The sequence below is a fragment of the Diceros bicornis genome, chromosome 22 (genome assembly GCF_020826845.1).
Source record: "Diceros bicornis minor isolate mBicDic1 chromosome 22, mDicBic1.mat.cur, whole genome shotgun sequence".
Taxonomy (NCBI): Eukaryota; Metazoa; Chordata; class Mammalia; order Perissodactyla; family Rhinocerotidae; genus Diceros; species Diceros bicornis.
The window spans coordinates 17,654,547-18,231,262 of NC_080761.1; the positions used below are offsets into that span (position 1 = coordinate 17,654,547).

A 576,716-nucleotide genomic window follows, 5' to 3' on the forward strand; every position below is an offset into this window, starting at 1 on the left:
TATTTTCCCCCAAAGCCCCAGTAGATAGTTGTATGTCATAGCTGCACATCCTTCTAGTTGCTGTATGTGGGACGCGGCCTCAGCATGGCCAGAGAAGTGGTGTGTCAGTGCGCGCCCGGGATCTGAACCCAGGCCGCCAGCAGCGGAGCATGTGCACTTAACCACTAAGCCACGGGGCTGGCCCCAGAGAGACTATTAATGAGCTTTCACTGCTACTAAAATGATATGGGAGCAAGTGGGGGGAAGTTAGCACTTATAGAACCCCTTCTGTATACCAGGCCCATTGCACATGTATAATCCCACTCATTCCTCACAGCAACCTTGGCAGGTCTGGAGTTCAAGTTTCCCATACATAGCAGGGAACAAGAGAAGCTCGGTAACTTGCCCAAGATTCCACACAAGAAAGAGTCAGAACTGGAATTCCATCCCACAAATCTTTAACCCCCAAACTCATGACATTTCTGTTATGCCAAACCATCTTTATAAAAATGGACACAGGAATGGTGCATTTAACCAAGGTATCCCCCACCAAGATATATATACCAAAAAAAAAAGAGCTTCATACTTAGGGATAGTCTGTGAATGCACAGAATGAGATGTAATTATTGAAACTGAAGTGAGGGCACAGTTCACCAAGCTGGCACTGAGCCAGTGTTTTTTGACATTTGTGGAACTTCCCCATTTCGTAGGCTCATTGGTGCCTTGAGAGACAAGAGCACAAGAAGGGGAAGTGATGTAGGCAGAGAAGGTAGGCCCACCAAAGACACATCCACTTGCTACACTTGTCTTGCTTCTATGAAGTTCAAGGGACCCAGGTTGTCCTGAGGACTAATGTCTTTTATCACATTTAGTGGAAATTGACCTGTGATTTCAAGTTCATGTGAAAAGTGCTTGTCATTTTACAGACCATAGGGAAGTTAAGATAGAGACTTGCTGTCCACTCATTGAGCTCTGCAGATTCTTTTTTTTGGTGAGGAAGATTGGCCTTGAGCTAAGATCTGTTGCCAATCTTCCTCTTTTTGCTTGAGGAAGATTGTTGCTGAGCTAACTTTGATTCTGAGCAATGGGTTCGCTCCGCTTGCCGCATCTGAGCCAATTATTGTAATGAGTTAGAGATTGAGAAATGAAGTTCAATTAGATTGGCCGGCAAATTGGAAGACAGGTGACTAATGTCTCAAAGACCCATCTTCAAAGATTACAGAATCTTGAGGCAGTTATATAGGGAAAATTGGCAGTAAGGAGGGGATCCAGGGATGTTGGTCTCCAGGCACGATGGGCTCCAGGTGTCACATTGTTCCATTCTTCTGTCAGCTGTGTTGGATACCTTGAAGGTGTGTTTCCTGCCTGTGATCAGTCTTTTCCTGGAAAGAAATTCATATAACAAAGTTTTAATTTATCAAGCTATTGGAGAATACATACATAAGTGGAGGCCGTAAATCAGGAGAGCATGTGAGTTTTTTGGAGTATGTGGAGAGCAGCGAGTAGTAACACAGAGGAAGGGCTGGGGCCATTTAGTGTAACAAGATGGCCTCACTTATGCTCATTTACAATGTTCCCCTGTATCAGTAGAAACCCATAATCTTAAGGTCAAGGAGGAGACAGAGTGTTGTAATTTCTCTAGCTACTTCCTTCTGAATCAGGACATCATAGGGGGACCATAGCAAGGAACTGTAAGAAGAAAGATTAGATAGAGCTCTCTAAGGGGTTCCACCAGCCATTTTCCCCTTAGTATAGGTGGGATGCTTTCCTGTGATTTTGCGGCTGTCTTGATCCGGGGGTAATGTATCCAGGAGTGGTGAGAAGAATCTTAAAGGGGCCCATCTATTTGAGTGACAACTGGTTTTTGGGTCCCTGGTCTTTCCAAGTTTTCAGCAAAACATGATCACCAGGTCATAAGGCGGGTGGAAGGATGTCAGACGGTTATGTAGACCTACAAGAAGCAAACTCATGGACAGAAGTTAATATAGAGTTTAATGGTTTAACATAATTAGTAATCATAACATTCCTTAAAATGTGCAGAGATTTAGTCCCAGGAGAAGATGCCTGAAAGAGTCTCCCATATAGAATTTCAAAAGGACTCAATTTAAGTCCACTTTGGGGAGCTGCTCTAACCCGTAGCTGGGCAATGGGCAGTGTCTTATCCCAAGTTAGTTGTGTTTCCTGACAGATTTTGGCAATGGTTTTCTTTAAGGTGTGATTCATTTTTTTCCCCCATCTTTCCAGTTGATTGAGGTTTCCAAGCTAAATGTGGTATTCATCAGATGTGTAAGCTGCTGGACAGTTTTTGGGTTATTTAGAAGGGAAAAGCTCATCCATTATCTATCTGTAAGGTATTAGGCAGACCAAACCTAGGGATGATTTTTTTAGCAATATGCGAGTGACTTTTGATGCTTTCCCAGTCCTAGTGGGAAAGGCTTTTACCCACCTGGTGAGAGTGTCCACAAACACTAACAAAAACCTGAAATTCCCAGTTGCCCAGGGCATCTGGATAAAGTCTATTTGCCAGTCTTCAGTAGGCCAATTTCCTTTATGTTGGGTGCTCAGATGTGGGGGACCGGAAGCAGTCTTGGGGTTGTTCTTTGCACAGATTATGCAATTTTTGATCGCCTGTTATATAGTCTTTTGTAGGTGAGGCCCTATGATGTATTTCTGAACCCATTGGAGGGTGGCATCTCTTTCGTAATGAGTATTCTCATGTACTTGTCTCAGATAGCATATAAGAGGGCCTCAGGCATTAGAATCATTCTGTGGGCACCCCCTTTCCAGCCTCATGGGTGTTCAATGTCATATCCATATTCTTTAGTTCATTCTTTATCCTTCTTAGAATATATCAGCTTGTAGGCAGTAAGGTCTATCTGTGGCAGTGGGGATCCCATCACAACAGGGGTGTCTGTCTTAGCAGCCCACTTGGTCAGCCAGTCTGTTTCCTTGGGCAATAGGGGTACTGTCCCCCTGGTGGCCAGGGCAATGCATAATAGCGATCCGAGCAGGCTCACTAACAGCATCAAGCAGTTCTAAAATTTCAGGGCCATGTTTGATTTCCTTTTTCCCTGCTGTTAAGAGTCCCCATTCTTTCCAGATTGTCCCATGAGCATGAACTACAGCAAAGGCATAATGGGAATCTGTGTATATATTTACTCTTTTCCCTCGCGTTAGATGTAGACCCCAAGTGAGGGTGATGATTTCTGCCTTTGAGTCAATGTCCCTGGGGGTAGGGCTTTAGCCTCTGAAGTCTCTTGTGAAGTTATGACCATGTACCCCATGCATTTCTTGCCTTGATCCATGAAGTTGTTGCCATCTGTGAAGAGTTCCAAGTCTGGTTCTTCCAGCAGACAGTCCAACAAATCAGGTCGGCTAGAATACACTGTCTCAATAACTTGTAAGCAATCATGTTCTAAAGCTTCTGATGTCTCATTAGGGGGCAAGGTGGCTGGGTTTAGGGAGGAAGATACTTGCACCTGTACATTTGGATTATCCGAAAAGATGGTCTGGTATTTGCCTATCCCTCCTGTAGTGAGCCAGTATCCCCACTTTTGTTCTAATAATATGAGTCCTTGATGTGGCAGATATACGGTGGTGAGTTGGCCCAGGATGAATTTTTCAGCCTCCTGCAGGATGTTGCAGGTAGCAGTTATTGCCCTGAGGTGGGGGGGCCAGTCCTTGACAGTCTGATCCAATTGCTTGGAAAAATAAGCCATTGGCCCAGGGGTTATGCCCAGTTTTTGAATTAAAACCCCCATGTTTATTCCTTGCCTTTCATGTACATATATGCTGAAGGGCTTGTCCAAGTTAGGAAGCCCCAAGGCTGGGGCTGAAGGTATCTTTGTCTTAATGGTGTTAAACGCCATCTGGCATTCCTTTGTCCATTCTAGTGGCTCCCACTCTAGGCCTTTTTAGAGCCTCATAGAGAGGTTTTTTTTTTTAATTTTATTTATTTATTTTTTTCCCCCAAAGCCCCAGTAGATAGTTGTATGTCATAGATGCACAGCCTTCTGGTTGCTGTATGTGGGACACGGCCTCAGCATGGCCGGAGAAGCTGTGCGTCGGTGCATGCCCGGGATCCGAACCCGGGCCGCCAGCAGCAGAGTGCACGCACTTAACCGCTAAGCCATGGGGCCGGACCTCATAGAGGGGTTTTACATGAGCCCATAGTTAGGAATCCAGATGCGACAGAAACCAGCCGTGTCCAAGAGTCCTCGTAGCTGTTGCAGGGTGGTGGCAGGGCTCAGGCACGCTATAGCCCTTTTTTTGGTCTGGCAGCAGTTCCCTCTGGCCTTTTGATACTGTAAACCCTAAGTATGTAACTTTTTGTTCACAGATCTGTGCTTTCTTTTGTGAGACCTTGTACCCACATTCAGCCAAATGATTTAAGGTGTTTATTGTGTTGGCCAAACACTGTTCATAAGTGGGGCTCACTATCAGCAAGTCATCCATGTCCTGTAACAGCAATCCTTTTTGTGATTGTAAGTGGCTCAAGTTTTCAGCTAGGGCTTCCCCAAATAGCACAGGTGAGCTTTTGAAGCCCTGGGGGAGCACTGCCCAACAATATTGTTGAGTGGTCTGAGTGTCTGCATCACACCATTCAAAGGCAAAGAGTTGTTGTGATTCTTCTGTGAGCAGTATGCAGAAGAATGTATCTTTTAAGTCCAAAACTGAAAACCAGCCGTATTCACCTGGAATGTTGGTTAGCAAGGTGCAAGGGCTGGGCACCACAGGGTGTCGGTCTTGAACCACCTCATTTATGGCACAAAGGTCCCAAACAAACTGATATTCCTCTGAATTGGGTTTTTTTGTGTTTTTTGGTTTTTTTGACTGGGAGAATAGGAGTATTATATGGCAACTGGCCAGGTCTGATTAATTCTGCCGCCAGGAATTTCTGCAGCACTGGCTGAATGCCCTTCTGAGCCTCCTGTTTTAGCAGATATTGTTTCAGGCTAGGCTTTATCTTTTGGGTTTTTAAGGGTATATGTATTGGCTGGACAGTCTTTGCTTTCCCAGGCTTCCCATCTGCCCACACGTCCAGTTTTACCTCCTTGAAGATCTCCAGCGGCAGAGGGTCTGGCGGTGGTGTTTAAACATCTAGCAGGACCATCTGGAACCGTAAAGATTGTTCCAGTGGCATTTGTACCTCTAGCTGGCCTGGAGCAAAAGTCACTTGAGCACTCAGTTTACATAGAAGGTTTCATCCCAGGAGGAGAACAGGACATTCAGGCACATAAAATTTTTTCTTTTCTTTTTTTTTTTTTTTTTGTGAGGAAGACTAGCCCTGAGCTAACATCTGATGCCAATCCTCCTCTTTTTTTAGCTGGGGAAGATTGGCCCTGGGTTAACATCCATGCCCATCTTCCTTTACTTTATATGGGATGCTGCCACAGCATGGCTTGACAAGTGGTGTGTCGGTGCACACCCAGGATCCGAACCTGTGAACCCCGGGCCACCAAAGCGGAGCATGTACACTTAACCGCTGCGCCACCAGGCCGGCCCCTAAAATTTTTTCAATTAAAAAGATCCAAGGTAGAGAAAGGAGAGTGCATCCAAATGGAGCCAGCCAGTTGCCCTTGTCCATTTATGCCTATGGGATATTGTCGCAGTGGAAATTGCCCCACTCTGGTAAGGGTCCCCTGACCGAATTGTGTCCCTTGCCGAGTTCAAGAAGGACAGAGTCCCTCTCTTATGCCTGGCAATCCTTCAGGCATTTCCCCTGGACAAACAGCAGGCCTGGGAAAAGGAGGAGCCGGGGACTCCTTGGCCCACCGTCCCCCCTTCCCTGATCTAAATACAGCAGCATAAAGGCTTAAACTTAGGGATTTTTATTTTCTTTTCTTTCCTTCTTGTAGAACAATTCTAGCTGCAAGATCATATCACAATTGAATGACCTGTTTGGGGGCCACTTTTCTTCTGAGCCCAGTGTATACTGAGGCCAGGCTACATTACAGTAAAAGACCATCCTTTTCTTTGTCATGGGCTCATAATTGAAATCAGCCCAAGTGGCCAGCATGCACCCTAGCGGGCCCTTTTTTTGGAATGGATGGAGTGGTGCCCACGGCAATAAACTTTATGTCTGACAATTAATGGACGGGAAAAGGGTGCAGGGTTTGACTCTGGGCATCCAGAAAACTATGAGACTTATCCAAATCCCACTCTGCCCAAGCATACAGTTCTCACACCAGTGCTAAATGAGCCAAAGAGGCAGGAGGTAAGATCTAATTTCCCAACACCTGTGTAGGAGGTCAGGTGCCTGGCAGAAAGTTTCTATTTTGCAGGAAGTCTAAATCCAGCTTACTTTAAGCCCAAATCTAACTTCCACATAATGACAGCAAAGAAGGTGCCGGACAAGACAAAGAGAGGGAAAAGAGGGTCGGGTCGTGCTCTTGATACCGAACCTCTTAATATCAAGTTCGTGTGCCCGATGCCCAGCAAGCCAAATACTGAGACATCGGTGCTTGGAGATGAGAAACTTTTATTCCAATTGGCCAAAACGAATCGGTGGGAGCCTGGGTTGGTTCAAATCCACCTCCTCTAGAACAGAAAGCAGGGGGTGCTTTATAAGCTAAGGGACTTGGCAGGAGGGGCTTCAGGGAAACAAAGGGGTCACTCCTGATAAGCCCCTGGGCAATCTGACTTCTGGGCTTCCACAGCTGCTGAGGGCGGCCATCTGGTGATCGGCCCTCAGGTGATCGCAATCTCCCCGAAGGCATCCTCTTTCTCCTGCAAAACAGGCTCACAAATCCTTGAGACACCTGAGTCACCCCTCAAGTTAAACAAGAAAAACAGCAAGTTGGTTTAATATCTACAGTACCCCTCAGACACCCGGCTTCGCTCTCACGGCTTCCGCCCAAGGGTTAACACACCAACAGCAGTGCCCGCTTTGAGACGTACAATTCCAGCTTAACACATGACAGAAAAGGTCGCAAACTTCATGTCCCCACAGATGATGTAACAAGCACTGGAAGTATGCTGTGGGGTTCTGACACAGAGAAAAGTGGCACACAGACTAGTGGAACAACACACACCCTCAACAGAAGAACAGACCATAGAGGCGTGTGCACCACAGAGAAACCAGAGACTAGTCTTCCAGATAATATACTGTATTTTCCTTTATCCCTAAACAACAGCCCCTAAACCAGATGGACTTTGGTCTGCCCAAGGCCCCAGACAAGGAAAAAGGAGTATAGCACCCGGGAGGTGCACTCCGGATGACTCATCTAGCTGCAGACGCAAGCTCGTCGTCTTATGGTCCAGTCCTTCGTTTCCCAATCACTGAAGCGTTAGAGGCAGTTGGCAAGTGAGGAAGCCACAAAGGGAATTCCCCAGGCAGAAAAAAAAAAAAGAAAAGGAAAAAGCCGCCAGGCAGCTATGGTGAAAAATTCCAGAAGAGCTTCCTCCAAGTCGACTAGCCACGGGCAGAGGCTAAGGTCCCTTCGTGGTGGCCAGAATTTGATACCAAGCAAGGGGCTTGCTCTGCTTGCCACGATCTGAGCCAATTATCATAACAAATTAGAGATCGATAAACGAAGTTTAATTAGATTGGCCAGCAAATCGGAAGACAGGTGACTAATGGCTCAAAGACCCATCTTCAAAGATTACAGAATCTTGAGGCAGTTGTATAGGGAGAATGGGGAGTAAGGAGGTGGTCCAGGGATGTTGTCTCCAGGCACAACGGGCTCTAGGCATCACATTGTTCCATTCTTCTGTCAGCTATGATGGATACCTTGTAGGTGTGTTTCCCGCCTATGGTCAGCCTTTTCCTGGAAAGAAATTCATAGAACAAAATTTTAATTTATCAAGCTAATGGGGAGTACATACGTAAGCAGAGGCCCAGTGCCCAGGATCTGAACCTGCAAACCCCAGGCCACCGAAGTAGAGCGTGTGAACTTACCCACCATGCCACTGGGCCAGCCCCTCTGTAGATTCTTTTGTTCTCCTAAACTGTGCCTTCAACTTTTCTCCCAAAAAAAATGCATAGATGCATCGATCTGCTTTTTCTAACAGTCTCTGTGTTCCAACGGTTTTATTGGCTTTTTCCTCTGAATTATTGCACTGTTTGCATTCTTCCTCATTTTGTGGTTATTTGTGTACATATCTGGTTTTCCACCTCAATATTAAGCTCTTTGAGGCAGATGATGTTGTTTACCTTGCTTTCTACAGTTTAGCTTGCGTAATCCACATAGGTTTTTAATTTCAGAAACACACTTGAAATGGTAATGTACATAAACTTTTCTACCTTGGTTGTTACTATAGGTAACTATTATAGCATATTTTGTATAGTCTTTATAAACTTAATTTTAAAATGTTGTAAAGTAGCTTTAAACTATAGACAAAAATGAACTTTTTTGTGGACACTTTGATTCTGTTTATATTTCCCAGCAAGGAATTGGTGAATTCAAATAGGACAAACATTGAAAAGACTGGACACATTTTGCTAAATTGATTTCCAAAAGAGTTTTACTGGCTGTAGTAGGCAGAATGCTAAAATAGCCCCTCAAGATTTCCCACTCTAATCCCCAGGACTGTGGATATGATGAGATACCACGCCTATGATTATGTCACATTATAGCCAAAGGGAGATTCTCCATGTGGGCCTAATCTAATCACAGGAGCCTTTTAAAAGTAGAGTTTTCTCCAGCTGGTAGCAAGAGGTAAAGTCAGAAAGAGTCAGAGCATGAGAAGCATTCAAGGCATGGATGTTGGCTTTGAGGGAAAGGGGCAACCACAAGACCAGAGCGGCCTCTAGGAGCTGAGAGTGACCCCTGGCCGACAGCCAGAAAAGAAAGCAGGGACCTCAATCCTAGAGTCACAAGAAATTGAATTCTGCCAGCAACCTGAACACCTTGGAAAACAATTCTTCTCCAGAGCCTGCAGGTAAGAGCCAGCCTGGCTGACACCTTGATTTTGGCCTTGTGAGACCCTAAGCAGAGAACACAGTCAAGCCCACCTGGACTTCTGACCTATGAAACTGTGAGATCATAAATGGATGTTATATTAAGCTGCTAAACGTGTGGTTCTTTGTTATGCCATAATAGAAAATGAATATAATGGCTTACTCTATGCCAAGTAATAAATGAAATTCTCCATGACACTACACGTAGCGGTGGACAGAAGTCCAGAATTGTGTGCTATAACTAAAAGTCTTTGCTAAGACATTATTATTGATTAAATTTGTTTTTCTTTGATTGCTGGTGGAAATGAGAAAAAAAAATCGGTTGCCTTCTGATAGTACTGGAGTGGGGGAACTAATAAAAAAAAAAAAACTGAGAGAAAGAAAACAATCACAGAGGAAAAGATTCTACCTAAAAAAGAGTGGTGTGTTGGAGCTGGCTTGTCCCACCTTATGAAAGCCAAATGTAAATTTTTCAGGAATCTTGTGAGTCTGTTGTTAGACATGGCTATTATTAAAAATTAAGTTAGGGGCCGGCCCTGTGGCTTAGGGGTTAAGTGTGTGCGCTCCGCTACTGGCCGCCCGGGTTCAGATCCCGGGCACGCACCAATGCACCGCTTCTCCGGCCATGATGAGGCCACGTCCCACATACAGCAACTAGAAGGTTGTGCAACTATGACATACAACTATCTACTGGGGCTTTGGGGTAAAAAATAGTAGGAGGATTGGCAATAGATGTTAGCTCAGAGCTGGTCTTCCTCCGCAAAAAGAGGAGGATTAGCATGGATGTTAGCTCAGGGCTGATCTTCCTCACACACACACGCAAAAAATTAAGTTATAACACTTACAATAAAGAAGTTATACTAAAAACATAGGTAACGAATACCCAAAACTCATCACTTGCTAATTATTTTACATTTTACTATTAGCGACACTCTTGAGGTTACTTATGTCTAATGCATCCGTATGGTAGAAATACTATAAAATGGTTTGCTTTTTTACATTTCTCTCCAATTCCACTTTAAGTGACATCAGTTTTGAAGCTTGAAATTGGCCACGATGGGAGTATTTATACCATGGAAATTGACAGATGTCTTTTCTGAGCCAATGAGATATCATGAAAGCTTTTCTGATATTTGGATCAGAGGTAGGGCCTTTTTCCTGTTGGACATGGACCCAAGAGAAGGCAAAGTCTGGCACCACCGGCTGCCATCTTCCCAGGGTGAGGGGAGACAGATGAGGATGGAGCCAACATAGCAAAAGACAGAGGTGAGAGATAGAGAGAAACCAGTACCTGGTGCTGTGGTGTGAGCCCCATTTCCAGTAGTACAGATCCCACCCCTAGCCCTAGACTTTTTGATTAAGTAAGCCAATAAATTCCTTTTGTATTGCTGATGCAAAATAACCAATAACCATTCTATAGATAAGGGAGTTAAGGTGAGTTTTACCTGAGCCAGGGTGAGGATTATAATGCGGGATGGCAGTTTCCACAAAGGAAGAAAGCCTTCCGGGGAAGCATGGTTTTCAGTACAGTCTTATACCTATTTAGAACAAAGAACATACATTAAACAAGCCCAGGATACGTATTCATCAAAGTTTCAACGAGGTATTCAGTTGCAAATTAGCAGGTCAACATGACCCTGATGTCAGGAAAGGGACTAATATGGGGCATTACCAATAGGGCGCAGGAGGGGAAGTGTGCCTTCTTATTTTAAAAGTGCATTCTTTACTTTAATGGCTAAAGCAGATGTACAATGTGTCTGATAGTCCATAACTCAGGCTTCTTTAGTTCAAGCCGAATCAGTTTTGAATCCGAATAAGTACCCCATATACCTCAATATGTGAAAATCGTCAGTATTTAAGCTACTTTGGGTTGACTTTTCTATCATTTATAACTGAAAGCAGCCTAAAGGATACAGCAGAATTTGTATCAGGTCCAGAATCACACTCCTAGCCACCAGAGGCTTCACTGATAACAATCACTTAGTCAGAGAGATGGTAATCCTCCTGACCTCAATCATGTTCTGCTCTTGTATTAGTTATAATTCTGTTTTATAAACACATATTTGTTTCATTTAGCAGTTTAATAAGACTTATATCATTTCCCTTGCAGGCTGGGACCAGTTCTTATCAATGAACACTTTCGTTAGAGTGAGAGGCATTCTTATCAGGCTATCTAACAGCTATCCTGCCCTAACCTGCCTCTTCCTTGATAATGGAAAATTTTTATTCTGGGTGGCAAAGCCCCAGAAGATGAGTCATGGTTGTTCCAAACCAGTCACAGTAATCTCATTACCCTTTACCAGGTATTTGCTTTCAAGCCTTCCTTACAGCTAGGTGTGACCATGAGACCTTGTTCTGGCTTCTACTCATAGCTCAGAAGGCACACATATGCAATGATTTTCATTCCTGTAATCACCCAACAGATATTTGCCTTTGCACCATGTAGCGTGTTGGTCACTAGGGCCACAGAAGTGAACAAAACAAACTTCATCCCTCTTATCTTTCTTCATCAATGAGAAATTAATAAGGGAAACCTCAAAAAAATTGGAGCCGGGAGGGCCTGTAGGGGGAGCTCTCATGCCCTATCATACATGTCAATTACGCCAAACAGGAAGAAACTTAGGCTTCCATCTCCAACAGGGAGATATTTTCTACTTTACTACCCAGCAAGAGGAAGGATGATTTCTCTCCCCTCGGGGCAACAGATCAGCCAATGAGAGACTATAGCAACCCAACCAATGGGAAGCCTCAACACTTTGGAGTCCCAGTTTCCTCCAATGGATTTTTAAATTTATTACAGACCCTCCAAACTCCCCCTTTTCCTCTATAAAAGCAAGCACCTTTTTTTGTTTCTCTGGATTTGCCTATGGTCTACCATGGCCTGCATATCCTGAATTGAAATTCTTTTGGTTGTTCCCAAATAAACTCGTTTTGAGGGTAAAAGACCTGGCCAATTATTTTTTAAGTTGACACCTTCAGGACTTTTTTTTTTGGCCTATATTTGAGAACAATGCAAAGTAGACATAGGTGGCTTTATTCATTATGAGATGTTGTTGATCAGGTAGATCCAAAGTCTGTGCCAAGCACACATTGATAGAACTCATATATTTCTCTTTGAAGCACAATCTACTTACACTTCTTACATTTCCGTGTGAAATGTGGACTACTATTTATTTCAGTTGATGGCATCTAAACTTGGTTCTTCAGCTGGGTAGTACACTGAGAGTTCCTTTTTTCATGAACTCTAAAATAAACCTCCTTAACTCTGAACAGATCTTGAAAGATCTATTCCAATAGCAAATGTATGTATCAAGCACCTAATGTCTTTATCTTCAGTTTTTCTGAATATCAATCTTTTATCCTCATTTGAAGCCATTTCTGAATCCAAATTTGGAAATTCTTAATTCTTGAGATTTTTTTCTGCTATACCTTAGAATCTCTTGTGAATACTTTTTAATAGGATGGCTTTATAGTTATATATAGTCAGTGTTCACAATTACCTGAAATTATTTCATCCTTGACCCTCAGCACTCTGGGTCCTGGTGAGATTACGCACCTGAACTGCAGGAGCCGTAGGGCTTCGTTGGTGTCACCTGGTGCTCCATGATTACGGCAAATTCCATACAGCTAATACTAACCCCAATAGAAATTCTGGGGATTTCTGATAGAGACTAGGCTCCTTCTTTGGTTAGAAGCAGGGTGGTTGGGCAGAAAGACTATGGATTAAAGAGTCCTAGATTCAAATCTCAGTTGGACCACTCACAGACACTCTCACTGACAGCACTTTGAGCATCCTCACTGAGCCTCTGATTCCTCATTTGTAAAGAGGGATCATGTTACCCACTCCATAGCATTTGCGTTGTACAGATTAAATGAGATCATATGAAAAGTGCCTCAGACTGTGCCTGGCACACAGAAAGCATCAAATATGGTAGTTGTGTTGTTATTATTTCTTTTTTTTCTCCCCAACTAGATTGCAAGTTCCTTAAGGCCCAAGATCTGGTTGATTCCACTGACTGTTGTGTCCCCAGTACCTAGAACAGTGCCTGGCACATGGTAAATTCTTCATACATACTTGGTGAATTAATATTACTACTATTATTATCATTTTTCTTTTTCAAATCAAGTTAAAGCACAAATCCTTTCCCCATGAAACCACCCCCAACCTGCTCTAATTTGCAGTTATCTCATACTTCTCATACTTAACTGACACCACCTCTCCTCCCCCTTCCCACTTACCATTTACACTCGGGACCAAACAGGAATGGGCTGCATAATACAACATATGGTCTCTACAGTTGTCTAATTGTCTCGTATATGTGAATCCTGTCTTCTTAAAATTCAATTCCGCCACTATTTCTTGACTGTGCTGGGCACTGTGGTAGGTTCTGGAAAGCAAATAGTAGCTGCCTCAAGGAGTACCCAGTCTTTCAGTGGCTATAGATATATAACCAATCAATTTCATCACGGTCATGTGAAAAACTATGTGCATGGAGTATCTAGGTAGCAGAGAGGTGAGAAAGTGTTTAACCTTTTCTAAGAAGATCAGAAAAGACCTCCCAGGAGGGAGGAACATGTTATAAGAGAACATGATTTTAAAGGATGGTCAGAAATGTTCCAATTGGTCAATGTAGGGGAAGACTATTCCAAGGAGAGTGAACAATGTGTGCCCAAGGACATGAGATAAGAAGATGCTATCCTGGAGAACCTAGAAGCAATTCAGTCCTATTGGAGAATAAATGGGAAGCTGGGAAAAGAGGAGGGGCCGGGAACTCATGGTGATGAGATTGGAGACAGATGCAGTGGCCATATCCTGCCAAGTTTTGAATGTCATAATCAATGTAGGTGATGGAGAGCCTGGAATGTGATGATCTGACAGACCTTAGACATGACCTTTGCTAGCAAGGTAGAGGATAAATCAGGAGAAAAAGAGACTGAAGTTCAGCAATAATTCAGGAGGAAGTAGGAAAGGTGCAGATGAGAGAGACTGAGAGCTTAGCTGAGTCAGTGATGATGGGGCTGAAAGAAAATTGGATTGATTTTTAGGGGGGAAAAGTCAAAATTGATATGACTAGCTTAATCAGTGGAGGTAGAAAGCTAAAAAGGAGAAAAAACAGCACTCTTTTTGTGTTTTGTGTGTCTTACTTGGTAAAGTCTTTTGTTGTTTTTAGTGCCATGGAGTCCATTCTGACTTCTAGCAGCCCTGTGTATAGCAGAGTAGAAGCCTGGCCAATCTTTTTGCACCATCCTCTCACCTTCTCGCATTGTTTCAGACAATGGTCTGCTGCTGTTCATAGGGTTTACATGGGCAGTTTTTTTGGAAGTAGGTGGCCAGGTCCTTCTTCCTAGTCTGGACACTCCAGTGAAACCTGCCCACCATGGGGGACCTGCTAGTATTTGAAATACCGGTGGCATAGCTTTCAGCATCACTGCAACACACAGCTGTCACACACAGTATGACAACTGGCGGATGGGTGGTGTGGTTCCCTGACTGGAAAATGAACCCATGGTGAGAGCCCCGAATCTTAACCACTAGACCACCAGGGCCGGCTTTTCCCTGGTTTACAGGTGGGGAAACAGAGGCACAGGAAGGTTATGTAAATTACTCAGGGATGCAGAGCTGAGAAACTGAAGAACAAGGATTCCAAGCCAGGTGGTCTGTCTCCAGAACCAGTGCTTTAGCCACTGTGCTGCCACTTCCCTCATCACTAAAGGGAGTGAATTTACATGACGTTACAAGAGACAAGCTGCAAATTAATGAAATGAACATGACGTATTGGGAAGGAAGAGGGAGGAGAAGTAGTGGGAGTGGGAGTTTATCCTCCCCCGCATGTTAGGTGGTAAAGATGTTGTCTGAATGGACCTGTCGTGATGCAACACGATCAGCATCATGTTTAGGATTATGGGAGTGTCATCAAAGCAGCGAAAACTGTCTCTGGAGAGGGAAATTGGGGTGAGAAGTGTTGAATTTCAGTATTACTCGAGTTGCTATCAGGTTGATGTATTATTTTCATAAAAAATAAAAGAATATTTCTATTTATTTAGAAATAGCTTCAACTGTGTAAGTGCATCAAAACATGAAATTCAAAATCATCTTTACATCTCTCACACATTTGTTAAACATTTGCCTTATCAGGATCATTATTTTTAGCTTGAAGGCCTTCTTTTTTTTTTTTTTAAGTCAAGAAGTATGAGTTTTTAAAATTTGTCCCTGGTAATATTGCAGGCATGGCAGAGAGAGGGTGTGGGACTATTAGAGGCAAACTGAATTCCAGCCCTGCTTCTGAGAGGCAGTTCTGACTGCAGAGGGCAGGCGATTCTCTGAGCCAGGTAGCAGGGGCTTTGATCTCTGGACTGTGATACACAACTTAGAGGAAGTGCTCAGGTGACAGGTGCCTGGAGGAGTCCGGCAGCCTCTCTGGGATGGCGATCTGTGTTCATACAGGGCTCATCTCATCAGTGGTGTACTAGGCTCAGTTCTGTGCGTCGTTAGGCGCAGTTATCATATTTCTCCATGTGTTTACTTCATAAAAGTAAGCACTTACATGCTCCCTTTAAAATGAGGATCTTCTTCTGCGGCCGGCCAGGTGGCGCAAGCGGTTAAGTGTGCACGCTCTGCTGCGGCAGCTGGGGATCGGCGGTTCAGATCCCGGGCGCACACTGACGCACTGCCTGGCAAGCCATGCTGTGGCAGAGTCCCATATAAAGTGGAGGAAGATGGGCACGGATGTTAGCCCAGGGTTAGTCTTCCTCAGCAAAAAAAAGAAGAGGTTTGGCAGATGTTAGCACAGGGCTGATCTTCCTCACAAAAAAATAAAAATAAAAAAAATAAATAAAATGAGGATCTTCTATTTGGATTGCCTCATGAAGATAATCAAAGCACTATTGCTCAAGGAACTCATTAAGCATTTACATATATATGTACATGCTCTATCTCCATCCATCATCTATGTATCTATGTATCTGTCATCTATCTATCTATCTCCCTCCCTCCCTCCCTACCTACCTACCAGTCTGTACTAGTCTGCTCAGGCTGCTATAACAAAATATCATAGACCGGGGGGCTTAAACAACAGACATTTATGTCTCACAGTTCTGGAGGCTGGAAGTCTAAGATCAAGGCAGATTCAGTTCCTGCTGAGAGTCCTTTCTCTAGCTTGTAGATCGCTGCCTTCTTGCTGTGTGCTCACAGGGTGGAGAGAGAAAGCTCTAGTGTCTCTTTCTCTTCTTATAACAGCACTAACGCCATCATGGCAGCTCTGCCTCATGACCTTTTCTAAACTTGATGACCTCCCAAAGGCCCCACCTCCAAATACCATCGTACATTTTGGGGGGAGAATAGAGCTTCAACATATTATTTTGGGGGGAAAATAAAAATTCAGTCCATGACTCACTCACTCTGTCTATCATCTCTCTCTCTCTCTCTCCCCCTCTCTCTCTATCTATCTATCTAATCTACCATCTATGTGTCTGTCTGTCTATCCTTATGTATAAACCAATGAGAACATGGCTTATAAGTCACCTCTCTACATTATTTTATTTTCTCCTTCCAAAACTCTTGCAAAGTAAACAGACCATAGATAAAGCACTGAGTTCACTCAGACACTTGAAGGTTGAGTCAACTGTTTGTGATCACACAACCAATAAGTGGTGTTGCAGGGAATTGAACCCACATCTTCTCTGTCCTCTCCTCCCGCCCTCCCACTTGCTGACTCTATTCCAGCCACATGAGTTTACTGACTGCTCCCTGAGGCACCAGGCATCCTTCCTCTGGGCCTTTGCAGGGATTATTCCCATGATCTGGAATGCTTTTCCCTCAGACATCTGACTCAGTCGCCTCCCCTAGACTGTTCAAATCCCACTTTCCAGGGGAAGCTTGTCCTGTCCACTGCTTAACTCGAAAGCCCTGCCTCTCTCTGCCCACAATCTCCATCCTCCATCTGCTGCATTATTCTCCATAGCATTGCTTACTGGCTGACCTACCGGATCATGTACGTGTGCTTGTTGTTTCTTTTCTCCCCTCCAACTGGGATGTAGGCTCCACAGAGTCAGGAATGTTGCCTTTATGAAGTCTAGTGGAGACCCAGCAAAACTCGAGCATCAGCCAGGACTGGGCATCACGGTGACTCGTGTGACTTGATATTTTAGCAGTTTAGATCAGAGCCAGGCTGGTTACTAAAGAGGATCTTTTCTGATATTTTTAAACAGCACCATAAATTCTAAGTGAACTTAAATTTTCAATAATTACAGAGCAGGCGTGAGCTCTTTCTTCCTTTGTTCCTCCAGATGCAAGAACCTGGATGCCAAATCCGTCCTCTCTGGGTGGAGTGGGAATGCGTGAGGACGACCAATCTAAGTCTAAATTAAATAAAAAGATGCACAAAAAAGACATTTAAACATTTTAAAAACTGAAATCATAAAGTGTGGTGTTCTGTCCCACATCAGGGATTCTCTAGCCTCCAGTGAGGTCAGGGTGGTGGGAGAGGAGAGAGCAGCATGGAGGGAAGAGGTAGGGTGAGCCACCCCGTCTCTGCCTCCTCTGGACCTTCTTCCTCCTGGAGTGTCGCCCCTCACACTCAACATGCAGATGTCAGGGGTCAGCACGTGCCGTCATCGAGTGTGGCTGCTTCCACGTCCCAGTCACCAGGCACAGGAAATTTGCATAGTTAAGTCTGGCTCAACATGTCACCACTCGTATATGTCAATTCTTCCTCCACAGCTGAGCCCAAGAGCAAAGACACACGAGCAGAGGCAGATTAACAAGGACAAGGTTTATATATAAATATAAATATACACATGATCTGGGAAAGATAAGGGCCCATTGAGGCAAATGGATGGGGGGAGCCCCTATAAACAGCAGTGGACATTGTGCCAGTTCCCAGAGTAGAGAAAACTGGTCCAGAGCTTGGGTTGGCCATGTTAACAGTCACCCAGGGATGGCGTGGTTGATGCTACATACGGCTCTCTGCTGTTCTCCACACTGGAACTTCTCAAGTCTGGCGTAGTTCTGAAATGCGCTTGTGTGCCTCTCACCCTCCAACACACACTCCACACACACACATACACACTCCACACTACACATACATACACACACACACACATCCTACACGTACCCATACAACACACACATACCCCATACATACACATGCATACACCCCCACACACACATACACACCCCACACCCCACATATATACACACACAACACACACACACACACTCGTGAGGTGTGGTCCTCTGGCTGCTGTCGGAAGAGAGCAGGCTCAGTTTCATTTGAAGGAACTGAGCCCCTTTCCAGTGGAGCAAAGTCCATTCCTGGTTACACAGGAATTTGCAGAGGAAGATCTGCTCCTTATTTGTTGAAATTCGTGATAGAAGAAAGGAATTGGCTGATGGCTCCTACAAAGCCCTGGCAGGTGATGATGGTGCCCCAGAGGCAAGGCTACTGCTTGCTGTGCCCTAAGTTGCTCTGACCAGGAGCCTCCAAACACAGTGCTGCTCCTCCAAAGGCAGAGGGGGACCCTGACTCAGAGGGACCCAGGTGTTTTGACTGAGGGTAGAGGTTTCTTTCTAAAAATGTTTGGTGCGGGCCGACCCCGTGGCTTAGTGGTTAAGTGCGCGCGCTCTGCTGCTGGCGGCCCGGGTTTGGATCCCGGGTGTGCACCAACGCACCGCTTGTCCAGCCATGCTGAGGCCACGTCCCACATACAGCAACTAGAAGGAGGTGCACCTATGACATACAACTATCTACTGGGGCTTTGGGGGGAAAAAATAAAATAAATAAAAATAAAAATGTTTGGTGCTGTCCCCCATGGCACCACCTGTGCTTTGCCCGGGGGGGCTGTGCTGTTCTGTAGGAACGGGGACCATAGTGTATCCAGTCACAGCAAGAACAGTGGTGCCTCCATCACCCCACCTGCACTCTGGGGAGATGGGCTCCAAGTGCTCTGATGGCAGGTGGTGACACAGGGGCCTCCCATCACAGGTAAGATGTTGTTCCCTCTGACTGCACCACCTGTGGTTTGGCCGGGTGGGCCCCAGCTGTCCCGATGGAAAGCGGGAATACGGGGTCCTCTGATCGTGGGAATGGTGTTGTCGCCTCCTGTGTTCTGGACAGGTGGCCCCATGTTCTTGGATTTAAGGTGTTGACAGTGGTGTCAAATGCAGAACCTGGCAATGTCAAACCTGTAAAACCTGATGGCCTTATGTGGCCTCTGGGTGGCTGGGCTGCAGGAGAAGTTAGACCCACAGCTTGTACTGGGGCTACCAGTTTTCCCACCAGGAAAGAGTTGTTAGGCTGCTGCCCATCACGGGCACCAAATGTGGGCTGAGAAGTGACCCCTGGGTCAGAGAGAAGGTTGAAAGTTGCCATCTGTTTGCTGACTGACTGTGCAGGTAGATGGCTGGAGACATGGGCTGAGGCAGTGCTGCCACTGGATGGTAGAACCACTGGGTGGTTCCTTAGAACCAGGAAGTGCCATGTAAAATGGGAAATGGTTTTCCCTGGAGACTGGAGACTGGAAGATGACAGTCTGGGAAGGAGGCGTGGGATCCATGGCTTCAGTGTCAAATGCAACCTTGAAGTCTGCAGAGGTGCTGCCTGTTGGAGTGTAGGTGCCTGCAGAAGTCATGTGGGGTAGGCTGGTGAGAACAGGAGCACTCGGGAGAGGGGATCTCTGCTGCTGCCCATCACGGGTCGCACATGTGGGCTGAGGGGTGGTTTGGGGGCCAAAGGGATAGTTAAAAATTGGGGTGGGGAAGGGGACCATCAATGAAGGTGGGCTGGTGGAGACTGGTACATTTGCAGGGCGCCTCTGCTCCACACTGCAGTGAACTTGGGAAAATGGGAGAGATCTCACACTGGAGCCTGGGGGAGATCTGAAAATGCCAGCCTGGGAAGGGGGAATTGTGTCCATGTCAATGACACCAGGCTCTAAAGTAGGCTGGGAGGTCAGACCTGCAGATGCCCTGGCTGTGATGGTGGAGGGGACTGCCACAGGAGGGGTGGGCTGGCTGGTGAAAACAGGGGTCCTGGTGGAAGGGTCGGAAGAGGTGGGTATGAAAAAAGGAAGGGAAGCTACACACATAGGTAATGGGAATTCTTTTTGCAGGAGGGTGGCCGGAAGGAGGAGGTTGAGGTGCTGGGAGGTGTGGGGAGGCCAGAAATAGGAGCTGCTGTAGCTCTGACTGAGTGAAAAGGGCCTCCATTCTCATTCAGTGGAATTCCCAAAATAAGACTGGAACTAAAAGGAGGAAGAGAATCAGCAGGGACAGCAGGAGAAAGAGAGTTTGGGACTGTGCATCTTGTTTTCTGATTAGTAGTTGTGGTCCGCGAGGGTGGGGGGACAGATAGGATCAGGGTTCTGGCAGATAGTAGCCCAGTTGGTGAGAGGAACAGAAACCTGCACAGTGTGAGTGCCCAGGGGCAGGGAGTCTGCAGTCTCCGAGGCAGGTGGGGAGAGGGAAGGGGCAGGCTGAGTGGCACTGCAGTCTGCCATGACCCGCATTTGATCCTCCAAGATCTTGTTCTGCTGACACTCACTGTTCTTCTCCAAGGTGCCCGGGTTTTTGGCAACTGCTACGCAAGGAAGCTTAGGAGGTGGGAGCAGCTCCCTTTGGCCCCACAGCAGTGGCAGTGGCAGTGGTAGTGTCAGGGACAGCACAAGTGGCATGGTGATTCTCCATTTGCGGGGCCTGCTGCTGGGAGAGACCATGGAGAAGAGCTCCTTGACGGTCTGTCTGAAGGTTTTTCATCCTACATCTCCTTCCCAGACATCACTGAGCTGGAGAGCTGGGCCGATGGTCCTCACCCAGCACCTCCTTTGTTGACCTCTCTGGCAGCAGGAGCAGCACGGGGTTGGGTCAGAGAGCACTGCTGCATCTGGATCAGGCTTCCCAGGAGGCAAGCCATCTCTAGCAGGGCTGTGTGAGGTGGTAACAACGTGGCTTTCCCAGGAGGACCTCATCAGAGACATCTGGGCCTTCTCACTCAAGCTGTCTTCTGGGTGCTTGGGATAGAGGTCCGGAGGCCCAGGACTGCACTCGAGGGAAGTGAGGACTCTGCTGGTCTATAGAGGACTAGATGTCAATGGTGTATCCCCACTGCTGTGGGGCCCCTGTTACCATCGTCCTGTCCTGTGGTCTCTACATGATCCTCCTCCTTTGGCATCCCTTTTCTGGGTTCTTCTTGGACCTTCACCTCAATCTCCTTTGGGAAAGGAAGTGAGAGGTGGCTGGATGGTACTGAGTTCATAGCCTTGACTGCTCAGGTGGTGAATGCAAGAGAGTAACTTTGCGCCCTGGAGGAGAGATCTTTGTGGTTCCTGAGTATCCAAACATCATGGAATTTCAGCAGACAACATGGGCTTTTTGGAGAGTCCCTCCAGCTCACCAAGGGAGGATCCCCAGAGGGGAGCACGTGGCCTGCTGGATTGGAGGCTGCCTCTCCAGAGCGATGTAAAAGCCAGCTGGTAAAGGCACAGGATCCCAGTGGAACAGCCTGTGACCAGAGCTGAGGGCAGGAGCAGGAGCAGTGGGCTGGGCTCGGCCAGGCAGGGCAGCATCACAGGCAGGGGAAACCAGCAGGTGACAGCCAGGTGGAGGACAGTGGCAGGGAAGGAGATGAAACTTACAAAGGAAATTGCCCATATAGAGCTGATTGTGCACCAAATGATCCCCAGAATAGAGTCTGAAACTGGAGAGCTTCTCCTTAGCTTCCGACTCCCCTGGAGGCCAAGTAGCACTGCACTGTTCAGCCTGCCACTTGAGACATCTTCTTGGAATATATCACAGAGAAGGGGCTGCCAGGGGTACGTGCCAGCCCAGTGCATGTAGAAATGGCGCCAAAGGGCAAAGGGAGAGGCCCCAACGGCCACCCCATGGGACTTTCTAGCACCTGGGTCTTCCTGCTGCAGGTTGCAGGTGTTGGCACCAGATGGGTCACCAACTGCGGTGACAGTTCAGGACTGGGAGGCCCCATCCTCAGAGCTCACTTGCCTGGGCACCGGCTCTGCAGGTCCCTCAGCATCTGGGTGTGTCTCGCCAGTCCTTCTCCCAGGGTCCCCGAGGTCAGAGCCTGCTCAAAGCTGAGGGTTGGAGCCACCCACAACCTGCCAGGGTATGATCTGCTTCCCCAGTGGACCACCCACCCCCTCTGCCCAGCTTCTCTGCGAGGCCTGGAGCCAGGCAGACCTTCTCCATGGCCACCCAGGCCACCAGCGTCACCAGCCAGGTGGGAAGTTTTCTGAGGAGGGAACCGGAGCCTGACCTCACTGGATGCTGCACCCACGACTTCCTTTCCTGGCAGGCAGGTTCTTTCTTCACTTCTGTTTAGAAACTTGGTAAAACATTTAAACTTTAGACCAGCCCAGACTTTCTCTTTGGTCTAGTTTGAAGTCTCCAAATATGTAACAATTCATTAGGAAGCTATAAATATTCAGATCCTCTAAGGACCTAACCCTGGTGGAGCCAGGGTTTGATTCCCGGTCAGGGAAGCTTACTACCCGTCTGTCCTTTATCATACTGTGGCTGTAGACTGAGCGCATAAGAAGTGCTCAGGAATAGTCTGTTAATAAACAAGCCCCCATAAAATTATCTGATTTTCATTTGATCCTATTTCCAATTTTAAAATTACTTTCTATGAACTAGAACCTTCCAACCTCTTGCCCAGCCTCTTGGTGTATTTCCAATCTACAAGGATTCTCTTAATATTTGCAAGTTATTTACACACAGAAAACCAAAAAATGACTTTGTTTTCCAACCACATATTTATCTATTTAGACAGTTGTTAGCATAGTATTCAAAAGAAGTCTGAGAATAACGTGTCTATGAACAAAGAAGGAAAGATGTCAAACTACCCATACACAGCAGGAGCCTTCCTTCAGGCCCACATAGAGTAACAGCAACACAATTTTTCTTAGTATTCAAGGTCATCGCAGCCTCATTTAATCTTTGTGTATCATAAACACAGATTTTTCTTGAAAAGTGATTTCCAGGCTACACAAAGAAATGTCAAATTCAGTCTATCAGAGCTTTAGAATTATCAAGGAAGATGAACACAGTATAAACAAAATTACTTCTTTCCATAGACTACATTCTGTAATTACAAAGCAAGAGATGAGAAATTCTTCAATTGATCCAATATATCAATTGATATAACGTCTATCTTACACGTATTTTTGTTTATGTCTAAGAATTGAAAGGGAAATATCAGGGCTTCAAATAGATTTTGATGAGATGATTTTATTTATTTTTTTATTTTTTTTTGAGGAAGATCAGCCCTGAGCTAACATCCATGCCAATCCTCCTCTTTTTGCTGAGGAAGACTGGCCCTGTGCTAACATCCATGCACACCTTCCTCCACTTTATGTGGGACGCCGCCACAGCATGGCCTGACAAGTGGTGCGTCAGTGCACGCCCGGGATCCGAACTGGGCTGCCAGCAGCGGAGCGCGTGCACTTAACCGCTACGCCACAGGGCAGCCCCTGAAGAGATGATTTTAAATGATTAAAAATTTGGGGAGCATATCATATGCATGTGTGATACACGTTGTCTCTTAGGAATTTTTTTTTTAAGATGAGGTCGGCAAGTTACAGTCTGTTGGCCAGATCTGGCCCATTACTGTTTTTGTACTGCCCTGAGCTCAGAATGGTTTTTACATTTTTAAGTGATTGAAAAAAAATCAAAAGAAGAATAATATTTTATAATACATGAAAGTGATCTTAAATCCAAATTTCAGTGTCCATAAATAAAATTTTATTGGAGCACAGCCCACCCATTCGTTACGGATTGGCTGCATTCACGCCACAATGGCAGGATTGAGTAGTTGTGCAAAGCCTAAGGTATTTACTATCTGGCCTTTTCCAGAGAAAGTTTGCCAATCTTTGTTTTAAGAGCTTTCCCCTAAAGAAACACTGAGGCCTTCTGTAAACTGAAGACTTCTTTACAGAGATTTCCTGTGTTAGTGATACATTATTCTTTTTAAAAAAAGAAAATGCACAAATTTAGTAAAGATAATACAGTTGCCATGTCATAAAATAAAATAAGAGACATAATTTTATTAGATTTAGGATGCTTCTTTTTCGACTTTATGTCAGGGTAGCATAGTTATTAAGAACATGCTCTTCAGGGTCATTCTTTTTCCTTGAATCTTGACTAGCTTTCTGTGACCTTGAGCTAGTTAACCTCTCACAAGCCTCGGGTTTCCTATGAAAATAGGGTAATGATTGTGCCAACCTCATGAAGATATAGTGGTATTAAGAGTAGTGATTTTTTTTAAACGAATTATTTAGCTCAGTACCTGGTCCCTAGCAGGTGTGCAGTAAACTTTTTTATTATCATCATCATCATCTGAAAATGTCACTTTCCAGTGGTCCACGCCTAGTACTGCCTAGCACTTCTGCTTTGACAAGGAAATCGGCAAAACCCTGCTTAGGTGATTTTGCACAGCAAGAGCCCCTCTCTCTCTATTATCTGCAGAAAAACTGTCCCAGGTGCACAAATCCAAGAGTGTACTTGACAGAGGGTGGAAAAAGGGAAGCCTTGGATGTCTAGAAACAAAGATCACAGAGACAGAGTGTTGGAAAGCTGGTTGGCGCTGGAGCAAGCCTGTGAGCAGGACGTTGGGATTTTCCATGTTAAACCCCATTCCAACTTTTTCTATGGAGAGTCCACAGTTCTGTGATGGGCGGTTGAGGAAAGCTCTTTGATTTAGTAGCTAAAGTCTTTTTTTAGAATAGATGAGATTTTTGTCATTTTATCCTGTTTTATGTTAGGTTAACACTGCCGTTTTTCTTTTATTACTTGATGTGTTTGATGACGTTTCCATCCAGAAACGCTCTTAGAACATCATGAGGGTGTAATGTTGCAATTCTTGGAAACTTAGTGGTTTCTTTCCTACTGGGCTTGCTGCTGCCTACCTCCTGCCTGAACTTGCTCTATCTCTTGGATCGTGATGACTCTGGATTACTGCAGAGGAACTAGAGCCTAGCGAACACATGGGCTCATCTCTAAACGGGTTGTGACCAGCCTCAGCAGAGGTGGTCTCTTCTGCTCAACAGGGGTGGTCTGGAATCAACTGATAAATAGCGTGAGGAACCTTCTTTAGTTGCTCCTAAAGAGAGCTAAAAGGGGAGAAAAATCCCCTAAGACAAACAACTCTTTCATCTCCCCAACACTCCAAAATCATTTACAGAAATATCAGAATTCCAGAAGGCAGCAAATATCTCCACAATGAAGCTGAGAAACAATTTCTCTAGGTCCATTTCCTTTTTTTTTAATCACATAAAAGTCTGTACAAATCTCACTTTTTTCACTTCCTGTGTTTTGTGTTTTGACATATTGTTTTGAGGAAAATCCGTCTGAATTTTATCCTTGTTCCTTAATTATAGTTGAACAATTATGGTTAATTGAGTTTAGCCACCCAAAAGAACAAAAAATTTTTTTCATTTTGAACATTTTTACATACTCTAGTTGGATTCATGGTTAAGAAGACAAACTCAAACACCCATACATCAGCCTGGTGTGTGGGGATAAAACCCCAAACTGTAATGTTCACACGCACGCCTGTGAGTGGAATGGGGTGAGGAGTGGCCTCTGTTTACTGGTAGGAGTAGCTCTCATCATCATATTCCAGTTCATCTTCATCATCATCATTCAGCAGCCCATACTTAAACTTCCGGTAGACAGTGCCATCTTGGCCCATGTAAACAATGTCATCATCGTCATCCTCATCATAGTCCCGGTCCCTGTACTCAATCACCTGATCCTCTTCAAAGCTAGTGCTCTCGCGAGGGCTGCTCTTATAGGAGTAAGACTTGCTAGGGTCAGCCAGTTTTTCATAGCGGACCTTTTCTACTGGCTGGACTCGGCCCCGTGATTTCCTCCACACCATCACAGCTGCCCCGAGCAGAAGCACCAGCATAATGGAGGAGATGATGAGAAGGGCTGTCTTGGAACGCGCAGCTGCAGGCTTGATCTCACTTGCTCGAAGGATACACTCATCTGTTAGAAGACGACCCCAAAGGAAGGGCAGAGGAGAAGGATGGGAGAGAAGAAATGGAATGGAGACAATTAATGTCTGAGTTAGAGAACTTTGCCTTTATCTTTTAAATCTAAAATGGTGGAATCATTGTCTCTGATTTTCTTAGAGAGCACACCACTCTACAGAATTGCGGTGTGCACCCCACGTCTGTGTCAGATGATATCAACCAATCATTCTAGGAGGAAGGTCAGTTTGAGATCCAAAGGGAGCCCCCTTATCCCCATACCTCATGGGTCAGTAGCCAAGTGTCCAACCTTACCAATAGATTCTTCTATTTCCTTCCTGAGAAAGATATTCCATCTTGGGCCATGCTTCAGTTATTACTAGATGCTCTATTTTCTATATCAACTCTGATTTTTTTAAGACTGAGTCCTCTCCCCAGCTACCTTTAAACCTGGTCCAACATGATTATCCCACTCTTCATGGCCAGGAGCAAATTATTTATAAAACCATTGACTCTAATTGCTGTATGGAGCCATAGAAATCACTTAGGTCCATCTGTTGCTTGACAGTTGAGGAAACTGAGGCCCACAGAGAGGAAGTGAATTGTCACATCGTCAGAGGTAAGAGCTTGTTTCTGGAGCAATCAGAATTTGAACCCAGGAATCCTTACTCCATGCTGCAGTCTGGAGACATTAAGGGAAAACACTCTGACAACTATTTTTTGACTTCTTGGCATTCTGATAGGAGGAAAAGTACCACCTTTAAATTCTGACTACCAAGTTGAGTGATAAGATATTTCTTCTACTTAAGATTTCTGAACTTGAGAGCTCTGCCCCCTGTCATTCATCAACTTCTGTTTTGAGGCCTTAATTGAGAACATGGAGTAACCAAAACAGTGTCACAGAAGAAAGGATTAAACTATAACTTCAGTGATGAGCTCATTTTTCTTACTTTTCACTCACTTATTCAGGTAGTAGATTTGGGTAAGTTACTTAATTTTTTTTTTTCTATTCTTCAACCTACCAAATGGGAATGTGAAAGAGAGTATGAAAAAACTAGAGAAAAAAAACTAGCAGGCCATACTGGATGTACAAGTTGAAATACACAGTAAGTTTTTCATAAATATTTTTTGAACCACCTGGGTCTGGTCTCAGGATTCTTTTATGAGAGATTCTAGGTACATTATACACCCTAGCTTAATGGATATAATACTGCTGCCAACTATTTTAGGTGCAATTATTTACGCTTATTAGATATTGGCCAATTACATCTCATTCATCACCAATATGTCTCTCTCTTTTTCCTGTAATAAACAAGTTTTCTATTTTATTGTAACTCATTCTCATGGGATTTTACCCGTCAAGCAGAATTTCCTCTCCTAAAATAACAGCACTATCATTATTGCTTTTATCATTAATAATATCAGCACAGAATTTTTCCCTGGAGGAAATATTAAAACCCCATAGGGATGGATAAGCGATCTGTATGTGGTACTTGGAGATAAATACTGTCTGAGGCAGGAGAGTCAAGAAAAGACCTTTCGAGGTTGTTTCAATTACTAAGGTGCCATATGCAATCATGTCTTACTATTCTCCAGTCTTAGGTCTGCAGAATCAGGGTCAGCCTCTGCGATCTGGCTTCTTTGAAGGGGCAATTATCTCAGTAGAAAATGAGGAGGTAATCAAGAATATTTGGACTTTGGCAGTGTTGTCCCAGGTGGATCTTGAAGAGTCACAGAAAGCCCAGGAAAGCTGACTAAATAGTTCCTAGCTGGAAGATGCTTGTGAAACTCTGCACCCAACATGCACACACTTGTGGTTTCATTTAAAGCCATCGATGTAATGAGGGTTATTATTCTTAGCTGACACAGCATAGATACTAGGCAATCAGACTCTGAAGGTGGATGTGTATGAGGAGCTGGAAAAATCAGCTGCTTGTGGGGGTGGGAAAGCTGAAAGAAGGAAATAATTAGTTTCTGGGAAGATGTTATTTATAATTTAGTTGAAAAGGCTGATAAAAAAAATAAAACAGTTGGGGCCGGCCCTGTGGCGTAGTGGCAAAGTGCGCGCGCTCTGCTGCTGGCGGCCTGGGTTCGGACCCCGGGCACGCACCAATGCACCGCTTGTCAGGCCATGCTGCGGTGGCGTCCCATATGAAGTGGAGGAAGATGGGCACGGATGTTAGCCCAGGGCCAGTCTTCCTCAGCAGAAAAAGAGGTGGAATGGCATGGATGTTAGCTCAGGGCTAATCTTCCTCACAAAAATAAAAAAAAATAACAGAAATGGCTAGTAGTAGTTATGGCTCTAGGATTTACTTCACTTACAAATGCACAGGCTCCCACAAATACAATGTCTCTTTTTGTCAGGCCACAATATGTCTCAACCCCAAGGAAATGATCTGCTTCAGGACTAGAGACTATTTTAAGAATTTATTTTTTCTTTTCAGAAGGACTCACTCCATTTGGGATATTTTTAAGTTTGTGGCCAATGAAGACCAAGTACCCATATGGATGGGGTTAGAGGAGGAAGACAGTCGGGGGACTGGGAATTGGTAAAAGGGGTTTTGTTTCTTCTTAGCCTTCAATGAAAGTTTATTTCTAAAATGCCTTAAGTCTCTAATGGGAAGCCTAGATTCAGCTGACTTCAACAGAATCAAGACAATATTGGCATCAGCTTCCTTGATAGTTGATTTTTTCCTTTTTTCCCAGGAAGGAAGAATAAAAAAGAGAATAAAGTAAATTTATAAAGATGAAATTCTAGATGTACTTGAGCTCTAATCTTGGAGGCAGCATGGCAGTGGCAAGAATGTGGGCTTTGCAGTCCAAAGGACCCCTATTCTAATTCCAGATGAACCTCTTCACATCGGTATGGACTTGAGCATGCTTATCAAACCCTTTGAGCCTCAGTCTCCTCATCTGTAAAATGGGATTAATAATATCTACTTAGATGATGGCTAGAAAGTTACAAGTACAGTAGGCACACAGCAGGCACTCAAAAAAGGGTTTTCCGGAACTTTCCATCCTCCTCCCCCCATGATCCCATCAGCTTCCTGAGGACACGCCCTTCCTCTGCAGGCTGCTCTTCCTCCCCCCTCACCCATGGTGTCGTGGCAGTCACAGCACTCCTGGGTATCGGTGGGATCGGAGGTGTTGCAGCAGCGCAGGCAGCGGCTGTCATCCATGTGCAGGACCAGGTTGGCGGGGCACACGGTGCAGTTCTTGGTGCCAGGTCCCTTGCATTCTATGCAGGTCTCATGGCATTTTTTGCAGTTAAATTTCTCCCCCTGTTAAAAACAATCAGGAGATTCCTTTTGAGTGTGGAGGAATTAACAAGGCACTGGAGTTCTCAGATGGGAGTTCCATCTTGTCTCCATAAGGGAAGGAGGCTTGTCAGGGATGGCAGCAAGGTGGTTTGTTCTGGGTCCATTTGAACTGCACAGGGTGAGAAACAGAACAGACTGCCCTTGGACGGAACCATTGCTGGGCTTTCCCTCTGAGGGATCTTTTTCCCTCTGAGATCTACTGGTAAAAATAATCAGAGAACAGGCTTCTAGAACAGCTCAGGTTACAAACTGATGGCTCATGTGCTGTTCCTGGTCAAGCACAAGTTTTGTCTGGCCCATACTAAATCGGCCTTCACAGTTTAAAAAATTTTCAATTCATTGCCGACATTTCAAAATTGGGATATTTCACATGTAAATCAGTTCCTAGTTTCTCTCTAAAAACTAGAAGACTTGTCAACACTGGATCCATCACTCCCACATGGCAAGGTCACAGACAGCACTGAGTGCAGTGGTCCCCTTTCTGTGCTCTCCTATTTGATACCATCCCCAGCACTAGCTCTGATGACACCAACACACAGGTGAAACGTCAGATTCCACTTTTCATCAAGCTTGCACTGGGGTTTTCTTTGACTGAGCAGCCTTCACTTATTGACATTACCTGCTTGGCTTCTGTGGTTATCAGGTTCTTGTGGCCCTGCCCCAAAATAATATAAGTTGTGACTGTTTAGCTAAAGCAGTTAAATCTCAATGAGAAGAGAGTCGAGAGAGAGGAGAAAGTGGCTTCCCTGCTGACAAATTGCTCCTTCACTGGTGCTGGAAACGTAGATGAGGGAAGATACCTTCCTATTTTACTTCTGTACTTTGGAAGGATGGTATAACAGGAAAAGAAGGAATGGAAATTGCCTTTGTTGAGTATCTTGGCATGTTTCAGGTGCTGAAAAGGTGCTTTCTCAGCTGTTATTATCTCATCAGATTCTGGATTAGGAGTCAGAAGCCCTGGGTTCAAGCCCAGCATTGTCACTTACTACCCATGTGATCTTTAGCAAATTATTTAATCTGTCTGAACCTCAGTTTCACCAAAGTGTAATGAGGGCTCTTGTCAGAATTTAAAGAGAACTCACACGTGAATACGCTCGGTCGTGTTAATTTCACCATGGAGAGATGTACTTAATTTCTAAAATTTGGAAACACAATCAAGAAGCTAGTGGACTCAGAAAATCCATTCTTTCATGGCAAGCAAATGAAAATCTCTCTCTCTTAATTCACTGAAGAGGTAGAAGAAATGAAAGAGCAACATCAGCTCTGTAGTTCTGACATTATTCAGATATTTCAGGTTAGACAGTAGAAAGGTAAGAGAGAAGACATTTCCTATTTCTGACATAATATTCCTTTGTAGACCTGAATCTTCTAAGGTCATGAGCAATGAATGTAGAGTTATTACTGAGGCCCTCATGACTTCATTTCCCCATTATTTCTCTCAGATCTTCTCAGTTCGTTTGATTGAAATTAAGGCTACAGTTGGGTAGCACCATTATTCTACAATGCAATAGTAGAAGATTTTAAGATATTAAGCCTGAACTGTAGTGAGTGTAGGAATTTTAGGACTTTTTGATTTTGCCCAGAATGATATGCAGAAACTAGCTCATGTCCCTCTGTAGAAATGGCGGAAGGTGCACCATGCCCAGCTCTCAGTACCTCTCCCACTCTGTATTCCCCCACGAGACAGTCCGAGGCGCAGATTCCTCCCACTAGGTGGTAACTCCACACACAGGATAAGCAATTCAACGCTCCTTTTCCTGAAAGGAAAAAATGATTCTAAGTCATGAGATTGACCTTGGATTTCAACCTCTGTCTTGGTTCCAGAACTCTTAGGAACAAGGTATATGTCAAGTAAATTGAAGGAGAAGGGTGAATTGATGGAGGATATGAATAAAAAAAGGTCTACAAGACACTAAGTGAAGACCTAGAAATTATCTAATTAGTCCAATCAATGTAAACTCAGTTTGGAAACTGAGGATTTAGAGATGACAAATCTTTTATTATCATAAGAAGAAAGATTTTCAGAGAATGAGAAATCATGTAGAAAGTTTATAAAACCTTTATTTGTCATTCTGCTTATTGTTTAACTAGTTTAGAAGACAAGGATGATACCAGCTGATTTGGAGGGTCCCAGAACTTGGTGATTAAATCACGAGTAGGCAGTTCCTAATTGAGAAACATCACCAGGCTTGGAACTTAAAATACAAAGGCTAAAAGGATTTAGCAGATCATTTTGTCCAGTGGCTCTTAATTTTGGGGGTGGTGGTGATAGATTCCTTTGAAATTCTCTTGAAAACTATAAACTCTCTTCTTAGAAACTTGACTTCCTATTTATTTATTATTTTTTAAATAAATGAAAACTAAGGCCCAGACATGTGAAGTCACTCATTCAAGCTTACACAGGTAATGGTCAAGTCAAGATTCCTATTCAGGTTTGTTGACTTACCACCCAGCACTCTTTCTATCATTCTCTGCCTTAATACATGAGCAACCAAGTAGGGGAGGTCTGAAGCTACAGACTCTGTTTCCTGTGGAGGTAATACCCCTCTCTCCTAATTCAGAGGCCTCAAGAATGGCTGACCCAAGCATTTCCTTCTATGCAGCTATCAAGGGATAACTTCTGGAAAGAGTTTAGGGACAGGAAACCTGAGCTCTAGTTTATTCCATTAGGGAGGCTTTGATGTTTTTCCTGAGAATTTCAAAACAGAAGCAGGGAGATAGACGGGGCCTGGAATGTGCCTGGTACTGTGAGTTGGAACTTGATATGGGTCTTCCCATCAGAAGAATATTGTAAAGGGTAGTTAGTTAAGCTTGAACTAGAACTGTGAGTCTCGTCCTTCACAATCACTATGGAGTTAAACTGACTTTTCATGTCTGAGCTGTGAGCTCAATCATTTATAATGTTTTTATGGAAAAATGAATTCTGAGCTCTGAACAACAGGTTAGAAAATAAACCTTTATTGCCCAACTGCTGCTTAGATTGGGGGCTGCCGGTAGTGATACAAATTCAAAGCCATTTTATTTTTATTTTATCTGTAGCTTCATACAGAATTTCCTATATGTTCTGGAACATAATTGTGGTCTCTGATGAAAGAATCAGTTTTCCTCTACTTCCTTCCTTCCCACCCTACATTTTTCTAAAATATAGCTTAGATGTCTTACTCCAATTTTAAAATATAAAAGCGTGGGGGGTTTTTGTTTTTGTTTTTCTCTATGCAGAGAAATTACGGGCAGGAAAAATTAAAAGAGGGAACAAGGTGGTAAAAAGGTTAGGTCACAAAATTTGTGCCTCAAGGTTGGTTACATTTTCCAGAAGACCAGCAGCAATTTGGCTGAGGCCTAGATCCCAGGCAATCCCCAAAGGCACTACTTGTCACCTCTGGGTGACAAATCAGGACCCCATTTACATCTCCTACATTGATTCATTGCAAAATCTGCATACTTAGGGTTCCCAGAGTCTTTTGCAAAAGGCAGTTAGTTCCCAGAATGTTTTCTAGTGTTTTCAAGTTGAACGGCCTACATTTATTATTGCTTCTGAGGATCTGCAGGAGCCTTGGGACCTATAAAGACAGCTTTGGCATTTCCTTAAAATTCAGAACAGCTCACCATCTGCTGTCCCTTGGACTGACCCCACGGGGTGAATTCAACCATGCAGAGCAACTCCTGGGATCTGTCCATGGTGTTGTTCCACACAGAGAGAGGGAGGTTGCTCGGGAGAGTTAGAAGGTTTTGGTTTCCAGGCCTGGATTTTTATTTAAAACAACATTGTGAGGAGGATAAACAAAAAGTTAAATGTGCGAAGGCATGGAATGAGCTAATCCTGGAGGAACCCATTGCATACAAAGATGCATATTAGGCCTTAATATGCTATCCTTCCCATCAACCCCCTCAGTGCTTTTAAGTATGTTTTCAACGCCCTGATAATACTGGGCAGTCAAATGTGAATGAAATACAATCTGGTTGGTAAATTACTTATTTAGGTTGCTGCATTTTCCCTGTTATCTTTCACACATGTTCATTTCTTAGTATGACAGCTAATGTTTTAAGAAGGAAGGAATTCATCCTTTTTTCCACCCAGTTTATAACCCAAAAGAAAACCTGTCCCCAAATTTTGTAATCTATCTGTTGCAAAACCAGAGGACAGCACAAAGATTCACTAACCAGCACAGGACGGGTGTGGTAGGTGAAGAAAGGACAGCAGAAGAAATGAGTGTCAGGGTTAGAAAGCTTCAACCAGGCATGTCCGTCCAGGGTTCAAGTCAAATACAGGAAGGGGAGGCACACACACTCACGATGGCCTCAAGACCCCTCCAAATATGCCCAATCATCCCTGGAATACAATCTCAGCAAGACTGTGCTGATCAGTTTTTTTTTAAGACTTTGTTTTTTTAGAGCAGTTTTAGGTTTACAACAAAACTGAGAGGAAGATACAGAGATTTCCCATATACCCCCTACCCCAACACATGCATAGCCTCCCTCATTATCAACATCACTCACCAGAACGGTACATTTTTTACCAGCGATGAACCTACATTGACACATCACAATCACCCAAAGTCCACAATTTGGGGGATTACCTCAGGGTTCACTCTTGGTGTTGTATACTCCATGGGCTGGGACAAATGTATAATGATATATATCCATCCTTATAGTATCATACAGAATATTTTCACTGCCCTAAAAATCCTCTGTGCTCTGCCTGTTCATCTCTCCCCACCCCCACCCCTGGCAGCCACTGATCTTTTTACTGTCTCCATAGTTTTGCCTTTTCCAGAATGTCATGTAGTTGGAATCATACAATATGTAGCCTTTTCAGATTGGCTTCTTGCACTTAGTAATATGCATTTAAGTTTCCTCCATGTCTTTTTATGGCTTGATAGCTCAGATCTCTTTAGCACTGAATAGTATTCCATTGTTTGGATGTATTGATGAACTTCTAAGACTGGAAATGCTCAAAACCATCATCCCTAATCCAGCTGGGAAATCTCAAACCCAATTAAAGGAATTTAGAGTTTTTTGAAATGTGCTTACAGTATCACTAATAATTTCTCCAATCTCCACAAAAATCTTAAAAAGCTGGTGTTGTCCTGTATTCATTGACTGATGTTAAGAGACAGTAACTTACCTAATAATGGCTACCTGATCTTGACTAGAAATCAAGGGTCCCTCTTCCCCAATAGCCCACTGCACTGCAGTAGGATGTTGGGACTAAGGTTTTCATATTTAGCAAATTAAAATACAGTATTTTATCTGGCAATCCTAGTTGGAATAAAGGCCCCACACATCTAATAATGGTGGCATCAGAGATACCTTCAATTTTCTAAAAACCTAATAGAAAGTTAACATTTACTATGATATGGCCAATGACAATGCAAACTTTCCACCACTCTCGCACCCCATCCCCAATTCAATGTATTCTCTCATTTATCTTATTCTGTTTAGAAGTTTTGAGTTTCAACTATATGTGCCTCTGGAATGAAAAAAAGAACACATATTAATGATGACTTAAATGCAGTTTGTTTGGAAGGCTAATACTTTCAAAGATGAGAGTCAATAGCGGATGGGCGAAGAGTGGGAACCGCTGTGTGCTGGAGTTTGCAAAGGACTGCCTGGAAGTGCGGGGGAGGGGCAAAGAGGTAGGCGTTAGATGGGGCTCTAAGATCCCTCCTCTGCTCCCATCTGAGCAGCTCTGCCCTGATCAATTTACATAATAGGATTCAGCCTAAGATTGCATCTGAAGAAAATAGCCAACTGCTAAAATACTCTCTGATACCACTGTCCTAAATTAGAAATGTGCTGTCCAAGACAGTAACCACTAGCCACGTGTGGCTATTGAGCACTTGAAACATGGCTGGTTCGACTTGAGTTGTGCTGTAAATGTAAAATAAACATCGGATTTCAAAGACTTAGTATAAAAAAAAGAATATATAATATCTCAATAATTTTTATATTGATTACATGTTCAATATAAATGTTCAAATGATAATATTTTGGATATATTAGTTAAATAAATATATTACTTATATATTTTAAAATTAATTTAACCTGTATTTTTATTTTTTTAAAGCGACTACCAAAAAATTTAAAATTATATGTATGGCTTGCATTATATTTCTACTGGATAGTGCTGAGGCACCATGCTGTGAGATACATAAAAGAAATTCTAGGACTGGTATGCATAGCACTCACAGGTTAGGTTAGAGTGTCCACTAGTCTGAGCATTTTCTAACTAATTTCATATTTATTTCACAGAGAGTCACGCTAAAACAATAAAAAATTGTTATTGTGCACTCTCCAAGTTTTTTTTTTTTAGTATATATTTTTTTGTTGGTATTAAGACTTATTTCTTTCAGTTATGGTTGCAACCAGCCGAGGAAAGGGGGGGGCGTGACACTGGCCCCAATTTTCAGAGAAAGGCACAGATCGCAGCCCAGAGCAGGAAGAGGCGGCTCCGTGCTGAGTATCAAGACCAGCCCCACCTGGTGGTACCATGGCCCTGCCCAGCAGCTCCCCAATTAGCCTGATGGACTGCAGGTTCCTCTGAGCCAGCAACAGCTTCCGCTCTTCCGTTTTGTTTTTGTTTGTCTGTTTGTTTTTTCTTGTAGCTTTTTCTGCTCCTCTGCTTATAGCTTCTCGAGCTTTTTCTGATTCCGACGGAATTCACAATCTCTGTGTTTTTTTTCTTCTTGCAAAGCTTCTCCTCTCTTTTCCTTTCTCTCTCCAATTCTAGCTCTTTCTGTTTCCTTTCCTCTGCTCTCTGCCTCTCCTCTGCCTCTTAATTGTACATGAGCTTCATCCTACGCAAGACGTTGATGGCTTTGATGAAGCTCACGTTCCTGTGGTACTGGATGTATGCCCTCAAGTTCAAATGTCCCCCAAAACTGAAGGGGTGGAAGTTATGGCCCATCATCTCCTCTTGTTACCAGTCCAGCATGGGGATGTCCATGTTCCATATCTCCCTAAACTTCTCAAACACTTTGACAGGAACCTCCTTGATGAGCTTCTCCAAGCCCGACTCCTCCAGGAGCAGCACCTCCAGGTGAATGGTCTCTGGCCTCTCTCCTGGCAGCATTTGCTTCATATTCTTTGCCCGTGGAAGAAAGAGTCCCCGTGGTGGTGGGTGGGGAAATCGATTTTGAACTTGGCGGAGTGCATCTTGAGGATATTGGAGAAGCCATTGAGTTGGCTGGTATTGCCGTGGAGGCAGGCCAGGAAAGACTTGACCCAACTGTTGTTCTCTACCTTGCCCTCCAAGGGGATGAAGTCCATGGCACTCTTGGAAATGCGGAAGGTGGAGAACTGGTGATTGTGCACCATGCCCTTCAGCCTTTCCAGCGCCTCCCAGTTGGAGAGGGACTTCCCGGCTGCTTCAGCTGCAGAAGAGCCGGCTGTTGGTCACCTTTGTGATGGGCTTGAGGTAGAGGCCTACAGAAGGCAGAGCTCCACCGCCTCAGACGTCGTGAACTATGGTAGGTGCTGCCATAGCTGGGGCATTGGGCCGGCATGGGACTCTGCTTTTGTCCCAGGCCACCGCTGCTCTGGCCAAGCTCACTGCCCACCCCCTGCCCAACGCTTCATGACCCCAGCAGGCACAGCCTCCCCACCAGGCATTGCCACTGTCAGCCCGAGCCTCCCCTGAAGCAACTGTTGCCTGTGCTGCTGGCCCTGTGATGGCACTAAGTGCTGGAGATACAAAGGTGAGTAAGACACATTAATTTGTGCCTTTGAGGACCTCAGTCTAGAGAGAGAGACAAAGAATAAGCAAATGGTTACAAATACGCCCTCTGGGCTGCAGGGACCTTGACTGTCTTGTTCACAGTTGTATCGACATTGTCTGGCCATACTGCTGGATAAATATTGTTGAACATTAAATGAATGAATGCAGAGTACTAAGGGAACACAGAATGGAGGGGTGAGGGAAGGCTTTCCAGAGGAAATGCTGACTAATGGATCAGAAAGAGGTAGCCAGGCAAAGCAGGCTGGAGACAGTATTCCAGAAGGAGAAAGGGCAAGGTTGGCTCAGGTTTACAGTAACTAATTATGCCTGGATTAGAGGCTGGTGCAGGAAGTGATGAGAGATGAGGCTGAATATGAAGAGAGTCCTACGATGGAGAGCCTCATATGCAAAGCTACTAAGTTAAGATTCTGTCCTAAGATCAATGGAGAGTCTTTTTTTTTTTATTTTTCTTTTCTTTCTTTCTTTTTTTTTTTTTTTGTGAGGAAGATCAGCCCTGATCTAACATCTGCCAATCTTCCTCTTTTTTTGCTGAGGAAGACTGGCCCTATGCTAACATCCATGTCCATCTTCCTCTACTTTATATGGGACGCCGCCACAGTATGACTTGACAAGTGGTGCGTTGGTGCGCGCCCGGGATCCAAACCGGCAAACCCTGGGCCACCGCAGCAGAGTGCATGCAGTTAACCACTTGCGCCACTGGGCCGGCCCCTGGAGAGTCATTTTTAAGCAGAGAAGCATGATTATGATATTTGTGATGTAGAAAGATCAATCTGAGGGCATATGGAGGACTGGTCATTTATAGAGTGGCTAATACTGGAGGCAAGAAGACCAGTTAGAGAATTGGTGAATAATTCAGGCAAGAGAAGATAACAGTCTGAACTAAGGCAGTGATACTAGAAACCCAAGAGAGGGGAGATGGAATTAGGAGATATCTGTGGTAGATTTGACAAGACTTGAGGACAAATTGAACGTGTGGGTTGAGAGAGGAGCAGAGGGTAATGGCCACATTACTGTCTCTGGGTAGGTGGTGGAGCCATTCATCAAGTTAGGGAGCATAGGAAAAAGTGGTCCAGGGATGGGGTGAGGTGAACTAGAGAATAATGCATTTATCAAGTCTGAGGTGTCTGTTGGGCAACCAGAGATATTAACAGGCAACGGGATGTTTGGAACTGTAGCTCAGGAAAACCATTTGGGAAAGAGAAGTAGATTTGAGGGCATCAAGACAGAGGTGATAATGGAAGCCACCTTCAATCTGGAGATGGCTATATTCATGTGTACTTGGGAAGCACTGGGAAGAAGTTATTTTAAAATATCATCAAGATAGTTCTCAGGAAGGTCAGTTTAGTGGCTAGACAGCAAGGGTGGTTGATGGTCTTCTCCCAGGGTGGGGAAGGAGCTGATTTCTCGTCTTGTCATCCCCACTCCCTGACATTTTTATGTAGTCAACCTACTACTCCAATATGAACCCTTTTGTACGGGAAAGGAAGCAAGATTAGAAGCAGGCTCTAAGAGGTTGCCCTTTGCTTGTTTCATCCAAAAGTCTTAAGTACCAAAAAACAAACCAAAACAAAAACCTACTCTAAAATACACCCACCCCCAGGTGTTTGGATTAGGAGAATGAGGCTGGGCAATAATTTAGGGCATGATGCTCTTCTAAGAATCTGATCATCCATTAGTAACACATATACCTCAAAAACTCACATGTAGAGCCAGCCCTGATGGCCTAGCAGTTAAAGTTTGGCACGTTCCGCTTTGGCAGCCCAGGTTCGGTTCCTGGGCATGGAACCATACCTCTCGTTTGTCAGTAGCCATACTGTGGCAGTGGCTCATATAGAAGAACTAGAATTTACAACTATACACAACTATGTACTGGGGCTTTGGGGGGCAAAAAGGAAGAAAATGGAGGAAGATTGGCAACAGATGTTAGCTTAGGGCAGATATTCCCCTTCAAAAAAAAATATCACATGTAAGTTCAGGTTATGACATGAACTTACCCCTTCACTCCCCCTTCACTCCAAACATACTGAAATGGTAGAATAAATATCAACAGAACCCCCAAAAAGAGATAGGTGGGCTCAAAAATAAGATGAAATCTCTTTGGACCAGAAAGGGAATATAAATGCAAAACAGTAGTCAGATTCAAGCCATCCGCCTGCTTTGCTCTGGGCCTAGATGTAGGCAGTGGTAGCTGTAGTTCAGCTTTTCTACCATAATAGGAACTAAAAGGGTTTCATATGAGACCTGGACCAAGATCCAGGCTTTGAGTTTAAAACAGGAGTCAGTGTAGACTCTCTGCTCTCATTGACGTCGCCTCTGACCCGGAACTCCCTGAGTTGTGGACTGGATCACTGACGGGATCTGCACTGTCATCAATATCACCTTTAGGATCACTGGAATATCCTGTTGCTGGACTGAGTTTCAGAGTGGGAGGCAGGTGTAGAGCTAACCGAGAAACTACTAGACTGTAAGGAGCAAGGATAAAGGGAGAGACAGAGGGAGTGAAGAACCAAAAACAAGTTCTCCCATTCAAAATTAGGGCTGGCCCGGTGGCTCAAGCAGTTAAGTACACGTGCTCCGCTGCGGCCGACCAGGGTTCGCAGGTTCAGATCCCAGGCACGCACCGACGCACCACTTGGTAAGCCATGCTGTGGCGGCGTCCCATATAAAGTGGAGGAAGATGGGTACGGATGTTAGCCCAGGGCCTGTCTTCCTCACACACACAAAAAAAAAACAGAAAGAAACTAAATGAGCTTAAGACCAAAATTCCAAAGTATATGGATAAAACAAATGTTAAGAAAGATGACAAACACAATCAAGAATTAGAACATGAATTTAATTCAGGTAATATTTTATAGAAAATTTGATAAAGTTTTTAAAATCAGTATGTTTAAGATGCTCAAAAATTGTGAAGACAATATCCATAAAAATAACAAATTATGAAACACAAACGGAGATATGAAAGAAAAATTGGTGGATATGGAAAAGAAACAATTAGAAATCTTAAAAATAAGCCATTTAAATGAAAAAAACAAATAATAGACGGGCTGCACATTAGACAAAACACAGTCAGAGAACAAATTAGGGAAATGGAAGAGAGCACTGAAAAATTAACCTAGTATAAACCATTAGAGAGTCAAAGAGATAAAAATATAAAAGAGCAGATAAGAGACATAGAGATCAAGATCAAGATCATAGACCAAGAAACTCTGAATTACATTTAATAAGGAATTCCACAAAAGGAGAATGGAGGGAAGGAACACTTGAAGATCTAATAGCTGAAAATTTTCCAATTTGCAAAAAGACATTATGATTTCTGTTTTCTATTCATTCATTCATTCAGCAAACATTTAATTAATGACTACTTACTGTGTGTTACACTCTAGACTAGGAACAAGGGATACAATGTGGATGTGGTACAATCCTTGCCCTGAGGGTCTCACAATTAGTAGAAGAGATGGACATGTTTAATTAAAATGTAATGTAAAAAGAGCTATGATAAAATAGTGTATTACAGAATCAAGAAGAAGGAAGAACATTTCTGAGAGGACTAAGAAAAGCTTCACAGTGGAGATGATGTTCAAGCTTGATCTTTAAATTGAGAGCTCCCTAGAACATTGTTCTCCAGAAAGAGGAAAGGCATGGGCAAAATTCATGGAGGCATGAAAGAACATGACATATTTGTGGCTGCCAAGTGATACTAGGTGGTTCTGGGTTCTAGAGTTCATGAAGGAGAGTTGAGACATGAGTTAAAAGGATTGACTGGGGAAAGAATTTGATCATCTTTGAAAAATGGAAAACTTTTATTGAAAGCTTGTTGAAGGACAACAAGTAAATATATACCATGGAGAGATATACCATGTTCATCTCTATGATAACTCAGGATCATAAAGATGGATTTTCTCCCTCAAATAAATTCAATGCAATGCTAATCAATAGCCAAAGGATTTTTTTAATTGAGGTCATAATAATTCACAACACTGTGAAATTTCAGTTGTACATTATTATTTGTCAGTCACCAGATATATGTGCCCCTTTGCCCTTTATGCTCAACCCCCAATTCCCTTCCCCTCTGACAACCACTAATCCATTCTCTTTGTCTGTTTATCTTCCACATATGAGTGAAATCGTATGGTGTTTGTTTATCTTCCACATATGAGTGAAATCACATGGTGTTTGTCTTTCTCTGTCTGGCTTATTTTGCTTAACATAATACCCTCAAGGTCCATCCATGTTATTGCAAATGGAATGATTTTGTCTTTTTTTATGGCTGAGTAGTATTCCATTGTATATATATATACCACATCTTTTTTATCCATTCATCAGTCGATGGGCAGTTGGGTTGGTTCCATGTCTTGGCTATTGTGAATAATGCTGCAATGAACATTGGGGTGCATAAGTCTCTTTAAATTGTTGATTTCAAGTTCTTTGGACACACACCCAGTAGCGGCATAGCTGGGTCATATGGTATTTCTATTTTTAATTTTTTGAGACATCTCCATACTGTTTTCCATAATAGCTGCACCAGTTTGCATTCCCAGCAGCAGTGTACAAGGGTTCCCTTTTCTCCACATCCTCTCCAACATTTGTTGTTTTTTTGTCTTGGTGATTATAGCCATTCTAACAGGTGTAAGGTGATATCTTAATGTAGTTTTGATTTGCATGTCCCTGATGATTAGTGATGAACATCGTTTCATGTGCCTGTTGGCCATCTGTATGTCTTCTTTGAAAAAATGTCTGTTCATATCATACGCCTACTTTTGGGTTGTTTGTTTTTTTGTTGTTGAGTTGTGTGAGTTCTTTATATATTTTGGAGATTAACCGCTGTTGGATATATGATTTGCAAATAATTTCTCCCAGTGTGTGTGTTGTCTTTTTGTTTTGCTCCTGGTTTCCTTTGCCTTGCAGAAGCTCTTTAGTCTGATAAAGTCCCATTTGTTTATTTTTTCTTTGGTTTCCCTTGCCCGAGTAGACAAGGTATTTGAAAAGATCCTTCTAAGACCAATGTCAAAAGGTGTACTGCCTATATTTTCTTCTAGGGATTTTATGGTTTCATGTTTACCTTTAAGTCTTTGATTCATTTTGAGTTAATTTTTGTGTATGGCGAAAGATAATGGTCTACTTTCATTCTTCTGCATGTGGCTGTCCAGTTTTCCCAGCACCATTTATTAAAGAGACTTTCCTTTCTCCATGGTATGTTCTTAGCTACTTTGTCAAAGATTAGCTGTCCACAGATTTGTGGTTTTATTTCCGTTCTTTCAATTCTGTTCCATTGATCTGTGTGTCTGTTTTTGTGGCAGTACCATGCTGTTTTTATTACTATAGCTTTGTAGTATGTTTTGAAATCAGGGATTGTGATGCCTCCAGCTTTGTTCTTTTTTCTCAGCATTGTTTTAGTGATTCGGGGTCTTTTGTTGCCCCATATGAATTTTAGGATTCTTTGTTCTATTTCTGTGAAGAATATCATGGGGATTCTGACACAGATTGCACTGAATCTGTAGATTGCTTTTGGTAGTATGGATATTTTAACTATATTTATTCTCAATCCATGTGCGTGGAATATCTTTACATCTCTTTATGTCATCATGGACTTCTTTCAATAATGTCTTATAGTTTTCGTTGTATAGGTCTTTCACATCCTTGGTTCAATTTATTCCTAGGTATTTTATTCTCTTTGTTGCAACTATAAATTGGGATTGTATTCTTGAGTTCTCCTTCTGTGAGTTCATTATTAGAGTGTAGAAATGCAACTGATTTTTGTAAGTTCATTTTGTACCCTGCAACTTTGCTGTAGCTGATTATTTCTAATAGTTTTCCAATGGATTATTTAGGGTTTTCTATACATAAAATCATGTCTTCTGCAAACAGGGAGCGTTTCACTTCTTCATTGCCAATTTGGATATCTTTTATTTCTTTTTCTTGCCTCACTGCTCTCGCCAAAACCTCCAGTACTATGTTGAATAAGAGTGGCAAGAGTGGGCACCCTGGTCTTGTTCCTGTTCTCAGCGGGATGGCTTTCAGTTTTTCCCCACTGAGTATGTTGTTGGCTGTGGGTTTGTCATATATAGCCTTTATTATGTTGAAGTACTTTCCTTCTATACCCATTTTATTGAGATTTTTATCATAAATGGATGTTGGATCTTGTCAAATGCTTTCTCTGTGTCTACTGAGATGATCATGTGGTTTTTATTCCTCATCTTGTTAATGTTGTGTATCACACTGATTGATTTGCCAATGTTGAACCATCCCTGCGTCCCTGGTATAAATCCCACTTGATCATGGTGTATGATCCTTTTAATGTATTGCTGTATTTGATTTGCCAATATTTTGTTGAGGATTTTTGTATCTATGTTCATCAGTGTTAATGGGCTGTTGTTTTTCTTCTTGTCCTTGTCTGGCTTTGGGATCAGGGTGATGTTGGCCTCATTAAATGTTTTAGGAAGTATTCCATATTCTTTAATTTTTTGGAGTAGTTTGAGTAGGATATGTATTAAATCTTCTTTGAATCTTTGGTAGAATTCTCCAGAGAAGCCATCTGGTCCTAGACTTTTGTTTTTTGGGAGTTTTTTGATTACTGTTTCAATCTCTTTGCTTGTAATTGGTCTATTCATATGCTCTATTTCTTCTTGATTCAGTTTTGGGAGGTTGTATGAGTCCAAGAATTTATCCATTTCTTCTAAATTGTCCAATTCATTGGCATATAATTTTTCATGGTACTGTCTTACAATCCTTTGTATTTCTGTGGTATCCATTGTAATTTCTCCTCTTTTACTTCTAATTTTATTTATTTGAGGCTTCTCTCTTTTTTTCTTAGTGAGTCTGGCTAAGAGGTTGTCAATTTTGTTTATCTTCTCAAAGAACCAACTCTTGGTTTCATTGATCCTTTCCACTGTTTTTGTTTGTTTGTTTCAATTTCATTTATTTCTGCTCTAATTTTTATTATTTCTCTCCTCCTGCTGACTTTGGGCTTTGTTCTTCTTTTTCTAGTTCTGTTAGGTGTAGTTTAAGATTGCTTATTTGGGATTTTTCTTGTTTGTTAAGGCAGGCCTGTATTGCTAAGAATTTTCCTCTGAGGATCGCTTTTGCTGCATCCCATATGAGTTGGTATGGTGTATTTTCAATTTCATTTGTCTCCAGATGTTTTATGATTTCTTCTTTAATTTCTTCAATGATCCATTGGTTGTTCAGTAGCATGTTGTTTAGTCTCCACATATTTGTCACTTTCCCAGCTTTTTTCTTGTAGTTGATTTCTAGTTTCATAGCATTATGGTCAGAAAAGATGCTTGATATGATTTCAACCTTCTTAAATTTATAGAGGTTTGCCTTGTTTCCCAACATATGGTCTATCTTTGAGAATGTTCCATGTGCACTTGAGAAGAATGTGTATTCTGCTGTTTTTGGATGGAGTTTTATATATATATCTATTAAGTTCATCTGGTCTAGTTTTTCATTTAATCCCACTATTTCCTTGTTGACTTTCAGTCTGGATGATCTATCCATTGATGTAAGTGGAGTATTAAGGTCCCCTACTATTATTGTGTTGCTGTTAATATCTTCTTTTAGGTCTGCTAATAGTTGCTTTATGTGCATTTGTGTGCCTGTGTTAGGTGCATATATATTTATAAGTGTTATGTCCTCATGGTGGAGTGTCCCTTTTATCATTATACACTGCCCCTCTTTGTCTCTCATTACCTTTTTTATCTTGAAGTCTTCTTTGTCTGATATAAGTATGGCAACACCTGCTTTCTTCATCCCATGTATTTAAGACTGCCAGTTCAGTTTGGTGGCTCTCTATGATGGTTTTCTCAACTTTCTCTTTTTTTACCATTTGTGTCTCTGTTCTGATTTTTTGTTTAGTGGTTACCATGTGGTTTGTATAAAAGATCTCATAGATGAGATAGTCCGTTTTCTGATAACCTCTTATTTCCTTAGTCTAAGTAGGTTCCATCCCTCTCCTCTTCCCCATCCAAGTTATTGTTGTCACAACTTATTCCATTTTGTTTTGTGAGTATGTGGTTAAAATGCAGTGATTATAGTTATTTTTTGATGTTTTCGTTCCCTTTATCTTTAATGTTAAGTGTTTAACATTAAAGTGTTAAATAATTAAGTGTTTGCTAACCTGTTCTGATAGAGAGCTGCAATTTTCTGATTTTGTCTGCCTATTTGTCTCCTTGCTCAAGGCTTTGTAAACCTTTTCTTTTCTTTTTTTCAGGTATGAGGGCCTTCTTGATCATTTCTTGTAGGGAGGAGGGTCTTGTGGCAATGAACTCCCTCAGCTTTTGTTTATCTGGGAAAGTTTTTATTTCTCCCTCATAGCTGAAGGATATTTTCGCTGGATAGAGTATTCTTGGCTGAAAGTTTTTGTCTTTCAGAATTTTTAATATATCATCCCACTCTCTCCTATCCTGTAAGGTTTCTGCTGAGAAATCTGCTGAAAGCCTGATAAGGGGTTCTTTGTAGGTTATTTTCTTCTGCCTAGCTGCCCTTAATATTATTTCGTTGTCATTGACTTTTGCCATTTTTACTAATATATGCCTTGGAGAAGGTCTTTTTACATTTATGTAATTAAGAGTTCTATTAGCTTCTTTTACTTTTAATTCCAGCTCCTTCCCCAGGTTTGGGAAGTTCTCAGCTGTTATTTCTTTGAACAAGCTATCCGCTCCTTTCTCCTTCTCTTCTCCCTTTGGAATACCTGTAATCCTTATGTTGCATTTCCTAATTGAGTTAGATATTTCTCAGAGAATTTCTTCATTTCTTTTTACTCTTAGTTCTCTCTCTTCCTCCAGCTGAAGCATTTCTATATTTCTGTCCTCTAAATTGCTAATTCTGTCCTCCATAATATCAGCTCTATTATTTAAGGAATCCAGGTTTTTCTTTATCTCATTCATTGTGTTTTTCATCTCCAACATTTCTGATTGGTTTTTCTTTATAGTTTCAATCTCTTTTGTGAAGAATTCCCTCTGTTCGTTAATTTTATTCCTGATTTCATTAAACCATCTTTCTGAGTTTTCTTATAACTCGTTGAGTTTTTTTATGATAGCTATTTTGAATTCTCTGTAATATAGATTGTAAATTTCTGTACCTTCAGGATTGATTTCTGGGTGCTTGTCATTTCCCTTCTGGTCTGGAGTATTAACATACTTCTTCATACTATTTGATGGGGTGGATTTGTACCTTTGCATAGTGGTAGTATCTGGTCACAGATTCCACCTGCCACCACTGGGGGGCGGGTAGGAATTGCGTATTCTGAGCCTGCCATGATCCGTGGCAGCTGTGCCTGTCCTTTGGAATCTATGCTGACAGAGCCCATCTGTGTTTGCCTGCTAGCTGCCTCTGCTTTACACATGTATGCACCGGCACTCTGGCAGGGGTCCCTTGCTCTGGCTGACTGGCTGAGCTGGTGCGCCAGGTGGGGGGAGGGGCGCTTTCTTTCATGTTCATGATCCTAGGGGCACTCCCACTTTCCCCTTGCTGTCTGCCCTCCTGAGCTGCTCAGCTTGGTGAATACCCCCCCATGATTGCTTAGCCTCCTCAGTGTGGAGCTTTCCCATGGGCTGGGAGGCAACTCTGAGAGGCAAGGTGTTCCCCTGGAGGGCTGCCCCCTTCTCCCTCTCCTCTCAGTGACTCTCCTACACCCTAGATTGCTGCCATTCAGGGAGGGAGAGGAGATCCCCTTACCTCCTTCCACTGCCTCCAGGGGGGTCTAGCACCTCCACCTTCAGATTTATGACTGTGTGGGTCTCTCAGACATCTGTTGTGTTGTGTGAATGTCCTCTGTTGGTTTATGAGTGTCCTTTTCATTGTATCTTAGGGGGGACAGTCTAAGGGAAGAGCTCACTCTGCCATAATGCTGACGTCACTCAATCCCAAAGGATTTTTTTAATGAAATGTGACTGATTATAAAATTTACATAGAAGAAGGGCTAGGAACAGCCAAGATTATTTTGAAAAGGATAATGGGAATTTACCCTACCAGCTATTAATATTAATCTAATAATTTTTTAATAATTAAAACACTGTAGGAGGTCTTTCTTTATTAAATGTTGAGAAGGAGTCACCATGACCACCTTTCTATGGAAAGCTATGGAGGAAAATGAGCAGGTTTGAATTTTAGAAAGATCACTCTGGCATTATTGGACAAGATGACCTGGGTTGGTGGAGGGTGGCAAGACCAGAGTTGGGGTGATGTGCTGGCTACTTCAGAAAGTCTGCTAAGAGATGCTGAGAATGGAAAATGAGGGCAGTGAGGTTGGAGGAAGAGATCTGAGTGGAGAAATGTTTAAGAGAGAGAATCAACAGACCTTGAGTTCTCTTTTGTTGGAGCTACATGGGTGGAGCAGGAGGCAAGGGAAAGAGAAGAGTTAAGGATAACGTCAAGGTATCAAACCTGGGCAATTGATTGGATGATGAACAGAAAGAGTGACTATCAGAGGAAACCCAGATTGTGTTGACTCTGGGGTATGTTGATTTTAGGGATCTCTGACAAACAAGTAGATATCTGGAAAATAAGAAAGGGGCTTGGGAGAGTTTGAGGCAGACATCTGAAGTAGTTGTTGAAGTAACGAGAATAAATTTTACTAGGCAGATTCCAAGTTCAAGAGGTAGAGAAGAAACACAGAGTAGGTGGAAAACACTTCCTGGAGGATGATGCCTGTCTCTGGGCCTTGAAGGGTAGGAGGATCTGAAGAGGCAGCCGTGTGTGCAGGAGCAGCCAGGTTAGACGGCAGATGCAGAAGCTGAGGGAGAACAGAGGGTGCTGGAGAGGACTGGCTGTGAGGTTGGCAAGTGAGAGAAACCTCCATAGGTGGTGAAGAGGACCAAGGGGCTCGGCAGGAAGGAAACTTTTCATGTTTCCATTCACACATGCAAAATGATAGACACGCCCTCACCTTTGCATTTATTGCAAGTCGGATGGCATCTCTCACAGGTCTGTGTGCTTTGCTCTGCAAAGTAATGCTCTGGGCAGGTGCGATGACACTCTCCCTCGGAGTGGAGCAGAAAGAAAAATGGATCACAAGACAGGCAGTCTGCAGGCCGTGGGCCCCGGCAGGTCTTGCAGCTTTTGTTGCACCTCTCACACCGTCCAGTGGCATTTTCTGCATAGTATCTGAAACCAAGGGAGGAAATTAAGACTGAATACTAAGCTTTGCTCCTAAGTTGAGTGTGGTGGAAATAACATAGTCAGACAGGGTTCATTTACAGGATAGGTGACTTTAGACTTTTTGCTCATTAGATTTATTACTAACTACATAATATTGATATTATGATTTACAAATAAATTCTGATTTGTAAATTGGGCATGACAATCTCTCCCCTGTTATTTGTGAGGATCAAGTCAGATAACACATGTGAGAGGATCTAGTACTCACCTCACGTAGCAGCATCACGACAATTGTTCACTACCTCTGTCTTCTGTACACCCATGTGCTTCCCCCCTTTCACACGAGCTTTAAGTTGTGTGGAGTGGGATCAGGGGATAGAAGACATTTTAAATGTACCTCTGAGCAGTTCTTCTAATTTCTCAACTTAAAAAACATCTTCAAATAGGAGATGACATGAGTGATGTTGACATTTACATAATAATAGATGTAACTTCTTTTGAAAATATTTTTGGAGGCTAAATATAACAATAATCACTGTTCATTAAGTTTCTACTAAATACCTGATAGTCCACTAGGGAGTTCATAAACATTATTTCATCTTATTGAACCTAAGAATGAGACACTAGAGCATGGTGGTTGGAAGCTTGCCCTCTGGAACAAGTCTGCATGGGTCAAAGCCCAGCCATACCACTGATGAGCTGTGTGACGTTGGGCAAGTCACACAACATCTCTGTGTCTCAGGTCTCTAATATGGGGCTAATGTTAGTAGCTAGAATTAAACAAGTTATTACTGAGAAAGTTGTTAGAACAGTGCCTGGTACATTATAAATAATTAATGTATATTAGTGATAATTACGAATTGTATGATTAATCCTCATAGGAAACCTTATGATTTAGATATTATTATCACTATTTTACATATGTAAAACTGAGGCTTAGAGAATTTAGACAACTTGCTTAAGGTCAAACAGCTAGTGAAGTGGGGCGATGTGATTTGAACTTCTCTGCTAAATACCACTATAATAAAACAGTGTATTATTTGTAGGTGAACAAAAAATTTTCAAGCAAGATAGAAAAGAGAAAAAGAATCATCAGACCCATCTCAGCATCTCTGGACATCAGCACACAAGCTGTACTAGAAACCCAAAGGCTCACCCTTGGTTTCTCTGGTGCAAAACTATTGGTCTCATTAGGTTTTTTAAAGTTTATTTCAATTCCACTAACTTGTTGAAAACTAAAACCAGGGCTGGTTAATGCTGAGCCTTCCTCCACCTAGCCACCTGTCAGTGATCTAAGTGAGGACACTCATCCCTCAGTGGCCCAGCTCGCGGCAAGTCAAGCCTTGTCTCACCTCCCGCAGTCAGATGAGGAACAATGATGGCTCCATGTCAATTGAGAAGACTCTGAGGTATTTGAGAGACAGGATGATGAAAGAACAAAGAAAGCATCAACATGAACTAAATGGTTGACAAAGATCACAAAAGACTCAAAAGGGAAAGCAACAGGGAAAAGTGAAAATCACAATTTTCCACAGAGGGAATACACAGGATTGAAGTTAGAAGATCTAATTTGTAGTCTTGGCTCCACCATGTATTAGTAGCTACACACGGTAGCTTTAGGCAAGTCACTTGACCTCTCTGATCCTCAGTTTCCTCATCTGTAAAATGGAGAGAATAATGTCAATCTTATAGGATTGTTGTAGAATCAAATCATAATGTAAGCAGACACTGTGAGTGGAAATACTTTGTAAACTCTAAAGCAGCATAAACATTCTTTACCAATGTTGTTATTATAGATTGTTATTAAGATGAAAGGCATCAATAGGAACCGTGGGGAAGAAAGCGTATCAATACCAAACAGGTTTTAAAAATTATCCAAGAGTAATGCTAAAAGAAAGACAATGAAGAGTTTAGGGGATCAGATTAAAAGAAGAGGAAAGTACAACGCTGCTGCTTCCTTTGATGACTCTTGTGCATGAGGTGACTATGGAGAATAGTTTTTGTTTTTGTTTTTTGTTGTTGTTGTTGAGGAAGATTCGCCCTGAGCTAACATCCGAGGAGGTGACTATGAAATCTCTTGAGCCTCAAAGGCTTGAAGGGGATCTCGTGCATAAGGACAAACAATAACTGGAGCCTTAAAGAACCTGCTCTGAGGTTAAACACCAAAATAGTTACGTGCACTGGGACAGGGTGCAGAGGGTCATATACCTGCCTTTCCAAGGCAGAGAGATTAACATACGAAGTTTATGCAACGCGTGTGGAACATCAATTCTACAAAGGAACCATTTTAGTTAAATATCTCCACTTATACCTCATTAATACCCCATTTATTCTCCATTAGAGATTTATGGTAACTCTGCCTCTTCTCCCAGTGGGTAACTCCACACACCATGGAAAAATTGTCTTCTTAATTCCATGGTCTGCAATCTGTTTAGATCACAGGATTATGTCCTTTTTGTTTGTATAAGATTATTTAACGACTTGATTTGGGGAAGATGGAGATTCTTTATATGGGATCCAGGTCTTTTCAGGCACTCATTGGGATGAAGATGAAGGGCTGAGCCAGGTAGCCCACCCATCTCTTGTCTGGCAGGACCCTTTCTTCATTGACCTGTATGGCTGGTGTTTTCTGAGGGCTGCTAATGTGTGTGGCTCTGTGCTGAGTATTGTGGTAACATGTGTGAAAAATAAGAGGTGTTTTCCTTCTAGGAGCTTATAATTTTCTTGGGAAGAGATATATAAAAAGAATAAGCTCTTGAAGCTCAAGGTGTTTGTTTTACTCATGTTATACATACGAGGTGCTCTTCATTAAACATGTGTTGAATGAATGAATGACTGAGTGAATGAATGAGGTAAATCAAAACACAAGACAGTGTGTAGCACTACAATGAGTGCTAGAAGCAGTAATTGCTGTAGAACTGAAGAGATGAGAAGAGATGTGCTGACCCAGGCAAAAACATTGGGGGAAAGTCCAAGGTTACAGCCCTTCAATCCGGATTGGGAAACTCTCAGTGCCTGAGGTTACTGACTGGGAAGGAGGAGTTGGCGACAGGTCTGTAGTCAGTCTTTCTCTTTACTAGGGATGCCTCAGGGAAGAAAGGGATGACCCAGTCAAATCCTCTTCCAGATATGCTGGTAACCAGACCTTCTGATAAACACACTAACTAACAGTTTTTCCTAGCAGAAAAATAACAGCGAGTTTTTATCAGTGAAATGCTTTTAGAGGGATACATCTGTGTGTCTAGGTTACTTATGGTAACAAAACCCGTAATTTGTGGATTTATGGGGGCATGGCAGGTTGGAGAACTAGTGGGGCATAAATGGAGATATTTAACTGAAATTGTTCCCTTTGTAAAATCAAAGTTCCACATACAGGGCTTAGACCTCACATATTAAATCTGATCAGAACAAATCCTAATGAAGAAGAGAAAGAACCTACATTCATGGTCTTAGACTTCTCTAGGGGAAGGATGCTTCACCTCTGCTTTGTGATTTCTTGTGTCCTTCGAATTGTTAGTGAAGTTTGGCATGTGAGTCTGACTTGACAATCTGCCCTTTGTGTTATCTCACTGGGTCACTCTGCCTCTCCTGTTTCCTCTTCCATTACTGTGAACTGGCTGAAATCCTTTAGAGATCATTAGACCTGGGTTGGACTCGCATCTTTGTTCCTTACTAGCAGGAGACTTCGATCTGGTCATGTAAGTGTTTTGAGACTTAGCTTCCTCATCTGTAAAATGGGTTTGCTAATAGTGATATCTGGAGTGGTTATGGGATTAAATGAGGGAAAAGTGTGTTGAGCACCTTACCCATCCCTGCACTGGGGCAGGCACTCCTTTCCCAGCTGGAACCAGCCTGGTTGGCAGGAAAGGCACTGCATGCTGTATCTCCCTTCACATGTCCTACAAGAGCTGTGGCAGGGGGCACACCGGTGGTTGTCCTCATCGGCGTAGTAGCCCTCGGGGCAGTCCTGCACGCAGGTTGTGTCTGCCAAGGGAGGAAAAGAGTCCACCTTGGTATCAAGTATGACACACGTCTCCCAAACCTCCTCTACATGCTCCCTACTGTGTACCATGGACAGTGAGTTTCTGTTTTGCCTAGGTATTTAAAAACTAGATTAAAACCTTAAATTCTCTGCTCTACACAGTAAGATGAGTTGGAGTTCAGTTGTTCACCCACACACCACCCCAGTCCTTCCTCCACCAACCCCAGTGGAGCCACTGATTCTTGCCTTCTTCCTTAAGAACATTTAGGGGTGGGAGGTGAGAGTGGGTTAAATAGAAAGTAACAAACTGAGATTTGCTAGCTTTGCAGGTTAGCACACAGTCCTTAGAGGCAACTTTCTCCCCAGCTTCTGCTCAACCTCGTAGAATGGAAGCCAGGCTCACCTGCATTTCTAGTGTGAGCCACTGGTCAGCTCTAGACCAGAAGCCATAACTCTAGTCAGCATTAAGCACAGGCACTGGTGGAAAAGCTAAATAATATTAGAGTTGCCGTAAAAAGTGCTGTGGACTCAAACTCTGTGCTGGGAGACTCTCTGAGCTCCTTGAGGGCAGGGGCCATGTCATTCACTCTGAGTTTCCAGCACCTGGCACAGTACCAGGTCTCCAGTAACTGCTTGACCTGTGGCTCTTGTGTTAAAGGTGGACGTTGACAATGGTTCATTGTCCCATTGATGTATCTGGTTAACTAGAGGGAAACCCTAATCCCCTAAAGATGAAACACCTCTGTACTAGTTTCCTAGTGCTGTTGTAACAAATTACCACAAATTTAGTGGCTTTAAACAATACAAATTTCTTATCTTACAGTTCTGGAGGTCAGAAGTCTAAACTGGGTCTGTAAGACTATGTTCCATTTGGAGGATCTGGGGGAGAATCTGTTTCTTTGCCTTTTCCAGCTTCTGGAGATCACCTACATTCCTTCATTTGTGGCCTCCTCCATCTTCAAAGCCAGAGCACAGCATCTTCTTTCTCTGTGTTCCTCTGCTCTGTCGTCACATAGCCTTCAACTACTAACTCGGATCATCCTGCCGCCCTCTTGTAAGGACCCATCTGATAATCCAGGATAATCCTCCCAAATCAAGACCATTAATTTAATCACATCTGCAAAATCCTTTTTGCCATGCAAGATAACATTCACAGGGACTGGAGATTAGGATGTGAATATTTTTAGGGGCAGCATTATTCAGTCTACCACAACCTCCAGAGGAATTACCTAGTTTATAACTAGCTGACCCTGGTGGTAGTGGTAAGGTGCAGGGTGGGAGAATGTGAGAAGATCAGGCCTGAGTACATCCTGTGCCCAGCCCTTGGGGGCCTATGGCTCTGTGTTACACATAAGCACTAAAGTCTCAGTTCTAGTCTAATTCATATCCCTAGTTTAAGGGAAGACCACCTGGTAGTGGTAAGATGTCCTCCTGTCTGTGTGAAGGCACCTGAGGTGATCACTGGTAGCACTGTAGATTGGGGTAATTATAAAAGGAGGTCCTGGGGATTGGGATGAAGCGGGAGATCTGGAATGTTCTCATGAAGCAGGAACTGGGAAGGAAGGTCACTGAGATGTGTGTGAGAGGAGCTAAGATGGACAGATAGAGGAGACTGGTATCTTCAAGTGTTTTCTATTGGGAGGTGATCAGGAATGGTATGAGGATAGCTCTCCCTGTGTTGTAGCAGGGAAATGGTGCCCTAGCTGACGACACCTCAAGAAGAAGAGGAAAAATTGCCACACGTTTCTACTTCGAGGGTCTTGCTTCTCAGGTCTACTCTACTGGGTTGGGGAGAGGAACACTAACAGTTTCCAGGTCCTCAGCATGTTCCTCCTTCCTTCTCTCTCTCCTATACCCTCCACTGCTCCTTCTCTCAGCTGAGTTGAGTTTTGTTTCATTTTCTTTCTCCCGTACCTGTGCTAAGGCTAATGTTGGTATCCCTGGAAACCTGAGGGCACTGCTTCACATTAGCTGTAATCTTCACATGGATCTGCTGGAAGCGGCCAACCTCAGACAGCGCCACACTTTGTTCAGGAAGATTTATTAATCAACGGATGCTAAATCAAGGGGAAATTTTGATGAGGAACTGAATTCCTGCATGTCCATAAAGTGTCTCTCCACAGACTGCTTATTAATCACAAGGGAAAATATAACTATGCAGTGGAGAAATTGCACAGCATCCTGAACAGGTGACCAAAATTAACATCACTGACGAGAGGCAGGTAAACATCATGTGTGTCTCCAGAAAGACACAACATCACCTGTGAAGCATTCTGGCTGAGAATGCATAATCTCCATCTAATCATGGGTAAACTTCACACAAACCCCAGTGGAGGGATAGGGACTGTGATCTAAAATGTCAATACTATAAAAGACAAAGAGAGTCCGTGGAAATGTTTCAGATTAGAGGATGCTAAAGAGACAACTTAATGCAATACCTGACTCTAGACTGGACCCTGTCCTAAAGGGGAATTGACAAAATTATAATACAGATGGGATACTAAAGTATTGTAGCAATGTTAAATTTATGAGAGTTGACAACTGTGCTGTGGTTATGTAAGAAAGCATCCCCATTCTTAGGAAATACATAAAGTATTTGTGGGAAAGGGGTCATGATGTATGTAACATATCTGCAAATGGTTCAGAAACAAATATATCGTGGATTATGTCTGCATATACGTTGAGAGCGGAAGACCGAGAGCAAGCACGTGATAAAGCAGAGGGGGTCAGAGATGAACGGTGGGGTAGGGGGTAAAGGGCACATGTGACCATTCTTTGTACTGTTCTCACTCTTGTGTCTTTTCTGTAGGTTTGAAAGTTTCCCAAACACAAAGTAAACAATTAAAAAGAAAGACACCAAATCTACTGGGCACCAGGCGTCGTGCAAAGTAGTTTCTCAGCTGGAGGGAAAGACAAAGTCCTCCTCAGAGGAAAAGCAACTCACTGAGAAGAAGGCTGTCCCTCAGGCAGGTGTGACACTGGTCCTCTGAGGGGCCCGTGCAGCGGAAGCACTTAGCGTGACAGGGCTTGCATCCCACAGCCCCCTCATCCCAGTACTCAGAGGGGGCGCATTCCTGGTGAGGCACACAGTCCCCGTGGTGGTTCATCCTCAAGCCTTCCTGACAGGTCGTGCAGGTCCCAGATGACGAGCAGGTCTGACAGGACTTGTGGCAATCTGTGGGTGGGAGGGGGCAGCAGACAGAGAGTGAGAGAGGCCAGGGCGCCCTTCTAGGGAAGCAGTTTCCCTGGAAAGTGTGTTCACATTCCTTCCTCGTTTGTTTCAGAGATTTCCAAGGCTCTGTGCCAACGGTGTGGGACCATGAATTGAGTACAGCCCTTGGGCTCTAGGTGGAGCATTCTTCTTACAAAATGAGAAAAAAATGGCTGTTTCACATTCTCTGTAATATCTAGAGGACCCTTCCTGCAACAGCCACCTCAGAAATATTAGTAAGAGTCACTATAATTACCCAAACTGCAACAAAATCGTAATAAGCAATTCTGCAGCAGCATGGTCACACACAGCTTGTGGCCTTTTCACCATCATAACTCCTGCGGTCCTCCACTAACCTCCCAGAACACCTTGAGCTTATCACTAATGTAATAATTGTCGAGATATGTTATAATTACCTGTTGACAAAGAAGGCCTTTTTTGTATTCATTTATGGACTCACAGTACCTATGGGAGGGCCTGGCACATGACAGGCACTCAGTGAATACTTGTTAGACAGACGAATAAGAACAACTCACTTCCCTTCGGGGTGTTAGCAGTTGCCATTCCCTCTGCCTAGAATTTTCTTCTCCCAGGTATAGCATAGTTTGTTCCCTCCCTTTCTCAACAACATCTTCCAGGCCGCCTTCTCTCTAATTTCAACTCCATCCTGCCCAACTTCCTGTCCCTCTTCCCTGCCTTATTTTTCCTTCCACAAGAAGACTTGTCTTCTTTAGGCTCTGTCTTCCCAAGTAGAATGCAAGCTCCATGAGGGCAGGATTTTGTCTGTATTATCCCCTGCTGTTCCCCAGGCCTGGAGGAGCATGTGGCACACAGCAGGCCCCCAGTAAGCACTCACTGGATGAATAGATGCCTGGTATTATCATTGTGATTATCATCATCTCATTTTATCTAGATCAGGAAGTTGAGGCTGGAGGAGCTCAGTCACTTGGTTGAAAGGGGCAGGGTCAGGAGTTGAACACAAGACCTGAACAAGGGCTCTTGCTCTTTCTGCCCCAGTGCCTCGGGAAAGGTGTGGGGTCCTTAGAGGTGTCTATGTTGTCTCGTAGGGGATAATTTGGGGTGATCAGAATGGATTCCAAGTCCTCGTGTTTCTTAGAGGAGATCTGCTTGGAGATTGCTTGGTTCCAGATGCTTCTCTTTTTTTTTTTTTTTTCTTTTTTTAATTTTTTTTTAACTTATTTATTTTTTTCCCCCGAAGCCCCAGTAGATAGTTGTATGTCATAGCTGCACATCCTTCTAGTTGCTGTATGTGGGACACGGCCTCAGCATGGCCGGAGAAGTGGTGAGTCGGTGTGCGACCGGGATCCGAACCCGGGCCGCCAGCAGTGGAGCACGGCACGCGCACTTAACTGCTAAGCCACGGAGCCGGCCCTCCAGATGCTTCTCTATAGCCACTCAAATCTTAATTTTCACGTCAGGTCCTTTGCTGCTTCTCTCTGGTGGTCACCCTGTTTCTTACCTCAGCCTCCCTTTGCACCAGTGGGAGGTGCAATAGCATCGCAGGGACAGACCTCAAGCGACTTTCTAACAGTTGAGTTGGTCTGAGGTGAGCCCAGGCATCTGTAGTTTTTAAAGCTCCCCAGGTGATTCTAATGGGCAACCAGCCTTTCTCAATGAGAAAATTAAATCAAGTAAATTAAGTAAACATACTCTGAGACCTGTAAAGTTCTCTCTGTGGCAAATTACTTCTATTACTGAACACCAGAGAAAGGCCAGAAGTTGATCCTCAGTTCCTGCCCTAGTACAGGCAAGATGGCCCTGCAGGCCTTTGGCTGAGTGTCTGAACTTCTCGTGGAAACTGACCCCCAGCTCACAGCCTGCCTCCCAGGCTCACTCCTGCCCCTTCTGCTGCACAAGCAGAGCCATCCGTCTTCAAGCCCATGTTCTTACACAACTAGTCAGGTGGGACATTGATACTAAAGAGCGCTTTACATAAACACACAAAAAGGAATATCCGGACCATAAGGCTAGAGCAGAAAGCTTTCAGGGGAAACTACATCTTCGTGTCCTACCAAAACATTTCCCTGAGTACCTTCTAGGATGTGGGTGGCCCAAAGCTTCTCCTGCCACGGGAGTTCACCCTCAAGCTCTTGCTGTGGTTAGGGGGCCTGCCTCTGGATATCTATCTCATGTTTGCTTGGAGGCCACATAGGGGTTAAATTACCACGGGCTGCCTAGCTGGAGTGAATCCTGTGACTATAGTCAACAATACAGTATTGTACACATGAAAGTTGCTAAGAGAGTAGATCTTAAACGGTCTTACCAAAAAAAAAAGGTAACTGTGAAGTGATGGATGTGATCACTGATCTTTCTGTAGTCATCATTTCACAATGTATATGTATATCAAATCATCATGATGTACACTTTAAACGTACACAATGTTATATATTATCAATTTATCACAATAAAACTGGGGGAAAAAAGAAAAGTCCATTCCCCCTGGATGCTTCTCTCACTTGCTTGAGAATTCCTCTAGTAGTGGGCAATTTATTTAATTTTTCTGATCCCTGATAGCTAATAAGAGGCAAAGAACTCATGCCCAGTTAGAACGTAAGGAGGCATAAAGCAGAGCAGATCCTTCTGAATGTGTAGGGATTGAAGTGCCAAGTGGGATGGAATAGGGACCCAGAGCAGGAGGAGCTGAAGGTGATGAGGGGATGGAGGGGAGATTCAGGGAGGTAAACGGTGAAGGGAGACATGAGGCACCGAGAAAATCCTCTGTGGCACAGCTTTCCTTAGGCTGCTGTAAACCTGTAATGGCTTAAAATTTTAAGAAAAATCTTCCATTTTTGGTAACTTCAGAAGGCTCTTCATTTCTGTTGTAAATCATCACATGGGAATCCTTTTTGATCAGCCACTTTTGTGAGGAGGGTCAGCACTATTCATTACTAACAAAAGTTACATGATCAAAGCTGACAAATGGTTCATTCTAAAAATAAATAATAAATTAGAGCAGAGTCAAAACATACTTCCTTGAGCAGGAGGGAAAGGGGTGGGACAACAGCCCTGGGATGGAACCATGCAAACCCCAGAACCTACTTTGTCCTGGCATAAACACATAATCCTGTTAGGCTCCTTGGGATGCAGTGCTTAGCCATGCACCTGCAAGTCTTTACCTTTGCAATCCTTAGTCTTTCTTTCATAGTAAGTTCCTGCTGGACACTCATCCAAACATCGCCCATCGTAGAGAACCAAGGATGCCTCAGCACAGAGGTCGCAGTCGTCTGCTGAGGGGCCACTGCACTCCAGACAGTCTTCATGGCAGGGGACACACTGGTGTGCATCTTCATAGAAATGGTGGGGACAGGATTGATGGCATGTATCATTGTACAGGAAGGACCCAGGCATGCACTCTGGAGAAGGGGGAAGCAGCAAATTACCCCCAGGAGCACAGGAGAAAGGAATTCATTCCTTCTGCAGTGGGCTAGCCTGTCCACCACTTTGGCTCACTTGACCTGAGTGCACATGCATTTGCCCCATCCCCACCCTGCCAGAGAACATCCTCCATGTCTCACAAGCCCTGCCTTGGAAGAGGAGACCACATATGGTGGACCGATTGGATGGAGCTGGGTTTACATCCTGAAATGACCTGCCCCTTGGAGGTGCAAAAAATCATAATGCTGTGGCAGATGAGTGATGGCTGAGATGCTGGAGGTATTTTTTGAAAAACCTGGAAGGCATTAACTGATTTTTAAAGTTGTAGTGAGCACCCCACGCTCTATTCAATACAGAAAGCAGTTTAGGAATTCTCGCATTAGTTAATTCTTCATTCACTGGTAGGGTTGACCAATGAAATATACATGGTTAATCAGTATGAAGAATGCATTGTGGGTTTATTTTATTTGTGTTCATTCTCTTATTTGGGGGGAATTCTGGAAAACACTTTAGGTTACACAAAGAGACTCCTTTAAATAGGACAGCACCAGTTAAATGAGTCTGTCTTATTCTGGAGAGGAAATTAGACAGTCTTTCTTGGGAGATAATTCCAGAGAAAAAATTCCTAGCCAGAGTGCTATTCTAGAGTCTAATAGTTGCCTGAACTTTTCTTTCGTATCTTTAATAACAGTTGCAATTCTCTAGCTACCTTTGTGTTCCATTACTATCGGTCTCTCCTATAAGATTTTGTGCTCAAAGAGGCAGGAACTTTGGGTTCTTATTTGCATCTTTAGAACCTGGGATAATGCTTAGCACCCCCTAAGTGCTCAGTACATGTGTGTGGAAGAAATTGTGCAAAAACAGGCTCTTGTCTTAACTTGCAGAATCCATAATGGAAAGGCTTTCTCTCACCCTCAATTTCCTCAATGATGTGCACAGAGTTCGATACGTTTCAGTAAAGGTAGGGAGACTGGTTCCCCTAGTTCTGCTTGGACCCCACCCTCAGAGAGTTGGCCCTCAGCTGGGGTGGCTCAGTAGAGCCACGCTTTCTCCTGGGATGCTCCCAGGTACCTTTGCATGTTTTCTCATGGATGCAGTCCTGACACATCTCTGGGCAATGCTTGCACACTCCCTCCACAGCCACGTGCCTCTCGGAGCAGGTCTCCCGGCACTCTCCGTGGAGCAGGACAAGGTCTCCTTCACAAGAGTGGCAGTTGGTGGCATTTCCTTCACATGTCCTACAAGGAGGGCTACAGCGTTCACATGTGCCATCTCCTGCATAGAAGCCCCTGTGGGGAGAAGAGAGAGCAACTGAAGGAGCTTTCCAACCAGGGAAATGACTCACACCTGGTGGCAAAGGAGTCAGGTCTGAAAACAGAAAGCCTGCTGTTGTTGTCGACCAAAATGAATCCATCAGATTCCTGAGGAAGAGTGGTAAAAAATCAAGTCTGGAAAAATAAAATGAAAGGGATAGGTATTATCCTCGTGAATTTGGTTTGTTTGAAAACAACTTTTGTTCATTGGTATATAGTTCAGTCATCTTCTGATTTCCCTATTTTATCTCTAATTTTCATGCTTTTGTCTTTCACTTTGTTAGAGCCTTAATTAGAGTATAAAATGCTTTTTATTCAATTTAATACATTTTTAAAAAATTCAGTAAGTAAAACTATTATTTTCAAAAAGCTCAAAAGGTTTAATGCTCTTTAAAATTAGAATCACTTTATATGCACCTAACACAGGAGCACTAAAGTATATAAAGCAACTATTAACAGACATAAAGGGGAAAATTGACAGCAACACAATAATACTAGGGAACTTTAACACCCCACTTATGTCAATGGATAGATCATCCAGATAGAAAGTCAACAAGGAAACAGTGGCCTTAAATGAAACACTAGACCAGATGGGGGATTTAATAGATATATACAGAGAGAGAGAACATTCCATCCAAAAACAGCAGAATACACAGTCTTCTCAAGTGCACGCAGAACATTCTCAAAGATAGACCCTATGTTGGGAAAAAAAGCCAGCCTCAATAAACTTAAGAAGATTGGAGTCATATCAAGCATCTTTTCCAACTACAATGATATGAAACTAGAAATCAACTACAAGAAAAAAGCTGGAAAAGTCACAGATATGTGGAGACTAAACAATATGCTACGGGACAACTATTGGACCAATGAAGAAATCAAAGGAGAAATTTAAAAATATCTGGAGACAAATGAAAACAAAAGCACAACATACAAAACTTACAGGATGCAGCAAAAGCGGTACTAAGAAGAAAGTTTATAGCAATACAGGCCTACCTCAAGAAACAAGAAAAATCTCAAATAATCTTTTTCTCAAGGAATCTTGAGAAAAAAGAACAAAGTTGGAGGTATCACAGTCTTTGACTTCAAAATATACTACAAAGCTATAGTAATCAAAACAGCATGGTACTGGCAGAAAAACAGACACACACACACAGATCAATGGAACAGAATTGAGAGCCCAGAAATAAAGCCACACATCTATGGACAGCTAATCTTTAACAAAGGAGCCAAGAACATACAATGGAGAAAGGAAAGTCTCTTCAACAAACGGTGTTGGGAAAACTGGACAGCCACATGCAAAAGAATGAAAGTAGACCATTATCTTACACCATACACAAAAATTAATACAAAATAGATTAAAGACTTGAATGTAAGACCTGAAACCATAAAACTCCTAGAAGAAAACATAAGCACTATGCTCTTTGACATGGGTCTTGGCAGCATCTTTTTGAATACCATATCTCACCAGGTGAGGGAAACAAAAGAAAAAAAATAAACAAATAGGACTACATCAGACTAAAAAGCTTCTGCATGGAAAAGGAAACCATCAAAAAAATACAACCCACCAACTGGGAGAAAATATTTGCAAATCATATATCCAACAAGGGATTAATTTCCAAATATATAAAGAACTCATACAATGTCAACAATAAAAAAAAAGAATAACTGGATCAAAAAATGGGCAGAGGGTATGAACAGACATTTTTTCCAAAGAAGATGTACAGGTGGCCAACAGGCACATGAAAAGGTGTTCAACATCACTAATTATTAGGGAAATGCAAATCAAAACTACAATGAGATATCACCTCCCACCTGTCAGGATGGCTATGATTAACAAGACAAGAAATAACAAGTGTCGGAGAGGATGTGGAGAAAAGGGAACCCTCATACACTGCTGGTGGGAATGCAAACTGGTGCAGCCACTATGGAAAATAGTATGGAGATTTATCAAAAAATTAAGAATAAAAATACCGTATGATCCAGCTTTTCCACTTCTGGGTATTTATCCAATGAACATGAAATCACTAATTCAAAAAGATTTATACACCACTATGTTAAATGTAGCATTATTCACAATAGCCAAAACCTGGAAGCAGCCCATGTGCCCATCAACAGATGAACAGGCAAAGAAGATGTGGTGTATATATATACAATGGAATACTACTCAGCCATAAAAAAGACAAAATTGTGCCATTTGCAACAACATGGATGGAACTTAAGGGTATTATGCTAGGCGAAATAAGCCAGACAGAGAAAGACAAATATCATATGATTTCACTCATATGTGGAAGATAAATAAACAAACAAACACATAGATAAGGAGAACAGATTGGTGGTTACCAGAAGGGAAGGGAGTGGGGGGAGGGCAGAAGGGGTAAAAGGGCACATATGTATGGTGACAGATAAAAAGTAGACTATTGGTGGTGAACACAATGCAATCTATACAGAATCTGAAATATAATAATGTACACCTGAAATTTACATAATGTCATAAGCCAATATGACCTTAATAAAATAATTAATAAAAAATTAGAAACATTTTTGCCTTTGGATGCTCTCAGCCAACCTCTGATGGTTTCTTTCCAACACACACATGTAAACATTTGCACAGAGCATCAAACATATCTGGAGCACCTGTTATTGGAGTACGTGTTTGTGTGGTTGACCTTCTGGGTGGAATCTGATGACTGTATGTATATTGTAACTGAAGGATTAAACTATCACACCATAGAAATCATTCACTGGTATGTGAACACAGTAAATATGAAAAGCCCCAACCCTCTCAAATATAACTGGGAAATAAGGGAAGTATAGATGATGTTTCTTTGAAGGGAAAAGCTGAAGGGAAGAGCTGGAACTTGCAGAAGCAGGAAAATCCTAAACCAGTTTAGAGAAAATGGACTTCCAATGTCATAGGTACCTGTTCCAATTGTTTTCAATAATTATTCTGCTATTAGTCAGCTATTGCCGTAATAGCGCTCTGTCATGAAACACCCCCAAACTCGTCATTCATATATCTGTGTGTAGGCAGATCTCTGCTGAGCCTGCACTCAAAGAGGCACATGTTATTATAGAGGAAGAACTCAGGCATGCACTCTGGGGGGAGGAGGCCTGACTCCAAGCTGCATACTGGGTCCTAGTCTTCTTCACATCCCTATATCCTCCCTGGCACAGGGGACTACTAGGGCATGTTCTTCTCTTAGCCATGACAGAAGCACAAGAGGGCAAGTTCAACCAGGCAAACACATTTTAAGCCTCTGCTTCTTTCCTGCTAACATCCCATTGGCTAATTCAAATCAAATAACCCAGCCCAAAGTCAAGGGTCAGGGAAGTCCATTCTGCCTCTCATGGGAGTTGCTACAAAGTTACAGGAAGAAGAATTGCAGCAAATTACTCAATCTACTACAGTCCTCTTTGGATCCTAAAGCCAATAAGGGACTCCTCCTATACAGCATCTTTACCTGATGTTTTAAATAATTAACTCATTCACATCCATTTTATCATTCTTTCAGCTATTAATTTCTTGTATTTATTTTGTAAACAAAAATGTATTGACTGTGTCAGGAAGAAATAGGACAGGGTGAATAAAAGTCACATTTCTAATATCGTTTTAAGAAAGAAAAATTGGAGAAGTAGTAGTTTAGGTAGAAGAGGTAAGAGTATACTATATACTATACTATATAGTATCCAGATGAAAGGTAAGACCAGGCTTCCTCACACATTAGCATCCTTAGCTTTTTGGACCACAATGGAGAACACTCAAACACATCGCTACTTTGTCCAACCAAGTCAATCTCCTAAAAATGAATTTGACAAGACAATGGATAGAAATGTATCATATACTCACCAAGAGTTTGACTGAATTTGAGCAATTTGAAATTAAGGAAATTTAGTGCATTCTCAAACATATCACATCTTCCACCTGAATGAGAATTTGGTGGACTCACTGTTTTTATGTGTGTACTGAGGAATTTGGCCTCACCCAAAGAGAGGTCTGGTTTTCTCCCTAAATAACTCCTAAACTCTTGGAATTTTCCAAATGGTAGGAAGGTCTTTGTTATTCATCATGGGCCCCTCCGATAGTTTATGCTCATGAAATGACTCAGGGTGGGGCCAGCCACACTCTGTAGTTTCAGGGTGGGGACTGGGATATCAGAAGGACTAACCCTGTGGTTAGAGGTTAGGGGTTTTGGGCTACACGATATCAGCCCACCACTGGGGAATTTTCTGTGCTAGCCCTGGCCAAGGTCTTTACAGAATAGCTTCTGGACACTGAAGATGAGCAATTCTAGTACAGAATTTTAAAAGATGCAGCACAAAGAAAGCTTTTTCAGATTCTTGTCATAGCAAGTCAGTGGATGTCGGATGAGAGGCTGAAATGAAAGGAGGGGATTCAAGAAAAAAAAAAAACTATTGAAGACTACTGCTAACTTAAAATTATGTGAATCTCAGACACTTGTCAGGAGGCAGCCAGAAGACAACATGAGAAGGTGTTTTTCAGAGAGCCACTTTGCTCAAAGCAGCCTTTTCCACACAGACCTGCCCAGTAATTTCTCCTCCTGTTTTCTCCCTGCATTTATGAAACTCTTTTGTTAATGCTTTACATCATTATTATTTTATTTAAGAAGATAGATATTTCTTTTGAGAAGAAAAGGCCACCTTCATTAAATTGTTAAATTTAAAGAACTTTATGTTGAAGTCTTTCTGCTCAGACAATTATATGTAATGCAGAAGCTGTGTGGTTCTGGAGCTTCGCCTATATCTTACACCCGAGACAGTGACAGCCAGTGCCTGAAGGAAGACGGTTTTTCTTCTACCAGAGCTTCAAATCTGTTCATATTTGGTGAATTCGAGCACACTTTAAGTTTTGCATTGCTTTTTAAACAATCACTATAATGACATATGTTACTACTCAAGCTTTTCTCTTTCATGAACATATACCGTGTTTGAAAAAACAGTGGCTACTAACGCTGGCTTATAAATAATTCTGAATACCTGGATGCTGTTTCATTGCAGGTTGTGTTCCGGCTATAAATCTTATTGCTGTTTTCGGATGGACCACACCCAAAAGGGCAATTTCTCAGAAATAGCAACAAAGCTGCCAAGCCAAGCTGAATATAATATGTTCCTCAGACTTTATCTCCCCTGTTTTTTTGTAAACACAAAGACGAGGGACCCCACAGTGATCAGACCACCCTACTCAAACACGAGGGCTCGTGTTGGAGTCGAATCACATGCTCGTGATTCCATAGTCCACAGGATTTTGAGATCATGTTAGTAGCTTCCCTACTGCTCAAAAAATACAAAATATCGTGGCTGCTGATGAAAATATTAAGAATAAGAAGAAGTTTCCACATATTGAGGTATATGGGGAAGCCATTCTGGTTTAACCCTGATTTGGCCTAAAACTTGTTTTTCCCAGAACAGCCTGACTTATGGCCCACCAAAGGTGCATTATACATGTGCTTCAAACATCTTCCCAAAGCAAAGGATGCACTCTTTAAAGACAATGTCTCCCTTTCCCTGACGCCAATACCAATACTTCTTTGAAGATAACCTTTCTTTCTGATAACCAAGGTCAGGTTGACCTGCTGTGTGTGCTAAACTGCAGCAAAATATATCTTTGTGACTTTGGGGGCAAAAAATTGTATTCCTGTTATGCTTGATGTATGTTCTTTGTTCTGAAATGGTATATAACCGTGCTAAACTACCCTTCTCCAGAGTGCTTTCTTCCCCGGTATATAACTTCCAAGCTAGTCCTCAGCATAGGCTCAATAAATATTACTGTCTTTCTTATCTATAGATTGGTTAGCAATTACTTGTGTCAACACCGCCATGTATCTGCATGGCGTCCCATGGCTGCATAAGAATGGCTCAACCCAGATTTAGAGGAAAGAAGTGTTGAGTGGTTTACTAATTGGAGGAAGGCAAAATGCATCTCTCTTTTCCTCACTTTAATGCATTGTCAACTCCTGGAACATTCAAAGAATCCAAGAGACAGTTGAGAAGGGGTGGTAATTACTAAATAAGTAAGGTGATAATAATGACAACCACTTCACTTCTGCTATGGCAAAGGTCAATGAGGAAGCAATGATTGACTTTGGTAAGGAGATTTCTGACCTTCGCCTTTGTTGTATAATAACATTTTTGCTAACTTTGCTGAGGCTGGAGCACGGTTGTTGGGGGAGGATGGCTGGGACTGTCCTGACTCAGTCTTGCCTCACACTCCCTTTTCCCCCTGGGTTCTCTGACCCTGACCCTTTCACCAGTAAGCCTCTTGTCAAATACCCACCTGGGCAGGAACTTTGAAAATATTATGCTGGATATAAGAAACCAGTCATAAAATATCATATTTTGTATCATTCTATTTAAACGAAATGTTTAAGAATAGGCAAATCTATAGACACAGAAAGTAAATTAGTGGTTGCTTAGGCTGGGGGAATTGGAGTAACTACTAGAAGGGTATAGAGTTTTCTTTTTGGGGTGATGGAAATATTTTAAAATCTATTGTGGTGATGATTGCACAACTCTGTGAATATACTAAAAACCATTGAATTGTATACTTTATATAGGTGAATTGTGCAGTATGCGAATTGTATCTCAATAAAACTGTTATAAAAAAAACCCAGTTGGATGAGAAGGTGGCCTTGTGCAGTGCTTAAGCACATGGACTTCAGTGCTAGAGAGATTTAGGTTGAAATCCCGACCATACCATGGATTAGCTGTGCGATATTGAGCATGCCACCCCTTTCCTCATCCTTAATATGAGCGAAATAGTAGTATCTGGATAAGAGGATCCTTGTGAGGATTAAGGGGATCGTACATTTGAAGCCCTTAGCGCAGTGCCCAGATATCGCAAGCACTCAAGTAGCTGTTTTTAAATGGTTTCTTTTCCCTTGGAGTCTCTTGGCTCTCTGTTTATTAAGGCTCTGACACACATGATATTGATTGATGTAAACCTTCCTACTGGATTGTAAGCCTTTTGCAAGCACAGACTTTCTTCAGTTGGTCTTAACTTAGCTCCTACCATCAATTCTTGTACTGAGTAGGTGCCAAATATGTATCTGTAGAATTGAATTGAATACACTTGGCTTTTACACTAGATTGGAAGCTTCTTGAGGGTAAGTACCACAACTTATATTTGTACCCTACAGGATCTATCTCAGTAACGGACACAAATAGGTCATAGGAAATAGGCATTGTTTTTATCATCAAGTTTTTTTTTTTTTTTTAATTTTATTTATTTTTTTTCCCCCAAAGCCCCAGTAGATAGTTGTATGTCATAGCTGCACATCCTTCTAGTTGCTGTATGTGGGATGCTGCCTCAGTACGGCTGGAGAAGCGGTGCGTCGGTGCGCACCCAGGATCCGAACCCAGGCCGCCAGCAGCGGAGCGCACTCACTTAACCGCTAAGTCACAGGGCTGGCCCAGTCATCAAGTTCTTTTAATCATTGGGCAAATGAAATTTCAAATTCCTTAAAATGGATGTCACTGGTTGCTTCCCCAAACTCATTTTTTGCCTCCCTATCTTCATTCTTCCTGGCCATCAGTGTTCTGATTTTGTTTGGTGTTCAGGGGTGAATCTTGGTCAGCCTATACCAGTCCTTATATTTGCATTCTCCTTGCCAGAGATAAGTTTAGGAAGGTGTTAAGTGATGCATTCTGGCTAATGAGATGTGAAGGGAAGTCTTAGAAAGTTTCCTTTCCTCTTAAAAAGAGATAAACAACAGGAGACAGGCCCTTTTCTGTCTCTGTTGCAGCTTGGGGTGGTAATGTTCAGAGATAGAGCAGACAATGTGGCTCAGGGGAGGACAAGCTAAGAAAGACACAAGAGAAAAATGGAAAGGTTGTGGGTTTTTATGAAGTGTTGGCCACTGAAGTAGCCAAATGGATTTCCAAACTTCTTGTTATGTGAGATAACAAAACCCATCTTTTCTCAGTCATTCTGCTTGGCATTTCTGTTGCTTGTGGCTAGAAGTTTCCCGATGTACTTTTCCATTTGCTCCTCCCACTTCCCTTTTAGGTAAATCCTGGAGGTGAGGCCATTGATAGGAAAAGTAAAGGAATTATAAACCACAGGGCTGAGGAAGCCATAAATAATTAATGAGGTGTTACTCTCTACTTATTGTCTATGATTCATACCTCACCTACTTTCAACATGTAGAAGAAGTTCATGTGTTCCCCAGCCTATCACAGCCTAACTTTTGTGATGGGGAAAAAAAAAGAAAAGCTGACAACTACTCCATCAAGGTGGAAAAAGAATATATTTCACAAAAGTAAAAATAGATGCATATAATAGTCAAAAGGGAGAAGTGTGCATCTGGCCTTAGGTAAGCTTTGGCTGCTGTGGCCAACAGCGACGTCAGACAGTGAAGAAGGGACACTTATGTAGGCGCTCTAACCAGGGAGGAGAAGGGTTCTTGGGTGAATAGAAGGAATTGCCCCAGAGTACTGCAGAAGAATGGCCATGAGCAGAAGCAAAAGGAAGAGGGAAACTTACTTAGGGCACTTGGTGTAGCATCTGCCTTCGTGGAGGAAGAGAGGCTGGTCTGACTGAGTCCGGCACTCTTTGCAAAGCTTGGCTCCAGAGCAGGAGGCACAGTCCTCTGTGCAGTTCTCACAGCTGCCACTCCTCACTGAGGGCCACATGCCTCGGGGGCAGGAGGAGACGCAGGCCTGAGCCAGCAGATATGCACCTAGAAACCCAGGGAAGAAGGCAGATCAGAGGGTCATCATGTGTTTGATCTAACAGCACACACATCCACGCAGAGAACTGATGCTCGCAAGAGATTCTTTAACTCCTCCAAAGACCTGAGTATCTGGAAGCTTACCAAATATGTATTAGTGATGCTGTCTTCCAAGATGAGTTACATGTCTAGAAAGGAAATTGACAACAGGAGGCTTTTGCCCTATTTCTTTTACTTTCCTGCTGATATTGGTGCAGATCACTTTGGGGCGTCCCTTTGCCCAGTTGTTCAGTCTAGTAACACCTTTGTCTGTCTTCCTGGTGTATACACACACAGCTCGATGGAGTCTATTCTTCTGCTTCCCGAAGACTGTTTTGTTAGGACACTAACATAGTAGCAACTTTTCCACCCAACTCCACCTTTAATGGACAGTCCATCTATTTATTTTTCATTGAAAAGTCAGATAATATCCTTATTAAAGAACGCAATTTTAAAAATCACCCTGAACTCCAAAACTCCAAGAAAATTCCCTCAATTTTTGTATGTAAACTTTTATACTTTGCAGGAGTAGAATGAAGGTGCACCTATCATTTTAAATTCTGTTTTTACATTCCATCTCACTACATATTAACATTGCACATTTCAACGTAATTATCACTTTAATAGGAATATAACATTCTTTTTTTTTACTGAGTATAGTTGACATACAATATTGTATTAGTTTCAGATGTACAATATAGTGATTCAACACTCATATACATTACAAAATGATCACCCTGATGAGACTAGTAACCATCTGTCATCTACAAAGTTATTACAATATTGTTGACTATATTCCCTATGCTGTATGTTACATCTCCATGACCTATTTATTTTATGACTGGAAGTCTGTACTGCTTAATCCCCTTCAGCTATTTCACCATTCCCTCTAGCCCCCCCCCCCCCCCCGGCAGTTGCCAATTTGTCTCTGTATCTATGAGTCTGTTTGTGCCTTGTTTGTTCATTTGTTGTGTTTTTTACATTCCGTATAAATGAAATCATATGGTATTTGTCTTTCTCTGTCTGACTTACTTCACGTAGCATAATACCCTCTAGATCCATCCATGTTGTTGCAAATGGTAGGATTTCATTCTTTTTTTATGGCTGAGTAAACTTCCATTGTGTATATATACCACATCTTCTTTATCCATTCATCTACCGATGGGCACCTAGGTTGCTTCCATATCTTGGCTATTGTAAATAATGCTGCAATGAACATAGGGGTGCATATATCCTTTTGAATTAGTGTTTTCATTTTCTACAGACAAATACCCAGAAGTGGAACTGCTGGATCCTATGCTGGTTCTATTTTTAATTTTTTGAGGAACCTCTGTACTATTTTCCATAGTGTCTGTACCAATTTACATTCCCATTGACAGTGTACAAGGAGTCCCTTTTCTCCACGTCCTCACCAGCACTTGTTATTTCTTGTCTTTTTGATGATAGTCATTCTGAGACGTGTGAGGTGATATGTCATTGTGGTTTTGATTTGCATTTCCCTGATGATTAGTGAGATGTTGAGCATCTTTTCATGTGTCTGTTGGCCATCTGTATGTCTTCTTTGGAAAAATGTCTATTCAGGTCCTTTGCCCCCCCCCTTTTTTTTTTTTGAGGAAGATTGGCCCTGAGCGAACATCTGTTGCCAATCTTCCTCTTTTTCTTTTTTCTCCCCAAAGCCCCAGTACACAGTTGTATATCCTAGTTGTAGGTCCTTCTAGTTCTTCTATGTGGGGTGCCACTTCAGCACGGCTTGATGAGTGGTGAGTAGGTCCGCGCTCAGGATCCGAACCAGCAAACCCTGGGCCGCCGAACCAGAATGTGAGAACCCAACTGCTAGGCCACAGGGCCAGTCCCTCCTCTGCCCATTTTTCAATCATTTTTTTTGATACTGAATTGTATGAATTCTTCATATATTTTGGATATTAACTCCTTATCAGATATATCATTTGCAAATATATTCTCCCATTCAGTAGGTTGTCTTTTCATTTTGTTGATGGTTTCTCTCACTGTGCAAAAGCTTTTTAGTTTGATATAATCCCATTTGTTTATTTTCACTTTTGTTGCCCTTGCCTGAGGAGACATATCCAAAAAAATATTGCTAAGACTGATGTCAAAGAGTTTACTGCCTATGTTTTCTTCTAGGAGTTTTATGATTTCAGGTCTTCCATTCAAATATTTAATCCATTTTGAGTTTATTTTTGTATATGGTGTAAGAAAGTGGTCCAGTTTCATTCTTTTTCATGTATCTGTCCAGTTTTTCTAACACCGTTTATTGAAGATACTGTCTTTTCCCCATTGTATATTCTTGTCTACTTTGTTGTAGATTAATTGACCATAAAGGTGTGGATTTATTTCTGGGCTCTCTACGCTGTTCCATTGATTTATGTATCTGCTTTTGTGCCAGTACCGTATTATTTTGATTACTATAGTTCTGTAATGTAGTTTGAAATCAGGGAGCATGATACCTCCAGCTTTCTTCTTTCTCAAGATTGCTTTGGCTATTCAAAGTCTTTTGTAGTTCCATGCAAATTTTAAGATTATTTACTCTAGTTCTGTGAAAAATGCCATTGGTATTTTAATAGAGATTGCATTGAACCTGTAGATTTCTTTGGACAGTATGGACATTTTAACAATATTAATGCTTCCAATCCATGAGCACAGTATATCTTTCCATTTATTTGTGTCGTCTTCAATTTCTTTCATTAATGTCTTAAAGTTTTCAGTGTACAGGTCTTTCACCTCCTTGGTTAAATTTATTCCTAAGTATTTTATTCTTTTCTATGTAATTGTAGAGAGGATTGTATTCTTAATTTCTCTTTCTGATAGTTTGTTGTTAGTGTATAGAAACACAACCGATTTCTGTATATTTATTTTGTATCCTGCTATTTACTGAATTCATTTATTAGTTCTAATAGTTTTTTGGTGGAGTCTTTAGGGTTTTCTATACAGTATCATGTCATCTACAAATAGTGACAGTTTTACTTCTTCCTTTCCAATTTGGATGCCTTTTATTTCTTTTTTCTTGGCTAATCTCTGGCCAAAACCTCCAGTACGATGCTGAATAGGAGTGGCAAGAGTGGGCACCCTTGTCTTGTTCCCGTTCTCAGAGGGGTGGCTTTCAGCTTTTCCTTATTGAGGATGATGTTAGCTGTGGGTTTGTTATATATGGCCTTTATTATGTTGAGAGATGTTCCATCTATACCCACTTTGTTGAGGATCTTTATCATAAATCGATGTTGAATTTTGTCAAATGCTTTTTCTGCATCTATTGAGATGACCAAGTGATTTTTATCCTTTATTTTGTTGATGTGGTGTGTCACATTGATTGATATTGAACCATCCTTGTGTCCCTGGAATAAATCCCACCTGATCATGGTGTATAATCCTTTTAATGTGTTGTTAAATTTGGTTTGCTAATATTTTGTTGAGGATTTTTGTATCTATTTTCATCATGGATATTGACCTGTAATTTTCCTTTTTTGTACTGTCTTTGTCTAGTTTTGATATCAGGGTAATGCTGGCCTTGTAGAGTGAGTTTGGGAGGAATCCTTCCTCTTCCATTTTTTAGAATAGTTTGAGAAGCAGAGGTATTAACTCTTCTTTAAATGTTTGGTAGAATTCACCTGTGAAGCTGTCCGGTCCTGGACTTTTGTTCATTGGGAGTTTTTTTGATTACTGATACAATTTCATTACCAGTAGTCGGTCTGTTCAGATTTTCTATTTCTTTGTGATTAGTTTTGGAAGATTGTAAGTTCCTAGGAATTTATCCATTTCTTCTAGGTTATCCAATTTGTTAGCGTATAATTATTCATAGTAATCTCTTACGGTCCTTTGTATTTCTGTGGTGTCAGTTGTAACTTCTCTTTCATTTCTGAAATTATTAATTTGAGCTGTCTTTCTTTTTTTCTTGATGAGTCTGGCTAATTGTTTATCAATTTTGTTTATCTTTTCAAAGAACTAACTCTTAAGTTTTTTTTGTTTTTTTTTTTTATCTTTTCTATTGTCTTTTTTTAAGTCTCTATTTCATTTATTTCCACTCTGGTCTTTATTATTTCCTTCCTTCTACTAACTTTGGGCTTTGTTTGTTCCTCTTTTTCTAGTTCCTTTAGATGTAAAGTTAGATTGTTTATTTGAAATTATTCTTGTTTCTTAAAATAGGCCTGTATCGCTATAAACTGCCTTCTTAGAACTGCTTTTGCTGTGTCCCATAGAATTTGGACCATTGTGTTTCCATTTTCATTTGTCTCAAGGTATTCTTTTATTTCCTCTTTGATCCCTTCATTGACCCACTGATTGTTTAGTAGCATGTTGTTTAGCCTCCATGTGTTTTGTGTTATTTCCAGTTTTCTTCTTGTAATTGATTTCTAGTTTCATACCATTGTGGTCAGAACATATGCTTGATATGATTTCAGTCTTAAATTTATTGAGGCTTGTTTTGGAGCCTAACGTGATCTATCCTGAAGAATGTTCTATGTGCATTCAAAAAGAAGGTGTATTCTGCTGTTTTCGGATGGAATATTCTATATATTTCTATTAAGTCTGTCTTATCTAATGTGTTGTTTAAGGCCAAGGTTTCCTTATCGATTTTCTGTAAGAATTGATGTAAGTGGGGTGTTAATGTCCCCTACTATTATTGTGTTACTGTCAATTTCTTCCTTGTGTCTGTTAATATTTGCTTTATGTATTTAGGTGCTCCTGTGTTGGGCACATAGATATTTACAAGTTATATCCTCTTGTTGGATTGTTTTCTTTATCATTATTTAGTGCCCTTCTTTGTCTCTTCTTAGGACTTTTGTTTTAAAGTCTATTTTGTCTGATATAAGTGTTGCTATCCCAGCTTTCTTTTGGTTTCCTTTTGCATGGAGTATCTTTTTCCATCCCTTCACTTTCAGTCTGTGAGTGTCTTTAGATCTGAAGTGTGTCTCTTATAGGCAGCATATATTCGGATCTTATTTTTTCATCCATTCAGTCACCCTGTGTCTTTTTTGTGTGTGTGTGTGAGGGAGATCAGCCCTGTGCTAACATCTGCCAATCCTCCTCTTTTTTTGCTGAGGAAGACCGGCCCTGGGCTAACATCTGTGCACATCTTCCTCCAATCTATATGGGACGCCGCCACAGCATGGCTTGCCAAGCAGTGCATCGGTTCACACTCGGGATCCAAACCAGCGAACCCCAGGCCGCCGCAGCGGAGCACGTGCACTCAACTGCTTGCGCCACTGGGCTGGCCCCAATCACCCTGTGTCTTTTGATTGGAGCATTTAGTCCATTTACATTTAAAATAATATTGATAGGTATATACTTATTGCCATTTTGTTAATTGTTCTTTGGAAGTTTTTGTAGTTCTTCTCTATTCCTTTCTTCTTCTCTTACTCTCTTCCCTGTGGTTTGATGACTTTCTTTAGTGTTATGTTTGGATTCCTTTTTCTTTCTTTTTTGTGTATCTATTACAGGTTTTTGGTTTGTGGTTACCATGAGGTTCATATATAATAACCTATGGATATAGCAGTCTATTTTAAGTTGATAGTCTCTTAAGTTCAAATGCATTCTAAAAACTCTACATTTTTACTGCTCCCTCCCACATTTTATGCTTTTGATGATAAATTTTACCTCTTTTAATTTTACATATGCTTTAACTTCTGATTGTAGAAGGAATATAACTCTTAATTCGTAATGTTAATAAAATATCTTCCTAATTCAGGGAACTTGTTATTTCTAATATTTTGTTTTTATACACAATAAAGCAATTAATTTGTTGAGCTATTAAGTTGTTTCACTTGTTTTTTTTTTCTTTCCTAAATTCAGTACCAGAAATGAAGACAGAAATAACAGGTTGACTATTTATCCCTACCTAGATTCTCTACCTTAAGTTCTCTTGTTTTGGCTAGTGCACTTTAAAAAAGCAATGAAACCTCTACAAATGTAAGGTACCCAGAGACCCTAGCAAGTTGTACGGCCAAGTCAATTGCTAACTTCATCATGCTTTTAGATAAGAAACATTTCTTTTCTTTTTTGTTTTGGTGCCTTGAAAGCCAGTTTTTATTGCAAGTCAATGTTTGGGTCCCTGTGTTTCTCAGAGTAGCCACTGTGATAGAAACACGTGATGGGACTAATCAGTCCTGCAAACCCCGTACATAAAGATGCTCATATACATGAGTAACAATGAACTGGCTGGGTCACTGTCACCTCCTGTCACACTCCCCACTAACCTTTTGGACATGAAGTACACAGGGTTGCAGATCCACTGCAGGTTTTACAAGAAGAATCACAAGGCTGGTGTTTTCTCAAAATGTCTGCATAGGGAAAGAAAAAAGATGTCAGTCTCCTTTGAACAGGCTCCTAGTATTACAGTGTTGGAAAAGATCTCATGGGTAATCTTATCTCCCTTCCCGCCCAAAATAGAATCCCTTCACTTTTACATTAGCTAAATGCTGGCACCTGCCCATTGCCTACCATGTGGACTTCATTCTTTTATTTTTTTGTCTTACTCCTTCATTGACAATTGATCATCAAGACTTTCTTTGCGAACCTCCAGTGACAGACAACCTTAAATACTAAGGGGATATTTGAACTAACAAATGTTACTTCTTTCATATTTTAAAAATGTGTGGGAGTGGGTGTTTGTGTGCTTGTGTGTATGTGTGCATGAAAGAGTTTTCTCAAAGGTAATCACTTATTTCTCCAAGATTCTTAGATGACCACTTCTCTTCACTCCAAGATGATAATTGAGAATTCATTGTGCCTTTTGTGGAGAAATATATATATATATTTATATATATTTATATATATATATATTTGTTCTTTGGAACTAGATTTCATAATTGATCAATCTCTGTGTTCTTCAGAGTAGCCAATGTGGCATGCAACCTAAATTTATCTCATCTTAAATTTGTCCCAAATCATTGTTAAACATCAACATAATGGAGCCACCCTCAAACTTTCTGGTTGGTAAGGTAATAAGCAGGCCATCCCAGGTTAATAGACCAGTAACCTGGGAAACATTAGAGCTGTTTCCCCTCTCTCTTTCCCTCCAAGAGCATTCAACGGGCAGACTTTTCCAGGAAGTCAGCAACTCTACAGGAAGTTTTCAAAGACATACATAACAGCCTCAATGATGTCACTTAATCAATATGCATTGAAATTTTGACTAAATTTTAGTAATTTCTTGGGAATCAGCATGACTCAGGCGGGGAAGATTAAAAAAGAAGTTCTAGCTCAGAACCTGTGATATGAATGACCCTGACACTCATGGTCAGTTGTTATCATTGGCATCTTACCCCATTCCCTTCTATTCCTTCCTTCCTTCCTTCCTCCCTCCATCTCTCTCTTGCCTTTCATTTCCTTCCTTCTCTCCCTGAGAGTCAGTCTGGCAGAGTTGGCTCTCTAGTTACACCTGCCTTCAGATCCCAGCTGTGCCGCTTACGGGTAGGGTAACCATGGATACAGTAATTAAACTCTCAGAGTCCTACTTTCCATGTCTCTAAAATGAGAGAAAATGATTCATCCCTTATAGGACTGTTGTGTAGACTGAATGAGATAATGTGTGTAAAGTGTGCACAGAGCGGCTCAGTAAATGGTAGTTCTTTCTGATTCCTTTCTCCTCTCTCCTGAATTCCTCATTTGTTACCATTCCACCCCATTTTTGAGGCTTTTGTTTTACTTTTTTTGTGTGAGGAAGATCAGCCCTGAGCTAACATCTATGCCAATCCTCCTCTTTTTTTTTTGCTGAGGAAGACTGGCCCTGGGCTAACATCTGTGCCTATCTTCCTCCACTTTATATGGGACAATGCCACAGCATGGCCTGACAAGCGGTGCCTCGGTGCGCACCTGGGATCTGAACCGGCCTGCCAGCAGTGGAGCGCGCGCACTTAACCGCTACACCACGAGGCCGGCCCTGAGGCTTTTGTTTTATTTCCCTCTCTTTCCTCTGTTCCATACCTGGAGTGGCACCAGGAAGCATTGCTTGGTTTCCATGATGGTTAATAAGCTGCTGAGCCTTGCTGCAGAGACAACGGGATTCAAAGGCGGGTAGGTAGATAGATAGATTGCTGGGCAGGTAGGTAGATATAGATATAGATACAAATATAGATATATGGTTATAGATATGGATGTATAGAGATAAATGACTGTCCGTTCTGCCATGCTGAGTGGCAGTTTTTTTCCTAGTTCAGAGAGAAAAATCTGCCCTGGTTGTCCAGTAGACTGACTGACTGATGTGCGCTCCCTGGGGGGATCTGTGAAGAGCACAGTCAGCCCTGTGCAGAGCAATGTGAGTCAGGGGGTTTTCACAAAAGTGGTCTGCATGCCTCTTTCTCTGAAGGACTTTTTAACCTGACAATCCCACTTCACCCAAGAGAGAAGGCAGCAGACAGATTAGCAGCAATTCTGTTGTTAACATCGGTCCTCACTAATCATCAGGGAAACGCAAGTCAAAACCACAATGAGTTATCACCTCACACCTGTTAGAATGGCTAGTATCAAAAAGACAAGAGATAACAAGTGTGGGGGAGGACATGGAGAAAAGGGAACCCTTGTGCACTGTTGGTGGGAATGTAAATTGATACAACCACTGTGGAAAACAGTATGGAGGTTTCTCAAAAACTAAAAATGGAACTACCATATGATCTAGCCATCCCACTTGTGGGTATATAACTGAGAGAAATGAAATCACTATGGACATCTGAGCCCCCATGTTCATTGCAGCATTTACAATAGCCAAGACATGGAACAACCTAAGTGTTCATCAATGGGTGAATGGATAAAGAAAATGTGGTATAGATATGCTATGGAATATTATTCACCCACAAAAAGGAAATTCTGCCTTCTTGCGACAAGACGGATGAAACTTGAGGGCATTGTGCTAAGTGAAATAAGTGAGGCAGAGAAAGACAAATACTGTATGATCTGACTTATATGTGGAAACTGAAAAAAAAAAAAATCATAGAAACAGAGTAGATTGGTGGTTGCCAGGATTGGGGTGGGGGGTTGGGTGGGGAATGGGTGAAGGTGGTTAAAGGGTACAAACTTCCAGTTGTAAGATGAATAAATTCTGGGGATGTGATGTATAGCATGGTGACTATGGTTAATAATACTGTATTGTATACTTGATAGTTGCTGAGAGAGTAGATCTTAAAAGTTCTCACCCACATACAAAAAAGATAACTATGGAGGTGACGGATGTGTTAACTAACCTTATCGTGGTAATCATTTTGCAGAATATAAAATTTATCAAATCATGTTATACACGTTAAACCTACACAACGTTATATGTCAATTATATCTCAATGAAGCTGGAAAAAAGATGCTTATTTAATGGTTGGGAGAAATTATTCAAAGAATAATAAAAAGATAATATTCATCAGACATTGAGCACCTTGACAATCTTTAATATTATATGTCCAGGCCATGGGTTGATTTTCTTTTGATTTTATCATTTTTATACTAAAATGTTGTATTTACAAAGATAAGAGTTTTCATAGTTTTCTCATATTTGTGTAAAATGTGTATCTCTAAACATATACACGTATGTATAATTACATACATCTCACATTCTGGCAATTTGATATTTTACTGCGATATACTGTAATGTGTATCGATACACTGAAAAATCTGTAATGTCCTCATGTCTCCACTAGAGGGTGCTCTGTACACGTAATTAACAGCAATTATACCTGGGCAATGGATAAGGTCGTCCCCAGCCAGAGTTCTTTCTCATAAAAGATTGGTGGCTTAATCTCAACAAGTAAAGTCTGACCTTGATCACAGTTTCTCTTTTTTTCTACTCCAGAAATTCTAGACTGGACAGGACCTCAAAAAAAATCACCTTGACCAAGAAATGTAGTGTCCTGTCCTTCAAAAATAACTATGGCTCAATCACATAAAACAATTCTTTTCTTACTAAATAAGCAATACTCACATGGTTCAAAATGTAGAAAAGGCCTATACCGTGAAGTCTCTTTCCCAATCCCTTCTCCACCATTTTCATACAAACTGTGTCTAGTCACACTGCTTATTACATCGCTTTTTTTTTTTTTTTTGCAACAATATATTTTGGAGAACACTCTTCATCAGTACATAAAGAACCTCCTGATTCTTTCAGATGGCTCCACAGTATCCCACTGTATGGATGTATCATGCTTCATTTTTCTACTCTCCTATTGGTAACCATTTAGTTTTTTCCAATCTTTGTTATTTCAAATAACGCTGCCGTGACTGGGAAGATAAAAGGTGCTTTTTCAGCCTGTTCTTAAAGATCGGAAGGACACAGGCTTTCCTTAATAGCCGCTGCCGGGCATAACCACTTAGCACCTCAGGAACGTCCTAACATGTCCTAGAAGCCTCCACGGCTGAATTTCCTGCCCGTCTTTCCCCTTTGAGCGCTCACTGATCTTTTGTGCTGGGGTCTCCTCCGCTCTCCATTTCTCTCTCACGACCTCTGCTTCCCCACTTACTCCTCGCCGCCCAGCTTCTCGGGTTGGTTTCTAATCACAGAGACTCCTGATTGGCTGTGGTGCCTTTTCCTCCCTATCGCCCTGTTACCTCTTTTGATTTGAAACTTCCGCCTTCGTCGCTTCTGCAGCGGGCTCTTCACCAAAGATGGGCTTGCAGTGGGCACAGGTTCTTTTTTATTAAGAAAAATAAAGTGTTTTATTTTTTTAATGTGAAAAGGATAAAGAAGAAGATAAATTTTCGATAGATAATCTTACCACCCAGAAATGTCTGCGGTGTGTGCTTTGGCACATAGATCTCCCATCTTTACGTTGAGTATATGAGTATGATTACATATGTCTATGTATGTGTAACCATTTACATCTTCCACATATATAATACCAACCCTACATTTTGCATTTAATATTATAAACCTTATAGGCATTTTCTCTTGCTATTCAAATTCTTGTAAACATTGTTTTTAATGTTTTGTGTATTTATTTGCATGAACTACAATTCACTTAATTTTTCTGCTACATTTTCAGATTGCTCACCTCCCTTTTGTTGTTGCCGTTATTATAAATAAAGCTGCTGTCAGCATCTTTGCGAGTACACATTCTTGGTTGAGTCAGGACTCGCCTGGCTATTGGGCATCCCAACTGGCCATTATTTGCTGCCTTCTCTCTGGGACTTTTTTCCAGACCAGTATTACTCTCTAGGCCCCCAAGATTGCTTTCTTTCATGAGCTAGGGAAGGCTGTTTTGAAAGTGAACTAGTGTTTCATGTGTTAAAACTGGATCAGGTTAAAGGGTTAGGGAATGGATGGACTTTTATTGTGTCGTGTTATGTGCTGGGAGCTTTACATGTGTTCTCTCATTTAATTCTCAAAATGACCTTGTGTGAGGTAGTTTCATGTTCTCATTTTATAGATGAGGATGAGGCTTGGAGAGGATGAGTAACTTGTTCGGGGTCACACAGCTAGTAAAGAACAGAGCCAGGATTTGAATTCAGATTTGCCTAACTCTGAAGCCTACATCCATAGAGAGATGTTTTAGTAATTAATCTGGATTTTAAAATAGTTTAGTAGAAGCCAAAGCAGTGGTGTACTGGTAAAATGGCTCTTTGGAAGACAAAACAAAACAAAACAACTTGATTTGTAGTGTTTGCCAATTTCCATGGTATAAATACTCCCACCATAGCTGATTTCAAACTGCCCGTGGTTTGACGATCCACTGATAAAATTCCTGGATATTTAACAATCAATGCAAGTGGATATATGTAGCTCCTTCACACCACTGGGCAAAGGTTTACGTACTTACGGAGAGACTTGTTTTCTGCACTCTGAGTTCTGATTGGTTAATTAAGTAAAAATGATGCCCTCATGTCTAAGTTGGGCAACTGTATACATCTACAAAATCCTTCTAAAAATCAGATTTTCGTGGCATCTTCAAAGTTCTCTAGAGTTCAGTTACTATTAGGCAACATACCTCCTCACTACTGAGAATTTTTTTTCCACACATGAGTGGTTTTCAGTGTTTCTGACTGACTCTGGGATTCCAGTCTTTCTCAGAGCATAGGAATTAAGATCAAAAGTCAGGCTAGTGATAAATTGTTAGGATGTGGTCAAAGATAAAAAGTTAATTCACTGTGTCTGCACTTCGTAGATTAGACTATCATCAGAATAGGTAATTAGAGCCTGCCACAAGCAGGGTTTTAATCAGTGATGGAAATAGGTGGGCAGGGGAAATGTGCAGGAATTATTCCTAGGACTCTCCAGCACTGCCAGGGGGAAAACCACTTGAGAAAATCCAAATGATTTAACAGTAATCGAGTAAACAGTTTCCATTCCCAGCAATGGTTTCAGGAAATCAGCTGAAGTCATTACCTTCTTTCAAGGCCCCGGGGCCTGCCACACCTGAACATTTCCACCCATGGTGGCTCTGTGTGATACCTGAGTCCCTGCTGAAGCCATCAGCAGCCTGTTTCGTATTGTTCTGTTACTGCCATGTAGGGACACTGGATTAAGTAATTGTCACAATATATTAGTGACTGGGGCAGGGGATCTGGGGATGATCTGTACTATTGTGCACTGACTTTTTGGTGGTGGGAAGAGCAGAGAGTTGAACAGCCGTCTTTGGTGATTACTTCGTCTTGGCTGGAGGATTCTCAGGCATGGTCTGAGGTGTAGGGAAATCTCTGGACAGGGTAGGAGGAATTCCCACTCCACTGGTAGCTGACAGAATGATGGCCCTCTCATCATTGCCACTCTCACCGTGATTAGCCACCTTATTGAAAGAGGAGTTCAGTGAACTCTAGTTGGATTTTATTTCAAGAGTGATTCCCCAACACTTGCTGACTAGACTCATGGGGCGGGTCGTGGTCTTCGGATGCAAGCATGATCTTTTTGTACTGTCCTTCACTGGGTGAAGGAATGGACTTCCCGTCTTACCTTTCCTACCTGGATCTGAATCTGTGTCTAGACAATGACAACAACACCTTGCTGGTAGCACCTAGACAGCTGCATTCTCTCATACACACTCTGTGATTTGTCTGGGCTCCCTCTAAGTTGACCCAGGATGACTGCAATCTGCTTTCCATCATCTTCAAGGTGTAGCTACTTAATGCTTGTTTTCTGGAATGCTCCACTCTCCCACTACACTCTCAACCTTGTTTTTTAAGGAAAAGAAGTCAGGAGAAAGATGTAGGGATGGGCTCAAATCCTCCCAGGGCCTGGTGGAATGCATGTCCCGTTCACTGTCCATTTCAGTGATGCCTAAACTATGCTGGGGGAGCTGAGCTATGGCCTTACCTTGCTCAGTGATGAGACAGATTTTTCTCTTTGTTAATAGCCTGTGTGTCTTATTTCCCAGATCATAGAAGTGGAAAAGTGCACCCACGTCATTGACTTGATTGCTTTTGTCCAGCCGTGAGAAACATTGTCATCTGCTTCCCGAATCCCTTATTAGTGCTAAATCCCCAAATGGACTAATTCCTTCCTCTCTTCAAAAACATTACGTTTTGATAGTAGAAAATGTAGAGGGATGGGTGTGGTGCTTCGACAAAAGGGAACAATCAAAGCCTGATTTCTGCTTGCGAAGTGCGTAGTCCAGTTGAAAGGGACATGTAATCATTTGGGGAATCAAGTCTGCTTGACTCTTGGCTCCCTGGACCTTTTCATCATCTGGACGCCAGATAAAATACAGATGTTCTGAGCTAGAAACACAGCATCAGACTATTTTCCTCTTGGCTTGCACTGCCTCTCAAATGCCTGAATGCCAGACAAACTCATTTTCAGCATTTTGGTTCAGCTATAATTCACGGAAGATATCCCAATCTGGATTGAATGATTTTCTTCCCAGCTATGTCTCAGAAATCTGCACCGTGTTCTCCATTGCTTTTGGCTGCTGCATTTGTGGCAGTCTCTGAGCTGTTGTTCCTTTAGGTTGCAAGTGTGACACTATCATAATAGACAGCAGCCGTGGCCATCCTTCCTCTGAGACCCAGCAAGAGCCTTTTCTCCTGCCCCGGATCTATCACTCTCTCCAGCCCTTAGAAGACTCATCCTGAGCAGACCTTTCAGCTGCACTGAAATGACCTTTTTACCAAATCCTTGCCTCAAAATCAAACGGAGAGCATCTCTTGTTTTCATGAGCATCTCTGCATAGAATGTGAGTCAGATTTTTCCAGCAGGAAAGGGATTTTGTTTTTAACCACTTCAGATATGGAGAGGTCACCGAAAGTTTGTGATTACCTTGCAAGGAAGCCTGTAACGGAGGCTCCATGTAAGGAGGCCAATTATGCAGACTCAGGTAGGAATGAATACGTGCAGGCCTTTACCGCTAGATTCCAGGCTCCCACACTTTTCCTCCCTCCTGCCTCTTCTCAAGCCCTCCCCTTTCCCCATCTGCAACTAGAGAGGGTAACGTTTAAAAGGCAAGCTTGCATGATGGCAAGTTCTAATAATCAAGCCAGAAAGAGCAGCTGTTTTAGCTTAAGTTCCAATACTTTAGAGTAGTTCTTCCTTGTCTAACTGGAAAAGCCTATTGTACTAGTAACATTTTCCTTTACCATAGCAAAGGTAAAGGAATAATGTTCCTTTATGTTCCTAATGTTCATGTTCCTCATAATAAAGAGAAACATGAATGTGATAGAAGCTATTCTGAAATCTCTGAGAAAATAATAGTCGGGCCATTTCCCTATTTGACTCTCTTTAAGTGCTCCAAGGTCTCCACCCAGGCAGAAACTCAAGTGGCCAGACCAATGGTAAGTTTCCCTTTGGATTTTCCCTCCTGGCCAAATACCAGCCAACCACAGCCTCCTACCCTCTCCCACTGTGAGCATCAAAGAGGCCCCAGGAGTGACCCAAACTAGATTCTCACTCCAAACTTTTGTTTCTCTGCCCAGGCTTCATCTCTTGGAGATCCCAAAAGCAAGACTTAAAGAGGGAGGAAGAGAGGGAGGCAGAGAAGGCAGCTAGACACCTGCCATCTCTCTCATGGGAGGCACATACCATTCCAGAATTTTCCTTCCACCTGGATCTGGGTGGGACCCACACATGTCCCATGCCGCAGCTGCAGTCCTTCTCGGCAGCTGCTGCACTCGTCGTAGCCAAGGCCCGTGCAGGTTTTGCAGGCTCGGTGGCAGGGTTCACATTCTCCCATCTCTGGGTCACCGTGGAAGCCAGGGCCACACTTCCTCACACAACTGCCGCCTACACAAGAACACAGAGAGGACCCGTGAAGGCGGAACTCTGGCTGGCTTAGCTCAGTGTTCTATGCAAGGCCAAGTTCTATATAGGCCAAAGAGAATCGCAGGAACATTTTTGTTTGAGTTTATTTTTAAAGAAACCTAGATGGCAGTAGCTTATTTCATCCAACAACTGTGTCTTAATAAATCCAACACTTTTAGTCCTCTTGTAACCGAAAATTTAAATTGGCTATCAGCTCAAAGGGTTAACAGCATAGAATAAAGAACTTTACGTTCTCGAGGGCTTGAAAAACTACAAACAAAATGAATCTCTATATAGAGAGCCACTGGAGATCGTTATGAGCTGTCGGCCCCACTCTTTCTCCCACAAGCATTCAAGAGCACTGGGCTATTATTCTTCAATTGGACGACTTGCAGTATATTTCTTTCCTAACCATCTATTTCCATCAAAGTCAATGAATTGACCAAAACCTAAGACAAAAGATCTTGTTTAACTTTTACAGTGCTCAGGAATATGTAACATGGATTAAGTCTCAAGAAAAGAGTCATGGGTCTGAATATTCCAGGTGACTTCAATTCCAAAGCATTTATCTTCAGCATCACCCCCCCATCCCCACCCTGCATTCAGTCTTGTTTCTAGTAGCTGGGAGATATTTGAAATTAATTAGTGAAATAGGAACTATGCTTCAGTAATAAAAGCAGAAGGAAGTAGTCCTGGCTAATGTTTATTTTCAAACCAAATTAAAATTCCTCCTTGGACAGGAGGCCCATGAAGACTCTGAAACCAATCAAACAAGTGCTCCCATTTCTGGGTAGAGCCATGGAGCCTTGTTCTCACTTTGTACGATCCTAGTCTCTTGCTTTTTTTTTTTTTTTTAATTTTTATTTATTTTTTTCCCCCAAAGCCCCAGTAGATAGCTGTATGTCATAGCTGCACATCCTTCTAGTTGCTGCATGTGGGACGCGGCCTCAGCATGGCTGGAGAAGCAGTGCGTTGGCCCACGCCTGGGATCCGAACCCGGGCCGCCAGCAGCGGAGCACACGCACTTAACCGCTAAGCAGCGGGGCCGGCCCTATTCTCTTGCTTACCCAAGAGAAAGAAGCCCTCTTCACACCAATAGCACTCATTCTGGTCACAGCTGCCACAGTTGGTATCGCATGCTTTGCATTCAGATTCTTCACTGTAGGTCTTCTCGGGACAGGCTTTATAACAGTGGTGTTCAAACCTGGGGGAGAAGGTAGAGTTTCTCTCATAAGCTATGTTGACGTATTTCTCTTAACCACCATCATTTAATCTCCTTATATATGTCCACACATTGTTTTTAACAGGGGTTGATATTTGGGTTTCAGGGCAGAAAACCTCCTCTTGGTCTGTTGGTCTGTCTTGGCCTCTGGTCTTGTTGGCCCTCCAAACAAGTCATCAATCACCTGCCTCTGGACTCTGAGGACCCATTATCAGGACAGCTGTGAGGAGGTTGGAGAGGAGGACAGGAGTCCTGATATTTATTTATGGAGTACTGATCATGCGTCAAGTATTAACTCATTTAAACCTCTACACAATCCCACACGGTAGCTCTTATCTTTAATTTCTAAATAAAGGAACTGAGTCTGGAGATTAAGTGCTGAAAGTCTAATAGGTACTTAAAGTTGGGACTGAGATTTTAACGAAGATCTGTTAGAACAGACAGACAGAGCTCGTGTGTTTTTGCCAAATGACACCTGCAAGGTCTGAAACAGCTCAGTGTTGAGTTCAAGTAGCTTACCAAAATGTCTGTCACCCAATTATTAATATTAACAGCAAAGTGCCTTAGCTTTTATGTATATGTATTTTTATGCATATTGTCCGTTATTCTCATTCTAACAGTAAAATGATGTAATTCAGACTTCACTGAATTACAGGCTCATGTGAAGGTGGAGTGGAATGGAGTTGACCTTTGCCCTTTGATGAATTTCGTAGCATCAACAAGATATCAGAGGAAAGCTTTGCATTTCTGCACTAACAACTTCTATTGTCCAGTGTTTTATTAGCTGAATTCAAACTTACTAAATATTCTAAAGGGTTATAAATGTGTGTTTCTTGAAACGAATATCTCATGTTTTACCCTTAGTAAAATATTGGGCATCAGTGTATTTGTTTCTCATGGTTATCAGTGGGCGGTGGTAAGCTGGAGAAGCTGACAAGAATGGCTCCAAAATTTAACAGAGGACGCTCTCAGGTGGCAGAGGAAGTAGGTGCAGGTCAAGGGGTGTGTTCTGGTGTCAAAATGAAGAAGGGTAGAGTTAGGCTGGGGGGACACAGAGTCGTAAGAGGGACAAAGAGGAGAATTCTTCACCCACCCCCTTCTGCATGGTCACTTTCTTTCCTTGAGTCTAAGTTCTCCTTCCTCGGTTCTTTGAGGAACATTTTGTGCCCTGTGCCCTCACCAAGGAACACTTGCATTTCTGCTGTTCATCTCCTCTTTGGGTGTCTGTGGCAGGCCATATGCTGGGTAAATGCCCACTATGAACATGCTGACAAATTACTTTCTGCTTATTTACTGTCATCCGGTCTACCTTACAATAATCCAGCCTGGGGGCTTCTTCTCACCCCTCCTCCCCTGTGTAAATGGAACAGTAATTTACATCAGTAGGTCAGGAGCGCTGTGACGTAGAGACACAGTCCATGTAGAGAATAATAGGCTACTCTAGAAAAGTTTAATTAAAACCATCAGGTTAAGTAATGATGAGGTTAACTGATAGTTTTTAGTATGTTCTAGCTTTATGGGTTTTCCTTTCCCTCCCATCCTTCTCACCCCTTTGAACATCTTCCCAACCATTACCACATTTTGATCCCCTGGAATCTGATGGAGGTAAAAGGCAGTGTGATGACAGGAGGAGTTGGCCCACCAAAGTTGAAGTGACCCAAATCTAGACCCCTCACTAGCTTGTGTTACAACACGACAGAACCCATAGCTTCTATGAGCTTCAGTTTTCTCTTTTGGAGAGTGACATTGATCTCGTGTCCCTGGAAATCTTCATGGAAAGGTGAAGAGAGGAAATGGACATGAGAATCTGTCATCACAAAACGCCTCAGTTTTTAGGATGACAGGGAAGACTGTGCAGTCTATGTGTTAACTGGGCCTCCCTTTTCTCTTCATCTCCCTCTCTTAGTTTTTCTTCCAAGATCAGCACCAATGTACCCTGGAATGGAGACTAGAATAGGAAAGGGAGGTGATGTTGAGACACCATCTTTGATTTGTAGATTTGTCTTAGAGAACTTTGGGGGTGATCGTTATCTGATGATCTGTGTCTCTCATTACCCAGGGGATGTTTAGGAGCTAATGTAGCACCTGGCTTCATCCTGGATGGTCTGACTCCCATTAAGGACAAGGTCTCCACTCAGACATTTGGAAACAGCTTGCGTGGGGTCGGGTATATTATTAAGGTCTGTCCATAAACAGCAAGGTCTGAATCTCGGTAACCCATGGCAAGATTCCTAGACACCAGTGTCAGGTTGGGTGACTTCCAGGACCAAGAAAGAGAAGGCCTCCTTTCGAGGCAAGAAAACAGCTGGGCTCTTAATGCTAAATCCAAGAATTGTTCCTTAATAGCCTGACAGGGCAGAGTTGCTTCAGGCTGCAGGGCCTCTGTGCTTTAATCACTGGACTTTAGGATTAAATCAGTAATGCTTAAACTGCAGAAAAGTTAGTGCCATGAGAAAGAAGGCCAGACTTACATGTAATACCCCATAGCGCATGACGTGCAGGTTCCCGGGTCATCTGGAAAAAAAATTACAATAATGAAAAATAACAATCATCAAGAGTTCATCATTTGGAAAAGGCGTGGCTTGAGACAAATAATCTTCTGGGATAGTTTCATGAAATGTGCTCTCCAGAAATGATATTTGAACAGATTGCACCATTTTTAATTAGTAACAAGATATGTGCTATGATTTATCTTTATCAAAGCTAGTAAAATAAGAGTTCTCATAAATATTTGGCCCTGACTTTCAAGGAGGAATAGGTCCAAGCTACTGGGTCTTCAAATTGCAGATCGACTCTCCACATTAAGAAACTCCTGGCACCAAGCATGTCCACACACACACATTGGAAGAGGCTGCAGGCTTCCGGCCCTGAATGGTGGGTTTTCTGTGAGTTACCCCATTGCCTGCCAATGTGATGGAGTGTCATCTGGGAGGCTCCTTAGAAATCTGGACAATTACTTTTTTCCAGTAGAGTATCTACTTGGTGTTCTACACTTCACAACCCTCTTAAAGAAACTGTCCTGTTCTCATTAAGTATAATGATTCAATGAGTCCCTATTGGCTCAGAGAAGGACTCTTTACTACAGCTTTCAGGGGACTTAATGAGAAAGAAAGGACTCTAAGAATCACTAACTCAGTTATTTCCCTCTCTCCTAACCCTCCCTGAAAGATGCCAACTCCCAGATCCAATCATTAAGGGAATTCTGTGACTTCCTCTGGCCCACAGTTCTTGGGAATAACAGATTCACCTCCAGCAAGTTCTTTCTGTCATCTGACTTATACTCCAATCCTGCTCTTTTCGTTCTAATAGGAGATGGGAAACAATTGCTCCTCTTTAAAACATTCCTCTTGGTACATGAAGATTTTATGTCACCTTTAACTTTATTTTAGCTGAATAAAACTATGTCCTTTGATCTTTGTGCCTAGCTTTCCTTTCTAATCTATTCCACGCTCTATTCTGGTTTTCACAAAGTCTGCTCCTTGTGGTAGCATCAGCCTCACCTGAATCTTTAGTCAAACATGCATCTTGGGTCCTGCTAGGGATGTTGCAAGATGACACTACTGTGTATTACACATAATACAACTCATGCATTGTTATAGTGGAAAAATTTCTAGAGGAGGCTCTGCTATTCAAGCAGGGATCCCCAGAACCTTCTGGAAATCATCTAGTGATGATGCAGTGGAGAGGGCACTGGCCTAGGAACTGGTCTACCTGTTTGTAGTTTGAAGTTTTAACCCTGGCTTAACTGTCTCATGAATTCGCATAAACGTCACTGTACTTTTAAAATCCTGGTTTCTACAGGTGTAAAATGAAATCGTTGAAGAAGATGGTTGTTAAGTCTCCCAAAAGCCAAAGATTCTGAAGCTCAGTCTAGCAGGAGCTGGCAAACTATGGCCTATCCTGGGGCCAAATCCAGCCATGCCCTTTCATTAACATATTGTGTATGAATGCTTTCATGCTACAGCATCAGAGTTGGGCAGTTGCAATAGAGATAGTAAATATTTACCATCTGCCATTTTACAGAAAAAGTTTGCTGGCCCCTGGCTATAGTCCTATTGGCTCCTGGCTTTGTGATGCTCACCTTTGTTAGGTAACACAGGTGTAAATGTTATCAGCTGGCCCCAGAGTTCCTCTTAGGGAGAAAACTGTGTATATTTAGAAAAATACCCTGTTAAACTACTTGGGGTAGAAGTTTAATCAGAAGGGTTGAACAAGAGCCAAGACAACCAAGGAGATAGCCAGGCCCTTCTGCAGAGGCCATGATTTGCTGATGAGAGGGAAATGGTTTTTATGTCTGGCTCAACATGGTTTGTTATAGGATGACTAGAGCAGGACAGTGAAATGAACAAAAAACTAGGCTAATTAAGTGGAATCAGGAATCTGAAGCTAGAAGCGCCACGGAAAAGAAAAGCTCACTGGAATTCTTAGAATTCTTGGAGGGTCAAGGGGTGGCTTTATGCTTCCACAGTCCATGGATTGGGGATCTGAATCCATTTTACAGGAGTGCAAAGGCCCCATTGAACACTAGTGGTTCCACTGGGTAAGTTTATTTCTTGCTACAAGTCTGTTGGCATCCATATTGTTTACAATTCTGCACCTAAATAAGTTGATACTACTCAGCTCACATTTGAGCAAATTGCTTTTCCCTGCCTGTCCGCAGTGAACATATTTGACTCTGACAGTTTTGCTAATTTGGCAAGGGCTGGGGAAATTCTAATCCTGTTCTCCAATGTTCTGGCTATCCCTTCCATCCAGGAACTTAATGAGTTTGCTCTCTGCTCCTTTAAGCAGGTCACTGATGAAAATGTTAAACAGAACCAAGCCTTAGAAATGTGCATACCAGTGTAATCTTGAGTCCAGGGACTTTTCCAACCCAGTTGAACAGTGAATTTGGTACCTTTACAACAGTTTGCATAAATGAATAATGCATAGAACAGGAATTGTGTCTTATAACAGCTTATGAATACCCCTTAGTCTTTCTCATTATTACCAGTTGTTCTAAAGAATAAGAATTATTTTTAAAAAATTTTCCACTCCAGAAAATCCACAAGTCAGACATAAGCTAAATGGATTTAGCTTGACCACTGAGAGGCAGCTGTTATGGGATTAAGGAAAGGTAACAATCCCAAACCTAGAAGTTGACTCTAAGTCATCTTGGCATTTGGATGGCTTAAGGAGAAAGATGAATTTTCCTGGCTTCTAATGTGTGTGTGTGTGTGTGTGTGTGTGTGTGTGTGTGTGTGTGTGTGTGGCAGGTGAGAGTCTAAACAAGCTAGAATTGTTAACTGTCTTAAAAGGTGTTATCCAAAGTAGGATGTTTAAATAGCTCTGGTTGTTTGATCTTGTCAAACTTCTGAGCTGAGAGACCACATTTTGAGGAGGGATGGGGCAAATTCAGTCAGAATTCAGAGACAGAGCCTCAGACGTTTGGAAAAATGCCTTCAGAAACAGTCACTGGCTTCCAGCTGCTCACATCCTGCTAAGGAGAATGTGTGAGCAGATGCCTTGTCAAGGTGGGGATAGACCTTCCTTTCTTGAAAAAACTCATTTTTATTTGTCTTATTTTTATGGGGTGGGGTGGGCAAGACTACAATGTCCACTCTGTCTGGAGAGGTCTTCATGATCCTCTGTGTCACCTTTCCACTGTCTCCTCAGCAGTCATCAGTGCTAGAACTCATCACAAACTCCCTGTCCTCAGGGAGACATTGACTCTTCTGTGAACGTCACCTTCAGTGGTCAACTTACATTCTCAGCCATTTTATTTTGTTCTCAGTAATACCTATGGCCTTCACCATTGAATACGGATGGATCATGGCCACATTAGGAGTTGTGTACAGTCATGCTTTGGTTAACGATAGGGTACCTTCTGAGAAATGTGTCGTTGTGCGAACATCTTGGAATATACTGAAGGGGAACAAAATTTGCCACCTGAAAATGTGTCTCTTTAACATGAGGATTATTTTAGTCTGCTCTCTTTTTTGTGTATGTGAGGAAGATTGGCCGTGAGCTAACATTTGTTGCCAATCTTCCTCTTTTTGCTTGAGGAAGATGGTTGCTGGGCCAACATCTGTGGCCATCTTCCTCTATTTTATATGTGGGACACTGCCACAGCATGGCTTGATGAGTGGTGTGTAGGTCCGCACCTGGGATCTGAACCCACGAACCCTGGGCCGCCTAAGCGGAGCACACGAACTTAACCACTATGCCACTGGGCCAGCCCCTAGGCTGCTTATTTTTAAGAAATAAAAGACTCAGAAAGTTTTTGTTGTTACCTCTCCCCTAACTGCCTAAAAGAATTCAAATAAAAAAACCTGTCTCAGGAAGCGAGCTATCACCTTAGCATAACATGAATTAGGTGGTAGACAGGGAGGAACCTAGAAAAGCCTGTTTACTGGGCTCCCCTCTGTGTTCTTCTGTTTCTGTGTGGCCAGAAACTTGTTTTCCAAACATTTGCTCCTTTTCATCTACCTGTGAATTGCCTTCCTTCCCTTTGAAGTCCCTGACTTCCCCTACCTCCAACATCTTGTTTTGTCTTTAGCTGAGGATGGTATTTAAGGTGAGGGCTTCATCCATTTTGGTGAGTTACTCAGTTTTTCTGGGTTTCTCCCATGTATAACATGTTATTATACCTTTGTTTGTTTTTCTCCTGTTAATCTCTCTCATGTCAATTTAATTTTTAGATCAGCCAGAAGAACCTAGAAGGATAGAGGAAAATTCCTTCCTCTCCTATAGTACTTTCACAAACCTAGATGGTATAGCCTACTACACACCTAAGCTATATGGTACTAATCTTATGGGACCAATGTCATATATGTGGTCTGTCGTTGACCGAAATGTCATTATGTGGCACATGGCTGTACATCTTATCTACAAAATGTATTGGAAAGGGGATATTTTAAACTTAAGATGGAACTGAACATTTAAAAATGTCCGTAGAAAAATAATTTATATTTATGGTTTATATAAACTTTGAGTCACATAATTAAAGATATATACAAGCTAAAATGACTCTAATTTGCTTTTTCTAATTTTATTGTTCTTATCATATGTTTATTTTTCATTTGGGGGACACAGAAGAAACTTGGTATCTTAAGACTAGCCCTTTATCTTATAATATCTATAATGTTAGGCAGAATTGACTCTCTGCAAAAATGTGGGGAAAAGTTAATTTCAAGGTGCTCCTAACTTAGCTTTGGCTAGTTCTTTCAAGATTTATTTTTGGGCTTCTAGGACTTTCATCCACACCCATGCTAGCCAAATCTCCCTCTACCACTGCTTATTGAAACCCATCTGTCCTGTGTCTCATTACAGCAAAGACCTACTAGGTTACTGCTTAGGATGGTAGATTAATGGGCATGTTAGACCTAGACTCTTGAGAGGCTCCTAGGCTCTCACCTACTTCAGTCTCTTCTCAGGTGTCCTAAATTCATTAGGCTCCTTTGATCTTGGCCTCTTTGGCCACATCTATAAATGTTCCATAAAATGGCACCCACCTTATTATAACTCAACATACCTTGGATGCTTGCTTTTCCCGGATGATCTCAAACTTTTAGCTCACTCACCTTCCCAGGTCCAATTACCTATATCCTAGGCTCTACCAAACCTTGGGTTCTATTTGCCATCCCAGTGCCTCCTACACTTAGGCAAAGTATTAGACCAAACTGATGCTCCATCCATAGGTTTCTAGCTTGAAAAACTCTCCAAGCTCCATCAATCTAAGATCTAAGATAATCTAAGATCTAAAGAAATCTAAGATAATAATCTCCATACATTTTTGATTGATCATCCCATTGGTTTAAAAAAAATTAGCACGTGCCTGTAATGAATATATGTGTGTGTATAAATTATTTATATGTACTGCTGCATGGATATTTTACATATATTAAAAAGGTATGCTAAAATAGAAAATTTAAGAGGATAACATAAAAATAATTGTGAATACAAGATCTATTTTTTTCTGCAGCCCAATGGATTGTCTTCTATACCTCTCTTTGGAAACCAGTGACTCAGGCCACACCTAACGAAATGCCACATCTGAGCTAATGAATTCGTATATTAAACTTCCAAAAATATGTTTAACATTTGATTCCTTAAAGTTATAACTGGAAGGAATGGCTCTTTGACGGGTTCACTCATCTACATGTGCATAAGGACTCCCTGCATTTGGCTTCCAGCCCTTCCTTATTTATAGACAGAGTATATGAGTCTAATTAACTTGTTCACCTAGCATTTTTGGGTTGGGAGATAAGTTGAAAGTATAGATATGAATGAACACGTTTGAATAATATGACTAGATTCTACTTTTCCCACATCCCCACTATCCTCTATGGCTTTAGTACATAAATTTGTTCCCCAGAACAAACTTTCTAGATGAAAATAACCAATGATCATGTCCCTGTGAAAGACAACCTAAAAGTTCATCTGTTGGAAAAAAAAATATGGTACATTTATACAAAGTGGGCTAGTAGATAGCCATCAAAATTCTGTTTCTCAAGAGTATTTAATGACATAGAAACATTTTCATGATAGATTATGTGAAAGGATGATAATCCATATCTAGATATGTATGTAATATGTATGTCTATCTATCTACATGTATAGATATGGCTTTATCCACAATCAGAAGGAAAAAAGCTAAAGTGTTAACAGTAGTTTTCTCTGTCTGATTTTATTTATGTATTTTTTAATAAAATTTATTTACATATTTAATGTTATGTTGCTATATTTTCTTAATAAATGTGTGTTACAGAATTAACTAGAACAAAAAATGCTATTAAGGAAAGAAAGAAAGTGCTAAAGTTATGAGTCCTAGGATCATTTGGGCCACATATTTGGAAATAGTCTCCTCCCATGGATCTCCCCAAGGGAGCTGGCCTTTTGGTTACGTTCCTCATTTTCTATCCCTTTCCTGACCACTTCTATTTTCTCAACTTTCCGTTTTGTCTCTCAGCACTTCCTAATTCTACATCACCAGGACAAGACTGATGTTCTTCCATGGGGTGTGGTTAAAATGGTGACAGATGTTTATACAAACTCCTTTTAAAACATTCACTTTTAATATGAATTGTTTTTCTGATAGGATTCTGTAAAGAAGGCAGATGACTAGGAAGTGGGGTTATTCTTGGCTCTGCCACAGACTCACTAACCAGGCTAAGGTCTATCACTTGGGTCAAGCATTCTTAGACAATTTCCTTTTTGAGCACCTGCAGCCTTGTTGGAGCATCAGCAGAATGTCCACTCCCTACTGAGATGTACTGCTGCTCCTTTTGAGGAGAGAGAGAGCATTACAAGCAGCCAATACGTAAACTATTTTGGGAGATAATTAACCACATTGTCAATAATGCATATTCTCCCAGAGTAAATATGTACTTAGTCACTGGACGATGCTGTACAAATTTGCAGGAGAGTCACTGACGTTCTTCAATCCACCGGAGGATAATGAACTGGCTAAGAGATTTATATATGCCCAAAGAGTGCAACTAATTATAATCCCCAAATTGCACTAGAAAGTACACAATTTAAATAGGCCTTGCACTTACAATTGTTTCGAATAATTAACACTCAAATACAAGATGGACCCTATGACAGCTTTGCCAAAGCAGAAGATTTTTCTGGAAGGTTCAATGGTGCTAGGATACAAAGTATTTGGTTAGGGAGACTGTTGATGATTTTCAATCATTTTGTCCTCATTGGTGTCCAAGGACAATGAATAAATATTTGAATTGGCAGTAATGCAAATGGTGCAGCTGACAGTGGGGCACAACCCCCTGGAGGGACACAGTAGTAGAAGAGACCTGAATAAATAATCTAAATCATTGTCTACAAATGTTGGCTAAAAGAGAGCTCAGTTCTCTATTGGACTCTAGTCTTTACCAAATCCTCTGATTCCAACAATGGAATGTCGAAATTGGCAGGCTGTTTCTGGATTTCCATCCTTCTCTAGGCCCACTAGCAGGTGGAAGTGATGGATAAATATACACAGCTGAGTTCCTATAAGGATCGCTCACTACAGCTGTACGTTCATTCACGTTATTCATTCTGGAGCTTACATTTTAGGGGGAAGACAGACAATAAAAGGAAAATTAGGTAATTATTAGAATGTAAATAAAACGTAAATCTTCAATAAATGCATGAGACAGCCACTAAAATGCAAGCTCCATGAGGACAGCTTGTTTTGTTTTGTTTTCTTGTACCTTAGCACTAAGAGTATTGCCTGGCACATAGTAGATGCTCCAGTAATATGCATTGAATGAAGAAGAAAAACACAAAAATAAGTACATAAATTCAGATAAATAGGATTGGTGGAAGATGGCGGCGTAGGAGGACTCAACTCACCTCATCCCATGGACACAACAAATTTACAACTATCCTTGGAACGATTACCCCTGAAAGAGAACTGAAAACTGGATAAAAAGAACCCCCACAACAAGAGACAGTGCTAACTGAGGCGGAAGAGGCAAAGATTCCTTTCTGGAGAGGAAAAACCACAATCTAGCCTTGGTGCTTCATGACCAGCCAGGAGCTATCTTAAGGTACGAAGCATTCCCTGGAGAAGTGGGGGATCTGAGTGAGAGAGCTTTGCTGCAATAAGCAGCTTTTGGACTCAGCACAACCAAGATGAGTGTCATAATATCTGGCTTTGCTGTTTGTTCACAACAATGGGGAATACCCCCAGAAAAGCTATCAGATATAAGGGAAAGAAAAAAAGCCTGCTCTTAAAAGGCCCATACACAAATTCACTCATTTTGGAAAGCAACCTAAAATCACCAGAAAGAAAAGTACACAGTCCTTTGGTGAAAGGAGACTCACTTGACAGGCTCTGGGCGTATCTTGGTGAGAAGTGAGACCTCTCCAGGGACTGAGACATTGGCGGCAGCCATTGTTGTGACCTAGTACAGGCACGCTGACGCAGACTCTGGCAGATGCCATTGGAGATCTTCCCCTGGCCTCTTAGCGCAGGGGTCTGCTCCACCCACTAGAGCACTGATTTAATCCAGCTCAGCCAGGGCAGGCAGCCCACCCCAGGGACTGGCCCCACCCAACAGCAAGCCCTCGGGCAACTTGTGGACCCGCATAGGCGTGGTGTGTGGGACGTCTGCAGCAGGGCCAATGGGTCCGCCTCTGCGGAGCAGGGCATGTCAGAAGAGCAAGCCAACACTGGCCGAGTGTGTGGGGCCTCTGCAGTGGGGTGAGTGGGTCTGCTTCAGTGGATGGGGTGTGCACACGGGGCAGGACTGCATTGAAGGGGTGTGTGGCCCTGTGGGTGGTGGGGCTTGTCAGCTGCAGCAGACTTGTGCTTCTCAAACAGCTACATAGGGGATGGGTCCCACCTTCCAAAGCCTGAAACAATTGTGTGTTAACACACCTGGGGCTGACCCCACCCAGCTGCAGTCCTGAAAGAGCTGACAAAAGCCTTGCAGGCTGGAGGCCTACAGCAATTGTAAGCCCCTGACCCTAGCTACCAGCCACACTGGGGGCCTACTCAGTTAACAGAAAAACTGCAGCAGGAATGTGCTATTAGACCTTGCAGCCAACTGTGCTGGGGCTTCCCATGCCCGATAAAGTGACTGAAGGGTCTACAGCAGCCACATGCAGCTAAGCATTACAACCAGCTGGCTAAGGGACAGCCTAGCCTCCCTGTGCACCTACAGTAAGAGCAGCCCTGCCACAAGAGAAGGACAGATGTAGCCCACACAGGGGACACTCCTGGAACATTGGGAACTGGTGATGAGAGGGAAGCACACTGCTGGGCTTCAGAAGGCATTTCTTAATAAGGCTACCTCTCCAAGATCGGGAGACATAGCTGACCTACCTAATACATAGATATAAGCACAGAGAAAGAGCCAAAATGAGGAGACGAAGGAATATGTTTCAAATAACGGAATAGGACAAAACCCCAGAAAAAGAACTAACCAAAACAGAGATAAACAATCTACCTGATAAAGAGTACAAACTAATAGTCATAAGGATGCTCACTGATGTTGGGAGAAGAATGGAAGAACTCAGTGAGAACTTCAACAAAGAATTGGAAAATATAAAAAAGAACCAATCTGAAATGAAGACTACAACAATGGAAATGAAAAATCTGCTGGAGGGAATCAATAGAAGAGTAGATGGTACCGAAGAGCGGATCAGATAAAGAGTTAGAGTGATGAGACCGGAGTGGAGAAGAGAGGTCTTAATGTAGATAGGCTAGTTAGGGAGAGAGCCTTTCAAGAATAGACATTTGAGTAGAGATCTGAATGATAACAAGGAGCCTGCCATGTGAAGTTCTGAGGGCAGAGTGTTCCAGACAGAGGCCAAGAAAAGCTTGATCTGTTCAAGGAACATCAAGAAGGCCAGTGGGGCTGGAGGGGATGAAGAGAAAGGGAGAGAGTCAGGAGATGAGGCCAAGGTCATGGGCAGGATCAGATCAAATATGGTCTTACAGGTCAGGGTAAGAGGTTTGCATTCTAATCTAAGAGTAGTGGAGAGACAGGAGAAGCTTTATAAAAAAGATCTGATGTGATCAGATTTACTTAAAAAGATCACCGTGGGTGCTGTGTAGAAAATGACTTATTTAACTGTAGAAATGGTTACATCAATTGCATCTTGCAAAACTAGGATCGGGGCCGGCCTGGTGGCGCAAGCGGTTAAGTGCGCGCGCTCCGCTGCGGCGGCCCGGGGTTCGCTGGTTCGGATCCCGGGCGCGCACCGAAGTACTGCTTGGTAAGCCATGCTGTGGCGGCGTCCCATATAAAGTGGAGGAAGATGGGCACCGATGTTAGCCCAGGGCCGTCTTCCTCAGCAAAAAAAAGAGGAGGATTGGCGGATGTTAGCTCAGGGCTGATCTCCTCACAAAAAAAAAAAAAAACAAAAAAAAAAAACTAGGATCACATGTAACACATTTGAGAAACACTCTTTTAAGGAATATACCAGAGGAGACATGATTAGGGATAAACTAAGACCGTGGCTACAGTAATGAAGAAAAATCAGATTTGAGAGAAACTAGAAAGGTAAAATCAAGAAGATTAGATGATAAGATGTGGGAGTGAGGAAGTAGGATGACTCCCCGACTCTTTCTTGAGCAACTGGATGGATGGAAAATGAGGAACACTTAGCAGTGAAGTGGACTTAGGACCAATAATAACTTAACTGATCATGTACTATAGTCCATACACTGCTTTGGATGTTATAATGAGTATATGCAGATAAGAAAGGCAATCCCTACCCCCAAGGAGTTTGCAATCTGATGAGGGGACAGTAATTAACAAAGCTAATTAGAAAAGAAACCACAATGTGGTAAAATGTAGGGTAGATAAACCTCTAATCTAGTACACCACAGAAATATTTGTTTAGGGCCTGAAAGAAACCAAACTACAATTTTCCTTTTTCTCTCTTCCCACTTAATTAGGTTTTTATCTCTCTTTTTGGATGGAAAAATTCAAAGCATTCTTATTATAGTTAGAGTTGCCAGATAAAATACAAAACTGAAATGGGAACACAAGGACTACAGTTTCATTCTTAAGGATGAGTGAAAAATAAACTTGCCAGGAGAAGGGGACAGCAAAATAATCACCTTGGTCTTAGTCTTGGCATTGGGTAGATTACAAAACACCTCAACAACCAAAAACCTCCTCTGAGAGTTTCTAACCATAAACTGGATCACCATTATGTTTATAATCAGAATTCATGTTATCTGTGTGTTCTGGAACATCTCAAAAGGAAAATTCAACTTAAAGTAGTGCCAGGTAGGTATCCAAGGCAATTGGTAGAAGCAAATGCAAATCCTCTCTAGAGAAATGTAATCTTAACCCAGATCTCAAAATATTCTCATAGGTAAATTTTCAAGGAAAATGGTCACAGTTTAAAAACATAAACCACACAAGGAAATCAGGCATTATGAAAGTCAGCAGAAATAATGGATAGCAGAATCAGACACACAGAGACTATAGATCTTTTTTTTTTTTTCATTTTTTGCTTATTGCAGTAACATTGGTTTATGACATTGTAAAAATTTCAGGTGTACATCATTGTACTTCTATTTCTGCATAGATTACATCATGTTCACCACCAAAATACTAATTACAACCCATCACCACACACATGTACCGAATTAGCCCTTTCACCCTCCTCCCTCCCCCCTTCCCCTCTGGTAACCACCAATCCAATCTCTGTCTCTATGTGTTTGTTTATTGTTGTTGTTATCTACTACTTAATGAAGGAAATCATACGGTATTTGACCTTCTCCCTCTGACTTATTTCACTTTGCATTATACCCTCAATGTCCATCCATGTTGTCACAAATGGCTGGATTTCATCGTTTCTTATGGCTGAGTAGTATTCCATTGTGTATATATACCACAGCTTCCTTATCCATTCGTCCCTTGATGGGCACTTAGGTTGCTTCCAAGTCTTGGCTATTGTGAATAACGCTGCAATGAACAGAGGGGTGCATGTACCTTTACAAATTAGTGTTTTCAAGTTCTTTGGATAAATACCCAACAGTGGAATAGCTGGATCATATGGGAGTTCTATCCTTGATTTTTTGAGGAATCTCCATACCATTTTCCATAGTGGCTGCACCAGTTTGCACTCCCACCAGCAGTGTATGAGAGTTCCCTTCTCTCCACATCCTCTCCAACACATGTTGTTTCCTGTCTTGTTAATTATAGCCATTCTGACGGGCGTGAGGTGATAGCTCATTGTAGTTTTGATTTGCATTTCCCTGATAGTTAGTGATTTTGAACATCTTTTCATGTGTCTGTTGGCCATCTGTATATCTTCTTTGGAGAAATGTCTGTTCAGGTCTTTTGCCCATTTTTTAATTGGGTTGGTAGTTTTTTTGTTGTTGAGATGCATGAGTTCTTTATATATTTTGGAGATTAAGCCCTTATCAGAAGTATGGTTTGCAAATATCTTCTCCCAATTGTTAGGTTGTCTTTTCGTTTTGTTGATGGTTTCCTTTGCTGTGCAGAAGCTTTTTAGTTTGATGTAGTCCCATTTGTTTATTTTTTCTATTGTTTCTCTTGCCCGGTCAGACGTGGTGTTTGAAAAGATGTTGCTAAGACCGATGTCGAAGAGCGTACTGCCTATGTTTTCTTCTAGAAGTTTCATAGTTTCAGGTCTTACATTCAAGTCTTTAATCCATTTGGAGTTAATTTTTGTGCATGGTGTAAGGCAAGGGTCTACTTTCATTTTTTTGAATATGGCTATCCAGTTTTCCCAACACCATTTGTTGAAGAGACTTTCTTTTCCCCATTGTATGTTCTTGGCTCCTTTGTCAAAGATTAGCTGTCCATAGATGTGTGGGTTTATTTCTGGGCTTTCGATTCTATTCCATTGATCTGTGTGTCTGTTTTTGTGCCAGTACCATGCTGTTTTGGTTACTATAGCTTTGTAGTATATTTTGAAATCAAGGAGTGTGATACCTCCAGCTTTGTTCTTTTTTCTCAGGATTCCTTTAGCTATTGGGGGTCTTTTGTTGTTCCATATAAATGTTATGATTCTTTGTTCTATTTCTGTGAAAAATGTTGTTGGAACTTTGATAGGGATTGCATTGAATCTATAGATGGCTTTAGGAAGTATGGACATCTTAACTATGTTAATTCTTCCAATCCAAGAGCACGGAATATCTTTCCATTTCTTTGTGTCTTCTTCAATTTCTTTCAGAAATGTTTTATAGTTTTTGGTGTACAGATCTTTCACCTCTTTGGTTAAGTTTATTCCTAGGTATTTTATTCTTTTTGTTGCAATTGTAAATGGGATGGTATTCTTAATTTCTCTTTCTGCTACTTCGTTGTTAGTGTACAGAAATGCAACTGATTTTTGTATGTTGATTTTGTATCCTGCAACTTTACCATATTTGTTTATTACTTCTAAAAGTTTTCTGGTGGATTCTTTAGGGTTTTCTGTATATAAAATCATGTCATCTGCAAATAGTGACAGTTTCACTTTTTCCTTTCCAATTTGGATCCCTTTTATTTCTTTCTCTTGCCTGATTGCTCTGGCTAGGACTTCCAGTACTATGTTAAATAGGAGTGGTGACAGTGGGCATCCTTGTTTGGTTCCTGTTCTTAGAGGGATGGCTTTCAGTTTTTCACCATTGAGGATGATATTAGCTGTGGGTTTCTCATATATGGTCTTTATTATGTTGAGATACTTTCCTTCTATACCCATTTTATTCAGAGTTTTTATCATAAATGGATGCTGTATCTTGTCAAATGCTTTCTCTGCATCTATTGAGATGATCATGTGATTTTTATTCTTCATTTTATTAATGTGGTGTATTATGTTGATTGATTTGCGAATGTTAAACCATCCCTGCACACCTGGAATAAATCCCACTTGATCATGGTGTATAATCTTTTTAACATATTGTTGTATGTGATTTGCTAGTATTTTGTTGAGGATTTTTGCGTCGATGTTCATCAGTGATATTGGCCTGTAGTTTTCTTTTTTTTTGTGTGTTGTCTTTGTCTGGTTTTGGTATCAGGGTAATGTCAGCTTTGTAGAATGAGTTAGGGAGCTTCCCACCCTCCTCAATTTTTTGGAAGAGTTTGAGAAGGATAGGTATTAAATCTTCTTTGAATGTTTGGTAAAATTCCCCAGGGAAGCCGTCTGGCCCTGGACTTTTATTTTTGGGGAGGTTTGTGATTACTGTTTCGATCTCCTTACTGGTGATTGGTCTATTCAAATTCTCTACTTCTTCTTGATCCAGTTTTGGAAGGTTGTATGAGTCTAAGAATTTATCCATTTCTTCCAGATTGTCGAATTGGTTGGCATATAGCTTTTCATAGTATTCTCTTATAATCTTTTGTATTTCCGAGGTGTCTGTTGTAACCTCTCCTCTTTCATTTCTGATTTTACTTATTTGTGCCTTCTCTCTTTTTTTCTTGGTGAGTCTAGCTAAAGATTTGTCAATTTTGTTGATCTTTTCAAAGAACCAGCTCTTGGTTTTATTAATTTTTTCTATTGTTTTTTTGGTCTCTATTTCATTTATTTCTGCTCAGATTTTTATTATTTCCCTTCTTCTACTGATTTTGGGCTTGGTTTGTTCTTCTTTTTCCAATTCCTTTAGGTACATTGTTAGATTGTTTATTTGAGATTTTTCTTGTTTGTTGAGATAGGCCTGTATCGCTATAAACTTCCCTCTTAGAACCTCTTTTGCTGTTTCCCATAAATTCTGGCATGTCATATTTTCATTTTCATTCGTCTCCAGGTATTTTTTGATTTCTTCTTTGATTTCTTCGTTAACCCAGTCGTTGTTCAGTAGCATTTTGTTTAATCTCTACGTATTTGTGGCTTTTCTGATTTTCTTCCTATAGTTGATTTCTAGTTTCATACCATTGTGGTCAGAAAAGATGCTTGGTATTATTTCAATCTTCTTAAATTTATGGAGACTTGTTTTGTGGCCTAATATGTGATCAATCCTGGAGAATGTTCCATGTGCATTTGAAAAGAATATGTATTCTTCTGTTTTTGGATGGAATGCTCTGTATATATCTACTAGGTCCATCTGTTCTAGTGTGTCGTTTAAGGCCAATGTTTCCTTATTGATCTTCTGTTTGGATGATCTATCCGTTGGTGTAAGTGGAGTGTTAAAGTCCCCTACTATTATTGTGTTACTGTCTATTTCTCTTTTTATGTCTGTTAATAATTGCTTTATATATTTAGGTGCACCTACATTGGGTGCATAGATATTTACAAGTGTTATATCCTCTTGTTGGATTGTTCCCTTGATCATTATGTAATGCCCTTCTTTGTCTCTTTTTACAGTTTTTGTTTTAAAGTCTATTTTGTCTGATATGAGTACTGCTACCCCAGCTTTCTTTTCATTGCCATTTGCGTGGAGTATCTTTTTCCATCCCTTCACTTTCAGTTTGCGAGTGTCTTTAGGTCTGAAGTGTGTCTCTTGTATGCAGCATATATGTGGGTCTTGTTTTTTTATCCAGTCAGCCACCCTATGCCTTTTAATTGGAGCATTTAGTCCATTGACGTTTAAAGTAGCTATTGATAAGTATGTACTTACTGTCATTTTTTAACTTTTTTTTTTTTCTCAGTGTTTTAGTAGTCCTTCTCTGTTCCTTTCTTCTTCTATACAGAATTGATGGTCACTTTAGTTTGACCTCTGTCTGAAAGCTGTACTCTTAACTCCCCTCCTCCCTCCTTTTATGTTTTTGATATCATATCTAACCCCTTTTTTGTATTTGTATCCATTACGTTCTAATCATGGAAATAGATAATTTTTCCTATTTGTGGTCTTCTCTTTTCCCCTTAAATCAGTCCCTTTAACATTTCTTGTAGCACTGGTTTCTTGGTGACAAACTCCTTTAATTTTTGCTTGTCTGGGAAAATTTTGCTCTCTCCTTCCATTTTGAATGATAACCTTGCTGGGTAGAGTATTCTTGGCTGTAAGTTTTTTCCTTTTAGCACTTTAAATATATCTTGCCATTCTCTTCTAGCCTGTAAGGTTTCTGCTGAGAAATCAGCTGATAGCCTTATGGGGTTTCCTTTGTGTGTAACTTGCCTTTCTCTTGCGGCTTTTAGGATTCTCTCTTTATCTTTAATTCTGGACATTTTGATTATGATGTGTCTTGGTGTGGGCCTCTTTGGGTTTATCTTGTCTGGGGCTCTCTGTGTTTCCTATACCTGGATGTCTGTTTCCTTCCTTAGGTTAGGGAAGTTTTCATCTATTATTTCTTGAAATAGATTCTCTGCCCCTTTGTCTCGCTCTTCTCCTTCCGGGACACCGATAACACGGATGTTAGTGCGCTTGATGTTGTCCCAGAGGTCCCTTAGACTGTCCTCACTCTTTTTAATTCTTTTCTCTTTTACCTGTTCACCTTGGGTAATTTCTTCTAGTCTTTCGTCCAGCTCACAGATCAGTTCTTCTGTATCCTCTACTCTGCTTTTGAGTCCCTCTAGTGAATTTTTCATTTCCAATATTGTATTCTTCATTTCTGATTGGTTCTTTTTTATATCTTCCATTTCTTTGTTGACATTCTCACTGAGTTCATCTATTCTTCTCCCCAGATCAGTGAGCATCCTTAACACTCTTAGTTTGAACTCTCTGTCAGGTAGGTTGCTCATTTCTGTTTCACTTAGTTCCTTTTCTGAGGTTTTGTCCTGTTCCCTTACTTGGAATGTATTCCTTTGCCTCCTCATTTTGCCTCTTTCCCTGTGCTTGTGTCTACGTATTAGGTAGGTCAGCTACGTCTCTTGCTCTTGGATAGGTGACCTTATGTATGTGATGCCTTAGGAGGCTTCCAGTGTGCTTCCCTCAGTTCTCAATGTTCCAGGGGTGACCTCTATGTGGGCTACGTGTGTCCTTCTGTTGTGGCCTGTTTGCTCTCCCTGTAGGCGCCCAGGGAGGCCGAGTTATACTCCTGGCCATCTGTTGTAATGCTCAGCTGCTTGTAGTTGTTGTGGGCCCTTCAGTCTCTTTATCAGGTGTGGGGAGCCCCAGCACAGTTGGCTGCAAGTTCTAATACCACATTTGTGTTGCAGTATTTCTTTTGAGTAGGTCCCCAGCATGGCAGGTTGTTAGGCTCAGGGCCTTACAATTGCTGTAAGCCTCTAGCCTATTAGGTCTCTTGTCAGCTCTCTGAGGATTGCAGCTGGGTGGGGCTGGCCTCAGGCACTGGAGCACCCAATCGTTTCAGGCTTTGGAAGGTGGGGCAATCCTCCTATGTGGGTCTTTGAGAAGCACAAGTCTTCTGCAGCTGACAAACCCTGCCGCCCACAGGTCCACACACACAGTCAACACAGTTCTGCCCCGTGTGCGCGCCCCGACCTCCCCAAGCGGACCCAGTCTCACCACGGCGGGAGCCCCACGCACTCCGCCACCGCCCCACACTCTCCACCCGCTCCTTGTGCACACCCTGCCCGGCTCAAGTCAGCTCAGTTGCCAGGCTGCAGAGAATCCAGTCACCAATCTATGCAGGCCCACAAGTTGCCTGAGGGCTTGTTGTTGGGTGGGGCCAGTCTCTAGGGTGGGCTGCCTGCCCTGGCTGAGCTGGATTAAATTGGTGCTCTAGCGGGTGGGGCAGACCCTGGGCTAGCAGGCCTCAGGGAGAACTCCAATGGTGTCTGTGTCAGCACGCCCACACCAGGCCACAACAATGGCCGCCGCCAATGTCCCAGTCCCTGGAGAGGTCTCACCCCTCACCGAGATGCACTCAGGGCCTATTAGGTGAGTCTCTTTTCACCACAGCACTGTGCACCTTTCTTTCTGGTGATTTTTGGATGCTTTCTGGAACGGGTGAGTTTGTGCGCGGGCCCTTTAAGAGCCGGTTTTAGTTTCTTTGTGAACCGGGTTTTCTGGGGGTGCTCCCCAGTGTTTTAGTAGCAGGCAAAGTCAGATATTATGCCGCTGGTCTCGATTGTGCTGGGTCCACAATATGCCCACAGTGGGGGCGCTCCCCCCGCTCAGGGCCCCGCGCCTCCCTGGAGGCTGTGTACCTGTGTGCTGCTCCCGGCAGCTGTGACGCTGGCGGCTTGTGAAGGCGGCGTTTTCCTCTCCAGAAGGGAGTTTCTGCCTCTTCTACCTCAGTTAGGATTGTCCGTTGTTGCAGGAGTTCCTCTTATCCAGTTTTCAATTCTGTCTCGGGGTAGTTTTTCCACGAGTAGTTGTAAATTGGCTGTGTCCACGGGAGGAGGCGAGTTCTGAGTCTGATTACGCCGCCATCTTGACTCCTCTTTTTTTTAATTTTATTTATTTATTTATTTTTTCCCCCAAAGCCCCAGTAGATAGCTGTATGTCATAGTTGCACATCCTTCTAGTTGCTGTATGTGGGACGCGGCCTCAGCATGGCTGGAGAAGCGGTGCGTCGGTGCGCGCCCGGGATCCGAACCCGGGCCGCCAGCAGCGGAGCGCGCGCACTCAACCACTAAGCCACCGGGCCAGCCCCTATAGATCTTGAAATTGTCTGACATAGTATATAAAAATAACAAATATTTAATGTTTTTCAAAAAATAAAAGAGCATCTTGAAAACAGAAAAGTAATCAGTTTTGAAAAGAATCAAATATAACCTCTATAAGTGAAAAACATAAAAATTCAAATTTAAAACTCAATGGATAGATTAAACAGTAGATTAGGGATAGCAGAAAGAGAGTTAGTAAACTCAAAGATAGATACAAAGAAAAGATTGAAAATTTAGTCCAGAGAGACAAAAAGATAGAAAACAAGCAAGAGCAGTAAGACATATGGAGGTTAGAATAGGAAGGTCTAATATGGGTTAAAGTTTCAAAAAGAGATACTAGAGAGAACAGGAAAGAGGCAGTATTCAGAGAATAGAATACCTGGAATTTTCCAGAATTGTTAAAAGATACCAAACCAAGAAACAGCATAAGCATATATATTATTATTATTTTTTAATGTACAAGAGGACCCATCATAGTAAAATTGCAGAATAACCAAGAAAACAAACAGCTCTTAATCTGTGGAGAATGATAAAGAGACAGTGTGTGAGAAGAAAGAAAATATCTTGAGAAGAGGACTTGAAAATTTGATGGATGAAAGAACATCAGTCATTTCAGAAAGACAGTGGCAGAAAGTTCTTTGAAATTTCGATGAAAGACTTGGAATCATAAAATATAAGAGCCAGAAGGAACTTAGCCTCAAGGCCCAGCTCAAATGTCATAAGAGTATGAAGGATTTTTGTTTGTTTCTTTTGAGTCCTCTAGTTTTCTGACAGAATGAGTCTTTTTTCTGAGCTTCCAATAAACTTTGTATTGAGGCTGCGGCTATCATCCACTCGGGATGCAGTGAATTGTTAATGATCTGCCATAGTCAGGGAGTAGATCTTACTCATCCCTGCAACCCTAGTGCCTAGTGTTAGGCCCAGCATTAATTCATTTCTTCCACAAGTATATTTTGGGGTTTTTTTTGTGTGTTTTTTTGTGAGGACTAGCCCTGAGCTAACATCCGTTGCCAATCCTCCTCTTTTTGCTGAGGAAGATTGGCCCTGGGCTAACGTCTGTGCCCATCTTCCTCTACTTTATATGGGGCATGGCCACAGCATGGCTTGACAAGTGGTGCATCGGTCCTCGCCCGGGATCCAAACTTGTGAACCCCAGGCTGCCGAGGCAGAGTGCGCAAACTTAACTGCTACGCCACCGGACCAGCCCCTCCACAAGTATATTTTGAATCCTACTATATGCTAGGGCTACCATGATGACTAATTCCTAGTACAATATGGAGCTCAGGGGAGAATGCAGCAAGTAAAAAGATATTGCATTAAATGCTGATCACTGTTACCAACAGGATTATGAACAATTTACTAAGAAGAAAATAGGGTGATACCTAAACCAGGGAAAAGGGGTATGGCAGGGGTGGGGGAGTGCAGTAATAGAAGCGTTTCTTGAAGAAATGAAGGCTTAGATAAGAACTGAAAAATGAGTTTGAAGAAGAAGGAGGGAGAGAGGGTGGAATCCTATCCATATGGAAAGGTGTAAAGGCAGAGATAGTTAAATCTTTGGAGATAATTCCTTTAGTAAAAGGGCTCATGTGGTTCCTGTTGAAGAAACTGTAGAGGGATTGACAAGATCTCGTCAGAATACAACATAGTTACCCTCACCTTAAAAACATACAGATTTTTTAATAAAAGAATGGGAAAAGTGCAAAAGTGGATTGCAAAGAATTTGGGGTAGCTAGTGTAAAGAGTAGATATTGGACCTCTAGGAAGCAAGAAGATACAGGAGAGAGAAGACTGAAGAGACCAGTGGCTGGATCAGGAAGAAGCTTTATGCCATGCTTGGGAGTACAGACTTTATCTAGAGCTGCAGGAAACCATTTTAGATTTGTAGGAAGTTGTCACGATCAGGTTTAAATTTTGGAAAGAACACCATTATTGCAATACAGAGAATGGATATCGAACGTGAAAGAGTAGAAAAAGACTAGAATTAGGGAGACCAGTCAAAAGACTATTGCAATAGCCAGGTGAACCATGATGGTGGCCTGAGCTATAGTGTTGTAGAGGGATGGGCTGAAGTGGACAGAGTGAAAAATATTTAGGAAGTAGAAATGACTGTTGTGGGTTGAATTATGTCCCCCAAACAATACGTTCAAGTCCTAACTGCTGGTATCTGTGAAGGTGACCTTACTGGGACATAGGGTCTTTGCAGATATAATCAAGTTAGGATGAGGTCATACTGGATTAGGATGGGCCCTCAATCCAATGACTGATGTCCGTATAAGAAGGCCACATGAAGACAGACACACAGACATCAGAAGGAAGATGGTCATGAGACCATGGAGGCAGAGATTAGGGTGATGTTGCTGTAAGCCAAGGAATGCCAAGGATTGCTGGCAACTACCAGAAGGCAGGAAGAGGCGAGGAGCAGTCCTCCCTCAGAGCCTCTAGGAGGAATCAATCCTGCTGACTCCTTGATTTCAGATATCCTGGCTCTAGGACTGTGAGAAAACACATTTCCCTTGTTTTAAGTCACTCAGTTTGTGCTTGTTACAGCAGCCCTAGGAAACTAATACAGTGTTATAGTGAGTGTGTAGGGGACACCATTTACCCCTGTGTTTCTGCCTTGATCTTTACAATATTGGAAAGACAGCTACTAGTCCTTCTTTCTAATTCACCAATTTCTTCTTTTTTTTTTTTTGTGAGGAAGATTAGCCCTGAGCTAACATCCATTGCCAATCCTCCTTTTTTTGCTGAGGAAGATTGGCCCTGGGTTAACATCTGTGCCCACCTTCCTCTACATTATATAGGATGCCACCACAGCATGGCTTGATGAGCAGTGCATATGTCCGCGCCCGGGATCCAAACCCGCGAAACTTGGGCTACTGGAGTGGAGCAAGGGAACTTAACCACTCCGCCACCGGGCCAGCCCCCACCTACTTCTTTTTAATAAAAAGAGAATGCCTTATTGTATATGAGTGGTGAGTCTGAGAGAAGGAACTCCGCGTGCCTGAGGGAGGTGGGATTTTAATCAGGGTAGGGGAGTGTTAGGAAGCTCACTTTTCATAGCTCTAATTCACACTCACCATTTTAGCCTCATAAGGAATCAAGTTGATGCTTTGATCTTTTTCTGTATGACCCCCCTCACCTTCTCCAATCTTAATGCTCACTTGGTTCTGAATTGTGGAGAGAGGTATTTCTAATAAAGTCCAGAGAGAGAAGGAGAAATAAGTGTTTCCTAGTATTTTGGCTTGAGCAGCTGAGTGATGCTGTACTTGGAGCCATATTTCTCAGGAGTAGGGATTGTTGGGAACACAGGTGGGAGATGACAGCACTTAGGAGGTGCTCGAGATGTTTGCTGAATTCCAAATCGTCCAAACTCCTCATTTTAAGGATGAGTAAACCGATCCCCAAGGAACCTCAGTCACTTGTCCAAGGTCATACAGAACAAATGCAGACTTAGAAACTTTTGTTCCTATGAGTTCCAAGTCATTTTCTATCTCTTTCTCCACACAGCCTCTATTTAAGATTACACACCCTTGAGTAAAAATATTCACACACCCATTCTGAAAGACCATATTATGTAGCCTTGCTATGCTATTCAAGACCACTGACCCCTCTACTGGTTAGCAAAAGCCCACATCACGTTGTCAGCTACAGAAAGTCTGTCCAGGCCACAGGCCTGGGGACACTTCAAGTGGGCCTTGTACCAACAGTTTACCCAAATAATTCAATTAAGAGCCATCCACCCCCTACATAAGGGGTCTCCAGGATATTTCATCATTGCACTTTTCATTTCAAGACCTGCTTGGAATCTCCAGTCTATTCAGGATACTCTGCCAAAGCTGAACTGCCTGGAGCAAAACAGAACAATCCTTTGGATCCTGAAATAAGTGTCCGGCACTGCAGGAGCCAAGCTGGAGAAGGCGAAGGAACTGGGTGTGTATTCCCACCGAAATCATATTTTTTATTACCTCTTCATTCAGACAACAAGAGAAGGTTACAGAACACATAACCTTTCATTTCCTGACTCTGCTAGGTGCATTTCACATTCTCAGCATCCAAGGAAACTCTCCAACTAAATATATTGTTAGAAAAAAGGAAAGCCAAGACAACATACATTTATCTCCTTTGCTGCCTAAAGAGAAACAAAACTGCTGAAAAACAAAATGTATTCTCCAACAGACATATTTTCTGGCCATTACTTTTTGCCCGAATTGCTGGTTTGTGTAAACAAACTAAGGCTTGTGTATACAAGTCCTGTTATCTGGGGGAAAAAAAATCTAAGAGAGTCATCCTGTGTGATATGCTTTAAAAAAAAGGAGCCTCTTACATTTTTAAAAAGATATTTTGAAAGACTCTGCCTATTCATCATCAGGAATATTTTAAAGAAGTGATGTTTTCTTTTGTGTATCTTCAAGTTGCTATAGCAACTGGATCACTTTCTACTCATTAATCAGGAGGCACCAGCCAGAGAATCCATCCTTCCCCCTAGGTTTGGAGTCTTTGCCTATTACTCTACCTTTTTAAAGCTTCACAGATTTTGGAAATAGTTTTCTTCAAAAATGTCTCCCTTGATCTGAGAGTTTCGCTGTGTTTAGTGTCTTATTCGTTGCTACACATTTTCTCTTCTGTGTGATTTGATGGCTTCTATAGACTACTAGGTACGTTTTGATTGCTCCTTTCTCTGGACTTCTGTGCTTTTATTTCTTACAGCTATGGGAGGTTTTGCTGAGTCTCCAGGGTTGTGTGGTAGATTATACAGAAATCCTTCTACTTCCTCTTCCTTATCTATACTGTCAGCTGGAAGTGCCATGTACAGCTAAAAATGGAGTTTTGTTTCCTTTAATGTTCTAATTTCCTCCTCCTTCTCAAAAGTCAGCAATCCCATCTTGATTTTCGTTAGTAACACTTGGACCTGCTGAAGCAGTGATGAACGATGAGCACAATTCATAATCATTTGATGGCCTAAGGGATGCAGTGACCATCTTTCTTGGAGTCCATACACTCTTCTGCATACTTGCCAATTGCTGGATGGTCATACAAACTAGGGAAGGAGGACCTTGGAGTGCCGGTAGTCCAGAAGCTGCTAACTGGAATATAGTTTGCAGAAATGTTTTATTGGCCAGCACAGTGTTGACCCATGCTATGTTCAAAAAAATCAGAGGATTTCTCATGAAAGACTGGATTACCTCAAGTTCTGCCTGCAACAATTGACAGGGGCTGAGCAGTGAATGACTCCTGTAAGTGGGTACACCCCTGTGGGTCTGAGTCCCCAGCTGGCCCACCTGACTGTGGTACCTGCCTGGCACCTGTAGGTATTTGAATTTAGAACCCTTGATCTTGTTCAATTTCCATCCCTCTCCCCAATTTTTACAGATAAGTAAACTGAGGCCTAGACTTTTCAGGACTTGACCAAAGCCAAAAGCTAATTAGTGGTCGCTTGAGAACTAAATCCAGATTTGCTGACCCCTAATCCAGTGCTTCAAGTTCTTTGAAGATCAAAACTACCTCTTATAGTGTTTCTCCTCAGAGTGGAGGACACACTAAGCCCTCAGGAAATACATTTTAAACCAACTATGACTAAGAACTATACAAATCCACACAGGTGATCACCGGGAAATGTTGCAACAACTCCTGTCACTGTTTTGAAAAATACTCTTTATGCTATTTAGAATAAGAAGGGAATTATTTTTCAGGTATAGAGAAATACGTTGCCAGGTACCAAGCATGTGTATGTGTATATGAATGGGATGGGATGGGCAAGAAGAAGGGAGAGACCCTCTGAGTATATTGTCCAAAAGTGGCAGCTTTTCAAGATTTTTCAAATGTAATGTAATAGATTCATCTGAGGGCTAGGAAGTATGAACAAGATGAAAGAATGTTAGAAGCAGCACTGTGAGAACAACACTGATTTATCTAGAGAAGGTAGTAGAAGCCTGGAAATCTTTTATGTTATTTGCTCATCCACCGATCAATGAATGGCACGTGTCCTGGTCTCCAGCACACAGTGAGTCTATCCACCCTTCCAATCCATATTTAGAATATTGCTATGTCTATGGTGTAAGGTGGCCCCCCAACACGTGTATGTGTGTATGTGTGTATGTGTGCATCCACAAGCATGTATGTAGGTTTTGTGAGGGTGGGCAATGAATTACTGAGCAAAAAATAATTCTCTTCAATTTTTGAGAGTCCTTTCTCCTTGTATCCATTCCCAAAGAGAACAAAAATTAATAAACAAATACTGGTTGTTTTGATCCTGCAGTAAATACAGGGAAAAGTTGGCCATAAAAGAGAACTCAGGCTGTGCTAATACTTAATTCATGGGGAAATGAACCCATTATCATAATAAAAATAAAAGCTTAGCACCTGCCAATGAGGCAGGCCTCCAGCGAGACATTGTGCCTTGCCGGGCTTTGCAGGGCTGGAGATGATCTGCGGTAGTGCCTACAATGGCCTTAACACAGGAGCTTTGTGATGATAGAGAAAAGATTCCATGGAACAGCCAAACACCCAGTCTGTGCAAAGGCAAGCTCTTCTTCCTAATGAACCTCCTGTGAGCACTCTAACAGCATTCCAGTGGCTCTTAGGTCTAAAACAAGAGGGATTTCACAGTATGATTAAGTGGACACAATAACACATAAAGCGGGCTGACAATTATCTGCCGAATTTGGGGAGAGTTCTGTCCCACCATGGAATACCTTCGACTGGCTGTCTATCTAGTATGATTCTTTCAGATAATTGCTGGCTGTGTCTTCCCTTCTTTTCACGTTTTATGGGGCTGATTATTCTGTGAAAACTCTTCTATTTTCCTTCTCCATGGCATGGGAACACCCCAGGACTCATTTGCAGGGTTCACTTAGAAAAGAGCTCTGTTTTATAAGGCTGGCCGTTTGGCAGTCAGCTGATTCCTCTCTCAGACACTGCAAAGATTGTCTCTCCGGGGCCATTGTTCCTTCTGCCATTTCACAGCCCTCCAGGGGCCTTCATTCATATTGGCAGGTGATGAGCTATTTTCAAGTCATGGGTAATCATAGTAATTCAGCATTTTTCCTTATTAGCACCTCTCAATGGAGAAAGCGCACGGACTCTGCTCATCTATGCTGTCTCTTTTCTCTAGGTTTAAAGCTTTTATGTGCCAGATGGGCTATGTTGTTAGTCTAAAGGGATAAAATGAAAGAGCGTCGACCAATCTTTTTAATGGTCACAAATTACACGGATGAGAATGGTCAGCAATTCTTTCTTCGCTTTGAGAGAAGCCACCAACCTTGTAGGAAAGCCATTGTTATTTTCATTCTTGGTTCTTGAGACACTATTGAATGAGACATTATCAAATAATAGATGCACACGTGGGTGCCTAAATGTGTGAGTTTTCCTTCTTGGCGATGAGGCAATTTTCCAGAGCATTGGTATATTTTAGGAATCTCCAATATTTTCTAAAAATTTTGGTGCTGATGGAAGGGCGGGTGAGCTTGACCATAGAAGGCTAAAGACTCATATATTTTGGTATGTCAATAGAAGGGAACAGGATTCAGTTTCCATAAAAACACCTCCACAAACACCAATGTTCTTTACCAGTGCTATAAAAGATGAAGGGGCTTATTCTGCAATGTGTATTAAACAGGCACACATTTAGAAATGTTTGGAGACACCTGTGATTTACCCAAGCCACCAGGATTCCTCCTTTAGGCCCATTATTATCAATTATGTCTACGTGTAGTAAGTATATGCAATTACTTTTATGATGGACTATTTACTTCATTCATCTAACAGTTTTTCTGAGAGCTTGGCCACTTTTTTGAGAAAATATATTTATTTAGCCTACTATATTGATATTTCTAAGCACTCCGCTAGCATTTCAGTGTCTAAGGATTATCACATCTAAAAGTAGTGGATTATTTGAAAATTGTACTTTCTTTGACCAGAGTTTACATTTAATGCACCTAAAGGGAAGTTTGAGGAAATTTTCTGTCTTTATGCTAATTTTAGAAGCTATCCATTCTAAAAGTCTAAAAAATGGGCAGTCATAAGATAGGTATCAGGCATAAGAAAATTACAAATCAGAAGAAAACATGAGGCTTGAAAGGGCACCAAGTGCTAGCAATTCCTTCTCTTTTACAGGATTGCAAACTTGAGTGGTTTTTCTTTTAACACTTTATGTGACAATAACTTCAAACTTACAGAAAAGTTAAAAGAATAAAACCATTTACCCTTTACTCAGATTCACCTATTGTTAACATTCCACTCTATTTGCTGTATAATTTGCTCACTTTTTTTCTGTGTGTGTGTGTATATATATACATATATATATTTTTTCCTGAACCATTGAAAGTAAGATGCATACATTGTGGTCCTTTATCTCTAAATATTTCAGTGTGCATCTCCTAAGAATAAGTACATTCTCTTATATAAACAACAGTACAGTCATCAACTTTAGGAAATTTAATGTTAATAAATACATTTATCTAATCTCCCAACTATATTCCAATTGCTTTCAATTGACCCAGCCTTGTCCCATAGAGATCCATTCTAGGATCTCGTATTGCATTTAGTTGTCTTGTCTCTTTAGTCTCCTCTAACCTGGAACAACCCCTTGGCTCTTCTTTGTCTTTTGTGACACTGACATTTTTTAAAGGTAACAGTTCCTTTTTTAATAAGATGATTCTCATTTGGCGTTTGCCTGATATTTCCTCTTGTTTAGATTCAGGTTAAGCATTTCCAGCCAAACTACTGCATAGGTCATGTGGTGACCTTCTCGAGATATCCAGTCTGGAAGAACCCAATATCCATCTGTCCCTCTTTAGTGATGTTAATTTGCGCTCTTGGTTTTGCATCTCAAGAAATTTCCTCTCAATTCAATCCAGCACAACACCCAGCCCCTGAAGCTGTTGAACAATTCTTTTAAGACAACTGAAAGAAAGTTATTCCAGGAAAGGTGGGAAGAGGAGTTTCAGAATTCAGAGCTCAGCATCAAGGCAGGAGGAGATTTCTGAGATAATAAAGCAATATTAATAATTATGCCCTTAATAATATTTTTAAGAAATGCTAACATTTCTTGAGCCCTCATCATGTGCCAAGCGCTTCATTAACATACTTTAAATGGTGTATTAGTTTTCTATGGCTGTTGTAACAAATTACTACAAATTTAGCAGCTTAAAACATTTAGATTTGTTATTTTACAGTTCTGTGGGTCAGAAGTCCAGTATGGGTCTTACCAGGCTAAAATCAGAGTGGTCGCAAGGCTGGGTTCCTTTTTGGCGGCTCTAGGAGAGGATCTGTTTCCTTGCTCATTGAGTTATTGGCAGAATTCAGTTCCTTGCAGTTGTGGGACTGAGATCCATTTCCTCGCTGGCTATCAGGTGAGGATTGTATCTAGCTTTTAGAGGCCACCTGCCTTCCTTGGCTTGGGGGGTCCCTAAAACTAGTAATGATGGGTCTCTCCTCTCTCTTATCTCTCTCCCATGGCAGATGGAAAAGTTCTTCACTTTTTAAAGACTCCTGTGCTTAGATTTGGCCCACCTGGATAACCTAGGATAATATCCTCATCTTAAAATCTTGAACCTTCATCATATCTTCAAAGTTCCTTTTGCTGTGTAGGGCAACATAGTCATAGGTTCCAGGGATTAGGGCCTGGACACCTTTGGGGGAGTCATTATTCTGTCTCCCACAGATGGATATCTCATTTAATACAATGATGCTGTGAGGTAGGTACTGAAATTATCCCCAGTATCCATGATGATACTGAAGTTTACAAAAGTCAAATGAATTTCCCAGAATAACATAATGGGTAAGAGGCTGGGCCAAGATTAACTTCAGGCAGAAGGGTTTATCTAATCTGGAGGATTTAAAATTTTCTTTTAGCAGCAGAATTCTTTATCAAATGGAAACTTATAAAAAATCAAATGCATAAAAAAGATGAAAACAAAGCTGCCCGAGCTAAATTAGGAGTAGTGAGGGGTGGGGGAAGGGAAGGGCTAGAGGTACCAGACCACTGATCCTGCCCAGCCCTTCTGCTTCCAGATGAGGATGTGAGGTCCAGAGACAAGTGTGAAATGCCTTGCTGAAGTGAGCTCTGGGACTGGAGTCTCACTCTTCCACTCTCCATAAGGGCTCTTTCAAAGGGTGAACCACAGATTTACCTGTTAGGAGTCTGCTCATTTATTTGGTCAAAAACTGTGTATGGAGCATGGATGGGATTCAAGGCAGGCCGCGCCAAGATGTGCTACTCTGGTATGTGGATTATTTCAAGCTGAAGACAATAAAGTCTCAGAAGAATCATGAAGGACATTTGACCTTCCCCCAGGCTACCTAAAAGAATTTAAGATAGAAGGCCTGTCCCTAGGATAGGCCATCACCTTAGATAACTCTGGGTATCCATAGACTGGGAGGGTCCTTGCTAAGGCCATTCTTATCAAGGTTTGGTTTACCAAACATTTACATTTGTAAGGGAAATTTCCATTTGTAAAGATATCACCCTCGCTGTACCAGGAAGAAGGGAGAATGACCTCATCTCTAGAAACTTATCAATGTGGAAGGTGAGGCCTTAAATCTGCATAATAACCTTACCCTTGTTTACTGTGCTTTTCTGGTAATCTCCCATAACTGACTCCCCCCACCCCCAACATCTTCCTTTGTCTTTAGCTAAAGATAGTATTTAAAATGAGAGACTCCACCATTTTGTCGAGTTACCCAGTTTTTCTGGGTCTCTCCCATGTATACATCTTATAAACGTTTGTTTGATTTTCTCCTGTTATTCTCATGTCAATTTAATTCATATCCCAGCCAGAAAGGACCCAGACTGGGTAGAGGATAGTCTTTCTCCCTTTCAGCATCTACATGTGGTAGGCAGGATTCTAGATGCTGATGATTCAAGAGTAAATATAAAAGTCCCTGCCTGCCTGCAAGTTACATTTTAGTGAAGGAAGACATACAGCAAACAAATTTTAAAAATAAATAAAAAATAAAAATATCAGATAATTGCATGTGATTTGGCAGAATTAAAATAAGGAGATTGATGTGTGTATGTGTGTAGGGAGTAGGAGGAGGAAAAAGAGTGAGAAAGAGAGAGAGAGAGAGAGAGAGAGGCTGGCTTCTTTAGATTAGGTGCTGAGCGGAAGCCTCTTAGAGGTGATAGTTAAACTGAGATGTGATGATGGGAAGGAGCCAGCCACATTAATATCTCAGGAAAAGCATTCCAGGTAGAGGAAACAACAGCTAATGCAGGGCTTGGGAGGAAGAATGGGCCAGAAGCAATTAAGACCAGGACCCTCCAGTGTAGCTGGAGAGTGAGGAGAGGGGAGAGAGGTAGGTGATGAGGTCAGAGATGTGGAGGAGACTAAATTTAGTAAGCCTTTTTTGATTAAAATACACATCTGTCTGTTATCAAGCGTTATCTACTAGTTCTAGCTTGAGCCAAGCATAGAATTCCCAAGTAAAGGATCATTTGCTTCTTGGCAGAGCAAAAGCATCATGCCCCATCACTTGAGTTATTTGTTCATTGCACAAGGTTCCAATGCTTTTCTGCAGTTACTTGCTAAGTTCCCAAGTGGCCCATCATGTTAATGCACATTTGAGCACATGATGTGACAGTTGGACAATGGCTTTGGGTAACTGTCTTTAGCCGTGCATACCATGGTAAAGTTAAGCTATTACTGACTTCATGGTTCTGATTTGCATTTTAACATTCAAGGGGGTAATTACTCTCCCCAGTCCCAAGGAATAATTGACAGATTTTATGTCTGAAATCTCAGTAGGTCAAACTTCCCATTTGTAAAACTTTTCAGTTGCTCCTTTGCCGAGCACATAAAACGAATTTACTTCTGAACTGAGACCTTGTATGCCAAATTTTTATAGCCTTAAATATAGTATTTTATCACTACTCTAAATGGTTCTTGACTCACCTCCCACAGACCCTTCAGTGTTAAAGGCAAGAGGCCTCCCTAATTCACTTGTTTCAATTTATAGAAGACTTTTAAGTTGAAGCCAGGTCATTTGGATAATATTTCAGATGTACAGGCTGCATTTCTGCTAAACACAATAAATCTTCAATTTTACAATTGGCTTGGGCAGCTAGCATGATTGTACTAGACTTTCTAATAAGCACCCCTTCAAAACAACCTCCTTTGGGGCCAGCCCGGTGGTGCAAGCGGTTAAGTGTGTGCGCTCCGCTGCGGCGGCCCGGGGTTCGCCAGTTCGTATCCCGGGCGCACACCGACGCACCACTTGTCAAGCCATGCTGTGGCGGCGTCCCATATAACATGGAGGGAGATGGGCATGGATGTTAGCCCAGGGCCGTTCTTCCTCAGCAAAAAGAGGAGGATTGGCAGATGTTAGCTCAGGGCTGATCTTCCTCACACACACACACAAAAAAAACACATAAAAACCTCCTTTGTCTTCAAGACTCACCTCCAAACTTCACCCAAAGGCTTGATGTCGCCACTGAAATGTTGGGGATGTGGTAATATGCAGACTGCATTATCAGGTTGATTTATTTTTCTAGTGGAACATGCAGGTTTCTAGCAATTATTTTAGGGCATAAAGTTCCACTATGACAAAAAATCAAGCTGTCGGCTCTTTCTGATCCTAATCAGAGGTTGAAGAGATTGAGAAACTTTTCTACTCTAATATTTTACCCTTTGCACCTCCAGATTATATGTGTTACCCCTCTGGACATAATGCCATGTTTGTCCTAGGATTTGCTCTTGTCCTGGTGATCTGATTGGATGAGGACTACTCAGGCAGAAACGCTCCTCTCCCAGCGCTCTCATGGGCCTCCCAGTCCCTGGTGGCCATGGTAAAAGGGGCTGAGAGGTAGACATCCCTAGGTTGCCTGCCTGGTTCATACAAAACATTATTCGCTTGTCTCACCTAGTGGTGGATAGTTTATAGATAGTCAGAACACATTGTTTTTATGGAAAAGATTAAAAAAAAAAAAAAGTTGACTGCTACAGATAGCTATAGGCACAGCTGGGAGGGAAAACGGTTCGATTGACCTGGTAACATCACCATGGAGAACATGACTGATGTTTGGAGATGTCAGCATGGATACCCCCTGCCTTCCAGTACTTCAACTTTAGGTACTTGGCCAAGGGGTGGTAATTGAGGCATGGCCCTGCCCGGGCCCTGTCACTCAGCCCACTGCCTTCTCCAGCTTGCTGTGCTGTTCCGTCCCCACTCTGTTTCTTCTGCCCTGGGCTGGCCCACTCTGCTGGAAGCTGAGCTGAAGGCTATTGGTAGGGCTGCAGCCAAGGCTTCTCTGGTGGGAGTTGCAGGGAGACTTTATGGAAAGGATGAGTCTGGACTCCTACCAAATTGCCCTCTTGTTGACTTTTGGAAGGTTGGAATTTCAGACTCTAGAGGTGCAGAGGAAATTTACTGACTCTTATTATTGGCCCAACTCTTACTTGGAGACCTGCCTTTTGAGCAGCTGGGTATCAACATGCAGATGCTCCCAGCCCACCCACACTCAGCTTCTCTCTATTCTGATGTCTGCTCCGTGACTTAAATCAATTTTTTTTCTCCTCAACCAGTGGATCTTGAAGCTCTTCCTACCATCTGGTAAAGGACTGTGAAATGGCTATGTGGCAGTGGCATAGGGAGATGGAGTGTTGGAGGTGAGATAAGGACAGCTAACAATAGGCACAGATATTTACTGAGTGCCTACCTGGTGACAGGCACTATGCTAAGTGCTTATGACACAATGGCATACAAGTTAGACGTGGCCTCAGATATACCAACAGGCCTCTTGATGATGGCAGATATGATAGGAAAGAAACAAGGCAGAAATGGAGAGAAAGCAAATTACATTTTACTTTGATGTTAATAATAGAACCTCTTGGTTTTTCTCTCTTAGAGATCCCAAGATATGTTCGTCTTTCTAGTTTTCATTATAATCTCTAGGGCAATATTAGGAGGTAAAAGGAAGGCAACTTATGGATGTTTTTCTTTATAAAACAGGATGGAATTAAGGAATGAAAATGTATGGGACTTGCCCAAAGATTTTCATTGTGGTAGGGGAAGGATGGAGATAGTAAGATTTTGGACTCCATCTTCTGCAATCCCACAAAATCAAATAAGACCTAACCATCCAAAGATCTAGTCACTACTGCTGGTGTCACTTTTATTTTTGTTTTAAACCTGATGGGCAGACAGATCTGAGGTCTTGGTTGCTGAGGGATCTCAGAAAAATCAAAGATATTTCACTAAAGCAAAGTAATTTGGTAAGAATTTTCCAGCTTGTTATTCATATGCATGAAAAAGAGACATTCTCATTGGTTTCTAGACAGTTCTGTCAAGGTGAGATCCAGCCCACCAGCCCAACTGCCCCTCACCCCCAGTCACTGGATGTTTAATGCTGCAGACCCCACGTTGCTTTCAGGAATGGCAGCCGGTCTTTTGATCCCCTCCACCCTGTATGTTGTGCTCGAGCACACGCGGCGCTTTTGTTTAACTAGGTTTGTTTTAGACGTAATTGGCTCAGTTCTCTTTCTGCAAGCATACGTGATCCAGACAGCCTTGGCTTGCAGCTCGACTTCCCAGGTCAGTTACACAACAAGAAGGAGGAACTCTGATTATACCCAGCTCCGGGGGAAAATAGCGTAATAACATAAAGAGCCAAGATGATGAGATAATTGCTCTAGAATTGAACTTAGGCTGCATCACCACTATTTTCTTCTCCCCCATAACCATAAGAATGTGAACTTGAATGTAGGAGGAGCAAAGAGAAACTTCAGGGGACAGAGCTAAGGAGCATAAGAGTATAACCAAGAATGAAACAAATATGGCAGGCTGACCTCTCCATGTCTTACATTTACATTGTCTAGGAAAATGGTGTGTGAGTACAATCTGCTCTGGAAAAAGAGCAAATATCTGGATGTTCTGTGGGTTTGGAGCCAGACAGTCCTCAGTTTGAATTTGTCTCTAAAACTCGCTGCTCTGTGACATGGGGCAAATTACATAAGCTCTCTGGGCCTTAGTTTTCTCATCTATAAAATGAGGATAAGGATTTTGAACAGAAAGGGTTGGATTGAGGATTAGAGATCATGTTTTTAAAGTGCCCACCTGGCTGAGCACCGAGCATGGAATGGACACTAAGTTGTAACTATTATAATATCATGTATCTGCCTCTGCTTCAGCTTCCATCCTCAACAAAGTATTTTTAATATGATATTGAAATTATCTGTTCATCTTAATCATCTTAATCATCACCATCTTAATCAGTGGTTTATACACCCATCTTATTCAACTCTGATTGCACATTAGAATCAGTTGAGGAGTTTTTAAAAAACACTGATGCCTGAGCCTCACCCCAGACCAATTAAATCAGGAACACTGGGAATGAGTCTCAGGGCTGCACTTTACATCTCCCCAGGTGTTTCTGATGCGCACCTGGGCTGAGACTCACTGGTCTGTCCCATTTACATGTGAGCCCTTTGAGAGCAGAGGACATGTTTGATTCATCTTCATATCCCCATGCTTAGCCTGATGTAGATGCTCAGTAAATATTTCTTGAACCAAATCCAAAAAAAGAGAGAAAGTTGTCCAAATTCCCAAGACTGCTTTCCTACAGGCACATTTCTTGGGTAGCAGATAAAGGCAAGAAACACCAGCATATTGTGATTCTCGTAAAAGGGATTTGAAAGAGTAGGGTAAAGAAAAGTCAAAGTCTATTCAGCTGACAGTTCACCCATTGACCATATGTCGTTTATCACTGGTTCTCTTTTTGACTCTTCAGTTGCCCAGGGATCAGAGAAGTGAGATAGCAGAATACATTGGGAGACTCTATCAGTTAAAAAAATATCAGCTTCTTCAGAAGAGCTCCTTTGAAAGAAGGAGAAAGTCAGACACTGCCAAGGGAAGATAATGGGCAAGGTCAGAGGGGCAGAAGAAACAATTCAGTGAAGCAGAGGGGACACATGTACAAACATATTCGATGTGAGACCTCGGAATATACCAGTAACAGTCCCAGTCATTACCATGGTGAGAATGTCATTAGGGTTCACAATATTAGTTTCTCTATTGCAGGCACATGGGAAGATTGCACCTACCCACTTTGTCATCTTAGGCATGACCGTATGACTTGATTTGGCCAAAAATATGTGAGCAGGAGTTACAGGTGTCATATCCTGGAGAAAACTTTAAGAGCCACTGTACTTTCTTCTGCCACGACAAGGTAATGGCTGCTCCATCAACCTTGGTCCTGGATGGAGGACTGTGCAGAGCAGAGTTCTCAGCTGACTCATGATGGAGATGTAGCATGAATGAGAAATAAACCTTTGTTGTGTTAAGTTCTTGAGATTTGCAGTAGTCTGTTATCACAGCACAACTCTGCCTATCAGAGTGCACACATGACAAAGAGCTTCTGAGCCAACTCCTTCCTCTGTGAAAAGAGTAAACTAAGTTATGCACAAGGATGCTGGAAACTGTTTAACTACTCTATCACTTCCAAAATGCATAAAATTGATCAGGTTTCAACACTTCTCTAATCCTCAGTTTCTCCATCTGTAAAAATCATTGGGTTGTAGATGTGAACACACATCATCTACACTGTTTAGAATACTGCCTGCTTGATGAATAAAGATGATGATGATTATGCTTGATAAATATTGGTTGTAAAGTCCTATTATTTGTGGAATAAATTGAACAAATGACGGGAAATCAGAAAGCACAAAAATGTGCAATAAGTATTTGCTAGATGAATTAATAAAGAAAGCCAGGATGAATCGGGACTATGAAACTGCAAAACTTCCACAAAATTGTCCAACATTGGGTTCTCTTCTCTCTACAGTTTCATTTCTTCTAAACCTCCGTCTTTGAAATGAGGTGTCATTTAGAAAATAGGGGAGAGGGAGGCTCTAATGAATGAAAAATAAAAACCATCAGTTTATGTTTTTTTAAGACAGCACTGTTGAATGGAGCTTGCTTGTTTCTCTTTTCTTCTGCAAACATGACAGTGCATTTAGATTCTGATTGTTCCTCTGAAGCTGGCTTGTGTTTGGCCTTTTAAAGAAAAGCAGCATCCTGAGCTGCCCTTCCCCATCTGTCGGTGGAGATGAGGGTAGCTAACCACCTGGGTCATGCACTAAGGTCGGCTGGACAGTGAGCGATTCACAGGTTACTGGAAAGAAGGTCCTTTATGAATGCTGAGTTTCACTTTTCAATCAGCAACTTCTTTCCAATTTAAAGGAGAGACCAGGCTTGTATAAATTTTATTCTGCAATGCCTTTGGTTTGGAAGGTACCAAAACTGTTTGATGTTGTTCTTATTCGCCTGAAAGTTTGTGGAAAAGGTCCAATGGGAGATCTGGATAAATAGTGATCTGTGACTACAATATTTGATTTGAAAAACCCTGTATGTCTGCCCCATTGGAAGACTAAAATGTGAACTTCATGTCTCAGATGTCTGAATATTTTTTTTCTTCTATGAACAAGGTCTCACTCCTTAATAGAAAGATAGAGTAACAAGAGTAAATGAGGTTGGTTCTCTAATTCCTGGAGCTGAAGCTTGAATTTAACATGGGTCAGGGTGGAGAGAGCTCACCTCATCTTCGCGTGGAGGAGAGAGCAGTGTCTCCTGCCAATCATACCTTTATAATGGGACCCACTTTCCCAGAGAGCAAAAGAGTTCCTTGTGGAAGTGAATGAAATTGAAGGGAGGTGAAATGGTAGGGGGGATTCCAGAACTACTTGAAAACGTGCCTGTCTACTCTCTCAGTCTTGCTGTTAGGAGGATTCCCCTATTTGCTCCGTCTATGTCAGAACATTCCGGATGTAGGTCCTGAAGGTTGACAACTTCAGGTGAAGAGTCATGCAAATTGATTTGGCTGATTCAGTCATCCAAATCAATTTGCATGCCTATTACGAACAGTTTCACTGTTCGACTGGTAAATTCAGTTATGTCATCAGGCATAAAGTTGTAGCCAAATGAAGTATAGCGGTTATTGTGTGTAGGACTGAGGAAAGGAGCAGAAAATAAACTTTTATTTTATCATTTTTTTTCTTTTTTTATTATTTTTGTGTGTGTGTGAGGAAGATTAGCCGTGAGCTAACATCTGTTGCCAATCCTCTTCTTTTTTTGCTGAGGAAGATTGGCCCTGGGCTAACATCTGTGCCCATCTTCCTTTGCTTTATATGTGGGATGCTTGCCACAGCATGGCTTGACAAGCGGTGGGTCAGTCCACACCCGGGATCCAAACCTGAGAACCCCAAGCCACCAAAGTGGAGCATGCGAACTTAACCACTACGCCACCAGGCCTGCCCCTATTTTATCTTTTTATTATTGCATAAAGCATAATACTGTTTGCTCTAGAATTAGAAAAGAAGAACTTTGGGTGGTATAGATAGAATAGCCACAAAGCACATGGGTTTTGGTCTTGGGCTATCCAGAATCAAGTCCTGGTTCTAACAGTTATCAGCTCTGTGACCTTATGCAAGTTGCTTAACTGTTCTGAGTTTAATTTCTGTGTCTGCAAAATGAGAACAATAATTACATCTACTCCTTAGAGTTAAATGAAGTAATACACTTAAAGAACTTAGCACAACACCTGGAACATTAGTAAGTGTTCAATAAATGCTAGGATTAGGTTACTGTTATAGCTGTACTATGTAGAGATGGGAAAGGGGCATTAATAGGTCCATTCTAATGTTGTATTTTTCTAAGTCAAATTTATTAAAATATAATTTTCATAGTGTAATATTTTTCCTTTTTAGGTGTACAATTCTATGAATTTTGACAAATGCATACAGTCACATAATCACCCCCAACAATCAACATATAGGACATTTCTGATAAATAAATGAAAAGCAATAGGATATATTGGAGTATAGGAGGAAGCCATTTGGTGTAAAGCTAATTTGACCTGACCTTGTTTTTCCAAAAGGGCCTGACATGGCCTGTTGAGCATGCATTGCACATCTGCTCTATACATTTACTATGCCCCAAAGACGAGAATCATGCCCTTAAAGATAGTGATGTAGTTTCCTCCCATATTGGCATTTCTTTAAGGATAAGCATCTCTTCCTGGAAACTAAGGATTAATTACTGACCTGCTGCACTCACCTTGTGACCACTGACCTGCTGTGCTAGCTGAGCATCTAGTGACAGCAGTAAAAGAGATATTCCTGTCATATCTGTATGTGCTCTTTGTTCTAAGACGATATATAATCACTCTGTACACCCCACTTCTTTGGTGCCCTTCTTTCCTTGGGGAAGGAAAGCCCCCAGCTATACTCCTCAGACCTGGTTCATAATAAACTCACCCCAATTTTGATTTATAGATTGATTGTGGATTATTTGCATTGACATCTTCAACACCCCAAAGAGTTCCTTCATGCTCTTTATTATTGTAATAACATGATTATTATTATCTGAAGTCCGTAATGTATCAGATTTCCTGAGTTTTTACCTAGGGTCTTTTTTCTGTCCCAGGATCCCATCCAGGATACCACATTACATTTAGCTGTCAAGACTCCTTAGCCTCCTCTTGGCTGTGACAGTTTCTCATACTTCACTTGTTTGACAGCCTTGACAGTTTTGAGGAGTCTAATCAGGTATTTTATAAAATATCCCTCTATTGGGATTTGTCTGATGTTTTTCTGATGATTAGACTGGGGTTATGGGTTTTGGGGTGGAAGACCACAGAGGTAAAGTGCCTTTATCGTCAGATCACATGAAAGGTACAGGCTATTAATATGATTTATAACTGCTAATATTGACCTTGATCCCCTGGAGGAGGTAGTGCTTGTCAGGTTTCTCCACTGTGAAGTTTTTCTCTGCTCCTCCCTTTCACACTGTGCTCTTGGAAGGAAGTCACTGTGTGCAACCTACACTTAAGGAGTAGGGAGTTATGCTCCACTCCCTGGAGGGAGGAGTGCTGAATAAGTGATTTGGAATTCTTTTGCACTGAAGATTTGTCTCTTCTCCCCAATTTACTTACTTATTCAACCATTTGTTTATTTATATCTGTATGAACTCATGGATTTTTATTTTAAACTTTGGGTTATAAGCTAATACTGTTTTATTTACATTATTGCCCAAATTGTTCCATCTTTGGCTATTGGGACCTCTTTCAGTTGTCCCCTATGTCCCTTTAACCAGATTATTGTGGGGTTTTTTCCTTTGAGCACTTCCTTACTTTCTGTTACTATAAGATGCTACAGGCTTATCTTGTATATTTCCCACCCCAAGGATCCCTGGTATTGGAGAATCAGCCCATTCTCCAGGGAGCCCTGGTATTAGAGAATGGTAATAGAAACTAAGATCTGGGCACTAGGTGTGCTTATTGCTACTGGGGTATTGTTGCTTCTAGGCCCTCTCAGCTGGCAGAGCATGAAGTATTTTTTTTCCTCCAACTTTAAAAAAATTTTCAAACCTCCAGAAGGGTTGAAATAGTACTGCAATGAACAACTTTGTGTGCTTCACCTAGATCCTTTGTGTTCTGAATCATTTGAAAGTAAGTTGTAGACATCGCAACATTTCATCCCTAAATACTTTTTCATGCATCTTCTAAGCAAAGGACCTGCTCCTACTCAATACAACACAGTTACCACATCTGAGGGAACGTTAATTCAGCAATATTATCCAATTTTATTCAAATATTTCTAATTGTCCCAAAATATCTTTTAAAGCTTTTATAATCCAGGGTCTAGTAAATATTTACGCATTTTCCTGGTTGTTTTTGCTCTTTATTCTCTTTTACTTCTCCCCCTTACTTTTTTTTTTCATTATATCAATTTTTTTTTAAGCGTACAGGTCAGTTGTCTTATAGATATCTTGCATTCTGGATTTATCTTATAATTGCCTTCAGACTAAATAAGAGTTTGTCAACCTCAGCATTGACATTTGGGACCAGGTAATTCTTTGTTGAGAGGGGCTGTCCTGTGCATTATAGGATGTAACAACCCCCAGTCATGACGATCAAAAATGTCTAAAACATTGACAAATGTCCCCTACTGTTATAATCACCTCCAGTTGAGAGTCATTGGTCTAGACACTTTTGTCAAGGATACTAGGTGAGGTTGTGTACTTGTTAATGTATCACATCAGGAAACACATGATATCACATTGTGTGGAATGAGTGATTGTAATGCTGATTGTATTAACTTGGTTAAATTGGTAACCAGAAAATCTCTCCATTGTAATTAACTATTAGTTATGGAAGTACTTTGAGTCTGTGTGATTATCCTGTTCCTGAACAATTTTCCACCTCATTATTTTAGCATCCACTGATAATTCTCCCTGAGTCAATACACTAGAGGATGTAAAATGATGATTTTCTAATTCTTTCCTTGCATATACACCAGCTGAAAATTTTCTGTAAAGAACTTTTCTATTTATTCTATTTTCCCTCCCTCTTCTTTTCTCTCTTCTTTAAATATCACTATTGATACATGGATTATTTTTATTAATTAAATTGTAATTCTTCATCATCAATAATTTTTGATGTTCGCATTATCCCAAATTGGTCAGTTCCCACTGGAATTGGCCCATTCACACTAATTACTGTGTCATTTGTTATGAAAATGTAATCTTTTATGTGGTTCAAGTCAAAACTATGTAAAAAGATACACCTGGAGAGGTCTCACACCTATCCCCTTTACCCCTTTCATTATAGGAAACCATTTTCATTAGTTTCTGGTTTATCCTTTCTATATTAAAAAATAAGTAAAAAATGTATACACACACGTATACTTTATTTCACCATTTTTCCTACCCAAAATGTAGCATACTATGCACATTTTTGAGCACCTCGCCTTCTACTTAACAGTATATCATGAAATCACTATCAGTTCACATAGACCTTCTTTGCTTTTTTTTTGCTTTTTTATGACTGCATAGTACTCCGTTGTGTATGTGTACTTACTTTATTCAACCAGTCTTCCATAAGTAAGCATTTAGGATGTTTTAAATAGTTTACTACCACAGATAATGCCACAATGAATAACACTGTGAATATGCTGTTTTGAATTTGTGTATGTGTATCCTCAGGATAAATTTCTAGAAGAGTTGTTGTGGGGTCAAAGGGTAAATACATATGTAATTGTGTTATATACCACCAAATTTCCTTCAACAGTGGTTGTACCATTTTGTCTTTCCACCAGAAATAAATAAGAGTGTTTGTTTTCCTACAGCCTTGACTGTAGAGTGTGCTATAAGCTTTTGAATTTTTGCCAGTCTGATAGGTGAGAAATGGTATGCCACTGTAGTTTTAACTTGCATTTCTCATATAATGAACAAGGTTAAACATCTTTTCTTATGCTTAAGGGCATTTTTTCCACTTGATTTTTAAAACCTAGCTCTTTCTTCATAATTTCCTGCCTGTTACCTTCGATCAGGCTCCTGTTACTTCACACTCAGATTTCTGAAATAGTCTTCTAGCTGGTTCCTTTGCCTACCCCCTCTCTTCCTTTCAATTACCCTGAACACAGTTAACACAGTAACCAAATTAGTCTTCTTAAAACACTTTCTCAAAACATTCTCTCTTTTTTTTTTAAAAGAACCATCAATTATTCCCTCTTAGCCACAGAATATTTTTAAACTCATGAGTCTAGAATTCAAGATAAGGTTTTCAACCACTTCTCTAAACTTCCCTCTGCCCATTCCCTTAGATTTACTTCTTCCTTCTGCAATATTGGTACATTTAGTGTTCTGAAATCCAGGGCAGAAAGTGTCCCCTCCAGCCCTGTCTTCCTGCCACTGTCCAGGTCAAAAGTCCCTCTGTGCTGCAGCCCTGCCCTCTCATCTGACTACATTCCATTCAAACTCCAAGGCTCGTCTCAAGTCCCGTCTCTTGGAAGCCTCCCTTGACCACTTCGGTGCCCAAGGGTTCCTTCCTTTTCTAAATTCTGTTGGTATAAATGTTTGTCCCCTTATTTAACACAATTTTTATGGCATTTTTCTTTTATTGCAAGTACTTAGAAATTTTAAATCTGTGTATATTTTTCCTCAAGAGTAGGGATGATAGCCATTTTAATGAGCGAATATTAATGGATTTTTATCATCCACTTCTGAGCCAAGATAAAGGCACATTAACCTCTATTTTATTGACAAGGTGAGGAAGAGATCTTATGCAATTTGATTAAAATCAATTATTAAGTCAATGGCGATGTAAGTAAGGGCCCCAAATCTTAAGTTATAGTCAAATGTCATACCTGTTACTACATTCCCCAAACTAAAAACAAAAGTGCCTCAAAACATTAGATAAAAATGACTCCATTTATTTATCCTCTCAATTAATGAAGAAATATAATTTAGAACACTTAGATTTATCTCAGTTAAAATTTCCATTCAAGATATTGGTTAGAAGGACAAAGAATTTGGCATCAAATCCTCTTGGAACAAAACAGTATTATATAAAATGCTATCTGTTTGTTTTCAGCTTGATAAAGAAGAGAAATCTAACAGAGAATATGTTGGTGGCTGCCAGAGGCAGGGGATGCAGGAGTGGGCAAAATGGGTGGAGGTGGTCAAAAAGCACAAACTTCTAGTTATAAAATAAATCCTGAGGATGTAAAATACAGTGTGATGATTATAGTTAATAACACCGTATTGCATATTTGAAAATTGCTGAGACGATCTTAAAAGTTCTCATCACAAGAAAATTTGATAACTATGTGAGGTGATAGATATTAACTAGACTTATTGTGGTGATCATTTTGCAATATATACAAATATCAAATCATTATGTTGTACACTTGAAACTAATATAATGTTATATGTCAATTATACCCCAATAAAAAAAAGAAGAGGAGAAATCTAACCCCCTATTAATAAAAACATCCCTGTTTCATCCTAGAATATAAAATTCAATATTTTCCTCATGATACAACAGTCACTTTTCAGTCATGTGTTTCCTTTTCTGTCCCCTTTCTGGTCATCTTTCCTTGGAATAACAAATAGCTCCCTCCAGGAACTAGACAAGATCAGAGTCAGTCTTGAGTTTGAGTTCTTCCTTATTGGGGGTAAAAGATCTTAATCTATAGTTACACTAAATATCTGGAAAGGAATAAGAAACAGAAAAAAATCTCACTATTTCCAACAACTAATTATTACATGGTGTAGAGAAAATGTCTCAAAGTGACTGATATCACTTTTCTCTAACTCCTCGAGAAATCATCTATCTCTGGTTCAAAGATGAATCTATGTCATTAAAATTGGATGAAGCTGAGTTCTCTCCAAAGGGTGATGTCCCTTCTCACAAAAATAACCTCAGGAAAATCTATGACATATTATTCGTATTTTTTAAAATTTGTATTCATATCTTATTAAAATTATGAAATTTAATAAACTGTGTCCTCTTCAAATCTCCCTTATAGTTCTAATATTCCGCAAAAAATCATTTATCTCTGTATCATATGATTTCTTTTTCCTTCTTCTTCTCCCATAAACAACATTTCTACATTTATTGTGTGTTTATTATATCCTAGGCGTGCTGCTAGTTCTTGTGGGAGCAGCACATACGAGTCATAGAACTTTTCTCAAGTAGTTTAGTTTCTAGGCAGAAAGATGTGTACGCACCAGATATTACACAAATCAGCTGTAAAAAGTATTATCATTGGCCTACAAACAAGGGGAAACAAGAAAAGAGAGAATTAACTCTCCTGGAGAGATCAAAAAAGGCTTCAGAAATAAGATGATAATTGAGTTCAGCCAAGGCAATCCAAAAATACACAAGTCCAACATACAGAGATTTTATAAACCAAGAGAAATTTTAGAATTTAAAATTAGAATTAGCAGCATTTAGAATGTTCTAGTCACCCTCTCCTGTGATCCCACAGAACTTTGTACCTCTCTCTACTCTGGCAGGTTGCCTTGTAAAAGATTTGATTCCAGGCTGTTACTTGTGACAGCCAGAGAGAGCCTTGCAGTGGGACCCACAGCCATGTCAACTTTGAATTCCCAGTGCCACAGTGAACACTCAACACATTGTAGACAAAGTTTCTTAAAGGAGCGAATGAACTAAATATTTCAATAGCCCTTTGTAAAGTGAATCAAACTTTCTAATTTATCTCTTTTTGCAAGTTGACTCCTTTGGATTTTGAGTCCCCAGATGGCCAAGGTCTGCTATGGAATTCATTTTCCAGTGGCTATACCTCAGTCTTATCTTTAGCTGGGTCAGCTAAGGGAAGGGTGGGCACAATGTAGATCCCTAGTGATCATGGTTGTCACTGTCCCCACCTCCAAGCCAAGAACCTCACTGATCCTGAATGAGTCCACACACATTCCTACACCCCTTTAAACCTGAGAGCCAAAATCTCAGGTTTGAGATTTTATAGACAGACACACACACACACACATCTCCATGATGCACAAAGTTGCTAGTGTGGACACACAACCCACAATAGCAAAGGTGCAAATGGAGACCACAAAAATTAGCTGAGGTGTTAAACCTAATGGGCAAATATGGTCTGAAATGAGCAAAAATGGAAATCAAGATTGTCAAAACATTTATCCTTGCTCCCTGCAAGAAAGACCACCCCCTATCACTTCACAAGAGATACTGGAATTTGCTTATCTTTTAAATTTTAGTGATTTTATTACTTATGTTTAGGTCTATTTTTGCTTTCCAGAAAATTAGCATTTTATCCTTAATTCTCTGACTCTAAATGTTACCCCTTTCTTAAGTCCAATTTCATTATTATATTTTATTTTCCGGTAATATATGCCTCAATTCATAGTAGAAGCCAATGGGGGAATAGTAGTCAAGTTCCTAAAAGCTCTATTTTGTAGTTACAGATATTGTAGAAAATGTATCTTTTCCATATAGAGAGATAGAAAATATATCTATCTTTTGAGACAAAGAGAGATGGTGACAATCCTCAGATAAGTTATAATTCATGTGTAATATTTAAGAATTAAGAAAATCCATTAGGTAAGGCCAATAAAAAGTCTAATCAACCCTGGCACAATCTAACCACTTGCAACTTCATGAGTGCTTCACGAAGCATTGGCTTCACTGCCAGCTTGTTAGAAATGCAAATTCTCTGTCCCCACCCTAGACCAGTGAACTAGAATCTGCCTTTTAACAAATCCCACACATGATTTCTGTGCACATTAAAGTTTTAGAAGCATGAGTTAACCAATCACAGGGCTTCAAGAATACTCCATGAAGAGAAATTATTCCATCCATCTTTAATTAGGTTGAATTTCCTTTCAAAGATCCATAGACCCAAGTGCTAATCATTTTCAATATCTTGCCTAAATTTACATTAACATACCTCCTTGGAACTTGGTAGCCTCCCTGTTTTTCATTTTACATCCAATCCAATGGTGCTGTATGGTACAGACTGCCCCTCTCACCCCCTCCACAGGAGAACCACAAGTGTGTGAGGGGAAGAAAGGAAGAGCCAATGATTTGAATTAGAGAATTAGGTGGAAGACTGACAAGTGCTTCTCATTGTATGATAGAGATTTCAAACTCTACTGTCACCACGTTGCTTTCTTCTGAAAGGATTGTCTTAGGTTCCAAGCAATAGAGTCATTTTTGCAAAGGAAGGTCTCTAAACTCCTGACAAGCTTTTGTGTTTCACATACTGAGTTAGAGTAACTAGACATTTCTTTGCTTGAGTTTATTTCTCTCCCATCATTGTTCATCTTCAAATTTGTCACCTTGAGAAGCTAAGGAGAGGCTGAGTCCCAGGCACCCTGAAACATGGTTGCTGTAGGTATCCCCTGCCAATTAGCTAACAACCAGAGGAAAAGATGCCACTGTGTTTTCCTAAATTTGAGTTTCACAAAGACACGTGACCTATCCATTGCCTCAAAAGGGAGCATCTCTCACTGTGACCCTGTTTGCATGGGAGTGAGCCTACTTAATGGATGTTGATGGTGACACTGATGGTGACACAATGATGAGTCCCTGCTGAAGCAATGACAGCATGAGGATGTGTGGAAAAGGACACAGCTATCTCAACTCTTTAAGTAATAAAGGAAGATGACATACCGAAGCTGCATCCCAGACATCCTTCTTCACAAGGCACGCATTTTTCATAGTCTGGGTCTTGGACTTCACCTACGCAGTGAGAGGAGTGAAAAACACAATCCATTTTAACTGAGTGGAGACACATGAATTGCTATGAAAATATGTGGGTGCATAGCTTATTTTCAAGGAAATCATAGAGCAATTATGAAACCCAAAACCATCCTTGAGCATATATGTATGTGTCACACTCATTTTTATCTCCTTCTGTTAATTGAATAGTTTGGATCAGCTTGATTGGGTACAAATAGAACAAAGTTGTACTACACACCAAGCAACTAGTTTTGAAGTCAAGCTGGTAGGTTTTATTTATTAAATGAATAAGTTCTGCTTCTGGGGATATGGGCTTGGGTATATAAATGATGAACCTCTGTCTCTTTTTATCAGTGCTCCTAAACACTTTTTTTTTTAAGTTTTAGATCCTATAATACACTAGTAAACATTAAGGAGAAAAAGGAGTGACTGTCTTAATTACTTTAGAAACATCTTGGAGCTCTCTTCAGCACCAGACCAGGCATAGTTCTTTTTGGTTTTTTTTGTGTGTGTGTGTGAGCAAGATCAGCCCTGAGCTAACATCCATGCTAATCCTCCTCTTTTTGCTGAGGAAGACCGGCTCTGAGCTAACATCTATTGCCAATCCTCCTCCTTTTTTTTTTTCCCCCAAAGCCCCAGTAGGTAGTTGTATGTCATAGTTGCACATCCTTCTAGTTGTTGTATGTGGGACGCGGCCTCAGCATGGCCGGAGAAGCGGTGCGTTTGTGCGCACCCGGGATCCAAACCCAGGCCGCCAGCAGCGGAGCGTGCACTTAACTGCTAACAGGCATAATTCTTATACAGAGTAGAAAAAGTCAGCAAGATTCTCATATGGAAGAGAACAAAAGCTATAAGTGCTGCTTTTTAATCTCCCTCTTCCCATATAAGACAAGGAATTTGGCAATAACAATAACACATATGATTCACAGAGTATTTTATTATTTCCAAGAAGTTTTATTTAGGAGGGCTGATTTTAATTGGCTTCTCACAGCAACCGTCTTGGTGCTATGCTCCCCTTTTCACAAATGAAGAAACCAAGGCATGGAGAAATTAGATGAATTTTGCCCTGGTCTCATAGCTAGTAATTGGGAAAGAGAAAATAGTTGGCCAGGACTTTTGGATTGTAACTAATTTTCTCTCCACCATACCCTGCCCACAAACCCTGCACTCAAGATCACTTTCTGTGTGATTAGCTGCATTCCTGTGTCCTTGGATTGTGCCTTGGGAAACCCAGAGAAAAGTTGTGTGGGGCAAGAAAGAGGGGCAGCTATTACTGTCCCCACTTGACATATAGAGTCATGTAGAGTCATCTCCAGATGATGACATTAAAGCCAGGAAGACAATTCCAGTCTCCAGGACATCCAGGAGTACAGCTCCTCATGCTGCCTCCTGGTACAGGGCAGTGACCCCAGAGCAGCCTTACCTTGTCCACACTGTAACTTCTGGCAGCTGTGGTTGGTGGGCACCATGATGTAGCCACTCATGCATCGTGTGCAGACGTGTGCACTGTGGCAAAGCTCACAGTTGTCTGGGCAGGGCAGGCAGGCATGCCCCTCAGTAGGGTGGTGGCCCTCTGGGCAGCTCTCCCAACACTCCCCCTGGTACAGGTAGCGCTCTCGGCTGTGCTTATCTGAACAAAAAGAGGGAAAATGTACCAAATTAACCATGAAGCTAATATAATGCAAGATATTTTATTAAAAAATGATATAACCTAGTGCTTTGGCTCCTAGGGGACAAGGAGTATAAGAATGGAGTTAATGAAAAGTACGATATCTGTATACTTCCAGTTGAAAAGTTTTCCTTGTAGGAAATCATTTTCCAATATTTTATATATTTAAGTGAACAGCGATTACTATCCGGGATGTCACTGCAAAAGCACAATCCACACCCTGGGGATAACTCAAGTGAAAATGTGGTTAAGTTTCCCAAGGGCTCCTTTCGGTATGTGTGGAAGCTCATAGATTCGGGGGCTACAGAGATCCCATGAGACTAAACAAATGCCCACTGATAGACACATCTTTGTGACAGTGCAATCTTTTAGAATGATTTTGAATTCTGTTATCAAAATCACAAGCTTGTGTTAACTGTCTAATTGGCACAGCTGCCAGTTCCTATAATGACAGCCTATTGAAGCGTGAGACCCAGCACACCTCTCTGACTCCTTTACAAAAATTCTAATCAATTACGAACTATCACAATTAATGAAAAAGGATTATAACAAGTTACAAAATATATATATATATATATATATATACATGTATATATTTATTTGTATATATAGAATTAAAATAGATGCACCTAGAGGTCTCACACCCCCACACTCCCGGAGCTTTTGTTTGTGCCAAGTGTGTTTAGGGTATACATCTTCTCTGAATCAGGTCTCTCATATGCCCCTGCCTATGAAGAGCAGCCGATCTGTGTCACCCAAAATAACTGGGGTCTAGTGGTCACTCATCATGTGATCCACCACATGAAGATCCAGAACCACTGACCTTCAAGATGCAAGGCTGCTGAATTTACGGATAAAGATAGCACTAACCCCACGCGCAAGTGTAGAAACTGAAAGTCAGTATAATATTAGATTGAACCACATGAAATTGCCAACATTCGACTATTTTTTACCCTTAAAGTCGGCACTCTCAAATGGTCTAACTTAACGTTTCTTATTTAACTAAAGCCCTAGTTCAAATACAATTTAAAGATCACACCCTTGGATTATAGTCTCTGAAGCTACCTCTTTTCTGTTTGTGATTTCATGCCCGAAGTCTGATGGTTCCCGTGGAACAGAGAAAATAAAGAGGGCTTCCATAGAGGTGGTGGAAAAAAGTGTATGCTGTCTCCAAGTTTGAGTTAGAAGGACCTTATCCTCTAAGGGAAGAGTGTTTGGGAGGATGTAATGTGTATTTGGTGATTCTACAGCTGTAGGTCAATGCTGTGGAGCACAAAACCCTGATCTGGTGGAACCTGGAATCTCAGGAGACCACAGTGGCTGAACCTTCCAAGCTATGTTCTTACAAGTGTTCTCAGGCACTTTGTGAAACCCTAGCAAATCCCATTTCCACCAAGACTCATTTAGAAAAGTCCTGTTTTTCAGAGAGCCAAACTTTTCGGATATAAGTAGGAAGACTTGAGGGAGAGCAATTGGAAGCCTCGCCTCTCCTCCATCCAGCAGTGGTGTACATCACCTACACCTTCACATGACATCAACTCAGGATCCAGAGGATGGGGGCAGCCTGGCATACAGTGAGTTCTAAATACATATTTAATGAATGATTGAATGAATGAGTGAGTGAGTGAATTAATATTTGGCAATATTCCTATTTTTCCAACATATCAAACTGGACCAACAATCTTAAAATAAAAATTAACAATGATGGGTTCAGATATCAGAGGAAATGTTCTCCCATCCCATTTTTATTCTTCAGATATGGTTTTATTATTTGGATCCCTTTGGGTATTACAATTTGGATTTGAAGAACAAAGATTTGAAGGGTCTTGGCATTTATTTTATTTTATTATTTTTTGTGTCTGTGTGAGGAGGACTAGCCCTGAGCTAACATCCAATGCCAATCCTCCCTTTTTTTTCTTGAGGAAGGCTGGCCCTGGGCTAACATCCATGCCCATCCTCCTCTACTTTATATGGGACTCCACCACAGCATGGCTTAGCAAGCGGTGCATCGTGTGCGCCCGGGATCTGAACCTGCGAACCCCTGCCACCGCAGCGGAGCGCTCGCACTTAACTGCTGCACCACCGGGCCGGCCCTGGGTCTTGGCATTTAAAATACACGGGCTCTTCAAAAGGAGGTCACTTAGATGCCTTGACCATGGCCAGCTTTTCCCACAGGTTTGGTCTAGGATTATACCAAGATTTGGTCATATTTCTAATAGCCTGAGTAGTATGGCAGCTCACTTAGTTTTGGCTGATAATTTGGATACCCCATTGGTTTAAATAACATGCATAAATTTTTGGCTACTTTCCCAGATCTCAGAATTTAAGTTGTTATAATAAGCTGCAAGAGAAGCTGGTTCTAGTAGTAGACAAGCTGATATTTTTATTAGGTGCCAACCCTTCCATGTGATAATATGAGACAAGAGTTAAAATGCAAGGAACTCCCTAAAGAGGTTCAGATTGGCTTTCATGTATTCTAAAGAGTAATTAACTATTTCCAGAGCATTTCTTGGCAGCTGATTATGTTAGAAGAGAAGGGGGACTGATGTGAAGACAGTGGATGTCTGCAAGAGGAAAGGAAAGTTGAGGGTTGAAGACATGAGGGGAAAAGGATTGCTGGAAAGGATGAGAGAAAGAAAGTCTGAGGGACTCTGAAAATAAACTTGAAGTTTACTTCAACATTTTGCTTACTGTAGCTGTTGTGTGATGGGTAGAATTTAGATTTGTGTCCAGTTTGGTAGAGGATAAATCTGGAAGAGAATTTAAAGTGAATCTTCACAAACACAGCTGGAGATCTGCATTTCTTTGAGGAGTCAGACCTAAATCTTAACATAATGACAATTAAGCAGGAGGGGAAATTTCTACAAACTGATCAGAGAGGCTTATGTGTGTAGATGGGACTCCTTAGCCAGAGGATTTCCAGCCTTTTATTAAAGCCTGTTGATATGGAACTGCATTAATTCAATCATCCATCTTCTTTAGCACTGTCTCATGTATTATAGCTGTGCTAATACATGACCTAGGGACATCGTGCTCTTAGGAGGAGAGAACCCTGCTAATCAGAGCTTCTCAACAATACTCTCTCCAGGAAACCTCCTCTGCTCAGCACAGCTGAAAGTGGTATTTCTTCTCTGACCTGCAGTGGGATCCCTACCATTCATTTGGTTTTTAATATTTTCTTGTTTTATAACACCTGAGGACACACCCCTTTGTCAGACTGTAAACTCCTCGAAGTTCAAGAATCATGCTATCCATGGCAACTATGTATGTATAGTAACTTGTACATGGAAGGGACACAATAAATTTTTGTGAGGATAATGGATTAAACGCATACTTTCCAACAGAAAATACAGTAGAAATGTCAAAGCATTTATGTGTGGATTGGTCCAAGGAGCTGTAGGATGCCTGGAACATTTTAGACATTTGTTTAGCATTCAAGCTACCCCTTATTTTGTACTGTGTATGAAGATTGAGTGTGTTTTAAATGTGAAAGGGATTTTAGATGACATCTTGTCTATGCTCCCCTGTTTTGCAAACAAGGGGAGACTTACAGAGGTGAAGTGACAGGTTTAGTGTCTTCTGGTGCATTAGCAACAAAGTGGGAACTAGAACCCAGGCTTTCTGACTGCGGTCCTGATGTTCTTTCTACGGAACCATTCATACCTTCAGTTATAGTATGGACCTTCCATGTACCAGACGCTGTTCATGTGCTCACAACACAGCAGGAAACAGGTAGAAATCATTCGCTGCTCTTACGGGGCATGGAGTCTTAAGGACAAGACAGATAGCAAGTGGAGGAACCCTGTAAAGGCGGAAGTGCAGGGCTCCAAGTATGTCCATATGAAGGGAGCCTAACTTAGACAAGGAGGCTAGGGCAGCTCTCACTGAGAGAATGACATTGAAACTGAGACCTAAAGGATGACTAGAAAGAGGTCAGGCAGACAAGAGTGGGGGGAACATCTCAAGTGAAGTCTTTGAGGCTAGAGAAACTCAAATGCCCACAGGAGTAAGCAGGTACAAACAATAACAGCAGCAGTAGTAAGAAGAAGAAAAAGAAGAGTTAATATTTATTGAGTGCTTCCTGCATGCCCAGCCCTGTTCTAAGTGCTTTATTATTTTATCTCATTTAATCTCATTTTATTTTCATAATAATCCAAAAAGGAGGCAACCATTAGCACCATTTTATAGATGAGGAAGAAAACAGAATGAACAGGCTAGAGTTAACATTTGATATAGATATACTTTCCTTACATAAGAAACACAAAGAAATAATTTTAATTTATACAAAGAAGGTGTTATCTCCCATTTTTCTGGAAATGCATGATACTCTCAATTTGTTCTTTCTTTTTCTCTGTTTTATTTCAAGCAAGAATTAAGATAAATAATTCTCTTCCACCAGAAAAACCGTGTAAGTATGACGGCAGTGGTAACTAACAGCCTCAGGATCAGTGAGACAACTGGGAGTGGTGGGGACTGCAGAGAAAAGGAAAGCAGCCCCCTCTGGTCTCCAGTTAACCATTTAGAGAATGTAGGCCCAGTGTTGCCAGATCTTCCAAATTTTCAAGAAAAACAAAACACCCAGGTTTTTATTTGAAATTTCCCAATTTGTAAATTTGGTTTAAATTTTAAAAGTATTGTGTAGTTCAAATAAATATGAATCTGTCTCACATGAAGTCAAAGTAGGTAACAGGCACAAGAAGGGATGCTGGAGAGGAATCAAGGGTCAAACTGCAGAGCACCTTTGAGATCATGGAATATAATCCAATGACAGCAGAAACTTTTAGAGTTGTTAAAACTGGGACAGAAAATGTCATATTTGTGTTTTGACATGAGGGCTCTGACAACTTCTAATTAGCAAAGATCAGGGCTGAGGAGACCCTGACACAGCCTCTATCAAGACATTTCTCTTAAAGACTGAATGTGTCTGCCTTAATTTCCTAGTTTTTCACGTTTACCTCAACCAATCTTAGCTTTACTGTCTACCTCATGTCTGCATCATGTTTGCATGCCCTTTCTTTCTCCTTCTCTGGAAAGACATCTCTTAGCTTCTCTCTCACCTCCTCAGGGGCAGCAAGTCTGTGTCCACAACAATGTGAACTTGTGTCCTGACAACAGGCAGAAACTTCAAGGTTGTACATATTCTCTAACAAACAGCTGTCTAATCCCAACCCCTCATCCCCAGAGATAAAGCTTCTGAGTCAAACCAAGTAATGTCCAGCAGGAGAACAGGTTTGAAGCAAGGAAGAACAAGCGAGAAACCAGACTCCCTCACCTACTCCACAGGAGGTGCAGTTGGAAGGCTCATTTCCTTGGCATTCTCGACAGGTGTAGTGGCATGGATGGCATTGGTTCTCAAATTCAAATTTGCCTGAGGAACAGTTCAAAACACAGCGGCCATCATCAAAAATCCTAGAGGAAAAGCAAAAAGTTTGTGAAGGTGACTTTCTGGAATGGCCTTAAGTATCAGAACGTGTGGTGTTCGTGTTTCACTGCATAGACTTGGTTTCGTTTTTCCAGAGACAAGGGGGATGCCTGGGACTGATCATCTTAGAACATGTGGAATATTAGTCACGTACCCATCCTTGGCCAAGGTTTGGACCCAAGAGTAGGCATGCCAGTAACTGACTGGGGATGCAATCCTGATTCTGGTTCCAAACAAGCTAACTGGTGCCTGTAGGGATTAAACCCATTTTCTATGCCCCAGCCACACCCAGCCAACAGTCAGATGGAGGTCTTTGACCTTTCAAGACACTAAATGGGCTTTTGAATCCTGGGGCCTTGGAGAAAATACTCTTCCTTTAGTTATCAGCATGCCTGCACTTTGCAAGAGAAATGTCAACTCCAAGGGCTCTCAAAGGGTAGAACAAAGCACTACCCTGTAGCTCAGGTGCTACTTATAAATCTGGCCTGCGCATATGGCAAGTAATTAACAAACTCTGATTTTGAGTGTCATTTTTGCAAGTGTTTCCTGATGTATAGGATACCATGGTCTCTATTTTCTGACCACATTTGCAATCACCTACAAGGGCACTGCAGATAAGTCAGCACGTGGGCTTCTAAACCCTTGGTTTTATACACATACAATATATATCATAATGTCATAGTTAATATTTTCATAGTTTTGCTTTTTTTCCCTTGCAAAGTAATTCCAAGAATAAATGTGATTAAGTAAATTGTATCCAAGAATTTTTCTCAGAAAAATACAAACTGTTTGCTAAGTGCAAGAGTCAGATAGGTAATGTGAGTTGATGAAGTGAACTGAGAGGCTGCACCCCAGAGTTTCTAATTCAGTTGGTCTTGAGGGGAGAGAGCTGAGAATTTGTATTTTGGCAAGTTCCTGGGTGATGCTCATGCTGCTGTCTAGAGAACACACTTTGAGCACTGCTCCACCTCCTGCACACTGACAGTCTGGATTACTACGGCATTTGCTAAATGATTCCTAAGTAATACAGGTGGTCCAGATTGGTGTCTTGTAGAGCTTCCTTAGAGTAGCAGTTGTGTATCAGTTGTGAGGTTAATTGAGCACGTAGCACACACTGCCCTGAGGGCATAATGCTGGCATCCGGGCCTGGGAGAGCTGAGGGCCTGCAGACAAAGGCTGCCTTCTCTCTCTCCTGCCTCTCTTGCTCACGCTGAACATCGCACAGAAGACCAGGTGTAGGCTTTGAGCAGTTTGTTTCTGGGGTGGCACTGGCTTATCTAAATCCCACTGTTTCCATAGCTAGAGCCAGCCCTACTGGGGAGAGGCATTTCAATCCCAGGTTTGGAGGGAAATGGGGTGGTGACAAGGCATCCTGAGTAGTGTGTTGCTTATAGTCTTCCATCTCCTTCCCACTCTGAAAGTCTGTGTCATTTGCATCTGCTTGGAAACAGAATGGGATTAAAGCCAACAACATAAGACTGACGGCCACCTCGTTCTTGGATTCTCAGCCCCTCAGGTTCTGGTCACCACACCCAGCACCCCTGGAGCTAACAATCCTTTTGGCCCACTGCAGAGTGTGGAGTCCCAGCCCTAAACAGACTCACGCCCATCTGGTTGTCCATGTCCAAACAGATCCCTGCACCATGATGTATAATGAGAAGACTGTGCTCCCAGCCCAGACTTTTAGCTGATGGCACTAATGCCAACCAGGAATATCCCGGCCCCACCCTGGCTCTGGTTTCTGAGCTAGAAGACTTTTCAAGGAATAATTGGGATGTGGCTAGTTAAAAAAACAAAAACAAAACAAAAACCTTTCTTTAAGAAAAACTGCGTAAGAGCTATCTGAGGTTTTTAAACAAGGAAGCTACTCTATGCTCTGCTGAAAAGGAGAATGGGGCATGTTTATTTGTGAGAGTTCGTTTTCTTCCTAAATTCAGTTGGAAAAGGATGGAAAGTACACCATCATTTTGTTCTTTATAGAAATAGATGACAGATTGGTTTAGAGGGAAATTATTTCTCTTGAGAAAAGCAATCTAATACCCTCAATGATAGGAACCATTTAAAACCATCCAGAAACTGGGGGTGTATAGGGTTGAGGCAGATGGTGTAATACTGCCATGTTTATATAGCGAAGGGGCTGCCTTTCTTACTCAAGTGCTTGATTTTAGGAAAGTACAAGCAAATAATTGTGCTTTGTTTAAACCACCTCCCTCCACCTCTACCCTAAGGAAAGCACGGGTGACGTACCCAGTTTTCGTATGAACATGATTCTTTCTAAGGATTGAAAGACAGGGAAACAGTCATGCTTAAGTGAAGGCACTGAATTACATCATCCGCTCCACCACTACCACCCCCCCCCAAGAAAAATTGCTAAGGAACTTGAAGAAAAGTACCATTTCAAGTGGCACAGATTTCCACCCATACCAACAAATCTTCCCTACTGGAGGAGAATACAACTCTGGGCTTCATAGGGCTGATGAAAATTTTCTTTAAAGCGGACTCAAGCCATCTCTGGAACCACCAGTCATCCAATATGTGGATTTCTTTTTTTGTGTGTGTGTGAGGAAGATTAGCCCTGGGCTAACATCCGTGCCCATCTTCCGCTACTTTTTATGTGGGATGCCGCCACAGCATGGCTTGACAAGCAGTGCGTTGGTGCGTGCCCAGGATCTGAACCTGCGAACCCCGGGCCACTGGAGTGGAACACGTGCACTTAACTGCTGTGCCACCAGGACGGCCCCCAATATGTGGATTTCTGAGGCACTCAGGCAAGCTAATCTCTATAGGGGAAGCACTTCTCTCCCTGAGTCACCCATGCTCTTGACTTTTTCATAAACAGTGAACCATTCCTGGTCCAATGGGGCTCATGCAAAGGAAGAAGGTGGCAGAACCAAGTGCTAAAGAGCTGGGCAGAGGTGATGTTCTCAACATTGGCACTGAATATTCCAGAAGCCCCAGTGTGTGTGTGTGTGTGTGTGTGTGTGTGTGTGATGTCATGTGAACTGGAACAGAAGAGATGGCAAATCAGGGTAAGCTGGTCCTCTGTGCTGATGTTTGGTTTGGCCTACCTAAAGCCATCACAAGGGCACTTAATGTAATTTCTTGGTACTTGAATGTTGTAACAGAATGAAATCTGGCAAAAAGTCTTTTTTCCTGAATTCATTGAAACAGATAAAATAAAACATTTGAGGGTGGGTCAGAATGGAGATATGTTTTAAATGTTTTTAATTAGTTCATTGAGTCTGTAGCTCCTTCAGGATGAATTGGGAAATTATGAGGACCACAGCATTGCAGAGCTACACAAGTTAGCCATGCAAACTTGCTTCCTCCAAGTTTTCAATTGTCTTTAAGGAGCTAAACCCAAGGGTTTATGGAAATGTAAAAGGAAAACTAGAAATGAAGAGAGGGCTTTTTAATTTTTTATTTTATTTTATTTTTTTATTTTTTTCCCCCAAAGCCTCAGTAGATAGTTGTAGGTCATAGCTGCACATCCTTCTAGCTGCTGTATGTGGGACACGGCCTCAGCATGGCCAGAGAAGCGGTATGTCGGTGGGCGCCCAGGATCCGAACCCAGGCCACCAGCAGCGGAGCGCACGCACCCAACCACCAAGCCACAGGGCCGGCCCAAGAAAGGGCTTTTTAAATTTTAATTTCTTATATAAAACAATTTCAGGGTTAATTTTTTTTTTATTTTATGATAGAAAAATTTAAACATAGATAAAATAAACATATATACAAGACATAGCAGTACCCACACCCCCCACCCCCCATATTCATCACTCAGCTTCAACAATTATCAACACATGGCCAATCTCATTTCAGCTGTATCCCCACTGATTCGCTTCACTGCCATATTGTTTTTTGGTTTTTGTGAAGAAGACCAGCCCTGAGCTAACATCCATGCCAATCCTCCTCTTTTTGCTGAGGAAGACTGGCCCTGGGCTAACATCCGTGCCCATCTTCCTCCACTTTATGTGGGATACCGCCACAGCATGGCCTGACAAGCAGTGTGTCGGTGTGCTCCCGGGATCGAACCCCGGCCACCAGCAGCGGAGCACGCACACCTAACCACTACACAATGGGGCCAGCGCTCCTGCCATATTGTTTTGAGGCAAACATGTAAGTTAAATGTTGACATTCCTCTCCCAGTAAAAACTTCTTTTATTTTTTTTTATTATTATTTTAAGATTTTATTTATTTATTTTTATTTCCCCTCAAAGCCCCAGTAGATAGTTGTATGTCATAGCTGCACATCTTTCTAGTTGCTGTATGTGGGACGGGGGCGGCCTCCGCATGGCGGGAGAAGCGGTGCGTCAGTGCACGCCCAGGATCCCAACCCGGGCCGCCAGCAGAGGAGCGTGGGCACTTAACCGCTAAGCCACGGGCCAGCCCCTAAAAACTTCTTTTAGGGATGATCTTTATTCTACCAGGACTAGAAATATCCAAAAGTTTAAGAACAGGAAGAAACTCGGAGAGACCAACTGTCCTAGTTATTCTGTCTCTCCTTACCCCTTACCCCACCCCAGATCCATTTCTGCCATTCTCTGTCCTGCTGGGTCCTGGAAGTGTGCCCAATGGGGACTGCATCCCCGAGCTCACATCCCTCCCTTGTCAGTGGTGCTTCCCATTGGCCAGTAGTTAGTTTCAGACAAGGGGAAACACAGCAGGAGATCTGAGGTTGGGAGGAGAGAGACTGGAGTATTTACTCCTCCGGAGCCACAGCTCTGCTTCCTCCCTCCATGGTTCTAGAGGGCTGTGTCCCCTATGGCTCCAGTTTCTGTCAGGCATCCAGTCTTCCACAGTTGGGGCTCTTGCTTCAGGCCTAGAGTGCTACAGCTGCCCCACTATTGCTTGTCCCTGAGGGCTTCACCATCCCTTGACTTTGACCTCCTGAGTCACCTATAAGAATTCACATACCTTGCACGTAACTCAGACCTGACATAAAGCAGGCGCTTAAGACCGTCTTGATGGACCCGATTCCACTCAAGAAAATACTTTGGAAAATATTTAAGGAAAACTCTTTCCTGCCGTTTCAAGAACAAATAAGTCAACATCACCATCTTTCAAAATAGTTTCTTTTTCCTCATCTCCTCAACCCCCTTCCAGGAAAATGAGGATAAGAAAAGAAGTCAGGTAATTCATTGCCATTACATAATGCCCTTTCTTGGACATATTTGCAAGTAATGGACATCAGGGAAGAGAGATGAGGAAAGAAATGGAGGGCTCAGGGACATGAGAAGAAAATTATTCTTGGGGAACAAGATTTCCTTAGGAGGACACTCTAGTTCAAGATCCATACACATGCTTTTCTTCCTTTAAAAGCTAAAGCATGGGCTACTTAAATAAGTTAAACTACCCAAATGGCCCAGGAACACCAAGGGGCTTAGATTTTTTTAAATGGCCATTTATGGTAGTAAATTTTTTTTCTCACTGCTGGTGAGCCTGGGACAATCATGACTTCTGCAATGTACACTGAATGATGGAAGCTGCCTTATTAAGCAAATGCTAAAATATTTCCCTAGTTCAAAGATGTGCAAACATGCAGTGGGATTTGATTGTTGACATGGTGAGAAGTTAGAGGAGAAAGGGAACCCATTTTTGGAATCCTGCCTGTATCTAACGGTGTGTCCTGAAGCTGCTTTAAAGAAAATACCATGTTTATTTATTTATTTTAATAATTTTATTTATTTATTTTTCCCCCCAAAGCCCCAGTAGATAGTTGTATGTCATAGCTGCACATCCTTCTAGTTGCTGTATGTGGGACGCGGCCTCAGCATGGCTGGAGAAGCGGTGCATCGGTGCGCGCCGGGGATCTGAACCCGGGCCGCCAGCAGCGGAGCGCGCGCACTTAACCGCTAAGCCACGGGGCCGGCCCAGAAAATTCCATATTTAGAGGTATAGATAACTTTAAAAAACTCTTGGAAAATGTTATCACTTTTGCCATTAAGAATTCTTAAGACTTCCTTCCTTCCTTCGTTCCTTCCTTCGTTTCTTCGTTCCTTCCTTCCTTCCTTCCTTCTTTCTTTCTCTTTTTGAGGGAGCCATTTGGAAAGCCAAGCCCGTGATATTGATAACATACCTTATCGAGTTCAATAAACACAAATTTATTGAATTATTACTATGTGTTGATCACTATGGGGGAATAAAGAAACAAATACACCACAGTTCCTTCTCAGGATATTACAGTCGTGAGAAAGATTTAGATGAAATGACTGTTGTGCAAGTCAGAGGGAATGTCCATCCTAGAGACTGACCTGCCACTGGAGCAGGCTTGTCACACTGGTCTGGGGAGAGACCCTGCTTCCTACACATTTAGCAGAGTGGTGTTGAAGGCATTCATTCAAACACTGTCAGCCAACAAACGTTAAGTGCTAGAATCAGAGGAGTGTTAACTAAAAAATACAACAGGCTCCCAACTCTCTTCATTAGAAATTCCCTGTATATTGGCAGAGATGCTCATCCCATTCAGATACTTGCTATTTCCTCATTCATTCAGCTATCAAACATTTACTGAGTGCCCACTATTTTCCTAGCGCTGTGATAGGAATGGAGATACAAAGATGAGTACTTCAAGGGGCTTACAGCCTAACAAAGAGAGAGATTTGTAAATGAATATCTTAAAATATCACAGGTGCTCCTCTGGAATTTTTTACAGAGCACAGGGGAACATAAAAAGGGGAGGTTAATTCCACTGGAAGAGATCAAAAATGCCTTCATAGAACAGTTCACCCTTGAACTAACTCTAGAAATATGAGTAAATATTTTGTCAGCAGATGGAGATGAGGATTGAGAGATGGGTGTGCAGAAAGTGCTGAGATTCCAGGCATCAAAGTCACTACCATCTTCACAGATGAGAAAGCCCCTCCAGTCTACAGGGAACTGACTCTTGCAGTGGGTACTGGGCATCGTGGGGAGAAAATGCTAGAGTGGTGGGCTATGGCCACACCATGGAGGGTTTCTGTGTCATGGGAAGAAGTTTGATTCTTTTTCCTGCAGGCCCAGGGGGTGCCTCTAAGGTAGTAAACACCTTCTCTCTCCATCTTGCAACCCATGAGTTCCCAACCCCAGGAGATACTGAGAGGCCACTCACCTTGTGGCGGGGCAGCCAGTGCAGTCTTCCAGGGTTGGCCCCCAGCACTTGGCACACGAGTCTTCACAGATCTGGCAGTGGCCATGCTCATCGATGTATTCTCCTGGGGAACAAAATATAGCTGTTTATCTCATTTCTACATGGCAGTGCTGCCAGGGCTGTCAGTCTGAGAGCAGCCAGATCTCTCTGTGACTGCTTAAAAGGAATGGAGGCAACAGAGAGAAGAGACCTTGAATGGCTTCAGTTGCCAGTCCTAAATCCTGACCTTATAATAACAACTACTCCTCCCCCAGGGGCCCTAGAAGTTGGAACCTCAAAAAGTTATGAGGTAATGACATAATTATGGATCTAGTCAACATGTGTTACAGATTTTATAAGGAGAGAGAGGCCAAGAGGGGCTTCCCACAGTACCCCTTTACTAAGCCCCTACTGACTTTCCTGTTAAAGGCTGAGGGCTCCTGGCCCTCAGACACCCCAGGTATAGACTTAGTTCAAGTCAAGCAACAAGCAGGACCCCCCCATATCTCGTCCCCCCACTCCGCGGGATGGTGATTACTAGTCAGGAATGGGAGTTGAAGCTTGGCTGACATTTGACAGATGTGAGCTGCATCTCACCCTGAAAGAGTAACCATGAAGAGATGGCCAGAGAATTCTTCATTTAATTGGAAGGTTTATCTTTCCCAAGGACAAAACATATGAGGCTTTCCACAGAAGTAAGTCCAGCTTCACAAACTTTTTGTGAACATTTAAGAAATTACTCTGACGGCAAAGGTGATGGAGAGAGGCCAACCTCATTGAAGGTGATAATCCAACGATAGGTCTCTACTCCTTGAATTCAACCCTCTACTCACACTACACTCATCCTCTCCTTCCATTGTCTTAGAGGAAATCAACATGTTTCTTCAGTCCGATCCAAAGAGCCCCTTTGTATTGTTTGGAAACTGCTCAGAAAATATAGCTTCAGATTTCAGCAGAGTCACAACCTTCACTTGCCCCCCACCTCACCCAGCTTTCACAGCTCTGGAAGCATGTCTGAACATTGTCAATCTGAGATCCAGCCAGAGTGGTGAGGTAGCAGTTACTCGCCCATGGTTTAATCAAATGGTCTTACTGAGCCTCCAAGATTCACTGCCTGATTTATTGCAGTTGCATTGAAAAAAGCCCTGGAAGCATAGACTTTGACTGGTGAGAAATGGAGGAAGTCCACCCCTCTGGCTTTTCCCATAGCTTGACTGAACTAGCACAGTTGAGTAAGGTAAACCTTATTTACATAAATCTTCCACTTGCTAGCAGTAAACCACAAAAATGAAAATTAAGAGGCAGCTAGAGTTTGTCCTTACATAGCATAAAAAGCCTTTCATGTAGAGTTATTCTATTAGTTTTGTTAACTAAAGGGGAAAGTACATATTAGAGCAATGCACATATCTAACAGTGGCACACCCTGCACATCCTGGACTCTGTTCTTTTGTGTCTTCCAATTATTGCCAAGGTACAGTGTGGACCAGGAATCTGATCTGTAACTTTTAGAATGAGACTGTGGCTCTTAGCTCAGCAGTGACTCGCAGGAGCCCTAGGCTCAAAAGAGTGAGTAATTAGCAGGGGCAAAGAACACAAATGTGCAAGTTGTTCACTGCACAAGGCGCTGCCCAGACGGTCAAGTGGAAATCCAGCCCATGTTCATCTCACCAAGCCGTGCACTCTAGTGATAGCTGCCTCTGCGTCTGTAGGGGGCGCCCTTTACTAATTCACACAAAATTGTTAGAAATTAGTTGCATTCATGGCAAACAGCAGTCCTGAGGCAGAAAAAAGCTGGGACTTCTGTCTAGTAGGAGAGATGATTTCAGGTTGGGACTGTCTCATTCAGTATAAGCATCATATTTATGCAGCCTTCTTTTTATTTATTCAGGCTCCCCCATTCCACCTCTTAATTATTGCCCTTGCTGTAATCTCTTCCACTCTTGCCACAAGAGGCACAACCAGTTGAGCAGTGTGATTATCAGTCCAGGCACCAGCAAGATAAAGAGCAGAGGATCCAGTGCAGACCTCATAGAAGACGATAGCTATGTATCTTTCAAAAGATATGTACTGAGTGGAACAGGAACGGGGGAGGGTTACAGAGACTTCTAAACCCAAAGAAAGGGTGTTCTAGAGAAATGTAAGGTCATAGAGACCACAGGTTACACATTCATTCATTCCATGGATATTTTTTTTAACATCTACATGGTGATACAAGGTGAGATTTAGAGACACACAAATTTAAAAAGCCCTGCTCTTGAGTTCTCAAAGATTTTTGAGAAGATGATTTGTAAAGAGAAGGTTATAATCCAAATGCTGCCAGGGGCCTTTGACTTCCTCAGACAGTCTAGATTAAAGTCTAAAACAGAAGATCAAGGGTGTACACTGGACTCTGCTAGACCTAGAGGCCAAGACGGTTACTCTGCCTTGGCATCAGTGCCTATAGGAACTGACACAGTTGTTTGGTTCTCCCAACTCCTGATATCCAACCACCTTAATCTCCATGATGAATTAGAGTCAATGCTAGAGTAGGATTTTAAACTAAAGACACCTTGCTCAGCTAAATTGAATGCTACTGAGATGATTCTGAGAGTTATACCATATCCACACCCAGAGTCTCCTTTGTAAGTACAGATGGTGCTTGGCTTGGTCAAGTAAGGGTTATTCAGATATTACCACAAAAATTTTAAATTCTCCTCTGTATCTCTTGTTTCTATAAGCCAATAGCTGGCACTGATACCTTGGCCTCATACTTTCTTGATCTGCTCAACTATAATCGCCTCTATTGGCACTCACAAAGTGCCATCTTAGATATAATCATCACTAGGAATTGCCCCATCTCCAAGATTTCAAATACCCACTCCAAACACAACCTTCCTCTGTCCCACTCTGAGTCTGGCTCACCCCAGGTGGTGCCATAGGCTGCTTGGTCATCCTTTCATACATCTTTTTAGTTCCCTCTTGCGTTCCTCACTTGAGCTAGTCCAAACCCTCCCAAGACCCAAGTTCCACTCATTCTTTCTCAGAAGGTGAACGCACTACCTAATTTGCTGATAAGATGCTGAGTTTCCCCAGCATCCTTCTTCTCAATGTCAAAATTCCTCTCTGTCTTCTTGACTATTCATTTGTCTTTTGTCTCTGAGGAAGGTAGTCTCTCCTGCTGGCCGTTGTCAACTCTCCATCTAATGCTCGTTTTTGTTTTTGTTTTTTTAATGTTTAAAGCTTGCTGTTTGTCTTCTCTTTTATTTTATTTTATTTTTTCATTGCATTAACATTGCTTTATAACATTGTATAAATTTCAGGTGTGCATCATTATACTTCTATTTCTGCATAGATTACATCGTGTTCACCACCAAAATACTAACTACAACCCATCACCACACAGATGTCCCTAATCATCCATTTTGCCATCCTCCCTCCCCCCTTCCCCTCTGGTAACCACCAATCCAATCTCTGTCTTTATGTGTTTGTTGTTGTTTTTATCTTCTACTTACGAGTGAGATCATACGGTATTTGACTTTCTCCCTCTGACTTATTTCACTTAGCATAATACCCTCAATGACCATCCATGTTGTCACAAATGGCTGGATTTCATCCTTTCTTATGGCTGAGTAGTATTTCATCGTGCATATATACCACATCTTCTTCATCCATTCATCCCTTGATGGGCACTTAGGTTGCTTGCAAGTCATGGCCATTGTGAATAATGCTGCAATGTACACAGGGACGCATATATCTTTACATATGCTTGTTTTCATGTTCTTTGGATAAACACCCAGCAGTGGAATAGCTGGATCGTATGGCAGTCCTATCCTTAATTTTTTGAGGAATCTCCATACTGTTTTCCATTGTGGCTCCACCAGTTTGCACTCCCACCAGCAATGTATGAGAGTTCCCTTCTCTCCGCATCCTCTCCTACATTTGTTGTTTCCTATGTTGTTAATTGTAGCCATTCTGACAGGCATGAAGTGATATCTCATTGTAGTTTTGATTTACGTATCCCTGATAGTTAATGATGTTGAACATCTTTTCATGTGCCTGTTGGCCATCTGTATATCTTCTTTGGAGAAGTGTCTGTTCAGGTCTTTTGCCCATTTTTTAATTGGGTTGTTAGTTTTTTTGTTGTTGAAATGTATGAGTTCTTTATATATTTTGGAGATTAACCCCTTATCAGATATATGGTTTGCAAACATCTTCTCCCAATTGTTAGGTTGTCTTTTCGTTTTGTTGATGGTTTCCTTTGCTGTGCAGAAGCTTTTTAGTTTGATGTAGTCCCATTTGTTTATTTTTTCTATTGTTTCTCTTGTCTGGTCTTAGCAACATCTAATGCTCTTAATCTTTCCTCAGGATATTTCTCCCCCCATCTCTCTGTCCTCAATCTTTTGTTCACATCTCCTGTCGTCCTCTGATCTACAAAATTTCTCCCCAACCTAAAATCTTCCCAAGCACTTTTCTTCCCTGATAAGTGACTCTTAAAATATGTTTTTTCCTTCTAATATTTGGAAACAAAATGGAGAAAACTTCATAACCTTGAAGCTTATGTAAGAAAGTCAGCGTAGGACAGCTAAACTCTGCATCTCTCTCAAGTCTGCATGCCTCTCGACTGTAGAGCAAGCTCTGGCTTTAGAACAGATGAGAATAGAGGGACCTGCGCCGATGTTTGTATTTATGAAGATGTCCAATTAGTTACATAAACAACTGCCCCCAGCCCTTGCAGGCACAAGTTTTCCACTGCACATCTGAAACCAAAGAAACCAGATTCCAAAGACATAGTGAAGTTGCTTTTTTTTTGGTTGTCGGAGCAGCAAATTCTTGTCATCTGTCTTCATTGCACAATGAAGCTAAATGTTTATGACAGGCGTGATATACAAAATTCTTAGAAAAAAATCACTTTTAGCACAGACTTCAGGGGTCGATATTTTGTTCTCCACCTCATCCTACAAGCTCTTCTTTCTGTGTCTTCAGCCATTATTATCACGTTCAAATTATCTTTCTCCTGTGATCAAAAATGTTTCATTCCCCTTTTAGTTTCTTTCTTATCTATCTCATCCTATAATAGTTCAGAGGACACTGAGGAAGTACGGTCTCATGGGGAGGAATTATGTCTCAGCAGTTGAAGACATAGCTTAAAAATTAACACTTGTAAATTTAAAAATTTACAAGTAAGTTGTTTTCTCTGCTTGTTCCACCTCTAGATAACATTGCAGATTGTGTTTGTGTCAACGTCTGTTATAAATAAACTTTATGAAATCGTCCAGAACAGGTAGACATTTATTACACCATCCACAGCTACTAAACATGGTTGAGACTCACATAATATTTTTCAGGCTTACATGGCCAGAAGAGCTTCCTTTCTTCTGTAGAAATGCTATGCTTTCTTTGGTACTTCATAATATTTCTTTGCTGATTAGAGCCAAACTTGTTGTAATATTTAAACAAACAAATAAATAAACAAATAAACTAGGTGAATTAATAAACATGTAAGTAGATAGATTATGATGTGGGTTCCAAATGACTTTTTAGCAAGGGTGATTAGTAAGAGAAGAGGAGAGGAACATTTGATGAGAAGTCAGCCATTTGGCTTTTGATCTGGTTATTTCTGTGAGCACCCTTGGGGTATTAAACTATCTGTAGAACTCTGTTTACGAGCGGTATCACTTAGATGCCAGGAATCATAGAGCGTGACTTTCTTGAATGTCTCTACAGTTATAGGTACTAATCAAACAATACTATCTCTTTACAAGGATGCCAATACCTAGTTTCCAACTTAAGATACCACTGTGTGAAGACAATTTTCAGGAAAAGAAATCCATATATTTATTACTTTCTACCAGTACAATAAATGCTCAGTAACACTTTCAACTAGTTATATACTAATGAAATAATTCTGTTCTTTGTGTGTGTGTGTGTGAGGAAGATCAACCCTGAGCTAACATCCATGCTAATCCTCTTCTTTTTTTTTTTGCTGAGGAAGACCGGCTCTGAGCTAATATCTATTGCCAATCCTCCTCCTTTTTTTTTCCCCAAAGCCCCAGTAGATAGTTGTATGTCATAGTTGCACATCCTTCTAGTTGCTGTATGTGGGACGCAGCCTCAGCATGGCCAGAGAAGCGGTGAGTCGGTGTGCGCCCAGGATCCGAACCTGGGCCGCCAGTAGCGGAGTGCGTGCACTTAACCGCCAAGCTACGGGGCCGGCCCGAAATAATTCTGTTTTTTAAGGCCTCATTAAGTGGGAAGTGTTAAAGCGAGGCTCAAAATATAAGACCATCAACTGAGACCTCAATATCTTCACTTAAAAGTCTACACAATTATTCATCCTTAAAAAGGAAGGAAATTCTGACACATACTACAACATGGATGAACCTTGAAGATATTATGCTAATAGAAGTAAACCAGTCACAAAAGAACAAATATTGTATGATTCTGTTTATATGAGGTACCTAGAATAGTCAAATTCAGCAGGACAGAAAGTAAAATGAAGGTTGTCAGGGGGTGGGGGAAGGGGGAAATGGGGAGTCATTGCTTAAGGGGTATAGAGTTTCAGTTGGGGAAGATGAAGAAGTTCTGGAGATGGATGGTGGTGATGATTGCACTACAATGTGAATGTAATTAATGCCATAGAACTTTATGCTAATAATAATTAAAATGGTAAATTCTATGTTATGTATATTTTGCCACACACACACAAAAACTATACACGATGAGTTTGTTCCTTAGCAGGCCAATACATAATTTTAACCAAAAACTCAGGATTGTCTGCCTTTGGAGTTGGGTCCAAAGAGCACCAACCATCTTGGGGAGGCAGTTTGTTGAACTGAGGGTTGGGACACCTCCTGTGATAATGGAGATAAATGGATAAATGGATAAAGCTTGTGATAATGGAGACAGCTGGAAGATGGAACACTGTGTTTTTTCTTTTCATCAGGATCTACAAAGGCAGAATGAACATCAAGCACCTAGCAGGACAGTTCTGCTTCTTCAGCCTGGAGGTTTCTGGGGGCCACCTTCTCTATCTGGTCCTCTCAATGACTTTTCCTCTTCCTCCCCAACAGGCTTTTCTGGTTGACAAGACTTATCCTTCCTGGTCCCATTGCTTTTTCATTCTCAGGCTCTGGCATTCATCTGTGTGGTTTGTACAGATGCTCTGAAATGCACTTTGGCTCCCCTATGGGTTGGCACTCCCGCAAAAAGGGTGGATCATAAATTGTGGATCCAACACACTTGCAAATGTTTAGCTTTCTTCAGCCTGCACGTTGTCCAAAGAGCAAGGAAATAAGAGGTGATCCTTTTAGTTTCCACTGTTGTTTGGGCCCCTCCACAGTCAGACTGCTAAAAAAATGTATCCCAAGTGAAGTCTTGGCCAACACACCTGAGTGTAGTGATGATGTAGCAACCACACAAGCTCCCATTCGTTGACACCTACCATATTACAAGTGCTGTTCTATGTAATGTTTAATTCAGACAACAGCCCCTTTTATAAATGAGAAACTGAGGCTCAGAGAGATCAAAAATCTTGCATAACTTCATTCAAATAGGTAAGTGACAGAGTTGGGCTCTGACCCAGGTGTGTCTGAGCCTGCACCCATGCTCTTTCTGCAATGTTCCCCTGGTATGGATTCATTTCCCCTTTTGGTGTTCCAAGTAGCTTTGCTATTTATAAAAAGAAAGAACTGAGCACATGCCTCGTCTAAACCACGTGGTGAGGTAAGGATATCAAAAAGGAATTCACTGTGAAAACAAACGAACTTCGAGCAGGCGTATTGCACGAAGCAGATTTACTCAGCGATTGAATACACCTTCCAAATTTACTTTCGCTGATAAAATGGCCACCATTTATTAAAAGGCAATTCTATTTATCAAATTGAGATTTTAAAAGCAGTTTGTTCTGTCCACTAGGTTAAAATCTCCTAAGAGGAACTCAAAAATGTTTTTTTGAATGAATAAAATAATCGGTTTGAGCTCTAGGTAGGGATTCTCTATAATGCTTAACTGCTGTCTGAAAACAAAATACACTGGCTCCTCAGAAATAGCTTATAACCAAAATGATAGTAACTTCTCTCTGGTCCCCCAATTTATATGAAAATCTAATATAGATGGATTGATTTATATGTATCTTTTCCTCAACTGAGAGAATCTTGCATTGCCTCTACGTCAGTGAAAAGTCACTCTAAGTCTTAACTTAAGGATGCTAAAAATAAGAAGACACTGAACACTTGGTTGCAAGACCAGACACAAGGGAAGACAAAAGGCATGAGTGTTATTCTTATCTGCAATTAAACAAAATAAATTCACAAAGTCTATTGTTGAATCTGTGGATGAGGAAAATCATGAACACTTTCCAGTAAGCAGAGTAGGGTAGATGGAAATCCATTTATTGCCCATCTGAAGTGTGTAAAATTTCTTGACAGTCTCTTTATTTGGTGCACTGTCTTTGCTATTCTTGTAAGTGAGCCTAGAATTTCTGCAGGTTCTCTCTCTAGTGCACTCAATCCCCCTACTCCTCAGAGGTAAGATTTTATCCCTCAAAGTCCCCACCATTTGTGGCTGCAAAGGGATCGCTTTCATGGGGGAAATTGTACAGTACCTGATGCATTCACAGTGAGGGAATATGTGGGGCTCAATATATGGTGACAGAAGTAAGTGACCATAATTTGAGAGTATAACTCATTTACCTTTTGGAAAACATCGCTGATTACCTGAGGCAGGTCACACTTGGGAGACACTTACTGAGAAAGTGAACAACTTGACAGAGCTTGCATGTGAAAAAAAATTTTCACATGATGAGGTACATGGGGTAACTATTTGGGTTCAAAACTGATTTGGCATGAACTAAGAAGCCTGACTTATGGCCCATCAAACATACATTGTATATCTGCTTAACCATTAAAGAACGCACTCTTAAGATAAGAATGCACATTTCCCCTCCTATCTCCTATTGGTAATGTCTGTCTGGATTAGTCCCTTTCCCGACATAGGGGTCAGGTTGACCTGCTAATTTACAACTAAATACCTCTTATGAAACTTTGATGAAAACGTATCCTGGGTGTGTTTAATGTATGTTCTGTGTTCTAAAAAGATATAAGACTGTACTGAAAACTGAGTCTCTGGAGTGCTTTCTTTTTTTTTTGGGAGAGAGATCAGCCCTGAGCTAACAACTGTGCTAATCCTCCTCTTTTTGCTGAGGAAGACCGGCTCTGAGCTAACATCTATTGCCAATCCTCGTCCTTTTTTCCTTCCCCAAAGCCCCAGTAGATAGTTGTATGTCATAGTTGCACATCCTTCTAGTTGCTGTATGTGGGATGTGGCCTCAGCATGGCCCGAGAAATGGTGCGACGGTGCACGCCCGGGATCCGAACCCAGGCTGCCAGCAGCAGAGCGCGCGCACTTAACCACTAAGCCACCGGGCTGGCCCCTGCAATGCTTTCTAAGGACTTATAATCTTCACTCTGGCTCAATTAAACTCACCTTATTTCTCTTATCTGTAGAATGGTTATTGGTTATTTTGCATTAACACATAAACCCATGGGCGAGTGTGGCGCTGTCAGGCCCTAGAGGCTGTATCATTTCCTTTCACTTTGGAGGTGATGAAGATGGCAGGTGGAACTATCAGGAGTGTGGCCCACTGAGCCTTCCTGACACTTTTGAACTAAACAAGGGTCCTTGTACACGGATGGGTTAAAGCCCAAAGTTCTTCCCAAGGAGCTTAAAATGATCAGAATGTTCCCTGTGATGGCATAAGACCTGAAACACAAGCACAAGGATGAGGCTTGCTATTACCCTCTTTCATTTCTCTGGTGAGCAAAAGAGCCTCCCTAATTGCTTTTTATAACTTGCTCCTAAACCCTTCCAAGTACCCCTGCTGTCACTTCCCCCACTCCAGTGCCCCATGGGAGGGAACATCCTCAAATGACCCTCCCTCTCTTCCTCGGTATCAACACGCCAAAACTGCTGACCTCATCTTTCCTCTCCCACACTCCCTTTCCTCAAGCTCTGCCTGCCGGCGCTAAAACACTACAGCCTAATCGCCAATTAAGTGAAAAGAGAAGCTCCTGGAAAAAGAAGGAAGTTGCATTCCAAGGCCTAGGGCTCCATCTGCACTGTAGCTGGTAATTGACAACTTAGTCTCTCATGGGGTCATCATTAACACTGCTCACCACAGGCAGTAAACGCTGTCTTCTAAGAGATCCGCTGGCTTCTCCAGTGACAGGTCTGAATGGAGCATGGCACCCAGAATACCTCCGCCCCTTAGTGACCGGAGAAGCATCTGATTAGTCAGGTTGCCATACATTTTATTGGTAGTGACTAAATTGTGCTTCTTAAAGAGCCTAAGTGTAGAAATAAAGAAGGGAATCAAAGTTTGCTGTGTGCCTACTGTGCGCCAACGTAGTAGGAAACACTGTGCTGGGTAAATGCACCAATTTTGGAGTCTTCTCCACCTGGGTTTGATTTGTGCTTCCTTGTCCAGCTGTCCCACATTAATCAAATCACGTATTTCCCTGACATTCCTCGCCTGTGTATTATGCATAATATTCTCTTTCTCATAGAATGTGGTGCAGATCAAGCAAGAAAACAGACGTAAAGCACCTAGCATAGTGGATGACAATGTTAGTTATCATTATCAGGTACTTTGAATATGTTATCTCATTAAACCTCCAATTAATAATGTAGGGTAGGGGCTGTCAGCTTCATTTGACCAAATAAGGAACTTAAGCATCAAAATGTTAACTCGCTGAACATCATTCAAACCCTGGTCTGATTGGATACCAAACTGTGCTTTTTCTACCACCTCGAGGGGACTTGAAGAATGTATTGGCTGCATATGTTGATGGCAATGAGCAACTGAAATTAATAACCCCATGGACAGAGAACAATGACCTCTCAAAGCAATTCAGCTGCAAGATGCAACCTACCAAGGTCATCTTTATAATTAGCAGCCCTTTGTAGCCAGCCTCCCTGTACCAGAGTGAAGGAGCTTTTCCTGCACTTCGCTGTGGAAAATTCCAGAGCCATGGCTATTCCCTTCTCAGGCTTCTGAAGTCAAAGTTTGTGAGAAATAGGTGAATGTGAGACAGCGCACACAAAACTCTTCTTTTCAGCAGAGTTTCACGGAGTCAGGTTCAGAATGCAAGATTCTTGTGGAGTGGGCGCTACGCATGGACCACCTACTTCTCCTATAGGTGAGTGGCCCTGGCCAGACTTTGCTTCCTTACGTGGCAGGTATCAGGACAAATTGCATTTTCCTCTCTATCTCAGTGAGGGTGGAACACATAAACAGATGAAAATGAAAGTGGGAGCAGTATTGTATGTTGTGAGTGTGTGTGTGTTTTGTGCGTGGGAGGGAACTGGGTGGGGGAGTTAGTGTTGTGAGGCAAGAGGCCTCAGGATCTCTGGGTGTCAGAGAGTGAAAGAGACTCAGGTGTCTTCCTGCCCACCAGGCTCCTTCTGCACAATTCGCATCCTATCAGGGCTTGAGACTCTGTCCAGAGCATGGAATCCGGGACTAGAACCTCATCTGGCTCCACCATAGAGAGAAGGCCACACCCCGCCTTTAAGATTCCTCTCATTCCCCTGAGTGCTTAGAAGACCATGAGCAGTCCTCTCCCCACTCAGAGGGGAGAGGCAGGTACAGGTGAAGTGCATGTACCCAGAACCAGATGTCCTAGATGTGAATCCCAGGGCTACCTTGTGGAGCTGTGTAAACTTGCACAAGTTATGTAACCTCTCTATGGCTCAGGCAACTCATCTCAAAATGGAAATAATCACAGCTGTGTCATAAAAGGGTCAGAAGGATTAAATTAGTTAACACATAAAATATATTTTAAAAGATACTAGCACACAATAAATGCTTAATAAATGTTAGCTGTTGCTACTCCAGTGAGCAAAAGCAGGTCCCTTGTATAAGCAGCATGAGAGAGGGAGAAAACGTTTAGAGACACTCAAGTTAGAGACACTCACTTCTCGGTGTTTGGGTGGCTTTGAAAAATTTATTTCTCCTTTCGTTAGCTTTATAAGTTAAGTTCAATTGCCCTAAACTTTGTAGTTCCCTGTTCTTTTCCTGTCTATTATCAGGTAATATCTTTTCTTATGCTGAGGTTGATTTAGAAATGTGTGGTTAATAGAAACAAAATATCTAGAAAAGATTTTCCTTCTCCACAACTGTTCAGAGACTGCTTAGAAGAATGGACTCCAACTTTATTAACCATTTTATTAACTTTTAACAACTCAACAGGCATGGTCCTGTTCGATTGGCACCAAAGTGTAGTCAGTTGTATTCAGGAAAATGGCATCCCTCTGCCCTTTCACTGTCCACCCTAAATCCACAATTCTAGAACTATTAACTTGCTAAAAAATTGTGGGCACCCCAAATCAATGTGTGACAGAAAGGCAGGTCAGCTATTCTCCTATTGACCAATATTATCCCTCTTGCTGCCTTGTGAGGGATAACAAAATTATTTGTGACTTTAACTGGTCTTTACTCAGCTCTTAACACAGGAATAGTCATGAGTTAATTTGTTCAACCTCAATATAAACTCTAGGAATGTCTCTTAGACACTAATAGTATGAGAGGATTCTGGCCCCATCACAACTTTCCAGAATGGTGTGACTCAATGTGCTCTTGTCTTACCTTGTACCTTAACATCTCAAAATCTTGTTTAGATGGCCTACATGCATCCCTCCACTCTGACTATGCCAGAGAGAGCCTGGTTCTGCAGTAAAATTGCAGCCTCTGCGTCCCTCTGCCATATAGACCTGAGAACTTGCTTCCCAACCTAGTCACAGAGAAGTCACGTAAAGAACAGAGGAAGACTTGGCAAAAATCTCTGCATTCACCGGAGACAAACATTATAGCTCTAGAAATCTACAGAGGCCTCAAGAACAATTCAGTTTCTCTGGGAGAAGAGCCAACTTGGCTGGAAGATAGGCAAGTCAGTATTCAAGATGAGTTCAAAATCTCCCTTGGGCCTGACCTACACTTTGCATTGCCAGGCCCACCCCAAGAAGGTCCTCGGCATCTCCACGGGGGGTGGGGGGGTGGGGTCACTGCACCTTCCTGCAATAGTTACATCATTGTCCCGGGGGGTGAGGGCTCTTCAGCATCATTTCTAGGGAATAGGCAACGAAGCAACAGTCTGGGCCCCAGTTTAGGGGGTCCTGGGCCTTCAGAGCACAGCCCATGGATTAGGTCTACAACCACCAGGCAGTGAGGCGGGGCTCAGTGTCCAGGACTTGGGAAGCCTGACACTCTGGAAACTTGGTTCTGTGATCCCCACAGGCAGAGCTGTGAGTCAGGCTCTCCTCCCCTTCCCAAACTCCCTCAGGCGGCTGTCTGACCTGCTTTGACTCCTTTTTGCTTTCAAGGCTGCTCTTGATAGTCATCTTAACCAGATTTTACATGGTGTGATGTGCCTGGGGCCCCAAACCCTCCCAGAGAGGGCTGATTCCTCTCTCTGCTGTTCACAGTTTGCCAAAATGGGCAGGGATGGGCTGTGGAAAAGCCGCCTGTGGGCTTGGGAACTTCAATGGTCTTTTACTTATGCAATCATCTAGTGTAATTTAGGTTGTATTTTCTAAAGATGAATTTGTAAGAGGCCAACATTTTTCTATGGGATAAAAACAAGTGCTTACTATGGTAGCATGAATGATGGGCGTGCAAAACTGTTACAAGGAGCAGAGACAGGAGAAAGATGTCCTTGTGGTGTTTGGGGATTAGAAGTCCAGGCCTTGGGTCAAAGATAAGGGAAACTTTTCTGGGAAAGCTGGGCACTTTCTCAATGCTTTCACACTTAATTCTCAGAGCCAGCTTATGGTGATGCACACCGCTCTCATTTTAAAGATGAGGAAACTGAGGCTCAGCAAATTTAATCTGTCCGAGGTCACTGAATTAGTGATAATTAGAATAGCTAGCACTTACTGAGTGGTGACCACGCATGCTAGGAATTGTCCTGAGAGCTTTACCTGTATTAACTCATTTAATCCTTACAATAATTATCCCATGGGAGGAAGGAGGGCACTGTGTACTGCTGTTTTTTATCATCCTCATTTTTCTGTTGAGAAAGTCGAGGCAATGAGATATTAAGTGATCTATTCAAGTTACCCAACTGGTGACAGAGCTGGGACTTAAACTCAGGAGGTCAGACTCCAAACTCGACTCCTTTAACCCAGATTTTGCTGCACTCCTTTTCCCAGAAAGTAATGGAAATTGGATTTTTATCCCAGGCCTGGCTGACTTCAAACGCCATGTGCCCCTTCCACTACACTTAAATAATTGGTTGACTGCATGTGTGTGTGCACATGCCTGTGCGTGTACGAGTGAATAAGGGGATAAGTTCAAAATACGCAATTCTAGACACCTCTGTTAGTCCACCTGTAACTATTGCTTGCCTACCATTTTCTGGTGGCTGTGTTGGAAGAAGGCTCAGTATCTACTGTTCATGAGACAGAGAATCAGCTCACATAAAATACCAAGAACATCAGCCAATGTAGAAACAAGTACTCAAGATCTCATGGTTGCACAGGGCAGCTGGTTCTGATTATACCCCTTCCTGAGGACAGGGCCATTTCCTGTTCATTTTGGAGTCTCCATGGCCTCGCTGTATGAGTGAAAGATTGTTCCTAGACTTGTTTTGTGTTTTTTGGTAGAAATTCATTGAAGTTTATTTGTTGTAGTGAAATAAGATTGACTTGTGCCTGAAAAAAATGGAAAAATGGATATGGCTAGGAGGACAGAGGGGGAAGTGGAGACTATTTCAGGAGAAGGGAACAAAGAAAGCAAAGGCTTGGGGGCTGGAATAAGCATGATGTCTCTGATGCAGGCCAATGATTGGATTGACTGGAGCAGAAGCTGAGTTTGGGTAAATGAAAAACGAGTTTGGATGGAAGATGTAGACAGATCATGCAACATCACACAGAGGTGTATCAAATGGGTGTGGTTGGCCAAAGGGAGCCATTGAAGATTTAGGGAGAAAGTCAATGATGGGAACAACTTTGGCAGAAGATCACCCTGGTCAAATGAGGAGTTGGAAGGGACAGTCCAAGAAGTCAGCTAGGAGATGGCTTCAGTAATCCAGGAGTGAGAGAATGGAGCTACTGCAACCAAAGTGGTGACAACCTGGTGGTTCCCAGAAAACTGTCCCAGGATCTCAGGGATGGATGGATCTTAGAGCTCATCTACTCTAGCTGCCTCCTCCCCCCCACCCCACCCCACCTCCGCCCCCAGGGATCAGGGTTAATTATCTCAATGATTTTCTAGTCCAGTGACTGCCCAGTGTTTGAATGAAAACTGAAAGGGATGGAAAACTCTTTACCTCCTTTTCTCTTTTTAGAAAACTCTATCAAAAATGCCTTTGTAGTTGGTAGGTCAAAATTGCCCTCCTTGTAGATTTCATACATTGGTCATTCAAAAGAAGAAACAGCTGCTCTGAGGAAAGAGCATGATATTTATGGGAATAATGAAAAAAGTTAGAAGCTCTGAGTCCGAGGTTCAGGGGTGGCTTGGAGCAAGTCAGGTAAACTCTGTCTTAGTCACTTCTGAGAAAGCGGGGATAAGACATGTCCTGCCTAGTTCTCTGGTCTATTTGGAGGACCAAATGATAGGCCTTGTGACAATGTTCCAGAAGCTTCAAAATGCCTCATAAAGGAGGGGAAGATATGATTGTTAATGCTCCAGTGCTCCACAGGAGGGAATATTGTTCCATTTTGTGACAGAGAAAGCTGGATCCAAATTCCAGCTCTGCCCCTTGCTTAGCTGTGTGATTTGGGCTACTTCTGTAACCTTCATTTCCATAGCTGCAAAATGGAATAAAAATAGGCCTATCTCAGAAAGTTGTTGTAACAACTAAATTTGATAAAGAACTTACAAGCGCTTAGCACAGGGTCTGCCTAACATATAATAAATAATGAATAAATACTCTTACTATTATTGATAAATCATGTCTGCCTGCATACAAGAGGTGAGTGGAGAAAGAGGAATCAAATCCATGGACTTGAATGTGAGCGAGTAAAGAAATGATGGTCGTCTTGACAGGGCCTGAGAATGTGAGGCAAGCTGCTTGGGATGATCTGGCAGACGTTTTGAAACTGTGCAACCCCTGGCATGGCTCTGTATGTTTATACACGTGCCACAGGCAGTATTTTGACAGTGGCTGTTTTGGGGGCCTGCTCAACATCACGCCGCTGTGTTCTCTCTCTGACACACGTATAACAAGAGTTGATGGAGTAAAATATAGTGCAGGCGTTCACAGCCCATTCCGCTTAGAGCCATGCCATAAACAATCAGGAGCTCAATGCATTGTTACCAGATAGAATGTCATGTTTAGATGCCAAGATGGTGAAAGAAATGTCATCACCTACACATTCCTGTGGAGGGGCCATCTTGTTCTTGGCCAGGATGACTGTTTGGCAGAAAAGTCATACATCTGTAGACACTCAGATGTAAAAGCCACGCAGAAGGAAGGTACATTGTTAAAAAAGCTCTTATCACAGTGGTTTCAGCTGCTTACTTGAATTTTGCGATCATTCTAAAAGATGCTTTTCAGTGAGTAACTAAGTCTTAGGTGAAGGATGAACTAGCATTAGCCGGTTAAAGGGATGTGCTGGTGGAGGTAACGCTTGTGGGAGCTGCAGAGAGGAGTGTCCTTATACCAACCGGACTAAGTTCAGAGCATGAGTCGGAGATCTTTTGTGTTCAGGAGAGAGAGAGCTTTGGAAAGTCTGTATCTCTTAAGAAAGTTTCTTCAATTGACTATTAGACAAGCTGATCTCCACCTAGGAGGTCCCCTTTTTACAGATGAAGAAGCTAACAGTGAGGGTTTACTCAGCTTTCTCCCAGTCACGCAATTTGTCTTGTTTCCTCTCCATATCCAGATATTCCGGGGTGGTGGGGTGAGGAGAGATAATAATGTTGGGAAGATGTAGCAGAAATAAAGGCAAAACAATACTCAGAGATGATAGAAACCATGTCATCTCTAGGTTGGCAAAGAACTTGATTCTAGAAGGATGTTGACAGTAATATTCAACTAACTCATGCCACGTTATAAACTTACAGTTATTTATCCTGGAATTTCTTCTGCTTCCCTACCTTTAAATACCTTCTATAAAGTGGTGATTCCTAAATAGCTCTTCCCAGTTCAGATCTGTCTCCTGAGTTCACTAATCCTATATCCATTGCCCACCAGACTCGACACCTGGACAATTTATAGGTATCTCCAAATCAACATCTTCAACAAGACTTACCATCTTACCCAGTACCTGTATCCCTCCTATACGCCCTATCTAGGTGAGTGCCACCACCTTCCAATCAGGAAGGCCAGCACAGGGAAGTCATCCTCAACCCCATCTCATCCCTCACAATTTCTGTCAACTCTATCTCCCAAACGTCTCTCAGTTCCGTCTCCTCATCCTCATCTCCAGCACCACCACATGACTTCTCGCCCAATCTTTCCTGTCCCATGTGGTAGATTTATCTTCCTAATTGGTCTCCTGGACTTATTATTTGCTCTGCCCACCCTACCCCCATCCTGTCCACTCTGTAACCAGAATGGTCTTTCTCAAATTCAAATTTTATACACTCTTTTACTTAAAATCTTTTAATGCTGCTCCCTCAATAGAGAATGAAGTCCCAAGAAATGACATGGAAGAGCCTTCAGAATGTAGCCCTTGCCTCAATTTCTAGCCTCATCCCCTGCTGCTCTCCTCACGAACTGTAGCAGACTCTTTCTGGTGCTTCATGCGCATCCCTTGGCCTTATCACATCAATGTGCTGAAACCAACTTCCAGGGGCGAGTATCTGCTTGTATTAGCATAGGCTTTCTCTAGTACCTCAGAGGACTTCTCTGTCAGGCACACATGGCAGGCCAGAAGAACCAGGGAACTGATCCCCAGGAGTTGTCCCCAATCAATGATGGGGATTTGGTGTATGAAGACCACAGCTCCATTGCCCCTCCAATGAGACGACTCCGAGGCCTGTGTTCTGTAACATTTTCCACAGTTTCACCACAAGACTGAGCTCCAGTCACCCTGCATGGTAGCTGGCTTGATAACATGACCTTTATTGGCTGCCTTCTCTTCCCTCTCTTGCTTTCTCACTCCACTACTGGCATTTCCTTTCATCTCCCAAATAAATCTCTTGCACTTGAATCTTTGTCTCAAGGTTGCCTTCTGGGGGGACCAACTAAGACACATCCCTATGCTCTGGCATTCCTAAGAGACTTCCAGTTCCCCAAGCCCATCATGTACTCTCCCACTTGAAATATCCATTTGGTCTGTGCCTATTCCCTTCTCTCTTCCCCCAGAAAACTTCTACTCATTCTTTACAACTCAAAGTTGCCTCCTCTATGAAACTTTCTCTGAATCTTTCCTACCACCATTATGCAGTTGAACTGACTTTCTTCTCTGCTCTGCAGTGTTTTGGACATATTTTTAATTTATCCTACATATCAACTGGTATGTCCCATGATCTGGACCACTACTTGCCATGTGATAAAGTGGTCAAAACATTTTGAAAAATAAATAGATTGACATGTTTGGAGGATACAAAAAAAGAGTCTCCTGATAGCTGAAAGCTCCATGGAAATGTATGGAGGGCAAGCAAATCAGGGAGTGCTGGTGAGGGGCAAGGATGGGAATGCAGGTGTGAGTAGAATATAATGGTATCCAGACACCATAGCAACAGAATCTAAGAAGAGGGTGTGTGCATTAGGCTGGAGTTGTTCCAAAAGTTAGTTGACAAGGTTAATTACCAACTTGCAGTACAGTAATTTTGCTTCCAGTAGACTAGACATTTGTGGTTCAGAGTACACAGCCCTATTCTATCTAGGCTTGTAATACCCTTAGTTAAAAATGACTGCTTTCCTAGACATGTGGTCCCCAGGCAGAGTGTCTGCTGTGAATCCAATTTTTAATGCAAAATGTCTTTCCAGCACAGAAGTTCACTGCCAATTTATTGAAGTTCATGGAGAGAAGGATATCGGCTGACAAAAGCGTAATAGAGAGGGGTGCTAAGTTGCAGGAGGCAAAGTGGAGGGATGAAACAGACCAGGGCCTATGCATCCAGGAAAGCAGAAATTCTCAACTAAATTCATATCACAGTTACCATCAACCCACTTTTCAAAAAATCCAGCCAGAGTGAAATAAAATACTGCATGAGCAATCAGAATTATTGTGCACTACCTAATTCACTAATAGTTAATAGAGCAAGTTTACCTTTTGAACATGCTCATTAAAAGAACTGCAAAGAGTAGGGGATTAAATGGGATCCAGGGGGTATAAGAATATTTTTAGGAGTAAATGATTTAAAAAGGAGATTGACAGAGATTCTAAGGGAGATGATGGCTCACTGTAACGGGAGGCTCTAAAAATAAAATTCTGAAAATATAAATCACAAAAGGTCTTGATGAGAAAGAAAAGGCAAGAGGCACTTAGAGAAACCAATACCACTTCACAGAGAACTCTCAGCTGAGTTTGATATTTAAATATCTGTAAGGCTGCCAGAGCTTTCAGGACTTCCTGCTAGGGGCCCCCCCTCACTGCAGGGGATGGGATATTGAGGAGGGCTGCTGAAACGTTTCAGTGGCTTCTTGGAGCACAAGATACAATCCAGATCCTTTGTGTGGCTCACAGGGCAATTCACAATTGGACCTGGTCAGCATTGTTAGTTCATCTCTCTCACACTGCCCTCCCAGCTCCTTACACCCAAGGCTGCAAAAGGGAGAAACTCCTGGTACTTTCCAGATGCTCCAGACTGTTTCACACCTTCCTGTCCCTTTCTAGCCCCTTTCTCCAGCTCTGTCTTTCCACTTCCACCTCCTGCCCAGAGGGCTGACAACCCACACCGTGATACCCCTGTAGAGGGTTTGTAAAGCATTTCCTCTCCAATTTATTTCTCTCCTGCTGGTGGCATATTGGTTAAGTTCACGCACTCTGCTTCAGAGGCCCAGGTTCACGAGTTCGGATCCTGGGCATGGACCTACACACCACTCATCAAACCATGCTGCAGTGTCGTCCCACATACAAAATAGAGGGACATTGGCACAGATGTTAGCTGAGGGACAATCTTTCTCAAGCAAAAAGAGGAAGGTTAGCAACAGACGTTAGCTCAGGGCAAATCTTCTTCACGAAAAAAAAACCAATTTCTTTTCATAGCGCATGTTGACACATCAGGGCATTGTCTCTCTAGCATTCATCTGTCTCTATTACAGTATAAAACCCATCCAGGCAGGATTCCTCATTATATTATATCCTGTGTGCCTAGCACAATACTTGGCACATAGTAAGTGTTTAATAAAAGGTGGGTAAATGAATAGAGTTAGTGAATTAATGTCAAATAAACACAAAAGAGAAGCAGGAAGCATTTAACAATCCAGTGAACATTCCTTTAGCGATTTAAAGTGTACCGCACTATTCCACTGCTGGGTATTTATCCAAAGAACTTGAAAACACCAATGCATAAAGATACATGCACCCCTGTGTTCACTGCAGCGTTATTCACAATAGCCAAAACTTGGAAGCAACCTAAGTGCCCGTCAAGGGACGAACGGATAAAGAAGCTGTGGTATATATACACAATGGAATACTACTCAGCCATAAGAAATGATGAAATCCAGCCATTTGTGACAACATGGATGGACATTGAGGGTATTATGCAAAGTGAAATAAGTCAGAGGGAGAAGGTCAAATACCGTATGATTTCCTTCATTAAGTAGTAGATAATAACAACAATAAACAAACACATAGGGACAGAGATTGGATTGGTGGTTACCAGACGGGAAGGGGGGAGGGAGGAGGACGAAAGGGATAATTCGGCACAGGTGTGTGGTGATGAGTTGTAATTAGTATTTGGGTGGTGAACATGATGTAATCTATGCAGAAATAGAAGTATAATGATGTACACCTGAAATTTATACAATGTTATAAACCAATGTTACTGCAATAAACAAAAAATTAAAAAAAAAAAGTGTACCGCACAGCAACACCCTCATGAGGGTATATTATTATTTCTATTTTACTGATGAAAAAATGGTGGCTAAGAGGGTTAGAGGACCTCTCCAAGTGTGGTAGGCTGAATAATGGCTCCCAGGAGACACCCCTGGAACCTGTGAATGTTACCTTATATGACAAAAGAGATTTTGCAGGTGTGGTTAAATTAAAGATCTTGAGATGGGGAGATTATCCTGGATTATCAGGGTGGGCCCAAACATCTTTGTAAGAGAGAAATAGAGGGAGATTTTACTACAGAAGAAGGTAATACAATGAACTCAGCAGAGAGAGAGATTTAAAGATTCTACTGCTGGCCTTGAAGATGGAGGAAGGCACCATAAACCAAGGAATGCAAGAAATACAGCTCTAGACACCAGAAGAAAAGGAGACAGTTTCTCCCCCAGACTCTCTGGGAGGCTGACCCTAATGACACCTTGGTTTCTACCTAGTGAGACCCATTGCCAACTTCTGACCTCCAGAACTGTAAGAGAGTAAATATATAATGTTTTAAGCCACCAAGTTGTGGTCATTTGTTGCAGCAGCCATAGGAAACTAATACACCAAGATTCCAAATGCAAGTTAGAAATAGAAGAGTTAGCTGATGTGTTTGTCCTGACTCCAGAGTTCTACCGTTAAGAGCTGTGTGGTTTAGGATGAGTCATTTAACATCTTAGTCTCAGGGCAGAAAGCCAAATGGGATGTCATTCTTGTGGGAGAAGTGTCAAGCAATAGCCTTGTTCGTCCTCTGGGAGGTGGGCCGAGGAGCATTCTGACGCTCACCTTAGCACTGCCCTTGTAGGCAGGACATTTCTGAAAAAAGGCAGCTTGAGGCCTGTGCCCTGCCCAACCCAACACCCAAATGTCCGACAGCAGCCCTGCCAGGAGAGTCACAGGGAACATCCTGTAGTTGTGGAAGAGTGGGGGAGGGGTGTGGGGCGGGGGAAGGGAGGGAGGAGGGGTGCTTTGTATGCACCCACATGTATCACTGTGTATCGTCATATTTAATCCTCCATATTTAATCCATGTTTAGCCATGGTGCTATTACTTCTTGTTTATAGATGAGGAAAGTGAGGGTTAGAGAGATAAAGTTGTTTATCCAAGGTTACATGGTGAATGGAAGAGCTGGGACTTGAACCCGGGTCTCTCTGGTCTAATTACTAGGTCTGTGCTACCATCAGTGCCAGTGGTTCTCGTGGTGGAGACGGCAGCATCAGTGTCGCCTGGGGATTTGTTAGACATGCAAATGCTCAGCTTCCACCTGGAACCTGCTGAATCAGAGACTCTGGAGTCGGGGTGGGGGGAGGGTGGGGGTGTTTGGAACAAGCTCTCCAGGTGATTGTGAGGCCTGATCAAGGTTGAGAACCACTGCACTATACTGTTCTTCTTATAGTGCTTTGGAAGGACAATCGCCATCTTGGACCAGGCTCAGGATGTGTGTTACTCTGAGTTACCGCTCAGCACAACTGTTAGAAAGTGGCCAATGTGCACGGTGCAAGAACATTCCAGATTGCCATCCTGGACATCTTGGTGGCTACGGCATAAAGCCTTTCAATGGAGGGTATAGGAGAGAGGAGGAGGGGGCTCCAGCAGCATGAGAAATTCTGCTGACTGCCTGGAGAGTGAGTTTGAGATGAAACACTTAGTAAGATACGGATAAACATCATCTCTCTTCTGTTTTAGACTTGTCTGATAATTAGCCTGAAACAACAAAAGGAGACTGATGTTGTTTCTGTTGACATCATTAGCTGCATTTTTAGTGCATCTGTCTGTATCTGGAATTCTTGGTGCTATATTGTCCCTCTGTTCTCGGAGCTTACAAGACAGACAGAATGGTCAGAAGCCCAGGGAACACACACCACAGAATGGGGCAGGGCCTGAGCTAGGTTCTGGAGGAGGGTTTCAGGCCTCCATGTTCTCCTGGCCTCGTGAGGATTTAGTGAGCTTGGACGTTCCTGGATGATATATCTATTAGTCAGCTTCCTTTCTGGCACAGATATCAGAGGTCAAGGTGCCCCAGTCCACCTCAAGAAGCCCTCCATGGTTTGTGAATGTCTCGCCACCTCCTCGTACTGTGTTCTGTGGGAACAGCATAGGTGGGTCTTCATTCTCCAATTCTGGATCATCATGTTTTACTCCCACAGAGCTGGAGTGGAGAAGTGAAGGTTGATTAAGGGCAAAGGACAGTAAGGTCTAACCTACTACTGGGATAGTAGCAAACTAAGGTGTGTATATTTTGGTGGGGAAAAAAACATCAAGAGAAAATCTTTCTAGACAGTAGCCCTGAAGAAATAATAGATACTGAGTAGTGAAAATGAGGAAAGACCATTTTTCAGCTTCCAGTTTTTATATAACCCTTTAGACTTGTATATTTCAAGATGACACTGTTGCTGAACGAACTTCCGGTTGCTCCTCTTTTGCTCATTCAGCTGCTTCCAACATAGATTGCAACGTGCGGGCAAGGGCTGCATCAACTCAACAGTTATCCAGTCAGTGACTTGAAGTTTTTGATCTTACATAATTTAATTCTCAAAACCAACAGAAGCAACAACACCTTACTTGTCCTGCCTTTACAATTGCGCCACAGTATTTTCGTTCATTCATTCTTTCATTCATTTAAAAACTATTTACTGAGCAAATATTATGTGCCAGTAACTGTGCTAAGCATGGAGGATAGAATGCTGAGAAAAAGCAAATGCGGTTCCTGCCCTCATGGAACATACGGTCTGGAGTGGGAGACAGACATCAAGCAAATAATCACAAAAGCCAATGTGAACTTGTGACTCCTGCAGGGCTGTGGGAGGAGTTAACTGGGCCTAGGGGGTGGGAGCAGGGGACACCATGTCTGCAAAGGTTCCACATGACAGGAGGCTCAGTCAATGTGAGGGGCTGAAAGAAGGTCAGAGTGGACGGAAGGGAGACAGGGAGATGGGGAGAAAGAAAAGAACTGGAGGTGTTGGGGGAGAACTTGCAGAGTCTTGCAGACCTTAAAGCATCCTGTATTTATCTCCAAAATGACAGATTTCAGCAGGACAGTGTTGTGATCAGGTTTGCATTTTGAAAACATCACTTTGGCTTCTTTGTAAAGCAGGGACTGGAGAGGGTTCAGGAGAGTGGTTTGCAGATTGCTTTTGGCAAGTGATGATGATGATGGCAAGTAGCTAACCTAGTGTGTAATGGTGGGGATGGAGGGAACAGGACAGACTCAAGAGATATTCAAGAGGTAAATTAACTAGATTTGGGGATAGATCAGATATAGTGCAAGAAGGAAGGGTCAAAGATGGATCCAAAATTTCTGGCTCAGGTAAGAATAATAACCACCACAAAGTGTATCTAATGCGTACAGGCACTGTTCTAAGTGCTTTAATCATTTTAAGTCATTTAATCCTTACAAATCTCTAGAAGAGAGATACAATTATCATCATCCTTATTTTACAAATGGGGAAGCAGAGGCACAGACAGGTTAAGCATATTTCCTAAGATCACATAGCTAGTAAGTGACAGGGCTAAGATTTGAATCCAGGAAGCCTCCTTCCAGATTCTGTGATTTTAACTATGACATTGAGCTATCTCTTGGAAAGGATGGATAGAGACTCATTTAAGTTGAGATGGATAGAGACTTCTTTAGTAAAATATCATAGATTCAACTCAGTCTCCACTTGTAACTACATAAATGGGTGGGGGCGGGAGGGGATGCACTGCCTGGCTAGAAGGACTTAGAGGGCTGGGATGTGGAAAGAAGAGGAACAGTCAGGGGCAGCTCTGCTGTCAAAGGAAGAGTGCTGGACTTGGAGGGACAAAACTTGGCTGATTATATGACCTTGAGAGAGCAATTGACCACTCTAATCTTCTGATTCCTTGGAATGGGGACAACCCCATTGCGGAGTAATGAACACAGAAGCCATTAGCGCAGTGCCTGACCTAAAGCTGGGGATCAGTAAGCCAATGATGAAGTTAAATCTGCAGTAAGGGAAGCAGAGAAGGATAAGCCTCACCTTTGTCCATCTGCCAAAAATAAGGCCAATCATGCAGCCCATTTAGGAGAACAGGCATGGAAAGTGGTCACAAGGACGGAAGTGAGTCCTCCATCTCAGCACAAATGGTACCCAGGCAGAGCGTACCGGTGAGCTGGCTGGGTTGTTCAAGCAGCTACAGACAGACTTTGTTGCCTGATAACTGCTGAGAGCCAGTGTTGGGGAGCCTGTACAAATCCCTAATTCACGTCTTCAGCCAAATAGCCTGGATCTATCAGGCTTGGGCTGGGGATCAGAACATTCAACTGCTCGTTAGTTATCTCTTTGATCTAAAGTGCTAACTTGCCTCAGCTCTGCTGGTTAATGGCCAGCCAAGAACTGGTATTCAGCTGGGTAATTTCTCAGTGAATATCCTTTAAGAACATGAACTTTGCAGTAGTGGCTCTCAAGAAATCAAGGGTAGGCTTCTCAAACTCAGGAAAGAAGTGTCCATCCACAGCAGTGCTTCCTAAACTTTAATGTGCTCATAGTTCATCTTGGAATCGTGCAAAAGGGCATATTCTGATTGAGTAGGTCTGGTCTAATTGTATTGGTTTTCCTTTTTTTTTTTTAATTTTTAGAAATTTTCTATTTTATTTTCTTGAGGTATAATTGACATACCACATTAGTTTCAGGCATATAACATAATGATTTGATATTTGTGTATATTGCAAAATGATCACCACAATAAGTCTAGTTAATGTTTGTTAGCATATTTTTTTCTTGTGATGAGAACTTGTAAGATCTACTCTCTTAGGAACTTTCAAATGTGCAATTCAGTGTTCTTAACTATAGTCACCATGCTGTCCATTACTTTCCCATGACTTATTTATTTTATAATTGGAAATTGTTACCCCTTGACCCCCTTCATCCAATTTCACCCACCCTTTGCCGCTGGCAACCACCAATCTATGAGTTGGGTTTTTTTTTTTTTTTTTTTTTGGTTTTCCACATATAAGTGAGAGTATACTTTATTTTTCTTTCTCTGTCTGACTTATTTCACTTAGCAAATGCCCTCAAGGTCCCAACATCTTGTTGCAGATGGCAATATTTACTTTTTTATGGCTGAATAATATTCCAGTGTGTTATATACCACATTTCTTTTATCATTCATCCATCAATGGATGCTTAGGTTGTTTCCATATCTTGGCTATAGAAAATAATGCTGCAATGAACATGGGGGTGCATAAGTCTCTTTGAGATAGTGATTTCATTTCCTTCAGTTATATACCCAGAAGTGGAATTGCTGGATCATATGGTAGTTCTGTTTATAATTTTTTGAGGAACCTACATACTGTTTTCCATAGTGGCTGCACCAATTTACATTCCCACCAACAGTGCATAATGGTTCCCTTTTCTTCACATCCTCGCCAACACTTGTTATTTCTTGTCTTTTTGATAACAACCATTCTAACAGGCATGAGGTTATATCTCATTACGGTTTTGATTTGCATATCTCTGATGATTAGTGATGTTGAGCACCTCTTCATATACCTGTTGGCCATCTGTATGTCTTCTTTGGAAAAATGTCTATTCAGATCTTCTCTCATTTTTTAATTGGATTTTTGTTTTTGTTTTTTTGCCATTGAATTGTATGAGGTCTTTATATTTTTTTGGATATTAATCCTTTATCAGATATATGATTTGCAAATATTTTCTCCCATTTGGTAGGTTACCTTTTCATTCTGTTGATGGTTTCCTTTACTGTGCAGAAGCTTTTTAGTTTGATATAGTCCCACTTATTTATTTTCACTTTTGTTACCTTTGCTTTTGGTGTCAGATTTAAAAAATCACCACCAAGACCTGTGTCAAAGAGCTTACTACCTATGTTTTCTCCTAGGAATTTTATGGCTCCAGGTCTTCATTCAACTCTTTAATCCTTTTTCACTTAGTTTTTGTGTAGGGTGTAAGATAGTGGTCCAGTTTCATTCTTTTGTTTGTGGCTGTCCAGTTTTCCCAACACCATTTATTGAAGAGTTTTTCCTTTCTGCATTGTATATTCTTGGCTCCTTTGTCATAAATTAATTGACCACACATCTGTTGGTTTATTTTGGGGCTCTCTATTCTGTTCCATTGATCTAGGTCTCTGTTTTTATGTGAATATCATACTGTATAGATTACTATAGCTTTGTAATACAGTTTGGAAATGGGGAGCATGATGCTTCCAGATTTGCTTGTTTTTCTGAAGATTGCTTTGGCCATTTGGGGGTTTTTGTGGTTCCATACAAATTTTAGGATTTTTTTGTTCTATTTCTGTGGCAAATGCAATTGGAATTTTGCTAGGGATTGCACTGAACCTGTAGGCTGCTTTGGGTAGTATGGATATTTGAACAATATTCTTCTAATCCATGAGCATGGAATATCTTTCCATTTATTTGTTTCTTCTTCAATTTCTTTCATCAATGTCTTATAGTTTTCAGTGTACATGTTTTTCACCTCCTTGGTTAAATTTATTCCTAGGTATTTTATTCTTTTTGATACATTTTTAAATTGAATTATTTTCTTAATTTCTTTTTCTGATAGTTAATTATTAGTGTATAGAAATGCAACAGATTTTTGTATATTGATTTTGTATCATGCAACTTTACTGAATTAATTTATTCTAACACCTTTTTGGTGGAGTCTTTGGGGTTTTCTATATATATAAAATCATGTCATCTGCAAATGTGACAGTTTTACTTCTTCCTTTCCAATTTGGATGCCTTTTATTTATTTTTCTTGCCTAATTGCTCTGGTTAGGACTTCCAATACTATGTTGACTAAAACTGGCAACAGTGGGAATTCTTGTTTTGTTCCCAATCTTAGAGGAAAAGCTTTCAGCTTTTCACCATTGTGTATGATGTTAGCTGTGGGCTTGTCATATACGGACTTTATCATGTTGAGGTACATTCCCTCTATACCCATTTTGTTGAGACTTTTTAGCATAAATGGATGTTGAATTTTGTCAAATGTTTTTTTCTGTATCTATTGAGATGATCATATGATTTTGATCATTTTGTTAATGTAGTGTATCACATTGATTGATTTGTGGATGTTGAACCATCCTTGTATCCCTGGTATAAATCCCACTTTACCATGATGTATCATCCTTTTAATGTATTGTTGAATTTGGTTTGCTAATATTGCATTAATATTCATCAGGGATATTGGTGTGTAATTTTATATTCTTAAGGTGTCCTTGTCTGGTTTTGGTATCAGGGTAATGCTAGCCTCATAAAATGAGTTTGGAAGTACTCCCTCCTCTTCTGTTTTTTGGAAGAGTTTGAGAAGGATTAGTATTAATTCTTCTTTAAATGTTTGGAAGAATTCACCAGTGAAGCCATCTGATCCTGGAGTTTTCTTTGTGGGGAGGTTTTGATTACCGATTCAATCTCTTTACTAGTAATCAATCTGTTCAGATTTTCTATTTCTTCATAATTCAGTCATGGTAGGTTGTATATTCCTAGGAATTTATCCATTTCTTCTAGATTATTCAATCTGTTGGCATATAATTGTTCATAGTAGTCTCTCATGATCCTTGTTTTTCTGTGGTATTGGTTGTAATGTTTCCTCTCTCATTTCTGATTTTATGTATTTGAGTCCTCTTTGTTTCTTGATAAGTCTAGCTAAAGGTTTGTCAATTTTGTTTATCTTTTTAAAGAACCAGCTGTCAGTTTTATTGATCTTTTCTATCGTATTTTTAGTCTCTAGTTCATTTATTTGTGCTCTGATTTTTGTTATTTTCTTCCTTCTGCTAACTTTGGGCTACATTTTTTCTTTTTCTGGTTCCTTTAGATGTAAAGTTAGGTTGTTTATTTGAGATTTTTCTTCTTTCTTGGTGTAGGTATTTGTTGCTGTGAACTTCCCTCTTGGAACTTCTTTTGCTGCATCCCATAAGTTTTGGTATGTTGTGTTTCCATTTTCATTTCTCTCAAGGTATTTTTGATTTCTCCTATGATTTCTTCTTTGATCCATTGGTTGTTCAGTAGAATGTTGTTTAATCTCCACATATTTGTGAATTTTCCACTTTTCTTCTTGTAAATGATTTCTAATTTTACACCATTGTGTTTGGAAAAGATGGTTGATATGATTTCAATCTTCTTAACTTTATTAAGACTTGTTTTGTGGCATAACATATGATCCGTCCTAGACTATGCACCATGTGCACTTGAGAAAAATGTGTATTCTGTTGTTTTTAGATGGAATGCTCTGTATGTCTGTGAAGTCCATCTGGTCTAACACGTCATGTAAGGTCGTTTCCTTATTGATTTTCTGTCTAGATGATCTATCCATTGATGTAAGTGGAGTATTAAAGTCCCCTACTATTATTGTATTGCTGTCTGTTTCTTTCTTTAGGTCTGTTAATATTTGCTTTGTTGGGTGCATAAATATTTGCAAATATTACATCCTCTTGTTAGATTGACCCATTTATCATTATGTAATGGCCTTCTTTGTCTCTTATTACTGTTTTCGTTTTAAAGTCTATTTTGTCTGATATAAGTAAAGCTATCACAGCTTTCTCTCGGTTTCCATTTACGTGCCTTCACTTTCAGTTCATGTGTGTCCTTAAATCTGAAGTGAGTTTCATGTAGGCAGCAGATAGATGGGTCTTTTTTATTTATCCATTCAGTCACTCTATGTCTTTTGATTGAAGAATTTAGTCCACATACATTTAAAGTGATTTTTGATAGGTATGTACTTATTGCCATTTTGTTAATTATTTTCTGGATCTTTTGTAGTTCCTCCATTTCTTTCTTTATTTTTTAATTTTTGTGTGTGTGTGTGTGTGTGAGGAAGATCAGCCCTGAGCTAACATCCGTGCTAATCCTCCTCTCTTTTTGCTGAGAAAGACCAGCTCTGAGCTAACATCTATTGCCAATCCTCCTCCTTTTTTTTCCCCAAAGCCCCAGTAGATAGCTATATGTCATAATTGCACATCCTTCTAGTTGCTGTATGTGGGACGTAGCCTCAGCATGGCTGGACAAGCGGTGCGTTGGTGCACACCTGGGATCTGAACCCAGACTGCCAGTAGCAGAGCACGTGCACCTAACCACCAACCCACGGGGCTGGCCCTAAATTTTTTTTTAATTCTTTTTTTTTTTGAGGAAGATTAGCCCTGAGCTAACATCTGTTGCCAATCCTCCTCTTTTTGCTGAGGAAGATTGGCCCTGGGCTAACATCTGTGCCCATCTTCCTCTACTTTATATGTGGGACGCCTGCCACAGCATGGCTTGATGAGTGATGAGTAGGTCCGCACCCGGGATCTGAACCTGCGAACCCTGGGCCACTGATGTGGAGCACATGAACTTAACTGCCACACCACTGGACGGGCCCCTGAAGTTCCTCCATTTCTTTCTTTTTCCCTTGGTCTCTTCCTTTGTGATTTTATGATTTTCTGTAGTGGTATTCTTAGATTCCTTTCTTTTTATCTTTTCTGTATCTACTATAGGTTTTTGCTTTGTGGTTATCATGAGGCTTACATTATAACAACTTATATTTATAGTAGCCTATTTTAAGTTGATAACAACTTACGTTTGAATACATTCTAAACCTCTATATTTTTTACTCCCCCTTACAATTTTACATTTTTGATGTCACAATTTATGTCTTTTATCTTGTGTATCCCTTAACAAGTTATTTAGTTATACCTATTTTTACTTCTTTTGTCTTTTAACCTTCATACTAGCTTTATAAGTGATTAATTCACTGTCTTTACAACATTAGATTATTCTAAATTTTACTATATTTTTCTCTTTACCAGTGAGATTTATACTTTCATAGGTTTTCCTGTTACTAATTAGCACCATTTCTTTTCAGCTTAAAGAAGTCCTTTTAACAGTTCTTATAAGGCTGGTCTAGTGGTGATGAACATCTTTAGCTTTTGTTTGTCTGGAAAACTCTTTCTCTCTCCTTCAATTCTGAATGACAACTTTGCCAGGTAGGGTATTCTTGGTTGACAATTTTTTCTTTCAGCATTTTAAATATTTCATTTCACTCCCTTCTGGCGGGAAAGTTTATGCTAAAAGATCTGCTGATAGTCTTATGGGGGTTCTATTGTACATAACAAGTTATTTTTCTCTTGCTGCTTTTAAGATTCTCTCCTTGTCTTTAACTTTTGACATGTTAATTGTAATGTGTCTTGGTATGGGTCTCTTTGGGTTCATGTTGTTTGGAATTCTGTGGGCTTCCTGGATCTGGATGTCTGTTTCCTTCCCCAAGTTAGGGAATTTTTCAATCATTATTCTTCAGGTAAGTTCTCTGCCCCTTTCTCCCTCTCTTCTTATTTTGGGACCTCTATAATGTGAATTTTGTTCTGCTTGATGCTGTCTCATAAGGTCCTTAAGCTATCTTCACTTTTTGCATTCTTTCTTCTTTTTGCTTCTCTAATTGGGTGAGTTCCCCTGCTTTGTCTTTGAGTTCACTGACCCTTTCTTCTGCTTCACCTAGTCTGCTGTTGAACCCTTTTGGTGTATTTTTTAGTTTAGCTATAGTATTCTTCACTCTGTGACTTCTATTTGGTACTCTCTTATATTTTCTGTCTCTTTGTTGAAGTTCTCGTTGTGTTCATCCATTCTCTTCCCAAGTTTGGTGAACATATTTATGACCATTATGTTAACTCTTTATCAGGTAAACTTATCTCCATTTCATTAAGGACTTTTTCTGAGGTTTGATCTTGTTCTTTCATTTGGAACATATTTCCTCCATTTTTTCATTTTGCTTGACTCCCTGTGTTGGTTTCTATGCATAAGATAATACAGCCACCTCTCCTAGTTTCGAAGGAGTGACTTTGTGTAGGAGATGAAACTTATCGTTCAACCCTGCCCTCACTCTTGGTTGTCTCTCAAACCTCTGTGATTGTCCAAGCAGCCTATTTTATTTTTAAGTGGATCCCAGCAGTTGAGGGCACACCAAGACATGTCAGTGTCCCAAAGGGGAGGATCTCAGACAGCAGCTAGATTCAGGCTGATTGGAAGCTAGACCCTTAGGCAGCAGCTTTTGAAGTATGCAAATATATACAGTCCTGTGGGACTATAGGCATAAGTCCCACTGGCTACCAGAGCCAGGCAATCTAGACGTGTCCCCTGGGTGGTAGTCACAAAAAATCAGGATGCCAGATAGTATATAAGTTCCTTTCTGGGAAATACGGGCCACTTGGAGTGAGGCAGCCGGAGAGCAAGAAGATGACATCCACCAGCCTCTGTCCCAGGAGTGCATCTAGGTAGGTCCCTAGGTGTGTGCCATACCAGAAGCCTGCTCCTCAGGTCGAAGCTCCAAGCAAATGTATAGCCTTCTTTCACAGAAAGACTGGGGATGTGTTTCAGTCTGCTCTCTGCACAGGTGCCCTGGGGGTGGTAGCCTGCTAAGAAATGTCTCGCTATTTGTTATAGTCCCATGTGACCCAAGAATGCAAGCCCTGCTAGCCACCAGAGCTAGCCGATCAAGGGGCGTCCCTTGGGCTGCAGTTACAAAAATCAGGGCACCAGACACATGTAAAAGCTCCTCTCTGGGAGATACTGGTGCTCCAGAGTCCCGTAGAGTGAGAGCACAAAGATAGTGCCCACCTTCTGAGGTATTTGGAGACGATTATGTGGGCCCAGATATGTGTTTAATTAGAAGCCTGCCCCTCAGGCCTTAGTTGTCCCAGAGTCTGGGCCAGGGTTATTTCCTCCTTGTCATTTACTCAATTATTCACTTAATTATTCATTCTTTGACTTATTCATCTATTGATCCAAGAGTTATCGAGTACCTACTCTATGAGAGACATTTTGCTAGATTCATGAGATATAAGGCATTTAGCTGTCCCCCATGGAACAAACTTTGTGGTGAGAATTACATCAAACAAATACTCCTACAATTAACTAAATATTTATAATATAATTGGTATGAAGGAAAAATCGAGGCTTCCATGAGAGCTCATAATAAAAAGATCTAACCTTGGGGCCAGCCCTGTGGCGTAGTGGTTAAGTGCGCGCACTCCGCTTTGGTGGCCCAGGGTTTGCAGGTTCAGATCTCAGGCGCAGACCTACCCACTGCTTATCAAGCTGTGGCAGGCATCCCACATACAAAGTAGAGGAAGATGGGCACGAGTGTTAGCCCAGGGCCAATCTTCCTCAGCAAAGAGAGGAGGATTGGCAACGGATGTTGGCTCAGGGCTAATCTTCCTCACCAAAAGAAAAAGATCTAACCTTGTCTAGAAGGATCAGGAAATGAAGAAGTGCCATTTAAACTGAGGCCCAGATAACAAGTAAGTGTTAGCCAGGTGTAGAGGATTAGAGATGGGCTAGCATTGAAGTTGAGGGATGGCATGTGGGAAAGTTCCAAGGCACAAAGCAGAATAGAGGAATCAGGGAAAGTCAGTGTGGCTGGAAAATATGAAGAGAGGGAGAGAATGGCCTGAGATGAATTTAGAGAGATTGGGGTGGGTCAGATTGACTATGGCTGTGATGGCCATTGAAAGGAATTTTGACTTTATCCTAGGATAAATGGGAAGCCACAGGAGGGCTTTAAACGGTAGAGTCTCATATTAGCTTTGAATTTTTAAAAAGAGCCTTCTGACCGCTGTGTAGACTGGATTTGAGGAAGAAGGTGAGGACATGTGGAGTGTGGACACAAGTGTGTTCAGTGAGGCTAGTTAGGAGGTGTTGCAACAGCTAATGTGGGAAGTAGCCTCACCCAGGGTGGTGTGGACTAGGACAGGGGCAGTAGAGGTGAAGAACAGAAATTGGATCTTAGATATATTTTGGAGGTAGAATTGTCTTGACTTGCTGACGGATCAGATGTGGGAGTGGGAGACAATATGGCCAAGATGACTCCTGGTTTCTCTCAGATTTGTGGCTCTTCTCATGACACAATTAAAAGTCACATTCCTATACATAGTAAAAAGCACTGTATTTTCTCGATAGTTTAGCTTTTATTATATTGTAACAGCTATGATTCAGGTGGCAAGAAAATCCTGTTTAATACCACCTGGAAAGAATTTATGTCTTACCAGATTTGTCAAAGGAGCTCACAGAATTTATATTATATGATGATGTCAGCATCGTAATGTTTCTCCGTGTTGCCTGTATCTCCATTCTATTTCTTCCTCATTTCACCGGGGGCTAGAGAATGCAAATGGCTTCCCAGACAAAGAAAAATTAGCATGAAAGGAGGCATCACCTTCTCATTTCTTAACAGATACTGCCTCATTTCCCTTGGGTCCATTCTGATTTCTTTTGCCCACATGGCCCATTGGTCACTACTAATTCTCGTGATTATATTGATATCTACTCCTGGCTGGTCACACAAAGCGCTGGGTGGCCATAGTGTGTAGTCCTGGGTGGGGGGTTGCTCTATTCACAAGAGACAACATGGATCCTGGGCCAGACACCGCCAGCTAAAATATATAATCTTGATGCAAGCTCGGTGGTCATGGCCTGAAGGTTGTTTTGACAGACATCTTCCTTATCTCTTGTATTTCTCCTTCTGGAGACTCTGATATCAGATTGTCTGGGTTTAAATTAATCCCAGGTCTTTCATTTACCACTGGGGTACCTTAGGTATTTACCTTATCTGCTTCCTTTAAAAAGAGGATAAAATCAGGCTATTGAGACTATTGAATGAAATAACCCATATAAAGTATTTAGCACAATGCTTAGCACACAGGAAGTACTCTGTATATGGGAGTTATTATTATTATCATTGTTCTCACTGTTAGGGAAGGGAAGTACTAGCACATACTTGCTTTCCATTTGCTCCTCTCTGGTAATGACAGTTTAGAGGGCAAAGGGTTTTCTCTTAGAAGGAAAAGAAGATTCTCAGCAGGCTCTTGTCCCCAAGTCTAGTCTTGCCAATAGTTCTTGCCTGTTTGTTGCTCTGGCCATGGACGTCACAGTGAAGAGGGGCTCTGGGCTGCCTCCTCTCATGTGAGCTCACCTGACAGCTCAGCTCTGCTTAGTACCCTGTCCTTTCATTTAGCTGGCTCAACGTGGCCATCAATCCCCTGAGGACTGAAGCAAATACAGCCTCCTCAGCGTCCTGTCTGAATGAATGCTTCCTGAATATGTTGGCAGGAAGCCACGAGTTGACTTGGTGGGGTCCTTGAGCAAGCCAATTAGCCTCTCTGAAAAGAGGGTTGATGACTCTGGTGACAAGGAGGTGGAGGAAGGGCAACAGCCCATCCAAGGCCCTTTGCAAGTTGGCCTCAGTGGTCTTTTCATCCCCTCCCTCCAGCTGCCGATGCTGCCCACTTGCTGCCATCACAGTCCACAAGCCCTTTGAGGGTGTTGTGTCTTTGTACCTGTTCTGTCTCACATATTCTTCTTAAACATCCTCGCCATCTTTGATTTACAAATTCCTGCTCATCCTTCAAGACTCAGGTCAAATTCCATTTCTCTCTGAAGTCTTTTTTTTCGTTCATCCCACAAATATTTATTAAGCAAGGCACTGTGTTAGACATATAAGACAGAGCTGTGAACAGGATGGACAAAACACCAGCTCTCATGGTGCTGACGTTCCAGTGGGAGAGACTGACGATAAACAAGTAAATGAACCATAGAATGTCATGTTGTGATAAGTGCTACGAAGGACCAAAATAGGTGGTCAGGTGTGGGGTGAAGGGTGGAGTGAGCTGCTTTCTGAGGAAGCTATTTTTGAACTAAGACCTGTAGGATGAGCAGAAACTAGCTATGTGTGAAGAGCAGCGGTCTTGATGCACAAATAAGCTAGTTTTGTTTGAAGAACAAAGAGAAATTTGGTGTAACTAGAACATGATGAGCAATGAGGAAGGAGGCATGAGAAGAGATGAGAAAGATCTCAGGTAAGGAGTTCAGCTTTTATTCTGAGTGAGTAGGGATTAGGGGACGAGATCTGATTTTGTATTTGTAATAGCACTCTGCTATCTGTGGAGAATGGATGGGGGACAAGAGAAAAAAGAGAAAAGAGAAAGGAGGGGAAACAAGTAGGGAGCCTAGTTAGGAGGTTCCTGCAGTCCAGGATGGAGATGATGGTGCTTTGACCCAGGATTACAGCCATGGGCTGGGTAGCAGACCATTGAGAGATGTACTGTGGAGGTGTGGTTAATGGGACCTTGTTGATGGATTGGATTTAGGGGCAAAAAAAGAGGAATCCTAGGTTTTGGGTTTGAGCAGCTGGGTGGATGGATGGTACTGTAATGCCGTTTATTGAGAAGGGAGAGATTTGGTGGTAATAATGTTTAGGGGACTGGGGAGACTGAAGTCTATTTTGGACCTGTTAATTTTGAGATGACAGACTTCTGAAGGGAAATGTCAGTAGCTATTTGGATCTACAGGTGTGATTCTTGAGGGAAGAGATCAGGAATATACATATAAATATAGTGCCCCCAGCCCCCAGCATGAATAGTGAATTTCTCCCTCCTTTGCAGGGTTATATTAAGATCCCAAGAGATCCTAGGTTCTCCTACCTTTGTACATCCCACATCATATCAAACATATTAAAATTCATGTTTATCCTACATTAAATTTAACTATATGCGATTCCTTAAGAGTTGAGTTGCAATTGACTAGTTTGACATATTGCATTTTGTATTTAATTAAAATAACATGTTATTTCGCACATTTTAGAAGTAACTATTTTTAATGTTTCACACTACGTATTTATGGATACGTAGTGTCCTACGTTTCCAGTGTCCCTTGTAAAGCTTGTAGTGTAAGGGCATAGGACCTTAATTGGTAAAATGAGCTTGCTCCTCTGGATTCCCAACCATATTTTTAATGCCTTTTTTAAGGCACTTAAATAGCTTCATATTATAACCATGTGTTTTTGTGTCTGTTTCCCTCCTTAGACTATAAGCTTGAAGAGTGCAAGAAGGACCTCAGAGCTTGGTATATGACAAGAACTCAAAGCAATTAATTTGAGCTCATAAGGAGAAAAAGCCAAGTCCAGGGATACAGTGCACTTTCTATCTGCACTTGGGAAAAGGCTCTTACCCTTGCCTTGCAACAAATGTAATATGGACTTGTTTCTTCTCCGGCACTCTTAAAAAGGAGGCAGTGTTATGCAGAAGGTTGATGCTGTGGGCTTGAATCCCAGCCACACCCCTTACTAGCTGTGAATCTTGCATCAGAAAGTTAATCGCTATAGGCCTCTGATTTTTGTGTAGGCCAAATTAAATAAAGCCGTTTTAGTAAAACTCTGTCAGCCTTAAAACATTGTGTTCTTAAAATAATGTATTCTTTTCTAAAATGAAAAAAGATCTTACAATTCAGGCCTCAGGGAATGTTTCTGAAAATTTCTAGAAGTGGGGATGCAAAATATCTTTTGTTGCCTGACAGCTGGCCCTGAAAAAGCAAAAAGTGCCCCCAAACAATTGCCCTTTAGAGAGTAGACCTTGTAAGAAAATCCTTCAGTAATAAGACAGTCAAACATCCTTCTAAGTCCCTTGCAGGGACTGAGTAGCTGCTGGCACTCCCAGGTCCCAGACTGGCCCTCTGATACTTAGTGATGCTGCTTAACTGCATCCTTCTTGCCCAAGAATTGACTCTGGGCCCGATCTTCTCCTCTCATGATGGAGAGAAGACATGATTATATGGATTACAGCCCCATTTCTAGGTGCCAAGTAGCTCCAAGGAGCCACAGTGAAATTAAGTCCATCTTGGCTATGCCCTGCTAAATTTGTCAATGGCTCCAAAGTATTCTGCTGAGAACTTCAGATTTTATGAGTTTGCAACAAAAATAACATTTGGAAATGGACGTCGACCAGGGAAGAGAAGCAGGTTTATATTTTGTGTCATAGACAGACACATATTGACTTGGGGCCCAGGGCCCAGCTTGGGCAGGTGAGGTCAAACTGCAGCTGGCCTCTGTGCTCCCTCTGCCATGTTGCATTAGAGGATGGAAGGAGGGGGTGTTGAACTGGCCAGGCCAGAGTTTAAAATTGCCTCCAATTTTCTCCAGACTCCCCATGCTGCTGTCATTGTCCCGTGTGTGAAGCTGAACGACAATATGAAAGCAAGTAAGAATGCATGCCTACTAATATTTTAGTTGCATGATATTCTTTCTACATGAGAGGAATAAGGTGTTAAGTATTTCCAGGCTCAGATGTGCCTAAAGTTTTGATCACTTGACTGAGAAATTTTAACTTAGTAGTTACTACAACAGTCACCTCCCCTTCTCTACCAAGTACTCAGTTTGCAAGTTTCTTAAAACGAAGGGCAGATTGTTGAGTGGCATACGATGAAACTGATAGAAGAGATCAGCAGTGTGATGATAAGCCCCTGATACTGGAAAGTGAGAAAATTTTGATCAATCCACAGATGGATACTGATGATTAGCAAGGTCTTCCATGGGTGTGGGAGTTGAAGAGGATGGGCACAGTATTTGTCTTCTGGAGAATGTAAAAATGTAGATTCTTTCTGACTCATCCCTCAAATAAATGTTGACCCATTGTCCTTTGTAGCAATGGACTAATTAGATTAAATCCATTAAAACGATTCACTGCTCCCCTGAACATCCCTTATGCAGCAAGTTCTCTGGTAATGTTCTTCCCGTTCTTGTCCCATCTGCTTTAGTAAAGCCTTAGCCATCCTCCAGAACCCAATTCTGGTTCCACCCACTCTAGGAAATTCGCCCTGACCAGTCCAATTCAAAGGAATTTCTGCCTGTCTGAATGTAACAACTTAGTGTCCCATTCATTTGAGATTTAGAATTCACTACTTGGTATTAATTAATTTTCTTACTGTTAAATTTTGTTTTTATTATTCTGAGTTGGATTATGTAATCCCAATCAATTGATTTCAAGTCTATATGCCTCCGCTTTCTCATTTGTAAACAGAGGATGATACGTGTACCTCTGCTCCAGAGTTCTTGTGAGAATTGAGAGGCTATCTTTACATCAGTAGTATATATTCTATATTCTCATATTGTGCAGGACATAGTAAGTAGTCAAAATTAGTTTCTCCCCATCCCCGTAACAGGACTTCATGATAGCAGATGCTCTCTTGCACTCTTTTATATCCCCAGATCTTTAAACCTAATTCTAACTCTATTTGTTGCTTTTGCTGAATTCCCATTTCTTTTCCTAGAAGGCAGGGCATTGAGCCTTCAAGGCTAGAGAGTGCAACTCAAGCAGCGTTCAAAAACATCTATAATCCATTGTTCTCTTTTTTTGCTAACTATTCAGTCCTACTTGGTGGCATGGACTAGAGAGAGATTTATTTTAGACAAAGTCATCTTCTCGGCATCCAGGGATACAGCCGCTGTCAATATTACACAGGATATCAGCAAAGCCAGCAAGGCCTCTTCTCTTTACACAGCCTTTCACACTCACCACCAAACAGTGCCCAGTCCCTTGGTCTCCACTCCTCCACACACCCACTGGTGAAAGTGCAGGAGTCCATGCCTTGGGGGAAAAGAGAAAGAGCCCAGATGGCCCTCACACTGGAGATTGCATCTGCATAATTTGATGGAAACTACACCAAACTTTCATAGATTTTTTTCACAACCTGCTTTCTAAAAACGAGATTTGACATACATCCATGACCAAATCTAACCTGTTCCTTTCTCATATTGTTCTGATACTTTCTCCCTCCTTTTCAATTCCCATCTCTGCTCATCCTTTTTTTTCCATCTTTCTTTAGATGCTTCATTCATCTCCACCCTTTCCTTCATATTCAGCTGCTATGTGGAAACAGAGAAGTTTCTCATCACCTCACCCATTCAGAGATGTTTACCCATGGGTATGAACAGATCAAATAAACAGGAACTTAGGTTAATTTAATAGAAAAAATAAAATATGGAATAACATTGATTTTGGCCAGTATCAATTACAACCATTCTACTATATTTTACAAAAAAACAACTGAACATTTTACACATGTACAGTATTTTTCAGTAAAAGTGGATTTGGATTTAACAATGGATCACTAATCAAAAATAAAAGACAAAACAAAACAGAAGATAGGACTTTTGTCTCTAGAAGGTTAGAGCATTTGTTAAGTCTCCAAACTTTGTACTATCCATTACATATATCTCATTATGAATATATATATTTATACATAATATATAACATTAACTTAAACTTTGAAAGCATTATGTTCTAGTTAATAATATTCTGTAGATAAACGAGGCAGTAACACACTAGTAGTTAAACCAGTATTTCCACGATGTGCACCTGCATGGTCAGTGGGAAACGGAACACACATTGGTGGACCCCAATGAATCTGGCTGTCATACTGATTATTGGTTGTCTAAGAACACAGACATCATTTTTATGTTTCCTAGCATAGTAACTTTGTGTCTCAAATATTATGGGCCGGTTCAGTTAAATGGATTTCTTTGCAGGCAAATCTGGTTTCGCCATCTGCTTGACCTTGCTTTACGCTCGTGCTTACATGTGTCCATTTAGAGACTGTGCCCTTCAATTTAAGACTCCACATGCTGTACCCAGGATTAACCTGCTTTCTTTGGGTCAGAAGGGCCTGCAGTGTTATGAAGAGGAAAATTACTCAGCAAAATCAGTTGATTCCCCAGTTACTTATGAATCATTATGTGACTCAGCATCACTACAGTGCTATTAAGAGGGTCATTAGACTATTGACTTATTATTCACCTTGAGTTGGGTGTTAACTTTGATGTCTAGGAATGAATATTTTCAAGGTAGGCTTTTAGCTAGCTTGTTACTTGGATGGGGACCTTAGCATCCACTTCCCAGCTCCTTCCCAGGATAATCTATATTAATGTCATTCCTCTTCTCAGTTGTGAGGACAGTGACCTCTTGGCAGTGAGGCTCTCAGAAGCATAAAGCTTGCAAGATGGCTGGGCACTCCCAAAGCAAATGAGGTCACCAATGGAGCTTTGATATGAAAAATGAAGAAACTTGATATCAGTCTATTCTCCTCTAAACAGAGAAATTCAGAATTGCTAAAAAGATCTATCAGGCTTCCTTATTTCTGACCACCGATCCAAAAGAGTTTTCAAATAATTCAGTTTGCTAGATTCCAAGATGTGTTTAGGGAGTCATAGAAAACCAGTGAAGATACTTCCAAGAAAACAGATCATCTCAATGACATTCAGTGGACAGGTATAACATAGCACAGTTACAGAGGGACAGAGGAGTGGGGAAATAACAGAACCAGGAGGGTACGATCATGCCGCTCATATTCAATTTCCAGTTTTATTTTCTTAAAATGACAAGATGAAAAAATTTCTAATAAGCACCATTGAAAAACGTTGCCTGGGCAACTTGGGCACGAGCTTAAATAGTACTTAAATAAATTCCATTTTTTAAAAACTACAGGACCTTTTAGAAACTTTTGACTCCAGGAAGAAATTTCCTGCATTATATCTAAAATGCTTCCCATCACAAATGGAATTTCTGATGGCCTTTAAAAAAATGCTATGGGGATAATGGCTAGATAGCACCAAGAGATTGTGCAGGGTCTAAAGAGTGAACACTCTGGATTTTGGGGGAGCTGGATCAGTCTCAGCTATTTTATGTAACTTTGCACTCTGTCCATCACCAATTTGACTATGCAGAGCAATCCCATTTGACTACCTGTGTGTAAAAAAAAAAAAACAATAAAAACAACCCAATCTACAATGGAAAAGCCACTAGCAGCAAGTCTATCTGATGAAACCAGTGGAGCAGACTTATCAAGTGGGTATAATGCCAAAACCAGCGCATAATGCATGAAGAAAATTGTGTGTGGAAAGTATCAACGTTCAACTGTGAGAAACTAAGACAAACAACACTGAACACAACTCTGTGGGATGATCTTAATGCCCAATGGTCCAGTTTTCTGCCATTTCCCCCAACGGTGGACTTACTTAAGCATGAAAAATGACTGATGCAAGAGCTTTCTGTTTCACTTTGATCTATGTCTGCTCTTGTGATATTTTTGAAAGGTATTTTTAGGCGTCTCAAAGGGGAAACAAGCAAGTAAATGCAAAAGGAAAAAAATGGACCTTCAAAAACCAGGGCAGGAAATCAAATCTTTACTTTAACGTCAAATTTTGGCATCAAATGCTTTGGTCATACAATACTGTCTCTGTGGTTCTGGCTGTTTAGCACTAAACACCCAGTTATAAAAGGTAGGCTTGTTGTAGGTTTATTTTTTTTTTTTCCATTTAAGTTCTGACAAAACAGTTCACCATCTCCCTGCACAAATTTGAGAGAGAGAGAAAAAAAGAGCAAGAAAGAGAGAGGTGGCTTGCTTTTTTTTTTTGCTTGTTTTTTTTTTTTTTTCTTTTTAATAATAATATGGAGTAATCTATAAGTCTACAGGAACAAAGACATCTAGGATGGCAGCTCAGCCTTGGAATGTACATGTTTTGCAGCAAAGTTGTTGAAGAACCTTCCGTTGGCACAGATTGTTCTTTTTCACTAGCGTACAGAAGCCTCCTTCGGCCCAGGACTCTTCGGTTGCTTTTCCAGGAAGTCAGCAAGAGAGAGGGGGAGTTGAGGACGTGAGCAGCATGATGGACACACACGGGAGAAGGTTTTGATTGGCCAGAGAGGCAGATTGAGGGATTGGAAGAGATCATTCAGGAGCAGTCAACAAGGAGGAAATTGGGTCCACCCAAAGCGATTTCAGTCAACAGCATTGTTTTTCAAGGAGAGACATTGTAGTCCAATGGTAAATGTTATTGGTATCCATTTATGGAAGGAAAAAAAGATTAGAAAAAGAATAAATTAGCAATCAATAATATAAGCAAGGAAGTTTTATTTTTAGAATTATCTAGAGCAGAGAGTATAGTCATTTATACTATATTTCATTGACTCCAAGACACTGGATTACGATGCACGACTCTTTTACGTGCTATCAAGGAAAAAATGCTTCTTATTAAACGGTGACACAATATTCACTTATCAATTAGAATTTTAATTTAATGCTTAGTGAAAGGATTTGTTAAACTTATAAAACATACTGTTTTCTTTCTCCGTATATGCAATAACTCTTCCTTTGAACATTGAACAATAGGTTAAATTTTTGAAGCTATGCTGAACTGCAATTAAATTCAATACAAGAAGTGGTAACCATGTGCCTAACTCAGTTGACTACACGGCTCTGTGACGAAGTCACAGGCAATGACAACTATGTCACATCAACTTGCTGGTCAAAAGCAGCTCTAAGCTGCCATGAACTATAAGATGCATCTGATTTCAGAGATGTTAAAATGTAAAGAAAGTATGTCTTAGAATCACTGAAATACGACAGCTGAAAGAATAAATAGCACATCTCTAAACGCAATTGTCATGTGATTTGAAAAGCCTGGTGAGCCATCAATGATCTTTTTCTTTAACTCATCTGAAAATGGACTCATCTCACAAATTATGGCTCCTTTTCCACTTTTGCCCACCATCCTGACACTCCACCTTTACCAAAGTGCCATTTGGCATAATTTATCCCATGCTTACCATGGTGTAGGGAAAGCAGTTAAAGCATCACAAACCTTGAAAAGCCCGGTACCAAGTACTATGGGCGAAAATTTCAAGCCACAGTGGATTTCCTGGGTCAGTCACTTACAAATCTTCCTCCGTTTTCAGGTTACGAACTTAGGAAAATTCTGGTCATATTCAGATACAGAGGAACCCTGTTTTTAAGTAAGGGTAAAGAGCACTTGCTGATAACTAAAAAGTGATACTTCCATGGTCCTGGGGGTGCCATCACCCAGTCCTCTCACCCCAGTGTTGTGTGGTGAGAATCAGCCCTGGCCCAGAAAACCTTGAACATAGAGCCTGAGTGGGTCTGCCCATCCCTGCCAGACCCATCATACATCAGAAAAGCTATGAAGACGCAAAGTCACCTATGACGCTCCGTGGAAATGAGACCACAAATGATGTTCTGTCAGTGCCATCGCGTGCTCACTTCTTTTTGAGATTCCTAATAGTGAGTTGTAGATAACCATGTGAGGTCAGTAGTAATATCCGCCTCATTTTTTAAAGAGGAGGGAAGTGAGACCCAGAGAAATTCATAACCTGCACAAGGTCTGGAGACGAGGTATGAATGACAGCATTCTAACTCCTGAATCCGCATTCTCCCAACCACAGCACTATTCTGCCTCTTGTGAAATTTCTAGAAGAGGAGCCATTCAAAAGAAGACAAAGAATAAACCCAGGGGAATGATCTTGTCTGGGAAGACTGTTCCAAATGCTCACTTTCTTTTTTATTTCTCTATTTTTATAACAATCCAAAGATGTTTAGAACAACAACGGTTCAAAACAATTTCTTTCTACATCTTTGAGATGTATTGTTTACAGAAAACGTAGGCACAAATTTTAGGACGAATTATAATACAAGTCAAAGTTCACAAAATGTTGCAGTTGGAATAATTCATTTGTTTTACAGATGGGGGAACTGAGGTTTAGAGAAGTAAGGGAACTTGGCATTTGCCAAATTATCAGGGGGAATGGAGTAGTAGAGGGTCCCAAACCTGGCTGCAGATTAGGAGCACTTAGGAAGCTTCTAAAACCACCCAAGCCCAGGCTGCTTTCCCCAAGACCAATTCAATCTTTGGGAAGGTGTGGGGTCCTGGCATTTTGGTTAAGAATCTCTGGTGCAAAGAAAAGAAAAATGGACCAACATTTAGGAGTCTTAAATTCTATACCTGGTTCTATCATTACTTCCTAGCCTCACAGGCTTAATTCAGATACCACTTAATTGTTATTTACATATCAAAATTATAAACAATCTACATAATAGAGTGGCAATAAACTGTGGCATCTCCACATGAATTTTATACTGTTATTAAAAGTGAAGTTTCTGAAGACTTTGTAAAAACATAGGATTATGTTTATATCTAGTGCTTAGTGCAAAAAGCAGGATACAGAATTCCATGTACATGGTATTTAAAAAATTTGGTAAAAAGTACATATCGCAAAAGACTGGAAAAGAAATACATCAAAAACTAACTGGAAAAGGCTACATATTGTATGATTCCAATACAGTCATGCACCGCATAACAATGTTTTGGTCAACAACGGACCGCACAGACAACCATGGTCCCATAAAATTAGTACCATGTAGCCTAGGTGTGAAGTAGGATGTACTATCTAGGTTTGTGTAAGTATACTCGATGATGTTTACACAACGATGAAATCGCCTAATGACGCATTTCTCAGAATGTATCCCCATTGTTAAGCGACACATGACTGTATATGACATTCTGGAAAAGGTAAATCTACGGAAAAGAAAAAATTATTGTTTTCCAGGGGATGGGGAGGAAGGATGGACAGGCGAAGCACAGAGAATTTTTAGGGCAGTGAAACTGTTCTGTATGACACTATAATGGTCGATACGTGTCATTGTACATTCTATGGGTTTGGACAAACATATAACACCAAGAGGGAACACTAATGTACACTATGGACTGTAGGTGATAATGATGTGCCACTGTGGGTTCATCGATTGTAACAAATGTACCATTCTGGTGCTAGATGCTGACAGTGGAGGAGGCTGTGCCAGTGTGTGGGGTCAGGGGATTATATAGGAACTTGCTGTACTTTCTGCTCAATTTTGCTGTTAATCTAAAACTCTAACGTTTTAAAAAACAAAGTTTATTAATTAAGAAAAGTTAACTGGCGCTGTCTTGGCCAATAGGACTATACGTGATTTATTTCTTCTTGCAATTAAAAATACCCCAAAAAACAAAAACTAAAACCCATTGAGGGCATACATTCAAGATAAATGAATGCCAACAAGATATCGGGCATGTCCTATCTGACGCACGCTCGACAGTTCCTTTTTTAAGTGGAAATATGTTAGACCTGAAGGTAGAAAGAGCACACTTAGCTCAGAAGATCAAAATGAGCAGCTGTACTCACCGTCCTTGCAGATGGCTCCCATCTGACACGTTCCTAAGTCTAAGAGATACCCACTGGGGCAGCTCGTACAGTTCCTGAACCCTGGACCACTGCACGTCAAACAGCTGGCGTCACATCTAGGGGGAAATGTACAATTTATCCTCCTTTCACACATCAGGCACAGGAAAAGATGTGTTCACCATCAACCTCTTAATGTCTTAAACTTAACTCTCCCTTTGAAGATAACACAAAAATCTTTTCTTACAATAATTGCTAAGTTTGACAACATTAAAGAAAACCTAGCAGGTAGACAGTGTGATTTTAAAGGGGGGATAGCATGTTCTTGAAAGAGAAATATTACTTTCAAGGTTTTAAAGTGCTCCTGAAGCAAAAAAACAAAAATACCAAAGACAAGCTGGGTTAAGGCTGCAGGGCAGTGTCCTAGGTAAGTGTTTGAACCTTACTTTATCACTAATAATTCTAAGCTTCGTATTATTTATGAAGGCAGTCAAATAAGGAACCCAGTAACCAAATGCTAGGGCTTAAGGGGCAGCTCCACCTACCTCTTGCAGGATTTGTATCCATTCTCTGACGAGTGGTCAAAGTAATAGCTGATACTACAGCTCTGCACGCATCGCCCATCCTCCATGAAGTAGCCCTCCGTGCAGTTAATACACCCATCAGCGCCTGCCCCTGAAAAGCAAGACGAACGCAGAAAGCAGAAACAAAACCTCAGAAGAGGCTGCACGATGAGCTGCTCCTTGCGTAGTTTGTGAAAATGGCCTTAATATGTCGTAATTTTAAGAGTTATAATTTATCATCTGTGCTTTTTCTTACATTCTTTGGAAAAAACATTTCCATTTTAAATTGAACCCATTTGCCCAAAACATCAAATCTCTTTGGAAAGAGGAGATGTCACCGGGATATTTAAGTTTCTCCATGAGAACAGGATGCTGATGACTGACTTTTGACGTGAATACATGCATGATTATAGGAAGAGAAGTATTTTTAAAGTCAATGCTGGAGAAACATATCAAGTGAGTTTGCAGGAGAGATGGCTAAAAACACATAAAAGCCAAACCAGAGCCAGAGGGATAAACGAAAGGACGGGAGGGAGACGGTACCAGCACAAGTGGCGCAGAAGCGGTGGCAGGGCAGACAGTCCTGGCCATTGAAGTATCGTCCGTCCTCACAGGCGACGGAACACCGGGACCCCTGTAGGCTGAAGACACAGACACAGAATGCCGTGATCAAGGGCAAGAGGTAATGACTCCTCAGGTCCATAGGTGACAGATATAGTCCCCCAGAGACCAGCAAATGTGGCAAAGCTTCAAAGCAGGGGAAATAGCCCTTGTACTCTTTTTTTTTAATCCCGATGTCTATAATGCTTCTCTGTGCCTACGATGATGTCCGTAGCCTATACACGTGCTGCAAGCTTGGGGGACGTTCCTCTTAATTGTTAGACTGGCTGACACATTCCTTCTTTGTTCAACATCTTATAACTTAGAGGTTTTTACAAGTATTTCATTGAAAAAAAAAATCACATTACCTAACAATATGCCTAACAATTCCCTGATATCCAGTATTTATAAAGAAGTGTGCCCACATAATAAATTTAAAAGCTGTGTCATAATAAGAAATGCAGTAGGAATATATGGTAAAATGAACTACAATGAATAAATGGGCAGAACCAACCCTGCCCACTCCCAGCCCAAACTCCCAGGAGCAGCCTTTTTTGTTTTTAAGTGTTTCTGATTTTAGTTCTTCTATTGGTCCCCATCAAAACAACAGAATTTGAATATATTTGTCTCTATTTCTTGATTTGTTCATTTTAAACTCTAATGAAGAATTTAACAAAATCAACTACCTAGACTACTGCTTCTCCGAGCATCTCAACTTTTCTTAGTTGTCTTATTATTTAGTGTTTCTAGGCATTATCTGTACCATATTTTCTCTATCTAACACTCTTAGACGTTATCTCATGAGTTGCTAGAATGTCAAATGAGGAATGTATATTTTTTTCTCTCTCCTAATTTCCACCAGCTATGATATTTTTCATGGTCTACAGATTGATTCTTAAAATTAAAAACAAATACATAGAATTTACAACATTTAATATACAAATATTACTCACTGAATAACTAAATAGAGCGACTGGAACCACAGAGAAGAACATGTAATCCTGTGTCACCAAATAGATGATACTAGAAGACGGGTATCTAAGCAACAGAGTCCAGTGGTTTCTATTTACCTTCACTCTTTATATTGCACTAATGCACATCTTACATGACTGTGCTTTGTATATGAATCACACTAACTTTAAAAAGTTAAAGTTGTTTTTCTCAATGCTCATTAAAGAAATTTGGAAAGAACAAAAGCAAAGTAGATAAAAAAGAATCCCAAACAGTCCTGTTAACATTTTAATCCATTTTCTTCCAGTATTTTATGAGTATTTGTCTGTGTTTATTCTTAGCCACTACTGAAAAATTTACAGGCCTCTTGGGGCAAAATGGTCAACCACAGAAGCCCCTGAGGAAAGTGCAGGGAGCCTCAAGGAGACGGAGGGCAGCATAACAGCAAGTGTTCTCCATTCACACATCTCACTGGCCAAAGACAGCTGTCATTTAAAAAGCCAATAAAAGAAAATCCCTTCCCTTTCTGTAGAGCTGGAAAAAAGGAACTTTCATCAAATGGATGCTTTTGTGGGAGGAAATAGGACCATCAAAAACTTATCAAAGTTTTTAAAAAGCTGCCTAGTTTTTCTAATAAAGAACATTACTTCTGAGTCTGGCATTTATTCAGCAGGAGACAGAGGCTGCACTGTGAGCAATGAATGAACTGAGTGGGACGTGCATCAGAGAGCTGTGACCAGGAGCCCTGATGCTTTCTGCTGCTTCCAGAACACAGGCATGGCAGGGCTAATGAAGCTGGTCCTCTCAACACCTGGGTTCTCTCTGTGATAAAGCGGAGAGGGGAGACCTGTGCTGTCCCACATGTTCTAGCGCCCCGGGCTCTTGAGCACTTGAAATGTAGTTAGTGTGGCCAAGTGAGAGAATTTTAAATTTTATTTAATTTTAATTAATTTCAGTCTTGATTTTACAAATTGTCTCTTGATTCAGTTGTTGGCAAGATTTTGAGTAAGTTTGGAACAACTTGGCTATCTAAAATCTACTGCAACTAAATTTTATAAAATCTAAATACAGATCAAGTATTTCTCATAAAAAATTGTCCGAACTGAGATGTGCTTTGGGGTAAAACACACACCAGATTTCGAAGACTTGGTATAAAACCAAACAAGAATGTAAAATATCTAAGAGTCTTTTACAATGATTACGTGTTGAAATGATAATATTTCAGATATATTCGGTTAAATAAAAAATATTTTATTAAAATAAAGTTCACCTGTATCTTTTTACTTCTTTTAGTGGCTACTGGCATATTTAAAACTAATATATATGGCTCTCATATTTCTACTGGAGAGTGCTAGTTAACTTACTCTAAAAATGTTTCCTAAGAACTATAGAAAATAATCTTTTATTTCTCATGGACCAATTATGTGTCAGATATTGGAATAAGCACCTTGTAAATGTTATCACAGTTAATCCTTATCATAATCCAGCAACATAGGAGTTATTATCACCATTTTATAGATGAGAAAACTGAAGCTCAGAGTGGCTAAGTGACTTGGCCAAAATCACTCAGCTGATAAACAGCAAAGGAAGTTTGAGCCCACGGCTATCTTCCTTTTTTTAATGATACCAAGCTGCTCCTTCTCCAACAAGAATTAGGAGGCTGACTAGACTGATATTTATCAAGACTGAAGTCTTGAGATGAAGGGGGCTAAGCAAACACTAAATGCATTTATGTAAAACAAAAAGAAAGCCACAGATAATCAATAAATCTAAATAAAAATGATGTTCCAGTATTAATCAATGTGAAGAATTACTTGGTTGGAAATTGCCTGGACCCTGCCCTATTTCATTTCTGATGAAAGGTGGAAATAAAGGTATAATCAATACTTAAAAGGGATCGAGTGCAGCAGAATTCTAGCTCCACGTAAACCCAGAGTCCAACTCCTCAATCAGTGCAGGATGTGTGACCTTCTCTATGGATAGCAAGAGGCTACTTAGTTTATTTGAGCTGCATGTTGTTCTCTCCGTCTATCAACTATCTGGCTTTAGCAATGAGCAAGTCATCCTTTCAAGGAAAACATCTCCAGGTGTTAAATCTATGTGCATACCATAGTATAATGGAACCAAGCCTGAGGCACTTCAGATAAGAGAATGACCGGCTATATGGAGAGAAATAATAAAGATAAGAGAATAGTTTTCAACCATCAAAGGAATGAGTCAAGGGGATTAACTATAATTCACTGGTATTACCTACATAGTAATCCTTGACTGGCACACTGCCGGTCAAAAAGCTTGAAGAAAGCCTCTCAAATGGCCATTTTCATTTACTTGTATCTGAGCCATCTTTTCTAAGGAGAATTATATTTGGTTTATAAACCTTCCTTAGCCAAGATGGCATCCAATTTTTCATATATAATGGGAGAGATAATGCAAATAGCAATCAAGTGTTTAAATGGGAGTCAAACCAAGGGTAGATGGTAAGAGAGTTATTTATTTACACGTGTTTTTTTTCCCTTCATTTTATCTATACAGTCATGCATCGCTTAAGGATGTGGATATGTTCTGAGAAATGTGTCATGAGACCATTTTGTCAATGTGTGAACATCATAGACTGTACTGACACCAACCTAAATGGCATAGCCTACTACACACCTAGGCTATATGGTAACTAATCTTATGGGACTGCTCTCATATATGCGGTCCATGGTCGACCGAAACATCGTTATGTGGTACATGACTGTATTGAGAAGCTCCTTGGGCTATGTCACTTGATGAAATCCTTCACTCTCTTACCTTAACCCGTCCCTACATTCTGTACAGTTGTAGGATTCAGTACACGTCTTGCAATTTTCACTGCATTTCCGGCAAAGATTTTTCTCTGTTTAAAAAAAAACTTAAAGTTATAAATCAACTGAATTGGTCTACTAGATTCCATAAAAGAATATGGAAATTTCTAATGTTTGCTAACGTATGCTATAGAACACATGGCCTTGAGTAGAAAACTGCAGGAAAAGCCCCAGATTCAACATTTGTTATCACTTCATAGCAAACCAAAATATCTTAGAGATAATGACCATTTTGCAGACAAGAAAACTACAGCCACCTAATTCCTAGTTGAATGATTTATTGGCTTTTTCGCTCTTCTTCCCATTCTCTCTCCCAAACAGGCTTTCCCAACTTCCCACAATGAAAATCTCACTAATGAAGCTAGGCAGCGCCCTACATCAGGGTTGGGAAGCAATGCTTGAGGCCATGGAATGAATGGTAGACCTGCATGCTCACAGCTTTTAGAACTACTCTGATGAACTGCACTAGAAAAGGGAAACTACATTTAAGATTGCAAGGTAAGGGTTGCTTATTTATTTCTTGCATTGTCTAGAATAGTGTTTTGTACTTTACAGCTGCTGTGGAATTGATATAAATGTTATATTTCAGACAATATCTGTATTCTGGAGAATAGAAGTGTGTTTGATTAAACAAATATACTGCGAATACTGGCTTTCCTGTTTAATACCAAACACAGGTCCCCATTGGCAAAAAACGGCAAATGCATGACTGTTCTATAGTGAAAAATGGTGATTTGTTACATTAAGTAAGGCATTTTACCTTAGGTAAAATTTTTCTGGAGACTTGATACATTCTGAGATGCAAGTGGATTATAACCACATATCTGTGTAGAATTGTATGAAGCTTTGTTCACAGGTTTCTCTTCCTCTATCGACTCTCTAAATGTTGGTGTTCTTCAGGGTTCCACAGAGAAACACTGCTTTAATGGATCCCTAAAAGGACTCCTGGAGGTCCATCTCCTTTCTCAAGTCTGAGCCCCTCGGCATGAAAATGAAGTTCTTTACAATCTTCTGGTAGTTATCTCATGGTCTCCCCCTCCCTGTGTCATTGAGACTACTGGACATGGCGTAGGATCTGAGGTTAGAGAACGTAGATTTGTGTTCTGCTTTTAGCTTTTAGCTCTGTTCTCTCACTTGTTAAATAGAGATTACGATGGTGCCTACTTCTCAGCTTGTCTTCAGGAGTTAATGAAATTATTCAAGGAAATTGTGTGAACTACAAAGCACTGTAAATGTGTTGGCCGTAATTATTAATACTCATGATCACGCATGGTCACTATGTTTTATGTAAATCCACTTACTGAAGGGGAAAACTAACAAAAGGCAACGATATAGAAGGGGAGAGAGGCAAAGACCACTCGTATTAGCAAAGTAATTGTTTGAACAGCCTTCCTTAATTATCCACCTCTCAGGTTCTGGAAGAACAACTGACTCCCTCAATTATCTTGGTCCTATCATACACCATCTAGAACCAAATTTCTTTTCCAAGGCTTAGCCTTCTTGATAGAACTTTGAATATTTTTTTTTCAAGGAATACTGCGTATTTCTGTGGATCCTGTATGGCCCCTCCCAACTCCCATTTTCTCCTTTCCCCATCAAGTTTTAGCTCACGTTCCAAATTTTGGGGAAAATAAAGAACTACAGAGAAATCCCTACCCATTGCTCTAAAGGTAAAAGACTCCACCTGACTCATAGAAAAATGCCTGCCTTTGAGTCAAGAGAGAATTTGACTTCTTCAGGAACAAGAGTTTCCACTTCAAAATTCTTACCTGATTTTTTAAAACAACTCTTGTTTCTTTAAACTTGGGTTTTTTTCTTTTTTAGGTTGTGCAGAAACATGAAATCTCAGTGTCATCATACACCATGGTGTGACACCCTTGTTAAGAAAAATTATGGAGAACTCAGAAATAAAGCAAAAGCTACCTTTGGCCCTTATCAGGGCCATACCAGAGCACTGTCTAACAGGGAGGTGTACCCAAGGATGATTTAATTTTCTAGGGAATGTACCTTTGTCTGTTTAATGATGGTTGATTAGGGCCTAAACTGTGAAGTTACATGCTAATTTACATATTTTAATTTGGTAAAGTTACAAATGATTTCTGTCCATTTGAAAAAATAACCCCCCAAATTCCAATTGCACTGCCATGTAAGAAATTATTCCATTTTGTCTCTAACTTGGCAAATGGATTTCATTTTGTCTTTCCTGGTGCACTATAATACCTGATAGTCTCTGAACTTATTTATCACCTTGTAGATTCCCTCATTAACAGGTTAAATAAGTCTTTGACACAAGTTCACTCTACATTTACATGCCAGTTTTCTTTTTAAAAATTCTTGAAAAGTACACTTTGATATCGTACAGGCCTGGTTCCTTTGATGAGCGTGCAGAAAAGAGCAGGCCTGGCTGCTATTCTCTGAAGGCCTGCTTGTCAGGTTGGCCTGTGGCTAGTATCTGGGCACTAGGATTTTGGGAGGGTTCCCACCACTCTAACTGATAAGAGTGGCTCATGATGCCTAAACTGTCTGTACAAACAATACAGCTGACGCTGCGCAGCTGCTTCCCTCCTAGGAGTCTGGAATGGTGGTTTGTGCCAGGCAGAGGCTGCCTTCATGACCGGACCCCAACAACAACCCTGGGCGCTGAGACTTTCTGGAGGTTCCCTGTAGACTACCTTTCATACATATTGTCACAAATTGTTGCTGGGGGAATTAATGCATCCCGGGAGAAAACTCTTGGAATCTCACGCCTGCTTTCCTTCTGACTTCGTCCCGTGCGCCTTCTCCCTTTGCTGATTTGACTTTGTATCCCTTTGTTGGAACAAGTCATAACTGTGAGCACGTGAGTACTACATACTGAGCCTTGTGGGCCCTCCTAGCAAATCACTGAATTTGGGGATGACCTTGAGGGCCCGCTGACACGATTAGTTACTAATTCTTTTTTACAAAACAATTATAAATTGTTCTCTTAAAAAAGCTGGCTAGATCTTGTTTGATATTAAGCAAGGCCTAGACTTCATGGAGAAGGAATATCCTTCCCGAGGTCACTCAAATGAAAACCTTACATTTCCTCCCTAAAACCCAAATATTTGAAATCCACTCACTGGTGTCCTGATATGACCCGTCAGGGCAGTGAGTAACACAGCTGCTGGTTTCTTCATTCAGGAAGTATCCATATTTACAGGACAGGCACTGGTCGCCATGGCTCCCAAAGCAGGACTCACAGTTGGGGGCACACTTTCTGCATCGCTTCTTGTCGGCATGGTAGTGGCCAGGGGGGCAGCTGGACACACAGATCCTGTGTTGTGGAATGATAAGAAAGAAGGGCAGTGTCACCAGAGACTCAGTCCTCAGCATTCTCTTGGAGGTGCTGAGCAAATAGCTGTTCTCAGTCTCAAAATCCTTTTTAAACTGTGATGGTTAACACCACATCCAAAGGGCCAAACGGTGTCGGTTAAAGCTTTTTCTTGTGTAGGGTGCTGGAGCAGCAATGCAGTTACATAATACCGAGTCCACCAAGGAGAGCACATCTTGGTCCAAACCAGCTTCCCGTTCAAGTCTAGCTCCTTAAAGGAGATGATGGTTAGAAACTGAGTCTCAGGGGGAAAACTGTGGTGCTGGGTTAAAGGGAAAACGTGTGGGAACCCTGATTTTATGCAAAAAGATCACTCATAAGGGGTTACTTCTATATCTGTGTCTTTGTCATATTGATCCTGTGTGTGGTTGTGGTGCTGGTTGCATGCTATTGTCTAAATTAATATAAATATATTTAAATTTATGTTGCTTATGATTAACTTAAGAAAATAACTTCTGTTTGCCCATAATTGAAGGACAGGGCTTTATTTATTCATTCAACAAATATTTACTGAATACCAATTAAGTGTTAGTCATTTTGCTAGACTAGGAGATAATGAGAGGTGCTGAGGTAGCCAAGGGCCTTTCCTTCAAGGAATTTAAATTCCAGCATGGACATAAACAGGAACTGAACATGTCTGGGTCTGTCTGGGTGACTGGAGTGTGGCTTCACCACAAGTCCGCTCCCCATAGTGAGGTTTTGCCTGAAGGAGGAGGGAGAAGGTGGCAGAGCCATGAGAGACATGCCTGGAGGCATGGCCTCTGCTGGGGCAGTCACTGTTCCACAGCCTTCCCTGTGGACACATATCCGCACAGCCTGAGGCAGAAGCCAGGGCCTCAGAGGCACAGAGTCCAAGCAGGTCCGCCTTGGGGCCCAGAGCGGCAGAGTGAGGACGAGCAGGAAGCAGCACCTTTGCTACATCAAGGGCTTGCACGCTGGGGAATCCGGGAAAGCATCTGTTTGGCTGGTGCACAGGCATTTTCATGAAGGGCAAAGGCAGCTATGGCAACAAATATCAATGGGAGGGAAACGTCTGGAGGGAAGACCGGGTATGTGCGTAGCTTGTCCCTTCCCATCACCCTTCGAAATGTGGGAAAAGACACTTGCGGTTTTACAGCGTACAGGTACATTTTGTCTTTTGTAATTCAGTATTGGTTTCACCATTTTGAGTTACATGAGGAGGCAGCGGGCTTGCGCAGCAGCGTCTTCTGTGCTTACGTCCTGGTGGGAGGATATCGGAAGACGCTGCCCAAGTGCACCCCGTGGTGACCCCGTGGGAACCCCCAGGGGGATCTGACTTGGCCTCTCTCTTACCTGGTGTTGTTTTTCAGCTTGTAGTAGTAGTGCAAACAGTCATTGCAGTGGTCTGGTCCCGGCCCATCACAGCCAACCTCGCTGCACTCAGGGTCACAGGGCCCTTCCCAAAAGAAATCAGAACAACACTTGGAAAAGATGATTTTAAAGCAGGTCGGTTTTACCTTGAATTTAGCATAAAATAAGACTTTTTTTCCCTAATGCAGTGAGAGCTTCTTTAAGATGAAGAAATAATGTTCAATGTGGCTGTAAGCCCAGAGATGAACTCTTGACTTTTTTGGGGAAAACCTCAATTACCTAAGTATCAAGAATGTAAATCCTAGTCATGGTCTGGTCTTCAAAGCACATATGGCTGCCTTGTAGGAGATAACAAATATTTCAGAATTCAAATGAACTATGGCACTGTAGCAGCTCAGAAAAAACCAACTGCAATTAAATATGCATAATGATAAAAATGTCGGATTTACGGAAAAATGAGACGTTAAGCTGTTGACAGAAAAGAAGAAAAGGGTATTATTCAATGCCTGGACCAGATTGCCTGTTTCATCCAAGGTCATTAAAGCCACTGAATACCTCTGAGATACTGTAGCCAGCAAGAAACATCATTATGGCATCTGGCACGAGCTTATCAGCATCTAGTCTTGGATTACAAAGCAGGTACTTCAGGCACAGATAATAGATTTAAAATTGCATCCTACCGATAGGCCAATGGGCAACTCAACAAAAGAAAACTACACATAAATTTTAAAAATGTGAGCAAGCTTAAAGAACTCCAGACCTGGGATGAAGGTTCCTAATCTCTCTTGGTACGTATTCTTTGCTATAGAGGTAGAGAGAATGCACAGTCAGAAAAAAAAAATGCCAGAAAGCTGGAGCTATTTTGTGATTGATGAAATTCTTTCTAATGACATGGGCTAGTTATAGAAGTTTTGCTTGCTTGAACTAACGCCCTTTTTCCTTTTTCTTCATATTTGGGGACATTTGGTCTCATAATCTTCAAGCTCTTTCCCACTGAAAAATTCATATGATTTTAACTAGCAATAAACACACTGCACAAAATGTACAAACAGTAAGTCAAAGGTGCCAGAAATGGTTTGAACCATAGTTATTTTAATCAAAAGGATTTACTGTTGAACCTTGGTCTCCTTTAGTCATTAAGGACTATGTTGTACAATTACTGAATCACATAAAATGGTAGAACTGGTGGAAGGACTCAGAGAAAAATCTAGTAGTCAAACACTCTCATTTTACCGAAGAGAAAACAGATGTTCCAAGAGTTACAATGGTTTGCCCAGCATCATACAGCTAGGAGAGTTGGGATCAATATATGTCCTGATTCTTAGTCTAGGTCTCCTACTTAAAGCTAGTAAATCACATACTAGAGATGACCTTTCAATCTGAATGGAAATGAGTCATTTCAAAATGCTGCAGACTTGAAATATATTTCTGATTAATTGCAGGAATCATTTGACAGAACTGTTTATCTCTATTTTCCCCAAAGCCTTAAAATTGATCTCTAAATTAAATTCCAGTTAGTACAACTTGGGACATTTTAGCTGTCTACTATGGTACACGAGGAGGTGGGGGTCTCTGCTGTGTTGAAGTTCAGCCTGCTATGGGTCCCACCGTCCCTGGAATATGATGAAACAGGACAGGGATCTGGTTATGATAACGCCATCTGTGCTTCTAGACAGGCTGACTTCTTAATGAAGGTGAAAAATCACAGCTCCAAAGAAAAAGAGTCATGGGTGGCCCTAAATTTTCACCAGACGATTTCTACAATTAAAAAAAGCCAAAAAACATTTATTTTCGATATGTGCCAAAGGGCTCTATATGGCAAATTCACATACTGTGCTGTTTCTTTTATAATCTTAAACTGTCCCAGATGCAGTTTAGCATTTTAGGTTGCAGGGTGATGATAATAATAATTGTCTTTCTTCTCTCCCAAGTACCAATGTGGACATTTTGGAGATGTAATGCGAAAAACCATGAGGATATACAACTGTTTGCTGAGAATTTTAACATTACCAAAATTTGAATTGGAAACATACCATAAGGCACATAATAATAGGTTACTATTATGGTCCATTTATGGTTTTGGATATACTTTCTCCTATCAGAGAAGGCAAATGATTTGCTAGTTATAACACAAATAGTAACGTTACAAGCTCAAAGCAAAATAAGACAAAATCTGACACAATCTAGCTCTGGTTAGTTCAACTGGTCTGAATTATCCAAGCTTTTTATTGACTCTGAGATACTACCTGTTTAGAATAAAAGGAACCATATGCATATTTAAGATATTCTCTGACGATGATTAATGAAGTAGTTTTATCTTCAGTATCTAGAAAAAGAATCTCAGAGAGCTGCAGGAAAAAAAATTTTCATCTAAAGATACATTAAACTGCTATTTACAAACAGTTCTCCATTATGAGAAGCTTTATTCATGAGTGTTATACATTATACCCCAGAAGGATTGAATGCTCCTGGAAGTAGTAGCCAATGCAACAAGACAGGACTAAGAAATACACTGGGAAGGGGAAAAAAAATTTCCAGATGATATGGTTACAGTACCTAAACTGCCCCCTCAAATCAACTCTAAAACATACAAATTAATAAGATAGTTAAGCAAAATGGCCAGATATAAGATAAACATGCAACAGCCAATAACTTTCCTAGATACCAGCATATACTGATTAGGAAATATGGACTATTTTCCACTACAGTAGCAATAAGACCCAAAATACTTAGGAATAATACTACACAAAATTAAAAGATTTCAGTAAAATAGGACATGGTCTATGTTTTGGATGGAAAGATTGTATATTGTAAAAACAATTCTTCCCATGAGATTGCATGTAAATTCAAATTAAATTCTAATAGGATTTTTAAACGGGGACTTAAGAATTGCTATGAAAACAAGAAGCAGATGTTCAACAGATATTAACATACATCATGAAATGAAAATAAATAAAACAGTGGGTGCTACTGGTTTAAGAATTATTAGACTGATAAACCAGAAAAAGTGGTACTAGAAGAGACCCTGGCATAAGAACTTACTACACTGTTATAAAGGAATTTCCTAAACTAATAAAAGAAGGATGGTAACTCAGCTAATGATGTTTGTCTATTTGGAAAATAATTAAAAACAGAACTTCATTTTACACTATATATCATAAAACAAAATAAGCTCCAGATGAATTAATGGCCAAATGTAAAATCAAGATTACAAAAAAAATGCATGTGAATATTGGGGTCGGCCCGGTGGCTTTGTGGTTAAGTTTGCACGCTCCCCTCTGGCGGCCCAGGGTTCGCAGGCCCAGATCCTGGGTACGGACCTATGCACCGCTTACCAAGCTGTGCGTGGCAGGCATCCCACATAAAATAGAGGAAGATGGGCACAGATGTTAGCTCAGGGCCAATCTTCCTCAGCGAAAAGAAGAGGATTGGCAATGGATGTTAGCTCCAGGCTAGTCTTCCTCACCAAAAAAAAAAAAAAAAATGCATGTGAGTATTTAGCTGATTTTAAAGGATAAAACTTTTGTAAAACAAAAAAAAAATCACAAATGTTATTATCTGAAACTACAAATCCTACCCTCTAACTTTCTTTTCTGTCAAAATAACACACACAAAGCAAAAACTACATTCCAGAAACAAGTGATAACTGAGAAAATGTTTTCAACAAATATGAGACAATGTGAGAGACAATAACATACAAGGAGTTCTTATAAACAGATAAGAAAATTGCTGTCACTTTGAATATCAAATGGGTCAAAGACAGATTTAATTCAGAGAAGAACTACAGAGAAAGAATGTTTAGATTTACTAGCAATCAAAGCTATAAAAATTTCAAAGTATTCTTTTATTTCTTTTTTTACTTTTCTTTTTTCTTTTCATTCAATGCTGGCAGGAGTGAGTGCAGTAAACACACAGCTGGTCACAGTGTAGACTGGTACATCTTGTCTGGAAACAATGTGACAAAATGTATCCAGGCCCTAAAACTGATTATTCCCATTGATGCAGTAATTCTCAGAGCAGAACTCTATCCTAAAGAAATAATTAAAGACCTAGACAAAGACTGAAATATAATAATGTTCATCCAAACTTTGTTTAAAATAGTGTAAAACTCTAAGCAAACCACACACCCCAGCTTACGGATTAAATATATTACAGTCCAGTCATAGGATGGACTATTATGTTGCCTTTTAAATATGTGTTCTAAGGATATTTGACAAGAGGTAAATATGCTTATAATATCTTTAATGGAAATAAAAAGGATATGAAAACCATAGTATGGTTTTAGCTTTCTAGAAAAGACATGGGTATTTGATTATACGAATAGATGAATACCACACACAAATATTTGGGGGGGATAGAAAAGAAGATGGAAGAAAATAGATCAAAATGTAAGTAGAAGTTTATCTCTGCATGGTGGGATGACACATGAGCTTTGTTGCCTTAGCCTGTGTCCCTGTTGGAAGCCAGCTCACCTGCATAATCCTCTGTACCATAGTCATCAGTGGGGTCTTCGACTCGGCTATAGCGGACACGTTCCACTTTAGGAAACTCGTTGGTTGGCGAGTATGGCTGCACAGAGGTGCCATAGAGGACCAAAGACCATTCTTTCAATTTACCTTAGGAAACAATAATAAAACCACAGCATGACCAAACCATTCACTCTTCAGCTACGTAATTTCTTTAATTCCTTCTCACCTAAGAAAAAACAACAGTAAAAGAAGTGTGGGAATCAGATTGATATGAATCACTGTATCAGATACAGGGCTAGAAATGCACATTTTCCACTGTCTGCAGAATTAACCATTTAATAATTCACACACCAGGTATTTACTGAGCACCAACTACAGCACAGTCCTTGTTTTATTAATACTATTATTAGCATTTATAGGATGACTGAGAAACAAACGCATGTCCAATTGCTGGATCAAGGGTTGAATTTCAAATTACGGATATTTAAGAGAATCCCAGAATTTTACAGAGGATTTTGTTTTTCTAGGTATCAAAGTCTTATTTGAGGTTTTTTTTTTTTTTTTTTTTGGTAATTTTTGGAATTATCTGACATGTTTATCAATAAATAGACCAAAACAACTACTTTGTTCCACCTGATTCCTGAATCAGTCATTCAATCTTAAGAATACATCACTATGTATATTACCCAAAAGACCTGTGCAGTCCAATGGTAGCCATTAGACACATCTGGCTATGTAAATTTAAATTAACTAAAATTTAAAAATTCAGTTCCTCAGACACACTAATCACATTTTAAGTGCTCAATAGCCATGTGTGGCTAGTGGCCACTACAATGTTGTAAAGGTGGTAGGTTAATCACTTATAAAGCTAGAATGAAGTTTAAAAGAAAAAAGTAGTAAAAATAGGTATAACTACAATAATTTGTAAAGGGATATATAAGATAAAAAGATGTAAATTGTGGGGGCTGGCCCCGTGGTGTAGCACTTAAGTGCGTGTGCTCTGCTGCTGGCGGCCCAGGTCCGGATCCCAGGCACGCACCAATGCACTGCTTGTCAGGCCATGCTGTCGCGGCATGCCATATAAAGTAGAGGAAGATGGGCACAGATGTTAGCCCAGGTCCAGTCTTCCTCAGCAAAAAGAGGAGGATTGGCATGGATGTTAGCTCAGGGCTGATCTTCCTCACAAAAAAAAAAAAAAAGAAAAAGATGTAAATTGTGCATTCAAAAACATAAATGGGGGGGGAGAGTAAAAATGTGGAACTTTAGAATGCATTCAAACCTAAGTTATTTTCAACTTAAAATAGGCCGTTATAAATACAAGCTGTTGTATGTAAGCCTCATGGTAAACATGAAGCAAAAACCTATACTGGATACACAAAAGAGAAAGAGAAAGAAATCTCAGCATACCACTGCAGAAAATCATCAAATCACAAAGGAAGAGACCAAGAAAAGAAGGAAGGAAGAGAGGAACTAAAAAACAGCCAGAAAATAATTAACAAAATGGCAATAAGTACCTAACAATAATTACTTTAAGTGTATATGGACTAAATTCTCCAATCAAAAGACAGAGAGTGGCTGAATGGATAAAAAAACAAGACCCATCTACCCATCTATATTCTGCATACAAGAGACTCACTTTGGATGTAAGGGCACACACAGACTGAAAGTGAAGGGATGGCAAAAAATATTCCATGCAAATGGGAACCAAAAGAAAGGTGGAGTAGCTATACTTGTATCAAACAAAATAGACTTTAAGACAAAGACTGTAATCAAAGACAAAGAAGACCACTACATAACAATAAAGGGGTCAATTCAACAAGAGGATATAACATTTGTAAATACTGATGCACCCAACAAAGGCGCACCTGAACACATAAAGAAAATATTAACAGACCTAAAGGGAGAAATAGACAGCAATACAACAATAGTAGGAGATTTTATTACCCCACTTACATCAATGGATAGATCATCCATACATAAAAAAAAAAAATCAATAAGGAAACATTGGTCCTAAATGACACATTAGACCAAATGGACTTAACAGACATATACAGAACATTCCATCCGAAAGCAACAGAACACATTCTTCTCAAGCACACATGGTGCATTCTCTAGGATAGATCATATGTCAGGCCACAAAACAAGTATTAATAAATTTAAGAAGATTGAAATCATGCCAAACATCTTATCTGACTGTAATGATATGACTAGAAATCAATTATAAAAAGAAAACTGGAAAATTCACAAATATGTGCAGATTAAACAATATGCTATTGAACAACCAATGGATCCAAGAAGAAATCAAAAGAGAAATCAAAAAATACCTTGAGATAAACAAAAATGAAAACAGAACAAACTGAAACTTATGAGAAGCAGCAAAAGCAGTTCTAAGAGGGAAGTTCATAATGATAAATGTTTACATCAAGAAATGAGAAAAGTCTCAAATAACCTAACTTTGCACCTCAAGGAACTAGAAAAAGAAGGACAAATGAAGCCCAAAGTTAGTAGAAGGAAGGAAATAACAAAGATCAGAGAGGAAATAAATGAAATGGAGACTAAAAAGATAATAGAAAAGATCAATGAAAATAAGAGCTGGTTTTTTTAAAAAGATAAATAAAATTGACAAACCTTTAGTTAGACTCATCAACAAGAAAAGAGAGAAAATTCAAATATATAAAATCAGAAATGAAAGAGGAGACGTTATAACTGATACCACAGAAAAACACAAAGGATCATAAGAGACTAAAATAAATAATTATATATCAAGAAATCAGACCACCTATAAGAAATGGATAAATTCCTAGAAACATACAATCTACCAAGACTGAATTATAAAAAAATAGAAAATATGAACAGACCAATTACTAGTAAAAAGATTGAATCAATAATCAAAAACCCCTAAACAAACAAAAGAGCAGGACCAGATGGCTTTGCTGGTGAATTCTACCAAACATTTAAAGAAGAATTAATACTATCCTTCTCAAATGCTTCCAAAAAACAGAAGAGGAGGGAACACTTCCAAACTCATTTTATGAGGCCAGCAGCACGCTGATACTAAAACCAGACAAGGATGCCACAAGGAAAGAAAATTAGAGGCCAACATCCCTGAAGAACATTAATGCAATATAAGCAAACCAAATTCAACAATATATTAAAAGGATCATACACCATGATCAAGTGGGATTTGTTCCAGGGACACAAGGATGGGTCAACACGCACAAATCAATCAATGTGATACATCACATTAACAAAATGAAGGATAAAAATCATATGATCATCTCAATAGTTGCAGAAAAAACATTTGATGAAATTTAACATCCATTTATGTTAAAAACTGTCAACAAAGTCAGCATAGAGGGAATGTACCTCAACATAGTAAAGACCATACATGACAAGGCTGCAGCTAACAAGATGCTAAATGGTGAAAAGCTGAAAGCATTTCCTCTAAGTTCAGGAAGAAGACAAAGATGCCCACTCTTGCCACGTTTATTCAACAAAGTATTGGAAGTCATAGCCAGAGCAATTAGGCAAGAAAAAGAAATAGAAGCCATCTAAATTGCAAAGGAAGAAGTAAAACTCTATTTGCAGATGACATGGTATTATATATAGAAAACTCTAAAGACTCCACCAAAAAACTGTTAGAACTGATACACAAACGGAAAGATACTCCCTGCTCATGGATTGGGAGAATTAATACCGTTCAAATGTCCATACTATCAAAAGCAACCTAGAGGGGCCAGCCCCGTGGCGTAGCAGTTAAGTGGGCGCGCTGTGCTGCTGGTGGCCCGGGTTTGGATCCCGGGCGTGCACCAATGCACCACTTGTTAGGACATGCTGTGGTGGCGTCCCATATAAAGTAGAGGAAGATGGGCATGGATATTAGCCCAGAGCCAGTCTTCCTCAGCAGAAAAGAGGAAGATAGGCATGGATGTTAGCTCAGAGCTGATCTTCCTCACACACACCAAAAAAAAAAGCAACCTACAGATTCAATGCAATCCCTAGCAAAATTCCAATGGCGTTTTTCACAGAAATAGAACAAACAATCCTAAAATTTGTATGGAAACATAAAAGACCTCAAATAGCCAAAGCAATCTTGAGAATGAAAAACAAAGCTGGAGGCACCATGCTCCCTGATTTCAAACTATATTTCAAAGCTATAGTAATCAGAACAGTATGGAATTCACATAAAAACAGACACATAGATCAATGGAACAGAATAGAGAGCCCCCAAATAAACCAATGCATGTATGGTCAATTAATTTATGACAAAGGAGCCAAGAATATATAATGGGGAAAGGACAAACTCTTCAATAAAAATTGTTGGGAAAACTGGGCAGCTACATGCAAAAGAATGAAACTGGACCACTATCTAAAACCATACACAAAAACTAACTCAAAATAGGTTAAAGACCCAAAACCATAAAACTCCTAGAAAACATAGGTGGTAAGCTCCTTGACATTGGTCTTGGCCATAATTTTTTGGATTTGACACCAACAGCAAATGCAACAAAAGGAAAACAAACAAGTGAGAATACAACAAACTAAAAAGCTTCTGTACAGCAAAGGAAACCATCAACAAAATGAAAAGGCAACCTACCAAATGGGAGACAATATTTGCAAATCATATATCTGATTGATAAGGGGTTAATATCCAAAATACATAAAGAACTCATACAACTCTAGGGCAAAAAAAACAATCCAATTAGAAAATGGGCAGAGGATCTGAATAGACATTTTTCCAAAAAAGACATGCAGATGGCCAAAAGGAACATGAAGTTGTGCTCAACATCACCAATCATCAGGGAAATGCCAACCAAAACCACAACAATGTATCATCTCACACCAGTTTGAATGGCTATTATGAAAAAGACAAGAAATAAGTGTTGGTGAGGATGTGGAGAAAAGGGAACGCTTGTGCACTGTTGCTGGGAATGTAAGTTGGTGCAGTCATGATGGAAAACATATGGAGTTTCCTCAAAAATTAAAAATAGAACCACCATATGATGCAGTAATTCCACTTGTAGGTATTTATCTGAAGAAAACGAAAATACTACCTTGAAAAGACATGCTCTCCCATGTTCATTGCAGCATTATTTACAATAGCCAAGATATGGAAGCAACCTTAGTGTCCATCAATGGATGAATGGATAAAGAAATGTGGTATATATACACAATGGAATATTATTCACCCATAAAAAAGAATGAAATCTTGCCATTTGCAAGAACATGGATGGACCCTGATGGCATCACGTTAAGTGAAATAAGTCAGACAGAGAAAGACAAATATTGTATGATTCCACTTACATGTGAAATCTAACAACAGAAAAACAAAAAACAAGGGCTGGCCCAGTGGCGTAGTGGTTAAGTTTGCGCGCTCCGCTTCAGCGGCCCGGGGTTTGCGGGTTCGGATCCTGGCGCGGACCGATGCACCGCTTGTCAAGCCATGCTGTGGTGGCATTCCATATAAAGTAGAGGAAGATGGGCACAGATGTCAGCTCAGGGCTAATCTTCCTCACAAAAAAAATAAAAACAACAAAAAAAAAACCAAAAACTGAGCTCATAGATACAGAGAACAGACTGGAGATTGTCAGAGGTAGGGGCTGGGGAGTGGGTGAAATGGGTGAAGGGAATCAAAAGGTACAAACTTCTAGTCATAAAATAAATAAGACATGGGGATGTAATGTACAGCCTGGTGGCTATAGTTAATAATATTGTATTGCATATTTGAAAGTTGCTAAAAGAGTAGGTCTTGAAAGTACTCATCACAAGAAAAAAAATTTTATAACTGTGTGAGGTGATGGATGTTAACTAGACTTATTATGGTGATCACTTTGCAATATATACAAATATTGAATCATTATGTTGTACACCTGAAACTAATATAATGTTATATGTCAATTATATTCAATTAAAAAAAAACCCATTCTGAATCCAAATCTGTGTTCTTAACCCATTGTATAATACTGCCTTCCTGTTCATTTCCAGGAGTTTAGGAACCCGATGTTTAAAAATGAACGTATTCTGTGCAGCATTCATTGTTTGCTGCCATTTGCTCTGGGCCAGCACATTGGTTTTATGTGGTCTGCCTTGTGCCAGCTTTTCTTTGGACACACCTGTTAATGACTATGCTTTTCATAATTAGGGTGCTGTTCAGTCTCAGAATTCCAAGCGGTATACATTAAGTGGTAGCAAGAGATGAATGACCACTGGAAATTGATGACCTCTCTGATTGCCTTTAGGTAGTAATACAATAGAGAACCTCTTTTCCTTACAGCATCTCTCAAGTATACAAATGGGGCATATAATACAGGGCCACTCTAGGAAATCCAATCCATCACTTGCCCTAAAACCTGGTTCATTTACCTTAAGATCATTTTGGATCTAAAAGTTTACTCTTGTAAAGTGCTTTGAAGAGTGTTGACTCATAATTGATTATTTTTCCCTTCATGCCATTCCTGACGTACATCATAAGCCCACTAGGGATATCCTGGCTGGGCAATTAATCTCTTTATATTTCACTTATTATGTAATATTATTTCCTTAGAATCACTGCCACAATTCATGTCAAATACTGCCATATTGGGGCCATCATTCTTTTTTCTCTCCTACCACTTTTTCCATTTGCTAAATTCTATAGGAGATTTTACAGTTGATACTGCAAAATTCTATTACAAAATAGCTGTGTAAACACAGAATGAGAAAAGTCCATTCTACTTGCTAACACATAAATGCAATCTGCCCAAGATAGAAAACTGGAGATAGGTTTAATGTGCAAAAATACAAAACAAAAACCCCTCCAAAAATCCTTAATATGCATTTTAATAATCAAGGGAGAAGAAAACAATAAACAAATATAAACTCAGTTTGGAGGAAGGAACCTCTAAACATATTTGGGAATGATTCTATCATTTTATTGGGCTAGAAAATTCCACATCTCCAAATGAATTTCTAATAGCTTACTAAAGAAATCCTTCATTAATTAGTGAGAAACCTTTTATAGGACTGTACACCACAGAAACAATGATAGAGACACGCACACACACAGAAAAGTGAATGTCCATTTCCAAAGTTGTAACTAATCCTGAAACAAAAGGTTGGCTGCAGGAAGGAAACCCAAAGACCATGTGTTTCTATTAAAGCCTCCTGACTCCAGGGCAGTAATAGCATTAGGGTCTCTCTCTTCTGGCATAAAAGAACATCTCTAAAATGATTGGAGGTGACTGCAGTTAAATGTGAACATTTAAATAGTACAAGGAGAAGCCAATGCTGTGAAATAGACAACTCTAGATTATCTCAGCTACTCCGAGAGCTTTTAATACAGATAATCACAGTAAACTCTGGATAGATGAACTCCTTAGGGCAGAGAGATTTATATTCATAGTCCTGACCCTTGCACATAAACGCCAGGCAAACTAGTATGTGCCCCCTGAGGGGCAGTCTGCTCCTGTGGGGAGGAGCATTTTACCACTGATATTCTTTAGAATTGCTGGTGCATGGTGATAATAAAGATCAGAGTCACTTTTAGTCAGTTTTATAACTGTCTTAAATTCTCAACAGATAATACACCCCTTACGTCTGCACCCCTTTTGGTACACAAATACCAGATTTAACAGTGTTTATTTCTCTGGGATCTCTTGACACATAAGAGCCAGGTAGTGACACCTGCTGATGGATCAACTCTGGTCAGGGCAGCACAGCCCAGTCCCCATTTTTCCATTGCCCCTGAGTCCACGATCCTGTGTGTCTCCATGGCAAGGGCAATGAGCAGGGCCTGAAGAGAAGAGGGAAGGAGAGAGGAAGGTCCTGGGAACTCAGTAGATTATGAACAAGTGAAAGTATCTAGAAACCAGGGTCTACTTTATCTGAATGTTTTCTATCAACTCTACCTTGTTGACCAACATTTGATTTCTGGATAAAACCCTGGCAACCATTATATTCATGGTGCATGCTGGACCGGGATGCTCTTTAACAAAACTGTTATCCTGATTCATTGTGACCTTGCCACCATGCTGGATATACCTCCCTGATTACCGGACCACTGTGGCAACATAGATGAATGACACCACAGAATTAGGGAAAAGAGACCAAACTGTGTGGTCAAAAATGGATCTCCAGAATGTGTAACTTTCCCTGACTGGTGGGCAAATTCTGGCAAATGTACACTTTATCCCTGCCTTCTGCAGTGCGCCTCCTTTGCCCTAGGCTGCCCTCAGTACTTAAATGGTACATACCCTTACAATTAATTACAGAATGTCTGGGTTAATTTATTCAACCATCAGGAGATGGTTAGAAATGGACGTTAGTCCTAGACTTTCCCTCAGGCCTGGTTCTTCTGCAGATGGATAGGGCATTGAGAAAGATGACTTTATCAGAAGATCGGAGATGTATCCATGGCTGGGCAGGAAGCTGGGGTGGTTATCAAACAGATCTTTCGTTACTGAGTCAAGTACTCTGTAGGGCTCCGTCATGGCTACACAGGCTACTGCAAAGCTGTTCAGTGTCCCAGTCCATGCTGCATTTGTACTCTCCCTTATTTTATGTTACAAACAAGCTTCCTATGTTAGCATGAAGAGGGAAACAGGCCATGTTGGCAAGAGAAGCTGAGACCACCTGAAAAGACCTTTGTTAACATCGTAATTGCTATGTTTTACACATCAAGAAAGTTTTCTTTTTCCTTAGCTCTTGGCCTCACCCGGGGCCGAATATCATCATTCATTTTCTTTAGTGGTAACCAGTTTAGCTGGCACAGGCCAAGCTCAATGTCTTGCCTGCACTGAAAATTAAATTTAGGGTAAACTCAGAAAAAAGATAACTAAGGAAACCTGTCTCCTCTTATGACTATGCAATTTAACCCACTGCACGTGGACAAGGCTGGCTTATTTATGGCCAAAGGAAGTAAGGGAAGCTGGTTAGAGATGTGGATCCTATATTTTGAAACATCAATCAATAGGTGTCATGTTTTACTTTGTATTTATATCTAAATATTTATTCTTTATTTTTTATCCTTGAATTATTACCTCTCAAATGGCAATCTTGAGAACTGGAATACACGTAGACAACTTGAAGCATAGAATGACAAGAAAAAGAATGATGTGGATATATGAGTGTGAAATACTCTTTGGCCAAAATATACCCCATCATATTGTTTACACAGCAACTCAAATTACAGAAAGAAAGTTCTCACCTGGAGTCTTGAAGTTCCTCAGTTGAGAGGGAGTGTCATAAACTTCAAGGATCCAGTCACCGGCAGCTCGTTCTCCCCAGCAATGAATGGTCATGAACTCCCAGTTCTTAAATCCTTCCATGGAATGATCAAAAAGCCTGAGAGAGAACCATAAACCATTGTTTGGTATGGTATTTAAAATCCAGTGAAGGTCAAGTCAAAGACCATGATCAAAGATCTTTTTGTATCCATCATCATGTTCAGCTCATGTTCATGTTCACTGGAGGCTGTATTCATTCTGGACATCACGAATTGGTAGATCCAAACATGTATCATTGTTCTACCATTGGGAATCAGGCATGGGGCTGGCCATGCAGTAGCAAATCTAGAAGGGATAACCATTTGGGTATCAGGGAAACTAGGTTAAGACTCTACCCACAAGACTGATAGTACCAAGTGTTGAAGATGTGGTGCAACTACAACTAACCACACTGCTGATGGGAATGCAAGATGGTACAGCTGCTCTGGAAAACAGTCTGACAGATCTTACCACACAACTCAACAATCCCTTCCTAGATACTTACCCAAAAGAAGTGAAGACATATGTCCACACAATGAACTCCACATGATTGTTCACAGCAGCCTTATTTATAATTGTCAAAAACTGTTAACAACTCAAATGTCTTTCAATAGGTGAATGGGTAAACAAATTATGGTATATTCATACAATGAAATACTACCCAGTAATAAAAACCAATGAACTACTAATAAACACAACATGAATGAATTTCAAAAGCATTAAGCTGAGTGAAAGAAGTCAGACACAAGAGACTATGTGCTATATGATTCAATTTATATGACATTCTAGAAAAGACACAGAAACAGACCAGTGGTCATCAGGGACTATGAGGGAAGGGCACAATGGAAATTTTAGGGTGATGGAACTGTTTCATATATTGAAAGTAATGGTGTATGGTTATACAACTACATGGAGTTGTCAAAACTCATTAAATTATTCACAATAGAAAGTGAATTGTATTGTATGTAAATTATACCTTAGTAAAAAGTCTCTGCCCACTAATCTTATCCAGTTCAGGGAGTTATGCCTAGAACTCCAGCCTAGATTCTTCTCTTCCAGCCCTTCCAGTGATTTTCTAAGTTCCTAATTCTCTATATGAAATTTCTTTCTGCTGAAAATAGCTAGAAGTATTTGTTCCCTGTGATGTAATCCTGAGGGCTACAAAATACGAAGGAAAAAAAAATAAGGAAACAGAATCCTCATCAAGAATAAAGAGATATCAACAGATAATGTATAAAACCAGCCCATAAACATATAAGCATATCATCTATATAGGCATATAATGTAGATTTGACTACCTGAAGAAATATCCAAAAAATCTCTGTAGAGATGGGACCTAGAGAGTGGAAAGCGAAAGATGGGGCAAGAGACAGATATTTTTTTAGTACTTTTCTTTTTTAAATTACATGCATCTATTATTTTTATTGAAAAAAATAATAAAATAAGAAAAAGAATTTGAGAGCCCAAGAGGCAAACAGAAGGAAAAAATATCTCTAGCATTGTCTTAGGAGCAACCATGTCCAGTTACTGGGACATATCTGTCCTTCAGTGGAGAAAAATGCAAAGGTGGTGGCAAATGGGTGTTGATGGCTAGTCAGAACATGCAATCAACTCTCCTATCTTTAATTTCATGTTCACTAAGCAAATTGGTGGTTATTATTTGACCTTCTATGCAGATCTTCCCATTGCAAGAAAACGTGCCCTTCTAAAAAAAAAACAACCAGTTTAATCTCCTTGTAACTTAATATATACAAATTCTGATTTTTTAAAAAAATGTTCTATCAGTGTGTTTGAGGCTCTGTCTGAAATGCCAGCTGGGTCCTAACGCTGGAGGGTTGGGTGGCACAATTGTGGATGCATTAGGTAAATGACTGACACTCAGCAGTATTCCCGAGAGAAAAATGTTAAACAGGAAAATCACCTGCTACATGTTCCTGAGCCCTGGAAAGAAGAAAAATGAAAATTATTTATCAACATTCTCAAAGTGTCCCAAGATCAGAAAATATGGGAAATGCTGAGTTAAAGTTGAGCAGATTCCTTCACTGGAGAACATTTCAGATCTTTGGAATATTCAAATATGTTTTCGTAATCTCCATAATGGGGTTAATGGTAGGCAATGATTTTCAAACCTTATATGGACAGGAAGCTCTTTTCCTTTTTTGAGAATATCTGTATACTATCTGTAAAGGTTACCTCTGAACAGAGGGGTGTGACATTTCGATGAGGACCGTACTGGATCTGGTGGCCTTTCCCCATGATAACAGGGATGGAAATAGTGGTTCCTTATATGAATGTTTCCCCACCACAACTGATCTTCAATAGAGTAAGGATGGTACATTTTTTGGAGATCCTACAATCCACTACCACAATACGGCTCATTTCACGTTTATGGCTTAAACTGGACTTGGCCAGGAAGAAATTGCCGGGTCATTATATAGTTGACTTACATACACAGTCCTTCACGTAAAACCCAGAAAGTACATATGCTGGGTAAAAAGGAGACACAGAGGTGCAAGAAAAAGAGCTTTTTCAAATTGCCCTTCCTGCCAGAGACATGTTACTGAAGACAGTATGTTGACATAGAAATGGATGGAGGTGGGAAACCAGTCTAGAACCACTTCTTAGCCCACACTTCTAATTTAGGCTCTAATTCATTGAGGCCATTGTGCCATCTGAGGGCACTGAAGCAGTAACTTGTCACTTAATACCTTTCCAAGAGTGCCGAACTTAAAAGCAATTCCCAAACAGTTTAGACAGAACATTTGGCTCATTGCCTCATGTCCAAAAACTACAAAGGAGACTTGAGGCTGCCATCACATGAGGGGCAGTCCTGTTTCCACAACCTCAGCCAACTTTTAATTACTCATGGGTCAATTATTTGACTGCTGGATTAGCAGACCCTATGTTTCTTCCCTTCCACCCTTTCCTGTCCACCTTTGAAAATCATTCCATTGCTATCAATCACTTTTAAATCACATTTGGAGCAAAACTTAAACATAAACTGGGTGCCAAGAAGAAATATTCATAAAGCAGCATTTATGATTTCAAAGCCCAAATATAAATGGGCTTTGTCTATCTGGCTAACCAGTTTCCCACCCTGGCCTCTTCACTTGATGTAGTGCTGGAATGATCATTAATTTCATGTGGACATAAAAGTTGAAGAGAGGAATTAAAATGCAGCCAAACACAATCATTACATTTTGCTAAAAGAGTTGATGGGGAAAGAAATAGACACTGCGTGGTAGTGTTGTTTCAACTAGCTACACGTTCACTTTTCTAATCTCACCCTGCCCTTTATTTTAATTCTGATTCAATACTTAAACTATTCCCTATTTTTAGCACTGTAATATTTAAAAATACTGCATCATCCGCATATAACAAGGTTACGTTGCTAGTAGACTAGATTTGTGTTGCAAAGAACATATTTAGTAAAGACAATCAAGTATCAAACCACTGGACACCCGCGAAGGAGATTCTAATTGTGTGGTCTCTATTTATCGACTAAAAAGTCCAAGGCCCGGTTTGAACGTCTGTGCTGTGCCAACAGTGAAGAAACCAGACACATGCCAACATTATTAGTGCGGATAAAATGTCAATAAAGCAGGGCAGTGTGCTGAAAGCTGGAGTAGATTAACTCCATGCCCGTATCCACATCTCCTGTTGCAGTGAAACCCTGTTCTGTCAAAGTCAACTTCATAATCATGTGCTCGATGAAATGATATACACATGCGGTGGCACAAATTATGCATCCAGTTATTAAAATGGTGCCCCACTGCCCTATCCCCGTGAGTGGTTTTCAAATAAATTACTTTGGATGAAGCCTGGTAGAAAAGACTGCCATTGAGTAGTACATCCTTTTGAGGAATTAACTCAGGAAATAATTCACATAATTACTGTAAGCGTTTTTTCCCCCCTTTCACTTAAAGAGTCTAGCCAATGTGTCAAGGCTACAACATTCTTCTGTGATATTACAGCAACTAAATAACAAGACATTTTATAAATACTGACAGCTCTGTGTTATCATATAATTCTGTCTAAAATTGTAAATGGATCTTAATTTCAGAATCATCCACTACTACCCAAACAGTATTTATGTTCGCCACAGATTTAGACATTAGGCCAATATTTTTGGAAGTTTTCTCTCTCTCTTTTTTAATTTTAATTTTTTTATTTATTTTTTAGTGCTTCACCACAGTTTAAGGTAGAGCTTATAGAATGCTTGAAGCACTCATTTGGCTCAATTGTAATAAGTTTTTGATTTTCTTTAGATATTTGGCTTTTGTAAGTTTTAAATAATTTGCTTCTGAAATAGGGTATATAAAACCCACTATTTGGTTTTCCTATATCCCCTAATTTAAATCACTTATTTAAGAAAGGTTGAGAGAAAGGTACTGGGGTTCTAGATGTTTGGAATACCTAAAAAGATGAGGGTTTTTTTCAAACTTGCAATATGCATACTATTACTAACTTACTCACCAACCCCAAAATGCATTCCGTCTGGTGGGTATATGATGTTAAGTACTTAATCTTGAAGATTTACTCCATTTCATAGTAGATAGCTTTAATCTAAGTATCTGTTTTATATTATAAACTCCTTCGTAAATTACTTGCATAGTATCCAGCAGCATACCACTCACAACTCTTTTTTTTTTTTTTTTTTTTTTTTTTTTTTTTTTTGTGAGGAGATCAGCCCTGAGCTAACATCCGCCAATTCTCCTCTTTTTTTGCTGAGGAAGACGGCCCTGGGCTAACATCTGTGCCTATCTTCCTCCACTTTATATGGGACGCCGCCACAGCATGGCTTACCAAGCAGTGCGTCGGTGCGCGCCCGGGATCCGAACCAGCGAACCCCGGGCCGCCGCAGCGGAGCGCGCGCACTTAACCGCTTGCGCCACCGGGCCAGCCCCACTCACAACTCTTTTGATGACATGAAAATAACAACAATGTGTATGAAAAAGCTGCATGAGCTCTTAAATCGGTGCTATTTAACGTGTGGTCTGTGGACAGGCAGCTTCCACATCACCTAGGAGCTTACTAGAAATGCAGATTCATGGACCTCACCCAGACCAACAGAATCAGACTCTCTAATAGAGGGCCCAAACACCTATGTCTGATAGAATCATTCACCAGGTGCTTTGAAAAGCACTGTGTCAATAAAGGTTAGCACTTACTAAGTGCTTACTACGTTAGGAGCTGTGCTAAGGACTTGCTGTATATCTTACTTAATACTTGTAACAATCCTGTGTGGCAAATACTATTATGTCTATTTTCTAGATGAAAGAATCACTTTTCCAAAGTCAAACATAAAAACTGGTAAAATCAAGACAAACCCAGCTCTGTCTAACTCCAAAGGCGGTCCCTTCTTTTGAATGGAAGAAGAGGGTTCTTATGGTGAGGCCTTACTGGCATGTACAACTTTCACTGCAAAAGTGTAATTTTTACTGCAAGCCACAAATACATTTATATAGCATGACACTTTACAAATGTCAGTAGTCTGTCGTTGGGCACTTGGGTAGGGCAGCGACAAAAATGATTCAAATAGAAACACTACATTTTAAGCATAGTTAATTATAGAACCCTATAGGTTTTGCAGACTAGAAAGTGTACCTTCTCTCTACTTACGACCATAATTAGAAGCAGAGATATTCATCTGTAATCAAATTTAGAAAGGGAGGCAAAGTTTCAGCTTTCAGTCAGAGGCCAAAATTTGGAACAGAGAGCCACTACAGCTAAACTAAATCTAAACCTCAATGAGTTGGGGGAGGGAGAGAGTTAGGGGAAAAAAAAAAGGAAGACAGCTTTTCATAATTCTAACAAACACAGCTGAAGGAAGAATCTGATGGGACAAGCTTTTGTTTGAAAATTTTTACATCGACAGAATTTGAATATGTCATAGAATAAAGGCTTACATCTAAAGTTGTTTTCGTCTAAAAACATTTTAAAGGGATGCAAGCCCACCTAGCTTTCCCCGACATGCCACACCACCATGTTCTCCCCAGACGTAAACCATTTGGGCTGATTATTCAGTTTAGCATTTTGTTAGGCAGAGTGTTCAGGCCAAGAGGAAGCCAGAAAGGGTGGGAGGGCAGGTGAAAACAAAGGGAAGAGAAGGAACTGACCATTTGTCCATTCCCAGGACTGCTCTGTTTACTCAGGGCTCCCACCCACTACATTATCAACCTGGCTGGCCAGGGGTGCTTGCATGCTGGGCGAATGGCGCACGAAGCTCAAGCTGGACTAGTTCTGAATGCGGCTGCGTGCCTTCCAGGTCTCAGCACCTGCAGATGCTTGGGTAAACTGCTCTTCCTCCAACAGCTGTTCTCCACAGGAGTTCCAGCAAGTGCCCATCAACCGGAACAGGGAGGCACTGAGGGGCTCCAGACGGCCCACAAAGACAGAGTGTTCAGCGACTTGGTGGAAAATCGATTCTTAAGGAACTGCTGTGGTGAGGGGATCAACAATACTGAAGAAATTCCTTACTGACATGTCTAGGAAAATAAAGACTTCTGGGAAGCTGACCATGGCCCCTTTATTTCCTTTGGGAATTTACTCTTATGGAGAGTATTTTCAAGTGCAAGACTAGGACACATATTTTGTCAATACTGAAAAGGAGAACAGTCACAGATGATAAGGGAGGGGCACGTGCTGTCATCTCAGGTCTCCTTCCTGGTTTATCCTCATGTCTGTGTGTCTAGTTTTTGCATCATAAAGAGGAGATGACACTGGGTGAGGCTTGGATCCTGAGTCTGAGGTGGATCTCAGCATCCTTCCTTCTCACAGCAGCCAAAGCACAGACCACAGTGAAGAGAGTCACGCTTCATGGAGGAATAAGAGAGATCGAATGGGGACGACTCTTTGTCACCACAGCTCTACCACCTCATCTCAAATGACCCCCACTAGGGAAACTTTATGTTTTAAACATTTCAGAATTCCTATTTTTTAACTGCACAGTGTTCTTTGCTTTACATGGTCCTCCTTAGAAATCTTGACTTCTCTGAAAGAAAGATAAGTGTCCAACAGGGGAACTATTTATTGCTCTCAATAATCTCTGACACACAAATTCCCTCTAAAACCTGACCTAGTCGTCTTTTCCTTGAGGAAAAGTATCATTGCCTGGCAGGCCACATGGACACCAGGGGCAAAGCAGGCCTTCCTGTCACCCCTCCCACCTCTTCTCTAAGCTTCTTGCCCTCGGCTCCCGATCCTGGGAATATGCTTTGAAACAGAGCTGAGGTGAGAGGACACAAGGATTCCTTGCCACTAGGTCAAAGACTGAGAGATTTCGAGTAGAGATTTCCTCTCATAAAACTAAAGCATCAGAATATGCCAGAAGGAAAAAATGCCAAAAGAAACCATCTTTCCTCAGCTGCCTCCGTAGGAGGGATGCTACTAGTACCACAAGGACAGGGGCGCCAGGCCCTGGAAGGTGGCCAGAAGTGGTTTTGGGACCCGGTGCAGCTGTTTCACATTTAAAGGATCAGCCACTCAGAGCAATGTTTGGGGGGAGCTGATGAATTCCTAACAACCTCTACATCTCTCAGTGCCTCCACCCCCTTCCTCCACTTCAATCTGTCTACCTCTTCTTGGTGGCTTCTTATTATCAGCCCTGAGATGGCAAATATACAAAAGAGCAGTATTTAAGAAGATGCTCCAGACTGAGAAGATGTACTTGAGTGCAAATCTTTTTCCCAGGGGGTCTTGGTGGGGAGATGGAGATAAACCTCGTGACCACCGAGCGTCTGGAATGCCTGTTTCTTTTCTCTGACACAAGTCATGCAGTGCTCTTGGGTTCAGCACTTTGCAAAGAGTAAAGCAGATGTCCACTGTTGAAGAATGCATGCAAGACTGAAGCCAGTGACACTGTAATCCACCAAATGCCTGTGATGGAATCCATAGCTCCTCTGCTCACAAGTTTCCTCACTGAAGTCATTTCGGGGGAAGCCAACAAGAAATACCGAAATATGCAGGAAGAGCCCAGTAAGGATGAAGAGACTGAGTTTTCCAAGCAAACAGCAACTGCAGAGGGACTGTTTTTCTACAACAGAGGGGCTCGAGGGATAAGAGCTGCACATGTGTGAAGCAAACTTTAGTACTTCATGGTGTATCACCAGGTTATTCTTTCAAGTTCCATGCAGATGAATGACAGTTACAGGTTCTGGTCACCAATTCTGACATGTAGGTGTTGTGTGTGTAGGGGGGTGGTTCCCCACACTGACAAGCAACTCTCCAACACAAGTGTGTCCTACGATTTCACTCAATTCTGACACTATCTACTTTGAGATAGCATCAGATCCCAGATGTTAAGGGTTCAGCCCTACAAGACCGCCACCTCCCCTTTTCTTAAGACCCCAGTCGCAAGTCCCGTGCTTCCAATCAACCAGCTGTAGATTGGAGGTTCCAACAACCCCCTCCTTGGGTTCACTTAATTTGCTAGAGGGACTCACAGAACTCAGAGAAACATTTTACTTACTAAATTACCCATTTATTATAACAAGACGTAACTCAGGAACAGCCAGATGGAAGAGATGCATAGGGCAAGGTACAGGGAAAGAATGCAGAGCTTCCATGCCCTCTCCAGGGCACCATTCTCCCCGAATCTCCACGTGTTCATCAACTCAGAACCTCTCCAAACCATGTCCTTTTGGGTTTTTATGGAGGCTTTATTACATAGGCATGATTGATTATATCATCGGCCACTGGTGACTGAACTCAATCTCCAGCCCCTCTCCCCTCCCCTGAGGTCAGGGTTGGGGATGCGAGGATGGGGGCGTGGAACTGAAAGTTCCAACCCTCTAATCACACAGTTGGCTTCACTGGCAACCAGCCCATCTTTAGGTGCTTTCCAAAAGTCACCTCTTTAACATAACAAAAGACACCTTTGTTGCTCTCATCACTTAGGAAATTCCAAGGGTTTTAGGAGCTCTGTGCTGCAAACAGGGACTCAGACCAAATATATATTTCTTATTATAAATCACAATATCACATGGTAAAGAAAAGGAAAAAAAAACAGCAGAAAAAAGGCTTTCCCTGGCTTCAGTAACAACAGCAGGTGTGACCTCCATTAATCTTGTAATTGCGCATCTGAAGGCCTTGTTTGCTGGAAAGAAGCAACAGGCAGGCAGTGGCAATTACCTGGCAGGTGGCAGCTGAGACCTCTGTCTGTGGAGGGAGGAGGGCCTGCCCAGCCATCTGATGCCAAAGCAGCCTTCCGTTCTTTGCACCTGCATATACTTATTCTGGCAAAGCTGTGTTTCATAAAGCACTAAGCCCAGGTTTCCCCATGCCCTAATGCAAAACATTAGGTTTTAAAGAAGAACACAGGTTTACAAGGCACAGAAGTAAAAGGCACTTGAAGATTTCGGATTCTGTACTCGTAGTCACGGTCACCTGGAAATGCTACTGCTCTCTCTTTTTTCACTGTCCTACAGCAGATGAAGTTTGGGGATTTTAAAAGCAAATGGCAATGGACCCAATGGAGCAAAAGAAAACTAGTGCTAGAACATTCTGGCCTTTGAGCAGGATCTCGGCAATACAGTTACCTGCTGGAGAAATGTTTGGAGAGAGTGAGGAGAAGGGAAGAGGCTAAGAAGAGAAACTGAGTGCCCTCTTGGGCAATAAAGACTAAAGGGCCAACCTTTGAAACAGGAGTCAGCAAACTACAGTCCTCAAGCCAAATCCGGCCCGCTGCCTGTTTCTGTAAATAAAGTTTTATTGAAACACAGCCATGCCCATTCATTTATGCTGTCTGCCGTGGCTCTTGCACTCTAACGGCAGAGTTGAATAGCTGCGACAGAGACATGGCCTGCAAAGCTCAAAACGTTTACTAACTGGCTCTTTGCAGAAAAAAAATTGCCAACACCTATTTTAAAACAAAGAGAACTTCCTTTAACTTTGGAAAAGGCTTGGGCAAGAGAATTCAGCTAATCTGTAACAAATGCCAGCAGACACTTAAGGGGAGCAGAGAGAATCTCAGAGGCCTAAGGAGTTAGTGTTCTGCATTTCCTTTTTAGGATAAATAACAACAGGTGGCCTTCAATTTTTCTGCAGCATCCTTTCAATATAACCCAACTATTAAATGTTATACTGTTCCATGCCTACAGATTCCAGGCAGCTTCATACTCTCTACTTATGTATGAACAGCAAGAGCTATGACTGTCCCATCATGACATCTAAGTGTCCCCTCAGTTCTGAGGGTGGTAAGTAGGAGCAGCTGACCCTTTCTTCCCCAAAGAATAGCCGAGTGTGGGTTGCCCCTGCACTCTGCTGGCCAGAGGCCATCACTGTACCTGTTGGCCAAAAGCTGGGACCTGGTTCCTGAGGGTGAAGTCAGGTAGATGGCCAGGTCTCCCCTCCTCGGGTGGGTGATGGTTATGCGCACGACTACATGTTCTAGGTAGTTGACATGGTGGTTCGGGTTATCGGAGCAGCCCGAAGCTTTGTAGATGGAGCGCACTGCACTGTTGGGGCGAATTGTCCTGCAAAAGACAGAGAAGGAGCTTGAGCAAAGTACATGGCAGAGCTCGGCTGAGTGACCCTGCAGGCCTGGAATGATTATACGATGTAATGCAAGGAGCTGGTCGCTGGATACTCAACAACACAGTGCTGCCACCCAAATGACTGGGTCACTTAAAGGATTAACACTGGTTACGCAGTGGGAAAGAGGCAAGTGACAGGAAAGGGGGAATTAAGGTTCTTGTATCTTCATGCAGGTAGGGATATCAAACTTGAGAGTATCACTTTGTTAAAATGCAGATTGCTGGGCCCTGGCCAGGCCCAGAGTGTCTGACTCAGTAAGGCTGGGGTGGATCCCAGGAATGTGCATTGCTAACAAGTTCCCAGGTGACAGGTTGCTGATCTATGGAATGCACTTTGGGAACCACTGATACAGGGTACTGTGGTCCCTTGGAGGCCCAGGGATTAGCACGACCTTGGTTCAAATCCCTGGTCTACCATTTCCTTGCTCTATAACCCATGGGCATACTCTTCCCTCTTGCCTACAGGTTTCTGTCTTCTTTGCTAGCTTCCTCCTGTGCCACTGTCCCCCTTGAACACCAGGCTCCAGCTACACTGGCATCCGTTCACGTTCTGGGATAAGTCAAGTTTTCCACCTCAGAGACTCTGCGTACACTACTCTGCCTGAAGGACTTTTTTGCTGCTGTTCATATGGCTGACTCTCCCTCTTCCTTCGTGATCAAAGCTTAAATTTCGCTATCTGAGACCATCACTGAACAACAGGAAAAAGATGCCCCCCACTTCTTATTTTCCACCTTTTTTATTTCCAACATTCACTTATTATAATTTGTAATTATTATTATTTTTTGGCTTAACTCCCACTAGACTGTAAGTTCTACATGGGCAGGAAGCATTTCTCATGCCCCTTTGTATCCTTCATATCTAGCTCAGTGCTGAATAGTGAGTAAGTGCAAGAAAAACAGTTACTGAATTGGTAAACAAATCTGTGAATGAGTAAACAAATATTCCCTCTGATCCCATTTCCTTATTTGTCAAACGGGAATAACACCCAAATTGTTATAAAGTTTTAATAAGAAAGCACACATGGAGTTTCTAGCACTTAGGTTGGCCCATAGTAAGTGCTCAATAAATACTAGTTAACTCTTCACTCCTTTATTTTTTTTTTTCTCATTCTTTGCCACAAAAAAGTAGAATGGAAAAAACTCCCAAAACTTTAGTCCACTTATTTCTGCTTCCTAACAAATGTCCTCAAGAATTATAATGGCTCTAGTTTCATCACAAACCAAAGTTGCTAAGTATTTTTCTGAGAGCTAACTCTCTAAAAAGAAAGCCAAAAGCAAAATACTGATAAAATCACTAAGATGAATCCTATTCTTTGGATTCAGCACCTAGGAGAGACTTCACACTATTGCTTGGTAAACGCTGTCAGCACAGCCTCTGAGTTTGTGCAGCTGAAACAGGGGAATGGGCCCTGAAATCGCTGAGCAAACTGCAATCTCATTTACTGTGCATTGCACTCTTTGAAGAACTACATGGTATGTAGTTAAGTTTCCAGAATATAAGGTTTGGTTTTTTGGAGTACACTGCCTTATGGAGAATACTCATACCATCAAAAAGAAATACTGACAGAGTAGAAACCTTAAGAATGCCCATCTGTAAGGGTTTCCTCAAATCTCCTTTTAAGAGATGTCTTCTTTTAAGGATCCTTGGGTTACACTAGTGTAGATTTAATAGCTTAGAATCCTAGACATTCTATTAGAATTTTATAATTACAGTAGGAAAAAACTACACAAGTTTTTAGCTTCCATGTGCAACAAAGGGCTGTCTCGAGCACTCGTGCTGGCCTGCTCTCTTCCAGGGCATTGTCATGCTGTCTGCTTGGAGAAAACATTACTTGATTTGTCGGTCTGTGCTCTCCACACACACGTGCTGCTGGGGAACAGTGGTCCACTTCTCCGCCTCCATCACCATGGCTTCTGCATCCATCAGTCCAAATCCATAGAGATGGCTCACTACGGAAGGCAAGAGGCGGTCAGCTTCACCGTGGTGAGCAGCAACTTATGCTATATATGTTTAGTTATAATTTTACTCAGCAGAGAACCCACACACATCCCTATGGGATCCTAGCTTTCTTTTTACCCATGATTTAAAAAACAAATAAAACAAAGTAAGTATACAATCATAGCAAGAAAATAAGATGGATATATATTATTCATTGATTACGTATTATTACTAGTAACACAACTACCAGTTATGAATTACTACTACATGACAGGCACTAGTCCGTATTTTAACATTTAATCTTCCCAATAATCTTAAGATGTTAGTGCTTTTATCATCATCATTCATGGAGGAGAAAACTGAGGAACAGAGAGAAACTTGGCTAAGATTGACTAGCAATTCAGTGGTTGAGCTGGATTGTAACCCATGCAGTTTTGCTCCAAGGCCTTACTATTAACCCTTGTATTCAGGTGATGACATCATGGATTTTGTAAGATAAAATAATTAACAGTTTTAAAGAGAAGTGACGATATATACAACTTCTCCTAGTGCAACAAGAACTTACATGCAAGAATTACCAATTTTCTGACATATCTAGTACTTAGATTAAATATCCCAGAAGACATACATTATTACCTTTCGTCTAGCTTATGAAAAATTTATTAAACCTTATGCATGAAATATTTGGAGGCCTCTAGACTTTTATGCCAGCTTCTTATCCTCAAATGTTGTAATCTTTTAGTTCTCAATGAGCATACCTATTGATCTAAAGCTGAATTTGACATAACTGTCTCAGAAACTTCAATTACATATGAGACTATTTTAATGATGATACAGCAAGATCTACATGTGCAGTTCTTTCTAAGAATACTTTAAAATCCCAGCTGAATACTTAAAATCTCCACTTTTTACTAAACTGTCTCATATCTTTATAAACACAAAGTCATACTTGTACCAGATTTGTTGCTTAAAACATTTTTCCTTGTAACGTTAATTACTTTATGCAAAAATGTCTATAGCTGCTCATGCTTATGGATTATTTAAATACTTCAGCTTGAAATACAAGATTTTCTATGATAAAGTCCCATTCCACTTTCAAAACAACCTCCTCACCAAACCTTTTGCTTTAGCAAGGTCACTCCTTTACAGTTCCCAGTCATATCTTGCTTTCTGCCTCACTACCTTTGCTCATGCTGAGCCCTGGCCTGGAATTCCCTCTCTTCCACTCTGCAGAATTAAACTCTACTCTTACAAGTTCCTGAAGGCCTAGTTAGTCTATCTTCTCCTTCTTGAAATATTCTGTGACCAATAAAAGTCAACAGACATCTATCTACTGAAATTCAACCATCTGGGACCAGTGAACTTTTCTCCTTTCTAGTCCTGTAACTCTAATTAATTTGTCAGTATATCTGTCCTTCTGCTCATCCCTTCATCCATCCACCCATCTATCCATCCATTCAACCATCTATCCATCCACCCACCTATCTATCCCATCCAACCAGCCAGCCAGCCAGCCAGCCAGCATTTCTTGAGTGCCTTCCATGTGACAAGCACTGTATTACTCACTGCACTTGCTATCTGTGCCATCAATTGAATTGCTAATAATTAACTTTCTGTCAGCATATGTCTTTTTACCCTAACTGTATTATGAACTGCTTGATGGTAGGAACTAGGACTTATATTTCTTTATGTGTTCCACAGGACTTAGGAGAACTTTATACATATGGGAGGAAAAAGAAATTATAGCATATAAAAAAGGAAAATTGTGCTAGGATTCAGAAATACTGCTCTATTTCTGCTATTTACTAATCACACAATTCTTGGCAAACAGGATAAAATATTTAACCCACAATTTCCTTGATTTGGGATACTGTCTATCCCATCACCATTACTAAGTATTATTATATGTCCCATGTGAGAAAATCTGTGTAAAAAACGATACAAATGCAAGGGATCATTATTATAACATCAGGTACTCAGCCAGACAGGACATGCTGAATAAAAGTGAATAAATCTACTTAGGTATGGTGAGGATATACGTAGGATTTTTATATGTGTACATTTGTAATTTTTATTATAAATGATTTTTTCTTTTTATTCAAAAAGTAATGCACGTTCATTGTAAAAACTTGTAAATACATCCAGAAAAGAATAAAGAAAATAAAACTCATCAATAACCTCATCACAAATTGGTAAATGCTATTAACAATTCTGTATATTTGGTTTTAGTTACATAATAAGATGTGATGCAATTTTGCCTCTTTTATTAAAAGACACAGAGTGATCTACATGATACAGGAGAAATATCAAGTTTGGGCTTAAGGAAACCAAATTGTGGAGATCTTTTATTAAAGTTCTTGTAAATTCTATGTTCTCACTTACCACTTAACCATAGGCTATATCATTTCATCATGAACACTCTAACGTATTTTCTTTCCCTGGAGAAATTGAAATTATTGCCAAAGATGCTATGCCAGGCTCTCTAACTCTGCACAGTACCCAAAAATCTCCATGCAAGTATCAAGTGGTTTTAAACCAGCACAACTTATCATTTTGTCTCAGTTTAGGGAAATAAGATGAAAGATTTGATTGGTATGTGCGGGTGGGGAAGAGAGTGGGTAAGGGCCTGGGGAGGGCAAGGGCTTTCAATAGTCTGCAAAACTGGGGCTGCCCAGCCTCCAGCTCAGCTGCACTGGCTGCTGCTCTCCCCACCCCATCCCCAATAACTGTCAACCCAATAGCCATTAGGACATAAATTAACACATAGAGTCATCAAATACAACAAACACTTCATGCCTGTTAAACAACCACTTGAGTTAAGTAGAAAAGCACCTTTGAGTCTTTATGAAGGCCATAAATTTGTTTCCTTTTCCGATTCAATTCCTATCCTCCAGAGACAATGTCTATTCATGCAACATTCAAAGTAGATGTTCAGAAAAGAGGCTGACCAGCTCCAGTTAAACTACAGACTGGCAGGTCAACAAAAACACATTTATATTAATGGCATATTAATAAATGAAGGAATTAGATTACATCAGTGAAGGGCATTGAGTCAGTAATGGAAATTTTTAGTATTTTAAAATACTGGAGGGCCGGCCCGTGGCTTAGCAGTTAAGTGCGCGTGCTCCGCTACTGGCAGCCCGGGTTCGGGATCCCGGGCGCGCACCGAGGTACCGCTTCTCCAGCCATGCTGAGGCCGCGTCCCACGTACAGCAACTAGAAGGATGTGCAACTATAACATACAACTATCTCCTGGGGCTTTGGGGAAAAAAAAGGAGGAGGATTGGCAATAGATGTTAGCTCAGAGCTGGTCTTCCTCAGCAAAAAGAGGAGGATTAGCATGGATATTAGCTCAGGGCTGATCTTCCTCACAAAAAATAAATAAATAAAAGTTAAAATACTGGAAATTGTGTATTTGTCCTCAATCATGATACACAGCCTAAGAAAATAATGAAACAGATTTCTTTCTTTTTTGGGGTGGAGGGTGCTGGCAACATATCAACTCCACGTATTCTGATTGGAAGTTATTTATTTGGTTTTTGGTAAATACTAATGAGAAAATAATTACACAATGAGTAATTACACAATGAATGTGTTGGGCAGATAAACTCCTTCAAAACATGGTGTCAATAGGGGAAATAGCCATTAAATAGTTTGGAAGCATTAATATTTTTTTTTACATATAATTATAATTGACCTATAATAATTTTTTATACAGTTTTCATACTCTAAAATGACCTATAAATTCAGAAACACTGATCTTTCTTTTGGTGACCATTTGAGTCAAGTCTGTCTTGCCTCTCACACTGTTACCATGATGGGCCACAGGCAGTATTTCTCTCCTGTGGCTGCAGAGCACCTGGCTTAGAGGAGAGCTTCCAGAAATATTTGTGAAGTGAATGAATGCAACGGGTAGAAAAAATTTTATTTAATTCACCAAGTAACATAAAGTGTTCCCAAGAGAATTGTAAGGGGAATTAGGAGGTCTGTTCTTTTTATTACTGACTCCTATAAAGTCATCATTAACACTCAAAATTTATTCAAGTATAGAGCCAATATTCACATTCTAAAAATTTACGATTAGAACAAATATGCCATGCAAACAACTGGTTGTGACATGGCCATTCCAAAACTAAAGTAGTTTTATTTGTGCACATTGCTCATGCCAAGCTCAGGGCAAAACTTGAGCCTGAAAATAACTTTATGACGATCAAGTGGAACACTTTCTGTGCAAGCACTGTGTAAAATGTAAAATGCTATGAAGTTAGAGTACTATGATGTTGGTGTCAACAGAAATCTAACCAGTTCAAACAGAATTTTTCGTTCCTATAAATGGGGGCAGCAGATATTCAATTCATAGTTTGATTAGTTAAGATTCAAAAATCAACATTTAGAAAGACATTGAGGAATACGGCATGTATACAGAGTAATTAAAGTTCTTGAAGCAAAGTTATGAGGTATATTTCAGAAAGTAAATCTATTTCTTGGTAGAATGGTGTTGGATAAGCTTAATAAAGGGAATCTGAAAAACCTGCATAACTTGTTTCATTAGGCTGCATGACTGTTTATGCAGATAAGCTCAGAAAAATGGAATTGTCTTGCGTCAGAAGTATAGCTAGTTTTTATTCCAAGTTATCCAAAGGCTTCCCTGCTTGGACCAGTCAGATAGACACGAGACGGCAGGAAAATAGATAATGTTCTCCAATAGGTATATTTTCATTTTCTGATGAGACCAGAGTATTAAAAGGAGCTAATTGTTAAGCGCACAAGTAAATGATTGCATAGTTTGAAAGCAGACACAGCTAATGTAAACAACCGTTCCAGCTAGTAGGCCTAAAAAGTTCAATTCTAAAGGAAAGCTAGAAAGCTCAGCAGAAAGAAAAAATGCAGAAGTTTCTGAGCATAGGAAGCTATACTCAGGGACACTTGGTCTACTTTCATCTCTTTTAGTGGACTATCCTCACTGGAGCCAGCTATTTTAAATCTTTTTTTTAATATTACACTGAATGGATATTTTATGATGACTCTAAAATGACTATCAGGAAAGCACTGTATATATAATAAAGGACTTGGTAGTTAAAAAAAGGGTTTTTTTTTTTAAGGTTTTGAGCTTCCTGAAGGAAGGCTACTCTGCTACCAGCTGTCAGATGTACAGACACTATTATGCAGCACCAGCGTAAAACAGGACAAACAACAAAAACTCTCTACAAGTAGCCTATGAGAAATTAAAAATTTTTTTTTTCTCTGAGGAAGATTCACCCTGAACTAACATCCATGCCAATCTGTCTCTATTTTGTATGTGGATCACCACCACAGCACGGCTGCCAATGAGTGGTGTAGGTCTGCGCCCAGGATCCACACGGGGGCCGCCAAAGCGGAGCGAGCCAAACTTAACCACTAGGCCATGGGGCCGGCCCCCGAGAAATTTAAAATTTCGCCTATAACCGAAAAATAATGAAACTGACAGCTAGCCGTTACTGAGTATTTAATATAAAAGTACAGCCAATTTCTTGCATTAAGGAAATCATTTCTTATGACTAGCATGACTGAATGTCTGCCTTTCTCCAGAATTGTCCCGGTTTTAGCACTAACAGTCCTCTGTCCCAAGAAACTCCTGGTTCATGGGGGAACCAGGAGAGTGGCCACCCTATGTGGAACTGAGATGGTAATGTGATACTATTGCAGAGTGGCACAGAGCTCTCACATCTTTTAATATCAATGATCTAGTAACTGGAGGGTATATAGGCATCTGAACTTATATTTATATTTGTTAACATGCCTATCATCACCAAAATGTGAAATATAATCGATAAATTAGCTTCAATTATTTGATTATTAGAAAGTGTCAATTTGAATACACTTCAGAAATATGAGCTAATAATTTATCCCCCTAATTATTATATCACTCGTGGGTCATGGAGCACCTACTATGTATTCAACACAGTGAGGGTCCAAAAGAAACAGAAAGTGATCTGTGTTCTCAGTCAGGCAGGGGGTGAGTCAAGAATAACTGTACGATTTCACTAAAAAACAATTAAAAGCACTAACAGTGTCATCACTGTAAGTGTAAAAAGACTCCAAAAGAGTAAGAAATCATTAAAAAAGACAATGGATATGAAGGAAGCTAATAGAGCAGGGTGTATAGAAAGTACTCCATAAATGTTCACTGAAATTTAGAGTCAGGTAAGATGACCCAAGAGGGAAAGTCAGATTTGAATCGTGCTTTGGTGCCCACGTAGGGTTCCGTGAGGTGGAGATGCAGGGAGGACATTCCAGGGGCCAGGACGGAGCCTCTCGGTTAACTAATCATCAGGTCTGCATGTGGTTCATTGAGGCAGTGAGGAAACCAGCAGCTCTGGAGTGGGCGGCATGTGGGGTGAGTGGTCAGCAGGGCATGGGCATTAGTGGTAAACGTGGCAGGAAATAAGGGGGTGAGAGGAGACAGTGGGAGAACTGAAAGTCAACCGCGATTGTTGGGTGTCCTCTGCCATCAGCCGGGCTGTTGTTATTCTCATCTACCTACGAGTAAACCACCAGGATAAAAGGCAGTTACGCAAATTCCTGTTTTGAGGGGGGTTGCTTGCTCTGGGGAGTGGGTAGAAACTCCGACCCTGAGATCAAAGAGCTCCTGCAGCTGTTGGAGTCCTCACACCTTTGGGTTCTTTGATCCTCAATGTGCTGAACCACCTGCTCTGAAATAACTGCTCCCACCAGGGACCCTGCACCTCCTGCACCTATTAATCAAACCAGGCCAAATGTGCGGAATAGGAGGAGAGGGCGAAACCTGAGAGGTCCTGTGACACTTTCCTGAGGTCACCTCATGCCACGTGCGTAATATAAATGCTTAAGTACTGCCATTTTAAAGTAAGAATAAACAGCTAAATATGAAAACATGAAATGCAAGATTCATAAGGATGAAAAAGTGGAAGGTAATGCTCTTCAGTCTCCTATGTCAGAAGTTCTACATCTAAACATCTCGACAGATGAAAGCCAGGATGCTTCCAGAATTACCCATTTCTTTCCTTTCCTTATTCTCTTTCTCCGACACCTCTCTCTCCATTATGTACCATTTTAGATCTCAGTGTGAAAGGCACATAAGCTTCTTAGAGAGAATCAGAACTATAGTTGCAGTGCTTTCTTCTGCCTCACAATGCAAAAGGCAGACTCCCTTGGGGCAGGAAAACATAGCAGCCAGCACCTGCCTTCTTTAGCATGGTTTGTTTTTATTTTTCCCTTGCTCTTCCTAAAATCTCAGGCTCCAGTAACAGCTCCAGCCAGATCCAAACATGCCAGCCGTCACCAGAGCTACTGAGGACTTGCATGTGGAAAGTTTCCAGACACTGATACTTGGCTGTCTGCAGAGTCTGCACTTCAAAGCCCCCATCGGGATGGGTTTGGTCAGCAGCTGTAGGTTGTCAGATAGACTTGTTAATACAGAGAACAGGTAAGAAGAGTTTAGGAAAACACTGCTGAGTTCTTCTTCTCCATGTACAATGTATTTCATTAGCCATGGATGTGTAGATAACACAATTTATTATATTATATATACGTATGTATAAATACATATTTGTTATACTTTTTAAAAATTTACAGAATTAAGACAAGGAAATATGTTGGCCTTCTCTCAAGAGTCTCCTTCAATTTTAGGGAAGGAAAAAATGTCAAATTATTTTCTTCTTTTCTCTGGCCATTCCTCTTTTATTTTCTTCTAACATGGTTATAATAAGCATGAAATTTACTTAAGGTAATGGACTAGTATTTCTTGAATGGAAGTAGGAAATCTATTTTACCAGCTTGCAGAGACGCAGCCAGGTAGTCCAGGGCATATGCAGATCACAACTGCGCTTGTTTTTAGGAAACGAACATTGTCTGGACAGAGATGAGAACGAGATTTTAAAAATGTACTATGAGGCCCTTTGGGTAAAAGCTAATTGAAGATTAGATTGGCCATATGTCCACTCCCCAGCCTAGACCTTCTTGGTGTATAACTTGAGCAAACAATTACCAGACTGGGATCTTGATGAGCCAGCAGACAAAATTCTTATTAGTGAATTATTCACATATTATTTTTAGATAACTCATTTAATTTTCCTTTACTTTTGTTTTTTCCTTAAATTCTCATAAGAGAAAAGAATAGAAAATCTAGTTGATATTCATTTCAAGTGAGTGCATTTTCACACTCAATGGTTAACAGTGGCTGCAAAGATATGGTTATTTCATCCATCCACACATCCATGGCTCACCTGATATGGAGCCAACACCCACTGTGAGATGAGAATTGCGAAGCACAAAGAAGAGTGACAACATAGAAAGAATTATTCCTTGCAACTGGGAATGCCATCATCTCATTGGGAAGAAAGCTAACACTTATCCTTCCAAGTTTCAAGTACTATGTAAAGCTTCTCATGAACATTCCTTTTCATTTACATAAAACTTAAATAATCTTTACCCTTAAGGGACAGTAATAAATTTTTGTAAAATCTCATAAAATAGACCACTCATGAGGATTGTATATTCTCTTAGAAGAAATAAGACTTGAGATGGATCTTAAATCCTTGAGTAAGATTTGGATTCACGGAGGTATAACTGGGGAAAAGTAATGAGACCAGGATATTTGGAATGGTGGCTTCCTCAAGAAAGCTGTGTGAGCCTAGAATCACACAGACGGATTTAATCCAGAGCAATGAGTAGCCAATGATCAAGGAAATGACATAATTTAATTGATATTCCAGAAAGATTGACCCAGCATTGGTAAATGGGATACAAAAGGGTGGAAGGACTGAAGCAGGGAACTAGTCACTTCAATGGTGCAGGCATGGGAGATCATAAACCAGGTTATGGAAATGGTGAATGAACTAAGAGATTAGATACGAAAGGAGCCATGAAGTTTCACAACTCACACAGTGTAGGAGACTAAGGCGAGGGAGGGGTCAAAGTGAACAGCGTGATCTAGAGAAGGGTATCCCCGACGACAGAGGTACGTTTTAGGGAGAAGTTGTTTCGTAAAAGATGATGGATAGATTCTGTTTTGGAAGTTTTGAGTTTTAAACGACATAGGGAAAGCCTTGTGCAGAGATTCTGGATTCATAGTGGATGAAGTCAATGTTGAAGATGTAGAAATGAAAATGACTAATAAGGAGGTGAAACTTGTAATTGAAAGGCAGACAGGGATGTGAAAGAAAAGCAGTGCAATAAAGAGGATGTGAGAGGGAGCGAGGGAGGAAGAGAGAGGCAGAGGAAGAGAAAGAGAGAGAGCGAAAGACAAAGAGAGAGCGCCCTCCCTCCAGAGCTGTCTAAGCAACAGACCTTGGGGAATGGCCAAGGTGAAAGGAAAGGAGGGAAAGGAATCAGTCAAGTGACAAAGAAGAAGAAGGGCTGTATCTTTGCATCGCAAAAGACAATGAAGGATCTGGACTGGGCAGATGGAAAGAATGAAATCCTACAGAAAAACGAGAGGCCTCTGATTTGGCAAGCAGGAGATGGCTGAAAGTTTCCAAGAGTAATTTCATACTTCGAAGGTGGAAGTAGAAACAAGATTGCAGGGAATTACAGAGGGGCCAACAGTAAGGAAATGGCAACAGCTAATTCAGACTACTTGTTGGGAATTTTTGGTTGTGTAAGGAAGGACAGAACTAAGGCAGTAGGATAATGGAAATGTTCTCCCTGCAAGATGTGGGATACAAAGTTTGAAAACAGAGGGTTATGGTCCAATTGACAAAAAGGAGAATGAATGCAGCTGGGAGCAAATGGCTAAGGGACTGACAAGGGGTGAGATTTTTTAAGAGCACCTCTCACAAATGGGATTCCTTATCCAAACTACAGGAAAAAAAAAACTGATCTGAGAGACTATTTTTCCATTTCTTCTAAGGATGGTACTTCACTAGCACCATTCAAACACACAGGAGAGAAGTTAACTCATTACATAGAGTGGATGACTTGGGTCAGTGGTTCCCAAACTGCATGCACATCAGAATCACACAGAGGACTTGTTAAAGCACAGACTGATTGATTTCTCGGTCCCACTGATGAGTAATTTTGAGGTAAGGCCCAGAATTTGCATTTCTAACAAGTAGTCAGTTGATGATGTTGATATTGTTGGTCCAAGGACCCCACTTTGAGGACCACTGCCTGAGGGAATTAGGGCTAGCATCTCCCTTGGAACCCCAGTTGATAAAGCCTGGTTAATTAGGCTGACGTCTCCAACATGGGGCCTGAGCCTCTGTCGGCATGATTCACAAATATCCTTCCCTTATGTCAGTAGCATAAGAACTGAAAGTTGGCTATACAGTACATCATGCCAATTATCTTTTCATATGAGTTACCACACACATTTTTGCTTTTCCTATGAAAATATTTTAAGATTAATCTATGGATGAATCTAATTCATCTATGGATGCATATCCCTCCCTCTTCAAGCACAGATTGGTCAAGATATTTCCTTTTTTGGATACACATCACTCAAGGAGTTAAGTTTCATGAATTGTTAGGATAGAATCAGAGTTTGAGTTGAGATACAAAATCATGCTCAATTACAATGCAGAAAATAGTAAATGCACTGAAGTATCTATTTGTTAATCTTACTGCCTCTACAATTGAAGTGCATTTAATACATCAAGCATGCTTCCCAAAATAACATACCTAGAAGAAATTTTATATGGGAGGTAAAAATAATATCTTATGTATGCATTTTTTAACATATTAGCTAATGAAATCTTTACAACAATTCTATTAGTAAGATAGTATTATTCACATTTTACAGCTGAAAATACTAAGACTCATGAACATTAAAAGAACTCGCCCAAAGTCAGAGGGACTCGATCCCAAGTGTTCAAAATCTCTATGGATTATATATGCACCCATCGATTAGTGTTGTCCATAAGACACACAGCAGGGGCTGGCCTGGTGGTGTAGTGGTTAAGTTTGTGCACTCTGCTTCGGTGGCCCAGGGTTCGTTGGTCAGATCCTGGGCGCGGACCTACTCATTGCTCATCAACCCATGCTAAAGCAGCGTCCCACATAGAAGAGCTAGAGGGACCTACAACTAGGATGTACAACTATGTACTGGGGCTTTGGGGAGAAAAAAGAAAAAGAGGAAGATTGGCAACAGATGTTAGCTCAGGGCCAATCTTCCTCAAAAAAAAAAGAGGCTCTCCTTTAACAAAAAAAGACACATAGCCTTTCTTTCAACTAAGGTACTCAAATCAATCATAATCCTCAGAATAACAAGGTAGCAAAGCGGGGGAAGTATTTTGGGAATTTATCTATATATCACAAATGAACACTGGAACATTTTTATCCTCTTTGCCTTTTGCAAATCAGCTGCATAAAACCTACTCTCTTCTTCAAAAGTCATTAAAATATCATGTGCAGAAAAAGAAATACGTGGGGCTTGGAAGGAAAGTTAACATCTGGTCCATAACCCTTTCCCCTATTGTTGCTGAGAAGTGACCTTCTTCAGTCATTTCTATCAGGAATTTTCCCTGAGTGTGAAGACATTATTAATATGGAAAAGATACTTTATTTTACATGCATGCTTAGGCCATTTTTTTTTTATTAGCACTAACCAGGCATGGAAAGATGGAAGAACGGCATTGAATGGCAAAGAGCAACTTCTCATTTGCTAACATCCAGCAGAGATCACAATACTCTTCTTTTTGGCTCTTTCAAAGATGACTCTGGAAACTTCAGGGCATGCCGTGTCTTCTGGTATAACACCATAAAATGAAGCCTGTTGAAACCATTATTGGGATGTGTGATAGACGTTTAATTGCTTTGAAATGCCTAAGGCCAGCAAGATGTGAACATGTGTAAAGAGTTTGAATTGAGATTCTAAGAAAAAAAAATGTCTGGATCTATTTATTTCACAGAAGATGAAGCCAGATGGATTCTGCAAAGTGATCGCCTGGCGTGTAACTGTACCTTGCTGGATGTAGTGGCCTTACGAAGAAATGCATAGAACTAGGGCAGGATTAATTTTCAGGGTTTCTTTTTGAATCTTTAGGTCTAGTTTATAATGCAGACCCTGGCACCAATATAAAGATCTCTTTGGATAGTAAAAAAGGGTGGGTTAAGCCCTCTTTACTAAAATTGTACTTTAAAAGATGTAATCATAAGGCCCCTTTGCCTCTTGTTCATTTGGGCAATCTTACTGATCCTGAATCAGTCTTCACAGCTGGAGCAGTGCCCGTTTACCATGGTCTCAGCATGGCCATGGCAAGTTAGAGCCCTCTGTCCCTGATGGGGGACAGAGAACTGGTGCTGTAGTCTGTGCTAGGAATACTGACGTCAGCGTCCAAACTGATATGCATATACTAACTTCAGTGACAGAGTTTCTCCTGTGCACCTCAATCACATTTTTCCCTTTCACATTTAAAGCTCTATTCCTCAGTGGAAAAGATGGCCTGTTGGGTATACCTTCATAGGACAGCTTGAGGATAATCACGGAAGCTTCAAATAAAGCCTTTTCACCACTGTCTTATGTCTGTGGTCCTGGATCCTGCATATGTCAATATTTATAAGGACTTTTCACCCCAAATATGAATCTTCTCCTATTGGCTCCAAATGAAATAATTATACATTTGAATTTGAGAAGCTTGAATCATTTTTGGACACAAAAAAATGGAGAACGTAAAAAGAATATGAAAAGAAAAATAGATTTGTGGTTAGCACTCACACTCCAATTTTATTTCAAAATTTATCTAGAGAGCTGGCAATAAAGATAGTGATGAAATAGTCACAGATATTGAAAAACTCTATTTGACTCCAGTAATGCTGAGCTACTTTGCTAATGAAGGTTCTGTGAATGTCAAGGTTGAAGCAATAGGTGAAGGTGAAAATGAATAAAACCATCTCTGGATAGACATCTTTTAAAAGATACCCATGCCTTTGATAACTGTGGGGGAAATTACAACAGAAGTGCATGCAGCAGGGCTGCCTATGTGGGACCTACATGGATTAGAGAAAGGTGACTCTTTCTTTAAGGTGGACATCATCCCACTCTGGGGCACATGGCTTGGTGAGTGGATCACAGGCCGGATTTCAATCTCCACTCAACCCTTCTGTTTGGCTCTCTTGTGCAGTTAATAACTTTTGCAACCAACTATGGTAGCTGTATCATACAATCAGAGACATTTCTTGCTTTTTGAGCTATCTCCTCTGATTCTTTAGTCATATGTGGCTAGAATTCAGTGGGAGTCTTAGGCTTCTAAGATACACAATATTGAACTCGGGAACAAAGCTGGACACATATCTTCTGCCTTGGCTCTGAAGATACTTCTGAGGGTAAAACATGAAAAGAAGCAAACGATTTACAGACAAAACTATCCCACACGGTATATTAAGAAAGCAAATATACTGTAGTCTCTGGCACGTTCAAAAAAAGCATCTAGGACTATAGATGATCCTAAGTTTGCTTCGTGGCCAAAAAAAGAATATTAATATAAAACCTAAGAAAAAGTCATTTATACACTATAAATGCTTCTGTCCGTCTACCTGCAGTGGTGTTAACAGCAATTCAAGAGGCACATGGGAATTAAGTGACTTGCTTTCTGTAAATCTCTGCAGTCACATGGCAAATAAAAAGATTACAACTGTATATGAAAAAAATTCAAATGTTTGAAGTTAAGTGGCTTTTTGAAGGTCATGGTGAATAATAATAAGCAGCGAAAAGACTTTGGTCAAAGGAAATTAGTGAAGGCTTCTCCAAATACAATTTCTGCCTGACATGTCTCAAGAAGCAATCTTGTCACCACACCCTTTGCCCTGGGTTTATTAAAGAGCCACTTCAAAAAGCATTTCTTTCTCTTCTTTTTTTAAAAAAGGAATTTAGCAAAGATGATTCTATATCCCAACTCTATCACTCTCTTCATTTAGAAGGAGGCCAGGAGATGATAAAAGTTTTTGCTGAATGTCACAGTCCTTAAGATCAGGAATATACAATTGCATACTAAGATAAAATAAAATGATCACTGCAGGAGAACTTTCATCCATTTTAGCAAGTCAATTTCTTATATCCATGTCATTTTGTATGACATATCATAGGACCAATGGATTTATACCATCAGTTTAAGAAATAAAACTCTTTCTGACATCAGACCAGCAACTAGAATCAACTTGCTTGAAAGTCATTACTATTATCCAACTCACTTTCTCAAATCACTGCGGTGGCTCCAAAATGTTTTTCAAATCAAATGAGAACTCCTAACTCTAGGATTCAAGCAGCTTTGCTGTCAGTTTCCTTTAAATTACTTTCCTCATCACACCACAGTTGCCCTTTTCGCACACTGGGCCCAATCTCTTCTCCCTTAGCCTGACCGTGTCATCATAGCTGTCTCATCCAGTTTTAATCCTCAATCCTCCAGGAAATGCAAACAAACAAAATAATGCATCTGCTTAAACTGACTAACCAGTCTAGAAACTATTTCTATTTCAGACAAGCTTCAGTTCCCAACAGTTAACTCTAAAGTTCTCAAACATCTTCCACCCTCTTATTATATTTATTTATGCTTCTGATCTAAGTAATTTATGTGATATTAATATAATTCATTACTATCAGCAGATTAAGCTCTTTTCAATACTTTCAAGCCCATTTATTGTTTATTGAAATCCAAGTAATCTTATAGAAAAACACAAATAAGGAAGTTAACTATTTATCCAGAATCATCAACTAAAATCATTGACAAATGAAAACAATAACCCAAATTAGACAAAACAGACTAAAAAGATGAGAATAGAAGTGTTAAAAGAAATATGTGAATATCAAGTAGCGAGTCTAAGATTTGAAAGTGATAATGAAACTAGTTTCATTTCTAAGCTACACACAGCATTTTTTTTTTATAATTTTTTTTTTTTTTTAACTTTTCCCCCAAAGCCCCAGTAGACAGGTGTAAGTCATAGTTGCACATCTTTCTAGTTGCTGTACGTGGGACTCGGCCTCAGGATGGCGGGAGAAGCGATGCGTCGGTGCGCGCCTGGGATCTGAACCTGGGCCGCCAGCAGCGGAGGGCGCGCACCTAACCGCTAAGCCACGGGGCCGGCCCTACACACAGCATTTTAATGGCCACGGCTCTATGCACCTCTATACATATATATGCTTAATTTTCATCATACAAAAATCTTAACAGATTATTAACTGTTTATTCATTTGATATTAACTGTTGTATGAGGGTGATACAAGAGATACAGATGATAATTTTACCTGAGTGCATACTATGAATGAAGAACTATGCTAAATTCCATATATGATACTGTTTTCCTCATTCTTCCCTTTGCCACACACTCCAGCTATGATGGCCTCCTAGCTTGTCCCTGACCCAGTCTTTGTATATGCTGTATGCCTTGCCTGAAATGCTCTACATCTGGTTACCCATTTAGATTGCTCCTTCACTCCTCAGGGTCTCTGTTTAAATTAGAGAGGCCTTTTCTGACTGTCTAATGTTTAAAACGTTATAATTTGTCCACACACAGACTTGTACATGAATATTCATACCAGCTTTACTCACAACTGGAAACAATAAAATCATCCATGAAAAAATGAATGAGTATACCAATCACAGTATATTCCTACAGTGGAATACTACTTAGCAAGAAAAAGGAATGAACTCCTCATAAACTAATGACATGGATGAACCTCAAAAATATTATATGCATGGACAAAAAGAAGCCAGTTTCAAATAATTCTATTTACACAAAAGTCTACAGAAGACAGTCAAATCTACAGTGACAGAAAGCACATCTGGTTGCATAGGGTCAGGGGGCGGGTAAGGGATGAGAAAGGAGCACAAAAGAACTTTTTGGGGTCATGGAAACATTCTATAACTTGATTGTGGTGATGGTTATGTGGATGTAGACATCTATACACTTAAAATGGTGCTTTTTATTATATGTAAACTTACTCCAATAAAGTTGCTTAAGAATGTATGCAGATTACCAGTATACCATTTATTTGTTTATAAAGCTGGGATTCAATCCCAGGTTGTTTGACTTGGAGCCCATGCTCTGAACCACTATGTTGAGTGAGTTTTTTGTTTTAAATAAACACAAAACCTCAAATAAGAAAATGATTGCTGAATTTTAAAAGCCTCTCTAAGAGAATGTGTCTGTATATATCCTGATAAAATTGTCTGGGCTTAAATTCTTTGGGGTTTCTTATTTTGGAACTGTATTCAGAATTCAATTATTAGTGATTCAAAGAAATCCATGTCATTACTTTATTACACACTTTTGGCCTCAAAACAGTATTGGCCCTGCTTGATCACCATTTGTAATCACCAGGTTTAGTTAGGGCTTGATGATTTTTGTCTTTGCCTAACATATCAGCTGTAAGCACAAAACATCAAGATTTGCTACTATTAAGGATAGCCAAACTCATGTGCTAAAAGAAGAGTTTTAAAAATACCTGGGGAAGTCCAGCCTCATGAGAATTAGTGAAATTGAGTTTCATCAGTTGATTACACCAAAGAGATATCAACTTTCTCTTAAGTGTACAAGATTTTGCATATTGTTAAAAAATCATATTTTGGGGCCAGCCCGGTGGCGTTTGCGGGTTCAGATCCTGGGTGCAAACATACACACCGCTCATCAAACTATGCTGTGGCGGCGTCCCATATACAAAATAGAGGAAGACTGGCATAAATGTTAGCTCAGGGACCATCTTCCTAACAACAACAACAAAAAGTCATATTTTGTGCTCACAGCTTATATACCGTAAATTAATGACTAAAGAGTTAATAGGACATTGATACCTACAATTAGCTCAGACTTCTATCATTAATTCCTATGTTGAAGCAATTAATTACAACTTTTAAGATTTAGTATGTTGAAGTTAAGTTGGTACTTAAATATTAAAATTAATTTGCAAAACAGAATTTCAATATAGTTGCATTTCACATACGATTATAGTATAGCAATTGATGTGCAATTATGGGATAAAAAGTATGAAGACGTATTAGTGATACTTTTATTACAAAGTCTTTAATACATTTTCTCTCACCCACTCAAGGTAATTTTATTAATTTCAACACCAAAACAGCATCCTAATTAACAACATAGTTCCATATCCTTATTCTCATTACAGGGAGTAGGAAGCTGTGATGTATGAAAATATACTTTTATGACTTTTTTTTTAAGACTCTTTTTATGTTTGTTATTTTTCATTTTCAAAGCACTTTTCATTCAACTCAGCCTTCTCATTATGTTTGGTATTTACCCACATTATAGAAAACCAAGATACAAAAACTTTAATTGGCTTCCTCAAAGGCCAAAGAAAATATCAATAACAGACTCTCTACTAGAATTTAAAGGTTCTTAAGGTTGTGGCAAAACCACAAAACTACGCAAAACATAATTCCCTTCATTAACTATTATATCTGGTATAGAGATAATAGTCATATAGTGCAACCACCGTTTTAATTCTGTTTTGAAGATTAATTTTAAGTGTGAAACCACAGGCATTTAAAACTTATGTACTTATGGATGAAAAAACAAAACAAAACACCCTCAAAGTCTAACAAACTTAACGCTACCATTCAGTCAAACACCAGCATGAAGAACACAACATTTTTCATTTGTAGAAAATATTTTTAAATCTCACATATTTAGTAGACATGAGTGGAACATTCTGATGGGACAAGTGGACATTTTGGAGACAAGATTTGAGATTAAGCAATGATCAAGCAGTTCGCTGTCAAGGCTTCTATATTACTGTTTCCATGTAGATATTTAGGTAAATCATCCACCAGACAAAAGAATAAAGGTAAAAATCCCTAAATTATGTATGATTCACATCTTTTTTTGTAAATGAGCAAGAAGATAAGCTCATATATTCAATGGTCAATAAATACAAAAATGAAAGGTTTGAATACATACTAAATGAATATGGGTTCATAGAGTACAATGGTATAAAACATAGAATCTTGAAAGAAAATCAAGTGGCATTTCCAGTGAGCAAATTTTATTAGGTAGAATCAAATGTATTTAGCAACACCCCCCAAGCCCCCCAACCTTTCTTTGCATTTTAAGGGAAGAGAAGAACTAAAGGTTTTATTTCTGCAAAGAAGATTGGCACTGGAGTCAAGCATCTGATTCTAATACCATCTCTGACACTGGCCAATGAATAACATTTCACTTTGACCTCTCTTCAAACACACGATGCGCAGATTACCAATTAAGGTGCACTATGTAGCTTTAATCATAGCTACCAACACATCACATCAGCACGCTAGGTGGCAAAGATGAAATACTATTTGTACAGTGAAATAATAAAATATAGCTTTACCTTTTCAAATGGTAACGTCAGCTATCACTTTATACACTCAAAAAAACCCACATTTCAAAACCTTTAGTTTCAATTTAACACATGGCATGCTTAACGGTTTCAGCACTTCTAATTCTTTTAAGTAAGTGTTACAAACTGAAAGCAAGGCAGGTAGGTATTAAAAATATATTGGAACATCTTAAAATTACCAGCCTTACCAGTGGAAATAAAATGATGGCAATTAAAAGTAATAAAGGTTATTAAAAGTTAAGGCCTCAGAGGCTAAGAAGTCATGTTAGACTGTCAATTGTTTTCCCCACGGTGGGAAATCAGTTAGAAATTAAAAAAAAAAAATCTAGTAGTTTAGTTGTGGTCAAAGAAAGAGTCAGTGGGGATGGGGAGGTTTCAGCAACATGCTGGTAGAAAAAAAGAGACTTACATAGTCTGGGAGGGCAGTGAAATGGAAGGCGTGGTAACCTCGCTCACTTAGTTGTCATTTTTGATTTTCAATGACATTTTTTTCATTCTTTCGCCTAGTAAAGATGACAGAAGGTCCTAATTTATTATCTGATGTCTATTTCTCTTCCTAGATTTAAGAGTTTAACTGTATACAGTCATATAATCCAAATACAGACACTTTGAAAAAAACTAAAGCACCGATGTTGCATGCATTCAATTATACTTATAGCTGCATCCACAAACCAGAGATAAGGGCTGGGGGGAAAGAATCAGCCGACACAGCCCAGGTGACCGGGGAGAGAGGGGTGGTGGATTTGCAGGTTCCTCAGATTAAAGCAGTAGAAGGGAGGGGATGATAAAGAGCTAAGCTCTTCTTGAAATGATCTGAGCCACAGAGTCTAGAAGAATGCAGAATTACAGTGCTGAGCACGCCTCTGTGGTCCACATATTCTATATGCACACACAGAGCTGGTCAAAATACACGTGACACACCACAATAGACATTCTCTCCATTAGACGCCATCTGCTGCCAAGCTTAGGCTGTATTTTAGATGATGAGAGAAGTATCACTGACACTTTTATAAACATGCCCTAGCAGATGGTTTGGGCTTGACTGAAGGGAAAAAAAAGGTGCAGGGTAAATTTCTGTTTTGTATGTAAATCATACCGTGGCCAGATCAACCTAGGCAATGCCATGGGGCCCCTGACATTTCCTTCCACTTCCACTTTTTGGGTGCACTTCAATATCTACTGGGCTGGCATGCCGAAGGTGCTCAGGAAATATTTGTGAATAAACAAATGAAGAGACTGCATAAATTAAATTCCGCGAAGAAAACCACCCAGAGGGCAAAAGCCCTCACTTCCACAGCTGATTTGTACATTTTAAGGAGCATGAGGGGATAGTAAAAAGACTAGAAAAGGAAAAAATTGAAAAGACTTTTCATAAGAAGTAAGGGAAGGGATCAAAGGAGAAAGAAATAATACTGAAAAAACCCCAAATAATTTAATGCCAAAGTTGTCTCCTGGCATTGCAAATGCTGGCCAGCAGCAAAATATTGGAATTTGGATTTTACTTCTCTAAAGGCAAATACCTCATCTGTTCATCTGGTCTCATATGAATACTTTCCTATTCTCATGTATAATCTTAAGTAGATGGTTTGATAGGTGCATGATATTTATTCTCCTTATTTTTAAAGAAACTATCTATGGAGGAAGTTTAAAGTTAAAAGGTGTTGTCTGAAATTTAGCCAGGATTATTCACACAAAGAACAATCAAAATAATGTTTAGTCGGTTTCCATAGGTATGTATTCATTGGACTATGTTTATTTTGAAAAATGAATCTTCTGCAAAAGACATTTTAACTATACTATAAGAGATTACTATTATTATTATTTAAGAAGCAGCAGGATAGAATAATCTTAGTTCAATTAATATTGTTAAAAATTAAGGAACTATTAGCATAAAAATGTTGAGGAAAGCTTCCAGCTTTGGGGCTCCCTTCAGTGTGAGCTGATCTCACTATATGATCGTTTATAAAGTTCTACTATAATGAGAGCAGAGAAAGAAGAAAGTTCTCTGCACCCAGCTCATTAGTATGCAACTCCAGGGTAATCCTACTCTCAGAGAAACACAGAGATGAGTCAGTAGAGAGCCACATTCTTTAGTTTTTCCAGGCCAACCTCCTAGCCTGAATGAAAGCCGGTCCATGCCAGTCAACAGGAAGCCAGCAACTGCTTCTGGAGGGAATCTCTTCCATTTTTCAGTCCGTAACACATGTGGGTAAGAGTGGTCAAGTCTGCCTTGAAGAGAGGCCCATCCCAGTCTAGTTTATACATCATCTGGCTCTGTTCTCTGCCTAGGATGTACTATATATGGGTATGTCTGAAGAAACGTAAGGACGTTGTGTGAAATGGAGTTTGCAGGGTTTGGTGAGAGACTGTTCTTTAGGGTGTTGGCTTCTCTGAAGTTATCAGTGATAACTAAGACTATCGAGTCTGTTGATGCTGAGACCCCTAAACTGAATGGGTTGCTACTCTGAGCTGCTTCTGCTTTACCTGATGAGAAAGAAATTATCCCCACTGCAGAAAAGTACGTACTAAGCAATTCGTGAAATCATTCTCTCTTTTTTTAAAAATAATCTTCAAACAAGTTACGTTGCTCAACATTAGGGCACAAAAGCAAGCCCAGGGAAGTACAGGTGTTTTCGGATTCCTTTCACGCGTCCATCTCACTCAGCATTAAGACCGAGGCGCCTGGGAAGAGAGCACCCAGAGCTACATGCTTCTGTTTGCAGGCAACTTCCGTTTTCTCCCGTCTAAGGAGAAACGTTTGGCCGTGTGTTCCTGCTAAGCAAGGCCTGCAAAAGCTGGCTGACCTAATTTAAAATACGAGCTCTCGCTGAGCTCTCATTGCATGAACCTCTTCCAAACATTAGCTATTTTTTGTTCGTTCAGTTCTTATTTCATAAAAAGTCAGCCCATCCTTCTCACAGTCCCAGTGACCTGCTTTCTCTCCTTCCCCAAAGCACATCGCTTCTCCTGCTAGCCTCTGCCTTAATCACTTTTATTTGTGGGACACTAGGGAGGGGATGGTAATGCTTAGAGTAGGGAAGAAAACTCTTTTTTAAAAAATTCTTCTTATTATGATCATGTTTAGATGAAATATGGGGCTTGCCATCGACAAAATTACAAAACAATTCCACTGGGAGTCCAGACGGTTCAGTGTAATTCATCTATGAAAAAGCGAACTTTAATTGTTACTCTTGGCAGCAATCTAAGAGAAGAGTGAAATATTATACTAAATATTGCCACGTGCAATAGTAAAATGCTCTTTCCCCCTTGCCAGAAGCAGTGTACAGCCCCCTTCGGACTCAGGTTTGGATCTGGCGATTTAGTCTAAATCCTCTGTTCCCCCCTCTCCAAAACCAACAGAGGTTTTCAAAAGAGTTGCGTTTTTTTATTAGAACCATTTGCTCTTTTTAAGTTGCCAAAAAGGAATAAGTAAAACTAAGACTTTTATTTGGGTTAAAGTTGATTCCTCAACTTCATGGAGGTCAATGTACTTAGTCTGTGAACATTCTACTAAGAAGTTCATTGCAGTGTTGAACCGGCCAAGGTTATGTTTTGTTCCCTTCCTCCCCTCCCCCCAAACCCCAAAGCCTCATGGGAGGAGGTGGGGAGCATATGCAAACTAATCAAAATGAAACATACATATGGCAAATTACATCCTAGATTTTCTAGAACTGAAATTTCAAGTATTTTTGATGCCACACATAACAATTGCTATTTTGGGATCAAGTGTCTTGATTTGGGCTTCAGAAAATGTGATCCCAACAGGTATTTACAACTGTTTCGATTAAAAGTTCATTGAACACTGCTGCATTATATAGTTCATGAGCATGGAAAGGTGTTGATAATACCCAAAAGCAGAGGGATATTTGCATGAAATGAAGTCTTTAGTGAAGATGTTAATCAAAGAACTATTTTATATGGTGCTGGTTACCTGGTATATTTATAGCTTTTGGCTAAGCATGAGACTATAATAAGCTATTTGCAAATAATTTTTTATATTACATTTTACATTTCCCATATGAATATTTACATACATTGGATATAATTCACTAAGGATATATTAAAATCATATGTAAGATATCATATGTAGATAATATTATTCAGCTTCTAAAATGTTTAAGTTGGGGAACTTAAGGCCCATAAAAAATGTACGACTTGCCCAGGATCATTCAGCATGTTACCAATGATCTGAGAGCCAGAACCTCAATTTTTAAGTAGATATTCCCTATGCTCTGGGATACTGGTTTTCATCCATGGGGATATATGATGATACTAAGATTATTTGAGAGTAAATTTAACTCCGCAGATATGACAAAAAAGAAATCTTAGTTGTAACTTAAATTAATAGACATATGAAACCTGAGTAAATATACTACCTTTAGGACATCTGCTTTATATATTTATTTTCTTTTTATTATCACATATGTTATGGATGGCAACAAACAAAATGGCTACTGTTAGTAAGACATTCTGAGGGAACTATAATCTCTCTCAGCCATGGGAAACATAGTTGGCACTTACTATATACTGTGCACAATGGCATAAAGACTGCGCATTACAAAGGTTCATAAGAACTTAGTTTATATCAAGTAATGTCTGAGAATTATGCCTGTTTTTCTGTTTGTGGAAGTTTAAAAAAAAAAACAAAAACCAAAATGTATAGAAAGCATGGCCTAGCAACTGACAGCGCTATACTCAAGTGAAAAAAATATATACCGATTATTTAAGTGGAAGGAATCGCTATAGAAGGTGAGGAATTTTTAAATGCATTGTTACAAGTACCACTCAGATAATCAATGACAGCACATAGTAAACTAATTAGGACGCCCATAGGTCGGCTACACTTGGAGGTTGGTTACCTTTTAAGAAATTGACCTATGATACGGGAAGCCAAGGAAATCTGCCTTATATGTGTTGTTTTAATTTAAAAAAAAAGAATCTGCCTTTTATTTACTAAAAGATCAAGCTCTTCGTGTGTGAGCACAAAATCTAAAGTTTCTTTTGAGGGCTTCTATTTCCTGCTCTCCATTTAAAATGGGGGAAAAATAAAAATATTTTGCCTGTGACAGAATATGAAAGAAGTTCTCACCCTTAAAACCAGCAGCATTGGTTTTCCAGTCATTAGCGTTCAAATGTCCTGCACGGGAAGTCCTGACAATAACATGCTGCACGTCTCTCCAGGTCAGAAACGGACTGGGGAAAGACAAGGTAAGAATCATTGTACCAAAAAAAAAAAGATGGGGGAAGCAGAGAGTCACAAGCAAATTAAAAAAGCGAAAGCAAAATGGCAAAGTACTAAAAACATAGGGTCAGCGATTTGGGTTTGGGATAAACAAATGCCAAATGCCGCTCTTGTTCTCAACGTGGAGAAGTGACATTAGTCTGAGGGAGGCAGAAAATGTGACCTTAAATTTAAGAAATCATGTGATATTAGTCAGTGTAACTTAGTTTTTAAAAGGGTGAGGATTTCCAGTTTCCTCAACAAGATGGCTCCCAATTCTGGCTCTGTCGACCTTTGCGTAAAAGCTCACGTCACTGTTGGAAAATTACAATAAGCTAAAGTCAACGCCGAAGGCCTCTGGAATATTCCCTGTTCAGTTGTATAGCCAGGCAACTGATTTGTAATTTAACAAAGAACTTAGCAATGTTTATTCTGCATGTATGTGTAGGATATGGAAAAAGTCTCAACTGAAACCGAGGCCCTATCTTCCCCATTTTAGGAAAAGAATATGGCAGAGAGCCCAAAGCTGGGCTCCAAGGTACAGACAGCTATGGGAGTTTTCTTAACTTGCAGTAAGTAGCTTTTATATTAAATTATTAGATACCTATTTCTTGTGGCTATTAGCACTGAAGAGCACAAAGAAACTACTGAACACGAGATATTTTCATTGAACAACTGCAATACTAATCATAAGCATACAGAAAACAAATTCAAATACATACACAGACTTTTGTTCTCTTTCAAAGAATATGTATATACCGGAAGGCATTTGACTCAGGGCGTGCAGGAAATTCTAATCAGGATACTTATTCAATTCAGTCTTGAATGTATGGTGTGAGTCTGACTTAACTAGGAAATATGGCAGTTACCATGCAGCTTGTGTAGTTATTTTCTTTGTTTCTCTGCTGCCATGTTTATTTTAGAAAGACAATTGCAAAGGAGGGGTCAGAACACTTGGAGGGGGGGAGACAATGACTTGCTACCTTCCAAGGCGCGACAGGGGCATGTGGTAGTTCCTGTGTCCCCTCATATGCGCACATATGGACACTTGCATCTCCCAGGCAGAGTGAGAGCCTGGTACCTTAATTGTAGCTAATTTTCAATGATGGAGCTGCACATTGCTTCACTTTATACTACATCTTCCCATCACACTCGCCACATATGTGTTTTTGAGGGTGGTCTCCTAACGAGAGGGGGCCCAGTGATCAGAATCTGGCTCCTTCATTTTCTACCTATGTGAAATTGACTTCTCAAAGTCACAGTTTCCCCACTTAGAATGTGGATGCTAATATCTACTTTACTTCCTTGTACCGCATGAATCAAAGTAATGCCAAGTACTTAACCTAGTTCCTCGTACAAAATAAACCATTAAGAAGTGGTAGGCAGTACAACATTTTGCTAAATTACGAGCCGCAGCTCCTATTTGGTGGCTTGGAAACGAAGAAGATGGGGCGAGAAAAGTGCTATAGAGTTCTGATACTTTTTTGTTATGCCTGCAGATTAAAAATAAAAGGAGAGACATTACTACCATTTTCAAAGTTTTCAGAGGGAGCAAGATTGGATTTAGACTATTTCGTACAATTGCATTAACTAAAGAACTTATACTAAGGAAATTAAAACCCAACCACATGAATTTTAAAAATATGAAAACAGAATTATTTTTGTTTTGATATAACACGCGTTAGGAACCAATTTCTGAGAAGGCATGAAACCCTGAAGAAAGGGAGGGAGGTTGTGTGATGGATCCCAGGAGGCAGGGAAGTTTTGCTTCTAAGACAAATAGCATGATTTAGCCCTTTGCTGACTAATACTGAATCCACATAATAATTCAGTAAACTCAATGCACTATGGTCAGGAAAATTAGGAAACAAGTCAAGCGACAATTCTGAATGTTTATTTCAATACAAGATGTTCTAGCTCTGCCTGAGCTGTGAATCTAATCTCTTTTCTCTTTCCCACTGTAGTTTTTTGGGTGAAAGGCAAAAGCAACCACAAAAATCTTAGTCTGGAAAGACATTCCAGCCACTTTTTTAGGGTAAAGCAGAATCCTCTCAAATGAACATACATGTTTTTGTTTTTTCATGAACAAACAGCAAGATACCTAAAAGTACACTTAGATTTGATAAATATGTCTACATCAACCTAGTGATTTTTAAAATAACATTTAACACAGTTAAAACTTCCACGTTTTAAATATTACCCTTTAGGGGAAAAAAAGACAAGAAATGAAACAAGTTTCTCATGTTATCTATCACCAAGGCAAAATTCCTTCAGAAATATCCAGCACAAGGTTCTGACCACCGGGAGACCATTTCTCTAGTGAACCTTAGCACTATAAATATAATAATAATAACAGAATAGAGGACATTTATCTTGTACCTTAAGCTGTTGTATTCAGGCAGATTCAGGATGCGTCCTGCATTCAACCCAGCCTGAAGAAATAAGAGTTACTTGCTCTCATGCTGAGTTAGTTGCAAAAACTAGTTCTTTGAGTGTTTAGGAGCAATTAGGAGGAAGAAATTAACTTCAGGAAATTGGAACTACACATGGAAGGAGGGAGGCATTCAGATAATTTTACTCTGACGTTTGATAATGCACAACTTTAGAAATGATTTAATTTCAAAATTTCCTGAATTTCACCAAAATAAAGTGAGGTAGATTTTGAATCAGTGATGTTTCTACCTGTGGGAAGGTAACTCAGGAAACAGCCATAGGTTAATTTGTTAATGTCCTGAAGGACTTTTGCTTATGGGGAAGTCTGATTCACATTTTACAACCTATTTTTATTTATGCTCACAGAGATGACATACAAGAAGTCAAACGATCAAACATCTGGTAAACCATACACAGCGTGTAAGTAGAGAAGGGAAGACTGAGTGTCCTGTGTTGGAACTCCACAGTCCACAGCGGTAATGTAGGACCCCCTAAAACTTACCCTCTTCTGCCAAATACCCTGGACCCACACTTCACTAGCCTCTGAAAACCAGGACCCATCTCACCTCCAAGCACAGGAAGACTGAGCACCAGGAGCTTTGGGGCAAATGATAAACAAAAGGCCAAAAGTCTAACCGACCTGGAGAAGAATATAGTTTCTCTCAACTCTGAGCCTGGTGACCACTGATCTCATAATAAGCCACAGAGACGTATGCCACACATCCCTCAGGTTTCTTCCCGAACTACTGACCATTACACCCTTAAACAACAATATACATTAACAGGGTAACATTTATAAATGCCTGCAAGATGATGGCTAGCTATCTATGACCTTTCAAGGCAACAAAATACACATGCTTTTCTGGAGAGTTCTGTATATGTCATCTTTTCTTGTTAGGAAGTTTTGCATTCTTTAATGACCTTGTAGTAACAACCAATGTTCAGTGAGCACTTGGCCAGAACCAGGCACTGCATGTTGTACATGCGTTATGACTGTGTAATCTTAAAATTCGTAACATATGAGTAATATCTTTATTCCCATTTCATAGATGACAAAACTGAGGCTTTGAGTTACACACAAGAACTCAAGTACGTACAGGTGGTTAGTGGTAGAGCTACAATTCAAACCGGTTGCACTTGGCTGCAGAACATATGCTATCACTATTTACACCATCTCCTGATGGACCCACAAAGGTGAGATGGACATACACACAGCGGTTTGTCAGGGGGTTCTTTGACAACTGGATCAGGAAGCCAAGTGTGGCATGTCATGTCCTCATGGTCACACAATTTGTGTACACACACTGTCTCTCAACTCAGGTGGCTGATTTTTGTTTACCACAGAATGCAGGAGTTTCTTGAGTCTTAATTTGGTTCCAAAGGCCTAACTTCAGCATACTCTATCAAAGGTAAGCAGAAAGATATCAAACTAGGAAAATCATATTATTTTTAATAATATTTTATACTTATACTATTAATTATTATATTATTTCATAACTTTATTGTTATGAGTTTGTCACCTGCCTGACATGCTCACATTTTGATGTGGTTTACACCCTGGTTAGGTAACTGCTCCAGTCAGGAAACCTCAGCTGGACCTCATCCTAAAAGGTCTAGTTTCCAGCTGCAAAAACAGGATAATTAATGACACTACCACTACCTGGTGTTCGTATTACATTTTTCTTCTGAACAGTTCAAAGTATTTCATGGGCCCAACAGTAGGTTTAGAAGAAGTAGGATCTATCCCGAGAGAGACATTTCGTCTAGTGCTTCTTATTGGGATTCTAAGTGCAAATGCTAGCACTTAAAATTAAAAGAAAAAAATTTCTCCCCAAGAGTTCTCCCAGATAATTCTGTACACATGTGAATGTCTGAAATATATCTGTACTTGGTGGTCCTTAAAAACAAGGACCAATGTTGAATCTTCAGTGACTGACTCACCTGCATTTATTAAAAAGAAAAAAGAGAGCCGCCACCCCTGATGGCCTAGTGGTTAAAGCTTGGCACTCTCACTGCTTCGGCGGCCTGGGTTCGTTTCCTGGTCATGGAACCACACCACCCGTCTGTCAGTTGCCATGCTGTGGTGGCAGCTCACACAGAAGAACTAGAAGGACTTACAACTAGGATATACAATCATTCACTGGGGCTCTAACCCTCCAGATGGACCAATCATCACAGGCAGTTTAGTGGCAACTAATAAAAGGGACAACAGATACACATCTTATTACAGAAACAGAATTTATCAAGAAGAGCAACAGCAAAGCCAGATAATGAAAACTGTTCCCTAAACAGGGCAATCTTCCTTAAATACAAGAGTGACCCCATCTAATACAATGATGAGCGATTACATGGACCAGACCTATGGGGAAATTACGTGACCAATCAGCAATCATCCAAACATCCAACTTACTAAAGAGTCAACAAAAAATCCAAGACAAAACCAGGGTCCTTGCGTAAAATAGAAATGATAATAAGTAGCCACAAAATTAATGTCATTGTACAGATATTAAATAAGTCAGCAATTATGGGAAAGGATTCACTGTGAGCTGGAACACCAAAGATGAGGCAGAAAGTTGAATGGTAAAAACATTCCTCTAATTGTAGCCAGTGCATGCCAATGATGATTCAGGAATAAAATACCAACCATCCACCAAAGGAAACCAATTTTCTTTGTCAGGTAATAACACTCTGAAAAGATCATCAGATTGTCAGTCCCACTGCGAGCAGTACAGTCGGTCCTCTGGATCCACGGATGCAGAACCCATGGATATGAAGGGCCGACTAAGGGATTTGAGCACCTGTGGATTTTGGTATCCGCGGTGGGTCCTGGAACCAACCCCCTCAGTGGATACTGAGGGAGACTGTATATCGATAATGGGAGTGCATTTGTTTTGTTTTGTGTTCTACATTAATTCAAAAGTTCCAGGCCTAAATTGGGTTGTAATAATAGAAAACACAGTTAATAATACCTCCAGATTTAGAAATGTGACTTGTATTGGTATCACCTCAACAACTACTTATGATCCATTACACCTGAACCAAAGCAGCAAAGAAAAAAGAAAAGAGAAAATTGGTTCGGGACCACCCAAGTCAAATTTTTATTACACTCTCTTGTGAAACCACTCACAGATTCCCTGACTTTAGTATAAACCAAAGGCACAGAAATTAGTCTCTAAACACACTTAAGAAGATAGCCCCTACTTGACAAAGAAAAATCCTGGCTTATTTGCAGGATTTGTCATTACACCTAAAAGACATCAACCAACTTTTCCGCAGCCTTACAAACAAATGATATTTTGTTTGCAAGCTCAACAACCATTTCCTTGAGATACTTTGCTACATAAACTCTTTTTTGTTGTCCATTCCGACCCTGTGTATAACAGAGCAGAACCCTGCCTGGTCTTTTTTCCCAGCAGAAATCAGAAAGACCACCCTCTGAATTTATACTAGCATATATAATTCTGCTTAGTGAAATAATAATGCTCTAAGATCTGTCGAAAAGATCTGGTTTCAACAAGCTGATGGTGTAATCAGCAAGCTGACTGGCTGAGGAAGGAACTGTTTGTACCTCTGTGATTGTAACAAATCCTCTCTCTCCATTTGTGGAAGATCCTCCCTCTCGATGGGTGGTCATTGATGGGATGTTGCAGAGGATGGTGAAATGTTCTTTGGTTTGCTATCGGAGTGATTTATAGTATCAAATGTTAGAACGGAGGCTGCGAGCACACTTATTCACTTAACCAAACCACCAGACTGAAGTGTTTTTGAAACTTGTCTACACTGTTCAGGGATTTGCAGAGTTCTCACCTCAAAAGCCAGCAGTTGAACCTTGGACAGGTAACAAAAACGGTTGTGTCTCTATTATTACTATTATTCTAAATTATACATTTTTCTCTGATTATTCTTTTCCTGTTAAATACAAAGAATTAAAATGATGCTTTTCTACATGCTTATCAAAGAAGTATATTTTAAACAAGGATTTTCAATGTTCAGCCTTAATTTTAAAATTTATTGAAAATCATTAAGCATTTTGGATTCTAGAATGTTAAATGTTATTCCATTTTAGAAACTCCTGGTTTATTATGCCAACTCCTAGCAGTCTAATTATTACACATAAGTAGTAACAAAAAATATTTTTCAAAAACCTTACACCCTGCACACAGACACAAGAAAGATCAACTAAGACTAACAGAAATCTATTAGAAAAATTTTGGAGGTATTTCAAATAACTCTATAGTCGGTGTGACTGGAATGAGAAAAATAATTTTTAACTTTCCCATACTTCATATTAAGAAAGCAAAGCTGGCTTGTCACCTAAAGGAACGTAGGGAGGAAAAAGTAACAAAAAAACCCCCAAACCTAAGCCTTATTTCCCCATATATCTCCTGAATTAAAGACCCAAGATATTCATGGGCTAAAGAAGTAGGCACATAATTCTCTACTAGGCAAATTCTCCTTTTTATTTTCCAGGTAGCCCAAGTATTAACTTTGATATCTCTCCTGTCCCTATTTTCAGTCTCAACTTCCAGAAACTATGGCAGGAAATAGGGGGTAAATTCCAACTTTCTTTTCATTGCCTCCCCTACTCTATATGTCGGGATGTCAAAATTGTGTCTCCCAGACTCCCTAATAGTGAAAGGTGCACATGAGATAGAGTTCTGACTAATGAGGAGAGAATCTACTGGGCATTTCTGAGAAAGCCTTCGCTTTCCTGCTACAGGCATTCCCTAATCCTCTTTCATTCCATCCTTCCTACTTTTATTTCATTGTGGATGTGATGGCTGGAGCTGCAGCAGCCATTAAGAAAAGACCAAGAGAACAACATCTTTGGCCTTGGTAGCCTTGAGCTTCTGAACCAACATCTTGACTTGTGGATTTCCTGTTGTACCAGCCATACTTTCTTGCTACTGAATATAATTCCTGAAAGATGTATCTCCAAAAGTACAGAGTGTTAGCCAACATTTATTGAGTGCTCACTGTGTGCCAGGGACACTGTGAAAAGTGCTCCATATTCATTATTTTCATTGATATCTCATGAAAATCCTGGGAGACAGGTACTATTATTACTTTCATTACCAAAATAAGGACATCAAAGCACAGAAAGGTGAATGATGCTGCTCGGGGTCACATGATTAGCAAGAACTAAAACAGGCCGCAGGGAGTCTGACCCCAAAGCCCTGGCTCTGACCCACTCCAGCACCACATCTTGGACTGGAGGAAGGGCCACGAGGGGAAGTCAGGTCAGCAGTGCTCATAGAGACTGGCTGGCAGCGCCCAGTTGCTACAGAAGGATTAGAAAGATCCTGTCCTCACCCAGCATACTCACTTTGGAAGGATATCTGCCCAGATCTCAGAGTTGATGGGGGGTTTGCCCATCACTCCACCCTTCAATGGCAGATTGGAGCAGGTCTGTGCTAGGATGTGAGCAGGAACAGCATCACCCCCTTTCTGAAGCCAGAGTTTATCATTGAGGATGAATAATTTAAAAAAAAAAAGCCAAGAATGGAAAACAAAGGAAGAAAAAGAGGAAGGAAAAAGAAAAAACAGTAAAAGAAACATAAGAGGAAAGTACAAGAGAAAAAAAGGGATGAGAAAGGAAAAGAGAAGAGAGCAGAGAAGAAAAACAACAATAATACGGAATCACGGGAAAGACAGTGCAGAAAAAAGGAACATACAGTGGAATCAGCCAAAGGAAGTCTGCATTGGAGGGAGTCAATCAAAAAGGATATTGTGGAATTAATCTTGTGGAAAACTGAGCTAATGATGCTGAATACAAATGTGAGAACTTCCTGTATATTTTTTAGCAAAATAATGAAGAGATGATGAGGAAAGACAAGATGCTCAATTTGGAGGATAGAAAACAGAAACCCACTTGAGGATACCAGCTTTGTCTTCCTCTGAGGACTAACGTTTACTGGGTCTTCTCCATCTACTCACCAGGTGCTCTACTGTGCTTCACGCACATTACTGCACTCAATGCACATGACCCAACCCCACGAGGGAGACCACATTATTACCCCCTTTACAGACGCGGACACTGAAGCTGAGAAAGGTTAAATATCTTTCCCAAAGTCACGTAACAGTGAGAACTAGAAGGGGGTTTGAAGCTACATCTCTCAGACTCCAGGGCCCAAGCTTAGAAGTCTCACGGTAGATTTTGCCAGGAATCAAAATCACATTTGGTTAAAAATGTCCAAGGTAGGCTGGAAGGACTCAATGTGTTTCAGGAAATATTAAGAGTTGCACCTCCTAAACTCATCCTTAAATATATATATTTTCATTACAAATACAAAGAAAAAATATTCTAAAAGCCGGTATTCAGGATTTAAAAAAACAAAACATGATTTCTGTCTAAAGACCTCCTCTGCAAAGCTAATTTCAGCAGACAATGAGAGAACAGTTAAAGCTGTTGAAAAACGAACTCAAGAATTTTATACTAAGCTCCTGTCCTCCATGAGTAAATGCAGAAGACAAACACACAAAACTAAAAACCTTAGAATGTGTAGTTGTTAACAAAAGACCTATTGATGGCTCTAAAATAAACATAGATTTAAGACTTAATAATTGTTTTAACACAATTCTTCTGAAAAGAAAAGAAAGAAAAATAATGCTAAGAAACAAGTTAACTAAAATAGTCAGTTGCACAAATCTTGATTCTGGTGTTAAAGATGGAGACATGAGTATAGATTAAAGCAGTAAAATAAATGTAAGGCAAGTTTCTACAGCAAGGAGTCAAAGGGGATAACTCCCTTATTATAAGATATATTTATTTTTAAATCTCGGCTTTGTTTACTTAAAAAAATGAACATTTGAAAATTATTAAAATTATTTAAAAATGAACTTTTTACCTAAAAACATGACATACAAAAACTAAAAATTAAAGAATGTGCAGAGATTTTTCTCTGGCAAAATTACTTGCAAACAATGTAACATCTTAGACATTTTAAACAAAAAATACTGAAGAGGACAAAGAAGTACTATTTCACTGAAAGATAAGATGCTGTCTATAATAAATATCTCACAGCATGAAACTTGTGCATCAAAATGTATGGACCAAGGACTTTAAGAAAAAGAAGTAACTGATGAAACCACACTAGTGTCCAGATAATTTAATCCATTTATTTTAGGAGAAAGAAGATTTGTTTATATAACGTATATAATTTAATAATATCAAAATATATGCCCTACAAAGAGTAATTTTTTTCTTAAGAATTCATGGATCAAGAGTTTTGAAAGAAAAGGCGAAGATACATGGGTCCAAAAAGAAATCTCAACAATTGCCCTAGGGAAAAACAATACCTCACAAACCACTAGTGTGGGTGATTATCTGACCTTATTATCTCACCAAAATGCAGTGAAAAAAAAAGTTAATAATATATCTCATTAGAGACAAAGTTTGTTAAACACTTAAAAGTATGATTCTCAATCATCATTCTATCCAAGAAGCCAGACATCATTAGAAAATCATGACAGGGGCCGGCCCCGTGGCTTAGCAGTTAAGTGCGCGTGCTCCCCTACTGGCGGCCAGGGTTCGGATCCCAGGCATGCACTGACGCACTGCTTGTCCGGCCATGCTGAGGCAGCGTCCCACATACAGCAACTAGAAGGATGTGCAACTACGACATACAACTATCTACTGGTGCTTTGGGGAGAAAAAGGGAGAAAAAAGCAGGAGGATTGGCAATAGATGTTAGCTTAGGGCTGGTCTTCCTCACAAAAAAAAAAAAAAAAAAAATCATGACAGTCAGCCAAAAGTGTGTTCAGAGGTAAATGTGCACCTTTAAAAAACTGTATTAACATAAAAGGAAAAATAAATGAACCATGACTCAACCAATAAGATTTAAAAAAAAACAGAGTGAGCCTCAGGAAAGCAGGAAGGATATTAATGAAATAAAAAAAGGACAAAGGAAAAACAGCAATACTGAGCAACAAATCCAAGAACTGGCCTTTTGGGAAAAAAAAACCCAACAAAATCTAATAAAGAAAATAAAAAGAAAACACTAGTAAAATAAATGCTAAATAATAAGGCAATACAAGGGATTTTTATAGTATTAGGAAACCTATATCTAATCTATATCTATATAACTACATAATAATTGTATTATATACAATTATATTACAGTTATATATATAACTACATTACAGTTATATATATAACTATATATAATAACTGGCCAATAAATTTGAAAATCTTATGAACTGGACATGGTTCTGGAGAATATAAATGAAAAAAATTAAAAATTTATCAAAGAATTACCCCCAGACGGTTTCCTTCAAACTTACAAGGACAGTGATTCCAAGTGTCTCCAGAGAAAAGAAAAGCTGCAAATTTTCACAATTTATTTTGTGAATTTAACCGTCACTTGATACCAAAACTGGCAGCGACAGAGGCCAATTTCAAGGTGAAACCAATCTGAGTTAGAAAGTCTGACTCTTCATTTATTACCTGTGCTACCTTATATCTGAGGAATAAATGAAATAAATCATAAAGAAGAATTTAAAAGATTCTGTTTATCTGCCGTAAGTACACACTTAATGTTAGCTAGCTGCTGTAACAATAATATAGAACAAACACACACATGTTCACATTCAGTGAAAGAAACTATAAATCGCACTCAAGAAAAATAAACACAAAGGCATAAATAAAATATTCTAAAACTAAACCAATAGCATATTAAAGAAATAAATTTAATTCATGACTATAAGCAGAGAATATTAAGAGATCTATTATTCTAATAAATTATATCAACGATTCTAGTATGAGAAACTATATATTAATCTCAACAGATACTGACAAACACCCAAATCCCGTTCTCAACAAAACCTTTATAAAACCAAAAATGCTGCATAGCCTCAATGAAGAAAAGCAAACATTAACAAAGAGTGAAACAAAAGATTAAAAAAAAAAAAGAATCCAGAGAAAATCAGGACCTAGACGTGAAACCTCACTGTCATTTTTGATATTTAATAGTTTAGAATGGTTAGCTAATATCATAGAAATAATATTAATTGTGATGATATCAGCTTCCATATTTTTAATACATTCCATATGTCCAAATTTATTTAATCCCAGCAACAATCGTTGATTCTAGGTTATTACCTCAAATTTCAGATGAAGAAACTGAAACTCAACAAGATTAAGAAACATAATTTCACTTGTTCAAGGCCACCCACGTAGGAATGGTGTAGAGACAGGATGGAAACTGAAGTCAGCCTGACTCCAAAACCTGAACTTATAATGACCAATTTGTACCACCCTCCAATAAGAACAAACAAGAAAAATACTCAGATAAACAGAGACAAGTGTTACTATTGTCAGGTGCCATGTATAGATTCCAAAAAACAAACAAGGTAATGAGTTATAACACAACATGAGTTAAAGAGGCTAGAGATAAGAAAAACATACAAAAACCACAGCTCTGTTATAAATGCGCAATAACCAGTTAAAGGTACAATGGTAACCGCAAAATAAACAGATATTTACTATTCCAAAAAATAAATTGAAACCAAAAAGTTTTGAACTAAAGACACACCTAAAGCTTTATTTTGACAATAAAAGGAAGATCTGAATAATTCAGAGACAGATTTTCTTGAATGGAAAAACCAACTGTTATATAAAGAAGCCAAGATTCATACAAGTGTCATAAATTATCAATGGGATTGGTTTTGGAACACGGCAAAATGGTTCTAAATTTTATCTGGAAAAACTAACAGGTAAGAATGTTTAAGAAAATGTTTGAAAAATGGAGTGATACCGTAATGTTAAAACAATGGACAGAATAATAGTACAGAAAACTCTAAAGAGACCTTCATAAATGCAACAACTTAAAGAATGCAAAACAAATTATTTTGGGAGGAGATGGATCACTTAAATGACATTGGGCAAATGGGACCCCCATAAAAATTCGATTTAGACCCTCACACTGAACCAAAATAAATTCTAGTTGGTTAGACATTAACAATAAAATATGAAACAAGAAAACGCTAGATGAAAATATAAACTGGTAATTAATAGATTTTGAGATAGGAAAGGACTTTCTAATCTGGGGTCCATGGATTACTCTATGGTACAGCAAATCCCTGCCATATGTGTATTCGGGCTCATTTTAGGGGGAAGCACACAGAGCTTTCATCAGCATTCATAAAATTCTCCAGGAGGTCCCAGAAGATGAGGTATGACTAAATGAAGAACTTAAAAAGGACATGTATATTTGACTAAATAACTTAAAAATAAAGAAAAATCTCTCTGTCAAAACAGTATGAAGAAAACTTGAAAGCAAATGACAAATTGATAAAAGATTTTAATAACCATGGTCAAGAAGTAATATATTGAGCATTTAATATCCCAATAAGGAAAATATTAACAACATACAAGATTCACAGGCGCTTTGCAGAGCAGTCACAGCAGCACTACCCTTTTGAGTGACTTGGCAACACGTTTCTGAAACTCAATTTGAATAATACTTCTTACAATTCAGGAATTTCAACACACAATTTCCACCAAGTGAACAGAGATGGCAGCCACAAAGACCTGAAACCTCCCTTAATCTAAGTTCTCTTGGTTGCAGATCAGATAAAGCATTATTTGGTTAAAAAGTATGATAAAGCAATCTACAGATTCAATGCAATCCCAATCAGAATCCCAATGACATTCTTCACAGAAATAGAAAAAAGAATACTAAAATTTATATGGGGCAACAAAAGACCCCGAATAGCTAAAGAAATCCTAAAGAAAAAGAACAAAGCAGGAGGCATCACAATTCCTGACTTCAAAACATACTACAAAGCAATAGTAATCAAAACAGCATGGTACTGGTACAAAAACAGACACACAGATCAATGGAACAGAATTGAAAGCCCAGGAATAAAACCACACATATACGGACAGCTAATTTTCGACAAAGGTGCTAAGGACATACAATGGAGAAAGGAAAGTCTCTTCAATAAATGGTGTTGGGAAAACTGGACATCCACATGCAAAAGAATGAAAGTGGACCATGTGCTATCGCCATACACAAAAATTAACTCAAAATGGATCAAAGACCTGAAGGTGAGACCTGAAACTATAAAACTCATAGAAGAAAATATAGGCAACACACTATTTGACATTGGGTTTAAAGGAATCTTTTCGGATGACATGCCTACCCAGACTAGGGAAACTAAAGAAAAAATAAACAAGTGGGACTTTATCAGACTAAAGAGCTTTTATAAGACAAATGAAATCAGAATCAAGATGAACAAACAACCAACCAGCTGGGAGAGAATATTTGCAAAACATACATCTGACAAGGGGTTGATCTCCATAATATATAAAGAACTCACACAATTGAACAACAAAAAAACAAACAACCCGATCAAAAAATGGGCAGAGGAAATGAACAGACACTTCTCCAAGGAAGATATACAGATGGCCAATAGGCACATGAAAAGATGCTCAACATCACTAATCATCAGGGAAATGCAAATCAAAACAACACTAAGATACCACCTCACGCCCGTTAGAATGGCTATAATCACCAAGACAAAAAACAACAAATGTTGGAGAGGATGTGGAGAAACAGGAACCCTCATACACAGCTGGTGGGAATGCAAATTGGTGCAGCCTCTATGGAAAACGGTATGGAGATTCCTCAAAGAATTAAAAATAGAGATGCCCTATGATCCAGCCATCCCACTACTGGGAATCTATCCAACGCACCTGAAATCAACAATCCAAAGAGGCTTATGCACCCCTATGTTCATTGCAGCATTATTCACCATAGCCAAGAAGTGGAAGCAACCTAAGTGTCCCTCGACTGACGATTGGATTAAGAAAATGTGGTATATATATACAATGGAATACTACTCAGCCATAAAAAAAGACAAAATCGTCCCATTTGCAACAACATGGATGGGCCTGGAGCGTATTATGTTAAGTGAAATAAGCCAGAAAGAGAAAGACAAACACTGTATGATCTCACTCATATGTGGAATATAAACCAACACATGGACAGAGAAAACTGGACTGTGGTTACCCGGGAAGTGGGGGTGGGGGGTGGGGGGTGGGCACAAGGGGTGAAGGGAGTCATATATAGGGTGAAGGACAAACAAAAATGTACAACCCAAAATCTCACAATGTTAGAAACCATTAAAATATCAATAAAAATGTAAAAAAAAAAAAAAAAAAGTATGATAAAAAATTAATGGGAGAGGGATGATAAAACAAATGACAGGATCTGAAGGGAAAGCAACATGCAGACTAAAGACAATAAAGTAGGAAATATTTTCACGATAAATACATCGTATATGTTAAGAATACTTGGAACCGCCATCACAGCATCAGGAGTTATTGCACAGAATGTTCAAGCATAAAACAGTCGCTGAAAGTTGGTTGTGTAGGGAGACTTTCAATTTTTGTTTATATATTTCTGCATGATTTATATATATAGTTTTTACAAAGTCTATGTATTATTCTAGTGATAATCTAATTTTAAAAATGGTTCTAGGGCAGACCCTGTGGTGTAGTGGTTAAAAGTTCAGCATGCCCGCTTCAGCAGCCTGGGTTCACAGGTTTGGATCCCAGGCACAGACCTACACCACTCGTTGGCCATGCTGTGGTGGCAACCCACATATAAAGTAGAGGAAGATTGGCACAGATGTTAGCTCAGGGCTAATCTCCCTCAGCCAAAAAAAAAAAAAAAAATCTTCTATTGCTAACAATATTGGTGGCAATGGGATTGCTCTTCCTAGGATCTTTCAGTGTTAAAATGCATTCACTTCCAAAAAGTTAGTGACAAACGGAATCAGTGGGTTGTTTGCAAGCACCACTAGGATAAAAAAGGCTCTTAAACTTCTGGTTTTCAAAGACTAGCACATTGCTTTTTAATTCAGAAATCAGTAGATGATCGGTAGCTTTTAACTTATCCAAAAAAGGACAGCATAATTTCATACAATGAAGAAAATTTTATACCAAAATAATATATAATTTCCAAATAAGTCACTTAAAAAATTTTTTTTAAACTACAAAATATCCTTTAGTTTTAAAATAACCTACATCACATTACCATTATTATTTTCCTTTGCCTGGTGATCCTTGAACACTCTCACTAAACAGCATCTCTACAGACCAGATGGTCTCTGGGCAACCTTCCAACGTTATGGTTTCTCAGACAAACTGATAACAATTATTTCATATTCCAGGTAAGGTATCACATGTAATTCAGAGTTTTAGCACAATGAAAATTATAAAATTGAATACATCTGCTACATAAAATGAGGCTATTCGATGTCAACTCCAATGGCACCTAAATTCAAAGCAACGAATCAGAATTCAGCCTAATACAATCACTCCCATATCATGCTCTCTCCAGGAAGCTCTCCACAACATTCTTTCAAGTCAGCTGTAAAGGTTTCCAAAAGTAAATAACCAGCAGGCTCCTCTGAGAGCCTATCTTAAATTTCACTCTAATTCTCTTTCCTCCTCTCCTGGCTGTTTACCGAGTTTTTCAGATAAACTAGATTGCCCACTAAAGATAGAAAAATAAGGTTTCTATTGTATCCTGTCTGAGTGGATGAACAATTTTCATCTTTGAAGTGATGCCCAACCAGATTTCAATCATATATGCGCACATTTCTAAATCTGTCATAGGAATAAAAAAACAAACTATGGATCATTCAGGCTTTCCTCCTTCTCATTTGGCCTTCTATTACCTAAGGCTTGGTCATAATTGCAAGCACTATTGGATGAAAAAAGTGAAACTTGGTTAATGTAGTGATCAAACAATAACTCAGTAAAAACTTAAGAACCAAGTATAAGTTGGACTACTTCTATGACTCCAGTCTCAGCAAAAAAGCTATCCTCTCACTGATGGGCTGGCCTCATCCTTTCCTTATTTGCTATTATTCACCTTTTTCTACCTTTCCCTACCATTCCTTTCTATCACAATATCATCCTTTGTTTTCTCTTTTCTTTCATAGCACGTGACACCAGGTGTAATTATCTTCAGTCTACGCCTCCCTTAACTGGCATGTGTGCTCTACCAGAGCCAGATTCAAGCATCATACACATTTGTGCTTAACCTGGTCTACCACTCCTGGCAGCTCTGGCATGGAACATGCATGTTTTGCTCATAGATGTATTCTAGATCTTAATGCCAGGCACATACTGAATTACATCAAAACTATGACGCTAAAGATGGCAACTATGACTGTCAGATGTATTACAATTTCAGAGATGTGAAAAAAAATGTCTATTTCAAAATAAAGAAATGATGGTAACAAGCAAGACAATAATTATTTCTTGAATAAATCAATCAACACTTAGAGTTAAGACTAAAGTTGTTGGCACTATAGCTTACTCACCACAGACACCTGAATAGATAACTCTCCATTCTTTCCAATAACCAAAGGGAGAGTTCTTTCTCTCCATTCATTCATTACACAAATATCTGATTGCCTGCTATATGCCAAACATTGCTCTTGGGGCTGGGGCTACTGAAGCATAGTCACTTTCAAGACAGTTTACAGTCTAGTGTTTGTTTTTTTAAAAATTGTGATCTATGGGCCATTTGCAATTGAATCACCCAAATTCTTTTGAGGGCTTCGAAATCTGCATTTTTAATCAGGATTTTGTATGACTCCTATGCACATTAAAGCTGAAAAAATAATCTTGAAAGTATAGCTCAAATCCCTCTTCTCTGTAAAATCTTCCTAAATCATCCTGTTCAAAGTCTTGTCACCCTTCTCCATACTCAAAGCCCTTATACTTATACTTCATAGCATTTGTAGTTAACCACATCTGGTTAAAGCTCTTAAAACAGAAAGACAGGGGGCTGCCCCATGGCCTAGTGGTTAAGTTTGGCATGCTCTGCTTTAGCGGCTGGGGTTTGCAGGTTCAGATCCCAGCCATGGACCTACACCACTTGTCAGCCACGCTGTGGTGGCGGCCCACATACAAAATAGAGGAAGACTGGCACAGATGTTAGCCCAGGGCTAATCTTCCTCACACACACACACACACACACACACACACAAACCCAAAAAATACCAGAAAGATGATGCAGAGTGATGGTTGGCTCTGGCATTACACTGCCTTGAGTTCAGCTTCAGATCTATCACTTACAACCTGTGCAAATTTCTCAGCCTCACTTTCCACACCCGAAATACGGCCATAATGCCCACCTTATAGTGCTGCTTTGAGGATAAAATGAGATAACCAAGGAAAGCACTCAGCTCGGTTCTGGCATAGAGTAAGCATTCAATGAACACTGAGACTGCTGTTTTTATCTTTCATCATTTTATTCTTTATTTTACCTTTTTGCACTCTTATGCGCTATTTCCACACTCAACTGGGGCCAACGACAAGAAGATTCTTTTGTCTCATACTCAGTATGTCGCAGTCAGATGCGCTATGATCTTGACTGGTGAGAATGACACTACCAGGCTCTGCAGACTCATTGTTTTTCTGGATATGCAAAGAACATAAAACTTTACTTCACCTTAGTTACACATATGGTTGCTCAATAAGATTCAGGATCATCACGAATAGAGAAAAGATGGTGAGAAACAAGCCCATCTTCTAAACACAAAATGTCTTTCTTTTTGGGTTGTATGTTCTATTCCAGGTATCACAGTTTATCTCACTATGAATATGTTGCTTTGAGCTTTTGACACATCAACTGACTTGTTGACGTCAGGATGAATAAATCTTATCTGCTAACGAAATGACATGCTTTTCAATCTGTCATTCATATTTCTCTTATTTACTTTTCTTGCCTACTGATGGAAAAAGGTATTACAATTAAAATTATTTAAAAAGAGAGAGGGAAAAGAATGCTGGAATCAGTACAAATACTAGGTACTAGTGTTAACAGGAACAATTATGCTCTTCTAAACAATTGACAGAAAAATGTCCTAGAAGTAAAAAATTATAGGTCAAGACAATGTGGGCATAGGCAAGATTGATTCAAAACTCAGCCCAAGAACATCTGGCATAAAAATAAGCTTGAATTTTAACTGGGTTTCAATATACAGCTTAGGAATATATCTGAGAATCTTCCCATACAAAAATAGTGATATTTGATGAAGCCATATAAGAAGTCATTTTGCAGAATGTACTGAAATATTTTTTGATTAAAGTGACTAAGTAGCAGACCATGGTATGAAACTATAATGGACCATGAAAAAAAAGTCAGCTTCTCTTATTCCTAGCAAGGAAAATTATATTTGATAGTATTTGGGGTGTTACCATAGACACTATCAAGAACAAAAATTTCCTGGCAATGAATAAAATCCACAAACCCTCAAGAGACTAAATTTAAATACTAAATTTTACATACTTCTTGTAAACCCACTAATATATTAGTACATTTTCTAAGCAATCTTATGGGGTAACTGTATAAAAGTTAATTTGCTATGAACACCCTATTTAAATTAAAGGACATGGCAATAGATGAGCAATTTGTAATGTAAATAAATCCATATTCTTTATTCTCTCTTTTTAAAAATGTAAATTGTCTCAGTCATTTATAGCAATCATGATCTCAGTGAAAAGCATTTTCTAAGGATCAATTAATAAACCGCTAGGAGAGCTCATGCACCAAAGCACAGACAGTAATTGCGGGAGAAAATTGCTACAGGTCTTGTTGCAAGACCTGTAGGCCCAGGGATCTTATTCCACTGGGTATTTGTGCTTCTTCTAATTCTCTGGATCCCATGGGAAAAATAAAGGGTATTTATTTCAATAAATGGTACACAATCCACTCAAGAGCTCAGCTAAGAAACTAGAACTCAGCCTTGAGGTTTTCCTTTCCCCCAGAACACATCATCTAATTCATTCCCTGTTTGCTCTACCTACAAAATGCACATCAGATATAACCCCTTCTCTCTATTCCCATTACCATCACCTTGACCAGGCTGCCCTAATCTCTCCTGAACTACGGTAACAGCTGCCAAATGGTTTACCCGCCTTGCTCCCACACCAGCACTTCTCCAAGGAGAAGCTGAAATGCTCTTTAAAAAAATTAATCAAATCATGTCTCTCTCCTTAAAAGACTCCCTAGTTCTCAATCATGCTTACTTACCATGATGCCCTCTGTGACCTGGACTTTTCCAACCCCTCAACTCACACCAGCCACACATATCTTCCTATTTCTCAAACCCAGTAACCTTGTTCCAACTACATGGTCTCCCCAACCTGCTCCTCCCTCTCCCTGGGAGGCTCAGTCCAGTTCTCTACAAGGCAGGCTCCTTCTCATAGGTCAGGTCTCAGCAAAAATGTCATCTCCTCCAAGAGGTCCTTCCTTTACTTCTCTATATAAAACAGTTCCTACATCAAATTTCTTTCCATTACTCTACTCTGTTTATGTTGTTCTTAGTACTTATCATTTGTTTTTTTATAGATTGCCTTGCCAAATAGGATGAAAGTTCCATGTCTGTCAATCCACCCTTCAATTCACAATGCCTAGCAGAGGAACTGACAATTAGTAGACCATTAATACAAGTCTGTTGGATGAAAAAATGATTCCATCTAAGGTCTATGTTAGCAACACCCATATTCTCTTTATACACCTTTCAGAGATGAGAAAAATGAGATGAGATTCGAAGTTTCCTTGCAAAATGCCTTCAGAAGAACACTTATTTATTTTATTTATTTTTTCTGGGCTTACACTGGGAGAAGCTTCCTACCTTGTATTATCTGAGTGGTATCATTGTTTATCGAATTCTCAGGCAGAGTGTCCTCTGAGACGAGATTCTTGTCAATGTGGTGGAGAGGATGGCATATCACAGATAATGATATAATTGCTCTGAAATTAGTCAAATCCCAGAAGATACTGTAAAGGCCTTCCCTACTCTCAAGCTTTAAGTGTTACTGCTTAGGTCAAATCACAAATTGGATATACATAACATGAGACATTTCTAACATATGACACTTGAAAATGATACTTGATCTCTTCTTGAGAAACAATCTTTATTATTACAGTAATAAGAGTAAAATACGTTCAGTGAATAATCCATCTTTAAAAATACAGCTAAGCAAAAGAGGCAGGTTAACAATCACCTAATAACTTCTCTCTCCTCAGTTCACTCTCTGGGCAACTCAACTATCCATCAAGCTTCTTAGTTTCCTCATCTCAGGAAGGGGATGGAAAATCTCAAGATAATATAAGGTGAATGATGCTGTTGACCAGGGCTTTTCCAGGAATAAAGGACACCTTTGGAAGCTGCATGGTTTTAAACAATTAACCACTAGTTAAGGCACAAAACTGAGTCCAGTGAAAGTTGGCTTCTACATAATTTGAACTTGAAAAGTGCTAGAGGACACAGTGTATTGTCTGTGTGTATGCAGACATAACAAAGCTATTTTCATGCACAGTCCTGGCAGAAGGCCCGTGGTAACTGCTCTGTGGGTCTGGTTACAATTATTTCACTATAGGGAATAATGCAGGACAGTACATCCCTTCCCTGTCCGCTCGGCCTCCAGTGGAAATGTGTGCTGTTTTTACCTCACAAACCTTCTTTTCAGCTCTCCTCCCTGATTACATTTTAATTCTTCTCACCCTCCTCGTGCTGTACATCCCAACCATTCATGCCAGGAATCTCAGCAAAATTCTAAGCCCAAACTACACCATTACAAGACACAAGAAACTTGACAAGTGTGTGAACGGAAGGGTCTGTGAGATAGCTCCTTCTTTACCCTTGTAATTATACAGAATCTGGGCACATATGCCTGTATTCTCACTATTTGTGCATGTGCTTTCTAAGCTCTAATTGAAATAAACAAAACTCTCCTAAAAGGAAAGAGTTGCTATGACCTCTGCTATTTTACCTCCATAACCAAATGCACTTGTGCCCCCGCCCACCGCAACATTTCATACAGCTGAATGTAGCCCTTGGTAGATGTTATAATGGAACATTTTATACTGAAATGTGTTCTTAATTAAAACAAAACAAAGAAGATAAGAATAGTTTACAAAATATCAAGACTAAGATGCTGACCCCAATATTTAGAATTCTTTATGTCTATCAAATCCTTCTTATGTGGCCCTTCCTTCAAGATGGTCAGTTCTAGAACTTTAAAGCCTCTCAATTAAGTTACTTTAACTCAGCTTGCAAAAAACTCAAGACTGTCCTGTCCTAGGTATTCACTTCTCACAATAACTGTATCCCAAATATTTTGGATATTTCCCCTGCATTGGGAATATACATAGGTAAAACAGAGATTATAATAAAAGGTGAAGTAAGACATAAAGTGGTTGATCAATGAGAAATGTATAAAATTTACATACATGGACTTTTTAGATTTATAAGAAATGCAGATGGTAAGTTTAATTTCCTGAAGGAAGAATTTTCAGGATGGTTTTTTGAAATCAACAGCATATGGTGTGAATCATCCTGTGGCTCAACATGTCTTTAATTCTTCACACGCTGACCTTTCCATGTCCCACAGTATCCCTTCCACGAAAGATCAAAGGTAGGGGGACTTCTCTCAGAAGCTAAGGGAGGGAATAACACCACGTCCTTATTTCACCCAGGTTAAGCCCAGTCCTGAGGAATGAGAAGTAAACTGGGTAAGAGATGAGTTGAGACAGCAGGGGAGAAGCCACTAATCAATATCAACTGGAGGAACTGAAAGATAAAAATAATTAATATATAAAATCGAGCAATTCTGTTAACCTCATTTCCCTTGTACAAAAAATAAGAAGTTTGGACTAGATGGATCAATTTAATGTTTGTTTAGAATTGACCTTGTTCAAAACATTGTGTTTAGGTGTCATGGAAGATATAAAAGTGCCATTGCACACATGTTCCAATTTGGATTATCAAGGCTGACCATTTCTATTTTCATCCAAGTCCTGCACCCGCCACAACCTTTCTCCCAAAACTATTTCTTTGAGTTTTTAAAAATAATTTGTGTATACATGTTAGTGTACATTTGCCTCCTTAAGGAGAATATAAAATCCTTTGAAGGCAAGTGACATCATCTACAAATATTTGAATTATGCCCTGCCTAATCACTTAGCTCCTAGCATGATGTTTTAAAAAATTTTTTTTAGTGTGCAACAGATATTTGTTATATACACAAATAAAGACTGTAAGGGACAATACCTAGTCTCAAGAAGTTTAAGCCTTATTTGGAAGATAATACACACAAAAATATCCATAGTATGATAATAAATTGTCTAACTTCCCTAGAACTATACTGTCTCTCTATATATTCTATAATCTATGTTCTACACAAGCCTATATGGTATATTCTAGAAACCAGTGGTAATAGGACAATTGAAATAGGAGAGAAGAGATAGGTTATAGGAAGAAAGCAGAGGAGCCTACCTAGAAATGTGTACACGTCTGCAATATATATAGCACACCAGAGGCAGCTAATGTTTACTACATACCAGGTGTATTTCTAGTACAGAAAAACAGCTGCCACCCCAATTTGTTTATTTCTAAATTTAGATCTAGATGTATTAGGTGATCTCCAAGGAAGGCATCCCTGTGTCTCCTGAGATATGATATTTGAGGAAAAGCTTTCTGGGTCACTTAAAACAAGGATTTGTGGAAGCTTCTTTATGTCAATACCCTCCTTCTAACTCCTAAATAATTTCAGAGTTTCGACCCAACTCAGTCCCTTTTATTTACCATTCACCATGCAACATCTCTTGATTGCTGAACATAGACTGTTCAATTTTCCAATGAGAGACCATTTGCAATTCACGGCAAAAAGGTTTCTTTGGTGAACTTAAATTTTGAATTTCCTGAGCTAACACTGATAATTTAACATACAAAATAATGCACTAAAACAGCTTCTCTTTGCTAATATTTCAGACTCAGGTCAGGAAAACTTTCAGTAAAACACAGTTTATGATTCTGAACATATATTTTTATGAATGTCAGTTATTTCAACTTTATCTTATAAACCATTTTATATGAAACATCATTTTTTTCTTTCCACGGGTCCGGTAATACACACTAGCATGAGATGCAAAGCGCCTTACAAACATGACTTGGTGTTCTCCTCGGCTGCTCACCTAAGACTATTAGTCATGTTTCACTACTTTCTTCATTTAAGAAACTCACTCCCGGGGCACTCATTTTATTTGAACTTTTTGAGTTATGCTACATAAAAAGACATCATTTTACCTAGCCGTGGCCCAAATGGTAATTAGCCCACTTGTAATCACTGATTACCTATTCCCTATTCACTCAGCTGGAAAACCAGAAAATTATCCCCAAATCCACAAAACCCAAATAATTGAAACATTATAAACCTCTGAACCAATACATACATGATGAGGGTACCCCAACACAAAAAGAGTTTTCTCCCTTCTCTTTGAAGATGATAGCATTTTCTTTTATTCTGAACTTGCTCATGATTCTTAGAAGAATAAAGGATTGAGAGCTTTCTGCACCCAGGAAACATCTTTGGGAGCAGGGGGAAGTCGCCTACTTGACTAGAGAGGCAAAGTTCACGACTAGACTGTCAGGGGCGGCGGTAGGGCTTAAAGAGGCTCAAACCCAGGAAAAAAAGGAGAGGAGACAGGTTTTTAGCAGAACTGAGAATCCTTCCAGTCTTGGGCGTGTACACTTTCACCCGAGGATCTGGGGGTGTGTTATAGTGGAATCTGTCGCAACACATGTTGTTCCACACCCACCCACAGGAAGAGGACGGCCTGGGAGTCCTGTGAGCTGTCACAGCAGCGCTAACTCATGACCAGGCTTGTTGAGCTCGGATAAGAGATCTGGACACTTGCAGCTTATCTGTTTCTATGTTTTGTGTTTGTTTTCTTTTCTCTTAGTTTCCCAAGAAGGTTTTTTTGGGAAAGCTCTTGCTCCCTTTTGGGAAGCAAAAAGAATCAGAATGGCAGAGGCCAAGGGCTGAAGCAGCTCCAGAGTAGCACCCACAGTCCTATTGATCCAGCAAATCGGCTGATGCAGGCAAGGAGCTGGGGACGCAGAGAAAGCAGGCTGCAGGGAGCCTAGGATGGGGAGTTTCCCCAAGTAAACACTGTAATCCAGCGACATTAAGAGAAATGATGCATTTCTCTCTGTAGGACAGGGATAGCTGGGACATGCAGGTAAACAGGGACAGGCAGCCCCAGCTCGCAGCCTCAACCAGTTACTCGTCTGACCGAGCAGGGGGTACACACCTGAAGCGCTGGCAGTGTCCTGGGCCATCATTCTGCCGAGCTGTGGCTTCCTCTCCTCTCCTTACAAGGGAGTACCTTGTAGATCAGGCTCTTCACCTTGTGAGAGTAAAGGCTGAACCTTGCAGGACCAAGGTTCAAGTGTTGTTGAGAAGTTCTGTGTAAGAGACGGCCAGGGCTGGGGGCAGGGGGCACGGAGGAGGAACGTGTGCAAGGGTCAGGCTTAGCTGTTGAACAACTGCATCCTCGGTGCACTAATATCTGAGCACCTCGCTACAGTTTCTTAGTTCTAGATACTTTTTACTCATGTAGGAGGCCCACTGCTTATGGCTCCTAGTTTAACATCTGTGTCTGACCCACTCTTTTAATACTCAGACCTCTTTCTCCTAACTTCCAGCTTCACTTACAGGCAAAGATTGGCCTGTAGGACAAACTCATGGAGTTACAAGGAAAGGCTTCTTCTTTCTCATTTTATCATATTGTTTACCATCTACTTTGGCCCCATGATGAAACTCTACTACTTAAAATCTTAAAATATAGTGGATTTTCCAAGTAAGGTGTATCTTGTGACCTTCCTTTCAACCATCACAGTTTCGGCAAAAATCAATCATAAAAAATGCTCACAACGCAAAGGAAAAGAAAACAGAAGCAGCCTTTCAGTGTTCTCCTCTGCCCCAAAGCAACCCTATCCAACAGAGTGGGCTGTTTGAGGCATAAAAGTAAGGATTTTTCATTTGAGCTTAAATAGTGGTTAAAAGAATTGTTGAAAATATCAGTGTTCTAGTAATATCTCAAGGAACCGAGCATCACGTGGGCCTACAGCCTCAGTCATGGCACTTGCTTGCCAAGTGTGAGATTCTATTCTTTTTAGGCAGAATGGGAGGTACAGGAAGAATTCCTGTTTTTTTTTTCCTTTCAGTATTTTGTGGACAAGAAAATATTTCAGAGAAACAATCTAGAGTTTCAGAATGAAGACAATATATTTTTCAAAAATGCAATTTACAGTCACCAAATTAAAAACACAGATACTTAATCAAGATTTCTGCTGTCATAACTGTCCAATGAGAAGTTGTAAAGTGAGAATTTAATAGGATAAGTGCCAGTTCCTTGCTAAATCCAATTTTTAACACCTTAAAAGATACAATCTGTTGAAATGATTTAATATTTAACCTTGTTAAAACGAAAGAAATACAAACATTTATGGGAACTTGGATATCTTTCAACGTCAATGCTTAGGCAGGAGGCTACCAAAAGATATGGCACCTGCTGTGGTCTGATTGTTTCTGTCCCAACAAAATTCATATGTTGAAACCTAATGCCCAGTGTGATGGTATCAGGAGGTAGGGCCTGTGGGAGGTGATTAGGTCATGAGGGTGGAGCCCCATAAATGGGATTAGTGCCCCTATAAGAGACCCCAGAGAGCTCCCTTGCCCCTTCCTTCTGCCATGTGAGCTGTCTAGGAAGTGGGCCTCGGCCAGACACTGAATCTACCAGCACCTTGATCTTGGACTTCCCAGCCCCCAGAACCGTGAGAAATAGGTGTTTGTTGTTTATAAGCTACTCAGTTTAAGGTATTTTGTTATAGCAGCCCAAACGCACTGAGACAGCCCATATCCAGAGCCTTGTTCTTCTGCTTGTCTCAGTCCGAGGCTTTACATGGCTCAGTAGTTTGCTGTATCCACACTACATTAAGGCCCAACAACCTTAACGCAAGCTCTGCCTGAAAGAGGGGTAGCTGCAAATGGTGGGAAGCACCTGTGCACTGAGAGTGAGGTGCCACCGTTCTTACGGAAATACCTGAGTCTCGGCACGATTCTTGCATTCTTTTCCTGTCACTTGCTATTGCTCTGCATGAGGGCACAACTAGATGAAAGAATCCTTCCATTGCTCCCCAGGGCAGGGGTACAAGGCTATTTTTGGAAAGACACTTACATCATCACTTCAGTTCCTTTTTGTCACGATCCTCTTGTAGGATGGCCTCAGAGTGCCGAATCACAAGCCCTTTTCTAGAACCTTAGACCACACGTGTTTGGAATTCAAAATTGTTTCAGATATGGTGTCCCGAGCATATATTACACAAACCTCCAGTGGGGTTTGAGCCAGCACCTCATAATCAGATACATTAATATTTCTGCAGTGAAATGTATGAATTTTCACAATAAATATAGACTGTAAGTAGCCTCAAATCTGTTCAGGGCAAGCTTTGCCATCAAATGAGTTTGTGTGTCAAATTTGCAAAAGAACTTGCAGTTCTCTGGGCATTTGGGATTTTGAAACTGAGGGTAAGAGAGTATAGACCTGTATTAGGTTTTCAAAGAGTTAAGACAAATTATTTCAAAGAGTTAAGACAAATTTATGTTTGTTAAGACAACAAAATCTATTGGTGCTTAGAGGAAGAAGACATGGGATCTATTGCAAATAACCTAAGGGGGACTTTCAAAGGGATCTTTTAGACATAGAATTGGACTATGCTAAACAGGATTTAAGGTAAGTGAGTTGTTCTTGTTCCTGGGCTTCTGTCATATGACCTTGACATATTCTGTCCCACAGGGTGAGTCTGTGACAGTGCTGTTGTCATGGAATCTGAGTTGCCTCACTGTTCTTCAGGGAAAGGGCCCAAAAGTGGGCAGGCCTAATTGCTCTGAGACTCACAGGAACATTCCTAGACTAGAATAAAAACCTCAACAAGGCAAGAGTGTGGGAGCCAATTGGCATGCTTGCACTATGACTCCATAATAAAGTAATTACACAGTTTGATTTTTTAAGGATATAAAAACCCCAAAAAAAAAAAATGCCTTTTTATTTAATATAAGGAAAATTTCTTTTTAAAGCCCTAATCTTTGAGGTTTTAAAGGTGGGATTGGGAAGCTTATAATCTGGGTTGTTGTGTTAGGGATTATATACTAGGGAAAGGCTAAACCGTCCTTCAGATGAGGGGTGGTCACCAATGGAGAGACATATGGAGATAAAGGCTTACTTGGCTTCCAGGGCCAGTGCGATGATGCCTGCAGCCATGGGTGCTGAGGCCGATGTCCCAGTGTGGTTGTCCGTGCAACGCTGCCTCAGATCTGTAGTGATCTAGAAGACACAAGCGAAAATTTAGGGCTCTGGGGCCAATGTGGGTCACATGCAAAGAGAAAGAAATTTACTCATATAAGTGGAATGGAGGGGTGTCGAAACAGTTGTTTTAAATTCCTTGTTCCTACGCTCCTGTGACCATATCGCTTCCAGAAAATTGGCTGTGTAAATCAACTTTGAAAAGGGAAGGGTTTGGAAACTGGACTTCACTTCTGTTACAACCAGGGTCAGGACTAGGCTGAGTCTTTGGCTTGAAACATAAGGGTTGTGGAAGGGTCTCCTTAAATTTTACACCCTAGACACCTCCCTTGCCTCACCTAGCTCCAGCTCTAGTGAAAACTAATGCTCTTTCACCAGCCCGCCATTGTTAATAACCAGACACAGCGAACCAACAACCAGACACTCAGCCGGGCATTGAAGCATAAGGAATAAAAGCACACGGTCTGGTCTCTGCCCTCCCACAACTGTTACCTTGGGAGAGCTGCAGGTTTTAAGCAAAAGGCATGCTCTACCATACAAGGAACATTTGCTTACAGACTTGTTTTTAGAATTCACAGGAAAGCTGCCTGAATGAACAAGACTTCCTGAAAGATTTAACATGATACTAAAAACAAAGTTGAACCCAGTGCGCTTGATATGAAATTTCAGCACTAAGTGCATGCTTTTATATTATAGAAGGAGATTAGCCATGTGTTCATCTATTTCTTTTTTTTTAATCAAAAGGTGAGAACTAGATCATTTTTCCTCTTGATTGAATCCAGTTCACTTCAGCTGTGGCTGAATAACATTCCCATCAGCAAGGGCAGTATTTCTCAACCCGTTTCATGATGACGATCATTTCACTAACGGAAAAAAAAAACTAAATTCAGATTCTCCTTAACAAGAGAAATCAAACACTATGGGGTGATATTTTGCAAATCACTGTAACATCTAAGATTTTTAAAATCCTCCCTCCCTGACAAGCATCCATCTTTGCCCCCTTGGGGCTGATTGCACTCCCGTTGGGAATGCACAGGGCTTGTGAGATGAGCTGCTGCTCTCAATGCAGTTACCGGAAGACACTGGAAAGCTGTCTTTGGCATCAAGACAAGTGTATTACCCACATTTTACAGGTAAGAAAACAGAAGTGAAAGGTCATTAGAAAGGTATGGAAGGATAGAGGCAGCTGAAAACAAAGGCCTGTGGTTCTAAGATGCATCCTTCAACAGGAGTGTGAATATTAGTGGATTTGGAAAGAAATGTGCTCTTCACAGGAAGAAAGTGCTGCATAACTCCTTAGAAATGCGTGCTCCCTGAAGTCTCCTCAGTGTCACAGGAGAATGTCTGAGTGGGCTCTTATTCTGTTAGGGATCTAGATTAACATCCCGGCTGGCTTAGTTTCACACAAGGCCAACAGTTCTCACTGTCTTTTCTTTGTTCCTTTTGACACCTCTAATGCTACCAGATTATCCGTATCAGATAGGTACTGACACACAGTGGGAGAATGAACAAAAATATACAGAACCACACAGATATGGTGGTGGGAGAGAGAAGACAAGCCTTACACTCTGTTCCTCAATAACTGAATGGTGTGCAGCCCTGACAGCATGTTTGGCAAGCAGGGAAGGTGGTTTCTTGATTAACAGACTGGATTAACTAGCCATCTTCCAAACCTCCACACTAGATGCAAGATGTCTGGGTAAATACAGCCCAAACCACTTCTACGTTAAGAAACTTTCTGGATTTTCTTTTTTTTTTTTTTTGTGAGGAAGCTCGGCCCTGAACTAACATCTGCCAATGCTCCTCTTTTTGCTGAGGAAGATTGGCCCTGGGCTAACATCCATCTTCCTCTACTTTATATGGGCCGCTGCCACAGCATGGCTTGACAAGTCGTGAGTTGGTGCCTGCCCAGGATCCAAACCAGCCGCAGCGGAGTGCACGCACTTAACCACTTGCGCCACTGGGTGGCCCCATGGATTTTCAACTGTTGACTTTAAAAAGGTATTTCTTTTTTTTGTTGTTGTTGTGGTAAAAAACACATAACACAAATTTACCCTTTTAACAACTTTTTATTGTTAACTATATGCACTCTGGTGTACAATAAATCTTTAGAACATTTTTATCTTGCATGACTGAAACTCTACCCATCAAACAACTCCCCATCCCCCCCCCCCCCCCCCCCCCCCCCCGCTCCAGCCCCTAGTAACCACGATTGTTACTTCCTGCTTCTGTGAGTCTGATTACCCTAGGTACCTCATGTAAATGGAAATACACAGTATCTCTCTTTTTTTGTGACTGGCTTATTTCACTTAGAATAACATCCTCAAGGCTCATTTATGTTGTAGCATATGGTAAGATTGCCTTCATTTTAGGCTGCATAATATTCCACTGGATGTATATACCCCATTTTCTTTCTTCATTCATCCATCAATGGACATCTGGGTTGCTTTCACCTCTTGGTGATTGTGAATAATGCTGCAATGAACATGGATGTGCAAATATCTCTTCAAAATCCTGTTTTCAATTCTTTTGGATATATACCCAGAAGTGGGACTGCTGGATCGTTAAAAAGGTATTTCTACCTCATTTGAAATTATGAGTGAATCTGCAGCCTTATTTTCCAAAGGCCAGGTCTCTAAGTCAATGCATAAACACCCCAGAAGCAGCCTGTTTCTGGGTCTCCAGATGCGCAGTTGTTGAAGATGGTCTTGCCTGCATTCTTCTCATTTTACCTCACCCTCATGCTTACGTGCCTTTGCCAAGTTTTATTTTTTTTCAATGACTTGTGCCTGGATTCAAGATTTTTCATGATGTTTTCCCACTTGGCTCACTTTGCTTATTCTTCAGCTGCACCAGACACTTTCAGTGCACAGAAACAAATCCAGAAAAAACACTCCAAGTGTGTGCAGCATTTTTGAGTCTAATAAATAACCACCTCCAGCCAACCTCAAACATGAACAATAAAAATTTTATGATGCCAGGTTTGTAACAGGAATATGCCCCACCCATACACAGTCACCAGGTATATACATATATACTGTATGCTTAAATAAAAAGCTACTCAGGACTTCTATATACAAACACCAGTGGAGTGTTAAATGCTATTAATATAGGTAAGCTTGTGGAATTCCAAATCAGCATTGTGCTTTTATTGTTTTTTTCAATCCCTTTAACTAAATGAATCTTGAGTACTAGTGAGTAGGGGTGCAAAGGAAGCAGAGCAGGAAGGTGATGGAGAGAAAAGAAACAAAAACATCCTCACTCCTTCTCATGCTGCTTTAAGTGGAAATTCCAGCTGGGTCATTTCAAGGGGAAGTTACTGTCAGTGGTGGAGATATTTAGGTGTAAATTACCAGAAAGATCTAAGGTAGGGTTTTCATCATTAAGAGAAGCCACAGAGAATTTTTACCTCTATCTTTAGAAAGCAAAGGCAAAGACCAACAAGGAGCATGCAATCTTGAAAAAAAATGATGTTCCAAAAACTGGAACCACATGGGGTAACCCTATTAATCACAACACATGCATATGAGATCTTACAGTGCAACTTAAAGGAGAAGTTGCATTCAATAGTCAGCCCACATCATGGGGCAGGGTGTCCAGAGATTCTACATGTGAAAACAGAACAATAAAGCACTTTAAGTTTAGAATGTATTCTAAGGAATGTCTCAGAATTTGGTTTCAATCCCGACGGCACATCTTTCATGCTCCAAATTCCTTCAATTCACTACCCAAATCAGAAACAGAGTTTTTCTTCACGGAACTTCTCAGATTGCTCAAGAAAATACCATATCTGTCCATCAGAGTGAAGGAAAGAGGAGATGACACCAGGCCCTGAGCCAGATCAAAGCTGTCCTGATCAGCAAATTAGATTTTTGCCCTGCCTCAGGAGGAACAGCGGATGGATCTCTGGACTCCACAAAGTCCGGGACGCCATCCTTATTTGGTGAGAAGGGCTGGGTACTGTTCATGTCCAGTCAGGCTTCCTTTGAGAAGAAGCATCATTTTTCTCCTCCTAAGCTCTTATTTCCTAATATTTCACATTTCATTACTTGAACTGATTGGATCCTTTATTCCAGCCTGTTGATGGAATTCTCCAGGGACTCTCAGCTCAGACTGAATTTGGCCATAAGGAACAAGCCTTTATAGCAACCCCACAGTTAAAAGTTTCTGTCTCTCTGGTATCTTGTGATCTGTTTTATTTTGAAGGTGCCATATTGTCTCATATCTGTTAAAAGAGCAACTGAAGAGATATTTTTAAAACATAAAATGATTTCACTGTTCGTTAGGTTGAATTTGTTTCTGGTGTTGGTTTTGATTTGAATTAGAAATGTGCCCAAAAACCTGTTTCAGACACAGCTATGGGGGATAAGGGCAGAAACTAAATCTTAAATGTGTCAATGAATAAAAAAGGAGGAGCTGATTTATTAAGCACAGCAAAATAAAAAGAAACTGAGGGCCAATTAATGCTTTCTGTGTTTATGGAAGTCACAGTGACTGGTGTAAAATTCAATCACAACTGACAAGTCCACACAAATTCCACTCCCATGCTGCTACGAGAATCTGTACATGTGAAGCGCAAACGTGAGGTTTAAGAAGGACCCCATCTTATATCATTTTTGCATCTCCAGAATGTTTGGCTCAGTGTGCTGGGTACGGAGCAGAGGCACAGTGTTTATTTGCTAAGTTCAATTGCTAACATCAGGTTCCTTCACACTCACTTTGTTCTATTTTTTAAACTCTCCCACTTATTAGGAAAGACTTCAAGGTCACTTCTTGATCTACTCGTCACACAAAACTCATGTAAACTTATAAGCAACCTGTAAAAATTATGTGTGTATGTGTAGATCTACACTCCTGGGGCTAAAGTACAGCTGTTCCTCTCACAGCTCCTGTTGCTACCACAAGCCGACTGCTTCCAAAACTACCACCATGAGCAACTTGCGGCGAGTGAGCAATGTGCAATAGGTGTGTATGTGTGCGTGCTCATGTGTGTGTATAAATTACATTTAAACCTGCAGTGCAAGGAAGATACACTATTTATTAACTAAGGAAATGGAGGCTCAGAGAGTCTAACTTGCCCAAGGACAGGCAGCTACTAAGAGCTGGTAAGTGGTGAAGTACTGAATCGTGAAATGGCAGCAAAAGAAAAAGCTGTTACGGAGTGTAGTCATCCATGAGGACAAAGACCCCCACCAGCACAGAGGGCAGAATTGCCTGGAGAGCCAGCCCAAGTCAGCAAGCGGGTAACGCGATGCTCCTTCAGGCCACATCAAAATCAGAACTTTTCAGGAACAACCTTTCCTTTCCTCTTGTTAACATTCTCAAGAGAATATGTATAAACTTCCAAACACACTAAACATCTGGATTTGCTAGTCTTTCACTCACGAAAAATTATGACCTTTCCCAAATCAAAAGGAGAAACAGAGCAATGATAAGAGAGTCATCCCAGTGCGACTAGTGACTGTATGTGAATAATGAATTGGGTAGTGGGGGAGGGCATGGGGAGGGAGCAGGACGTTTTTGCAAAAAAGGAAATGTGTAGCTGCTCAGGAACAGTAAAAGCACTAAGAGAATTCCCCACATGGGACTGGTGGTTCAGGCAAACCCTGAGATACCCCAGGCAGCAAGTTTGTTTTGAACACAAATAAATAAAATGATATCAGGAGAGGGCTGAACGGAGCATATACTCTCTAAACCTTCGCTCACAAAACCCTTCCCAGGAGGAATACGTGTCCTCCATATTCCAATCACTAAGACAAATTACTAGAGGAAAAAAGGGCAAAGGCCGAACTAGTCACAACAGGAAGAGATAACTTAATGATGGGAGTGGTTGGGGAGAGAGAGGAGCTTTATCTCCAAAACACAACATGAGAGAAATTTCAGAAGGGAGTGAAGGGTTACAGATGGGATTTTTAAGGCTCTTTGACACCAGGAAAGGTTCTACTTACAGCTTTATCAGGCAGCAGGATTCCTGCTGGCAATTTTCGATGCACATATTGTCAAATACTCTTTGTCTTTCACCAACCTACCAGTAGAAGGAGTTTTTCAAGAAACAGAGCACCTTCCTGTCTTCCTTGGCTACATAAACAACTCGAGAAACTTCCATCCTTCCCAATGTCTGATAGTCATTTATGCCCAAATAGCTATTAAGCTCAGGCTCTGGGAAGGAACAAAACAAAGCCTTCAACCTCAAGTAGGTTCCAATCTAGAGTGAAAAACGGGGAGTTGATAAGAAAATGTATAACATCATGGTAAGTAGCTCTAAGGACACTAGAAAAATTGATTTTCATTTCCCTAATAATTAGTGGTGTTGAACATCTTTTCATGTGCCTGTTGGCCATATGTATATCTTCTTTGGAAAAACATCTATTTGGATCCTCTGCCCATTTTTTAATCAGATTGTTTTGTTGTTGTTGTTGAGTTGTATGAGTTCTTTATATATTTTGTATATTAACCCCTTATCACATATATGATTTAAAATATCTTCTCCCAGTTGGTAGGTTGTCTTTTCATTTTATTGATGGTTTCTTTTGCCATGTAGAAGCTTTTTTTTACGTGCCTATTGATGAATGAATGCATAAAGAAGATGTGGTATATATATATAATGGAATACTAAGCCATAAAAAAGACAAAATCTTGCCATTTGCAACAACGTGGATGGACCTTGAGAGTATTATGCTAAGGGAAACAATCAGATGGAGAAAGCCAAATATCATATGATTTCACTCATATGTGGAAGGTAAAACAACAACAACAAAACAAACACATGGATACAGAGAAGTGACTGGTGTTTACCAGAGGGGAAGGAGGTGGGGGGAAGGGCAAAACGAGTAAAGGGGCACATTTCCGTGGTGACGGAGGGCAACTAGACTTTTGATGAACACAATGTAGTCTATATAGATGTCAAAAGATAATGAAGTACACCTGAAATTTATATAATGTTATAAACCAATGTTATCTCAACAAAAAAAAAAAAAAAGAGAAAAAAAAGAAAATTGAAGAGGACAAAGAACAGAGCACAGCGGACGCAGTGTGGCTATTTTAGGGGAAGCAAGGAAGAACATCCTCTCCGAGGTGAAATTTGAGAACAGACGTAAATGAAGTGGTGTCTGGGGAAGAGTGTCCCTGACAGACGTCATGTCTCACAGGAGGGAGCCCTGGTTTAAGGTCACACAAAGGCATGACCCCGGGATCCCCGTGCTAACGCTGTGCCACAGGAACTAGCAGCTCAGACTGGCAAAGAGCTTTAGTTTTTTGCAAGAGGACTGATTGTCTGAGGGGGTCATGAGAAGGTCCTATGGCATGAAATTCAAAATAAGTGGGTCAAGTAGTGAAAACCAATGGACACCTATATATTCTATCGCTTTTTTTAATCACTGTGAAAAGAGCCCACGATAGGCAGGAAAAGTACCATTCTTTCCTACAGCCCCATACCGCACGTCCCTGGCTACCCTGAAGAGTAGTCAGGGCACGACAGCACACTCATCACAAGATGGCTCAGGGACTATCCTGACTTGGGCTGGAATCCAGGCTCTATCACTCACTGGCTGTGTTTCTCCTAACCTTTCAAGCTTTTGGTTTCTCATCTGTAAAGTGGGAACAACACCTGATCCTCCTGCACAGGGTTCTGAGGATACTGTGAGATATTGCATTCGATGTGCTTAGCCGAGTGCTGGGCAGATATCAGAAGGGCAAAAAACTTCATATTTATGACATGTTAATGTAACTATAAACGTATTACATGTCTGACACGGAATAAGATGTATACCATGGCTTTATTATAACGAGGCATTTCAACTGATTTCTACTTAGCTTACAGAGGAGCTTCTTACCATAGTGATCTCAATATTCTGGATGCTTCATTTGCTGTAAGAAGAGAAAAGGCTATCCCTGATCTGAACCTATTAAAGCATGAACGGAATACGAGGGTCCACAACTGTACTCATCGTAGTGGCAGGAAACCAAGAGATGGAGACCTGGCTATGTTTTGAAACCCAGGGCAAGGTTTCCTGCTTGCATACCAGGAAAAGGCATTCTGTTGAGGACAAGTAAAGTTTATTTAACAAAAATGCATTGCCAGAAGCAAAAAGGAGATCTTTCCTGTCTCCTGGATCCTCAGCATCTGCCCCAATTCAAATCACAAAGGTGCTCTATAATTGAGGAATGACAACTGTGTGCTTCTGGAAAAGCTGCCAGTGACAAAAGGAAATGAATGGCCGTGGGAAGGGGGGCCCCAGTACAAAGGGAGACACTGCCATTCCTGTAACACTCAATCACGGACGCCACTCACAGGATGCAGGCATCTCTGAAGGACCACAGGTGTCTCGTTCAAAGCCTGGTGAAGAAAAGGTCCCAGGAGCAATGTAGGATTATCTGTCATTCTGACATCTAGAAGGAAAAGGGGTCAGCTGGACCACAAAAGGCTGATGTTCCAGCTCCACTCATGTTTCAACTGTTAACATGTTCACCATCAAAGTGCCTTTCTTTATAGGGTGGGTGAACAGATCGCAGTATTCTATAGACTGGAAGAAATGAAGGTACAAGAAGAACCTCTGTTAACAACAGCTGGAAATACGACCAGCTTAACCTCCCAGGACGCAGAAGCTGCACTGACTTAGGGAACAGTGGTACTGGCCACTAACTGAACGGCTCCGTTGGGCCAGGCGCCATGTAAGGACCTTACACCCGGTATCTTATTATCTTCAAGAAAATCCATGAGGTTGGTGCGGTTTTACCTCCATTTTACAGATGAGGAAACCAAGACCCCGTGAGCGTGGCTTACCCACTGGGTGTCTGCCTGAAGCTACAGACTGTAACTTGAAACAGCTACCAAATTGCCTCTCCACTTGATGGTAATCTGGAGATTCAGGGAAAATAAGAGAATCTAAGAACTGGATAGAGAAAAATTACTAATAAATTTCTGCTATGAAAATAGGAGAAAGAGACTAAACAAAAGGTGGAAACAAGTAAAAGTTAAATATAATGTGAGTCAGTAGAAGTTTTGATACCAGAAGCAGCAACTGGGGCAAAGTAAAATATACAACCTGAATAAAGGGTATTAACATTAAGTCATGGGGTCTACTTTCCCTCTCAAGCCCTATCCCTGACCCCCGGATGGATCAGTCTGTCTGTCCTGGGAGACTCCTCAATGCCCACCCTGTCACGGGGGTCAAAGCAGCAACTAAACAATTACAGCAAATGGTCACCAAGGGTCCAGGACATCATGTCTAGGGAGTCAATCTCACTGTGGTGACTGTGAGGTCCCTCTGTCCACTTTGTGCTCTCCCATCTGGGATCCAGGCAACCCTTCCTTCTTCTCTGATATTTTGCCCACTGGATTAGAAGCTTCTCTTAGGGAAGGCATTTATGGAACTTAACAATACCCTTCCCCCAGCAAAAACCCGCACCCCACAGGAAACAAGACGACTAGATGGACATATTTACTTGGAAGCAATGGCAGGTTTGCCTTAAGATGACCTTCAGACTTGAGAGGCACAAGAAGAGAACTCTTACTCCACAGAGTTTTCATCAGGACTTGCATGATGCAGAACTGACCGATGCCACTCACTCCTGGTGGACATTGACTATGAGTTCTGAGAGACAAGGTCTTCATATTTGACAGCAAAAAGAACATTCCTAGATTATAACATTTCCACAATGAAGGTAAAATATAAGGCGCACCACTTTCCCATTAAGAAAGCCAAGAAACTTCAAAACTTGTCATCTCTGCATTTTCTCCTTTTCGATTTCACTTTGTACTGTGGAGTTATGTTCATTGATGGATGATGAAGGTAACTAAAGACAGAACCACGTACATATTTTTTACCCCAGTTGTTGTGGAGGAATTAGGGAAAGATCGGGGTAGATGGGATACGTATAGGGGAGGCAGTTTTTATTTAAATCAGTCTGCAAAATGTAACTAAAGAAGCTAATAAAAATAGCTGAGAAATCAAACATAAAAATCACGCAATAACCAGGAATCAAGAGGAATCACACGGATGTGGATAAAGAATTACACGAAGGAGGTGGTGTCCTGTTACCTGTGCTTCCAGCACCGTGAAAAGTCACGTGAGCATCAGCAGCAACACAAACTGCATGAATCTACACGATCTGAAAGCAGGGTCTGGGCTAAATGCTCAAGTGTCAGATATAGCAGCTTGGCTCCACTTTAGGAAGACAACTCCCGAGACAGTTTACAAAATCACGATCAGGAAAAGAGAAAGGTGCAAAGGTAAGTGAAATATAGGATCAGCAGCCCACGGCTAGGCACCCCAAAGTCAGACCTTTCTTGAGCACCAGTGGGTGAGGTAGTGTACAAAGCACTTTTTGTTTACTTCCTTGTAATCTTTGTAATAGCCCCATGAGCTATGTAACATTAAATGTCCCCATTTTATAGGTAAGGATGTTAATTTAATTTTTAAAAAATTCCTCCCCCCTCAAAGCCCCAGTAGATAGTTGCATGTCATAGTTGCACATCCTTCTAGTTGCTGTATGTGGGACATGGCCTCAGCATGGCCGGAGAAGCGGTGCGTCGGTGCGTGCCCAGGATCTGAACCCGGGCCGCCAGCAGCGGAGCGCGCGCACTTAACCTCTAAGCCATGGGGCCGGCCCCCTATAGGTAAGGATGTTGAAACAGAAAAATTAAGTAATGTGTCCAAAGTTACCCAGTCTGTAAACAGTTCAGCAGCAAACAAAACCCACACAGGCTGGTCCTGCAACCTGAACTCTTAACCATTGTGCTGCCGGCATGGACAGCAGGGCATGGTGGTAAGCAGATCACGGAGAACTCTGTGCTCCTCGTTCAGGCAAACTTTGTACTGCAGGATTAGAAAAGCACCTTTTGTATGGGGTTAGTTCACACTGCATTAGTTGAACCAACTTTGAAACCAAAGCATTGAAGCTAAGGTTCAAAGGCAGATGGAGACAGAGTGATAAGAGATCTGGCTGAGAGTCAGACCCAGATTTTTGTCTCTTCTCTGCCACTAACTCACCAGGTGAACGTGGACCATTCATTTGTCCTCAATAAAAATGAAGTTTAATCTTATCTAAGGCCACATTAAATGCTGGAACGTAAACATCCAGACAGGCTTTTTCAATGAATTGGTAAAAGAATTTGTAACATTTACAACTACTTGTGTTCAGAGTCAGCTAATCCATCTTTCTATTGCCATATATTACTTGTGCATATACATTTATGCTTCTTCCTTTGTATTTCAAAGTGAAAGATAAATAAATCATGACAGACATGAAATTTCACGTACTATTTTCTTATCGTAGGACTCTCCACTGCTGTAGGTTGTGGCCAGCGTGGACGAACACTCTTCCAGGTACCAAGGCTTCTTTCCACTTTCTGCTGTGCTGCTGATGGAGATGGTATAGATGCTGTTGGTGTAGCCATCACAGGAGCAGTGGTCTTTGCTCCTTCCACCATTTCCCGATGCCCAGACAAAAACAGAGCCAAGGCCTCTCCGCCCCTATTCACAAAGAGAAGAAGTGAAATGATGGAAGACGAGGATCACAGACTAAATGAAGAGACGATCAAAATCAACAGAGTAGAATCAAATATTTGCAGGAGGGGGGGATGCTATTTTACTAAGATGCTGGATTTAAGCTGTTTTTTCAGGTAATAGGAGTTGCTTTTAGAAACTAAAATAATCCAGTGTAATGTACAGCACGGTGACTATAGTTAATAATACTGTATTGTACATTTGAGAGTTGCTAAGAGAGTAGATCTTAAAAGTTCTCATCACAAGAAAAAAAAATTTGTAATTATGTGCAGTGATGGAAGTTAACTAGACTCACTGTGGTGATCATTTCACAACATACACAAATATTGAATCTTAATGTTGTACACTTGAAACTAATATAATGTTATATGTCAATTATATTCTAGTAAAAAAAAGAAACTAAAATAACTCCTTTCACATGATACAGTCATAGAAGTAACAAGAACACCAATGTGATGATGATAATAGCGGCTAGCATTTATCAGGTACTTACTATACCCCGAACCAAGCACAATTCTAAATGTTTTACAAGAATTGGACTGAATACTTCCAAAAACCCTTTGAGAATGGTACAATTTTGTCCCCATCATACAGATGAAGAACTGAGGGACAGAAGTTAAGTAACATTCCTAAGGTCATATGGGTAGTAAGAAGATGGACAAAATTTAAACCCAGACAGCCAGACCCCAGAGTTGTAACATTATTAGTTGAAATCACAGAGTCATATAATATTGCTTTAAATCTTTACATCCCCCACGAAGTGGGTGCTCTTATGTACCCTCATCTGACATGAAGACCACGAGGTGTAGAGAGGTTAGTATGCATCCTGAGATCACATCGTCAGTGGTGGGCAGAATCAGGTAGTATAACCTTCCTCCTAGAGGTGAGCCTCTCCTGTGCATGGTGGGGACACTAATCATTGAGCGATGTTAATGGATACTACCAGAAATAAAAGGCTTTCAAGATCAAATATGTTTGAGAAACTCCAAGTTAGGCAAAATTAAACAGATTCCTTTATTGCAGAATTTTTCAGAGTCTTTAATGAGCAATTGTTCATTACAAAACTCAGGGACAAAATCCTAAGTAATTTTCAAACATACTTGACCACAGATACCTTCTTCAGGCACGTCCATGAAGTTGTTTTTACATGGCTAGGAGATGGAGTCACATTCTCTGTGCCAAAACTTGGCATAAACTAAAAGATCGTCTTGAGGTCATAAAAAAATCAAGAAGAAGCAAAGTAGAACACAGATACATTGCAACATAGTAACTATTTGGTTCTATAAGAGGAGGTCTTTGGGAGAAAAGAGAGAAATAAGCCAAAGTGAAGAATACCTTCTGGGATGTTATAGCTGAATCTCTGAGAAATTTTACCATTTTAAAACTAGAAAGTACACTGGAGGACACCTAGGCCAAATCTATCATTTTGTTGTCAGGAAATGAGAACCAAAGTCACATAGCTAGTGGTAGCTGAACCTCCTTCTTCCTTCCAGGTCCTAACTTTCTGGTCTCAGGTGGAGGGAAACGTATTTGAGATGTTATCTTGGAATTTCTGGAAAAAGAGCCAAGAAAAGAGAGACGACAAAGAATCTGGACTATCCGTGATAAACTCTCTCTGACCTTGAATCCTCAAGGAACAGAATATTTATGACATGATTTGACTGACCTGAGCATAGATTTCCTTTTGTCCTTCAACATGGAAAAATGCAATATAATGTCACAGGAATGGGAAAAATTCATGAAGAGAGAGGGAGAGAAATTTCTGGAAGCTACTGCCACTAGAGAGCTGGACCTGGATCATCCCTCAGTTTCCGATCAAAATATTCACGAAACATAGAGAAAGATACAAAACTCACCAAGCCATCATAAACTAAAGATTTTGTTCAATACTTTGTCAACTGTAATTACTCTTCACTATGGTGTGGGTGACCACTTGAAGAACTCTAGTGACTAACTCATATCTAGACCTCAGAAACAGTACATCATAGCCAGAGAAGAAGGAAGAAGGTTCTAATTCATCACCAATGTGTGCCCTCTCTATCACATACTAAGGAGCTGTATTATGGGCAAAAAGCCTGGTCACATCAGAGCCTTACCTAACAGGTCAACAGAACAAATGAGATGATGCAAAAACCCACCTGGTTTAAACAGCACCGTAACAGATAATAGATTAAGAACCACAAAACAATGAAAAAGCACACATGGCACAATTACATTTACATACTTATGTAAAATTATGACTCTGTGCCTACGTATAAAATTCAATGAAAAGATCTTTAAAAACTAATTCAGTTTTTAAAGAATATTCAGTAAGAAAATATTCAGAAGGCACTTTTATGTTCATGATGTAGTTATAAATATAGGATACAAAGTGACATAGCAGGGCCGGCCAGGTGGCGTAGCGGTTAAGTTCACACGCTTCGCTTTGGCAGCCCGGGGTTCCCAAGTTCAGATCCCAGGCACGGACCTATGCACCACTCATCAAGCCATGCTGTGGTGGCGTTCCATATACAAAATAGAGGAAGATGGGCACAGATGTTAGCTCAGGGCTAATTTTTCTCAGCAAAAAGAGGAGGATTGGCAATAGATGTTAGCTCAGAGCCAGTCTTCCTCACACACACACACACACACACACACACACACACACACAAAATGACACATAGCATGGCCTCAGTTTAGAAAAAAATGTGTTTGTGTGTGTATAAAGAAGTTAATGTGCGTAAAGTTACATACGTAAAGCTACCATCAAGTGACAATGTAACAGAACTTATCTTGTTTGGTAAGATTAGGAAAGATTTTTATTTTCTTTTTCATACCATCCTTCCATGACCATGTATGATTTTTATAAACAAAAACAAACACATTTATTCCTCTATTAAGAAGGAAAACAAGAGCCAATTTTTAAGAAATAATGTTTACTTTATGATCAAGAGGAGTTTTACACATAGAAGGTCCATTGTGCACTAAAAACAACAGAAGCTAACATTTATAGAAACCTGCTATGTACTATTCAAACATTACTCTGCACAATTCGAGTCTAGATCATCATCATTTTACAGAACAGCAAACTGGGGCTCAGAAATGCTCACTAATGCCCGAGCTTGAAATCCAGCTGGAGCTAAAGCCTGCACCCTTAACCCTCACAATAGTCTTCTTTTGGGCAAAAAGAGGGTTCATGATTGCTCTACTGTTTTAGCCAAATCTCCGGTGTCTTCACTGAAGCTTGGCATTAGGATCTAAGAGCAGAACAGCCTGCAAGTTCTCTCTAGACTTGGTGGCAGAATTAGAATGGTAAAGAAAGGATGCATGCATGTTCCTGAGCGTCCTCATGGGGAAGGACATAGGTTGTGAGGCAAAATTCCCCCTTGAAATCCCAACCTGACCAAGTCTCCTTCAGAAGCAAGACCACAAATCATTCTATTCTGGCAGCATCCACAGATGACACGACTGCAGAGGAATAATGACATTGCCTTGAGGTTCTTTGGAGATCCACTGGGTTGAAAGAATGTTTGGTTGACAGGACAGTAGGTTGCCGCTGCCCTGGAAATGTCCCTTCCAGACAGAGGTGACATCCTTCTATCAAATAGATAATCTGAGGGAATTATTTTACAACTGGGCATGGTGAAGGAAACTCCAAAGGGCAGTAAGGGCTCGATAACCACTCCCACCCCCCAAGCCTGATGTGAGACAAAGAGCGGGGAGTCACTGGAACTGGAGACAGAGGGGCTAACAAGAGTTGAGAACTGGTCAGGGGACACATCAACCCACGTTAGTCCTGCAGGGAGGGGGCCAGGGAAATATGTACTGAGTGAGACCCCAGTTTCCTCTTCCCTCTCTCCCATTTCTTGCCAGTGTATCCCACTGGCTGAACTCTGCCAGAAGCCAGAGGACCTGGGAGCCCAGAGATCAGTATCTGAGCACCGAGCTTGTGGAGAGAACGGGAGAGGGGATCTGGAGGGTTGAATGGGAGACATTGGCATCATCCTTAAGGTGTGTTATGGACTGAATTGTGTCCCCTGCCAATCTCATATGTTGATGCCCTAACCTCCAATGTGACTGTGTTTGAAGATAGGGCCTTTAAGGGGTAATTAAGGTCAAATGAGGTCATAAGAGTGAGGCCCTAAACTGATAGGACTGTGTCTATAAGAAGAGGAAGAGACACTGGGAGTGTGTGCACAGAGGAAAGGCCATGTGAAGACACAGCAAGAAGGCGGCTGTTTGCAAGCTGAGGAGAGAGGCCTCACCAGAACCCAACTCTGCTGGCACCTTGATCGTGGACTTCCAGACTTCTAGCCTCCATACTGGGAGAAAATACGTTTGTGTTGTTTAAGCCACCCAGTCTGCAGTATTCTGTTACGGCAGCCCAAGCTGACTAATACAAGGTGAGAGGAGGAGATAAAGGATGACCTGCCCCTCATGGAGGCTACAGAATATACAGACGCTGCCACCACTCTGCCCACGAGGCAATCTTACCTTTATGTATATGTGTATGGTTTATGATTCAAGTCCCAGAAATAAACAGACTGAATTTTTGGGCTGAAAATGTTATAAAGATAGCTGCTAAAGATCTATGGGGGTAATCTGAAACAATGAACAATTCAAAGATTTATTTATTTATTACAGATGCACAGAGGATTTTCATTAGTGTGCAATATTTGGATGAGAAAAAAAAAATCCTTCAATTTAACTGAGTGCTAAGTTAAAAGTCAGTAAACTTAAGGCAAAGTATACTGTGAAATCCACACAGGACTCATTCTACCAAACTCTCAAAATACTCTTTCGTTGTGTATCTAATTGTGTACGTGTTTCTTCTCACGTATGCCCTACAAAAATCAATTTATAATACCCCATAAGCATTATTATTAAAGGCTAGAAAGGAAGTGGATTTTCTTGTGGTTCAGAAGGTCAGAAAAAGCTACTTTATGCTGGATTACCAATTAAATCGTACACTCCAAGCCAGGTTTTGAGAGCCATAGAGTTTGATGGAACTTTTTCTTTAAAATAGTATCTTTCTTTAAAATAGTGTGATACTTTTTCAGCCAATGCAGTTAGATTTTATTTGGTATTTTAATATTACTTTCTTCTCCCATATTGCTTAGAAAGTATTCATAAGGGGGCATGAATAAGTGACCAGAGACTTCTTACAACACAAAACAATGTGGCTGGACACTGTGCTATGTGCTTTCACATATATTAGTTAATGTAGAGCAATACCAGCAAGTTAGATATGCATTTTTACAGATTAGAAAACTGAGTAACATTAAGCAACATGCACGCTATCATATAACGAGAATGTGGTGGAGACAGGAGGTGGAGACCCCAACAAGTCTCATCAGAACTTACCTATCTGTATGTGTCGACATGAAGAGACACAATAAAACAACTTTAGGATGAGGAGCTTTCATCTATCTGTGATGTCTTCTAAGCACAGCTTAAATACCCAATTTATCAAAGCCCCTCACCGTGGCACCTCTCCCCACCTTTTTTTTTAATATTCCTCCTCTCAGTGAGAAGAGAGCACAGCCTTCTATGGAAGCTCTTCCATACACGGTTCACAAAGAGGCTTCAGGCTGAAGAGGTTGGAGAAAGACCAGGACACCTATAACTGGTAGCCAAGATGTAAAGAGAGAACTGTTCATCTTTTTAAAGCTCAAGGATATTCTGACTGGCATTTCCAAAATAAATCTTGTTCTTTTACAGAGCAAGGGTCATTGAAAGAAATAGTTCTGGTTTAGAAACGTAATATAAAGGCAAAACAACAACAAACTTTGGAAAGGTATGTGTAGTGCTCACACAAAATGTTTGTTCCAGAATTCTAAAATACATATTGCTTTTTAAAGCAAGACTTAATAAATCTTTGAAGCATTATCATCAATAGGACAGATGATATTCACATGAAAATGAAGGCTTCTTAAAGGTAACCTGAGAAGTAATCTGAAAAGAAATATAATCCACAACAGAAAAAAAAATCAGGAGCAGATGGTCACACTGCTCCCAATGCCTTGGAGATGACACTGGTGTAACTTGGTGGGAGAAAGTCTTCTTTGGGAATGCACCAAGAGAATGTAGTCATGGTACAGACGTCATAAGCCGTCTTTGGGAAAGACTAAAGCCTAGACTTATTTCTTCAACCAGTTCATTTGGGCAAGATGGGGATAGGGGTGGGGAAATTCATTATATGAGACAGAATCGGACCCAGGGAATAAAGGGGGCAACGCCTCACCAAAACCCAAGGGAATCGAATGGCACAGATATGAGACGTTTTTAAAGGAGTAAAAGAAGGAGGTGGGGCCTCTGAGGGTTAAGAATCTGGAGCTTAAGTGTTGTTTTTTCAGGAAAAATCTTATGGCAAAATGCTAACTTTGTTGGGCCACAGTACCCTCATCTGGCAAGTAAGCATGCACAACTATTATTTTTATAATCTACTCTAAAAGTTATAAAGTCTAAAGTAAAGAGTACAGTCGGCCTTCCATATCTGCGGTCGCGGAACCCCCAGATACCAAGGACTGACTGCATTCAGTGTACTATGCCATTTTATACGTAGGGGACTTGAGCATCCGAGGATTTTGGTATCCGCGGGGGTTCCTGGAACCAATACCCTATGGATACTTAGGGATGATTGTGTATAGGTTTCACTTGATTCCACTTCTACTCTCAGAATATTTAATTTTGTGCTCTCAGAATTACTAAGGTAAACAGAGGAACTACTTTAAGTATTGTAAAATCAAACTGTCATTAATTATGGTTTATTTGGTGATTTGAGTGCAGCTGACAGCTCGGTAATTCCACTTCTTTCCAAGCAAAAATTCTAGGATTGAAAATGCTTAACAATAGAAAGCCACAGCTTCCCAAACACAATTTCAAAAGGTAGCTGACAAACACAAGAGTGTCTCCACCAACACCTGCTGATGTTCCCCCTTCCCGAGGCCCCAGCACCTACCCCTCCTGCTCTTCTCGATCTTTCTGTAGCACCTGCCCCTCCTGCTGTTCTCGATCTTTCCGTACCTGTATTTGGGTGTCTGCCCCCAGAACTGCCCATGTAGCATGAAATCAGATTTAAAGAAAAGATTGTCTAAACATTCAAATACTGACTTACAAAAAATACTTTATGGGAATGTCTTGACCATGCTACTTAGCCTGTCAAAGGATGGTTGATGAGAGAAAAAGACTGAAAATACAAGTGCAGTTGTTTTTTTAAGTACTAAAAAAGAAGAGACAAAGAAGGCTTTTGTGAATGGTAACCTATTTCTCCACATTTTTGTCTTCCTGTCTTTTTTCATGTGATATGACTTCACTTCCTCCTCTTCTTCCCCATCTCAACCTCACCCATCTTTTCCAGCCCACATCAGGTTTTCTATATTCTGATTTGCTGTGTACACAATAGGTCGCTAAGCCATGATATTAAGCAATTTTTTATATTCTGTGGACTTTTTAATAATACAGTGAAAATATTAGATGCGGTTATTAGCGATCATATTAATTTTACCACAAACAAATGAAATTCCATTCTACATGCTTCCCAAGCATACCAAATGCAGCTGACTTCACTTTTAAAGGAACAGAGAGCCCAATACTGATTTAGTATTGGGGCTCCCATAATCCCATTGGGTTATGGGATCAGCTGCTGGTGATGACAGTTGCAAGCATTTCTGGTAACACGATAAATTTTTAAATGCCACTAATAACCTACATTAGGGTCTTTTCATGAAATTGTTCATGTTCTAGCATGTGAATAGGCAGCATGATACACTGAATTCAGGCAAACTAAATCAGTGTCCTAAAAGGACATTTGGAGTAATGTGGCCAAAGACTAGTAAATCCTAGTAATGAATCTATGTAGTAAATCAATGCTGCAAACACAGAACTCCCCCAGACTTGGGTTCCTGATAAAAAGCTACTTTTATGTTTATTGTGTGAATAGGAAGAAAAAAAATCCAAATGGAGTTGCTTATTCACCATATCTGCCAGAACATCAATTCAGCAGATCAACTCAGCAAAGGCTTGGGAGAATCAATCCTGTCAGAAGAACTGCCTTTTCTTTGGAAGGGTTGACATGAGGCTTGCACATATAATACACCTTCTTACACTTTATCACCAAAGTGCTCAGTGGTGTGACCCTTTGCTCCTGACAGCAGTATTACAAGAGCAGAGATTTCTTCCACTTGTTTATTTTTAAAGTATCACTAGAAGAAGAAAATCAGTCTTTTATGGAGAAAGGGTAGTAGAATATCTAGGGGGAAATAAAAACCAGGTGTGTTTACTAACGGAAATAAATACACTTTCAAGCAAAGAATTTTATTCCTATTAACCTTTAGATGTTCTGTACATTTAGAAACTTCACATAATAAAAACTTAAAGCCAAATAACATGCTATGGATATTATTTAAAGCTGGACACATAAGAGGTTCATACAGTGAAATTTTAAATTTCTACAAGAGGAAACTAAGGAAATGAAGTTAGTAGAGCCAGTTAGTGGAGGGCAAGGACTAGATGGATCCAATCTCACCTCAACCAAGGCTGATCTCCACTAACTAGTACTGACACTGGGTGTTCCTAAAAATGCTTAACAACATGGTGTAGGGAAACACTGCTTAACCATAGTGGATTAGAGAAAACAAAACACCCCAAACTCCCCCACCCCCGCCTTATCTCATTTACCAAATCAACAATTCCAAAATAACTGTCCACTTTTAAAGTTCTACCTATGATCAATTCATATCCCCCATTTTTTCTCAGACCTAGTCTTCCTCATCTGACTCACTGAAGCCTCAGCAAGACTCAGGTTTTTATTTACTTCTGGGCCCTCCCACAGTCCTCCAAGCTTTAAGCCCTGTCCAAGGTGTTTTCCCATGGCCTGGGGACTGCTAACACTGGTTTGGAGGAGGCGCATGTAGATTAGGTTTCTCAATTCCTCATTCCAAGCAGCTAAAAAGGTACATGTGGATCTCATATGCTCTCTGCAGTAATCACAATCAATAATTAACAGCACCAACACAACATTAATTACCTATTTTGAAACTGCCCAGAAAGACGCTATCACATCTTTAAATTTATATTGAGGGAGTGGAATTTGGAAAATTCCTTTCATAGAGAATAAAAACATTTATTATTAACAGGAGTATGAAAAGAATTTATTGTAAATGTTTGGGAAGGCATTTGGAAAGGTGGATAGAGGGATACTCCGGCAAGAATGAAGAGTTTACACTCTTTAAGTTAGCTCTGGGTTATAGAATGTCTCACTCTGGACTGGTTCCAACTGCCAGCTCAACTCTGAAAGGGGAAGCCAGCCACCCCTCTCTGAAGCCCACCATGGGGCTTGAATGTCACAGGCCTCCACTCCATGAAGCAATAACCTTGACCTTTTGTGGAGAAGCTCATAACATTTCTGAAATAGAATAAATAAACCCTCTACATTTTCTTCCCATAAACACAGTCCTGACTTAAATTAAAGCAAATCATACTTTTGAAAAAATTACAGTGCTATTAGGCTTATATTATTTACAATACTCTGTGGTGGATACTGAGGCGTCCTTAAAGATGCATTGCATGTGGCCCTTCCTCAGAGGAGGAGATCAGCAGTTGGGCTGAGCACTTTCTGTGTAAGATCTCAGTCAGTCTTCATGATGGCTCCATAAAGTAAGTATTACCATAGGCTTTTCTCAGGGAAATCGAAGTTCTAATAACTTAGCAACTTGTCCCAGGTCAAAAAGCTAGAGAGAAATCAAACTGAGATTTCAACCCAGGTCTCTGTGACTCTAAGTCCAGCTCTCTCTATATCATCACAGGCTGCATCCAGGGATGAAGAGAAAAAGAAAATGTAAAGTTCAGAATATGCCTAATCAGGTGCCTAGATGATAAATTCTCCAGGAGTTCAGAGAAAAGAGAGGTCCCTGTTGCAGTGGTCACTTTCATGACCATCATTACTGGTTGACTGAGAGCTAAGTGTGCACAGACAGGCCCATATTATGCATTTAACAGAAGCTAATACCACAGAGCCTGGTGGCAAACAGCACAGGCTTTGCAAGAAGACAAACCAGAGTCTGAACTACAGTCACGCTTCTTAATGGCCGGGTTACCTACTTTGCCAAGATTTAGTTTCCAAATCTACAGACTGAGTGAGGTCCTATGGGGATCATCCCTATGCGTAACTCAAGTGGCTATCAGAATTAATAATCACAATCATGTTTATAATCCTGAATATTAAGTTTGATTGTTTTCATCTTAAACAGGAGGACTGTAGGCTCAGGTTAAATGAAAAAAATCTGCTATGAAAGCCACACAGACTTTTAAATCATTTGATATTATCAACTCAGTTCAATTTACCCTTGTTTATTACACAGAGGGCTTTCTTTTCCGGTGACTGCCATATTTTGTTGAAGGAAATTGATATGTCTATCCCCCTCGTCGGCTTTCTCAAATCTATGCTTAGACTCACAGAAACTCAGGATTGGTATGGACCTCAACCTGACCTAATCCAATCTCTGTATGCTTTTGTATCTTCCCTATAACAGGGAATCCAGACTATGCTAGAATGACTCCTGTGATAAGGACTTTATTTACCCCCTGGTGGCCCAGCAGTCACTATAAATAGAACAAAATAAACTAAAAGAAAAGAGGACTGTTATTGATATCCGGTTAATTCATAAGTAGAATAAAGGGAAGTAGAATGGAATTTGCGTAAGTTAATATAAACTACTCATAGGGTTAACAATGAATCTCTAAACCAAAACTGAAAACAAAGTGACAATAAATATTTGACATTTGCACCTGTACAAGGCTAGAACAGATTTGTGCTCCTCCCCATAAAAGTGCATCATAATTCACAATAACACAGTAATCTAAATCTGACACTTGGATATCAGATAACTCTGTGACGATTAAAGAATGTGAGACTGCATATGTATTTGTTAAAGGCATATATTTCTTTGTTTCCAAAATGGATAATGTTATATTGGGTCCACTCGGCAAGTCACTTCTCAGCTTTGTTAAAACTCTAAAGACACAGAGTTCTACCAGGATATAGTTAGATCCTAAGGGAGGATTTTTAAAACAAACCTCAGTTAAAGTCAATTTTCATTAAGTGGAACCAATATTAAATAAGCTCCCTTGTCTATCTTTGCCTACCCATATATCGTTCCAAAGTTTTACAACATTTGCCAACTAATTTAACAGCAATCTGTCATTTATTAAAATGCAAACTGCTACCAATCCTGCTACAGCTGGGTAATATATCAGATAAAAACATATCCCTTCCGAGTGGAATCGGTTAATTTTATTATGATTATTACTACTGCTTTTATTATATAAGCTCATTATCCCTCTTCTCTCCCCTCCTAGTGAACATATGCCTCTAATGTAAGGGTAGAGAAATGTGTGTGTGTGTGCACATGTTTGTACATAAGAGACAATGTGTGGTTGTAAAGCAACCTTGTGCTTTCAGCAAATATTCCAAATATCCCATCAGTTGTAAAATCTGGCACATTGAAAAGGAAACTGATGATGAGAAGGGATATACTAATCAGAGACTTCATAAGAGATTCAACAGCCAGGCCTGTGCCAATAGATGTTCATGAAATGTTCTGGTTTCCATCTGGACCCCTGAACAGAAGAGCAGAGGAGGCTGGGATGAAGGCCACGGTTCCAATAGGCAGATTGAGGCCCAATGATTCTGATTTCACCAACTTCTTGTTTCCCATCCTTGACATTGGTTCTGTCATAAACTCATTGAAATGCCTTAATCGATGGTCCCAAAACCTAAAAAGCTCAAAGAAAAACAGTCTGGAATTCAAAGTTTACTTGTAGATAAAAAGGCAAAGCAAACTATAAGCTCTGCTCCTACAGTAACTACAATGAGCTACACGATTTCTTCAGGTAAAGATGAAGATAAATGCCAAACCAGTGCTTGGTATGTAGTGGGGACTTAAGAATTATTTCTTGAGTAAGATAATAAAGGAAGTATTGGTAACCCTAATATAGGGTTTTCTGATTATGGAAAAAGGAAAAGATTTGATTCCAAGTTTTTTGCTCATTTTCTAAAAGATATTTTTAAACACACTTGTCAGGGAAATTGTGAAATGTATTAGATGCCTGCTGATGAATATCAAATGCACCAAGTATATAAAAGTTTAATAATCCAAATGGAGCAAAAAAGATGATTCCAAGGCAACCAGACTGAACACAGTGAGTCTGTTATTGTGTGCTGTTTAGTCTGTCCTTCTTATCGCCTACCAGATTCTGTTCACTGAAGGGACTTGGGGAGTTTGCTGGCACTTTATTTAGAAAGTTTATTCATCATTATGTGGTGACTTCCTTAAAGACAAGTACTGAGTATTATTCATCTTTCACTACCACCTAGCAAAGTGCCTAGAATATAACCATCCAGCAAATGTCTCCTGAATGCAATCAAGAATAAATGAATGAATAAAGAGTCTATCAAAGAAAACTTTGTCAGTCTATCAAAACTGACACCAAACCTCGGGTCACCTATATCTGAAAAACTATCAACTGACTCAGTTTACAAAATCATTTTCCTGTTTAGAGCTGCCTGGGTAGATGAAGCCAAGAGCTTCCCCAGAGGGAAGTTTTTGCCAGTCATACCAAGGAGCCAGGTCAAAGGATCATCATGGAAAGTGGAGTCATGTCAGTTTGAATGACAGCAACTTTTAAACTGTCCTTCCCTAAGATGACATGTAAGATTTCGATTCTGAGACCCCTGGCAAAATTGTGAGAGATCCTATGTGTTCTCCTAAGAAGCTTAGAATGTTCCCCGTTGGTTATAGGGAGCAGTGATGAGCTTTAAAGAGAAGACAAATGACAAGATTTACATATAAAAAATACTTCTTTGGCTGCAGTGTTCATGCTGAATTGAAAGTTGAAGCTCGAGCTGGAAGTCTTGGAAGTATGCTATTGCTGAAGTCTGGATGAGAGATGTTAGTTCTAGTTGAGAGGACAGGAGGGCAGATTCCATAGACTTTTAGGAAGCAGTACAGGAAAGAAAGACTTACTGGATGACTAGGGTGAGGAAAAGAAGAAATCATAGGTTAGAGGAAGGGAGACTGGGTGAATGGTAGTGACATCATCAAGTGAATATATACATAAACATTGGCAAAAAGTACTCAACCACTAAAATTATTTCCACTTCTAACATTCTGATTTTAAAGGTTGAAGGAGTTTAGCTGAATTTTCATGAAGTATTTCCAAAGAATTTAAAATGAAATGAAATTGAACAGTAATTCAAAAAAGGGAAAATAAAAGCTTCTGTGTGAGTAAAAGTTTAAAACATTAAAGTTAAATACATCTCTTTACTGCAGGACTTCTCAGAGCCTTTACCATGCTTTTAAATTTCCAAAGGGAATATATAATAAATGATGTTTCTCAAGCGTATTTGACAGCAAAATCCCTCTACCCCTCTCCTTTTTAAAGCACTTTATTAATTATTGTTTTATGAAATAAACTTTAGAAAATACTCTCTTGGATATTTTGTCCCATTTATTTTGGCAATTCCTTAACAATAATCTTAAGATTATATATTTAGCTTCCTTAGGGATCATTTAGCAATATAAAATTGATTAAACCCAGAGATTTTGAACAATCAGACTTTCTACAGTATTTTGCATGATTAATCAGTATTTCACTTTTATTACTCATGCTTTTTCAGTGGTGATAATGATTAAGATTCATAACATAATTAGAGACTTTACTATGTTCCAGGAATTCTGTTGAGTATTTTATAGGCATTAATCACATAATCCTCACAATAGTCCTATAAAGTAATTACTAGCATTTAGCTCCATTTTATAGAGGAACAGACTGATCCTCAGAGAGGCTAATTAACTTGAACAAGGAAAGAAAGTATTGGATCCCACTGGAGAGTCTGAATCCAGAGTCTGGGTACATTAGTCACCAGACTATACCATGTATGTTATTAATTCATTTCCAAACTATTAAGCAAAGACAATGTAAGTGTGATCCTTCAGTAAATTCACTCAGTATGTGCAGCAAATTGGCATGGATGTCATTCACACATTCATTCATACATTTGTTCACTCATTCACTAAACAGACACTGTTTGGGGTACTTGGGATACAGTAGAGAACAAAACTGTGAAACTCTGGGCCTTTATGGAGGATACAATTAATCAACAAGATAAGTACAGTCATGTGTTGCTAATCAACAGGGATACCTTCTGAGAAATGCGTTGTTAGGTGATTTCATCATTGTGCAAAGATCATAGAGTGTACTTACAAACCTAGACGGTATAGCCTAATACACACCTAGGCTACATGGTACTAATCTTACGGGACAACCATCGTATATGCAGTTCATCGTCGACTGAAATGTCATTATGCAGCGCATGACTGTAAATATAATAAATAGAAGGAAGGATAATAATTGCCAAGTAGGGGTTCTGAAGGTTTGGAGTGCATGTGTGTTATACTGTCTATGGGAAGAACCAAGCAGGCTTCCTTGTTAGGACAAGTTAGATGAGAGCTCAGAGAAAAGCACTGGGTTTCACATAGGGAAGTCACCGTGACACTGACAAGAACAACTTCAGTGGAGTGATGGGGCAGAGTCCTGATGTGATGGCTTCAAGAGACAACGGGAAAAATGAGCTTGCAGAGGGCAAGTATGGACAACGGTTTCAAGGAATTTTGTTCTAAAGGGAAAATGAGAAATGAGGCAGTAATTGGAAGGAGATAAGGAGACAAGACAGGGATTCTTCTCTCTAATTTTTGAGATAGGAGAATTAACAGCACGAACATATGTGGATGACAGTACCACAGTTGAGAGGGAAATTCTGATGATGAAAGAAAAGAGAATTGATTGAGCCATGTCTTTGATGAGGTGAGAAGGGATGGAGTCCAGCGAAGAAACGGAGGAGGGGAGAAGGTGGACTTAGGTAGATGAGCAATAAACTCACCATAGTAACAGGAGAAAAGCTAGAGTACGTGGTCACAGACGAAGGTAGGAGGTCAGATGTGCCAAATAAAACAGAAATGACCACATGTAAAAGAATTAATTAGTTCTTTGAGGTTCACATTCTAACTTCTTTAGCTATGCTGAATATCTATTTTCTGTAAAATCGGGGAGAACAGTATCAGTCTTATGAGATTATTGTGAAGATTAAAAGTTATCTATTTTAGGGCTTAGAAGAGTGACTATAGTAGAATAGACTGGCAAATGTTAAATGTTGTATCATCATCATCACCATTATCACTATTACTTGTATGCAGCCCAAATTCTACCCCTAATTCTTGCATTTAATTTTATAGCTCCTTAGCATCAAATAAAATGCAATCTTTGATAGAAAGAGCAAGTTGTCAATTGTGACATGGTTTGTACAACATAGTTCCTCTAATGCAATTTTTGCACATTAATTCTTAAGAGGCCATAAATTGAATTAATTCTGACTTTGTTAAAACAGTGTTACAGTCTACTGAGCCAAATCCTTATCTTACAGTAAACAAATAGGGAGCATTTTGAAAGCCAATATTTGCTACGTTTTTTGATTAGTAACCAGAAGGAATGGATGCAATCAATACTTAGACTCCCTGAGCAAAATTTCTTTCTTTCCTTTGTGAAAATCTTTCTTGATACTTAGGCTTTCTCTCTCTTGCCACCAATCTCTCTAGCTGTCGTGACATTGCTGCCCTCCTAGTCCAACTCATTACCCACTCTTTCCTGGACCATTTCAATCTTCCACTCTTGCCTCCTCATTACTCACCCCACATACAGTCCATTCTCCACACAGCAGTGACCTTTTAAAATTGTGTATCCCATCAGGCCACTACTCTGCTGAAAACCTCCAATGGCTTTCTGTAACAGATCAAAATGCAAACAACCCCCATGGTTGAGAAAGTCCTGCTGAGCTGGCCCCACCTCCCTCTCCAGCCCATCTCCTATTGCCCGCCTTCTGTTCACACTGCTCCCGCCCAAATCAGCATTCTGTTCTGGGAACACACCCAGATCATTTCCTCTCAGGATGCTTTCCTCTTGCTGCTCCTTTTGCACAGAACACTCCTTCCACATTTCTTCACCTAACTGGCTTCTTATCATTTATGTCTCCATTCACGTATCGCCTCCTCAAAGAAGATTCCCTGTCCTCCCTAAGGCAATTCTGTCCTCCCCCAGTCATTAGTTCTATTTCATTCATAACACTTATCCTTAGCTCAAACAGTCTTGTTCCTATGCTTATTTGTTTTCTCTCTTGTTGCCAGAAAGTAGAGACTTTTATGTATTGCATATAAAACTTAGAGGTCGTCTTCACGCCTTTATCTACAGTATGTAGAAAGTGGGAGTTCACTAAATTTAATAGAAAGAATAAATTCCAATTCCTGTATTTTTGCAGATGATGTAAGTAGAAACCCAATGAGCCAAAGAGACTTTAGGCTGCCACATAGATTTTCACCCAGCTACCTGAAGGAACTATTTTATTAGTCATTTATTCCTTCATTCTTTAAATCACTCGGCCAATAAATCATAAATCAGTTATTTATTTCTTTATTGCACTTTATAATCTAACTTATATTCTATATATTTGACAATATATATTATATAAAGAAGACAAATCAGAATAACCTCAAAGAATACAAAATTTACTGTCTCATTTGATGCCTGAAAACAGAGGAGTGAAAGGTTTCCTTTTCCTGAAAAAGACTATTGAATATATTGCTTTAAAAATATTAAATTATATATTCATAGATATTTAGAGAAACATCCCTTGGGAAAATATAAATTAAATTCAAGACTACAAACATGGATAACAGAAATGAATTTGTATATTGAGAGGTTATCTTGATGAAACTGAAGATGTGCTTTAAGGGCAAGTGAAATTGAAGGTGAGTAGAGACAAAGGAAGAACAAAGTAAATGACATCACAGAACCGTATTTTACCATATTATTTTTAATCTACTGCTACAGGTAACCCAGTGGAATTCTCTAGAACTCCACAGTGTGCAAATGGTATAGTAGAGTAGGATGGGGGACTGAGGAAAAATTTAAAGTTTTTAGGAGGGACACAATCTCTTAGAAAAAAAATACATATATGTACATATATAAAACTTATTTATGGGGCACCCATTATGTTCTAGATATTGTGTCAACTGCTCTATACACATTATCATCTCATTTAACACACATAACATCTCTGTAAGTAAGTACTATTATCACCCTACTTTAGATGAGGAAATGGAAGTAGAGAGGTAATTTGATCAATATCAGTTCAGAAAGCAGTAAATGACAGATCCTGGACTCAACCCTACCCTAAGTCTGAAGCCTATGTGTATTAAACACATAAAAACCCTATCCTGTTGATCTTACTACATTTAAATGGGTCAGACTGTGTTTCCATAATTGGGTGTGCCACACTAGGAGCCAGAGAATAATTTGTTCTTCTTAAGAGTTATTTCTTTTGTTACTACCTTACCCGTAAAGTAAATGGTTTGTAAACTAAAGTCCCTTTTTTCCCAGATTAAAACCTTGATAGATCCTCAATGGAATGCTGACTAAATTATGGTATCTCCATACCCCCAAATTTTGAAACATTAAAATAAATGAGTTCTATCCTTACGGACTGTCCTGGAAGGATGCCCTTGATATACTGTTAGGTAAAAACAGCAACGTGCAGAGGGATGTGACGACCATTTGGTATATGCATGTGCACAGGAGTATGGAAAGATGTAGTCCATACTCTTAACTGTGGTTATCTAGTTGGTGGGAAATCTATTTTTAATTTCATCTTTATAGTACGATTCGTTATACTAAGTATAGGATACCTTTGTTGTTAATAATGAGTTTAGAGTAAATTTCTTCAAAATTATTTATTTCTAAGTATAATCTTCTTATAAGTTTGAACAGCTTTCTCAGATTATGTTTCTAATCTTAACCATTTTTTCCTTCAAAGTACATTTTTGTTTTACATATTGAGTTTCCATTTAAGATTTCCACTGAATGAAAGATTCTCTAGCAAAAATAAATTTGAAAACCACTGGTTTATATCTGATTCAATGACAGCTACTGAATATGGGCATTCTCTCTATATATGTACACCCATGAGGCTATGTGCATTACTAATATATATATATTCATATTAATGGGAAATTCCAGATTGCTCTTTATTATATTAAGAGTCATAGATATACAATTCAAAAATTAAATATGAACTAAGCTTGATTTATTTAACTTGAATGACCATTCTACTGATGGCATAGAGAGAGAATAGTAATCCGTAGTCCAGGGCTTTAGTAATGAAATCACCAGATTACTTGGAGTACATTCATTTGGTGTTCAGGTACCCTGAAAGGAAAATTCTAGGCAATGATTTAAAACATTATCCTATCATTTAAAAGGGCTCTAATGTAGCTGAAAATTGACAGAGATAGAAAGTATGTCTTAACCAAATCTGAACTATCGTTTACTCAGGAAGTACATACAGAACAGGTGCATAAGTGGTCCCCTCCAGTCTATTTCAGAATAACCAGGAGGCAGCTTAGCTCGGTCTTCTGATTCAAACTCCACACCAATCCCACAAAAGCAGAAGAATCATTATTATTTGTACTCCAGCTGCAATGTTACATTAATCAACTGCATGCATGCCACTGCTCCAAATCTGGGCTGAATATATAAGCACCCTATGGTTAGCGTAATTCATAGTAAATTAAATTAAGTTCAACAAACATTTATTGAGTGCTCACTAGAGTTCAACATACTCTTTGCAAAGCCCATAAAGATGGGGAGAGCACAGGCTCTGCTCTCTAGGAACTTACAATTTAGTGAGGAAGATACATGCAAAGCTAACACTGATATAAAGCACAATATGACGAAGACTCTACGGAACACCAGTAAGAATATAAAGTAGAGGAGGGACAGGGTAGGGACTGCATATTCTTAATTCTAGTTTGGGCAGTGAGAAGCATTCTGGGAAAAGGTAACATTTTAGCTGAGGCTTGATGGTCAAATAGGATTTTGCTGTACAGTAGGGCATGGGAATGGGACAGGGACTTGCAGGGAAAGCAGTATGTGCTGATGGATAGTTAGAGTGGAGTATGCTCACATTACAAACAAATAAAAAGAGATGAGGAAGAAAGGGAGGTTTGGCCCAGATCGTAATTAAGATGTATGCTTTAAATCACGCAAAGTTTCATTCACAAGTAAGAAAGAGAAAGGAGTTGCTTCTGGTGGAGCTCTCCTCCTTTCCACGATTACAAGCATATAGCATCCTTATTTTTTATTTAATTAAAATAAGACAGAATTTTTTAAGATCTGTAATTTGAAACAGACATTTCATTACACTAGATTATGTGGTTAGTATTTTGGGGAAGAATGATCAGTGAATTTTTTAGTGAAATCAAGGAAAATGACGATGTGTGAAGCTGCCTGGTTAGGGAACTTGGGAGCCAGCATAAAAATAATATTGTCCTGGGATAGAAGGGGAACTAGGGAAGGAACTACAAAAAGGAGATGCCCAGAAGGGCATTGTGGGATGATGTATCCACAGCAAGTGGAGAGTTTCAATATCTCCACTTCTCCTCAATCTCACACTCCCAAGAATTTACTTCTCCAAATGCAAGATTAACACATTAACGAATATACTTCCTTTGAACAAATCGAAGCATCCAAATATCTCTGTTCTCATCAGGGGAAACTCTCGAGCTCTTAGCTCATTTGCAGAACACATAAAACACCCAATCCCAAAGGTTCCACACCTCTTTTCATTAACCTGTCTCCTGGCTCAGCCTATGAGCTCCATCCATTCCTCCAGACTGGAGGACTGGAACCCACAGTTTCAGACAGCTTCATATGAGAATCAGCACCAATGGGCATAGTATGAGCTCAGATGCTTTTCAAACCTACCATTCTAACGCCGTTTTCAAAGGCTTGCCGCGTGAGTGGAGCTGGTCCGTCTACGGTCTTGCCATCATCATCTGGGCCCCAGCTCGCACTGTAGATGTGCACGTGCTGGGGATTGAAGCTAACGGATTTCGCTTCAACCATGTCCGTCACATCTCCATCCAGCATTCGAACTCCTTCAAGACAGAAGGGAAGTAGCTCGATTAGAGGCTTTGCTATAATATAACTCCTAAAAAGCCCAAGACATATTCCAGCTATAGCATTTTGGGGGGAAAGAATAAACTTTTACTCAACACTTAAGTGAGTATACTTTCCCCAGAAAAAGATAATGCAGACTTTTCTGAAGTTTTCCTGGGGAGAAAGGAAGTTACATTGCATGTAAAAGAGCACAACTTTAAAATCTTTTTTCTCTATTGTTCCCTTTTCCAAGTTTCCACAATCTCTCCTCCCTTCTCTTTAATCCTGTCTTAAAGTGACTTGAAAAAGATAGCCTTGAGCAATCTATCTTCCCTAAATTTCTCTTCATTAGATAACTTGTGTTCATAATTGGTATGAAACATTCTGACCTTTGCAGTCTTACAAAATTTGGAAAGCTGCCAAGTTCAGTTGGTCTAATTTCCCCCATATTTAATATTATCTCCTAATCTGTAAGACTGATGTGAACTTATTATATTACTTTTTTGCCAAGTTATTTATAAGTCAAATAATAAATGAGAACACTCTCTGCGCATATAACACATCAAATAATTCTCAAAAGGTTTTAGCAATGTTTAGTCATTATTCTTCATTTAAGTATATTTCCGCTAGACAGATAGGAATTTATTATTAACCTTAATTTGCAAAAATAGACAGTAAGATACTCAAAAATAAATTATATGTCAAATGCTAGGCTTTGCTTTTTTCCTTTTATTTTGGAGACTCACAATAACAACAAAACATCTAATTGTTAAGTAAACATCTCTCTCCCTCAGCTTAAGCTAAATACTGTCACTGAGACATTGTATTATTGTAAAATTATATCTTTATAGACCAAACTTACTCCTTAGGAAAACTCTGTTATCTAGTAGGATTTCAAGTTTTTACTGGTCACCAATAAATGGGGTTAAATAATAAAATCCCAAATCAGGCAACTTTAGATACTATGTGGTTTGAGGTAGGAATTCTAGTAGAAAATAAAAATATTCTTGAAGGAACTATATCTTCTTTTTGCTTTTAAAAAAATATTTAACTTTTAATTATAAAACTTATAAACACAGAAAAATAGAAAGAATGACAATGAACTAATATAGCCAGTACTCAACAACTGTTAACATTGTGCCAAATTTTCTCCATTCGAAAATATAAATATTAGGCTAAACCATTTTAAATTCCATGACAGTTATGACACTCTATCCTTTAATATTTTTTCCAAAAAAAATAACGGAAATAAACACTCAGTCAACACTAAGTTTCCCCAAAGCATCCCTGAAGACATTGTATTTGGTTGTCATAGCTCTTGACCGTCTTTTCCTCTAGACTTCTGGATTTTTAAAGGATGTATATAAACAGCTGAGGTGGAGAACAAAGGTTGTGAACAAGTCCCTTTAAAAATCATGGAATGAAACTATACTTAGAAACTTGTCAACAGTTTGTTTGATGGGAGTAGAATACCCAGCATGACACTCTGCATGTCCTGGATCCCGAGCAGCCATTGGTTTGTTTTCCTTTCACATGAATATTCAAAATTCATTTGCAAGATTTTTACCAAAGAAAGATAACTACTTCATATTCTCACTTTCTACTTAAAAGCATAAAATGGAACTATTTTACTGGTACAGGGAGGTCTGAAATAAACATTGGACTATACAATCACCCAAAATAATCTAACCAGTAATCTCTAACACCAACACACAGGAGTATCTACATAATACCTGAATTCAGTTTCTGCATCATGCGATTTATGTGAAGTCCATGAAAAAAATGCTTGATAAAACCATACCTAGAGGGTAATATTAATTTTAATAAGAATTTCCTTTTCTCAAGTTTAAACTGAAAGGCTGCTTTTTCTTCATTTAACTACAAGCCTCCATTCCTTGGGTCTGAGGGTTAAATTTATAATTCAGAATGTTCTCATTTTTAAGATGACAGAACATTTGTGAGTCATTGCCATACATTCATGTTTTTACTGAGGTCCTGTTCAGTCAGCTAGGTCAGCAGTTTATCTATGAGGTTCACAAGTTCATCCCTTCTTTCCCTCAAGGTCACTGAGTGCTGGGTTAGCACTGGAGAGTAATGATGGGGACATGATGTGTGTGTGGGTATGTGAGAGACTGTGTGTGCCAGACAGCAAGAAGGTTGATCAGACGGCCACCAGTCACCGGATTCTCTTGAGAAGAGCAGGGGCCTCCAGCACCTTCATCATTCTTCAGGGTGAAGTCTTTGTCTGCTTTCCTTAGCTCCTCCATAAATATTCCCCTTGACACAAGTAGATGCTCTCAGAGTGCAGCTAATTACTGGTTAACAAGTTGCCATCCTCTAAGAATTCAGGGTAAAATAAAGGAAAGAGGCCACCTTCACTGAGGACTGACATTCAAGGTAGTCTCAGAAAATCTTTTCTTAGCACCATTATTATATACCCCAAATATTTCATGTTACAAGATCTCTACATTTACCCTAGAAAAGACAGTCATTTTCATTTTTTAGATCCAACTCTATTTACCATTTGGAAACAAACAATGCTTTGGAAACAAGGATGTCAGCCTGGTTCCAGGAACTTCATTTATCTTATGACACCCTTTAGGAAACCTCCAGGGGACACCTTCAAAGCCACTGAGATCTATACCATCTCTTCTAATGTTTTCTTCTTTTGTGTGTGGCTGTGGCACCAGGCTATACTAACAAAGCTGATTACAAATGGGAAAGTAAGAGTTTGCTTCTATTAATATCTGGATTTATACTGCTTTGGTGGGGCCTTGTAGTAGGATATGTATATTTGAGTTTGTGCGCATGTATGTGTGTATAATCTGGAATTTTTAATGGTAACAGTCTCACTACATTATGGGACTACAAAAATAGATTTTACCATTTACCATTTTAACTGCAGTTAAAAGGAACGTTTTGTAACGCCTGAGAAAAGAAAAAAAAAAGATTTTCTGCTTTAATGGAATTTCAAAATGCTTCTTTCCATAGAGATAGTATGGCCTAGTGTTTACATTATTAGTTCTTTCTGACCCAAGCACCAATTGTATAGTTCGGTACAGATGTCAGCGACCCCATTTTCACTACTGGACAATCTTTTTGCATGCCTGTTTAAAGAAAGAAATGTCTGTGTGTGCAATACCTTAGGGGTACTGCTTCAGAAATTGTTAACTGTATTTAATAATACAAGTTAACACGGCCATTGTGCTGTCAGCAATAGTTGAATACTATTATGCAAACACATGCCTGTCTTTAGTTCGAAAGGGTTCTGAAAACCAGTTAGCACAAGAGCTCTTGGCTCATTTCTTCATATCCACCTAAGTTTGTTTCCCATACCTCCGATCTTGGCATTGAAAGCAATTCCGACTGTGCAGTGAGAGTTGTTTGCTGCGGCTGCCACTTCGCCAGCACAGCGGGTCCCATGCCTGCAGGGAGAACACATACACTTTCTAAAGTAAGACACTCCATTCTCACAAACTCAACACATCATTGCCACTACTCAGACTTCAAAGTAGTGAAGAATGTATCAAGCTGTGGGTGTTTCTGGAACTTCCTACCCAAGTAGCACTTAGTCTGTCCACGGTAAACTTTTAGCACTTCATTATATTCTGTTTTGGCTAATATTCTTGGTACATTTATTTTTGATATCTTGCTTCCCCAACTAGAAAATCTCCTTGAAGGCTAAAACTGAATTGTATGTTTCTTTGTATTCTCTAAGCTTTTGCTGTCCAGTATGGTAACCATTAGCCATAGGTGGCTACTGGGTACTTGAAATGTGGCTAGTGTGACTTTATCTCAATTTTAATTTTATTTAATTTTAATTAAATTTAAAAACTAGTACTCAATTCAATTATTAAAAAATTTAAGTTAATTTTTATGATGTGGAGAAAGGGAACACTCACACTGCTGGTGGGAATGCAAACTGGTGCAGCCACTATGGAAAACAGTGTGAAGATTCATCAAAAGATTAAAAATAGAAATACCATATGAACCAGCTATTTCACTTTTCAGTATTTATCCAAAGAACATGAAAACGCTAAGTCAAAAAGATATATGCACCCCTATGGTCACTGCAGCATTATTCACAATAGCCAAGACTCGGAAGCAACCCAAGTGCCCATCAATGGATGAATGGATAAAAAAGATGTGGTATATACACACAATGGACTACGACTCAGCCATAAAGAAGACAAAATCATGCCATTTGTGACAACATGGATGGACCTTGAGGGTATTATGCTAAGCGAAGTAAGTCAGACAGAGAAAGACAAATACTGTATGATTTCACTCATATGTGGAAGATAAACAAACACATAGATAAGGAGAACAGATTGGTGGTTACCAGAGGGGAGGGGGGTGGGCAGAGGGTGAAAGTGGTAAAGCGGCACATATGTATGGTGACAGATAAAAACTAGACTACTGGTGGTGAACATGATGCAGTCTATACAGAAGCTGAAATATAATAACGTAAACCTGATATTTCCACAATGTTATAAACCAATGTGACTTCAATAAAATAATTTTAAAAAGATTTAAGAATGTAGGTCTATGACAATCTACTTCTTAAACTGTAAATTTGATCTGTAAATACAGATCAAGTATCTCCAATGAAAATCTACCACCTAAAATGGGATGTGCTGTAAATACAAACTGTATTTCAAAGATTTTATATGAAAAAACCAGAATGTGAAATATCCCATAAATAATTGTTTTATATCAATTACATGTTGAAATATTTTATTAAAATATCAAAATTTATTTCACCTGTTTCTTTTTACTGATTTTTTTAAATGTGGCTACTACAAAAGTAAAAAATTTTTCTGAAAGCTATTCCCTGTTATTCCTTGATCAGAAAAGTCTTTTAGCTGAAAGGACTTCTAAGATCATCTTATATAAGGATGGCAAAGTTGTTTCAAGAGCAAAGGACAATCTGTTTAGAAATGGTGGCCCAAGAGAGTGTGTTGAGAAGGCTAAGCTCAGAGAAAGATGACTAGGACTAATGACTAATGTCTGCCCGGATGCAGAAGAGGGATGTGACAGCCATCACGGTGTATTTGTCATTGCTACTGAAGTGCAATGCTCACCCCCCTTCCCTCATTTTTAGAGATGAGGGAGCTTAAGGAGGCCCTGAGACGTAACGAGATCTATCAAAAGCAGCCAAAGAGTAACTAAAACTCAGGCTCCCAAAGTCCCATTTTTTTTAGTGCTTTTTATTTTACAGCACAGGTGCCTCAGACCACACTTGTCATGGGATATGATTATGGTCTGTGCAACTATAAACAAGTTACTGCTTCTAACTGATAGGTACAGACACAAGTTTACACAAAAGAGATATATCCTGCTTTTTCCACTTAGTAATGTCATGCATAACTTTCTACGTTAATGTTAATCTATATATCATTTAAATGGTTACTATTATTCTACATAATCTTTGAAATGGCATATAAATATATATTCTGCAAGTATACACACACACACCATATTATCTTTAAAAAGTCCTCTACTCCTATAAATTTACCCATTTTTTCACTAATGTTAACAAGGCTACAACGAACAATTTTGAGTATATAATTTTATACTTTGGGGCAAATTCCTAGAAGTGGAATTACTGGATCAAAGAATACAGAATATATCGTCAAATTGTTCACAGCAGATGAAAGTAATACAACTAAACCTAAAAATTGCAAGATTAATAAATATTACTATAAACATCAAATTTTTGTGCATGACAAAAAAAAGAAAGACCATAAGCTTGAATGACAATATGAAGTTGAATGACAATATGAAGAACAGAGAAAATATTTGGATAAACCCCTGTGTACATAAATCCCTATGTATGAGTTTTTCAATCTTTTTCATCCTCACCAATCTGGCATGAAAGATGTTATCTCATTGTTGCTTCCCTTTTTATCCCCTTTGATTACATTTGATGTTATACATCTTTTCACATATTTATTAGCTATTTCTATTTCTTGCTTTGTGAATAACCTTTTCATGCTTTTTGCCCCAACTTCTTATTGCCTTTCCATCATATCTGTGGCATATACATTTCCAAATTTGTTATCTAGAACATAATGATCTTATTTATGGCAATTTTAGGTTGTTATACACAGTATTTAATTTTGATATACTCATAATTATCTTACCTTCCTGATATTTGGTTGTGCCACTTTAATCACCAAAAAATGATCAATTTTTAAGATAAAAAATATTTCTTTTGCAAGCCCCAAGCTAAACTACTAATTTTCCCATGAATCTAGCAATTATTTATGATTCTTCATTAGGTTCCTATTGCATGTTACTTCATGGTGTAAGTTATTTTTACTTAAACGTCAAATTCCCTTTATGAGTCTGTTGTTCTTATATTTCATTGTATCTATTATTAATTAATGCAAGTGTTACTGTATCATAAGATCTGTTTTTAATGATGCTCTGGTTTATTTTTTGGCTCATGGGTTATTTAGAAGTACGATTTACAATTTTCAAATGCATGTAGGTGTTTAGTTACATTTTTGATATCAATCAATAACTTGATTAATTTGTGATAAAAGAATATAATTTTTATGAACCAATTGTTTGAATTTTGTGAGACTCACGCAATGGCCAAGTATGTGATCAATTTTCAAAAATGTTCTATGTGCTCGAAAGGATGTATATTTTCCAATTGTTCTTTATAAGTCCATTATGTCATGCTTGTTCATTGTATTGTGGACTTGTTAATGTTCTTTGCCATTCTATCTATTTTTATTTTATTTAGAATGGAATTATTAAATCTTTCTAGTGAAACAAACCATTTATGAATATGTGGTAACATTCTGGTTCTTGCAGTAAAAAAAAAAAAAAAAATTAAAGGGGCCAGCCCAGTGGCATAGCAGTTAAGTGCACGCACTCCACTTCGGTGGCCCAGGGTTCACAGGTTGGGATTCTGGGCGTGCACCGACGCACTGCTTGTCAAGCCATGCTGTGGCGGCGTCCCATATAAAGTGGAGGAAGATGGGCACAGATGTTAGCCCAGGGCCAGTCTTCTTCAGCAAAAAGAGGAGGATTGGCAACAGATGCTAGCTCGGGGCTGGTATTCCTCACACACACACACACACACACAAAAAAATTTAAAGATATCTGGTTAATATTTAGATTATATACCTTTTTGTTCCTTTTACTTTCAAACATTGTATTCATATTACTTATGTCTCATAAATAGAATATAACATTGTTTTGAAGCTAGGCTAACTATCATTGTCTTTAATTCAACAGTCCATTTACAGTGACTGTATCTATTGATATATTCATGTTCATTTCCATATTTTTTCCCCTGTGCTAGTTTGGATGTTATACATAGTATTATTCAGTGGTTATCCTAGGTATTTAATCATGGATATATAACATCACAAAGTCTAAAGTTATTAATACTTTTTTCAGTTTTTCTTAAACAATACAGACTTTAGAATGTTTTAACTCCAGTTACTCAATTCTTGACACACATGAGCTCCCCATGATTACAGCTACAGATTGGATTTTTTTTTTTTTTTAAAGATTTTATTTATTTTATTTTTTCCCCCCAAAGCCCCAGTAGATAGTTGTATGTCATAGCTGCACATCCTTCCAGTCGCCGCACGTGGGACTCAGCCTCAGGATGGACGGAGAAGTGGTGCCTCGAAGCGCACCCGGGATCCGAACCCGGGCAACCAGCATCGCAGCGCGCGCACTTAACCACCAAGCCACGGGGCCGGCCCACAGATTGGATTTTTTAACTCTAGAAATTACTCGTTACAATTACTACTCAACAATCAATGTTTGTTTAGATTTACTAATACGTTCTTTGCTCTATTTCTTTTTGTAGTTCATACTTCCTTCTGGGATCACTGATTTCTTTCTGAAGAACATTCTATAAAAGTACCCTTCAGAGAGTCTTTTGGTAGCCTCAGAAAATGACTTTATTTTACTGCAGTTCTTGAAAAACAATCATTGGATATAGAATTCTAGAGTCACAGCACTTCCAAGACGCCATTCCACTGTCTTCTAGCTTCCATTGTTTCTGGTGAGAAATAGCCATCTGGTAATCTAGTTTTCTCTGGATGCTTTTCAGATCTTCTCTTTGTCTTCTCTATTCTGCAGGTTCATTAAAATGTTATATGTATGAATTTTTAAAAATTCTTTCTTGGAATTCCTAAACCTATAGTTAACTGTCTAAATCTTCAGAAGTCTCAGCTAGTACCTTTGAAAACTGCCTTTACATCATTCTCTAGTTCATCCTATTAGAATCCCAATTAAGAATACACGAGACCTTTTCATACTATCTTAATCTTTAATCTCACCTTTAGGCTTCTGATATCCTTCTCTCAGGGCTGCATTCTGTATAACTTGCTCAGTTCTGTATTTCAGTTATCTTCAGCCATGACTAATCTGCTGTTTAATCCATTCACTGCATTACTCTTTTCAACTATTATATGTTCTATTTCTTGAAGTTCTTTTTCAAATCCAGCTGGTTAATTTGGATAGTCTTTTTTCCTTCAAAATACTTTTCAATATTCATTTCTTGATACATATAAATAATATATAATAAATCTAAAATATGTGAATTGAATTCTGCTATTTGTTTTTGCTGCTGGCTTATTTTCATGGTGATGTTTTCCTCATATCGTAGGTGAACTGTCCATTTAGGAAGTCATGTTGTTTCGGCTTCTATCCTTGTGAATTCTTTGAGGCTGGTATGGAAAGCCCATTGTTCTAAAGAAGATTTAAATTTGCTTCTACCACATATCTGGGGCTACACCAACCAGGATCTGTTCAACTAAATTTAAAATTTGAGCCATACAAGTAATATGAATTACAGGTGCAAATCCCATGAGTGCAGTCAGTAATTCTTAAAGGTAGTTTTTTTTTTATCCTCTTATCCCATCTATTACCTAGGTTGAGAAAGTCAAATATGTCCTCTGTCTCTCTTTGCAGGTTTTCTTTTTCTATAGTTAATATAGTCAAGATGGTGTCTCAGGGGTTCTGTTTTATGCAGAAGTCTCTTCTTACTCCACTGGACCAAGACTTTGTTTCCTGCCATCCCTGGGCTTTTTAAAATCAGGCTTCAGGCTCACTGGGATTGGTTGTTCACCCTGGAAAATACCTCGTGTTCACCTATTGCCCATCTAGTTTGCAGATTTGAGCTTTTTCAGAGAAATACTTTTGGTGTCCCATTAGCTCAAACATACACTAAAAGTTCTTTAATATTTTCCCAGGAGTTTTAGACATACTGTGGTAGGAGAGATTAAATTGAATATCTATTATACCATATTATTAAAAAATAGAAGAACTAACTTGGTTCTGTATTCCTAAATTGCAATAAATCCCTGCACATATTACATGCATCATTAATGTACAGCGAATACTCCTAAGTGAAGAACAGAGTGACTATTTCCTTATAAAAACATTTCTTGTAAAGATTTCTGTACATTGCTCCACATCATGATGTATGAACCATTTTTGGGAGACAGGGAAGTTATACTCTACTGCTGACTCATATATTTTAAATATCAGTTAAATAATATATTGCAGTGTACTGTAATTGAGGGTCCAAATTGCTAGCTCAACTACATTTAAACAGCCCACTCTCTTCAGATGACAATGATCATTATTCCAAGTAAAGTACCAGTCATCTTTTTTATTTTTATATCTTAGCTGGACTCAGTGTTTTGACATGGATTTAAAATAGATCATTGAACAATGGATATCATCATGACCTGTTAAGGTATGTGAACAAGATTCAATTTCTTCTTTCTCTCAAAGAACATGGGTGGTCAGCAGTAAGTACATTCATGATGTCAGTTAACTATAAAAGTCACAAAACAGACAAAAGTCTGTGTTTCAGTGTATTTTTCTCCAGAGACAACAGAGTATTTCCAGCATAAGGAGGAAATTGTAGTAGATTTCAGTCCAGAAAACAATATACTCATTATGTTATGCTCTGACACACATGCACCTAAATATGAACTTTACTAGCCAGTTCCCACATAATGCCCCTTGGAAAATTAGTCACCTGTTTAGCTTTCTTGCATATGTTCACAATATTACTAAGACATATATTTTCTAAGACTTCCAGAAGATAACCCAATTTTGTAAATTATGAGGATATATAGGCCAATGATTTTAAAATAAAGTGGATATAGACAAACTGGGAATTAAAAAAGCATTACTTGGGGCCAACCACAGTGGGCTAGTGGTTAAGCTTGTGTGCGCCGCTTTGGCGGCCCAGGGTTTGCGGGTTCGGATCCCAGGCAAGGACCTATACATTGCTCATCAAGCCATGCTGTGGGGGGGGTCCCACATACAAAATAGAAGAAGATTGGCACAGATATCAGCTCAGTGACAATCTTCCTCAAGCCAAAAGAGGAAGATTGGCAACAGATGTTAGCTCAGGGCCAATCTTCCTCACCAAAAAAAAAAAAAAAAAAAGAAGAAGAAGAAGAAGAAAAAAGTATCACTTCTCTGATTCTCTTAAGGATATTGTCATTGCTGCCAGGGCCCTAGTAAGTATAAAATGTTTTATTACATAATTTGTACTTGAATAAACTATTTTGGCTCTTAAAGAGCATCTTTTTTTTTTTTTTTTTTTGATTTTTATTGATATTTTAATGGTTTCTAACATTGTGAAATTTTGGGTTGTACATTTTTGTTTGTCCATCACCCCATATATGACTCCCTTCACCCCTTGTGCCCACCCCCCACCCCCACTTCCCGGGTAACCACAGTCCAGTTTTCTCTGTCCATGTGTTGGTTTATATTCCACATATGAGTGAGATCATACAGTGTTTGTCTTTCTCTTTCTGGCTTATTTCACTTAACATAATACGCTCCAGGCCCATCCATGTTGTTGCAAATGGGACGATTTTGTCTTTTTTTATGGCTGAGTAGTATTCCATTGTATATATATACCACATTTTCTTAATCCAATCGTCAGTCGAGGGACACTTAGGTTGCTTCCACTTCTTGGCTATGGTGAATAATGCTGCAATGAACATAGGGGTGCATAAGCCTCTTTGGATTGTTGATTTCAGGTGCGTTGGATAGATTCCCAGTAGTGGGATGGCTGGATCATAGGGCATCTCTATTTTTAATTCTTTGAGGAATCTCCATACCGTTTTCCATAGAGGCTGCACCAATTTGCATTCCCACCAGCTGTGTATGAGGGTTCCTGTTTCTCCACATCCTCTCCAACATTTGTTGTTTTTTGTCTTGGTGATTATAGCCATTCTAACGGGCGTGAGGTGGTATCTTAGTGTTGTTTTGATTTGCATTTCCCTGATGATTAGTGATGTTGAGCATCTTTTCATGTGCCTATTGGCCATCTGTATATCTTCCTTGGAGAAGTGTCTGTTCATTTCCTCTGCCCATTTTTTGATCGGGTTGTTTGTTTTTTTGTTGTTCAATTGTGTGAGTTCTTTATATATTATGGAGATCAACCCCTTGTCAGATGTATGTTTTGCAAATATTCTCTCCCAGCTGGTTGGTTGTTTGTTAATCTTGATTCTGATTTCATTTGTTCTTAAAGAGCATCTTGATTTAAAAGTCATGCCAGTCTTTGTTCTACTGCTTTTTATTAATTGGGGATGAAAAAAGAAACCAAGTTTTCTCATCTGCTATATTACCTATTCTCAACAATACACCAAGTTGGGCTATCTGATTGAAAAGATGGAAAATCAGATCAGAGAGTGCCTGTAATTCATTTCTATAATATTGTGAACACATATAAGTTAGGTGAAGTGAGTCTAGAATATGAATTCATGGGTCCATTATATCTTGCCAGGTGGTAAAATACTGCCTTCACTCCTTCTTTTGCTTTCTCTCAGTCCTCTAGTCACACACTTTGTGAAGTTCTTCTTCCATATGAGTTAGCGGGGACGGAAATATTAACTTATTTGAGCTTTACTATAGATCTGAAGACGAGACGCGAGTTAGCCCAGCAATGGGCTCTTCGAGACGTCAGAACTCATGCAGGAGGGTCTCCCTTTACAGCTCCACTGCATGCTTGAAAGTCTACATGACACTTGTAGGGACTCAAGCAATGTCAAGTTGGAGAAAAACTACTTTGTATTTCATTTCTTTCTTGGAATAAACATCTGTAGCTGTTCAGGGATTCTGTCTACCCTCTCACCGTTTCTATTCCCTTTTGACATCTGGCGTGCCCATTCTCTTCGGCATATATTGATTTTGCTTAAATCTGAGTGAAAACCTTCCATTTAAGTCTATTTCAAAAGCCCCCTTCGTGAGGGAGAGGAGAGCAAGAAATCATGATGTGCTTGACGTGTTCTCCAATATATCACTTAGAACTAATGTTTCTGACTGCTCATGTTTTTCTTGATAATATTACCACTTTATGTTTTTATCATACTCTCTGCCCCTCAAAGCATTTTAACCTCATCTAAATACTTCAACCCTATGAAGTAAGCAAAACAGATATTACTTCTCTTATTTTACAGATGAGAAAATTCAGTTAGTCAGATGTCAATTGGAAGGTATAAAATGTGGCAGGGAAAAGACTAGATCTGGGTGTCCTGTGTCCTTACAGAATACCTTTCACTATCCTAGCAAGACTCACAGGGACCCACATTCCTAAGTCTTTGAATGCCTGCCAAGATTTCATGACTTCTTTGCCTGCTACCCTACCTAATTTGTGAGGTAGAGGCAACTTTATTCCTTCATTACTATTGATGACAGGATATTTGACAGTATATTTTATAGAATCTCCATGATAAATTATTCAACTTGAGTTAGAAGGAGGAAATGCTGGGAATCTTAAAAATGAGAACTTAAGAAGAACGGAAAATAGCTGAAAATGGATTTTCGCCCTGTCTTCAGTGAAAAGCTTACTGAGTGAAGTTCAAGAAACACATTAGGGAAAAAATGGTAAATTAAAACTTCTGAAAAGCAAAAAAGAAATTACACAGTCCATTTTTTGGTGATTAGTTTTTGTGAGACAGTTAAGATAATAGCTTCTGAAATGACTGTAATTATACATAGTCCCTAAGGCTTCAATAATATTAAATTTTTTTTATTATACACGGAAGAAATTCAGGAAAACTCATTCAAAATAACCGCTGTGTACTGAATGTTTGTACCTTCCCCCTCAATTCATATGTTAAACCCTAATCCCAGTGTGATGGTATGTGGAGATGGGCCTTGGGGAGGTAATTAGGTCATGAGGGTGGAGCCCTCATGATGGGATCAGTGCCCTTATAAGAAGAGATAGGAGAGAGCTTGCTTCCTTCCTCTCCTCTCTGCTGAGTGAGGATACAGTAAGAAGGCAGCTGTCTACAAACCAGGAAAAGAGCCCTCATCAAAAAACAAATCTGCCAGTACCTTCAGCTTAGACTTCCCAGCCTCCAGAACTGTGAAAAATAAATGTTTGTTGTTTAAGCCACCCAGTCTATGGTATTCTGTTACAGCAGCCTGAACTAAGACGATAATAAATAAGTAGATATATATAAAATAAGATTATATTCAGGGACCCTTTGACAGACTAAGACTGAAAGAATCCTAAGCATAAACTTTAATCTATGACAGTTTTTATACTTAGCAACAGACATTGTGAATTCTCCTTTCGGCCTTCAAGAATAGATACACAATATTTAAAGGAATTAATAAAAGTTAGCATTTCTCAACTGCTCTACTATCTAACAGGTATGTTGTAGGCAAGGAAAGAAAATTAAAAATATATTTTATAGTGTTAAGTAGCAATAGGTCACCACTGAGAATCCGCATTCACAACATAGTGAATATAGCCAACAATCCTGTATTATTTGCTAAGAGACTAGATCTTAATTGTTCTTACCACAAAAAAGAAATGATAATTATGTGACATGATAGAGATGTTGGCTAATGCTGCAGTGGTCATCATATTGTAATATATGAACGTATCAAACCAACACGTACACCTTAAACTCACACAATGTTATGTGTCAATTACATCTCAATTTTTTAAAAAAGAAAACCTAGTTCTTTACCTCATTTCTGTTGCTTTCTCAAATATAATGTTGCATCGAATGAAGAAGGAGAGCAAATTCCACGACAGGCATTTACGTGTGTACGTATATAGTCCTAACCAAGACAGTAACCACCTCCTTATCAACCTAACTCTCTTCCTAGCTGTATCTTAGGGATCAACAACAATGTCAAGGCAATAGGGTGTGAGAGATCCCTGTTGATGAAATATACTAATCATGATGATGGAATGAGGCCCTTTTTCTTAGCTTACTAGTTAATACTCTAGCTTTACCCGTCATGCTTCTTGGCTTCTCTTTTTGCTTTTAATGATTAGTTTTCCATGTATTACTTGAGCTTGTTTCTATGAATTCCAATTGCCCATGCCTGTCTACCTCCCGTAGTGATTCCATGATGCTGTTCATCCCCCATCATGTCTAGTAAGAGTCCAGAACCCTGCTCTTCAAGCTTCCTAACCTCTATTACAGGGTTCTGTTTAGTCTTTGAAACTTAGATCTACTAGTTTTTACTCCATGTAGTTAGAGCTTTGGGAACAGCCTGATCTCATTTTCCACCACAAATGGAGGACTGAGAAATTGTCTCCCTTACCCCTTGACTATGAATAGAGAGAAATTAGTCATTCTTGCTGATTCATTTTAGGTCTGTTCTTAGTGAGCTGGGAGTCAAGTGTTTTCTCTTAAAAGTTCATAAATGTAAATCTGGAGGATCCAACTCTTCCCTGGAATTGGAGGGTACACCATGACGCCCATCTTTTCCATTGGACATCTGTCTGCTTTACTGGGATAAGTATACCTACAATTCCAGAAAACAGAAATATAACACTTTCTTTTTAAGTAAGCAATGACTTCTGTCAGAAATGCTGTTATTTTTTTGAAAATTATTAAGTACCACTCAAGAAATATTGTAGATAACAATATTAGTCCTTTCCTTCCTCCCGCCTTCCCTCCCTCCCTCCTTCCTTTCTCAAGGCCAGATAATTCAGATCCTATGTCCTAAGCATCTTCTAAGTCCTAAGCAACTTCTAACGTTGAATAATCCGAGGCTGTGGTGCTCACAATCTTGTTGGGGAAGATTCTGAGTAAAGGATTAACAAAACCTTTGTTCCTTACCTATGGAAAAATTACTTCGGTTTAACTTTCTAGCTCTGTTCTCTTTGGTATCTGATAAACGTGGGATGTTAGTTACCAAGCAACACTGCTTACAATAAAAGTGAACCCTAGTTGGTGAGTTACCATGAACTGGGAGGTCTGTGGCCAGGACTATAAGTACATGGTGAGAAGTCTTGGATTTGGGCTTCTGAGATTAGACACTGGGAATTGGGTGTTCCCTTTCTTGTGTGGCCCTGGAAGCTATATTATAGGCTATTGTGAGAAATACTGTTCCTAAGAGCATGGGGCTTCTAAGGCAAAGTGACTCTCACACTCACCCATGTGGCTCTTTCTTACACAGCTGAGGTGTCATTTGGGTGGTGGCGACGGGACAGGGAAAGAGCAGAAAATAGTCCTGGGACTGGTGAGCACTCTTGCTGAAGAACTGCAGCTGATATTGCCCTACTGGTAAATTATATTTCCACCTTTCTAATAACCACTTGTGGCCTAATGAGTTCTATGAGTTCAACTGACTGACTGAACCTAAGACCACTGACAGAGGTATTGTAAGATTTATGCAAATAATTACCAAGTATTGAGGTACATGCTAATCAAGGTTTATGTAAGAAGTGTTATAGGAATTTCTGCTCCAAGAGTTCTGGCTTCGGGTTGGTGTTTGCAAAAATGTGTGGGAGATCAAAATTTGGCCACCCTGAAATATATCTCTTTACCTTGATTGTTTTCTCTGAAGGACATTTGACCTCCCCCACTAACTGCCTAAAGAATTTGACATGGTGGCTCCTTCCTGGAACAGATCTTCCATCTGATGGCTGTAATATAATGTAAAATAGATGTTACAATAGGAAAGGCACCAACAAGCCCATCTTATCAGAAATTCTGTCTCTGGCCACATTCTTTGGATGGCCCTGCAAGGAGTTGCCAGACAGACATTTACATTTATAAGGGAAATCTCCATTTGTAAAGGTATCTCCCTCTCTGTCTTGGGAAGAGGGGGGATGACCTCATTTCTAGAAACTTATCAATGTGGAAGGTGAGGTCTTAAATCTGCATAATAACCTTACCCTTGTTTACAGTGCTTTAGTGGTAATCTCCTGTAATTGACTCCCCCACCCCCAAAATCCTCCTTTGTCATTGGCTGAAAATGATATTTAAGACGAGAATTTCTGCTGTTGTGTTGAGAAACGCAGTGTCCCTGCTTTCTCCCATGTATACATGTTATTAAACTTGGTATTATTTTCTCCTGCTAACCTGTCTTGTTGATTATTTGGCCAGCCAGAAGAACCTTAAGGGAAAGGGCAGAGGGAGAGTCTCCCTCTTCCCCCGACAGTTTTGGCGAGCCAGGCAGGAGAAGCACTGGCTGGTAAGTTGCCTTCTCTGGCTGGAAGACCTGCCTTCTCCCTGGACTACTGCAGATGATGAGATACGGGAACGCCTGACGAAAGCCGGCAAAAGGTAAGACTTCTTACCACGTCAGCCTCCCGGAATCTCTATCTGCGGAGTCCGGCGGAAGAAAGTGGTGAGAATTTTTTCTCTTTCTAAATTTAGATTGGCAGGAGAAAATATTTGGGAAACTAGTTTCTTGGGCTTTTAGTGACTCTTGGTTTAAATTTGGTAGAGTACTCTTGGTTTTGATCTTGATCCCTTTTCCTCCCAGAGTAGTCTCTGTCTTGTTCTGTGTCCTGAGAACTTGGCTTTGTGACCAGTGAGAATCTTATCCTTGGTCTCCACCATACGGAAGGTGCATTTACCGGGGTGCACCTTGGTGGCCAGTCGAGTAGACTGGGGTTCCGAACTGTCTCTTTGTCCGGCTGTGCCAAGTTCTCAGGGGAGTTTGTCATAAAGGGCCCAGTCCATAAGGGCTTTTGTTGTCTTTACCTTCGTTGCTTGTTAGTGCTGGAAAAATCCCATTCCAGTATCGCCCGCCCGGTGTCACAGATTAGCGGGTCTGTGACTGGAGGCGTCCCACACTATTGTGGGAGACCGGAGACACCCTTTTATCCTTACCGCCTGTGCAACGAAGGTCTTTACTTTCTCTGAATATCTTTGGGAGTGAATTCTGTGGATCATGGGGGCTACATCATCTGCGCCCTCACCAGGGACGCCTCTTGCGTCCATGGGAAAGATTTATTTTAAGCGTGGAAAGTTACCTCCGGGTCTTTCCTTAAAAAGGCTTATTGGTTCGAGTCACTATTGGAATAAATATACAAATGAAGATCCTACTCGTCAATGGCCAGACGACGGATCCTTTGAATTGGAAAAACTTCTAAATTGGGGGAAAAAAAAAATGTTTTGAGAGCTCTCACATAATTGCTTAATTGGTACCTAAGAATTAAGGCCAGAAAAAGGAAGGAAAAAATTTGACTAGTCTTAAGACCTTGACTCAGGTTACAATTAAATTGAAAACATGTAAAAGTGTAAGTGTTGATAAGATTATAAAGGTTGGAATGTTTGAGCTAATTTTATACAAAGAGGTTACATCAACTTTGCCTGAGTATGTTTTAAAATGTCTGACTGGGAATGCTTCTCTTGTCCAAAGTTAAAAGACCAAGACCTATTGATAAAAATCTTAATGATAACTATGTTTAAAGGTATAAGAAGTGATGAAAATTGCATGAAATTTTGTAGGAAAAAAACTGATGTTATTTCTATTACAGAACTGGTTAACAAAAATAGTAATTTAAATGATGGCTAATTTTATCCAAAGTCTTATGAAGTCTTGTAGGCAATCTAAAGAATTATTGGGAACAAGTAAATAGTTGTGAAAAAGATAAATGTTAGATGAACTTTAAACAATAATCATGTGTTATGGTGGTTACAGCTTCCAAACTCTTTTTGGTGACTTAAAACTTGAGAGTTTTGCTAAGTTTTATGATAAAAATTCTCTTGAGTATCATCATTTCCAAATAAGATAAGTTATTAGACATTGATTGCTAAATGTACGTTTGTCTACTTTTGGCTTTTCATTACAGGAAAACTAAAAGATATTTTGGGTCTATTGGTAAACGTGTTTTATTAAAAGATTGTACTATAAAGTAATGTGTTTCCAGAAGTCATGGAAGTGTTTATAAATTTTCCAAGCCACAAGATACTAATGTAAAAGAAAGTTTATAATTGTTTACTTAGTTTTTACTTAGAAATTAAGGTTTCTAGAGGTTAAAATTTCTAATTAATATATGTGATTGAATTAAGAATTTTTCTTAAAAGATTAACAGAAATATGTCTGTGTGCAAGGAAAGTAAGATGTATAAAGGTACAAAGAATGGAAATGTTTTGTTTGGTCGATTAAGAAAGATAAAGTTGTCCTCAAGTACTAGGAGGGAAAAGAAAGACATGGGACAAATTCTGAATGTAAAAAGAAAGTTATAGAAGGTTTGTGGAAGAGGAATTCTGGAAAAGGAGTTTTATGCATGGTCAAGTTGGCTAAGATTGAAATGAATTTAATTAAGTAAATGAGTTTTAATAGCAGAAATAAGCTGGTGCAAAATTAAAATTTGGTCTTCTGTCTCTTAAAAGAATAATTTGCTTAAACTTGATAAAGAGGTTACAAAAGATTTTTCTTTACCTTTGAGTAAGTCTACCTAAAAGACAGAAAAAAAAAAAAAAAACCTGTTAAAATAATTTCCTATGTTCAAAAGACTGAGGTCTCTCTATTAAGACTTTTGGACTGTTAATGCTCTGTTTGCTTTGATTGTTTATATTTTTGACAAGCTCCCCCAAAATTCATATCTTAAAGTCTTTTTTTTTAACTTTTATTTCTTTGAGAATTTTCAAAGGGCCCTGGAACTTCTCAAAGAAATTTGCTCTCTTCCTATAAGGGGAAAGATACTAGACTTATTAGGCTTATTCAATATGTTCAATTACATGGAAAGCATTGTCAGACCAGTGATGATAAGCCTGCTTAGGTGCTATTATGTGGGCAAATGTTATTGACATAGGTGTTTTAAAATTGTATAACATTACTGAAATTATGATCTGTCCTGGTTATCAGTCATAATTCTGGTTATTATCATTTTAAAGTGTTGTATGTCACAAAATTAACCAAATTTCCTTGTCAATTGCCATTTTGAGGTCTTGTTGTTTACAGACTTATTTCTTTGCTCTAATGCTTTTGCAAATTGTTTCGACGTCAGAAAAATTCATGGAAAGGACTCTGACATTTACACTGGAGTACAGGTTTCTGACAAACTTTCTGATCATAAAACTGAACTGGGTAAAAAATTATAGAAATCTGATGGAGAGACTGATAACTTCATGAAGCTGCTAACAAAAAGATTGGGATCAAGAATGGATTACACAGGACTGAACCAACTGATAAGGATGATTATAATTTTTATGATTTTTCATTTGAAGTATTGCTGAATTTTTAATGTTTTGTTTTTTCAGATTTAAGGAAAACTTTTTCTCTTTTCTCCTGAGCTAGCTATGATATATAGCAATTTGGTAAATGATACTTTTGTAAGTAAAATTAAAATATTTATCTTTTTCTCTCTACCTGATCCCTCCAGGATTTGGAAACTCTTAGTGAGTGAATATTGTTGTTTTCATGGCAATATAGTTATTTGCATAAGTTCAATAAGAATCTCTTCTCCTTATAACAGGACACAATTGGAAACACTGGGTCTATTACCAAGGTTGTGACTGGAACATCATATTTGCAATATAACCATACAGCTTTTGAGGAATGAAGATTGGACTTTATGGAATAAAGCCACGTGGAAATATTGGCCTGGTACCTTTATGTTCCAAGCAGCACTTACCAGGATAAGTAAAGAATGTCACTTATCTGGCAGGTACAAGGAACCTCAAAATATTTTGGGAAACCTCGGAAGAGAGGAATTCACCCAAATCTGTAGGTATTACAGGCGAAGTCTGATGACAAAATCCTTGGCTTGGCTTTCCTGGCCTCGAGAGACCTTTAAAGTTCAATCTGAGATTCCTTATAAAAAGTTTCAGCAAAGCAGATTTAAAAGAGCTTATATGATTAATTGCTATTCTTGCTGTACTTATGTAAATAATTGGGCCAACTCTATTGGATCTAGACTTATTTTGCAAACTAGTTAGTTTTAATTTGGCTATCTTAATAAAAATGAGGGTGATTTTAGAGAGAAAAATTATATTTCAGTAAAAACTATTTCAGTATAAGTTTGCAGATATTAGATCCTAGTTTTGTTGTCTTTTGAGGTTTTTGTTTTATATCTGTTGACTAGACTGGATCCTGATTTCTTCTAGTCTCCTGAAATATCTGGCTACAGATGTCCAAACTAACGTTTTTGATTTTTTTCCATCATTTTCATTTGAAATCACTGAAAACTGAACCTGCCCTTTTTCCTGAAGCCTTACAAACTGAAGCTGATGGACTTGATATAAACTTGAGATGACCTGACAACACCATCTGAGACATTTTAAACTGCAAAAGATGCTTTGACGCTGACATCTAAAATTCTTCTTCACTGGCTGTCCTCTGAACTCAAAAACTGCTTTACAACTTACTCTAACCATTAACCTTGTTTTTCTTTTATAAAAATGCTTCTATTAAATACTTGATTGCTTGCTTCCACAATATAGGCGTGACCTTGAGAGCCCACCTGCATCACCACCTACCTTCCAAAAGGAACTTAATTGAACTGATCTATTATCAGGACTAAGAAATGTGTTCAGTGAGATGAAACAATCTACCAACTCAGCTTCTGGACTATGAAACTTCTTTTAAGTTTCAAAGGCGGGACTGTGGGAGATCAAAATTTGGCCACCCTGAAATATATCTCTTTACCTTGATTGTTTTCTCTGAAGGACATTTGACCTCCCCCACTAACTGCCTAAAGAATTTGACATGGTGGCTCCTTCCTGGAACAGATCTTCCATCTGATGGCTGTAATATAATGTAAAATAGATGTTACAATAGGAAAGGCACCAATAAGCCCATCTTATCAGAAATTCTGTCTCTGGCCACATTCTTTGGATGGCCCTGCAAGGAGTTGCCAGACAGACATTTACATTTATAAGGGAAATCTCCATTTGTAAAGGTATCTCCCTCTCTGTCTTGGGAAGAGGGGGGATGACCTCATTTCTAGAAACTTATCAATGTGGAAGGTGAGGTCTTAAATCTGCATAATAACCTTACCCTTGTTTACAGTGCTTTAGTGGTAATCTCCTGTAATTGACTCCCCCACCCCCAAAATCCTCCTTTGTCATTGGCTGAAAATGATATTTAAGACGAGAATTTCTGCTGTTGTGTTGAGAAACGCAGTGTCCCTGCTTTCTCCCATGTATACATGTTATTAAACTTGGTATTATTTTCTCCTGCTAACCTGTCTTGTTGATTATTTGGCCAGCCAGAAGAACCTTAAGGGAAAGGGCAGAGGGAGAGTCTCCCTCTTCCCCCGACAAATGCTTGGTATGCAATCTAAACAAATTTCTCTCCCTTACACCTGAACTGATTTTCCTGTAATTTCCCATCATCATAATGAGAAGAAAATTTCATAATTAGAACTCACTAAAGCATGAAATATTAAGTATATACTGAGTCTATATGCTGAGAGACTGGGAAAAGATCTATAAAGATAATGAAAGAAATAATGATCTGTATCAAATTATAATTTCGATTTTTTGTGGTCTATTTCTTTCCATACATATTTCTCTTCTCCAAATGAATACTGAAAGCCACCTCATATAAATAATTTTAAGGTAGCAAAAACAAGAGACCAGGATGCTAGAATGTATCCTACATAGACAATATTTCAAAGTTATCTGTACCCCTGTATATAGGTAAACTCCTATTTTATGAATATTATTATAATGACCTAGTTAACTACACATAATGAGACTACTCCCATGTCCTGGCTCATAATTAATTAACTTTTCTGAATCATTCACTCACCAAATATTTATTGAGTACCTACCACATGTTGAGGAATGTATTAGTCACTAAGGATTCAATAGTGAGAAAAATAGACATGATATTATATAATTTCAACAAACTCCATTGGCCTGGAAATCCTGAATAATAGGCAATAATTCACAAGTCTATGTTCATTTAGCAGTAATCTATTTAATGGTTCTGCTTCTATTTGCTTTTGCTAAAATATTGAGGGAAAGAGATTATTCAATACCTGCACACTGTAAAATCAGCTAAAAATATTTGTTGTTTTGCTCAAAATCTGTTAATGACTGACTGATGAAGAAAGGTGATTATAAATGTTTGACTTCACTTTGCTTAAGACTGTTTCCAGATAATGAACAAACTGTCAAAACACTTCTTGAAGACTTGAGTCTTACTTTGCAAGGAGTAAGGACCTAAAATAGGTGACTCTTACATAGACCTATTTGTGTGAAATACAGGTAAACTGTGGCCACAGAATTCTGATCCAAGAGCTCCCTTGGTGTTCCTTCTGTAATACACTTCGGGGTCTGAGAAGTTGGGTGGCAATTGGTCCCAGGGTCTCTTTGCACTCTGAGAAAGAGACCTTAAAGTATACAAAAGTAGTTTCAATATCTTATATTCACCAAGCTATCATCATTTCAGCTTAGCTACACCAAACAACGGTCAGCCTGTCCGTTTATTGACAGCTATTCCTGGTTCTCTTTGCAGAGTTCATCAGAGCCATTTCCTCACACATTGGAAGGTTCTCAAAATTACGGAAGTATGAAACCAACAATTAAGGAATGCCTCCCTCCAAAACATATAATTTATCATACCCCTAATTATCAGTTCAACATTTTAGCATAAACATCATATTTCATTCAGAAATAACATAAGAGATGGGTTTTTATTATATTAGTATTTGAATGAGTTTATGAGTAGGAGTTGACAAAGATTTTATGTAATGGGCCAAACAGTAAATCTTTTGGGCTTTACAGGGCCACATACAGTCTCTGTCACATACCCCACCCCCAATTTTTAACCTTTTGAAATCATAAAAACCATTCTCAGCTAGAGAGAAACTGCGCAGATTTGAACTCGAGTCCGTAGTTTGTCTACCTCTGATTTTTTAGGCATGAAGGGCAAAGACAGTCATAGTCATTTATGTCTTCTTGGGAACCCAAAAATGCACGCTTCTGCTTTTTCTACCTCCACTACCTATGATTTGATACTGATACTGAATGCTGTTTTATGTAAATTAATCAACTCAACAAATATAATGTATCATTCATATTCACTGATATAATAATTTCCATTTGAAAGAATGCTTAATACAACGTGCAGTTTAGACATCCAATCATGAAGGTGGTAAGGATCACTTATTTATTATTTGCCAGCAAGTTTCAGCTAGGTGCTCATATTTAATTTAATTTGATCTCTCCAATAATCTTGCACTACTATACTATGCCCATTTTAAAGGTAAGGAGGCTGAGATTCTTATGGGTTAAGTTGAACTCACCAAAGTAATATGGCCAGTTTTTGCCAAAGAACTTCAACCCAGAGCTCCTGACACCAAGTTCTAGTGTTGCAACAACAGTAAATGCACACTATATTTATGAAGAACACGCATCCACCCTCAGGCACACGTACTTAGCAGGGCCAGAACATAGTCATGATGACTTGAGACCTTTCCTGAGAGAAATGCTCAGAAGTTGCATCTTTGAAACTATTTGGATCACTAGAACCCACAGGTTCTACTTAACAGCATACCATGATTATTAGGTTTCCTAAATAAGCAAATAAAAAGATATTCACGAATAATCCTAACACCAATGAAATTACTGCCGCCTCAAGCATCCCTGTCCTTTTCAGTGCCAGAATCTTCTATGTCTATGTAAACATAAAACGCAAAGAAACAATACAAAGCAAATCAAGCCAATCAACTGCCTAATGAACTTTCAAAAGATACAGGATTTCATAAAATCAATGAAAGTAATATTTGAGAACAGCTTCAATCACACTGAAAGCTGTTGTTGAAAGAGGATCCAGAAGAGTGAGACTTAGTAAAAATGGAACAAGGCTGGCGACGTGACAGTGGCTTTAAATGAGAATGATTTGTCAATAAAATGATTCCAAATGGCCCTTGGAAAAACCAATAAAGATTTTTATAAACTGAGTCTGTTTATGACTCTACTAAAATTCAAATTTCATAATACTACAGAAGAACTACAACTTTAAACATGATTCATTTGTGTTTGATGTAAGAATGGCTATTGCTGCAAGTTCTGTTAGGTAATAAACTACATGTATTTTCATCATTTTAGTTTAATTGTTTAAAATAAAACACCATTTGCATCGTTCATTACAAGACTCTGGCCTCGATTTAAGTGGATTCATTTTTAATGTTTTTCTCCCCTCGACATCCATTTATTCCAATAATGAGTCCCTCCTGCACCGCTTCTCCAAACCAGGAAGGTTGTGGATTAAGTAAGAGAACAAGGACTTGCTCCCCTCCCTTGAGAGAGCAGAGGCAGCCACAGAGGTTGAGTCACCGCCATGTCCAGAACTGGCTTGCTACCCCGACCTTCAATGTATTTTCTCTGCTAGTCCCTTCCATATCCTAGACGCTTCTTTCTCAAGTCACTGGAATGCATAAGCTGTTTACACCAAAACAGTCATCAGAGTGATATTCCCTCACGAATACAATGTGATAATAGAAAATGTCAGACCCTGAACTGCATGCTCAGCATCAGTAAGATTTCCCTGAAAGTATTCAAGCAGTTTCCTAGTCTGGGGTAAGATCTTATTTCCTTAGTCGACACATTACTTGCCTTGGCTAGGTGTGAGACCACACTTAGAGACACAAGGGCAGCCCATGGCTGGAAGCCATTACGTCTGGTTTTCTTTATTAAAGTTAGACATTATACATAGAGAAACTCCTTTATGCCCCAAGAGGAAAAGCGTGTTCATAGAACTGCTCTGGGTTATATTTAAGAACTAGAGTCACATTTCTTCTTGATCTAGCATCTAAACATCTTAAAATATAAAAGAAAACATTATGTATTAATGATACACTACTAAAGTTTTATTTTAGCATTCAGTTTGATTCAACTTTTCAGACTCCAAAAAACAAAAGAAAACAACTGTAATGCTACTTAAACATTTTATGTTAAAGCATTTATAGTATTCTTCATTATCTTCCCTATGGAATACTTCCAGAAAATGGAGTCATTATATAGGCGATAATTTCAGAAGTGGAAAATTCTTATGGCAAAATTAACTAACATTCTCTCATGAGTGAGAATTTTCCAACTCATTCCCCACACACTTCCTTTATCAACATTATTTTTTCCTTTCAGGTGGCAGATCATTGAGATCACCAAATCGTCTCCTTCCAACATCTGACGACTTTCTAGCTCAGTGCCCATCACTGGGACAGCAGGTGGACAACCAGGAGGCAATTACAGGCCAGCTGAATGGCAATGAGGTAAGGAACTTTGTGAAGGGTGGAAAAGAGATTTAAATTGATTAGTCAGAAGAGGCGCTGCTGGATGTTGTATGTGTCCGATAACCGTCAGTCAATATCTCAGACAATCGTAACACTGTATTCTTTTCAAAGGGAGAAGAGTGAAACGACTTGGCAAACGTTTTCTTTTCCTCTCCCTCTGCCACTTTAAAATGGAAGAATTCTGGATCCTTGCTGTTAACCAAATGGCATTTACAGCTCTCAGTTGGCATGGGGCAGCTGAGAATCTAAATCAAGGAATGCTTATTCCATTTCCATTTCCATGGAAACCAGTAACCAACTGGTGAAAACAAGGTAGATCAAATTTTTGAACAAGAATGTTGAAATAATCACTGTTTTAAAACTTTTCTCTTGCATCAGGATGGAGAGCATAGGGTAATCTCAGGAACATACAGAGATGTCTGTGTGGATAAGCAATTCACCACCGCTTTACTGTCACAGCTCTTTTCATAACCACCATAATTACTGTATTTGCATGAGTTTCTTTGGTCATTCTGTGAAGGACAAATTGCTATAAATCCAATAAAAAAATCATATAATAAAATGTGAAAATTAAATGAGGTTTTAAGGACTTTTTGTCAAGAAAACCTTGGCGTCATCAAGCAAACCTAAGAACTTTCAAAATTTATGATCATGTTCCTTTTCTTCTATGTCCTCTTTGCAAATGCAAGAGGAAAGAAAAGTGGTGATTTCCAGAGAATGAGTGAACTATGATCAGTCTTCTTGAAGAGATTTAGAAGGACTATTCCATTTTGAAACTCTTCTATGAAAATCCGACTTTGATAAGACATTGAAATAACCAACTGCTACAGAGCGTAGATGATCTCTGTACCTCTTAGATCCGTTTAGCCTTTCCAAGAGAATTTCAGATTCACACCCTCCCCTGCCAAAAAAAATCTGATACCACTGCCACTGTTTGCACACTTAGAACATCAATGTTCCACATTGGGTGGAAACAATTTCCCCCAGAGAAATAACAGGATGAAAGTGTCAATGATTCATTTCACTGCAGCTCTGTCACTAGGCATTCCTGATGACAAAACCTCTCAGTTCGCCCCCAAAACATGAGTTATTACATAGGCTAGGAGGGTCTGCAGTATCCTGAACATTCAGAATGCATTGTCTGTAATTCTCACAGCATATTGCAATAGCTATTTTTGTCTCCATTTTACACACAGGAGACAATTAAGTCTCCCAGTGGCAAAAAGACTTGTCCCAAGTTATTCCTACAAACACTTAGCTTGTTTCCCCATATCAGACTTTCATATTCACAGTCGTCCTGCACAGACATGCTTCCCTATTTCTAGCTTGTAACCCCAATTCAAAAATATCACCATGTCTACTTCCCGTCTCATTAATTTTAATCTCCCCATATTAGGAAAAGATAATAAATGCGGAAATGTCTGACCTCAACCATTGCTATTTTTTGAGTATGCACAACTCATTAGGATTATTACTTCAAATTTTTCAACTAAATTCTAAATCTGAAGTTGTTCCTTAAGTTGGTCCAATTATTTCTCAATTGTTTCTTTCCCACTTAAGCTAAATATTTAAGAGGTTTGACCTTAATTTTTAAGATCAACATTATAGTTAGGAAATAAGAATACAATTATAATAAGAAAGGTGTGTGTGTGTGTGTGTCTGTGTGTGTGTGTGTGTGTGTAATGATACAGAGAACGGGAGTGATTTTCACTCTCAAGGAATTATCTCAAAAGTTTTGCTAATCAGTAAATATATGTGCATGGCCCATTTTCACCTTTTCATCCTAAAATTACTTAGTGAAAACATTTTTTTGAAGCTTATACTACTTGATTTACCTCCTTATTTCAAGAAAGGCCAGCGCATAACACCTGAAAGAAAAAAAAAACCCTAAACCAAAGGTTAATTAATTTATAATTTCCTTTCTGATGCTAAGAATCAGAATCAGTTGATGTTAATGAACACAGCCCTAGGGAACTGGCAATATTTTCTTTCCATGCAAATTGCACTCTGTTCCTCAGAGTCTAAACGGAAGCTTCTTAATTTTAGCTATGGAAAATACATGCAACAAATATTCAGTTTAAACAGAAGGTTTTTTTCTGTTACTGAAACAGTTAGTTATTTATATTCATTTAAGACAAATAAAAACAAAATCAAAAATGGTAGTTAGAGCAATTTTACAAAGTAATTTGGAATATTAAAATAACAACAAATTAAAATTCATTTAAAACTTTTATTTCTGACTAGGTTTAGTTTCTCCATGCATAAAATTTGAATATTTTGCATTTCATGGTCTTTTTTCCTTCCCTGGTTTTCTCAAGTCAAAAAAAAAGGCAATCACCCCACCACAGAGCAGGGATGTAGCAACATTCAGCTTCCAAATGGATTAAATTAGTAATAATCATAACACACATCGAGATAACATCATACATTTAACAATCTCAAAGCACGGTAAACTGATAACAATGTAACTACTTACAGAGTGCCTACTATTTACCAGTCTCCAGTACAAATGAAGCATGCTATTTTCAGAGACCTGTAAAAAAATGAGTTAAAACTAGAGCATAATGCAAGTATGAGTTAAGTGGTGAGGCTAAAAGATAGTGGATATATCATAAATTCTTTGTGTACATCTTGGTCATAAAGGGTTTGAAGATAGAGGAAAAATATGTTTAGATTTGAGTTTTAGATAAAGGAGACGCAAACTAGGGAAACAGCACTCCCCTTCACAAAAAAGAAAAAAAGAAAATGGCTAAACAAGAAGATGCCTTTTATTCCAAAGCTTGTGAGGAGCTCACTAATAATAGGAAGACACTGTCAGCTATTACAAACTTTCTCTCAGTAGTAATGATTATTCTCTTCCATTAGGCATTTTCCAAGACCCAGGTCAAATGCTACCACCTCCAGAAGCCTTTCCGACAATTTCTGCCTATCTCCAGCAACAACTTGTCTAAACCCTATTCCTATGGTCTGTAGCGCTGGTTTACAATGGTTTATTTTGTTTTGTAGAAACAGAACTTTTTACTTTAAATATAATTTTAGGAGAAATACCACCATCTAAAACAGATTTTAATGTAGATTTTTAAAAGGGGAGTGGTTTAGTTGACAAAGAGAGGGCTACACCCATTCCACACAGCCTCCTGAGTAACGCTTGGGCAGCCTGTCACATCCAACAACAGATTCTAGGGTTCCATGAAACACTTTTGGAAACTCAATGGTCTCCAAATCACATCCTGCCTAATGGTTTGTTTTAATTGTTGTATTAGTTAAGTGACAGATCGACATTAAATTTCTACATACTGTGAGTATATCACTAGTTTGATTTTTAAGATATAAACAAAGCACAATGCTATTCTCCCAGTAAGAAGTCTTTTCTGAATGAAACCATATGCCATAAAATAAGCACTAAACTCTCATAAACTAACTACAATTATTTCCATGAATTAAAAAGTGTCTATTGCTTATGAACACTATATTCAAAAAAAGAGCATCTAAGAGTGTATTATGTGATACAAAGAGCATGAGTTTGGAAACTAGATTCATTTTTACAAGCTTCGTGAACCTGCCTTGAATTTTACTTACTTCCTCTGGAAAGAGGGGGCACTGATAATGACATTTAATTTCAGGTTCTTTGCTGTAATTAACTGAGTTAAGCAGACAGGTAGTTTATTAAAAGGATATTGGAAAGTTCAGAATTGTTGGGAGCACTAAATGACCACATTGGAGACTAAGGATCAAGAAAAACACATAGCTGCTCCATGAGGAAAGACCCACTGAGAGAAGAGCAGGAGAAGGACACAGGTAAGTGAGTGACAGCTTACCTGGCGTCTGGGTCACCTGCCTGCACAGGTGCTACTGAGTTTTAGAATCTAGGCCACATGGCCTGTGTCCTAGACTTGAGCAAGGGAGGCTGAGCAAGTTAACAGTATCTGGCATTTTTGGCCATCATACTGGAAAGAACTCTTGGCTCCCCACCAAGAGTCATAATACAGAAAATTCCTTCTACACAAAAAAGAATTCAGGGGCTGGCCTCGTGGCCTAGTGGTTAAATTTGGCGCACTCCACTTTGGCGGCCCAGGTTTGGTTCTTGGGCACAGACCTACACCACTTGTCAGAGGCCATGCCGTGACAGTGACCCACATACAAAATAGAGGAAGACTGGCACAGATATTAGCTCAGGGTGAATCTTCCTCAGCAAAAAAAAAAAAAAAAAAAAAAGAATTCAGATACTGGGGCACCAAAACAATTACCTAAAATGCTTTGCAATCTGTAAAGTTCTAGATAAATTATTCTTAGGATATGACGCCTCTGTATTTGAGAAGGGGAGATCTGAGATGGCTTGAAGGGCTAATGCTAGTCAAGGGAGCCAGAAAAGCTGTTCTTTCTTCTCCTTCTCTCATGGAGAACACATACTGACCCTGCTGAACTCTATTTAGACTTTGCTGAGTTTATAGCCCAAGGCAAAAACAGCCAAGGTTTCTCTGGGGCACAAAGTTTTCTCCACTCCCTCACCTAAATCACGTACCAAGCTTCTCAAAGCCAGAGAACTGCTCACAGGAAAACCGAATAAGCAGCTCACGTATACTGAGTTTTATATATTATTAAAATGACATAGCAATAACTTTTCAAGCATGAACAACATGTAGTGTTTCTCCATGTATCAGCACAGACATGCTTTTATAGGGTATTGCTCCAAACATCCTCTCAGTGTATAAAAGGATTATTCAATGTTATTAAACAATTTATTTAGCAAACAGTTACTTGGGCCTCCCTCCTCCATACACATTTTCCTGTTTCACTCCAAATACACGTCTTGAAAATCTATATGCGTTAATATTCATATAGATTTCAGAAACCAATGAATCTTATAAGAAAAACGTGAATTTAAGATATGAGTACCATCCTTAACAAAGTTTACTTTCTTAGCATAAGAAGAAACAGCATCTCCCTAATCAAAGACATGGAAAAAACATAATGCATAAGAAGTTATGACTATTTTATTTCAACCAGGATGAATTAAACATGATTTAGCATCCCTTATAATTTACATAAGTTTTACAATGGAGATTCTAACAGAAGCTCATAGAAACACAATGAGAAAATTAGATAATGATAAATGGAATGAATTGATGTTGAAACAGTAGGTATGATCATAAATAAGAAAGAAAAATATTCATATAACTTGCAATGGCTTATCTGAATACCTTCTCATATTTGCATTTGAGCTGCAAAGATTTCAACAAGTACAAATTAACCCTTCTACAAATACACCAGTGATGCTCTCTGTCATCCAGCTTCCCCTAATACTCCCGATGCGATGCACGAGATGGGTCGATAAGAGATGGAGAAAAACAATCAAGTGTTTTTGTTTCAAATATTTCCCACTCCTTTGAAAAGTATTAAAGGGACGTGTGATTCCTTTAGAAAGCAAATAAATAAATTTTATGAAAGAGTCAGACATCTGATAAAATTAACAACATAGGTCACAATTAAAACTGCTGAACAACTCAAGTCCTGGCCAGATCACCTAGTACAAACTATGTGAACTACTGCCAGGACTAGGCAATTGTTAGAGACAAATGTGTGCTTCTCTCTCTGCATGACAATATTATGCTAGAGCCTATGGGAAGATCAAGGTATCAGGATGGTGGAAAAAGAAAGGCATCTGTGACAACCTGATACAGATGAGGCTGGATGGTTGGAGAGAAAATAAGAGTCTATATTTGGTAATTGGGACAGGTGTGGGAGGTGGTGTGATCCTGTGAGGATGAACCTCAGAAAGAGGAAAAACCAACCTAGAGCAAAAAGGTCATACAAAATCTTTAGCAGTCAGCTAATCTCAGCCCAGGATGTCACCACAAGGTATTTCATCTGCAATTCATGCAAATTCAAATGCCTTTACTAGCATATGTAAATTATATGCAGATGGTGTAGGGATATCTAAAAATAGGAGGAGGTAAACTCTTCTCACAAAGGTCAGTCTTTTCTAAAATTCATGAGATGGCAGCTTATGATGAGACCATGCGGCGGAGAAAGTGGAGATTCAGGGAAATGTGCTGGAAAATCACAAGTAGTCTGCTGTTCTTCTCAATTCCTTCGAGCTATTTTAGGTGTTCTATAGGCAAGGGAATTCTCTTCAATTCTCCAGAGGACACATCCTCAAGACTCCATCCCCTTCTTAGGCTAGGAGAAGGTTTCTAATTCCCACAGGCTCCCCTTGGGCTCAGTCTTTTCTCCTACAGAGAATCTTTCTTGCACAGCCCACAATTCTAGAGCACTCTGAAGGGTTGTCATTGAAGTGCAAACACATTGGGAAAACATCTCTTAGTTTATGTGATTCCAGCTTCAAATAGTCCATATTTCCATTTAGAGAAATGTGAAAACTACCTACCTGCCCTCTGAGAATTAGACTAAAACTTTCCCTATCACTTAATTATTATCACCTTTGAAAATAATAGTAAGGGCACTTTTATGTAGTTTCCCAAAACATTTACTTACATAATGACCACCTGGTACTCACTCAAATTTAATTTAACAAAAAAAGCTATTAATATATACTAGTAGAATTGTTTGAGAACAGAGACCCAAGCTCTGGCTTCCCCAAGCCAACCTCTGATCAGACCATACCTGAAGCCTTCCTTTTTTTTTTTTTTTTTTTACTATAAAGCTTTCCCAGTTCTGTGTTTGCCATTGAGTCTCTTCAAGTGACTCCCTTCCTATAGCAAGCTCTGAATCAATAGCTTCTAGTCTCATTTAGGTGGCCTTCCTTTACATCCACAGAACAAATACCATTGTGAAGCCCAATCTATATAATCATTTTGTAATAAATGATCTTTGTTACTTGTTCAAAGTCACATGTACATAAAGTGTTTGCAATTATTGTGGACCAATCCCCTCTCTCTGGGGAAACAGGGCTCTGAATACCAGCACTTGGTAGAGCCAGGCTATTAAGTATTTACTGAACACAGTGGTGTAACATTCTGGTGATTACAGCTCTCCCAAGGTAGTAAACTTACTGAACCATGTGCTCAACACAGAAATTAATTTCTCATCTACTCGACCACAGATTAATTTAGCTATGCAGGTAAATAGATGAAGTGGGAACAAATGAGCTCAAAGTCTGACTCCACCACTTGGTGACATGAGGCACTTTATCTCACCTCTCTAGACTTTCTCTCTGAATGTGGGTTGTTGTGAGCAGTGAATGAGGCAACATGCAGATGTGCTAATTTTATCAGCAGTTGCTTCCACTGCATTCAAATATAGTCAAATAGACTTACAGATCTTTTGATCATTTCTTTAAGTTAAATAGAGACAGTGAGATACTGATGTGGCAAGGCAGGCTCTGACAAGAATGCTTCTCCAAGGCCAGAGACATAGTGTCCAACATGGCTGGGATGGTACCCAGGTCGCATCTGAAAGCAGAATATTTTTTACTATATCACCTTGCCTTCTTTGGTGACCTATTCTCTGAGAACTAATCAAATAAGTCCTGATCTAAAGGACATATTTTCTACCTTTCCACCCTTTATTAAGGACTGTAATTAAAGTGCACACCTGCCACTGATATTACACACACACTTAAGTATAGTGGAACAACAGGCTTCTATTGTAATTAACTGAATTGCTAAGACATAAAAATTATATCTTTTTTACCTTGTAAAAACAAAATTCTAACTTTAGTCCCTTAACTAAGAAGAAAGTTGATTTGAATAGGAAGGCAATCAATATCTAAATATCTTGATAACATTAAAATGAGCAATCAGCCGGCTTGCCGTTTGATTATTTTTTAAGCATGTTCTTCTCGTTACTGTACAGGGAGTGAGAGAAACCAAACAAGGGCTCCTTCTCTCCTCAGTTTGCCTTCTTGTTCAGAACTAAGATGAGCATCCACCGGCTGATCCCATTTCAAAGTTCTTGGATGCTTCTCTGATGCTCTGTAACGATACAAATAATACACTGCGAGCACCAACCTCTCAAGGTCTTCATGCCCCACAGTTTCCATATCTCTGGATACATAAGGACACAGAAGAAAACAGAAGGATCCAAGGTGGAGGTTAGAGGAGAAGATTAAAAGAGAAAGATAAATAAATATACCCATCTGGAAACTCTGCTCAAATGCTTAATCCATTATTTAAAAAGGATACTTATCTCTTTCCCTTACTGCAATTTCCATCTTCTTCAGAGGCCTCAGGAATTTGTGAGTTTGTTTTTTAAATAAGAAATTTAAATCGAAGCAACTATCAATTATTCATGTCAATAGTGCATGGGGTTAGCATAAATTATACCCAAATCTCATTTTAACCTATAGCATCAATCAGACCCTTTATCAAAACTGTCAGACCCTTTATCAAAACTGTTACTAAGAGCCCCAAGGGACTAAGTCCCCAAATGCTTGATGAGAACACACTAAAATTGACAAAGGGAAGAACAAAGGGGTCTAAAAACTGCATTATCATGATTATAATCCCTGGAATAATTGATGCACTGTTTTATAAAAATGAGTATTTACACTTCAGGTGACAGGTATATAGAAATTCAAAGTTAGATAACCATTTTCTGTATTTATTCTCATTAAAGAATAAACAGCCACTTAGAAAAATCCTATGAACATAATTATTTTCTTTCTTAGAAGTGTCTGAACATTTGCCCTTTTACCCTACCAAAGATACCAGGCTAAAGGACTAACATACCTGTGTCCGTTGAGAGCCAATCAGGAAACACTGGGCTCTTATATACTCGGTAGCATGAGAAAAATTTATTCAAGGGACTCACATAAAGATGCGGGCAGGGTTTGGGGAACCAGTAGGGAATAGAGCAGTGTTCTGAACTAGCAACACTGGGAAACCCCTAGCTCTAAGGAGCCTTGAGGAGGAAGTGATTATTGATACCCACAAAGGGCAGCTCCTATGAGGTCAGCTTTAGGGCCACCTCACAGAAGTTATGATCTTCAGGGATGCAGCAAACCCCCAATGGCCCAGCAAGGAAGGGGCAGAGAAGAAATACCTCTTCTTCACCCTCCTGCACCCCACTGATCTCCTGGTCGAGACTTCTGTTAGCCAAACCCAATGGGAAGTCAGAGGGCAAGGGAGCCCATTAACACAGTCCCTACAGATCCGCTTTCTGAGGTACAGAGCAGGGTGGAGGGTCAGAAAAAATATATCTGGTACAAAGGTCCACTATATGTAACACCATTTAATAGTTACTACTTTGTGACACACTTTGCTAATTCATGTAGATGAGCCAATCAAGGCTGACATTTTTGTAATTATTTAAGTAGGACCAAACAGACATTTTATATCCCTAACTAAAGTGGAAATCATCCCTGTATCTGTTCTTGCCTCTCTATTCTTTTCTTTGGTAAATGTGACCCCATCTACAATAGGAAAGGTTTTCTAAAAGAAGTAAGTTCACAGGGGCTGTGAAAACTCACTGGAGGGCATCCAGCTCAGACCAGGGAGGTGAGAGAAAGCATCGCAAGGAAGGGACGTTGAGTTTAAAGGGGAAGAAGAATTATGCAGGGGCAGATAGTGGAAGGCTGAACAGTTGTGGCACACTCAGGGAACTCCACAAGTCCTGTAGGGCTGATAAATAAAGTGGGAGGAGGAGCGGACACAGAGAGCAGAGCAGACTTAATGAGGGAGGAGTGCGGTCATGAAGGGCCTTATATTTTTAACAAAATGTCAAGACACTAAACGATTTTATTGTTCTTATTTTGGTTCAGAAATATCACTCGGGTAGCAGGATGGGATGAGACTGGAGACAGGGAAACCATTTAAGAGATTTTACAAGGATGCAGGTGAGAAGGGGGATAGACTAACAGAAGGCTACTGTAGAGGGATGAATGGGGGTGTGTGAGTTTTTGGAGAGCTATTCAAGAGGAGGACTTACATGGTGAGAACTGTCAGGACTTGGTGACTAACCAGTGTTGAGGAGAAGGAGAGGGATGGCTGGCTTCTGGTCTGAGAGAGGCCTTTTCCTATTGTACTACAACTTTCTGTGAGAACCCAGACCCAGACCACTTCCCAGAACCTAAAAGATGATCAAAAATGTTACTTATTTCAATGTATTGCATCATGAACCCATATGATAGAAGTGAATTTTCTAAAATATTCATTGCAGGTTCTTTCAGGGACATAAAATCTATGGTTCTATATGAAAAGTGTCAGATATTTTTCACAACTGACTGTTTTGTATACATTAAGTGTCAAGTACATACCTTTGCAGCCAATGTTACATAAATTCATTTGATAATCACTGACTGAGGAACTGCTGTGTAGTATGTTATAGATGTTATTTTGCAAAAGGATTAGAGGAAAAATTTTGAAAATATTTGGAAAAACAAATCAGCCTCTGATAATGGCCCAAATTTCTTTTGCAGGTTTTGTCTGACCTGCTTAGCTATAGGATAATTTATCTTAACATATTTAACTAAATCCTGTGTATGAAGAAATAATGCTTCTACATTAGAAGCATTAAGGTCATAGATATAAAGTTGACAGATCTAAAGCGTTAAGGTTATAGATCTCAAGTGTGGTTTTTTCCTCTAATATTGAGTTAAATATTTTCTATATAATCAGAAAACACTGACTACATTCATTGGCTTTGCTTTGGAACACCAGCTCCTGACAAGAGTCCTCGTCTGCAAGAATAAGAGAAAGCCGCACACACTCCAGTTTCTGCAACATGACAACATTCTTACAACCAGAAATTATGAATGAATGGAGACCAAAGAACCAGAAGAAATGTGCTTCCATCCACCCTGGTTAAATCTTCCTGGAAATAGAGATAAGAAACAAAATGAAAAATCCATTCCTTTTGGAAAATGAGTCTTTAACCTACAGGTTGGTTTATTTTGACAAGGAATTAGATTCTAGGCCCACATATCACACATTCAAAATATAATGCCGTGGTCTCACCTCTCACTAAATATGTTGCTATGACTTTTAAGCAGAGGGAACATTTAACAAGAAGCAACCTAGGGAGGGGACAATCTAACTCAGACATCAATAATTCATTTATTAGAAATAGGAGCAGTGGTACGAAATGCCAGGAAACTGTTTCATTCAGGGGAAGGTATTTTCTATTTTAAGCTTAGAACAATGCAGGCAGCTTTATTCGGCAAGCTAATATGAATGGAGGCAAAGCGGAATGGGAGGACAGGTTTTACGGTCTCCTCTAATAATGGCATTTCTTTAGCATCAGTTATTTAGGTCCACATACCACTTGGGGACTTGAAGAAGTGACAAGAAAGAGATTTTTATAACTTTTGTACTTCAGAGGCTATTACCTTCACCCCAAAGCTTTGGCACTGGAAATGTAACCACGTTAGGTCTAAGAGAGGTGATTTGCAGCAAGCTGTGAGGGTACCTTCTCTCTTAGTATGAAAACCCTTCAGGTGTTACAGCTCCTTACTAAGTCATCTACCAATTCAGCCCATTACTTAGTAGCCTATATTATTTCATCATTGTATCCCCTGAGCATTTAGCACAGAGCCATTCACAAAACAAGGTCTCAGTGAATATCTGTTGAATGAATGAACAAATGCAGCCAAGTATGAAATAATTCCAGAAATGCTCTGAAGCCTACTGGTCAGATTGTACAATGAGGAGGCACTTGCACAGCATATGCCTCAACTTCCTCATTCCGACGATGATTAGAAATTCCTCCCCTTCACTATCTCACGTCAAATTCGCAGACTCATGCTCCACTGAGGGAGATGGGGAAACGGAATTTAAGAAAGCAGATTTATTGTAGACTGAATGATTCACAGCTCCCAGTTCCTAAAGAAGCAGGAAGACCTATCCAAATCTCTAACGCTGGAAATAAACGAAGACCTCCAAGTCTGAATTTAAATTTGAAATGTCCATATGCATATATATTTTGAGATAATTGTAATTTTTAACTGATTATTTATCAAGAACTGGATATGGGAATAGAACACATAATTATAATTACAGCTATAATTATCTAGCATCTATTACATAGTCAGCAGTATGTTCAGTGTTTCACATATTTTATTGCTACTCTTTAGAAGTACTATTATGTCCATTTAAAACTCAGAGTAGTTAGGCCCAAAGACCATAAAGCTAATCAAGGAGAACCACAGCTAAAAGTCAACTCTTCTGAACTACAAACCCACTCTTATTTCCTGATGCCAAGTGACATCTATTCAAACAGATTTTATCTGTCTCTCGATCCACGCTTAAAGACAGATCCATCAATCATATCTATAATTATGGTCTAGTGAGCAGAGAAGATATTTTAACCCTAAATGCCTGAACACATGCCAAAAAAAAATCAGGCAGCACTACTGAGAGGAGATAATGGGACAGCTGATGTCCCAGGTATCTGGTATGGAGCGCTGGTGTTACACCTCTGAAAATGCCATCTTTCACTGTCAAGACTACAAACCCAAGCAAACATCTAGAACAACACCTGTGTCCTCCAATAATCAATCAAACCCACACTGTACTCAATGACCATGGACAGCGCTTAGAATGGGTCAAAACAGGACACACTAGAATACCCCAGAGCGAGCGGGACCACGGTGATTCTTCTTGAACAAAGGTCTTGAGGAGCAGCCAAGTTTAAAGGGAATCCTCACAAAGAATACAGTTTTAAAAGGCAGCCTGTAAGAAGTCATCAAAGGCAACACTCAAAACATTGTCTTTACACACAGACTTTGTGGTTAGCAACGTTAGTCACAGGTCAGACACACCCTTGAAGAACGGCCACCATCACCACGAAGTTTCAGTGCAAAATCGCCACAAGTAGATTCAGGTAGAACTGGCTACAGGGCACAATACATTTTCAGTTTCAACCCATAACCCCTCTTCGCTTGTCCCTCTGCACCCTGCACAAGGATAGTTTGGATGTTAACATGATCTGGACTTTTCCTATAGCTTTCCTGTTTCTCTTTTCTCTATATAAATGTCGATGGGATAAATTAAGCCAATGGACATAGTACAGTCAGTTCTCCTATAATGTTTGCCTTGGAAACACAAATTTTTTCCAATACCATTGACATATTAGAGAAGAATTTGAGCATAATGTGAAATTTGCATTTGTTTATGCACAATTTTGTCCCCAAAACTCTAGGTGAATGTTTAGAAAACACACCTAGCCGCACTGAGCCCGGGAGGAATACACAAAACACACAGGGTTACTATCATCCTCAGGGGCACAATTGTCCACACTTGTTCACATCTGGTGTGCCTACTTCCTCTTAGATTTCAGGTAACCTCCTTCTAGTTCACAATTAACTGCAAGCTACCACGCTTTCGAAGGCCACCCTGGGGGGTGTCCTCCATTCTGCTTAATTTTTCTCTTTCCTCTTAACCTATTTTGGAATTTTCCTCTCTATTTTGTGTTCTTTAAGATTTTAATCTTTCTCTCTCTTTTCCTCTTGCACACAGAATGTCAGGTATTTGAGTAGGAGTAGATGTAATGGGCACACACTTCCACAAGCAAACTTCAGGTCTTTTTCAAGATAAAGTGCTACAGTTATTATAATTTTATATATTTCTTAACCACTTAACATGGGTAAAACTGGGCTATTGTTTTTAATAGGTCCCTGTGATCTTTGTGTGTGTGTCAGTGGTGAAGTTTTTGAGTCTTGAACTCCAACTTCATTTTCTTATCGCTCTGTGGTTTTAGATTTTGCAGAGTGCGAGTGTATTTAGCAATGTATGTGTCGCATTATTGCAGAATGGACTATATATTGAAATTTATTAGCAGTGACTTTTTAAGTATTGAAGCTTCAAGTTTCTTCTTCAGTGTTTCAAGCTAGTTGGCAAATTAGGTTAAATACAGTAGCTCACATTATCCCAAATTATAACCTTTTGTGTGAAATTCACTATAACTTTAAACCATGTAATTTAGACAGTAATGACCAGGCCTGAAAGAAAACTATCCAGTTTAATTTAGGTCCCATTCTATTTTTGGTTAGAAAGTTCTGGAAAATTCTATCTACATTAATTTGTATATTAATGCTTTCACCACTAAATCTGATCTGTAATATTTACTCAGTTATTAATACTAACAAACAGCATACTTTCCACAGCAACTTTTTTGAGGCCTCCTTGTAGATGGTAAAAAGAGAAAAAAATCTATGTACAGTCACAATTATCTAGGTCATATGGTTTTACCTAAATTTATTGACTTACTTAATCAAATAATACTAGCTGAGAAATTTTTCCCTAAAGAATGCAGGCTGGAAATAGTATATAATAAACGGGCAAAACAGCTCTCTTTGCAACTTCTGTGATCCCAAACTAAAACATGTAAACAAAAATTCAAATAAGAGTATCTAATTCACAGCATTATCTTAGAGGAGGTTTGCAATAAAAGGAAAAAAGTTAATGCGATCTAGAGATTAGAAATATCTACTAATCTTTTGGAGAATCTGGGTCATCATAAGCCAGGACAAACATTCCCATTTACTTTCTGAGGAATGGTGGGTTTTCTACGTTATCAAATGGATGTGCATTTTCATTTGCTTTCACACAAGCTCCTATACTAACTGGAAGGTGTAAATGTGGTTAAATGGGTTTCTACAGCTCTTGAATGTAGAGATAAGAAAGGTAATGTGTTCCACACGTGGCAAACCTCATAGGTATTTCAGGTGTATTAGTGGGAAACACATTAACTACAGAGGAGAGCAGAGGAAAGAAGCAGCAAAAATAGGAAACCCCTTGGCAGAGACCTCAAGCACAGTATGCAATCAAATTTGTTGAATTTAACAGAATAAAGTAACTCTTTTGGGGGGTACTTTGTTTAGCCGCTTCCTTTAGCACCCCATTCCTAAACAAATGGGTCACAGGCCAATTACCACCTGAGGAGCTTTATTCCCCAGCTGCAGCCTCAAGATCTGGAAATGCTGAGTCATTCCCCAGCGATCTCTCTGCAACCATTCTTATTATGTAGACCACCCCTTTTTATTACCCAGAAGCTTCAGTGGAAAGAGACTTGTTTATCTTGGAGCAAATTAGGGATCATTGTTACGAAGAATTTTCAAGAAAAAAAAAATACTTCCCTCAGCAAGAGCAGAAAACAAAGCTCCTTGCCGGCCACACGCCAGCCACCCCTCACTTGGGCCTTACTTGTTCTCGTTGCTTGCATCATAACGAGGCATTGGATCCAAGTCATTCCCATTCACGTCACAACTCGCCAGAGCATCCTGTGGCCACAGAGGAGAGAGAAAGAGAAAGGAGATGGACGTTTATTAATTAGCCATTAACCCAAAGGCTCATGCATTCTTAATCACATTTCTGCAAGAGAGTAATTAGGTTAAATGGTACACTCATGGTTCGATGTCAAGATGCCATGTTCAGTAGTAATCCGTGTCATATTTTGTATTTTTGCCCCTTAAGATAAAGAAATACTGTCCACAGACCAAAGAAGTGTCCAGTCCATTCTTGCCAGTACTTTTTCCCTCACGCAGAGAATGGACTCCCTATCCAATTCCTTCTAAGATGTCCTCAATTACCACCTTTTCTGGGAAGTACTCCTGGACTACCCAGCAGCAAAGTGGTTTATTCTCCATGGACTCTCTCTCTATGCCTCACTTCATTTCTTGAGTGTGCAAATTCCTTATCATAACACAAAGATTTTTTTGAAGACAAAAATCATTCACAAAAAATTGGTAAGCCAATTAAAAACCAGTATTAGAAATTCATTATATCAGGTATCTTGGGACCTGTATTAGACAATACTTGTCTCATTTCAGATGTTTTATCTACCATAAAAGAGTCTACAATTCAGACTTTTTACTAATACCCGATGGCCTCCTGCCCCAACCAAATTAATGAATAAAGTTTTATTATATGTCAAGGTTTCAAAACAAGGCCAAAGTATCTCTGAAGCCAAAGTTGGGTTTATTTGTTTGCTTTTAAAAATGATTGTGAAAATTGCCAAATATCTAAAAAGAATTTACTAGATTGTTCTGTCATTCAAATTTATATCACTAGATACTAATTTAGGATGTTTTGAATTTTCTGATGCTTTATGATAATTCCTGATCAGTTTTAGTGAAAGTAAATGCTATCTTTGTTGTCTATCTTTGTCAAAGGCTCTTGTTTCTGGAAATAATTTATAGTACATAAAGTCTGAAATGTTTGGGGGAATTAAGCAAAATACACATTACATATAAAGGTGGTAAAGCTCTGCTTCCCATACAAAGGGGGCCCTGCACCTGCCCTTAGTAGTCATTACAGCACGAAGGGCATGTATCTAGTGTAACTTAACAAATTTCATAGATTGGTGGTTACCAGAAGGGAAGGGGGAAGGGGGAGGGAAAAGGGGTAAAGGGCAATACATATGGTGAAGGATGGCAACTAGACTTTTAGTAGTGAACACCATGTAGTCTACACAGAAGTAGAAATATCATGATATACACCTGAAAAATCAATGTTATCTCAATAAAAAATTAAATTAAAAAAAGAGTATATAAAAAAAAGGAAACAGAGGCTCAAGACTGGAACTTGGCCAAAGGCATGAAACAAACTGCCTGTGGGACCAAGACCGCAACCCAGGTCATCTGACACCCCACCCAGTGTGCTTCTCTCTACTCTTCACAGGCTCCTGCATTAGGAGAACTGACAGGGCATCAGTACCGCTCACTACACAGATCAATTCTGGAGAATTTTCTTTCAAGGGGGAAAAATGGTGAAGAATGCAATCACAATTAGGTTAAAGCTATTTGTATTTAATCAAATACATTCCTATGTAGTGGGAGGCAGGAACACCCTATAAAAACCTCTTCACACATGACAAGAAAGACTTCTTTGCTAGGAGATAGGTAGCCATAGTTCTGTAGCTTTATGTGACTTCATATAGCTTTATATAACTAACTTTATAGCTTTCTATAACCTGGCTAACTCACTTTAGTCTTCAGGCGTCAGTATCTACCCTATCAAATGAGGAGACTAAGCCAAAGTTCCTTTTTAGCTCTAAAAGTCTATGCTGTGAAGAGACACAAGTTTATCCGAGTGTGCTTGGAGGCAGGGTGAGAGCAGCCACTCGAATGTTTTGTTCAAATGAGAACTGAATGAATTTGCGGTTCATTTTAACCTTAGGGAAAATAACCTAATTTAGGGAAAATTGTTTCAATATTTCATTGTAAAAAATTAATTTTTGAAGTTTCTTGGCTGAATTTTTGAAAGAAAAAGAGCAACAGAATAGAATATTGGAAGGAAAAGTAGTTGAAGATGATGAAAGTATATGACGATACTGGGTATGACTGTGTGAAGGAGGTCTTCATAGGTCAGAAATATGGGTGACTGTGTGGGTCAGTGGTAATTTCTGACATGCCAAGGAAGTGACTTTGGAAGTATTTTATTTGCAAAGATAAAATGGAGTCTTTTCAGGTTCGAGTGACAAAAGGAAAATTAATTTAACAGAGATTAAGTGTCACGAAATAAGTGAGATTGAGCAAATGAGAAAGAAACACTAGCAAGAATATATGGCAATTTCCACCCCAACAGTTTCATGAGAAGCTGCAGCAGCGGGTAAGAGAGAGACCAGAGGAGAGACGGTCACAGAGACAGACACACACAGTGATCCGCACTGTGCAGAGAAACCAAGCCTTCCCATGCCAAAGATAATCAGTGAAAGAGAGAGAGAGACAGAGAGAGAGAAAGAGAGAAGACAGAGAGAGAGAGAGAGATCAGATTTCAAGAGGACGTGATGTCCCTCTCTCTGAATCTCAGCCTTAAGGAAAAGGCCATCTCCACTGAGTGAGGCCAGGACAACGTCCCTCAGGGCCACTGCTGTATCCACCAGTTAATGAGGAGCCAACAGGACAGAGTGGCAGCAGGCATGCAAAGATGGCCAGTCCTCTGTGCTGATGGGCAGAGGGAAGCAATGGGCAAGGCCCATCTCAGAATTCTCTGCCGGCTCAGGGCACAGTGGGATGCGATGGGATGAGCTTGCTAAAGTCGCTCTCTTAACGACCATGAACTGGAATACAGAAAAGAAAAATCTGAGGAGATGTGTCTTCTCAGTTATAGCCTAGGATTCTCTGTGGGGCCCCTCCTTAAATAAAGGGTGAAGCTTCCCACCCTAGCCCATGATTTTCCTTGTTAAGGGTCAAAGTGGACTTCACCATCATTTAGAGCTGCTTGTCTTTTCAAGAATACCAGAGAAACTTGTAAGGTGATAGAACATTGCCAATTTAAGAGAAATTTTTTTCAATATCAACATGAAATACAATTTAGGAAAGCTCACACAGCCAAAATTTGCGCATTAAAAGGAAGCATAAAGGAACAGAGAGGGACGTGGGTAAAAGTGAGTGAATTTTAAGTGGGTATGTAGCGATATCAGTGTTCCTGGGTGGAAATAGTTGTCAACAGAAAAGAGGTTAGAGGAGGAGAAGTCAGGAGACATGAGTGTGTGTGGGATCCACTGGGAGTTTCTGTTGAGCTCCGATGGGAATCAGAGAGCTGTATCTGCAGACAACAGGGAGTCACTGCAGGCTCTTTAGTAAGAAAAGAAATATTTTAGAGAGAACACCATGGTGTCAGGAAACAAATATTTGCAGCAGAGAATGGCATATTGGGAGATAATTATGATGCTTTTAACCAAACTTAGGGAAGAGAAGCCAACGGAAGGGATAAGTTTGGAGAGTAGAGGGCAGAAGGGTCATTGACACATTTCTAGGCAGTGAATATCAAAGTGGTAGAAGGGACCCGGAGGCCCTAGGGGCAGAAAATGACCCCTGTGTCCAGGAATAGGTCACCACCACACTGGGCACTGCGTATCAAGACCACAGTTTTCAATGAAAGTACTGAGTTTCAGCACTTTCACTTGCTCTGTGATCTTGGGCTCATCTTATGTTCTAAGCCCTGGAATTGCGGTTCCTTCTTAAGAAAGGGAATTGACTGATTTTTCCTAAGGACTACTGGGAGGCTCATTGTTACTGTCCTTTAAAAAAGGAGAGGCAGAGGGGCCAGCCCCATGGTCTAGTGGTTAAGTTCGGCATGCTCCGCTTCAGCAGTCTGGGTTCAGGTCTGGGCGCAGACCTACACCACTTGTTGGCGGCCATGCTGTGGCAGTGACCCACATACAAAATAGAGGAAGACTGGCACAGATGTTAGCTCAGGGTGAATCTTCCACAGCAAAGAAAAAAAAAAAGGAGAGGCAGAGAAAGAAAAAGAACAGCAGAATAACGTGAGAAAAGTTCTGAGTACACTTTTCTCCATAAAAGAAACAAAGAGTGTTGCCTGGCTGTGTGGATGAACTGTGGAGAGGAGCAGTTGTTGTCAGTAGCAGATGGTGGTGGGGTTTCTGTACCCGATCACCTGCTTTTCTTCATCGGAACATCAGAAGCACTGAGAGTTGAAAGCGTTATCTCACGCTTCCCATACTCCGAGAGCGCATCTTTTACAAGATGGGAGCAGTACGCAGAGCCTATTGTACCTGTTAGTTGCATTTTTCAGTTTTCCCCCTTTTTGATAACCCTAACATGAATTCCCTTGCTTCTGAAGAGGGAAGGTGTTCTGAGCACAGCAAACACTCACATAGTTCTGCATCAGATCCGGATGGGTTCTCTCAATGCCGTCATCCAGGATGGTGACCACAATGTTCTTTCCCGTGTAGCCTCTCTTCCAGGCGCCTTCAATATTCATGTCCGATTGGCAGGGATGCGTGTTGTCACTGCAGTGCTAAATGAGGAAGAGGGAGAAATGGACATTGCAGATTACTCAATAGTCAGGAGATGGGAGAATTACCTACTTGTTAAGATAATGCATTAAATTAACAAAAATTTGGTGGATTGCCTGGTTGAGTAGAAGAACAGATCTCCAGCATGATCACAGGGGAAGGCAGGAAGGATAGATGTGGGGAAGGCAAGCGAAACAGAAATCTCTTCTGCTAGCTCTGCTGTGTTCTAATACCATAAATCCTTTGGGAAAATATAATAAAATAAAGTATATCTCAACAGCAGAATAATGGTTGTATCATTTTATTGTTAGTGTGTATTAATGACACATAAAAGGCGTTGTGTAGCATTTCCTTTATAAATCCAGATAAGGTAACTGAAGAACATATACTTTATAATTTCTTAACCAGGCACCTAGAAGCCGATCCAGCTACAAATGAGAACTCAGGCAGCTTTTGTACAGTGTCAGCCAGAGGTGTGCTACTGTGAGAAACCCATGAATGAGAAATAATAACAGTTTCTTCAAACTTCTTTCAATAGATTAACAATAGCTGTTGTACCATAGTTTGTAGGGGGCAGACACTCATTCAGTGCTACTCTGAGAAGGGAAAGAAGAATAGTGCAAAGTACAGAAAGGTGACATACACAGAAAAATGCATGTGAGGGCTTCAAGGTTTATAGAAACATCGAACCTTAGCTCATTATGTGCAGTCATTTCATTCCCCAATGGCTACAACACACAAACATATTGAGAAATGAATTAAACCAGCAGCTTTTCCTGATATAATTTACTAGCCTTTGTCCAACCCACACAATTGTTCCTTCAAAGTCCATCTCTTTGAAATATCCCTCTGAGTGGTGTTGTTTTCCAGGTTCTTAAGACTCAGGAGAGGAACAAAGGAAAAGCAATGTGCTGTAACATAATGCCATAGCAACTGAGACACCCCAGGTCTTTCACCATTCACTATTTCCTTCCTGCTTTGTAATAGTTTAGCACTTCAGGAGGGGAAGAGAATGCAAGCTTGTACGCACTAAGCATAATGGAGACCCCAAGGCCACTGATTCACCCAACACGCACTTTATTGAGCACCTACTACATGCTGGGATATGGCAGTGAGCAAGGTCCCTAACCGAAGGACCCCTCTAAAGGTGAGGTATAGATAATAAATAAACAAACAAATGAGGTCATTCAGAGCACTCATATGTTTTACAGAATTACAGAGGGTGACACGATGGTGAATGCCGAAGGGTCTAAGTATACCACTTTAGGTGGGATGGTCAGAAGGACTCCAGTCTCTGAGAAAGTGAAATGTGGGCTGAGACATGACCGATGAGAAAGAGCTGGTGTGCCCAACAACCTAAACACAAGTGTCTTGGTAGAGGACACAGCAATACAAAGACTGTAAGACAGGAAAGAGCTTAGCACACAGCACACCAAAGACAGAAAGAAGGTAGGGTATGGCTGAAGCTTAGTGAACAAGAGAGAATGGCACAGAAGGCAGCAAATTAGAAGGGGAAGTGAGGTCAGATCATTCGGGGCTTTGTAGCCATGACTTGGCTTTTATTCTAAGTACAACCTAAATGGAAGCTCATCTCTTTCCAAACTTCATTCCTCAAAATCAGATGCTAACTAGTGACAGATACCTCTAACGCCCCCTGACATGAATTTGTTGATTAATTTATTCCCCAAATGAGACTGCCTTTGTTGAATGTTATAAACACACTTGAGTAGTTTTAGGAAAAGTAGTAGTTTTAAGAAAGGGTGCACCCATTTTTCATCACAGATAATATCAATTTCATAGGGAATAGGGGCTTCTATATTTTATGAAGATTTGCATCTTCTCCTCACCGTCTTGACTTCTTTCTGGCACTTGAAGTCCTGCACACACACACTCTACTACCATAGTCTGTACTCTGCTGATCCAAATTCGTCTCTCCTCAGTTTTCCAGGCACAGCGCAGGTCCTACCTCCTCCTATAAATTCTTCTTGAGTTCTTCAGCCTACTGTCTGTCTCTTCCCCTTCCCTCAACTTAGGCACACACATACACGCATACAAAGACACACAACACACACACCGTTCTTCACAATTCAACCCCTACTCACTGAATTCTGCTGAACTGTTGAATCTTCTGTGTGAATTTTGTCTCCTTGATTATGAGACCAAGTCTAGAACCAAGTCTAACCTAGGATTTCAGTAAATATTGGTTAATTAATTACACAGCAGAAATGAGAGCATATCTTCACTATGTTTCCAAGTTCAAATCTGCCATTATGTTTATTGTTCCGACCTCTCCAGAAGTATATACCCAGCTAATGCTTGGTTAATGGAGACAATCATGAAAGAAAGAGCGTAGCTTTCTGAAAATTCTACGTTTTTCAGAAGTCTCATTCTAGCCAAGAGTTTGGGCCTCTCCTGACCAAATATTTTAATTTAACACAAAGCAACCTTGACAGGTTTCCATTTCATTTTTTCTCTTTCAAAATCTGCTCTGGCCACCTGTGGTATTGTTTGTGACATGAAGTAATGTTAATGTGGCCACGAGGTGGGCTGGAGGAAGGAAATGCACAGGAAATCAGTAACCCACAAATGGGACAACCGTCCTGGAGTAGTGGGATGCGGCCTGAAATTGTAATTATGAAAATTGAAGAAAACCAGCTGTCTATGGAAAACATGTGTGTTAAAAGTGGAGTAATTAGGTTTCTTCCTTCTACCTCTCCTTCTATTCAATCTGACTTTACCATTAAATATTTTCGTACCACCTTTTTTCTTTTCATCCACCAACATGGTATTAGTGGAAGGCGAAGGAGAAGAAACATCCAATTGATACTTTCATTTGGATAATCTAATATAGTGAGTAGTCAAGATGTCAAAAGGAAAAAAAAGATGAGCAGAGCCTGGGGTGTTTCTCATAAGTTAATAATAATGTCAGAGGACCCTTAATTCAGAACCCTAAATCCTGAATGTGAACCTTAGATTTTTTTAACTTTTAGCTTTTTTTGTGTGTGTGTGAGGAAGATCAGCCCTGAGCTAACATCCGTGCTAATCCTCCTCTTTTTGCTGAGGAAGACCGGCTCTGAGCTAACATCTATTGCCAATCCTCCTCCTTTTTTTTCCCCCAAAGTCCCAGTAGATAGTTGTATGTCATAGTTGCACATCCTTCTAGTTGCTGTATGTGGGACGCGGCCTCCGCATGGCCGGAGAAGTGGTGCCTCGGTGCGCACCCAGGATCCAAACCCCGGCCGCCAATAGTGGAGCGCGCGCACTTAACCGCTAAGCCATGGCGCCGGCCCGAACCTTAGATTTTTAACACATATTTCAAGTGGTCCATGCTTCCAAATATTTTTCTAATATAGTTGTTTCTAGTATAGTTGTTTGGAATACCCAAGTTGTCCAAAGAGCAAAGACTATGGAAAATATTGATGCCAGTCAACACTGACCAAAGAAGAGAATGAGTTTATCATTTCTTCACCTGCCTGATCAAAATGGTCTTTAAACTAAGCTCTATTTACTAACCGGAATCTGTGTTACAGTAGGACTCAAAGGCAAAAGGAACACAAAATAGCCATGATTCCCTCATATACTGTCAACCATGTTGGGAAGATCTCTGCCAGAGATAGAGCTAGAGACTAGTTTCTGGAATTGTGTTACCACATATGCAGTCCATAGCCTGGTATTCACAAAAGGGGCCAGTCAGAAACTTCTAGCATATCTGAAGCTGATAAAAACCACATATGTGCACAGTGTTTGCAAGATAAATATTTATAATAAATGTATGTACCTTCAGTTCCGAATAATGTACTATATTTCAATGATGGTCTATGCACAAATGATTAAGTATTTAGAAACGACACAAAATGGAAAATATCTGCAGAAACAATGGTTACCACCTAGGACTCCCACTTCCTTATCCATAAAAGCTTTTATTCTTTTTAGGAATGAAATTTTAAAAAGATTGTTCAGTGAGTTCTAGAAACAGCATTTTCCATACCAGGGTTATGAGCTATTCTCCTATAAACCACTCTGGGTGTGTCCACTTCTCTTGTGTCTTCATAAACATATCACAGTGTTTGCTTAATGAAAGCACAGTTTATACCCAAAATAAACACCTTTGTTATGTTCTCACCATCATTTTCTTCAGACTAGGGGGAAAAAACCCTCAATATCATTCCTCTTAAACTTCTCCAAGTTCTGAGGGTCTCCAATGATCTGCCAATTTATAAGCTGCCAATAGCCTGCTAACACTGAAAGCATCTGTTGTTCATTGTTATTGATACAGCGGTTCATAAGACTGCATCTCTGACTATCCAATGTAATAAGAAAGCAGAATTAAATATACAGAAAATCTCTTTTATAGACAAATTCAGAAACATATCTAGTCAACTTAGTAAAATGTATATATACTTGAAATCCTTTGTAAAGTTTTGAGTCCAAGAGCTCTAAGAAATTGAAAAAAATAGAACTGATACTCCCTTAGGTGGAAATGTAACTGACATCTACTAGCTCCTCACATGGCCAAGCGCTATACTAATCACTTTATATGGACTAGCTTCATTTAAGACTCAGAACAACAATTTGAGAGAGGTACTTTTACTTTTATCATCTGCTTTTAACAGATAAAGAAAATGAGATTTATCAGCGCAGGTGACTTTCCAGAGTTCAAACAGCTGGTCAATAGAAGAATTAGGATTCAAAACCAAGCACTCTGACACCAGCCCACACGGCTATGGAAACTCCTCAACTGTTAAAAACTGAAACGGAGGGCCAGCCCCGTGGCTTGGTGGTTGAGTGCGCGCGCTCCGCTGCTGGTGGCCCGGGTTCGGATCCCGGGCGCGCCCCGATGTACCGCTTCTCCAGCTATGCGGAGGTCAAGTCCCACGTACAGCAACTGGAAGGATGTGCATCTATGACATACAACTATCTACTAGGGCTTTGGGGGACAAAAAAAAAAAAAACTGAAACGGAAAGGGCTTAGAGGTAGAGGAGGGCAAAAGACATGCAAATTAAGATAAGGAGTAGATAAGGAGTGAATGTTAGACAAGATAGCACCAGTAAAGAAATTCAAATAATGGAAATTTCACTGACCTTAGCACTGTGATCTGTGCATTCAGGTGATAAGGTGAAATATAGTTGGATAAGACCTAATTTTTCCTCATTCCACTTATTGCAACACATCTTTTAGGAAATCACCAAGTTTCTATTTGAATAGTTTCAACGACAGGGAGCTCACTTCTTACTAAATAACCAACGATGTGCTGGTAAATCAGTTCTTTAAAAAAAAACAAACCATTATTTGTAGTGTTTGCCAATTTCCATGGTGTAAATACTCACATCATGGCCAGTTTTAAACTACCACACTCATAAAATGCCTGAATCTGTAACAAGAAGCTTTCATGAGCAGTTGGAAGGCTGCTCCAGCATACCACTGGAAACAGCTCACTCCACTGTTAGTCGTGCTCTGTTTCTGATGAAGTCATCCCTTCCTATGGGTCTGACATCTGCTTCTCAGGACTCGGGAATTACTAGGAAGTACGCAGGAGTAGTTCTCCCCTTCACAGTTTCAGACAACAGATTTATGTCTTCTTGCATTTATTTGGAGAAGATCTTCTTTCTTTAACCTTTATTTCTCTAAGATACCTAAAGAAACCGGACTTTGGACTTTTGTGAGGCCATAAGCTAATGGGCTCTCCTTGGGATATACGAAGTAGAGATTCTGTGACTCCAAAATTGAAGATGCCTTCACAGATTTTTGAAAATTAAGCTAGGGAAGTTCTAACACATTTACTACTATATTTATGAGCTGATTTGATGGACTTCAAATCCTGTGTTATCACACAGATGCAAAAAAAAATTTCCCTTGGCCAAAATAGATTCAATGTCCAATTATTCAAGGATGATTATTCAATTTGTGAATTTTCCAGAAATTCCAAGGAAGCCCAGTATGTTTCAACAACATCAAACTCAGCATAGCAGCTAAGGACTCTAGCTGGGCGAATCAGGAAGAGTTAAGGTTGAATTCCACCTCTGCTACTGTCCAGCTATATGACTTTGTCAAGTTACCTAAATTCTTAAAACCTAACCTGTAGTTGGAAAGCAGAGAATTGCTATAAAGATTAAAGAAGATAAAGTATACAACAAATGGCTGCTGTTATTATGATCAAGTTGTTGTTGATGACAGCACAATCATAGGAGGTATCAGTGTTCCTAATAGTTTAGAGAAGACGACCTTGGTTTCAAAAAAAAAGAGAGATGGATTACTACAAAATAATGAGATGATGGTTCCCTTCATTGTCTGGAGAAGTGGGTTAGGCAAACTTGAACAAGCAATTGATCATTTGTAAGGATAGCTGAGATGACCTGAATATTTTACATTTGGGGCTAAGGGCCTTGGCTGGGGGATGGAGACTGGGGTGAAGTGCAGGAGGAAAGAACAGCATCCAATTATTTTCTGGTGCATTGGTCAAATGGCCTCCTATGAATCATCATGTTTTATTCCACACATTTTTAACAGTATTCCAAGTCCACTAGAACCATGGTTCACATCTACTATAATATAAATTTGACAGAGGATCATTTTTCACTTACAAAATTTTAAGGACATCCCATATAATACAAAAAAAAATCAGAAAATAGTGGATGTTAGAAGAAAGACTGTGGTGTACAAAATACATCTATATAGAAGAACATGAGAATAAATCCAGTTCCTGAAATTCTACTTACAAGTGAGGATCAAGAAATTAAGGCAGTACATGGGGCCAGCCTTGTGGCATAGTGGTTAAGTTCGGCATACTCTGCTTCAGCAGCCTAGGTTCGCAGGTTCGGATCCCAGGCGCAGACCTATACCACTCATCAGCCATGCTGTGGCAGTGACCCACATACAAAATAGAGGAAGACTGGCACAGATGTTAGCTCAGGGCTAATCTTCCTCAAGCAAAAAAAGAGGAAGACTGGCACAGATGTTAGCTCAGGGCTAATCTTCCTCAAGCAAAAAAAGAGGAAGACTGGCAACAGATGTTAGCTAAGGCGAATCTTCCTCAGCAAAAAAAAGAAAGAAAGAAATTAAGGCAGTACAATTAACTGATCTTTGACAAAAGAGCAAAGATGACAATGGACCAAAGATAGTCTTTTCAACAAATGGTGCTGGAACACCCACATGTAAAAAAATCAATTTAGACACAGATGTTATACTCTTCACAAAAATTAACTCAAAATGGATTATAGACCTAAATGTAAAATGCAAAATTAAAACTCCTGGAAGATAACATAGGAGAAAACCTACACGACTTTGGGTAGGGCGATGACTTTTTAGATAAAACACCAAAGGCATAATCTGTGAAAGAAATAATTGAAAAGCTGGACTTCATTAAAATTAAAAACTCCAGCTCCGTGAAAGACAATGTCAAGAGAAATGAGATGACAAACCACAGCCTGTGAGAAAATATTTGCAAAAGGCACATCTGATACAGGACTGTTATCCAAAATATACGAAGTACTCTAAAGCTCAACAACAAGAAAACAAAAAATCTGATTAAAAAATCGGCCAAAGACCTTAACCGACACCTCACCAAAGATACACAGATGACAAACAAGCATATGAGAAGATACTCAAAACATCACATGTCCTTAGGGAAATGCAAATTAAAACAAGATACCACTATACACCTATTAGAATGGCCAAAATCCAGAACAGTGACAACACCAAAGATGGCGAGGATGTGGAGGAACAGGAACTCTCATTCACTGCTGGTGGGAAGGTGAAGTGGTACAGTCGCTTTGGAAGAGAGTTTGACGGTTTCTTACAAAACTAAATATACTCTTACCACGAGATCCAGCAATTGCACTCCTTGATATGTACTCAAAGGAGTTGAAAACTTATGTCCACACAAAAACCTGCACATGGATATTTATAGCAGCTTTATTCATAATTGCCAAAACTTGAGAGCAATCTACATGTGCTTCAGTAGGTAAATGGATAAATCAACTGTGGTGCATCCAGACAATGGAATATTATTCAGCACTAAAAAAAATAAGCTATCAAGCCTTGAAAAGACATGGAGGAAACTTAAATGCACATTACTAAGTGAAAGAAGCCAATCTGAAAAGTCTACACACTGTATGATTCCAACTGTATGATATTCTGGAAGAGGCCAAACAATGGAGACAGTAGAAAAATCAGTGGCTGCCAGGGATGGGGGATCAGGGGATGAATAGGCAGAGCACAGAGGATTTTCAGGGCAGTAGAAATACTCTTGCATGATAGTACAATGATGGATACATGGCATTATACATTTGTCCAAACCCATAGAATGTAAACCACCAAGAGTGAACCCTAATGTAAATGATGGATTTTATTGGGTGATTATGATGTGGCAAGGCAGGTTCATCAATTGTAAGACATATACCACTCTGGTAGGGGTTGTTGATAATGGGGGACGCTCTGCATGAGTGGGGGCAGGAGGTATATAGGAAATCTCTGTACCTTCCCTTCAATTTTGCTGCGAAGTTAAAACTGCTCTAAAAAAATAAAGTCTTTTGAAAAAAAGAAAAAAAAAGGAAATTGAGCAGAGCAGCCAAAGGATAACTGGATGGCCCATGGATTTAGTTAAGTGGACAACATTTCCCTCATTTTTAAATTTTGTCATCCTCTTGGAATCTTCCCACACCTGACATATCTTGAAATAGAAACTTTCAGTCCTAAAAATACTTAAAGCAAAAACCAATAAGCCAACAAACAAATCATATGTCCTTTAAGGGATCTCTACATGTCTTAGTGTTTGGAGAACTGGTTGCAGCTATCTTACCTGGTCTTGTTGCTAAAGGGTAACCAGGGTCTCTAAAACTTTCTGGATATTTCTGAGACACTAAGACCAAGCCTGCTTTGACATGTATAGCCCACTGCACCTTCCAGGGTTCACACTATTCCCAAATACCTCAGGTCCAAAAATTGAGTCAGGTTTTGGAATTCTGGGTCTGAAACCACAGCTTCCTTCTCTTTTGTTCCTATAGTTATTCCATAAATCCTTCAATTTTTCATAGCACCTTGCAATTCAGGCCACGGCCCTGATCTACTGCTTTTAACCTTTCTAACCCATCTTATGCTTCCAATCTATCCCCCTTTCATTCAAAAAAATTTTTTTGTCAAGCACTTACTACATTCTGGTCACTATACTGACCATGACACTGTCCCTATGCTCAAGTCCTTGAAGTCTAGTCTATGTGACAGACAGATAAGGAATTTTATAAAAATACAAGTTAAGTATTACAACGGGGGTTCTCAGGGTACTGTGGGAATGTGGAGCCTAGTCAGGAGAAAGCACGGGAAGGCTGAGAGCACGTCCCAGAGAAAATGACATTTAAACTGAGCCCCCAAATATGAGTTGACTAGCCAGAGGGCAAGCAGGGCATGAAGAGGATGTTTATTTTTGGTAGGGGTATAGAATAATCAGAGAGAGACTGGAGTGTTAAAGGAACTGAAGGAAATTCAGTACAGCTGGAGAATACATATGTGAGAGGCGGTGGGAGATGAGAAAAATGGAAAGAGATGAGACTGGAGAGGTAAGCAGAGGCCAGAAGTCTGTACATATTCTTATAGGCCATGTTTTTTTACAAAATTTGAGCTTTATCGTAATTTGATGTAAAATCATTTAAGGTTTTTAAGATAGGGATTGACATCGTTTGGATGTCTAAAATGCATCTCAAACTTAATTCCAAAGAAAAACACGATCTTTCCCCTCTGACTCCTACAACGCTGCTCCCGCTCAGGGCTCTCCATCTCCCCCACACCAGTACGTGGCATCTGTGGCTCCTCTCCTTCTCTAACGTCCATCAGCACATCTTTCACAACAGATCTTAAACCTAACCTCTTCCTACCATCTTCATGGCTCCACACTGATTCAAGCTACTATCATTGCTTATTCCTCTACAGTCTATTCTCCACACTGTAGTAAAAGTGATCATTGTAAATTATGTCAGATTTATTCTCAATAAATATTCCCAATAATTCCCAAGCTCCAATGACTTTCCCTCACACTTTCAGTAATATCCCAAGTCCGTTCCGTGTCCTATAAAGTGCTTCATGACCTGATTTGAAGCCGTCTCCCTGACCTTTTGACCTCCCCTTTTGTCCTTACTCTATTCCACTACGCTGTCCTCTTCCATCCCAACCCCACTCCCACCTCAAAGCCTTTAAACTTGCTATTTTCTCACACTAGAATATTCCTCAGATAACCTTATGACTCCCGCTTTTATGCTCAAATATCACTCCCCAAGAGAGGCTTTCCCTATTCAATCTATCTGAAATAGCATTCCATGTCATTCGTACCCTTGACTCTGACTTTCTTTTCTTCATAGCGCTCAAATACTATATTATATATCAATCTGTCTCTATTGTATGCCTCCCAAACTAGATTGTAAACTCCATGAAGGCAGCCACTTTGCCTTATTTATTTCTGTATCTATGGTGTCTAAGGTATAGTAGAAGTTCAAAATTATATGCCAGTTGAATGAACAGATTGAGTTTTAAAAAGTCACTTTGGGTCCTATAGAACACAAAGGAAAGCATGGAGACTAATTAATTGGGAGAGAGCTCTAGTGATCAAGAGATGACAGTGGCCTAGCTTAGTGGGAACAGCAGAAAACTACAGAATTTGATACACAGTAGGCATTCTAAATATGTGTTGTTAATGACAATGAATGAGTATGGTGAGAGAGGAATCAAGAACGATCAAATATCTGGCTTGGACTACAAAGCAAACGGTGGGATCACTTACTAAGCAAAGACACACAGGAACAGGAGAAAATTTGGTTGGAGAATGAAAATATTGCATTCAGTTTTAGAAATATGGAAACTGAAGTAACATCCAAATAGGAGTAGCTTGTAGCAACTGGATATGTGGATCTAAAGTGTCTTTCTGCCCAGATCCACAACTGAATTCTTCCTAAAATTTTGGCATCATGCTATTTCCCATCGCAAATCTTTCTCATGTCTATAAAGCATGAACATCGTAGCCTTCAAGTTGCTTCACAATCTGGCAAGGAACATTCATTGTCTGGTGCCATTTGTTGCCTCTAAGTTAAAAAATCCCTGAGGGCAGCATAGAGTGTGTACATTTGATGCACTTGGCAAAATTTGGGGTAATTACCAGATATAGCTAATAGCAAAAATGGGCACAATTCTCTAGCGCTCCCTGTACCTATGGCACTTGCAATTCCTCCCCTTAAGCAATGAGGTTATTTCTTCATTCTTTGATTCTGAGCTGGCCTGGTGACTTGCTTTGGCCAAAAGATTGTAGCAGAAGTGACAATTACCCTTTCACCCAGTTTCACCCTTTCTCTTGTAATCCTTCTTGGCTGCCATGTGAACAAGCCAAGGCAGCCTGCTAGAAGATGAGAGACCACATGCAACAGACAAAAGCTGTCCCAGCTAAGACCATGCTAGACTAACTAGCCCCCAGCTGACCCAGAATGACTCACAGATGCATTAGTGAGCCCACATGAAACCAGAGAACTGTCCAGCTGAGCTCAGCCCAAACTGCAGACATGCAGCATCATAAATAAATCACTGTTGTTTTAAGCCACAAAATCTTGGGGGTGGTTTTTATACAGCAAACGCTAATTAACATACGAGGTTATCAGTCTAAGGGAAGTAAGTCAAACCAGAAAGACAGGAGAAAATTGGTGCATCAAGTTGAAGCAGTTTATCTAGAAGAAAGGAAGAGTTGGCTGTATAATTGGGGGGAAGAGCATTGAGGACACCTAAATGTATCAAATATATGATTTTAAAGCAAATTCTAAGATCTCTGCACGTTCGTTCCAGCCTTCTCTTCATGGGAAACCCAGTGTTGTTCTGCTCACCCCATCCAACACTCATATCAGCAATCTCTGATTATATACGGGTCTTATCTTCCCAATAAAATTACAAGCCACTTGTGGTAATGGAGTCGGTATTATGTATCTTTATAATCTCTGCAGTTCATAGTAAAAATACCCAATAATTCGTGAATTGATATTTATTTAAGGGAAAAGGCAGAAGTAAATTCTGGGATAAAATGCAGAAGAAGATAATTTACATAGTTAAGACGTAATGCAGGTAATAGAAATGGTTCAAATAAGATCTAGAAATCTTTGTCTTCCACACACTGGCTCATAAGAGGGCACCTGCCTATTCAACTTTACCAGTGAAAAGATTCAAGAAATAATATAGGAAAAGTGCAGGGATGGAAGCCTCCATAAGGAATTATATAAGAAGAGAAGACGACAATCATTTAGGGGTGCCTATTATGCTAATGTTCCACTAATGATGTTCAACACTCCTTGCAGAAGAAGTCAGAAGAGATGCAACATAGTGACAGGTGAGTTATTATCCCCTTACAGGCCTGGTGGGAAACTTCTCCCGTCTGAAGAGGAGCTCAGACACAGGTCTATTTCCTTTGGAACAACACAGGGCTTGGTAGAAGTGAACACTTCTTGACTCTTCTCTGGTTTTTGGTCAATGGCTCAATTTTAATCTTCTCTTTCCTTCTAGGTCATGCAGTAAATTCTTCCATGAGTTGAGGAGAGACTCAGTTTTACTAAATGACTTTCTTCCTGGATGACTATGAATCAAGAACCAAGTATTCATAATATACTACTTTTTGCCAAATTGTGCAATTAGTAAATTAGTAAGTTGTGTTTGCTTTGGGATGATCTCAATTAAAATGTTTTCCTTAAGTGCCTATAAAGCCAAGAAACAATTCCTATGTTGTAGCTCATGAAAATGAATTTTAGAAGCAACAGAGCTGCATTATTTAATAATTATGTGAACATTACCAAGAAGCAAACCTCATTCTTTTCCAAAATGTAATTTCTTGGTTTACATTATTCACAAGATTCTGCTTGCATAGAACTCTTCACCCTCTTGGTCTCCTCTATGCACAAATCTGGCTCAGAAACTCCTGTCTCCTCTTTTTTACCCAGGATCTCAGGAAGAAGAGCTAAGAGAGATTAGTGGACTCTTCTCATTCTTTAAAATGAGTAAGACACAGCATGATTTGAATAAGCATAACCAACTGGCTTCAGAACTGAACTGCCCCACTACTTGTATTTTTTCAAAATCACAAAATAAATTTTGAGAAAAATGATAGAAAACAGTTTTCTAATATCAGAGACATTTAAGGTCAGGGAGGAAGAATCTGAATATCATTTGTAGACATTTGAATATAATCTTACTAATCCGTCAAGTTTTTCATTTATATTATTTCAAGAATGGCAATATTCTCATGAAACATTATGGTAGAGAGTGTTATTTTTCAGGTGAGAAGAAAATTTATTTTTTAGTTGAAAAAATAATGAAGAACAGGAACAAACTTATATAAGATACTCTCAAACCCTCAATCCTTTTGCCACCAGGTTTTTATCACATAATCATTTTCTCTTAAATAGATGGGTAGATGGGTGGTTGGGTGGGTGGATGGATGGATGGACGGACAAATAGACAGAGGGATGAAGGGACAAATGGATGGACAAAGGATGAATGGATGGACAAGTAAACAAATAGACAATACAAGTCTTATCACATTTTGATTTTTCTCAAATTTTTATTGAAAGATGTGCTCCTTTCCGGAACCCTGCAGAACTTATGAACAGGAAAAGCCACTTCAACTTCCTTAAGTCAACCCCTCAAACTCCCATAGATTAAATGCTCCCAAAGGATATTTTCAATCAAGACCAAGTCACAAAAATGACACATATATAGAAGTAAGAGGATACAGAGAGATGGAAGAGGAGAGAGGATCAAATGCACATAACAGTGAAGCCACGCATAGTCAAGTGATGTCCAAAACTATTAGATAACTCATCCTTTTTCAGAATAAGAACCACTTGAGGTTTCCTAAATAGAACATATTTAACTTACTTAAAGTTAACATATAATGTTTAAGAAATTTGGTCTTAAACATTAACAGTGGCTCCCCTAATTTTTGTCTCAAAAAAGGCATTAAAGTAGATGCCCTTAAAGGACAAAAAAGATTTGTTAGTCTGTTGGAATTATAAACACAAATTAAAGGGATGTGGAATTTCAAATAGTCCTTTCAGATTTTAACTTTGTTTCTCTCTGGATATGAGATTACTGACAACTTTCTGAATGTTCTGAAGGTTCTCAAGGGTTTTCGCCCTGCCCTCTAAGAAGTCATTAACTCAAATACTTCTGTTTCTACAAGAAACCTGTAATAATCATGGTATCAAAACTCTGCCAAGAGGGAATAATATTATCAGTGTGTCAAAATTCTTATTCTTAAAATTAAGTGACATCAGAGAAATAGGATGGTCAAAATCCACATGGCCATAACTAGTGGCAGACAAAAATCTGAATTCACCTCTGCTTTCCTGTCAACACAACAGCCCACTCTGACAGCCACAAATCTTTTCTTTTTCCTAGTAACATGAATTCTTCAGGTATAATCGAGTCTATATGTTTTTATATAATCAAAAAATAGGCCTGCTATATATAGTGGAACAAAAACAAGTGTGCTGTTTAGAAAAAGAGAAAAATTCCTTAGTATCAATAAATGCAGTTTATATTGTCAACTTTTTCTTTTTCCTACATAGGACAGACCAACCATCCCAAAACTAAATGGCTGAAAACAATACTTATCACAGCTCAAAGTTCTATGGTTGACAAGGCTTAGGGTGGGTAGTTCTCACCCGGGGCCTCCCATGTAGTTCCCATCAGAAGTCCACTGGGGCTGGAGGCATGAAGGCTTGACTGACATGGAAGTTTAAGATGGTTTCTTCATTCACACGAACAGCTGGAGAATTTTCAACTTTATATGTAAGATTTAGTTATTAATGTATACTTGTCCTAGTTGAGTTATCTGTAAGTCCTTCTAAAGGACATATATCTATTGTATAATGATCTTATCCCAGAATAGCTAGAGGAATGGCAGTTACATTACCGTTTCTCTACATCTGTTAACTGTCAAAACATTTCATTCATTCACTTATGTTTTACGAGTTTGTTTTTAATTTTACAACCAATACTAATTAAATGCTTTCTAGATACTGAGTCTACTTCAGAGAATGAGAAAACACATGGTCCGGCCTTCACAAGTTTACATTCAAGTTGGAGTAGACACATAATAGACAAACGAGACAAATAATATACTTAGAGATTATGGTAATAGTTATGAAGGAAATAAAAAAGATACCTTAGATAACATCAAGGGAAATGTGTTATTAAATTTATACCTCGAGTTCTTTACAATTTTGCTATTATTGAGCTGACCTTTATTCAATGACTAGAAATTTCATTTTGAAAAGAGATGTTTATAAGTTATCAGGCAATAAACTCCAGCCTTAGAAGAGCAAGTCAAAGCAAAATTGAGGTTCCAGACCTATTGCCATTTAAAATTAAAAAACAAAGCAAAACAAAAAAACATTTTCACATTTCAAATAAAAGCTTAAAAACAAAAAATTTCCTAAGTCAAAAACTCATAGCAATAAAGAATGTGATATGTGCTGTTACTGTGATGTATCCACAGAAAAATAAATCTATTTATACTGCAAAGCAGAAACAATACCACCTCTCACAATCAGCAAAATCAATTCAGATAGCTACTAAAAAGCCCGCTTCAATATTGTTCCTTCTAGACTGAATAAAAACAATTGCCTGAATCTACCTGACATCTTTGCTTTCATTGTTCACTTGAAGATATAAACTAGTATAAAATCTACAAAGTTGCTTGAAAGAAAATGAAACATTTTTCCTGGATAGGCCAATAATATGTCTAGTGCTTCTTCTACTGTGGCAAATAGTAGATGCTTCAGAAAAGATGAAGGATCCCATAATACATTTGATTAGCTACTCAATAAAGGAAACTCCAGAGAAGATTGCCTCTTTGACCTGGTGAGATTCTCTCCAGACCCTGAAGTTTAATGAGCAAGAAGACAAAGTCATTTTTGTCCTACACTAGCAAGTCTAATTGCAAATGTTTTCCTTATTAATAAAAAACGTCGAAACCTTTCAAGAATCTAACCAAGCAACTTGCTTTAATAGCATCCTACAGAATTTCTTCGGTTAGAGAAAAATAATAATTCAGAAAAGTAACTATACAGACATAGTGGCACATCTCCATTTACAGGGTATGCACATTGAACTTTCTCTATAGCAGCTCTTATAATGGCATATTCAGGGTAAACTGGAACACTGCTCCTGTAACCCAAGTCACATTTCTTTTCCATTCACTAATGAAAGGAATAAGGTTAACACAATTAAATTCAACACCAGTGTTGCAGCCGTCCACAGCCACGCTCACCAGGACTACATACATATTTCAGAACACAGTTTTCCAAGCATCTGTTATCATTTCTACCTATCTAATTAGCAAGCTCTCCATGGGTAACTAATATAAATACTTCATAGACAATCATGGTCCAAAATATCCCAATGTCTAACAGTAGTATGTTTTCACCCTTGATTTAGGACAGGGATTTCCAAAGTAGAAAAAGTAGAAAAAGATGTTGAACGATGCTGAATTGGAGTTGAAAGATCCAAATAGCTGCTCAACTACACAGCAGAAAATCATACCCCTTTTCATTTCATTGTGCAACATCTTATTTTCAGTGGAAGGGAAGAAAGGGCACAATGAACAATCAAGTGACAGATCACTGTACCCCAAAGAAGGTTCCCCCAAAAATTAAAAATAGAACTACCATAAGATTCAATGATTCCACTTCTGGGTATTCATCTGAAGGAAAGAAAAACACTAACTCGAAAAAATATCTGCACCCCCATGTTCATAGCAGCATTATTTATGATAGCCAAGACATAGAAATAACCTGTGTCTAGCAACAGATGAATGGATGAAGAAGTTGTGGTATATACATACAATGGAATTTTATTCAGCCATAAAAAAATGAGGAAATTCTGCCATTTATGACACCATGGAAGAGCTCTGACGGCATTATGCTAAGTGAAATAAGTCAAACAGAGAAAGACAAATACTGTATATGATCTTATTTATATGTGGAATCTGAAAAAAAAAACCAACGTCATAGAAAAAGAGATTAGATTTGTGGGTACCGGAATTGGGAGGAAGATGGTCAAAAGGTATGAACTTCCAGTTGTAGGATAAATAAGTACTAGGGATATAATGTACAACATGATGACTATAGCTAACACTGCTGTATGGCATACATGAAAGCTATTCAGAGAGTAAATCCTAAGAGTTGTTATTGCAAGGGAGAAAATTCTTTGCTTTTTCTTTTTATTGTATCTATATGAGCTGATGGATGCTAACTGTACTTAGTACAGTAATCATTTCACAATATATGAGGGTCAAACCATTATGCTGTATACTTTAAACTTTTATAGTGGTGTATGTCAATCATATCTCAAAACTGGGGGGAAAAAATCAAAGAAAGAACCCGTGCTATTGGATTGGAATTGGAAGTGACACTATGAACTCCAGATGTATATCCCTAGGCTCTGTCCACTAAAAAAGAGCCTAGAACCAAGGACAGCCTTACCACCAAAGTTACATACCATTCCTCAATAAAATAAATCACCTGCTTGGAGAAATGGCCATTTCTAGGTCTGGGGCAGAGAAGATACAAAGTGAACACTTTGTTGTAACATAAAAGAGGACATGCTAAAAACCTGTTTGCGGACTTCTCAAAAGGACCCAGGAGTCAACTTGAAAGGCTACCCACTCATGAAACTTGGGACAGTTGAGGAACCAAAAAGGAATAATGTCACTTATGAATTACAACATTTAAAAAGAATCCATGACTTCATAACGACATTAAAAAGGAAGAGGAATGAAGAAGGAATTACAAAATTAGAAAATCATTCATCTTTCAACCACTGACCTAATGATTAATTTAGGCAGGAATCATCAATAGATGCTAAAATCTTGGGAAAAGGTTGACAGGGAATAAGATATTCACAAGTCTCAAAATGTTACCCTTCAAATTTCATATTAATTAGAAAGACAACATGTACCTTTACAATGAAGAAATCTAGCAGATACCTCAACCAACCAAGTAATAAATTTAACATAGTCAAAAATGGGACTTCTAACATTTTACCTCCTCACATGAAGCACGGGAAAGGGTACAGTCTCACCTGGGTAGTTTCATATCAAACATCCCTCCTATAGTCCTGAAAAAACCATCAATCAAATTCAAAGTCTGAGTTATTCTACATACCACCAGCCTGAACTCAGCAAAATCATCAACATGAAAGACCACTTCCTACCACTCCCCTACCCAGCCCCCACAAAGGTAGGGGAACCCTTCTAGATTAAAGGAGATAACGTATGATTCTAGGTTCTAGACCAAAAGGGATAGATCTGTTGAAAATACTTCTGTGATAATGGGGAAATTTCAATATAGACAGTAAATTAAATAAAATCACTGTTAACTTTCTTAGACGTGAGAATGGTATTTTGGTTATATACGAAAATATCATTCTGGATACTGGAGATAGGAGAGGCGTATCCTGAAATATTTAGGGGTGCATTTTTACAATGTCTGCAACGTACTTTCAAAATTCAAAAAAAAAAAGTGTGTGTGTGTAAAGAAAGACAGAATATTAATTTCTGGTATATCCAAGTGAATGGAATGTATGTGTTCATACTATTCTTTCAGCTTGTCTGCAGATTTCAAATTTATCAAAACAAAACATGGGGGGGGACATTACAGGTACAATTTTTTAAAAATTATCAAAAGGCCCCAAAGGCACAGAGCATAGAGCTCATGCCATAATGACAGACTTCAGGATGACCGAGGGAGAGGCAGTTGGCATCCAGCAGCACCGGGAGCCAAGTGGACACCACGCCAGCGCCTGTAGACCACCCACCGCCCTTTCCATGGACACCGTGCATTGCCCTTGCTGGGGTGGCACACCAGCTGTCTCTTCTTTAAGGCTGTCTGGTGATGCTTTTCATCAACAGCTGTCTTCACTCTGCCCAAGGAACACGCATGACAAGGATGTCCATCCATGCCCCAAGATTTCTGCCGGGGTGGGGTGACCTCCTTTCCCAAGCCTCACGTTTCTCTGTGGTTCTCTGTGAACTCTTGCTATCTCTTACTCATGATTCTCCCTCTAAGTCACTTTGTCCCAAAGGTATTGGACAAGGCAGATGAGGCTCTGTGGTCAGAAAATAAGAACAGAATAGGGAAGGAAGTGAGGAGAGATGGAAAAGAAAGCTAGTACCACCAAGAATTTTTCTCAGAATACCAAAGCAAAGGCGCTCATTTTTCCCATTAGATTTGAACTAGGAACTACTAACAGCGTCTTGCAACCACCAGCAAAAAGCTTGTTTGAAAGTGAAACCAACAATTGGAGAGATCAGAGCTACAGTGAATGGCAGAAAGAACTGGGGTCCTGGGGACGTGATTTACTTCCTGGATCAAGTGAGGTGTGCCAGTCTGCACTTCTATGAGCCAATACATTCCCTCCCTTCTTCCACTATTTTTTTTCCTTCCCCTAGTTTGGAGTGAATTTTCTGATCATTTACAACTCAACTGAAACAACATTTCATAAAAAATGTATTCTCTTAGACAAGTAAGTTAGGGAACAACTACTTGTTAACGTTTATATCCCCTTCTCATCAATTCACAAACATATCAGGATAATAAGGCTCTGAAAAGTCTTGCAGTAAAGGAACCTTTTTAAGTTTGTTCAAACCAGTATGTCCCAAACCACTAGACTTTGGAGATGCCTACTAACAATCCGTTGAAGTAGTGTTCCATGGGAAACAATTTTTCTAATAACTGCATGGAAATTATTCAACTGCCTGCAAAGAAATCCTGTCATGTATCATCAGTTAATTTCAATTATTACTTAATTTCCACATTAGGAATTCGAGGTCCAGGTAATCACACCAAAGATTGTAACTCAATAATGAAAAGCTTAAATATACTTGCAGGGGTCTCACAGCCCTTTGCCATGCCTGTACTATACTCTCAGATATTACAGAAATGCAGCCCTTTCCCAGCTTGCCTATGACCTGGCTAGTGAGCAGAGCACACGACCTTTTCATATATGTATCCCCAGCAGGTTGAATTCTGCCTGACACATAGGAGGAGCTCAATAAGTGAATAGAAGGAATAAAATCATTACCAATTTACTTTTTTCTGTGAGAATTACATTTCTGATTGCTTTCTTTCATTTTGCCTCCTGTTACACACTGAATTAATGCTTTTATCGAGCAGGCTGTGGTACCTCCCAGTTCTTAAGTCCTGGGAGGACAGAAGGAACTCAATGCTCATTAGTATGTACAACTAGTTTAAATGATTTGTTCACTGCACATTCTGTCTTATTGGTCCAGAATCAATCGGGTTTGATCATTACGGATCTCTTTAATCTTTCATTTTCTTGGATGAACTTCTACAATTAGAAATGTTTCTAATCCTATTTTACCTCATCTTTCAGACTAATAAAGAATGGCAAGTTTAACGCACTCTTTTCTGAAGTAGGCACATTAGGGGACATAATTATATGCTATCATGCATAGACCTAGTGGAGTTAATCTCACCCTTCAAAATAGAATATTAATTTCCAGGACACTGGGTTGCTGGAACAGATGGTTTTGCTCCTCTCCATCTATTGCCTGTACAAGTTTGAGCAATGCCTGTCTTTGTAATATTTTCTATCCTTCCAATTACAGCACAGAACATGAAATACTCTAAGACATGCTGATAAAAAACAAGTAGTTAGTAGAACAGACTTAAAACCATGTAATATGTAATACACAGATTTTATTTTGAAGGAAAGGAGGATGGTTAATCTTGAGAAAATTCTGGGGCAGCATGAGAGCCATTGAGAAATGTTCGTAGAAGAGAAATATTCCAAAGTAATTTCAAACAAGTAATCTGACCATGCAACGCATGTGGGATATATATTTTAAGACAAAAAGAACTACATACAATTTGAATTGCTTGCAGCTGTCATCATGCTGGTGGTAGTACTGTTATCCTGAAATAGCATTTCACGTAGCATGAGATAAAACCCATGAGGAATGCTGTTGGTGTCACTGAGAACAGGTTTTTCAGCATAGGAAAAAGATACAGATGTAAGACTGATGAGGGCAAATAAACTCTGTAGAACTGATTTTAAATGGAAATATCTGTATAAACTCATGGTATATTTTGAATATAAAAAAATGCTATTTCTAACTCTGTTCACTAAAAAGGCCTGAAGACTAACTCAATAGTAATGAGAATCTCAGCACTCATATTGTAGTCTCTAAATATCAACTTCAAATAAAAAAAGGAACAAGGGGTCTTTGAAGAAATGGTCTTTGAAGAAATTCCATGTCTGGAACAGGAAATATACAAAATGAGTATAGAACAGCTTGCCAGGCCAGGAATAAAGAATCCTGGAGTCATATCAAAAAGGACGAGGAGCTAATTTGAATGGGCTCTCACTGACCAAAGATAGGGCAATTTAAGCAAGAATAAGGTTGATGATTTCAGTGAAATAAAAAACATCAAATATATTTAAATCCATGAGTTTGTAAGGAAACTAGAAAAAAAACCTCATTGGTACCTTTGGTGAAATAACCCCTAATACATGAAAAGAAAGAACTGAGCATTAATCTTGCCTTTCCTATAGGAACTGCACCTCATCATACCAAATAACCGATGAGAAGTTCCTCTTCATTAAAGTACTCTAGCCAGTAAAGGAAGAAGGAATCGCAGAAAGAGAAGATCACTATTTTGTAAACTCTAAAGACTAATTAAAGGATCTACACAATGGCAGCTGCTAATCTCACAAAAAGAAACAAGCAGCCATGCTGTGTCTCCTGATGGAAGTATACACACCAACTAGGTAGGAAGTAGTTTCACTCCCACCCTCTCAAAAATAAAAATTGAACTTGAATCTGATCAAGCCTTTAACTCTTACTGTCTACCAATGTATTGATAATATTGGAGATGGAAGAACATACTAAATGACCCCATGAGAATGCGGTCAGCAAAATCTAGACCACACGACACTCTCAACAACCTAGATTCTTCAACCAAAAATTTTCAAAGGAAAAAAAAAAACTGAGGTGATCTATAGAACAAAAGAAATTTAAGAGATATACCAATCAATCACATAATTTGGATCTTGACTCAAACTTAAGTTACAAAGAAAAAATTATGAGACAATAGGGAAATCTGAACAGAGACTGGATATTTGATAATATAAAGAAATTATTAATTTTTTTACAAGTGATGATATTACAGTTTTATTGTGAAAAAATGATCCTTATGTTATAGAGATACATACTATAACATTCAAGAATGAAATGAAATGTAGTGGATGAATTGCTTTAAGATAATCAGAGTGGAGGAGGCAATAAATAAAAGAATATTGGCCTTGAGTTGATAATTATTGAAGTTGGTGATGGGGACATGGGTGTTCATTACATTATTCTCCCTACATTTGCTTTAAATTTCCAAAAAGTTTCTGTAATATTTGCAGTGAAAACTGGTGAAATAGGGATCAGATGTGATCTTCAACCTGGAATTTAGACCAAGAGGAGTGTGTGGAGTGACAGCAGTATAAGTTTCTGATGAAGTACAAGGAAGCGTTTTTGACCTGAATTATTCATTATGGAAAGAAAGGGCTATCTGAATAGAGTATATTTCTGGTTACTGAAAATATACAAGGTGGGTATTGAGCATGAGCTGAGGGCTTGAATTAAGTTATTTTTCAGGCCCATTCCAATTTGGTGGTCTATGAACTTTTGTTCAATATCTTCTTTAAGAAGAAGATATTGAACAAAAGCACTAATTGCAAAAACAAATTCAAAGTACTAATTGCAAAAACAGGCACAGTATTTGTTTCTGTGTGCTTGTGTGGTGTGCCTGGAAGTGAAGCAGAAGGGCCTGGGATACAGAGCACAGGCACGAAAGAAAAATGTGAATGGGCATATAAGACATTACAGCAGAACAGGAATGGGCTAAAAAAAATATTAGGTAGATCTGCTATGTTTAACTCACTATTGCTGAGAGTCCTGCTGAATTTTTCAGTTCTCTGAAAGTTAAAGAGGGTTTCTCTATCACTAAGTAACAAACCCAAACACCAACTTTTAAAGACACTGATTTAACTAAGTTTCGGGAAACCATGCAAAGAGATCATTAGCAGAACACAGGCCTATGCTATCTGGGCATAATTGTCTTTTCTTTGCTTCAGACATGCTAATTTAGTATGTCTGGATCAGAACTTCCATCCCACTAGGCTTTTTACAAGGGTCAAAATTTAACTCCCCAGGAAACTAAAAGAGAAAAAAGAATGACAAAAAAGCTACATTTCTTCCAAGTAGTCTTTAAGATTATTCTGTAGATCTTATACCAAAGATTTGAATAGACACCATACAAGCTGGTTTTTTGGTTTTTTTTTCCTTAGCATATAGGAAGAAATTAGGTTTCTTATCAGGCTCTTTTCCTTTTAATCAAGGAAAAAACAACCAGTGAATGCATTTTTTATTTTGTCCACATCATCTACCATCAAGAATAGCACTTTTGCATTATGAACCCAGTTTTGATTCTGACCTATGCAATTAAGTAATCAAAGGTTGTTTCTGGAATTTATAGCTTTCTTCTTGTCTCACTATAATTTGACTTTATCTGGTGTGCAGCATCTCTTTTGGCTTGTACCATTTGCATATTGGATTATCCATTGCTAGCCTAGGATCCCATCCCCAGGCTGAGACAGTCTACCAAAGATTTTTTTTTTTACATTTGAGAAACTGGAAAAATCACATTGATGTGCATGTGCATTCTACTTGAAGATGGTTATTACTTTCTCCTCCCCAGGCAATTTAGGCGTTTTCTTGTTTCTGATTCTTCTCATCACTGGATTGCTAAGAATCATTTCTTTCGCTCCATTAATTTCCTAGCCAAGTTCACTGCCAACCAAAATTAAGGAAAAACAACATTCCAGATGCCTCCATCTCAGATAATTTTAGAATTTGAATTCTCAACACAGGACATCTGAAGGCATCATCATATTTCAGGAATGGCCAAACTCAGTTCTGTGAATGTGGAAAACGATGAAGACTAAATGACCTACTCTCTCCTCCCTACTTATCAACAAACATTTAGCGAGTGCTTACTAAGAGAACCCTACTTATTGGCAGAGAAACAGGTTAAACAAAAATGTGCCTTGATCACTAGAACTAACCCCAATACTAGGTGAAAAGTAAATGAGAAATGAGGAATTCAGAGAAACTGTTTGATAACAGAACTTGAATCAACATGTTAAGAAGACAACCACAGATTAAGTGAGCTCAAGGGTCAATGCTATCCGCTCTCCAACAGAAAATGAGTTACTAATTAAAGAAAAATCCTGACTAAAACTCTTCATCGTATTAGAGTCAAGCCCAAAGAGCCAGACTACCCATATATTTTTATTCTTTGAAAGCAAAGCTGAGAAGATAAATTACCAGTATGGAATAAGTTATGTCTTGCTCAAGGAAAATCATACAGGTTGTAATAATTTGCACCAGGCAAGAATGATTATGCTCTGAAATGATTTTTCTAAGTGGATCATTAATTACTGACCTCTTCTAGAAGCACTTTGACTAGTTAATTACAGGTTAACTTAACATTCCTAATATACTGACTTCCACCACAACCATCATGTGGGATAATGAAATCATCACAATCATCATGAGTTAATCAGCAAGTTCCAATTAGCATTCTGCTACAGCACTCTCAGTGGATTACCATCAACTGATTAGGCAAACTGACTAAAATTACCCAAACTTCTGCCCATAAAATGCTCCACTTACTCTTCATTAAAGAAGGCACCATTTACTATTTTATCCTTGGTATCAGGAACATTGTAAGTGCTGGGGAAAAAATAAATCTCTGCTAAATATGAATGAAGGAATACATATGTGCATGCATGAATAAACAGCTGCCTCATAGGAACTCTGATTCAGTTGGGATTTTCCAGGCTGTAAAACAAATATGCACCATACTTGGGATTCAAGTTTGCTTTTTGTTGGAGTTATCACTTATGAGTATTTTTCTTTGGTGTTAATTTATTCATTCAGTGAACACAAAGTTTTAATAAAGGAGAAGCTATTATTTCAACTCAGCCACTCATATGTTTGGTCCTCTAAATACCCTTGGCCGGCATCTGGGAACTTGGACTTGGGGAGGGTTCGTCCCATTCCCTCCTAAGAATGTCTCATTGTGCCTTGAACTGTTTATGCAAACAATATGGTTTCTGCTGTATACCTTCTGAGAATGTTGAATTTTGATACATGGTAGGCACTGGGTATCTATATATATGACCATCTCCCAATAAAAACCCTGAGCACTGAGTGCCTAGTGAGTTTCCCTGCTAGACAACATTTCACACATGTTATCACAATTCATTGCTGGAGGAATTAAGTGCTTTCTCTTTGACTCCACTAAGAGAAGTCTCTTGGAAGCTTAAGCCTGGTTCCCTCTGGGCTTCACCCCATGTGGCTTTTCTTTTGCTGATTTTACATTGTATCCTTTCACAGAAATAAATCATAGCCATGAAGATGACTATATGCTGAATCATGTGAGTCCTCCCAGTGAATCACCAAACCTAGGGGTGGTCTTGGGGACCCCTAACACAGGAGATATATTGAGTTTGAAGCAGTAATCAAACAAAAGCATGGTATACTGCAGTTGGGAGCTCATGGGGTGGGTCAGAGCTGGAAATCAAGACATGGGACCATTGGTGGTATGTATTCTCCCTAGACTCAACAAGTGGAAGTAGTGGAAGTTCAAGCAGGAATGAACTTAAGAAAGTATCTAGTCCACATTGCTCATTTTTTCAGATGAGCTCAGGTTGAAAGAGCGAAAATACCTTTCTGCAGGACACAGAGCTAGTTCGAAGCAAATACCAGGACACCAAAACTGCGTCTCAACCCCCAGGAGTTTCTACTAGTAAGTCATCTGCTTCCTGGCTGGGTCTGTCCTTTCTCAGAAGGCCTCTCGCTTGCATCAAGACATGCCATGCAGTTACAGATTTGCCCCATGTTGCCTTTTCAATTAAAACAGCTAAATGGGGTCTTTTAAAAGGATGATTTCCAAGCTGCCAGGACAATAACGCTACAAACTCCACCAGATTTTATTGGAGTCAAATGACGGTATAAATTATTAGAAAAATGTGTGCCAACCACAGAAACAGCAACGCCTCAAACTCTTGGAGTAGTGAACACCATCCAGCTGGCTTAGGAAGAACCATGTGGCTTAAAATCATTTTTCACAATTACTATCCTAGCTAGTTCATAGTTTTTAGCAGATATGTCTCACACGCATAGCCAAACGCAGCTAATTTTCACTCTGCTGATCGACAAATATGATTTTTTTTCCTCAGAAAAACCAGCAAGAGAGCTGTCATGAAATCTGAGGTAGTGCATCAAAGAGTAAGCCCATTTGTTACAGCCTGGCTTTAAATAATGCATATTGAATAGGCCACCCAATATTCATTACCAAAAATTCTACTGTGCTAAGATGATGAGTTAAGAATACCAGTCATACTACTAGTATCTAAGAGTCAGAGAGCAAGATTTCATGAGCCCTTCCTTACTTTTTTCTCTTTGGAACGCAGCTTGTCTTCCATAAGGCAGGGAAAAAAAATTTAAGTTATTTACTATGCGTTTCCCCAAAATCATTATTAGTTCTTAACAGTTAAACAAGAAATACCAGGGGCCGGGCGGGTGGCGTAGCGCTTAGGTGCGCGCGCTCCGCTGCTGGCGGCCTGGGTTCGGATCCCGGGCGCGCACCGAGGCACCGCTTGTCAGGCCATGCTGTGGCGGCGTCCCACATAAAGTTGAGGAAGATTGGCATGGATGTTAGCTCAGGGCCAGCCTTCCTCAGCAAAAAGAGGAGGATTGGCATGGATGTTAGCTCAGGGCTGATCTTCCTCACAAAAAAAAAAAAAACCAGAAAGAAATACCATACACGCTACAGCAATTTCCTTAACGCAAATTTACATGACTAAAGGAACAAAATAGCTATTCTACTAAACTTAAATTTTCATCCCAGTTTCATTTCCAGATTGTCGTCTTGGGATTGTTCATTAATAGAGTATGAATTTCATGTATGAATATATGCTTTACGATGACTTCAAAAAAGTAAATCTCCTGTAAAGGGAATAACCCCTTCTACAAAGAGAAGCGTCCTGCCCACAAGGGGGAACGCCCCCACTGTGTTTCAGATTCAGCCTCTGCGCTAACTCTGTAGGATTGACTCACAGGGGGCTTCAACTATACAGATAATGTTCTATTCCTTGGCTTGGCAGTGGGTGAACAGGTGTTTATGGTATTCTTTAAACTTTTTGTGTGTCTTAAATATTTTATAATAATTTTTAAAATATTTGACTCCCTGACTTTGCTCACTGGCATTCCCAGACCCTTTGAGGAGGAGCCTTACTTAGCCTTGCTGTCTCTAGAGTCAAATTGAATTTTCTTTAGTAGGCTCAAAACGGTCCATGAAAACCATTTCTATTACACCGAGTTCCCAAAGACTTGGCCAAATCTTCACAACCATTCTTATCAGACATTCTTTGTCTGTGGAAGCATCTCACAAGAATATGTAAGCAAAGGGTATTTTCAATCAGTGCAAGTAAAGCAAAAGATCTTCTCTTATTAAAGCCACCAGCTTCCCAAACAGAAAATTTTGTCAGTAAGAAAAAGGTATGAGATCAAGAAAAACAAATTAAATTGACCAAGTCTGCTTTAAAATGCCCCATAAGTTTATAAGTCCTTTTCCCCCTAGCTGATAATGGGAAGATGGAAGCCAGCCATGTTCACATAAACCTCGTGTTTAAAGAATGGTAGAGCAGTGAGATCTCAAAGGGGTCCCCAGACTCCAGCATCAGCATCAGTTGGGAACTTGATAGACATGCAAATTCCCAGATCTTCACTGGGGGGCATGAGAGGGGTGGGCAGCAATCCCTCCAGATGACTCTGATGGCTGCTAGTTTGAGAACCACACGTGTAGACATTGGAAGTCTAGCCTCTGGGGTCAGAGTGACTGAGGTTTCAATACAGAGTCTGCCCCCGGTGAATGGTATGACTTCTGACAAGTGATTTAACTTGTCTATGCTTTAATTTCCTCATCTGGAAAATAAAGATGATAATAGTTCCTAACTCACTGGAACACTGGCAATAAGATAATACATGTAAAAGTTTGGCAAAATGTTTGACACATACTAAGCACTCAACAAATGTGAGCAATTATTTTCTCTACTATGGAGATTATCACAGATTTGCTTTTATTCCAGTTTACTCACCTATTTATTCGATTACCATTTATTGAGCATTTACCACATACCAGACTCGGGCAGTGAATAACCCAGGATTCCCAGCTATAGCGCTTCTCAGTCCTGGATGGGCATTAGAATCACCCAGGGACTGCTGATGAGATCCCACTGCCTGAGCCCCACCCCCTCACTAAAACATAAAGAATCTCTGACGCCAGGGCCCAAGCTTGGGTATGTTTTTACAAGTTACTCAGGAGATTCTGAGGGAAGAAGCAAACCTGCAAGCAAGAATTACAGCCCAAAGTCCAAGGAGCAATGGCTGGACATGAGTACGAGATCCTGGAGAAACTTTTAGGGAGGAGTCATTGCCCAGCAAGCTCTCGTTGTTGCTTATATATTCCTCTCCTGCCTTACTGATCTTCTTAGGAAGCACAAGTCATGTTTTCCTAACTCCCCAGTGCTTGCCACCATGCCAGACAAAGAGTAATGCAGGAAAAGTTTGTCGATGCAACACGAAGTGAGCTCTATTTCTAGGACTGGGCCCTCCAAACTCCTGGAAGCCTGAGCACAGTGTTTCAGGACAGAGGAGTAATTATATAGCCATCATCTCTGTAACAAACTCTCGTAAATGCACATTCCCCTGAATATATCGCCCAGGCCTCAAGGCTTGACATAATGGTTTCACACACCAGTTTCCAAGGGGAGGAACGACAGGGGCAAAGCTTCTAAATTAATTAAAAGAGACACTCAGGCACACTTCATGCCACTCTTTAATCTCCATTCTCCTGTGATAAATACAGAATGACAGGACTGGACCCAGGCTAACGAGCTGAAGGCAGGACCGGTGGAGGCTTGCCAAGCAGCCCTCAAAAACACTGCAGCAGGGCCCAGGGCTCAGAAAAAGACAGGAGGAGGAAATGAGCACCTGACTCAGCTGTATCACTGATGTGTCACCAGAGTGCTCTGAAGAATGCCCACTGGACACACGGTCTCACTCTTCCTGGACTAGCAGCAATTTAAACAACAGGTAAAAAGGAAATAGCATGTATTGTAATTAAGAAGTCAGAGAATAATGATAATTCAGATTTATTGAGGGATTTTTAGTGTTAGGCACTGTGATAAAGGCTTCTCATGCAGTATTTCATTTAATTGTGGTAACAAGCTTCCCAACAATCCTCACCTCCTAGTATACATACTCTTGTGTAGTCCCCCTTGCACGCTGAATCAGAGTTGGCACATGTCACCAATAGAAAATTCCAGAAGTAACTGTCTGTAACTTCTGAGTTCAGAGGATAAAAGACATCACCACTTCTAACAAGACCTCTTGGATCATTTGCCCCAGGGGAAGGCAGCGCCATCTCAAGTGGACACTCACGCAGCCCTGTGGCAAGGCCCACACAGAGAGAAACCGGTCGTGGGACCAGGCCACCTTGGAAGTGGATCCTCCAGCTCAAGTAAAGCCTTTGAGTCTTCCAGCTGAAGCTCCAGACTTCACAAATCAGAGAAGTCATCACTACTAGGCCCTGACTGAATGCCTGACCCACAGAACCCATGAGATAATTGTTGTGTTAAAACTAAGTTCTGTGATATGTTATGCAGCAATAGCTAACTCATACACAAGAGCTATATACTCTTATTTTATAGTCGAGGAGAGTTGAAGTGATTCAGTCATGGGCATATTAAGTGAAGCAAAGGGGATTTGAATCCAGGTTTGCAGATTTGAAGTTCTGGCTCTCATTCTGTCATATTACTCCTAACAGATGAATGTAAGGCATATAACTTATTTCCCATCCCTCTTGTTAAGGGAAATGTAATTATTTAATAGTAAGCTTTGAAGCACTCTGGTTGTCCCAAGATACTCTGTTCATCCTTGATGGCACTCATCATTCTACCTTGTACTTTAGCCATTTCTCTAGAAGTTCCTAGAGGGCTAGAGTAGCGTCTTCCTTATGATGGCGCTTGTATAGTAGAAGAGTGGGAACAGGATGCCGGGTTAACCCTGTGGATTCGCATCCACAGCTGGTTTGGCAGCTCTGCTCTACCACTTACAGGCTGAGTATATTTAGGCAAATGACCTAAATTTTATGAGCATCAGATTCCTCACTCTTATAACAGGGCCAATATTCATACAGACACTTTTTGTTCGCACTTCATTGCAAAAATAGTCATGAAGTATTTAGCACACTGCCTGCACATAGTAAGTGCTCCATAAATGTTACCTATTTGAATTATTATTACCAAACATGTGTTGAAAAACATCCAACATTTTGAATGGCCAAACAAAATCTCTTCCCTCAACCTTTCTTCGTATCAAAAGAGACTTTCCAGAGAAATAGCAGTGGTTCTTGAGAGTGAAGAGATCTTGCTCTACAGGCACTGACCCTTTGGAGTCACCTTGGCCATGGTTCCTACTAGAGCTCAACCTGCCCCACTAGACTGATGAGACCATCAGAGAAAGCTGCCGGATCCTTCCACGGTCCATTGGGACATATGCAGTCAGCAATTTGGCTCTTTCTTGCAAGAAGAAATGTAGGGCAAAGAGAGTCTCCCTCCCCCTGGCCTTATAAACAGGGATGTAGAAGGATTTTTGCCTCCATCCTATCTCTTAATCCCATTACATTCTTATCATTTTGTCAGCACAGACAAAGTTCCTTAGCTCCTGCCAACATTCACTCTAATGCCTTCCCTTGTGGTTCACTCTTTCTTGGTCTTGGAGCTAATAAGCTGTCAAGTGTCCTACTGTCCACTCAGGTGCTTTCTACTCAAATGCTGTTTAGAGTCGCACCTCCCTTTGAACTTAGCTTTGTAGCTCCTATTTTTTTTTTTCCCTTACACACAAAAAGAGTTTTCTGTGTAAAATTCTGTTTGGGATCCAAAATATTTCCACAACCTTCCACTTCTGGGTAAGACTAAGAAAAGGGAAATTGGGAGAAATGCAAGCCGCATTCACCTATCTCCAAATACACACAAATTCCTAGTGTTGCAAGGTGCTACGTTAGGTTCTTGAGGGGCATATAAGTCACATACCCCCAAAATAACAACGGAGATTTAAAAAATATATTAATAACTATGAAACAAAGTGCCAAGTGAAGGATGCCATGAGTGGCAGGAATAGAGGGACCAGGAGAGCAGAGGAAGGAAAAAAGCTAACAGATGAGGACATGGGAGACCTGGAGCAGTCAGCCTCAGGTGTGGGCTCTGAAGGATGGGAGAATCCTGACCCGAGGAGGTGGGGAAGGGCAGGAAGAACACTCCAGGCAGAAGGAATGAAAGGCAAGGAGGCAGAAGAGCATGAGACAGGTACGTGAAATGCCATGGATTTGTAGATAAGCAGTGACACGGACTGCAGAAAATAAAGTAGATTAGGGGAAAATACACTGGCAAAAATCAGCAATAAAGATTTTCAAGAAAGAAAAAAGTAAAGGTCTTTTTGTAGATTATATAACAAACTGGTGACATATGGATTTCACGATTAAGAATAAGTAACATATTCTAATCAATTTCTCAGGGAGCATGGACATAAAACCATGTCCAAACTATGACTAGAGAAGTATATTCTCAAAGGAGGCAATGCCAAGTGAACTGGTGGATCACTCTTCCCAAGATGTTAAGTACATTTCCCTCACTGAAAGTTTTTGCTTGAACCACTGACCCAGGTACAAATAAAACACTTTCCAACTAGTTTTTTCCTAGTCTAGTTGTAAAAACTATTACCTAAAGTGAGAAGGCACATATGCGATGACTTAAGTCAGGAATCTGTTACTTACCAGTAGAGTCATTTCAATGATTTCCAAGAGCCAGTATCCATTAACCAGACTGGTTTCAAGGTGGAGTAAATGTGTATCAGAAGTGAACAGGATAATTGATAGGTCTAAGGGTATCTGTACCTTAGTATATTTTTTCATCCTCTGGCCCAAACTTAGAAAGCACAGAGTAAGCTCTCAAATAGATTTGCTGTGAATTGGAACTCCCTTCTCTTTCTCCTTAGAACCAAAGAGCTAAGTTCAAAAAACATCCAGAAAGCATCATAGACCATCAACCAATCTCAAACGGTGGGTCTTGAACCAGGAGTAAGTCCCTAGTCACTGTTTCTGTGTCCTCCCAGTTCCAACAGATGTTCCCTGCACAACACGAAACTGGATGACACCGCTCCAGGCCAGGCTTGCTTACCATATACCACATGCTCGGCCACTTGGGATCGTTGAAGTAAGTAGACTGGGCACGACTGAAGTCGTAATCCCTCTTGGTCCGTTTTTTTACCACTTGCTGTTGGATCCACTCCACCTGCCAAGAAAAAGGACATTTGGTGAGTATTCAAGTTCCATCAGGGTTAGCACAACATAAGTGACAGTCTGCGCATTTCCTGTCTTGAGTCAATTCTGTTTAAGTCACAGGCTTCATTCTGGCAACTAGAATTTCTGAGTCCAGGGGCTCAGAATCTACTTGTATTTTATTTTTAATGCCGGTAGGCTTTTTAGTCTTTTATGACAGACCATTTCTCTCTCTCAACAACATGCTAGCCTTTTAGCTTTTTCAGAAAGCATATTTACTGCAAATTGATAGTGTTAATTTTTTAAGCTAATTTTTTCATCCTTACCTTATGTTAAGGGCTAGTAAACTTTTTCTATGAAGGTCTAGATAATAAATATTTTAGGCTTTGCAGGTCATATGATCTCTGTTGAAACTACTCATTCTGCTGTTGTAGCGCCATAGACAATACATAAATGAATGAGTGTGATTGTGTTCCAATAAAACTTTACGTAAAAACACAAGTGGCAGATTGGATTTGGCCCATGGGCCACAGTTTATGACCCCTGCCTTATACTATGTGTCAACAGTTTTAATGTTCTAGGATTACACATCAAATTAAAATTGTCCTGGGACCAAATGCTCCAGGATCACCAAATTTTTTAAGAATAGCTTTCTACAACATAGTGTGGTGGGAAAAGTACTATTTGGGGAAATCAGTAAACCAAAACCCTAGACCTGTTTCTGGCACAAATTTGGAGACCTCACTCAATTTCCTGAGCCATAGGCTCCTTGCAGCTCTAAAATTCAAACCTACCACATTTGAGAAAATCTTAATATTTAGCTGCAACTTTTGCTTAAACAATGCAACTGGGAACTTTGAGTTTAATAAAGAATTGTAACCTAAATGGTAGGGATATATATGGGAGTCTTTTTAAAAACAGGTTATCATTATGGCAACATAAAAAAGGCATGTTCCATTTTGAATGGCACATCTCCAATGCAGTACCAGCCCTGGTGGCATTCTACAATTTGTTCCTAAATTCTCCTTTGTTTGATTCCTCTGGCCAAAGCTAATTTAGTCACAAGACTCTAAAATGTCCTATTCTATCATTTATCCCTACTCTCCAAAAACGAATTAAAAGTGGGGGGGGGGCTTTATAGTCCACTATTGTGGTTCCATAGCCACCCATTAGTAAAGATTTCAAAACCTCTCTGGCCTACTTGATTAAAGATTACTGGAAGAGAAGGGATACTAAGGTACTGATTAACAAGCTAAAAATGCAGAGCTATAAATAAGATACTAAGGGCAAAAGTCAAATTCATAAATTTCTATGATTCTCATATTGGGAAATGAGATACCAATGTTCAACAAGAACACTGGTATGCAAGATGAATTTAAATAGTGAATTCCTCGTTACATCACTAACAAGGCAAACAAAATCACATAGCCTGCTAAGTAAATATAAAATCTATTTATGGTTAAGATCACAGCTAAGCATCATATATGTGCCTTCTCTGATAGGTAATTTAAGCAAAATGATCAGTACTGAAAAAAAGTCAATATATGAAAAATGATATTTTGGAAAATGAAAGTTTTTCTGCTCCTGTTTTAATTAATCTGGACCAAATGACTCTCTGGCACCAAATCATTCTACACCACCATCCCCTCCCATTCCCCCTCCCACACACACAGGCATACTGGATAAAAGGTATTACATATTACTTCTCTAAACTATTAGACAATAGTTATCAGGAAAGCTAACAGGGATCTTGTTTTTTCTTTAATTCAAGAGACTGATTTTTAGAAATCACATTGAAACTAATGTAGCATTAAAAATGTGTGTAAATTTTTTTTTAATGAAGAGAGTAATTTTTAAGTGACCGTGTTTCTAAAAATACAGAACAAAATCAATTTCCTTCTCCATCAAAGTGGAACAGCAAGCATTGACATGCATGGACTATTTCTATTTCCAGGAAACATTTTAATCTCTTCATTTCAAACAATCTTTCCAAGGAATGTGTTTCATTCATTTATTCCCAGACACTGTGCTGGGAATGTAAAGATGACTAAGAATAATCTTTGCCTTTGAAGGACTTATATTTTACCAAGGAATATTTAGCAAGTATTCTACAATTCTCCACTTCATAAAAATGTCGTTATCTCCATGAATAACATCTGACGCAAGCCCATCAGTATATTAATCATACTACTTATGGAAATTTTGACTATGCAAATTATTTTGAAATCCTTATATTACTATCTATAAGTCTTCTTCCAATAAGATTGAACAAGTTCATATCTGCACGCTTGGTAAAAGGAAGCTGCAGATCTGTTTAGACAGAATTCTTTTCAATCTAATCTTATATTGGCAGTGGCCTTTCCTAACAGAGCTTCCCTAAATTCCAAACTGCCAACATATATGTGTGCACAAACCAGAAAGTGTCAAATCTCCCTTAGTGTGGACTCAATAAAGAGATTGCTAGAGCTCAGGACAAGTCTATCCTGGGGTGGGAGTGGATAACCATTTCTACAATGACGCTATAAGTGCACTTCTCCCTGTGCACACATACACACACACAGTAGACAAATGGGATAAGTATGTGAGAAAACCAAGTGACAACCATTTTCTTAGATGAACTGTAGGTACTAAAATAGAACAAAATATCTTACCAAACAGCGTTCTTCTGTAATTTTACCAAACAAAAATGCTTAGTTACAGGGCTTGGTGGCTAGAAGGTGACACAGAAACTTGGCATCTAGATTTGACTATAAGTAACTCTGTCTGATCACAGGGCTGCAATACTGAAGAAAAGTACAGTGGGGTTTTTTTTAGTGTCAGATACCATGTATTTTGCCTCGGTGCTTTAGAGTATGCGTATACAGCCCTAGATTTTTTGGAAAGCGAGAAAGCACCTTTTGGATCGGAAGATTTCTATGACTGGAAAGACCATATTTATATTTTTAAACCATTATCCATATGCCTGTCCTTGAACCCATTAAGAAAAAGCTCAAAAGTAATGCATTGCACAGATGTCACTTCTTGCCAAGAAATCCAACGTAAAGAAAAAATACTTAGAAATTCATTTTCTTAAAACTATGGTCAGCCCAGGAGAAAAGGAAAACTGTGTGCTTTCCCTCACTGGTTTAACTTCTAAAAGTTCTATTTCCTATATATTAAGGAACTGCAGTTAATCCACAGTATAAAGCTACAGGACCTTTGAAATCATCAGTCTATCTTCCATTAATTTCAACATACGTGTGCTACATGGTTTTAAGGACATTCCCTCCCTCTACTCACAGAGCTCTCCTCCCCACATGGTCCAAGTCAACACTGGGCATTCACCTCTTCAGAAGCCTTGTCTAAAAATGTTCTCTTTCATCGGATTTCACTGGTCAAGCAAAGCACATTAACTGATGATTACGGGAAGCCTACCCTCTCCATCTCAGCTGAACTCATATTTCATTATTTTGGAATTTACCAACTTTCTGATACTATATACATGGGGAAGGTAATTTGTCAGCAAAAGGAGAAAAAAAGATGTTATAATACCCATATACATTATATAAGTTATTACATAAATATAAATGGAAAACAAATTGTGGTATCATAAGAAAGATAAATACTGCCTGGTATCACTTATATGTGAATGCTAAAAAAGAAGTCAAACTCAGAGAAACAGTAGAAAAGTAGCTGCCAGGGGCTGGGGGGTGGGAGAAATAGGGAGAGGTGATAAAGGGTATAAGCTTTAAGCTATAAGATGAACAATGTCTGAGGATCTAATGTAAAACGTGGGGACTACAGTTGATAACACTGTATTGTATGACTGAAATTTGCTAAGAGAGTAGAACTTAAATGTTCTCACCCCACCCCCCAAAAAGATAAACGTGAGGTGACGGATATGTTAATTATCCAAATGATGGGAATCCTTTCATAGTGTGTATATATATATCAAATCACCACAATGTACACTTTAAAAATCCTACAATTTTAAATGTCAATTATGCCTCAATAAAGCTGAAATAAAAAAAAAATTTATGGTGTCATTTTAAAAATGTGTCCCGCAGTGAAGAGGAATCAGCCCTTTAGATATTAAGATATCTAAAGCAAATTAATTAAAACATATACTGGTAGCAAGTGTCTATAGATATATCAATGAAATGGAATGGGAAGTCAGGAAATTACCCCAAAATATATAAGAACGTAGTATATGATAAGGTGCTATGCTAAACCGATGGATTTACTTCATAATCAGATTACTTCATAAATGATGATGGAACAACAACTGGGGGAAAAAAATAAAATTGAAACCATTCTCACAACTTACATCAGGATCAATTTCAAATGAATCATATTTAAATGTAAAAGTAAACAAAACTATAAAAGTACCATGAGAAATATGAGAGATTTTTAAAAATAACCTTAGAGTGAAAGATGCTTGTCTAAGTATAATACAAATCAAAATAGTGATTGATGGGCCGGCCCCGTGGCTTGGCGGTCGGGTACGCCACGCTCCGCTGCTGGTGGCCCGGATTCGGATCCCGGGCGCGCACCGAGGCACCACTTCTCCGGCCATGCTGGGGCCGCGTCCCAAGTGCAGCAACTGGAAGGATGTACGGCTGTGACATGCAGCTATCTACTGGGGCTTTGGGGGGAAAATAAACAAATAAAATCTTAAAAAAAAAATAGTGATTGAGAAAAATTGATAAATTCAACCACATAAAAAAAAAATTTGGCATGGCAAAAACACTTCAAAAGCAAGGTAAAAGACAAACTGGGGAAAAGTTTACAGCTCCTACCATGGACAAAAGGCCATTTCCATAATATATAAAGAGTTTCCACAATCAATAAGAGAAAAATTCAATAAGAAAACAGTCAAAGGATAAGAGTACAATAACCTCTGAAAAGGTAAATCAAGTTTCTTAAACATACAAAAATATGCCTAACTTCATGCATATAAAGACAAAAACAAATTAAAACTATACAGACATACTACTTCTCACCTTTCAGAGATAAACAATCTAAATATTGATAACACACTATTAGTGAGGGCATGATAAAACAGTCATTCTCATATAATGGTGATGGGCATGCCAATCTGTACAACTCTATGGAAAGTAATGGGACGATATCTACAGAAATTCTAAAAGAAGTAATTCTACTTTTAGGAATTTATCCTACATATTTATTTACACGTGTAAATATGCTAGGTTATCTACTGAAATACTGCTAGTAATTACTGAAAGTTGTAAACAACCTGAATATATATATTGATAGGAATTAAATAATGACATATCAATACAGTAGAGTACAATGCAATCATAAAAGAGAATGAGATAGACTATGTACTGACAGAGAACAGTCTCCATGATATAGTTTAAAATGAAAAAAAAAAAGGGAAGGTACAGACTATAAAGGATACTACAATTTTTGCATCTCTCTGAAGTGATTACACACAAAAGTCCCTGATAACACTGGCTGCTTTCTGGGGAAGAACTAGGTGCCTGAGACAGAGGGATAGGAGGGAAACCTTTTACTGCATGCCCTTTAATATCTTGTGAATTTTGAACTATGTGAATATGTTACCTATACAATTTTAAATTTATTTTAAATTAATATGTCCCATTGGTTGATCACGATCATATAATCCAATGATTTCAAATGTGACCAAATGCCTAAATTACATTTTTTTAAAGCCATGAGGGAAACTGTACATAAAAAGCATCTTAGATGGTTTTATCTTATGTTCTAACACGGCGAATACCGAGAAAAGGTGGGTAAATAACAAAAATAAGTGGCTGGAATTTGGGGAACTTGGCTTATAATATTAGATTTGCCACCAGCCACCTGGGTGACCTTGCAAAATCTTCGTGGGCCTCTTTTATCTGTAAAATGAGAGAAGACAGACTAAATATGCTCTCTAGTCTCTTTCTTCTAGCTTTGAAATTTTATCCATATCATCTATTCTCTGATTTGACTGGGAATAAAAAGCTTGTGTTAACCGCAATAGAGAGGTGAGACAGGTGCTCTGGTTGATAAATGATCTTGAGTCATTTTGTGAAGATGCAAGATTAATATTTAGAAAGGAGTGGAGTAAATTATACTAATCCTTTCTTGATTTGATGAAATTGTTGCCAGGAAATAAGATATGTGAGATTCCATATATCCTTTTTTTTTTGGTATCCTTTTTTGATTAGCTTTGACAAAATGGGGGAAAAAGAGTATGAAGAGATTTCTCTCCTCTGTTTTCTTCTCTGACTTTGAAAACAAAATAGATAAGAGGTGCCTGGATTAAAAAAAAAAAAAAAAGGTATTAGTTAAGTGCCTAACGGCCATATACTTCTCTACTGTGGAAAAGAAGGATCAGTGAAGACAATTCAGTACTGACAAGCTGCCCCCAAGCCCTAAAATCTGAAGCCAACTTATCCCAAAAGTTTTCTAAAACTGATCAAGAAATCAGAGTTAATCAGTCAAAGAGGCAGAGAATCTAGTAAAAGTGTGTGTTTAGATGAAGGTATTCTAGTCTTTAAATCTTGCTCCATCTAGTAACTAACTGGTAATTAGTTACTAAATATTAAACATTGTTATTTGATCTGAGTCACTCTTGTTAAACAAGAAAACCATAATTGTTGAATTCTGCTTTTTTCAAATAGCTACTTGGGAACAACATACACATTACTGTTTATTTGAGGGAGAATTTTCACTTGATTTACTTGAGATGGGCACCTGGAATCCTATTCAATGACTGCAGACATCAGAGGCTTAGATTAGAGAATCATCTAGTCAGAATACAAGGAATCTTACAATTGTTGACAGGTCATTGAGAAAGGCGCTGTGAAATAAATACTGCATGTACGTTCAGAACAGTGTAACAGAAGACCATACAGGCCAAAGTGAAAAATCTTAACTGCCATAAAATTTTACAACTAGCTAGCTTTCTCTAAGACAACCAAAATTTTAGAAATGTGTCATCAATTTAATCTTGCTCTATTTTGCTGAGTGGAAAACTCATAGCATTATTGTTCTAACTGTATTACTTATTTTCAGAGAATTAAAGTCATATTTCTCCCCATAAACTATTCCACTATTACTTGAATGCTTTTAAAAATTTAATTTCCTAATTTGTTGCCTGTTTTTTTCCTTCCCACTTCTGATAAGATGATGTGTGAAAAGGAAAAATAAATGGCTGCGTCCAATTAAAGCAGTAAAATTTATTCTCCGCCCTCAAGGCCCTTTCTTTCATGTGTCTATTTACTCCAAAAATGTTATCTAGAGTACCTACTATGTGGCAGGCACTGCTCTGGATGCTACAGAATGGCAGTGAACAAAATAACCAATTTCAGGCAATTTCCATTCTAGTGGGAGTTGAACCATAAAAGCATGTAAATAAATAAAAAATTATATAATAGACTTTGATAGTGTTAAATGGTGCAAAAAGTAAACAGCGTAAGATGGTCAAGAGGGATTATGGAGGAGTGCGCTATTCTAGGTAAGGCGGTCAAGAAAGGCCTCTTTGAAGGATGTGATATTTTAATACAATCCCGAAGAATAAGGAACCAGCCACATAAATATCTCAAAGGAGATTTTTACAAGCAATGTGAGTAGCTAATGCAAAAGCCCTAGAATGACTGTATTTTTGTCTACAGCTCATCCATGGTCCACAGACGCTGATGGCAATCCCTCAAGGCCTAGGGATGGATTGTATGTCAGGGGGTGGGCGTAGCAGTAGCGCATTTCGCCCTCCAGTGGATAGAAGAGGAGAGACTCACACAAGTCATGGAAGCTGATTCTCAGCCATCTGGTCAACTAATTCTGGGCTCCTGGGTACCAGGAATATGATCTAGAAGGAGACACAGGTTCAGAGTGGGCATGTCCCCAAGGCCCCACCAACTCCTCAGCTGATAGGGACAAACTCGGCTAAAAGAAGGCTCAACACGGCCCTCTCAAGCATGAGGTCCTGAGCAGGGGACCCTCTTGCCCAAAGCTAGGGGTGGCACCCTTGTGCTGCTAGCCACCACAAAGTGGTCCAGTAAGGGGCTCTGATGCAAATTCTACCATTTCAATTATATAGTAAAAATCACAAGTTCAATGTCATCTAAACAGCAGAGAAATTATAAAATGATTTCTAGGACAGAAAGCATCCCGAGCATGAAGCATTCAAGCATGAGGAAAGGGTAGGGGCATAAAATGCTATTTAGTATAGCAGCAGGTGTAGAACATTGTACTAGGAATCAGAAGACAGAGTTACTTAATCCTGCGACCTCAGACACATCAATTACCACCTCTGCAACTCTACGAAAAAAGGACATAATATCTGTTGCTGGACAAATCTTGCAAAAGAATTTAACATTAAATTAAGTTATATAAAAAAAAGCAAGGTAGTTATTTCTGGAGCTATATGTAGAAACATCTTGTGTGTGTGTGTGTTCTTTATACACGCAGAGGGGTAGAGCTGGGCTTGACTATGCCACAGACAGGCAGTGCAGAATGATGAAATGAGAAAGCATGCTACCTGAGTTCTTGGTAGAGTACCACCAATCACTAGCCTGGACATTTGGGCAAATCACGTAAGTTTTCGCATTCTATATTCTCATCTGTAAAAGGACATTATTGTTGTGAGGCTCAAAATCTAATGTGCTATCCAAACACAGCTCCCGCAGGAAGTAGTACCTTGTACTCTAATTGCAGGTTTCCTCCCACCTCCTTGGAAGAAAGAAACTAGGTTTAAGTATGCCTAGTACCAAGGGCAATGGCCCTCAACAGGCCCTCAATAAATAGGTGTAGATGGATAGATAATATTTTTACATTGCATTAATATATTTTTTGGTAGGCATGTCTAAGTTTTCTAGTTATTAAAAAACAGAAAGAAATATTAAACAAGAGAGGGTGCAAAAAGGGTGTATGCTTAATCCTACCAGGTATAATAGGATATTCTGTATTTCAACAACAGAAAGATGGTAGCACTAGGATGATTACATTATTGGCAATGAATAGCACATAAAGGCATCAATGAAGGATGTGTTCTGTCTATATAATTCTGTATTTTTAATGTATCAAGGAACTCGTCTTGGTTTGACCCCCCACTTGAAACCTACTGCTATACAGATTTTTACCTTTTGAGATGGGACCATTTCCTCCACTTTACCAGTCTAAATCTCAGAAGCAACAAAAGATAGTTTCTACAACTAAAATGGATAAATGTAGAAGAATAAAGTAGTTGTTGACACAGGTCAAGAACCTGGAATATTACTGCAGATAGCAGCAGTCATTTTATAAACTGCAAGGGCCCAGGGTTAAATCACGTCAGCGAAGCCCACAGCGCTAAGTCTGCATTCTCCCAGACTAATACAGAGCACTCCGACATTTCACTGGTCAATGACTAGTCCACAATCAAAGCACACAGCAGAAGAAGTATGACTTAAAAGCAGTTATGAAGGGAGAAATATAAAAAGCAAGGAAATGACTAGAAACCAACTTAAAGCTAAGTGGGAAAAGGTGCCAAACTGATAAGAATAAAAAATATTAGGGCAAATTTCTTTAAAGAAAACATTTTTAAACATGTAAATTTAAGACTTTGCCCATCCTGGCCACTAGTAATAATACCCACAAGCAATAGTTTTTTCCCTGACTTTCGCTGACAATATATATCTTTTACTTTACCTTTATCTTTCTAGGAAAGATTTCAAGTTTATTTTCCCATTGACATGTCACTGCCTAAACTTTCTTAAAATCCCTTGAAGGCAAGACATTTATATTTATCTCAAATGTAATATATTTGTCTCTTGAGACAAGTTTAATTTGTCCTCTGGAAAAAAAAAAGAAAAAGTATGTCCTCTGGAAAAAAAAAAAAAAAAAGTGTATTCTTTTAATACCCCTCCCTATTCCTAGTCATGCCAAAATGCTTTTCCAGTGGGTAAAACAATTCAATTTTTGTAAAAAAAAAGCGTGTGTGGGTTTGTGAGTGTACACGCAGATGCACCCAGCACACGGAATAGGGGTATTAAAAGAAAAAGCCTGCAATGTAAACTGATTAGGTACTTGTTGAATGGCAAGATTATATCCAGCGAATCTTGCATTTTATAACTTGGATTTCAGCTTCTTCTGTTTTAAACTTTAGGACAATTAATTTAGACAAGAGAAAATTTGAAAACAATTTTGATTGCCAAGTATTAAAAGGAAATGGAATTCTAAAGTACCTAAAACTAATTCTATTGTCTGAATGCCACCTGGGGTTAAATTCACACTTTTGATAAAATGCAATCTTAATGCAGGGATTAAATTAGGACAGCACATAATTCCCTCCAGCTTCACTCTAGGATCAAGATTACCACTGCATTGAAAACACAGTGGCATGACTTCATTCTCTATGTATTTGTCTTTTGAATCATCATCCTCTAAGTGATTTGAACGCCAAGGCAATGTAATTAATAAAATCTATTCAACGTTTAACGTAAATATAAATTACATCTCATTCTGCCCTGAGTATAGCTGAAATTCTAGAAATCTGCAAGAATGACAATTTTACCTTCAAACAAAGTGTTAATCGCTTAATGGATTTTGGTTCTCTTCGATCAATTCTGTAACTCTGTGTATAAATTGTTCAAGATATTCCCAGATCTGTATTCGCAAGAACTGGATGCCCTCAAGTTGTATATCAAGTGAATACAAAGACCAGCATTATTTTGTACAGAGCAGAGAAATTGTTCAATTCAGCTGACATTAATATAAAAAGAGGCAAATGCTGGCAAAGGAAAGGGCAGTCATTCTCATCATTTCTCCAAGCAGAGGACGTGGAGTGATCTGCTAAATATCAAAAGTATGTCAGCATCTTTCTTCTTAATATAACATACCACTTAATTCCATGGCTCATAAGCAATAATCATGAAACTTTACATTGATATGGGCAGAAACACTCTTCCCCAGTGACTAATTCAGCTCCACTGCACATATTGTCTTATTTTCCTCGCCATTTACATATAAATGGCAATGGCTTTTGTTTCTAAATTTCCATGGACCCTACTCCTATGATTTTGATCACAGTGAAAAATGCGGGCGGGGGGAGCAAGGACATAAATTCAGAATTGGGTGCCTGAAGTTGTGATTTCATCCATTTTATCCTTCTTTCAATGTGAGACATTCTCAATACTCTGGTAGCTTCAGTTTTTTAATCTTTCCAGCATCTTTAAATCTCTTCATTGTCAAGACTTCAAATCTTGGAAATCAAGAAACTACCAATTGTTATGTTGGCAAGCTCTAGTGCTATGAATCAAATACAGTTGGGCAAAAATCAATGTCTTTTCTCCCTCCTGTTGCTATAAGATAAATGTGCAACTTTAGGAGCAATTGCATGAAGTCTGCACAAGTGTTCTATGTTCTTTTGAGACTAACCTGCATTTTTAAACCTAAAATGAGCTCAAAATCCATATGTAAGTACATAGTATGAAGTCACCAGTGAGAAGAAATCTGGATGAAGACCCCCATGTTGGGCCCCCCAACCAGCATAGAGAAATGAGAAAGGTTGGCCTTCCAAGGTCTCTGACTCAGGTTTCCATTATATTCCCTTTTTGCGTGAACTCTAACCTTATACTTGGCAGGGTGGGCAGGGGTGTTTTGCAACCAAAATACTGGAATTGTGGCAGCTCTTAAACACCATCATCACCCTCTGAAATATTTAGCAAACAGCTACTTTGGTCAGAGTGGGGGAGAAGCATGCCTTTCAGTTTCAGGGAAAAACACTGTCCAAAAATCCCTGGGCCAACGGGAAAGGGACTGGCATTTTCTCGCCTGAATCCAGTTGCCTGAAGCAAACCAAATGTTTTCCCAATTTCAGTGCTATTCCCTCACCTCAGAAACCACTGACGAGGCTTCCAGCAAGGTGGTACTTGACAAAACTTGCAGGTCAGAACACATAAAAGTCTGGAGCAGGGCCTGATGACTGAGTGCGTTGGCCGGAGCTTCCGCCTGCCCTCCGCGAAGGCAAGGCAGTCCCCGGCTCCCAGCTTCCTGGAGGTCTTCATGTCACAGCAGAAGAGTGCCAAATCACTCCACTGGGCCTCCCTCTCCCTGAACTCGTAATTCATACCCACCACAGTCACTTAGGGAGCCCTGGGCTGAGGCTCAGGGAAGGAGAGAGAAAACACATTTTCATCACCGTCATCAAATCTGACATATTTTCAGTGTGAAGACCCAGAAGTTCCCCCATCAAGCTTCCTTCTTTCACGCTGTGTGTTTTGGATGGCTTACCCTGGAGTCTGCTGTGTCAATGTTCCTGGAAACGTGAGGCATTTACTGCACCCGGGGGGCTGCCAGCAATTCTTTCTGTGTGCCCCACCCCTCTCCCCCAGTGAGTTCCACTCTGGCACGTTTGGGCTCTCAGAACTGGAGTGAGAGCTGGCCTTGACCACAGTTCCCAGCCAACCCTACTGAGTCTTGGCTCCTTGAGAAACGGCTGTCAACATTGTAGCACCTGCTGAGTATAGTCCTTAGAGACTTCCTTCAGCATAACACTTAGCAGCTCACAATCTAGGTGAGGGAAGGCAGAGGATGAAAACTACAACTACAGGGGAGAGCGAGTTTGAGGATTATGCCTCGATTTCATGAAGGTCCAGGAGGGTGAGGGCATCGTTTGTTTCTCTGGCCCCCACAGCAGCCACGCTGTGCCCTGCTCACAGCAGGCACCCAGTAAGGATTTCCAGAATGAATGACTTTATTAACTACTCTTTCAGTAAAGGAATAATTGGCAGTCCAGTTGTTTTTCAGCCTCAAACATGTAAGGGAAAGCAGAAAAGCAAGCTCTAGTACGGGAGTTCTCAGTGTCTGGAAAGAGGAGGGAAATAATCTTCTGTGATTTTCAGATAGAAGCCTGTGGATTTCAGCTCAGGATAAATCAATGGCGTCGTTGTTGCTGAGCCAAGGAATAAATCACATATTTATTGGTGGTGGTGGTGGTTTTTTTCCAGTACTTTGATTTCCAATGGGTAGAGAAATCACTGTTATAGTTATACTAAAGTATAACTTTCTGATATTAATTTCACGTTCTGTGCAAAATAAAATGTACCTGTTGTTTCTTTAATAACACCAAACTGTCCCATGAAAGTATCATCCTTTTACCAGTGGGGAGACTGAGGCACAGTGAGGTTAAGTCACTTGATTAAGTCACATGATAGTAAGGGACCTGAAACAAGAATCCTGATCAAGTAAATCCATGCTTCTTTCCATAGAGCAGAGTGGCTCCCTTCTGAAATACCTCCTTAGCTGATGGAGTGGGTTGGGGGAACGGATCTTTTTTCTTTCCCTTTGGGTCATCATAACATTTCTGTGCTTGGAGGTGAGTCAAAGCTGATCACTTTACTATACTAGGAGCTTTACTGGGTGAAAGGTGAGGGAAGGAGGGAAGAAAGAAGGACAAAAAATGTCATAACACTGGAGCTTTGATCATCCACGCAAGGAATTTTGTGGAGGTCCTCAATTACTCAGCTTTGGAAGCATTTTAAAATGGGTTAAGAGACTCATTTAGTCTGCAAGTGGCAGGAGAATTGCCTGATGAGTGAAAAATAGAAATCTGAATCAGGAAAAGAATTCCTAGCACAGCCTTGGCAGTGATAACAGAAATCTTTTCCCTCAAGGGCACCTTCTGACTTGTAATTTAAGAGCACGTGAAGTTCAAGGCCTGAAAATTTCCCAAATTAAAAAAACAAAAAAACTAACTCATTGTAACCAAAATCCTTAGTTACCCAGCTGTTCTGAATTAGACTGAATCGACAAGATGAGACAAAGGAAGACATGGTGGTTACTAATTAAAAGTTGGGTTTCTGGAGTCCAAGGAACCTGTATTGGAGAATTCTTGCTTGTCTACTGAAAAGCAGGGTAATCTCAGACAAGTTACTCAACCTCTGAACGTAAAATGGGGTAGGATAATTGAATCTGAAGACTAAATGAGCTGATTTCATGTCAAACACTTAGCACAATTCCTGGCACAAGAATACCCACCATGTAACCATGGTGATGTGTTGGTATGCCAAATTATGCCCACCAAGGAGTTTACTTCTTCTTTAGCCCAAAAGCTGCAAGCTTGAGTTTAGTCCCCATTGACCAGAGTGTGACACTGAAGGCAGAAGTTGTATAAAGGCACACTGGACTAGAAACCAGGAGGTCTGTGCTATTCAGTCCTGTTACCTCTTGGATTTCAGTTTCCCTCACACTATAAGCTTAAGAGGTTAGGCCAGATGAGTGACTCGATCCCAGAGGTTCAGAAAGCTGCCTCCAAGGCTAAGGGAATGGGGTTAAGCAGCTAAGGCCAATCAAAGTTCTGGGCCCCCTCCTCCCCACTCTCCAAAGTAGGCCATCTCTTGAATCAAGTGTTCTGCTTCAAACCAGAAAAGAAAATCCCAAAGGTTCTGAGATCTCATGTGGTTGGTAAAATTCTACTGAGTCTCTAAATTTTTAGACCCACTTTTTGTCTAGCATTAGGACAATTTGCATTAACCTCTGAGAACTGGCATCCAGATCATTAAAAAAAATGATAGCTGTTTTAAGATTTTTCATTGTTTGTTTTGTGCAAATAAACTTTACAACTGTTTTTCTTACAGAGTAATCAGCAGGAGCCTTAGGTTGAAGACTGGAACCCAGGAAAGTTATGTTGATACAAGAACTCCGCGGAGGGCAGCCATGATGTTTCTTCATTAAAGTGGATTTCCAGACCTTCCATAGTAAAATTCCAATGAACACAAATGTCTTGGAGTTTACCAAAGCCATGTTTAGGGAAATAAGTAGGTAATGTACATAATGATGTCTATGATAATATAATTAAATAAGCGCACAACAAAGAAGGTCACAAAAGATCACACAAACCATATCAAACGGACCTACCATTGACAAGAGAACTGATGTCTTTCTCTGTGAGATGGATCAGATCTGACCACTTTTCAGCATCTCCACACCCATAACCCTAACTCAGATCCTCATTTTCTCATATCTTTCTCAGCAAAATCCCTAATAATCCCTTGGCTGGATTTCTATAAAGTTTGGCCCTCATTTCTTTCATTTTCCAAGCTCTTGCTAGAGGACCTTAGTAGGTAAATTCTTTTATTCTAGCACCTTCTTGGTGACGGTGTCTTTCCTTCTATGGTGCTTTCAGAGCACCCTTTGCTTATCTCTACCACAACCACTATTAAAAGCATTTTAACTATTTGTCATGTTTCTCCACGAAAGCATACATTCCTAGAAGGAAGAGACTATATTTTCCATATCAGTGTCCTGGCATTTGGCAAATTACCTGGCTGACAACAGATCCATAGTAAGTGTTTGCTAAATGAATTAATTTGCCTGTTAATGCATGAAGAATACAGCAGGACTTTGTGACATACTTATACTGGCATTTAAAGCCTTGCAACAACTGGCCTAGTTTCTGAGACGAACCTCAACACTTATTTGAGATAGCTGTTTCTTGCCAAGCTTTCAAATCCATTTGATTCAACACACATTTATTGAGTGCTTATTACATGACAGGGACTGTGTTTGGCACTGGTGTTTTATCAGTGAATCCACCAACATGCCTCTGACTTCCTGGGATGGGGAAGACAATTGAATTAATTGCTGGCAATTAACTAAAAGGCTGGTCCCTGCCTTCAAGGTGCTCATAGCCCAGTGAATAGAGTTATCATAACACCAAGGGGCATATGTTTTAGCAACAGAGGATTCCCTTGGTCCCTTCTTGCTCTAACACGTTCTGTCTTGCAACCTTTTGAAAGCTTCAGCACATTCTTACCACCAGCTACACCGTGTTGTGTGAAGGAGGTCAACAATACAGAGAAGGGGAACCCTGATCCTAAAGGAGTGTTGGGGAAAGCTGTACATCTAAAGCACGTCACAGTTGCTTCCCGGCTCTGGCTAAAGACTGTCACCTTGTATTTGCAGTAAGACTCAAGAGAAAATGGATTACCTCCTTCCCCCTGGAGCCTCTCTGTTTACTGGGGCTGACTCTGACCCAGACAGAGAGGACCAAAAGCCATGGAGAGGCAGAACTAGTTTTCATTTAGGTTAAAGATACAACTTGCAGAGATGAATGGTTTCACAATATATGTTGTGGTAGAAACGGGACAGACAAAGCCAGATGGCTCTAGATTTAATTCTAGGAAGTAACACTCACTACGTAACCCTGCCCAAGTGACTGGACCTATCTAAGTACCGGTTTATTGGCTTGTTGTGAGCCAAAGTGCAGGACACACAGTCAGTGTTGGATAGAAAATAGTTCCTTTCTGATCACCTCACCACTCTTGGGGCAAAATTATCGTATATGTTTATATACAGGTCAAAAGGACACACTGGGTAGATCCACCGACAATTGATTAATTTTTATTGAAATCTGTAAAACCACTAAAAACATGACTACCTCTATAGCAAGAAGAGAGATGTTTCAAGAGCACATTCCCACAAGGTTGGGATGGTGAGCTGCTCTCTTTCCAGGTGGCATACCCAATAAATTTCCTATTTGTAAGTATGTATTAAAAAACCATTACTGGGGTCGGCCTGGTGGCACAAGCAGTTAAGTGCACGTGCTCCGCTGCGGTGGCCCAGGGTTTGCCGGTTCGGGTCCCGGGCATGCACCAACGCACTGCTTGGCAAACCATGCTGTGGTGGTGTCCCATATAAAGTGGAGGAAGATGGGCACGGATGTTAGCCCAGGGCCAGTCTTCCTTAGCAAAAAAAAAAAAGGAGGATTGGCAGATGTTAGCACAGAGTTGATCTTCCTCACAAAAAAAAAAACCAAACCATTATTGAGGGAAGCACTGCAGGTGACAACCATGATGTCACTTTTCACTTCCGAGCTACCCCACACCCTTCAGAATATGATTGAATTGTCAGAGTTTTGGTTTCCCCATCACCCGTGTAAGCAATCTCTGATAGGCATGTTGGCCAGTTCCCAGCCAGTAAATCACCCATTGAGATGGACTTCTGTAGGGACTTCTGGAGAGATTTCTCCTTTCCTTGACATACCTCCAGGGTGAAGAAACCATTGCCCTTTGCAGCCCGGCCTCAGCACAGACTGATATATACCCAAAGCATTACCCCTGGAGTAACTTCTGGATGCACTGACTACTACAGGAGCTCTGGGCCAAGAGCAGCCAACAGGGCATCACAGGGCAAACCCCCTTCAGGGCAGGGACAGCTCCTTGTTTCTATACTTGCACAGCTTACATACTTGTCATCCACCCTCTGCTGTCTCTAACATGCCCTCAATAGCTCACATGCTGGTTTCTGCTTCCTAACTACAAACCACAGCACTGTTGGGAATCTGTGGCCCTCAGGTGGCAGCTGCAGAATTCAGGATATTGTTCTTCCCAAGAATTCCCTCCTACTCTGGACTCGGTAACTAAAAAAGCAAGCAGCTAGCTCTCTGCATCATTAGTCTTTGCTTCACACACCTAAGCAAGGGGGAAGTAGCCTTACCAAAAAGGTCACCATAAGCATGTGATCAAGGCCTATGGTACGCTTTAGTTGGCAGCCTCTCGTGTTCTGCCACAGATTCTTTGCCTTTTGGGCAGGGATCTTAGAGGTCATCTAGCTCAAATCTTTCATTTTACAAATGAGGAACTTGAATCCAAGTGAGGTTGCAATTTATTTGTGATAAGAAAGGTTTTCCTCCTCTCAGGCCTGCCCTTTGGCCGCTATTCCACCATTCCACCATTACATGGTCTTGGTGCTTGGCTTTTAAGCTCAATTGAACCAACAGGGATAATGACCCCCTACGTAGGCAAGAAAAGACAAAGGTGATATTTAAAACAAACTTTTGGCTTTCTAAAATTTGCCAACAAACTGCCAGTTTGGGATATGGGCTTACAGGGAAATAGCCTTATTACACATATCCAGTAGATGTGCAGTGAAGACTTAATACATGAAAGCGAAATGAACCATGAATTAATAATGGCATTCATCAAACTGAAATTCTACTGCTCTTAGTCATGCCTTGGCATTTGTGGGCTTTATTCCTCAGTTATACATAAACACACACACACCTAGTAACCATTAAATATTGAGGACAAACATCCCAGGTGCAAAAGCAAGACAGATTCTGGGCTAGTGAAGGCAGCAGTCTTTGGTGGGGTTGTGCCAACCACTCCATTGCTTGTTCCACTCTTGGCACTTTTTTTTTCACCTGGTTCTAAACACAAGTTTTATTTCATTGCTTTTATATCTCAAGGTGTGTGTAAAATATTCAAGAACACAGATAATGTCAGGAAGAGTGTTCTCGGAACACATTAGTCAAGCAATGTAAATATTCACTGTCTTGAGGTAAAAACATCAAGGAAAAGAAATAAGCTGCAATATAAGGAATTCTTAGAACCCTGACTTGTTTGTGTTCTGGTCAGAGGACTCTCACCGTGTTATGATCTAACCTACCTCAGTATGGAATTTAGATTTACCTGGTGTCCTGGGCCTGTGCCATCCCAACCAATACACAACTAAACACGCTCTCTTGAGACAGAACAATCCACTGTCATCAGATTTGCTCACCACGAGCGACAATGTTGGTCCCAGGTACTCTACCTATAGAGTCTCTAATCCTCTCAACAAAAGAAAAGTTGGATGTTATTTCCATTTCCCAGATAAAGAAACTGAGATTCAAAAGGCTAAGCAAAGTGTGCAAGGTTACCCATGAGCATATGGAGAGCTGGGATATAAACCCGCTCCTAAGCCCATGCTTTTCCACTACATTATACCAATCATTTTATTATTCTTTAACCAAAAGTAAAAAGGAACTCAAACGAATGTTGTCTCACTACTCGTCCCTCCCGTGCCTAGCACGAAGTCGACACCTCTCTAAGTTGGCTAAGAACCACATGAAAACTAAATGTCAAGATGGTCTGTGTGGCAGACATTGTCAACAAAATGATTCTGGTGAAGATGCCTCTCTATAGTTCTTCTTCTTCCAAGTTGCTTATTTTAAGCACAGAAGCTCCTTAGATTTTCACTGTAAATTGTTAGAACTGGAAATGTAGAATAATTTCAGAGGAAAGCTGTGATTTCCATGGGTTTGCCAAAATCTGCAGCCCAGAAGAGCCGAGATGATGTTATTTTTCCCCAGAGTGATGTCAGTAAAGTGACTTCTCTCTTGATTGTGTCAAAGTATCCCCAAAATGCTAACCTATGAGCCATGGCCCAATCTGATCTTTTAACTTTGCTTTTATATGGTAATTTAAAAAAAAAAAAGAGGACTAATGAAAATAATGCCAATAATAATAATAGCCACAATTTATCGGGCACTTTCTATGAACAAGACTCTGTGTGTATATCCTGTTGTTTAATCTCCATAACAGTCCTAGGAGGTTGGTTGGCATAGTGTAAAAGAACATTATGGATGAGGAAACTGGGACTCAGAAAGTTTTAGTTCTTTGCCCATGTTCCCACAGCTAGTAACTGGCAAAGCAGCATTCAGACAAAGATCTGCCTCCAGAACTCATGCAATTAACCATTATACACACTTGTTTCTTATGAAGCAAGTCAGGACCAGCGCTCAGTACGTTCAGAGGCCCATTCAGGACTTTGTCACCACTCATCACTTTTGGTGGTCCCATTTCAATATGAGCCAGCCAGTCAGGGGTGATGTCTTACCAGCTCGCTGACACCCACTGATAGGGCCACTCTCTACAGATGGGCCAAATTATGTGTGCCCATCACAAATGCTGGCTCTCGGTCCACTCCCCAATCTCTGCTGAGACCTCCAGAAGCAGATGACAATGAGTCTCTAGCCCAGTGCATTCTGTCCCTTTCCAAGGTTAGGCAGCACAGTGGAGCCAGGCACACACACCAGCACCACAATGTAAAGCCTACTATGCATTCTGCTGTGAATACCCAGTTGTCAAAACTGAAAGTGTTTTGATTCTTATGGAAGAGCCACCCTGTCACATTCCTAGCCCTGAACATCCAGCTGGCTCCAGGATGATGAATCTGCCAACAGACTCTCTCTCCACGTGCTGGCTGATTGCCTGGCCCCTGGCTCAGTTGGATCGGAGCCTTCTGAGTTGCCAGGCCTGGTCTCAAGCCAGCAGCTTTCTCCACATCCTCCTTTTGACCCAGTAGCCCAAGAAAAGTCTTTCTGAAAGAGCTAAAGGAAGCACAGTATACCCACCCTTCAGGGCCTAGATCAAAGAGCTTCTCTTCCAAGAAACCTTCCACGATCCCTCCCAGCAACTCATCCTTCCAGGTCTCGGCTCAATCCTCACTTTATTCAGGGAGACCTTCCCCGATCACCCTCTAAACGTGGCCTCGCTCCTCCAATTACTCAAGCATCACCCTGCGCAACTGCTTCCCAGAACTTACCACAATCTGAGTTCATGCTGATTATGTGTATCTGTTTATTGTCCATCCTCCCACATGAACCCCGTGCTCCACCAGGGTAGTAACCTCCCAGCCTCTGCGCCTGTTGTCTGCCAGAGACATTGCAGGTAATCGATACCTGAATCAGTGCTCTCCCAATATAAGAGAATGCAAGCCACCTGTGTCATTTTAAATTTGCTAGTAGCCACATTAAAGAAGCAAAGAAAAACAGATGAAATAAATTTTAATAATATTCTTTAACCCAGTATATCCAAAATGTTATCATTTTATCATGTAAGCAATATAGAAATATCAATGAGACATTTTATGTTCTTTTTTTGTTCTAAGTCTTCAAAATCAGGTATATATTTTACACTTACAACACATCTCAATTCAGATGCCAAATTTTACGGGAAATACTTGATCTGTATTTACATTCCATAAAATTGACAGTTGGCATAGTAAGATGCACATACCCAAATTGTATCAAATACACTTAAATGCTTTCTAAATAACGGAGTCAAGTCTAAGTTTTAAAATTTAAATTTAAAGTTAATAAAATTAAGTAAAATTAAAAATCCAGTTCCACAGATGTACTAGCCACATGCAAAGTGCACAATGGCCACATGTGGCTGGTGGCTGCCATACTGGAGAGTCACATTTGAATGATTACATGAGAGAATTAATTCTAAAATATTGATTGATCAATTAACTGTAAAGACAATGTGATGGCACTAATTGAAAGGCTTTAAATTTCTTGGACTTCCTCTGGAGCTTAAATCACTTGGTAGCAAGTCAGTGCAATCTGGAGTCACTTCTGTAGGGGTACAGTGGCCCCACCGTCTGTGCCACAAGAGGAAGATAAGGCTACTTAAGAGGCACTCAATGCAGTTGGAAAGCCTGGGCTTCAGGCTCAGCCCAATCACAAAGACTCAGTTCAGCTCGGCTGCAACACCAACTGGTGGAATCGGGGACACAACTAAGCCACGCAGCTGTTTTGTTTGATTAGTAAGAAGCCGTCCTTCTTCCAGGCAGTTGCTGCCTGATCCAGTGCTTTGGCACCTGACCACTTTCCACTTTTCATTCTCATTGACTGTGCCCATATTTCAGTTTCCCTTACAGGCCAGTCAACACCTTGGGGCTGGAGAGAGCCTTATTCATCACTGAACAGGGTGACCAGATGTCCCTATTGGACCAGAACAACTGCAGTTCAAACCTGTTGTCTTGGTGTCATCTGCACCTCTTTTCACTCTCAAAATGCTAGGCGATTATAATTTATCGTGGAACCTATCAGAGCACCGACCTCCTAGCAGGCACTTGGGAAACAGCTGTTGGATATTAATGAGCAGAGCATGGCGGGAATCCTGAGGCTGCCCAATGCTCACCTGTGGCCTTCCTCTCTTCTGTAAATACGATTTGGGGGAACAATACATATAAACAGCATAAACTGGCCTTTATACCAACAACATTGGATTTGCAATCTCTGGCATTTTAAATTTCCAACTGCTCTTGCATTCTTTTTTCTTAATCATGCCTTTTCTCCATGATCACATTCCCTCTGTTTTCCCTGAATATTAAAATTAGTTTTTTTCTTTGATAGTTTCTCTCTATTGCCTTGCTTTTTTCCCATTTCCTTTCAATGATTATTAGCTGCCCACAGAGCTTTGTGAGATGGCTCAGATTTCTCACTCTTTCAGAAGTCTAGTCTACTGGGCTGCCTTGACCCTCAGGTGTTTCAAACTAATCCTATTCCTTCCCACTCTTTCGTTTCCCCTTGAATTCACTAGCTTGTTAGAATGTGACAATTGCTCTAGCTGATTCCTCTGAACTATGATTTAAGAAATATAAGCAAAAGAAAGATTTGTCAGTTTTATTTTCATTTTACAGCTGAAATAGTACCCTAATTCTAGGCTACATTATTCCCTACAATCTCCTTCACTCTCCAAGTCTTCACCTTATATACAGTTGGTCGTAGGCCTATCTGTCTCCATCATACACCTGAAGTAGGAGTTTGAGCATGGACTTTGCTGCTGGGCACATGAGTCCGAATCCCAGCTCCTCTACAAACTAGCTGTGTGTGCAAAATTGCTTATTCTGGCCTATATAGAATAGAGATTACAACACCCATCTCAGAGGGCTTTGGAGTATTTAAATGAATTAATACAAGTAAAGCACTTACAACTATGCCAGACCCACACTGCGTGCTCAACTAAAGGCAGCTAATGTCATTACCGTAAGTCCTTAATCATATCTTACTCATCCCACTTCTCCCTTGCACTTAGCATGGCGCTGTGCTCTGCACACAGTAAGTGTCCAGTTAATGCTCTTTTAAGTTGAATGTTTATTGCTGCGAATGAGACCAATGGGAGTTGAGTCTCTTAAGGATACTTATGCTTCACCTGGCAGATACCTCAGTTTGTGCCACAGGCACAGTCAGCCCCAAGCTCAGCCACCACTGGAACGTGTACCACTGCTCAATATGGAGTAGTGGGCAAGAGGTTAACCGGATTAGTGCAAATCCTTCTCCAATCTGGGGGGGAAATATCACACTGCATGAGCAGCTCACGCTGGCTCAGTAGCATCACCTTTTAATAAGAACACGGTGTTCTATAGTTTCATATATTATAATAGGACACCCCAACGCATGCAAGATGAAGCCTAAGTGCTTCAGCATGGAATAAGCAGTGCGTTGAGACCTGGTTCCTAAGGTACCCACCTTATCAGCCTCTTCCCCTGAACCTCCCTACCTTACCTGCCCCCCTAAACACACCTAAGCTCCAGCCAAAAGTAAATGTGCCGCCAACAACGCCACTCCGTGTAACACACCTGAAGCTTCGGCAGTCTTCTCCTTTAGAATGTCCCTGTGCCAGGCCAATTTTCTTGTTCACAGGCCAACTTCTATTCTTTAAGGGTTAGCTCAAGGGTCTCCCCTCCTCTAGAGAGATAGTCCAGATTCCTCAAATAATAACACTCTTTTCTCAACCTTCCCTCCATGTTGTGGGCACGCCTCCATCAGAGGTGTGCTGTAACTGTCAGCTTCCATGTCTGTCGGCCCTCTAGATTGCTAACTCCTTCTGGGCAAGAGTCCAAATTAGATGTGTAGTGATGCTTGAATGAAAGAATGAATGCACATACTGCTTTCAAGTTTATGTGTCTTTTGAATAAATCTCTGTAACCTCCACATTGCTATGAGTTCTTATTATTATCATTTCCATTTTATACAGAAGGAAACTTTTGCTCACAGAGCTAAAATCATTTGCCCAAATGTTCACTGTCAGTGAAAGATAGAGACAGAATGAGTTCTTCCGATTCCAAGTCAAGGGCCCAGATTCTTCCATGGAAAGAAAATTCCACGTGCATTAATTACCTCGATCTCCAAAATATCCCTGCAAGACAGAATAAACTGAGGCAGAGCCCTTCAAGTTCATTACTCTTACAGATCACCTAGGCGCCTGGTTCCTGCACACAGGTTTTTGGCCTCTGAAGCTTATGTCTTTGCCCTGAACCAAGCTGTCTCAAAGCTGCACTGTCCACGGATACACACGGGTACTCAGAAAGCAGAATTTCCTCCAGCTGTTGTTTACAGTCAGGCTGGACAAACCACTGCTAAGTATACAGAGTAAAATGTCCTAATAAACTTGCTTCCTTCTCCACTCCTAAACTCTACTTTCTTCCAACTGGGACAAGAGTTACGAGAGGTCAGGTCCTGACCACTGTCAAGCCTGGATTGAGTCAAAGGCTGAGTTTTTTCTAGGCTTGTTTCAGGGGGTTGTTTAGCATCATAGAAAGCTAAGTAGGTTTATCCCAATTCAGACCTTACACTTACTCTTGCTAATGTGTTACTTTTACATAATCTTTTTGAGTTTACAAAGCTGTTTCAAATCTCATTTGAGCTTCACAACCACCCAGTTAGAGAGACAGAGCAGATATTATTGTTCCTAATAAATGACTGCACACAGCATGGGACAAATCTGAGATCTGGGATTCAGGGCACAAAGCCACTGTTCTTTCCTCTGTTTCATAAACTATCACTCCCAGGTGAGAGAGAGCATCTGTTTGCCTGCTCCTGGATCCTTGGTGGAATGCTAAATGAGAACACAATCTCTCAACACACAGAATTACTGAAAAGAAACAGTCATGCCATACAACCATCAGCAAACCACTATTCTCTATATGGACATGACTATTTCCATTAGGAAGCTAGACTATTAAAATGGAGATAGTCTCATCTCTTTTTGCCTAGCAGGAAATGTTAATACTAATACTGCAATGTATTTTGATAGAATATTCTCAGTTAAAAAAATGAGATTTGTAAAAATTAGAATTCAGAAACCAAAAAGCTAGACACATAGGTTAGAACCCTGAGGCAGATACCAACAAGCCAGCTAAGTAGAAGGATGCCAGACTCTACTGCAGCCTCCATTTCAGCCTTCCACAGGGAAGGCAGGACTGTGTTTCTCAGCAGATGGTAGGACAAATCCTAAAATTCTATTTTTTTCAGAAAATAGGAGGAAGAATTTTTTTTCCTAGTGACAATTTCTGATTCTTTGGTACACCCACAAGTCATCAAGAGTAGGAAATTTAAGCTGGAGTCACTAATTTGCTATTTATTGTAACAACACTGCCTGGTGTTTATACAGCACATTCCGTTCTGTGATCTCCAAGAATGTTATGATCCTTTCCACTAAAACAGATGGAGAAACTAAGGCACGCGAGACCACCCACACAGTCACCCTGAGGAGCCAAGAGCAGAAGCCATCTCACTTATCACTCGGCCCACATCCTTCTGGCAGGACTGAGTCAAGACTCAATTTCATAACAAGACACAACAACCAGAAGAAGGTGGGCTTCACTTAGCACAGGAGCTCACATCTTGGAAAATGTGGGTATATAGGAAATCCCATGAAACCAACACTCAATTTGCCTTATAACCTGAGAAACAGGCCTATGGGTGAGTCCATAGACAACAGCCATCTGGTGGGATGTCAGGGAATGGGTAAAGACTTCCTTCGAACTTCTCTGCCCCAAGTCTAACTTGTCATCCTTAATATTTTATCCCATAAACTTCAATTTCTGTGAAGTGCAAATCCTCTGGGGAGAAATAATACTTTAAGCTATTATTGGTCTTTTATAACTTGTTGTGAATTAAGGCTTTGAGAGTCAGTCTGAGAATTGCTAAAGAAGAGAATATGAGGATGCTGAGAAGCAGAAGCTATCAAGATACAGGAGAGAGAGAGTTCTTCAACAAGAGGCAGGCCACCGAGATAAAACTGCATCTATTTTGTAATCCTGCCCAAGATCCGAGATATTTTATCTTCCTTTCTAACTGATCTTCAGGCAGCAGTGCCTTCCAGCTAGCATTCCAATATTTCTACGTAGTTTGTACCTTAAATTATGCACAACTCTTTCTATAAATCTCTTAGATTTTGTAGAAGGTAAGTTTGAGTCACTCTATTTTGTCCATGAATCTAGAATTATTTCAAATAAATATCTGAATGATATTAATAGATTTTCAAATGTGTGATGAGATGTTGAAAGACCACCCAGAGATTACATTGCCATGGGAGATTCTCTGGGAAGTGACCGAGGACATGCATGGGCATTGGAACATAACCCGTCTGTACTGCTTGCCTAAACCAGCAGTTTCCCAGCCCTGTGGCCCTGGGCAGGTCTCCTAATTTCGTGGCTCCTCCTTGACCTCTCTGTAAAATAAGGGTAATAACACCTACTCACTCCACAGGTTATCAAGAGGATTAAAGTAGATAATATAGTGCAGAGCTTAGTAAAGGGTTGAGACAGGGTAAAGAGGAAAGAGCTCATACTGAGAATTATAAAGTATGCCAAGGCCAGAATTCAAATGCTATCACCTAAGAGGTAACAAACAAGGCAACTCAGACAGACTCGATCATGCTGCCATCAAAGATTACTATATTGAATACAAAATGTGTTTGCAGATAGGCAGCCACCAGTATGAATAACTAAAGAGTCAGAGGCAATACACTGTAGTGGTTAAGAGGGTACATCCAGAAGGTTTAGCTACTTACTACACATGCCTTGAGCAAGTTACTTAACCTCCCAGGGTCTTTGTTTCCTCATCTGTAAAATGGGTAGACTAATAACAGTACCTAATTCTTAGGGTTGTCAAGAGCACCAAATGATCTGAGTTAGTATCTGCATTCTCAATAAGGCTGATACCATCTTGGAGGGTGAAAAAATCTTAGACATTAGAATGGCTTGTGGCTCAATCCTGCCTGACAAAAATTTATTACTTAGTATTTAATTTTTCTCATTATGGAGAAATTAAATTTAATTAAAAGTCAAATTAATTTAGTTAATTTAAATTTAATTTTTCTCCTTAGAGGAACAATACTGGGAAAAAGAAAAGGTTGATAAATAGTATATATATAAAGCACTTACAATAGGGCCTGCCACATAATAAACATGCAAGAAATATTTATGATGATTTTTATTCTTATTTTCAGTAGCAACAGTATCTTGGCATGTCATCATTGAATTAATGGGAAGCAACAGTTTAAAACCAAAGTGTAAGTGTTTTAAGCTATTTAGAATTACTTAAATCATTAAAAATGACTTTCAAGGGGCCAGCCCGGTGGTGTAGTGGTTAAGTTCGCACGCTCCACTTCAGCGGCCCGGGGTTCGCTGGTTTGGATCCCGGACGTGGACCTACACGCCGCTCATCAAGCCATGCTGAGGCAGTGTCCCATATCCAGAATGGAGGAAGATGGGTACAGACGTTAGCTCAGGACTAATCTTCCTCAGCAAAAAGAAGAAGATTGATAATGGATGTTAGCTTAGGGCCAATCTTCCTCAGCAAAAAGAAGATTGGCGATGGATGTTAGCTTAGGGTCAATCTTCCTCAAAAAAAAAAATGACTTTCAAGTATGTGTGTTGGTGGGAGGGGATTTAAAGAGTGGGAGACAGGAAGCTGAGTTTTCAACCATGCCTGTAAAGTTAATGTTAATCTTTCTTAATTGCTACTTTTTACCCTCCTACTTTTTATCTTTATCAGAAAGAAGAAAAACAAATGCAGGAGAAAGCACAGTGCAGTGAAAACAGCAAGTGCTTTGGCCAAGCTACCCAGACTGCAAGCCTGTTTCCTGGAAAGAAGCGCAGCTTCTTCAGAAGTTGGTCAAGAGCATCAAATGACAGAACGTTCGTGAATCGCATAGCACCGTGCTCCACATATAGGAGGGGCTGGATAAATACTAGTTTTTCCTTCAAATTATGTATTTTGAATTACCGTGAACCATAAAACGGAAGTTTTCCTTAGGATGCAGTCAATATTTAGTACAGAACTTAAAACATTTCCAAACCATTTTTAAAGAAGGAAGAAAGGGAGGAAGGAAGGGAAGGAATACATTTCATAGTTCAGAAAGAATGTGTAAATAGAGAGCATTTCAGAGATATGTAGGCAACCACTACTAAGCAGAGTTTGAGTGTGCTTTCTGATGTTCCTTTCTCCCTGGCAAGCTGCACCTGGTCTCCTATCGAGAAAGCCCTAGAGTGAAAGAGGAAGGCAACTCTTCAGGCCACGCTCCCTGTGTGCTGGCCTGATTTGGCTGTGGCGGCTTCCATGGGGTATGCATGTATTTCCCTTTGGTTTTCCTGAGGTCTAAATCCACTTGATCCATGCAGCCCGGCTCCCACTTCACTCTCGTTAATAGCCACGTTCTGGAGAGCCAAGCATTTTAAGTGTAACAAATTGCCATTGTAACAGCTGTAATTATGAGTAAATTTGATCTTGAAAGAAGCCAAGGCGCTGTAACTCAATAACTTGGTAACAAAGCTATCGTTATAATAAGGATAAAGTACCTCAGTGTTTTCCTGGGCGCTTCATCAGCTTCTTCTAACACTAGCTGTGGGGGAAGGGGACATTCAAGGGGATATTCAATTCACTTTCCTTCCCTCCCAGGGGTTCATTCACCAACTTGCATGCTTGTAAATGCATAAACAGCCTCAAGGTTTAGAAACACAAAAACAGATTACTGTTGATACGTGAGTGTTAAAGTGACTGATGAACCTAATCTGAACAATAAAGTACCTATAAAGAAAAATGCTTCTGTGATGACAATCTCAGAAACCATGTGCAAAATGCACAGGAGGAAAACAGGCCTGTTTCTAGAAACAAAATACCAGGTATGCTGCAAAATCACTCAGTTTTCTATATTTGTCCTGTTCAGCCACACAATTACCAATTATTAATCTTTTCAGATGGCCTGTAGTGTCCGTTTATTCCTATTTGAAGTGTATCAATTTAACACCTTCCAGTGCAATGCTAAATACCAAGTCTTCTATATAACACTGTTTCCTTCTCTATTCGGAGCTTAAAGAGGGGAGGGAAGGTTATCATCCTAAAGGACTATACTGAGGCTCCTAGGTAAAAGTTCATTTCTACCCTTAATTCTTATAATGGTGACAAAAATTACATTTTTTTCTTTTACTAAAGTCTGATTATTCTGACTTACAGTTTCAAAAGGGTGGGAATTTGATAGATGCTCAATACATTTCTGTTGAATAATTGAGTAAACGAATAAAGCAAGTCCTTTTTTTTTGCTATCTCCAACTCTATTACAAATGCGTGCACACACACATGTGTACATGCGTGTAAATAAAACTACCAAATGGTTTCTGCTTTCACAGAAAACACAAGAAGCAAGAAGAGACAAGCAGGTTTCATCCCAGGAGGCACCTGGCAGTGGCTTCTCACATTTGGCACCAGATCTCTGGCCAAAACAAAAGCACAATCCTATGGTGAAATTCATCCCCTCATCAGTTTCTCAGCTAACTAAACCCCACATCAATCTGACTTACCGTTAAGCAACTTGACCTGGTGTGACCACTGCTACATAGCAACCTGATGAAACATTTATTGGTGGGCTGTTACTGTTTCTTGGATCCCTCCCCTCTCCCATATCCTTTTTCCCCAGTCTCACTTTTCTTGCTTCCTCACCATCAAATCTTTACTCTCACTGCTCAGAACATAAGGGTGAATTATACACACTTGCTTCTGAAGATGATACTGGAAAACTAAAACATCTGTCCTAATGTTTTAGAAAACGCTCCAAACCCACTTGAAAAAAATCACCCAGGAGACAGACAATTTGGACTATGAAATTCAAACAGTTAATGATATTTTTTTCAGGTTCCCAAAATCAAAATGCAAAATGGAATGTAATGCATACTGACTACTTGGATTTACAAGATGTAAATTTCATAGGCGTAAAATAACTAAACCATTTTCTTCCAAATCATACAATTTATCCTTCTAGCAACCCCTGATTGTGCATTTGTCTTGTGTCTGGCAGTGGATTGGGAATTTACAAATAAACACAAAAAGCTGGATAGTGCAAATCCATCTCAGAGCAGACTTAAAAGTATATTCCATTCAGTTTATAGCAGCTTTACTCATAATCACCCAAACCAGATACAATCCAAATGTCCTTCAACTGGTGAATGGACAAACTGTGGTACATCCATACAACTGAATACCACTCAGCAATAAAAAGGAAAAAATCTGACACACAACCACACGGATGAAATCTCAAATCAGATTATTTGAGCATTATGCTAAGTGAAAGAATCCTGACTTAAAGACTACATGTGTATTATTCTATTCATATGACATTCTAGAAAAGGCAAAACTATAAAGGCAGAAAACAGACCTGTGGTTGCAGAGGCTGGGGGTTGGGGAAGGGGTTGACTATAAAGGAGCCCAGGAGAATCTTTGGTGGAGATGGAACTGTTCTGTATCTTGGTTACACAACTGTATACATTTATTGAAACTAACAGAACTGAGCTCTATCCATAAAGGACAAATTTTACTCTCTGTAAACCTTAAATTTTAAAAATAAGTCCTTCAAAACTAATTTATGGTAAAAAATGAATCAAACAGTGACTGCCTCTGAGGGGAGACACCTGACTGGGAAGGGGCTCGAGGGAAACTTGTGGGGATGGAAACAATCCATATCTTGAAAGGGGTTCAGGTTACATATGTGTATGCATTTGCCAAAACTCAAAAACTATATAGTTAACACTTGTGAGTTTCATTGAATGTAAATTTTACATCAAAAGAAAAAACTGAAAACAAAGATATTAATGACATGCAAGCTGACATATTGGGGGGAATGGACTGATGTCTGCAACTTACTGTGAAATGCATCAAGAATTAGATGGATTAATGGATGAATCAAGATGGAGAGGTGCACAGGTGTGTGATAAAGGAAGTATGTAAACGTTAATGGTGGAACCTAGACAGTAAGTTCAGTGGTGTTCATTTTAAATTCCCTAATTTCGCTGTATGTTTGAAAATTGTTTTAATGAAATGTTGGGGGGAAAAAATCAATTCTAAAGAATTAAAATATATACAATCTAGAACGAGGATTTTCAAGGATTTAATAAAAACATGTGCCATTAATTCTTAAAAACATGTGAGGTATATCATTTTTCCTATGATTATCCTTTTCCAGTCATATCACATATTATTCAGACTCAAAGCTTGTAAATGATGCCGCAAATGCAGAGCTGTGCCTGTCCCTTCACAGGGTTTGTTCAACTACAAACCTGAATTAGACACACAAGGCTGAACACGGGCTCTACTGATCCACTGATGATAAGAGAAAACCAACCCTTACAGAAAGGCTCCATAACTCCCTGCCACTGTATTAACTCACAACACAGGGTGCTGGCACCGGTGCACAGGGGAAAATGTCTCTAAATTTTATTCCCAATGATGTCATCTCAATGCTCCCCAAACTGTGAGCTGGAGAGTCATGAAATCGGAAAAGGCCAGCTGTATGTCCTGGTGATTCATCTTGTTATCTTCATTGAGGTCTACACGCGGAGCCTTTGCCCTCTGGGGTAATTAAGCAGTCTCAGATTTGGTGCCAGGCTGGACTTCTGACCTTGTTCCTATCAGTTAATACTAACTATTGGTTAGAAGTTATGCCTATGGAATTGCAACTTTCTGTTGTGAAGGAGCACTGGTACAACTACACTGCTTATAAAATTTCCAAAATCTACAAATCTTTAAATTATGTCACATTGCCTATAACCAGACAACCTCAAAGCTGACAGCTGATCAGAAGGCTACTAAATAGATGCTTTCATTTAAACTGCCCTTGTATGGCAGCTCCCAAGTTAGCTGTGGTCGCCCCCCAAAACACACACACACATACACACACAACCCCTATTATAGAGGCTTAAGGGTCAGGGATACAGAGCTCGGTATCAGAGAAAATTGACTTTGTCTTTTTGAGTTAAGAAGAACAGTTTGTGTACAGCATGGTGATAATACTGTATTGCATATTTGAAAGTTGCTAAGAGAGTAGATCTTAAAGGTTCTCATCACAAGAAAAAAAAAATTTTGTAACTATGTATGGTGATGAATGTTAACTAGACTATTGTGGTGATCATTTTGCAAAGTATACAAATACTGAATCATTATTTGTATACCTGAAACTAATGTTATAGACAATTATACTTCAATAAAAAAAGAACAGTTTGTGTAATGTTTTAAAAGGGGCTAAAGGAGCTTGTCTTTCTACTAAACAACAAAGAAATAATCATTATGGGCGGTGGTGGGGGGTGCTTTAATGGCTGGATTACGGATACTTTTATACGCTGGGAAACCAATCTAAATGTCTCAACATACCTATATGGTAAAATAAACGGTGACTATGCCATGCAGGTTCCTTTATACTGATGATGTTTTCGAGAAACACTTCATGACACGGGGAACATGGGAAATCTCCAGATGTACTGTTGTCATGGGATACTGGGATTTAGGCCCATCTTTACCCTCAGCTGTGCCTCACTTCTTGTACCAATGTCTCAGTATTGGTATGTTTTTTCATAATTCTAATCTTAAAATGATTTAGGTATAAATTAGGATTGCCAGACTTACCAAATAATAACACAGGACACTCAGTTAAATTTGCATTTCAGATAAACAACAGATAATATTTTCAGTATAAGCATGCCCTGTGCAATATTTGAGACGTGCTCATACTAAACTTTGTTCGTTTATCTGGCAGCCTTCAGTATGAATATAAACTTGAGATGTGGCAGTGACAAGCTTTTTAAAAAGATATTGATTGATGACTCCAAAAGTCTCCGCTTTACAGTTGCCAGCATTGCGCGTGAGTATAGAAACTGATGCTGACCAACTGAGTTTTTTGGCTTCAGGCCTGAATTTTAGATTTGACTAGATGGTGAGCTCCATGAGGGCAATGACTAGGTCTGCTTTTTCAGTTTTATCTCTGATGTTTAGCCCAGTACCTTGCACACAACACGCTCTCAAAATTATCCTTAGAGAAAGCAAATGAATGAATCGTTGAACTCCAGATCTCTCTCTCATGCCACCTCATTCCCGAGAGACTTCAGTTTTCCCTGCATTAAGGGATGACCCCATTTTTTCCCAGTCCTCCAAGAAGTCTCCACCTTCATCCTTTTCTCTCTGTGGATAGATGGGTTGAAAAGGGGCTTCCCGCTGGACTATGGAGTAAGTCTGAAAAGCAGGTCCACATCTTAAGGGACATTATTGGAAGATTCCATCTAGAGCAAAGGCTGCCCTTGAGCTGGGGCCTAGAAAATGTGCCCTAAAGACACAGTCCTGTTATTCACCTGCTCACTCTGCTGGTCTTTTGCACTTTTTTGGGGGGTGGCGAGGAATGGTAGCCTGGTCTTGACAAACTCATATATGAAAATGCTTGTTTAGCTTTGCCAACGGATTAAAAAAGAATCTACATGTCTACCAAAATTTTCATTAATTGTATCCATCCTTGAATTTATCTGATTTTATTTTTGGCCTCTTCTATTTCCCACTTCCAACCTATAATCTCCACCACTGTCCTCATATATTTCTAATTTCTATGGCCAGGATTTTAAAATTTGTTTTATTGTTATTGTCATTTTAGAAGGTGTTCCATTTCTCCAAAAACCATGTAAAGTATTTAATTCCTTAGAAGAACTTGTATTAAGTACAATAATTTGCTATTTGGAACTGCCTTCTTCTGGAATTCATAAACATCAGTAATAATAGCTACTGTTCTCATTATCATACTCTTGTATCAGTGAGAGATGTACTGTGAGAACAAAGAAGCAATGTTACTTGTTCCTCATTTATCATAGACATTGCTGAATAGGGAAAGTCTGTATCTATCTCAAGACTGAGCAGGTTAATTTCAAGGCTAATTGTAAAATCAGCTCTTTCAGGTAAAACAGTGTCTAGGCGGATAACTGAAGGTGCTAATAAATATTCTAAGTATTGAGGAGAAAGGTAGAAGGAGGAAGTTTGGAAAGACATTAAGAGTAGAAAATATGAGAAGGGCACATCTGATGGGCAATGCGGACCAAGGGTAAAATCACAAGTGACACTGGTTCAAGATGGTAATTAATGGATTGGAATGAACACTAGAAAGTAGCTCGTCTGCTCCATGATTTTACAAGTGAAATAAGCCCAATGAGGAGTGACATGCTAATAGAAACTCTGAGCTAGCAGGAAAGCTGAGATCAGAATCCAAATATCCCAATCCAGTCAACGACTCTTTCATTTTATAACACAGTGTCTCTCCAACTGGCTGCTCCCATGTCTGCACTAAAATGAGACAGTACTGTGTATGTCACCATAAAATGATTTAAGCTCTAGGGAAATTAAGAGAAAATTATAGCTCCTAGCTTTATTGTCGTCTCCGTCATTTACTTTCCTATAAAAATTAATTTTAAAATATCATTCATTCATTCATTCACTTATTCTCCTATTGAAGGTCTTCTATGTGCCAGATATTATTCCAGGTCAAGAGAATATCACAGTTAAAAAGATGCATAGGGCTCCTGCCCCCATTGAATTTACTTCCTAGAAGGGAAAAACCAACAACAATCAAATAAAGAAAATTATGGTTTTGGATTCAGATAGGTAACAAAGAGGAAATGAACCTGTTAAAGCTAGACAGTAGCTGAGATTGATGGATGAGATTAAGGGTCTACTTTAGCAAGGGTGATTGTGGAAGGTCCTTCAAAGGAAGTGACATTTGCTTTGATATGTGAAGGATGAGAAGACATCCATCATGCAACAACCAAAGGAAGTACATCCAGGCAAAGGGAACAAGGAAAAGAGTTTAGTGTTTCAAGAGAGAGAAAGAAGCCAATGTGGCTGAGTATGATAAGGAAAAAGAGGCATTTCAAAGACCAGCTCAGGGAGGTATGAAGAGGCCAGGTCATGATGGCCCAAAAAGATCATTAAGAAAAAATCAGATTTTATTCCAAAATCAATGGAAAGTCATTGAAAGACCTGATCTTTGTATATCTTAAGAAGCTTACTCACTATGGAGAATGACTATAGAAGAACAAGAGTGGTGGTGGAGGCAATTGCTGTGGCCCAGGTCAAAGATGACAATGGAATTAACCAGGCTGGTGGCAGCACAAGAGAGAAAAGTCCACAGATTTCAGAGTTTCAAGATAAATTTTAGAGGTGGAGCCAATAGGATCTCTTGACGGTTCCATGAAGGGGAGTGAGGAAAAGAGAAAGAATCAAGAACAGACTGCTCTATTTTTGGCTTGAGCAACTGGATAAATCATGGTGCCATTTACTGGGAAGGAAAAAGTTTGAGGGCCAAAGTGATGGTTAAGAATCAAAAGTATCATATATGTCTTGTTATGTTTTAGATGCTTACTAGACATCTAATTGGAGATGTCAGGTAGGAGACAGAGGGAGACATCAGTTTGAAGCAAGGACATCAGCATAAAGGTAAGCGCTGGGCTCTCCAACATTTACAGGTGAGGTGGAGGAGGAACCATCAACAAAGACAGAGGTGCAAGAGAGGCAGGAAAAAAACTGGGAGAATGTGGTCTCAAGAAACTGAGAGAGAAGCTTTTTAAGAAGGCGCAAATGATGGACCACCATGTCAAGTGAAAGGCAGAGGCAGATGAGAACAGAGATGTATCCACTGGCTTTGAAATATCAAAGCATTGTTGACACCAACAAAAGCAGTTTCACTGTAAATAGTTTTAAAAAAATCAAAAAGGTGGAAAGGTTACTATTAAGAGTTATTTATGTGTTTGTGTATCCTCCCAAACCTATCCTGCATGTAACTACACACACATAAATACAGGTCATTTTAACATAAATGAGAATACATATGTTCCTTTTTATTGCTTATTTCACTTTACATATTATTTTGGAGTCCTTCTTTATCAATATGGACAGATTTATAATATCATTTCAACGGCTACTTACTATTTTGTTATAAGGATTTAACCTGCACTTTTGATCTTTTCTTACATGTACAATTCATTATACTATATTAAACTATATACTTCTCTAAGCACATGCATGAACAGTGATGAGCCTTCCAAGGGGGAAAGAATCGATGGACAGAGGAGTTAAGTGCACATTCTGCAGAGCAGGAATCAAAATCCAAAGGTTCTTTCTGCTGCACCATATTGCCTCCTTTTACGCTCTAAGAATTGATTGACATTTGGTAGAATTGAGCACAGAAACAAAATTCAAAGCACTTATTAACAAATCCGGCCTTTTCAATGGTGATGTTTAATTGGATTTCTTAATTACTCTTGCATTCCTTAGAATAAATACATGAATCAGTCTGATTTCTCTTCAAAGCCAGACAATTAAAATGGCTTTTGGTTTTGTTGTTGTCACTGGTTCTTTGTTTTTTGCTGTTTTCACTCATTCCCTAGGTTTGCTTACTTAATCCATTCTAACTTGTGCAAAAGTTCAATGGAACTTTGCTGTGGCTCCAAAATTTCCTTCTTCAGACCTGCTATAGACCGCATGCTTCTGTTCCCCCAAAATTCACAGGTAGAAACCGAACTCCCAACGTGATGGGATTTGGAGGTGGAGCCTTCAGGAGGTGATTAGGTCATGAGGGTGGAGCCCTCATGAATGGGATTAGTACCTTATAAAAGAGACTCCAGAGTGCTCCCCTGCCCCTTCTGCCATGTGAAGCTGCAGCATGAAGACAGCTATTTATGAACCAGGAAGCAGGCCCTCACCAGACACCACATCTGCCAGTGCCTTGATCGTGCACTTCCCAGCCTTCACGACTATGAAAAATACATTTCTGCTATTTATAAGCTTCCCAGTCTATGGTATTCTATTATAAGCAACCTGAACTAAGACAAGACCTATCTAGAAATTTAAAATGCTGTCATTACCCTACATTTTCTAGATCCAGAACCTCCTTTTTTTACAATCTGACATCTTAGAAATACCACATAAATTAAGAAAATAACAAAGATTTTACATTTAGTACCTTTCCTCCAAGTGGCTAAAGTGACCGATGCAAAATCCATCACCTACCCCCCCCCCCTCAAATCCCTCACTCTATTTTTACACGGCCATCGCTTTATATGCTACTTGTTCTCTGACTTACCCTGTTTCCTCCAACCTTCATTTCTGGTTAATACCGTTTCTCTCAGAGTAGTAATAGGTGTCACCGGAGAACTGGACAAAGCACAAGGGGAGAGAGAATGAGCCCCTCCACCTTGTCCTCACCAGGAGCAACCTTGCTTTAGGACTTGAGTGACCTGAGCCTATTATTTATGCCTAAAAGATACTCGTATTTCAATTTGGAGACTAAGACACAGAGAAACATCACATTTGAGCTACTCAGTGGAGCATGACTGACAGAAATAAAACCAGTGTTCAGGTGAGGGTGAGACCAAGGCAAACTTATGAAAGGGCTGAAATCCGTCCTTCATGCCTTGCTCCCTTTCTCCCAACATGGCCTACTCAAGGGGTTACACACTGGGGCTGCCCCTCAGATGCATCTTCTTGAACCCACACAAATATTTTAAGACTTTTGAAGTATGCCAACATTTAAAGTCAGGAAACGTTATATACAAATCCAGACTCTCCTGTTCTCTGGAATTGACAACTCTGAGCCAGCTTGCCAACACGATGACAACTGGCTGCAGCCGAGTAGCAGCTGCTCCCTTACACACAGCGAGAGTTCCACGCTGTGCTCTATGCCCAATTATTTGATATCTGGCCCATCTCGCTCATTCTTGTTATCTGCACTCCCACTGCAGGCATGTGAGTTTATAACCTTTCAAAAGAAAGTACTGCCAAGTGCTCTCTAATAAAGATTTGGCGACCTTTCCAAAGGCCCTGAGAATTTTTTTTTTTAATTCACTCCTGTCTATAAGGGATTTAGGCTATGACCCAAACTTTCCCATCAAACATCCCAGCAGTGGACAATCTGACTGTCTGGTTTCTGACCATCCAGATATCTGGGATGCTTAGAAATAAAACAGAAAGGAAGGGCATGTGGAGAACATGGTGGAATCTGTACCCACATACCTCCTCCAGTCTCTCCCACACTCCTAGTCATTCTGCCACCATAAATGTATCAAAGGTTGCAAACTCAAGGCTGAAATGCTTCTCCCAGGAGTATACGCATTCTAGCGAGGTTTTTAAGACAGAAATGCTATCAAAAGGCAAAGAGAGGAATTTGCTGTGATGGTCGCATCTCATAGCTGGCGAAAAGGTGGTAAAGAAGGCAGCCTGCAGTGAGAGAGGCTCCCAACAGGCCTCTTGACCGCCGTGTCCATGTCCTCTCTGCTCATCAACAGATCCAAGCCCACGCTGCTTCCAGAAGAATTCAGGGCATTCTCAAGATATGTGGTATATACTTTCATTCCCTGGCGAGATGCTGAGGGGCAAACGTGCAATGATCATGGTTATGACATACACTAAGCAACAACACAGAGCCTCAGGTACCCGCCCAAGAGAACACAGCCTGTCTCATTCCACCTCAACACACCCAGGATCATCCCACATGGCTGGATGAGCACCAACCCCGGGATGTTATAAAACTGCACTTCTCAGAAGAAAGTCAAACCATGAAGTTATCATCACCTTTAAAACCTAAGAGCAGAAAATTAACCTGCCAAAGAAAACAGTCCACAGGGGCACTAGCCGGAATGAGGGCAGGTGCAGTGAGAGGAAATGGAGCAGTGGCCCCAACAGGAAGCACTTGAACTCAACGTGAAATGAATTTTGAAGCTGCACCCAGCCAAATGGAACCTTATCAGGAAAAAGGCATGGCTACAGTTCATGCGTGGGAGCCAGGTAAGATCGAACTCAGACACCTCTGAGCATATATTTCTAACTAAATAAGGGTTCTTTACCACTAAAGGTCCCCCGGTAGATCAGGTGTATGTAAACAACTCCCAGGTCGTTTGTCTCAGAGTTAAAAAAAAGAGATAACTAGAAAAAGAGATAACTAATGTGCTGGTTGTCTCCATGGATCAATTACAGATCAATCAGCAGTGAAAATAAAATAATTCTGAAATTATAAAGTGAATCCATGGAGAAATGGGACTTCACTGATAAGGAGTGGGTGTGTATAACTTTTTGGGAACACAGCCATGATGTACAGTAGGTGCTCCTGTACCCTTACTTACTCCATCATATGTACTTTACTCTTGAGGCAAAAAGAACAACTCCGGTCATCTGAAAATCAAATCCTGGGCATGACTAGGCTCCACCCTGGACTGGTCAGGAACTTGAATTTACCTTTCTTCTTTCACAGGTCTGATTTCCACTGATCTTGCTAACTACCTCCAATCACTGCCTTTCTCCCTTCCGTCCTTCTCCTACACCCCTGTAGTTATCATTGCACAATGCTCAAACGCTCTGCATTAACATTCCCGTCAGAGGAAATGGCTTATGTATAAATGCAACAAGTGGGCATATCTCTGGGAGCTAAAGCCTCGCACTTAATCCTGAGCCACATTTACAAGGGGACAATGCTGCTTCAGGAGAATAAGTGAGGGGCTTCAAACATTGAAAGAGCTGTTATGTATAAGCCTGGAAAGCAAAAGTAGATCCACAGATCCAATGGGTAGAAGTTACAGGCAAGCAGATTATAACTCAACAAGTTAAATCTTCAATCATAGAAATGTTTGCCTTCTCCAGTCCTGAACTCTGTGTCATCAGGCATGCTTAACAGGTCTGAAAAAATTCCTCTTAGGAGTTGGATGGAGGGTATGCCAGCACTGGCTAGCAAAGAGATAGGTCTAATTCTAAGGAGCCAATGATTCTGCAATAAGTAATATCATATCAATAGTTTTTCCATAACTGAGATACACAGCCGTACATATCCATGTGACGAGGCAGGTTGACTGAAGATGAACTTTAAGAACAAACAAGACAGGAGAGGTGCCCATCCCTGACCCCATAGCAAGGGGTGAGTCAATTCTAGATGTGGATAAAAACTGACCTGTAAGGAGATCTGAAGACAGAAAAAGGATTGGAAAAGACTAGAGGTTGAAAGGCCAGAACCTTCAAGGTAAAATCTAATGTGCAGAGAAAGCTGCTTGTATATTAACTACACATGGATAGGACAGGGGTGCATGACTTAATGGTAGTTTATGTTTTTTTTATTTTTAAAAGCCTACTCTAATAGGAAAGTTTGAGATTCTGGTTTTCTGTTCTGGGTAAGAAGGAGGAAAAATGAAAGAAAATGATCTCCTCTGCCCCACTCATGTCTGCATGGGCAGCTAAAGAGCTATCAAGAACTTCTATTCCAAAGCGCTCCTATAGACAAAACCCTCCTTGACAAAATGCCACAGACTGGCGGAGATTTCTAAACAGATTAACAGGAGGCTTCTAAGAACGTTAACTCAAGACTGTTGTTTCTGAAATTGAGCTTAAGTCTCTTGGAGAAAAGTTGGTCAAAGATATGGATGAGAATATCGGAAGACCCACTGGTCCGACTGCTGTAATATTGTACCAACACTTCCTGCAAAACTGCGTTATTCCTGTCCTAGTGATGCTATGGTGGAAGGCTGTGAATCTCTGTCATTTAAAAAGCTAATCAGGGGCCGGCCCAGTGGCGCAAGCGGTTAAGTGCGTGCGCTCCACTGCGGCGGCCCGGGGTTCGACAGTTGCCGGTTCGGATCTCGGGCGCACACCGAGGCACAGCTTGTCAAGTCATGCTGTGGCAGCATCCCATATAAAGTGGAGGAAGACGGGCATGGATGTTAGCCCAGGGCCAGTCTTCCTCAGCAAAAACGAGGAGGATTGGCAGATGTTAGCTCAGGGCCGATCTTCCTCACAAAAAAATAAAAAATAAATAAAAAGCTAGTCATAACATAATGTTAACATATGGGAACCAGGCTATTCTTGTTCTCCAGGCTCATGTGCCCCAACTGACCACAGCATTTTTCTTTTTTTTTTTAGCACCAGGAGGGTTGTTCTTACAATGTTGCTACTGTCGCATTTCCTTCTTAGAACCCTCTAAGTAAAAACAAAAGCAGGAGAAAAAAAGAGCCGGTGCAATTTACTACAGCAAGGAAAAGCCAGGATCTGTTTAGTGTGTGTATTCTCTGCAGTTCACCCATGTGTTTTCCCTTTCTTGATAAAATGGTGATCAAAAATAACTTTACAGGGGCCGGCCTGGTGGCACAAGCTGTTAAGTGCACGCGCTCTGCTGCGCCGGCCTGGGGTTCGCAGGTTCGGATCCCCAGCGTGCACCGATGTATTGCTTGTTAAGCCATGCTGTGGCGGCGTCCCATATAAAGTGGAGGAAGATGGCCACGGTTGTTAACTCAGGACCCATCTTCCTCAAGAAAAAAGGGGAGGATTGGCATCAGATGTTAGCTCAGGGTTAGTCCTCCTCACAAAAAAATAAATAAATAACTTTATACATAGCCAATGTTTTCCACCAAACCATTTCACATGGTCCCATCACCCAAAATCACAAATGTGCCTCCACTCTGTCACATAAATCGTCCCCCGTACACACACCCAAAGGAGACCTGCCAATCACATCGACACTAGCTTTACACTCCCAGTGAGGTCTGCCAGGAGTCAAAAATAGTCATCCCATAGAAATTTACATACATACATCTCAACGTATCTACCCACAAAACACTATTAATTAGGAAGGGGAAAATAGTCATTTTAAAGTAAATAGAATTGGCAGACACCACCTTAACCAACTGACCCAAGTTAAAACCATGTGTAATGAAACAAATCAACATTGTGTGCCTCCTGATCTGATGCGCCGAGAAGAACAGAGCACTTCTCTGGTGTTCTTGCCAAACCTGAATCTAATCATGAGATTAGATATTCTACAAAATAACTGGCCTGTAATCTTCAAAAAGTTCTAGCTCATGAAAGAAAAAAAAAAAGGAAAGAAAACGGAAGGAAGTATGACAAAGTCTACCAAGAGGACTTGTGAAACATGACGACTAAGTGTGATCCTGGCCCAGAAAAGAGACAATGGCCAAAATTTGAATAAAACCTGCTAATATTATTGAATCAATGTTGATATCCAGACTTTTATCAGAATGTTAACCGTTGTACTTCTGGTTATGTAGCACAATGTCCTTGGTTTTAGTAAATATACAATGAAATATTCAGAGCTAAACGGACATCATGTCTGTAATTTGCTCCCAAATTTTCACAAAAAAACTTATATACATATATATCTATCCATACATATACGTGTGTGTGTGCATGTGTATCAATAGAAGAGAGAGCATATGATCAAGTAAGTATGGTAAGATGTAAAACGTAAACATTAACATTCGGGGAATCTGCAAAGCATAATAGGAATTCTTTATAACATTTTTTGCAACTTCTCTGTAAGTAAAAAGTTTTTTTTTAATTAAAAAGGAAAAATAACCTAAGTGGGCCTGCACTTATTGAGGAGGGAGCTGGAGAAGGAGGAAGAATGTGGTGACCTCCATCTCCTCTGCTCCCCCATCCCAACACTGAGAAGCATTGTAATGTCCTGGGTTTCCCTGAAAGCTACTGTAGGAGACCCTGCAGCGAGCTCCCCCAGGGAACCACTATATCTCCAAATCCCAGAGCCTAACACAGGGCCTGGCATACACTAGAGGCTCAAGAAATGGCCAATGAATGAATGAATGAACTTTAAGAAATATTTGAAAGAAATTGTGGGCACACCCCAATCCGTGGTACTCCATCTGCCAAGTTGTGGCTACCCTGTATAAACAGCTGGATGGGAATCACAGGCAGGAGGCATCAGAATGAAGAGGAAGATATGGGTCTATCCTGGGATTCTTGTTATACAGAAGAAGGGCATGTACCCTAGAGCTGGCTTGAAGTGGCCCTGCTCCTCTGGACTGGGTGAAGAAGGACATACATTCCAGGTACAATGTCTTCCAGCATCCAAGATCCTGGATCCTGCATAAGCTATTCGATGCACTGAGATAAGAAGAAATGAAGAACAAGATTCCCCAAGACAACGTTAAAGATTGAAAAAGCTCCCTATTTCGGTAAATCCTTCATCACGAAAACAATGCTTCATTACATTCTGTTCTTACCTCCTAAACTAGCTAGTACTTGGTTTTTCAAATTCACATTGACTATGCACATGAGGTCTGAAACTGGAATCATTTTAATTACCAAAGTTCAAGAAAGCTTGGCAAAGTTGTTTAACAGATGAAAAACGTGACTTTGCTTCAAAAACTTAGCTAATTCAAGAACATGCCAACAGACTGATTTTCCAGAAACATTCAATTATGAATAGAGATGAGGAGGAAAAAAAATACGATCCACAGGTCACCAGAATATATTAGGGGATATTCCTATAACCCTCAGAAAATTGGGACCTACAAGAAATGTGCTTTTTCTAACCACCAAGATACAATTTCACAATCATGAGTACTGTGTGATAATATTCCAGAAAAAAATTAAACAAGGCGAACCATGGCACATAACAGAGGGCAGGACTCCAAATTGCAAAGCCAATTTGCATATTAATTCAAATAGGGACCTTTTTGCTTTAACAAAGAATACAATTTTCGAAGAATCTCTAGGTGAGATTGCTGCTCACTGGTAGGGACTTGTTGACCAATTTATTTGAAAATGAGCTCACAGAGCAAACCAAAATCATAATCGCAAAAAAAAAACCCTCATCAATAAATAAAACACAGCGAGCCTACAGAGAAACTGGGGCAGGTTGGTACAGCTGCCCCCTCTTCTTTTTTACTTAACTCATCTGGGAGGCCAAGTAGTTCTCTGTCAGTCAGTCCCTGCCTCTAGGGACAGACATTTACTCACCCTCAGAGTTTTAATGGCCAGTTATTAGTTTGTTGGTCCCTAACACCCTCCAGTTTCCTATCTCCCAGTTTAAAGCTGTCCCACCTCTCTAAAATGTTGTGGGAGAACCTGGACATATCACATCCCCTTCTAGGTACTCCTAGGGCTACGTTGTCTGTGCAACTTAAAAGGACTTGGAGTCAAGACACCATGCAAGAAAGATACCTGATGAGCCCCCAAGAGGAGAAGCCGGATTCTATCCCGTCTGTGCTCAGTATCCTTCCTGCCCTATACATGGTCTAGTCCTTGGGCTGCTAATGACATGGTTCTATCGATGCCAGCTAAAATGCCAGGATTCCTGGTGACCTGAGGTGTGACCTAAGGGTTCTGGAACAGACCCCTCTATAGAGCTCGGATAGAATCTCAGATCTGTATGCAAATAGGTACATGGTATAGTATTATTCTTTTTCTTTTTGTGAGGAAGATCAGCCCTGGGCTAACATCCATGCCAATCCTCTTCTTTTTGCTGAGGAACACCAGCCCTGAGCTAACATTTATTGCCAATCCTCCTCCTTTTTTTTTTTTTCCCCCGTTTTTTCTCCCCAAAGGCCTAGTAGATAGTTGTATGTCATAGTTGTACATCCTTCTAGTTGCTGTATGTGGGACGCCACTTCAGCATGGCCGGACAAGCAGTCTGTCGGTACGCTTCCAGATTGCAACCCGGGCCGCCAGTAGCAGAGCACACGCACTTAACCACTAAGCCACGGGGCCGGCCCCATAGTATTATTCTTAATACTTCAATATTTCTGAATTAATCTCTATCTCCCCACACACGCGCTCCTCATTTCTCCATGACAAGCCCTACTTATGATACAACCCTTGGGCTGTTATACAACTGAGATGATAATGGCACTTCAGCAAAAATCAAGCCATTGTCTATTTCTGTCAGAAAAGGCAGCAAAGACACTGGACCAAAGGATAGGATGACAGCTCTTGAAATCTGAGCCTTCATACTGGTCACCAATTCCTAGTGTGACATTACCAATAAAAAATGCAGAAGCTTTGCCTCTTGGTCCCCACCCAACTGGTTCTTCTTACCTTTGGTTCCATTGAAATGAAACTGTGGGTTCCTCTGCTTGAGAGAACTGACCTTTTAATCGTCCTGCTATGGTAGAAGTGGTAGTAGTCCTTCAGGGCCCCGATCTGCAAAGACAGGAGGGAAAGAACAAAAGAAAGAGAGTTAATGTATGAAAAGTCTTCTGTTTTCCTGTTTTTCATTAAAATAAGAACACAAAACAAAAAAAGGTCCATAAATTATGCACTGGCTGCTATGCTTAAATGTCACTTGAACCTTGGTGATCACTTTTCACAAGAAGGACATGTGATAGGAAACAGAGTGTCCTTGAGGCAGTGACCGCGGAACTAAAGATTATAATGGGGCAGCTTAGCCTCTCCATAGCTTCCTTTTAATGTTTAATTTATATGCAGCATTTTAAGTAATTCTATATCAATCTATATCCAAATGTGAGAAAGAGAAAGAAAAATCAAACAGCTACCTGGTTATAAAAGCACATTGCATTTTGTTTGCTCCAAGAACAGCACAATGAAGGACCTTGTTAGATTATTTATATCATTAATTTGAAACAAGTCCTAAGCAGTTGATCATTCACAAAGAAAACACGGCTTAGTTTGTTTCCTGACTTCAGCAGACAGAATAAATACATAGCCCTTATTCATTTTTATTGCAAAATCAAAGTGGAATAGCAATTTCTAGAACAAAAGATCACAACATCCTACCTATCTGCTAAGCTTCCTAAGTAAAAATAGTTCAATCCACTTTCTTAACCATTTCTTTAACGAATTTAGTCTTCTCATTGATATATCCCTTTCTTTAGTTAAAAATAGGTCTGTTTAGGATAGTTTTGAAAACAAGTTCCTGTCCACTTTAGGAAAACAAACTAATAAAATCCCAAACAATCATATTCTCTCAACAGAGTATAAAACGTGGGTTAAATAAAGGAAATTGAGCCATACAATAAATGAAGACAGGAGAGCTTGGCTCTAGTTCCAGCTGACACTCACCAGAAGTGTCTTCTTGGCTAAATCACATATACTTACCATGCCTCAGTTTTCTTTTCTATAAAATTGGATGTTGGGCTAGTTAATTTCTAAGATGACTATGCTCTCAAATTCCATTCTGTGACATTGTCACTTTCCTTGCTTTGGGTAAATACATTCAATAGCTATTTCTCCACACCACCACAGTGCTGCCCTACAAGAATGACCATCATCAGGATGTTTTCCAACTGGGACAACTCAAAAGTCGGGCTTTCTTCATTAAAAAAAAAAATCATTGGCCCAGCTTAATTTTTCCAGATAAAAAGTTTACTTCTTATTCCCTTCTTTATATGGCATTCTCAATCATCATCCTACCTTTCCAATAAGGATGATCAACCCAATTTCTGTGCCATTTAAGAGTCATCTCCTCTAATTGAATCTTATCTCCTCTTATCATCATTAAATCTGAAAGCCTGACATCTCACATTTGTGATTCAAGTGGAAACTGCCCAGATCTACAGAGAAGAGATCTGGACTCTGAAAACATGTGGGGAATAAGGACGAGGAAATCCCAGTTTTAACCTCTAATCTCAGTGATCCTGGACTCCAAAGCAGCAGCAAACAATGAGGAAGAGGGCAGAGGTGCCAGCCCCAGTCTCCAAGAGGGTTTCAAGGAGAGATATACAAGCCAATTTTAAGATTCCAGAGGACTTCGGGTAGAATTCAGAGAAGACTGAGTAATCCTTCATAAGAAAATCTTAAAATCCCAAGAAGCTTAGAGCTTTCACCTCACGTAGCTCTTGTCAAGAGTGCTCTTTGGGTAAATATAGTAGTTCTTGTGGAAAAGAACATAGACTCTCTGAGGAAGAACTTTACAGAGAACCTATCACCAATGTGATATGCCAGTGTGTTTAAGATCATGTCCACTCAACTATAATGGAACCTCATGGATTATAGGACATGACTGAATTCAACTCAACTATTAAAATCAAACTGTGGATGAAATACACCCTGAAGATATATTCAGATCCTTTGTGGCCTCATTGGTACAGATTGGAAATCTGGCCTAACGTAGCATGCAAGAAGCTGGAAAATGGAACCCTTGTCCTGACTTAACTTGCTCTAGATACATCACTTAACCTCTTTTGGGGCCTGGTTTCTTCAACTGTAAAATAAGAAGGACATGGGAAGTATAGTGGACAGACTGAGTGTTAAGAGTCAAATGAGGAATAATACTGTTTATGGTGTTAAAAATAAGACGACAGGTTCAAAATGGAGTTACTTATGCTAAGCCCCACGTCACCAAACCAAGACCCAACTTAATTACAGTTTTCGCTCTCCCAGAAATGGAATCTTAAATAAGTCAACCAGGAATCACCTAATCAGCACTAGTTAGGTAATCTGCCTGAAAGACCCCTGCCATCCCCTAAAGGAGACTGACCTTGCACTAACCAACCCACTTTTCTGTCTACTATAATTTCCTTGTTTCCGCTCCCTTCTGCCTATGAAAGTCTTTCCTTTTGTACGGATCCTTGGAACTCCTTTCTGTCTGCTAGATTGGATGCTGCCCAATTCATGAATCATTGAATAAAGCCAATAAGACCTTTAAAATTTACTCAGTTGAATTTCGTTCCTTAACAATGAGTTAGTGTGGTTTTAAGGAGTGAATGTAGCAACAGGTACACTGCCTGGTCAAGTCTATCTGACACTTCTGGTACATAGTAAGCGTCAGAAGGTTATTAGTTTCCATTCTAAATTTAAGTCCTACCTTCTCTCACCTCCTATCCTACAATTAATCTCTCACCTTTATCCCTTGGTCAGGATTCCTCTTGGTCTGCCCTGGTATCACCTCTTTTACTGGTGATATCAATAAGATTATAAACATTTATTCTACAGACATAGTCACTTATGTACAAGAGTGGATGTTAGAGCCAATTTTGTAAAAACAAAAGAATGCAAACAACTAGCTACCATCAATAGATGATTAGTTCCATAGGAACTAAAATGGATTGTTCTCTAAGGTAATGAGTAAAATAAATAAAGGTGCAAAATACGTACATAATATGACAATTTTTGTAGGAGAAAAAAGGAAAAATCTATATTACATTTATGCTTATATGCACAGGATATTTCAGGAAGATACTCAAGAAACTGAAAAGAGGGACTTTCTTTTTCATTGTTTACATGCATACATTATTTTTTAATCAAAAATTAAAGAAACAATACAAGCAAATAAATGAAATAGCACACATACAACTCCCACCTACTTTTCCAGAGGCAAATATGCTCCCAGAAGTCCATGTGACTATACAAGGGCCACATCTACTCAGGCCGTTAAATCTCTAAAGCAGTAAGCCTGACTTTATCTCCATCCTTTAAGGGTTCCATTTCCTCTATAGAGTTGTGGGATGGTGTTCACTGACTGACTAATAGCTCACTTACTGACTGCCTACCACGTGCCTAGCATCTTGCTGCTCTTCTGCACGTTATCATATTTAATTTCATTCCCCCAAGAACCTTGGAAGATAAATTACCACCAATTGGATAAACGAAGCTATTGAAGCTCTGCGAGTGCCCAAACACACACAGCTAGTATTGTGGGGTGGTAAATGTAAATCCTTGTTGAATGAACTTAGTTACATTTCATCAGGATTAACTTACGTTTCATGGTACATCCTATGAATGGGCTCAAAAGAAGCATTCCAACATTGCTCTGGTGAGTCTTCCCACACTGCAGAGCTAAAAGCTAAACTCTATGCAACCAGGGTTCTGAATGTGATTAAAGTTCTAACAATCAAAGGTGGACTACAACACCATGAGGCATGATCTTGGAGATGTTTACGTGTTTAGTGGTAGTTGTGGCAGAGGTCTTAGTGTCTAGTTGCTAGCTTTCTGGGCATCCATTTACACATCCTATTTTGTTGGTAGCTTGGTAAGCCATAGTAGAAGAGCTACAGAGGCAAGATAGGGTAGCTTCCTCATTCCCAGCTTCCTGGTTGAGGCAGAAGCAGCAGCTCCTGCCAAGGCCCATTCTGTGGTATGGTGTTGGGGGCCATTTCTGAAAGCTTGACCCTCCTGATTGATTCTACAAGCTATTTAATAGTCTATACTGAATGCTTCCCAAAGTAGACCAACTAGTGGATTCAGTAGTAGGCTCCTTTGAATATCCAAAACTGGATAGGTGAGAACTTCTGAAAAAGTAGCTATGCACAGATTTATACAATCTTGCACAACTTAGAGATCCTCAGAGTTACGTACCTCTTGAGTAATGGGCTGTAGGCACCAATGAGCCACAGGCTACTGGATGACCCACTGTGTCTGCCCTGCCATCCCGTTAGATCACGAACTATACTTGCTTCTGGTCTTCTCAGCCATTTGCATCCTCCTCTCTCAACTCTGTTTTCTATACAATAGCCAGAATAAGGCAAAAAAATGCCAATTTGGCCATGTCATATGTCATATCCCTGCCTAAATCCTTTAGTTGTTTCCCTTTGCACTTAAAATAAATAGTAAGAGTTAACATTTAATACTATTTAATAATATAGTTTAAAAAGTAAATCAAAATAATAACATCATATCAACATTTATGCTGTGCCAAGAACTGTTCTATATGCTTTACCTAACTCACTGAATAAAGACCATTATCTTACTCTGGCCTACAGGGCCTGTAGGATCTGGCTCAGCCTCCCTCTCTTGCCTCCCCTCACATCACACCTGCTCTCAATTCTCTGGACTCCAGCCACGCCGGCCTTCCATCAGCTCCTTGACTGTGTCGTGCTTGCTGTTTCCTCTACCTGCAGCACCCTCCCCACCTCTACCCTCTCCACTTGGCTTCCTCTTCCTCATCCTTTACGTATCACCTCAAGCAGGAAGTCTTCAAAACTCCCCAGACCAGGTCAGATTCCTTCGTTATATCATCTCACAGAACCATAAGAATATATACTTGTAGTTACACTTTGATTAGTACCATTATTTGCATAATGTCTGTGTCCCCAACTGTATGCCCAATGTTCCAATGAGACAGGGACATATCTGTTTTGCTCACCATTTTTTTCCCAGTTCCTAGTACATGGCCTGACACATAGTAGGTTCTCAGAAAAGATTGCTGAATGAATGATATGAAAATCAGAATCCTTGAATTGCTAAAACTGCATATATTAGAGCTATATGTGATTCAAAATCTCCTGTATGAGTATCACGGAACTATCAAATTAAGGTCAATTTCAGCAAAAATGGTTTAATTCTACCTTAACTGAAGTACCAGCTCTGCCAGGGTTATCGTTCTAAACATTGTAGGCTGAGACATCTCTATACTTTTTTATTTTTTGCAAGACAATAGCTAAGGAGTAGCGTGGATTAGTTCAATTATTCTACTTCATCCAAACAAAATAATCTGTCACCTCCACGATTTTATATTTAAAAGCAGGCTTATGTCTCTCATCTATTAATATGCATGTCCCTCATTGGCAAAATTGTGTCTTTTATATTTCTGCAATAGCACTGAGCATGCTGAGGGCATTTAATAATTGTTAAGAAGAAAAATGTCATAACATGTTGAGAGTTATTCAAAAGAAAGACAGTGTATGAAAACAGAGCAGTAATATTATCTATAAGCAGACCTTCCATCTAGCTCCTCCAGGGTACAGTAAAACAAAAGATGACTGTGTTTATATGTTATGCAATAGCAACAAGGGCTAAAACAACGAACAATATGTTACTAACACAGGGACATTTTATAAATAAATCAAGAACTATAGGAGTATATGAAATATAAAACCAATAGCAGATAAATCAAATCTCAACCTTTTCCTTAACATCACATAAAGGCAGGAGAATAATTCCTTCCCTCTTGGTCCCCTTAAGCTTCTCTTCTGTACACTCACACACAAACATTCTTCCCTGCCTAGCAACACAACTCTATACACAATACTAAGTCAACGAATTTCATCTTTCATCCCAATTCTGTAACGTTTTTGTGCTTTTCCTTCCTTAGTGGTAGCCTCTCACCCTTGCACCCAAACTTTTCCTATCACTACCCTTCCTCAAACCAAACTGTGTTCTTAGGAAAGGCTTTTTTATAAGCTATTTAATACTAAGGTGTAAATGACTGGTAAGACTCAACATCTTAGTTCTTCCAGGGACCACTGCATTTGATCAGAAAATTAAAACTTAAGCCAAATAAATGAGTTCCCAGTGCTTGTAATTTCAAAAAAACAACCATTGGAGGGCTTTTTTTGTTTGTTTTTTCCTGGCAGCAGGCGGGAATCTTCCCTGTCCCTAGATTCTTATGTCAAAAGTGAGCTATTGACTTCTGAGCAGAGGGCTGGGAGCCAGAAGACCCATATTTTACACTGGCTTTGCCGCTGATGAGCTGTACAGCCTTTCCGAATTCATTCACCATTAACAGTCTTACCTGTGCTTGTAGCTAAACCCTCACCAATCTAATGACGCCAAGCATATAGTTTGCATCTTCCTTATATAAAGTTCTGTAGGGTGACCAATCATGCTAGTTTGCCCAGGACTGAGGTATTTCCAGGACTTTTTCAGTGCTTAAACTGGGGCAGTCCCAGGCAAACTGGGACAGTTGGTCGCCCTGGCTATAAAGCGCCGCAGTCACAGGCACTGCAGCCACCTTGGCGAACCCGTCAGTTCTCTCGGGCTACTTGTTGCTTTGTTTTCCCTCCTGCCCTCTCCAACTTACAGATTTTTCCAAATTCTGTGTTCTTTTTTGAAAAGTTATTCACCTCCATTCTACAATTTTCTTTAAATGGGCAAAAATTTGAACAGATATTTCACAAAAGAAGATACACAAGGGTCCAATAAGGACATGAAAAGACACTCAAGTGCAAATTAAAATCATAATATCACTACACACACTCCAGAATGGCTAAAATTGGAAAGACTGACAATACCAAGTTCTAATGAAATTGTGGAGCATCGGAGCTCTCATACGTCGCCAGTGGGAGTGTAAAATGGTTCAATGTCTTTGGAAAATCGATTGGTGATTTATTATGAAATGTACATCCTCCTCATGACCAAGACATTTCATTTCTAGGTATTTACCCATAAGAAATGAAAACCCTTTTCCAAATAAAATTCATACACTAATGTTTACAGCAGCTTTCTTAATAATAACCCCAAGCTGGAAACAATGCAAATGTCCATCAACAGGTGAACAGATAAATTATGGTATATCCATATAACGGAATACCTAGCAATAAAAAGAAACAAACTACTGATACACGCAACAACATGGATAAATTTCAAAACATCACAATGACACAAAAGAGTGTGTACTGTACGATTCCACTGATATGTAATTCTAGGACAGTCAATCTATAGTGACAGAAAATAGACCAGTGATAACCGGGGTATGGAGTAGGGATTGATTGGGAAAAGCCTGGAGAAACTTGGAGTGTTGGGAATGTTCTGTTATCTTGATTGTGGTGGTAATTGCGTTGGTAGTAAGTGCTTAGATGTGCTGGAACCAGCTTGTCATAGGCTTTCGAGATTCAGTTACATCTTTTCACAACACTCTGTTCAATGACATCATGCTGATGACTTGAAATGAATAATGATGGAAATATTTACATCAGGAAAAATTGGCAAAGACTACAAATTAGGGCTTTCTTTCTTCCCCTGAAGAGTCACTTGTTTAGTATTTCAGTACATCGTGGGCTACATACATTTGTCAACACTCTTCCAGCCTTATACGTACAAAAATGGCTGCATTTAGGAGTATTTAAATTATGCCTCAATAACGGTGATTTCATAAGATACAAATTCCCCTCTTCTGATTTCTTATTCTCTCTTTCTCACCTGTAGAATGACTTGGTAATGGGGGGATGTAAGAACCCACTTACCTGGGGTTGGAATTTATCCTCCAGCTCACACCTTTTCCCCCTCTCAGAGGGGGTGGGAAGAACCAAGTCACCAAGACCATCGTTTCTGCTGAACAACCTCTTTCCAAAAACCTCTTTTTAACTTTTCCAAAGTTAAAAAGTCTGAAACTTCCACTTGTAAAATTCCAATTTAGACAGAAAGCTACAGAGGCAGTGCCTGGATATACTGTTTTCCTTTCATTAAAATGTTGAATGCCTCCTTTGTGACTTACTCAAAAATGTTAAAACAATTGTAATTATTGGCCTTCTATGTTCCAGACTCTGTAACATTGAAAGGAGAACCAAAGAGAAGGTGGCCATGATTGCTTTTGTCAAAGTCACCAAGAACGCTCCCAACCTGAGGGACATTTAAGGAAATGGAGACCAGAAGTCCTAAGCCAAAGTCGAGGTGTCAGAAAGGCTGTGTTCCTTGTAAAGGAACCCAGAAGCTGGGAATGAGGAAGCTACCCTGTGTTGCCCCTGTAGCTCTTCTACTATGGCTTACCAAGCTACCAACAAAATAGGATGTGTAAATGGATGCCCAGAAAGCTAGCAACTAGACACTAAGACCTCTGCCACAACTACCACTAAACACCTCCAAGATCGTGCCTCACGACATTGTAGTCCACCTTTGATTATTAGAACTTTAATCACATTCAGAACCCTGGTTGCGTAAAGTTTAGCTTTTAGCTCTGCAGTGTAGGAAGACTCACCAGAGCAATGTTGGAATGCTTCTTTTGAGCCCATTCATAGGATGCACCATGAAACGTAAGTAAGTTAATCCTGATGAAATGTAACTAAGTTCATTCAACAAGGATTTACATTTACCACCCCACAATACTAGCTGTGTGTGTTTGGGCACTCGCAGAGCTTCAGTAGCTTCGTTTATCCAATTGGAGGTAATTTATCTTCCAGGGTTCTTGGGGGATTGAAATTAAATATGATAACGTGCAGAAGAGCAGCAAGATGCTAGGCACGTGGTAGGCAGTCAGTAAATGAGCTATTAGTCAGTCAGTGAACACCATCCCACAACTCTATAGAGGAAATGGAACCCTTAAAGGATGGAGATAAAGTCAGGTTTACTGCTTTAGAGATTTAACGGCCTGAGTAGATGTGGCCCTTGTACCGTCACATGGACTTCTGGGAGCATATTTGCCTCTGGAAAAGTAGGTGGGAGTTGTATGTGTGCTATTTCATTTATTTGCTTGTGTTATTTCTTTAATTTTTGATTAGAAAATAACGTATGCATGTAAACAATGAAAAAGAAAGTCCCTCTTTTCAGTTTCTTGAGTATCCTTCTTGAAATATCCTGTGCATATAAGCATATGTAATATAGATTCTTCCTTTTTTCTTCCTACAAAAATTGTCATATTATGTACGTATTTTGCACCTTTATTTATTTTACTCATTACCTTAGAGAACAATCCATTTTAGTTCCTATGGAACTAATCACCTGTTGATGGTAGCTAGTTGTCTGCATTCTTTTGTTTTTACAAAATTTGCTCTAACATCCACTCTTGTACATAAGTGACTACGTCTGTAGAATAAATTTTTAGAAGTGGAAAGGGTGGGTCAAAGGTTTATAAAGGATAGTTTATAATCTTATTGATATCATCAGTAAAAGAGGTGATACCAGGGTAGACCAAGAGAAATCCTGACCAAGGGATAAAGGTGAGAGATTAATTGTAGGATAGGAGGTGAGAGAAGGTAGGACTTAAATTTAGGAGCGAAACTAATAACCTGACACTTACTGTGTGCCAGGCAATGACTTGACCAGGCAGTGCACCTGTTACTGCATTCACTCCTTAAAACCACACTAACTCATTGTTAAGGAACGAAATTCAACTGAGTAAATTTTAAAGGTCTTACTGGCTTTATTCAATGATTCATGAATTGGGCAGCATCCAAGCTAGCAGACAGAAAGGAGTTCCAAGGAGCTATACAAAAGGAAAGACTGGCCTCCAGAACGGTAAGATAATAAGTTTGTGTTGTTTTTTTGTGTGTGAGAATATCAGCCCTGAGCTAACATCCATGCCAGTCTTCCTCTTTTTGCTGAAGAAGACTGGCCCTGGGCTAACATATATTGCCAATCCTCCTCCTTTTTCTTTTTTTTCCCTCTTTCTCTCCAAAGCCCCAGTAGATAGTTGTATGTCATAGTTGTACATCCTTCTAGTTGCTGTATGTGGTACACCACCTCAGTGTGGCTAGACAAGCGGTGCGTCGGTGCGCGCCCAGAATCCGAACCCAGGCCGCCAGCAGCGGTGCGTGCACTTAACCGCTAAGCCACAGGGCCGGTCCCAAGTTTGTGTTGTTTTAAGCCGTTAAGATTGTGGTTACTTGTTATAGCCGCAATAGCAAACTAATACAAGCTGGAACTAGTACCTCAATTGACATCCATGAGAAACAAAGGAATTAAAACTAGACTATTTGTCTTTGGAGCCTTTTTATTCTTCATAATTCTTAGGACTCTCTGGGTATTCAATTATCAATCTCAACACAGCTGGACCAATATAATAACAGTGTTTAACATTGGCCTGGCACTCTGCTAAGCACTTTGTTAGCATTATCTTCTTTAATCCTCAAAATAAACTGAAGTCCAAGATGAAGCCACTTGCCCAGCAAAAGAGAACTAGTAAATGGCTTATCTATTCAAATCCATTGTGTAATTAGTATTACTAATATCCAAAGCTACCACTTACTGATGCTTTCCTATATTATCTCTAATCTTTCTAACAACTCTGCAAAGGAGGGAGAATTATTCTAATTTTATGGACAAGGAAATTCAGTCCAAATCTGAGAGAGGTTAAGTAACACAACCAAGCGAGGAAGTGTCAAAGTCAGGATTTAAACCAGGTCAGCCTGACTCCAAAAATCTAAGTTTTTTCTAGTCAAAGCACTTTGATTTTATTTAAAATTTATGCAACTGGATGGGCACACTCAAATATCATCCTCACTCCTTCCCACCTCCATGTCCTCACCAATGAGGCCTCATTATTTGATTCCAAAGCTACCTGATCAGCAGAGTGTAGGAGATTCTAGGTCCCTGTAGTTCATCTTAAAAGCAAGTAATCAAAAACATCGTCACTACGAATCCCAGAGCAAGCAAGAAACAGATAAAACAATTTCACCAAGGAAACACATGACACAGCAAACGGAGTAAGCACCAAATTTTCCCAGGTTCAAGTGAGAAACCTACAGTCTGCCCCACTACAGGGAACATGAGATTTGCCTCAAAGCAAATCACAGAATCTCAGAGTACAAAAAGACAAAAACAGAATTTTAATCTGATTTCCCCCACTGGATGCAGGAATCCATTCTTCAAACTGGCACAGAGCACTGCATTTTCTGGGGCAGCCCATTTGTTACAAAGTTCTTCCAGATAATTAGCCTAAATCCACTCCCTACTCACTCGTGGTTCTAGCTTGTGGAGCCAACCCGATGCAGTCTCCCCTCTTCTACACGCCAGACAGCCAACACGTCCCTACTGGGTCTTCCCTTCTTGGCTGAACATTTGAGTCTTCCCATTTTTTTCTCATGTGAGAAGACTTCGCCTGGCTGCCTCCCCTAGAGAAGCCAACATCTGTAATATCTCCCCAGAAAACTTGGAGCCCAGAACATAACACATCCCAGCTCCAGGTATGGCGGAGCCAGGATGGAGTCCATAATCCCATGACCTCCCCTGGCAATGTACTTTTAACCGAAGTAGCTTAAAATTGAAGTATTTTTAGCAGAACAAACTTGGCTAACTAAAAATTCCTCAGAAACTCTTTTTAATTTGGTTCTCCTCCAGTCTATATTTTCATTTCTTAAATGTCAATGATGGAAATTTACATTTCTGTTGAATGTTGAATGTCACGTTCTACATTCTACTCTACGCTTTTACAGCCTGCTAGACATTCAGTTATTTACTAAGTGTGTACTATGTGCCAAGCACTGTTCCAAAGACACTGCAGACAAGGTGACCAAAACTGTGTCCCTGCTAACACAAAGACCACGTTCTGACTCAATTCCGACAACCCCACTGTGTCACTGTTTTGAATGTGACAAACCCCACTGCAAGTCTGAAATTTACATCTTCTCTACTATATCAGAATATTTCTCCCAAAAGCACTTAAATAATTTTTCATATTAGTCTATTACAGATAAGGACTGGGTTCAACACTCAACTTACAATATGTTTGTAACAGTTATTTAAGAATGACCTGTGAATGGCATTAGGCTTTTATTTTCTTCAATCTATTTTTGTCCAAAATGAATAATTATGTCCTTAATGTAAAATAATCCTTGTACTATATTCCTCAGATAAGAACATTTATTACTGCTATTTATAGTCAGCTAGTCTTTTAAAAAGTTCTTTAAAACCCATCTGTAACTAATTTCTGGAGAAACTAAAAGAAATTATTGTTTAATATTTAAGCTATTCCACCTGCTCGTAAGACACACATCTCACACACTCACACACACATACTTAGAAAGGAAATAGAGAGTCCAAGAGACGCTGAGAGAGAAGAGCACACATAGCTTACATGTAGGTCTGTATTCTTTTCATTACTGATCATCTTAGCAATTTGAAGATTTCTACATATATGCAAAAAAGAAAAAATAGTACATACTTTGATAAGTGGAAATATTTCTAGAATTACCCCTGGAACGCTAAGTTTTCTCTTTAGATCCAATGATTCTCAACCCTTGTTATACATTAGAATTATATGGGGACTTTAAAAAAAATATTAACGACAGGGCTCCCCATGCCTACCCCAGAGAGTCTGAGATAGAGTCTGAGTGAAGGCCAGGGCATCAGCATTTTCTTTGAAAAACCTTTCTAGGTTATTCTAATGCGCAATCAAGGTGAAGATCCACTGTTTTAATCCATCCATCTCATTCTGCAGAAACAGAACAATTTACCCTGAATTCTGTGATATCCATTCCTATCTACTTAATTAAAATAAGTTTAAATGAGAAAATCTCTAACTAATTTGACTTTAGCATTAATGAAACTGGCATGTTTTGTTCTTTCGTTCATTTCTTTAATTATTTCAAAGGCTCTCTTCCCCTCCCCCAAAAAATTTAGAAAAATGTATTTACTATAACTAGATTCAGAATTTCCAACATTTTACCACACTGGTACACAGAAGCTATTTTGAGCTCTACAGCATTTTAAGTGACCTGTTTTATTCTTAAAAGGGAAGATTCTGAGTGTAAAAGCTGTGAGCATTAAAAACACGTGATAGAGACTACGTGTGCCCAGGACAGTTGATGGCCTTTGCCACCTCAGTTAAAAATAACTTAGGAAGACAAGTTCCCCCATATCTTTGCTAATGATGCCTTGCTCATTTGTCCCCATCTTGGTCCTTCCCGGTGATTAGCAGAGTTAGTACCTGCAGGGTAGTAACCCCAAAACTGGGCCCAGAGCAGAGGATAAGCAACAGCATCTGTGGTGCAGTGGCAGAGGGCAAGTGGTGAGGTTTCCAGCCAGCTGTGCAGTTCTGCATGTCCACAGATGCAAGGTTGGGTCCTATTTTTATAAATCCTGAGGCTCTGCCACTGTGGGCAGCTATTGGCCACTTGTACCAATTAAACATGTCACAGATACACATCTATTAGAATAGATAAAATTTTTTTTAAAATCACACGTGATGGTGAGGATGTGGGTAAACTGAAAGCTCATACATTGTTCTTGGGAATACCTGGAAAACAGTTTGGCAGTTTCTTATGAAATTAAACATTCACTTACTATATGACCCAGAAATCTCACTCCTAAATAGTCTCCCTAAGAAAAATAAAAATATGTTCACACAAAAACTTGTATTTGAATATTTATAGTGGCTTTAGTCATAAACACCAAACACTAGAAACAACCCATGTCCTACAACTGGTGAATGGATAAATAAACTGGTGTGTCCATACCATGGAATATTACTCATCAATAAAAAGGAACAAACTACCGATTGATTAGTCAGGGATGAATCTCAAATGCATTATAACAAAGAAAAGAAGCCAGGTTCAAAACGCTGCATATTGTATTATTCCACTTATATGACATTCCAGAAAAGTCAATATAGACTAGAAAATACATTAGTGGTTGCGAGGAGTTGGGGGTATAGCAAGAAGCTGATTACAAAGGAGCACAAGGGGATTTTTTGGGGGTGATAGAATTATTCTATATTTTCATTATGGAGGTGGCTACATGACTATATGCATTTTCAAAATTTATGGAATTATACAGTGAATTTTACCATATGAAAATGATACCTTAATAAACCTGATCCAAAAAAAAAAAGTCCAAAAGAAAAAGGCCAGTCATCAAAGTGAGTTAGTTGAAAAGGTGATGCAAAAGGAAAAGCAAAAAGTGAAGAAGTTTTTTGGATTAAAATATACTATCAAATTGGTTTTATTCAATCGAAGAGCTTCCCTAAAGCCATAGCAACCACTTCACAACATTTGGAATTAGACAGTGCAAACAGCAACCCTGAGAATCATTCACAATGCATAAGTCTTTCCTTTTATCAAAGGCATGAAGTATTTCAACAGTTCTTAGTAAAGTACTGCTTTCCACCAGCATGAGCCCCTTAGTCACGACAAAATACAACTGATGATGCTAAATAATGATTTGAAACGACTGTAAACTCCGAAAATAAGGCTAGTGATTCTGAAACCAAGATGACATGTGAAAATCTATAAATCGGTGATTCTTGAACCGTGGCCCTGGGACTAAAAGCATCAGACCAGCAGTACTAGCATCACCTATGAGCTTATAGCAGAAATGCACATTCATGACCCCACCGTGACCTGAATCAGAATCTAGCCATCGCCCTGCTCAGCCAACTCTAAGTTCAAGAGGTGAGGAAGTGGCCCCCATGAATGACCAATGAAGCAACATTCAAAACAAGGACATAAGCACACCGTTGTCCATCTGGACCTGCGCAGTCAAGATGAAGTACAAACCTGGCCCTCCATAGGCTCATACAATCTATATAGTTAAAAAGGGTTTTAATTCTAGGTTTTACCCTTTTATAATGCTATAAGCCCAATCTATGTTTAAAGAAAATTGGATTTAAAGTAGAATGTATCCAAACTCAATTCTAGGAGATAATTAAAAACGTTAATAATATTCATAGTACTAAGAGAGGTGTAGTTGTCTATGATAGATCAGTTCATTTCATAACCAAGTGAGTAAAGTTTCAGAACTAAAATTTCACAGGTGATAATACAAACTAATAATTGTAACTATTAAAAATTAAAAGTTGTCCTCTAATAACCATTAGCTCCTGCCATATTCTACTTTATGTGACTATATCTTCTTAGCGTCTGCTTCCCATACAGAAGGATCAATAATGATTTCTAAATTTTCAATAACTATCTCAAATAGTAAAGATCAGAATATGTTTTTCTTCCTCTTTTCAAGTAAAATGTTTTGATAGCTCAACAGATGTCTTAGTAGAAAAATGTTATTTTCATCCATCTGAACGCGAGTTCCTCAAGCCCAGGGAAGATGAATAAATTAGTCCCAAATATCATCATAATTATATCAGCAGATATGCTCAATTTATAAAACAAGGCTTTACTTGCATTAAATTATCAATATTTCCTCTTGGAGTCCTGCTTTTTGACACTACTTGTCCCTGATATCCAAGGACTATAAATTCACAATTCTGCACAAATGGACTATCTACTCTTCCATTCACCTAGGAGCAGGTAAATAATCTGATGGTAGTGTCCAGCTGACATCCAGATCTCAGAAGCTGCAGGCTCATAGGCAACAAAATTTGAACATCAGTTTAAGCAAAATGTTACCAAGGTACATCTGTTGCCTCTGACCTCCACACACACACTTGCCCCCAAAATATGTAAAAATAGTACGGCAGGTTTTAGCACCATTGCCCACTTGAAGAATTTTACAACCTTGTGAACAGGATAAATAACTCATCAGGCCACATGTTTTTGTCTTATTGTTTTATCCTCTGTAACAGCAATATTAATTGCTTATATTCACAGGCTGTTTCCATCTTTAAAGTGCGTTCCCATACATTGTTTTATATGAGTAATTAAGATAATGTCATACCCCTTTGTAAAACTGGCCAATTACTTCCTGTTACTTTTATAATAAAATAAAAAATGCCTTTATTTGGCCCACGAAGGCCACCAGATCTGGCTCCTGTTTACCTTCTAACATCTTCATCTTCATCTCCTAACACCTCTCCTTCACTCACTATGCTCCAACCCCACTGGCCTCCTTTCCAGCCTCTGGATCTTCACACTTGCTGTCCTATCTGCCTGGAATTCCTTTTTTTTTCAATCTCCCATTGCCTAATTCCTTCTTATTTTTTAGATATTTGCTCAAATACCGCTTCTTCAGAAAAAGTCTTCTCTGACATCCCGGCTAGGTGACCTTTCCCAGTTACTGTCTATCTATCTATTTATTTCCTTACTAACTTTTAAAATATTGTTATATTGCCTGCACCCCTCACATTGCCTGACACATCGTGGTTGCCCAATAAGCATTTACAGAGTGAATGAAGGCATGAATACTGTGAAATAAGTAAAGAATTATTATCCCTATTTTCCAAATAATAAAACTGAGGGCCAGCTAAATTCAGTTATTTCTCCAACTTGATACTATTAGCAAGTGACAGAAACAAGATTTTTCTGACACCAAGCTCAACGCTATTTTCACTATTCTATATGAAACCTAAATAGGCTAAAGAATACCATATTTTGTAGTTGGAGTCATATTTTCAATTTTCATTAGAGTTTCAACTCCAACCTGATTAACTTTAGGATTAATACCTTTGTCTCAACAATTCCTGAGTCTGGCTAAAGTGCCATGCTCTTCAGTTTTTTTTCTTAACATAAAAAGTCCATTGACCTTTATCTCAGCAGCTTGCTCAGTTTTAAATATAGGTCAAACAAACCCAAAAAGAGAGTTTAAATAACCATTATTCCTACCAAGTAAATGTTTATATCCATAAAATAGGAAGTTTGAAGTGATGTTTAAGAAAATGTACTCGGGGTGGTAGATGGCGTTTTAAGTATCTCTCTTCTATCATTCCTACGTACTTACTGTTGACATAAAAGATAAACCCAATACAGCGTTTTACCAACAGAATCATTGCAATGTTTATAGATTTTTGCAGTAACTGAAGACGTATACTTATCTGGACAAATACCTTATATATGGATAAATGAAGAAAAAGGGTATTTAATGTATATTAAACTTCTATCTGAGGCTTCCACAGGACTGAAAATTATCCATGAATTATTTCAATATTCCAAACATTAGATATTGCCTGATTGCTACATCTGTATCTCTCCAATAGATGCGGGCAATTTAGTAGAAGAACGGGGCTTTACAAGTTTTCCTCCCTTCTAGTTCAAACATGCCAACATTCTGTAGCGAAGTTGTGAAATAGGTTTAAAGCCCCAATAAACTGAAGTGATAAAAACTCAGGGTGGAGAATGGTCTGGGCTGCCACAAGCATTTACTCCCATTTCAAACGTATCATGTTAATGTGGATTCTTCCAGTGACCGCATTAGATATGCCGGTATGTCTCTATTCTGTTATTTTAATTATCGCACAGACCTTCCACAGACCTCTAAACGGAACTTACATGCTCAATGTGATGGACGCAAAAACGTACCCCTCATCACAGTTTAACAAAGCACATAGTACAGTCAGGATCAGCCAAGGAAAGCCGAGTTTAGCCTGCAGTCATGGGTAAAGGCACCCCCCCTTACAACATGGTCATATTCCTACTTCCTAAAGTGATTACTATGCTCACCTCCTTCAAAATGAGCCTCTGACTTTCCCCAGGAGAGTTCTCTAGTTCCAAGGGACCTACCAAGATATTCATACTTAGCATACATCTAGCATAGATCTAGCAAACAGATCAATCATTTACCTTATTACTAAACAGCCACCCTGGTAGAACTGACCTCTTGCTGAATCAAAATCAGTAAAAGGTATCTATCATTCTTATCAAGGTAGTTTAATGAAAAAGGTATAAAAGTCAGATTTTCACAGAACTAGGGAAAAAGACTGCCTCCAAAATTGAGTTATTTGTTCATATGCCACATACCTATATATGCAAACTCCCTTGACCAATTTTCCCCACACACATTATCTCCTAAAGAAACAAAGGCCCAATTTTGTATTTGATAAATACAAAATTGATTAGCAAAAATTAGTAAAGTAGTATATATACTGGAACTCAGGTCTGCTAAATACCAGTTCAGTGCTCTCTTCATACCTCTTCTTTTTGGGCCTCAGTTTCTTCATTTTTATAATGAGGCAGGGCTAAGTGACATTATTATTGCTCCCAAGTCTAAAACCCAAAGGTTTAACCACCTGAAGGGCATTTACACTTTAGGAGACATTATTAAGACTCTTCCAAAGCCATAAACCATGGGCAGTGACATTTCTTTCAAGAAAAATAAATTACCATTAATTAAAATGCACCACACACATACACACACGTTTTCTTCCCAACAATAAGGAATAACCAAATCTGACATGGTGATGTGGGGGCAAAAGGCAGTGTCTTAACAGAATGCTTGATCTAGCAAGATTCAAGCAATAAATTTTATGGAACTTCGTCATACTCTCACATCACAGAGCCCTTCATGATAACACTCAAGTAAACCCATCTGGTTGAGTTAATAATTAGTTTAAATCTGTTACAAGTTAATGATGCACAGACAAGTCATTCCGGGTACATGATGATACAGCAAATTTGTGACACAATTTACAGATAATATTTTGCACTGCCTTTCATTTTTATTTCCTACTCTGATTAGAAAACAAAAAGTTATTAAAGGACAAACAGGGCCTTCGAACAAGACCTATAAACATATAGCCTGGATTAAAAAGAAAAAAATAAAAGAATTCTCCTAAGGAATCTCATAGGGTTTTTGAAGGACTTCTCAAAGGTAGAGACAGACCCCAGGCCATTTCTATATTTGAGGTGCCTGGTGGATCACAAAACAAAGAAAGGCTAACAATAGGTAGCATATTCATTTAAACGTTTACATGTAATACAAATATATAACTACGCTATTCACCAGATAGTTTCAGAATACACAGTGCTTACTATAAGCAGTGAAATGCAGTAATGAGACACGAGATGAAAGTTTTCAAATGGACATTGTATTTCAGTCCAGCTGGGGCATGAAACTGTACCTATAAGCTCATCGGGAAATATTTCGTAAATATGAAACCTGGAGCCAAACGATCTTCCAGCCCACGTTCCCCGTACCCTGTCCCCTGGGTAACATCCTGGAGTTCACTTAACAGATTTGTTATGTGGACAGGGCCTTTCAACATCAAGTACACAAAAAAGCACAAATATGTGACACTAAACATCAACAAATACCGGACACGCCTATATTTGTAGCTACACAAAGATCATCCCCTACCCCAAATGCCAATAGACTGTCATTAAGCAAAATCTGACTATCGAAATGCAATAGGGTTAAAAATGAGCTATGATTCACATATTTTGATGGTAATGAAGAGAGAGAAAGCTGAGACCAGAGTGGAGGGAGAGTGGATTCCTCAGCGAAAGAGAAGCTCTGAGCTCTGGGGGAACAGCCAGCATATCAGGTGCTGAGGAAGAATTGAGCAAGGTGGTTATTCTCAACCCCAGCTGCATATTTAAGACCACTGATGCCCAGACTCCACTCAAGGCCAACCAATCAGAATCGCTGAAGGTATCTTTCCCAAGTGACTGGAATAGGCAGTCAGGATTGGGAGGCACTTGAGTCAGTGAGCTGAGGATCAGGGAAACAAAAGGCCAAGTAAGAACAGCTCCAATACCCAGGATTTGTGTGACTGCAAGGAGACAGAGCTGATTTGTTCTAGAATGGATCTGATATGGCAGTGGTTGGGGTGGGTGGTGTCCAAAGATTGGTCACTTTCTTGTTCACCAACAGAGTAGAAGAAAAGAGCCCCGGAGAGAAAAGGAAATTCAGATTGAAGCTATGGCAACTTAAATTCAGAGAACATTCTGCACATTAGACTGCATGATGTCTCCATCCCCTTGCCTATCTATATGTAAACACTCTCAACAATTACCTTTTCTCATCACATAGTAGAGAACAGGTCACAACTCTGCTCAAAACTGTTAAATGGCCTCCCTATTCCCTCAGAGAAAATCTAGTCCTTACTGTGCACGGCCTGCAAAGACCTGCGGGCTTGCTCCTCAAAGTGTGGTCCCAGGACCAGCAGCAGCAGCCATATCACCTGAGAGCTCGTTAGAACTGCAGAACCTCTGGCCTACTAAATCACAATTTACATTTTAATAAGATCCCCAAGTGACTTAACTGCACATTAAAATGTGAGAAGCACCGACCTACAGAATCTACCTCACTTCTCCAACCTACTCCCATTACGTCTCCAGCCCATCTGCTACCCAACTTGCTCACTCAGCATCACTGGTCTTTTTTTGCTATGCCTTCACTATTATCAAGCCCTCTCTTGTCCAGGGCGTTTGCACTGGCTCTTTCCTCTACCAGAACGTGCTTCCTCCAGATAGCTGTAAGGCTCATTTCTTTACCTCACCTTCTTCAGATCTTTACTCATGTCACCTTCACCATGATAACTTCCCCAGCCATCCTGTGTACAACTGAAGAGAATTTTCCAGACATTCCCCCTTCCCTGCTTTTTGTCCAAAACACTTACCACCAACACCCTTTTTGTTTTCTATTCAATTGTTTATTAACAGTCTCCCTGTGGTAGACGGCAAAATATGACCACAAATTCTTTGCATCTCCTCCTAGTAAGGGGTGAAGTTGTCTCCACCTCTTGAAGCTGGGCTTGGTCATGTGACTTGTTTTGACCTATGGGATATGAGAAATTTGAAAAGGGCTTCCACACTGAGATTCCCGCTCTCTGGCTGCTGGGAAAGATGCTCGAGCCAGCCTGCTGGATAATGAAAGACACATGGCCAGTTACCCCCATAATCCAAGCCAGCAGCCTGCACAAACCACCAGGAATGTGAGTGAGGCTATCCCAGACCAACCAGGCCCTAGACGACCCACCAGCTGACTGAAGAACCTACCAGTCAACGCACAGCCTCAGAAACAATAATGATTATTGTTTCAGGCCACTGAGTTTGGGGCGATTTGTTTTGAAGCAAGCTGGCACAACTTCCTATGAGTATGTATGTTCCAGAAAGTAGGGATTTTTGTGCACTGCTGCATCTCCAGGGCATAGTAGAGTACTTACCATAGTGTAGATATTCTAAAATATTTGCAATGAAGGTTGAAGGACAGAATGATGCCAAAGAGAAAACCACAAGTGACAGAAATAAATGCAAGAGATGGCCTCCATAGCTGAGAGACTAGATGGTTAAGGAACGACCGTCTGGGTTCATTAGAACCTTTTCAGAGTTAGGGTGAACTAAATAAGATTTTGACTACTTTTTTAACAGAATATTTTAGCAAGAAAAAAAAAATCCACATGTTCACATGCAGTGTTTCAAATTTATTCAAAATAGTTCTAGTTTCATGGTGCTTAACTTGTCTCAGACTGCAGAACCATGTGACCTTTAGAATATTTTTCACATTAGGCAGCACTTACTCTCCTCGTTTTAAGTGATTCCGATTTTTAACAGCTCGCAAATCGGCGGACCAAATCACTGCCTGTTGCTTCAATTCTGTCTTGCCAAAGAAGAAAAATCTGCTGCTTTGGATTCATTTCAACAGTTGGAAATTCAGGCCGTAACATTTTAAATCTCAGATGCTCCCCGCTGTGTCCACATCACATAAATCAGTAAGTGCACAGATACCCACATGTTTGTGAAGCCAGTTCCCTAACAACGAAGGCAGGACGTGCGGTGGGATGGGGCAGCAAATTGAAGGGGATTCTGCAGCCATGGGTGTCACAACTCGGAAAGCACGGTGTGGCCCTCCGAGAAGCCACGAGCAAGAGCAATTGGCAAGCAGACAGTAAGTTCTCTATTAAACAATTATTCGAGGTACAAAGTTAACATGTTATTTTCATTTGATGGGGAAAAATAAAAGACGAACTGTAATACACTAACTTTCTGTCTTCTTGGAAAAGAACAAACCCTCAGTTTTCTAAAGAGGCTTACCAGTAATGAACAGGTATATCTGAACTCATGGAACACGTCTCACCCAGAGTTTGCGAGGCCAGAGAGAAGCAACTCAGTGCCGTTAAGCTCTAGGATCTTCAGGGATTCTTTCAGGAAATGCAAATCTCCTCTAAGCAACAGAATCACATACACACATTTGCAAATACCTCATATCTGGCTTCTGATATTATTTTTGTTGGACACATATAATTATTGCTTGCATAATGAGCAAAATGTATACTGGAGATCACTAAGGTCTTCCTATTAAGTCACAGGGTTCTTACCCAGAGTATCACATAGTCCTTTTTCTCCCTGCTATCACGTCTCTGTGTGCAAAGCTAAGGAGAAAGACCATTGTACTCTTGTATTGGTTGGAATGGGCCAAGTTCCACAGCAGGAACAAATGAACCCATGAATCTCAGTGACTTAAAACAACAAAGGCTTGTTTCTACCTCATGTTACATGTCCATTGTGCATTGGCTGGGAGTGCTATTCATCGTACCCCGCAAGGACCCAGGCTAATGGAGCATCTACCACCTGGAGCTTTGCTAATCATGGCAGGGCAGACGCAGATCACAGCAGATCATGTGCTGACTGTTAAAGAAGGGACACGTGTCACTTCTGCTCACATTTTATGGCCAACAGAAATTACATGGCCACCCGTAACACCCAACATAGGAAAATTCAATCCTATCACATGGCTAGGAGGAGAACTAGAAATATTCAGTGGACAGTACTAATGAGCACTGCCATCTCTATTGACTCCCTGCCTCTATTTACTCACAGCCATTTATCCATTTCCGAATATTTTTCTGAGGGCCTTTTAACTGCAGAGCACTCTTCTTGGCCCCCATATGCAATACAACGATGAACCTGACAGACATCCTGTCTTTAAGGGGAGTACTATCAAGCAGAGGAGATAAAAAGTATATACATAAATTGAATACAAACTAAAAATGTCAAATGCCAGTAAAAAGAAACATACAATGTTCAAGGAGAGTTTAAACAAAGGAATTTTAAACCACAGGCAGTTTCATTTGAGGAAATGACATCTGAGAAGGGTTTTGCTGAATGAGTGAGAACTGGACATAAGGATGTCCAGGCAGTGGGAACAACACGAGTAGCAGCAGAAAAGGAGGGCATGGCAGATCATGTGCAAAGAATGGCAAAATGTTTAGGTTGAATGATGTTTAGAATAGAGGAGGAGGAGGAGAGAGGAAGGGGGAGGGACTAGGCAATAGTCTAAACAAGAAGTAACAAAGCGCTTAGCTACAGTAGACCCACTGCAACTGAGTGGAAGGAAGAGTTCTACTCTAGAACTTTGTATACAGCACGCAAACACTGAGTTTTCCCATCTCCCTTTCATGTGACCCAGAAAATATAACTCACCTTTCCCTCTATCCGCCTGAGCCTGAAGGACTGGTCATTTGAGGCTTGGATCTGATCAAAGTGAAAAGGTCAGATGGGGAGACTCATCTCAATGGAGAGACTGGCTTCTGGCCATGTCACCCAACCAAGACAGCATTCCTTTTGTAATTAAGGGGAGTTAACTCCCAATGGATATTTGCTCTATTTGTCCTGAGTTTATTTCCTATCTCCAAGGATATTTCTGAAGCCACTCCTTAAAAACTAAGCTGCAGGGCTTAATTTACGTCTGTTTGTCCCAGAGTCTGCAATCCCTCCTCTCATGCAGATTTAACTTCAGTGTTTTTCGCCCTTCAAAATGACCACTCCAGGTAGGCCCTGCCATGAGCCTCTGACCATCACAGGATTCTACTGCCTACATTGTACAGAGCTTTTGGACCTTTCGTGTGCACAAATCTGCTTATTTTTTGCTACTCTCACTGATCCCACACAAATAGTAACATTTGCTTGTGATTCGAAACTTTCTCTTACTACTGACCAATCCTTTCACTGGGGGGACCATCTGTGTTGATCCTCCCACTGCCCAACTTGTAGACACAAGACTTCCACTGCCACTCCCAGGGAGACGAGCACAGCCAGCAGGGTCTTCACGCCTCCCTGGGATCCAGGGAGAAGCAACCCCAGTCCTAAGATGATCTGGGACTTGGCTCTCAGAGTGGATAATGTCACACTGTGTACTCTGACTCGCACACTAAGAATTCTCATGGAAGTCATAGCCAGAAAGAATGACCCTGATGATGATGCCAAGGTCTGAAATACTTAAAGATAAGGGTTAGGCTATTTCCCAGGAAGCCCTGGACTTTAGAATCCACACACAAATGACTCATCAATCCTAGATCACTGCTTTTTACCCTACTCCTTTATAGAATATACTAGGCACATTAGCCTTCCTTATTGACTGGGGAGTAGAATTTTTTGAAATTTTTCTCCAATGTTCAGATTTATCTTTCATTTTATATACACTGCATGTCTATAAAATACTTTAGGATTCAACCAATATTTTACGATTACTTATACAGAGCAGAACACCATGCTACATTCTACAGAATAATAATTAAGTTCTCTAAAAGAGGAGAAAAGAAAAACTTAACTAAATTCCCCAGGAGAATTTTGGGCAAAATACCGTGGGAGTCGAAGAACTGAAAAATCAGAGAGATTTTTACCTATACCTGTATTTTACCTATACACCCAGAGTGAGGTATGGCAAAGAGGTGACATTCGAGATGTACCCTCAAGAAGAGTGAGAATTTCCAGAAGAGCAAGGGATCAGGTGAAAATTCCAGGTGGGAAGACTGGCACAGAAACAAGAAGGGATTGAGTATATCTGGGAAACAATGGGAAGTCCAGTTTGGTTGTGTTAAGGGACAGAGCAGGAGAGACGATGGAAAAAGTATTTCAGGACAAGGAGGTGGAGGCCTTTGAAAGTCCAGAGAAGATATCTGTTTAAATGCAGTAGGCAAATGGGAGCTACTGGTGGCTTCTGAACAGGGAAATGGCATCACCAAAACTAAGCTTTAAGATCATCCTCTCCAACCTCAAGCTCAACCACTTCTTCTTTGTTAACTAGACTTCATGTACACCAGAGGTTTTCTGTTCCTCTGAGGCCTCTGCACTGGCTGTCTCCTCTGCATGGAGCTCAGCCCACCCCAGACCTCCATGTGGCTGGCTCCTTCTCAACATTCAGGTCTCTGCTCAAGTGTTTCCTCCTGAATGAGCCAACCTGACCAGCGTATCTAAAGGAGTTCTCCCACCCTTGGTCATTTTTTATTCTACAATGTATTTTACTTTCTAACAGCACTTTTCATAATTTGAAATTATTTTACTCATTTCATCCCTGGTTTACAGCTTGTCTCCTCCCACTATAAATATAAACACCATGGGAGTAGATACTTTATTAAAGACAAAAGTAGCAGTACTGTACTTATTAGAATGGCTAATAATCAATAAATACTCAATAACTATTTTTTAACAGTTTTATTGAGATAGAATTCATATACTGTACATTTCACCTATTTAAAGTATACTATTCAATGTTTTTAGTATAGTCACAGAGTTGTGCAAAAATCACCCCAATCAATTTCAGAACATTTTCATCACCCCCAAAAGAAACCCTATACCCATTAGCAGTCACTCCTCATTGCCCCCCAACCCTTCTAGCCCTAGGCAACCACTCATCTACTTTCTCTCTCTATAGATTTGCCTATTCTGAACACTTCATATAAGCAGAATCAAACTATATGTGACTGGCTCCTTTCACCTAACAGTGTTTTCAAGGTTCACTCATGATATAGCATGTATCAGTACTTCCTTCATTTTTATTGCAGAATAACATTCTACTGTATGGATATACTACATTTTGTTTATCTGTTCATCAGTTGATAGACATTTGGGTTGTTTCCACTTTTTGGTTCTTATGAATAATGCTTCCATGAAGTTTGTCTGCAAGTTTTTGCATGAATAACTGTTTTCATTTCTCTTGGGTACATACTTAGGAGTGAAATTGTTGGGTTATATGGTATCTCTTTGTTTAACCTTTTGAGGAACTGCCAGACTGTTTTCCAAAGTGGTTGCACCACTTTGCATTTCCACTAGCAATGTATGAGGCTTCCAATTTCTCCACATCCTTGTCAATGCTTGTGATTATCTATCCTTTTGACAATTCCAGTGAGTGTGAACTAGCATCTCCCTGTGCTTTTGATTTGCGTTTCCCTGATGACTAATGATGTTAAGCATCTTTTCATGGGCTTACAGGCTGTCTGTATATCTTCTTTGGAGAAATGTCTATTCAAATCCTTTGTGCCCATTTTTAATTGGGTTATCTGTCTTTTCACTATTGAATGTAGGAGTTCTTTATATATTTTGGATACAAGTCTCTCATCAGATATGATTTGCAAATATTTTCTCCCATTTTGGGGGCTGTCTTTTCACTATCCTGATGGCGTCCTTCAATAACTATTTTTAAAATAAAACAATGAATAAAACTGATCCTTTAAGACAAGATAAAACCCATGACCAGCTCAAAAGTATATGGCAAAGTAGTGACAGGGCAGGACCCAGTGAGGAATTCTAGTCACCTGTTTCCAGCCTTGAGTTTTGTTTACTGGTTCTCAGCATTGTCCAACCAGCCCAGAAGCAATGACATCATCCTACGATGAGTCAAAGAATGCAGCATTGGGTAAACTGGCTCATGGGCACTAACCAAACAGAAAGATGCCTCACAGTTAAAAAAATTAAGACAAAAGGTTTTGCTAGCAGCTAGGCTGTAATAAATCCTAAGTGGCCTACAATTTAGTTTTCCCTTGAAAAACTCTGAAATTGATGAATGGGGGTCCCACACACACAGAGGAAAAAAACATATTAGTTAAATGCAACCAGAATAGGCCCAGGACGAGTGAGCAGTAAACTTCTAAACTTATAGTTATGGGTATTTGCTCACAAGATTAAAGGCCCAGGGACTGTCTCCCCCTCACCGCACTGCATTCAAACTAGCGAGCACTGCTCAGTTTTATTTTGGTTGAGAAATTTCAACTAGTGAAAACAAGGTACAAGCCTGGGAACATCAATATGGAGAGAACTGGCATATTTTTACAGCTGTAAGAGCTTCTCAGAGTAGAAAAATACCAGACCTTAAGTACTTACTACAAAAATATCAGACTTTAAGTACTTGTTACAAATATATATACAGTGTGTGTATATATATATGTGTATGTATATGTACTGGGAAAGGAGTTGCTTTTAATAAATCTTAACTAGTTTCAATGCCAGTATGGTAGCCACAATGTAATTTTCCCAGGACAGACTTAACCTCTTAGATAATGCACAGATTAAACTAGAAACTTAATGCTTCCTTTGTGATGTTAACCCTAAATTAACAACCAGATTAACATACAAATGCAAACAAGATTAATCTAATAGAGAGCAATCTAAAAATATTATATATTAGATAGAAAGCAATTGATGAATAATTTTAAAAACACATATTTAAAAATATATCTATATTCTTATACAGAAGTAAAGTTTAGACTAAGAATATATAAAAGACACGTTCAGAACAAAGCTTCATTATACTATGTAAAATAATGTCTGTAAAGGGCAGAATACATGATATGTGAATAAATTATAGGTATAATTATTTATTAAAAAGGAAGGTAGGCTACATGACAACTTAAGGTGGAGGCAAACATAGACTGTGACACAGTATATACCATTGAAAATCATCCTTAAATATTATTTCTAGTTTCACACTCTGTTTACACTCTTCCCTCTATATTCAGTGCTCAATACAATCCTCAGTTTTTAAATCAAACACAGGAAGGCACATTTGAGAGCCAAAAGCAAATCACTCATGTGTCTGTCTTTATCCCTTAGGTTGATACAGGACCTGAAGTGCAAATAATAGCACACAGATGTGTAAAGCAGAGGTAATACCTAAATTTATCCAAGGAGAATTGAAGTGTAGGGCAAACTTCAAGTTTATCTGCCTAGTAGTCATACCAGCACAAATTACCTGGAATCCTCACCTTATTCAAACTGATAATCCCTCCAATATCCCAACCTCACAGTTTCTTGACTCTATCCAACCCACTGGCCTTCACCTGTTCTCTATCTGGTCAGCCCACCAGTATGTTCAAACTGTAGACCTTAGCCTCACGCAGAAGAGCTCTAACGTGGAGCTTCCAAAAAAAAAAAGTACCCTCTGGTATGGTCCCATCTTTCCACTTCTTCCACTCTTATCAAACTGGCCCTCCATTTTTATTTTGAACTTATAGCCCCTACACCCATCCTATTCCTTTGGTTCACCAGTCCTATTTTGGCCCCACCACCTTCCTCTAAGCCTGGACACTGTGGTCTATGATTTCAAAGGTGGTACCCCTTGTACTCAAGAACCATTTGTCCCCCCACCCCACACCCGGCTTCCCACAGTCTCTTTTTCCCTTCTCTCTCACCCTGGTAAATTCTAACTCCCTATTTTGTCCTTTTCTAATCTCAGGTTCCTGAGCATTAGTGACGAAAGCACAAAATAATACAGATTGGTTCATTTTTTTCACTCATTTCATTGAACCACTAGTTACTGAGCAATAACTAAGTAGAAGCAGCAAATAACCTCACTGCTATTTCACAACTGTTTTCATAGGTATTGATCATTCATTCTTATTAGAATTTCCGAAAAATGTTCTAAAACACTGGAGCACTAGGCCATCAATTTCACCTGGCTGTCCCTCTCTCTGTTGGTGGCCTTCACCTCTGAAGTCACTAATGCGATCCAGACCATTCTATACACATACTCCCTTCCTTTTCTCCCCAATTTGAACTCCCCTGAATCTCCACTCACCCTCATTCCTCTTTAGTCTCAAGGCTCCAGTGTTCCTCTTCCTTTCCAAACCTATTCTTCTCTGCGTAAGCCGTTTAAGCTTCTGTCCCAAGTGCCCACTGTGCTTCTCCTATGCCACACACTGTGCGATGTGCTAGAGACACAAACAGGAATGAAGCACTGCCCTGCTCTCGAGAGGAGCTCACCAGCTAGTGGAAGGATAGATGTGCAATTACACACACACACACACACACACACACACAAATACACATACAATTCCATTGACCATATCCTTTCTCTTCCAAACTCAGACACGTTTGAAAGTGAAAGGGGATGTGGTGAAATGATTTACCACAGACAGAAACCAGACTATCTCTGGCAAAATATGACATAAGGTCACACTAATTGTAATAGAGTATGGCACCTTCAATTATGCAGCCATTAAAATTTGTCTAAAATTATTTAGTAACATTGAAACAAGGCTCACAATGTAATGTTAAGTGAAAACAGTACATAAAAACTGAACATAACTTTGTTAAATAAAATAAGATAGAATAACTGACACTTACTTAGTATGCAGTATGTGCCAGGCACTATACTAACTACATTTAGCTAATCCTCACAACAATCCTATGAGGGAAATACTACTGATCTTTTTTCACACATGAAGAAACTGAGGCACAGAGAGCTTAAGACCCTCGAAAGGGTCCCCCAGCTCGGAAGCAGCAGTATTAGGATGCAAACCCTTTTAGTTCTAGACGTACGATCCTAACCACCCCACTACATTGATGAGAAAGAGACGAAGGGAGAGAAGGTAGGTGGATAAGCAGATGTGCAATGAAACACTTTTGTACTCACTTCCTCTACTGCCCCACAACCCAACTCTCCCTCACTATTCAATCAAGCGTTGGTGCTAAGAGCATTGGTGACCTCCTCATCATCAAATCTTTAAGCCGTGTTCTAGTTCTCATCTCCTTGGATTCTCTCTACAGCCCTTCTCATTAGTGCACATCCTCTGAAGGGGCACCCGTTCCTCCTGTGGCTTTCTGACTATCTTTAGGGTCCCCCCGTCCCCTTTATCCCTTTCCCCCTAAGTGGAGACATTCCTTTAGGTTCTATTCTCAGCCCTCCTCCCTCTTCATGCTCCATCTCTTAGCAATCCTATGTACTTCCCCAGTTTCACTTATATTGGAGTGGATGAGTGCTAGTCTTTACTTCTTTCCCATCCTAAATTCTCTTCTTCCCACTGGACATTTCTATCTGCATGCCCTTCTATCTACCAACACCACTAAGGCCGAATCTATCTTTTTGTCCCCAAAATGCTTCTGCAGACTGTCCTAATTCTACAAATGAGTCCACCATTCTCCTTGTCCATTGGCTATAAACTTTGCAATTATCTTCACCTTCTCCCTCCTTCTCATCCTCCACTTCCATTTAGTTACCAAGCCACACTGGATCCACCTATACAAGAACTTCCAAATCCATTCTCTTTCAACTGTGACAGCTTCTGTATTCATTACCAGTAACTTTTACCAACACAATCGCCTCTCTGCCTCCTCCAGTTCATTATGCACACTGCTACCAGTGGAGTCCCCCAGCCATGACTGAACACTACTGCACTGCCTGTAAGTCCACTAGTATTGTCTTGCTGAACAATAGTGCAGTAAAAATGTCCTGCCTCCGTGAGAGCAGAGAATGTCCTATGTACGTTACATGGTGGACTCTCATGTTTGCTGAATCAATAGGTTGTTGCCTCCTTCTCAGGGACCTTTGATATGTCTTTATCCTACAGGATAACGATGAAACTCGCTAGCCGAGGCACTTAAGGCCTTATATAATCTGATCTGTAGTAGGGTTTTGTCCTGTCCCACATCTGCTTTCGCTTATACTGCTAACAGCATCGCCTTTTCCTTTGGAGACTATCCCTCCTCAGTTGGTGGGTTGCCCATCAAAGGTCAACATCTCCCTCACTTCAAGGGTGGACATGTGATCCAAGCTGACTCACCAACATACTCCCCCCTCCCATGGACAAAGTAATTGTGAGTGGGGATGAGTGGGGATGTGACCCAATGAGGACAAACTGGAGTCTTCTGCAGGGGTTAATTTCAATACTGGGTAAAAGAGGTACTAAGAACTGCATGAGCTTTACAGCCTCGTGGAAAGGGCCTGACTGAGAAGGAAGCTAATACAGGGAAATGGAGAAACACCTGACATTAGCACTCCCTCTGGCCTTGCAGCTGCGCAGGCCCACAATCACTTTTCTGAAACTCTTCATCTAAATGTGTTTCAGAATTCAGAATTCTTCAGAAGAGGAAAGTACAATGGGGCACACACTGGAGTGTCTTATACACACCTCTACCTGGATGCGGGACAACCACCTCATAACAAACTCATTAATTTATTTCTGCAACAAAACAAATTAATGCCCTAATTAATGTCAGTTTAGGTCAGGATAGGTTTTGCCACGAAGAAAGTATAGATCAGGTAACGTCTGGCTGCAAAGAGGGGTTCAGCTTCTGTTTTTAGAACTGCACATAAAGGCATGGGGCTCTGTTAAAACCAACAGATTCTGTTTCCTTCTCTGCTTGTTTATTAGTTCTATTTAAGCAGTATGAGTTGTGTTTTTGACATGTACCTAAAAGAACCCCATCTGTATTCCTTACGGTCCTATCTATATTTCAGTTTTATTTCCCACTACTTTTCTATGCATAGTCACATTTGAGTCAAATTAAAAAGGCTATGCTTTGAGTCTTAATTAAAAATCTAGCAACCTCCATATTATATATGCCTTATAAACCAAAGCTGTCCAACCAACACCTCTGTCCACAGCTCTCAGGGGAAAAGCATAGCTACCACTGGCCCCTAATGGAAGAATCGGGAGCCACACTGACTCCTCTCCCTTTCTGGCCCCACTAGATCCCCAAGGGCGATCAGAAGAATCTGGAAAATCACAAGCTTCTCCCCTACAGAAACCCCATTAACCAGAGCATTCTCTTACTTTCCTTGATGCAGCCTGTATAGCTCCTTGGGGGCTCTTATAGATCATATAATGCTTCCTATGCCTTTTTTTATTTATACATTCATGTTCATTTATACGGTACTTGATTTTACAGCAACTCTCTGAGGTAGATGGAGCAGGTATTATGGTCTCCTATTTGAAAAATGCAGCATTGAGGGTCAGGTTGGTTAATAAAAGTGAAAACCTGGAGTTTCACTCAAACCTTCTGACTCCTAGTCTTGTTTTCTTTCTGGTCTCATTTTCCTCCCAGGATTAACGCAAACTGAAGACTTTATTGGCATTGATTGTTCCTACTTGGTACCCTTAGATGCGGAAATGCAATCTGTTGAAATTAGTGAGAATGTTGCATGACTAATTTTACTCTAAACTATCTGCAAATTTAACTTTGATAAAAATAAAAATTAACAGATATATACATATATATCTTCTAGCATGCAGGAATATCTATAAGCGTTCATTTTTACCATCCAGAAAGCCAAAGTCGGCTTCTTTGTCATTGAATCCAACCTGGATTAGTCAAGTGATCAAGTCCCAAGGCTGAGCGATGCCTGGAGATATTTCAGCTGTGGGGAAAACCCAGACACTGCTTCACATAACTTGAACCGACAACACAAACACCCCTCCCTGCCCAGGGGATGTTTCTGGGTCAGGACTCCCTCCCTTAACCAGCGAGTCAGACACGGCTGGACATTTTCCCAGCACACTACCCTGCTTCTCTGGCTGACCTTTAGGGTTAGGACCTCTGGATATAAGCTCATGAAAGACAGCGTGATAAGGCAAATTCAGCTGCCTTGGGGCTCACAAAAATGCAGTTTTTCATTTCAAATAGACCCCGAAAATCCCAGTGGGCACATACAAGCCATTCCTAGTCTATGAGATTAATGCAACAGACCAAGCATCATCAGGCCAAGCCCTCTGAACTGCCTTTTCTCGTGAAACGTTCTGCTCATGAGAACTATGCATGTGAGAGTGGCTAGAGGAGGTCCAGGTTGAGGTTCTTGGGCATGAAGAGCTGCCCAGTGCAAAGTCAGATGTATCGCACAGGCATCAACCTGGGACTCCTCCATCAATTTACTTTTCTATTTACAAAATGCCTAAAGATTTAACGAGGGAAGCACAGTCCACTCCCATACAACCCATCAGACTAGCCACATCCCCTATTTCTAATGCCATCCATAAGCACCCAGAATTCACTGTCTACTATATACCAACATTCTAAGCATCCCACACTGCTCACAGGTCAAAACTAACCAGCACAGTGGGAGGCCTTCAGGACAGTGCTGAACAAGGTTCTTCCTGCTAAAGTATCTTTTTCTACTGATTTGGGAAATGCTTCTTCTGACCTTCCTCACACAAACTACATTCAGAATGAAACAAAATATAAATTCAAATACGATCTAATATAATGTACCCAGGTAAGATGCTTTATAAAATAATTAGTCTTCAGATATTTCTCTTCCCTTTTTTCCACCCCCAGCAAGCTTATCCTATACTATTTAATGGGCTACAACAAGCATCAGCCAGGGAGGAGGGCACCACCATGGGAAAGCAGCCAGAATTGTTTAGAATCCAACAGAAAACTATTTTAAAACTATTTTAAATTGTTAGTTGAAATGGAAAACCATTTTCCAGGTCTACAGAGCTCTGATTTAGCTCTTTGCGCTCAGCCATCAAAAATTTATTTTCCTGATCGTAACATTTTGCATCTCCCATTTGTATAATGTCTTCCTTTCTCCCCATCTAAATAAAGGTTGAATCTCACTTATTTCAGATTCAGATTCAACAAACCTTTCACTGCAAGCCTAACTATGTGCTGAGCAATGCACAGTCAACTCACTCTATTACCTAGAGATTATCATTTTATAGATGAAGGAACAAGGGGCTCCATTAAGTTCTGTGACTTTCCTGCTTTCTCAGACCTTGCAAGTGGCATCTCCAGAGTTTCCGAGTCTATACTTTCCATGGGAACTCCAGGTAAAATGTTTCCCCAGTATTGCTTGCATCTGGCTTGATCCTTCTGGAATCTTCCTCAAGATAAATTACACGGTTTAGAGAGGGCTTTATGCTACTGGTAATCTCAGCTTGGGACCAAGGATTATAAACAACTCACAGAAGGGTAAATCCAACTATTGTGCATGGCAAACAACCTTCACAGAGGACCTTCTCCCTGAGTTCAAATAACCAGAAATTAATTCCTCCTGGTTTGTAGACTTCATCCAAACAAAGGTTCACAACTAACATTATGTCTTATTCCTTTATGTCATTTCTATCCTCTAAGCACTACACTGTTAGCTCAAAGGGTCAGAGCACAGGATTAGTGAGGGGGGACTATTCTTCCATCCAGCACAGGCCAACAGGAAGCCACACCTACCCTCAGCCAGCCCAGCAGGTGCTGGTCGTACTAGATACTAAGGGGGCCTGAAGTCAGGGCTTGTAGAGGAAGAAAGGGAGGACATTCTAACACCAAGCAAAATATGATATATGATGATATGACAATTACTACCAAAAATTATGGCATCATTTCAGAATTGCAAGGCATAACCATTCACAAAATACAAACATTATGTGTAAACCCACCAACACATAATGCTATCTCTATAACCAAAGGCAAGAAAACTCTCATCATTGTTCCCTTCCAGGAAGTCAAGCCTGTCCTTTCTGCCTGTTGTTTGCTTGCTTGCTCTTCTGTCACTCTGCACATCCTATCTTTCATGAACACAAGAGGCACGCCTATCCTTTTCTGTAGAAATCTCCAGGCCAGAAATTTTACCTCTTGCGGCTTTTAAATGCTAAGGTGCTGTACAAAACATTACACTGAAATCCTGAGTAGAGAGTCAAAACTATACTTTTACTGTGAGAAAAAGTCACCTTATTCACCTAAAATATTACACTGAAGTTATCAAAAATACTACCAGGATATTAAATCACTTCAGAAACAATGATACATCTCGGTTCCAATTTGTGACATATGAGGTGGGACCCCCAGCCCAAATGGGTAAAAACAGGAGAACATTCCAGAGACATTTGCAAATCAGTTACTGAACTACAGCTGGTTTATTGATGGAAAGAAAGAATAACAAAAGGATGTCTAAAGTGTTAAAAGGTCAGAGCAATAAAGCATGAGAAAGAAATACATTTGGCCCATACAGTGCAATGATATTGCACGTGTGAATACTCAATTTACCACCCCAAAGACTCAGCAGAGGATTACTCCCCTTTGATCTACAGAGGAAACACTTCACACTGTAAGAATAGCTGGTCTTTCTGCACTGGCGATGGCATCAGTTCAAGGCGCCCTCTGTAACCTCTGCAAGCAGTAAATTTCCTCATTAGCATTGTAAAAACCACAATAAGTAGTATCTGGTGTTGTTTGTAAACTTTCTTAGTATTACTTTTTAAATGAAAAGCCATGGATCTTCACTAGAAGGCCCTTCATAAAAAGCGAGGGAGGCCACTGCAATGTCTGCTTGTTCAAGAGTGGGTTGAGTGACAATTTCTTCTCCCTCACTCTGCTGGGTTCTATTTAATGAGTTTATTTAGATAACGGGCTTCCTGCCCTTGCAAGTCGTGAAGCTTCTTAGATTCAAGAAGTCCAGGTCTGTGTGAACTAAGTATCTGTGAATTAAGACTGGCTGTTTGCTTCCAGTCTACTAAGCCACTAAATCAGAATTCAAGGAAATGGGGATTTTACTTTCTTCCTGCTTCCTCCCATCCTGAAAGGCAGGACTCATGCAGAAGTAGGCCTGGACCAGAGAGTCCCAGGTGTGAATCATGGCTCTGCCACTGTCTAGCTGGGTATGCTGGGCTGGTCAACTTCTCTAGAGTCTTGGTTTTCTCTTTGCTGTATGTGAGGTAATATCCACCAAAAATGGACGTTTTGCAGACTACAAAAGAAGTGTAGGTTCAAGTACTTATTTTTTCAAACATGCCTGTTATGTGGGAGATGCTCAATGTTAGCTGAATCTGAGAAAGGGGTCTCTGGAAAGATTAACACGACTACTCTCATTACCATCCTTCCCAATTACACTCCCGCGTCACACGCAGCACCCAACTTGAAGCTCACGTAAAAAGACTTAAACAGATTCAATGCTTTCTTCCAGGAAAAAAAGAAGCCAGTAGAATCCTAACAAGCCATTAGAATGGAACTCTCCTGAACACAACAGGCAGTTAGGCAACAAAATCTGGCTGGTGTCCCTTCCTTCCTTCCTGGTGTATGTGGGTGGGGGTGGGGGCGGTGGACACAGACCATGCCCCTTGCCCTAGTCACAGTCCTCCTCCACAGGACTGGCTTCTCTGAAACATGTCGTCCCTCTGGACCCGCAAAGCACAAGACCTCGCGCTCCCTAGCTCCTTCCAGATGAGAGAACAGCAGTTCTGCCTCCTATCTCGGTGCCGAGTCCCCGAGGCAGCGTAGGGTCCCCGCGCTCCAGGGCTTGCGTTCCTGCATGTGGAGCGCAATGGCATTAGAAACCGTCTGTGCTCTCTTGCTTCAGTGGCACCAGCCGGCACCTTCCTCTCCCTTCCCCCTGACAGGGCACGCAGGGCGCGTGCACCCGGAGCAGTCCCAGAAGCGTGTCTGCTGCGAGGGCGCCTCCATCACCCTCGCGTCCCACCCCCAGCAGAGTCTCGCCAGGGCCCGCTCCTCCGGCCAGGCCCGGAGCAGCGAGTGGGAGGAGTGTGAGTATTGCGGGACGGGGGAGCACTTTCTGGGACCCGCTTACATAGCCCTCTCCACTCCATTTCTTGCAAGAAAGAAAGCGAGGAAGCCAAGACCATTTAGTCCGGAGGTACCTCCAAATCTGTTGCGCTTCCCATCATCCCCATAACACCACTCAATTCATTGTCCCCTGGCCGGGCAGTTCTGCCGAAAGCCCGCGAACGGCACCCCACAAAAACCCCGTGGCCCGCTGCCCCCCAACTCTAACCCCACGGCGCCCCTCCGCACCCGGCACGTCCCTCCCAGGGGGAAGACTCGCAGTTTTCCCAGAGCAGAACCTGGTCAGCGGGTCTTGGAAGTTTCCCACCTCCTCCTCCGACCTCCCCCTGGAGAATCCCCAAGCGAATCCCGCGCGAGAGGCGAAGAAGCCGGGAGGTCTCCCCCAAAATCCGCGCTCACGCCGGGTCCGGCTTCCTCTTCCCTCCCTCCGCCTCCCTCCTCCCTTCCAGCTCCGGTCCCCGCGCCTCCTGCGCCTCCAGCGCCCAGCGGTTCTCTCGCCCAAGAGGAAACTTCTTTCAGGGCTAAATTCAAGTCCGAGCAAGAAAGGCTTTCCCTTGCCCGTCTCCCTCTTACCCCGGCTCTCAGAAACCATCAGGAGCTGGCACCAGGGGCGCGCTTACCTCCTACCCTCCCCCCCCAGAAGAGCTCCGGGTACTAGTGACCCCCGACTTTCCATGTCAAAAGGTCTGATCGAGTCTGATACCACCACGGGGTTATGCACACTCATGATTTTTCCAGGGACCCTACCTGTCCGTCGTGGCTTGCAACAAACAAGTAAACAAAACACAAACACCAGCAACTTTGCAGTGTGAGTGTGTGTGTGTGTTTGTGTGTGTAAGAGAGAAAGAGAAGACAGACGTACAGAGAGAGAGCATCGCTCAAGAGTTAGGGCAACAGCTGCAAGAGCACATCTGGAAGAGGGGGAGGGGGATTAACGAGGAGGGGACAAGCGCGAGGTCGAGGGGGACTCCCGTCTCCCCGCCCCCGGCAGCTTCAGGGCTGAGGGCCGGGCCAGCCTGTCGTTACCTGTCCCATGTTGATGAATCCGTACTTGCTGGCGATGCGGTCGGCCTCCGGGAAGCCGCCGGCGATTTTCACTGCCCAGTGGTTGGTGTAGACGCGCGTCCGGCACACGGGGAGCAGGCAGCCCCCGAGCAGCGCCAGCACGCACAGCAGGTCCAGCCGTCCCGGGCAGCAGCAGCGGCTCCCCCAGCCCATGGCCCCGGCGCTTCACTGCCTCCCTCGCTCGCTCGCTCGCTCCACGCACTAAGCTGCGCGCACAAGTAACTTCTCCGGCCTGGGCCGCCCCGGCGCGCAGCCCCCGGGCCGCCGCGGCTCGCAGCCCTGGGCGATCGGCAGGAGGCGGCGAGCCCCGGCAGGGAGCAGAGCAGCGAGCCTCGCGCCGGCTCCTAGACCATCCCTGGGGCTGTGGGGACCTGTGCTCCCTGCTCTCCGGCCCGCGGGGCGATCGGCCGGCGCTGCCCGGCTCGGGCGCAGGAGGCGGCTGAGTGGGGCGGCCGCCCTCCCGCAGTTGGGTCTCGCCGGGCTCGGCTCCCGGACTCTCCGACTCGCCCTCGCTCCTCCCGGGGCCCCCGAGCGCGGCAGAGGCGGCGTTGCAGGCAGCGGCCGGGCGCCCCCTCTGCTGGCCCGGGCTCCGAGCGCTCACTAGCTTGCTCCCTGCGCTCCCTCGGGCTCCGAGCAGCGCGCGGGGAGTGTGAGTGGCAATGGCAGCAGCGCCTGCTCTGCATAAATGACTCCCCCCCTTAACACCCCTCCTTTCCCACATCCCCCTCCTCCTCTCCCTCCTCCTCCCGCCCGAGAGCGGCTGCAGCCAGGCGCCAACCGGGTCCTAGCGCTGCCGGGTTCTCCAGGCTGTAACCTCCAGGCTTCCGGAGAGCAAAAGCGAGTCTTTCCAAAGGGCTGGGAGGAGAGCTCCGGCGTCGTGGTTTTACTCCCTTCTCTTCCCGCCCTCCTGGATTTGTATTAATTTACCGCTACTTCCCGAAAGACTCAAGAGATTTACAAGCTGGTGTGAGTCAAGCGCCCCGAAGACTCATTCATCCTCGCTCTGAACCTCCTTAACAAGTATTTAAGGAGGTCAGTTGCGTGTCAATTGCCGAACAAATAACCCGAGATTTTCACTTCGTTAATTCTTCGTGCTGTTCAGCAACCGTTTATTTCACACGTTCTGCTCCCGGGAGAAGCTACCACACAGGACTGTAAGGAGCATCGACTCTTGCAAAAACCAACCACGGTGGCTCCAAAGCCAAGTCTGTTGCCTTCTGACTTTCGAAATCTGTGCATCCGATACTAAGGCAACGCCACCGGAGAGTAAAATTCCAGCCGCGGAATTGAGGAAAGATGTTTCTGTGAATATTTGGTATGAAAGTAGATGGAGATGTTGAGCCCAGGGAATAACTTCATTCATTCGTTGCATTGAGTCTGATGAGGGCTTCCTTTTTCCACCAAGGGAAAAGTTTTCCAACTTTTCCAAGCACGGCCCTGTAACAGTGAGAGACTTCAGTATAAAAAGGACCACAGAGGAAGTTCAGATGAAATATGTGGCTGCGCCGCCTTCCTGACTGTATCAGGCACTGTGGCCGCAGCAGGCAGGAGGGAGCTCGGATTAACCCGCTTCTGCTGAACAACCTCCCCGCCTTTTTTGGCACAGGATGATTTCTTGTGAAAAGAAAATTTACCCTTTATGAAATAACTCAAGTGACCTTAAAAGCATTCACTCTATCCCTAACTCCCTCCCTCCTCTTTTTTCCTCTCCTTTTCCCATGCTCCATTATTTTTCTTCCTAAGCATTGGTTAAATGTATTTGAGATTATTTAACCCATCACATCTATAGCTTTGGGTAATGATTCTTTTATCTGCCTAGATCTGCACTTTTCTCCTCTCTCTCCTCAGCTGAACCATATCTGCAAATTCAAAATTCATAAATTTAAAGTTCATAACATTCATAGTTAAATTCGTAACTCATAAAATTATCATTTTATGACATTTTACACATCATACAAAGTATGCTATATATTATTTAACCTTGAGCACAAACCCACAAAATAACATTATCCCCACATTACTGAAGAAGTAGATCAGAAAAGCCAAATCATTTGCAGAAGGGCAAGTATTTTATTAATTTACGTATTTGAGTGATTTGACACACCTCTTTTGAGCACATAGAATGTTCCAGGCATTGTGCTGGATGCTGGAGAAAGGAAGAGAGGGAGGAACAAAGGGTTAGTGGAATTCAGACTCTGAATAACTCAGAGTAAATGTGGTTTGTTGTTGTTGTTGTTGTTGTTGTTGTTATTTACAGGTAGAAGAACTATGCTTGCGCTTTAGAGTTTTGGCACAGTCTCGCTACTGGCCAGTCCCTTTGAACACTCCTCTTCCTCCCTCCCCAACCTGGAGTCCAGAAAGTTTACAACCTATTAGATCACTGTTAATTGCCACTCAGACCACCATGTCTCCATAGGGACATTGGATTATTCCTCTAGAAGCTGATGGGTTTCAGATGGGATGAGAAGAGCTCAATTAAGATCCAAATCTCAACATACATACAAGAGACAGTCTTTCTTTCCTTCAGAACTGTGAGCATCTGCTGTCAGACGGGAGGGAGAGCCTGTTCTGACCGGGATCCACAGGAGGGTGGCCACTGTGAGGACCACACAGGAGTCAAGTTTGAAGCATGGCCTGTGGGTTTCTCTGGGACTCAGGGGCCATTATTGTTCAGAATTGCGAAGGCAGCACAAAATGCTTCTCTTTGAAAGCCATGTTGCCTCTGGGCTTCAATTTCTGAATGAAATGAAGAGGAATCACAGCGCCAGGTCTCCTGAGGCCCTGAGGCTGTTTCCTAAGAGTGGTAAAATCACTCATTGATATTTTTTCTCCATGATGTCTTTCTCTTTTTCTTTCCACTAACACTCTAGCCTTCTGTAAGCATGCCCTGCTTGGCGCACAGACACACAGCATTCACTGCATTGAACATGAGAGAAAATTGGAAAGTGAGGTAGGAAATGGGTAAACCACTTTGCTGCTTTGTAAACCAATCCCTGGGCCAATATTTAGCTTACTCAAAGGGTATATTCTTCCATTTAGATGCATATGTATTTAGAAGGGAAAAACCTAGCTCTGTTTAAAAAGATAAAAAAGATTTGGAACCCCCATTCATCTGTCAAATCAAACCCATGAATGTAAATTCATTCATCTTATTGTCCATCCCTTTTGCAGGTGTCTTCCACTTCAGTCATGTGTCCATTCTCAGAGTGTGATTTTTAAACCTAAAGAATACCAGAGAAGCCCCTCTCCCATTGATGCACAGGCATATCCTGCTTCCTGCTTTGGGATCTACCTTAATGAACTCATTAGCTTCCTTGCTTAGAGCCAGTTGGCCAGAATGAAGCTTCCAGATAAGGATCAATAGCTGTAGCAAAAAACATCTTCTTTCATGACCTTAAGCTCTATTGGTTATCATCCTCAGCCCTATTATCAATGCCTCAGTAGCCAAAGGGACCAGGAACCGATAGAATAGTAATGGTTAGTGCAAAACCATCACTAACATTGGAAAAGAAGCTGAAATCCAAATCTTGCAGGACTGCTTCCTTTTTGTATGCGAAGAGTAGCACTACACGATTTGACCCTTGACTCTCCCTCTGTGCCATATGGTAGGAAACCAGGCAGTTGTAAGTTTTACTCTGCCTTATACTTAGCAACATATTACTTGATAATGAGGCCCTGCTAGTGTTTGGTCTCTCTGCCAAGGTCTCTCACAGCTCTAAAAGAAAATTTCAGTGAAATGCAATGAACAGAAATCCAGGCAGTTGAGTAGAAGGAGAAGTGAAAAGTACTTGGTAAGACTCATCTTGAAACCCTGCAAATGGAAATTATTCTGGGAAGAGTTTGCTTTATGAGACACCTCATTTCTTGCTCTGCTACATCCTTTGCTGGGAATTGACCTTTAAGATCTCGTCTAACCTGAGATCCTGTGAATCAACGATAAATTGGTAATGGACAGTTTGGAGCTGACGAAGGGGGAAAAATGCTCCTAGAAATTTCGCTGCCCGGGAGAAGCGTCACCAAATTTATAGGGATTCTAATCAGTTTTCCAGTATATCAAATTCAGAAGTGGCAGTGAAAATTTGTCAAATAATGATAATAATAATAAATGGTAGTTATTACTAACATTTATTAAAGACTAGTTATATGCCAGGCATTGAGCCAAACACATTTCAGGCCCTAATCTCATTCACCAAGCATCAGAGCTGAAAAAGACTTTAGATATCATAGAATCTAACTTCTTTACTTAATAGAGAAGAAAACTGAGGCCAATAGAAAACTAATCTGAAAGACAGTAATCCTATCATGGAAAAACAAGTGAATGAATGGATGAATAATATAAATAAAACAAAGGAAGAGCTGCATGGACCAAAGATGACAGTGTGCTATGAACCTAGGATTAACATTAATCTAATTTGCATCCCTGGGTTAATAAAATAAATTCAATCCAGTGGATGGAAACTTGACTTAACATTTCAGATTCCTTAGATGTTTAACCACCATCACTTAAAAATATGATTCATGACACATATGGTCCCAGGACAAAAGTTAATCCAGGGCCTGCTATTACTTTTATTGCATAATATTTATATAAGGGGACACTAACACATGACTAACATCTGCAGATTTCAGGAAGCCTTAGCTCCATCTTTGACCTATTTGAAGTTGACCTAGATTGGTGTAGTTGACTGTCTTCTGTGGACATTTGCAGAGGATACAGAGCAGTATCCTCTTCAGGATGGATATGTTGGATGAATGTGATGTCCTGCCTCCCCACCTCAGACTCTAATTCAGGGAAAAGCAGGTAGAGAAAGGGTGTGGAAAATCAGAGCAAGAGGCTTGGGTCTTGGAGCTTCACCCACCAAAAAGAATAAAATCTATGTCAATGGCAACAACCCTCCCCCAAGAGTCCAGACTTGCTCTTTTCGTAGTGCTTCTGGATCTTTTTCTCCAAAACATTCTATTAGCTCTTTCATTCTTAAACCTCTCAGAGAATCAGGGGTTTAATAACCACTGACTTAACAACTTGATCGTCCCTAGGAAGACCAAGTTAAATGGACCCTAGGAATTAAAATATCTTTTGAGTCCAGGCAGTAGCTCTAATTCATTGATACCAAATGATACATTGTAATTCAAAACATAGTCTTATGACTTTTACTTATTTATCTGAAGGAAGATAAATTTATGACAAAATTATTTCGCAAATACCTTGTATGAGTACATCCTTTACGCCTATTACATTCTGCATTTCCAGAAACTGTATATCTAGATCACTCACCACTCACTGTGCATGACATAACTTCATTCTTCCCGTGGTATGTTCAGGATGTAGTTATTACACAACCATTGTGTAGCTATTGTTCAAGTACCTCCCTACCAACCTTCCCTACCTCCACTACAGATTTTAGTAATGTATGAAAAAAAAAGGACATCTTTTGTTGCCCTTAACCCTTCAATGCACGGTAGAGGTATCTATCAGTAAGGTATTCCAGACCCAAAGCTCACTGCAACAGTTAGCCTGGAGGAGGAGCTCAGTTTAAACTTATGCAAATGAGCAGCTACTATTCTTTCCTGTACTGTATATAGAATGGCAGCAAAGTTCTATTTTCAAAAAGGTTATCCCATACTTACAAACAATTCATTGATAAAATTGTATATTTCTAAAGGCAGTAGAATATAATTCAACAGAAAGCTTTTTAGGGCTTCTCAGTTTAAAAAAGTGTAAGATTTCCCTGGCTCCATGTTTATAAGTTCCCTGTGATGGCTCAAAACCAGATACTGCATCAAGAAAAAATTGACTCTGATTTGAACTATGGCCAGTGTCCCCTTTTAAGTCCTATGACTTAGCTGGCTTCCGCAGAATATCACGAACTAAGAGTACACTAAATCACCGGAGACCCTGAGGCGTGCTTCTCTCTTCAATTTTCTCCAAACAAGAACAGTGAAAGCCCGTTTTGTAGATGTGCTAAAAAACACTATTACATAAATTGGCTGTTTAAATGCTAAATTTTGCCTTCTGTGAGTGAAGATGAGACCAAGTTCTATGAAAATGCTATGAATCATAATTAAAGTCTTGGTGAAGAAAACATCTTTCTCTAGTACTGCTGTACTGCTGTTTATTTATTTAAAAAAATAATTAGAGCATTGTTTTGAGATCTGGTAGCATATTGAAGCGTGAAAGGTGAGTGTAGGTTGAATCCTGTGCAGAAGGAACAGGCAATATATTCGGTATCATTAATCATTTCTTATTCTAGTCTTTGTCATATACTTTTTTTGTGACCATACAGATACAAGTTGGCAAATTCATAAAATATTTGCATGTTGACATTTTGGCAGTGAAATGAAAAATGAAAAGAATTTTGCAGGAAATGTCAGCAATGCAAAACTTAGTGACATTCTATAAAACTGGGCTAAGTATTATTAGGAAAAAAAAAAATCTTAGGGCATAGTGGAAGTTAAGACTTCAAGGCTCAAAGGAGCTGAGTGCTAGATGCCCCATGGACAAGACAAGTTGAACCTTACAGGTAAAAAGCTGACCACCTGAAGGTCAGTGAAATATTCAAGGCCACACTATTGGCTAGATGACAGAAGTGGATCCACCTGGAATTGATTTTGCATTTAATACCTTGGACACTTTGGAAAACACGTTTTCCACCCGAGTGTGTTGTGAGGTGCTCTGGGTTTAGCAAATGGAGTCTCACGATTTGAGAGATGTGAAGTTCCAGAAGTGGTTCAGTTATGTGTGGAAACTAATGACTCTGAAGCATATTATCTAATCAATATTCTATTATCCTACAGCCTTTTGCTTACATTGGACCTAGCATGCTGCAATTTCTCCTGTGTGAGTCATGCCCTCTCATAGTATGTTTAATGATAAACTCTCTGCCAAATGGAGTCTAGACAGGAACAGGCCTTTTCCTTTCTACAAATTCAAAGTAGAATTCCCTGAAAACATCTGGATTAAAGGAAAAGAGGAAATTGGCGAATCTATATGGGAAGGGTGAAAGTAAACCCTGTCACATTGATTGGATCACTCATAGAGTGATCTTGATGACTATTATTGATAGAGCTCCTACACAGCATTTGTATAGACTTGTCAAAGTACTTCTGGGTTATGACCATATTTACTTCTCACAGTGACATGCCAAGTAAGTGGAGACATTGTCATCATTTTAACACTGTCACAGCCATCACAGTCACTTCACAGATGTGGAAAGTGGGTGCTGAACTGATTTCTCCAGCTGCACACAGCCAGTGAGTGCTGGGACTTGGATTGGAATTCAGGCTTTCTGAATCCTGTATTTGTGCTAATTTCACCATCCCAGAGTTACAGCAAAGTCTCTACAAAGATATACCCCCTGAACTATAGACTTCTGTCCTGTCCTGGGCTTTGACCAGTCCCTCCTTGTGGAAAGTACTCATGTTCTTAGTTGAGGAGGAGAGCCTGGAGAATTCAAAGCTAAGGGCCTTCCTTCAGGGCTTCCTGAGTCTGTCATCAAGATGCAGTTCCCTCTCATCTCCTCCACTCATCTCTCTTCACCTTGAAGTCCAATCATTTCTCAGCTCCGTCCCCAGATGTATATCCAAATCAACACTCCCCCAAAAATTTCTAGGAAGAAAGCGGATGTGTGATTCATTGTGTCTAAAATGATTTTCTCTTTTCCTGACTGAATTCAGAGGTTTTCTTTTCACTTGCTAATTATCTGGGTCCTACAAACAGCAATGTGCTCATTATGATGAAATTCCACAAGCTTTATGAGAAGCAACTGTGAAGTCTTGTTGGAATTCATTATAATGGACACTGGTAGAAAGGATCGTCTTAAGGTTCCCAGTAATGTGCTTATTTTATAAGTGGTCCTATTCTCAGAGCGGTTTTTACTTGATGGCCAAAGGTGCATTTTAAAAATTGGATCCTCCCTTCATATCAATTACACCTCAATAAGGCTATTTAAAATATTTTATTCTCCCACTATACACACACATACCCAACACACATAATTATCAGTAGAACTTTGAGAATGACAGAAAATGACTCATGCAAAAGTAAATGGATAGGGGCCAGCCTGGTGGCGTGGTGGTTAAGTTTGGCACACTCCTCTTCAGGCGGCCCAGGGTTCACGGGTTTGGATCCCGGGTGTGGACCTATACACCGCTCATCAGGCCATGTTGTGGTGGCATCCCACATACAAAATAGAGGAAGATTGCTACAGATGTTAGCGCAGGGCCAATCTTCCTCAAGCAAAAAGGGGAAGATTGGCAACGGATGTTAGCTCAGGGACAATCTTCCTCATCAAAAAAAAAAAAAGTAAATGGATAGGTGGCAGGTGCCACAAGTAAAATCATGGGCAAGGCAGCATTAACTGAATCACCTTCTGCCCTTTATGGCAAATTTAATTTCTTCACCCCATATTATGCCCATTTTTCTTCTCATATCTCCCTTGTTCCAACTTTCCTATAACTTTGTCTAGTCATCACATACTGTCTTTCATCACCCTGATCTTCATAAATAATAATAAATAGAAAAATATTTAGAACAGTTTGAAAAAAGGAGAAATACTGTAATATTTCCACTGCTGTAACATAGCTATTTTCATATTTATGTACTCTCTCCTCGTATTGGTCTGAAAACAACCATATCTTTATTAAGTTATAAACATAACACACACTCACTTTCATATTCTGCATTTTTCACATAATAAATACTATAAATATGTCTCCATAGTCTTTGTAATTATCATTTTAATGACCATACTCCATTGGGTTGATGTATCATAATTTACTAAACTCTATTGTAGGACATTTAAATTGTTTCCAATTTTTCATTGTTGTAAATAATACTGGAGAGAATATCTTCATGAATAAAGGCTGAGTGTGCTTTAGACTTTTTTCCTTAGGATAAATTAACATCTTTTGGGTCTCTCATGCTCCAAAAATTAGAGAATAGCTCGCAGCCTCAAACTGTAGAGGGATCAGGCACATAATTTAATCAAATGAAGTGGGCTAATAAATATGGTGAATGAATCATTTCTTATCTCAACTCTGACAGCATTCTCCAAATCCACTGCCCTGACTACCAAAATTACTGCCTCCATCTGTCCCATCCATCCATCCATCTGTCCATCCTTCCATCAGTCAGTCATTCAGTCAATACTGGTGTTAAAGACAAGACAACAGGCCCAAAATAGAGTCACTCATGCTAAGCCCCACATCAACAAATCCAGACTTAACTTAATCACAGTTTCAGCTCTCCCAGAAGTGGAATCTTAAACCAGTCAATCAAGAATCATCTGATCAGCATTAGTGAGGTCATCTGCCTGATAAACCCATGCCATCCCCTAAAAGAAAGTAACCTTCAATAACCAATTCACTTTTTTGTCTTTTTGTATAACTTCCTTGTTCTTGCTCCCTTTTGCCTACATAAGTCTTTCATTTTGTATAGCTCTTGGAGCTCCTTCCTATCTGCTAGATTGGATGCTGTCCAATTCATGAATCGTTGAATAAAGCCAATAAGATCTTTAAATGTTATTCAGTAGAATTTTGTTTTTTTTAACACTGGGCTGGGTGCTATGATCAATGACTAATAGAGAAGTCATAATTTCACAAAGCTTTAAGCCATTTGGTGAAACTTTTGAATTGTTAGATTGTTATTTAATTTGTCTAATTCTCAATGCTAAGTGCTGACACTAAGAGAGAGAAGGTGAGGGGATGAAGAAGATGCTGGAGTGGTCTAAGCAATTTCATGGAGAAAATAGAGACTGAGATAAATTTTAAAGATTGGTTGGGGGTTGGGTTTGAATAGAATGAAAATATAATACGATTCTAATATTTGGTACACTTAGTGCCATTTATGAGGGATATTAGGATTTTAGGGATTTTTTTATACCTTTAACCAAAGTTCTCCAACTCTTCAGGTTGAAAAGTCCCAGGTAACTCCTCTTCAACCAATGAGAATCTTTATAACTTTGTGTCTTCCCTTAAGCTTATAAGTCAGCTTCTGAGCAAAATGTGAGGCTCCTGATTGGATTAGAGAAAAGCACTCTGATCCTGGAAACATTTAAAATCCATTCAAAATAACCTCCTTGTCTTCAACATCTGGAGAAAACCAGGCTTGCGTGGGAAAATGGAATACCATAAACCTTCCCCAGATCTTTCTCTGAGACCCAGCCTGCAGACAGGTTCACCAAAATGCAGCTTTTGGCTTCCACAGTAACCAGAGAACAGAAGCGTGTTTCCATTAGTTCAAGCATCCTGAACAATGCTTGATGGGTCTATAAAGTAATTTAAAATTTACTTGAAACTCTGCAATCTAATCAATAATACCAGAGGCCTTGCTCAAATGAGACAATCAACCAAGATCACCAACTTCCTGTTCTAACAAAGAATGGCCATTTCCCCTATCCCTCTGGGTCTCATTCATGTGGATTTTCTCTTTAAATTGCAGATGCGTTCAAGGTTTCAAGTATTTTCTCTAAAAATATTAATTTCTTTCCTTTCACTCTTCCCTCCTTTTCTGCTTAAAATCTTTAATACTTCTCATCTGCAACTTTAATTATTTAATTTCTTCACTGCATTATTTAAAGACAAGACAGTTTGGGGGATGCAGTATGAATGAAGGAAGGATGACCCCATGCAAAATGCAAGAAAATGGTGTCACATTGCACTGTGGCAGATTGTTTAGTACAGAATATTTTGCAGTCTCTAATCATCTTTTATCTTAATGTATCCTCCTGCAAATATGGACGAAATGACAATTTTGCTTACAATGTCAGATAAATATCAATGAAGAAAAGACCTTCAGGAGCTTGAAGAAAGGTGATATATGTGAAAGTATACCATGATTTTCTGTTAAAAGCATTTAGAAATAAGTCAAGATAAAGGCAAGACTAGAAATGCTACACAGCACTTAAATATAGAGTTTTCTTTGAATCTTCCTCCCAACATAAAAATAAAATGGAATAGCAGTAGCATTGGAACATAAGTACAATTTGTAAAAATGCATGATTCTCTTACATTTATGACACATTCTTCAACCAAAATTTTAATTACCTCAAAGGTAGAGATAGATGTACTTAAAAATAAGTCTTTTTTGATTGTGTCAGTATATTGTGGAAAACAGTAAAATAAATAAAAATATTCTGTAAACCCCCAAACACCTCTAACCTCTCTAATCACTATCTTGACATATATTTTTTTATCCCCTCTCCTCTCTCTCTTTATATATGTAGATGTACACACATATATATAAGGCAAATTATATATGTGTATATATTTATAATGTACACACTTACATACATATATACATACATATACACATACACATGTTTTTTATCCTAATTTAATATTTTAGTTATTTTAATTTATTTTCACTTACATATTTCAAATATATTCTATTTCTCCATTTATTTGTTAAATATGTCTTTTCATGGCTGCAAAAGAGTCTATCATATGGATATACTATACACATACACACATTGTATATATACACATACATAACCATTACCCTGTTGTGGACAATATAAGCCATTTCCAATTTGGGGAATATATTATAGATAATACCATATTGACATCTGTATAGAGCACATCTTTTTGATCATAAGCTACCAGGGTCAAATGATTTTCACAGAGTAAGCTTCACAGTCTCAAAATGACCTATGACATAGCCTGACTCTATAAAGAAATCATAAAATGTGAAAAAATCTATAATGAAGGTATACTGCACAGTGTTAACCCTGTGGCCCCTGAAGTCACACCGCCTAGGTTCAAAACACCAGATTTACTGCTTGTATGATCTTGTGAATTCCTCAAACCTTTTTTGTTTCTATCTTTACCTATAAAACGGGTATAATTCTAGGACCTACTTCATAAGTCTATTGTGAAGATTAAATAAAATAGTTTATGAAAAAGGATTTAGCTTGTTACTTCACATAGTAGTTTCTTAATAAGAATTAGCAGTAAATGTTACTTTTATTAATATCATAAATAGTCTGTGAAATATTGTACACCAAAATACCTCTGAATACATACCGTCAAGTGGTAGTCCAATTTCTCCCTGTAAATATTTTAACAATTTTTCATTGAAGCACATGTGAGAAAAGAACGAGCCAACCTTCAGAGAATCTATTTAATTGATTTTGTTAGCATGCCAGCTATCATTTATCTACTTTTTCATGTTACACCGCAAATACTCAAATCCAGTAGACCCATTGGGTAATATGATGCAGAGATGATGGCACTGAGTCACCCTCTGGAGATCATGCCTTCTGATTTGCTCAGATCCACATTTATCCCCTTCCATGCAGTATCTACTGAGAATTTTTCTAGATGGTCTAGGGATCCAAGGTAAAAATGCTGGTGCAAGCTGTCAAAGAGGTCCTAGAAGAGCAGAACTGCTCTCTCTCTGTGATTAGACTCATTGTGGAGGTTCTGTGTGGAATGAGAGTAGATGACTGTGGCCAAGTGTCAGAGCGATGCTAAATGGCTGCTTTAGGAAAGCTGATTGGATAGAGCAATTGGACCATATGGGCATATGGGCATTTAATAGGCTATAGAAGTTAAGAGTTTCATATGGTTCTTCCCACTGCCTGGAACTTCCTTCAACCTCCACGTCACCATTTGGTGATAAATCTTCAAACTTCACTCTAGAAATCAGTTTTGACAAAAAGCCTTTTGCAAAGCTCGTGCCTCCCTTGCCCACAGCGGTCCCAAACTGCATTGTCGCTAACTCTATGCTTTTCTTTTCCTGCCTCTCTCTCTCCAGCTACCTACACACACACACACACACTTGCACACACTCAACACACCCCTATACACACACCCCTGCACACACTCAACAAACCCCTACACACACATACACACAACACATCCCTACATACACGCATAGCACATCCCTACATATACACACATGACACACCCCTACACACACACACACACACACACACACACACACAGAACTTAAAACACCTGAAGACAAATACCACCTCCAATTCCATTTTCTATGCTAAGTAACAAGCATGTGTTTGGTGCCCAATATCTGTCTGTTGAATGAATAATTCTGTAGTCATCTCTTTCTGGTGTAGACTGATGGCTCAGATCAATTCCAGGAGATGTTGTGATAAATTAGTAATGTTGACAGGGATTAAAAAGAATGTCTCTTCTGAAGTATTTATGAATGGAATGATATATCTGGGATTTGCCTCAAAAGACTCCAGGGTTTTTTGGGGTCAGGGGGAAGAGGTGGTCGTAGAAATTGTAGGCATTGATGAAAAAATTGGCCACATATTGATACTTGTTGAAGCTAGGTGATGAATAAGGAGGAGTCAAATATACTATTCTCCGTACATTTCTATATGTATATTTGAAATTTTTCGTAATACAAAATAAGTAAATACACATACAACCAAGAAACATAAAAAGCACATCTTAGCACGCTGACTTTATAATGTCAGCGTCTTAGATAAGCGTATACATTGACGGAGTTTTTATTTTTACAGCATGTGACTGTTATGTTTGCTGGGAGATGATTTGATTAAGGCTCCATGTATAGTTTGTTCTGCTCTGAAAGGCTAACTACCACTGTACTTCAGCCAAAACTGGTGGGATTACAAGAGCTAGGTGGATAAAAGTCTCCTTTATACAAGGACCCAAAGGCAGACATTGAACCAAAAATAAGAAAGAGAAACAAACTATGAGCTAGAGAAAGAAAAAGAAACAAACTATAAGCTTCAAATGTTTAAAATCTATCCAATAAAACTCATCTGCAAAGTTCTGGGAGATGGCAGCAGGGCTGAGGTGGTGGTGTGTGTGTTTATGTTGGCTGTTTCATTCCCCTAAACACCTTAGACATCTCTAATTAATCCCTTTGGAGCAGCGGTGGCTGGAATTCTCAGTTCAGTCTTGCCCATGCCAGCCAAGCGCAATCCTGAGACACTGCACGTATATGTTAAGGAACATTAATGCCCTTCAGATTAACAATAACTGCCTGATCTATTAGGCCTAGAGGTCTCAACCCTGGCTGCACATTGAATCAATTTAGGAATTGGGTATAGGCATTTTTGAAAGTTGCCCCAGATGATTCTACTTTGTTAGACAAATACCCCAAAAGCTGAACCACAGCAGCCCCAAGACATCAATAGTATTGAGGAATGACAAGAGGAAATTTAGCAATTGGTCACTGAACTCGATGCTGTGGTGTGCTGCTCCCATATTCCACCTTTTCAGGACCAAGGCTCTCATTGCCTGAGCGTCCTTTCCAAGACTCTTGGCTATTGTAGGCTCCCTTCATATCTGATTCCCTTCTGGAAATTGCCTCAATCCAAGGAAGCTGCTCATCCATATTTGCAACCCTCCCCAGGGGCAGCCCATATCCAATGACTGCACAGGTAAAAATGCATGGCCCCCTAGCTTCAATCTGCGACGTCTCTGAAGGGCCATGCCTGCTTCAGAGCTCCTCATGGGATCAGCTGAGAACCTATTGTAATTGCATTGCAGGTCAATTCTCCTTCTACCCAATCCTTCTTGGAAGGGTATCTGCTTCCCAATCCTTCCCAACTCCCTTACAGGTGTGGTTCTGCACAGCCCTCCCCAGGAAACCATCTCCCTGGAAATTTCCATCTCACAGGCTGTTTCCAGGGCATCTGACCAGGACAGTAATGGAAGCTTTGCTAGAATGCTGCTCAGCTTCAGTGCTTACCCATCTGCATCAAGTCGGGCAAGAAATCCTGGTATTTGCTTTGCTAAGAGTAGTTATTTGCAAAATAAACTCAGAACTAAATTGGAGTTGCTTTTCCAAAAGTCTCATCATTTCTACTAGTCATGATAGATGGAAAACTCGAGGCTATGATCCATAATTAATGTATCCAAAATGTTATAAGTCTGAGAAACTTTTATCTATATGCTACAAATCAGTTGCAGTCAAGTAATTGTGAACAACTATGAATGTTCTTTTTCTCAGTCACCAGAATCACTGTGTGATATCTGGGTATTTTTTGGACTGTTCAGCTTCCTCTTCCTCCAATGGACATCCCTTAAGGCTCCCTGATGCTCCTTTGTTCTTTTTCCAAACCCTTACTTCCTGGTTTTTCTTTGCCTCATGGTCAATGCAGGCAAAGACCGATGGAGGTTTCTATGGGGAAGGCCCGTAGGGAATAGATCTCTTGGTTCATGAAGACCTACAACTTATTCACAGGAGATAGTAGAGGCTGCGTGTATAGATCTGCTAGATTTAGACCTTATTCTAAGCAGAAACTCTCTGATTTGCAGATTTGCAGTTATATGATAGACTTAGACGTAAGATGCATGGGCAGGGTGAGAAATGTACTTGGAGATCCAAGAATTAATGTGGTCTCTCTACTCACTGATGACTAAATTCTGTATGGAGTGTAACACAATTTATTAGGCTGTGTTGGTGGTGGCTCTCTTCATTAGCTTATGAAATCCAAGAACTTGTAATTTTCTTCACTTTGCTGAGTGACTTTCAGGTTGTAACCAAGTACAGAACAAAGAGAACTATGACTTGTGTTTTACAATTTGGGTAGATGACTTAATTTACTCTAGACCCTTGCTCGTCAATGTGTGGTTTATGAACCGGCAGCACTGACATCATCTGGGAGCTTGTGAGAAATGCAGAATTTCGGCCCCTAGATCTACTAAACCAGCATATGCTTTTTAACAAGATGATTCTGTGTTCCTGGGAGACTCCCAGGTGATATTGATGCTACTGGTTCACAAAAAACATTTTGAGTAGCAAGGCTCCAGCGAGTTCCATCATATTTTTAGGACTTACCAATTTCACCTCTTATAGGAAGCTGAGTTGTGGGTGTGTCCCTTTGTAGCCTCCAGTGCTGTGTTTGGCCCTATCCATTATCATAACAAAAACCTATGAAAGACGATTAGACAAGAAGCAGCATCCAAGTGATGACGGGTGGTGGCTGTCCCCAAAGAGATGAAGAGACCTTTGCCTTTGGAACAAACTGCTGTCAGGTGTGAGAGATGTAGCTTACAGCCTAGCTCTGAGAAATGGCTAATCACCTCATAAAGAAAGCTCACCGAGAAGCAGCTTTCTCATGGAGAAGAACCGCTCATCCAGACTGAGAACAGCATCTTTATCAGCTCTGTTCAGAGGCAGCAGAAGGTGGAGCCTTGAGGGAAGAAATCACACTAATGAGGGCATTCCTTAAAACTTCTGAAATATAGAGAAAAAGCCCTTGACAGGAAGATAGGAGATCTGGAGACTGGATCTGGCTCAGCACTAACCAGATAGAAACACTGATAACTGACTTGTCCTCTTCTGGTTTCAGTTAGCACGTCTGTAAAGTGAGGAGATTTCTAAGACCTTACCCAGCTCTTTAGCGTCTAGGAACTCAGATGCTCTAGAATTGGCTGCAAAAACTGCTCTTGCCACAAGAGGGAGGTCTCTTTCTGAAATCATAGAAATTCTGTGTGTTGTCCTAACGAAAAGATTTAGGCAAACCACAACTTTTGAGCACCCAGAACTAAATGGTCTTTCATAAACAATTAAAACAGATTAAAAGGCTCATTAAATTTTTTAACTTAGATTAAATTACGACTAATTCCTTGCTTGAATAAAGCAAGAAAAAAAGATTAGTTAGAAAGATTGATGGGGCAGTCAACAAAAACATAGACTGATAGCCTATAAATATAACACAGGAGGACGGTCCTAACTTTCCTCCTCAGCTTCATTAAGAATTTGATGCCTGTTCAGTTCTTCTCTCCTTCTTCACAAACTGGCAAATCCTGGGCGTGCCCCGGCCCTATCATATTTATGTGTCTGAGAATAAATATGGGACTCAAGGTGTGTTTAAATGACGATAAATATTTCCGGCAGGGCATAAACTGGTACATAAGGTGATGGAAGGCACTGTTTATAGGATTCCAAACATCTGCACGAAAAGCGAAACATTCCATCAAGATTCAACAGATTGCCTCCACAAGAGATGTTTTCAAATACCCTGTTAGGTGTCATGTGAGCTCAACACTTAGCAGAGGAGCTAAGATTTTCCTCCATTTGTCCTGGATCATCCAAAGACCCCTAGTTCTGTAACCGATCTCATCTTTTTTTCTTTCCTCTATCTTTCCCTGTTGTTAAAGAGAGCTTTCCAGGCTAAAGTCGGTTGACCTGCCTCCAACAAGTAGAGGACAGAAAATGGGATGTGAAATTTTGGATAGGGAGGGCTGAAGTGGGAGCACTGGCTGACTTGTGGTGGGCTTCAAATGGCATCTCTCCTCCCTGGCTCTGACGAGAGGGTGTGTCTGAGTATTGTGCCATTTAAGAGCTGGAAGTTGCTCTCAAGGCCATCTAGTCCCCTGTTTCCCAAAGTGTAGAAAGTCTTCCATTCATAGAACGGGGTATTATTTAAGCTTATGCACGGACATGATAATAACATTGAATCACAGAGGGAGACAGGTTATTCCCTTTTGAGTTATCATGCATTCTTTCTAATGGCCTCAAGGAAGAGGCCTCAGTCTTATGCAGGAATGTCTCTGAAACCCCTCTAAGAGTTGCCAATTTCTCTTTTTAACAAAGGAAGAGTAGACCTCAAAAATCAGAGCCATCAGCAGGCAATACTAGCTAGCTAGAATATAATGGTATTGCTTGATTTATTATATTGAATTTTATGGCTGTGTCCTATTTATGGCAATGACATTGGTTTTCCATTCATAGTGGCATCAAGTTTGCTTTTTTAGGTAAAAAAGTGAGCCGATTTAAAGAAAAACATTGTGTAAGTAATAGTATAGATGGTGCACAGATAAATAAAAAATTGTACATATGGTACCAGGAGGTTGACAGTAAACACCTAGCTCTGTCTTCTGACCCCGTGATAGGGTCTCACACATGCCGTGGATCTGGTTCTGTGATGGGATTGACCACTAATGAGTTACTTTAGTCAGGTTGACACAGAAAAACAAATGTGCCCTAATTTTCTTTCAACTAGTCAAGTTTTTACTTCATTACATATATTAAATAACTCATATTGCTCCTTGGAGACAAACAGGGAAAAGAGGAAAATTCCTTTTGTGCCAAATAATACAGTTCTATGTTAAATCCCATTGCAGCCCACAGGCAAAATCCCAAAGCTGCCAATGCCATTTCAAAGAAGGTTCTCTATTTCCATATCCCTGTAGCTCAGAGTTAATAGCACTCGGTTTACCTAATTACAACAAATTCTTTCCAATAATAATACTTACAACTAGTGCTTTCTCTGGCCCTGCGCCAGTCACTCAATAAAGCAAAGACTTAACTGTTATTTCCTTTAGGCAGGAAATCCTTTTTCTATTACTTCGGATATTTCTTATAATTTTATTTGTATGTTTATCATCAACAAATACAATCATACTCCTTGAATTGTGTGAGCGCCTTGAAGGCAGGGCTCTCTGTTTTGTTCACTGTTGTATTCTCAGTGTTTGGAATAGTGCCTGTTCTTCAATACACATTTGTTGATTAACTGGCAGATTAATTAATTGCACTGGTGGGAACAAGCTTTGATTTGGGTGAACTGCTTGTTTATGTAAAGCCAACTGGAACATCTGCTCTGTGTAGGTTCACATCACAAAAGCAGCTTTCATCTTCAAGAGGGAGATAAAGAATTTACTAGCAATGGAGGTTATGCTTAGCTTGGGAAATCATGGATTCCAAAGAGTGCCAGAGGTTATCTACTCCGTATTGAACAGTGGAACCATCCCAGGTGGAACAATACCTAGTAATTGTCCAAGGCCATCAGGAAAGTAGATTGGTTGGCAACTCATGGTACATTGCCAACAAGCAAGTGTTCTTCTTGTGAATAACATGGAGCTTTCAAAGTCTCCTGAGGTTACTGTGATTTTTGGTTTAGTTTTAGCTAAATGTTCAATTGGTTTAATGCACACTTAAGATTTCATATGGCCAACAAAAACAGCTCACTTTAGTTCAGTGGAAAATATAAAATCAACAGAAAAATTAAGGATTACAGATAGAATTGTTGGTTTAGAAGAGACTGGTCCCTTGAGTCTCACCTGTAGCCGCAACACTTCGTTTTCTCAACAGATATTTACGTGTTGAGAGCACTGGTAATACAATGTGTAGTCCCTGCCCTCAATGAGTGTAATCACAGCCAAATGGGGAAGACAGACGGGCGAGCCAGTAACTACAGTTCATGTGTCATAGATCCTATAGGAGGAGAAAGTGCATAGTGCTGGTGCAACACGTGGCAGGGGCATGTACCCAGTCTCTACGTGCATAGTGGGGCCTGGGAGACCAGGGAGAGCTTCTGAGGCAAGGTTAATCAGCTAAAGATCTTATAGTACTTAGCCAGGTGAAGGTGAGTAAAGTGTTGCATGAAGACGGAGAAGCACACTTCCCTTAAATAGGTCTCATCATATTTCCACTCTCAGGATTGCCTTCTACTTTGCTCTGCATCCTTTTTCTCTCTGTACAGGCTTGATGTGTCATTTCAAAAGAAGGAAAGGTGGTTATGGACTGAATATCTTTGTCCCTCCCAAATTCATATGCTGAAATTCTAATTCTCAATGTGATTGTATTTAGAGGTGGGGCCTTAAGGAGGTAACTAGGTCATGAAGGTGGAGCTCTGATGAATGGAATTCGTGCCCTTATAAGAAGACACGAGAGAGATGATCTCTTTCTACCATGAGAGGATACAGCAAGTACGCAGCCATCTGCAAACCAGGAAGCAGGCTCTCACTAGACACTGAATTTGCAGGCACCTGGATCTTGGACTTCCAGACCTCCAGAACTGTGAGAAAGGAATGTTTGCTGTTTAAGCCCCCTAGTCTATGGTATTTATTACAGCATCCTGAGCTGAGTAAGATAGTGGTGATGAACTCCAGCCCATAACCATGTAAGAATGTAATCTGACCTGCTGCTTCCAGTCTAAGAGAGTCATAGGGCCTCCTCTGTTACCCCAATAAAACCATTTAGAAACCCAGAGTGAAGTTTGGCCAGGGACTCCAACGTAGTCCTTGGGCCAGGGGACTGGGTGATAAGTAGGAAAACTGTAAATGCTGCCCTCCTCTAGATAGCATTGAAGCTAACGTTGCTGTCAATGGCTTGCACACTACATCACAACGTTCATTTTTTAGAGTGCACATACTTTTAAAACCTGGTCTTTTTCCTCATTTGACAAGAGAGAAGTATTTCTGTATCATAGGCTGCCTTTGGACAAAAAAATTACAAATGCCTCTGGCTGGCAGGGAAAGGAGAGGAACAGGTGACAATGACCAAAATACCTTCTAAGTTTTCCTAAGAGATTCTCAGAAGACACCATCCATTCTTCTCTAGGAGAAAATAGGACAACTGATTTTAATTTTTTTTAAGTATATTGATTTTTGGAAAGTATATTAACTTACAGGAAATTAAACGATATATGGAGTTATTATTTTCCTTAGATTTTTAAAAAAATACTTCATATTTTGAATAGTTTGAGACTCACAAGAAGTTGAAAAAACATACAAAGGGTTCCCATATACCCTTCACCCAGGTTCCTCCAATGATATCATGTTCACAATTGTAGTACATTGTCAAAACCAACTTTCCTTAGATTTTAATATGTAACTTTCTAAAATAGAAAAAATTTATTTATTGTACATTTGTTCATTTTTAAATTTATTAATTTCACAAATATTTAATGAAGACTTACTCTGTTCCAAGCATTGTACCAGGCCTAGTGATTGAAAGTTGGCTAAAACATGGTTCATTGCCTCTAGGAGCTCCTCATCCAGTGGGAAGAAGACTAGGGTGGTGTGTAAGTCATAGGACACTGAAGCATGGTACCACAGAGGAGAGGCACCTTCATAAGACTGCTTGCCCAGGAAGACTCCTCAAAGACAAGCTTGATGGGACTTGTCGGGGATAAGTGATCTTCAATTACCCAAAGGGATCAGAGAATATGTGGGGCAGAGGAAGTCCTAGTGATATGAAACAGCAGGATTCATTCAGAGAACCAAACTAAATCAATTTGGATGGATAGATCAAAGTGCAAAGAGCATGTATGTGCTTTGGGTAAGTGGAGGTGGGGAAGGGACAAAAGAGACAACAGATAAGTTACCATAGGCAGACATAGGCTAGATCATGTTTGCTAAACTACTCCCTTTGAAAGTTAACCTAAAGTTCAAAGTGAGCCATCAATGGGCTTTGAGCAGAGAAGTAATATTATTATATTTGCATTTTGGAATGATCACTCTGACAGCTTTGTGGAGGACGCATTGAGAAAGACATCCAAAGGCAGGGTGATGGGAGTTAGGAGTCCCCATTCAACACTAAAGCTGAGAAAGAATGGAGGAGGAGGACAAAGCCAGAGGCAGTGAGGAGGAGAGGAAGCAGAATGGATAGAAGTCAGTGACTGGTTGGTTACTGGGGGTGAAGGCTGCATGAGAGCAAAAGTCTGGGCTGACTTTTAGGTTTTTGGAGCTGACCACTGCTGGCATTAATGGAGACAGAAAACAAAGGAAGAAGAGGAGATTGGGGAGGAAATTTAGTTTTAGACACATTAAACTGAGGTGGAGTTATCCAGTTGGCAATTACATACATGTCTGATATCAGTAATAAAAATTACTAATTTATAACAGTTTACACCTTTAGTACCTGGTTAGATCTGCAAACTGGTTTGAGATGAAACAACTAAGCTAAAGTGAGTTCCCATCTTTCATTTCATTTTGTTCCTTCGACAATAGTATCTTTCCACCAAAACACGAACTTGGTGACAATCGCCTTTGTTCCCTCAGAGTCATGCACATAGTAGATGCTCAATATTTCCAAGTGAATCCATGACCTCTCTGTCAGTTTCCTAGGCTATTTAAGTACTTCCTACTTTAATCTCTTTCCCCTCACTAGTTGACTTTCCATCTATATGACCCCAATCCCCATTTATTTCCTCTTCTTTGACCTTTGACAGAAGCCTCTGGAGGGTGACGCAACAACACCCACTTAAGTGGCTCAACAGAGAAAGCCTTCCTTATGCAGCAAAAGTCAGAATGGCAGAGATATTCAGGCACCCAACATATCCACAGAGAGAAGAGGGAGGTAGTGTCACCTCGAGGCAAAGCAAGCAATTGTGAGCCTACAGATGCCACTTTCCCACACCAGAGACAAGAAATGTCACATTTCTGGACTCTGTTTTCTCACCCATAGAATGGGAATACAATATTTATCTTTGCTCACCATTTCTAGCTTTATGAAGTGTATGAGATATTATACAATGTCTCTACTCCAATAAAAACATAGTATGACAGTAATTTTTAAAAAGTGCACTCAGGGGCTGGCCCGGTGGTGTGTAGTGGTTAAGTTCATGTGCTCTCCTTCAGAAGCCTGGGGTTCACAGGTTCGGATCCCAAGCACAGACCTATGCACTGCTCATCAAGCCATGCTGTGGCAGCATTCCACGTATAAAGTAGAGGAACATTGGCATGGATGTTAGCTCAGGGATAATCTTCCTCAAGCAAAAAGAGGAAAATTGTCAACAGATGTTAGCTCAGGGCCAGTCTACGTCACCAAAAAAAAAGAAAAAAGTGCACTCAAAGAAGAGTTAGATTAAAGTTTTTCAACTGAATTTTCATAAGGATTTTGGCAAAGAAACTCCTTATGCTGTTATTATTACATAATAAACAAACAGGAAAAAAAAACTTGGCAGCATATATGAACCATTAATTTACTCTTTTATTTATTAGACAAATACTCCTTGGGTGCCTGGTGATACAGCAGCAAAATAAAGAGTTCACTTTCCTGGAGCTTAAGTTCTAGTGGAGTGAAGAGTTGGAGAGACAAACACTCCTTGTCAGAGGATGCTAAGCACTATGGGGGTAGAGAGTCTGGAACCACGTGCTATTAGTCATCACTATCATTGTCATCATCCCTGTGTTTGCACCGCACTTGACAGCTTCCAAAGCACTTTCTCATTCATTATTTCATTCTTCACACCATGGGAAGGACAGAAGTTTTAGTAGATAGGAAAATGGAAGTTAAGAGAGGTCGAGCTCAGGAGGAACATCATGCAGGTAGATGGTCTGGTCCTTAAGCACAAGGTTTTGGCTTCAGAAACACTAGTGTCCCAAGAAAGATCTGCTAAAGAAGTTTTTATCACTTGTGGATTGACAAGTTGACTGCATTTAAAGAAAAACCCACACAACCATCAAGAAATTATTTCTATTTTTCCACTTTTCTCAAATTGATAGGAAGGGCTTTGTTCACAAGGAAAGGAGATGCAGGAATAAACAGCAGGTAAGGAGAGGATCTTTTGGGATGGAAAGATGCTGAACTCAAACTTGGCCTTTTCTTATGAGCCTAGAGGGACACTTTCAAGTGAATCCTCTGGGGTGGGATAGGGCCCAGAGAGACCCACAGCTAGACTTCCCACTCTCTGTCCCCAAGCTCCCTCACTACCCTGGGGAGCCCCAGGTTCCCAAGAGCCTGTATTCCTTCAACAGCAACTTCTTCAGCTCCTAATTCCAAGTACCAGAAAGGGAAAGTGATCAATGAATATTCATTAACTAGATAGAGAAATGGATGATTTTAATAATATAAAAATCATTTTACAATAGAATGCATCCCTGTGCTGCCTGTATTATTTCTGTAAATAGAAAGGTGTTTCACTAGTGCACATCCTCTTTGTTCATAGAAAGGTATTCCTTTATTCTTAGAAAACAAACAGAGCTTGGTGACTTCTGGAAGCTTCTTGCGACTGATTAATTGTATGTGCCCAACTGTTCATTGAGGTAGATGATGCAACTCTTTTAAAATGCTGGCATTGGAGCCTTGCAGGCCAATCTTACTCAGTTGGTTTAAAGGTAGAGCAAATAGCTACTGAATTTAAAGGTGACAAGTTCTGATCCCAAGGTCTAGAAGTCCAGAACCGGACATGCTGTAATACTGATATACTAAATTTCCTTAAAATTTAATAAATACATTTCAATTTGATCCAGATAATACTTTTTGAATCCTTCTACATTTCAGGTTTGTTGGAAAAGTTGGCTTTGTTTGGAAATGTAACCTTGGAAATTTTTGTGAGGACAATTTATAGGATGGGAAAACAAATGAGGATCCTAACCCTTAGGCCACCTCCACTTTTCTTTGGATCATGTGATGTTAGAAGGAGAGGGTCTCCCTGGGTAGCTGTTATACTGTTTTGCACTTATAAATGTTATGTTTACTGTTGCTTATGTTTTGTGCTGATTGAGTTAGTAAAAAATAAACACAGAGAGGAAATTAAATTGGCAATAGGATCCCAGCAAGGAGAAGCAAAGGCAATATCTGAGGATTGCTGTTGTCTCTCTAATACACAGCAGTGTCAAGGAAGAAGAAAAAATATCTCCTCTGACACATATCTATGTTTATTTTTGTTGTTGCAAATATGATTAAATTATGGTTATGTTTCTGTCTTTCCAGACACCTCTCAAGGAGATGACAATGTGTTTTGCATAGTGTTAGATTAGCTGAAGCCATGTTTAGCAAAATGATTTTCTCAGGGCACTGAGGCTGGTGATTGAATGAATGGGTAGTGGGGCTGCTTATTTTCGGAGATTGGCCCTGCCCTTCCGGCTGGCATGTTTCAGGGTGGTTGTTATCTGGGAGAGACCTATTCATTCCATGAAAGGGTGAGGTCATTGGGATGACCCCACCCTTCCTACACTTACAATACTGAGACCTTTTCTACCAGGGTCAGATGCCAAAACTTGGTGAGGGGTGGAGTCCACCAACCAAACTGAACCAGAAGACTTGTCTTCTGGAGAAAGTTGATTTCCATGCTTTATGTGCAGAGAGCTGAATGAAGACTGTGTGTGAGAGACTGGCTTGGATAAGGAAAATTTCAGATGAACAGAATTTTCAAATGCACAAGAAATAAGGGGCCACCTAAATCAACCCAATTGTGTACCAATTAAAAAAATAACTTAAAAGTTATATAACTTTTTTTTTTTTAACCCATATCCAACAATGGAGAAAATAAGATTGTTTTAAAGAAGGTAAGCATTACATGCAATACTCATGAGATTTATCTGATTCAGCAATTTCCCATTTTGGCTCAAATTATATAAGCAAGTGCTTTTCCCAAATTCTAATCCCTAAATCCTGATGTATCACTCATGCAGAGAATAGTATCTGGCACACAGTAGGTGATCAATGCATGTTTTTGAATGAATGAATGAATGAATGACTTAAAAAGTTGGTGCCTTCTTTGTGTTAGGCATTTGAGGGTCATAGAGATTAATCCATTAGAGTTTTTATTCCCAATGAAGCTACAAGTTAATAGAAGAAATAACACACCTAAATAAATTCATAGCATACAAAATAGAAAGGAACTTATAGCTCTTATAGTTTACTCCTTTAAACAGCACAATAACTCAAATAGATAGATACTATTATTATCCCTATTTTATAGATAGGAGTAAAAACTAACAAGATGTCTTTGTGAAGGAGAGGCATTTGAAGTAAACCTTGAAAGATAAGCAAGATCTGGGTGTTTAGGCATGAAATAAGCTAACAAGTCAGCTTATATAAACAAGTCTGCTCTAGTTTCATGGATGCTGGTAGAAGACATGAGATTCTGGGGTTAGAAACAAGAACAGCTTATTGTTCACAGCAATAGCTCGCTTCTATGCCTGGGTATGGATGCCACTTGTTAGTTCTGCCACTTGTCTATTTCCAGAGTGCCATCTGCAGGTGGCAGCAGTGAAGATGCCCAACCTCATCTGCCGTGCATAGATCTTTTATTCCTTCACAATTGTTTCCAAATGGGGATGACCAGAACAATGGTCTAATCACATGTCCCTCCAGCACTTCGAAGAAAGTGTGCAGGCAAAAGTACGTTTCTAGTGGCAAGGAAATTGCTTTAATTCAAAGTTATTTTAGAAGTGAGTTAAACTGCTAATAATACTAATTTTAACATTCTTTTATTAGAGTAGGGGAGAAGAAGAAAGGAGACAGGAAACATTTTCAAAGCCCTGCTGGGGTTTTATGCATGATTAATTATGATTTCTGTATTAGTCTGATATCTCAGGTCACCATAACAAAATACTATAGACTAGGTGGCTTAAGCAACAGAAATTTATTTTCTCACAGTTCTGGAGAGTGAAAGTCAAAAATCAAGGTGCCAGAAGCCAGCCCTGATGGCCTAGCGGTTAAAGTTTGGTGTGCTCTGCTTCAGTGGCCCAGGTTGCGGTCCCGGGCGTGCAGCCACACCACTCGTCTGTCAGTAGCTATGCTCTGGCGGTGGCTCACATACAAGAACTAGAAGGAACTACAATTGGAACATACAACTATGTCCTGAGACTTTGGAAAGGAAAAAAAAATAGGAAGAGAGGAAGATTGGCAACAGATGTTAGCTCAGGGCGAATCTTTCCCAGCAAAGAAAAAAAAAAAATCAGGTGTCTGGTGAGAGCTCTCCCCTTAGTTGCAGAAGGCTGCCTCCTCACTATCTGCTCACATGGTCTTTCTTTGGTGCATATGCACAGGGGGAGAGACAATAAGCACTTTCTGGTGTCTTTTCTTGTAAGGACACTAATTCTATTGGATCAGGGCCCCATCTTTATGACATTTAATAATTAATTAAGGCATTCAACTTGAATTATTTCCTAAAGACTCTATCTCCAAATACAGTCACATTGGGGGATAGGGCTTCAACATACGAATTTTGGAGGATTTTCAGTCCATAGCAGTATGATTTAAACCTCAACCAACTCCAAAAGGTCTTGATTCCCATTATACAGATGAGAAAATAGGCTTCAAAAGGTTCAGTGAACTGTGCAAAGTCATGAAACTGATAAGTGGAACATCTACAGATTGAAACCAATTTTCTGGCTTCAAAATCCATTTTTATTTCAACATCACACACTGCTTTGCACCAGCCATTGCTAATATCTCCTATATATTGAGTACTTAACAAGTGTCAGAAACTTTACAATTAATAAAACTTTATTTTATTAATTTTTTTAAACTCCTTAACAGCAAAGGGAAGGCACAGAGAAATTAAATGAGTTGCTAAAGAGCACAGTGAGAAAGTAGAATGGTCAGAAACTTAAATCCAAGTTAATTTTACTCCAATGCCAATATTTTTTGTTCTGTTTCTCTACAGTACATATTTGGGGCTGATCAATTACTCACTAATCAATAACTTAATTAGAATGCATTATAAACCAGTATACTTCAAATTTTCTGAAACCATGGAAATTTCATAACATGAAAAAAATCCACAGTACATTAATCAGGCTGTAAAGGTTTAACATATATAAAGTCAAGTTATCTCAAAATCAAATTTATATTGGTTTGTGCCTGAAACAATGCATTAAAGGGAGGTCAGTATGAATTGTAATCGTATGGAAGAAATATTAATTGGTATTGGGGCTGCAGGCTGTGAGAGTTTCAGTAAAATGTGTTTTGTTTCAAAGTCACGTCTAGTCCAGCTAGTTATGTTTTCCACCCAAAGGTGGCAGCACACGTACTGTCGCTTTTTGGTGCACTTTTGATTGCATTTAACATAGTGGAGTCTTTGAGAGCTTCAAGGAAGCATAAAGGTCATCTGGCACAGTCCCGTCATTTTGAAGCAGAGGAAGCTGAGGCCAAGAAAGATTCTGTGACCTGCTGAACACTCCACAGCTTTTTAGACCCACAGCCCAGACTAGAATCCAAGTTACCGGACTCTCAGACCTGTCTTCACTATACTAAGCTTTCCTCAGCTTGGTAACAAATTCACAGCTGATGGGTGAAGATGAGAGAGTAAACTCGAGGTTAAAAGAGGAAAGGAATAAAGGAAGGAAGGAAGGAAGGAAGGAAGGAAGGAAGGAAGGAAAGAAGGAAGGGAGGAGAGGAAGAAAGGAAAGGAAAGAAGGAAAGGCATTGGATTTAGGGGAAAATTACTTGATGCAAACAAAGTCTTGAAGCACGCTCTAACTTCACAGAAACTTCAAAAGCTTAATTCCACTTGCAACATAGATCTCATGTTTCAGGGAACAGTTTGGAATCCCTTCCTATGCACAACATCAAATCCATTTGGGCCAGGTACACCGAGTCAGCAACACCTGTTAGAGAGCTTTTTAGAAATGCAGGGTTTCAGCTCTCTTTCCTCCCAAATTGCTGAGTCAGAATCTGCATTTCACAAGAACCCAAAGAGACTCCTAGGCACACTAAAGTCAGAGAAACACCGATCCAGAATCTAGATTCTAGACGACAGCGTTCTCAGAGTGGTCGCTGGAGCAGCAGCAGCGTCACTGATTGAATCAGAAGCTCGGGCGGGGCCCTCGTGACTATAGGCCTTCCCCGTGATTCTGATGCATGATCAAGTTTGAGAAGCACTGCTCTGAACTTAGCCGACTCCTCTGGCCTCAGGAGTCCTACATTTCTGGTAACTGTATCTGCTGGACTTGCTCTAAATTGTTTTTTATCCAGATGTCATCTCCCACCTTCCTCCCTTCTGCCTGATTTGAGTGGTTTATAGCAGACCTACTCAAATGGCTTGGCTTCTGTTTGCTGGCTTAATTTTATATATATATATATAATATATGTATAATTATATATATGTATGTGTATATATGTGTGTATGTATGTGTATACATATATATGTATATGTATATATGTATAATTATAATATATGTATAATATATATTTATATGTATGTATGTATGTATAATATATATATATTTTGTACACACGTACACACACACATATATATATACTACTAAGCAACCAATTTCCTGGTTAATGTACTGCTAGGAGCCTTTAGCTAGTTAAAGAGAATGATAGTGCCTGAAATTGGGTCATTCAAACTTTCAGAGTTTACCAAGGAGAAGATTGTGATGCGACTCATCATTTTCTTCTAGACCCGGTCCTATTTTCATATACAGAGATGGATGCGTGGGGCCTTCTGTATACCCTTCAGGAGCCTATGAAGTGACCAAAAGTCATAAACCTTCTGTAATAAAGTATGGAATTGGGGTGCATTTACAGAAGTACGTGAAAGAACATCCCAATATTTACTAACCCAATAGGAGAATATTGAGACTGAGCGGTTACTAAGGGAAACAAGGAACTCCACAACCCTTTGTTCATTCTGCAAATGTGTTTTGGAGCACAGGCAGTGTGTCTCAGACAATGGGGCCCACGAAGATTTAAATGAAGTAGACTCCGTCTATATAATAGACCGTGGTGCCTCCAGCATGAGGAAGCTGATGAAGCAGCCTCTTGAAAGCCCAGCACTGGAGATCTTCAAATACCAGCTGCATGGTAAAGAAGGAATAAGGGCATAAGGCAGAACTGTATTATTTTGTGGTTGTTCAATAACTGGGTATTATGGAAAGACCCAAATGGACATCAAGTTAAAAAAAAAGTCTACCCCCCAGAGCATGTAATTTAATGTCTTTATTTCCTCATTTATAAAATGAGAATATAATGGCCCTGTCTACCTCATCTAGATATTAATAAAATCAAGTGAGATTACACATGTAAAATAATTTTGTAAATATGCTTTTAAGTATTACATATGTAATATATACCAAAAAAAGTTTCCCATTATTATAAAATTATCATTAAATATTATTATTTTCTGTACCTGGGAATTTTTAGAGCTTCTTTTCCTTGTCTTTTTTATAACTAATATACAACTAAGAGGTGCTGTGGTTTTGTAGTTTAAACTGGAGCAGGGGTTGGCAAGCTTTTTCTCTAAAGTGCCAGATAGTAAACATTTTTGGCTTTATGAGCCATATGGTTGCAACTACTCAACTCTGTCATTGTAGCTGGAGAATAGCTATATACACTACATAAGCTAATGGGCATAGCTGTGCACCTGTAAAACTTTATTTACAAAAACTGGTGGCAGGCAGAATTTGACCCTATAGCCTGCCCACTCTTGACCTAGAGTATTGGCTTCAGTTCTCATCCTTCTGATAAGGTTCTGTAGTATTTGGGAGTCCAGAAACAAATGAAAGAAAAAGTAGAGATATTTCTCAATGTGGTGTTTTGGAAGGAGGAAGGAAAGCTTTTAGCAAAGGTATTCTTGAGAATTCTATTCAAATTAACAACTATTTATTGCATGTCTGCTGTGTTAAGCACTGTTCTTGACTGTGAGGGTACATTGTTGAATGAGCCAGCTAACCCCCTCATGGTGTTTGTAGTCTAGATGAGAGCTGAGATAACACTGGTGGGGAAATATGGGTTGGGCTGAGAAAGGACATAGTTTTGGACAATAAACTGCAATGTCAGAATAAATAGGTTTTGAGTACTTGCTATATATTCTGGACTGTGCTGGTCACAATAGATTGAGACATGGCCTTCTTGCCCAAGGAGCTTACTATTTACTGGGATTGACAAGCAATGTAGACCAAATATTAAAGACAATAAATAAGGACTAAATTGAGTGTGGGACAGGGGAGGCTTCATGAAGGAAGTGGGGACTAAGCTGGAAGGTCTGGGAAAAGTTGGCAGTTTGGGGGCATAATGGACCTTGGAGCACATCCTTCCCCATTTGGGATCAGAGTCTTTGGTCAATGAGTAGAGGGAAAACATGCATCTCCTCTTTCATCTTCTGCCAATCCTCACAAAGAAAGACAGCCCAAATACTGCCCTTCAATAATAAAAAGTAATCTGGAATTGTGGAAAACATGGGAAACTTTCTCATTTGGCTGTTTGTTTGGGCGAAAGAGAAGTTCATTCCAAACATTTCGAGACCTAGAACAAAGCCCACTGCACATGGCTTAGGGTCTGGAGAACCTGCCCATCTGACGTCTCTTATAGCAACAGTAAGGCCAGGTTTCTTATAGCTGTCCTTGACAGATTATGCCAGGCCACACTACTTTGTGAAAGAAAAACTATAATCTTTCTTCAGATGCCTGTAATGCCATTGAAAAAACTAAGGTTAGAACTAGAATCTTGATATGCTAAAGAATTGATTCCTGTCTGTGCTCTATAGCTCATAATATGCTATTTTACTTTGTCAAAATTCAACCAACGAGGTGGCAAATGTGACATGCATAACAGACACATTTCCTGAAACCCAACCTAACAAATACAAGCTGAAAAATATTTCATTTTTAATTTAGAAACAAAAAAAGGTAGTTTGTATTCTGAAACACTTGGGTCAGGCTGTGAGAGTATGAATAAAGTCATAAGAAAAGAGAAATCATAAGAAATATTTTGCAGAAATAATATTAATGGTATATAACAGCTAATATTTATTTACTATTTGCAATGTACTACATAGGGCTTTATATTAATTAACTTATTAAGCCTTATAGTACCTCTGTGAACTCTATGGTATTATTCTTGCTACATTAGAGGTGATAAAACTGAGGCTACGAGGGATTATGTAATTTTCCAAGGTCTCCCAGATGGTAAATCCTTCCCAAGTCAAAGCTTAAACCACAGTATAAAACTGCCTTGGGTGTAATCATGGGAAGATATGAGAAAGAACCTCCAAAAAGAGAATTTTCAAAAGTAATGGGGAGAACAGGACCTGAATGTCTTTGAGTCTACAAATTGGAGACTCATTGACTGTCACCGCTGGTTGAGAAAATTGCGGCCCAAGGTCACATAATATGTCAATGCCCAGACCCCAGGTCTCCTGACCCCATTCCCTGGACTTTCTCACACTCTCTGGACCACCTCAAACCATCATGTTCCTTCTTCAAGATGCTGAGAGATTTGAGAGGGAATATACTGGCTGGCAATGCCTACTGGGCTCATTCACTCTTCATTTACCAAACTTTGTCTAATATGGTTTGGGGTGAGAAGAGGGACAAGCTCTCAATTCTTTTTCTTTTTCTAAAATTATTTCTACTTCTTTTAAAATACTTCTTAGTTCCTGCATTGGCGATGGATAGCTTTGTTCTTCTAAAAGAAAGAAGCCAATATTTGTTTACCGTATTTTAAGGGACAGCCATAATTGTGCATAATTAAACTCAAGAAGACACAGTGCTTTGTCCAAAGGGAAAAAAGCTGTCTTGAACGCTGTAAATGCCATGCTCCATAATAGCTCCTGTTCTTTATCATTCTTGAGTTGGATTCAACACGTTGAATGCTGCTCTGGAATGCAAAGCCCATGCTGTGGAGCGACTGCCGGAACACATGCTTTGCTTTTCTGTGATTGTTTAGGAAGCTTCCTAAGTCATTTGTGCTGTTTTTGGTGAGATCAAATTCTTAAGCAGGGAAGGAACCAAACATTTTCCAGGCATCTACTGCATTTTACACTTATTGTCTCATTTAATCTTTACAGTCACTCTCCGTGGGTGCTGTGATTCAAGGGAAGTTGCCTACAGCCACTGAACCTGACAGTACTAGGATTTGAACCCAAGGCCTTTTGGCTCCCAAACTTTACTCTTTTCCCTACTGTGCTCTTTTCTTACTGCACCAGATAACAGCATGTAATAGTTGGTGGCAGGATTTGGGGATAAAAATAATATCTTCAAAAAATTTTATCTTGTTCCAAAAAAGCATGTGTTATTCTCCATAAAGAATAACAAAATTTAAAACAAATCCAACTACAGCAAGTGGGAAATGAGGTTAACATTAATTTTAACACATTTACAGGATGCTTTAGAATTTGTGGTGTGACTTATCTACTTGATCCTATTCATTCCCCTTTGACAGATTTGTAAGGAAAGCAGGGAGGTGACCTGGTTTTGCCTAAATTTGCAAAGCTTAGCTGAGCCTAATCTCTCACCCCCAACTCCATCTCACTGCTCCCAGGTTTCCCGGCCCCCTCACTCTATGGTTTCCTATTAGTTAGAATGTTTATGATCTGGAAATTGTCCAACCTGAATTGACAGTGGTGATTTTAGAAGGTAAATTAATATGGCTCACAACTGGATTGTGATATTTCCACTCACTGATGCTCTCAGCAGAGCAACTTGTTCTAGCTCCACAGCATTGGTTTTGCATCCCAAAGCAGCTTTCAAAAGTGTGTCTTGTAGTCAGTAAAGAGGGATGCTGGCACTAGAGTTCATGACTTCCAAATCCTCCCATAGCCTCTACTATACCATGCCATTAGTAAATTGTGTTTTTAAATCTTTTCATTCATTTATTTGAGAGGCTGGATTTAGTAAAAAGTGGAAATAGACTTCTCCATCTTAATTTTTATGTGTTGAATCTTTATAAAAGTGGGGTATGTTTTATGTATTGCCTTTTATTTTTTATGGTTCAATGATGACCTTTTATTTCCTTCCTTGAGGTACTCAACATGTCAGTCTCCTGAATGAGTCCTTCCGGGGGAGACTTAAGTTCTGTCATACTTTTGATTACACATGTGATAAGATGGTTTCTAGTGAGACAACATAAATTTTAAAAAAAGTTTATACATTGGATATAGGATTACATGCACTGTAAAAAAAAAATTCAAGGAATATGAAGAGGAAACCCAGCAGGAATGCCCCACCTCCTACCCTGATCCCATTTCCCTTCTCTGAGGTCACCCAAGGTAACAGCTTGACGTTTCTCTTTAAGACTTTTATGTATGTATTGTGTAAATAGTTTTTTCAAAAATCTTCTGGGCCATGGTTATAACTGTGCCCTCTCACGGCGCATAGTGGAGTTTTGACAAAACCCAAGGTTATACACACTGTTACAGAGACAAGATGATGGTATTGCTAGAAGATTATCATCACATAATTTTAAATTTGTGTCTCTTTCTCAAACTACTCTGCCTCAAACCAATAAGTATTTAATATATATTAAGAATTAATTATATTATTATATTGTAATATGTCATATTAATATATAATATTATATTTTATGATATATTATATATTAAGGATTTTATATGTATATAAAATAAGTCCTATTGTTATCTTGTGAAGAGAAGAATCTTATAACATTTTTTAGTGTTAAACTATTACTTTTTTTTTTTAAACAGTTTTATTTATTTATTTATTTTTTTGTGAGGAAGACTGGCTCTGAGCTAACATCTATTGCCAATCCTCCTCCTTCTTTTTTCCTCAAAGCCCCAGTAGATAGTTGTATGTCATAGTTACACATCCCTCTAGTTGCTGTATGCGGGATGTGGCCTCAGCATGGCTGGAGAAGCGGTGTGTCTGTGCGCGCCCGGGATCCGAACCCGGGCCGCCAGTAGCGGAGCGCGTGCACTTAACCGCTAAGCCACGGGGCTGGCCCAAACTATTACTTTAATGTCAACCTGTAGGATATCTCACAATTTCTGTGATTCTGCATTTGGAGATCTTCTTTTATTAGTAAACTGTGAGCCTCAAGAAGTGGATATGGCCTCTGCAAAGCACTGGCTAGGGAAAGAGTCTGTGGCTCTGCTTTTGTTGGTGCTGCTGCAAACTGGTTATGTAACCCTGGGTCCATCACATAGAAAGGCTTCTCTGATCTTGTCTTTATAGGAGGAACTGATTGCTCAAGTCCCCATTGATTGAGCATGCTGGCCGGGATTGGCAGTAGCCTTGGCTGCCCTTCCTCCACTCCCTTTAGTCTGTCTGCTGTCTGCCCTACTTGCCTTTGTCAGGACTCAGAGTGTACCTGAAAGAGGACGGTGTAAGTCATTACGTGGTGGATGTGTGCGAGTGAGTATATATCTGAGGCACTTATGGTGATGGGGATGTTACCAGCAAAATCTCCAATCTAAACATCAAAACAACCAGCTCACTTCTGTAGTTCTGTAGTTCAACCACCTTTCACATTTCTAATGGTTCAAAAATACCTCAGGGGTCTTGACATCTCTGTGATCTTAGATCACTTTCTGGGCCTTAGTTTCTTCATCTATAAAATGAGAGGCTCAGACTCATTAGAAAACTTCTGAATCACCACTTTCTCCTCAATTTTATAGGAAACAAGTATTTAATACTCACCATTTATGTTCAAATCTATGTGCATCTTTTATACGCAAACAATCTCAGGCTTCTTTCCTAGCCACCTGCTAAAGTTTGCCTGAGTCAATGCTATCTTTCTCATATGAATATCTGAAATATTTCAAATGGCATGACATTTCTCAACTTGCAAAATTATCCAATTTATTAAAATAATTTGCACCTTTTTATTAACAAAAAGTCATTTCACCCACAAATGAGGATAATTGGATGCATTTCAGAAGAGAAAGAAACACAGCTTTTGCCACTTTACCCTGCTGTTGAAAAATTAAACTCTATAGTACATGAGGAAATGAGGTTACTCCTTGCAAAACATCATTTGCTCTGGAAACTGTCCACGCCACTAGTTCCAAATTATGTCAAATTGCCACCTTCTCAACAGCACATAGAGAAAGGGATCAACAATTGTAACACCAAATGGGAAATTAGAAATTATGTACAATACCAATTAAATTGGTAACATTTTTTTAGTGGTATTTATTTGTGGCAGGCTGAATAATGGCCCCAGAGATATCCAGGTCTTGATCCTCAGAACCTGTGAATGTTACCTTATATATGGCAAAAGGAATTTTGCAGATGTGATTAAGTTAAGGATCTTGCGATGGAGAGATTATCCCGGATGATCCAGGTAATTACAAGTGTCCTTAAAAGGCAGGGGGAGGAGATTTGACTACAGAAGTAGGAGGTATGATGATGGAAGTAAGAGATTAGAGTGTTGGGACTGTAAGCCCAGGAATGATAAGTAATACTAAGGGATACTAGCAGCTTCTAGAAGCTGGAAGAAGCAAAGAACAGATTCTCCCCTGGAGCCTCCAGAAGGAACCAACACTGCTGGCACCCTGATTTTAGTCCTGTAAGACTAATTTCTTCTCTCTGTAAGAGGATAAATTTCTTCTCTCTGTAAGAGAATAAATTTCTGTTGTTTGAAGCTACTAAATTTGCGGTAATTTGTTATAGCAGAAAGAGTAAACTAATACATTCTTCTTAAGGCTTTATTATTTAACAGTTTGATTTTGGAAGAAAGGGTGACAAGTGGCTTTAGGGCCATAGTGGCCATTTGAATATTTTTGGAATTCCTTTGGTTGGTAAGCTTTGTAACGGAAATCTATTTCTGATACAGTGCAGAAAGAGATACTGATGATAGTTACCACTCTTAGAAATAAGAAGAGTAGGGGATGGGAAGGTAGGAATGAATAAGTCAGCTCAGGCTGCCATAACAAAATACCACAGACTGGGTGGCTTAAACAACACAAATTTATTTTCTTCCAGTTTTGAAGCCTGGAAAGTCCAAGATTAGGGTTCTAGCTGATTCAGTTCCTGGTGAGGACTCTCTTGCTGGCCTGTAGTTGGCCACCATTTTCCTGTGTGCTCCTGTGATTTCTTTTTGGTGAGTATGCAGTAAGAGAGAGAAAGAGCAAGCTCTCTCCTATCTCTTCTTCTAAGGGCACTAATGCCTTCACGACCCCATGAGGGCCCCACCCTCACGACCTCATCTAACACTAATTACCTCCTAAAGCCCCATCTCTAAATACCATCACATTGAGGGTCACAGCTTCAACATATAAATTTGGGGTGGGGGGAGGTTTGTCACACTTCAGTCCACAGCAGGAGTTAACTGTAATATCTATGGTGGTTATCCCCTTTTGAAAATGTTGATACTGTGGCCTGAAAAATATTAAATTGTGGTAAACATTAATGAATTATTAGAAATTAGAATATTTCCAGCATCTGAGTTTGAGAGGTCTTGCCTCCAAAGATGAAAAATTGAAAATTTTTCTTTGTACTTCATTTGAATTCAGAAGATGCATTTAGAGATAAAGCCCAACTCGACACACAGCCCATGTCCAGTTCATGTCAACACAAGTTAGGAATATGGATGCTTAACCTCTTTGTAAACAAACTTGTTTTGGTGATTGCTTTCTATAAATGCATATGTTCTTCTTTGGACATAACACACAAGCATGTGAAAATGTACAAAAAGAGTGCTGTGTTCCAAAACGATTAACTTGGTTGTTTAACTACTTCTTTAGACCTCAAGAATCCCATGGTTAAAGAAAAAGCTATGTTAGTAGCTCCTGATAAAGGAATCATCTATTCCATGGGCACACTGGAGTAAAGGTGGTAAGAATGCTTGGATCATTGCTTCCTGCAGAACTGTCTTTGTCAGTAGTATCTCCACTCAGTTTACAGGTATACATGAATATAGTGTGTCATCAGACAACAGTGAACACATGAAGCTGTTGGCAGAAACCAAGTGTCCCAGAAATCCTTTCTCTTATCTAGTGATCTCCAGTAAAAGACATTTCACTGGAGTTTGACCCTCCTGATAGAAGACAAAATTGTATGTAGATTCTTACAGGGACAAACAAGAAAGACAAAGTGTAAAATGTTCTTGAAGGTTTAAATGCTTTTCTTCCAGATGGTCTACAATATAAGGTTATACAACTTGTATGAGTTCTGTGTGTGTGGATGTATATATTTCAGGTATAAATATTTCATATATATATGTTTCAATGGATCAGAGAAACAGTCTAGCCTTAGTGGAAGGAACTTTAGGAAAGATTCCATTTCAGAGATTATAGAGAATCTAGTCAAGGTGAAAAGACAAAGGTCCACCACTGCTGAGGAAGGACATCTAGTGACCTCTTGTGCCAACAGTATACTCTTTCATGAACTATGGGTCTTTTGAGGGCAATTATTAAACCTCTTTCTCAGAGAGGCTCCACTTGTCAACCCGTGTTACAGACATTTTTCAGGTTCGTCTATCTTCTCATAAGTATACTGGTGCCCAGCACAGAGCACAGGTATTCACAGGAGGAGTTCAGGTTAGCCTCAGGCCTCAGCTGGGTTGACTCCAAATCAGTACTTCTCAATAGAAATAGAACGTGAGCTACATGTATCATTGTAAATTTTCCACTAGCCCCATTTAGAAAAGGTACAAAGAAACAGGTGAAATTAATTTTGATATAATATTTTATTTAACTCAATATATTGAAAATGTTATTTCAACATATAATCAGTATTTAAAAATATAAATGATGTATTTTACATTATTTTTTGTACTAAGTCTTTGAAATCTGGTTTATATTTTATACTTACGGCACATCTCAATTCAGACTAGCCACATTTCAAGTGCTCAGTAGATACATGTGGCTATTAGCTACCATATTGGGAAGCTGCTCTAGACGAAATACCATAGATGGTCTGAATGTCTTTTACTAGATTGTTGGGGTGTGGGTAGGATGTGGATCTGTCTGTTTTGTTGACTAACGTAGTCCAAGTATGTAGTAGGTATTCACTGAAATGAAAGTGCATACTTACTTTTTCTGGCGTGAGATTTCCTGCTTTAGTTCGCAGGCATTCCAGTTTTCTCACATTGCCACCTGCCATCCATGCACCCACCCTTACCCCTATTCTGCCATTTGGCTTTACACCAAATTTCCCACATTCATGCTCTAACTCTTGTAACTAGCACACCATTCCCAACCCAGGCTCTCTCTACTCCATATTCCTTTCTTCATTCCCCTTCCTCATGTAACCTGGTGGTGTGAGGTTTTGAAAGGATTCTTTCTTTATTCACAGAAATTGGCAATCAGATCCCATATTTAATGACAGGGCAAAAATTATCTCTCATTCTAATTTCAGAGAACTTCCAGCTGTGGGGCCACCTCCCTTCTTTCAGAACATACTGAGAGGTGCCGATTCAGAAAAACCTGCACTTACATTCCCTCTCTTCCCCCATATAAAGGAAGGCTTGCAAGAAGCAAGAAGTTATCTTATAGGGAATATAGAATTTGTAAAATAGCAACCATCTTTTTGTCCTTTCTTTCTATGTATGTATGTGTCTATCTATCTATGATAAAACTTATTGTGTAATAATGCCTTGCATTGGTGAAGGATTTTTATCATCACTGTGTACTTTCACATTTGTTATCTCATTTGATCCTCATAAAAATCTTGTGACATAACAGCTTAGTTTTATTACTTTCATTTTTCAGATTAAGAAACTGAGGTCCTTGCATAGGAGCAATGGGCAGCATTTGCTTAGCTATCCTTTCAAGGACTCTATCATCTCTTCTGTTAATAACTCAACATGCAATGCCTAAGTCACAGGGTAGGTGAGTGTCTCTCTGGTAACTTAGGGACTCTATCCTATAGCTCAGGGCTGCACTGTCCAAATGGGTAGTCACTAGCCTCATGTGGCTATCTAAATTTAAATTAAAGTTAATTAATATTAAATACAATTAAAAGTTCAATTCTTCAGTTGTGATAGCCACATTTCAAATGCTCCATAGTCACATGTGGATAGTGGCTACCCTACTGGGCACAGAGATATAGAGCATTTCTATTATTACTGTAAAAAGTTCTATTGGACAGCACTGGCTTGAAGAGTCAAAGAAAGATTTCCCTATCCCTAACCTCCTTCAAAGGATCAAACTTCTCTTTTGCCAGCCCTACTCCTACACTTCCTGCTTGACAACAGAGCTAGACTGCAGCAGGCATGATCTGGGCTCCAAAGTTGGATTGTGATCTTCACACTATCAGTGGACATTTTAGATGAATCCGTCATTGTCAAGGCAGCACTCAACAGTGAGGAGAAGAAGCCTGGAGCAGTACTAGCTGTCTTTGGCGGATGTTGAAATTGAACCTGAGATTTATAGGATTTATTGTAACTCCATCATGGCACTAACCTCACGTTTATATGACAATGTGGACAAAGATATTCTCTAAGCAACTGTCTGAGTCTTGGAATTGGTTTTCCAAGATAGTAGTCATAACTCAGAGGGATTTTCCAACTGCTTTTTCTGCATACTTTGGGTTGGTTTGTCAGAGGAATTTGAATTGAGGAGAGTAAATGGTTACTTCAAATTGCAATTATTTCTTTAGCTGAATGGGATCCAAGGAACATAAGGGCACAGACAGGCAAAAGAAAATTGTGAAATAAGCAACATCGTTTCTTCAATAAATATTTATTAAGCCAACTACGAGCCAGACACTATGCCCATTGCTAGGAGGATACAAAGAAATATAAGACTTGGCCCCTGTCCTTAAGATGCTTAAGGGTAATTAGGGAAATTAAAATAATTAGTCATGATTATAGCTCTCCTTTAGGGAGCGCTTATTCCATCCCACAAACTATGGCAACCACTTCATATAGATTATTTCACTTAAGGCTCCTCTAAAATCCTAGAAAGTAAATAACTGGACAACTGTCAAAGTAGAGATTAAATAGGATTTAAGGAGGTACTGAGAATCCCACCTTCTCCTTTGTCTAAGGGTGGAGACAGCAGGCCACAGGAAGAGACCTTCTTATTCAGAATACAGCCACATAAGCAGCGACTGGATTAGGCAACTTTTTTTACTTGACCAGTGTTGCCACTCCTCTAGGTCCTTGGTATGCAAAGCTGGTCCAAGGAGGAGATGGCCCAATTTACATAAGAAATTCAAGGTTCCTCTGAGGAAGAAGGGACAAATACTAGCTTCCCTTCCCATATCTTCTCTCTGAGATTTAGAATTACGGAGGTTAATCAGGGTGGACTGAGGGGGGTCTCAAACTCAGACCCTCTGATTGGTGGGTCTGGTGGTGAACTAAACCAGAGATAGGTGTCTATGTGTTTGGTCAGAGTGAAAGACCAAAAATTACGCATGGTTGCTAATGGAAATGCCAGAGTCACGATACCCTTGCTTTGGTGCCCAAAGTCTCAGTTTTCTGGAATAGGGAAAACAAGGCAAGTGGGGAGCTTCATAATATGTACTAACTGAATAGACTCTCTGGGATATTCAGAAGCAAAGCAATCTGCAGATTTTGTTGAACCCAGCGTTTCCCTAAGTTATTTAGTGAGGCCCGAACAGGGAAATATTGTATATAGCATTTGTGAATTAATGAGCATCTTGTGAATTAATGTTCCATGGAACACCAGTTTGAGAAATGCTATAGAGATCTGTCCTATTCAGGGCCATCCTTGCCCCAACCCTCCAGTCCTGCAATACATGTTGTATTAGTTTGCATATGAAACAAATATAGAGGACTAGCTAATATTTACCTCTCAGAATCAAGATACAAAATGACTTCAACTGGGACAGGTAGAATCATAATGCTCAATTTATATGCTGAAATTTGAATGAAGGTAAATTATGAAAAAAACAAATAAAAAATACAAATAGTGGGTCTCAGTGTTCTGTTTCAACGGCAGTTCACGTGAAGGCGGCCATGGGATTTTTAACGTCAGCAAATTCAACGTGAAACAACTGTGTCATGACTGACCAAAACAATCATGTAAGCTTTGGTGACTCTAGAAGAAGTTCCACTTGCAGCCCCACTGTGCTGTGTCCTGCTTGGGTTCTATTATTGGTGGCACAGTTACGAGGGAGGTTGTAAAAGCAAAGCAATTCTATGTACCGTGCTGTATCATTTATTGTCAACTCTGTTATGATGGAACTACTTTTCCTGAATTCTCTTCACTGTATGGTTCTGAGCTAGAGTTGACCAAAAACGGTTCTTTCTAGAGATGTGGGTGGGACAAGTCAAGGAGCAGCCATTGCTCTCAGAAGGTTATGATGATAGATGTGGTGGCTGACTTAGAGACGAAAGGTTGTCTTTGTTCGCTACTCTGCAGCCAGCTCCTCTGACTATCGACCCTGCTGACCAGCGGTGGCCCCAGCGCTTCACCAGAGGCTAGACTGCTGATCCACCATCTGTTCCCATAGGTCTTTCCACCAGCTCCCTCATTGTGACACCCTTTTTGGCAGTCAGGTGACTTTGGCCTCTTAGATTGACATGGTGACTCCTCTAATTTCCCAGCTGCTCCTTTCAGACCTTCACTTCCTGGCTCCTCCCACAATCATATAATTCTTACATGAATTTCCTTATTCCGTAGCTCATATCTGCTTCCCCAATTGAACTCTGACTGATTCAGCTATGTAACAGCGATCATAACTGACAATATCTAGTGCTTAGCTATTATTATTGTTATGTATCTGAAGAGTGCTTACTCTTTGCCAGCCACCATTCTAAGAGCTCTGCATATATAACTCATTTATTCCTCCTAGCAGCCCTATGAGGTAAATACTATATTTATTTTCATTTTACAAGTGAGGAAATGGAAACACAAAGAGGTTGTGAAATATGCTCACATTTCTCAAGTTAGTGAGTGACAGCACCAAGTTTCAACCATGAATTCTGACTCTGGAGTCCATTCTCTTAACCACTGCAGAGATGAGGCCAATCAGAGCATTGGAGGGCTCAGAAACCCTGACAGAAAAGGAATGATTGAAAAATAATGGATATATCTAAGCTAAAAATAATTCACAGTAAAGACTCTCAAATATCTCAGCGAGAGTGATGAGGAAGAGAGAGTAAGCTTATTTATCCCTATCCTGCTGAGAAGCACTACAACTGCTTGGTAGAAATCGGGGAAATAAGTTTCAATACTTTAAAAACACTCTAATTATTAGAGCTATGCAAAAGTGAAATGTTCTGCCGTGCTGATATTGTTCAACCAGAGATAGAATGGTCGTCAGTCAGGAAGATGGCCTGAGAAGTTTAGTTCCATTCTTAATTAAGTGCCCTTTCATTCGTTCAGGAAATATTTCATGAGTACCAAGCATTATGCTCACACTAGACACAGAAAAACAGACATGGTTCTGGCTAATGTTTCCAGTCCAGTAAGTAAAGACAGAATATTAACAACAACAAAAATAATGCATATATGTACATATACTAAACATATAATACAACCTGTGATAAATACTCTGAAGGAAAAATAGAGCACATAAAAGAGAACATGGCCTAATCAGCAGGTTCAGGAAGACATCCATGAGGAAATTACATTTGGTCTGAATCTGCTGGCTTAATAAGAGTTTTCTGGGTGAACTGGTGGGAGACTGTAGTACCAGGCAAAGGGAAAGTCTATTCATAGACCCATAGGCAGGAAAGAGCACGGCATTTCAAAGAAACTGAAAGAAGGCCAGATGGCTGAATGTTAGAGAGAAAAGGAAATAAAATGGGGCTAGGCAGGTAGATGGGGCAGATCATGTAGAACCTAGTAGAGTGGATTTTCATCTTTGGCCTAAGGGACATGGGAGATTTTAATTAGGGGGTTGACAAGAGAATCATTATAGATTACAAGGATCACTTTGAATGCAGTGGGAAGACAGGGTTCAGAGTGGAACAAGAGAAGAGTTGGATGGCCTTTGAAGTAGTTCAGGTGAAAGACGAGAGTAATCTGGATTTGGGTAGAGATGGAGAGAAGTAGATAGATCCCAGACATTTTTTAAAGGCAAAATTTATAGTGCTAAAGTGCATTGTTGAGTGTGGGAAACAGTAGAGAGAGAAATGACAAGGATAACACCCAAGGTTCTGGTTTATGTAACTGGGAATCCTGGCTTAAAATGTACTGAGATAAGCACATTGGAAGAAGGCTGAATTTGCGGGACAGACAGGAAAGGAGGATATGAGGTCAATTTTGGAAAGGTTTTATTGAACTGTATTTGAAATGTCCAATAGAGATGTTAAGTAGGGAATTGGCTAGTTGAGTTGGGGCTAGGGAGAGCTGTGGATTTAAGATATAATCTGAGAAGATATTTGCATGCAGATGGAGATGGAATCTATGGAAGTAGGTAAGAGGGCTTAGGAAAAGATGTAATGTAAGAAAAAAAGAGAGGCCAGGGATGAGTCTGGAGGAACTCTAACATTAAAAAGCCTGACCCTGGAGGATGTGCAGGCAAAGGAGCCTAAGAAGGAGTGGTCAAAACAGTAGGAGGAAAATCAGGACAGGGTGGTGTCTTGCAAGCAAAGAGCATGGGAATATTTTCAAACAATTAAGACAATGAACTAGATGATCTCAAAGATATTTTCTAGCTCTGAAATTTTATGATTCCATATTTTAGAAAATAATAGTATGGAATTTTCTATTCTGTGGTTCTGTTTTGAATCCCTCAGTACAATCAATGTAGATAGCCAAGAAACACCCTGATGTAAAGCTTGACCTTTGTATAGTGCTTCCACATATATTATTATCTTGGCCCTCACACATTTGAGGAAGAATGCGGAATATATCTTTCAGTCATTTTCAAATAAGGAAACTGAAGTTCAGAAAATTAAGTGTTTTGCCTAAGGTTATGTAACTAGAAGAGATAGTCATCCCTCAGTATCCATGAGGGATTGATTGCAGGACCCTGCAGATACCAAAATCCGCAGATGCTCAAGTCCCTTATATAAAATGGTATAGTATTTGCATATAACCTACACATACCCTCTGTATACTTTAAATCATCTCTACATTACTTATAGTACCTAATACAATGTAAATGCTATGTAAGTAGTTGTTATACTGTATTGTTTAGAGAATAATGACAAGGAAAAAAAGTCTGACCATGTTCAGTACAGAAGCAACCATCATAGGCCTTTTGATCAGAGGTTGGTGAATCTGTGGGTTCCACATATAGAGGGTTGACTGTATTCTGATTTCTTGGCCAATTAATTTTATCTCTCTTTTACTATGTTTTCTTTATATATAGTGTAGTATTAAATTTCAGCCAGTTTCTCTTCAAATTATAAGAAATTCTAAATGGTTGACATACATATTTTTGACTATATATTTTTAAAGCTCCCAGTTTACTGATTTTAAAACTATATTGGAATGTGGCTGAAAATAAATTTTAAAAATCATTGTTATCTGTCAAGAAATTTACCTGGATTAAAATAACTATTTTTCTTAAAGAATTTTCACTTCCTAAAAATATGACTGATCAGTTCATACTTTTGTTCTTTTAATTTACTGCGGTGGAAACCTGTGCGAGGTTATAAGCTGTTATGATTAAATCTCCACTTGTTACATGCTGACATCCCCATAGATGATGCCTGCCTCAATGTAACCAGCTGAAATTTTGACTTATGGCATTAATTTAGTAACTAATTTTGAACTCAATGCCAACTTCATAGGTCAATAAAAAAGTAGAACAAGTTTATCTTATAGAAAAAAATGCTTGCTAATATTGGCAATAAAAATGAATGCAACACACATAAAAGTCAATAGTGGTTTAAGAAATAATTCTCCTGACTTTAGCCATAATCTGTTAAGGGCAGTGCAAGAAACTCTGCTCAGAAAGGTATTGAGGAGAATAACTTAGTCAAGAGAACAGTGGATTACCACTGAAACCAAATGTTGTGCATATTGTCTTGGAAGCCAACTCAGTTCATTACAACAAAAGAAACCAAAAATGAATAAGCTGCCATCTTTCCATTTCAGAAACTGATGATTAAATAAAGCTGTCAAATTTTAGTCATGTTCAACATTGTATAGCAATTGTCTGATACTTCAAAATATTTTAAAATCTTATATCTTAAAGATGTCTTGAAATTTATTTTCCTTTACTTTTCTTTGGGTCTATAAAGTCACCGAGTGATTCTCTCCCTCCTCCAGCTCTGATAATACAGAATCTCCTCTCACTCTTTCCATCCCTCTCATTCCAACACATACATCTCCCACCCCAACATACTATCTTCCAAATTTAGCATTACCTTATATTGCCTGCTTCCTTGCCCTCATGTTAACTAATTGGAAGTAATCTCTCTTTCGAGTTCTCCTAGACTGGCAATATTTGATGTTCTTATTTGTTTATTTTCTCAGAAGCCTTTTTTTCTCTGATTACCAAATAACATACTTGGCACAAAATCAAAATAATACAGAAATGTAAAAATCAGAAAGTGCTAATGCCTTACAGCCTCACCATATCAATAGTGCCCAGTATTCTATAAGTATAAAAAGTGTTTATTTTATTTTATGAGCATACAAAAGTATTTATATTTTATATGGCTTCAGGCTACATTTACACTTCTGTAACTTTTTTCATTTGCATCATATTGATTCGTTTTTACAGTCCTTATTTCATATAGAATTTCCATAAAGCTTTAACAGCTGCAGAGAACACTGTTGAATGAATGAACTCAATATAACTGCCATATTATGCCTATGACATCTGAGAGGGCATATAAGCACAATGATTCAAAAAAAGCCACAGAGTTTGAGGTCCATGTAAAATAGAGGTCAGCAATGTTTTTTGTAAAGGTCATAGTAAATATTTTTGGCTTTGTGAACCATATGGTTTCAGTTATAACTACTTGACTCTGCTGTTGTGGTGCTAATACAGCCATTGACAATACATAGATGAATGGTTATGGCTGGGTTGCAATAAAACTTTATTTACAAAAGCAAGTGGTGGACCAGATTTGCCCCATGGGCCATAGTTTGCCAACCCTAATATAAACCATTGCTTTTCATTTTGTTTCAGTCTATTCAAAGTCTACTTCTGCTGCGCATGAGGGAGTCACCCTCTTTCTGGTCTCCCTCCTTTTCCTCCTCCCCCACATTCCTCATAGACTTTTACACTTTTTTGCTCTGTTACCAGGGCCTCCAGCTCCATCAGAAAGGTAGTTTCTGATCTAGAGTTTCTGTCCATAGCTATAAAAGTCCTTCAGGTTCTTTAGAGTGAACAAACAGTTACTCTTGCTAATATTGATTGTTTTTCTAAACATAAATTCTTTAAAATATTTACTATCTTGCCCTTTAAGAAAAAATTTGCTGAACTGTATTTTATATCTACCTTTGGACTCAGAACTGTTTATGACCACAGAGGAACTCCCTTGCGCTAATTCTTTATAGTGACACGCACCCACCTCACCCTTGTCCCTAACCCCTGGCAACTGCTAATCTATTCCCATCCCCATAGTTTAGATCTTGTCTTTTTTCATCTTTGCATTGCATCACTTACTATGAGCGCCTGACACACAAGTATTTAATAAGTATTTGCTGAATGAAGGAATGAATAGAAACAATGTTAAATATTCCTTTTTAAAGTTGAAAACATAAAAAATAGAATATTTCATATTCATTAACAAAATTCTGACTGTTTGAAAACTATGATTAAGGTTGCCAGGTGATTAAAACCACATATACTAACGTTTTTAAAAGAGTGTTTTCTGAGAGTGTAAATGAAGTCCACAGAATAGTGAACGAGTTGGGGTTAAGACGTTGCAATGACCTCCCTGGAGGGCTTGCTAATTGTGTTACACAGGAAGTGTTAACCTGGCACTTCACAATGGGCAATTTTTCAGCTCATGCGCTAATCAGGAAATGACTGAGACCAAAGGAGTTTAAAAGGCCCCACCCTTTCCTGTCCCACGGCAGAGAAGACGGGAGCAGGTCTTTGAAGATAGATCAGACCAAGTCCGAAAACCAGTCGTTCACTGTCATATATGGGGTTAAACCCTCAAGAAGTCCTCCGGAAGAGAAATTTTTTAGAGGAAACCTTGGGCAGGTTAATAAGTGAAGGGACCTCATACAAACAGCAGAAGCTACCCAGAGGACCATTACCTGAGCCTAAACACTGCAAAGGGAAAACGGACTAGGCCAGCGGTGCTCAAACGGGGGTGCACAAAGATTTGCCCAGGGTTGTGCAGGCACAGGTTCAGATATTCTGTTTTATGCCTTCAACTTCCACATGTACTCTTCCGTAAAATTTCAGTAGCTGAAATCGAGTCTGAATTCACGATACTCTTCTCCTAGTTGACAAAACAAAGGCATTTCTCCTCATCTATCCAAAAACCTTTCCTGGTGTGTAGAAACCTCAAGAGTGTCAACTAAGGAAGGAGACTGTTAACTATCAATCAAGCCACCAGTACCTGGTAGCACTTCCTGTCTTCTACCGTAGTGGTAAGTTTTTCAAGTCCCTGACAATTAAGACTTATAGCTCTGAGGGAAGGTTCTACAAGAGCAAAGCAAAATGGTAGAAAATGTTGAACACTGAAAACAGCTTTAAAAATATCAAAGTACAAATTCATTTCAGCTATTCTCTATACTTATCCTAACAACATATACTTAGCTGAGAACAAAAAGCACCTTACAACAGCTAAAACAGTATAGATTGATGTTATTGATTCTTTTAAATATAACAAATATTTCCCAGTACCACCCAAAATTTCAAGATACGGTGGGTAAAACTCATGGATGAAATTTTTACGTGATTTCTTTAAAATTTTGAAGTGTTATTTTATAGTAATTATTATTTTATCAAAAGTATGTTTTGAAATGTTTATTTCAAATATAGTACATCTTTATTTTATCCCATAAAATATATCATAATTCCGTTTCCTATTAACAAGAAAAATATCCTAGCCAATCATCTGACTATTTTTTAGTAGTATATGCTCTTTAATTAAGTACATAAGTAAAGTTTGATTGTAATGTCTAATGAATAAATGGAGTTCTTTTTTTTTTTTATGGTGAGGAAGATCAGCCCTGAGCTAACATCCGATGCCAATCCTCCCCTTTTTGCCGAGGAAGACTGGCCCTGAGCTAATATCCGTGCGCATTCATGCCGCGATAGCATGGGTTGACAAGGGGTGCCTCGGTGCCACGCCTGGGATTGAACCTGCAAACCCCGGGCAGCCGAAGCAGAGCGCACGCACTTAACTGTTGCGCCACTGGGCTGGCTCCAAAATGGAGTTCTTTTTAATTTTAAAAATTTGATTCTTATTTAATTACTCCTAAAAGCCAACCATCAAAATATATTTACTAAATTCCATGTCTTTTTATCATACTTCTTTCTTCATAAATAACAAAATTTTAGCAAAATTTTAATTCTCACTAGGTAGAAAATGAGTAATAAGATATTGATTTATTATCTTAAAACTTATTATAGAATGGATGTATTAATTACATTAGATCTATAATAATTTAATCCTGAATAAATTTAGTAATGTATTTTGCAAAATGTGGTCTATTTTTGTCTGTTTTAAAAAATATATTCCCTGAAGTACATAATAATATGCTTATTGCAATTGAAAAATAGAATCAGACATTTTCTGATGGAAAATAGGTCTTATAAGGCTGATGGGGAGAGAAGAAGAGTCACCTTCCTAACTAATTACAGGGTAGAGAACGCCCAGCAGCAGAATCAGTAGCTCCAGGGCTTTGATGAAGGTGTCTTTAAAGCTCATGACTAAACGATGCAATTGCAAAAGTGTACTGTTTCACGGTATTTTGATTTTTCTCAATTCTTTCTAAAGTTAAACACGATGCTTTAAAATGAAGAGTCACAAGTATAATTAATAATAATTTTCTAAGTTTGGGTAAAGACTATATTTCCTGAAATATAGAAAGTGAATGACTCAAACGTCTAACTCATAAATTTTTTTTTACAATTCAGGAGGTTTCCAATTTCCTACATTCCACAAAATCAAAGAAGAATCCAATTAAATTGTCAGCTGATATATCATTAAAAAAAGACCCCTAAACTTTAGATGGTAGAGCATCCTGTGAATTTCAGTTTATAACCAGGAAGAAATTCAAAGAATTAAGTGACATTGCTCTTTAAAAGAAAAAATAATGTCCATATAATGTCCATACTTATATGAACATGGTTTCTTAGTGCTTACATTTATAGAAGTAAAAAACGGAAATAGAATCAATGGTGACCCTTATTTCATTTTGGCAATAAGCCATTTTCATCCATATATACATGAACTAATGGAGAAAAAACAGCCCAATGTATCTCATTGGAGAGCACTTGCACTAAAATTTTACTCCTTATGTTTTAGTTAGTTATTAAAATTTGTAAAATATAAATGTTTAGATCAAATATTTACAAATAATAATTGTAATGACAAATCATTCCAGAAGAAAATTGATCACATCAAGACTTAAGGTCACAAGGAATTAAACCAATTAAAAAAGTACATATATATTTTGTTGTGTAGTTGTTTGATATAGTGATTAACAAAAGCCCTTTAACAATACATTTATATGAAATTATATGAAGGAAGTAGAATGAAAATTTGAAAAACCGAAAAAGGAAATAAAGAAATTATTAAAATTTCCAATTGTTAAAGTAAAGCTTGTTCATGTATTTTTTAAAAGGATGATCATAGTACTGAATTATTACCGATTTAGAATCCATAAGGTGAGAGCTGGGGCCATGGAAGGAAGAGCTGGTCTGGCTTGGGGAGAACAGAAACCATGGAGAAGAGGCAGCCACTGCCAGAGATCCTTCCAGAAGCAAGGAAAAATGGGAGAAGGGATACCCTAGCTTCTTTCTTTCTCCCAGTGCCTTTATTGGCTGAATCTAACCCAAAGTTAGCTGGCAAGAGAGCTTGGGAAATATAGTTTGCAGGGGAAGGGCATCAAATAGATCAAAAGCCAACAAGAAAATGATATTACACAAGCTAAAAAGTTTGAAGATATCTGCTTGAAGCCAAATCTCCCACCATGGAAGATTAAGAATTAACTCTTTCTTATGTACCACCCCGTACACTTTCTATTTTTCCCTCCTCCCAATGTAGTTATATAATAATTATGGTCATATCGATAGCCAATGCTAACAATATTATGTTTGTGAATGTTTTACAGCTGAGCCATGCAGTATACTGTGATTCTCTTCCATTCCTGAACACGTTTTTGTTTTCTATGTACCTAATATTAAAAATAAAAAATTCAAATATACACAACAGGATAATAAACCCCTAGGTGCCAAGCACTCAGCTATAATAATCATGATCTCATGCCCATTCTTATTTTATCTATGTTCCACTTTGCATCAATTTTTTTTTGGAAGGAGAGGGCAAATTCCCGACTTGTAATTGTTTTCTCTTTATTTGTTAATTTTTTATTGTTTGTCAGTAATTCACCCCCAGATCTCCACCAACTGTTCAAATTCCCTTTTCATGACATTCAGACGTATTGGTTATTCTATCAGTGTCATGTTGAAGAAGGCTTTCTTGGGACTTTCTCGCCTGCTCCAACCTGGGCAGGTTTCTCTCTGTCTGGCACACGTCTGTTATTCCGGGATCTTCTTTCACTTTCTTTTCCTCACTCCTGCTCTCTGCTCTCCACATCTCAAGTCTTCCTTTTGTATGTACATATGCATGTATGTATGTGTGTGATTTTTCAATTCATTTTGGTAGAGCTCATCTTTCAGATGCCTGCTGCAAAAAGATGCAGGTAAGGTAAATTTTTTGAGACATCACATGTCTTAAAACATCCTCATTTTACCATCACTGTCACCTAGAATTCCAGGTTGGAAATCACTATTCCTCAGAAGCTCTAAGGCATTCATCCATTGTCTCCTAGCTTCCAAGGTTGCTGTTGAGAAGTCCCGAAGTCTTTTAGATTCATGATCCTTCGTGTCTGACCTTTTTGAAACCTCATAGTATCTCCTCTTTGTTCCAAGTGTTCTGAAATTTCCAAACTGATGTGCCTCACTGTGAGTTTTTTCCATCTATTGTGCTGTGCAATCACTGGACCCTTTCAATCAGGAAATCCTAGTTCTTCAGTTCTGGGAAATATTTTTGAGTTACTCCTTTGATTATTTTCTCCCTTCCCCATGACTGGTTTCTAATTTTCTTATTTTTTCTTTCTAATTTTCTAGCTCCTTGTCCTTTTGCTCTACTATAAGGGAGATTTCCTTGATTTTACCTATAAACATCTCCATATGATTTTTAATTTCTGCTGTCATATTTTTAATCCTCAATAGGCCTTTTTTTGCCCTCTGTTCTTTTTTTATATAGTATTCCGTTCTTTTCTCATGAGTCCAAATCTTCTCTTACCTCCAAGCTTATCAATGACAACTTATTTCTAAAAATTTTCTTTTTTGTTTTTGTTTGTTTATTTTGGCCTATATCATTCATGTTAGACCCATGCTCTCCAGTACAGTAGCCAGTAGGCAGACGGACTGTTGAGTATTTGAAATGTTGCTAGTCCAAACTGAAATGTACCATAAGTGTAAAATATACTCTGGATTTGGAGAACTTAGAATGAAAGAAAGGGTGTAAAATATCTTATTAATATTTTTATATTTCTTACATGTTGAACTGATAATGTTAGGGATACATTGGGACAAATAAATTATATTATTAAAATTAATTTCACCTATTTCTTTTTACTTATTTTCATTTGGCTACTAGAAAATTTTAAAGTATGTACATGGTTTGCATTATAGTTCTAATGGGAAGTCCTGTGTTAGACCATTTCCTCAGACGTCTGGTGAATTTTGATTTTGTGCATGTGATATGTGTGTGTATTTAGAACAGGTTTATTGAGATATAATTCACATGCCATAAAATATACTCTTTTAAATGGTATAATTCAGCAGTTTTTAGTATATTCATAGAGTTGTGCGATCATCATCACTATCAAATAATAGAACATTTACATCACACCAGAAAGAAACTCTCTACCCGTTAGCAGTCACTCCCACACCTCCCTCCAGTCCCTGGAAACCACTCATCTACTTTCAGTTTCTATGGATTTACCTATTCTGGACATTTAATATAAATGGAATCATACAATGTGTAGTCTTTTGTGATGGGCTTCTCTCACTTTGCATAATGTTTTCAAGGTTCATCCATGTTGTAGCATGTATCAGTACTTCATTCCTTTTTACAGCTGAATAATATTCCAGTGCATGGATATACCACATGTTATTTACGTATTCAACAGTTAGTGAATATTTGGGTTGTTTCCACTTTTTGGCTATCATGAATAATGTTGCTATGAACATTGTGTACAAGTTTTTGTGAGGATATATGTTTTCTTTTCAGGCATAGGCTTAGGAGTGCTCATATTTTCAGGATGAGGCACTGCAAAGCTGGCTGGACAATCCGAGCATGATGTGAGGTTAGTAGAGCATGAGCTTCTCTGGTATGGAGATATGGCTAGAGAGATCTCATGTTATTTTCTTCAGGTCTTTCCTTTGGGATGGACAGATTTCATAGAAAAGCTCTCCAGTATCTTTCTAGTATCCGGCAGGGCCCAAGCTGTCTGATAGTGTTCTGGAAAATAGCTGGGAGAAGACTGTTGGGTTTTTCAACGTTTAGTGTGTCAATATTCATTTATTCCTCCTGTTTCTATATTATACCTTCACCCTTGACTATGGCTGGTACCCCCTACTCAGAAGCACTCTGATTTATGCTCACCAGGGGGAGGGTGAGAGGGGGTAGTACTTGACCATACAGAGTAGGGGAAGGGATCAGGGCTCTACCTTCTTAAACAGGCTTTCCTCTGGCTTTTAGCACAACCATCATGCCTAGTTCCAGAAGTTCTTAGGACAGTTGGTTCCTGAGCCTCTGGTACGTTCTGTGGAATAAATCAGTTTTCTTTTTGGCTTCCCCACTGCCAGCTTAGGATTTGGTGTTCTCAGCTATACTTATCTGCAGATTCCAAAGTTCTGTGACTGCTGTCTCCTTTCGCATTCCCTTTGGTTCTTGTAGGTGTATGCCTTAAAAATTTGTTTGTGCAATTTCAGAGGGAGTGAAACTAAATGCATGTACTTAATCAGCCATCTTTATCCCAAAGCCTCTGTTCCATGCATTTCTCCTGTATTATTTCAAATGCTTGGGGAGATTCCTCCATCCTTTTCTCAAATTAGCAAACCAAATCATCCTTCAAGACTCTTGCATCCTATTGGGGTACCAGTAATATGGAAAATATAATTATTTGTAATTATTTGACTGACTCCCCTAATAAACTGGAAGCTCCTTGAAAGTAGGAACTGACTTTTATTTTTTCTTCATCTCTCCTGGTGCTTAGTACAGTGCCTGCCTCAGTGTGAGCCATCAGTAAATGCTTGTTGAATTTAATTGACACGTAGAGGACTGAACAATGGTGGCTTGGGGAGATGAAGGCTTAGGAAAGAGAGGAAAACCAGGTGCCCAAATCACTCACTTTCCATGCAAGGCTTTGTCCATCCACACTCTGCTTTTACTCATAAAGAAGCTGATCTATTTAAGGATTTTCAACTTTAGAATTTTATGGAGGCAAGCCAGAGAAAAATTATATCTACTCTGTCTACCAACAACAGATGGTGACAGTGATCACAGGTACATTGTCCCATTGGATGGACAGACAAGTAGAACAGCTTAGGAAGTCCCTGGGTTTAGGAACTTCCAGAACCTAACCTACTCATGAGCTTGTGGAGTTTCTGTAAAATATGCACATGCAGAGCCCTCTGTCTTCCTTGATGTCACGGTTATTCTAAAGGAAATACCTCTTCAGTGACTGTGCCTTTTTCCTGCCCTTTTCTCTCTCCTGATATCATTCCCCTCGGGTCTTCAGGCCAGGTTTACTTGAGATTAGCTTTCAACTGAGCAAGAGAAGAGAGACGGTTCAGTCTGAGAAAGCTGGCTGCCTATCTCCACATCCATCCCTGGTGGTGCTGCTGTTGCTATTCTTATCCTCCTGCTGCTCTTATGTGTGGATTTTCTTCCTTTTATGATATATCCTCCATGCCAACCACGTGGGTTGCCTTCAGACCCCACTTGGCTCTGCGCTTGGGCCATATTTTCTCTTGGTTTTCCAAGATTTTGACCTGGTGTGGCCTGGCTCTTCAGTTTTCCATTTGCTCTAATTTCCAGTCTAGGTGTTTCTTCCAATATCCTCATTGGAAGAGTACCTCACTGAGTAACCACTGAGGTCCCTTTTAGTCTCAGCCTAGCTCTCAGTAAGACTACCCTTACTCTTCCCGGCCATCAAACCTATTTCTTGTTGTCTGCATTCTCAACTCACCCAGCCACAAGTTGGCAAAGGGGAGTACTGTAGTGCCAAATGCTGGGGCATTTTATTCCTTTAGGCATAGGGAAATACTTGAATACTCTTTGCTGCTGGAGTTCAAACATAGACAGGTGTGTTGGATGCCTTGGGGAAGGTGAGTGGGTAACAGATTACAGGCTCTACCAGACTCAGCAACAGGGCATGAGCTGAGGAGGACACGGATTCAAGATATGAAGTGATGTTATATTTAAACACCCTGATCCAGCTCCTCAGGGGTGTCCAGGATTGGAGAAGGACATAAAATAAAACAACCAGAACTTCAACACTAGGGTGTTCAAATAGCTGTACTGAAAGATCCTCTTTTACTTCCCAAACAGTGGGACATGAGGCAGTAAATAGTTTCCCCCATCAGTTGGGGATGTGAGTAGCAGAGGTGGAAAGCAGATCAGGGACACAATACAGGCAGGCTGACAGGGTTTTGGCAGCGTAGAGAACCATGGCAGGTGACATTCGGAGACAGAGATTCACAGCCAGGCAGTTACAGAGCTCCAGGTGGGAGTAACAGTGAGCACAGACGTGGAAGGGCACTGGAATAAAGGTTAGGTCAGCGATTCCTCATCAGTAGCCCCAGGAGAATGCCGGAAGCACTGCAAGCCGAGTGATTAGCAAACAGATCAGAGGGATGGCAAGAGCTTGGCTGGAATGTAAGGAGAGCAGAGGCACAGGCAGTAGGGAATGTGACATATGAACTCACACCCTCCTCTTTGGGGACTGTCGGCTCAACATGACAAAGGGGAAGAGGGGTGCTCTCAGTGCCTGCCCCTTGGAAAGCAGGAGGTTATAATCCAGGAGGACCTAGGGATAAACCGTTACCGTGGTCTTAACCTATGGTTCACAAGCTGACAAGACCTGGGGTTACACTCACGTTATCTGGGAAAGAACATTGCAGAGTGCCAAATGATTCAAGAGAAATTTAGTATGTATGACTCATTGTGGAGCTCTTAATCACTTGCAGACTGACTTTCCCATTTATAACAAATACAATTGTACATAGCTGTTTCCTTCAGATGTAAAATCAAAACACATACGCATACCTACACATACACAGAAACGCCTTGTTAAAAAGGCTAGAGGGCAATAGGGTAGAAAAGAAGAGTGTTAAAAATTGAAAATGACAATTACAATTTCCTCTCAAGCGGCCCCCGTTTTAAAGTGTGCTGTCTATTAGTAGTGCTGCTCTCACCTCTGTTGTTTGTGTCCCTTTGGCAAATTAAATTACTGGAAAAGATAATAGTCTTGCATTTATATTGCAACTTATTTGTAGAGGTTCAAAATCCTTGTCTGTGGTTGTAGAGCTATGTTTATTTTCTATATGAATGCATTTTCCAAGATGTCTGTGTGGGGAACATAGCGTCCCTATTTTTTCTTGAGTGAATGAATCGAAAATAACCATTCCGTTTGGATAGTCTTCCCAGCCCACAGACAGTTGCTGTCAGTGAAACTTGGAGCTGGGAGTGGGGAAGGATTATTGTACTCAAATCAGAGTTGGTTCAGACTCTTGGCAAGGAAGGGCTGACATGTTACTCAAAGCAACAAGAAGAGGAAGACGTTAGAAGGGTATCAGGTCAAGAGGTCAACTTTAAGAGGAGTAAGACCAGGCCCAGGGTGAGGTGCAGGATTGGGTTTCTCAGAGCAGAGTCGGGGGATTGAGTCTAATGGAGATGCTGGTGGTATTGAGCAAGACTCCTCACTTATCAGATGTGTCACCTTGGGCTAGTTACATCATCTCTATCTATTGCAGCTTCCTGAATTTTTAAAATGAGGATGATAATAACACCTACGTCACAGAGATTTCATAAAAATCAAATGAATTAGTATTTGTAAAGTTATTATTATTTTAAAGTGACTTGAAATTAGTCTTCAAAGAATGTTGAAGGATTAAAAGAGTTGAGCATTGGTTTTCAATAAACAAATAAACCATAATTTGTCTTTAGGAAACATATTTTAGCTGGCTCTGTACTCTCGTCCCCAGCGGTGTGTCTGGCACACTGTGGGTGCTCAGTAAATACTTGAGGAATTGCCTTGATGGTTCCATGTCATGGACTGCAACCTGGTACAGACACTGGCCTGACATAGCCCATTCTGGCAGGTACTTTGAGATTCTGGGTTTCAGACAGCAGGTTGCTCATCCTGGAGTCAACCCCTGCATTTCAGTCAGTGTTACTGTAGACTGGCATCTTAGTGAGTGGGACTTTCTCTCAGGCATCAGCTGCTTTCCTGTCACAGGGGGATCACCAGATGACCATCACTTTAGGGATGTCCCAGGCTGAGTCTATTTTCTTAATAATTATAATATCAGCAATAATAATATACTATATCATTATTATATAATATAGTATACTATATTATTATTAGACAATATATTATCTATAATATATAGTATATTATTAGATAATATACCATATTATATAATATTATATATATATTCTATATATATAATATAAAAAATCAATCAAAGCTGTGTTTATTTCCCTGGCTTGCTGTATATGGAAATATAGCTGTATATTATATATATTATTATATAATATAGTATATTATTACTAATGACTCAACATCTTTTTTAATTGCAAATCTGTGCTTTAAATTCATTAATAGTCTCTGTCCCCACAGTGGTGTAGGAAGCTGTCAAAAACGTTCAACATTCTCTGTAGTGATCTCATCTGAGCATAATAAATTTATCATTCTGTAGCAATCATAACCTATTCAGGGCCCCCAGTTGGCCAGCACAAGGTACGCAAAGCTAAGATTTTAGGCTTCATGCCTCTAGCTCCTGGCACCACGCCTAGCACTTAATAAGGCCCTGAAAGAGCTGACCAGCTTTTAAGGAACTCTTGTACTACTCAGTAAATGCAGTCCTGAAATATATTTAATCATTAAACAAATATTTATTGAGTTCCTACTAGGTGCCAGGCAGTCTTCTCGGATCTGAGGATAAAGTGAGGAACAAAACAAAACTACCTTCTGTAGAGTTTACATTTCATAGATGATTAAAATATAAAGCAAGATAACTTTAAATAAAGATAAGTACTATGACTAAATACAACAAAGTAATGAAAAAGGTATGAGATTAGTCATTACTAAACATACTCTGAGGCAGTGCTTTTTAAGCTGAGACTTGAAATGACCAGAATATTTCAGATATGCAACAACTGAAGGTGGGAATGAACTTGGCGTATTAGAGGAATAGGAAGAAGGTGGCAATGTGGGGCAACTTGAATGAGGCGCAAGTGTAGAAGAGGTTTGGGGGGCAGGGGTCTGAGAGCATGGGGCTGTGTAAGTGGTCTGGATTTTATTTTATGTAGAGTAGGATGCTTTGGGGGAGATAGGTTTGTGTTGGGTAGTGATATGGTCTGCTGAGACCAATCTAGTAGCTCAGGAGAGAGTAGACTGCAGTGGGGCAGGTGTGGAATCAAGAAGACTAGTCAGGAGGCTATTGGAGTGGTCCACATCAGAGAAAATAATGGCTTGGACTCGGATAGTAGTGGTGGGCACAGAGAGAAGGAGATGAATTAAAGAGGTGTTTTGGAGTTAGAGCCAATAAGACTTGATGATGGGTTGGATTTGGAGATGAGAGAAAGGGAGGAATAAGGACATCTCTTGCATTTTTAACTTAAGCAATTAGATGGTTTGTGGTGTCATTTACTAAGATGGAGAAAACTAGGGAAAGAATAGGTTTGGAAAGGGGTTAGAAATCAGTAATTCTGTTTTGGGCATATTAAATTCAAGTGTAATACTGTTTTCATAACTTTCAATTTTGATCTCAGCTAGAAATTGACTGGAGAAGGCTCATCTGTAAATTTTTAGTGGAAAAAGTGATTATTGGAGACACTGAAAGAAATGGCTTAGATCGCAAAGAGCACAGGTAGGAGGCTGCAAGGACACTCTCAATTCTAAACAACCTGAGGCTCCCCCAGGGGAAGCTAAAAAGCAACTCCCAGCATTCTCTCTAGCTCCTTGTGGCTTTCTCAGAACCATTCTATTCAGGAAAAGAAAAACAAGAAATGTGCTTACACCATATTGCACATTCTTTTCCTGGAAAAATCAATCAAAGCTGTGTTTATTTCCCTGGCTTGCTGTATATGGAAATGAAAATTCTCAAGTAATATGAATGATGCCTACCTGCATTGGCTCATAGGGTACCCTGAACCTTAACACGTCTCTTCAGAAGCTAGTTCAGAAATAGATCACACAGACTTTGCAAGATGGGAACATTTCCTAATCTTTGTATAAATATTCTTTCCAAGTAAATGATATTCTTCTTTCTCAATCTCATATGGATTTTTTTCCCTTGAAGGGCATATTCAGATCAGCAGCTCCAAAGCTTCTAAATACTGAAGTATGAAGTCTAAACTGAAAGTTGCCTATTGGGCAGAAGGATGATATGCCCAGTAGAAAGAGAGGGCTTTTTCTTTATTGGATGGTAAGTAATTCACGTTTGTCTTTTTACATCTGTCAAAATTTCACGTTATATTTAAATTTCTTTCAGAATTATTTTATTTCTTATTGCAAATAGCAATTTAACATACTGTGTTAAATTGTGTGCCTGCACACATTTACTTTGAAAGCCCCATTTTGCTTTTTAAATTTTGGCAATAAATTTGTTAAAGTGAATAAAGAATAAGAGAAGAGTGTGCCTTTGTAAGCCAATCCTAGCTCCTTTCCAGTTCATTGCAAAAACAGAGAATGGTGAAGAATAGAGAGGTTCTCTGAAATTTTTTCACTGTCTGGATAAAATTGGAGAAAACTATAGTTAAAGCAACAGAGTCTTCCCCTCTTGAATTGTGGATCACTGTACTTCCTACAGACAGAGCAGGGAGCCCCTAGTCTTTATGGCAATGGTCCTTCAGTCTGAAGCTTATTTTATAGAAGATTCCTTAGAGGGCCTCATGAAACAATATTCCCTGAGTTTCTGCATGTTCATAGTAGCTCATCTGTGTCTTTATACCTGAAGGTCTATTTAACTGGGTATAAAAAGCTATGGCTTAAATAATCTTCCCTTGAGTATCTTAAATATACTATTCTTTAATCTTCTGATATAAAGGATTGTTCTTGAAAAGTCCTATGACAATATATATGATTTCCTTTCCACTATAAATGGTAATTTATCTTTGCCTGGATGCCCAAAGGATTTGTTCTTCTTCCTTAAAGTCTACTAATTTTATTAGAATATGAACTGGCATTTGTCATTTGGGTTGGTTTTTCTCTGGCATGCAGTGTGCCCATTTAAGATGCAATTTCAAGTCATCCTTTAGTTCAAGAAAGTTTCCTTGAATTATAAGTTTAAGCACTTGTTCTGTTCCTTTGCCTTAGTTATCTTTTTTGGAGGTTGCTATTATTGTTAAGTTGGATCTTCTTTGCCTATCTTCTCTATTGCTTTCTTGTGAATATTTTTAATCTCTTAATTTCTTTTCTATTTAAAAATTTTTATCTTTTCCCCAACTTCTATTTCTCTAAAGGGATTATTTGTTATATTATTTTCTCTTGTATTCTTTCTAATTTGATATATATTTATGAAATGATTTTTCCTCTCAATTATTTCATTAACTCTGCCAACTTCCATTTTCTTCAATTACCTCATTTCTGAGTGATTTCCAGTTCTGACTTCATTGTTTTCTCAGAGTTTCTACTTCTCTCTCTCTTTGGATTTGAAATATTAGGTTAGAGTTTTTTTTTTTTTAAATGATCTTTTTTTTTAATTGAGATATAATTGACATACAACATTGTATTAGTTTTAGGTGTACAATACAATGATTTGAAATATGTATATATTGTGAAATGATTACCATAGTAAGTTTAGTTAACATCCATCACCACACTTAGTTACAATTTTTTTTCTTATGATTAGAATTTTTAAGATTTATCTCTTAGCAACTTGGTTACAGTTTTTGTCTGTTTAGTAGACATACTTCCTAATGTGCTTTCTTTGTCTAAAGACATATTTTTCTTTTATTCATTCACATTTTTCTTATAATAACTTTTCATGGAATTTGTTCATGATCCTTTTCTGTTGCTCATTTTTAAGTGAAATAAGTTTCCCCATTATTTTACGAGAAAGAGGCGGTCCAGGGAATCTCTTCCAGCTACATGGCTCTAGAGTTTGTTCTTTTGTTGGTTTCACAAAGTTCTTAAATCTCTGGCTGTGAATTTCCTAAAAATCTGCTTCCTCTATTCTCTTCTTCCACTTTTATTTGGATCTTTTATTTCCTTTAACTCTATTGTTTCTATCCTGCGTAGTTTGACTCTAGTCTTAATTCCTTTCCAGCAGCAGAGAGCCGATTTCCTGGTGGTTATCCCTGAATTGTGGATAACATTGCTTCCTACACATAGAGAAAGGAGCTGCTAATCTTCATGTCAATGGTGGGGGCTCTGTCTTAGAAGGGTGTTTGAGTTGGTAAGTTTTGATGATTTATAAGCTCCAGACTGCTCCAGACCTTGTCTCACAGCAGTCCCCTCACATTCACCGTTAAACTGGGACCAGGAAAACTCCCTGTTCAGGTCTTTTGGCTGACAGTTTTCCAGTTAGTATATGTTGCCATTTTGGGGATCTTTTCTTAGAACTGTTAAAAAACAAGTGGCTTTCCCTCTATTTTCTCTCAGCAGTTGTTACTACATGAGTTTTGCAGCTGTCTTAGTTTGTTTTGATAAATTGGGAGTTTGTGGGGATATCCTGTTATCAGCTTTTGTTGGAAATGTTTTCCATGGGTCTTTGATTTTATCATCTTAGTCTAGATCTTCTGTGTGCTTTTATGAGAAAATTCAGGGAGATTAAAAAGCATTGTTGCTGCCACTGTCACCTCCACTTTAAAAAAATCTACTCCTTGGTTAAATTCACACACAGAATTCTGAACTTAAAGAATTCACTCTTCAAACTTACAGAATTTGGAAATCTTCTGATGTTGTCTTTTCTCATCTCTGCCAACAGCTAAATCTCCTTATTATGGTCTCTTGACCCTGTTTTATTACACTCTAAAGAGGATATACCAATATTACCTTTAAAAGGTTGGTTTGGAAACAGGATGGCTAACATAGGCCCCCCATCTGGTTTTACTACGTCCAGGACTACATTTTTCCCCTTACAGCTTAATTCAGCTCAAATGAGAAATCAGTTGGAACATTTCAGTTTATAAGTAATTACTTTTCCACAGTTTTTGCTAGAACACAACTATTCAATTATGTAATGGTTATGGAACTTTTCCTTTCTGCATTTTGTAAACACAGGTTGCTAAACTGCTGGAATTGCTTCTCACATTGCTGTGGTATATTATCAGTTCTTTCCAATCCACCAAGTTATGTTGAGAAACAGAAATTTTACCATGGGCCAGTTATAGCAGTAGTAATAACAATAATAATAATATCATTAATAATAAAAATAAGTACCATATACGCAGCACTTCTCTTGTGCCAGACCAGGGTAGGCAGAATTCTAAGACCTCCAAGATTCCTGATATATATACCCTGTATAATTCCCTCCCCTTGACTGTGAGTAGGACCTGTGAATATGATGGGATTTCATTCCCATGATTAGGTTACATTATATAGCAAAAATGAAGGGATTTTGGGAGTGAGATTAAAGTCTCAAATGAGCTGATCTTAAGTTAAGCAAAAGGGAGATTATCCAGTGTGAGCCTGACCTCATCAGTTGAAAACTCTTAACAGGGGGATTGAGCCCTTCCTGAAGAGGTAGACTCCCTTGCTGACTTCGAAGGAGTAAGCTGGCATCTTGTGAGACGGTCACATGGCTATGACCTGAGGCAGGCCTTAAGGAGATGAGAACAGCCGCCGGCAAGAAAGTGGGGACCTCAGGCCCACCCACAGCTGAAGAGAAATAAATTTTGCCAATACTCAGAGGGAGCTTGGAAGTAATTCTTTCCTCAGTTGAGCCTCAGATGAGACCATAACCTGGCTCACCCCTGATTGCAGACTTGTGACACCCTGAGCCTTGTCTGGATGTTAAGCCATGTCCAGATTCCTGAACTGTGGAAACTGTGAGATAATATATGTGTGTTTTAAGTGACCATGTTTGTGGTCATTTACTATGCAGCAATAGAAAACCAATACACACACCTTGTGTTATGCTTTTCTAAATCATCACCTTTTAAAGTCTCATAACAAACCCAAGATGATTAGTATGTTCATTTTATAGGTGCAGAAACTATAAATTCAGAGAGGTTAAAGAATTTATCCAGGGTCACACAGGCAGTGATAAATCTGGGGCTCAAACTCAGATGTGTCTTGTTCCAGTTGTTTAGCCTGTATATTGTAGTGCTTTCATTACTCTTCCAGCTTCTTAAGAAATGCACTCTAATATTTTGAAGATGGTACTAAGGAGAGTGCATAGAGGGTTGATGTTTAAGGCACTGTTAGCAGGACATCAACTCTGAAGGGCAGCCTTAGATGTGGAGAAAGAATGCCACATGCATCCTTTTCTACTTGCCTCTTGAAATATTGATTTTTATCTGAGATCATCTAGAAGCTTAGCTAATCAAGACTTAGGTAATTGCAGGGGCGGCCCCTGGCCTAATGGTTACGTGCCCACACTCTGCTGCTGGCCGCCCATGCCAGATCCCGGGCGCACAAGGATGCACCCCACTTGTAAGGCCATGCTGTGGTGGTGTCCCATATAAAGTGGAGGAAGATGGGCACGGATGTTAGCCCAGGGCCAGTCTTCCTCAGCAAAGAGAGGAGGATTGGCATGGATGTTAGCTCAGGGCTGATCTTCCTCACCAAAAAAAAAAAAAAAAAAAGACTTAGGTAATTGAAATATATATATTAACTATGTATTTAATTACCCAATTATCCAATAAATTAAATATGTGTACTTAAATATCATACTTCTTTCTTCTGAAAATTTCAAAGGAGCCAAAGTAATGCTAAGTTTTAAAATTTTGTTTATTGAGATATAATTAACACACCATAAAATTCACCCCTTTAAAGTGTGCAAGTCAATGGTTTTAGTATATTCACATAGTTGTATAACCATCACCACTATCTAATTCTGGCACTTTTTTTTTTTTTTTTTTTTTTTTTGTGAGGAGATCAGCCCTGAGCTAACATCCGCCAATCCTCCTCTTTTTTTGCTGAGGAAGACGGCCCTGGGCTAACATCTGTGCCTATCTTCCTCCACTTTATATGGGACGCCGCCACAGCATGGCTTACCAAGCAGTGCGTCGGTGCGCCCCCGGGATCCGAACCAGCGAACCCCGGGCCGCCGCAGCAGAGCGCGCACACTTAACCGCTTGCACCACCGGGCCGGCCCCTCTGGCACGTTTTTATCACCCCAAAAAGAAAATTATTCGAGGTCCTTCCCCACTTCCCCCAAACTGCCCCTCTCCAGCCGCTGAAGCCTGCTTTCTCTCTCTATGGACTTGCTTACTTTGGACGTTTGGTATGAACGGAATCATACAATATGTGACTTTTGTGTGTGGCTTCTTCGGCGTAAAGTATTAAAGGTTGATTCATACGTAAAGTGGCATCTCCTTGTGGTTTTGATTTGCGTTTCCCTAATGACTAATGATACTGAGCATCTGTTCATGCGCTTTTGACCATTTGTGCATCTTCATTGGAGCAATGTCTCTTCAGACCTTTTGCCCATTTTCAAATTGGACTGTCTTTTATAGTGGAGTTGCAGCTATTTCTTATGTATTCTGGATCCCAGTCTCATATTGAATATATAATTTGCACATTTTTTCCCCATTCTGTGGGATGTTTTTTCACTTCCTTGATAGTGCCTTTCGAGGCACAAATTTTTTTTACTTTGAAGAAGTCCAACCCATTTATTTCCTTTTGTTGCTTGTGCTTTTGGTGTCATATCTAAGAAACTCAACCCAAGGCCATGAAGATTTATATCTTTGTTTCTCTCTAATAGTTTTACAGTTTTGGTGTTTTTATTTAGGTCTATAATCCATTTTGAATTAATTTTTTGTGTCTTGTGTGAGGTAAGGGTCCATTTCAAACTTATGTATGTGACTATCCAGTTTTCTCTGCAGCATTTGTTGAAAAGACTGTGTTTTCTCCATTGAAGAATTGTGGCACCTTTGTCAAAAATCATTTGACCATATATGTGAGGACTTATTTCTGGGCTCCCTATTCTATTCCATTGGTTTATGTGTCTGTCTTTATGCCGGTACCACATTGTTTTGATTACTGTAGCTTAGTAATAGTAAATTTTGAAGTCAGGAATTCTGAGTCCCTCAGTTTTGTTCTTTTTCATGATTGCTTTAGCTTTTAGGGGTCCCTTGAGATTCCATGTGAATGTTAGGATGAGTTTTTCTATTTCTCAAAAAACATCATTGGAATTTTGATAGGGATTGCATTAAATTCGTAGATCAATTTGGGGAATATTGCCATCTTAAGAATATTAAGTCTTCCAATTCATGAACACAGGATGTTTTTCCACTTCTGGAGGAGTTCTTTAATTTCTTTCAATGATGTTTTATAGATTTCAGTGTGTAAGTCTTGCACTTTTTTGGTTAAAATTATTCTGAAGTATTTTATTCTTTTTGTTGCTCTCGTAAATGAAATAGTTTTCTTAACTTCATTTTCAGATTGTTCATTATTAGCATATAAAAATACAATTGGTTTTTGCCTGTTGATCTTGTACTCTGCCACACTGCTAAACTTGTTTATTAGCTCTAATAGTTTGTTTTGGGGGGGAGGGGTTCTTTAGTATTTTCTATATACAGGATCATGTCATCTGCAAATAGAGATAGTGTTACTTTTTCCTTTCCAATTTGGATAACTTCTATGTCTTTTTCTCTCCTGATTACACTGGGTAGAACATCCAGTATAATGCTGAATAGAAGTGGCAGGAGGGGACATCTTTGTCCTGATCTTGGAAGAAAAAGTTTCAGTTTTTCACCATTAAGTATGATGCTGGCTGTGGATTTTGATGTGTCCTTTTTCAGTTTGGGAAATTCCTTTCTGTTCCTAATTTGTTGAGTGTTTTTGCCATGAAAAAGTGTTGGATTTTGTCAAATGTTTTTTCTGCACCAATTGAGATGATCATGTGGTTTCTGTCCTTTGTTCTGTTACTATGATGTGTTACATTGATTGATTTTTGTATGTTAAACGAAACTTTCACTCCCGGAATAAATCCCTCTGGGGCCTAGTATATAATCCTTTTTGTACGTTGCTGGATTTGGTTTGATGGTATTTTGCTGAGGAGATTTGTGTCTATATTCACAAGGGATATTGGTCTCTAGTTTTCTTTTCTTGTGATTTCTTTGTCTGGTTTTGGTGTTGGAGTAACCCTGGCCTTATAGAATGAGTTGGGAAATATTCCTCCTGTATTAGTTTCCTAATTTGTCTGGCTTATTTCACATGGGATAATGTTTTTCAAGATTCATCTGTATTGCATCAGAACTTCACAAGGTATCAGAACTTTGTTTCTTTTAAAGGTTGAATTGGATGTATATACCACATTTTGTTGATTCATTCATTTGTTGATGGAGACATGGGTTATTTCTACCTTTTGGCTACTGTATATAATGCTGCAATGAATACTGGCATACAAGTATTTGCTTGAATCCTTGCCTTCAATTTCTTTGGGTATATACATAGGATTGGAATTTCTCAGTCATGTGACGATTCTATGTTTAGTTTTTTGTGGAATTGAACATTTCATGAAATTCACTAGTGAAGCTTTATGGGACTGGGCTTTTCTTTGCAGGAAAGTTCCCCCTTGCCCAGTATTATTGAGGTATAATTGACAAATAAAATTGTAAGATATTTAAAGTGTACATAGTGGTGATTCGATATATGTATACATTGTGAGAGGATTCACACCATCTAATTAATTAACACATCCATTACCACAAATACATTATTTTTGGTGAGAACATGTAAGTTCTACTCTCAGCAAATTTCAAGTATACAATACAGTATTATCAGCTATAGTCACCATGTTTTACATTAAATCCTCAGACCTTATTCATCTTATAGCTAAAAGTTTGTACCCTTTTACCAACCTCTGCCTATTTCCAGGCAATTGTTTTTATATTCTGTTTCTATGAGTTTGACTTTTTTTTTACGATTCCTCATATAGCGATACCATGCAGTATTTACCTTTCTTTTCCTAGTTTATTTTACTTCTTAGCAAAATGCCTTCAAGGTCCATCCATGATGTCACAAATGGCAAAATTTCCTTCTTTCTCATTGCTGAATAATACTCTATAATAGAGTCTATAATAATACTCTAAACACATCTTTATCCATTCAGTCATTGATGGACACTTAGGTGTTTCCATGTCTTGGCTATTGTGAATAATGCTGCAATGAACACGGAAGGGCAGATATCTCTTTGATATCCTGTTTTCATTTCTTTGGATATATACCCAGAAGTGAGATTGCTGGATCACACGGTAGTTCTATTTTTAATTTTTGGGGACCCTCCATACTGTTCTATATGGAATTTTCCAGAGAACTGCCAGACAGAGCAAATAATGACAGTTCTCTGGAAGTAGGGCATTGGAGGATCTTCGACCCCTTTCTGTCACCTCTGGGGGCTGCGAGGCTGCTGGTTTTCAAGTGATTGTGGAACAGTTGGTTTTCAAGGCTGCTATGAAACCAAGGAAGGCGGAATGGGAAGAGAGCAAGTTAAAATGCCATAAAGCTTATTGTTTTTACTGATGATATTCAGCTGTTTTTCTTGAATAAACTATCCCTAGCTTATTGCAAGCCTTTGGTTAATTTCCAGAGTTGTGAAAAAGTTGGTTTTGACAATTATTTTTTGCCACTGTTGGTAGTAATAGTGTGGGGTAATGGATGTTTCAGGTGAATAAATGCTAACACAGTGTGAAATAGTCACAGTTGTCCCGAGATGGAATGGACTGCCTTAGAAGATAACGCATTCCCTGATCTGGTGCTTTTCAAACAGAAGCTCAACAACACATGGCCAGGAGTATCATGGAGGGATTCTAACATCAGAAGAATGTCTGGACTAGATCATGATATATTTCATGATGAAAATATTGAATTATTTTATTATTAGATATTTTAAATATCCGCAAAGTAGAGAGCATAGTGCACTACACTTCTATAGACCTATTATTTAGAACTTACTACATTAGCTTCATCCATGCCTGTTTTCTTTTACTTTTTTGTTTTTCTTTGCTGAAGTATTTAAGGCAAATCTCAGACATCATGCAATTTTATCCCAATATATTTCAATCAACATCTCTAAAATGCATGGATTTTTTAAATATAGAAATGATTTTTAAAAGCTACTTTATTTGAGACACTGGGAGTCCATCAGAGGTGCTGTGGAAAATGGGAAGTTACAAAGAAGCTCAAGAGCCGGTCCATTCTGAATGAGTTTATGATAAAAATCTGAGGAGGGGCTAGATGATGCATAATTCTAAGAAATATCTAATAACATTCTGAAAAATATTGTGGTGAAGGTTTAAATTCTCCTTCACGTCAACATATCAAAATGGAAAATGCCTTCAGGCTTTATCTACTGCTTTGTATATTCCCAAGGTATTATCTCAAGGGAATAACCCATGTTTCATTACACTTTAAACCAACATCAGCTCAGCTATAAATTTTAATGCTTTAAAAAATAAACAGTACAGAGTTCTAGATAAAATTTTATCTTTGCTAATATTTAGGTTTGAGCTCAAATTCCCACTAACTGCAGAAAGAATTTCATTAAAAAAAAAAAAAAAAAAAGCAACTCTGCTATTTGGCCATTGAAAAGGAGAATCAGGAGACCCAGAGAGAGCAAGTCGTGTTTTCCCAATTATCACAGATCTGGCCTCTTTCAAGTCACCTGCCTACACATCAAGGCCTCTCTAGGCTGGGCCAGTGTTGACTGTGTGGGCTTCCCCCTTACATATGGTGATTTTGGGGGAATAAAAGTTGACTTCTTTGCAGAGTAGATATTGTCTTCTTCTATAGCTATTATTAAGTAAAAAGAAATAATTCTTTTAATGTTTGTGGGGATATCTGCTATCTAGCTCCCTTCTCTGAGAACTGCCCCCTAACTCCTCACAGAAATGGAGCTCAGATACCCATGCTTGTGTCACATCACCCTGTCCCCCAAACTATGTACCCACATAGACCATGCTTATTAGACCACCAGAGAGGTCTGATCTGAGCTCAGCGGGGAGGTTTTACTCCTAGGACCTTAGATTTGGGATTCAGAGAAAACTCACTCATTTCTGCCGGCAGACATGCCCAAGTGACTGCAAGTGAGGGAGCTGTGGGTGGAACACCTCCTGCCGTGGGCTGGGAGGTGGTGAAAAACTACTCAATAAAGAGAGAGGAACAAAGACACTGAGAGGAGCAGAGCCAAGAAGCTGAGGCAGAGACAGCTGGTTTCCTCTTCACTTTCCAGTTCTGGTTGTAGTTACCTGATAGGCCCAGTCTCTCCTGGATTCTGCAAGGGAACTCAGTAACTTTCCAATAAATGAGGGATTTTTTCCCTGAAGTAAACTTGGGTTGTTGTCAATTACTTGCAACCAAAAGAACCCAGGGGCCAGCCCACTGGCGTAGCGGTTCAGTTTGCACTCTGCTTTAGCGGCCCGGGGTTCGTGGGTTCGGATCCCAGGCGAGGACCTACCCACCACTCATTAAGCCATGCTGTGGCAGCATCCTATATACAAAATAGAGGAAGATGGGCACAGATGTTAGCTCAGGGACCATCTTCCTCAACCAAAAGAGGAAGACTGGCAACAGATGTTAGCTCAGGGCCAATCTTCCTCACCAAAAAATAAAAAAAAAAAGAACCTAGACTAAGACAGTTTGTCTATACTTTAGGGGAAGATGGAATAACTCCAACTGCCAACTGTATATTGTCATGAGCAATCAGTTTCAAACAGGCTTGTTTGAAAGTCAGGTCATTTTTATTTCACCAGCAAAACCACTAATCTTCTCTTATTTAGATGTTGTCAATAAATGCACTTACTTCCATTCCTCTGAGATGAGATTCACAATGTTGTCAGTAAAATCAGTGGGACGCGAGATGTTGATCCAAACCCCTTTGCCCCATGATGATATGCAATGATGTAAGTTCAAAATGACGCCCCAAACGAGGTCTCACTGAATTAGACTCCAGTCTTTTTAAGATAAAAGGGCTTGATTAAGATGTCAAATCCATAAAGCAAGATGGATCTTGGTGACAGAGTGATGGACAGGTATGCCTTTATGTGAATCAGTAGTCATTTTTTCTTCTGCAAAGAGGGATGCTGATTCCCTTTTATCTGTGTGTTTGTTTACATGGGGCATTTTATCCCAGTGGATGAATATGACTGAGAACTCAAACCAAACCTACAATTCTGAAGCTTGAGAGAGCTGGCAGGGACAAGTGATTACCATAAGTTCCAGAGGACAGTGTTTTCTCCTTTATTTCAGGATTTATATTACTTTTTAGTTTTTAAATTCCTTCTCCAATCTTTGGGGGGGTGGGGGAAGGAGCTTTCTATTAAAAAAGACTATTCTATTAAAAAAATTGCTGGTTGCAGAAATGGTCTTTCAGGAGATCCTAAGAGAAACTAGATTCTGCCTGGTCTTGCAAGTTCACTCCCGAAGGAGATGCTTGATTCCTTCCTTTACCCAAGCACAGCACTTTCTCCACCCCAGGAGCTTGGAGCTGGGTCCAGGCGTTGGGATATAGCAGGCACAGCTTGGGGATGAGGACATCACTTTAGTGCTAGAATGTGGGTGTTTGTTTTTCGTTGAACAACAGTAGCTGACATTTATTGAACATCAGCTATTTTCAGGCATTGTTATATCTTATAGCCATCATCTCATTTAACCCTCATATTCGTATGAGGTATAGGTAAGATTGTTATAATCCCATTTTACCAGTGAGAAAACTGAGGCACAGAGAGCTTAAGTAACCTGCCAGAGATCCCTAAGTGGCAAAGCTGAGCTTTGGATGGAGGTTGTTCCTGAGCCTTTGTTACGAATCACCATGCCATGAGCCTGATGGCCCAGTAGTTAAAACTTGCCGCTCTCACCGCTTCAGTGGCCTGGGTTCACTTCCCAGGTGCAGAACCACACCACCTGTCTGTCAGTTGCCATGCTGTGGCAGCAGCTCACATAGAAGGACTAGAAGGACCTACAACTAGAATATACAATCATGCACTGGGGCTTTGGGGAGGAAAAAAAAAGAGAGGAAGACTGGCAACAGATGTTAGCTCAGGGCAAATCTTTCCCTGCAAAAAAAGAGAATCCCCATGTCATGGGGGACTTCTTAAGCACACGTTGTTGCTTAACATATCTTGCCTCTAATATTAAAAAAATATATACAAGATGGGCATCGTACCCATTTTACAGAAGAAAGAAAACTGAAGACCAGCAACTACAAGTGGGATACTCAAGACTCTTATCACTGGTTTTCCACAGTTGATTTTAATATCAGCGTGTTTTTCTTTGTGCTTATCCTGCTTAGAGTTCACTGAGATTCTTGGATTGGTGAGTTTAGTTTTCATCAAATTTGGAAAATGTTCAACCATTATTTCCTCAAACCACCTTTTCAGTCTCCTTCTTTCCTTCTAGAATTCAAGATATGTATGAATTAGGCTGCTTAATATTGTCCCGCAGGCCACTGAGGCTCTCGTCATGTTTCTTTTCCATCTTAAAGCTTACAGTTCCGGATACACATAAAAGTTAAAGTATACATAGAAAACAGATCTGGCACATGGGGGCAAATTTTACCATCACAAAAATATTGCGCATTACCTAATAATTATGATGATTTCTTTACTTTTTAAACTATTTGCTGGAATTTAAAATTTGCAAAAATTCAATGCACATACTTTTTTTTTCTCCCAGAACTCACCTATTTCATAGAATAAGATATTTGTAAATATATGTGCACCATAAGGTTTTCAGAAGTGATGTTTATTTGTTCCTATAAGGAATTATATCGGTTAATAAACAATCACTTATTAAGCCCCTGCTGTGTGCAAGACACTGCTTTGGCACTGGTAGGGAGACGAAGGGAAGGGAGATACTATGCTAAAGGATTAGACATGATCTCAATGCTCAAACCACTTACAACAGGAGCTAGAGAGATGTGGCATATACATGGGAAAAGCTAAGAAATAATGAGGCTGCATGTTGTCCTATCATGACGCCCAAGTTGATCTCTCTGAAATCACCTCTTTTTACCCCTCATGACCATTCCTACCCCTTCACCACTCCATCCCACCCCTTTGCCTGGACAGTCTTCTCCAGGATGCTTATTCTGACACTCTTAGTTTAGGATAGAAATCCTTTTTCTAGCTTCCCATAACCTCCTGTGCATAGCTTTCTGTATTAAATACTTCATTCAAATAACAAATATCTCTTGAGAATTTACAAGGTGCTATGGACACATCAGTAAAGTGGTTCCCTGACCTTGTACGGTGTATATTTTAGTGAATATACCATTGCTTTTAACTATAATTGTTAATGCAACTGCCTCACCAACAAGTCTGTAAGTTTTCTAAAATCAAGTTTTTTTCTTTTTTAAATTATTTTTATTTATATTTTTTTGTGAGGAAGATCAGCCCTGAGCTAACATCCATGCCAATCCTCCTCTTTTTGCTGAGGAAGACCGGGCCTGAGCTAACATCTATTGCCAATCCTCCTCCTTTTTTCCCCTTTTTCTCCCCAAAGCCCCAGTAGATAGTTGTATGTCATAGTTGCACATCCTTCTAGTTGCTGTATGTGGGACGCCACCTCAGCATGGCCGGACAAGCGGTGCATTGGGGCGCGCCTGGGATCCAAACCCGGGCCGCCAGTAGCGGAACTCGCACACTTAGCCATGGGGCTGGCCCCTAAAATCAAGTTTTATGTAATGTCTAGAGCACAGTAGATATTCAGCAAATGTTTGGTTTTAAAATGATGAATGGATAAGTAATAAAGGAATCAGTGAACGATCTAGACCAGGGTTTCTCAACTGTGGCACTGTTGATATTTGGAGCAGATAATTCTTTGTTGTAGGATGTTTAGTGGCATCTCTGGCCAGAAAGCCTAAGATAAAATTTCTTTGGAGGGGAGAGGTGAGTATGAGTGGGGAGTGTGTGTTATTGAGTTTAGTTGAGTGTGATCAGATTAAATATAGCTTCCAGAATTTGGACGTCATCCTGCAGGCCTGGGAACTCTGGAGTGTTCAGTAATAACCTAATTAACAAGTTAACTGGGAATGAGCTACAGGGGAGAAAGTCAAGAGGCCAAAGTGGAAAGATTTGTAAGAGAGATCTGAGGTAGACATCTGTGGAGCAGAAAATAGGGAATGAACAGTTTGCAATTTCCTACAAAGCCAATGATCTAACACTAACACTCATCAGATGTTTCTAAACATTTTTTTTTAAGACTATGAATTTAGACTTATATAAATTGTTATTACTGGCTATGCCTGCTGTAGAGTTGAAGACATGAATCAAGTGATGGGAAAAGTTAACTAGTTTTTTTTTTTCAATTCTACAAGATTTGGCTATGAAATCAAATGAATATTTGTGTTAACAGAGCACAATTATTTTCTGGTTCCTGATTCCATTAGTTTTCTGTTGCTGCTGTAACATATTATCATAAACTTAGTGGCTTAAGATAATACAAATTAATTATCTTACCATTCTGGGAGTCAGAAATCTGAAATGAGTTGCAGTGGGCTGAAATCAAGGTGTTGGCAGGGCGGTGTTCCTTTCTGGAGGCTCTAGGGGAGAATCCATTCCTCACCTTTCCCAGCGTCTAGAAGCTGCCCACATTCCTTGCCTTGTGGCCTCTTCCTCCGTCTTCAAAGCCAGCAGCGCAGCATCCTCTGACACTGACTCTGCTGCTTCCCGCCTCTTTCACTTTTAAGGACCCTGTGATAACATTGGGCCCACCTGGATTATCCAGGATACTCTCCCCATCTCAAAGTCAATTAGTTAGCAATCTTAACTTTCGTTTGCCACAAAGCCTAACATTTTCACAGGTTCTGGGGATTAGGATATGACATCTTTGGGGGACCATTATTCTGCCCACTACAATGAGTATAGTCTTTTAAACTTCAATTCATATCTCTTTATTGTGCCACATCAGAGATTTGGAGGAAAACATCTCAACCCAGTCAAAACTGCAAAATAAAGAGTGGTGCAGGGGTCAAAGAGGCAGCTAATGTGGTCCTCGACAGCAAGCCCGTTGTAGGGTCATTCACTCACGTTATCAGTCATTCACTCATTAACTGGTGATTGGGCATTGAGGGTCCAGCTCTGTGCTAAGTGCTGTGAGGGCTACAGAGGAGTACTGGGCACAGTCTCTATCCACAAAGAGATGATATGCAAACAAGGGTTGCCAAGTCAAGGAAGAATATTGGGGTGTATCCGGTATTACAGGAGGCCTCTAGGAGGGGCAGGAAAGGAGATGGGAGGTCACTTCTGAATAAGGTCATGAGAGCAGGCCTCATTCAGTGTAATGGCAGAAATGGATAGAGTTCACTCTTGATGGTCTAGATGGAGACTTTCATGAAAGGATGGCTGAAGGAGGTGTGGGCAGGGTTTAGGGAACAAACAAGGGAGAGCGTGGCATCTAGATTCCAGCTCTAGGTCAAAGGGATGAGGTAAGGAAATAAATTAACTAGAACCCAGTGAGACTGGAGACATGGGGGCATGGAGGAGAGTTCCCTGGCAGGAGCTGTAGTCATGGAAGGATGCAGTCATGCAGAGACATGGTGCCCAAGTAGGGTGGGGTAGGTAGGGTGACCAGCTATACCCGTGTGCCTGGAACTGAGGAGCTTCTCGGTATGTGGGGCTCTGCTAAAACCAGAAAAGTCCCAGGCAAACCAGGACAATTTGGTCACCCTGGGAATAGGGAAGAAATACTCTGAGCTTTCTCTCGTCTCACCCTCTGTCTCCTGCCAATCCCTACATTGGCTGAACTCAATTACAGGCCAGCAAGGCAGCCCAGATGTATGCAGCCCACAGAGGCACAGAGAGAAGGGAGAATGATGGATCTGGAAAGGCGATGACACATGGAGACTAATTAGTACATAGGTTTTAGGTAAATTTTGAAGATGGGACAAAAGTTTATTAGGTGGGGTGGGGAGAGAAATGGATTGTAAGTAGGCCATAAAAAGTTTCACTGAAATGGGTTCCTTTTTCATTCTTATGGTTTTAGTTTTTTCTTTTTCCATGTTTATCCACCTCTCCCCAAGCCCCTACTCCAAAACACGTTCCTTTCCCCTTCTTACTCTTTACACCTCTCTCTGATTGCAGGTCTCCCGCCAAGTTTCTATGCAGGTGAAGTGGATAAGGAGGACCAGTAGCACAAATTAAGAAGAATTTGCCAGCGGCCCCTCATCTACAGGGTCTTCCATTGCGCCAAAGCTAGTCTGATCTAAATTTGCCCTAAACTGAAGTACGTTTACCTATCAGAAGTACCAAAAGAAGTAAACACAACCTTGAACCATAGCATCCTTCTGCATTTGTAACAGCCCCAGATGCCATGATTGCCATCAGAATCCCTCAGTTGAAACAATTCCAATATTATTTACTACCCTCGAGGAAGCCTAGGCCATTTTGAACATAATGTTTTTGAATTATTTTATCTGAGTTCTTGAATAAAATGCATCTTGTTGCCTACCCCTCTCTACACAGGCTGCATAATATGGTGTTTACGAGCACGGCTTTGGAGGAACCTGGGTTTAAATCCTAGCTCTGCTACTTACTAACTGTGTGACTGTGAGCAGGTGGCTTAGCTTCTCTGCGCCTCAGTTTCCTCAGGTGAAATATGGGCAACAAAGTGTTCCTACTTCACAATAAAGTGTTCTAAGGATTCAATGAGATATAATACACGTAAAGAACTGAAAACAGTGTCTGGCACACAGCGAGTACTCAGTAAATGTTATTATAATTTTGTTTCCATCAATGCCAACCTTAAATTAAAAAGTCCTGAAGATGAGGAACATCACATATAAAGTTTTCCTATCAGTCCCTTGTTATTATGCATTGAAGAAATTTTTAAAACTGATTAATTATGAATATGATACAATCAAGTCTCACTGTTTGTGGTGGTGATGTTCTATAAAGCTGTCGTGAACACCGAGTTAGTGAATACTGAACTATTGCTCATAGGAGAAATACAGGGTAGGTTCCTTTGAGCCTCTGGTTACAACATTTTTGTCAACCAATCAATACATAGCCTTGTTTTATGTGTATTTCTACTTAAGAACACCTTAAGAATATGTTATTGATTCATGACCATTATATATATTGTATACATAATATATATACTTATATATTATAAATAGGCCAATAGCACTATATATAACTCATGCCTGAATGAAGCTGATCTGACATGCATATTTTCTCCGTAAGCACATCACAGCCTTCTTGCCCTTAGGAACACTAGACAGCACTTCAGCACTACACTTGGGGGCCATTTTAAACAACTAAATCATCAACAAAAAGCACAAACATGCAAAAAACGTGGCGCTAAATATACCGAGAAAAGGACCCTTGTTTACAGTACGAGAGCTGAACTGAGAAGGCAGAGCCTCGCCTTGTTCCACCTGAGCTGGGAACATATGCACCCGGGGACAATTTTTTTGCCTCTCTGTGTATGTCTGCAAATGACCACAAAAGCACCCTAAGTACTGATTTGGGTGTTACAAATAAATTCTCGTGAAATACAGAATCTGCAAAAAATGAGAACTGACTGTAATTGATTCCACATTCCTGTATAGCTAAAGCTTTATGAGTAGGGCTAAGTGTGGAGGAGGATTATAAAAATGTTAATGTAAGATTTAACCCGATAAGGTAAAGACGTGATGTTCCCAAATTCTGTGTAGGTTCATGTTTCCCCCAAATGTATTTAAATGTATTGAAGAATGCCAAATGTATCCCTGTATTGCAGAAACCTTCAAAGCCTTTAATATGCTGATGTGCACATTGCAAATTTCTACAAAACATAGTATTTCCTAAATTTGACCACTAGACCCTTTGGGAAATGCTGCTCTAAGGTGCTCCTGACAAAATCATCTGGAATTTAATCCTAGTGCTCAGAAAATTTCTATTTGAGTAGAAGAGTAATTTACATTGTAAAAACTGTCATTCAGATAGCCAAATGACCACTTTAGGGATTATTTCTTAGGGTCAGTAGGTGGATTAATCCCATTTCCAGATCTTTGACATATTGTCTGTTTCCCCCTCCCATGTTCTAGTTGATAAAGTTACATCTCCACGGGGGCTAAACTTGCTGGGGGCTTTTTGGGAAGAAAGACTACTAACAGAAAATTTGCATTCTTCTTGCTTTTCACAGTTGTACATTTCAAGTTTTAATAAGCAATTAAAACAATTTATATCAAGATGCAGAACCTATGCATCTCTACTCAAAACTTTGCTAGGAGAGAAACGATTGCGAGCATGATAGTTGAAGATTAACAATTAAGCCTCAGCTCTCCAGCACCGCCTTAGAACTACACTGTCTTAATGACAGATAGTCACGTACCCCTTGGAAATGAAGTACCTTTTCGTTTATTTGCGGTTTATTTCTCCCAGGCCCATTGCAAGATAGATCTGCAGCCTACTAGTTTAGGACTTTGTTTAAAGCTTTCATGTGTTTCTTGGAGAGAAATATCATGAGTAATTTCTTTCTGAAATAGTTTTCTCTATCTTAAGACCAAATGCTGTGAAGCCTGTTGTGGACATTGACTTTTTTGTCTTTCTCTATGTTGGAACCAGGGAAGTGGGGTGACTGGTGCAGGGTTTGAAGAATGTGCAAAGGCCTTGAGGATCTGTAGGAACCAAGCTGAGAGAGAGCTCAGGGCAGGACGGTAGAAGCAGGGTCCAGGAGCCATTGGCCTGGGCTCTTATCCTAGTCTCTCTTTTATCCTAGTTGAGAGATCTTCACCAAGTTACTAAATCTCTTTGTGCTTCGTTTTCTCACTAGATACAGGGATTTCACTAGTACTTGCCTTGGGGATGTGAGTTCAGCTGCACACATCAAAGTGAGTTCAGAGGCTTATTCAAATAGTGTGTATTTTTCTAGAGTAATAAAAAATCAAGAGTAGGCAGACCAGGGTTGGAGCAACGGCTCCAAGAGACCATCAATGTTCCAGAGTTTTTCTTTAGTTTTGTGTCATCCTTCTTAATGTGTGGAACAAATATGTGACTCTTATTCTCACAGTCTCAAGATGGTTTCTACATCTACAGATATTCACATTCCAGGTAGAATGAGGGAGAAAGAGAAAGAGGTAAAGCATAGATGTCTTCTTTTGGATGGTTCCACCTCATTATTTGGTGAAGCAAGTCCATCTCGAAACTTCTCTCCCTATCTCATTGGACAGAACTGTATCACATGACCATGCAAAGGAGACTGGGAATTTTACCAATTTAGCTGCCACATTGCCAGTCCCAAACAAAATCATGGTATCATTTATGTGGAAGACAGGCAAGAAATGGATATTGGCTAAGCAAATAGCAGTACTACCAGACATTTGTAATGATATTGTGTGGATCAAATGAGTTGATACCTGTAAAGAATGAGGAACCACAGAAGAATATAGGAAGTATCCAGTGTGTTTATAACAAACTTAACTGAAGTAAAGACTGCTTATGGGTGCCTTTGAAAGGAAGAAGAATAAACTCTCCACCTTTCTCCACCTCCTACCTTGACTCCCAGCTCTCCACCAAGCAGAAATTGCTTTCTTAATATGTTCTTGTCTCCTGATTTTCAAATACTTGCACATCCCTCATTTTATGAAATGGTGACTTTTGGCCCAAGGCTCTATGGGATAATGACAACTCATCATTGTCTCTGCCCAGGGTGCTCTTTCCATCTGTGGAATGTATCACGAGGAGAGAACAAAAGGCAGATGAAAACACAGTGGCCTCGATGTAGCCAAACACCTGGATGTAACAAAATGGCATTTCTCAAAATCCAAGCAGGTTTTGGCTGCCAAATATGAGCTGAGACTTGCAAAACACTCCACAGGCAAACATTTTATTTAGACATTTCCGTGATTATTTTGGTATAAGGCACCAGCATCTCAGAAACCAATACCAAATACATTACGTTCTTAAAATAGCGAACGCTCTGGTGGTGGCTGGTGTCTATGATTTCCTTGGGAGCAACACTCCTCTCTTGGATGTCTGAAAGAACTTCTTTACTCACCTCAAAGTGCTGCTAGAGGCTTTCTTTCCCTCTTCCTTTCCCCTTTTCTTCACCAAAAATGTACTGAGTGCCTACTATGAACTTAATAATAGCATCCACGCTGGGGAGACAGAGGCTCAGAACATCATAAGCCATTAATAAACTCATTCCACAAATACATATCTGTGTGTTTACTATGTGGCCCTTCACTTTGTGAAGTGGCCAGGATGCAATGGTGTGCAAAATAGAGGAACAGGAGAAGGTCTGATCCCTGAGTTCTACGTGGGAGAGAGATGAGTAAACACAGGACCACAATACACTGAGATAAGTGATATGAATGAACAGGATGCTGAGGTCGACTGCAGGCTGGCTAGATTCAATTTAAGCTGAGAGCACCTGGCCCTACTATCTCCCTTCAGAAGAGGGAAATGTTTAATTGGAATGATGCTTAAAAGTAACAGGGAAATTGAAAAATCCTTTCCCTCACTTAGATTTGTTTGATAGAATGTACCAAAAATGGTATATTTAGGGTTATATACTTTCTTGGCTGAGATGCTTTGAAGCTCTGAAGGTGTGAGCTATAATAATTTGCCAAGAAGTTATTTAAAAAATCTTGGCTTTTCTATCAAGTTTTGCCCTAAGAAAAAGACAACTTTTAGTGGAGGAAAAAAAGATACGATTTGCATGCTATTATTTTTTGCCTGAGGGATGTTTCAATTTTGTCTTGTCTTACAAAAATAAATGAGATTTCAAAAGTATTCATCGGGGGATAGTGGAACAATGATTGGAGAAGTGATGGGGTGTTTTTCGAGAAAGAAGTCTGTAACTTGGGAGAATCATAGAATCATTGAATATCCAGGCTGGAAGGGGCTTTAAAGTACCTGGCATGCAGTGTGTAATGTGGTATGTAGAAATGATGAAGAAGTCAACTGGGATTACAGAATCCAGCATTCTACATTTTTTAATGTTCCATTTTCAGCTCGGAGGGCTTTGATGTGAATACCAATGCAGCCAAATGAGATCATCTCATATATTGTTGAATGCATTACTGCAAACACCACATTCTGGTGATGGGCAAAGAAGACACAGCGAATAAACGAAACTCAGAATTTTAAATTTTAGCATGAATTTAGGAACAGTCTTCAGATTCAACTTTTAGTATGTGAACCATCGCAAAATACGTAAACAAAAAAAGAGCTTATTTTGTGTTCATATAAATGCATATGTTACTAGGAATCATGCACTATGCAACGTTAAAATATATGATATAATATGGAACATAAAAGACTCTAGTATAAATGAGTCTAAGGAAATACACTATGCATACTGTGGTTTAGCTAGAATTACTATGACAACCATAACTTTTGCATTTCCTAATTTTTTTTCAGTTTGAATTTGCAACTTAAATGTCACATTACCATAGGTTTTGGCTTTCTCTTTTCTATGTAGTTCAAAAAGAAAAGTCACACACCAGTGCTCCTGTTAAATCCTCCTTTAATTAAGTGCACCTCTTGAACACGTCACACTTGCTCAGGGATCAAACGTCTGGGTGGGTATAGTTGCAGTTAAGATAAAAAAGAGAGAAAAGAAAGATTACAGTGAAGTCTTAGAATAGAATTTGCAAAAGATTTGACATGTATAATTTTCAGTCAATGTACCAAATTCTCCTATTACAGATTTCCTTCTTCCAAGTTATTCACTCGCCGAAGAACAACATAAGATAAGGGGATATAATTTGATCCTTAGGACATGAAACCTATCTATCTATGAAAGCCACAGGAATTTTATTTCTAGATTATTCAGAAAACATAGAGGAGAATCTGTTTATAATGTTGTTGCTTGGCTTAACCATATCCTACATTAGATTTATAGAGTGATCATTTTTCCAAGGTCTAATTCACTCTGTGTTTTTATTTGAATCTATAGAATTTAGTTCTCTTTTCTTGGGGCTCAGCTATGTCACATAAAAGTCTACAAACTATGTTTGCCTCTCTCTTTTATCTCTTTATCAGGGTTCATCACCATTTCCGGTTCTTCCATGTGCCATTTTGAAAATAAACAAATACTAATTTAGTACTGTAGAAGATATTTAAGAGAGTCTTTAGATGTAGTCCCTGATCTTAGGGGTCAAACAATCTCATAGGGGAATTAAATCAGCATGTATATTCACATTCACTCATTTATTCATTAATTTAACAAATAGTTATTAGGTACCTACTCTATGCCAGGTACCCTCCCCCCAACACACACACATAACAAGCTAGAGATACTGTATATGTATCTAGATCCTGCTCAAATGTGGAGGAGCTGGGGAAGCAAAGGTCTGGAAAGGGGCAGTTTGGGATATTAGAGATTAAGTCACTACCCAGTTCACCCAGAGATTGGCATGTGTGGACAAGCTTGAGCTTGTAGGGAAATCCGAGAAGCTGAGCACATCCTGTTGCTGAAGAGAGACTGAGAAGGGGAAGCACTGTTGCCTCTGTGTCGAGTGTCTGGGGTTGGTCTGGTCTGCCGTTCATCGGCATGGCCAGGATGGCCAGGAAACAACTGGATGTGGAGCAGAGAGTTGGGACAGGCTGGGACCTGCTGGGCTTCTCTGCATTCTTCCATAACAGTGTCTGATTGTGAAGATGACCATCCCAGAATAATGACCGCTGCTTCATTTTGTCTCCCAAATCTCATGCAAGTTTCCCGTTTGGCCAACTCGAACCAGCTACGAAGACGGAAAGAGATCCTCTTTCCTCACCTAACCAAAGTGATGATAGCACAGTCCAGCACAACAGTGGTCAATGCAGAAATAGTTGCTGCTCCTGGGATGCTTAAGGACTTACAGCACATATAAAGAAGCTACAAGGGAAGAGGTAAAAAATGAGTCCAAGTGACAGGATAGAGCTGTGTAGAATTAAGGGGGAAAGATTGCTGGAGTAACTCATGGACCGTTAGCTTAGTGAAAAGGAAAAATAGGAGATGAAGAATATAATTATTCATGTAAAATATATGTCAAGTCAAATACTGAAGTCACATGAATTAGATGACTTTATTCCTATTGTTCATTAAGAGACTTGAGGGTAGGGAGATAAGATGACTTGCCCAAGGTCACATAGCTATTAAATACCAGAACCAGAATTTTAACTCAGTTTTCCTAAACCAAGGTCCTGCGCCCTTTCCCCTTACTGTTGCTGCCTTCTAAGAGGCCTCGGTGATTCAAGGTCTTCCTTTATTCAGTAAGCACTTTTTGAGTGGTTATTCTGTGTAAAACCTGACCGTTTGCTCTGAGAATGGAAAAAACAAGAACATTCTCTATCCTTGGGGAGCATATGACCTTGCAGAGGAAATATACACTAAATTAACTTATAAGAAAGGCAGTCTCCTTTAAGTGCCATGGTAGCAGGACAAATCAGGTTTACTGGGAGCTCAGATGAGGGAGAGAATGATTCTGAGTAGTGGCAAGAGAGGGCTTCACAACGGCCCCGTGGAGCAGCATTTGAGAGCATGGTTATCAGAATCAGACTGCTTGGGTCCAAGTCCCAGTGACACCATTTAACCAGCTGTCTCTCCTGGGACAATTTATCTACCCTTCTTTGCCTCAGTTACTGAAGTTATAAAATGGGGATGATTAGTACTCCTTGGAGTAGTAATAAGTATTAGCTGAGTTAATAATTTTAAAGTGCTTTTAAAGTAGTGCTTAGCACATACTAACAGCAAGAACTAGAATTAAGAAAAAAATAAGATTGTAGCACTTAGGTTCCATACAGAATATAGGAATAGAAATATAGGGAAAAAATAAGAGAATAAAAGATTGTAGGTGTGGAGAATTGCAAGGAACAGACTATAGAAACCTAGGACCAAGGCTAAAGATGGAGACACAGGAAGCATGTGGCCAGTGAGTAGCCATGGAAAATAAGTGAAACTGCAAAGTATGTGTGTGTGTTGGCGGGGGTGGGGAGAGGTGGAGGGAGTCGGGGGTGGAGGGGGAGGGGCACATTTCCAACTAGATATGACACTAGAATGAAGGAAGTTAAAGAGGTTGAGCTAATCAGAACCCAAGACAGGGAGTGATGATGGGTGAATGGACAAAAACACAACTGGATGAAAAACTTTTCACAGTATAAAAAGATTGAAAGTACGATCCATTAAGGTTGAAGATCATCAACCTTAAGCCCAAGGACTAAGCCCAGGGATTCTGGCAGGGTTCTGGCATAGCCTTTGACTGTGATGGAGACACTAGGCAGTAGATGAAAACTAAGAGACTGAAAAAGATGCACACCTGTGAGGACCTCGAGGCATTAGGCTATAGATGCACTCAACAGTGAGATGGGGATTAGAGAAAGGAGAGAAGCCAGAAGTAGAGAGAGATTTTTATCTAGCCTATGAGTGATAGAAAAAGCCAAGGAAAGCAGCACTGAGGGGGAAGACCAGAGGTCTTTAAGTGCAAAGGAAACGGATTTCCTACAAGGTTGTCTTTGATGAGTGATTAGAAAGATAGCTTTCTCTGAACTCAAAAGAATTCCAGTACAAATCAAAATAACTTTAAAAACCTCTTGTAATTAGAAATAAATTTTGTGTGTGTGTGTGTGTGAGTCAGATTAGCCCTGAGCTAACATCCATTACCAATCCTCTTCTTTTTTGCTGAGGAAGATTGGCCCTGGGCTAACATTCGTGCCCATCTTCCTCTACTTTAAATTTTTAAAGTTTTTTAAATTTTATTTATTTATTTTTTCCCCCAAAGCCCCAGTAGATAGTTGTATGTCATAGTTGCACAGCCTTCTAGTTGCTGTATGTGGGACGCAGCCTCAGCATGGCCAGAGAAGCAGTGCGTTGTTGCGCGCCGGGGATCTGAACCCCGGGCCGCCAGCAGCGGAACGTGCGCACTTAACCGCCAAGCCACGGGGCTGGCCCTTCCTCTACTTTATATGTGGGATGCCTGCCATAGCATGGCTTGATGAGGGGTGTGTAGGTCCGTGCCTGGGATCTAAATCTGCGAACCCTGGACCACCAAAGCGGAGTGCATGAACTTAACTCCTATATCACTGGGCCAGCCCCAAGAAAAAAAAATTTTTTTTAAATAAATCACAGTGGAAGATAAAAAATTCTTAAAACTGAATGATATTGAAAATACAGCTTATACACAATTTGAAGCACGTTACCAAAGAGGAACTTAGAAAGAAATTTATAGTCTTAAATGCTTATATTAGAAAATAAGAAAGGCTGGAAATTAATGAGCCAAATATTCAACGTAGGAAGTAAGAACAACAACAAAACTACACCAAAAAAAATTAAAATGAAGATAATAAATATAAGAGCATAAATTAATGAAGCAGAGAAGACAGAATAGAATAGAGAATACCAATGAAGTTAATAGATCTTTGAAAAGAATCGATCTTTGAAAAATATGATAAGATTGACTAACATTTAGCAAGAGTAATCATGGAAAAAAGGGAGTACAAAATAATAATGACAATAAGAATGAAAAGGGTCACAACTACATAGGGAAGAGAAATTTAAAAAAATAAAATAATATTATGAATAATTTTATAGAAATAAAGTTTTAAAATTTTGGCATAAGGGACAAATTCTGGGAAAATAAACCTTCCATAAAGGAGCAAAAAGCAATATAAGATGCAAATGTTGCACTAATCATTAAAAGAACAGACTCAGAAATTTAAAGTTGGGGCTGACACCATGGATTAGAGGTTAAGTTTGGCACACTCCAATTTGGCAGCCCGGATTCGCGGGTTCAGATTCCAGGCATGGACCTACACCACTCATCAGCCATGCTGTGGCAGCAACCCACATATAAAATAGAGAAAGATTGGCACAGATGTTAGCTCAGGGCTAAACTTCCTGAGCAAAAAAAATAAAATAAAAACATAAAAAAATGTAAGTTTTCTTAGAAAGTTATATTGGCAAGTTCTAACCAATGTTGTAGGGTCAAATAATTAGAAACATACACAAATACTTCTAGAGAACAGGAAAAGAGGGAAAATTCTCTAATTTTATGAGGTTGAAATAAACTTGATATGATATCCCAACACAAGGACAACACAAGAAATGAAAATTACAGGCCAATCCCACTCATGAATGTAGATGAAATAAAAATACTAGCAAATAAAAATCAGAAATATTTAAAAGTGATAATAAATCATGACTGAGCTGGTTTTATGTCAGGAATGTATGATTGGTTCAATGTTAGAAAAATTACGTAATTCATCACGTAGACAGATTAAAGGAGAAAAATCACCTGAGAACCCCAGTTTTACCCTTTGCTAATAATCAGCTGGGAAACTGAGAACAGAGGGAAACTTTATAAATTGAAAAAGAATAACTGTAAAATCATGCTTGATGAAAAGTTAAAATAATTCTTCTTAAAATCAGGAACAAAGGAGAGATGCCCTCTATTACCACTTTTAGTCAATATGAGTGCAATAAGAGAGAAAAGAAAAGAAATAAAATGCATAAGGATTGGAAAAGAAAAAAAGTGAATCTATGATTAAGTCCAGATGGCATAATTGTTTACCTAGAAAACCAAAACAGACGGATTAGTAGAATCAATAAGGGAGTTTAGCAAAGTTAATAGATAAAAGATCAATGTGTAAAAATCAGTGACATTCCTAACTTTTAACAAAGAGTTAGAAAATGGACTAGAAAAGGTACAACTTAGAAAAATAACAAAAAACGCAAAATACTTAGGAAGAAATGTAATAAAAATATTTCCAAAAGCTGAAACATAAAACTAAAAACTTTACTAAATTATATTTTTAAAATGTGTAAATCAAGAAAAATATCATATTAATGCATAGGAAGACTCAATTATCTCAAATTCAACATAGAGAGTCAATGTAATTCCAATTGTAATTTTTTTTTTTTTTCGTGAGGCAGATCAGCCCTGAGCTAACATCCATGCCAATGCTCGTCATTTTGCTGAGGAAGACGGGCTCTGAGCTAACATCTATTGCCAGTCCTCCTCCTTTTTTTTTCCCCTTTTTCTCCCCAAAGCCCCAATAGATAGTTGTATGTCATAGTTGCACATCCTTCTAGTTGCTGTATGTGGGACGCCACCCCAGCATGGCCGGACAAGCAGTGCATCAGTACGTGCCTGGGATCTGAACCTGGGCTGCCAGCAGTGGAGCGTGTGCACTTAACCGCTAAGCCACGGGGCCAGCCCCTCCAATTGTATTTTAAAGGATTTTTCTTGGAATTGACAACATGATTTTATAATTTATAAAAATTTCATTTGAATAGACAAATCAATTTTGATGACAAACCAGACAGAGGAACTTGTCCTTTCAAATTATCAAGACTTTATTACAAAGTTATAAATAATTTATATAGTGTCATATTGGTTCAAGGATAGATAAATAGACCAACTGGGCATGATAAAGGGTCTAGAAATAGATCTAGGTATATATGTACCCTTGCTATATGACAAAGATGGTATTGCAGAACAGTGGGTTAAAAAAATGATTATTCAATAAATTGTACTGAGAAATTTGATTATCCATCAGGAGAAACACAAAACAAATAAGCAAACAAAAAAAGAAATTGAATTCTTAACTCACACCATGTCCAAAAATTAATTCTAGATGCCTTATGTATTTAATGTGAAAGTCAAATATTAAAGCTTATAGAAACAAATGTATGAGCATGTATTTATGACTTTGGTGTAGGGAAAGATTTCTTAAATAAGACCTCCAAAATGGAAAACACAAATCAGTAAATCCAAATAATCCAACAGAAAAATAAAATAAGTGTGTGTGTAGGTATAAAAACAGAATCAAAAGCATTAATTAGAATAAATGTAAAAAGAAATACTCAATCTCATTCATATTCAAATATGTAAAACAAAATCATAACCCATTATCATTTCACACCTACTACATTGGTAAAATTTAAGAAGTCTGACAATCCCCAGTGTTGGGAAGATGAGTAATGTCAAGAACTCTCACTGTAACCTCTTATCATTAGGCAAAATGACATTACCCGATAAAATTGAAGTTGCACATACCCTATAACTAGTAAGTGTGAATATTTATTCTCTAAAGAACTCTTGCACATTTGTTTCAGTAGATATGAACAGAAAATTCATAATAACCAAAATAACTAGAAACAAATCAAATATCCGTAAAGTAGAACACATAATGTTTTCGTATATAATATAATCGAAAGCTATATAACAACAAGAAAGAATGAAATGGAATCGTTCAGAATGACAGAAAAAGGAGGTTGGTGGACCTTCTCCTCAGTAAAACAACAATTTAACTAGTGAAAATTGTAAAACAAAAATTTAAAGTCCCTGGAAATTGTGTTAGTATATACGGCAAATGAGGAAATATTCATTCAAGAAAATTGACTAAATCTTCGTAAGAATCGATTAACATATAAAAGGATCAGACACCATTACCAAATGAGATTTATCCCAGGAATGTAAGGTTGGCTCAATGTACAAAAATCAATTAATGTAATATACCATATCACTAGAGTAAAGGAAAAAACCATAGATGCAGAAAAAATTTGAGCATTTGAGAAAATCTAAACTAGGAATAGAAAGGCATTTCCTTTACCTAATAAAGATCATGAAGATCATATATGAACAACTCACAACTAACATCATATTTAATGGTGAAAAACTGAATGCTTTCCTCCTAAGATCAGGAACAAGACAAGGGCGTCCATTCTTGCAATCCAGTATTGTATTGGAAGTTCTAGTCAGAACAATTAAGCAAGTAAAAGAAATAAAACCTTCTAGATTGGAGAGGAAGAAGTAAAATTACCTCTATTTGCAGATGACATGGTCTTTTTTTTTTGCATTTAGAAAATCCTAAGCAATCCACGAAAAACTATCAGAACTAATAAACAAGGTAAGCAAGATTGCAGGATACAGAAATAACATAAAAATCAATTATATTTATATACACAAGCAATGAACAATCTGAAAATGAAATTAAGAAAACAATTCCAGGAGCCAGCTCTGTGGCATAGTGGTTAAGTTTGGTGTGCTCTGCTTCGGTGGCCCAGGTTCTCGGGTTGGGATCCTGGGCTTGGACCTACACCACTTGTCAGCCATGCTGTGGTGGCGACCCACATACAAAATAGGGGAAGATTGGCAACAGATGTCAGCTCAGGGCAAACCTTCCTCAGAAAAAACAAAAAAGAAAATTCCATTTACAAAGCCATCAAAAACAATAAAACATGGGGCCAGCCTGATGGCGCTGTGGTTAAGTTCACGCTTCCTGCTTTGGCGGCCCGGGGTTTGCCGGCTCGGATCCTGGGAGCAGACCTACTCACTGCTCATCAAGCCATGCTGAGGCGGCATCCCACATAGAAGAACTGGAAGGACCTACAACTCCGATATACAACTATGTGCTGGGGGCTTTGGGGAGAAAAAAAAAAAAAGAGGAAGATTGGCAACAGATGTTAGCTCACGGCCAATCTTCCTCAAAGAAAAAGAAATTAGAGGTGTAGAAATGTATATAAGATATAAATTTAAAAAATAAAATAAAATACTTTGGAATAAATTTTACAAAAAAATTCAAGACTTGTGCACCGAAATCTTAATGAAGGTCTTCATTAATGGGAAGACATCCCATGCTCATGAGTTAGAAGATTTAATATTCTTAAGATGGCAATATTTCCCAAATTGAACTACAGATTCAATATAATCCCTATCAATCAAACTCCCAGCTGGCTTTTTTTTTTTTTTGCATAAATTAAAAAGCTGATCCTAAAATTCATATGGAAATGTAAAGAAATGAGAATAGCCAAAACAATCTTAAAAAGAACAAAGTTTGGAAAACTCACACTTCCCAATTTCAAAACTTACTACAGAGCAACATTTAATCAAGACAGTGTGGTACTGGCATACAGATAGATATATAGATCAGTGGAATAGAATTGAGAGTCCAGAAATAAACCTTCATTTTATGGTCAATTGATTTTTGTCAAGGGTGCCAAGACAATTCAATAGGGGAAAGAATAGTTGTTTCAACAAATGGTGCTGGGACAAGTGGATATCCACATGCAAAAGATTGCAGTTGGACCTCTAACACCATATACAAAAATTAACTCAAAATTGATCAAAGACCTAAATATAAACGCTAAAACTATAAACACTAGGACAAAAGACAGATGTAAATCTTTGTGACTTGGGTCAGGCATGGTTTTGTAAATACAATACTAAAAGCACAAGCAGCAAAAGAAAAAAGAGATATATTGTATTTCGTCCAAATTAAAAAATTTTGTGATTCAAATGATACCATGAAAAAAGTAAAAAGAAAAACCCACAGAGTGGGAGAAAATATGTGCAAACCATATACCTGATAAGAAACTTGTATAATAAATATAAAAAGAATACTTACAAGTCAATAATAAAAAGACAAATAATTCAGTTTAAAAATTGGCAATAATTTGAATAGACATTTTCCCAAAGATACACAAATGGCCAATAAGCACGTGAAAAGATATTCAACATCATGTCATTAGGGAAATGTAAATCAAAACTACAATGAGATGTAACTTCACACCCACTAGGATAGCTATATTAATAATATAAATAAAGCAAAATAGGTATTGGCAAGGATGTGGAGAAATTATAACCCTCCATACATTTTTGGTGGGAATGTAAAATAGTTGAGAGTTATTTTCCACTCATCGCTTTGAAAATGTTCTTACTTTTCCTTCTAACTTTTATTTTTACTGATGGAAAGACTGCTGCCCATCTGATTATTTTATTTGTTCAGATAATGGGTCTTTTACTTGATAGCTGTTATGATTCTTCTCTTTATCTTTGATACTCCATAGTTTTGTTATGATTCAGATTTGGTTTTACCTTTATGGATCTGCTGTGGGTTTCCATTTGAAAAATTATGTTCTTTTTTGAGTTAGTTTTCTTTTAGTTATATATTATCTCTTCTCTAGGGCCTCTCCATTTTCTTTTAATTTCTGGAATTTCTTTTAGATATATTTTAAAGCTTCTTATTATTTGCTCTATTTTCTTTCATAATTTCCATCTCTTTATCTCTTTTGACTTCTTGGTGATTTCTAAGTATCATCTTTTCATTAATATTCTCCTCAGCTGTCTAATCTTCTGTTCAACCCATATATTGAGTGCTTTTTTAAAATTTTCAAAGTCTATGATCTTCATTTCTAGAAGTTCTATTTGTAAAAAAAATTTACCATGAAGTTCCTATTTCTTCCTTTATCTCTCTGAATATTTTATATATGAAGGCATATATAACTTTAAAATATTATATACGCCTTTAAAATATTCAGAATATTCTTAATTATACATATGTACATATACCTTTAAAATAGAGATATGAAGAAATAGAAACATCAGAGTGCAATTGTATATAATATATAAATATATATAAACTGTTTTTAGAGTGTTCTCTAACCTCTAGTTTCTGAGGTCTGGATTTCCTAATTTATAATATCTATAAACTTTCTACTATAGCAGACTGTTTACTCACATGCTTCATAAAGTTATGACTGTGAGGCCCTCTTCAGGCTAGAGAATAGGGCTGTTTCTTAGCACAGTCCAGTGAATCCTAATTTATGTAGGTGTTACTATGGAGCATTTGAGTTTGCCTTTTCTGGGGTCCGGTAAGTTTCCCTGTCTGGATCAGTTTTATATAACTTTCTTGGCTCCGAGTTTCCTCCACTTGTGTATAGTGCAAACTCGTTCCCACATTTTTTTGAGAAGTCTTGAGGGTTCCAATCCTTTGCATGTGATTCTTTTTCTAGTTTGGTTGGATGACAGATTTCCATGCCACAACTATGGCCAATGGGGCAAATACTTTACTTGCATAAAAAAGATGGTCTTTTGCATTCCTAATCTTATGCAGGAGGCTCAGTACTTTCTCCCTGCCATGCACACAGCCTAAAATCTAGACTCCTGTGTCCAGGCAGGCATTGAAACCTCAGGGATTTGGTCCATGTATTTGGTTCTGTTACCCCTGTGACCCATTTGGCTTTAGCTACCACTCATAGCCTTGGCTTTAAGTTTCCTCTTCATTTATAACATCAGGGGATTTGTCTTTCTTAATTTGACATGTGCATCTGGTTTCTATACTTTTTTTCCATTTTTGTGTGTTGGGGAGGGATGGTTAGAGGGACTTTCCATTGTCAGCTAAGACCACCTGATGACCGTTTAAGTTGCCTTTCTTATTCTTAATGCTATATATTTACATCTTTTTTCCTCTCAAGTAGCTTTGCAAAAGGTTTGCCTATTTAGGTTTACTTTTTGGTCTTTTAATGGCTTTCTGAGTTTAATGTTTTGTTCATTTATTTTCATTTGTTCTTTCATATTTTAGAAAAAAATTAAGATTACAAATAATTCCCTGGGCAGTTATGGTTATATTCCATAAGTTTTGATGTGTGATATTCTTACTGTTATTAATTTCAAGTAGTCTTTTATTTCTTTTTGACCGATGTATTATTTTTTTTTGACCCGTGTATTATTTATTGCTGTGTAACAAATCATCCCCCAATTTTTATCCCAACAGTTTAATCTCATGGTTTCTGTGCATTCAGGTGTGACTTAGTGTTCAGGCTCTGGGTCTTTCCCAAAGCTGCAGTCATCCTAAGGCCTGACTGGGAAGGATCTGCATCCTAGCTCACTCACAGTTTTGGGGGCAGGATTCAGATCATTGCAGGCTATTGGCCAGAGGCTTCCCTCAGTTCCTTGCCATCTGTGCCTCTCCATAGAGCATCTCATGACATAGCAGCTTGCTTCATCAGAGAGAACATGTGAGAGATGGACATGGACATGGACATGGACATGGAGAGAGAGAGAATGTAGGCCAGCAAAAGGGAAGTCACACTCTTTGGTAACCTAATCACAGAACTGATCTCATATCATTTACCATCATAAAGGAACTTTCTTCGCCTCATTTAATGATTTTATTTTAAATTCAATTTTGTCCAACATTAATATTGCAAAGACTGCTTTTTTTAATTGTATTTGACTGATAGATCTTTGTCCACCCTATTTTCATAGCTTAATGTTATGTGTATCTCTTTTAAATAACAACCATGGGATTTGTTAATTTACTTGATTAGAGATTATTTTGGTCTTAATAGAAGGGTTTATCTCATTAAAATTGTTTTGATATATGTTTTTTAATTCTTTTGCTTTCATATTTTTCAGTGGAAAAATATATATTCTATTTTAGATTCTACTAGTGGTTACCATTAATATTTTTAAAACACAATTTTAAAATATTATTTCTCTAATTGTGAGAATGAAGTATAAAGGGCCATCATCAGAGTGAAACTCAACAAGTTTAGCATACTGCCCCGCCTCCCACGTGACCTCTTACTCCATCACATCTCTAAGTCTGCTTGCTTTCTTTTCTCCTGCTTTCTTTCTCTCTCTCTTTCTTTCTTTCTCTCTTAATTGCTTCTCCTCCTTTATCCATTCAAAATATATTTATTGACTGCCATAAATGCCAAGAAATAGAGACAGAGCATGAAAAAAAATAAAGTTACTGCCCTCAGAAATAAGTACCTCTCTCTCTCTCTCATATATAGATATAGATGTAGATCTAGATATAGAGTTAGCTCAGGTGGTGATAATGTGTTATGGAGAAAGATAAAGCAGGGTAAAAGGGATGTGAAGTGTTAAGTTGCTGAAATTATATATAAGGTGGTCAGGGAAGGCTCTATGATAAAGTGACATTTAACCAGGGACCAGAAGGAAGAAAGGCAGAGGATCATGTGGGTATCTTGGAGAAGAGCATTCTAGGAAGAGTGAATATTCTGAGGTTAGAACTTTTTGTTGAAGAACAGCTAGGAGGCAGTGTAGCTGGAGGGCATTAAGCTAGGGGGATACTTGTAGAATATGAAGTCAGAGAGTTGATGACACAAGTGGGGCCAGATTATGTAAGGCCTTCTAAGCCATTTCAAAGACCTTTACTCTGAGTAGAATTGGAGCCATTGCAGAGTTTGAGGTGAGCACTGACTGGATCTGACTTTTGTTTTACAGTATAATTATGTCTACTAGTGGACTTCAGAAGGCAAGAGTGATAGCAGGACATTACTGGAGTGATCAAGGATGATGGCAGTGAAAATTATAAGTGCTTGGATTCGAGATAGGTAAACTTTGAAAGCAAAGCAGGAAATAGGATTTTCTGATGGTTTGAATATAGGATGGAGAGAGAGAGAGAGAGGATTCAAGACTTACTCCAAGGGTTTTGTCTTGAACAACTGACAGAATAGTGTTGCCATTAATTGAGATGATACACACTATGAGAGGAGCAATTGGGGTGTATTATATATGAATTGCCTATTAGATATCCTAGCAGAGATCTTGAGCAGGCAATTGGATATGCAAGCCATGGAAATGCAAGTCTAGACTTCAGGAGAAAGTTCTGCCCTGGAAAAATAAATTTGGGGATTTATCAACACCTAGATTGTATTTAAAGTCATGATCTCTGATTCATGTGCTACTGGGAGTGATTGTAAATAGATAAGCACAAATCGATTGGAAGAGTGAACTCTGCAGCAATTCACATCTAGAGGTCGAGGAGATGAGGAGGGACCAACAAGGAAACTAAGAAGCCAGTAGCAGGAGAGGAATCCTGGCAGCCAAGTGAAAAATGTTCAGAAGGAAGGAGTGTTAACTCCATCAATGCTGCTGATAGGAGGAAGTATGAGGAGGACTGGGGAGTGACAGTCAAATTCTGCCACAAGGGGGCGGGGGGTCACTGTATACCTTTACATGAACTATCTAAGTGAATGCAGTACAGACAAAAACCTGACGAATATGGATTCAAGACAGAATTGGAAAGAGCACACAAAGATACCACTTTCAACCAATTCTTTCATGGTGTTTTGCTACAAAGGAGAACAGAGAAATGGGATTATAGCTGAAGGGGAATATGAGTCAAATGAGTCAGAGAAAGCTTTTTCCTTTTTGTAACGTAAGAGGTATTATAGCTTGTTTGCATATTGATGAGAATATCCAGAAGAGAGGGAGAAGTTGATGACACAAGAAGTATGGGGGATAATTGCTATAGGGGATTGGAATCTACTGCACATTCAAACATAGAAACAGGAGCAGAGTATTTGGGGACAGATGCAGGTGGGCTGGGAGATGTGTTGTTGGTGGAAGCATTATAGAAATTCTGTGTTAATTACTTCTATTTTCTCAGTGCAGTAGGGATCAAATATTCAGCAGAGAATAGGGAGAGGAGGTGTTGAAAGTTAGAGGAACCGGGAGAGGGTGTCACATAATCGTCTGGGAGAGTGAAAGCAAATGGACAAGAGAGATGTAGTAAGATTGCAGGAGAGGTAAAAGCCCTCTTGAGGTCAGTGGATATGAGGTTTAAATTAGACAGGTCAGCATGGTTGTGTGTTCTTCACCTGCCACATTTAGTCACCTGAGTGCTGGTGGAAATAGACAGAATGGAATTTAATCAGGGTTAGTATTTTGTCAGATTAGTAAAACGGAGAGAGGCAAGGGAACTGGAGATATATATCCAGGTGAATTTGTGCAATCATTGGAATGAATATACCAGAGGAAATGAGCTGTAAAGAGAGAGAACGGTGGTTGGTGAGTGGGATATTTGATATCAAATTTTTGGAGGAGGTGCAGTTATCAGTAATGATATGTTCTAGAGTTGGAAAGTAGATGCCTGAGGGAGTATGCAGGACAAACTACTTGGAAGAATGGAGGCCAAAGAACTGAGAGCATTGGCTATTGAAATTATCATCAACATCTGTGCTGTCCAAAATGGTAGCCACTAGCACACATGGCTATTTAAATTAATTAGAGTTAAGTAAAAGTAAAATTTCAATTCCTCAGTTGCACTAGTCACATTTGAAGTGCTCAATAGCACATGTGTCTAGTGGTTACCATATTAGATAGTGCAGAGAAAGAACATTTCCATCATCGAAGAAAAGTATTGGATTGATATACATGACTATTCATACTGATATCATCAATAATTATGACAAGACTAATTTTAGAGAGAGTGACAGTGACCCAGGGGATAAAATCTTCAAAGAATGAGTATTAAAGAGGATACCTACCCCAACTCCAGTGTGGGAGAGAAAATAGCTGTTCTTTGGGAGGGATGACAAGGAGCAATGTCCTCAGGAGAGAATCAGAGCTTAGTTATAATAAAGAGGTGAAAGAATCATTCAGGAAAGAGCTGAATATACAGGGATTGGTAGACAATGGAAGGTTTCGTGGAGTTGAGGAGAATAGTAGATTGGATCAGTGTAAGGAGTTTACAGGGCTATACAGAATTAGTGTCCAGGGGAAGAAAAATGATCTCAAAGTCTTGACCTTCTCAAGGTGATTTAGATAAAGAACAAAACATAATAAGGTCATTTCTGATGGTCTCTTAGGCAGGTTGTGTTGTTGAGGTTGTGAGTTCTGGTGGGAGGGAAGACTACGTTTCTAGACAATGGTGGTACAGGGCTGGCTGAAGGGAGTCGTACTAGAAATCATTGATATACACACATACATATATAAACATATATATATATGGTTAAGATCCAGATCTTATATTTTGGTTTTAAGATCCATATAAAAGTTGTGAAATTATTTTTATATACTGTATACATTTTCTTGAAATAATTATCTTTTGTTTTTGCGTTCAGTTTCTAAACAGTTTTATAACACTATTTAGACATTTTAAATATGAATATCGCCCAGCCCTTTTATGTTATGACTTCCCAATTTTTGGAGTTCTTAGTTTTGCTTCATCTCAATTGATTGGAGTACCACTTAAATAATTTTTTTCCAAGATGGGTAAGTGGGAAGCCTATTTTTTGGGCTTTTTAATATCTGAGAATGTCTTTGTGTTGCCTTTGTATAAAAACAGCATTTTTTTAAATTATATAATTTTTGAGCCATAGCATTTCTCCTAGAACTCCAGGTGTTGTTCCATTATTTTCTGGATTGTAATGTTACAGAAAAGAAGTTTGTGGTAAATTTATTATTATTTATTTATTTGAAATGTCTTCTTTTATTTGGCCTGAATACCAGTAAGGTATTTTGTCTTTATCCTTGTACCTCAAAAATTTTTTCCAGTCTGTATCTAGAAGTTGGTCTCTTAATTAGTTTGCCTGGAGTGAGCTTGTTCAATACATAGCTCTTTCCTCAATACAGGAAAGATTTCTTTCTGCTACTGTGTTCATTCTAGGCTCTAGCTCTTCCTTTTCCGTATGTAAGATGTTTCCTATCTTCTTCTTTTCATTTCTTCACAGAAAATATCAAAGTTTTGCTTCTACAGCATCAGATCTGATCTTCATTGAACCAACTGTGTATTTTTATTCTGATACGGTTTTAAAGTTGTCATTACATAATATTTAACACACAATGCATAAAATAATATGTTTAATGATTATATACATTACTGAGCATGATAAAATGAATACTCCTAATTTAACATCCATTTTAAGAGCTCAGCACTACCAATACTTTTGAAGGCGTGCTCATCTCCTATTTTCCACCAGAGGTTCGCGTGAATTTTGTATTTACCGTTCTCCTGATTTTTTTAAAACTAAACTTTTTATTTTAGAATGGTTGTATATGTACAGAAAAACTGTGAAGAAAGTACAGACAGTCCCCCAGAGTCCCTTGCTATTTTACTTAACATGCTGTAATTTGGATTATCCTGCAGTTCTTCTGAATTTAACTCATCTCATTTTTACCTAGTCTTTTTTTGTTTGGTTTGGTTTGGGAGTTTTTTGCTCTTAACGGAGTCCATTTCTTCTCACATTTTATAGAGGATGCTAGACAGTTTACCAAAATTTTCATCTGTGGCCTTCAAAAAATTATTTTTAGAGTATGTTTTCCCTCTGAGCCCTCTGGATGGTGAACTTTTTTTTTAAAACATGGAGATGGTGATGGTAGACTATTCTCTTTTAAACCTTGCTCTTTAGAGCTTATACTTTGCATTTTAACATTGTCGGTAATTAGAGAACTAAGATTTTTTTTCTTTTAAACAGATAATTATAAGTTGGGAAGACTACTTAGGACTGTTAGTGTCCTGTAAAAAATTATCACAAACAGCGTGGCTTAAAACAGCCGAAATGAATTCTCTTACAGATTTGAAGGCCAGAAGTCTGAAATCAGTACCACTGGGCTGAAATCAAGGTGTTGGGAGGGCTGTGCCTGCTCTGGGGACTCTGGGAAGGAATCGGTTCCTTGCGTCTTCCAGCTTCTGGTGACCGCTGACATTCTTTGCCTTATGGTTGCATTGCACGAATCTCTGCTTCTGCCTCACATCTCCTTCTCCTCTGTGTGTGTGGAGTCTCCCTCTGCCTGCTTCTTTAAGGACACGTGCAATTGCATTTAGGGCCTGCAGGTTAATCTTGCCATTTCAAGATCCTTCATTTAATCACATCTACAAAGATCTTTATTCCTTATAAGGGAAAATTTACAGGTTTCAGGGATTAGGACCTGATATCTTTGGGGGGCCGTTATTCTACCTACCACAGACCCCATCTACTACGATCCAGCAATTCTACACACACACACCCCTTTCTTTTCTACCAAAAGATGTGTAAAAAAATGTTCATAGCAACATGACTTGTAGCAGTCAGAAACTAGAACATACCCACTAATAGAATAGATGAATAAGCTGTGATATAGCCATACAACAGAATACTTTACATCAGTGAGAATGAAAGCACTAAAACTACATACAACAACATGGATGAATCTTGCACGTGTAATGTGACTGAAAGAAAACAGATAGAGAAGAGTAAGTCCTAGAAGAGTTCACTTAACGTAAAGTTAAAAACAGGCAAAATTAATCTGTGGTGTTAGAAGTCAGGCTAGTAGTTAACTTGGAGGGGGACAGTGACTAGAAGAGGGTGAAAGAGGGCTTCTGAGGTGCTGATAAGATTTCTTGATCTGGGTACTGGTTAATTAGGTAAGCTCACTTTGTGAGAATTCATTGAGTCATCCACTTATGATTTGTGAACATTATCAAAAAAAGGATAAATAAGTTACAAAGAAAGCTCACAGTTTTCTCAAGGCCATGCAGAATCTGTGGGGCAATGGCTAGATGGTTGGTGCCAGAAGAAGAGGAAGGGGTCCCAACTTTAGGTCAAAGTCAGGGTTTTAGAAGTTTGAGATTATCAGAGCCTAAGAACAGGTAGGTGAAGTGGATACTTGCAGGAGTGTCAGCTCCCCTCAAATTCTTTGAGAAAAATGTATAAATAAATAAATCAGTTGATAGATAAAGTAGAGGCTTGGTCTCAATACAGGGAGTTGGGTCAGTTAAGGCAAGTCACTCACTATCAAGAACTACGCTGTCCAATATGGGAACCATTAGCCACATTGAAATGTGGCCAGTCTAAATTGAGATGTTCTGTACAAAGACATAGTACAAAAAATTGAATAATTTCTTTTTATACTGATCACATGTTGAAATGATAACCTTTGGATATACTGGGTTAAATATAACTTATTATTAAAATAAATTCCATCTATTTCTTTTTACTTTTTAAAATATGGCTACTAGAAAATTTAAAATTACATTACGTGACTAGCATTTGTAACTTGCATTCTATTTCTATCAGACAGTAGTGATCTAGACCATGATAAACCTGATAAGCAGTAAATAGATATGTGAGCAATAGCCACTTACTTTTCTTGTACATGCAAGACTTGGACAGGGCCTGATCAGGTTTGGCCTCATGATGGGAAGACTGAAATGAATGGAGTTGGCAGCGAGCTATTATAACCAAACTATTATTATAACTGAACTATTATTTCTGAGTTTTCAAGTCTATGAGAAAACTAATTGTTCTAAAAAAATGAGTTCAAAACTAAGGCATCACTGTTGCTCTGATGTTCATAACCTCCTAACAGACCCAGTGTATAGTACATTGTAAGCAGCTTTTTGGGAGAAGGTGGTGTGACAGAGTGGGCAGAGAATAGTCATTGGAGTCAGACATTCCTGAATTCCAGTGCGAGTCTATTACTCATAGGTTGGGTGGCCTCAGTCCAATGACATAATTTCTCTGGACCTCAGTTTTCACAGCTAAATAATGGGATTATTAATATCTACATCGTAGGGTAGGTGTTAGATTTGAAATAATATATAAAGTATATAGTGTATAAATGATACTCAAAATGTGGTGGTTGCTATCATTCTTGGGTTCACTAAAAAGTATGAAAAGTTTTTCTTTGTAGATTCTTGGGATACTGTAGACCAATCTTGGGCCATTTCAAACCTTTGGTTTCTCTAGCAAATAGTGAGGATAAGCCCACACACTTGGAAAGCCAGGCCACAGGAAGTCTTCTCTTTCTCCTTGTGTACTTTTAGCTTCAAGGAATTAATGCCTGGATCACAAAGAATTACTTGCATTCAAAACACTCAGCAATGGCAATTCGCTCCCTCTAGTCCCAGATGCTGGCGGGCCACCCCATCAATCATCCTCACAGTCACCCATCAGCATGTCACGGCGTGTCAGAGATCTGTTTTGGCAGGCTCGCTGCAGGGTACACATAATCAGCAGAGACGCCACACTTAACGGTGATTGATGCCAGTCTTTTGACAATTTTTCCTGCCAGACCCTCCATCATTCCATGGCAATGTTTTCCTGAGTGCTAAATAATTTCTCTGAATTATCACAGCCACTTTCTAGACTGACTTGCAGAGATGTCTTTTTGTCACAGCTGCATTTGGAAGAATTTTTATCTTGTGTGTCTGTTTTTTTTTTTAACCTCTGATGATTCTTTCCATGTTTCTATCACTTTCTTCCTTCATCACAGCAGGAAATTTTTTTGAGGTAAATAAAAGGAATATTATAATCAGTCTAGTTGGGCAGATGTCTGAAATCCATTTCCAATTCTTTATTTGGCAGGCAGCATGACCTTATTTCTACGCCTTTGTTATTACTGTGTCTCTTCTATTACACATTATGATTTTTAAGAATCTGGGATTTCAGACAAATCCAAATAAAAGTGTCCGCTCGCCTCCTTATAATCTGGCATTTGATGTTGGCCATAGAGGCCTTCCAAATCCGTACTTGTGGGAGATGGCTGCAGTCCTCCCCTTCCTTCTTCTCCCCCCCCCCACCAAACCCCAGCTCTAAACCCAGTTGTGTAACTGTCATGGAACCATTAGCAGATGACAAATTCAGATGGCCCCAGAACCTCCTCTGTTACAAAAAGGTACCTACAACTGAAAGCTAGAGCTATGCCAAATAAAACACTTATTTGATTCTCTTTACTGAAAAATGATCAGTACTTTCATTTGATGATACCCAAAGAGTCACTGAAAAAAAGAAGTAGCCATATTCAAATTAATAGGACATATTCTAAAGACTAAAAGACAATAGGTGGTTAATTTCAGCTTCCACTCAAGATCAGCTATTGTTTCTCTCTCTAAAGATTATTTCTCTCAAAGATTTTTTCTTCCAAATGCCCAATTATTGACCTTTTTTTCTCTCTTGTATACCCTCCTGTAAATCCCAATGAATAAAATGACTAATACTAACACAAATTCTTGGGAAACCACGGATTTGCCCTATTTAGTTACTTTAAGTAACAAGGAAGTTACCAAGGAGAGTAAAATGTAATCTTTTTCTTCTCTTCTTATATATTTATCGTGCTTCTCTGCATTCTCACAATCTTTTTGTTGAAAACTAGACATTTTAGGTAATACATTGTAGCAACTTTTGATACTAATTCCCTTCCCCCCTCTCCAGGGCTTATTTTTAGCTCATTTATTATTTTAGTGACTCACCTGGACTATTTTAGGGAAGGCTGTTTCCTCCACAATGTGAAGCACTTGATGTTGCTCCTTAGAGAGCACAGCTTTGGGTATATGTACAGTCAACCTGCGATGATAATTATTTTAGGGCTTTCATTTTAGGGCTTCTGTTGACCGTCTGTTCCCTTGATCTCTCTGCTAAACTGTCTTCCTGGTCTAGTACACACCCTGCTATTGGGCTTCACTAATTGCCAGCTGATTGCCTATTGTTTTTGACAGTGCTCCTGGCATAGATTGGCTCCATAGTCTGATCCAATTAAATTCAGGACCTGTTGCAAGGGCAGATTTTGAGGCCAGTCTTTGAGGTTTGTTCTGATTCCAGGGGGGCTTTTCTTAGCCATATTTTTCCTTGGTTCTCTCAGGTAAACTAGCAGTCCTATGGTTTAGCTTGTTGCTCTCATAGAGCTAGTAGCCTCCTCTTAATTGTATATCACCAAAATCTCCATTGTTTTTGAGAGTGCCCTTAAGCTTGAACTTCCTAACACTCTATTTCAAATAAAGTCAGTTCCTTTGAGGAGAGCTTCAGAGCTCTTTGTTTTATGGATTGCTTCTCCCCTTACACAAAACTCAGAGCTACTGTTTCAGAGCTGGGGGCAGGAATAACACTCCTGCTTTGCAAACAGGGCTCTGGGCAGTGATGGTAGCACCTGGTATTTCAGCTTGTGTCTTATGACATGGGACCTCTGCCCTATGGGTGAAGTGGCCTACTGTGACTCTGCACTGTGAGTGGGGACTGGGTGGAGAAATGGGGCCCTGACATCTTGGCCATACTTTCCAGGAATTTAGTCTCTGAAACTTGGATCTGGAGGAAATAAGAAATGCTGGTGGCCTGTTTCTCCTGGAGAGATATTGTATCCCTTGGATCTGGAGGAAATGAGAAATGCTCGTGGCCTTTCTCTCCTGGAGAGATATTGTATCCCTTGATTGATGAGGGGAGAGGGAGCCCTGTTGTCTTGGCCATATCTGCTCAGAGTGAAATCTCGATCAAGCTGAGCTGGGGTATGAAAGAAGGGAGTGGGTCATGGCTCAAGTGACACAAATTCTTGCTGTTTTTACTGAGATTTAGTAGATTTTCTTGAATAAATGTTCATTGATTTGGTGTATGCCCTTAGAATAATTTCCAGCAACTTTAAAGGTTTGTTTAAAAAAATTTTTTTTATGAGTTATGGTTCCCTGCTGGGGAACAGGTCCACAGAGCTCCTCATGCTACCATTCCAGACATGGAACCTCCTAATAGCCTTTTTTCATTTTACATCTAAAAATGGAAAAAACTATTCTTAGCTCACAGGCCATACAAAAACAGGTGATGGGCTGGATTTTGCTTGCATGTTGTAGTTTGCCAATCCCTGCCCTATAGTCATGGTGCTGAGTGCCATGTCATTTATGGCCTCACCTCAAAATTTTATACTCATACATTACATTTGGAATTTTAAATATATTTTTCTGCTGTGCTATTAGGGAAGTATTTCATTCACCTGGGCATATACTCTCTTTGTTATTCTTAGAGTTATCTAATTCTGGCCTTACTAGCTGCACCTTTACCATTCGTGGTACTTTCCTTGATGTTTGTGTAGGGAGAAGGCTAAAGGTGAAAAATAAGTCCTTACATGGAACATCTGTCCTGGCAAGACTGATGTTCCTTTTCTGATGATCATCGCTGTTGATCTAGCTCACTGTCTATAAATTCTTCAAGAATTAGTAATTTCTTATACAAGTCTTGATCACTAAGGACTAATTCTCAAATAGTTCTTTTAGGGATTGTTGGTCCCCTGAGAACTTTGATGTCCAGCTGGAAGACTTACAGCATTGTCCTCTGATGCTTGCATCTCCCTTTTCTATGCTATGGAGGTTATGAGAAGTCTTAAGTCTTGAGGCTCATCGATTCTATGTGGCCTCAATTCCGGAAAGCATGAAGGAAGAAAGATTCATCTTTCATACTTCTTGAGAACATAACTTTTGGAGGAGTGGTGTTATGGACTAAATTGCATTCCCTCAAAATTCATACATTGAAGCCCTAACCCCCAATGTGACTGTATTTGGAGACAGGACCTTTAAAGAGGTAATTAAGATTAAATGAAGTTGTAAGAGTGAGGCTTTAATCCAGCATTACTGGTGTCCTTATAAGAAGAGGAAGAGACAGCAGGGATGTACATGCACAGAAGAAAGGCCATGTGAGGACACAGCAAGAAGGCAGCCCTCTACAAGCCAAGGAGGGAGCCCTCAGGAGAAACCAACCTTGCCAATAACTTGATCATGGACTTCCAGACTCCAGAAACATGAGAATTATTTGTCCCAAACAGCAAATCCAAGACCTGAACTTCTCATAACACTTGAAAGTTTGACATTACAATTTTTTCCATTAAGGTTTCAAAACTCCAATTCATTTTTAGGGCACAATTTCAAAAATGCTCTTCTCCTTAGCAGTTAGTGTAAGAAGGATGTCTCCCAAACATAAGAAAGTTGAGTCCTACCTAAGATGCAAAGAGTTCAGCCTACATCTTCCACAGCAAACCCCCGGGGGAGAGCCCTCCACTGGGAGCCTGAACAGGAATAAGACCCCTCCCAGCTAGAGCTAGATTCTTCTGACTCCCTCAATCTTCAAACTTAAGGGAAATGGCCATCATAGAATGACCCAGGCCCTCTCTACTGAATGTACCAAACCTGTAATTGCTTAACTCTGCAAATCAGGCTTGCATAGAGAAATGCCATCTAGTACATGAAATACTTCTCTAATCACACCACCACCTCTTTAAAAATAACTTAAACTCCAAAGACTGAGATGTTTTAATTAAATGAGTCCAGGCAAACAGTTTTTTCCAAATCTGTTCAGCCCAACATCATGCTCTGAGTCCGACAGTGCTGAGCTGCATGATTCTCGAGGGACTTCAATGCCTGAGCGAGCCTCCCAAGGTGCCTCACTAACTCCCAAGGTGAGACTCAGGCCCAGGGACAAGAGCCCAGTTATTCTAAGTCTGCACAATCACACATTTTTTCTTAAATCTTTGGTCTCCAGGGACTACCTTGCAAAAGGAAAAGCCAATTTACCATTAAACATTTAATAAAGAAAAGACAACAAAGAAAACCCTTTTTTAATCACATTGCATGCTTGAGACGTTTAATGGTAACAACTGCTCAATTTAAACCACAGATAAGGATGTCTTAAAATTTTTCTTTATGAAAACAAGGGATTGGTCCATTTTTTTTCTGGTAAGCATCTAAAAAGTGTCCTCTCTTCACCAGGCACTGGACAAGGCTCTGGCTACAGTAAGGAAAGAGCCTTGCCCTCTGCAAGCAGTGTGCACTGTCCTGGAGGAAACACACATATGGTTTCCTCCAGTATCAGGCAGCATAAAACAAACACCAAATACAAAGCACAGGCAAAATACTATGGGCACCCAGGAGTAATAATGATAATCACGATGATGCTAGGGGTAAGGATACAATATTAATAATAATATTAGCTAATTTTTCAAGCACAGGCACTCTGCTAAGTTATTTATATATGTCATAGTATTAAATCTTCATGACAGTCCTACGTGATGAGTACTATTATTATTTCTATTTCACAAATTTGGAAACTGAGGCATGCAGAGGAAGGAATGACTGCATAGGTTTGGAGCAGGCAGGAAGACTTCACAGAGGATAATACTGAAGCTGTAGCCTGGGAGGATGAATGGGATTCAGATCGATGGAGGAGGAAGAGGGGAGAGATGGACGGCACTTCAGGTCAAGGAAATGGCACAAGATGTAAAGAACGATCTAAGCAAAATGAAAGGGGAAATTGTGTTGAAAATGGAGGAAGGGTAGTGTTAAAAATGACAGCCAGTGTTTAAAGCATTTGGAGTGGTATCACATACCCAGCAGACCCTCAACAAAGGCAGTGTTGTGAGGTGAAGTAAATGAATGGATTTCTTGGAGCCAGTCTCACTTTCACTGCTCCTGGGCTGCCTTAATTGATATTTGCTTCTTGCCTACACTGCTGGCACTTTTATTATTATTTTTGATCCTTTAACCTGTTTCATAATTCCTTTCCTTTCTCTTGTAAACAGAAGGGAAATGCAATCACAGCTGAACAATGGGCTGGGATACCAAACAAAAGCTTGAAATATGAAAGAGGAAAAAAATCTATCTTGTCAGCACATCAGCAAAATCGGATAAAAGTTGCCACATAGTGACAGGTAGAAAACCTGGAGAGTAATGAAAGACAAAAAACGTCAGCTCCAGTGATGGGAGAAATAAACTAATCTTTTGCGAACACCTGCTTCTTAACTACACTGTCTCTCCAAACTCTACCAACAAGGCACTATTATTCCTATTTTACAGATGAGAACACTGATACTTATGGATATGAAATTCTTGGCTGAAATCACTGCAATTAGCAACGGCAGATTCCACTTTTGAAACCTTGTCTATCTGACTCCCATCCTAGGTTCTTTCCACTATGAGGCATCACCTCCATGAGAACTAACAGTCATTCAAGGTCTTATTGTATAGTATCTCTCCCTCTCTCTACCCCTATATGTTATATAATATGATATATTTAATATTTAATGTTTTACTTACTCAAAACCATGAATAAATATTGAATCAGTCAAGCTTTGTGACCCCATAGCAAGTTTTCATGCGTAAGTACTTGAGAAACAGAGTAATGAGTAAAATAGAGATATAAGATAGGCTCTAGTTACCAATCTGCACGGTATATTAAAGGAAAAGTATGGAAAAATTGTAAGCACCACTCAAATCGTTAAATACTTTTAGTATTTTAAAAGACTGTCTTTAAGTTAAAATGGTTAATCTTTCAAAAAACTGGAAATGCTGTTTGATAGAGTTGGGGAAACAACCAGATCAAAAGTGAGAAGTACAGAATTTCTTGATTGTGTACAAGGTGGCCTCTGGCCATCTTCTAACCACTGCCTTCTGAGGTGTCAGTCTTCCTGCAGATTCTATTAATTAGCCAAAATGTTCTTTTCAGAGGACAGAGAAAACTGAGATTTTATCTAAATAGAAAGCTTTGCCCCAGAGTGTGAGTTGTTACCACTGTTTGATTTAAATTTCACTCAAAAGCATTTAGAATTGGTTTAACTTTGTAACTGAAAAAGAAACAAGAGTGCAATGCTATTGATTAAACCACACAAATAGAAATTTGTGCCCTTTATCTGATACTAATCATGCCTTATGTCAGTGTTAGGCTGTGTAAATTTCAAAGCAGTTATATATATTTATTTTTGCATTGGATTTGGTCAACATTGCTGTAGAGTAGATAGGATAGGACACAGAATCAGCATTTTATGGTAAGAAAACTTGAGGCCTGAAGATATTAAGCAGCTTTCCTACTATCTCCGAGTTTGGGAAGAGTTAGTGAGGACTAGACTTCTTGTCTCTGTGACTCCTAGTCTAGTGTTCTTTCTACTGCTCCAGCATCTCATGAGGCAAATAAAGGCATTACAGATCCAACATCCCTCTTGGGGATTTTATAGCAATAGAAAGGGGCGGGACCTGAGATTCTGATTTCTCAAAAAGTGCCAGGGGATTCTTTGATCACCAATTTTGGGAAACTCCATCTATTTGGTAAGTATCCCAGCTGAGAGCAATATATTGCAGAATAGTTTTCTTTGGAAATTCAGGCTCATATT

At 39.9% G+C, this 576,716-nt stretch overlaps 1 protein-coding gene across 5 annotated transcripts; it reads right to left on the minus strand.

The window, feature by feature from the left end:
• Positions 1–22,599: 22,599 nt before the first annotated feature.
• PCSK5 (proprotein convertase subtilisin/kexin type 5) lies at positions 22,600–471,515 on the minus strand. 5 transcript variants are annotated; one of them, XM_058565627.1, is made up of 38 exons: positions 470,838–471,515; positions 433,408–433,512; positions 388,858–388,971; positions 356,324–356,467; positions 351,908–351,984; positions 314,678–314,766; positions 311,168–311,340; positions 291,071–291,283; positions 279,730–279,830; positions 252,064–252,167; positions 228,585–228,702; positions 226,504–226,692; positions 216,160–216,296; positions 206,979–207,122; positions 202,489–202,591; positions 200,924–201,117; positions 197,770–197,854; positions 193,969–194,066; positions 193,408–193,537; positions 192,866–192,981; positions 147,107–147,209; positions 139,867–140,003; positions 134,349–134,555; positions 132,857–132,925; positions 87,495–87,537; positions 84,869–85,005; positions 83,583–83,783; positions 79,184–79,264; positions 74,854–74,937; positions 68,422–68,617; positions 59,680–59,897; positions 58,350–58,586; positions 54,946–55,176; positions 51,826–52,003; positions 47,808–48,025; positions 30,841–30,941; positions 28,959–29,145; positions 22,600–25,880 (listed from the first exon to the last, which is right to left on the minus strand). In XM_058565627.1, exons 1-38 carry the CDS (start codon positions 471,027–471,029, stop codon positions 25,477–25,479), a joined length of 5,658 nt encoding a protein of 1,885 aa, XP_058421610.1. In that variant the 5' UTR covers positions 471,030–471,515; the 3' UTR covers positions 22,600–25,476. The 5 variants fall into 5 exon arrangements, with proteins under 5 accessions (XP_058421610.1, XP_058421611.1, XP_058421612.1 ...); XM_058565628.1 differs by lacking the exon at positions 79,184–79,264; XM_058565629.1 differs by lacking the exons at positions 28,959–29,145; positions 30,841–30,941 and having other exon boundaries at positions 22,601–25,880.
• Between the last annotated feature and the right edge of the window lie 105,201 nt (positions 471,516–576,716).

What these genes read in the sequence shown, in the direction of transcription:
- PCSK5 (XM_058565627.1), bottom strand. Translation starts at nt 471,029, where the DNA reads ATGGGCTGGGGGAGCCGCTGCTGCTGCCCGGGACGGCTGGACCTGCTG. An exon ending in AGCACAGACCGACAAATCAA is followed by an intron (nt 226,693 to 228,584) that starts GTAATGTTTTCT and finishes TGTCTTTTGCAG; the next exon opens with GACAATTCGCCCCAACAGTG. An exon ending in AGAGGGCTTCTTTCTCTTGG is followed by an intron (nt 83,784 to 84,868) that starts GTAAGCAAGAGA and finishes GTTCTTGTGTAG; the next exon opens with GCGGCAGTTGTGTGAGGAAG.